This window comes from Mesoplodon bidens (assembly GCF_964165515.1).
Source record: "Mesoplodon bidens genome assembly, chromosome: 10".
Classification (NCBI taxonomy): Eukaryota; Metazoa; Chordata; class Mammalia; order Artiodactyla; family Ziphiidae; genus Mesoplodon; species Mesoplodon bidens.
In genome coordinates, this window is record NC_138172.1 from 36,371,635 (window position 1) to 36,854,337 (window position 482,703).

The following is a 482,703-nucleotide window of genomic DNA, read 5'->3' on the forward strand; positions in this document are numbered from 1 at the left end:
CACCATATGTGACATGGCCACTGGCCTTCCAAGGTGGATGCAAAGGCTGGATGGGGTGTTGAGCCCTGGGTCCAGGGTGGCTAGGCTGGCCCTTTGCATGGCTTTTTCCCTCCACCATGTGGCCTGAACAACCTGAGGCTTGAACATTTCATACCCAGCAGCCCATGTGTCTGTGCTGACATCCGATGACTGTCCACCACATAGAAGCCCAGGAAGTCATGGTGGATGGGCTGTTTCTTCCACACCTGATGCAAGACAACCACAAAAGTAACCCCATCTCCAAAGGAGACCACCATGTTGTTCTTCCTGTTGATCGTCACAGACAGCCTAGGAGAGAAGAGGAGGTCAGCAGTGAGGCCCAGTGGCCATGACACCAGGCATCTGAATCAAGGGTATCTCAGCAGGAGACATGACACCTGAGAGCACACAGACTCCAGAAACTATGTCAGGGGTGTTGGAGAGAAGATGCTCACGCACGTTGACTATGCACTCCACTGAGTGGGTCCCTGCTCCTCTGTAAGCAGGAGAAGGGGCTGTCCTGGGGGTCTGGAGGCCCGGGATCGAAACCCAGCTCGACCACTGGCTTCCTGTGCGACATTGGGCAGGTTCTGCCCCTCTCTGAGCCTCCGTGGAACTAACACCGCTGCCCTGCCCACCCAGCTTGGGGTGACCTGAAGATGCAGGAGAGGCTGAGGAGTTTGAGAACAAGCAAGTTCAGCCAGACACGATGCATGCAGGGATCTTTGTCGCTATCAGCTTGCTTGCCAGGTCCACCTAATGCTTTCGTCCACACAGCCCTTCCCTCAAGGTCAGTCCTATGAACTGTCTAGCTACCAATACTGCCACTGATGGGGGCCCCAGGGGTTGGTGGGGGGCCACCATTGTCACCCTCCCCTAGGCAGGGGCTGAACTCTGAGGCCACTGGTCTTTCCTGTGAGCCCTGTGCATCTTCTGTCCTGCGATTTGTTCAAATCCCTCCTTAGACCCTTGCGCTCTAGCGCCTCTCAGAGACCCAGTAGAGGGGCTTTACCCATCCTGTGTGACCATGACTGTGTCCAGCCAGCTGAACATGCTCTGTGCAGCCCCGTGCCACAGGGTGATCCTCTCTGGTGTCACCTCAATCTGGAAGTCCATCTGAGCATTGGCAATGCCCAGCTTGCCAAAGTAAGTCTTTCTGGTCTGGGAGTCCAGGCTGCTTCTCTTCTCACCAATGATCTGCCCGTTAACTGTGAGGCCTGCCAGAGGGGCGGGGTAGCAAGAGACCAGCAAGACCTTCTGAGTCCAGTCTTTAGGGACGCACCTTCCCCTTCAGCCAGACCTGCTGAGGGGTAGCCCAGTGGGGGCCCCATTGAGAGGCCAGGACTTCCGAGCCAGCCCTATCTGTTCCTAGACACATGGGGGTCACGCTAGTGGCTGAGGGCCCACACTGTGGATCTGCCCCTTGCCTGGGCCAGTGTTGTTCAGAGAAAAATGATTCCCTACACACAGGCTGGGTCCTGCCTGCATGCCCAGGCTGCACTTAATTCTAACTGTCTCCCCAACACCACTGGCCCCGGGGGCACTAGGTGAGCCTGTGGCTCTGGGTGGAATCTGTAATCCCTACAGGAGGTAGTCTGCATGTAAGATGGGTGACTTATAGGCAGAGTGAGAAGCTAGTCCATGTGCCTGTCCTTGGGACTCCAGGCCCTCCCAGGAAGAGACCCTGGCCCCAGCCTGCAGTCCCCACCTGTGACAGGGTCCTGAATGAGGCGCAGCACTGTGCCTGGGTCTTCGTCAATGTTGAAGCAGATGGCATCGTCCTTCTCTGGAACTTGGATGATGAAGTGGGGGTCCCCATCCACTGAGTGCACATAGAGAAAGGGCTGGCTCCCAGGGCCTCTCACTGTTCCGGGGCCCTCCCCTTGCCTCCTAGTCCCCATGGGATGGACTCCTAGACAGGTAGGAGGCGCTCGGCCCTGGGCCCTGGGCCTCGCCCCAGGAGGAGCTGGGGAACTCACCGTAGTAGGGTGTCTGGGGAGGCCGGAAGTTGGCTGTGGACGCAAAGGGAGAGAGGGCTGAGCTAAACAAGCAGGCGGGGAGGGTCCAGGACCCCCACCCAGAGTTCGGTTCATGCCTCTCCCCTTCCTACTCCATAATGCTCTTAAACCCACACCTTCCCTTGTCTCCTCAGGACCCCCCAACCATCTGCCTGTCCCAGAGAGCTGATTCAGGGAAGACTCCGGAGGGGGACGGCACAGGGCCACGCTCTGTGGCACCTGGCACATACTCACTCAGGTAAGCCATGGAGGGGATCACTGAAAAAAGAAGCCAAAGGGCAAACGTGAGCAAGGTCTAGGGGTTCCCTCCCCCCAACCCCATGCCTTCTGCCTGTCTTGGAGCTGCTGGTCCCCAGTGGGGCCCCAACGCTGACAGATAGAGGGTGGGAATATGACACCCTAAGTTTAGGCTTTAGAAATGGGACATGCCTAGGGAACTCCTTTCTAGGGCTGGTGGGTAATATGGGTGTAATGTTAATACTGGGGCTCAGCACTTCCACGTAGCTAAAATGCAAGCCATTAGGTCGTCAGCTTCTGTGTCAGGAGCAATGCCGTCCCCCACCCCTGAACTCCCACCCCCAGGGTGGGATGAGGCTCACAGGTGATTGTTGTCTTTGGTAGTAAAACACCCACACAGACGCATGCGCACGCGCACACACACACACACACACACACACACACACACACACACACACACACACACACACACACACACGCGCACAGTGACTACATTTCACAGGGCTGTTGAGAGGGCAAAGCCATGACCCATTCCAAATATACTGCTTGGTTAGGACAGCCTGTATGGATAGAGACAAGGCAGGCCAGTAGGGGCTGGGGAGGCCCTGCCTGGTGGTGGTGGGTTTGTGTGTGGGGGGGTGATGGTCAAATTTTACAATGAGAGAAACGCAAAATGCTGTGAATTCCAGCGCAGGCACTGGAACCAGGCTGCCTGGGCCAAAGTCCCGGCTTGCCCTCCTGTTGACTGAGTCATTGAGCAAATAGATTTAACCTCTCTGTGCCACAGTTTCCTCACTGTAAAATGGAACCATGAGAGGACTCCCTTAAAGGATTGCTGTGGGATTAGTCGAGTGCTAATTGAGTTGCTAATTTTTGTAGGTCACAGAATACTTTCATACTGATTGTCCCTCCTTGGGCAGAGGAAGCTACCGTGAGTCAACTAACGAGAACCCTTAGGCTCAGAGTGGAACAGAGCCCAGCCCCAGGCCCCTGGTGAGTTCACAGCAGAGCTGGGAGCTGAACCCAGGTGTCCTGAGGGCCCCTCCCCAGGCAGTACATCCCCAGCATGATTGGAAAGGCCTCCTTGGTCCTCTCTTGTCGTTCTCCTGGGACACCCACCCAGCAGTGGCTAAAGCTCACCTTCTGCATCCACAGGCCCTGGGAGGGAGGAAGAGGAGAAATGCATTAGAGGCCACAGACTCCTGGTGTCAGGGCCAATGTGACCGACTTACTGCCTGGCCAGCCAGCCCCAGGCCTCGTGTGCCACCTGCAGGAACCAAGAGCTCCTAGAGGCAGAGACCTGTCCTAGACCGGCTCTTTACCTCCCAACGCCAACCCCCATCACCTGTGCCAGTTGCAGGGACACTCAGGACCCCCCTCTTGGGGTCTGGTTGAGCAGGCCTGGTCCCAGCCTCCAGCTCTCAGGGCCTCTTCCTCTCACAGTCCCCAGGCGCCTGCTCCAGGCCTAACTTTTAGGTCAGAAGTGCTTCTTCTTGTCTAACTGAACCCTTCCATGCTGCAGCCTAAGTCCCTTTCCTGGAAATGACCCTGGGCACTGTGCCCTTTTAGAGACTTCGAGGCTCCTAGTCACACTAATGGCTTTGCTCCCTCTACAACACCCTCCCCATCCCTTGGCCAGTTTTCCTTCGATGCCCCCAGGACCTGCGCCTTTCAGCAGGTCTGGTCTCCTCAGCCTGGCCCTCTTCTCTTCAGGGCACCTAAGGCCAGGGGCCTGGAAGAAGGCCTCCGAGTTCTGGCCCCCGCCCTCCGTGCCCACCTTCTCCGGGCTTGTCGGCAATGGCTGTCTTGTTCTCGTTGTCCTCAGGCTTGGTCACCACCATGGAGGTCAGTGGCGTCACGAAGTGGTACTTGAGGGACAGGTCCAAGGCCTGGGCTGTGAGGTTCTCCTTCTCCTCGCCATGGGCATTCTTGCTGTGGGGAGGGGCGGGGTGGGAGGGTCAGCCCAGGACCCTCCTCCACCCCTCCCAATGGGGTCCCCCAGGATAGAGCCCACTAGCACTCAGGAAAAACTGGTTCACCAGCTCCCTGGGACAGACGGACATGCCCTGATTCCTCTCTGGACCTCAGTTTCCCCACCTGAAAAATACAAGGGGCTCAAGACGGCCACCGCAACAATCAGTCATAATAGTGTTCACATGCTGAGCGCCAGCGGCTTTCCTGGCCAAGCCCACTTAACAGAAGGCCGACACGGCCCTCTCGCATGGGCCCGAGTTCTGCTCCCCGTGGCTGAGGGCTGGGGTCCCAGCCTTTGGTTGTGTTCAGTGTCAAGACCTCTGTGGGCCCATGCTGGGTGCGGGGAACAGGATGCTGAGGCCCACCCCTGCCCTCGAGGTGCTCCCGGGCTGCTGCTTGAGCCCCAGATGATGGACCCGGCTCTACTCCAGGAAAAACAGGCCATGGGGCCTGGCCAAGAAGAGGGCAGGGCAGCTGGAGTGGGCGTGGAGGTGCACTTCCTGGGGTGTAAGTTTCCTCCTCGTGGGCTCCCCACGGAGCATAGCCAGCACAGGGGGCTTCACAGGTAGGTGCTGGGGCAGTGCTGGGGGCTGTGTGAGAGGTGGGCCAGGGTCACCGTTTCTCCAGCAGCTGCTCGATAGTGAGGTAGGCCCAGAGCCGCTCAATGTAGTTTCCAAAAATGTAGTCCCGCTCCTTCAGGGCCTTCTCCATCTCCTTCATGTCCAGCTCCTCAGTGAATGTCAGGTCGTTGATGGCCTGGGGCAGGGGTGGGAGGAGGTGAGAGGCTGGAGGCCTGGAGCCAGGAGCCAGGTGGGCCTTGTTCAGGAGTTGCTACTGCTGGGCCGTCAGCCAGGAGGCTAGAGCCCTATCCGTGTGGATCCCCCATCCCCAGCGCACAGCTGGGCCCCAGCCCAGCTTACCCCGTGACCCTTCACGTCCGCCTTAAAGCTGTTCATGTCCTCATCTGCCAGGCGCCCAGCCACCACAATCTCAGAGCCGTCGTAGAAGTGCTGGTAACTGTTCTGGGTGAGGTCCAGGATGGCATTCTCAGGGTACTCCACCTCCACATCTGTCAACAGCGGGTTGGCCACCTCCTCATAGAAGCCCTGGAGTCCAGATAGGGGACCTGCTCATCTCAGGCCACGAGGGTGGGCAGAGAGAGGACAGGGTGGGCAGGCTCCCACTGGTGCCTCCGTGGGTTGTTGAGTCTCCGGGCTGGGCCAGTCCTGGCTCCTGATCTCTACTTCCACGTAGCCCTGACTATGCCCTTCAGTTTGGGGGAGCCCTTCCTCACCGCGTTCCCCCCTCCCCTCCAGGTAGAGACTGGGAGGAATAGAAAAGGAAAGGACAGAGTTCTTGGCACATAGAAAGGACTCAAGAAATGTTTGTTGGAACGAAAGTAAGAAGGAAGGGTGGAGGCCGACTAAAGAAGGCGATGTGGAGTGAGAACATGGAGACCCAGAGACTGACAGGAGGAAGGCCGGGGGTTCCACTGCAGAGGTGGAGAAGCAGTCACCTGTGCCAGGGAGGAGGGGGAGGGTACCAGATTTAGCAAATGAAAATACAGGACATGAGTTAAACTTGAATATCAGGTAAATGACAAGTTACTTTTTAGTAAAAGTACAGCTGTCATGGGATGAATTGTGTACCCTCAAAATACATAGGTTAAAATCCTTACCCCCACTACCTCAGGGCATGACCTTATTTGGGGAAAGGGTCTTTACAGAGGTAATCAAGTTAAAATGAAGTGTTCAGAATGGACTCCAATCCAATCCGACTGGTGTCCCTATGAAAGGGGGAAATTTGGACCCAGAGACAGACATGCACACAGAGAAGATGATGTGAAGATACAGGGAGAAAATGGCCATCTGCAGGCCAAGGAGAGAGGCCTGGAACAGATCCTTCCCTCGCAGCTCTCAGAAGGAGCCAGCCCTGCTGACACCTTGATTTTGGACTTCTAGCCTCCAGAACTGTGAGACAAATTTCTGTTGTGGAAGCCACCCAGTTTATGGTAATTTGTTAAGGCAGCACTAGTAAACTAATACAGTGTCCTATGCAATATCTGGAGCATGCTTGCTAAAAAGTATTTGCTGTTTATGAGAAATTCATATTTAACTGGATGTCTTGTATTTGATCTGGCAATCCTACAGAGGAAGCAGGTCTGTTCTGTGTAGCCCACAGACAAAATCAGAACCAGTATTGATGGGTAAGAGATAACCAGAGGTAGATTTCAACCCAAGAGGAAGTTCTTTCTAATAACTGAAATTGTCACACAGTGGAACAGTTTCCTGAAGAAGTAGTGAGCTCCTCATTCCCAGAGGTGTGCAAGACAAGGCATACCTGCAACTGCAAGTTGGCGTCGGAATCCTCATAAATGCGGCGGGCAAGCCCATGGTTCTCCAGGGCCATACGCTCCAGGAAGTTATAATTCAGATTGTTGCCAAAGCCCAGGTTATATAAGGGGAACTTGCCACCAATGGCATTCCTCACATTCTCCTGGATTTTTTCAGGTCTGCTTTCACCTGCAGGAGAAGGAGGTGTTCACGCTCCAGCCACAGCCCCGGCGGCTGTCAGGAGAAGCTCTGTCTGGACAGATCTGACCTCTACACGTGCAGAGTTGGCGGAGTCATGGCCACCAGCCCCTGTAGAGGCAGACGTGGGAAGGCCTGGCAGGGAGGCAGGGCCCTGCCCTTGAGGGGCTCACAGACCATGGGGGACCCTGGAGAGAGCTGCCCAAGGTCTTGCAGCACGCCAGCTACAGAGCCAGGAGCGGCAGCCAGAGTTACACCCACTGCCTCACCCACATTGGCGTCCCCGTCGGTCAACATGATGACAATGGAGGTGCTCCTCTCCGGGACTCTGTACTCCTCCCGGGCCTTGTTCAGCATGCTGATGCCCCTCAGCAGCGCGTCGTTGATGTTGGTCACTGGCACACAGACAGACAGACGGCACCGTGGGAGCATGTCCTCAGGGTGCCAGGGTGGAGGAGGTCGAGACAGCAGCCCCTGCTCACGTGCCCAGGGACCCTGCCTGCCCATATGTGGTGGTACTCAGTGAGTATCGACTGAATGACTCAGTGAGTGATGAATGAATGTCTTAGTCTTTCAAATGAGTAAGCAGCTTCTCAGGGCTGCCGGAAGGATAGATGCACACGGTGATTGTAAGAGCAATTTGGAGAACAGTCAAATGGACTCCCAGCCCCTCTCACAGGGAGGAGTGGGGAACAGTATAGATGTCACTTGTCATCTTTCATACAAAACTGCCATGGATTAGGATATCTTGCTGGGGCTAGTGGGGCACCAGGATCACAGGTTAGAAACAGAAAGAATGGGTTTCCCTAGACCACAGAGAAGACACCCCAGTATCTAGCCTGAGGACACCCCACCCCCACCTCTACCCCCAGCCAGGGTCTGCCGGGCCTGGACCAGCAGCAAAGTCTCTGCCCCAAGGCAGGAGGGAAACAGGCTGCTCAGGCAGAGAGGAGTGGCAGGATGTGGCTCCCTCCCCTCTGTTCTTACTTCCTTGATCACGAATATTCATCACAAATTTCCTGGCCTCCTGGATGTTCTCAGGAGTGGCTTGAACTAAAGTGTCTTTCCAAGTGGTCACACCTCCACTGAACAGGATGAAATTCAGGTAGTCATCCTCTTTCACATCCTCCAGAATTTTGAGGAGGGCATCCTTTGTCTGGGAAGGAGAAAGACAAGCAGACAAAAAGATGTCTTCCCAGCCTGGGCTGGCGGTGAGGCCCATGCCATCTGCAAAAAAAGGGGCAGATGATTTGTGCCTTTTTAGAATCCTGTCCCCCTTTCCCCTCTTTCACTGGAAATATTGGCTTCGTCCACTTTTTAAAAATCTCTCTCCCCCTCCCATACATCCCACCCCCACCCCCTTGCACCAAGGAGAGTACCTGCTCCATTTTCCGACCGTGCATGGAGCCACTGACGTCAATCACGAAGACCACGTTCTTGGGCACCACCGGAAGGCCTTGAGGTGCAAAGAAGTGCACGAAGTAGCCATTGACGATCTGGAAAGGGGAGAGAGAGAGAGGAGGCCAGTATCCCTTCAGCAACCTCACGTTGGCTGCCCTTGCAAATAGAAGGCAGCCGTTAACCAGCCCAAAATAAAGATGTCCTTTCCACCCCTCCAGGGGTCCCACACGAAGGCTCTGGACTACCTACTGTCCCCACACCTTGCAGGAAACTCATCCTTGGGCTGAGGATCAAGTGTGTCTCACTAGATGAAGCTGCAGCCCCTCCCCGCATCAGCCCTCACCCCGTCATGGTGGGGAATCTACCAGCCTGGCAGAGCCAGTTGGCGGGTACCTACCTGCACGTTGGCTGGAGACTCTCTGTTCACGTCATAGGTGATGATAAAATCTCCTTTGAGGAGGGAGTCCGTACAGGTTGGGCATGAACGTTGTTGATCCAAACTGGGCTTGAAGGACACGTGGCCCTGAGGGAGGGTGATGGCCAGCCTTGCTCAGCTTGGCCAGGGCCTGCCTTCTGCAGACCTCAGCCCGGGGCTGCCCTGGAGAGCGAGGTGCAGTCCTCATGGCGAGGAGCCTGTAGGTAGGTGCCTGGGCAGTCCTGCCACCCTCTGGGGTGCTCAGCCTTTCTGAGCACCTCTCTCCCCTTCGGAGATCGGGAGCTCCTTGGAGGCCAGGGGCCTTATCTGAGCCAGCCTTTCACTCTTCCTGCTCACTGGGCCCACAAGTCCCTTAGCTCTGCCTGCACTAAGAAGCCACTTTGGGAGGGGAATTCTGCACCATGAAAAGGAATTTCATGTTGGGTGGTATTGTGTGTGTTGTTGCCAGGAGGAGGGGGAAGGGAGCAGAGTAGGGAATGGGGAGGGGCCCTGGGTGAGGGCACCGCCTGCAGAGGCCAGCAGCCCTCTGAGCGTATGCTCCTTGGGCCTCACCCTGGGAGTCCTGACTGAGGTTTGCTGTCCACATAAACATTTATTCATCCACTGCCCATAATCAGCAAGGCCCCTGGAACTGCTGGGGACCTTGGGGACCAGAGCCAACCACCAGTACCAAGAATAAAGTTCCCTTTTTTCTTTCACCCCTCATGTGGAATCAGATCTAAAAAACTCCCTCTGGCCTCGGTCTCCTTATCTGTAAAACAGGGACCAGTAACCTGCCCTGCCTGCTTCCCAAAATAGAATGGGACCAGGCTATATAAATGGCTTCCCTGTCCCCCAGTGCAGTTGAGACCCCAGTTCCTCCGGCAGGTCATCATCAGCAAGCAGCCCCCTGCCTCCAGCATCCTCACTGCTGACCCAGGGGGCCTAGGAGAAAGAGGATGTTGCAGACTTATCCCCCCACCCCCACCCCCACCCCCACCCCACACACATGCACACACACACTCTCTCTCTCTCTCTCTCTCTCTCTCTCTCTCTCTCTCTCTCTCCCTCCCTTGCATCAGCCAAATCCCCAGGTTCAGACTCGCCCTGCTAGGGTCAGTGTTCCTGCACCTGCTCCCCAGGCCCGAGGGGCATCTATACCACCTTTTTCCCTGAGAAGGACTTGGTGAGGGCGCTGCTCAAGAGGTCATTGGTGATGAATGAGGCTTCAGCATCCAGCATACTGATGCCCTGGGGCTCGAAGATGTCTGCTGTGATCTGAAATGGTGAAAGGTAAGGAGATGTCACTCAGTGACAGTGCAGAGCCCCGCCTCCAGGACAACAAGGGCAAGGAGATGGGTCAGTGATGTACAAGGAGCAGCCTCTAGGACAGCTCTGTGACAGCCAAGCCTGCTGTCTCCCACCAAGAAAATGACCACAAGGGCTTTTAAGTCGGTACTCTGACCCCAGAACTCTTCTACTACCTGCCATATGGTGCCCCAGATTCTACCACTAAAGCATTTCCTTTGGCTTTCTACTCTGATGTAGGTAAAATGCCCATGTAAGCAGTTGCAAGCATTACAGAGACACTTTGTGATGTTGCCCCCAAGGGCCCAGCACCCAACCTGGATATGCCAGGTGCCGCCCAGCCTCCTCCCCTTGGCCCAGGTGCTGTAGCCAGCACCACTGTAATTCCCTCATGCCTCCTCAACCAAGTGGTGGGGCCTGGGTTTCTGTGTTCTTGACCCTGCTGTGGGGTGTGCCCAGGGACCCTTCCCAGCACCCTGCCCCCAGCAGTTTCAGCAGGGGCTGCAGGAGAGCAGCTGATTACCTCAAAGTGCTTGACCAGTTGCTTGGGCTGGACCTTGAGGTACATCTCGTACTTGGCCTTGTGCCTCTTCAGCAGCTCCTCATAGGTTAGCTCAAAGGTGACCTTGCTGCCTGCAGCCACATTGACTGAGACGGTGAATTTCTCCAGCTTCCTCCCAGAGGCCCTGAATGTGGGTGCAAGACAATAACTGCCCCAAAGACAGCACCAGCCCATCCTTCCTGGGCCTTGGGTTCAAGTCCCTTACCCTTGGGGGAGACCCCTACCCACTCTGAGCCTCGGTTGCCTCAAATTCAAAATGAGATAACGTTGTAAGAATTACGACGCATTTTGCCATGTAATGATAATAATAGCTGCTGTTCTGTTGTTTGTGTCTCTGAGGGCCCTTACAGCCCTGACGTTCTCCCCAAGGCCTGGGGGTCCACACTTACTTGACCAAGCCAGCTGTCTTGCCCTGGGACACGGCCTTTTCATACTGCTTCTTGGCAACTTCCTTCTCTTTGACATTCCCAGGGTAGGTAACACCATCAATGGTCCTGCAGGGATAGAGAGCTGCTGGGGGACTCATGCTGAGCCAGACTCCCCTCCCAGCCCAGAGCCAGCAGTCGTGGTGACACCCACAAGGTGAAGTTGGTGATGAAGGCTGTCTTGGGCAGCTCCACATCGAAAGAAACCTCCTTGGCAGTGTCTGCGTGGTTGACAGCCCTGGTGGTGACGACATTGTGAGCGAAGCGGGAGGTCACCTTGCAGTGGACCTTGGTGCTGTAGACTTCGATGCCATCGACCACCTGCGGGAGAGGGACAGTGATCAGCAGATGGTGACCAGCCAGCCCGAGGCACCCGGAAACCAGGCCTTCCTCCTGCCGTCTCCCCTTCAAGCTCCCCTTTGGGGGCTCCAAAGCTCCTGCCTGGTAAGTGGCCCCTCCAGTCTCCCAGTCACCCATGTCAGAAGCCTGGGCAGCATCCTTGGTTGCCACCTTTAATTGGCCACCACTGTTCTGATGGTCACTCTGCATCCTTAGCTCTATCATCTGTTTACATGCAGCTGTAGCCAGTGAGATGGTATAAAAACCCAAATCTGACCCTGTCCTTCTGCCACGTGAAGCCCTCCCGTTCTCACCACCGCCCCCAGGACAGTCTTCCCCCTGGCTCTGGGGGCCTCCAGGCAGGTCCTGCCTCCTCTGCTCATCCCGTGCTCCAGCTATGCCAGGTCCTAGCTCTTCCTGCTCATCTTCCACACCTCAGCTTAGAAAGAGTGTGTCTACACACCCCCCAGCCCACCCCCTGTGTCCTTTGGTAATTGCCCGCTTCTGTCTCCCAAATAGGCCCTTGTTTCCTATCTGAGGGCAGTGCATGGGGAGGGCCTTCGTGCCCCCAAAAACCCTCTTTCCAACGGGGTGATGGACCAAAGGACGCTCCAGGGAGACGTCTGGGTTAAACATGGATATAAAGATGCTTCGTGAAGGCGTGACGGGGCCATTCACTGTGTGTCTCCTGCCCTGTGCATGGGGCCTGACAAGTGCTCGGTAAGTGTTTGTGGGAAGATGGACTCGTGGAAGGGCGGTCCTCTGCTCTATCAGTGGGTCCGAGGGCCATGGTTCCGTGGTGCTCTTTCCCAGGGCTCTGGAGTCACAGCGGGGGTCTGCGAGGGCAGGGGGCCATAGGTTGTTTGCCAGCTGGAGGGACCTGCCATTGTGGCCCACTCCTTCCTCTGTTGGGCAACTAGCTCCGTCCTGCCCTGCCCCATCCCTGGTGAAAGTTCTCACCCCTTCCGGGAGGCTCCGTTTCTGCAAAAACAAAGACAAACACAGGGGTCAGGCCAAGGCCAAGGCTACAGTGGCTTGGCAATAGGCTCTGGGCTGAGGCCAAGGTTCAGCAGTGACCCCCACACACACACCTTGAGGGGCCTCTGGACATGGACCCACCCAGAGCCACATGTCAGAGAAGGAAGGGCTCTGAATAGATGGGGAAACTGAGGTGCAGGGAGGGAAGATCTCCAGTTCACCGGGGGGATCAGGGCAAGGGGGACCAAAGCCAGAGCTCTTCCCCTGCCCCATATACCCTGACCCACTCTGCCCTTCCCTGGGCCCCAGGCCCCTGAGGCCTCATCCAGACCCCACCACCACTGTACGCCACATGGCTCAGCTCGGCCATTCCTAGAGGCCTCTACCCTTGTCTCAGACATGGACCTTCACAGCCCCTCACTGAGGTGAGCTGATCGTGCTGCATCACCCACCTGATGGGTAGGGAAACAGAGACCCAGGAGATTTAAGAGCCTTGCCCAGGATTAGGGAGCAGGTCTGGAGCCCAGTTCCCCGCATACCAGCTCTGTTCCCTGCAGCTCACCGCCCAGCCTCTGCCTCCTCCTCACCCTCCACACAGGACCGCCGGCCTGGCCCCTCTGCCTGCCAGATGGTGAAGAGGGGGCAGATTTACCCCGAGTAGCCCGCCTAATCTTCTAGGGAAGCCAGAGACCGCCACACCGGAGAGCAGAGCCAAGATGAGGCAGGGCCACCGAGCAGACGCCATCGCTGAGCACACTGGCGGCGCCTGGGCTCCTTATATGAGCAAGCCTAGTGTTTCCCAAGTGGGGTCATCGACCTGCAGTGTGGGCGGGAGGAGCGGGAGGCGGGACGATCCCCCGGGGAAGCTGGACATGGGTGGAGTGATGGGCCTGGATCTGCCTGTACCAAGGAGGCCCGGTGGGTATCGTCAGCAGTGTTAGGACTTCACTCCCGGCGGCTGTGGGACAAGGAGGCCCCCAGAGAAAGCAGAAGCTCTGTGTTGGCAAATGGGCCCCGAGACACCCTGGGAGGGGGCGATGGGATATGGAGTCACAAACAGCATCTCAGCATTGTCGCCGCACTGCAGACGTGGCCTCTGGTCTGGCCTCCTGGATCACAGTCAGCCCCCCCTTCTTGAGGCAGCCAGGGCACCAAACCAGACCCATCCCTCCAAGGCTCAGATCTCCATGGCTGACCCCTTGCTCATTACTCTCTCTGTCTCCCGCGACCCCTTGAAAAGGACAACTCCCAAGTCCTGTGGTCCAGCTCCAACTTGCTTTCTGAACTTAACTCTCTTCCCACTGGCGTACCTCCCCCTTCTCTGCACATCACATCTCTTATCTCCGCCAGCCTGTGTCCGTCCTTCAGAAGTCTTCCTCTTTTGTCCCCTAGCTGACCACAGACAGCCCTGCTGCAGGCTCCAAGCTCCCAAAGGGCCTACATTCTGTCCTTACCTTGGTTGAGGTTCACATGTTTGGATCTGATCACTCTCTCTAGACTATGAGCACCTGGAGGGCCAGGCCATGTGTCACATTCATCCCTGTGTTCCCAGTCTGGCGAGGAACTCAGCTGCCCTCGGCCTCTTTGAGAGTCGTTCTCCTGAAAGTCTCCAGTGAGCCTGGAGTTCTGCTATCCAGGACAATGGGAGCCTCAGAGGCAGGGTCTTATCCCCTCCTAGTGGGGGCTGGGTCCTTCTGGGCCATCCCAGGGCCCTGCCAGCCCCTAGACCTTCCAGAGTGGCTACCATGTGCCGGCCATACCCATGTTCTTCTGAGCAAGGTGACCCAGTGACCCCCCTACTCAGCCACTACTGAACAGTGTTGATGAGGATGCCTGAGCACAGGACAGCTAATTTATGGATCGTACCATGGTCTTGACTGAAAGCCAAGAGTGCACTTGACTGTGAGATGTACAGAGAGAGTTGACTGCTGAGGGCAGAGAAACAGAGTGAGAAGACAGAAAGCAGAAGCTCTGAGGCAGCAGAAGCCAAGGAAAGAGTGGACTAGTGACTGGAAGTGGCAGGAGCCACAGAAGTAATGACAGAGAGCTGCAAAGTCAGCAAAACAATAGCGGATCAACAAAGGGAGCTGCTGAGTCCAGGCTGGGGGTCCCTGCTCTCCTCAGGCCTCCTGAACCCTGACCCACACTGCCGGCGGGCACCGAGTTCAGGGCTGACACCTGGGAGCAGAGAGAAGGGCCCTGCAGTCTGGCTCCCAGGACATCTAGTTCATGAGGTCATCTTCAGCGTCTATGGTCGCTGACCACTGGGCTCTTGGGGCTGTGGCAGGGGTGGCAGAACTATTGTCCTGCCAGCATTGCCCAGTGGCTCCTCCTCACGGCTCTGCAGCCGCCTGAGGAGCTTTCCCCAGCCCCTCTCCTCCAGGCTACCGCCTCATCCCCCAATACTTGGAGTTTTGTGGGAGGGACAACTCAAAGTAGGAAATTCTGAGGCTGCTCAAGAGGCCCCTGAAGGACAGCTGGGGACTTGGAGGGACCCAGAGTCATCATACAGAATTTCGAATTAAAGGAATCTAGGAAATCTTCAGGTTCACCCCATTTCCACTCTAGAGGACGGGAAAAGGAGGCCCCAGTTGGGCAGACTTTGCTGAGGGTGACCAGCCAGCTGGCAGCCCGTGGCTCTCCCTTGAGAAGCCCAGGATACTCCAGATGGTGGGCTGGGCTCTGAAATTCCACTGGCTGCCCCTCAGGGCTCTGTGTCCCTGGGCCTGGGGCAACTCTGGACCTCAGCATTTGTGTTGTTGATCTGAGCCCCCATGGGCCTCATCTGGAATGGGAACTGGACAGAAGCCAGAAAAAACAGAAACTCTTTGGAAAGGAGTGGGTGGAGGCCCATCAACCTTCGCCAAAAGGGCCAGTGGCTCCCCAAAGTGCAAGTTCATCTCCACACACCCTGTAACGTCACATTGTAACTGGGCCCCTAGACAAGGCCCAGGGAAGGCGTTCTGAAGGGGTAATTCCAGACATTGGTGTGAGGAGTCAGTGGGCTGCTATTCCTGCCCCTGAAATCACAGCTTCTGGGCAGTAGCCGTCTCTGCTTTGGGGACATAGGCCTGCTCTCAGAGGTTCCAAACCCCCAGCTGGGAAATCCAGTGGAGGATGGAGGCCTGGGAACTGCCTCTTGAGGCCCTGACCCCAATAGGTGACCCTCAGCTCCTGGCAGGACTTCTTCAGGACTCCAAGTCCATGTATATTTCATGTATTTCTTTCACATGTTCGTGTTAAGTGATAGTTTGGGATATCCAGAACCAAATCCCAACAGGCTTTGGCCATCAGCCACCCAGCCTGATGGGAGTATTTACATGGGATGGTTAAGCACATAGATGCTGACTCCAGATAGCAGAGGTTCAAATCCCAGCTCCGCCACTTAAAAGATGAGTGATTTTGGGGGGCTTCCCTGGTGGCGCAGTGGTTGAGAGTCCGCCTGCTGATGCAGGGGGACACAGGTTCGTGCCCCCGTCCGGGAAGATCCCACATGCCACGGAGCGGCTGGGCCCGTGAGCCATGGCCGCTGAGCCTGCGCGTCCGGAGCCTGTGCTCCGCAACCGGAGAGGCCACAACAGTGAGAGGCCCGCGTACCGCAAAAAAAAAAAAAAGATGAGTGATTTTGGACAAATTACCTAAGTAGTCCTGATAAAAGTATCCCCCAGGGCTGTTGGGAGCATACATTTAATTAATTCAACAAAGGCACTTAGAACAGTTCCTGGCTACAGGAAGCACTGGGGCAGCTGCAGCTGTTGCGGGTTGTTCCTATACATGCTGCCAGAGTGTCCTTTGGTCTCTGGACCTGTAGGGGGAGCTGTGTGCACGGGACACCCAGGACACTCAGAGGGCACGGGGCCAGGCAGCTACAGAGAACAGGGTTGGGTGGGGGCAGAGTTGGTGCCGGCTCCCGCCCAGCCTCCTGGTCTACTGTGACTCCTGAGCCCTTCTGAGGAGCAACATCTTGGGTTGCCTCCCTGCCACACCCGCCTCCCCCAAAGCAGCCAGCCTGGGCTGGACATAGCCTCTCTTTAATGGAAGTCATGAGTGCTTCGACATAGGAGACCAGCTTGGACAGGGAGGTGTGGCCTGGGCAGCAGGTCAGGCTCCTCCTCTGCCATGGTCCCAGGGGAGGATTGGTGTGCTGGCTGGGGGCTCAGAAGATGTCGGGGACGATATAGTCAGTGTGAACACCGTCGATCAGCCCATCCCCGTTGTTGTGGATGAACCAGCAGGTCACCTCAGCCCCATGCCGGGGGTCTTTGCTGTAGTCTTTTTGCAAGCCCCTGAGGAGACACAAGCCAACTGGGATCACCTTTTGGATCTGGCAGGGCTGCACCGCCCCAGGAAGCCCACCTCAACCCTGTGACACCTGGAGGAAGGCCTGGAGCAACGATGGGGAAGGCCAAGGGCAGAGATGCTGGGAGAGCAGCCCACCCACCTGGTGACCGTCAGCCAGCGTTTCTTCACCACCATTGTGGCGTCTGTCTTTGTGGGGTCAGAGCCTGGGTGGAGGTCGAACACTTTATAATCAAAGGGGTGGAAGAATTGTCCTGGAAAGGCATATGGGAGACAGCAGTTACCATCGGGGACCTTGCTGCCTTGTACTCAGTAGGTGCTCACTGGAGGCTTAGAGAGTTGCTTAAACAATTGTTTTTCAAGGGCTTGACTGTTTCTATAAATCTTGGCATCAAAAGCCACCTTTAGTTCACTTGCTATAAAGAAGCAGATACATTGCCTGGTGGTTGTACCTCCTGTCTTTTTGGACCAATTCCAAAGGAATCTGGCTGGGGAGAGAGGGTTGAGGGGTAGAGAACAGGATCTGCAGGAAGGCCACAAGGAGAAGCAGTGTGGCCGATGACCCATCCCACTCAGGAGGTCTCTGGGAGTCCACTGGACCTTTCCATTTGCTAATCGGACCTCTCCTTACTCGTTCCCATGCTCACTTAACCTTTAGCTTCATTGTGTTTGCTTGCAGCCTTTTTGTGGGACAAGCCTTCCCCGGGACCCTCTTTGGAACTCTGAGCCTTGTAGGCCACGTTGGAGGTGGGCCTATCCTGGTGACCCTCTGCAAAGCTGACCCAGGGTAAGTCCTCTGGTTTCAACACCCCACCCCACAGCTCTGCCCGCCTAGCCAGCCGTACCCAGCAGCCCGTGTGTCCGTGCCGACATCCGGTGACTATCCAGCACGTAGAAGCCCAGGAAGTCCTGGCAGGTGGCACTCCCCTTCCATACCCGATGCAGGATGACCTCGAAGGTGCCCCCGTCCTCCACGGACACCACCAGGTTCCTCTTCCTGTTGATGGTCACCACCACCCTGTGGGGCCAGGTGCCATGAGGGCAGGTGCAGGTGCACTGCACCCCCTCCATTCAGCTGCTCTTGTCCTTGAGACCCAGCTCTTATGAACCCCTCTGCCCGCAGGGGGTTGACGGTTACCTGTTTCATGCTCCTTCCCACTTGTTGCTATTGTGTGTGGGGCCCTTACAATGTGCTAGGCCCTGTGCTAAGCTCTCCACGCAAACTGTATCATTCAATTCCCACTCTGATCCTGTGAGGACTGAGGCTCAGAGAGGTTAAAAAACTTGCTCAAGGTCACACAGCTGGTGAGTGGCAGAGCCAGGACTTGGGCTCCAGCCTGTCTATCACGAGTCTGTGTTCTTTGACTCCCACTTATCATCTGTGTCCTCCATACCGGACTCTGCCCACCTCTTCCTATAGCTCTGCTGCCCAGCATTGGACTCTGGTGCTCAGCAGAGTTTGTTGAATTAATGAATGAGTGAAGGAAGGAACAAACACTAAACAAGGCATACTAAGACAGGGGCTGAAAGAGAAACCTAGAGAACGCTGGAGTTCAGCAGAGGAAGGGACTAGGATGGCTTCAGGGAAGAGGTGGCCAATGCGCTGGGCCTGGGAGGAAGAGTCGGCTTGGTTTGGTGGAGACAGGGGTGGACTGCAAGGTGAGGGTGCCACGGGAGCACAGCATCCAGGCAGCTGGGCCTGGAGCACGTGTCCAGCAATCAAGGGAAATTGGGAGTCAGGGGTGGGGAATGGTCCACGGGGCCCGACATGTCTGCACAGCCTACGCGGAGGCCACATGGACATCACACACTGACACAGCTCGGGGAATGAGGGCCCAGCAGGCTCAGGCAGCAGAGCTGGCTCTGGGGCTTCGTGCCTTGGTCTTCACCACACCCACTCCCGCCTCCCCTCCCAGGCCCCGGCCCCAGCCCGGTTACTCATTCTGCCGCAGTGAGGCCTGGTCCCTCCAGGAGAATATGGGTCCACTGGAGCCAGGGTTCAGCGTGATGTTCTGAGGAGTCACTTCCAGCTGGAAGCCTGTTGCAGGGTTTGCGATCCCCAGCCGCCCGAAGTACGTGCCCTCGTGCTTCCCAGGGCTACTGGCCTCATTGCCGATGAGCTGGCCATTCACTGAGAAGCCTGCAGTGGGGTAAGGGGCCATCCGGGTCAGGGCAGCCCAGCTCTCCCTAGAACCCCACCAGCCGGTCTTTGCTCCTGCCGCCCCCATGCCCACCCTCTTTGGGCTCTGAGGGCCTCACCACCCAAGGGGAGGGGCCTTCAGGACAGGTGCAGGCCGCTCGCAGCACTGCCTCCCTCCCCTCCCGCCACGCTAACTCTCTGAGACTTAGCCCTCGGTTCTGGGCCCTGAAGGCGGTGTCACCTCCCTGAGGACAGGCCTTGGGCCTGCTCCTTCTCTGTGGACCCAGGCCCTGACACAGGGCAGGTCACAGTAGGTGCTGCAGGTGGGCCTCTCCACAGAAGCCTCCTCTGAACTGAGCAGCCAAGAGCCCCCTTCCCGTCTTCACTATCCCAACACAGCACATCTCATGCTCAGAAATTGTCAGCTAAGAATTTGTTCACCTGTTTATCTCGCTTCCCTAAACTCCACGAGAGCAAGGACTTTCTTTCGGTTCCCACTGTGTCCCCAGACCTTAGAATGTGCTCAACAAATATTAGCAGATGGCCTGACTGGACTGGGAGGGTGGGAGAAGTGGCCCACTTCTGGGCCACTTAGATGGAGTGGAGAGGGTGTTGTTCCCATCACCTGAGCCCTGCTGGGGAGGTGGGCTCCAAGACCCCTGCAGCCATGCCGGGGGACGGGGGATGGGGTGTGGCAGGGCCACTGCATCATTTATAGGATTCAGTACAAAATGAAAATGAGGGACCCCTCATTCAAAAATTGTTAAGAATTTCAAGAGGAACCAGCAGAGCATTCAATCAAGCATGGGGTCCTTCCAAGGGCAGGGTCCTGTGCACCTGCACAGGTCACATGCCCATGAAGCAGGCCCTGTATAGGGCCCAGGCAGGTGGATGGGGCATGAAGGAGGCAGGCTGAGCCCAGCCAGGTGGCGGGTACACAGGGTGAGGGGAGTGGAGGCCACAGCCACTGTCCTTCCTGTTCATGGCTGAACGTTGAGGACAGAGGAGCCCAGGCCCCACCCTCTCTGGCAGAGGGCGTAATGTCACCCGTACCTGTGTCAGGGTCCTGCACCAGGCTCAGGACCACACCAGGCTCCTCGTTGATATTGAAGCACAGAGTGTCCTCTTTCTGGGGCACGTGGATGAGGAAGTGGGGGTCAGTGTCCACTGGGGGCACAGCATGGAGTCTATTAGATTGAGTATCAGGCACATGGGGCCGGCTGGGGAGAAGAGTTCAGTCAGGGAGGGGTGTCCCTCAGACCCTCCCAAGGACTCACCGCCAGTCACTTGGTTTGGCAACTGCTGGACCTCGGAGCTAGGGCGCGTCGGAGAAGGCTGCGAGGCCAACAGAATGAAGGCTGACGAGCAAGAGTGAGTGGCGCTTAGAAGGGAGGCAGCTGGGCCTTCCCTGGAGCTGCTGCCTCCTTTTCTGAGGCCCCTCCCACCCAGGCTGGCTGGCCTGAGGCCACAGGGGCCGGAGTGGACACAGAGCCTTTGACGCCTCCTGGGATGTGGGAACGGAAGTTTGGCCCAGCACAGTGGCCTGGCCCCCTCTTGGTCTCCTTTCCTGGGAACTGGGAGGGGCTGGTGGCATAGGGGTGGGGAGGCCAGGCCAGGTCAGGGGGAGCGTTCTGACGGTTCCCAGTGAGAGGCAGTGAGGAACACTGGGGCAGAGGAAGAAAACCTTAGGCTCTCATTTCCTCATCAGGCAGACAGGTGATGACCCGGGCTTTGCTCAGGACTGAATACACAGCCTGAGAGGTGGCCATGTGTACAGTAGAGGGGTAGAGACCTGCGTCATCAGGATGGCTGCCACTTACTCTTTCTGGATCCCACCATCTCTGTAGAGGACAACGATAGAGGACAGCGTCACCCTCCCCACTCCACACGAAAGGCACGCGCCTCATTCCCCAAGGGCAGCTGGGCCCAGAGGCCAATCAAGCCTGGGCCCGCCCTCCTCCTGGGGGTCCCAGCCCTCTTCCTGGGGGTCCCAGCCCTCCTGGTAGATGGATGCTCACACGTAGGGCCCCTAAGGAGGCCGGGGAGTGGAGGGGTTCAGGCTGAGCGAGAGCTCCCCGAGCACACAGGAGGTAGCAACTCGTTTGCAGCAAAGTAGGGAAGGGCATCTTGGGGAAGGAAGAGACCAAGAAAGGGTGGAGCAGGGCAGGGGGAGTGGGTGCTGTGTGCCCGGCGGCTGGAGCACATGCCACTTGCCCAGCCACCCGGAGCCCCTTGCGGAAATCACCGTGATTTAAAAACTCACCCGAGGGCAGAGAATCTGGAAAGGAGAGAAAGGAAAGAGAATTAACGCCCAGGAGATCTTTGGCTCTCAGAAGCCTCCCCATGCCCACAGCCTCCCCTCTGCCAGCCCATACCCTCCAGGGCCTTGTCAATGAGGGGCTCCAGGCCGTCTTGGTCCGCCATGCCCCTGATGGTCATGGAGGTCAGCGGGGTCACAAACTGATAGGCCAGTGACATCTTCAGGGCCTTGGCTGACACGTTGGCCTTCTCTGCCCCCTCCAACTTCATCCTGCCAGACAGACACCGGCTCCAAGCCCGCAGCTTGGATGACAATGGACTTGTACTCCCTCATCCTTTCCTTCCTTTGTTCACTCTTTCAGCAAACGTTTACAAGGCCCTTGCAGTGCCCCCGCCCAGGGGCTGTCTTCAAGGACCTCATGATTTAAAGGCCTCCCTCAGAGAAAACCTGGAGGTCTGGCAGGGCTGGGGGATGTGCCTCAGAAATACACAGAGAATTCAATAGTTGTGAGATCCTGGCAAGTGGTCTAACCTCTCTGAACCTCGGTTTGCTCGGCACGTTGTGAGGATTAAATGAGTGTGTCTGGACACAGCAGCCCCACGGTAAAGGGAAGCCTCCCCCGCAGCGGCTCAGTGGGGGCAAAAGGGGCTGCCCTGTGCCCCCAGTGGGCCCTGACCACACTACTGACTGCCTGGTTGATATTAACTCAGCGAGCAAAGTCAGAGGCCAGTAAATCTGACCTGCTTGCAACCTCCAAGGCCTAGAACCGCCCCCTCTGTAGTCCAAAGGCCCAGGGCGGGGGATGGGGGTGGTGCTCTGGGGTGGTCATGCCCCTCCACCCCCCAGGCAGCCGCAGGGCTGGTACCGCTTGGCCAGCAGCTCCTGGATGGTGAGGTAGGCCCACAGGCGTTCGAGGTGGTTCTCCAGCATGTGGCCCCGCTCTCGGAGCAGTTTCTTCATCTCTTCCTCGTCCACCAGGCAGGTCGTCTTGAATTCTTGGCCCTCCTGAGGGAGGCGAGGGAGAGAGAGGTTGTGTGCCATGAGGGGTTCTGGGGGAGCCCGATGTTGTCTGGTCTCTGCAGCTCCATTCTGAGCATCCTACCCCCTGCCTTTCCTGTGCCTGCCCTCCTCGTCCTCTTCCATCTGTTCCTTCCACAAAAGTTGTGAAGCACCCTCTGTGAGCCAAGTTGGGCCAGGCCCTGGGGATGCCAGGGATGGAGGATCAGGCCCTGCCCTCATGGAGTTACTCTCTCTGGGGGATGCCAGCAGGCACCCAGCCGATCCACCATGTAGCTGTTTCCACCACGCCCCACTCCTCCGGATGCCCACCATGGCCCCGTGCACCATTCAGCTTGCCACAGCTCACAAATGCACCTTCTCTCCCCAGCTACAGTAATGGAGGCACCTCTTCCCAAGGGCATCCCATGTACCAGGCACTGCATAAGCCTATTATGTGGATTATTTCCTTTACTCCACACAACTCTCTAGTACATTGTTACCCCCACGGTACATAAAGGCCTAGAAAACTGGACCCATTTGATCAACGTCACCCAACTGCAGCCAGGGTCTAGCTCAGCTTTCCTCACTCAAAGCCCGAGTCCTGAACCCTCAACTACACTGCACGGCTAGAGTCCAGGTCTCCGTGACACCCCCCCACACACACACACCACAGTGTGCACACACACACATAGGCACTGCATCGTGGTGCAAAGCTGCATGTGCAGTAGGTGCTCAGGAAATAGTTGTCACTTGAGAAGAAAGAGGCTGGCCTCTCACACTCTCACGCTTTGGGAGGAATGATGTGAGGAATAACAGGTGGACCAGTTGGATACAAGGGACTACAGCTAATCAAGGCCATGTTGGCCCCACTCTAGCCTGCCCTCAGGATACCTTCATTGGAAGAATGCTCAGCCCTGGGGTGTGTGTGGCTTGCTGGGGTGAGGCACTGCTCTGGGGAAAGAGAGGCTGCTGGGGGCACAGGGGTGGGGAGCGGTGTAGGTTTGGAGTCTCTGGGTGCCTCTCCACCCTCCGCAGCCCTCTGTTTACCCCATAGGCTTGCACATCCGCCTTGAAGCTGCTCAGTTTGTGGTCAGCGATGCGCCCGGCCACTATGATCTCCGAGCCTTCGTAGTACTGTTTATGGTGGTGCTGGGTCAGGGCCGAGACGGCATCCCAGGGGTACTGCAACTCCACATCCCTCAGCAGAGGGTTGGCTACCTGCTCGTAGAAGCCCTGTGGAGATGGGGGGTGCAGCCTCAGAGCTGGTGGGTCGTCCTAGGCATCCAACAGGAAACCCACTCACAAAGTGGGGTGTCGGGATCCCTACGTTATAGAAGGAATTGGAGGCTCAGGGCTTAAGTAACTGGTTTGAGGTCACACAGCTAATTCGAACCCCACACCAGAGCTTTATCTGCTCTGGGCTGATGGGTCCGTGGCTGCCAAGGCCATGCTCCCCATGGCATGACTTTGGGAGCAGGGGGAGGAGGAGACCTGCAGCTGTTGGGTGGCATCGTGGTCCTCGTAGATTCTCTGGACACGTCCGTTGTTCTGCAGGGACATGACCTCCAGGAATTTCAAGTCCACGTCATGGCCAAAGCCCAAGTTGTAGAGTGGGAACTTGCCCCTGATGGCATCTCGGACGTTCTTGAGGATTTGGGTATGATCCGTCACCCCTGCAGCCACACAGCCAGGTAGGGACGGGATGCTGGCTCACAGGTGTGTGGGGCACGAGGGGACTTTGGGGCACCCTCCCTGGGGGCCAAGACTCCCATCCCAGACCATCTCCAGTCCCCACTGGCGTCTTGAGGCAATGCCTCTTGCTGGCTCACCTGGGTGACTGCAACAGCTACTCACAGAGCTCCTCGAAGACTTTGCCCCTCTGCATGGATCCATCATGAGCAGATCTGATTCTGCTCTAAGCTCATGGCTCCTCGCATGGCCTGTGAGTCCTGCTGACCTTTCCACCCTGTTTCACCTACTCTGCATATGCCTACACTTCCCAGGCAGGCCCTGCCAGTGCACAAACCTTGTTTTGCTCAAGCTGCCCCTTCTGCCAGGGATCCCTTCCTGCTTCTCCTCCCCTCCTTCCAGATTGAGCTCAGGGGTCACTTCCTCCAAGTGGCCTTCTGAGACCCTGCCTGGACCAGGTGCCCCTTGTCTGTGTTCCTTCGGCCTTCTGGCACCCTGTTCCTTCAGGGCCCTTGACAGAGCATCTGCTCCTGGGTCTGCCTCCCCCAGTGGACCCTGGGCTCCATAAGGGCAAAGACATGTCTTGTTCTCTTAGTGTCTCTCCTTGGTCCCTAGTCCTGTGCTTGGCGCTCAGTCAGTGCTGAATCCATAGTTCATTAAACTCAGCCTAGGGTCCTGCCCATCCTCCTGGGCCCTGTGCAACCCTGTGTCATGCAGAAACTTCCCCAGCTTCCCAACTCAGGACAGAACACCTTGGAGCTCCTGCAGACTTTGTGGTCTGAACTCTGCTTTTAAACCAGTGCTTGGCTTTGCCCTTAGCCTTTCTGCCCCCTGACAGCATCCCCATTGGTTGTATTTCCAAGTTCAGCTTGAATGCCTTTGGTAATGAAGAGATCACCACCTCCCAAGGTAGCCCTCGGGGCGTTTACCCTCTGTGGGCTCGCCATCTGTCAGCATGATGAGAATAGAGGCATGGTTGCTGAGTTCTGGGAGGCTTCCCTGAGCTTTGTTCAAAATCTCAATTCCCTGGAGCAAACCTCCATTCAGGTTTGTAGCTGGAAAAAAGAGAAGGCAGATCAGTGTATGCCCTGAATCTGAGGGGACAGAGGTGACATCAAGGTGGCCCCAGACCCCTGCCCTTACACCCGGCCAGAGAGAAGTGCTGCACAAAGTTCCGAGCTGCGTCCAGATTGGTGGAAGATGCCTGCACCAGCGAGCCCCTCCAGGACTGCACTGCAGACCCAAAGAGGACCAGGTCGAAGTAGTCCCCTGGCCGCAAGTCCCCCAGGATTTTAAGGAGCGCCTCCTTGGTCTGTAAGGACAGGACAGTCAGTGGAGGGGCACGGCCCCAGGATAGTGCCTTCTGTCATCTCCAGATACCCATTTCAGAGATCCCCAGGGTAGAGGTACATGGTGGACAAGCAGAAGGGGATGGACAGGACAGCCAGATGGTGCCAGGAGAGGAGCATCCTACTGAGCTCTGGGATGTCTTGAGGGGGATGGGGAAGGCCAAGGGACCCAGTATGGGGAGGGGAAATGACCAGGAGTTCAAGGGGGTCAGGATTAAGACAGAGGACCCCGGGGGCTGAGTTTGTAAAACTCTGATTGTCCAGCCATGCTTCCACTGCGCTATGGACAGGACACCCGGAGCACTGTGGGAGTGGGCTGTGCCCTGCTGCAAGCCATCTCCCGGGACCACTGTAATCATCCCTGTATGCCTAGGGTACAGGTCTCATCTTCCAAGCATCCCCCATTGGTAAACCCCACAACCGTATGGGCACTGCATTTTACTCCCATTTTTGCCATTGAGGAGACGTGAATGCACTTGCCCACGGTTGCCCAGTGAGAAAGTGGCTGATTCCAGAGCCCCTGACCACTGGAATATCCTGTTAAATTACCCTGCCTCTGACCAGGAGCAGAAGTCCCAAACCCAGACTCTGGAGGCAAAACCAGGGTGGGATGGGTGATGGGGCTAAAGAAGTTCCTGCTGGCCAACTGTTTAGAGCCACAGTTTACCTGCTTCACTTTCTGGCCTGCCATGGAGGAGCTGATGTCAATCACAAAAACCACATTCTTGTTCAGTTTTGTCAGGTTTGGGGGAGCAAAGAAGTGGGCAAAATGGTTATCGGCGACCTGAAACACGAAGGGACAAGTGAGGCCTCTCTCTCAAGCACCATGCCCACCCTCTGAGTCTTGGGCAAGAAGCTTCCAGCTCACCAGGAGGTCACAGGCCTTGTCCCGATTGACATCGTAGGTCACCTTGAAGTCCCCATTCAGCAAGGTCGTAGAGCATGTGGGGCAGGATTGCTGCTGGCCCACCGTGGGACGGAAAAGCACGTGACCCTGGAACCATTGAAGGTGTGAGGCATTACTGGTTTGCAACGACAACGTAAGGTGTGTGTGTGTGTGTGTGTGAGTGTGTGTGTGGTGCACAGGCATAGGAATGAGTCTAGTGGGCCCCTCGCCCTGCTGCTGAGACTACACACTTGTGGGTGGTAGGAGAGAAGACCTGTTTCTTTGCTCACATGCTTCTGAATCATTGGGATTTTCTATAAGTATCATCACTTTGGATACACAATAAAAACAAAATAATAGCAGCATGAGAAGCATCGGTCAGCTCTCACTGTCTAGTGAAAAAAGCAACACTGTGCTGGAAAATGAAACCTGCCTGGAGAGACAAAGAGAAGGAAGAGCCCAGAGTGGGAGCTGTGGTCTGTTTGGACTTGGTGCTGGTGTTCAGGGAAATTGGGGGTGGTTTGTACTCGATACATTTCTACACTTTTGTACTTTACACATTTTCTTTAAAGATGCTTTTCTTTTTACTTTTTCTTTGTTTGTTATAAAAGTAAAATATGCTCATTAAAAAATTTTTTGAAAATTATTAGGAAGACAAAGACCATCCCCTTGGTCCCCTACTGAAAGCAAGCATGTTTGCTAACACTCTGGGGTATCATATTTTGTTTCAAAGGAACCCCTTCAAAACTGTAGGAAACATTTCTTTTAAGTGAATTGTTATGGAGTCACTACCAAAGGTGGGTGGGGAATAAACAGTTTGCTCCTGGCTCCAGTTGAGGGCAAGTTAGGAAGCAGGGCACTAGCTGGGTATCAGCCACTCATATGCCACACTCCTCAGGACCTGGGGTAGGGGCAAGCAGGGAGCTTCTGGGATTCCCACAGATGGGTGGGAAGTGACAAGTGGCAAGTGGCTGGGTAGGCCAAAGGCCTTTCCAAATTTCATCATGTTTCCAAGAACACTGGGGCTTGGAATCCTGAGGTTTGCACATGTGCCCTATATTTCCGTGAATGCTTTCCTGTTGGGATGAGACAGACAAAGAGGAAACTGAGGCTTAAGCAAGCCAGCAACTCACCCCAGACCAGGCAGCTGTTGTACGTGCCCTCCCCAGCCTCAGCACACAGGCTTTTGCCAAGCGGCTCTGAGAATCAGGAGTGCAAAGTTCCCCTCTCTCTCTCCCTTAGGGTGGCCTGCAGCCCTTGTCTGCAGCCATGCTGAGAAGTCTCTGAGGGCTCAGCCATCCCACGCACCTCTTTCCCTGAGAAGGACTTCTTGATGAGTTGGGCGGCCAGTTCCTTGGGGAGGAAGGAGGCCTGGGCATCCAGCTTGCTGATCCCCCGGGGCTCAAAGATGTCCACGTCGATCTGTGGCATTGAAGCAGTTCCTGTACCAAGGCTCCCATTTGGGAGCCATCATCAAGTCTCAGCCAAGAGCCAACGTATATCCTGACCACCTACTGTGTGCAGCACCCACCCAGCTCTCAGCACAGGGCCTGGCACGTTGTAGGCACTCCAGAAATATTGGGCAAATGAAAGTGTGCATGCCTGAGCCCCTCAACTCGGCCACCACTGAGGTGCCAGTAACAATTACAGCCCCTCAGGCTGCCCAGGACTTCCTGGTTTACAAACTCCCTGGACATTCAATATCTCTCATGATCCTTTCAGCAGTTCTGGGACACGCAAAACCCCCATTTGACAGATGAGCAAGCCAAGGCTCAGAAGAAGGAGGAGGTTGGAGGGTTCAGGGAGCTCCCTGCCCACGAACAGCCATCAGAGCCCACCCTGAAAAGTCAGTCCCCTCCCTGTGTGCTCAGGCCCAGGGCTGCACACGGTGGGTGCCGAACCAATGCTCAGAGCCGCACAGAGGGAGAGGCAGGAGCCCAGCCCCTGAGACCTTGCCCCTGCCTGTGGTCACCAGCGATCTACCTCAAAATGCTGCACCAGCTGCTTGGGCTTGACCTTGATGACAATGTCATACTGCATAAGCTTTCGCCTCAGCACCTCCTCGTAGGTCAGCCGGAACGTGGCCTTGCTCCGGGGTCCGATGGTGACCTGGATGGCAAACTGCTCCATCGTTCTCCCTGAGGCCCTGGATGTACCAACAGTGGCAACAACAAACAGACAACTGGTAAGCGATGTGGAGGTCCTTGTCACCTAAAGCATGGCCCTCAGAGTCAGTTTCTCTTATTTTCGTGCTGCTCCCAGCTTTCCTTGACCCTCACTCTTGCCTTAGCTGGCTGGCCAGGGTCAGAGCCCCACTTCTCCAGAGGCCTCGTCCAGTGTATCTGTGCCAGCAGTGGATTTGGGCAGTTTGCTCCCTTCCCATCAGCCTGGGCTGCCCTCCACCCAAGGCATCCATCCTGGCAGGGGAGGGCAGCACCAGGGATTGGGCCAGCCGGGCCCAGAACTCACCTGACAAGGCCGGCGTTCTCCCCTGAGATGGCTGCTTTCCGGTACTGCTTCCATGCAGTCACTTTGTCCTTTATGTTCCCGAGGAATGCATTTTCACCTGCTGTGCTACAGGGAGGAAGACGCCCTCAGGGAGGTGCCCCTCCCCAACCACACAGGGCCTTCATATTGAGGGTGCTCCCAGCCCAGGCACTATGGCGGCCCTGTCCAGGTGAGCACTTGTGAGAGGGCATCTCCTGCTGGCCTCCCGCTGCCACCAGAGCTGCTCAGGGAGGTGGGCAGCCACGGCCACAGAGTCCAGCAAGAAACCGTGGGTGCCAGCCTGTGCTCCTTGGGCCCTAGGCTGAAAACACACTGTCAGGGGCTCTAGTTTTCTCTCTAAGATGGGAGCCCAGAGCAGACCTAAAGGGCTTTTCAGTCCTTCAGAGCTGGGGGACGAGGGGATGGGCTGCACTGTTGGGCCACTCAGAGCCATGGTTTCAGGCTGGGCCTGGTGAACCAGGCGGGCACGCACATGGCAAAGTCGCTGATGAAGGCCGTCCTGGGGATTTCCACATCGAAGGCCACTTCCTTGGCTTCGTTGGCGTTGTTGACCACTTGGCTGGTGACGACACAGTGGGCAAAGCGAGAGGTGACTTTGCAGTTGACTTTCAAACTCCGGATGACCACGCCATCAACAGCCTAAAGTGGGACGTGCGGGAGGTGGCTGGGATGGGGGCTCAGCCACGGGAGACCTCGGCACCCAGCTGTGACACAGGTGCTGTTCTCTATGCCTGAGTCCATGCCGTGGGGCATGAGGGGTGTGGGCGAGCCCCCATTTGGAGGAGACGGGAGTCCCTCTGCCCAGGGGTGCACCTCGAAGCCCAGGGGAAACAGACTGTAATAAAGGCCCACCACAGACCCCTGTGCTGAGATCCTCACTCACTGTGTCCAAAGCTGGTCGCTTCTGTAAAACAAAACCAGGACAAGTGTGAGTGTGAGCACTCAGGGGACCAGGGCCTATCTGTTAAGGGACGGGAGTGGGACACAGCCTGTGTCCTCGACGCCTTGGCCTCACTTCCCCCATGCTGCTGGGAGGTCCTCTCCATTCAGAGGAGGTCGAGGTGGGTGGGGAGAGCCCTGGTCTCTGGAGCCCCTTCCAGGCTCAGCTGCCTGTTTCTGGCCCAGGGGTTTACCCACATACCTTGCCGCCTTTGGGACTGCGTGTGGGTGAACCCTGAACGGGCATGGCCTGCAGGGTGAGCAGGGACACCAGGCAAACGCAGAGCAGCCCCCGAAGCCCCATCGTGCCGTGCACGGTCTCAAGGCTCCTGCTGCCTGTCACTTCACTCAGACCATTAATCAATAAAGTGCTGGGTAAACATGGATTAAACATTAGACAAGGTGAAAGCAAATATTACAATTTGGGGGATGAAAAAGACAGTGAAAGCTTTCTCCTTAGTGGGATTCCCAGCTGTGCAGACTCCTGACCAGACTCAGACTGTGCTCCTTGGTTAGAGCTACACTCAGCCAGCGTGAATTCTGAAGACCCAGACAGCTCATTTAATCCTGGCTCCGTGGCACAGGGCCAGCACCAGTGATACTGGGGCAGGCGTCAAGAAGCCACAGTTAAAAATGGATTTCTCAACTTCGTTAGGTGTTCCTTTCAAAATTCTTTAAGCATCAACAAACATTTCAGGCAGTCACGCTTTGGCCAGGGAGGCAGATGCGGTGGCTTACAAAGCATCTGCCCAGGTCCTTGTTTCTGGTGGCACCAACTCTAGCAGTTCTGCCAGAGGCGGTCTGGACAGTTCTGGGGATGCGTTATGGGTGACACACCCTTTAGGCCAGTCAGCTTTGTAAAGAAGAGCAGAAGTAAGCCTCATCATTCCAGGATATAGTGGAGACAAAAGATGAATGCCATGCTTTCATGATGAAGGACAGACTACAAGCCATGCGTCGCTCTCAGCCCTTTATGATCTAATTTTATCCTCAGGGTGTCCCTGGGACGTTGGTCCCACAGCAAATGAAAGAGCAGGTATTCAAACCCAAATCTTTCAGACTCCAAAGCCCAAGCCTATCATGTAATGACAGAAATGTCCTCTGCATTATTAGGAAGAAAGAAGCAGCAGTCAAAGATCCCAGAGACCCATCTTGTAGCTGCAGTTTCTCAAGTTTTATGCACAAACCCTGTCTGTCCCCCACAAGCCACACACACTGGGCAGACATGGCCCCTGGTCAACCTACTGCATGGCCCTGGTTGGGATGTACTGGCTGCTGTGACCCTGATATGGTGAGGGGGCCCAGAGGCTTCTTTGATCTCTGTTTGCTTGTCCTGGACTTTGTCTCACAGAGCAGCTTCTGGGAAAGGGCTTATTGTCCCCAGGCCAGAATACCCTTCTTGCCTGTCTTCTGGCCTTTGCGGGAGATGAGATGGATCAACAAGAAACTGTACATTAGGGGTTCTGTTGATTTTCTGCACCAGTATCGACCAAACCCTGTGTTGGGTTGGGTACAGTGCCAGGCACTAGGACACCACAGTGATGAAGCTCAAGTGCCTCCCTGTGTTCAGTGAGCCGATGCTTTGGGAAAAGGAGTCAGACAAGTCAAAGGAAGCCCAGTGAATCCCAAGAGTGGCCAGAAGCTAAAGAGGAGCCTGAGGAAGCTGTAGAAATCTGGAAGGGGCCGAGCTCATCCCCTGCAGGGCCTTGGAGAAGCCTCCCAGAGGAGGTGCCTAGCAAATAGAGCAGCACTTGGGAAGGATGGGTGGGAAGGGGAGAAAGAGAAAAGCAGATGGGTAAGTGTGCAGCATGATTGGGGAAGGTGCAGGTGTCTGTGACGGGAGCAGCACCTGATGAAGAGAGTGGGGAAGGAGGCTGGGAAATGGCTTGGGACCAGCTGGCACAGGAGTCCCGTCTTTTGAGTAGGAAACACTAACAATATTTTGAGCAGGTGCGTGGCAAGATCAAGACTGGGCTGTTGGGAGATGGCTAGTTCCAAGCCTGTGCCGTAGAGGTGATAGAAATGCACTTGTATTGCATGGCCAGGAGAAAGGGCATGGGCAGTGCTAACAGTGACTAGCACCTGGCTCACTTCTCAGCATCTTTTGTGCCTTAATTTGCTTACTGCTTACAGCTACCCCCAGGAAATGGTTACTGTTATTGTTCCCACGTGACACATGAAGAAGATTGGTTGACTCACCCTGTGGATGTGTGTGTGTGTGTGTGTGTGTGTGGAGGAGGAGGGGGATGGGTGGACAGGAAGCAGCTGAAGTTGCTAAAGATTGAGCCTGGGGGTTTGAGAGGGTGGCCGTGCTGCTGGTGCCTGTGGGACAGCACATAGGCCCAGACCTGCTCAGACCCCTCGGTCTGATATATCCAAACTGAACTCATGAACTTTCTTGCCCCCCACCACCAAGCCTGGTCTTCTTCCTCTTGTTGTCCATCCCAGTGAAGGCCACCACCATCCATCCATGCATCCAAGCCAGAAAGCTGGGTGGCATCCTGAATGGCTCCCTCCCCTAAACTCTCAACCTCCTCCCCACCCCATCTCCAACCCTCTAAATATCTTTTTGGTCCATTCACTTTCCTCCAAATCCCAGTCACCACCGAGTCTACCAGCCTCATCTCTCACCTAGATGGCTGCTCCCCCTACTTCTACTCTGCTCCCACAATCTACCCTCTGGCAGCAGCCAGAGTCATTATTTTAAAAGGCTGATCCACTCTAGGCCTTTCCCTGTCTAACATACTTCCAGGTCTTGAGTGGTCTGACCCCTGCTGACCTCCATCTCACCCAGCCCATGGCCCTTTCGGTCTCACAGCTTCAACTATAGATACTGTTTCCTGATCCATGCCACAACCAATCCACTTTTTGCTAGTATAACTTCCTTGTTCTGCTCCCTTCAGCCTATAAAAATCTTTCATTTTGTACAGCTCCTTGGACTCCTTTCTGTCAGCTAGATGGGATATGTTGCCCAATTGGTGAATCATTGAATGAAGCCAGTAAGATATTTAAAATTTACTCAGTTGAAATTTGTTTTTTAACAGATTTGGTGGCAGTGGTGGGATCCAGAGGAAACTTCTGAGGGCTTTGAGGACAAGAAACACAAGCACTGGTACCCTCAAATCCTTTGAGTTCTCTTTCTCGCCACTTCCAAAGGCCACGGGTAAGTTCCTCCTGGTTCTGAGCTCCATTCTCTTTAGGTCAAACTTCTGATTTAATTGGCTTTCCACTCCGGGGCAGGTCAGCTTGAGCTAGCAGATGGTTCCACCCAGAACCCAAGCCTCTAGCCCTTGGTTTCATCCACTGTTCTTTATTTGATTGGAATCCCAGTCCATAGTCCCCTTTGTTGGGGGTCTTCTGGTTCAGTCCTTTCCCTAGTCCCCAGTTCCACATTGGGAATTGCTGGTGGTGCACACAAGGCCTTCTCTTGGCCAGGTTACTGTTAGTTTCTGTTAATGTGCACATGAGGTCAAGGCTGTTGCTAATAGGAATCTTGGAAGCCAAAAGCCACAAAACTGGTGGGCACAGGTGGAGCACTTAAAAGCTGTCCGAGCACTCACCACCTAACTCTAAGACCCTAGTAATTATAATAAACTGGTCTCGGAAAGGGTTAGGTTGACACTAGGTCACCTGCCAACCGCAAGAAAATTTCTGTGCAACAAGATCCACTGTAAAACACCACACAAACTCCAACCTGGCAGCACATCCCTCTCAGGTATTAATTTGGCTCCAAGAGACCCAAGACAGCTAAAGAAATGGGACTGAGTTTCAAATAATTGAGTGCGTCGCCTTCTGGCACAACTGCTTATTTTATATCCAAGAACTGTGGTCCTGGAAGCTGTAAATATCTACAAAAATGGCAAGATCTTACAAAGACAATCTAGACTTACAATAGCTGTTATGAGAAAGGTTCCAGTTAGACAAGAGCATTTATTTAAGAAGTGCATTTGAAAGCAAGGGTTCCCAAATCAAACACACAGAATGGGACACCTATTTTAATTGGCATGCAGAAACCTCCAAAAGCCTTCAGAATTCCGTAATAGCTTCACTGAGCGATTCATTGCAAAAGGCTAATGAAAAATTAAAGACACACAGGCATCTAAAAGAAAAGACTATATGAGACTGATGCAACTCCTGTTGCTCCCCTCTATCCTCCTTTACTTGAGTGCTCATCCTAGTAATCCTCTGTCTGAATTGTCTTTCCACTCTGAAGAGACTACAAGACCATAAACAAAAGTCCACCAAGTTAGTGGCCTTACAGATGTCCCCATATCTACCCTCAAAGGAGGGCCGTGGTATGCGCCCCTCCCAGTGTTGACGGGTCTCCTGAGGGATTTTCTGGTAAACAGCTGTTTTATTTCCTTAAGCAGCCTAGGGAAATTAAAATTAAAATTAATGGATAACCTTGAGAAATTCTGGTAGATATTGGAGCCTGAATATGGGATCCTGGGAAAACTGATAAAGCCAGTGAAGAGTGAGAATTCTAACCAGCTTCAGCTCTCCTGAATCTCTGTCTGTAGTGCCCAGTCAAGAGGAGAACAAAACTTGATAGTGTACCTACCTTTACTGTTTGTCCTGGCTGAAAATTAACAAGATTTTTTTGAAAGGACTTTTTTCCCCCCCACCAAGGTAGCTCTTTGGCCAGAAATTGGCCAAATTGGAAGCTGATATTCAGAGCCTGGTAAGAATTTTTTTTAAGGCCTTCTCTAAGCTAAATGTACCCAGAGGGAAAGAAAAAAACAAACAAGCAAAAAAACCTTCTGAAGCCTTTGTGGAAGGAGTTACTAAAACATTTCAAAGACATATAGCTCTAAATCTAGAACATAGGACTCTTTTAGATTTCCATCTTAGTTGAAGATCTTCTTCCTGATACAAAGAAGCAAATTGAGAAAAATGTAGTTGGATGAGTGGATCAATCTATAATGTCAGTTAAGTTGCAACCTAATCCCCTGAGGAGTTAAAAGCAACTGTCCTTACCTTACAAATCTTTGCAAAACCAGAAATGCAGCTCCAGAAACAATTCAAAGTCCACCTGTCCTTTTTTTTTTTTTTTTTGCGGTACGCAGTCCTCTCACTGTTGTGGCGTCTCCCGTTGTGGAGCACAGGCTCCCAACGCTCAGGCCCAGCGGCTCACTGGCCCAGGCGCTCCGCGGCATGTGGGATCTTCTAGGACCGGGGCATGAACCCGCGTCCCCTGCATCGGCAGGCGGACTCCCAACCACTGCGCCACCAGGGAAGCCCCACCTGTCCTTTTTACCAACCCCCAAACCTCCCCTATTCATCTTAAAAGGCTTGTGAGTACTGTAAAAATTCTGGCCTTAGAAAACAAAAGTCCTTGGAGGAATTTGCATTTTTTCCCTGTGCCTTTGAGATGTAAATATTCTTACTTGGTCTTCTCCAGAATTCTTATCTAGGTCATCTCTTTGAAATGCAAACTTCAGAGAGACCATTCTTATCCGAAGGAAAACAAAAGGGGGAAAGGTTGTTTGGAACTTAGGCAAGTAAAAGTCTTAAGTGTCTTCTCCACAAATATTAGTAAAAGGTTTTAGCCATCTGAGCAGGTAATCTTAACTTATTCCATCTGCCAAAACCATTTCGATACAGCTTATTCTACAACTAGTGAATTTTGTAATTTTGTACCCAATTCATGGCTAAAATTTTAGAACAAAAGCTATGAGCTCTTGGGACTTCCCTGGTGGTGCAGTGGTTAAGAATCCGCCTGCCAATGCAGGGGACACGGGTTCGAGCCCTGCTCTGGGAAGATCCCACATGCCACGGAGCAACTACGCCTGTGTACCACAACTACTGAGCCTGTGCTCTAGAGCCTGCGAGCCACAACTACTGAGCTCACATGTCACAACTACTGAAGCCCGCGCGCCTAGAGCCCATGCTCCGCAACGAGAAAAGCCACCGCAGTGAGAAACCCACACACCACAACAAAGAGTAGCGCCCGCTCACTGAGAAAGCCCACACACAGCAACGAAGACCCAATGCAACCAAAGGAAAAAAAAAAATAGCTATGAGCTCTCTGTTTGCATCAGTCTGTATGTTTATATGTGTCTATGTACATATGTTGTAGATATGTGGTATTTTTCTACTTTAATAAGGTATTGCCAAAATTAGTTTGTAAAAACATTCTATTTAATTGGCTTAAAGAAAATTAAGCACATTGAAGAAAAATGCACAACCTGGACCTTCACTGCAGGCTTTCTCTAGTTGCGGCGAGCAGGGGCTACTCTTTGTTGTGGTGGGAGGGCTTCTCATTGCGGTGGCTTCTCTTGTTGAGGAGCACGGGCTCTAGGCACGCACGCTTCAGTAGTTGTGGCATGCAGGCTCAGTAGTGTGGCTTGCGGGCTTAAGTTGCTCTGTGGCATCTGGGATCTTCTCAGACTAGGGGTCGAACCCATGTCCCCATGTCCCGCATTGGCAGGCGGATTCTTAACCACTGCGCCAGCAGGGAAGTGCTTTGGTTTAAGATTTATTTGAGGAATCTTACTGAGGACCATAGCCTGGGAGACAGCCTCTCAGCTCTGAGGAACTGTTCTGAAGAGGTAAGGGAGGAGCCAGGATACATTGACATTTTCTGCTGGAAAAAAAGACATGTAGTCGAACTGATCTCTGGTGGCCTCGGCCAGCAGCAGCTTGAAGCAGGATCTTGGTTCCCCAGCCGGAGACTGAAGTCAGGCCACGGCAGTGAAAGAGCTGAATCCTAGCCACTAGACCATGAGGGCCAGTGGCCAGTGACAAGGCCCTGGCCCACTGACTTTGTAGAAATGAATTTCCACAAAGAGATGGAAAGTAGTGAAACAAGTAGTGTTTATTAGGAGGAAAAAGAGCACATGTGAATAGACACACATGGGCAGGCTCAGAGAGGGAGAGTCGTGCCCCCATGGTATGGGGCATTTCTTCCGGGTTTCCTCTGGTCAATCATCTTGCTTTGTCCTGCTCTGAGTCCATATTTGGTTTATCTCAGGATCCTCCCCTGTGTGCGTTCGCGTCTCTTAGCCAAGATGGAGTCTAGTGAAGAGGCCTATGGGTAGGTTGACATCGTAACAGGGAAGAGCAAATCCTGACTCCATGTTGCATCTGTTTCTTTTACTTTAACCTTTGCTTTTTGTTACTTTACTTCCTCACTTCTTCCCCTTCTCTGTTCTATAAAAGAACCTGGCATCCAGACCCGGATAAGACGGTTTTTTTTGGGTACACTTGTCTGCCATCTTCTCAGTCCTCCAGCTTTCCGAATAAAGTCACTATTCCTTGCCTCAACACCTCATCTCCCGATTTATTGGCCTGTTGTGCGGTGAGCAGAGCGAGCTTGGACTCAGTAACAACATCATCTACTATGGGGTGGTGCCCCCTCCCTTTTTTTTTTTTTTCCTTTGCAGTACGCAGGCCTCTCACTGTTGTGGCCTCTCCTGTTGTGGAGCACAGGCTCTGGATGCGCAGGCTCAGCGGCCATGGCCCACGGGCCCAGCTACTCCGCGGCACGTGGGATCCTCCCAGACCGGGGCACGAACCCGCATCCCCCGCATCGGCAGGCAGACTCTCAACCACTGCGCCACCAGGGAAGCCCAAGATATACAACTTTTATTACACCTGAGTACACTAGCTAAATAAGTTCATGTTGTTTCTGTTACCAAATTTGTTAGCAAGAAAAACAACTTGGTATGATGAAATTTTCATGTTAAGAACAAGTGAATTGGGACTTCCCTGGTGGTCCAGTGGTTAAGAATCTGTCTTGTAATGCAGGGGATGCTGGTTCGATCCCTGGTTGGAGAACTAAGATCCCACATGCCATGGGGCAACTAAGCCCGCATGCCGCAACTACAGAGCCTGTGTGCTCTGGAGCCTGCACGCCACAAGTAGAGAGAAGCCTGCACCCCACAATGAAAGATCCCGTTTGCCTCAACTAACATCCAACGCAGCCAAAAATAAATAAATAAATAAAAATTTTTTAAAAGAACAAGTGAATTAAATAGACATAAATGGAATAAGAGTCTTTAGGTAAACACTTCAGCAATTATTTTATTTTATGGCATGTCTACTTAAATAGTTTCCAGAATCTTTCTGGTTACTTGAAACCTTAAAGTTATACTGAGATAAGTTAAATAATAGACATTTATTAAATATTTAGATCATTTTCAAATAAAATAAAATACTGAAACATTAATCACTGAACATAAGTTAATCCACTTTTGGTTTCCTTTTACAAAAAAAAAAAAAAGACCCTAAATATATTTAGGTCTATTAGTAAAAATCTTTTCTGCTACATTGGAAAATTTACTATGAGGAAGAATGTACTCCTAGAAATTCTGGAATGTACTTATCTCTGCCAATCCACAGAATGCTAGTGTAAAAGACTGTCCACGATTATTCACTTCTTAGTTTTCACTAGAAATTAAGGATTCTAAGGGTTAAGAATTCTAATTAACATATGTAATTGAAACTACTTAGAAATAATAAGGGTGAAAGGAAACAACTGTGTATGAAAAGTAGGTAAAGAAAGTAGATGGACTTCCCTGGTGGTGCAGTGGTTAAGAATCCACCTGCCACTGCAGGGGACACAGATTCGATCCCTGGTCTGGGAAGATCCCACATGCCGCAGAGCAACTAAACCCATGCACCACAGCTACTGAGCCTGCGCTCTAGACGCCGTGAGCCACAGAGACTGAGCCCGTGCGCCACAACTACTGAAGCCCACGCGCCTAGAGCCTATGCTCCGCAACAAGAGAAGCTACCGCAATGAGAAGCCCCCGCTTGCCATAACTAGAGAAAGCCCGCGCAGCAACAAAGACCCAATGCAGCCAAAAATAAATAAATAAAAATAAATTTATATTAAAAAAACCCCAATAGTATGCTCTATATTATGCATTCTCAACAGGGGCAATATCAACTCCACCCCCCCCCCCCAAACTGGGCAAAAATTGGTTCTTGGATATAGGCCAAGAAACCTTACATTTCAATGGGATGGATTTCATGACCTTAAGAAAGACATTCTGGGGTTGTAGGAATACACCCTCCCCCCGCCCCATTGGATTTATAATTTTAAGCTTTTTAGGTATATGTCCTAGGAAAGGGAGGTGTTGGCTGGATCAAACGATGAATCTTTTGGCAGTTTTGAGCTTTCACAGGCAGGCCATTTAAGGTGGGCAGGTACTCTGGGGATACTGCCTTAAGCTGTTAAAAACCATGCCAAAATTTGGTCAAGTCACTTAGTGCAGGGGTTTGAATGGAGTACTTCTGAGAGTTTTTGCAGTTCTCAGTATGCAAGCTGAATTGTTTAGGGGTGAAGTGCACTGATATCTTCAATTTATCTTGCAATGCATGAAAAATAAGATGGATTGCTGCATGCATACATTAACCACCATATGATTAAGTAAATATAACAAATGTTACTTGTAGAATCTAGTCTGTCCCCAGTCCCCCATTAGAATGTGAGCTCCCGGAGGGCAGGGACTTTTTCGGCCAGGCACAGGGTAAGCAGTCAGTAAATATTTGTGGAGCGAATACGTGCAAAGCACTAAGAACAAGTAAGCGCTCAGTAAGCGGAAACGTTCGTGAGTCTATTGTTGCGGGAAACCCGCAAGTTCCGGCCTTGGAAGTGAGGCCGAGGGTGCGCGCGCAGGCCCGGCGTGGTCGCTCTGGCCGCCTGTCGCCTCGGCTCTGTGGCGGGTCCTCCGGGCCGCAGAGCATGCGCAGGGCAGCGCCTGCGGGGATCGCTATGGCAGCGGCGTCGCGGTGGGTAGGGCCTCTGCGCTGGCGCCCTGGCAGGGCCGCCTCAGCCGCCGCCGGCACCACTTCCTCTCTGGAATGAGCGGGGCCTCCCGCCGCCGCTCGCCGCGACCCCCGCCGCTGCCGCCGCATCCCGACTGTGGGCCCGCTCCGGGATCATGCCCCTGACCGCCTACTGCTACCTGCGTGTCGTGGGCAGGGGCAGCTACGGGGAGGTGACGCTCGTGAGGCACCGACGGGACGGCAGGCAGGTCGGCGGGGCTGGGGCCCGGTAGGGGATGGGGGCAGGCAGGGGTTCGCCGAGGGCGCCGTCCAAGGGCCGGGCCCAGATATTCTGAAGGGGACGCGCCTCAGATGCCACTTCTTCAGGGAAATCGTCCCAGACCATCAAGACTAGGCCAGGCCTTCCTGTCATATGCGCCCCGAACTCCCTGGCGTTCTCTTTGTAGTCGTAATCGGTGTGCTTAATCTGCACACTTTCCCCCAGCTCTCGACAGTTCCATGAGAGCGTACACTCCCAGGACCTAACGGCGGCGCCTGGCAAGTATTCCTCCTTCAGTGAAGGGCCCCATACCCCGTCTGATCTGGAGACCTCTGGACTCGCTCAAAACTCAGCTCATCACCTTCCCTCCAAACCTCCTCTCACGGTCCCCATTTCAGGTAGTAGCACCACCAACCAGCCAGTTGCCCAAGCTGGACACCTGGGAGTCGTTCTGGGCTCCCCCCTTGCCTTCGCCCACTCCCACCCCCTTATTCGTCTGTCCACTAAGCCAACTGGCCTCTTCTTCATCTCCACGGGTACCTCCCCCATCCAGGACATCATTGTCTCTAGCTAAGCTGTGGCCATGGCCTCCCCCTTGTCCTCCCTGCCACATGACTTGCCCTTCTCCAATTCATCACTTTCACTGCAGTCTCAGTGATCTTTCTAAAACATGCCTCTAATGTTGAACTTTATCCCATTAGCCTCAGGATAATGAACCAATTCGTAAATGTGGTTTATAAACAGGTGACCATATAATGTATTGTACAAACTGGGACAGTTTCGAAACTGAAAGGAGACACTATTTATAATTACACCAGGACAATGGGACTGCCCCAGACAAACTGAGAGGAGATGGCCCCATAAGTATAAGGTCCTCTCGCCTCTTCTGCCTTGTCTCAGGTGCTGGTCACTGCCTGGAACACAAGCTCAGGCATAAGAGATTTATTCAGTGGTCAATGGGGAGGGGGGATTTTTTTGAGCTGAGGATGGGGTACTAGCTGTAATAATAGTCCCTCACATTTCAGCAGTAGTTTGTTTACATTTTACAAAGCACATTTATGCTTTGTTACAAAACACACTTACGATTGTGTTTGTTGAATAATGAATTATTTGGTGTGTCATTGGTTGAGGGCGATGTATTAGGTGTTGGAGGACGTTGTTTTTTTTTTTTTTTTAAGTGAGAATAATTTTGGATGTTGAGGATAGGTGATGTTTAGCCTTACTGGGCCTTGGATCCCTTTGAGTATGTAATGGAATCCACAGACCCATTCTGTCTGCAGATGTCTATTCAAGTCATATTGTATGCACCTTTGTAGGGGGAACTTAGAGGTTAAAGAATCTCTACCACAGATTTTTTGGTTAATTCAGTGGTATGTTAACATTGACTCATTTTTAGCCATTAATGAAATTGTAAAATGCAGATGGAAAGTATAATTTTTTGTGACCCCCCTACCCTGCTATAAATCTAACTTGTAAAAAGTATCATTAGTGGTAACAAGTCTTTTTCCCAGTTTTGTGCTTTGTGAATAACAAAATGAATAGGTTATGTGGCAGTCTCCAAAAGGTTGGTTTTGAGGACACTCAGGATAATCCTTAAATACTTTTGAATCTATAATACTGTATGTTTGTTTGCATATTATAAAAACATGTGTTTTTTTTGTAGTATGTCATCAAAAAGTTGAACCTCCAAAATGCCTCCAGCCGAGAGCGGCGAGCTGCTGAACAGGAAGCTCAGCTCTTGTCTCAGTTGAAGCATCCCAATATTGTCACCTACAAGGAGTCGTGGGAGGGAGGGGATGGTCTGCTGTACATCGTCATGGGCTTCTGCGAAGGAGGTGATCTGTACCGAAAGCTCAAAGAGCAGAAGGGGAGGCTTCTGTCCGAGAGTCAGGTGGTGGAGTGGTTTGTTCAGATCGCTATGGCTCTGCAGGTACTGTCAGGACTCATAGCATCCCACTTGCTCCAAGGTGACAGATGCCTGGTGGATTTTAGGAAAATGCTTCCCCAAATGCTTAATGAAAAAAAAATTCTTTAAAAAATCCATTTATGAAGTGGACCTAGTTCCTCTTGCTGTAGCACTGAAGTGTTTCTGAATGAGTGATATCTGTATTGAAGCAGACATGGATTTTGTCTGATTGCTGGGAAAGGCAATTCTCTGTTCATTTAATATTTATAGCAAAATCCATTTTAAGGGCCCTGAATTGACAAAGAGCAGAGAATGACCATGTTTGTTATCAGTTGGTCAGCTGCATCATACTGAAAGGTGGTTGGGCTAATTAATCTGCCTAAACTGTGGGGCTTTGGGCTTTAACCCTGCTGTGGCAGAGTGAGTAGAAATGTGAAACATGTTTGTGTTTTAATATACACATAGTCAAAAGTGAGACTTTATGGAATATCACTCTGATATTAGAGAATGTATCTTAAGTGATATTGTTATAGTTCAAAATATTAAGCTGAAGATTTCATGAGTCTGAGAGGAATGTGCATCTGACCTTGTATAAGTTGTCTTTCTACCTTCAGTGAAAGTTTGTAAGCACATTTTTTAACTGGGTCCATATAATGCTAGATGGTATGATTCTCAAGTCACCAGGGAACAATTGTGAAGGAAGCTGGGCAAATTAATGCATGGAACTTAATTTCTTACTTTGGAAAGTTGTAAATTAGACTTTTTATTTAGAGATTATAAAACAATAGTGTTTTGATGTGTAGGTAAGGCTCATCTAAGAGTATAAGGCTCTATAACTTATACAGTTGTTGATGGTATATAAGAAGTCAGGTATAAATAAGTCAGGTATTAAATATTTATATTTAATGAAATTTTATTTTTCTTCAGTATTTACATGAAAAACACATCCTTCACCGAGATCTAAAAACTCAAAATGTCTTCCTAACAAGAGCAAACATCATCAAAGTGGGTGACCTAGGAATTGCCCGAGTGCTTGAGAACCACTGTGACATGGCTAGCACCCTCATTGGCACACCCTACTACATGAGCCCTGAATTGTTCTCAAACAAACCCTACAACTATAAGGTAGGATTCGGCTGTGTTTGCCAGCTCACCTTGTCCCTACAGCAGTATAATTTTAGAACCCATCAGAATAGTAAGTTAGAAGAATTCTCTGTGAATTGATTTAAGGAAAATGTCTTTTTTTTTTTTTAAGAGGAAAAATGTAACTAAGGCATCCTGACATTTAACCATTTACTATTTTTTTTTCCTAGTCTGATGTTTGGGCTCTGGGATGCTGTGTTTATGAAATGGCCACCCTGAAGCATGCTTTCAATGCAAAAGACATGAATTCTTTAGTTTATCGGATTATTGAAGGAAAGGTAAAGAATATTCTGGAATTAATTGTTTTTAATATTTGGAGCAATGTTAATTTAGTGCAGCTTTGAAAGTAGCTACTGAGAAAAGGGCGTAATCATGTTGGGTGGATAGTTAAGAATGGTGGGTCCTGTCTGTGGGGAGGGTTGAACTGGAGGATAAGGGATTGATCGTTTCTTAATATTAATTTATAAAGGTGGCTTAATGGCTCTGAAGAATTGGCTTCTTGAAAACCAATACCTTATAGACACAGGATGTGCAGGTGCCCTGAGGCTACTGGTAGCTTCTCCTAAGTGGTTAAATGAGTGGCTTAAAAGGAGTCTACTCTGTTTGGACTTCCCTGGTGGCGCAGTGCTTAAGAATCCGCCTGTCAATGTAAGGGACACGGGTTCGAGCCCTGGTCCGGGAAGATCCCACATGCCGCGGAGCAACTAAGCCCGTACGCCACAACTACTGAGCCTGTGCTCTAGAGCCCGCAAGCCACAACTACTGAGGCCCATGCACCTAGAGCCTGTGCTCTGCAACAAGAGAAGCCACCACAATGAGAAGCCCGCGCACCACAACGAAGAGTAGCCCCCGCTCACTGCAACTAGAGAAGGCCCGCATGCAGCAACGAAGACCCAACACAGCCAAAAATAAATAAATAAAATAAATAAAAGATTTATTTTTAAAAAAAGTCTAGGGCTTCCCTGGTGGCGCAGTGGTTGAGAGTCCGCCTGCCGATGCAGGGGACACGGGTTTGTGCCCCGGTCCGGGAAGATCCCACATGCCGCCGAGCGGCTAGGCCCATGAGCCATGGCCACTGAGCCTGCGCGTCCAGAGCCTGTGCTCCGCAACGGGAGAGGCCACAACAGTGAGAGGCCCACGCACCGCCAAAAAAAAAAAAAGTCTACTCTGTTTGAACTTGTTGCTCCTTTGATAATCATCACAATCACTAGTAACCAGTTAAAAATTGCAGAAAGCATTGTGTATGATAGATGCTAGAGTGACCAACTTTACGTGTCAATTTCATGAGGCTAGTTGCCCCTGCAGTGTCAGGCATCCTCACACCGTTAAGTTTTAAAGCTGTAAATCACCTACTGATTTTAACATTATACCAAGACTCATTTATTTTTTTAATTTGAAAAAATATCGAAAAACACAGAAAAAGTAAAATTTGCTCATAATTCCACTTCTTAAAGAATCAAACAAGAAAGGGGTGAAATTCCCGTTTCCATCCATTTCCATCCCTTGGAGATAACCATTGGTAATGGTTTGGTGCATAGCCTTCCTGGCTTTTCCCTGTCTTTATAACTCTGGGTGTGTATGTTAAAAAGTAACTGAAATGGAATCAGGCTATACACACTGGTACACAACCTGCTTTTTTGACTTAATAAATGAGGGACATCTTTCCAGGTCAGTACCTGTAAGTCTTGTATTTTTTTAAAGGCTGCCTGGTATTTTATTAGAAGGGTATACCATACTCTATTCCACAAGTACCCTATGAATGGCCATTTACATTGTTTCCAGTTGTTCACTATTACAAGAACAATACTGCAGTGAACATCCTGGTACATAAATCTTTAGGAACTCATGCTCTTTTTTATGAAGGAGAGGGTCCTCAAATGGGACTGCTGGTTTGAAGGATATATTTTATAATTTTACAACTTGCTATTATAACCAGGATGCCAGATATGCTTCCTGTAGACTAATATGCTGGTTATTTTCTGCTGTGGATAATGATTTAAAAAATATATCTTGGGAAACCTCTACCTACTTTTACTTTTCACAAGACTGTTAGTCATACTTATGGTATTATTTCTCTTTGTAGCTGCCACCAATGCCGAAAGATTACAGCCCAGAGCTGGCAGAAATAATAAGAACCATGCTGAGCAAAAGGCCTGAAGAAAGACCTTCTGTGAGGAGCATCCTAAGGCAGCCTTACGTAAAGCGCCAAATATCCTTGTTTTTGGAGGCCACGAAGGCGTAAGATATTTCCCTTGCAAATAGGTCAGCTAAACAGATGGAATAAAAGAGGGTGGCTTTTATAATTTTCATGTGTGAGAGTTTATGGTAAGTTTTTTAAAAGCATGAAGTAGAATTGCATGATTAGAACAAGTGTTAAGATTTGCTTAATTGCTAAAATCAGAAATCTAGAGAACCATTGGAGGTATCACTTTCACATTCCTCTGAGAGTTCCAAGACATATTGAGTACGGTTTTTTTAAAAGGATGTATGTTTTATTTTATTTTTATTTTTTAATTTTTTTGCGGTACACGGGCCTCTCACTGCTGTGGCCTCTCCCGTTGCGGAGCACAGGCTCCAGACGCGCAGGCTCAGCGGGCATGGCTCACAGGCCTAGCCGCTCCGCGGCATGTGGAATCTTCCCAGACCGGGACACGAACCCATATCCCCTGCATCGGTAGGCGGACTCTCAACCACTGCGCCACCAGGGAAGCCCAAGGATGTATGTTTTAGAAATCATATTAAAATGAGAGATCATCTAAAAAGCCTATTATTACATTATGTACTATATAAGATAATAGTCACATTTAAAAAATAATACTCAAATCTCAGAGGGCTTTTGTAAGGTTCCCTCTTTACTCATAACTTCTCAAGGGGATAGAATTCCTTCTTTGACTTTCAGGTCCTACCTTCACTAAATAGCTGTTCTAGGATCTGAGACTTAGAGCTAGACAAGACCTTCACAGTCCTTGTCTTTTGACGTGTTAAATTTGGGAGGCAATGCTAGAGAGGCCCTGGGGGATAAAGAAGGATCATATTTTTGTTGACATTGCCTATAATTTCCTACCAACAGACCTTTGGCCTTCTGCAGCTCTGGTCTTCATGCTCCCCTTGAATTCTCCAGAGGTTTAGCTCCATTGGAAAATGTCACACTTAAACAGTTGGGGATATTATTCCTGTATACATTTATTCTGCAAGTCAAGGCCGAGTATACCAATCATTTTTACTTTCAAACTTGGCAAAGTAGTTGTGGTATTATTACAAATGTGAAACTTGAAGATGAAAATTATCCTGGTACTTCTAATTGTGAGGCAAGTTTTCATAGGTTTTAAATTTTAGAATAATATTGTATTTACAGAAAAGTTGCAGAGATAGAACAGAGTTTCTGTATAACCTTCACCCAGTTTCTCCTATCAGCATCTTATGTTACCATGGTACATTTGTCAGAACTAAGACAACAACATCAGTATCTTTTTTTTTTTTTTTTTTTTTTTGCGGTACGCGGGCTTCTCACTGTTGTGGCCTCTCCCGTTGCGGATCACAGGCTACAGACGCGCAGGCTCAGCGGCCATGGCTCACAGGCCCAGCCGCTCCGCGGCATGTGGGATCTTCCCAGACCGGGGCATGAACCCGTGTCCCCTGCATTGGCAGGTGGACTCTCAACCACTGCGCCACCAGGGAAGCCCAACATCAGTATCTTATGTTGACTAAATCCAGACTTCACTTGGCTTACTCCAGTTTTTCTACTAGTGTCATTTTCTGCTTCAGGATCCAGTCCAGCATACCATATTACTCCTCGTTTCTCCTTAGTCAACTTGGGTCTCTTGACAGTTTCTCACTTTCTTTGTTTTTCATGACCTTGATTGTTTTTGGAGATTACTGGTCAAGTGTTTTGTAGAACACCCACTGGTTTTTAGAAGACTCCTCTCTATAAAAGGAGCAGTTCTGTGGGAATTCCCTGGCAGTCCAGTGGTTAGGACTCCACGCTTCCACTGCAGGGGACCCGGGTTCAATCCCTGGTCAGGGAACTAAGATCCCACAAGCCACATGGCATGGCCAAAAAGGAAAAAAAAAGAAAAGAAAGAAAGAAAGAAAACGAGCCGTTCTAAGCGGGAGTGTAACATGTATGCACATTTCCTCATATATATAGAAACCTTTAACCTTCACTGTATTGATAATAACTTTTTCTTCTTTTCTTCCTCATAAAGAAAAACCTCCAAAAATAATATTAAAAATGGTGACTCTAAATCCAAGACTGTTGCTACAGTGGTTTCTGGAAAGGCTGAATTAAGTCATGAAGCCGTTCCCCCTCAACCACACTCTTCAGAGGGCTCCAAGACATATGTAATGGTACGTCTCATTCTAAAGGATATGTGTTCTAGAAACTGTATTAAAATGATAGGTTACCTAAGCTAGTTATTCTATGTGAAATGACTAAGCTTCATTAGATTTCTGTTGTGTAAGTAATTTTGTATTGTAAAGAAGGAATACTGGTGAAGTATTCAAAGTGCCTATTAAAATGTTCATGAAGTCAGTGCTGTAATAACTTGAAGAAGTTTTTTTTAATTGAGGTGGAATTTATATAACATAAAGTTAACCATTTTAAAGTGAACAATTAATTGCATTTAGTATATTCACAGTATTGTGCGACCATCACCTCTATCTCGTTCCAAAACATTTTCATCACCCCAAAAGGAAACCTCATACCCATTAGGTTGTCACTCCTCCTCCATCCAGCCCCTGTAAAACACCAGTGTTCTCTGTTTGTATGGGTTTGCCTATTCTGAATATTTGATATAAATGGAATCATACAATATGTAACCTTTTGTGTCTGGCTTCTTTCACTTAGCATGTTTTTGAGGTTCATCCAGGTAGCATATGTCAATACTTCATTTATTTTTATGTCTAAATAATACTCCATTGTATGTATATACCACAGTTTGTTTATCCATTCATTCATTGGTAGATATTGGGTTGTTTTCACCTTTTGGCTTTTGCTATGAACATTTATGTACAATGTTTGAGTATCTGTTTTCAGTTCTCTTGGGTATAATATCAAGGAGGGTAATTGCTGAGTCATATGGTAATTCTGTGTTTAACTTTTTGAGGAATGACCACATTGTTTTTCCTTTGTGGTTGCACCATTTCATGTTTTTATCAGCAATCCCTGAGAATTCCAGTTTCTCTACAACTTCACCAACTCTTGTTATTTTCTGTTTTTCTGATTCTAGCCATCCTAGTGGATGTGGAGTGGTATGTTATTGTAGTTCTGACTTGCATTTGACTAATGACATAGAACTTGTTGGCCATTTGAATGCCTTCTTTGGAGAAATATCTATTAAGCCTGTTGCCCATTTTTTAATTGGGTTTTTTGTTTTTTATTATTGAGTTCTAAGAGCTCTTTCTATATTATAGATACTAGACCCTCATCAGATATATGATTTACAAATATTTCCTCCCGTTCTTTAGGTTGTCCTTTCACTTTCTTGATAACGTCCTTTTATGCACAAATATTTTTAATTTTGGTGAAGTCTAATTTATCTGTTTTTTACTTTTGCTGCCCATGCTCATATCTAAGAATCCCTTGCCAAATCCAAGGTCATGAAGATGTACGCCTATGTTTTCTCCTAGGATTTTTATAGTTTTAGCTCTTATATTTAGGTTATTGATCCATTAAAAAAATTTTTATTATGGTAAAATATAAGTAATATAAAATTTGCCATTTTGTACCATTTTAAAATTAATTAATTAATTATTTTCATTTTGTACCATTTTTAAGCATACAATTCAGTGGTCTTAATTACATTCACAATGTTGTGCAGCCATCACTATATCTTCCAAAGCCTTTTCATCATTCCGAACAGAAACTCTGTACCCATTAAGGTCTAACTCCCCATTGCCTCTACTCCCAGACCCTGGTAACCTCTGATCTACTTTCTCTGAATTTGCCTATTCTAGGTACCTCATATAAATGGAATCATACAACATTTGTTCTTTTGTATCTAGCTTATCTCACTTAGCAAGTTTTCAAACATTATCCATATTTTAGCATGTATCAGAATTTCACTCCTTTCTATGGCTTTATAATATTCTGCTGTATGTATATACCACATTTTGTTTATCCATTCATCTATTGATGGACATTTGGGTTGTTTCCATCTTCTGGCCATTGTGAATAATGCTGCTATAAACATTAGTGTACAAATATCTGAGTCCCTACTTTTAGTTCTTGGGACAAATACCTGGGAGTGGAATTGTTGGGTCTTATGATTATTCCATGTTTAACTTTCTGAGGAACCTATTCCATTTTGAGTTAATTTTTTTTTTTTTTTGTGGTACGCGGGCCTCTCACTGCTGTGGCCTCTCCCGTTGTGGAGCACAGGCTCCGGACACGCAGGCTCAGCAGCCATGGCTCACAGGCCTAGCTGTTTCGCAGCACGTGGGATCTTCCCCGACCGGGGCATGAACCTGTGTCCCCTGCATCGGCAGGCAGACTCCCAACCACTGCGCCACCAGGGAAGCCCCTTGAGTTAATTTTTTAATATGGTGTGAGGAGTGCTATAATAACTTGGAAGCATGTTTTCATTCAGGGTGAAGACAAATATTTGTCCCAGGAGAAACCCATAGTCATTGGCCCCTTGAAGACACCCCCACATCTGAAAGGCTACACCTACAAACCAGACATAAGCAATACCACAGAATCGCTAGCCACGATCAGTAGGGTGAATATTGACATCTTACCTGCAGAAAGGAGGAACTCAGTGAACAACAGCTTAGTTCAAGAGAATCAACAAAGACACTTAGATGCCTCTAATGAGTTAGAAGGTAAATGTATTATTTCTCAAGTGAAAGAGAGGCTGCAGGATAACACTAAATCCAGTGCTCAACCTGGATACCAAATTTCCACATGGTCCATTGACTATGTCACTGGAGAAAGGAATGACCCAGTGAAGCCTCTGCAGCCCCTAAACAAAGACCAATATTTATCAAAGGACCAGGTGAGTGACATGCACAAGGTATTGGTTTCAGAAAGAAGACTGGAAAGTGTGGTTACAAAGGTGTGGGTTGTGTTCTTTGGTTGTGCTTTTAGTTGTGGTTTTAGGAAAATCAGTTGTTCCCATATAACAGTTTAAACATGACAGAACCAAAGGATAGGACCCAAGGAATTCTTAGATCCCTTCTGTGCCCTGGTATAGGGTACTTGCCATTTGCCATTAGTGTGTTTTTTCCTATTTCTACATCATTCTTTTTTTTTTTTTTTTTTAATTTATTTATTTATTTATTTATGGCTGTGTTGTATCTTCGTTTCTGTGCGAGAGCTTTCTCTAGTTGTGGCAAGCGGGGACCACTCTTCATTGCGGTGCGCGGGCCTCTCACTGTTGTGGCCTCTCTTGTTGTGGAGCACAAGCTCCAGACGCGCAGGCTCAGTAGTTGTGGCACACAGGCCTAGTTGCTCCGCGGCATGTGGGATCTTCCCAGACCAGGGCTCGAACCCGTGTCCCCTGCGTTGGCAGGCAGACTCTCAACCACTGCGCCACCAGGGAAGCCCTACATCATTCTTTTGTAAGTCCTCCAAGTGGATGGACAGTTCCAACAATTAGGTAATATCACATTCCTTCTTGCTTTTAAAAGTTAGTGGATTGTCTGATTTTTTAAGTTAAGGAATTAAAAAAACATATTTTATGTGTTGGAACCAAAGGAGAAGGAGGAAGAGAAGAAAAGGAATGGAACAAAAGGATTTTGATACTGAGAGACTATTCTGAGTAAATTTAAAGGGTATCTTCTACTTGAACATGGAAAGAAGCTTAAATTAGATGAAGCATAGTAATAGCTAAGGATTGGAAAGAAAGCCAGAACATTTGATTAACTTTACATTTTTGTAAAATATTTAAAGAATATATTTATATATTGACTATATTTTTATTATATATATTACATACATTTTCATATTTAACACTTTTATATAAGTATATATAACTATTTTATATGTCTGTAGTCAAATGTTTTATTTATTTTATTTATGGCTGTTTGGGTCTTTGTTGCTGCATGTGGGCTTTCTCTAGTTGCAGTGAGCGGGGGCTACTCTTCGTTGCGGTGCACAGGCTTCTCATTGTGGTGGCTTCTCTTGTTCCGGAGCATGGGCTCTAGGCACGCAGGTTTCAGTAGTTGTGGTACATGGGCTCAGTAGTTGTGGCTCGTGGGCTCTAGTGCACAGGCTCAGTAGCTGTGGCGCACGGGCTTAGTTGCTCCACAGCATGTGGGATCTTCCCAGACCAGGGCTCGAACCTGTATCCCCTGCATTGGCAGGCGGATTCTTAACCACTGTGCCACCAGGGAAGTCCCTCAAGTGATTTTAATAAGGTTTTGTTTTTATAGAAAAGTACAAGTATGATGCTCTTTTCATTTAAACTCATTGAATTGAAACCAAAATTTAGTCTTAAGCTTTCTCTGGACACTGGAATCCTTAGTACTTTATAGATAAAATTATATATGTCCTGCTTGTTCTGCTTGACTGTCAAATTATATTCAAGTTTGCTTCTTTTATTTTTTTCCATAATTATTTTAAAAATTTTAAAGTGCCAATTCAGTGGGTTTTAGTATATTTATAAAGTTGTACATTCACTGCCATTATCTGTTTCCAGAACATTTCCATCACCTCAAAAAGAAACCCCATACTCAATACTAGTCACTCTCCATTCCTCCTTGTCTCTAGCCCTTGGCAACCATTGTCTGTATGAATTTGCCTATTCTCAATATTTCATATAAATGGAATCATACAGATACGGTCTTTTGTGTCTGGCTTCTTTTATTTAGCATAATGCTTTCAAGGTTATATCCATGTTGTAGCCTGTACCAGTATTTCATTTCTTTTTATTGCCAAATAAATTCTACTGTATGTATATTTCATATTTTTTTTATCTATTCATCAGTTGATGAACATTTGGGTTGTTTTCACTTTTCACTGTGGATAAAGTTGCTTTGAACATTCATGTACAAGTTTTTGTGTGGACATATGTTTTCAGTTCTCTTGGGTATATACCTAGGAGTGGAATTGCTGGATCATATGGTGACTCTATGTTTAACTTTTTGAGGAACTGCAGAACTGTTTTCCAAAGCAACTATATCATTTTACTTCCCATCAGCAATGTATGAGAGTTATAATTTCTCCACATCCTCACCAACACTTATTTTCTGTGTTTTTTGTTTTGTTTTGTTTTGTTTTGTTTTTGATTCTAGCCATCCTGGAAGTGGTATCTTATTGTGGTTTTGATTTGCACCTCCCTAATGACTAATGTTGTTGAGCATCTTTTCATGTGCTTATTGGCCATTTTTATACCTACTTTGGAGAAATATCTATTCAAATCCTTTGCCCATTTTTAAATTGGTTTATTTATCTTTTTATTGTTGAGTAGTAGGAGTTCTTTATCAATTACAAATGTCAGTCCCTTATCAGATATAAGATTCAAAAATATTGTCTCCCATTCTGTGGATTGTCTTCACTTTCTTTTTAAAGTATATTTTATTTTATTTTATTTTGACTGCGCCATGCAGCATGTGGGATCTTAGTTCCCTGACCAGGGATTGAACCTGTGCCCCCTGCAGTGGAAGTGTGGAGTCTTAACCACTGGACCACCAGGGAAGTCCCATCTTCACTTTCGTTTTATTATTATTTATTTATTTGTTCTTTATTACTTTTTTGGCTGCGTTGGGTCTAAGTTGCAGCATGCGGGGCCTTCGTTGAGGCATGCAGCATCTTTCATTGTGGCGCGCAGCCTTCTCTCTAGTTGTGGCACATGGGCTCCAGGGTGTGTGGGCTCCAGAATGCATGGGCTCTGTAGTTTGCAGCACGTGGGCTCTCTCGTTGAGGCGCGCAAGCTCAGTAGTTGTGGCGCGCAGGCGTAGTTGCCCCACGGCATGTGGGATCTTATTTCCCCAGCCAGGGATCGAACCTGCGTCCCCTGCATTGGAAGGCAGATTCTTTACCACTGGACCCCCAGGGGAGTCCCTCATCTTCACTTTCTTGGTGGTGTCCTTTGGAGCATAAAAGTTTCAAAATTTGATGAAATCTAGTTTTGTCTATTTTTTCTTTTGTTGCTTCTGCTTTTAGTGTCATGAAGATTTCTCCCATAATTTCTTCTAAGAGTTCATAATTTTAACTCTTACGTTTAGTTCTGAGATCTATTTTGAGTTAATTTTTGTGTGTGATGTGAAGAAAGGGTTCTACTTCATTCTTTTGTAGGCAGATATCCACTTGTCCCAGTACCATTTGTTAAAAGATTATTCTTTTCCCATTGAATTTTCTTGGGACCCTCATTGAAAATCAGTAGACCCTAAATATGATTATTTATTTTTATACTCTCAATTCTGTACCACTGATTTTTCTATCTGTATGTCAGTAACACAATTACTGTAGGTTTATAGTAAGTGGTTTTTTTTTTTTTTTGGCCATGCTGCGCGGCTTACAGGATCTCAGTTCCCTGACTAGGGATTGCATCCGGGCCACAGCAGTGAAAATCCGAAATCCTAACCACTAAGCCACCGGGGAATTCACTGTAGTAAGTTTTGAAATTGGGAAGATTAAGTCTTCCAACTTCATTCTTATTTTTCAATACTGTTTTGGCTATATGGGGTCCTTTGCATTTCCATATGAATTTTAAGATTAGCTTGTCAATTTCTGCAAAAAAGCCTGGGATTTTGACAGGGATTTTATTGAATCTGTAGATTATTTGCAGATTATTGCTATCTCAATATGTATCTTCCAACTCATGAACATAGGATATCTTGCTATTTTCTTTAGGTCTTCTTCAGTTTCTTACAATGATGTTTTGTTGTTTTAAGTGTATAAGTCTTGCACTTCTTTTGTTAAATTAATTTCTAAGTATTTTGTTCCATTGGCTTCCCTTGTGGTGCAGTGGTTAAGAATCCGCCTACCAGTGCAGGGGACACGGGTTTGAGCCCTGGGCGGGGAAGGTCCCACATGCTGTGGAGCAACTAGGCCCGTGTGCCACAGCTACGGAAGCCTGCGTGCCTAGAACCCATGCTCCACAACAAGAGAAGCCACTGCAATGAGAAGCCTGCACACTGCAACAAAGAGTAGCCCCCGCTTGCCACAACTAGAGAAAGTGCGCGCAGCAATGAAGACCCAATGCAGCCAAAAGTAAATAAATAAATAAATAAATTTAAGTATTTTGTTCCTTCTGATACTATTGTAAATGGAATGGTTTTCATAATTTCATTTTCGTAGTGTTCATTGCTTGTGTATAGAAATACAATTAATTTTTATATATTGACTTTATATCCTACAGCCTTACTTAACTCATTTATTGATTCTACTAACTTTTTAATAATGGACTCCTTAGAATTTTCTGAATACAGTATCACATCATCTGCAAATAGAGATTTTTCCTTTTCAATCTGGATTTCTTTTATTTATTTATTTTTTCTTGTCTAATTGCCCTGGCTAGAACCTCTAGTACAGTGTTGACTAGGAGTGATAAGAATGGACATCCCTGTCTTGTTCCTGATCAAATATGTTTCTTACATCAGGCTTTTAGAATAGGTTTTTTTGTTTTGTTTGATAGAATTTCATGTCCAGCATTTCTTTGTTGTTGTTATTTTGTTGTTGATAAAAGTGGAAGAACTTTTTTTAGGACCAATTGGATTTCATGGAGAAACTCCTTAAGTCATTTGTTCAGGTACTCTTATATGTATAAGCTTTATTTTGAATATTCTATACTTAATACCAGCAGAGAAACATTTATTTCACTCTTCAGAATTAAATCAGTTACTGTTTATTATCTGGGTATCCTTGCATAGCTAGCATATCACACTGTTCCTTTTTCTTTCTAAAATGTACCACATAGTGGGCTCTTGATAAAAATGTGTTGATTGGGCTTCCCTGGTGGCGCAGTGGTTGAGGGTCCGCCTGCCGACGCAGGGTACACGGGTTCGTGCCCCAGTCCGGGAGGGTCCCACAAGCCGTGGAGCGGCTGGGCCCGTGAGCCATGGCCGCTGAGCCTGCGCGTCCAGAGCCTGTGCTCCGCAACGGGAGAGGCCACAACAGTGAGAGACCCGCGTACCGCAAAAAAAAAAAAAAAAAAAAAAAAAAATGTGTTGATTGAATGACATTCTATTTCCAGTGTCCATCTACTTGAAAACTTAGATATTCTGATAGTTAAAAATTTCTTAAAAAATTAATGTAAGGGCTTCCCTGGTGGCGCAGTGGTTGAGAGTCCGCCTGCCGATGCAGGGAACACAGGTTCGTGCCCCGGTCTGGGAAGATCCCACATGCCGCGGAGCAGCTAGGCCTGTGAGCCATGGCCACTGAGCCTACGTGTCCAGAGCCTGTGCTCCGCAGCGGGAGAGACCACAACAGTGAGAGGCCTGTGTACCGCCAAAAAAAAAAAAAAAATTAATGTAAGAAGCTATTTTATTTTAATGTTTGGTGTGCATTAGTTTCTAAAACCAGCTATCCAAATAAAACACTAAGTCCTTGGTGATCTTCATAATTTAAAAGTTAACTTATTTTATCTTTACTACTGCTAGTAATAGCTCCTGGTTTCTGAGCGTCTAATATGTGCTAGGTGTGGTCTTAAGTACTATAGTGCACAATCTCCTCTAATCCTCCAGTAGTCACATGATGTGTGTGATGCATTATACCCATTTATAGATAAGGAAACAGAGGTTCAGGGAGATATGACTCCATCTGAATCCAAGCTCGTGATCTTTTCATGGTGCTTTTTAGAGGGCATCCAAATAACTAATGTTTACTTGGGAAGTATGTGTATATTAAATTGGATTTCATTTAAAACATTTGTTAGTTTTCTGAATTGCAAACCTATTAAAAGTTATAATAAGATTTTTAAAAAACTAAATGAACATTGGTAGTTTCAGGTTAATAACAATCTAAGTAATTTAATTAAAATAATTATTTTTATTTGGGAAAAGAGAGGAAAACCCAGAATATGTAGATAACTGATGCCAGCATTTTGTCTTTGCCTGTCAACACTGAAAATAAGCATTCATTTTGAGAAAGACAGCTCCTCCTTCTTTCATTTATAATTTTAAAAGTAGATATGGCAGGTTTGGCCATTTGGAAGTTCAAAAGACTGTTTCATTATTCTATTTTGTTTTTTTGTTTGTTTCATTTTATTATTTTTAAGGATCAAGTTGCTGGTGAATGTGTTATAGAAAAACAGGACAGAATCCACCCAGCTTTACAGCCACACAGCTCTGGGTCTGAACCTTTCCTGTCTCAACAACGGCGGCAGAAGAAAAGAGAACATACTGAGCATAGTGGGGAAAAGAGACAGGTCAGCAGAGATCTCTTTGGAATAAGTCATTGTGCTGCTGCTTGGGAAACAGACTTTAGGAAGCTTCATTTCTATTTAGAATGATGTGCTAAAAAGGCACATACATAATGCAAGGAACATATAAAGAAGGGTAGAAATGCTAAATATTAGTTATCAAATGTCAGTGAGTTGGAAGCAGAGTAAGGATTTTATCTTCTCCAGCAAGGATGGACAGCTCATTTTGAGAGTTAAAGGAACAGGCCAAAAAAGGTAAATCTCTGATTCCTCTTATGTCATATTAATGAACAGTTTCTCCCTCAACTTCTGCATAAGATCGTGGCAACCCCTCATTTCTGGAAGTAACTTTCACAGGCACCCTCTCTATAAGCTTAAATGGTCATTCACTTTTGGCAGAGTTTCTTCCCCTCCGCCCCCTGCCAAATGCAATGTTTTAAAGTTTTTGAGAGGGAATCACTGACAAATACATAGATTTACCGTTGGGGGACCTTTGGAGGTAGATATATATAACACTGATAATCTCTCTCTCTTTGTTAATTATGGAAGTTCCAAGAGACTCCTCCTCGTCTTTTGCCTTCTCTTTCTACTGTTGGAAAAGTGGATGTCACATCAACACAAAAAGTTGCTGAAAACCAAAGTAGAGTGGTCACTGGGTCTGTGAGCAGTTCGAGGAACAGTGAGATATCATCATCAAAGGTTTGTAGGAGTCTATGTTGGATTTTTTAAAGCTTTATTATAAAGCTTTTTGGTTGTAAATCCTGCATATATTGTGAAGTTTTGTATTAAAACATCTTAGCCCTGCTTTTTTCCAAACACTGGAAAGCGCAAATTTGTGATTCTCAACAGAAGCTTTGATTGAAATGGACAGATTCTATTGTTTCAGGGCTGGTCACTTCCAGTTAATTAAGGAGACCAAGTGGATTCTGAATGTAGGAAATGCAGCATTCCCTATTTGCCCTTCCAAAGATGAGCTCTTCCTAGAAATGAGGGCTGTGATCATCCTAGCTAGCAGTTGTAAGCCTGATGTGAACTGGTTTCAAATGGACACTCCCTTAAAGACCTGTGCAGGACCTTTCCTGTAGTGCTGGATGATATGTCATGCATTGTAGGTATTATAAGAACAGTGAATAGGAATGGAAGTAACTGACTTTCTTTAAAAGGACCGACCATTATCAGCAAGAGAGAGGAGGCGACTAAAGCAGTCACAGGAAGAGATCTTCCCCTCAGGTAAAGTTTTCTCTTTCCTTCATCTATTGGAGGTTATTGGTATGGCTCATGGACATAGCATTGGTACTGATTGTGAGGTGTTAAGAATTTCCAGCATCAGTAATCCATTTGGGAAACCAATTTAGAAGAATTTTTGAAATTTCCTAGTCAAGCCTTTTAAAAAATTGGCATAGTATTGGATCTGGAACTTGTGTTATTAGAGAAAGAGGACTCTAAAAAGAGAGCAAGAGAGCTTTGAGTGACAGTAACGCCTGGGAGATTTCAGACAGGAAAGCAGTCAGGCGACTGTTTAGTTTGTTTCCATGTTCAGAGTGTTGGTCAGAGAAGTGCTGTCCTCAGGAACAGAGAGAGGAAGCCAGGAGAATGGTACTGCCCTGGGCTGAGGGCCGTGATCATTCCTATTACTATTATCTAAAGACAACATAGTCTAGCAGTTTCCATTTATTGAATGCTGACAATGTCTCAAACATTATGCTAAGTATTTTAAGGGCATTATCTCATTTCATATTTTGCAGCGGAGGAGACTGAGGGTCAGAGGGGTTAAGTAACTTGCTCAAGGTACAGGGCTGGTAGACATAGACCTGAGATTTGAACTGAGGTGTCAGACACCAGAGTGATGATGAATATGCTGTCTGAGTTCCTTTTAGGCTGGCCCTTGCTGGGGTATCTTCCATAAACAGCGCAAAGCCCTCTTCTCTTGAGGCCAGCCCACCATAAACAACTGCTGGGGGTTGTCACTTTTTCAGGCCCTTCAGTGAGGAGAGTTTCTCTGAGTCCAGCGGGGCCAAGGAAACCACAAGAGGAAGGCCACCCTACCCCTGCTCAATGGTTGTCTTCTGACTATAGCGTTGCTCAGGTACATTACATAGTCCTAAGTTAAAAGGTAGACATGTCTACATCTGGCAAGCCTAATAACGGTAAACCTCATAAATGCCAGCTCTATTTATTCCTGGGACAGTGCTGACTTAAGTTACACTTTTCACACTTCCTCTGATAAGAAGAAGAACTGGTCAATAATAATTAAAAGGATTTTGTTTCCTTCATTAAGGGAATGGACTTTTCAGACACTCTTAACAACTGGCAGCCTAGTTAATATCTTTCTTAGGCAGTCTTTTAAACAAGACTTCCAAAGGGCTTCCACTAGGCAACACTTTGCTTATTCTGCTGTGTTAATAATATACCAAACGACCTGGCCAGATTTTAGTCTCACTTGCTGATCCTTCCTTTGTTTCCTGTTTGTGTCAAAGTACCTTACCTTTCGACCCAGGGATAATGTAGGGGCACCCTTTGGTGGCTAAATGGATAATTGCAAGGTTTTAATCACGTTCACTTTTTTTGTGTAATAATACCCTGGGGGCCTCCCTGGTGGCGCAGTGGTTGAGAGTCCGCCTGCCGATGCAGGGGATACGGGTTCGTGCCCCGGTCTGGGAGGATCCCATATGCCGCGGAGCGGCTGGGCCCGTGAGCCATGGCCTCTGGGCCTGCGCGTCTGGAGCCTGTGCTCCGCAACGGGAGAGGCCACAACAGTGAGAGGCCCGCATACCGCAAAAAGAAAAAAAAAAAAAAAAAAAAAAAAAAAATAATACCCTGGGAATAATTATTCAGTTTTCTGTATTCCAGTTTTTGACATCATTTCTAGGAGCATATAATTACTTTTTTAAAAAAAGAAACTTCCTGCCCTTGAAAGTAATGAAGATTTTTTTCCTTTAACAATAGTGTGTAATGATTTAGTTGTTTCACTAATTAAAATGATCCTCTTTATTTTCCAAAGTTGTAACATTTGTGTGTAATTATATCAGGTAATCCTTTAAAAATGAGTATCATGGGTGAGCAAACTGAGGTTACTTTTTATTTAGGTGGCATTCTGTCTAGTTTAAAATGCCAACATTCCTTATGGTACCAGCCCTCTGCTTAGAAGTTCAAACACCAGAACTGTTTGTCTGCTCTCCTCTGGAAAGGAAATTTCTTCATAGCTGAGACTTTCCAGGACCTTATAAAACTTCACCTTGATGTTCTCAGGCTTCACTTATGAACTTCATGGGTGAACTGGGACATTATTTGGTAAAGTAACTTCAATTTTTATAGCCATAGTTCTCCTGTTAAATTGGACCTAGGTGTACATTGTGTCTAGGCATTACATCTAAGACTGTTTCATGTATTACATTCTGGTTGTGTTGTCATGTGGAATTTTGTTTTTCCAAACATTAATAGGAAAGGAAACTCACCCATTGTCTCTCTGAGGTTGAGCTAAGTTCTTCTACAAGTTCAACTGATAAATCAAATGGGGATTCCAAGGGAGGGTAAGTTCTTATTTTTCTATCTCCTTTCATAAGCTATTTGTTTGTATTAATTTTATTCTAATTTAATTTAATTTTTTTACTTAAAGAAATTTTTATTGAAGTATAGTTGATTTACAATGTTGTATTAATTTCTGCTGTACAGCACAGTGACTCAGTTATACATATATTCTTTTTCATATTCTTTTCCATTATGGTTTATCACAGGATATTTTGTGTGTGTGTGTGTGCTTTCTCTGAACTTTATTTTTTTATCACAGGATATTGTGCTATACAGTAGGACCTTGCTGTTTATCCGTCCTATAAATAATAGTTTGCATCTGCTGATCCCACACTCCCAATACTTCCCTCCCCCACCCCCAACCCCCTTGGAAACCACAAGTCTGTTCCCATGTCTTTGAGTCTGTTTCTGTTTCACAGTTATGTTTGTTTGTGTCATACTTTAGATTTCACAAATAAGTGATATCATATGGTATTTCTCTTTCTCTTTCTGACTTACTTCGCTTAGTGTGATAACCTCTAGGTCCATCCATGTTGCTGTGAATGACAAGATTTCATTCTTTTTAGTGGCTGAGTAATAGTCCACTGTATGTATGTGTATATAAATGTATGTGTATCTATCTATCTGTCTATCTCACATCTTTATCCATTCATCTGTCAATGGACATTTAGGTTGTTTCCATGTCTTAGTTAGTGTAGATAGTGCTGCTATGAACATAGGGGTGCATGTATCTTTTTGAATTATAGTTTTGTCTGGGTATATGCCTAGGAGTGGAATTGCTGGATGTTGCATGGCAACTCTGTTTTTATTTTCTGAGGAACCTCCATACTGTTTTCCATAATGGCTGCACCAATTTACGTTCCCACCAACAGTGTAAGAGGGTTCCCTTTTCTCCACATCCTCTCCAGCATTTATTATTTGTAGACTTTTTAATGATGGCCATTCTGACCCGTGTGAGGTGGTACCTCATTGTAGTTTTGATTTGCATTTCTCTAATAATTAGTGATGTTGAACATCTTTTCATGTGCCTATTGGCCATCTTTATGTCTTCTTTGGAGAAATGTCTCTTTAGGTCTTCTGCCCATTTTTTGATTGGGTTGGTTTTTTTTGTTGTTGTTATTGAATTGTATGAGCTGTTTATATATTTTGGAAATTAATCCCTTGTCAGTTGCATTGTTTGCAAATATTTTCTCCCAGTCTGTAGGTTATCTTTTCTTTTTTTTTTTTTTTTTATGGTTTCCGTTGCTGTGCAAAAGCTTATAAGCTTGATTAGGTCCCATTTGTTTATGAATTAATTTTAAATGTACATTTATAGTAGCAATCAGACCTGTAGTACTGTCATTGATAATGTTGTAATTGGTTTTTGGTATATGCAAGAGCTAAAATTCTCTTTTAATGAACACATCTGATTTTCATTCAGAATTCTTATAAAATGTCTTCTTAGATCTGTGGGTTTATAGTTTTCATTAGTGGAAACAGTTTCGCCATTATTTCTTCAAGTATTTTTTTGGACCCCCTCCTGCCCTCCTAAGGATTCTGATTACATGTATATTAGATTGCTTAAAGTTATCCCACAGGTCACTAATCGTATTCTTTTTTTTTTTTTTAGTCATTTTTCCTCTGTTCCTTTTTTTTTTTCCTGGCCACACCGCGTGGCTTGTGGGATCTTAGTTCCCCAACCAGGGATTGAACCCATGCCCTCGGCAGTGAAAGCATGGAGTCCTAACCACAGGACTGCCAGGGAATTCCCATCTGTTCCATTTTTTGTAGATTCTATTGCTGTATCTTTGAGTTCACTAATTTTTTCTCCTGCAGTATCTAATTTGTTAATCCCATCCCACATATTCAACACACTGTACTTATCATTTGTAGTTCAATTTGGATCCTTTTTATATCTTCATTGCCTCTCCTTAACATGTTGGTGTTTCCTCTACCTTGGTCATATGGAATATATATATATATATATATATATATATATATTTTTTTTTTTTTTTTGCGGTACGTGGGCTTCTCACTGCTGTGGCCTCTCCCGTTGCGGAGCACAGGCTCCGGACGCACAGGCTCAGCGGCCATGGCTCATGGGCCCAGCCGCTCCACGGCACGTGGGATCTTTCCAGACTGGGGCACGAACGCGCGTCCCCTGCATCGGCAGGTGGACTCCTAACCACTGCGCCACCAGGGAAGCCCTGGAATATATTTTTAATAACCATTTTAATGTCCTTATTTACTAATTCTGTCACTTGTATCACTTCTGGATCTATTTCTATTAACTTATTTTTTTCTCTTCATAATTGTGTGCTATTTTCCTGCTTTGCATGTCTAGTATTTTTTTTTTTTTTTTTTTTTTTGTGATACGTGGGCCTCTCACTGTTGTGGCCTCTCCCGTTGCGGAGCACAGGCTCCAGACGCGCAGGCCCAGCGGCCATGGCTCACGGGCCCAGCCACTCCGCGGCATGTGGGATCCTCCCGGACCGGGGCACGAACCCGCGTCCCCTGCATTGGCAGGCGGACTCTCAACTACTGCGCCACCAGGGAAGCCCTCATGTCTGGTATTTTTGACGTGATGCCAGACATTGTCAATTTTATCCCATTAATTGATGATATTTTTATATTTCTTTAAATATTCTTGAACTTTGTACTTGGATATAGTGAAATTACTTAGAAATAGTTGGGCGGAATTTATATGCAAAATCTGGGACCTTGTCTTTCTCACTCTCTCCTTTCCAAGATTCTTCTCTCACTTTCTAGTGGCAGTGGTGGTCTCGAACTCTGTCCTTTGGTTTTGCAGGCAAGAAAGACTGTGGGTTTTCTGTTGTACTTTAGCTGCCTATGGCTTGCCTTTAGGCTAAAGGTGTTGACTCTCCTCCAGAATCTGCTTGCAAATTTTGTACATTCTTCATTGTCCTCACATAGTTGATTTTTGTATTTTGTCCAGAGTTTATACTTATTTGTGGAAGGGTTCTGTCTGTAGGAACTTACTTGCTCATTAGAAAGCAGAACTTCCTAAAGGTTGTTTTGTATCTAATTTCTAATGAAAAATTCTCATGAAGCCAATTAATAACAAGAGAATTTTTTCTTTTCCAGGAAAGGTCATACAAATGAAATGAGTGACTTGGTACAATTGATGACACAGACCCTGAAGTTGGACTCTAAAGAGAGCTATGAAGATCTCCCGGTACCAGAGCCAGTGTCAGAATTTAAACTTCATCGGAAGTATCGGGACACGCTGATACTTCATGGGAGAGTTGCAGAGGGGGCAGAGGAACTCCGTTTTAAAGAGCTACCTTCAGGTGGTCAGTTTATTGTTTTACACCAAGCTGGAGAGCATATGTTTACTGGAAAAATGTATCAAACTAAGGAGCTTAATGCTTGCAAAATTTTTTGGTTTTTTTCATTATTTCATTTGGATATCTTCATAAAAAATATATCTTATTTTATGTAACAGTTGTATTCCTGAAAAGTTGAATGAAAATTGGTTTTTAAAAATAAATATAAATAAATACATGTTTGGAATTTTTCATGTGGACTTTCTTCAAATTAGACAATTTGTAGTTTTTAGATTTAGGAGGTGGTGATGAGACATGAAGCGTAAGTTCATATATACATTTTAGTCATTAAAAATACATGAACTCTTGGGCTTCCCTGATGGCACAGTGGTTGAGAGTCCGCCTGCCAATGCAGGGGACACGGGTTCATGTCCCTGTCCAGGAAGGTCCCACATGCCGCGGAGTGGCTGGGCCTGTGAGCCATGGCTACTGAGCCTGCGCATCCAGAGCCTGTGCTCCGCAATGGGAGACGCCACAGCAGTGAGAGGCCCGCGTACTGCAAAAAAAACAAAAACAAAAAAACATGAACTCTTAAACTAAACTCTTGTCAAAGTGAAAAGAATCTTAACATGACAAGATTACCAGGAAAAAAAAAAAGAAAAAAAATTGTGTTCTTCTTGCTGCAGTGGTGAAAGTGTTTACTTTTTCCCTGTTGTTGTTATTGCTTTTTAGCTATCGTGCCAGGTTCTGAAAAAATCAGAAGAATAGTTGAAGTCTTGAGAGCTGATGTAATTCGGGGCCTGGGGATTCAGCTTTTAGAGCAGGTGTATGATATTTTGGAAGAGGAGGATGAATTGGAAAGAGAGGTGAGTGTCCTATTAGCTGTGTCAGCTGCTTATGCTACGGAATTTTTTTAATGGCCTTTTGAAATATAATTAACATACCATACATTTTACCCATTTAAAGTATACAATTCAGTGGTTTTTAATATGTTCACAGAGTTATACAACCATCACCACATCAATGTTAGAACATTTAATTATCCCCAAAAGAAACCCTGTACCCACTGTCACTCCCCATTGTCCTATAGGCCTTTCACCCCTAAGCAACCACTAATATTTCTGTCTCTATATCTGCCTATTCTGGACATTTCATTTAAATAGAGATGTACAAAATTATGTGGTCTTTTGTGACTGATATCTTTCATTTAGCGTATGTTTTCAAGATTCATCCATGTTGTAGGGCACGTCATGTACTTCATTCTTTTATATGGCTGAATAGTATTCCATTGTATGGTATACCACATTTTGTTTATCTATTCACCAGCTGATAGACAGGTTGTTTCCACTTTTTAAAAAATTTATTTATTTATTTATTTATTTATTTATTTATTTATTTTTGGCTGCGTTGGGTGTTCATTGCTGTGCATGGGCTTTCTCTAGTTGTGGAGAGCGGGGGCTACTATTCGTTGCGGTGCACAGGCTTCTCATTGCGGTGGCTTCTCTTATTGTGGAGCATGGGCTCTACGTGCGCGGGCTTCAGTAGGTGTGGTGTGTGGACTCAGTAGTTGTGGCTCGCGGGCTCTAGAGTGCAGGCTCAGTAGTTGGGGTGCACAGGCTTAGTTGCTCTGTGGCATGTGGGATCTTCCTGGATCAGGGCTCGAACCTGTGTCCCCTGCATTGACAGGCGGATTCTTAAGCACTGCACCAGCAGGGAATCCCTGCTAAGTGTTTTTTTATCATGAAAAGGTGTTGGGTTTGTCAAATGCTTTCTATTTAGATGATCATGTGGTTTTTGTTTTTTCTTCTGTTGATATGGTGTGTTGCATTAATTGGTTTTTGGATGTTAAATCGTCCTTGTATTCCTGAGATAAATCCCACTTGGTCATGGTGTATATTGCTTCTTATATGTTGCTAGAGTCATGTTTCTAGTATTTTCTTGAGCATTTTTGTGTCTCTGTTCACATGAGATATTGGCCTTCAGTTTTCTTTTCCTGTGATTTTTTATTGGTTTTGTTATCAGGGTAATACTGGCCTCAGAATGAGTTGGGGAGTTTCCCTCATCTTTCTTGGGAAGAATTAGTGAAGAACTGGTATTAATTCTTCTTGAAATGTTTGCTAGAATTCACCAATGAAGGCATCTGGGTGGGCCTGAGTTTTTCTTTGTGGGTAGTTTTTTGATAATAAATTCCATGTCTTTACTTACTATATTCAGATTATTCTTCTCTTTCTAAAATTTGTATCTTTCTAGGAATTTGTCCTTTTCAACTAAGTTATCTAATTGGCGTATAATTTTATTTTGAATTTTTGAATTTTATTTTATTTTTTTATACAGCAGGTTCTTATTAGTCATCAGTTTTATACACATCAGAGTATACATGTCAATCCCAATCGCCCAATTCATCACACCACCACCACCACCACTCTGCTGCTATCCCCCCTTGGTGTCCATACGTTTGTTCTCTACATCTGTGTCTCAATTTCTGCCCTGCAAACCGGTTCATCTGTACCATTTTTCTAGGTTCCACATATATGCGTTAATATACGATATTTGTTTTTCTCTTTCTGACTTACTTCACTCTGTATGACAGTCTCTAGATCCATCCATGACTCAACAAATGACCCAATTTCATTGTTTTTATGGCTGAGTAATATTCCATTGTATATATGTACCACATTTTCTTTATCCATTCGTCTGTCAATGGGCATTTACGTTGCTTCCATGACCTGGCTGTTGTAAATAATGCTGCAATGAACATTGGGGTGCATAATTTTGAATTATGGTTTTCTCTGGGTATATGCCCAGTAGTGGGATAGCTGGATCATATGGTAATTCTATTTTAAGTTTTTTAAGGAACCTCCATACCATTCTCCATAGTGGCTGTATCAATTTACATTCCCACCAACAGTGCAAGAGGGTTCCCTTTTCTCCACACCCTCTCCAGCATTTGTTGTTTGTAGATTTTCTGATGATGCCCATTCTAACTGGTGTGACGTGATACCTCATTGTAGTTTTGATTTGCATTTCTCTAATAATTAGTGGGGTTGAGCAGCTTTTCATGTGCCTCTTGGCAACCTGTATGTCTTCTTTGGAGACATGTCTATTTAGGTCTTCTGCCTTTTTTTTTTTCTTTTTTTTTTTTACGGTACACGGGCCTCTCACTGCTGTGGCCTCTCCCGTTGCGGATCACAGGCTCCGGACGCGCAGGCTCAGCGGCCATGGCTCACGGGCTCAGCCGCTCCACAGCATGTGGGATCTTCCCGGACCGAGGCACGAACCCGTGTCCCCTGCATCGGCAGGCGGACTCTCAACCACTGCGCCACCAGGGAAGCCCCTGCCCATTTTTGGATTGGGTTGTTTGTTTTTTTAATATTGAGCTACATGAGCTGTTTATATATATATATATATATATATTTATATATATATTTTTTCTTTGTGGTACACGGGCCTCTCTCTGTTGTGGAGCACAGGCTCTGGATGCGCAGGCTCAGCGGCCATGGCTCACAGGCCTAGCCACTCCGTGGCATGTGGGATCTTCCCGGACCGGGGTACGAACCCGTGTCCCCTGCATCGGCAAGCTGACTCTCAACCACTGCGCCACCAGGGAAGCCCTGTTTATATATTTTGGAGATTAATCCTTTGTCTGTTGATTCATTTACAAATATTTTCTCCCATTCTGAGGGTTGTCTTTTCGTCTTGTTTCTGGTTTCCTTTGCTGTGCAAAAGCTTTGAAGTATCATTAGGTCCCATTTGTTTATTTTTGTTTTTATTTCCATTACTCTAGGAGGTGGATCAAAAAAGATCTTGCTGTGATTTATGTCAAAGAGTGTTCTTCCTATGTTTTCGTCTGAGAGTTTTATAGTGTCCGGTATTACATTTAGGTCTCTAATCCATTTTGAGTTTATTTTTGTGTATGGTGTTAGGGACTGTTCTAATTTCATTCTTTTACATGTAGCTGTCCAGTTTTCCCAGCACCACTTATTGAAGAGGCTGTCTTTCCTCCATTATATATCCTTGCCTCCTTTGTCATATATTAGTTGACCATAGGTGTGTGGGTTTATCTCTGGGCTTTCTATCTTGTTCCATTGATCTGTATTTCTGTTTTTGTGCCAGTACCATATTGTCTTGATTACTGTAGCTTTGTAGTATAGTCTGAAGTCAGGGAGTCTGATTCCTCCAGCTCCGTTTTTTTCCCTCCAGACTGCTTTGGCTATTTGGAGTCTTTTGTGTCTCCATACAAATTTTAAGATTTTTTTGTTCTAGTTCCGTAAAAAATGTCATTGGTAATTTGATAGGGATTGCATTGAATCTGTAGATTGCTTTGGGTAGTATAGTCATTTTCACAGTGTGGATTCTTCCAATCCAAGAACATGGTATATCTCTCCATCTGTTGGTATCATCTTTAATTTCTTTCATCAGTGTCTTATAGTTTTCTGCATACAGGTCTTTTGTCTCCCTAGGTAGGTTTATTCCTAGGTATTTTATTCTTTTTGTTGCAGTGGTAAATGGGAGTGTTTCCTTAATTTCTCTTTCAGATTTTTCCTCATTAGTGTATAGGAATGCAAGAGATTTCTGTGCATTAATTTTGTATCCTGCAACTTTACCAAGTCCATTGATTAGCTCTAGTAGTTTTCTGGTGGCATCTTTAGGATTCTCTATGTATAGTATCATGTCATATGCAAAGAGTAACAGTTTTACTTCTTCTTTTCCAATTTGTATTCCTTTTATTTCTTTTTCTTCTCTGATTGCCGACACTAGGACTTCCAAAACTATGTTGAATAATAGTGGTGAGAGTGGACATCCTTGTCTTGTTCCTGATCTTAGAGGAAATGCTTTCAGTTTTTCACCATTGAGAATGATGTTTGCTGTGGGTTTGTCATATATGGCCTTTATTATGTTGAGGTAGGTTCCTTCTATGCCCATTTTCTGGAGAGTTTTTATTATAAATGGGTGTTGAATTTTGTCAGAAGCTTTTTCTGTATCTATTGAGATGATCATATGGTTTTTATTCTTCAATTTGTTAATATGGTGTATCACATTGATTGATTTACATATATTGAAGAATCCTTGCATCCCTGGGATAAATCCCACTTGATCATGGTGTATGATCCTTTTAATGTGTTGTTGGATTCTGTTTGCTGGTATTTTGTTCAGGATTTTTGCATCTATATTCATTAGTGATATTGGTCTGTAATTTTCTTTTTTTTGTAGTATCTTTGTCTGGTTTTGGTATCAGGGTATTGGTGGCCTCATCGAATGAATTTGGGAGTGTTCCTGCCTCCACAATTTTCTGGAAGAGTTTGAGAAGGATGGGTATTAGTTGTTCTCTAAATGTTTGATAGAATTCACCTGTGAAGCCATCTGGTCCTGGACTTTTGCTTGTTGGAAGATTTTTTGTGTGTGTGGTACCCAGGCCTCTCACTGTTGTGGCCTCTCCTGTTGCGGAGCACAGGCTCCAGACGCGCAGGCTCAGTGGCCATGGCTCACGGGCCTGGCTGCTCCGCAGCATGTGGGATCTTCCCGGACCGGGGCACAAACCCGTGTCCCCTGCATCGGCAGGTGGACTCTCAACCACTGCGCCACCAGGGAAGCCCTTGTTGGAAGATTTTTTTTTTTTTTTTTTTTTTTGCGGTATGTGGGCCTCTCACTGCTGTGGCCTCTCCCGCCGCGGAGCACAGGCTCCGGATGCACAGGCCCAGCAGCCACGGCCCACGGGCCCAGCCGCTCCGCGGCACGCGGGATCCTCCCAGACCGGGGCACAAACCCGCCCCCCCTGCATCAGCAGGCGGACTCCCAGCCACCGTGCCACCAGGGAAGCCCCATGTTGGAAGATTTTTAATCACAGTTTCAATTTCATCACTTGTGATTGATCTGTTCATATTTTCTATTTCTTCTTGGTTCAGTCTTGGAAGGTTATACCTTTCTAAGAATTTGTCCATTTCTTCCAGATTGTCCATTTTATTGGCTTAGAATTGCTTGTAGTAGTCTCTTAGGATGCTTTGTATTTCTGTGGTGTCTGTTGTAACTTCTCCTTTTGCATTTCTAATTTTATTGATTTGAGTCCTCTCCCTCTTTTTCTTGATGAGTCTGCCTAATCGTTTATCAATTTTGTTTATCTTGTCAAAGAACCAGCTTTTAGTTTTATTGATCTTTGCTATTGTTTTCTTTGTTTCTATTTCATTTATTTCTGCTCTTAACTTTATGATTTCTTTCTTTCTGCTAACTTTGGGTTTTGTTTGTTCTTCTTTCTCTAGTTTCTTTAGGTGTAAGGTTAGATTGTTTATTTGAGATTTTTCTTGTTTCTTGAGGTAGGCTTGTATAGCTATAAACTTCCCTCTTAGAACTGCTTTTGCTGCATCCCATAGGTTTTGGATCATTGTGTTTTCATTATCATTTGTCTCTAGGTATTTTTTGATTTCCTCTTTGATTTCTTCAGTGATCTCTTGGTTATTTAGTAACGTATTATTCAGCCTCCATGTTTGTGTTTTTTACGATTTTTTCCCTGTAATTCATTTCTAATCTCATAGCATTGTGGTCAGAAAAGATGCTTGATACGATTTCAGTTTTCTTAAATTTACTGAGGCTTTATGTGTGACCCAAGATGTGATCTATCCTGGAGAATGTTCTGTGCGCACTTGAGAAGAAAGCGTAATCTGCTGTTTTTGGATGGAATGTCCTATAAATATCAATTAAATCTATCTGGTCTATTGTGTCATTTAAAGCTTGTGTTTCCTTATTTATTTTCATTTTGGATGATCTGTCCATTGGTGTAAGTGAGGTGTTAAAGTCCCCCACTGTTATTGTGTTACTGTTGATTTCCTCTTTCATAGCTGTTAGTAGTTGCCTTATGTATTAAGGTGCTCCTATGTTGGGTGCATATATGTTTATAATTCTTATATCTTCTTCTTGGATTGATCCCTTGGTCATTATGTAGTGTCCTTCCTTGTCTCTTGTAACATTCTTTATTTTAAAGTCTATTTTATATGATATGAGGATTGCTACTCCAGCTTTCTTTTGATTTCCATTTGCATGGAATATCTTTTTCCATCCCCTCACTATCAGTCTGTATGTGTCCCTAGGTCTGAAGTGGGTCTCTTGTAGACAGCATATATATGGGTCTTGTTTTTGTATCCATTCAGCAAGCCTGTGTCTTTTTTTTTTTCTTTTTTTGCGGTACGCGGGCCTCTCACTGTTGTGGCCTCTCCCATTGCGGAGCACAGACTCTGGACGTGCAGGCTCAGCGGCCATGGCTCATGGGCCTAGCCGCTCCGCAGCATGTGGGATCCTCCCAGACCGGGGCATGAACCCATGTCCCCTGCATCGGCAGGTGGACTGTCAACCACCGGGCCACCTGGAAGCCCAAGCCTGTGTCTTTTGGTTGGAGCATTTAATCCATTCATGTTTAAGGTAATTATCTATATGTATGTTCCTATGACCATTTTCTTAATTGTTTTGGGTTTGTTTTTGTAGGTCGTTTTCTTCTCTTGTGTTTCCCACTTAGATAAGTTCCTTTAGCATTTGTTGTAGAGCTGGTTTGGTGGTGAAGAATTCTCTTAGCTTTTGCTTGTCTGTAAAACTTGTGATTTCTCCATTGAATCTGAATGAGATCCTTGTCGGGTAGAGTAATCTTGGTTGTAGGTTCTTCCCTTTCATCACTTTAAGTATATCATGCCACTCACTTCTGGCCTGTAGAGTTTCTGCCGAGAAATCAGCTGTTAACCTCATGGGAGTTCCCTTGTATGTTATTTGTCATTTTTCCCTGGTTGCTTTCAATAATTTTTCTTTGTCTTTAATTTTTGCCAGTTTGATTACTATGTGTCTCAGTGTTTCTCCTTGGGTTCATCCTGTTTGGGACTCTCTGTGCTTCCTGGACTTGGGTGACTATTTCCTTTCCCATGTTAGGGAAGTTTTTGACTGTAATCTCTTCAAATATTTTCTCAGGTCCTTTCTCTCTCTCTTCTCCTTCTGGGACCCCTATAATGCAAATGTTGTTGCATTTAATGTTGTCCCAGAGGTCTCTTCGGCTGTCTTCATTTCTTTTCATTCTTTTTTCTTTATTCAGTTCCGCAGCAGTGAATTCCACCATTCTGTCTTCCAGGTCACTTATGTGTTCTGCCTCAGTTATTCTGCTATTGATTCCTTCTAGTGTATTTTTCATTTCAGATATTGTGTTGTTCATCTCTGTTTGTTCTTTAATTCTTCTAGGTCTTTGTTAAACATTTCTTGCATCTTCTCAATCTTTGCCTCCATTCTGTTTCCGAGGTCCTGGATCATCTTCACTATCATTATTCTGAATTCTTTTTCTGGAAGGTTGCCTATCTCCACTTCATTTAGTTGTTTTCCTGGGGTTTTATCTTGTTTCTTCATGTGGTACATAGCCCTCTGCCTTTTCATCTTGTCTGTCTTTCTGTGAATGTGGTTTTTGTTCCACAGGCTGCAGGATTGTAGTTCTTCTTGCTTCTGCTGTCTGCCCTCTGGTGGATGAGGCTATCTAAGAGGCTTGTGCAAGTTTCCTGATGGGAGGGACTGGTGCTGGGTAGAGCTGGCTGTTGCTTTTGTGGGCAGAGGTCAGTAAAACTTAAATCCACTTGTCTGCTGATGGGTGGGGCTGGGTGCCCTCCCTGTTGGTTGTTTGGCCTGAGACAACCCAACACTGGAGCCTACCCGAGCTCTTTGGTGGGGCTAATGGCAGACTCTGGGAGGGCTCACACCAAGGAGTACTTCCCAGAACTTCTGCTGCCTGTGTCCTTGTCCTCACGGTGAGACACAGCCACCCCCTGCCTCTGCAGGAGACCCTCCAACACTAGCAGGTAGGTCTGGTTCAGTCTCCTATGGGGTCACTGCTCTTTCCCCTGTGTCCCGATGCACACACTACTTTGTGTGTGCCCTCCAAGAGTGGAGTCTCTGTTTCCCCCAGTCCTGTCGAAGTCCTGCAATCAATTCCCGCTAGCCTTCAAATTCTGATTCTCTAGGAATTCCTCCTCCTGTTGCCGGACCCCCAGGTTGGGAAACCTGACGTGGGGTTCAGAACCTTCACTCCAGTGGGTGGACTTCTGTGGTATAAGTGTTCTCCAGTCTGTGAGTCACCCACCCAGCAGTTATGGGATTTGATTTTACTGTGATTGTGCCCCTCCTACCATCTCACTGTGGCTTCTCCTTTGTCTTTTGGTGTGCGATATCTTTTTTGGTGAGTTCCAGTGTCTTCCTGTCGATGATTGTCCAGCAGCTAGTTGTGATTCTGGTGTTCTCACAAGAGGGAGTGAGAGCATGGCCTTCTACTCTGCCATCTTGGTTCAGGGCCCACACACCAGCATACAATTACTATTAGAAATTCTTTTTAATATTTTTTATTTCTGTAAGGTTGGTTGTTTAGGAGTGTATTGTTTAATTTCCACATATATTTGCACAAATATATTACATTTTTCTATTTTATAGGTTCAACAGTATATTATATACATGCTGTTTTTTTAAATTATAGTAAAATACACATAACTTCAAATTTAGCATTTTAACCATTTTTTTAAGTATTTGGTTCAGTGGCCTTAAGTATGCTTACATTATTGTGCAAACAGCACCACCATCCATCTCCAGAACTTTTTGCATTTTTCAAAACTGAAACTCTGTACCAATTAAATAAAAACTCCCCACTTAACCCTCCTACCAGCTCTTGGCAACCACCATTCTAATTTCTGTGTCTATGAATTTAACTACTCTAAGCCTTGATACAATGCCTGAACACAGCATCTAGAAGAAGTAAAACTCACCTGTAAAGAAAACTTAAGGCCCAGATGGCTTTGCTGGTGAATTCTTCCAATCATCTAAGGAAGAAATAACACAAATCCTACACAAATTCTTTAGAAAACAGAAAAAGAAGGGACATTTCTCATTTCTCCCCATAAGCCCAGAACAACCGTGATACCAAAACCCAACAAGGACACTACATGAAAAAAACATGAGACCAGAATCTCTCATGAACATCTTAATCATCTAGTATTTTGCTGAAGATTTTTGCATCAGTGGTCATAAGGGATATTAGTCTGTATTTTTCTTTTCCTACAGTGTCCCTGTTTGGCCCTAGCACCAGGGCAATGCTGGCCTCATAAATGAGCCAGGAAGTGCTCCTTCCTCATTAACTCTCTGAAGAGTTTGAGAAGGATTGGTATCAGTTCCTGTCCAAATGTTTGGCAGAATTCACCAGCAAAGGTCCAGGGCCTTTCCTTGTTAGGAGGTTTAGATTACTGATTCAGTTTCCTTGCTAGTTAAATAGAAGATTTTCTATTTCTTCATGATTCAGTTTTGGTAGGTTTTATGTTTCTTGGAATTTGTCCATTTTGTCGAGGTTATGCAACTTGTTGGTGTACAGTTGTTCATAGTACTTTCTTAGAATCCTTTTTATTTCTTTTTATTAGTGGTAGTAACATCCCAAATCCATTTCAGATTTTAGTAATTTGAGTCTTTTTTTTTCTTACTATAGCTAAAGGTTTGTCAATTTTGTTCACCTTTCTGAAGAACCAACTTTTGCTTTTATTGATTTTTTGCTATTTTTCTGTTCTCAATTATATTCATCTCAGCTCTAATCTTACTATTTCCTCCTTCTGCTAGTTTTAGGTTTAATTTGTTCTTTTTTCTATTTCTTTAGGCTGCAAAGTTAGGTTGTTGACTTGAAATCTTTTTTTTTTTTAATATTTATTTATTTATTTGGTTGTGTCAGGTCTTAGTTGCGGCACGGTGGGATATTCACTGCCACATGTGGGATCTTCCTTGTGGCATGCAGGATCTTTAGTTGCAGCATGTGAACTCTTAGTTGCAACATGTGAGATCTAGTTCCCTGACCAGGGATTGAACCCAGGCCCCCTGCATTGGGAACGCGGAGTCTTAGCCACTGGACTACCAGGGAAGTCCCAAAATCTTTTTTCTTTTTTAACATAAGCATTTACAGCTATAAATTACCCCCTTAGCACTGCTTTTGCTGCATCTCATAAGTTTTGGTATATTGTTCTCATTTTCATTTGTCTCTCAATATCTTAAATTTCCCTTGTGATTTCTTCTTTGGTGCATTGGAGTGTGTTATTTAATTTCCACATATGTGTGAATATTCTAGTTTCCTTCTGTCATTGATTTCTAACTTTATCCTGTTGTGGTCAGAGAAGATACTTTGTATGTTCTTTTTTAATCTATTGAGACTTAGTTTGTGGCCTAATATATATATCTCTTTTGGAAAATGTTTCATGTGCACTTGAGAAGGATGTGTATCCTATTATTGTTGGGTAGAGTATTCCCTATATGTCTGTTAGATCTACTTAGTTTTTGCATTGTTCAACTCCTCTGTTTTCGTATCTTCTGTCTGGTTGTCCTATCTGTTATTGAGAGTGTGAAGTTTCCAACTATTATTTGTAGAACTGTCTTTTTTCCTTTAATTCTGTCAAATTTGGCATCAAATATTTTGATGGTCTGTTATTAGGTGCATAAACATTTATAATTATTATATCTTCCTGCTGTATTGATCCTTTTGTTAATGTATAATGTCATTGTGTCTTGTAACCTTTTGTGTCTTCAAGTCTGTTTTGTCTGATATTAGTATAGTCACCCCTGCTCTCTTTTGGTTACTATTTGCATGGGATATCTTTTTCAGTCCTTTCATTTTCAATCTGTTTTGGATCTAAAGTCTCTTGTAGAAAGCATATAGTTCTTTAAAAAATTAATTAATTAATTAATTATATTTTTGGCTGCATTGGGTCTTCATTGCTATGCGCGGGCTTTCTCTAGTTGCGACAAGTGGGGGCTGCTCTTCGTTGCAGTGCGTGGGCTTCTCATTGCGGTGGCTTCTCTTGTTGTGGAGCACAGGCTTTAGGCACATGGGCTTCAGTAGTTGTGGCACACGGGCTCAGTAGTTGCAGCTCACAGGCTCTAGAGCCCCGGCTCAGTAGTTGTGGCACACGGGCTTTGTTGCTCCGCAGCATGTGGGATCTGCCCGGACCAGGGCTCGAATCATGTCCCCTGCATTGGCAGGCGGATTCTTAACCACTGCACCACCAGGGAAGCCCCAGAAAGCATATAGTTTTGTTAACAATTCTGCCAATTTCCGTCTTTGTGATTGGAGAGTTTAATTCATTTACACTTAAGCAATTACTGATAAGGAGGAACTTCCATTATTTTGCTGTTTGTTTTCTATATGCTTTATAGCTTTTTCTGTTCCTAATACCCTGTATTACTGCCTTCTTTTATGTTTAGTACTTCTTTTTTTTTGTAGTGAAACACTTTAATTCCCTTTTCATTTCCTTTAGTGTATATTCTATAACTAGTTTCTTTGAGGTTACCATGGAGATTACATTTAACATCCTAGTTTTAATACTCAAATCTGAATTTATACCAGCTTAACTTAAAAAATCTGCTGCTTTAAAGCTCTGTCTCCACCCCTTTTGGTTATTGATGTCACAGAATTACATCTTTATGTATTGCATTGTGTAACCAAAAACATAAACTAGTAATTGGTTTTTGTTTTGTTTTGTTTTGTTTTTGCGGTAAACGGGCCTCTCACTGTTGTGGCCTCTCCCATTGCGGAGCACAGGCTCCAGACGCGCAGGCTCAGCGGCCATGGCTCACGGGCCCAGCCGCTCCGCGGCATGTGGGATCCTCCCGGACCGGGGCACGAACCCGCGTCCCCTGCATCAGCAGGCGGACCCCCAACCACTGCACCACCAGGGAAGCCACTGTTTTTTTTTTTTTTTTAATGCAATAGTCTGTTAAATTTTGAAGAAAACAAAATGTGGAACAAACCAAAGTTATATTAGTACTAGACCAATAACTTTTTAGACTAATAATTTTTTTAGTGTATTAGTGTCTTAAATCATGTAGAAAATAAAAAATGGAATTACAAACCATTGTTATAATACTAGCTTTGATAATTGCCCATATATTTACCTTTACTGAGATCTTTATTTCTTCATACAGCTTTGAGTTACTGTCTAGTATGCTTTCATATCTACCTGCATAACTTCCTTTGGCATTTCTTGCAGGGCAGGTCTAGTGGTAATAAACTTCTTCATCATTTATCTGGGAATGTCTTAAGTTCTCCCCCACCCAGTTTTATTGAGAAATAATTGATATGTACCACTGTGTTAGTTTAAGGTATACAACATAATGATTTGATATATGTATATACTTTGAAATGATTACCACAATAAGTTTAGTGAGCATCTATCATCTGTCATAAATTTTTTTTTCTTGTGATGAGAACTTTTAAGATCTACTATTAGCAACTTCCAAATGTACAATAGAGTACAATGAACTATAGTTACCATGCTGTATATTATATCCCCAAAACTCACCAGAAGTTTCTACGTTTTGACCACCCTTACCCATTTCCTTCACCCCCACTCCCCGCCTCTGGCAACCACCAGTCTGTTGTCTCTTTCTATGAGTTTGGTTTTTTTCAGATTCTGCATGTAACTGAGCTCATATAGTATTTGGCTTTCTCTTTCTGACTTACTTCACTTAGCATAATACCTTCAAGGTCCATCCATGTTGTTGCAGATGGCAAGATTTCCTTCTTTTTTCTTTCACTTTTGCAGGACATTTTTGCCAGGTACAGGATTCTTGGTTGACAGGTTTTTTTCACTTTGAAAATATCATCCCACTGCCTTTTGGCTTCCAAAATTTCTGATAAGAAATCTGCTTATTATCTTACTGAGGAATCCCTTGCATGTGAAGAGTTGCTCCTTTCTTGTTGCTTTCAAGATTGTCTTTGGCATTTGACAGTTTGATTATAATGTGTCTGAATGTGAACTCTTTGTGTTCATCCTACTTGGAGTTTGTTGAGATTCTTTGATGTTTATATTCATGTCTTTCATCAAACTTGGGAAGTTTCTGGCTATTATTTCTTTAAATAATTTCACGTCCTCTTTCTGTCTTCTTCTGGGACTCCCACAATACCTATGTTAGTCCCTTTAAATCCCTTGGAAGCTGCTTCAGCTGAAGGCTATGGTGTTTATAACAATGTCAATGAGCATTGCAGCAATGGTTGCCTGCCTCTGTGTCTGCCCCTCTGTGATGAGAAGCAGCAATCAGCTGTCAGTACAGAGATCCCTAGTACTTGGAAGACAAGATTCTTACTGCCTACCCTGGCTCCTACAAGCTATCTACAGGCTGCTCCAGGAATGTTGGACAGCTACCTGCCTCTAGGTAGTGGGGTGCTAAGAGCTGAAATTGACTGGAATTAACCAAAATTTACCATCCAAGCCTTCCCCTGGATGTTTCAAGCCTTTAATAGACTCCAGAGTTCCAAAATAGTTACATCTGGCAGATTCTGCCAGTGCAATTTTTGTCCATGTGAGGAGATAGATTCCTGGTGCTTCCTCCTCCTCCACCATCTTCTATACATATTGTATTATACAATTGCTTTTAAAATCAGTTCAGAGAAGAAAAGGAGAAGCAATTTGTATTTATATTGTTTTTATTTACATAATTACCTTCATCAGTGCTTTTCCTGTTTTCATGTAAATTGGAATTATTGACTGGGGTCTCTTGCTTTCAGCCTGATGAGATTCCTTTGGTAGTTCTTGTAAGGCAAGTCTGCTAGTCACAAATTCTGTTTTTGTTTATCTGGGAATATCTTTATTTTGCCTTCATTTTTGAAAGATAGCCTTACTGGATATGCAGTTCTTAGTTGACAGTTTTTTCTTTGAGTACTTTGAATATGTTATCCCACTGCCTTCTGGCCTTCATTGTTTATGATAAGTCAGCTGTTAATGTTATTGGGGTTCTCCTGTAAGTACTGAGTCATTTTTCTCTTGCTGCTTTCAAGGTTTTCTCCTTGCCTTTGGCTTTCAGCACTTTTACTTTGTTGTTGTTGTTGGAATATTGCTTTTTATTATTTTTTTAGATTTATTTTTTCTCATTGAGATAACTGGTTTATAACATTATATAAGTTGCATGTGTACAACCTTACATTTTTTTTTTTTTTTTTTGTGGTACGCGGGCCTCTCACCGTTGTGGCCTCTCCCGTTGCGGAGCACAGGCTCCGGACGCGCAGGCTTAGCAGCCATGGCTCACGGGCCCAGCCGCTCTGCGGCATGTGGGATCTTCCCGGACCGGGGCACGAACCCGCGTCCCCTGCATCGGCAGGCGGACTCTCAACCACTGCGCCACCAAGGAAGCCCCCAACCTTACATTTTGACTTCTGTATACATTACAGCATCAGGACTTTTACTTTAATGAGTCCATGTGTGGATCTCTTTGAGATGATCCTGCTTAGAGTTCATTGAGATTCCTGGATGTGTAGATTGTTTTTTTTTTTAATTTGGGAAATTTTCAGCCAATATTCTTCAAATATTTTTTCTGCTCCTTTTCTCTCTCCTCTTCCTCTGGTACTCCCATTATACATGTGCTGTTGTGCTTAATGGTGTCTTACATTTCTCTGAAACTGTTCATTTTTCTTCATTTTCTTTTCTCTCTGTTCTTTGGATTGCATAATCTCTGTTGATCTATCTCCAAGCTCACTTATTCTCTCTGCCAGTTCAAATATACTGTTTAGCCTCCCAGGTGAATTTTTTCATTTGTTATTGCACTTTTCAACTCCAGAATTTCCAGTTGGTTTTTTTAATTCCTTCTTTCTCTTCTCATCTCAGTATTCTCTGTTTGATGTGACATTGTCATCATACCTTTCTTTACTTCTGTAATCATGGTTTCCTTTAGTTCTGTGAACATGCTCATAATACCTACTTTGATGTTTTTGTCTGTTAAATCCAACATCTGGCTGCTCTCACAGGCAATTTCTCTTGCCTGCTTTTATTCTAGTGTATGTGTCATACTATTCTATTTCTTTGCATGTCTCATAACTTTTTGTTGGAAACTAGACATTTTAGATAATAAATGGTTACAAGTCTGAGTATTGGCCTCCAGTGGTGGGGGGTTGTTATTGTTATTTGCTTGTTTATTTGTTTAGTGATTGGCTGGATTATATTAGTAAAGTCTATGAACCCCTTACCCTAGTCCCCACAATGTAAAGTCTCTGATGTTGCCCCTAGGGTACAGCCTTGGGTATGTTCACAGCTACCTTGGAATGACAGTGGGTTTGGCAGAGCTCTCTTTATTTATTTAGTTATTTATTTTGGCTGCACTGGGTCTTAGTTGCAGCATGCGGGATCTTTTAGTTGCGACATGTGGACTTCTTAGTTGCGGCATGTGAATTCTTAGTTGCGGCACGCATGCAGGATCTAGTTCCTGACCCTGGGGATTAAACCCAGACCCCCTGCCTTGGGAGCATGGAGTCTTACCCACCGGACCATCAAGGAAGTCCCTAGCAGAGCTCTCTTGATGCTCCCTTTCCCAGACTTCACCCAGATGGGTTTTTTTTTGTTTTTTGTTTTTTGTTTTTTTTTTGGCGGTACACGGGCCTCTCACTGTTGTGGCCTCTCCCATTGCGGAGCACAGGCTCCGGACGCGCAGGCTCAGCGGCCATGGCTCACGGGCCCAGCCGCTCTGCGGCATGTGGGATCTTCCCGGACCGGGGCACGAACCCGTGTCCCCTGTATCGGCAGGCGGACTCTCAAACACTGTGCCACCAGGGAAGCCCCACCCAGATGTTTTTTGGTTGCCAGCTGATCGCTTTTATTGTTGTCAGTAATGCCCTGGGGCTACATTGCTCCATAGGCTGATCCAATCAAAGCTGAGCTCCTTTGAAGAGGTGGTTCCCAAGCTTAGTGTTTGAGATTTGTTCTGAACCCAGGGCCCCTCCAGCTTCTTGGTTCTTTCAAAGTAGCTGGCGTACAGTTTAGCCTATATCCTACGTACCTAGTACTAATCTCCTCCCAGTTGCCTTTCACCACTACCTCCAGTTTTAGAGAACACCCTTAGGCTTGAATTCTCCACACTCTGTTCCAAATGAAGTCAGTTCATTAAAGACTTGGTGCTTATTTTATGTCTTGCTTCTACCCCCAGGCAAAATCTGGGAGCACAGCTCGGGAGCTGGGAGTGGGAACAGTAGCTTGCTTGTCTCTGAGTGATACCCCCACTTTGGAAGCTCAGAGGGGGTGAGAGGCAGTAGCATCTGGTCTTCTTGGCATGCTTCACCCGGCATGGAAACTTCACTTTATGGTCTGGGGCAAAGGTGATTGGGGTCCCCGTATTTCCGGTGGCCCTGTACCCAAGATAGAGCCTCTATCCTACATGTCTGAGCTGGGCATAAAAAAGAAGCTCCCACCTCTTGGCTGCACTCTCCCAAAGCTTACTGTCTCCATTAGGTATTGGGGGCAGGATGAAATATGCCGATGTCCTGCCCCTCCCAGGAAGATTGCCTTCCAACTAGGAGTTAGGGGGAAAGAAGTTTCTTGACTTCACCAGTGTAGTGAAGTTTTTGTCTCACTGAGCTGGAGTGGGGAGGGAGACATTTCATTTTAATTCAGTTCACTGACTCTCATTGTTCTTAGTAGCTTTACTGTTTTTAACTGAGTTTTAGTAGATTTTCTTGAAAAAAAAAAAAGGGTCCCTATTTGCTGTATGCCCTTATGACCATTTCCAGAGACTTTAAATAGTTGGTTTTTTAAATATTTTCAACAGTTTCACTGAAGAGGGGTCTGCAGAGCTTCTCACGCTGTCATGCTGGATGTGGAACCAATTAGGATTACATTTTATTTTTATTTTATTATTATTATTATTTTAAAATTTATTTATTTTATTTATTTATTTTTGGCTGCATGGGGTCTTCATTGCTGTGCACGGGCTTTCTCTAGTTGCAGTGAGTGGGGGCTATTCTTTGTTGTGGTGCGTGGGCTTCTCATTGTGGTGGCTTCTCTTGTTCCGGGGCACGGGCTCTAGGTGCACAGTCTTCAGTAGTTGTGGCTCGCAGGCTCTAGAGTGCAGGTTCAGTAGTTGTGGCGCATGGGCTTAGTTGCTCCACGGCATGTGGGATCTTCCCAGACCAGGGCTCGAACCTGTGTCCCCTGTATTGGCAAGCGGATTCTTAACCACTGTGCCACCAGGGAAGCCCCAGGATTACATCTTAGATTTAGTTGTTATGTCTCCTTTAATCTGGAACAGTTACTGAGTCTTTGTTTTTCATGACCTTGACGTTTTTGCCATGTGTTTTATAAAATGCCCCTCAGATTGGGTGTGTTTGATGTTTCCTCATGAATAGATCCAGATTATGCATTTTTGGTAGGAATACCACAGAGGTGATGTTGTGTCCTTCTCAGTTCATTGTATCAGGAAGTGCATTACATCTGTTTAACATATTATTAAATGTTATTTCAATTTCAGGCATTTCTTTCAACAGACATACTTTGAGTATCAAATAGTCCTTTTTTTTTTGATTACTAGTCAGTTTGAATTTTATGTTAATTGGTTGTATTATTATTATTATTATTTTTTTTTGCGGTACGTGGGTCTCTCACTGTTGTGGCCTCTCCCGTTGCGGAGCACAGGCTCCGGACGCGCAGGCTCAGCGGCCATGGCTCACGGGCCCAGCTGCTCCGCGGCATGTGGGATCTTCCTGGACCCGGGCACGAACCCGCGTTCCCTGCATCGGCAGGTGGACTCTCAACCACTTGTGCCACCAGGGAAGCCCTGGTTGTATTATTTTGTAAATGCCTGTACTGAGTTATATATGGGATTGATTTTGTTTTATCAATTCTAATATTCTATTTTTTTTCCCTTCAATTAATTTATTTTCTCCATTTCATGTGTGTGATATGAAATGGAATATCTAGGTTTCTGATAAGGATAACAGGTGTTTGGTGGCTGTTTTTTTTTTAATTACTTTTTGTTAGAGTATAGTTGCTTTACAATCTAATATTCTAATATTGCTGTGTTTTATTGATTTTAAGAGCTCTTTATACATTAATGGTATTAATTCTTTGGCATGTAGCAAATATTTTCCTTAGTTTATTGTTTGCTCTTTAATTTCTTATGACTATTTTTTGGTATCTTGACATTTAAAATTTTTATGTAAACAGAACTATTAGTATTATCCCATAAGGTTTCTGCTCTTGGTATCATGCTTAGAATAGCCCTTTTAAGGTTACAGAAATATTTTTTTCTACTATATACTGATTTTTTTTTTTTTTATGTTTCCCAAATAGGTACGTTTGCGGGAGCACATGGGTGAAAAGTATGTGACTTACAATGTGAAAGCTCGCCAGTTAAAATTTTTTGAAGATAATGTAAAATTTTGAGAATTTACCTAATCTGCTGCCAGAATGAAACTATTTTCAAACGTTTTTGGCTTAAACAAAAGCAAACAAACCTATAATAATGACTGGAGGCCATTCACCATCCTTATATTTTGTTGGGCCTTTTTTTTTGGTTGGGCCTTTTTTTACTAGAAAAAAATTGGACAGAGTGATATGAAGCAAGCTTATTACAAAAGAAAAAAACCTTTGGCTATCTTATTCTTTTATGAGGGAAAATCTGTTGTACGACGTTTATTTGGTTACTGTTTACTGAGCCTTAAACCAACTTGATATCTAGAACTATTTTTTTTAAGGTACTTATTATTAGCTTGAATACAGGGATATAACATACTGGATTGGAAGTTTTATATTATACTAGAGTGACGAAAGCAATAGGAGAAATAAATGACATATATCCAGTGATACTACTTTTTACTGTTAATAACCTTAAGTAGAAGTTGATAAATTATTTTTTTTATAATTCTGGGAGTAGATTTAAAGATATGGCATTATATATAGTACTTGAGCATTGAATTCCTTTTTTTGCATATTGATGGATGTTTAACATTTTATTTCCATTTAATATGGACCTCATTCAGGGTACACAAGAATTGAAACTAGGAGTTATTTTGGGCTAGTAAATCAATATGTTTTTACATACGGGATTTTTTTTTTCTTTTTAAGATTTATTTTTCCATCAGCGAAAACATTCCTTAAACGCTAATTCCTTTTCTAATTCAGCAGGTTTTAAGTAAAGTCCAGATCCTTTTAGTTATGTTGGACATATTTGTCTCCTGAAATTTGTCTTCTTATACATCAAAATATTGTCTTCCCATGTTTTAAATGTATAACTGTATATCACATATTTTATTAGTTGTTTAATAAGGGGCAATACCCATCTAGCAAATAGTTTTTATAAAAGTTTTGATTAGTAAATTTTAACATCTGCATTTTGAGGGACTCTAAACATGAATATGACTCCAGAAATATTTTCATTTTTTACAGTTAAAAATGTCTTACCTTTTATGAAAATTATACACACACACAAAATAATAAAATGTTCCCTTTCTAGTCCACATAAAAGACTTTTATTTAGTTTTTACTATGTGCCAGGTGCTAGGCCCGGGTTCATGACCTAATTTCTGAAATTTCTTTATTTTGAAGGGTTTTTAACAACTCAACTCTAAGACCATCTAGTCCTAGTGCTCAGCTGAGGACAAATTTTTGGCAAACCGTTGGTCTTCCTGAGCTATTTACCATTTCTTGCATGTTTTAGAAATCCACATCTTTCTGCAAAGTCATCAGTTCTACTAAAGTTTTCTAACTTATTGGTATAAAGTTATACATATTATTTTCTTAGAATAAAAAAGATCTCCTCCATACCTTTTTTATTACCATTCTGTGTTTTTTTTTTTTGGTACACGGGCCTCTCCCTGTTGTGGCCTCTCCCGTGGCGGAGCACAGGCTCCAGACGCACAGGCTCAGCGGCCACGGCTCACGGGCTCAGTCGCTCCGCGGCATGTGGGATCTTCCCAGACCGGGGCACGAACCCGTGTCCCCTGCGTCGGCAGGCGGACTCTCAACAACTGCGCCACCAGGGAAGCCCCATTCTGTATATTTTTGTTTAAACATTCATTCAGTTTTTATCCTACTGTTCTTTGGTTATTTTGTGGTGCTTTTTTCTTGGGTGCTTAATCATTTTTCATCTTTCTTATTTAATTACAAAACACATTTTTAAGACTATAAATTTCCCTCTCAACATATCTTTGGCCACATTTGAGACTTTTTTTTTTTTTTTTTTTTTTTTTTTTTTTTTGCGGTAGGCGGGCCTCTCACTGTTGTGGCCTCTCCCCTTGCAGAGCACAGGCTCCGGATGCGCAGGCTCAGCAGCCATGGCCCACAGGCCTAGCCGCTCTGCGGCATGTGGGATCTTCCCAGACCGGGGCACGAACCCGTGTCCCCTGCATCGGCAGGCGGACTCTCAACCACTGCGCCACCAGGGAAGCCCGAGACTTTTTTTTTTTGAGGTTAGTTTCTAAATAGTAATTCTGGTTTTGATTTTCTCTTTATTTTTTTTCATTTACTGAATATTCTTATTTTTTTTAACATATTTATTGGAGTATAATTGCTTTACAATGGTGTTAGTTTCTGCTTTATAACAGTGAATCAGCTATACATATACATACATCCCTGTATCTCCTCCCTCTTGAGTCTCCCTACCATCCTCCCTCTCCCACCCCTCTAGGTGGTCACAAAGCACTGAATCTCCCTGTGCTGTGGCTACTTCCCACTAGCTATCTGTTTTACATTCGGTAGTGTATATATGTCCATGCCACTCTCTCACTTCGTCCCAGCTTACCCTTCCCCCTCCCCGTGTCCTCAAGTCCATTCTCTACGTCTGCATCTTTATTCCTGTCCTGCCCCTCGGTTTTTCAGAACCCTTTTTTTTGATTCCATAATTTTTTCTTTTAAAAGTTTCTAAATTTCCATGTATTTAGAAGGCCAAGGAAATTCTGTCTCCTTGCTCCAGCTACACTGCAGTGTTGTTACTGAATATGACCTGTACAACCCCTATTTCTTGGAGTCGTTTTCCCCTGTAGTTCAGTACATGATCCATCATTGGGATGGCCCTTTGTGCATTCAGTAAAGGTTAATTCTCATGCATAGGCAGAATCACTTCTCTACTAAATATTGGAAATGTTCTACATCTGCACTGATGAGCCCTTGCAATGGAACTCAATTTTTAATTAAACTTAAGACACACATGACTAGTAGCACCATATTGGGCAGCACAGCTCTGTTATCATTCATTCAGTAAATACTGAGTGCCTATAATGTGTCATGTACTGTTGTAGGTACTAGGCAAATGGCACTGAGCAAAACGAGGTTCCTGTTCCCATGGAGCTTATATTCTAGGGAGGACAATTATCAAATATATACTGAGATATATTAAATGCCATGGAAGTAGACACAGAATGATGGGGCATACCCATACTTTGACAGGGTAGTAGGAAATGCTTCTTTACAGTGACATCTGAATGTCACCTAACCTGAAAGGAGAGGACAAGTCATGTATATCTGAGGGAAGATGTTCCAGGTATGTGGAACAAGTGCAAAAGTCTTCATATTAATTGCCTTGATCTATCAAAATCTGAAAGGTAGAGTGTTGGTCTCCTACCAGGAGTGTAGCTTTGCCAAATTCCGGTATATGTAAGAATCTTTGCTTTATACATTTAACATCTTATTCAATGCATGATTCATAAGTGACATCTTACAGCTATGAAATGTCCCTCTTTGCCCCATTTAATGCTTTCTGATATTAAATATTTCTTTTTCACTATTACCACTCATTTTTGGTTGCATCTGCCTAATATATCCTTGCTCCTGTTTTCAACCGTGGGGTGTCATTTGGAGAACATGAGGTGATGTGATTTTTAACCCTATTGAGAGCTCTTAACTTTATAATCACATTTATTATACTTATTGATACGCTTGTTCTTGTTTCTGCCATCTTTTATTTTTCTTCCCCTTTTTTAGAATCCTTTCCTGACTTTTGCTATATTAAGGTCTTTGCTCCCTTTTTTTTTCAACTCCTAGTTTGGAAGTCCTATATCCTGGTATTGAGAAACAGAATATTACCTGTAATAACCCTTCCACTCCCATCCCTCCCACAAGGCCTTTAGAACATTTTTCTCTTCGGCCCTCTGGAAAATTTTAAAGGAATTTACAGTTTTATGGGTTTCCACTTTGAGCCACCTTAGGTAAAGCCTGGATTAAATGTTTTCTTCTTGGCAGTAGCCTTATTTTAGTGGTACCAAGATACTATTGTGGTAAATTTCATAGCTGTAAGATATCACATATGAATCATGCATTGAATAAGATGTTAAATGTATAAAGCAAAAGTTTTTTTTTTATAGGTGCTTGCTGTTGTTAAAGAAAAAAAAAGTATGTTAGGAACTTGTAGCTTCAGAAAATAGAAATGGTTCTTAAACTTTCAGAACCACGAACTTATAACTTTGGCTTTTACTAGTAGTCATGCTTGCAGAACAGTAAACGAAAGACTCTTCAGACATTGAGTTGCACTGTGAGTTTTATTTGAAAACATTAAAACAGCCTGACGAGTCATAATGAATTATAAAACTTTGATAGTTAAATTGTACTATCATTTATGAGGCTTTTATTCTTCATTATTTTGTAGACCTGAAAGAAACTTTGCATACTTGTGTTTTCTGTTCTCCATTTCAGGAGAAGATTGTGAAGAGAAGGTCTAAAGTATTTATAAATCAAAACCCAACAGAGAAGTGAAATACAGAGAGAACAAAATCTGTACACAGCTGAGCACAGGTGTTTTAGCTCATGTTTTGGATACGAAAACAATTTAGCTCATGTCACACGAAACAAAAGCAGATGCAGTAGTAAAGCTCAATCATGAAAACCCCAATCAATTATTTTTAGCATGCCTCTTAACTTTTCTTTCCCCTGGTTTCTTGTCTTCTGTGCCTGAGTCTTGAACAGGTAACCATTTGAGGGGGTGCCGGCGATAAATGGGCCATGGAGGAAGTGTCAGCTGGGTCAGAACAGAGAAAATGCATCATTTATGGCCATTAAAAGTTTAAAAGAGCATTATGTATAATTTCCGTTTCCCAAATGACTCCTATGCTAAAGGTAAAAAAAAAGGAAACTGACATTCCTATGAAAACTGTGTGCCACCACCCAGACAAGATACTGTGAGAACAAGGCTCATTGTTTACACGTGGCTTTAAGAGCTAAAAGAAAGGTGAGGAGGGAGCACTATGAAGACCGTAAGGTCTTAAGTTCTAGTTTGACTTTAAGATTACTGCTTGGATCGCCTGCCAAAAGAAATGTAACTTAACCTCATCTGATGCTATTTGTCATTTACTTTTCCAATGATAGCAAGAGAAGGATGAGGGAAACGACGGTGCCGGTTCTCACTACTAGGGCCAACCAAAACAACCCAATTCTGAAAACCTAAGTTGCCACTAACATCCAAGCACCCATAAATTTCTTACCAAACACGAAAAAGCAAATCCCGCCATAACTATATAGACAGTCCACCCGAACTGTTCAGCCACGTACCCGTAGATAAATCCAACTATCTAGAGACAAAGAAAGTATATTAAATACAGTCAAGCTGGGGGTGGGGAGAGAAGACTATGCAAAACCAATACTTACTGCAGAAAAAAGAATAATTCCCTGAAACATCTGTTCAGCTAGCTTCTGGCCCTTGTAATCCTAGAGGTGAAGGAGAGCAAAGCAGGAATTGGTTCCACCACCGAAGAGGTACATTCCTGCCCTAGCCTCACAGCTTTGGCACAAGGCGATCCCAATATATGGGACTTCCCCAAGAACTTAAGCAAGGAATGACATTCTGGGTTTCCCGGGGGAATTAAAAAAAACTCACGGAACCCGGGCTGGGGTATCCTCGTGGGGGAAGACAGAAGGGGACCCAGGAGATTCATTTCGGGGAAGAAAGTAGCCATCCGGGGTAGGAACCGCGCTGCACCGGGTGGGTCTCGGACAAGGGTTGCGGAGCTGCCAGGCTCGCGAGCGGCGTGTAGGAATCTTGGGGCCGAGGCGGACAGCGCCCTCACCATTTGCGTGGGCAGGGAGCTCAGATACTCCAACATGACTGGCTCAGGAGGCGGGTGGCGGAGCGAAGGCGGCCGGGACTCAGGGACAGTAGGGGCCGCGGTCAGCTCCTGCGTACAGCTCTGCGGGCCTGTCGAGCCGAAGTGTCGCGATGGCCGCGGCCCCGGAAGCAGATGTCTCCCACAAATCCGGTCGGCCCGAGGCCCCTCCCTGTGCCCTCGCTAGGCGACCCGCGCTTTCGGAGCTGGCTGTAGGCCGGCGCCCTCTCCGCAAGGGCCGAGATGCTGACGGTGGCGGCCGAGCCGAGGCATCACGCGCCCATGAAGGGTCCGCCGTCAGTGCTGTTGAGTGCCGAGGGTCGCGGTCCAGGTCCCCCAAACTGTCCTTGGCTGTGCCTTCGCGGCTTAACGGCGGCCTGCGCGCGCCCCGTCTCCATGGCGACGGACATTTCTCCGCGAGGACCCCAGCGGTGGGGCTGCCCGGCGGCGCCTGCTCTGTGTGACTATCTTGCGGACCGAGCGGCTAACGGCGGGGGGCTGCGGAACTGCGCGGCGGCCGCGGAGCTACCGGGCAGGCGGGCTCGGTCCGGAGTGCAGGGGACGCGGACGGCCCGGCGACGGGCTGGGCCCCGGGGCCTGCGGCGGGGGCGCTGAGCTGGCGGGGCGGGCCGGGGCGTGGGCAGCGGCCCCTCCTCCTCGGGCTGCAGGTAAGGGAGGCCGTGGGGAGCGTCCGAGGGAAACGGCTGACCTCGAGGCCGCGGGGGTGGGGGGAACCCCCCGAGCATCACCTATTGAGAAACACCCCTAAACGTTATTGATCCCCAGAATTTAGAGGGGAGTTTCGCAGAACCCATCATCCAGAGAAAGGGAATGCCCTCGGAGAAGGACGGGTCCAGGCCCGCCCCTTCGCACGAGTTGGAGAGAGCTCCCACCCGGGGAGTCTCCAGTTTGTCCCTCCAGGCTGCTTGGCGGCTTCACTGGCGTATTCACAGACTCAGGCGTCCCGAAAGAGGCCAGCAAAGGATTCGCCCTGCCTCTCAAGGCCGGCGTCTATCTCAGAAGCTTAGGCCCTGCCCCGTTACCCTGAGCAAGGTGGAAGACCCACGTTCCGAAGAGAAACTGTTCTGGGAAACCTGGGCCTGTGGGTCCCAACTGGCTCTCTGGCCTCTGTGCTGTGTTGCGCCTCAGGGTCACAGGCGGTGGGATTCTAGGCACTCCAGGGCAGGCGGTGTGCGGCTGCCGCCCTCATGCAGTCAGCAAACATTTCTGGCAGCTTTTTTTGTGCCATGAATTGGGCCAAGGACATGGCCGTGACCAACACCAGGCCCTTGCCTTCCTAGAGCCCAGAGTGTGTCAAGGGAGACAGCCATGTAACCCCACAAATATAAGCCGGATGTCCTCTGGGGTAGCGAAGCCCGGGAGATGTGAGAGCTCAGGGGAGATGCAGCTGAATGTGAGGTTTGGGGGAGGCTCCCTTGACTCCTGAAAGCCAAGTAGGAGCTAGACAGAGAAGGGGTAGAGAAAGTGGATGTATATCCTTAGTGCCTTTTCCACCTTTCAGTCTGGCAGAGACTAAACAGACTTTCCCTTGTACGCAGAAATAGATGTATCCCTCTGTGTTATCCCTCTTTAAATGCACTTAACAGGGTGGCAGTTGCTGCAGAGCCTTTATGGTATTTGAGCTATAAAGATAATCATGGGAAAAGGAGATTGCGTGTCAGGTTCAATTTCAGAGAGATCTCCATTGGAATCCATGTCTTTTCTTGTGTTTGAGTTTGTTTTCATGATTATTATCAAAGATCGTGTTCCCTTTCAGAGCTGAGAACCAGCCTTGCTCCTGGATTAACAAGACCATTCAACAAATATCACATACCTATTACCATTTACCAGACATGGTTTTAGATGGCAAGGATACACGAGTAAACACTTTTCACTGGGGTCACTGTTCTCATAGAGCACAAGACACAAATAAGAAACAAATCAGATAAATGAGATAATTTCATAATTGAAGAGGGGGAGCGGTGAACTTTCTTGATGGCCTCTGAGGGGATGGGTAAGAGGACAGAAAGATGACCTTGGTCTTTTGTGGCCTCGACAAAGCCACTTTGAATGGAGAAGTAGGGCCAGAAGTCTGGTTGAAGTAGGATAGAGGACAAGAGGAGAGAAAGTGGAGCTGGGAACTTTAAATCCTTTCAAGCTTTTAGAGCGAGAGTGAACAGAGAAATGGGTCTGTGGGTCTGCTGGGATATGGGAAGTGGTCTCTTTTTTATTTTTATTTTTTAATTAACTGGAAGATACCAGAGTATGATAATTAATGCTGCTAAGTGTGTGATCCAGCAGAGGGAAAGAGTTTGCTGATGCTGCACCAAGGAAACAATTATAGGATAGGTTGCAGAGCATGAGTGGAATGGCCTTCCTTAGGAATATATAGCAGTAGAAAGAAAAGCAGAAAAGGCCACTGAGATGTGGGTACTATTGCAGGTAGCTAGCAAGTTAAAAACATAAAGTGTTCTCGCCCCGTAAGGTTTCTTCACCCATATTTCTGGGAATGCCTGCTTATGTGTGTGTATTGTGAATGATTTGGGAATGTGAAGGTCTTATAATTTCTAAACAAAATACTACTTTTCATAGTGAACAACTGAATATTACTGATGAAATTGTACACAGTTGTGTACTCTTGCAAAAATACAGCCAATATTGCACATCCGGGATGTACATACAGTTTTGTTTTGAGAATTCTTTCTAACCAGATCAGTGAATTCCATTACCAGGAATTGCACCAGGAAAGGAAATATGGATCAGACACACTCCATAATAATCGGCATTTTGCATGTAGATAACTGTGGAAGAGTTTTAGGAGTAGGTGGTTTCTGCCATGCGAATCTACTTAAGTACATCAAATACCTGCTGGGATTGTGTTTTTCTTCTGTCTGGCTAGCTGGAATAGCACAAATACTTGTGCTTCTCAATTAACATACCACCTGTAAGTGATTGTTAGTGGACATTGTTGAGCTAAACCATTGGCCCTTATACCATTAACTAAATGGGATTTATTAAAGTGAGATAGTTTTCTCCAGTCTTTCTCCAGTCTTCTCCATTGGCCCTTATACCATTAACTAAATGAGATTTATTAAAGTGAGATAGTTTTCTCCAGTCTTGGTGGAAGTTGGCTCCAAGCAGGCAGATGTTAGAACTCTGAGCAGCCCCCAGTCAGCCACCTTCTATAGGTAAGGCTCAGTCCTCAAGAGGAGATAGAGACACATGGCTCAGGGTATATAACGATGTGTAGTCTTTAGAGAGTAAGCTTGTTGGTATAATATGTTTTACATAGACTGTTCTAGAAAGAAATGAGAGTGAGCGAGAAAGAATGTGTGTGTATTTTAGATTGTTCTTTGGGAGTCTGAATTATGTTCTCCCAAATTTGTAATCTGGCCTGTGATCCCAGTTTTTTAAACAGCACTTCAATATATTTCTCTTCTTTTCAAAAGCCTTGAGAAATCAAGTGCCTGATAGGCATGCACTTCACTGAAGATGAAATTAATTCAAACTAACTTTGATTTTTAGAAATATGCTATATTTGAAAGTGCTTTGTAAAATTAATAGCCTTTATGTAAATGTTAGGTACTCCCATGGGGGAAGATGAAGTAGAAAAGGGTAAAGTTCTCAAATGTAGGATCACAATATCCAGGTTGTATAAAATGTTTTTAATGAAACATTACCCAGAGATTGTTGTAGAAACCTAATTGTTTAATTTAGCCCCACTTACAGTCTTGTTTCCATTGAATTATTTGTTTTGAAAAAGTGAAGGCTTCAGATGAGTTGGGGAGCACAAACCACCAGCAGAGTGACAGTATTAGACACCACTTTCATAAGAGATGGGTAGTTAACCAACAGATAGGAAGCCCCCAGAAGAAACTAATATTTTCTTTTAGCAGATTTTTAATTTTTGAGACTAGAGCTCTAAACTTTTTTTTTTTTTTTTTTTTTGCGGTACGCGGGCATCTCACTGTTGTGGCCTCTCCCATTGCGGAGCACAGGCTCCGGACGCGCAGGCTCAGCGGCCATGGCTCACGGGCCTAGCCACTCCAAGGCATGTGGGATCTTCCCAGACCGGGGCACGAACCCGTGTCCCCTGCATCGGCAGGCAGACTCAACCACTGCACCACCAGGGAAGCCCAAGAGCTCTAAACTTTTGATAGCAAGATTGGATTTTGTGAATTTTTGTAATTCTGTTTCTCTGCTATAGGTTTCTTTTTCTTTTTTATAAATTTATTTTTGGCTGCGTTGGGTCTTTGTTGCTGTGCGCGGGCTTTCTCTAATTGCGGCGAGCGGGGGTTACTCTTTGTTGCGGTGCGCAGGCTTTTCATTGCGGTGGCTTCTCTTGTCGCGGAGCACAGGGACTAGGCGTGAGGTCTTCAGTAGTTGTGGCTCACGGGCTCTAGAGTGCAGGCTCAGTAGTTGCGGCGCACGGGCTTAGTTGCTCAGCGGCATGTGGGATCTTCCTGGACCAGGGCTCGAACCCGTGTCCCCTGCATTGGCAGGCAGATTCTTAACAACTGCGCCACCAGGGAAATCCCTCTGCTATAGTTTTAAATGAATTTGGGAACTGTTCTTTTTTCTCTTTTCTTTAATTCCAGTTAAAGATGAATGGAATACAGCTTGGAACAGGGATGTTTGTACCAGCGAGGCTGACCTTGGTTTACTTGATCATAGACAACTGAAGTCCATGTCTAATTAGGAATTTTAAGTAGAAATTCATTCAGAAAACATTTCCATAGTGGTTAGACTCCAGGTATTCCTCCTGGTAGAATTTCTTTTGCTTTTCATCTAGTGGCATATGGTATACAAGGCTATAAGTTACTGGAAGTATTTTATTATTATGACTACCGTAAAAAATTCAGATCCCAAATTGGGTCCTTGGAAACTGTTAATTCAAAACGAGTTTCTTGCAGAAAATACCGTATGCATTTCTTGTTTCTACGTGAATAAAAGTATGTAGGCAGGACTTCTCTGGCGGCACAGTGGTTAAGAATCCGCCTGCTGATTCAGGGGACACGGGTTCGAGCCCTGGTCCAGGAAGATTCCCCATTCTGCAGAGCAACTAAGCCTGTGCGCCAAAACTACTGAGCCTGTGCTCTAAAGCCCACATGCCTAGAGCCCATGCTCCGCAACAAGACAAGCCACCGCAATGAGAAACCTGCGCACTGCAAGGAGGAGTAGCCCGGCTCGCCACAGCTAGAGAAAGCCCGCACGCAGCCAGAAAAAAAAAAAAAAAAAGCATGTAGGCATTTTGATGGCCATTGTAATGTACCTACTGACTTTGGGGGCTTGTTTTTGTTTTGTAGGGTTAATAACTAATATTTATATAAGACAGAAGAGAAAGATGTCATTCCGTAAAGGTATGTCCTTTCTACAGTTCTGTTGTTTTATACCAGGTCAAAAGGTGAAGAGATGTAACATGGGCATTCTCCTCTGTTTCAGTAAACATTATCATCCTGGTCCTGGCTGTTGCTCTCTTCTTACTGGTTTTGCACCATAACTTCCTCGGCCTGAGCAGTTTGCTGAGGAACGAGGTTTCAGGTATGGGAACCCTGACTAATGCGTTGGCATGTATTGAGGACCTGGAATTCCCTGTGTCCCACATTCTGAGTTACATCACTAGATTCAAGGAAAAGAAGGCTTTCTTCTTGGTCTTATAGAAGCTACTAAAGACTTTGAGAAAGGCAGGTGGCACTCATTGTGCTCTTGCAGCCTGTCCCCTTCTCATTGCTGGGCAGTTGTTTGCTGAGGGTTTGATCTTACAGAAGATTCCTTTTTACCAAATCAGAGGCCTTGGAGAAAGGAGCCACTGTGGGCTGTTATCTACAGACATTTCAGTAGGGCAGGGCTTCAGAACGTGGGGACAGGTGAGCATTGCTGGTGTTTGATGCCTCCTCTGTTCACTAGAGTGTCAGTCTGGTTACTTTCCTTTACCTGTTACTCTGCTTTAACACATGAAACCATATCAGCAGGTCTTTAGTAGCAAAACAAAACCACAAAGCCTTGTCAACTGATTTAAAAGACCACTATTGTATAATTCGCTGCCAGTTATTTTAGATTAGTTGTTCATACTGCTCTGCCTTGGTATTGAGGGGCGTTTGAGGCTTCAGAGTGTTTGTCAAATCATTTTTGGATTGTCACCCACCGTATTGAGCAGAGCAAGAACAGACTAAGAGCTTTCCCTTAACTTTCACTGAGCGCTCTGACAGCATGTGTTTGTAATAGTGTATATGTGTGTGTGTATTTTTATGTATACGTCTGTATTTACATAAAGTAATGCATGCTTCTGGTGGGAACATATATAAAACAGAAAATAGCATTCAAGCTCCATGAGGACAGCTGTGGCTGGTACATAGGAGGTGCTTACTAAATATTCATTAAATAAATGATTTCACTTACTAGAGATAATTATTAAAAGTTTGTGTTAGTACCTTCCAGGGTTTTTTTTCTCTGTATTTTTTTTCTATACAGTTGAGATTATACTATATATAAACTACACATGACATGGTTTTTCACATGGTTATATCCTAAGCACGTCACCATGACAAAACTCTTCATATGTAAATTTAATGTCACATAGTTTACTTTTTGCCATAGGAAAAAGTCTTTTGGTACAATGATTCAGAATTTTTTTTTTTTTTTTTTGCGGTAGGCGGGCCTCTCACTGTTGTGGCCTCTCCCCTTGCAGAGCACAGGCTCCGGACGCGCAGGCTCAGCGGCCATGGCTCACGGGCCCAGCCGCTCTGCGGCATGTGGGATCTTCCCAGACCGGGGCACGAACCCGTGTCCCCTGCATCGGCAGGCGGACTCTCAACCACTGCGCCACCAGGGAAGCCCTGATTCAGAATTTTTGATGGCAACTCCACAATAATGAATGTGTTACATACAGCAGACACATACATGTATTTTTTGTCTATCTGCCCTACACAATGGTAAAGATTTGACCATCTTCTTCATGGCTGTAACCCCGGTGGCCTAGATATTGCTTGGCACATAGTAGGCGCTCAGTGTTCAATGCATGATGAATGAGTAAATGAACGAACGTATTATTAAAAGCAAGAAGGTTTACAAAACAATACTTGCAGTTGCTGTATGTGATGCATTCTGATATTTTCTAAGTCACTGTTCTATTCCAATTCAGGAACTCTTTTCCTACTCATGTTCTGATTGCGATCCACTTATACTGATTTCATGCCTACTTGTGGGATACAATTCAGTTTGAAAATCAACTGTTTTTTAGTCTGTTTCTAGGTTTTTCACAATTGTAAATAAAATTGTGACTTTTGGTTACCTCTCAGATGTTGTCCTTAAGAGACACAAGGGGAATTATTGGGTCAAAGGCCATGTACCTGTAAGGCTCTTGATACAAACTGCCCAAATACAATCTAAAAAGATTCTGTTATATTCCTACCAGTAATGTATCAGAATTGTCTGCCTATTTTTTTAAAAATGCTTTTCCAAAGGCCTGGTTACATACAGGAAAACACAATTTCTGGGCTATATGCTTCACATTACAATGAGGCAAAATGAGGTGTATCATAATTCTCAGCTTACCTCTTTTCATGTCTTGGGCTCTGTATCAAAAGCTCTTGAGATTGTGTTTGTATCACAGTACCTTCTTTGTGTGTGTTCTTTGCAGATTCAGGAATTGTGGGGCTTCAGCCTGTAGACTTTGTCCCAAATGCTCCCCAACGTGCGGTAGACGGGAGACAAGAGGAGATTCCTGTGGTCATTGCTGCATCTGAAGATAGGCTTGGGGGGGCCATTGCAGCCATAAACAGCATTCAGCACAACACTCACTCCAATGTGATTTTCTACATTGTTACACTCAACGGTACAGCAGACCATCTCCGGTGAGCTCGGCTTGCCTGATGATTCTGCTTCTAGGGGATGCTCTAAGAGCAGGCCAGCTGCCAATCCAGTAATATTTTTTCAATGTTTACATTTTTCCTATATAATTATTATATCACATGTAAACTGCACATTGTTTTTCCATGTGATTGTATCATAAACATGTCTCCATGATCGCAAAAACATGTAGGAAAACTGTGCCAAGATGTAAATCAACTGCGTTACTATGCATAGTTAAGTGGGTATTTTTTTGGTAATAAGACTTTCTCAATGAAGGAAGCAAGGTGTTGATTTACATTCTCTTACAAGTTCCTTATTTCAAGAACATGCTCTTGAGTAGTTCTGGTCTAGAGTGGGAAGGGACATGGGAGCAATGGCAAGGTAGTATGGTGAAGTGAGCATAGACACTGATCCAAATTTTAGCCCATAGTGGGGAACATTACCTCTTTGGAACCCATTTACTCATCTGTAAGTACGGGGTATAAATATCCAGATTAGAGGATTGTTGTGTTAAGTAAATGAAAAAATATATGAAAACACCTACCACATAATAATTGCTCAGTAAATGGTCCTTACTATTATAATTGTTGTGATTAATAGAAATTCAATCTGATGGATAGTCTTAACTGTGTTTTGAAAGATGCTTTGAATTAAGATTTACAAAGTTTATTCCAAGAAACATTTTATCTAAAAGGTTAATAGTGGTCAAAGTTCTAAAACATATCAGTTCTTGTGCCTTTCTCCGTGGTTGTTCATCAAAGTTGTTAATGAATTATTTTTCCATATTTAAAAACTCAAGAAATCATCTAAAATAATGTAGAAATACTGCATTAAAATAGAATACAGAAATAACATTGTATCCACAAAACGCTGATGTGGAATGGGCCTAGTAAAAATGTGCAGAACCTCTTCAGGGAACACTGACTTTTCTTACAGGCAGTACCTTAGACTCAGGTAGAATTACTCAGCCAACAGTGAATTAATGAGTGTGTAGATTAACAGGCTGATTTACCAGCTTTGTTGATAACTTAGCTTTCACTACCATCATACTTTGACTCGTTTTCTTCACTGATGTATTTGGAGGGACAAATGTTGAATGATCCATGTGGTGAAAGGATCTTCTCAATTCCACAATGAATTTTTTTTACAGCAGTTTTAGTGTCAGAAGAGTGATCAAAAGTATGAGCCTTTGGGTGCACTATCACCATGGAATCTTGGTTCAGGAAGGGTCTTTAGTGGGTAAACTCACTGCAGATGAGGAAACCAAAGCTCAGAGGTGAAGGGGCTTGAAGACACCTATTTTGTCCTCAGGATTTCTCTTGCATTATGGTCTTATTGGAAAGCAGAGATATGGCTGTGGTTTGGGACATGATTACTTAAAACTGGTATTTAGTGGTTTATTTTCATCAGGTCCTGGCTCAGCAGCAGTACCCTGAAAAGCATCAGGTACAAAATTCTGAATTTTGACACTAAACTTTTGGAAGGAAAAGTAAAGGAGGATCCTGACCAGGGGGAATCCATGAAACCAGTGAGTTCCATGCATCCTTGTTTGTACTTGGTAGTATTATGAAATGATTGGAATACCTGGGTAACTGTGGGTACAGTACTAGTACTTCCCTGGGGACCAAACCTGGAAGTTCTGAGACCTTTGGCTGTCTTCTCCTGCATGGATACTGAGAGCATTCTGGGAGTTTCTAATAAACAAAAGCACAACCACTGACAAATTTTGTGCCAATGCCTCTTTCCTCTTCCAGTTAACCTTTGCAAGGTTCTACTTGCCAATTCTGGTTCCCAGCGCAAAGAAGGCCATATATATGGACGATGATGTAATTGTGCAAGGTACTAAAGAATGTCATCATCAGTGCTGCTCTGTCCAGTGTGGGCGATAGCGGTTGTCTTATTTATGATATCCTATAAAAGGCCATCCTAAGAAGTGGGAGGAATAGGGAATCTTGGGGCAACTTCCAGTGTAAACCTTAAACCTTATCTGTTTCAGGTGATATTCTTGCCCTGTACAATACACCACTGAAGCCAGGACATGCAGCTGCATTTTCAGAAGACTGTGATTCATCCTCTACTAAAGTTGTCATCCGTGGAGCAGGGAACCAGGTCAATTACTTATTAGACCTCGTGAATAGACACTCCATTCCCTATAATTCATGTCAATGGGGAGAGAAAGCAAAATCAGGGAATTCTAAATCTTTAGCTACATTTTATTCACCAATTATTTCATCCCAAAACTCAAGGCTGCTTTCCTAGATTGGTTCAAGGATTAGACAACCTAATTCTCCTTGAACATCTGGCTTAATGTTTAGGTTCCTGTTGTCTAACTTGCAATCCCAAGTGTCACTTTTATTTGCTTTATGTAGAGCCCTTTGTTAATAATCTGAGAAGTCATAAGTAAGCAGAACAGTTATCAAATTATTCTTTGAAGCACTAAACATACTGTATATCCCAATTGTGTTTTTAGTACAATTACATTGGCTATCTTGACTATAAAAAGGAAAGAATTCGTAAGCTTTCCATGAAAGCCAGCACCTGCTCATTTAATCCTGGAGTTTTTGTTGCAAACTTGACAGAATGGAAAAGACAGAATATAACTAACCAGCTGGAAAAATGGATGAAACTCAATGTAGAGTAAGTATGTAACTGGCCTAGCTGTGAAAACTCTTTGTTATTTCAACGCTGGTGGTTTTCACTAACAGGAATTAGGATTCTTTACTAACAGCTTTCATTTGTTATCTGTCCCACCAAGAGAAGGGCTGTACAGTAGAACACTGGCCGGCAGCATCACCACACCACCTCTGCTGATCGTATTTTATCAACAGCACTCCACCATCGACCCTATGTGGAATGTTCGCCACCTTGGTAAGTAGATAATTAACCAAGGGCCTAAGCTAATAAAGTGTCTAAAGGACCACCCTCAGGGATGGAATATATTGTTTCCCTTAAGTTTCCTGCAGTCTTATGTCTGACTAGTACAGTCATTTGGCTCTTTTTTCCTAAATGTAAGGTTCCAGTGCTGGAAAACGATATTCACCCCAGTTTGTTAAGGCTGCCAAGCTACTCCACTGGAATGGGCACTTTAAGCCATGGGGAAGAACTGCTTCATATACTGATGTCTGGGAAAAATGGTATATTCCGGACCCAACAGGCAAATTCAGCCTAATCCGAAGACATGTGGAGATCTCAAATATAAAGTAAATAAGTATGCTATAAGCATTTCTCAGGAAATCCTGGAAGACAGTATGTGTGGGAAGTAACACTTGCTAGGCTTCAATGCCTGTTTACAGCAACAAAGGGACAAGGGACATTTCAGCTGGGTAAAGAGGACAAACTGCCCCATCTGGCAGTCAGCTTCCCAGACAGACTATAAATATGCCTCCATCTGCCTTACCAAGAGTTTGCTTACTGACAGTGCTGAACGACCAGAGGTGAATGTACTTAGATACAGCTGGTACAGCTAGTTCAACACTGCTGCTTGGTTTTAATTTTGTGACCTGTGGCCGAATCTGTAAATAAAGTAAAAACTACATTTTTCAATGAGGTATGTTTTAACTTTACTTCTACCCACTCACTGTTGAAGAGATGAGTTATCTTTTTACAGAATTTAGACACTTTCTAAGTTGCCTGATTTTTTTTAATGAATATATCATTATATACACATTCACAAAATTTACACAGCTTATGTCATACTGTAACAAACTGGTACATCACACGCAGAGAACAGCTTAGCAGTCTGCTCACAATGTTAAAAACCAACAACAAAACACCATTATAGAAGGACAAAGTTCTATTATACATAATCTGTACTGAAATCATAAGCATCATCTTCCTCTTCAGTCATTTTATCCAAGATGAAAGATGGTGCAGACTGCTTATCTATATTGGAAAGAAAAAAGAAGTGTTTAAAAACAAAAATCAAAAATCAAAAGCTACTGTACTGCTTTGTTAGAAGATCCCTCCACCCAACTCACCTGCTTGAGAGTCCTCAGGCAGTGCCTCGCAGGCCTCTTCTGCAGGGGACATGTCTGAGCTCTTTTCCTGTGGGACAGAGAACAGTGTTAGTAAGCCCTTGTGTGCTCATTAATCCAAGTTAATTACATACCCAGAAAAAAGTCTCTGGAGGTACACATTAATGGGTGCACAAAATCAAGACTAATGATTGCAAGCCTTAAACTTCTAAATTGTACGAGGCTTTTTAAAGTCCTGAAATATTTAATTTCTATTTCTTCCTTCAGCCCCTTCCCCTCTGTTGTACATTGTAACGCCAGAAAACTTACTTCAGCTTAAACATCTCACGCACAACATAACTTACATCACCGTTTTCGTCAACACATTCCTGGTCAGTGTTGACATCTTCATAGTCCCCCGCCGCCTCCTGCTTCGGTTCTTTCTGTTTCGGCAATTCTTCAGGTATGTCCTTTTCCTCTATCACTCCATTTGTCAGACCCGATGACTGGAAAAGGATGCTACTGGCTAAACGAGGGCCCCTGATGGCTAGGAAAGGTAAACAGCCCGTGTAAACAGGTGAGACCTTTATTGGCCTGTAAGCTTATGAAGACAGTAGTTAAACACAAGCCGTGCTTACCTTGTATGCTGTGTGCATTGTTCTTTTCCAGTTCTTCCAGATTAAAGCCCCATTTCATGTCTGTCACAATGCTCTCATTAAAATGTGGAGGAGTCCAGGATGTAGGGGGATGGCAAAAGTAACTTAAGAAGGCACTGGTATTAAAAATAAAGTTTGTCAAAAATCAGTTCCTTTATTCTATGTGGTCATCAAAAAGCCAACAGAAAGAAGCCTTACCCTGTCCACTCAGACCACAGCAGTTTGGCAGCACCTTCTACATTTGGGCTTCCACCTTTTTGGTGCAGTCCTCTTCTCTGAGCAAATGAAGTAAAAAATTCCAGAGAATTCTTAAAGTCTGGGACAGTAAATTTCAGTACTACCTTATTAAAAAAAGAAAAACTGTCATCTATCTGATATAGTACAGATGTTAAAAAAATGCTTATAATGAAAGACAAGACGGAGCTCAAGGGAAGGGGATTCTTTTTACCTGTCGAGCATCAGCACGGGACAGGATGGTGCTAGCAGCCTCCATTGGTTTTACTACCTCAATACTTGCTGGACTTCTCAGAGCGAGTGCAATAGCAGAGTTAAGTGGAGACACGATGAAACTTGGACTATCTATGATTGTGATTTGTTTGTCCAAGGGGACAACCTGCATGTTCCTGAAACAAGAAAGATGGTAACTGACAGGCACTGGTTTTCCTAAAGGCCAAGAGACACAACGAAGCTCAGGGTTGGATTGAACAAACTCAGCACAGTCTGTCAGATCCACTTTATCATCATTTGCTTCATGTTTATCTAAAACTGTAACAGCATACCCTCCTTCCTCTTCTAAAGACAAAACACTACGTGTTATAGCTTACATACATATTGACCTAAACACATGCTGTTTCCTCTGTCGTATCTCCCCTCTTCTACCTGGCAGACTTCTGTTCATGTCAAGTTCAGGTTCAAACGTCACTTACTCTAAGGCAGCTTTTCCTTCTATGAATCTATTTGCTTGTCTTTCAAACTAGATTGTGGGCAGCCATTCTACTCTAATCAGTTCTTTCCAAGCCTAACACTTGCTTAACCCTGTTCCTTTCACTAAATAGAAAGTTGAGTAAATAGAAATAGAAAACTGTCTCCCTTAAAATAAACAAAATCATACTTACCTATAATGAAATATTGCAATTATGGAACTCAATTTACCTTGTAAGTCCCATGGATACACCAACATTGCATATCCGTTCTTGTTTTAAGCTATTGATGATGCTGCTTTTCCCCACATTTGGGAAACCTACAAATGGGAAATCCACAGATACAAAAGGCATTATGTGCTGGTAATTATAAAATCTCCACTCCCTTATTTTATGCCTGCCTGTTTACAGCAAGATCAGAGTTGGATCTGAGCATCTTCACTTCAACATTAAAACTACTCTTAGCATCTTCATTTCTTGTACAGGTAATGAAAGAGCAGGAAAAGATTATTAATTCAAATAAACCAGAGCTCTTAGAAGCTAACATTACCTACAGTACCGACTTATAAGACATAAAATACGTTGAACTGAAACTCACCAATTACCCCAACGTGAATGGCTTTGCCATAAGTCTCCTGAAAACCTCCAAGAAGCTTCCAAAGGCCTTCTTTTCCAACACAGACTTCACTTTTGAATGCAGCAGCTTTCTTCTTTACCTTCACAAGTTAAAATTCTAAATAATTAGTTTAACTACTTCTGACAACCCACCAGACAAAACCCAAGCAATCTGGCTCCAGAGCCCATCTATTAAAATCACCACATTCCATTACCTTTCAGATTATCCCTGGATGAAATCAGAGTTGGATCTTACAAGTTTTCATTTTTTAATCAAGATTTTGTACACTCATCATATTTCACCCATCTGAAAGACGAAAGAACCACATTTCCCACCACTAAATTAAGGGTACCTTGATTCTCTTCCCTCGGTCCTTCAGATTTGCTGAGGCTTTGAACACCACTGTTGGCAATTCCTTCGTCAAATAACTTAGCCAGTTCTCCAAATTCTCCTTTGGTACCAGATCTGATAGGGATTAGGAATAAAACACTGTTCCAATTTGGTCATTTTGTTGAGATAAATTTGCAAAGTCTAGTAAACTATGGATTTCATTCAGGTTTGCCTTTTCCCAGTTTTTTCAAAAGTATCTGAACTAGAAGGTGGGGAGAGGGTCAGCTGCCTACCATGCTTCTGGTTAACAGAGTTCATTCAGTATGTACACCTCTGTATTTCTTTAATTCCCCTCTGCACTGCTCATCCTTTCAGGATTAAGTCAACCTCTAGAATATTACCGTATAACCTTAGGGCTATGTTTCCAGAATTTACTATCAGGGAGCAGCCATGTTCACTGACCCCAACGGTAATTTTAGATCCCATCCTTACTTTCTGTTTCACAGGTTTCGGTTTCTGGGTGTTTGTCCCCCCTGCTCAAACCCAGATACATAATCATGTCTCATCTAAATAGTGCCACATGTCGACATTGTGCAGGTGTGAAGAATGTGGCACTCTGTCATCATTTCCTACGTGAAATATACTACACAGTAAGCTGAGTATAAAAGCTTACACTCTTAAATAAGACAAGGTGGTTAAGTACTGAATAGCAAAAGAACAGTACAAACCAGTTAATTCGCTTCTAGAAAACATCTCCAGGACCTCCTTGGTGGTGCAGTGGTTAAGAATCTGCCTGCCAATGCAGGGGACACGGGTTTGAGCCCTGGTATGGGAAGATCCCACGTGCTGCAGAGCAACTGAGCCCGTGCACCACAACTACTAAGCCCACGTGCCACAACTACTGAAGCCCACATGCCTAGAGCCCGTGCTCCGCAACCAGAGAAGCCACGCAATGAGAAGCCTGCACACTGCAATGAAGAGCAGCCCCCGCTCGCCACAACTAGAGAAAGCCCACACACAGCAACGAAGACCCAACATAACAATAAATGAATAAATAAGTAAATAAAGTATAATATAGTAATTAAGGGGGAAAAATTTTTTTCCACCCCACTGCCCAGCACTGTCTTTGGCAACAAGAGCTCATGCATATGCATTGGTTTTGTTGAGGTCAGAGTTGGATCTTATCAGTCTTCAGAGACAATCAGACTGTTCAGATGTTCTCCTCATACCTCACTAGTGCATATGGAACATAAGGAGCAATGTTTTCGCTTACCTGATTTATTTAATACAAGTACCAGCTTTTTCTGTCCACCCTTGACAATGGCTTCTTCTACCTGGGGACACCTGCAACCAAGAGGATCTCTGGCATCCAACACCTCCAGCACAACATCTGAGGCTTCAATCACCTGTCAAAGCAGAAGCTATCAGAACACCATCCCTTGCTCTGGCACCACCCTCCACATAAGTACACTGGTGTTGTCTACTTTGCAACAGGGTGAGCTCAGAGTTGACTCTCTTAAAAAAGAATTTTTTTTTAATTTATTCTTTTTTTGGGGGCTGCATTGGGTCTTCGTTGCTGCACGTGCGCTTTCTCTAGTTGCAGTGAGCAGGGGCTACTCTTCACTGTGGTGGCTTCTCTAGTTGCGGAGCATGGGCTGTAGGCACACGGGCTTCAGTAGTTGTGGCACACGGGCTCAGTATTTGTGGCTCACGGGCTTAGATGCTCCCTGGCACGTGGGATCTTCCAGGACCAGGGCTCAAACCCATGTCCTCTGCATTGGCAGGCAGATTCCTAACCACTGCACCACCAGGGAAGCCCCAGAGTTGAATCTCATATCTTCACTTTGGTGTGAATGATGTTCACATATTTATTTCTTACATGACAGTAAGACATAGGTTTGTTCAGTGGCCTCTGATCAAAGTGGATTTCAAGAGTGGAAACATTCCCAACTATCTAAATATATAATCTTCCCATTCTGAGTTATGTGGTTTGCAAGACCTTTGTGGCCCTGCCAAGAGCTGCTGAAAAACACAGTCAGGGTCTATTCACAGGAGGGAGTGAGCTTAGGAAAATAGGTGTTGGGGATGGCAGTGCTACACCAAGACATCCCCTTGACCTCCTTCACTTAGGTTTCAGCAAAGAACTTTAGAGACTCTTTTGTACTGCTCCTCTAAAGTATTTCCTTCTATTTAAAAAGCCACTGTGCAGGGGCCTCCCTGGTGGCGCAGTGGTTGAGAGTCCGCCTGCCGATGCAGGGGATACGGGTTCGTGCCCCGGTCTGGGAGGATCCCATATGCCGCGGAGTGGCTGGGCCCGTGAGCCATGGCCGCTGGGCCTGCGCATCCGGAGCCTGTGCTCCGCAACGGGAGAGGCCACAACAGTGAGAGGCCCGCATACCGCAAAAAGAAAAAAAAATAAAATAAAAAAAAAAAAATAAAAAGCCACTGTGTCATAATATTTTATCACAAAATGCCACTTCTATAAGTCATGCTTACGAGGAACTGTTCCCATGCAAAAAAATTAAAACCACAAGAATATTTCCTTCAGTTAAACATATGAGAGTAAGCCAACTTGATGAAGAATTCTTCCTGCTCAAGAGAACTCTACTTCCACCTCTACAAGGTTGGTGTCAGGAGAGAAAGAAAAAAAAAAATTCTATTTTTTTAAACCTCATTACCACTTTCAGACACTAACCTAGACTATGATACCTTTTTAAGTTCCTGACAATACAGCCTCTTCGGATTCTGTTTGCTTGACTTGGCTTTCTTAGCTTTGTATTGCCCAAATTCCTAGGTGATAAAGACAAGGGGAAAGGACACAAAATTAGTAGGTCAGTAGATGTAACCTATTTCTCCATTTTTCATGACTGTAATCATTACCTCTTTCACAGGTTCCATGTTAGATAGCTCAACAGCAGGGTCAGTTTCAAGTCTTCTTTTCTTGTCCTGTTCCTTCTGCCTGTCAAGTTTCTGCTGCTGTTTCAGTTCTTCAAGCTGTGTTCAAGCCACAAGAGAAATGGGAGAGCCAAAGTGACCTGATATTGTAACTTTACTTTGAAAAAAGTACACACACCCACACATCACTTGTTGCACATTTTAGCTAATGCATTTTACCCGCTGTTTCCTTAACTCAGCTTCCCGAAGAAGAGCCTCCTTAAAAGGAGCACTGTTTGGAACTCCCAGGTCTTTCCTAGGCTTCTTTCGACCCCGTTTTTTAGCCTCTTTCCTCAATTTTCGATGGTGCTCTCGAACCTATCATAATAAAATTTTATTAGTTAACAAAAATACTAAACAAAATTCATGTGAGTAACCAATCTGGCTACAGTTTACTTATATCTGTAAAATGACCTAGAAACATAAAACTTTAACTGTAACAATGCAGAGAACACACATACTTATGTATGAAACAGCAAGAAAAAGGTCACGAGATTCTTTTTGCAGCAATTGTTACCATACTGATCAAAATTTAGACTCTTATCACTGAATTACTTCTGATGCTTAAGAGCTTGTGTCATAGTCTATCCAATCTCCGTTTCTTGAGGTGAAATCATACTAATATTAATCCAGACCTCTTTGTGGAGGAGGGGTGGGACAGAAATCAGTTTAGCATTATACTTGGTATAACTCTTCCAAGAACAAGACTTACCCTTTTTTGGATTTTATACCGCTTATGGCAGGTCATGCGTTTACTTGCTTTCTTTAACTCTGCAAAGCAACATATCACAAAAGGGTTAATTTATTTACTGTTTTCTTTTTAATTAATTTTATTTATTTTTGGCTGTGTTGGGTCCTCATTGCTGCGCATGGGCTTTCTCTAGTTGCGGTGAGCGGGGGCTACTCTTCGTTGTGGTGCGCGGGCTTCTCATTCCGGAGGCTTCTGTTGAGCCACCAGGGAAGCCCTATTTACGGTTTTTTAAAATCCACTTTATCCACAAATGATCAGTTTTAGTTTCTGATGACTGCGCTCTAGGGTCACATCCATGTTTGCGTTAAGTAATTAACTGGCTCTGAAACCTAATTTAAAAAACTTGCGGGGAAGTTCCCTGATGGCACAGTGGTTAAGAATCCGCCTGCCACTGCAGGGGACACGGGTTCGAGCCCTGGTCCGGGAAGATCCCACATGCCGCAGAGCAACTAAGCCCGTGGGCCACAACTGCTGAGCACGCGCTCTAGAGCCCGCGAGCCACAACTACTGAAGCCCGCATGCCTAGAGCCCGTGCTCCGCAACAAGAGAAGTCGCCGCAATGAGAAGCCCGCGCACAGCAATGAAGAGTAGCCCCCACTCGCCACAACTAGAGAAAGCCCGCGCGCAGCAACGAAGACCCAACGCAGCCAAAAATAAAAATAAATAAATGAATTAAAAAAAAATCTTGTGGGGGGTGTGGTAAAAATAAACACAGACCACTCAAGTCCCAAAGACTCTGATTCAACAGATCCGTTGTAGAGCCCAACTTCCCCGCTCCCACTCTTCCCAGATTATACTGGGATAGCACACAGGAGCGTATAAGATCCAAAAATACAGCCACTTCTTGTCAAATAGCACAAATCACAAAGGAGGAGCTAACAGTGGGTTTGAGAGGCGGCTCTCAGATCTCACCAGGGCCGGATCAAACGTGGCCGCACAAGGGAAAACGCTGCGCCTGAAACCTGGCTCAGACATTGACTGGGTCCTCACGAGACTCTGGCCCGACCTTCACCCTTGGGGCCCAGCCTTCCTTCTGTACCACAGGCCCGCGATTCACGTGGAGCCTTCCAACCCTCAGTTCTAGGCGGGATCAGGGCTACGGCCTCCCCGCCGGCCCTCCATTCCCCAGAGACCAAGCCGCAGAGGAGCGCCCTGGTGGGTTCGTCGACCATCAGACACAGAGGCCCCTCCAAGCCCGCCCTCTGACCACACTCACTCGGCCGCTTCATACTGCAAGTCGGAAGGGCTGCGCCCGCAGTTGCACCAGCGTTCACAGCCACAAACTGCCTCCGCAGGCGCCACGTGCGAACTGAGACCACGGGCGAGCCTCACGCACTCACGCTGCCGCCGTAAAGCGCGCCGCCGCCTGCCCGCGTGCGCGCGCACGCAGTGTCGCGCGGAGCCAGGTTCGCTTGGCGGCCGCGGGGCTGGTTTTGCGGCGGCACCGGGAGGGGTGAGGGCGGTGAGGGCGGCGGGTGCTGGAGCGACGGCAGCGGCCGGAGGAGCAATAGCAGCAGCCGTGGCGGCTACGGGGCGGGGCGCGGCGGTCGGTGACCGCGGCCGGGGCTGCAGGCGGCGGAGCGGCTGGGTAAGGCCGGGACCGGGGCGGGCGGGGCCGCTTCCTCTCGGCCGGCTGCCGGGCCTTTGTGTGGGCCCGGGCGGGCGGGAGCAGCGGCGGAGGCCCCGCCCCGGCCGTCGGGATGCGCCGGTCGGGCCGGGCGCGCGGGGCGGGGCAAGGCGGCGGGCTTCGGGAAGCGCCTGGCAGCCTTGCCGCACCTGCCGGCCGGGACAAAGGCGCGCAGCGGCCCGGAAACTCCCCGCGCCCCGCTTTCCCGCCCCCCGCGGCTGGCCGAGCTCTCGTCGCGGGCAGGTTCAAAACTGTCAACGTTTTCCTTAGTTCCCAGTACCGGTGACAGGTTGGGAAAGTCTTTCATTTCCTTCGCAGCTCAGGGCCTCCTTTTTTTGTTGTCGTTTCTTGACGGTTCAGACACAAACTCTCCTAGTAAATTTTTTTTTTAATACTTTCTGGATGACTCTGTTCAGACTGAGTATTTTTATCAATGGGACTTGTATTTATTGTGGAGCCCAGGTATAGTTTCTTATATGCAACACCACAAAGAATCGAGGTTTTCAAATTGTGTGTTTCTGGTTTTTAATATTTTTTCGTCTCTTAAAATTTTTTTACTGAGAAAGAAGCATAGTTTTGTTATTGCAGGGTAGAAATTGGTGACTTAAAGAGGAAGAAAGATTGGCAAAAATGTAGAAGAATTCCTGAAAAGCAAATGACAGATACACGGTATAGTGGATATAGAAATTATTACTACAATTATAGAAACATATGTTGAAGTAAAGCATTTTTATTAACTTATTTTCCAACAAACTAAGACTCCTCAAAAATGATTTCAAGGTATTTTTTTCCAGTTAGTCGTGAGCTCTTTTCCCAAGTATAATTCAAAAGCAAATTGGACTCAATACAAAAGAGTAGTATAATTTCTGCCATATCACCTGTTAACAGATTGCCCATATTTTAGATCCAAAGGAAGATTGGAAGGTATCTTTTGAAGAAGTATGTCAAATCAGCAGTAAATATGTGTGGATAAATAGAAGGGCTTTGACCACTTTCTTTGGCTTTGGGAGTGTACAGAATATCTTAAATATTCATATTCTATGCAAATCGCCAAGATTAGTAAATTGCTATCTGTATGATAGACTACTCTCAAGGCATCCAGCATCATGTGAGAGAACACTGAATTGGGAGAATATTCCCTAAGTTAAAACACAGGCTGCAACATAATACATGTGGCTTGTTCATGCTTTTTTTTTTTTTTAAAAAGAAAGGCAACCAAGGCATAGAATAAATACTGAAAGCTGTGAACGCCAACGTTAAGGGTGCTTTTTCTCTGGGAAGTTGGATTATAAGAGATTTTTTCCCCTTTTGAATCTTCTGTTTTCCAAAATTTTTGTTTTAAACGTGTATTACAGTACTAAGAAATACTAGAAATACAGGAGAGTACTAAAAGTCTGTAAACTGTCAAAATATACTATTTGGGGCTTCCCTGGTGGCGCAGTGGTTGAGAGTCCGCCTGCCGATGCAGGGGACACGGGTTCGTGCCCTGGTCCGGGAAGATCCCACGTGCCGCGGAGCCTGTGCGTCCGGAGCCTGTGCTCCGCAAAGGGAGAGGCCACAGCAGTGAGAGGCCCGTGTACCGCAAAAAAAAAAAAAAAAAAAAAAAGTATATATATATATATATATATATATATATATATATACATATATATATATGTATGTACTATTTGGCTATACTGAGTAAATATTTTCCCAGTTGCACATTGTAAAGTTATTTTTTACTGTCTACTGTAATTTATCATTGGTTGTTAGAGTTTTGGACATCTGACTGTAATCAGTGCCATTTAAAAACTTGTAACTAAGTTTCAGAATCTTTTCTCTTTATAGAAAAAGAATCACAGAATGGATGCTCACAGGCCTTTGAAACTATGCAAACTTTTTTTTAATGTCTCACTTAAGTGCACTTTTAATATGTTTTATTAAATAGATAAGTTGATCACTGAAACTATGCTATAAGTCAGGCTACAAAAATGGATAAAGTGCTGTTCCTGTGCCCAAGACAGCGTGCAATCCTAGAGTGAAAACTTAACATTTTTGTTGTGTTTTGACATTTCAAAGTGATTTCACATACATTTTTCACTGTCATAACAATCCAGGGGGGATATGTACACTACTGTTCTCATTTTAGAAATGAAGAAACAGATCTGAGAGGTTGTGACTCAAGCAACATCAAACATAGAGATGGAAGACCTGGGTCTCTTATCCTGGTCTTCTAAACTCAGGTCCTATTGCTCCTCCCACCCACCTGGCCACATTGCCTTTCTAGCCAAACTTCCAAAATACATGTTAAAATGTGTTCCTTGGATGAGAAAATATTCGAAAATTATCCTTAAATTGAATCTTTTTTTTCTTATCAAAGTAAATTAATGAGTCAAAGAGTTTGGGATATTGTGTGGTCTAAACATCCCCCCCTCCAGTGATTTACATTTTTTGTCATTTGATTTTCAGCGGATTATTTATAAAAGTAATTTTGACCTCCTGCCAAATGGTCGAAGGCTTTTTTTTTGTAACCTTTCTAAAGTTGTATGTGATATCTTTTCAGTGCTGATAGGACTTTTGGAGAGAAATGTCTTTCTCTGAATTTTTTTGGTGGGGAGGAGTTTTCCATACTCTTTGCTCACATGAGCCATTCTTGGTTTGTTCCAGCTTGGTAACACTTGCTGTCACATGTGAGCCTTCCACATGTGTTCACTCTACATTCCAGCTCTGTGATTGAACTCTGCTCTTATTGACTAGGGGGCAGTTGGGCAGGCATGCTTCGTTCCTGGAATTGACAGTCATTCCGTGTGAGTAAAAGGGGAACCTCAGTGAGGCATCTTTATGCATGTGAAAAGCATTTGGTTTTAAAATGGAAGAAATGTCAGGTACTGTTAGTGCCTGAGCCTTTGCAGCTGTTTGATTGGCGCAAGAAAACTGATATGCCTATTTTCTCCAGATCTCTTATCTTTAGCAGTTCTGCTTGAATGTTTTCTGTCTATTCGTACTCATTTTTACTCCTTTGACCCTTCTTTTTATTTCCCCTGTCTCTGCCTTGTTCTTCTCTTTCAGTTTTGAATATATTAACACTGAATCAGCACTTCTAAAGCCCTGCCTTCTCCCACTGGCTTCACTTGGCCTTCAGACATAATGAGGAGACTGGCTTTTCGAGGAGCTGGTTGTGCTCTGGTAAAGCTGGTAAATTACTGATCATCTACACCCTTTCCCTTTTCTGTCCTTCCTTGCCTTTTCCCGTCCACCTTTCTTAAATTTTGTTATCCTTTTCGTAAAGATTCCTGCCTTATGTTCATCAGATTCACTTGTGTCCTTGTCATAGATTGTTTACAAAAGCTTGGTCCTTAGTTTCTTCATTTTAATGAATTGACACCAGTTTATCAGCCTTTTATAAAACAAACAAAAATCAACAAAAGTTGGCTGGCCTTGGCCTAAGCCCTTTGAAGCTTTAGCCATTTGTGGCCGATTGCAAACTAATAACACTGTATAACAAACCAAGTCCTAGAGGAAGGAACATCATCATATTAGGCTCTGTTTTTAAACACCATGTGGACTGTAATTCAGAGGAAGAGATAAGAGACTTAGTTTGTTTGTTAGTTGGTTACCAGAATTTTTTATTTATTGGTTTGTTTTGCTCCTGCCTTCTGTTTCCTGGAGATCCCCAATTTTTCTCTCCATACTACTGACAACCCATTCTTTCAGCTACTGGTGTCTTAGTTTCCTGAAATTGAATGTTGATGAGTGACACTGGGATCAGTTTTTTCTTTTTGCTTTAGAGAAAGGCCTGTGAAATCACAATATGCTATTTGATACTGTTTTTAAATTGTATAAGCATTGTAGGACTTTGTCAGGTATGCACCCTTACCCTCTAGCTGTAGCAGATCATTTCAGTGGTTGCATTTCTTGTGTTATAGTCAAATATATATATATATTTGTAAAGCTGTGTTAAGATTACTTAGCAGCCTGCCTAAAACTTAGAGCAAATATTTACACGTTTCTGGGAGGCCAAGGAGGGCCTAAAACCTCACTTCTGGGGTGCTCTTCAAGATCATCTACTGAAATGTAAAGCTGTGGATTCATGGGGTTAGAGTACCTCATAACTGAGAAGGAGGTTAGTCTGGATTGACAGAAAAGTTTCAAAATGCAATTTTGCTACTTTAGCATAGGTATGGCAAGTATGTTGAGTGTTTTCTGGAGTATGTCTTGTGGACCTTTCTTTAATGAATGGAGAAAATTCATTTTCAGTGTGTTAATTTTAGGGTACGTCTAAAACGCTAGAAGGTTAATCCTCTGTCCCCTTACCCTTTTGCACTAATTTGCCTCAGGGTCTGCTTCCTGTTTTTTTGGTTTTTGTTTTTTTTCCAACATCCTGGCCCACCTGGAAAGTGATCATAATCATAAGAAACACTGGGGAAAACAGATGAGGCTAATGACTCCAGAGGTGACCACCTTAGGGACTCTGTCCCTGAGGCCTGCCTGACTGCCTCAGGGGCTGAGGGATCAGTACCTCCAACACACCATTATATGTGGGTGTACCGTTATATGTGGGTTTCCAAATTCCAGTCCAGGGTGAATTTGGGGCCAGAAGTGGTTGAGTCATTCAAAATTGGTAAATACAGATGAGTATACTGTTGCTGAATTTGTCCCATCCAAGTTGAAAGTGTAGCATTCTGGTAAGTGAAGGGGCTAAAGCAAGGTCCAGGACTTGCATTGAAAAAAACATAGTTAAGCTTCTTTGAAACCGTGAAAATATGCTCCTAAGTGAACCAGAAGCTTTGTGGCAAGTGGCCAACTGAGGGCTTGGTGGCAGAGTATAAAATTCAGTGTAAGAACATGGCTAATTATTTCTTATAGAAGAAGTTGGATTCCATGGGTTCCAAGAGAAGAAGAGCTACCTCCCCTTCCAGTAGTGTCAGCGGAGACTTTGATGATGGGCACCATTCTGTGTCCACGCCAGGCCCAAGCAGGAAAAGGAGGAGACTTTCCAATCTTCCGACTGTAGACCCTGTAAGTAACTCAGATCACAGTTTCTGCCTTCTGCACAATTCCCTACCTTTCCTTTAATGATAAGCAGTTAAGATGCAAGGCCTCTCAGCTTCTTTTTCCTCTGGCTTGATATTCTTAACATGAAAAGTATACACTTAGCCAGAAGTCTTACAGGAATAGTGTAATTTAATATTATGAAATAATAAAGAATATCATTTTTGTTACGTTATATAGTCATTCAAGTAAATGTGTGCTTGTCATGTGCCAAGCACTGTTGTGGTGATTGGGATAAAGCTATGTGTAAGACAAGCTAGTTTTTCACATGGAGCTTAGATGCTTCTGTTGGGGAAGCAGAATGTAAACAGATGAACAAATAAATAATAAAGTATCCTCAGCTAGTGATGAGTGCTAAGAAGAAAAGTTTGGATGGTATGGGCTGTTTTGGCCCATACCTTCAGGAAAGATTTCTCTGTGATCAGAAGGCAGCAGCCCTGCAGAGCACTGGGAAAGGGTGTTCCAGGCAGAGGGGCTGGATCAGGAGTGGATTTGATGGGTTATGATTACAGAGAGATGGTCAAGAGGGAGAAGGAAACTGGCAAAGTCTGCCCAGCCAGAGTATACCCTACGTACTCTGTGTTAGGAGTTTAGATTTTATTCTCTGACTGGTAAGAAGCCCTCTATTGGATGATTTTTAAACAAGAGTGATATGAACTAATTTTGTTTAAAGGAAAAGAACAGTAACATATTCTGATGAAAGATTTAATCATTTAAATGATTTTAAATAAGGAGAGATACTGTCAGCATACTTTAGACTTGGGTTCCCATGTGGGAATTTGGGGATTCATCGTTCTCTACTGGCCTTTTATGTTTTGTTTTTTTTTTTTTTTAAGAACCCCTACACTGACTTTCTGTTCACTCTTCTGGTGATTTTTCTCCTTTTCCTATGTGTAGATTGCCGTGTGCCATGAACTCTACAACACCATCCGAGACTATAAGGATGAGCAGGGCAGGCTTCTCTGTGAACTCTTCATTAGGGCACCAAAGCGAAGGTGAGTGGGAGGGGTTTGGTCCCAGATCCAAGTTGAAAGTGTTTAATAATTGAGTTTTCCTTTGGAAGGAATGGCTTAGATGATACTGGGGTCTAGATTTTAGTTTCAGTTGTCTAGGTGTAGCGAAGCGCATTTAAAAAAAATTTGTCTTAAAGAAAAAAATTTTAGTTGTAAAAAACATACAACATGAAATTTACAGTCTTGATTGTTTTTAAAAAACTTTTAGAAGTAATAGGTGAATTCAGCAAAGTTGCAAGATACAAAACCAACGTACACAAAAATCAGTTGCATTTCTATACACTAACAGTGAACAATCCAAAAAGGAGATTAAAGAATAAACCTAACCAACGAGGTGACAGACTTTACACTGAAAACTACACACTTCTGTAAGAAATTAAAACACAAATAAATGGAAAGATATCCCACGTTCTTGGATTGGAAAACTTAATATTGTTAAGATACCAATACTACCCAAAGCAATCCACAGAGTCAATGCAAAACCTAACAAAATCCCAACAGAATTTTTTGCAGAAACAAAAAAACCCATCCTGAAAAAGAAGAATGAAATTGGAAGACCATATTAGTCAGGGTTCTCCAGAGAATCAGAACCACTAGGATCTATCTATCTCCCTACCTATCTAAAATAAATTTGTGCTGTTTTAAGCCATTAATTTTGTGGTAATTTGTTAGAGCAACAATTGGAAACTAATACAATGAGTTAATTAAAGATTTAGATCCATTCATGAATGTTGATGCCTCAATGGGAAGCCAACAAGCTCTAGGTTGATCTGGAGGCAAACCTCTCACTCCAAAGAGCAGAGCCACCAAGGATGTAGTGTCATCATCCTGAATGAGGAGAGCTCTGTAAATTAGTCATGCAAAAAAATAAGAGTTTTTTTTTTTTAATGAAATCCCTCTCCAGATTTCAGTTAGTTTATCAGTAACAATCTTTTGAAGGTTGTCATTTAATTAGCATATGTTAATAAAAGCCCATATTTATTGCTTACTACATGCTAGACACAGTACTAAGTGCTTTCCAGGCCTCATCTTGTTTAAACCTGAGCAGTGTTGTTATCACAGTTTATAGATGACAACTTGTACAAGTTCTCAGAACTATTGAGGATAACCAGAATTCAGACTCAGGTTTTTCTGATTCTAAAGCCTGTGCTCTTAACCAGTATGTTGTATAGAGAAGCAGCATCATATTGTAGTACACAAGCACCTCATGGAAAAGAACTGCCCCTCTGCTGCCTGCTTTCCACCAGCTGAGGGGCAGAAAATACAGGCCTTTGGTGCTGGAACACTGTCTTCTAGCCTCCATGATGCAGTACTTCAGGAGCACTGCTGCCTTCCCTCCAGCGCTGTGCCTGCCTGCATCTCTGCTCCTCCTCTGTGGAATGCATGTTTTCTCAAGAGCTTGTGGGAAGAAGTACTACTCAGAGCCATGCAATTGTGAATCTCTTTTTGAGATTTTGTTTTGATTAATATGTTAGGCTGCTTGTACTAGGACATCCAAATTAACAATGGCTGAAACAAGAACAATTGCTTTCTCTCATGTACAGGTCCTATTCTGTGAGGTCTTCAGGGCTGAGATACTGTCTGTCTTTTTATTCTGCTGTGCTTGGGGTATCGCCCTTGTCTGCATGGTCTGAGATGGCTCACCACCATAACTACCTTCTGGCCCATAGGAAAAAAGAAACATGTTAGGATGTGACCTGGACATGGTACATTTCAGCTCTTGCATTGGTCAGAACTTAGCTGCAACGTGGCTAAGAATTTGGCCTTTAGTACCCAGTCAGGAGCTTAGAATGCTGTCATCTTGGGAAGGAGGCAAAATAGGTTTAGGGGTAGCCAGCAGGCTCTGCACATCGGGCAGAGTGTTTCTCACTTTTCTGGTTAAAACTCTTAGTTATGCTTTGACTATTCTCTGGCCATATTATGGCAGGGTGCCCTCACCTACTGTTGAAAGAGAAAAGCTCTTAAGACATACACTTCACAATCCTATGTGTGTGTGTATGTGTGCACAGAGTCTGGAAGAAATATATATATATATATATATATATATATATATATATATTTTTTTTTTTTTTTTTTTTTTTTTTTTTCCTTTGCTGTATGCGGGCCTCTCACTGTTGTGGCCTCTCCCGTTGCGGAGCACAGGCTCCGGACGCGCAAGCTCAGTGGCCATGGCTCACGGGCCCAGCCACTCCGCGGCATGTGGGATCTTCCCGGACCGGGGCACGAACCCGTGTCCCCTGCATCGGCAGGCGGGCTCTCAACCACTGCGCCACCAGGGAAGCCCTGGAAGAATATTAATAGTGCTTTTAACTCTGGATGAATAGGGACAGTTTTTACTTTTCTATGCTTTTCTGTATGTTGATTTAAGTGGGAAAAATCAGTTAGAGCTATTTCATTTTCAAAGTGGGGGGACCTTGTTTTGACCACATTAGATAGAGTGGAATGTTAGGATCCTGACCTTTTTTTCTATATGGCAATTCTGAAAATGTTTGTGAGCAACCCCCTAGCAGAGCTTCTGGGAGATAATGTCCTTTCTAGGTATGTGTCCTCATTGCGTTGTCAATTTTCTACAGATAATCCCCCAAGCCTGAGAGGCTGCTGAGGCCCAGCTTTAGCAAGGAGCAGTGGACTATGGCCCATCAGGCCCAGGCGGAGAGAGCCATCTAGGATAGCAAGTTAACAAAGCCCTAATGCTCACTCTGAGAAAGTCCCTTGGTACCACTGACAACATTGATATTAGGCCTGGGTGGGCCTTTGTTGTTACTCACTGAGACCTTTATGTTCTTACACTTTCTTTGAATAGCAGATTGAATACTCCTTTTATCCCCTTGTACTTTTTATAGTTCACTAAAATCGTAAGTAGTTGATAAGGGTTTAAAAACTTAATTTATTCTTCTTCCTTTCCCTTCCTGGAGAATTCACAGTCATTAGGTGAAGCTGAGCAAGATACGAATCTGCAAGGGAGACAAGCGGTGGGGGTATGGGGTAGGGGTTGTGGACAGTAGCCGTGTCACAGGCTTTTACATAGCCTGGAGCTACCTTTCCATAAAGTACAAGAAGTAAAAGAGTAACTTGGTCAGTTGAGAACTTGGCAGACCATAATCAAGTGACCAAAATCAACCTCATGTAAGTAGTGGCATGAGTTGAAATCAAGCGCCACCTGATAGAATACAGTGAGATGAATATAGCATCATCAGAATTTATTCATCAGGAGAAGAGACAACCCCAGATTAAGGGACACTCTACAAAATAACTGGCGTATAATTTTCAAAAGTATTAAGATCTGGGGCTTCCCTGGTGCCACAGTGGTTGAGAGTCCGCCTGCCGATGCAGGGGATGCGGGTTCGTGCCCCAGTCCGGAAAGATCCCACATGCCGCAGAGCGGCTGGGCCCGTGAGCCATGGCTGCTGAGCCTGCGCGTCTGGAGCCTGTGCTGCGCAACGGGAGAGGCCACAACAGTGAGAGGCCCGCGTACCGCAAAAAAAAAAAAAGAAAAAAAAGTATTAAAATAATGAAAGTCAAGGAAAAACTACGGAACTGTTTCAGAGTGAAGGAAACTGGGGAAACATAACTGAATGCAGCATGATTCACATTGATCCTTTTGCTATAAAGGGCAATTTTGGAACAGTTGGCAAAATATAAATGGGTTCTGAGGATTAGATGGTGAGACTGTATCAAAGTGAATTTTCTGATTTTGATGATTGAACTGTGGTCCTTTTTTGTAGGAAAAACACACAACTCTTCAGCAGCTTACTCTCAGATGGTTCAGAAAAAACATTCTGTGTACTGTTCTTACAATTTTTATGTTAAAGCAAAAAGTTTAAAAAAATTAAATATATCATACATACATGGCTAAAACATGTCAGCCAGTGTCCCAGGAGAGATTAAAACCTTAATGACAACATTCTTCATATGTAGTAACTTACCTTTTTACACATCCAGGATGAGTTTTATCTACCCCTGAGGGAGAATTGTGAAAAATAGTTGCTTAGATAATTTTGCAGAAGGTTTACTTGTCTCATGGAACTCCATTTGAAAAAAATCCAGAAGGAATAATAATAAACATCCATGAACCAAAACCCAACTTAAGAAATTATTGTAACTACCTTTAAAGATCCCCTCCTCTCCAAGAGATAACCACTATCCTTAATTTTCTGTTTATCATTCCCATGCCTTTTTTGTTTTGTCATGTTTGTTCATGTCTTATGCCCTTTTATCTTTGGTAAGCTCCTTGTGCCAAGGGCCTCATCTTTCTCTTTTGTAACTTTAGTACTTGATGTTAGAGCAGCATATATACTAGGCACTTGATAGCACTTGGCAGACAAAGTTCTGTGGTCACTACCTGAAGAAAGATAATCCATTTTGTAATTTTATAAAGAGCTTTGGAACATACCTGTTTTCAGCCATTATTGAACCCCATGAAAGGTAAGTCATTTTCGTTTGCAGGAGATACCATTGACATCGTTATAGTGTTGGTGCCATAAATCTTAAATATTTAGCATACAAAAGACTATCACAGATGCTAATTTAGGTTTCTGTATCACCAATATGTATTTTGAAAAGGGCATGCATATTCGTCTTGCTTTTGTTATTCCCTCTCAGTTCCAGTAATGAGAGTACATCTAGTATGTTCTGTCACTTGGAGTACTGGACATTACCACAGAGTTTTGAGACATAACTTTTTATGGGCTTTTGATTAATAAATATCTTTTTAAAAAACATTAAATTATTGACAGAAATCAACCAGACTATTATGAAGTGGTTTCTCAGCCCATTGACTTGATGAAAATCCAACAGAAACTAAAAATGGAAGAGTATGATGATGTTAATCTGCTGACTGCTGACTTCCAGTTGCTGTTTAACAATGCAAAGGCCTATTATAAGGTAAGAAAGCATTAAATTTGGAAGACATCCAATTTGATAATTGTGTGGCTTTTTAATATTTATCAGGCTGGTAGATAAGTAGTGGTTTTTCATTTGGTAGTTTGAGTTTGCATTTCTCTTGTTAGTAAAGAAAACTGAAGATTAATATGATTATGACCCATTCTTGTTTCTTCTGTGTCTGCTCAAATCTTTTGCCTGTTTCTTTTTTGGGTTGTTTGTCATTTTCATATTTATTTTCAGAAATTTTTTTGTTCTAGATATTAATCCTTTTTTTGGTTATGGGTGTTGCAAATATCTTCTCCCACCGTTTGGCTATTTTTTCACTCTTTGTGGTGTCTTTTTTTTTTTTAATATTTATGTATTTATTTTGGCTGCACCAGGTCTTAGTTGCGGCATGTTTGGTTGCAGCATGCAGGATCTTTAGTTGTGGCATGTGGACTTCTTAGTTGCGGCATGCATGTGGGATCTAGTTCCCCAACCAGGGATCGAACCCCAGCCCCCTGCATTGGGAGCGTGGAGTCCCACCCACTGGACCACCAGGGAAGTCCCTGTGGTGTCTTTTGATGAACAGAAGGTTTTTTATTTTAATATAGTTAGATTTATTAGTCTTTAACTTTGTGGTTTATCCTTCTTGGTATCTTGTTTCAGAAATCTCTCCTGCCCAAAGATTATAAAGATATTCTCTTATTTTCTTCTAAAAGTTATTTATTTTCTTCTTGTTTTTTGTATATAAGCCTTTAGTGCAGCTGGGATTGATTGTTCTGTCTTCTCTGAGGTAGGGATCTATTTTTTTTTCCACAGGTATAAGCAGCACCCTGAAATGGTCATCTTCTTCACATTTGTCTGTGGTGTTAGTGCTGGCATTGATTCCATGTGCTCATGGGTCTCTTTGTGGCCTTTTATTCTGTTCCTTTTGTTCTGGCCAGCTTATGTAAAACTGGGCTATTCTATTTCTACCTTAATTTCTATGGCTTTATAATTCTTTATCTGGCAAAGAAACTGTTTTGATTATTTTTATATGTTTTAATATTAGTGTGTTAAGTCAACAAACACCAAAAAGATTGTTTGAATTTGTATTGGAATTGCATTGGCTCTGTAGATTGTATTTTGGAGAATTGACATAATTGTGATGTTGATTATTCCAGTCTGTGAATTTGGTATGTCTTCATTTATTTGTCTTTTTAGCAAAGCTTTAAATGTTTTTTTCATCAATATTCTGCAAAAATGTTAGATTTATTCTTAATGCTGTGTGTATATATTTTTTCTTTAATTAAGATATAATTCACACACTCTTTTTTAAAGTGTAGAGTTTGGGGCTTCCTTGGTGGCGCAGTGGTTAAGAATATGCCTACCAATGCAGGGGACACGGGTTCGAGCCCTGGCCTGGGAAGATCCCACATGCCACAGAGCAACTAAGCCCATGTGCCACAACTACTTAGCCTGTGCTCTAACCCGCAAGCCACAACTACTGAGCCCGCATGCCACAACTACTAAAGCCCGTGCGTCTAGTGCCCATGCTTCACAACAAGAGAAGCCACCGCAATGAGAAGCCTACACACCACAATGAAGAATAGCCCCCACTCGCTGCAACTAGAGAAAGCCTGCGTGCAGCAACGAGGACCCAATGCAGCCAAATAAATAAATAAATAAATAAATAAATATCGGTATCTTAAATGCCCTTCTAAATAATGCAAAACCTTAGAATAATGTAACTCTGATCTTTTTATTTATGCTATTGATGTTTTGTATTTTATTTCTATTGTGATAAATTTTTAATCCTATAAAATAATGTTACTGTTTTATATAATCAGTTTTTTTACTTACAAACATATTACTGTCTTTATTCTTCATTCTTGTATTGCTGTTGAGAAATCATCAGTCAGTATAACTGTATTTCCTTTGAAGGTTACCTGTCTTCTTTCTATCTTTAGTATCTTCTTTATGTCTTTTATATTCTACAGTTTCACTGTGATATGTCTAGATACGAATATCTTATTATTATAGAATTTGGGAGTTGTAGATCTTTCTAAATCTTTGGGTTGGTATTTTTCATCAGTTGTGGAAAGTTTTCAGCCATTATGTCTTTGTATATTGCCCTTTCCCCATTCTCTCTTCTTGTAGAACTCTGACTGGATGTTATATTAGAACTCTCTTAGGTTTCCATTTCTCTTAACTTTTTGTAGTCCCCTTTTTTGTGTCAGTATTGCTTTTTAGGTAATATATTTAGTTCTTATATTTTTCTTTTTTTTAATATATATTTTTAATTTATTTGTTTTATTTATTTATTTTTGGCTGCACTGGATCTTCGTTGCAGTACACGGGCTTCTCATTGCAGTGGCTTCTCTTGTTGCAGAGCACGGGCTGTAGGCACACGTGCTTCAGTAGTTGTGGTGCACGGGCTTCAGTAGTTGTGGCTCACGGGCTCTAGAGCACAGGCTCAGTAGTTGTGGCGCACGGGCTTAGTTGCTCAGCGGCATGTGGGATCTTCCCGGACCCAGGCTCGAACCCATGTCCCCTGCATTAGCAGGCGGATTCTTAACCACTGTGCCACCAGGGAAGCCCCTAGTTCTTACATTTTTCTTTGAAATTTGCTCTTAAACCAATCTATTGAGTTCTTACATTTTAATGTTTATATTTTTCTTATTTTCGAAGTAGTTTCTATTTTAGGGATTGCTTATGTCTTCGAAGTAGTTTTTATTTGGGGGATTGCTTATGTCTTCAATCCTATTATTTCTTTAAACGTTTTCAACATATTTTTTATTCTGTAGCAGATAATTCAATATCTGAATTATTTGCATGTGTCTTTGCTGTCATTTCTGCTAGCTTTCTCTTGTGACTCTTATTTTTTCCCTTTGATATTTGGCTGCACTGGGTCTTCGTTGCTGCGCATGGGCTTTCTCTGGTTGTGGCAAGCAGGGGCTACTCTTTGTTGCGGTGTGTGGGCTTCTCATTGCGGTGGCTTCTCTTATTGTGGAGCACGGGCTCTAAGCACGCAGGCTTCAGTAGCTGCAGCACGTGGGCTCTGTAGTCGTGGCGCACAGGCTCTAGAGCGCAGGCTCAGTAGTTGTGGTGGGTGGGCTTAGTTGCTCCTTGGCATGTGGGATCTTCCCAGACCAGGGATCGAACCCATGTCCCTTGCATTAGCAGACAGATTCTCAACCACTGCACCACCAGGGAAGTCCTCTTGTGATTCTTATTCTTGTGTGTTTCATGAATTTTGACTATGAGCTTACATTTCTTGGAACTTTATCTATAGGGAGACTTAGGCTTAGATTGAAGTTGGGTTCATCTAGAGAAGATTTGTTGCTTATCCCAGGCACCTGGCCTCTCTTCGTTAGGGCTAGCTTATGGTGAAGAGTTCTCAGAGGAGATTCCTCTCATGCCTCTCTTCTCTCCACAGTGCCATGGGTTTAGCTGGGTGGAGGTTGAGGTGGGTAGTCTTCCTTTTCCCTGGCAGCAGAGAAACTGAATTGTTTTGAATTCCCAGTTACACTGCATCCATGGCCTTTGGATTCCCAGCTTTGGGCAGGCCCTGGCCTTTATCTCTTGTCCTTGCAGCCTCAAGGAGGCTTGAAAACTAAAGGTTAGGTTATCTTGTCTTATAGGTGCCCTCAGGTGAGGGCAGTGTTCTTGCTCATCCGGGTTCCTGCTTTTACTCTATTCTTGCTTTTATGAACATTGCTTACTCCTTATTGGCAGCACATGGATACATTTTTAAAGCTTTACTGTTTGTTTAACATTGCATCCAGCATTATTCATTTTCTTTTAATATTTATTTGGCTGCACCGGGTCTTAGTTGTGGCGTGGGGGGTCTTTGTTGCAGCACGCGGGATCTTTAATTGTGGCATGTGGGATCTAGTTCCCTGACCAGGGATCAAACCCAGGTCCCCTGCATTGGGAGCACAGAGTCTTAGCCACTGGACCAACAGGGAAGTCCCCCAGCATTGTTCTTACTGGAAAGTTTTAGTTAGTTTATCCCCACCGTACTTCAGGAAAAGAAAATATTTCAAATAAGGTGTTAAATAGTTTAAAAATAGAAGTGATAATCAGGACAATCATTAGCTTCTGTCCTTTAGTCTTGTATCCCTTAAGTTGGGTCTTATCCTTTAAATTGCCTTTCTTAGTGTATTAGTAATAATTAGCCTTTATTTAGCAAATCATTTATTTTTTTCTTCAAGTCTTTCTGTAATGAGATAGGGCATAAATAAATAAAATAATTTGATTCCAGAATGCCTTTAAAACATACACTTAGTTCTTCAGAAGAGGAATTGAGGCCCATGTATCTTCTACTCGTAAGAATTTTTAAATTTGTAATAGAGTTTTCAAAGTTATGTCTTAGAATACCAATCTGCTGAACAGGATGCTTTAAAAGTAGTAATTGATTTACAATAAAATACTAAAGTGGTATTTTTTTTCTCTTCTCTTTGCTAATGTACAGCCAGATTCTCCTGAATATAAAGCTGCTTGCAAACTCTGGGATTTGTACCTTCGAACAAGAAATGAGTTTGTTCAGAAAGGAGAAGCAGATGATGAAGATGATGATGAAGATGGGCAAGACAATCAAGGCACAGTGACCGAAGGAGTAAGTGTGCCACTGGAATAGGTGATAGATAGACTACTGGGAGGTGGATGAGGCCCCTGCCTGTGATTTCTCTTGGCCCCAGTGGGCAGGTGGGCTTTCTGTGCAGTTGTGTTGGTAAGTGGGAGGGTAAAGGGACACGCAGCCAGCGAGCCCCACTCCAGTTACAAGGGATCCTAGGACATCCTGCACTACATGTAACATGCATGGTTGCTTTCATGAATTGCTCTTACATTAATGCATATTTCCTGCTCAGTTTTAAAGAGAATCTTCATATTATCAAGGACTGGTCCAGTATTGCTATATTGAGATATTCTGTAAGGGTAGGCAGTGTTGTGATTGAAAGTTGGAAAGTTGATGGAGTCACTTTAGTTAGGAATATTTTTGTGGGTTAGGCTGGTTCCTAGAACATGCCAGGTGTGTTCCTGCCTCTGGAATTTTGCAGTTGCTCTTACTTCCGCTTCCTTTGACTCTGCCTATGACTATGTCTTCTGCATTATTCTAACATCACTTAAAATAATGTAAACTGGGAGAAGACTTTCCTAACCACTCTGTCAAATTGTTTGCTCTGTGCTCCTCCTTTCCCATCATCACACCACTCTGTTCTGTGATCTATAGTTTTTATCACTATATGTGAAATAACATATTTAGAATTAGTTTATGTGTTTACTTTCTGTCTTCCTCAAGTAAAATGATAGCTCCACAAAAGATACTACCTTGTTCACCTATTCTGGCATCTAGACTCTGCGCGACATGTAGGTACTGAAAAATACTTGCTGAATGAACACACGTGTTTAAAAAGAGGAAAAAGAACAGTAAAAGGAATTGCATCTCTCTTCTGCAACTAAATAGTAGGACACCCAAAGAATAAGTTATGTGAATGCATTCATACTCCCTGCTCCCTTTGTCACCTGCAACATTTTTCCAAAGTAGCTGGTTGGGTTGGGAGAAGAGGAATCTTGGCTGCAGGACATAACTCACCTCTTTGAAGCTTACTCTGTGGTGTCATGTTTTAACTAGTAAGTAAATGACTTAAATACGAGTATTTTCGTCTGCTTTCATCAGTGTTATCTTGGTTCTTCTCTAAGCTTAGGTGGTTGGGGAGTCTCAGCTAATCACATATCTTATATGTTAAATATTTATTGCGTGTCTGTTTGCCAGGTGCTGTGCTGGTAGGCTCAAGAGATGTCAGTACCCTCTCTCTGGGCTTAATGTTGGACTTTAAAATTGAGACTTTACTAAATAAGACTTCTGTTGGATTAGGACAAAAATACTAGTGCTTTTATGATTTAAACCAGAATTAACCATTAATCTTTATATGCCCAAAACATGGTTTGGACTTAAAGTACTATTTAATATAAACCTTGACTGAGACATCCCATTTCTGACTGTAGAACAAGGGTCCATGGCCTGTTAGGAACCAGGCTGCACAGCAGGAGGTGAGCGGCAGGCGAGCGAGCGACGCTTCCATCTGCCGCTCCCCATTGCTCTCGTTACCACCTGAACCATCCTCTGCATTGCTCGCATTACCGCCTGACCACCCACCCCCCCCAATCTGTGGAAAAATTTTCTTCCACGAAACCAGTCCCTGGGGCCAAAAAGCTTGGGGACTGCTGCTGTAGAAACTGGCTTCAGACTTAGACCCTCCCTGGCCACCTACTCTTTGGGGCATATCTTTTCCCATATTGAAACAGTGACTAAGGTAGGAGTAAGCCAGCCAGTGTGGAGAGCAGAAGTGATTGCATCAGTTGGCTTAATCTCCATTCAAAATTTTTTTTCTTTTTTTGCGGTACGCGGGCCTCTCACTGTTGTGGCCTCTCCCGCTGCGGAGCACAGGCTCCAGACGCGCAGGCTCAGCGGCCATGGCTCACGGGCCCAGCCGCTCTGCGGCATGTGGGATCCTCTTGGACCGGGGCACGAACCCACGTCCCCTGCATCGGCAGGCGGACTCTCAACCACTGCGCCACCAGGGAAGCCCTCCATTCAATTTAGATATAACTTGAATTCGGTTGTTAGATCTGGCAGAGCACCCCATAGTTAAAAGTATGTAGTTCCAGAAGTATGTAGCTGTTCCACCAGAATACCAAGATTTCAGTAGACGTGAACAGCAGATACAGAAATGGGCAGGTATCATGGGGCACGTTTTCTCCATCTCAGTTACTCAGACCCTTGAAAGGTATGCATTTCCATCATTTCACACATATGACACTTTAACTTCACTGTGGAGTGTTTGCTGTGAATAGAGTTCAGTAAAAGGACCTGATTCAAAGGATTTAGTTACTGAAATAATATGAGTGGCCTCATTAGTTTCAAATATGCTGTCGTGGGAGTATAACCCCTCATGACCAGCATCAGAGAATTTCTGTGGTATTCTTGAAAATTGTACTTAAAATAAGTATTGTTTAGAAGTTGCTCTTTTGAATTAGCTGTAAAATTTTAGAAGCTATTTAATATCAGCATTTATTTTTGGATTTCTCTCACCAAGGTACTTATTTCTTCCCTCTCTCATTCCTTAACAATCGCCTCTTCCCAGTCTTCTCCAAGTTACTTGAAGGAGATCCTGGAGCAGCTTCTTGAAGCCATAGTTGTAGCCACAAATCCATCAGGACGTCTCATTAGCGAACTTTTTCAGAAACTGCCTTCTAAAGTGGTAAGTGATGCAGTTGAAGACAGGTGGATTAAAGTGTTTTTTGGGTTTATTTTTTTTAAGTACTTCAGAAATTCTGTTAGTTCTTAGTAAATAAAGTAAGGCTAATGCAAGGCATTGGAGATAGCCAAGAGATCCTCCTCATGGTCTCAGCAGTAAGCACATAGGATATGTTCTGTCATTTTACTTCAGCAAAAGATTGTGGATTTTTTTTAAGTTGTGTTTTTGTTTTTTTGATTGGTAATTCTTTTTGTTTTTTGTTTCTATGGTCGTAAAATATACAATAACATAAGATTTACCTTTTAACCATTTTAAGTGTACAGTTCAGTGGCATTAAGTACATTCATATTATTGTGCAACTATCACTACCATCCATCTCCAGAACTTTTTCATTTTCCTACCCATTAAACAATAACTCTCCACTTTTCTCTCCTGCCAGTCCCTGGAAACCACAGTCCTGCTTTTATGAATTTGACTACTCTAAATACCTCATTTAAGAGGTATCATACAGTATTTGTTCTTTTGTGTCTGGCTTATTTCACTCAGCGTAGTATATTCACGGTTTATCCAGGTTGTAGTATGTGTCAAGATTTCCTTCCTCTTTAAGGCTGAATCCATTGTATGTATATACCACATATTACTACTTTTTGTTTATCCATTCATTTGTTGATGGACATTTGGGTTGTTTCTAAGATTAGTAATTCTTAAATGATCAAATAGGGGAGGGGGGAGAAAAAGATAAAATAAGCAGCTAAACTAAGCCTTTTATTTATAAAAGAGAAGCCACATTCTCTACTCAGGAGACAGAATGAGAGGAAGATAAATGAGTTCTTCCTCTCTTAGTTCTCTTTGATCGTCTGGTGATAAAGAAGAGAGAGAGACCTAATAAGTACTGTTCTACCCCAAAGACGAAGAGGGTTTCTAGACCAATGAAACCCTTTAAAAGTGTTAGAACCCCTTGTGGCTTCACATCCAAGAAGCGATTAACATAGCTAAAGTTCCACTTTAGCCTTCGGAACTAGAAAAATTTCTGTGGCCTCTGCATTCTTATATTTCTAGATAAAGATATACTTTTAGAAGTACTCTGCTATAATGCTTAACTCCATTGTGACCATTTTCGTTTTTTTATCTAACTCTTAAGGACAAGGGCTGACATATTTTCTTTTGTGTCCCTGCCACGTATTTGGAACCCAGCATGTCAGAGGCTTGCAAGAAGTGCTTGTTGACTGATGGGTAGCATGCAGCTTTACCCATCAGTCATCAACAAGACTAGTTATTTACAATGTGACTAGTTGTAGGACAATTACAACATTAGAAATAAAGCATATCTGACCACTGCTGTCCTAAGCATGGATCTGATTAGAAAAATATAATGATTATATTGGTCATACATTTAAAATTTCAAGGAAAGAAAAAATAGTAAGACAGTCTTCAAAAATGAAACATAGAATTATCATATGAGCCAGCAGTTCTACTTTGGATATATACCAAAAGAGTGTAAGCAAGGTCTCAAAGAGGTATTTGTACAACCATGTTCATAGCAGTATTATTCACAATAGCTGAAACATGGAAACAACCCAGGTGTTCCTCTACATGTGAATGAATAAATAAAATGTAGTATATACAGACAATGGAGTATTATTCAACCTTTAAGAAGAGTGAAATTCTGACCCATGCTGCAGTAAGAATGAACCCTGAACACATTATGCTAAGTGAAATAAGCCTGTCACAAAAGAACAAATATTGTATGATTCCTGTTTTAGGAGGTAGTTAGAGTAGCCAAATTCATAGAAAAAGTAAAATTGTGATTTCCAGGGGATGACAGGAGGGGAAGGTGGATAGCTGTAGTTTAATGGGTATGGAGTTTCAGTTTGGGAAGGTGAAAAGTTCTGGAGATGGATGATGGTGATGGTTGCACAATAATGTGAATGTATTTAAAGCCACTGAACTGTATACTTAAAAAGGTTAAATGGTACATTTTATGTATTTTTTATCACAATAAAGAAATAAGAAAAGAGTACAGTCTTTACTCAGGATTTATTCTTACTCTGCATGATACAATCAGTAGTGATCAAGCCACCAAGGGTGAGTTGGATGACTAAAACATTACTACCCAGTTCCCCTATTCTGGGAGGGTTTTCAGGGACACCATGCAGCAGGAGTTGATATGGGAAAGCAGATTCCCATTGGTCCCTTGGGGTGTGACAGTTTGAAAGACAACAAGGACTGAGACCTGGAAGGTCTTTCCTTGCCTTTCCTTTATAAATCTTTCCTGAGTGAGACTGGCTAAGTGGGAGAGGTAGATTGGGAATACCTGGGCCAACAACTTGCTTTATGCTGTACCCTAGCCTGGGCGTCTCTGCCATAATTTGTCTTCTGAATTGTTTCTCAGAAGTAGAATTGTTGGAGAGAAGGGGCAGGCAAGGGGTTTGATCTAAGGAAGGAAAGGAGTAGAGTTAAGAAAATAGAGAGGGGTAAGCTGAGGGTTCAGACGAAATGAGATCATCCCTTTAGCCCAGTAATTGAGTGAACACTGTGGTCTCTCGTTGTTGTTGTTTTTGTTTTTTGGGCTCCAAGGATTTGAACAGGTAGGAAGAGCCTGGAGAGCACAGTCTGACTTTCCTCGACACTTGTCCCCCACTGAAGAGACCAACTTTTGATTTTTGGTTGACTTCAATTATTTTCTCGAAGGAATAAAACCTGTAGGAGAGACTCAGGGCAGTGAATGAACTCCAGGCTTTGTGAAACCCTTCGAGTATATTCTTCTAAATGTTTAACTCTTTTTCTTTTGTTGAGCTAATATTTGATACGAAATCAGAAATTGTTTATAATTTTGCTTTGATTCTTTAATGTATTTTCATTGAAAATGTGTTTTATTTTGAAAAGAAATATTTTGACTGAGATAAGTAGAAGCATTAAGTTAGACATGAAGCTAACAAATCTTGCAACCTGACTTCTTGTAGATCCTTAGTATTTTATATGAAATAGGATATAATTGTGCTACTTAGATTGCTAAATTAAAAGAGCTTATAATAAGCCCTTCAAAAACGTTCTTTTGCTTCATTTCCTGGCATAGATATCTTGGCATCTTAAATTTAAAATTGTGTGATCTGTGAATTTAGAAAATTTAAAAACATTAAATTGTGGTGTATTAGTTATATAGTGATAATTACCAAATACTAACTGTAAAGTCCTACAACATGCTGTTGGGTATCTCATAAAGCTTGTAAAAATCAAATGCTTTCTGCTTCAAATATAACAAACAATATGCTGAATAACTGTGTCTTTAGCCTTAATCTCACAAAGCTGCTCAATTGATTAACAGATAGTCAGTATACTTCCTTGTTTTCTCATTAGCTGGATACTTTTACTTATTAAGCATGCTTGGGTTTTGTCTTCCAGCAATATCCAGACTATTATGCAATAATTAAGGAGCCTATAGACCTCAAGACCATTGCCCAGAGGATACAGGTATGAAGGTGACCATATGTAAAAATAACATCATTTAGGGCAGATTGGCCTGTGGTCATTTTTTAGGGCCTTTTAGAAAAACAGAGAAGCAGGTATCTCTGTAAGGAGTTACTAGCAATATAATGTAAACAAATTAGAGATGTTACTGAGTATAGCGTTGGAGGAGTAAACACCGCGTCCCTTTTGCATTTTTTTCTGTGGAAGGAAAGGAAAATTTTCATTGGCATAGTAAATCTTGACCTTAGGACAAAAATTAAAGCGCATTGGTCATCGCCATTTCTGATTGTGAAAGGTACATTGGGAACAAAAGCTTTGTTGTTTATTTTTATTTGCTTCCAAATAGTTTTAGGATATCTCAGAGTAAAAGTTACCTACAACAGACATTAAGAGTGTAAGGTTAGTGAAAATAGAGACTTTGTTCTCTTTGAGTGCCCCCCTCCCTGTGTCTTCAGCAGTAATAGCAGCAAGTAACACTCACCTAGATAGAATTCCTATGTGTTAGCTAATTAATTCTTAAAACACCTCTATGAGGTAGATACTGTTGTTATTCCCATTTTACAGATAAGAAAACTGAAGCACAGAGATGGTAAGTCACTTGCCTGAGTCATCAACTAATGAGAAAAGTGAGGATTTGAATCCAGACAGTCTGGCTCCAAAGTCTATACTCTTTAATGAATTAGTATTCATGAAGCATTTAGAACAGTGGTTGGCACAGTAAACACTATATGTTTGCTAAATAAAATAACTTTTACTTTTTTTGATTTTTTAAAAAGTGTAAGTTGTTTTTATGAGAATAGTGTAGCTCTGGTTTTGTTACCTATCTCAAAAACTGTTTTGTAAATGGACCATAGTAATAATTTATAAAAGAGAAGATGACACACGTATACTTTCCAATGAAGTCTTAAAATATGGTGACAGTTTAAAATTACGTAGAGGTTTTTTTTTTAAAGGTCATGTTGCTTAAGAGGAACTGCTATATTTTGTTGTTTACTATAGAATGGAAGCTACAAGAGTGTTCATGCAATGGCCAAAGATATAGATCTCCTAGCAAAAAATGCCAAAACTTATAATGAGCCTGGTTCTCAAGTATTCAAGGTTAGTTTTATTGTTGTTGCTTTCATTGATAAGAGTAGAGACCAATATTTTTATATAACAACTTTATTGAGACAAAATTCACATACCATACATTTTACCCAAAGTGTATAATTTAATGGCTTTTAGTATATTCACCAAGTTGTGTAGCCATCACCACAATGAATTAGCAGTCACTCTCCATTTCCTCCCAACCTCCCTAACCCTAGGCAACCACCAGTCTACTTTCTGTCTCTGTGAATTTGCCTATTCTCAACATTTCATATAAATGGAATTATTCAATTTGTGGTCCTTTGTGACTGGCTTCTTTCACTTAGCATCATGTTTTCAAGGTATTCATTTTGTAGCATGTATTTCTTTTTATTCCCAAATAGTATTCAATTAAATGTATATATCATGTTTCATTTACCCGTTCATCAGTTGCTAGGCATTGGGTTGCTTCCACTTTGGGGCTATTATAAATAATGCTGCTACGAGCATTCATGTATACGTTTTTTTTTTTTTTAATAAATTTATTTATTTATTTTTGGCTGTGTTGGGTCTTTGTTGCTGCGCATGGGCTTTCTCTAATTGCGGCGAGCAGGGGCTACTCTTCGTTGTGGTGCACGGGCTTCTCACTGTGGTGGCTTCTCTTGTTGCGGAGCACGGGCTCTAGGCACGCGGGCTTCAGTAGTTGTGGCTCGTGGGCTCTAGAGCACAGGCTCGGTGGTTGTGCCACATGGGCTTAGTTGCTCCGCGGCATGTGGGATCTTCCCGGACCAGGGCTTGAACCCGTGTCCCCTGCGTTAGCAGGTGGATTCTCCACCACTGCACCACCAGGGAAGCCCCATGTATAAGTTTTTATGTAGACATATATTTTTATTTTTATTGAATACATACCTGGGAATGGAATTGCTGGGCCACATGGTAACTATATTTTTAATTTTTTTGAGGAACCACCAAATTGTTGTGTTTTTTTGTTGTTGTTGTTGTTTTGGGGTTTTTTGGCTGCTTTGGGTCTTCGTTGCTGCACTCAGGCTTTCTCCAGTTGTGGCAAGCAGGGGCTACTCTTCATTGCGGTGTGTGGGCTTCTCTTGTTGTGGAGCACGGGCTCTAGGCACGTGGGCTTCAGTAGTTGAGGCATGCAGGCTCAGTAGTTGCAGCACGTGGGCTCTAGGGTGCGTGGGCTCAGTAGTTGTGGCTCACGGGGTCTAGTGCGCAGGCTCAGTAGTTGTGGTGCACAGGCTTAGTTGCTCCGTGGCATGTGGGATCTTCCCAGACCAGGGCTCAAACCCATGTCCCCTGCATTGGCAGGCGGATCCTTAACCACTGCACCACCAGGGAAGTCCCCACCAAATTGTTTTTCAAGCCACTGCACCAGCATTCCCACTAGCAATGTGCGAGTGTAATCTCTCTACATCCTCACCAATGCTTGTTTCTATTTTTGGTTTTGTTTTTATTATAGCCATTCTAGTAGGTATGAAGTACTATCTCATTATGGGGTTTTTTTTCTTTTCTTTTCTTTTTTTTTTTTTGCGGTGCGTGGGCCTCTCACTGTTGTGGCCTCTCCCATTGTGGAGCACAGGCTCTGGATGTTCAGGCTCAGCGGTCATGGCTCCCGGGCCCAGCTGCTCCACAGCATGTGGGATTCTCCCGGACCGGGCCACGAACCTGTGTCCCCTGCATCAGCAGGCGGACTCTCAACCACTGCGCCACCAGGGAAGCCCCCTCATTATGGTTTTTTTTTTTTTTTAATTTATTTATCTTATTTTATTTTTGGCTGCATTGGGTCTTCATTGCTGCACGCGGGGCTTTCTCTAATTGCAGTGAGAGGGCACTACTCTTCCTTGCCATGCCCCAGGCAGCTTCTCTTGTTGCGGAGCACAGACTCTAGGTGCACAGTCTTCAGTAGTTGTGGCTTGCAGTCTCTAGAGCTCAAACTCAGTAGTTGTGGTACGCGGGCACAGTAGTTGTGGCTCACGGGCTCTAGAGCGCAGGCTCAGTAGTCGTGGCACATGGGCTTAGCTGCTCTGCAGCATGTGGGATCTTCCCGGACCAGGGCTCGAACCCGTGTACCCTGCATTGGCAGGCGGATTCTCAACCACTGCGCCACCAGGGAAGCCCTCATTATAGTTTTAATTAGCTTCTTTTTTTTTTTTGGCCATGCTGTGCAGCTTGTGTGACCTCAGTTCCTCCACCAGAGTTTGAACTCAGGCCATGGCAGTAAAAGCCCGGAATCCTAACCACTAGGCCACCAGGGAACTCCCTGATTAGCATTTTCTAATGATTAGTGATGTTGAACATCTTTTCATGTGCATATTGGCCATTCATATGTCTTCTTTAAAAAAATAAAAAAAGTCTGTTCAGATCTTCAGCCCATTTTTTAATTGGTTTATCCGTCTTTTAATAAAAAGTTGAGTTGTTAGAGTACTTTACATAGTCTGGACATTAGACCAGACATATGATTTACAAGTATTTTCTCCCATTCTATGGATTGTCTTTTCATTTTCATGGTAGTATCCTTTGCTGCACAAAAGTTTTTAATTTTGGGAATTCCCTGGCAGTCCAGTGGTTAGGACACTGCGCTTCCACTGCAGGGGGCACAGGTTTCATTCCTAGTCGGGAAACTAAGATCCCTCATGCTGAGTGGTGCATCAAAAAAAAAAAAAAAAAAAAAAGTCTTTAATTTTAATAAAGTATTTAATTTTGGTTCAGTCTAATTTGTCTGTTTTTTCTTAGGTTGCTTGTACTTTTAGTGTCTTATCTAAGAAACCATTACCTAATCCAAGGCTGTGAAGATTTACACCTACGTTTTCTTCTAAGAATTTTATAGTTCAGCTCTTACATTTAGATCTTTGAGCCATTTTGAATTAATTTTTATATACATGAGGTAGGCGTGAGGTAGGAGTCCACATTCTTTTGCCATGGGGTATTCATTTGTCCCAGCGCCTTATGTTGAAAAGACTATTCTTTCCCCATTGAATTGTCTTGGCAACCCTGTTGAAAATCAGTTGACTCTAGATGTATGGGTTTATTTCTGGATTCTTGGTTCTAATCCATTCATCTGTATGCCTTTCTCTGTGCCAGACAAGGTTTATTTTTGATCCACTTTGTAGTTAAATATTGATGTAGTCCCTGCATTTAAACCTCACTGATATAAAAATCAATCTATGTAGTATAGTACACAATGTAAAATGACTATTTCATTGCTTTGCAGTTCTCTCCTAGAAGTTTTGTAGTCCTTCTGCATAATGAACTGTAATGACAGTTGCTTGTAGCAATTTCTAGAATTAATAATATATCATTGGGAACTTAGCAAAAGATGGTCAGAAAATCTTTTGGGAGTAAAATCATTTAGATTTACAGAATGCTGATTCAGTTTCTTTTGGTAGTTAATTTTAACTTTTATCTTGCATCTTTTTAAGAAACTGAGTGGAAATCAGAAATGAAATCCTCGTATTCTTAATCCTCGATAGGACATTTTAATAGTGTAGTACTAATTGTTTGTTGATGCAGTTAAGAATTTTACTTCGTGGTCTGATTAATTTTCCTAAACTAAATTTTGGAGAGAAGGGAAACTTGGATTTGATATATGCTGTTAATTTAAACAAGTATGTTCATCCTAAATTTACATGCCTAATCTTTAATCTTAGAAGTGTACCTTTGTTTCAGTTTTAAGGTTAGTGTACACAGGTAGAGTTCATTGTATTTTCACCCCTGTTTTTCCCTGTTCAGCATTAGGTCTTTGTCTCTTACCTGAATAATTGTGAAAGAGCTAGGTGGCTTTTCAACTTGTATTTAATTATGGAGATGTTTTGGAGGCTTGTGGAAAGGTTAGAGGATGTAGCTTTCTGGATATCGAATGGAAGTCTACTCCAGATGGAAGGAGTGCCATAGAAAGTGTCCAGTACATGATTGCAGGCATTTTAAACTGTCCGTTTTCTCTATACTTTTTCTAAGCCAAGTAATTTTATCTTAACAGGATGCAAATTCTATTAAGAAAATATTTTATATGAAAAAGGCAGAAATTGAACATCATGAAATGACTAAGTCAAGCCTTCGGATGAGGTAGGTTAAAAAAATGTCTAAAATCCTTGTACCTTTATTATTTGCCAAATTTTCTCAGTATAGTAGAAAATAAGATGCATGTTGCATTTCAAGATTATATTTACAGTTGATAAAATAATTCTGAAGAGAGTAGTGTTAACTCTTACCCAGTCCCTTCATTGCAGCTGAAGGGCTTTATTTAAAAAGAAACAATTTTTAAGACTTAACACTGCTGTATACTTTTATTGCCTTATACAAATACATATATATTGTATATCATATTGTGTGTAATGTATATTAAAGATATAACGTGTACTATATAAATATATGTACAGGCATACCTTGGAGATACTGCAGGTTCATTTCCAGACTACTGCAATAAAGTGAATATCACACTAAAGTGAGTCACACAATTTTTTGGTTTCCCAGTGCATATAAAAGTTATATGCACAGTATACTGTACCTAAATGTGCAGTAGCATTAGGTCTAAAAAAACAGTGTATATGCCTTAATTTAAAAAGACTTTATTGCTTAAAAATGCTAACCATCATCTGAGCCTTCAGCAAGTTGTAGTCTTTGTGCTGGTGGAGGGTCTTGCCTCTCTTAATGCTGCTGACTGGTCAGGGTGGTGGTTGCTGAAGGCTGGGGTGGCCGTGGCAGTTTCCTAGAACAAGACAGTAACGTTTGCCCCATCAGTTCTCTCTTCTTTTCACTAATGATCTCTCTGTAGCATGCGATGCTGTTTGATAGCGTTTTACCCACAGAACTTCTTTGAAAATTGGAGTCAGTCCTCTCAAATCCTGACGCTGCTTTATCAACTAAGTTTATGTAATATTCTAAATCCTTTGTTGTTGTTTCAACAATCTTCATAGCATCTTCACCAGGAGTAGATTCCGTCTAAAGAAACTACTTTCTCTACTCATCCATACGAAGCAACGTCCTCAACTGTTGAAGTTTTATCATGAGATTGTAGCAGTTCAGTCACATCTTCAGGCTCTACTTCTAATTCTAGTTCTCTTGCTGTTTCCACCACATCTGTAGTTTAAAGTCTTAAACCCCTCAGAGTCACCCACGAGGGTTGGAACCCACTTCTTCTAAACTTTTGTTAATGTTCATGTTCTTTCCATGAATCACAAATATACTTAATGGCATCTGGAATAATGAATCCTTTGCAGAAAGTTTTCAGTTGAATTTGCCCACATCCATCAGAGGAATCACTGTCTGTGGCAGCTGTAGCCTTATGAAATATATTTCTTAAATAATAAGACTTGAAAGTTGAAATTACTCCTTGGTCCCCGAGCTTCAGAATGGATGTTGTATCAGCAGACATGAAAACAACACAAATCTCGTGTATCTCCATTAGGGCTCTTGGGTGACCGGGTACATTTTCAGTGAGCAGTACTGTTTTCCAGATCTTTCTTTCTGAGCAGTAGGTCTCAACAGCAGGCTTAAAATATTCAGTAAACCATGTTGTAAACAGATGTGCTGTCATCCAGGCTTTGTTGTTCCATTTGTTGAGCACAGGCAGAGTAGATTTAGCATAATTCTTAAGGGCCCTAGGATTTTTCAGAATAGTAAATGAGCACTGGCTTCAGCTTAAAGTCATCAGCTACATTAGCCCTAACAAGAGAGTCAGCCTGTCCTTTGAAACTTTGAAACCAGACATTGACTTCTCTCTAGTTGTGAAATCCTTGGATGGCATCTTCTTCCATGATAAGTATGTTTCGTCTTCACTGAAAATCTGTTGTTTAGTTACAGCTACTTTTATTAATAATCTTAGCTAAATCTTCTGGATAACTTGCTGCAGCTTCTATATCAGTACTTGCTGCTTCACCTTGCTTTTTTTTTTTTTTTTTTTTTTTTTTTTTGCGGTACGCGGGCCTCTCACTGCTGTGGCCTCTCCCGTTGTGGAGCACAGGCTCCGGACGCGCAGGCTCAGCAGCCATGGGTCACAGGCCTAGTTGCTCTGTGGCATGTGGAATCTTCCCGGACCGGGGCACAAACCCGCGTCCCCTGCATCGGCAGGCGGACTCTCAACCGCTGTGCCACCAGGGAAGCCCCACCTTGCACTTTTATAGAGATGACTTCTTTCCTTAAACCTCATGAACCAAACTCTGCTAGCTTCAGACTTTGATTCTGCAGCTTCCTCACCTCTCTCAGCCTTCATAAAATTGAAGAGAGTTAGGGCCTTGCTCTGGATTAGGCATTGGCTTAAGGGAATGTTGTAGATGGTTTGACCTTCTATCTAACAGTTTCTTCATATCAGCAATAAGGCTGTTTTACTGTGTTATCATTCCTGTGTTCACTGGAGTAGCACTTTTAATTTCCTTCAAGAACTTTTCCTTTGCTTTCGTAACTTGGCTAACTGGTGCAAGAGGCCTAGTTTCCAGCCTATCTCAACTTTCAACATGCCTTCCTCACTGAGCTTAATCATTTGTAGCTTTTGATTGAAACCGAGAAACATGCAACTCTTACTTTCCCTTAAATGCTTAGAGGCCAGTGTAGGGTTATTAATTGGCCTAATTTCAGCATTGTTGTGTCCCAGGAAATAGGGAGGCCTGAGGAGAGGGAGAAAGACGAGGGAATAGCTGGTCGGTGGAGCAGTCAGAACACACACAACATTTATTAAGTTTGCTGTCTCATATGGGTGTGGTTCATGGTACCCCCAAATAATTACAATAATAACAACAGAGATCACTGATCGCAGATCACCACAACAAATATAATAATAATGGAAAGGTTTGAGATATTGCAAGAATTACCAAAATGTGACACAGAGACGCGAAGTGAGCAAATGCTGTTGTAAAAATGGTGCCAAAAGACTTGCTTGATTCAGAGTTGCCACAAACCTTTAATTTGTAAAAAATGCAGTATCTGTGAAGTTTAATAAAGCAAAGCGAGATAAAACAATGTATGCCTGTAATATTACATTTGTATATGGTGTATAGTAGTATATATTTATATTTGCAGTAAGAATATTTAGCCAGGTATCAGGAGGTCTGAAGTCTCACCCTAGCTTACCTTGTGCTAGGACTGTGACTTTGAACAAGTCTTTTACTTCTGGGATTCCATTTCCTCCTACCTGAAATGGAAAGATTGAGTGGCTACTTTTGAAGCTTTCTTCTGACCCAGACATTTGCTGTGTTACTAAATCCTATGGTTACTGTGGTGAACATAAGCTGTCTGGGATCAGCCCTGGTTTATCCTTTTCCACAGAGTCCCAGATTTTGGAGCAAAGCCTCCTGCACGGTAGAGGCTCAGAAATATTTGTGTTGTTTTGTTTGTCTTTTCTGCCGCACCGTGTGGCATGTGAGATCTTAGTTCCCTGACCAGGGATGGAACCCGGGGTCCCTGTAGTGGAAGCGTGAAGTATTAACCACTGGACCACCAGGGAAGTCCCTGAGTTTTTCTTTTTAAGAAAAGAAAAAGAAAATGGTTGTTTTCTTTTTGTTATTCAGCATTCTGATTTCAGCTGTCAGTTTTCTGAGTTTTTTTTGACCTTGTCTCTGGATAGGACTCCATCAAATTTGGCTGCAGCCAGGCTGACAGGTCCTTCGCACAGTAAAGGCAGCCTTGGTGAAGAGAGAAATCCCACTAACAAGTACTACCGGTGAGAGAGAGTGTGTTTAGTCTGAGAGCTGACCCATGTTTATGAGGATAAGCATGCTGGCATTTTCTTGATGACTATCTTGAAGTAATAGTTGTGGGTGTAGTTGGGTTATTATGAGAATTTGTTGTCAAATATCTTACTTAAAAGGTATAGTAGGCCTTACCTCGCCTTTGAGAAAACACTTAAGCAGAAGTTGTTTGTCAGGTAGAGTTTAATATTACCAGTAAAACGTGAGGTAAAATGCTGAAAGATTTTGTGTTCATAGTAGAATTTGTTTTCATTATAAAATCTGAGCATATTTAGAATTAATCAGCAATTATGAATGAATCTCTATTTTTCATTAAAAAAGGAGTAGTGCTGCATTTAAGTAAAAAACAAATTGCAAGTAGCCTGCTTTAGGCTTTCTACCACCACTCCCTCTTTTCTAAGAGAAAAAAATTAGTCATCTTGGTTAAGATTGATTGTGGGGAATATAAAAAGTACAAAGTAGATTGAGGAGGCAGTTGAATAAACTCTTTCTTTGATGTGAATGCCTTGTTAACAGTTCCTACTTCCTATAAAGTAACCAAATTATTATAACATCTTTCCCTGCCTTCTAATTGCTTGTTTTTCTTTGTAGTAATAAAAGAGCAGTCCAAGGGGGTCGTTTATCAGCAATTACCATGGCACTTCAGTATGGCTCAGAAAGTGAAGAGGATGCTGCTTTAGCTGGTAGGCATTAAGTTGTGACTAGTTAAGTGGCGTCTCAGTGGATCCTTCTGGTTAAGGAAAATTATAGTTATTTTGGTCTGGCTGGGAGTTTGTCTGTTTTTGGAGTACATACCTGTTTTGTTACATTTTTAATTGCACTCTTGGTCGGCAAACTTATCAGGAGCTTATTACTACTTTATTTCGTGTTAAAAGCATGTATCAAAGTAAATAAATACTTGTGCAAAATCAATTAGTTTGATAGCCTTAGCAGATTCTGGTTTCAAACCTATGATGATAGTGAGTGCTAGTGACACCATCAGGAAATCCCAGGGAGACATTCATATCATCTTAGATTTCCAGGCTTATATTTTCAGTAGACTATAATTTTTTCTCACCTAGAGCTTATGATTTAAAGATAGCTGTAAATTATGATCAGAGCAGCATTCTCATTTAAACAAGTGAAAGAAAGGGCATTCGGCACTAGGAATCCGTGTAGAAGTACACAGTTCGTAAAATAGTAATAAAGAACAGCTGTAGAGGTATATTTGATTTCATTGTCTTTCTCCTAAGTGTGATATAATATTTTTTTATTTTACTGTACATACTTTTTATATGTAGATATACAATTCATTTTATGAAATTACTCTTGATTTTATAATCAGGTGTGACACGAGATTTTTCTAGCTATGTCTTATTTTCTACTAAGTCTATGGAATTTCCTTTTTAAAAAAAATTAATTTATTAATTTATTAATTTATTTTTGGCTGCATTGGGTCTCTGTTGCTGCGTGCGGGCTTTCTCTAGTTGTGGCGAGCGGGGGATACTCTTCATTGCAGTGCTCGGACTTCTCATTGTGGTGGCTTCTCTTGTGGAGCACGGGCTCTAGGCGCGCGGGGGCTCAGTAGTTGTGGCTTGCAGGCTGTAGAGCGCAGCCTCAGTAGTTGTGGCGCACGGGCTTAGTTGCTCCATGGCATGTGAGATCTTCCTGGACCAGGGCTCAAACTCGTGTCCCCTGCATTGGCAGGTGGATTCTTAACCACTGTGCCACCAGGGAAGTCCCAAGTCTATAGAATTTCATAATTACTCTAGACTGCTGGAGTATGAATTTAATTTTTTGACACTCATCTACAGAATTAATTTTTTTAACTTAAATCGGGCCTTATCAAAAATTGAAAGAAAATTTATCTCTTCATTATCTTTGTTTTGTGCTAACTGTAAAAGTGACACACATGTTATGTTTAGGTTTCCTTCTAACATTTGGTTACTTCATTAACCTTATAGTAGTATAACAAATTTAAGGAAGACCATACCACTCACAAAATTCTTAAAAAGCATTTATTGTTTTTTTTTCTAATAAATAGTACCTTTGTCACAAGAGGATTCTTAATTTAGTAATCTCAGGTATTAAGAAAACAAAGTAGATGCCAACCAACTTTGTATGTAATAGATCCTTCAGGCTGTTATTCAGAACCTGTTTATCCTTAATTTAGTTGAAGTTTTAATATATTTGGTTTTCTACTTCCTGCTCCTGGAAACAACTTAGGGGTAGGTACAGTGAAAATAGAAAAGAAAGGATAACTCATGATCTTGGAGCAACAAGAAAGAGCTGATGGAAAGAAGGCATAAGAATTCGAAGTGTGGCCTGGCCTCTTGAGGTGATTTGTTTTAGAGGCAAACCACACTGCATGTCCCTCAGGGGGTGGAGAAGGAGGTGGAGAAGAGCACCCGTCCCCAGTCACTATAAGAAGAGGAACGAAGTAAGCAATAGGAAAAGAAGAAAACAGGTAAAGCTTGCAGTCTTCTCCCACCAACACAAGATAAGGCAAGAAGGCAAAAGTAAACATAGAAGACGTGGGATAAATAGAAACAACTCCAAAAATTATATCAGATATCAGTGTTAGTGGCCTAAAATTTCCAATTAAGACAGTTCCAGATTGTATATTTAAAAAATCAGGTTATATGCTAGTTACAAGAGATACATCTTCAATATAAAACTGTGTACTTGAAAGTTGAATGTCAAAGGATGGAAAAAGATACACCTGGCAAATAATAACCAAAGTGTAGTTACGTTGACTTCTCTTAAAATGGACTTTCAAACAATGCATTCCCAAAGATAAAATGGGTTCACCTCATAATGATAAAAGGTTTATTGCATGAGGAAGATAAATTATAAAAGGGCTCAAAATACATGAAACAAACAGATGGAACTTCTTGGAGAAAGTGAAAACATTGCCCTTAGAGTGGGAGCCTGCTTCTGTCAATGCTAGATAAACAGCCAAAACAGTGAAGACAGAGAAGACATGAATACACTTCCTCACAAGTGTATTTGTTCCCTATTGCTGCTAAAACAAAACAAATTACCACAAACGTAACTGGCTTAAGACCACACAAATTTATTCTCTTCAGTTCTGGATGTCAGAAGTCTAAAATCAGGTTGTTGGCAGGCTAATGTTCCTTCTGGAGGCTTTAGGGGATAATACACTTCCTTGCCTTTTCCAGTTTCTAGAGCTACCTGTATTCCATGGCCCTTTCCTCTCCATTCAGAACGCAGCACTCCAGTCTGCATCTGTCACCCCGTCTCCTTCCTCCTTTGACCTTCTTGCCTGCCTTTCATAAATACCCTGTGATTATGTTTAGTGCCCAGAGATTAATCCAGGATAATCTCCCACACTCAAAATTCCTCTCAATCATATCTGCAAAGTTTCTTTTGCTATATAAGGTAATATTCACAGGTTCTGTGGATTAGGACATGGTTGTATGTGGGGATCTATCATTCAGCCTACCACAACAAGATGGTTATAACAGACAAGTATTCTACAATTAGAGAATACATGTTCTTCCCTGGTTCACATGGAATATTACAAAAATTGACCATGTACTTAGCCATGAAACAAATTTCAATAAATTTGAAAGATCGGGTATTATACAGGCCATGTTTCTGAGAACAATGCAGCTATGATAGCAACTAATAATGAAAAGATACTAATTTTTTAAAAATATTTATTTATTTATTTATTTTGGCTGCTCTGGGTCTTAGTTGCAGCACACGGATTTTCGCTACAGCATTCAGGCTCTTAGTTGTGGGATGCAGGCTCTTAGTTGTGGCATGCATGCATGCTAGTTCCCCGACCAGGGGTCGAACCCAGGCCCCTGCATTGGAAGCACAGAGTCTTACCGACTGGACCACCAGGGATGTCCCAAAGATACAATTTTTAAAAGGAGTAATTATAATAGAAGTTTAATTACTTGAAACTGAACAATAACAATAATGAAAATAATACATATCAAAACAGTGGAGGTGCAGTTACAGTGATACTTCAGAAGGAAATTTACAGGTCTGACTGCTTCTGTTTAGAAAGAAAAGCAGCTGAAAGTCAGTCAGTGAACTAATAAGCATCCAACATAAGTAAATAATAAGAAGAGCAGAGATGTTAGAAAAAAGAAGATAAAGAGCAGAGGTTAATTCATTAGAAAGGAAATCTATAATGGAAAAGATCAATAAAGTCCAAGTTTTTCTGTTACAGCGGTTAATAAAATAGATAAGTCTGTAGTGAGATTATCAAGAAAGAAACAGAAGGCACAAACAGAAAATATTAGGGGAAAGGGGGAGCATACAGAGAATAAAAAAGAATGTAAGAACAGCATAATGCAAATAAATTTGAAAATTTAGATGAAATGGATAAATTCCTAGAAAATGATAAAAGTCTAAAAACTGATTCAAGAATAAAAAGGCTGATTAGTTATATCACCATTAAAGAAATTAAATTACTATTTACAAATATTCCTGCATAGAAAACACCAGGCCAAACATTCAAGGGACAGAATTATACATAAACCCCAGCAGTGAATAAAAAAGAGCTCCCCAATTCATTCTTTGACTCTGATATAAAACCAAAACTAAACAAAATATAAACACATTGTATCTAGCAGTATATATGAAAGATAATACATGGTAACACAATTGGGTTTATTCCAGGAATACTAGGTTAGTTCAACATTAGAAAGAAGTATTATTCATTACATTGGTAGATTAAAGGAGGAAAACAATACTATTGGCTTAGCAAATGCATTTGATTAATGCTTCAGTTTCCATTCATGATAAAAGCTTAGCAAACTAAGAATAGAAGGGGATCTTTCCTAACTTGATACAGGGCATCTCCATTTTCATTGGAGAAGTATTTGTAGCATTCCCCCTACCATAAGAAACAAAGTTAAGAACGTTGTTACCTCTTGGTCAAAGTACTAGCCAGCATACACTGATGACAGTGAAGTTATAAGGATCAGAAAAGAAGGATTTATAAGGATTGCAGTTGATAGATTATTTTTTGAGTTTTCTAGTTAAAAAACTACAGACGGTGCTTCCCTGGTGGCGCAGTGGTTGAGAATCTGCCTGCCAATGCAGGGGACACGGGTTCGAGCCCTGGTCTGGGAAGATCCCACATGCTGCAGAGCAATTAGACCCGTGAGCCACAACTACTGAGCCTGCGTGTCTGGAGCCTGTGCTCCACAGCAAGAGAGGCCGCGACAGTGAGAGACCCGTGCACCGCGATGAAGAGCGGCCCCCGCTTGCCGCAACTAGAGAAAGCCCTCGCACAGAAACGAAGACCCAACACAGCCAAAAATAATAAATAAATAAATAAAAACTTTTAAAAAACCTACAGACAGATTATTAGAATTAATAAGAATAATAAAATGCTAATGTAAGATTATTATACAAAAATCTACTTCAGACTTCCCTGGTGGTCCAGTGGTTTAGAATCCGTCTCCCAATGTAGGCGACATGGGTTCAATCCCTGGTCCAGGAAGATCCCACATGCTGCAGGGCAACTAAGCCTGTGCGCCACAACTACTGAGCCCGCGTGCCATAACTACCTAGCCCGCGTGCTCTAGAGCCCACACGACACAACTACTAAGCCTGCGCGCCACAACTACTGAAGCCCACGTGCTCTGGGGCCTGCGTGCCGCAGCTACTGAACCGGCATGCTGCAACTGAAGCTCGCGCGCCTAGAGCCCTGCTCCACAAGAGAAGCCACCGCAATGAGAAGCCCACGCATCGCAATGAAGAGTAGCTCCAGCTCGCCGCTACTAGAGAAAAGCCCATGCGCAGCAACGAAGACCCAGCACAGCCCCAAAAAAAAGAGAGAAAAGAAAAACAATCTCCTTCATTTCCGGAATCAGCCATAAAAAGAAAATGTAATTTTTAAAAAAGATACAGTTTACAGTAGCAACAAAACATATACCTAGGTTTAAATTCAGTAAAAGACGTGCAAGAGCTTTATGAAAAGATTCGAGGTAGTGGAGTTAGAAAAGACTACATAGTTTCAAATTCTGTCTTTCTTTCTAGCTCCATGACTAAATCCAAATCCCTTCTCAACTGCTCTATAGGCTAGCTGACTTTGGCCAGTCATCAGCTCCTCATGCCCAGTTTTCTCATTTGGAAAAGAAATGACAATACCTGTTCTGTGTGGTGATGTTAGGATTACCTGAGGGTGGTGCTTATCAAGCTCTTAATGAATAACTAAGTACTTAATAAGTGATTATCATACTTACATGGGAGCACATAGTGATTTTGGTTATCCTCATCCCTTAAGAAAAAATTTAAATCAGGTCGTTATATACTGTTTAAGAGTTCAGAGAAATGAGCAATATATTTTGTATTTCTGTAGAAGTGATTACATGTTTTGTTTTGGTGTTCTTATGATTAGCTTCTACCTGAAAACTTTCTCAATAAAGGAAAACATCATTCCTAAGGGATGCTATAGATCAGTGGGGCAAAGTCAGAGACTTAAAGCTAAATCAAATCTGTTGGTATCAGCCCCGTCTACATTTATACTATCCTAAGCTACATGCTGTCACTTTAGTTCTGAGATCTGAGAATGGCTACTTGCTCCTTTTCTTGTCCAAGCACACATAAGCAAGGAGTCTCAGAAGATGGCAGAGAAACTATTTTGTAACCTTTTAAAGATGGTATAACTTTTACCATGTAACATTCTATTCTATTTCTGTGTAACATTTCTCTGAGTAAACATACAATTTTACTAAGCATTACTAACAGCATCTTTATGAAGCCTAGAGACTATTCTTTTAAAACAAGTATTCTCAAACATACAAAACACAGTATTCTCAAACATACATAGCATAATCTGGAAGGTTGTTAAACGAACTTAAAAAAATGTTTGTTTCTTCCCCTTATAAATATATATATTTTTAACATCTTTATTGGAGTATAATTGCTTTACAGTGTTGTGTTAGTTTCTGCTGTCCCCTATAAATATCTTTTATGTCTTTGTAGCTGCACGTTATGAAGAAGGAGAGTCGGAAGCAGAGAGCATTACTTCATTTATGGATGTTTCAAATCCTTTTTATCAGCTTTACGACACAGTTAGGAGCTGTCGGAATAACCAAGGGCAGCTAATAGCTGAACCTTTTTTCCATTTGCCTTCAAAGAAAAAATACCCTGATTATTATCAGCAAATTAAAATGCCCATATCACTACAACAGATCAGGTAAGATATCTTCTACATTACTCAGTATAAATCTATTTTCTTGTGATTGAGCCTGCACATGTATCTTCCTTTCTAAAATGGATAAAGGTAATAAAGGTAAAAATGTTTTTCACATGTCTAAAGTGTACTTAAATATCACTCCTATATAAAAGTGAGAAATAAATTTGATTAACTACAAATGATGTTCTTTGTACTGCAGTAGAGTCAAGAGGCAAATAAAAGATGTCCCAGCTAGGCATTTTTGTGTCAGATTATGAATTATAAAAAGTCATGCAGGGCTTCCCTGGTGGCGCAGTGGTTGAGAGTCCGCCTGCCGATGGCAGGGGACACGGGTTTGTGCCCCGGTCTGGGAAGATCCCACATGCTGCGGTGTGGCTGGGCCCGTGAGCCATGGCCGCTGAGCCTGCGCGTCTAGAGCCTGTGCTCCACGACGGGAGAGGCCACAACAGTGAGAGGCCTGTGTACCACAAAAAAAAAAAAAAAAAAAGTCATGCAGCTCAGAATTTAACTGTTCATTTTCTTATAATTGTGCAAGAATTTCTCTTCTTATACCTTTTATCAATATTTTAATTACAACAGTTTATCTGCATTTAAATTTTGTATCTGTAGTTAAATCTCCAGAATAAGCATTGTTAGCTCTTACAGAACTCATTAGCTGAAATAATACCTGAGAGATGGTTCATCATGGTTTCCCTTTTCTGTTTAGAAAATGTTAAAATGATCATTGGGAATTCAGCCAGGCAAAATACTTGAACCACCACAATATCATTAACAATAGTAGGAAATAAATAATGTTATAAAATATGCTGTTTTGTGACTCTTACAGCGTGGGTTAGGTTTTGTGGTATACCCAGATAGAGGCAAGACGCAAGTAAAATTACCTTAAATGGGCAAGGTCAGAGTCAGCTGATGTTTAAATGGTGTTTTCATGGCAGATAGCTAGCTTTCCATACAGTAGGAATTAAAATCCTTGTACTTGCTGGATTCTAGGAATAAGGTTGCCTAACGTTTTGTGGTTTTGCATTTGTAACGTCTGTTTTCCTTATTTGATCAGTAAAGTTTATGGTGTTTTTATTTAATCCAAACTTTGGAGGTTTGGGACACGAGTCGGTTATAGAAAATTAGGTTATTTGGCCTTCTTAAAAATAACATGGAGGGACTTCCCTGGCGGTCCAGTGATTAAGAGTTGGCACTTCCATTGCAGGGGCACGGGTTCGATCCCTGGTCGGGGAACTAAAGATCCCACATGCCGTGTGGCATGACCAAAAAATAAAATAAAAATGAACAATAACATGGAAATTAAGGCTGCGTTTCGTTAAGAAAATGGACTAGAAATTTGTTTTTTGTACTCTTTGCCTTGGAAAGGATGGTGACAGTCTCGTAGATGTTAAGAGGTTCCTTTTTAGTTGATTGATTTTTGTCCTTAGTTTCTTTTCTCCCTCAGTCTTTTAAAATTCAATCTAATTAAGTAGATTAGTTCAAAAGAAGGCAAATCCTCAGCCAGCCCAGTCACCTGCCTGCAACCTTCTTCCAAGTTAGACTTTTCTAACATAAGCCTTACTTTGTATAGGGACTTTATGAGAGTTGGTGTTAGCCTTAGTGTCTGAGACAGCTATTGGAATTCTTAAGACTTAGGGTAAGTAAAAACCTCAATATTAAGCCATCATAATTAATTACAAATGTTTGTATTGGAGGAGGAGTAGTGAAGGGACTCTGACATACCTGTCTCTCATTTATCATCTTAAGACTGCTCTTGGGCTTCCCTGGTGGCGCAGTGGTGGAGAGTCCGCCTGCCGATGCAGGGGACACGGGTTCGTGCCCCGGTCCGGGAAGATCCCACATGCCGCGGAGCGGCTGGGCCCCTGAGCCATGGCCGCTGAGCCTGCGTGTCCGGAACCTATGCTCCGCAACGGGAGAGGCCACAACAGTGAGAGGCCCACGTACCGCAAAAAAAAAAAAAAAAAGACTGCTCTTCAGGGAATTCCTCGGTGGTCCAGTGGTTAGGACTCAGCGCTTTCACTGCCGGGACCAGGTTCAATCCCTGGTTGGGGAACTAAGATCCCGCAAGCTGAGCAGCACAGCCAAAAAACAAAAAGGACTGCTCTTCATTGCCCATGTGCAATTCGCCTGGAGGTTAAATGTGTATTATTCTAAACGCTCCTTCATGGAGTTGCCAGTACTTTCTCTTTTCTTTAACGCTCATCAAGTGGAATGGCCTCTTATTTTCTAAAATGTGTAGATCACCATGATTCTTCATTAAGGTGGCTTAAAACTTCCCTGATTTTTATCTCTTCCTAAGGTTTGCATGTTAGCCACTAACAGGATTTTTCTCTTAGGATTTTTGCTAATATGTTTGCTTTGTAATTGACCACCTTACTAGGTTCTCTTATTACTTCTTGTAATGTTTTATTCTTTTGGATTTTCAGTTAAATTGTCATATTGTCTAAATGGTGCTTTTGCCTCTTCATTCTGTATATTGAAATTGTCACTTCTAGGCCTCTAATCAGTATCACTGGTAAAGATACCTTGTAGTGATTGTCAGGATTTTTGCACTGGACTTTCAGGAAGTGTGTTTCATAATTTTCATAATGGAAGATTCTAGCCATGTGTTTGTCTTTCACAGAACAAAGCTAAAGAATCAAGAATATGAAACTTTAGATCATTTGGAGTGTGATCTGAATTTAATGTTTGAAAATGCCAAACGCTATAATGTTCCCAACTCAGCCATCTACAAACGAGTTCTAAAACTGCAGCAAGTCATGCAGGTATGATTTCTTGGTTTTGCTAAGTTGTTGTATGTATAATTGAAATAATTTTACACATTTTGAGCGTGTTCTTTTAAGATACGTGATTTCCCTCCAGCAATATCACGTCATTCATTTCAGCCACAAGTACTGCTGAATATGTTTTTAAGAGTTTTCAGGACCATGTAGAGTAGAAATAATAGTTTAGACTGGTTTAGCTTTGTGAGTGGAAGAAGCAGGGATTTGTCCCTGGGGAGTAATGTTAGGGATGTCAGGAAGTTTCCCTCTAATCACAGATGATATTCTGTCATTTAGGTTTTATTTCTTTGGTTCTAGACTCTGTTTCTGTTAAGGTAGGGTTGGTCCTAGGAGAAGGGACATCTTAAGGCTAATTAATCATTGTACAGTGTCCATGAGTTTATTGAATCCTTTCTGAGAGCACACCTTGGAGCGCATCTGAGGCCATGGGTCTTTTAATATTTGTATATTCTAGAAGTGTTCGGCAGAGTGAGCTTGACTCCCAGGGTCTGCTCTGTTTTAGGCAAAGAAGAAGGAGCTTGCCAGGAGAGATGACATTGAGGATGGAGACAGCATGATTTCTTCAGCAACCTCTGATACTGGTAGTGCCAAAAGAAAAAGGTAGATACTCTTCTTATAGCTGGAGACATCTTCTCTGTTTCTTTTAATTTTGTTTTAGATTTAAGTGCAGAAAAATGTTTCTTTAAGCTGTCAAGTATGAATTATCTTATAAGCTTTAACTGCTTTATAACATTTAAAAATTCATTTGTAGATTGTATGATTAGTGCTTTTTTTGTACCGTATTGGCTTTAGATAACATAGATAAAAATAACTACTTATGTAGCTTAGCAAAACATGTTATTCTTTTTGCTGTCCAGGTTATTTTGTTTTAATGTGGCATTTAAGAATGCCCCTTAAATCTAATTTAGGTAATTTCTACATGGTGAATTACAAAAAAAAAAAATCAGTACTACCACTGTAGTGAAGTAAGTCATTATTCTTACCCGTTTGTTTTTCCTTGTTAATCTGATCTTTATTTGCCATTCTAAGGATGTCAGATTGTAAGATACAAAGTCATAACTTCTTGTAGTTCATAAAAGGTTAAGCTAGATATTTGGTTTTCTTTTCTTTCTAACCTTTCTGTCAACTTCCCTAACCCTTCCTTTTTCTCATGGGTTTTATGGAGGGGGGGCCTTACTGTGAGATTCTGAAGCTGGACTCCTGTAAAGAATCATGCAAGACCATCTCTTTTGTCTGTGCCTCCCACATGGAGTTTCTCTGGCCTGATCTTTGTGGAACACCATATTCTTCCTCAGCCTTAACTGTCTCACCATCTTTGTAACAGCGGGGAGGATACCTTAAACAAGGAATAAGCTCCATCACTAATAGCAGGGCTTGACAGATTCAAAATTGAGTGAAGAAATCATTAGTAACTATTGATACAGTTCTGTTCATGTATTAGTAGATCCACTGAGACCTGAGGATTTTAAAAAGTGGTTTAGAAAAGACAAGCTATCTTGTCTTTCCCTATAAATAGCATTTGGGAAATTTTTTTTAGCTTTGAAAATAACTTTGCTGTGCTATGCCAAGGTAACTAAATTGATTGGTGTGCCCTGAGATGTGAGTCTCCTCCATTACTGGCCTATGAATTTCATCCTTCCAAGTTCTTAATTCCTTGTTATACCAGGGACAACGGAGGAAAAATGTGAAACCAGATCAGAGGCATCAAATCAAGAACATCTTTGAGTGTAATTATATAACTACTACAGCATCACCTGTGTTTTCCAGATCAGTCACCAATCAAAGATAAAAACTTCTCAGGCAAAAGAAGGTAATGGAGGCAAAAGTGATGGTACAGTTAGTGCCAACACTGAATGAAAAGAGAGATCTTAAACTAGTTGAGTGTTAAGAAAACAGTTCCGAGGACGCATTAGCCCAGGCCAGAGCCTTAAAAAAATATCTGTAGCTTGTACTTTGTGGGACAACCCAAATAGATTAAATGAAAGTTATTATTCTAAAACCTCCCATAAAAAGAAAAGCATTATGTTCTTGAAATAATAAAATCCCACTTTAGACAAAAAGTCTTTTTGTGCACAGGTTTCTTAGGAAGTGTTTTGTTTAATGAAGTGAAAAATACAAGTAAGAGAAGAACAAATATAAATCATAGCTAAAGCAATAAAATAACATATCTGGGTTTGAAATACAGGCATGAGCACACATTAAGAGGTTGACAGAAGCAAGTCCTATACTTTGGACTGTGACAAAGGAAATAACATAACCAGCCTTTTAGAAGGTAGTTATGTTAAGAGGTTTTGGTAATAAGAAACAGACTTCTCCAGAATTCAGGCAAACATGACAGCCTAGTAGATTAAGTTAAGCTTATCCAGAGAAGTCAGGGCCAAGTTTTCAAGTACCACTTGACTTGACTCCTAAGTGTTGTGTATGATTCTGTCTTTGTGTTATTTTTTTCATATCAAAGATTGTGAGAAAAATTACTGCGGGTATGTTCTCTTCATTCTGGGAATGTATTCTTCTCCCCAAACCCTCTACCCAAAAATCCACCTGCTATCTTCCATGTTGAAATGTTCCAAGTATTCTTAAAACCTTTTATCCTTTGGATTGAATAATCCTCTTTTTTCTCAACCATATTTGGTTTGTACATGACCTCCAATGTTGCTTGTTTTGTTTCTCTTCACATGTAATGTTTGTTTCTGCTTTCCCAGGAACACTCTTGACAGTGAGATGTTGGGTCTCAGGAGGCTATCCAGGTGTGCAGTCCTTTTTTATGCATAAACATATTTTTTAAAGTGTAACTTTTATGGCATGGTCAGTACTGATTAGGTGAAAAGTGCAGCCTTAAGCATGTGAATAATGGTCTTTATTTGGATGCCAGTTTATTTTATGAGTAAAGAAAGCAGTACAGTTTGGAAGTATAGTTAGTAAAATGAGAATTAGCCTAGGTATATTCAGGAGCTGTAATTTGTTGCCAGCTTTGCCAGGGGCAGTAAGCCCCCACAGCAGTCATTGTGGCTGTGCTTCTGCAGCAGAGGTAGAGAGGCTGAGAATATGGTAGCATTGCCAGTGTCCAGGGGCTGGCGGGTGCTGATTGTCTTTTATAGATTGGGGGATGGTGGAGGGATCATAATCAGTGTTGACAATCCTAGTGATGTCAGTCTATGTTGGCACCTATGCATTGGGTTACTGCTTCTTGAGCATAAATACATTCTTCAGTCTCTGATCTTGTCCATGTTTTATTTCTTTAAAAGCATCCATTCTTTTGCATGTTACTTACGATTTTTAAAAACAGCCCATAAGTTGCCATGTTATGGTTCTAGTAATCATTGTGTGGTGCTTTTATTTTCACCTTTGCCATCTGGCATTCATGGAGTGTCAGTTGTTTGCAGAACACCAGACTCTGCTCACAGGTCATAAAGGAGAACGTTTAGTCATCACCTCTACCTCTTCCAGGAATTTATTGGCCAGGAAAAGAGGCAGGTTAAAAACAAATGAACTTATGTGTGAACGCTGTAGTAAAATAATTGTTTAAGGTACACAGTTGTATAATTGTATGGAAGTGTTGTGTGATTGCCCAAATAGCTTTAGGAAATGTGATTTCCCTATCATGCTTTTTCTTAAAAGTTAGATGTTCTAAAGTTATCTTTATGTTGCTACCATATGTAGTCTACTCTACAAAATTACTGTATTATTATCTTCTTCCTAATATTTTCCTTAAGAAAAGTTTTCTTAGATAGTAAATTTAAGGAAAAGACAATGGATTGTATTTCTTTTATATCATTCATAGTATATGGCACTGGTTCTGGGTAGTAGTAGAAGAAATAGAAATGTGGGGCATCGTGGAGTAGTGTTATAACCCCGAGCTCTAGAGCCTTACTGCCCAAGTTCAAATCCCAGTTGTTCTTATCAGCTGTGTTCTGAGCCTCATCTCAATTTCCTCATCTGAAAAAGGAGTTGATGACATTACCTGCATAGGATTGTTGTGAAGACCTGATTGCTTAGTATGTTTAAAGCCCATGGAACTGGGCCTGGATGCAGTGAGTACTCACTAAATGTACTCACTCTGATTATTTTCTAGCAGTATTTCCTGCTGGCATCAAGACATGGTAGATTTCATTTTGTTTTTAGTCAGATGTTACTAATCTGGGAAACTCCTTAAAAAGGTGAGTAAAAAAGTCCTTGAAGACTTGAAGATGAAATATAGAAAGCCTTGTAAAAGAAACAACCTTTGGGTTTACTTAGCTTCACAGCAGGCACCACTGAAGGTCTAGGGCCAGGGAGTTAAATTAAATGCTGGGAGACTTTGAAGCCTGTGAGCAGGGTTGACTTTGATTAGAGAGGCCCTTGGTAAGAGCTAACTTTTTATCATCCATTTGCATGATAAAAGCAGTCTGGTGATTATCAGCTGATTCAAGTCTCAGTTCTGATTAGTCACTTTATGGCCTTAGGTATTCACTTGAGTCTCTAAGCCTCTGTTTTTATATCTGCAAAGTTGGGATAATAATTGTACCTGGTTCTCAGAGTTTGAAGATTAAATGATAGTGCTTAGCACAGTCCCTGGCATGTGGTAGAAGTGTTAGCTGTAACTATAAATAGGAATCTTGTGTGTATATCCAAATACAAATACGTAATAAATAATAGCTTCACAGGAAGAATAATGATAAGGACATTTGAGAAAGTGGTCAGCCACAAACTATGAAGGTTAGGACTAACACCATGGCAGGAAAAATTAAAAGGAAAGATCAGATCTAGAAGCGCTATGGAGGTCCTCTAGGACTTGGTGATAAACAAAGAGAAGCAAAAAGTGACATTGATTTCAGTGTTTTAGGCTGGGTTTAGGGGTCAGATGGTGGTCCTGGAAAATCAGGGATTCAGAGTGAAGCCCCTACTAGCTCATAATCTTCGTGCAAATTAGAAAAGGCACCCATTTCTCTTGACTTTCATTTATTGGAAAATTGCTGTAATATACTGATTTTGTTAGCACAGAACCAATTATGGCCCATCTCCTGTAAACTTCTAAAACTGTATATTTATTATGTGTCTGTGACCTGAATTGACATCCCCTTAAGTATGGCACCCTTAAGTGCATAATGACAAACAACCTTGGTTTTGAACCCCCTTAAGATGTATTTTGTCGAAGTATCTTCACAGGTGCTGATTGAAAAAGAATGAGTATGCCAGTTACAAGGTCTGGGATTTAATTTTATGCACCTTTCCCAAAACAGGGAAGAGTGAACAAACTGTTTATAGTTCCTAGTCTGAGGGCGGAAGAGAGGATGAATAGAGGGGTTTAAAGAAGAATCTAAAAATCAAAGTGACATTGAAAACAGTAACCAGAAAGTATCACATAGGGAAATATGGTAGCTGTCTTTCAAAGTTACTTTCAAAAGTGTGGATATAATAAGGTTCAACATCATATTGGAAAAGGATAAAGTAAATATACCAGCCACCCAAGCTAATACAGTTATAAAAGAACATGAAGTTTAGCTCTGAGTTTTTTCTGGCAGTCAGATTAAAAGTAATGGGCCTGTGGGTCTCGGTCTCAAAGGCAATATAAGGATCTGGAAAAACAAAATAACAAAACTGGATTAGTTCAGAGAAGATTGTTTGTCCCTAATGACAAAAGTTCTGCTTGCCTTTGAGGATGGAAACCAGTTACATATCACTCTCTTGAAGTGAGTGATACAAATGGAGAAAGGATACTATAAGTGTTACAAGTCCTAAAGCAGTAAATTTCAGTTATTAGACCAGTTACCAAATTCTGTGATATCAAATTCAGGTTCTGAAATTTTTCTTTAGAGGCTTCTTGAAGGCTAAAGTCATCTGTGTTCTAATCTCTGCTCAGGTGTGGAGCTCTGTGATGTTGGAGCTTTGTCCTGCATTCCCCTTTTATTATTCACTTGCTAAAGTCCTGGACTGAGAGAGGTCTTCCTCTCTCATCATCCCCTCAGGATATGCAGGTGTTCAGGAGTGGTTGTCATAGGAGATGGGACACTTCTCTTTGTGTTTGTTTAAGGGAGAACTGTTAGTAGGGAATCAGCAGTTTTATTCCACTTTTGCTCTGTTCTTAAAAAATATATTTCAATTGATAATAGAATTTCATCTTCTTTGACATTAGACAAGATCTTTTTTCAAGCATTTCATTTCATAAATATTGTAAACACGTTTGTCTGGTGTTCTTGGGGGGTGCTCCTGCCAGAGTCACTATGTTTTAACTATTTTGAAAAATTTCCTAATATTTGCTTATAGCTTCCAGCATGTTTACCGTGTTTGTGCCATACATAATCAACACATTATAATCATTATGAAGCACCTGCCCACAAGATTAATTTGTTTTATTTCGTGTTCATCCTTATATCAAGAAAACTGAACCTGTTCTCATTTTCCCCCTTTTCTCCCTCCCCCTTCAACAGTAAAAAGAACATTAGAAAGCAGCGAATGAAAATCTTGTTCAATGTTGTTCTTGAAGCTCGTGAGCCAGGTTCAGGCAGAAGACTTTGTGATCTATTTATGGTTAAACCATCCAAAAAGGACTATCCTGATTATTATAAAATCATCTTGGAGCCAATGGACTTGAAAATAATTGAACATAACATCCGCAATGACAAATATGCAGGGGAAGAGGGAATGATAGAAGACATGAAGCTGATGTTCCGGAATGCCAGGCACTACAACGAGGAGGGCTCCCAGGTGAGGACGTGTGGGAATCCTGGAGTAGGTACATTTTCTTTTGATCTTGAGAGACCAGGTCTAGAGGCCTAACTTAGGTTGCTCTTCTCAGTGACTAGCTTAATATTTTGTCTTTTCTTAATTATTTAAAATGGGAGGCAGGACACTGTAAATGTTAAGAGTTTACACTCTGTACAGCTGTCCCTGTATCGGGGGTGGGGAGTTGGTTCCGGGACCCCTGTGGATACCAAAATCCACAGATGCTCAAGTCTCTTATATAAAATGGCATAGTACAGTCGACCCTGCAAATCCCATGGGTTCCATATCCATGGATCCAGAGCGTCAAGTGTAATCTGACGTCCTAGATTTGAGTCCTACTCTGCCAATCCCTGTGTAAGTAACTTATCTTTTCTGAGCCTCATCTGTAAAGTGGAGATAATAGCAGTACTTGCATCAGGGTTATTATAGGATTTAAATGAGATAATATTTACAGAGCATGTAGCACAGTGCCTGGTATCCAGACACTCAGATGAAAGCCAAGGACAATAAAATCTTTCATCATCATTTTATTGTTACTATCCTCGGTAGCCATACTTCTCTAAGGATAGTCCGGAAAATTGTATAATTATATAAATATCAGGATATTCCCAGTAATGCACCTTTGAATAATTGACTTTGTTATGAAGCATCTTGATTTTAGTTCTTTGTCAGTAAAGCTAAGATACATTCTTCCTTTCATATTTTTTTCTATTTTATGTCCTTTACTTAATTTTTTTAATTGAGGTATAAGCGACATGTTTCAAGTGTACAACATAGAGATTTGATATTTATATATGTTGCAAAATGATCACTGCAGTAAGTCTAGTTAACCTCCATCACCATATGTAGTTACAGATTTTTTTTCTTGTGATAAGAACTTTTGAGATCTATTCTCTTAGGAACTTTCAAATATGCAATACAGTATTATTAACTATAGTCACCATATATTACATCCCCATGACTTATTTATTTTATAACTGGAAGCTTGTACCTTTGATCTCCTTCATTCATTTTGCCCATCCCCTACCCCCACCTCAGGCAGCCACCAATCTGTTCTCCATATCTATGAGCTTGGGTTTTTTTGGTGGGGGGGCTGTTTTTAGATTCCATATAAGTGAGATCATACAGTATTTGTCTTTCTCCATCTTATTTCACTTAGCATAATGCCCTCAAGATTCATCCATGTTGTCTCAGATGGCAAGATTTCATTTTTTTATGGCTGAATAATATTCCTGTGTGTGTGTGACATTTTCTTTATCTATTCATCCATTGATGGATGCTTAGATTGTTTCCTTATCTTGGCTATTGTAAATAATGCTGCAGTGAGCATGTATTGGGGGTACCTAGATCTTTTCTGAGTTTTCTTTATCTACTTTAAATCTCCCAGAAATAAAAGTACATTTTCAAATTGTTTATTTCCTTTCTTATACTATTACATTTCAATATAAAATAAAGTAGGCACTGAGGGTGCTTGTGATCAAAGAAATGGTTCTTTCTGTCATAGGAGTTTACACTGTCCTCAGTGTCATTGGCCAATGTGCCACTTGTCTGCCACTGATAAAGAAAAAAGCCACCCTTAAGAGAGGTTGCCAAAGAAGAGAGGTCAGTTATTCCCTCAGCCCCTCTGCTCTGAGGGCAGTCAGGGAGGAGAGCCTTTGTTGGGGGAGTGGGAGGAGGCAGCTGTGGGGGCGAAACAATTGGGTGCGTAACCTTGTCCTTGGCTCTGTGTCACCACCTTTGGCCCAGTCTTCATAGAGATAGAGCCTCAGCAGGGATTGTTGCTTTTCACAGATCAGATTCCCGGCTGTGAACGCACACTGGTGTTAAATCCCTTCTAAGGTTTGAGATGTTTCTCTCCAACTATCAGATGTTTTTAATTTTTAATTTCCATTGAGCTAAGTCTGCTACCTTGAGGGTCCAGTGCAAGAGAGATTTATGAAGAAACAACACATGTAAATATATTTCAGAACTTCTGCAAAAACTTGCAACGATTCTAGTACAGTAGTTCTCAAACTTTAGCCTGCATGGGTGCACATTAGAGTCACCTGGAAAACTTTAAACAACAAACCAGTTGAGGCTGAGGCCCACCCCACGGAGGAGTGATTTTGTTGCTCTGTAGTGATCTCAGGCTTTATTTCTTTAGTTCTCAACTATCCTAACTTATGTTTTTAAAACTTCTTTATGGATGTATATTATACTTCAGTAGAAAGCTTCTTAGAAAAATAATTTTAATTATATTTGTAATTAAATATAGGTGTACAATGATGCGCACATCCTGGAGAAGTTACTCAAGGATAAAAGGAAAGAGTTGGGCCCACTGCCTGATGATGATGACATGGCTTCTCCCAAACTCAAACTGAGTAAGGCAGCCTCACACTTCATTGTTCAGTTCAGTCCATCAAGGATAGATTGCTGATTTACTGAAATAATATTTAATTAATTGGTGAATATAATTGAACTTGCACTACAGCATGGAGTTTCTTACTTCCTCTCAAGCACTGTCTTCCGTATTTTAAGTAAACATAAAAGCACGTGAGGAATAGAATACAGTGTCAAAGGTTTTGCTTTCTTGAATGCAGTGGACATTTTGTAAATGTTAAATAGTAAGATATTTTTTCTACATGTGATGCCTGGAAGAGTATAGTGGCAGATTTTATTTTATTTTATTTTTTGTATGTTTGCTGATTACTAGAATTAAAAATGAGTCCCAGTAGTTCCTCCTAGACAGAATTTGAGAGGTTAGAGATGTCTAGCCACTGTACTGTAAGTTAACTTGGCTGTCTTTTTTTTTTTTTTTTTTGGCCACGCTGTGCAGCATGTGGGATCTTAGCTCCCTGAGCAGGGGTCAAACCTGTTCCCCCTGCATTGAGAGTGCAGAGTCTTAACCACTGGACCACCAGGGAAGTCCCAACTTGGCTGTCTTTTGAGTGTAGTCTGTGGATGGTTGTTTGGTTGAAAACTGTGAGAGAGAAGAGAGACAGCAAAAACAATTAGTACCATTGGGCTAAAGAAGAGGTTTCTGCCTTATTTAAAATATATAAGTAAAATAAATACCAAGCAAATGACAGTGGTATTGTCAAATATTCTTTAGAGTCATATTTGCTGAAAAGGGAAAAAACTAACCCTGATTTTCTATATGAAATAACTGTAAACTGAATTTACAATAGCTTTGGGTATGATTTATTGCTAAGTGATCATTCCTTTTTGTCAAGCCATTCATTTATCTCTTCATGGAATTGTAAAAGCACACAGAAGGTTTGCAGAAACGAAAACCTTCTAATTTATAGGGATATAATGCCTTTTAAAACTAGAATTCATTATACAAATTGAGTTAGGAAACTAATGACAGATAGATACTTTAACAAATAACTATCTAAATATATATAAATACATTTTTTTTAAAGTTCAGGGAAAGGAAATTTTAACATCAATGTTAATTTTTTCATTTCTCAATTTTATGAAAAATTCAAAACATATATAAGTATAAAGAATAGTACAGTGAATCTCTGTATGTACCTGTTACTCAGCATTTATCAAGATTCTGCCATACTTATTTCCTATCTTCCCTTTTTTCCTTCTTTTTTCTTTGTTCTGAATTATTTTAAGCCAAATCCAATCATGTCATTTTATTTCTACGCAGTTCAATATGCATCTCTAAAATACGCAGATATTTTCTTAAATAGCCATGAAGTCATTGTCACACCTAACAAAATTAGGAGTTTCTTGGTTTCATCTAATACCTGACAAATTTTCAAATTTTACTGATTGTCTCACAAATGTATATTTATAGTTGGTTTCTTCAAATCAGGATCTAATTAAGTTCTATATATTACATTTGATTATTTTGTCCTTAAACTCATAGTTTAGAGCAGTCCCCCTCCTTTTTTTATCCTCATGCCATTAACTCTAGAAACCTGGTCACTTTCTTGTGCAGTCCAAAGTTCTGGATTAGTTAGTTCACTTCCTTGTGATGTCAGTTAACTTTTTCCTTTATTTCCCTTATTTCTCATAAATGGAAGTTAACTTTAAAGGCTTGATTAGATTCAGTTTCAACTTGGCAAATAAGGTCCACACATTGCATTTGATTGATAGTTCTTTTAATCTATAAATTCCCCTCCATCTCTCTTTTTTTCCCTTGCAGTTTGTTGAAGAAACTGGGTTTGTACTATAGCTTCCCACAGTCTAGGTTTTGCTAATTGTTTCCCTTTGCTGTAGTTTCACGTGTTCTTTTGTCCTTTTTAGTTCCTATAAATTGGTAGTCGATCAGATTTAGATTTAAATTTGATTCTCCCCTCCCTTTGACACAGAAACTGACTTCAGAGGTGATATAGTGTCTTCCATCAGGTGGCACGTAATATCTGGTTGTTTCTTTAAATTATGTTAATAGCTATTGATGCTTAATTCATTGAAGAGCTGTTAGATAGTGATAGTTTAATTTTACCATTGCTCGCTCATTTACTAACTGGAATACTTCTATATAAATAAACTTTGCCTCGTCCAGTGTTTGGTTACCCAGTGGTATGGTTTTTTTGTTTGTTTGTGTATATTGTTTGGTTTTTGAAAGGATAAAAGCTAGATTTTTTCCCCTTTTATTTACCAGTTTTCAAAATAATGAAATACAAAGAAAATAATGCATTGGTTTACTAAAGTCTTGCAACATCTACCCCATTGTTTGTTCGTTTGTTTTTATTTATCATTAAAAACTACTAGATTTAAGCATATTGCTGAGTTTTATAACCCATTACAATTATGGTTCTTGTTGATACTTACGTTGTCCCAGACTGGCTGCTATGGTCTTTTGACCTGACCATGGAAAGAAGTCATTGGTAGATTCTTTACTGTCTAGTGTTTCAAGCTATACCAGGCTCATCTTGTATAGACTAGGAATTAGCCATTTGCCAAAGAGTTACTAACATTAGTATTTGAAATCAGTATTCCAGCGCTATAGTCTTTATAGTCAAAATTATATAGGGGTATACTACAACTGGGTTGGTCACTGTTTCTAGAATTTTCAGTGGACAGAGCTAAAAAATTTTGTGTGTGTGTATTTTATATTTAAAGAGAAAATACATCTTAAGTTCATACTGTTACTCCCAGTTGAGATTCAAGGCTACAAGGTTTTTATTCAGTGTCCTCTGTTTTAACATCTTGATCTCTTTTTCTCCCTTGATGAAAATCTCAGTTCTCAAGGATACCATAGGAGATGGAGTTAGAGTGTCACATAGCTACTCATTTCCTTTATTCTACCTTATTCACAACTATCTCAACATAATAGTACTTACTCTCCCACCAAAAATATGAGTAGTGCAAACAGTTTTTCTAGTTCTTTCTTTGTTGATAAGGTATGTTTCACTAGAAACGTACTAATTACTGTGTTTTATAAATCACTTGGAATAGTCCCTTGTGGTTATGCTACCAACTTTTTACAAATTTAAGTTCATATATTTTATTTTATCCATTTAACATAAATCTTTCTTTAGGTAGGAAGAGCGGTATTTCTCCTAAAAAATCAAAATATATGACTCCAATGCAGCAGAAACTAAATGAAGTCTATGAAGCTGTAAAGAACTATACTGATAAGAGGGGTCGCCGCCTCAGTGCCATATTTCTGAGGCTTCCCTCCAGATCCGAGCTGCCTGACTACTATTTGACCATTAAAAAACCCATGGACATGGAAAAAATTCGAAGTCACATGATGGCCAACAAATACCAAGATATAGACTCCATGGTTGAGGACTTCGTCATGATGTTTAACAATGCCTGTACATACAATGAGCCCGAGTCTTTGATCTACAAAGATGCCCTTGTTCTACACAAAGTCCTGCTTGAAACTCGGAGAGACCTAGAAGGAGATGAGGACTCTCACGTCCCAAATGTAACCTTGCTGATTCAGGAGCTTATCCATAATCTTTTTGTGTCAGTCATGAGTCATCAGGATGATGAAGGAAGATGCTACAGTGATTCCCTAGCAGAAATTCCTGCTGTGGATCCCAGCTTTCCAAACAAACCTCCTCTTACTTTTGACATAATTAGGAAGAATGTTGAAAATAATCGCTACCGGCGGCTTGATTTATTTCAAGAACATATGTTTGAAGTATTGGAGAGGGCAAGGAGGATGAATCGGTATGTTTTCAAAACCATTTCTTTTTGAGAAGGTGTGACATTTAAAACAGAAGAAAGAATTTTGCTTTGATGTGCTATTTCAGCATAGGTACATGATTACAGTTGATGGGGTGCTATTTTGAATTTTAATTAGCCAAAACTTATAGAGAGCAAGTGTAGTCTGTGGAGGAGAGAAGGCACACTACTAAATTGTCTAGGGCCAATGAGGGGAAGGAATGAGACAAAATTGAAGATCTGTTGAAAAACATAAACTTTTAAAATATAGCCTTTCGTAGAACATGTATTTTTAATGGATAAAATGCTTTCAATTAGAAATAGTAATATGATTTTCTTTTAAAGTTTGAGTTCAATGCAAGCATGCTTTAAATAAATTAAAATAGCTCTAAGATACTGATCTGAGGTTAGACTGATTTGATTGTCATTTCAGATATCTAAAAGGACTTCTTTTTAATCTCAGGTTCATCACTTTTAAGTTCATTCTGTAGACATTAAATGTTCTAAAAGAAGAAGAAATCAAATTTAAATTTCCATCAAACTTAAATTCCCTTCTAATTTTGATCTGTGCTGTATATTTGCCACACAACAATAGTATATACTCAGCTGTGAAAACAGTTTCAGTTCAGCAATTACAGTGTGTCTTCTATATGCTCTTGAGGTCACTTGGGGGGAATATAAAAAGTTAAAAATACAAATCCTACCTTCCTGGAGCTTACAGTCTATCATGCTGAGAGCTAGACCTTTAGTCACTGGGCATGGGGTGATTCCAGCTGGGGAATCTGTGAAACCTGGGTTTGCTCTGGATCTTGAAAGAAAAATTAAAAGTAATGTTTGATGTTCCTATTGAGTGCCTGCCCTTTGTAAAGCACCACGCTAAGTACTTCATGTACATAATCTCTAACCCTTATAATAGCCTTCTAGGTAGGTGATAATCTTCCTAATTTGTATACGAAGATGTACACGACAGAGAGAAATACATTGCCAAAGTCACACAACTAGTAAGTGGCTTGGCTCATCTTGTTCCCCACTGTAGAGAGCCACTGCTGAGCCAGTCACCAAGAGGCCAGTCATGGAGCACAGCCAGGGATGATAAGACTTGAGCTGTGTGCTCTAAGGGCTTGAAGTCTGGCAATTGGGATAGCGCCTATGCTTAGGGAAAAATAATTCCAGGCATGAGATAACGTTTAACAACTTGATATTTAGTAAAAGATGGTGGAGTAAAGGAACTGCGTTAGAGTTCTAAAAAGGCATGAGACGTCAGAGAAGAATGGGAAAATGGGTGGGATTCAGATAAGGTAAGTGGTATGAGTAAAGGCATAGGGTTAGGAAATGAATATGGTGTGTTCAAGAGACACGTGGAGTTGGGGTCAGATTGGAGAGGCCCTTGAGTGACACATTTAGTAAATGATCCTTATTCTTCAACAGTGCAGATAGAAATAAAGAGAAATATGGGGGGACATATTGTAGTCAAAATCTGCATTCATTTATTCGTTAGTTTTCATTTATTCAACAAATGTTTATTGAGTGACTACCAGTTATGAGAATGTTCTGGATACTTGGTGTATACCAGTGGACAAAACAGACAAACCCTGCTCTCATGGAGCATAGAGTTCCATTCTTATTCACAGTTTATTTAAATAGTCCTTAAGTCTAAAGTCACTCCTCTCCTCCCTGCCCCCCTACCTTACCCCCAGTATATCTTGGGGTTAGTCTGTGAGTCCTCCAAAATAGACTTGTCTCTTAGATTATTAGCAACTTTGTTTCTTAGAGAGATGACTAGCAACTTTGTTTCTTGTATAGATGACATGATTATTTTAAGAATTAAGCAGATTTGTATCTCTAGGAAATGAGCTCTTTTGCTTCTCCCATTGTTGACATGGTTAGTTTTTGCTTTTGAGGCCTAGGAGGTAGAGCAGTATTACAGTATTCCCCTTTTTATCCATGGTTTCACTTTCTGCAGTTTGTTACTCAGGGTCAACCAAGGTCTGAAAATATTAAATGGAAAAACCCAGAACTAAACAATTTGTGAGTTTTATAAATTACACACTGTTCTGAGCACATGATGGAATTATGAATCTGCCCTTTCATTGTAATGTGGATTATCAAAAGTGTGTTTTCAGTTTTAATTTTATACTTAAAATTGTAAGCTCTTGTAAAATTAATTTCAAGCGAACAGTCTTCAGAAGTCTCTTTTCAGAAAATAGGCATCAAAATAGTGTCGTAGGAGTTTTTTTCCCTTGGCCAGTTTTATTTTTATTGCTTTCCTACAAGTGTTAGCATTTCTATAACCTGAAAAGATTTTAGAATCTTTCTTGAAACATCCATTTAGGTTGTTATTGGCATTGTTGTAGATTGCCAGTTCACCTTTGCTGGTGAGAAGCATTCTGGAGGCTTCGTTCAAGTTTGATGCTCTAGTGATCCGTATCAGCAAACAGCTGACTGGGCTTGCTACACCATCCACACTAGCCTGACCAGAATGTCTCCATGGCTGCTTCTGATAAGTCTTTGTCTCTGGTTACCTTTGTGGATAATTTTTTAGACCCTGATACTCTTAGTTAATAGAATTATCTTCCTTCCTCAGACCAACAGTGGATTAGAAATAGTAATAGAATTTCTTTGAGTCTAAATTCTGAAGTTCATTTTTCCCAATCCTCTCATTTTATAAATGGTGAAAGAATCTTTTAAAAGTTTTCAGTATGACAACAGATAATTTTTTTTCTGTCTTTCACTATGTTGCCTCTGGTGATTCCCCAGAATTATGTAGTTATTTCTGGGAAACTAACATGAACACTGACTCTGAGGCCTGTAACCATTTTACGATGCCCTTAGGACTTTGCAGTTGAGGTTCAAATATTCATGGAGTTGTACCAGCCTAGGCAACCATGATATAGATCCAAAAAGAAGAAAATGGGCTAAATCTTTTGTTAATACCTTATACAGTGTGTTGGTCCCTTAACTAAGAGAAAGTAAAAATTAATTCAAAGATTAGATACAAGTAAGTGTTGCACATGGTGTGGAGCCTTAGTATAGTCCCTGACTCTGGCAACCCCCTTCTGTTGCCAAAATCAGCTAATGAACATGCTATGTTTCTCCCCAGGAAGCTGTATGAGGCCTTTCCTTTTACATGAGCTGTACAAGGAGTGAGCCTTAAGGAAAAGGCAACTGGTGAGCATGAGGCTCACCAAGGTAAAATTACACTTCAGATTCTGTTCTGACAAATTTTAAGGAGATAGCCTTATTAGAACTGCACAGAAGTTACCATTATATCAATTAATGCATTAAAGAAGCATTTCATAGAATGCTTTAACATATAAGCAGGGTGTTTAAAAGAAGCAGCTTGTGTGTCACTGAATACTTTTAATGCTATTATAGGACAGATTCTGAAATATATGAGGATGCGGTAGAACTTCAGCAGTTTTTTATTAAAATTCGTGATGAACTCTGCAAAAATGGAGAGATCCTTCTTTCACCAGCACTCAGCTATACCACAAAACATTTACATAATGATGTGGAGAAAGAGAAAAAGGAAAAACTACCGAAAGAAATAGAGGAAGATAAACTAAAACGAGAAGAAGAAAAAAGAGGTTAGTTTCTTTCATTTTATTAAATATGAAGAAACATTATTATGCTCTGTCCTAGCTGGTCTTATAATTACCTGTGGAGCAGAGTCCTGTTTGTGTACATGAAGACTCAGGGTGTTGGCTCTTTCAAAACAGACATGGTGAGATGGGAAATGTTTTTGTCATCAGTTTGGTCATCAGACTGGAAAAGGTTGGAAGTTATATGTGACACAGCTGTTATTCTAGTATTTCAAGAACAGAGTCAATTAATTCACAAGTGTGGAAGCTAAATACCTCTTAATACTATTGGTAGATAAAAACCTAAGGGGCCCAGCTGGGGCTAGAGAGCATTCTCAGCAGTGCATAAAGTTTCTGCCCCATTGTTCAACAGCATGGCTGTCCTCATATGGACTCAGCCAGGTAAGTAGATTATATTTTGTTTTTGTTTTGAATTATTTATTTATTTATTTATTTATTTATTTATTTATTTATGGCTGCATCGGGTCTTAGTTGCAGCATGCAGGATCTTTTGTTGCGGTGCGCAGACTTTTCTCTAGTTGGGGTACACAGGCTCCAGAGCACGTGGGCTCTGTAGCTGCCGCATGCAAGCTTAGTTGCCCCACAGCATGTGCGATCTTAGTTACCCGACCAGAGATCGAACCTGTGTCCCCTGCATTGGAAGGCGGATTCTTAAACCACTGGACCACCAGGGAAGTCCCCAAGTAGATGATATTTTGGTTGAACCACATAACTAGGAGGACATTTTTATTTTAATTATATCAACCTAAAAATGTTACCTTGAGTCACTTGCCAGAATTTAGAAATATTTGAAAGTAGGAAGGAACTTTTATTAGAAATTTAATCATTTCTGAAAAAGTTAGAATTCACATAAATACCTAGAATATATAACTTTCCAAGAGTCAAATTAGTCTTTAGCATCAAATCTCCTCCTTAGAGTCTTTTTTCCTTAGGCAAGAGAACAAAATAAGTTGATTTGAAGCAAATTCTCATAAGCAATGGCATATGCAAAAAAGAAGAGAAAAGAACCTGGTTGGTGAGAATAGTGATTTTACCAGTACAGGGTTAGCTGCAGAAACCAGCAGCTTTTTGCCAGAAGGAATGTACTCATTTAGGAGGGTGAGTGTGTGTGTGTGTGTGAGTGACCGGGAAAGGGGGAGGGGGGTCCTGTGTCTTTTCCAACGAAAGCAGTTGATGCGGGAATGAACAGGGTAAACCTGTAGCTTCGCTTGCCCCAGGTAACAGTTGGGGTTGAGGAATATCCTGAAGATTACCATAGAAGGGCTAAGATAAGCTCTCCACACATTCTTGGCTGACTGGAAAACTACACATGTACAGGGGAGATGCGAGATACTGATGAAAAGCAAAATGAGGGATTCTTGAAAGTAGGTCACAACTTTGAATGCATCCCCCAAGCCACATGTAGATCGTTCAGCAGAGGGTGGATCCTTACAGGTTTGAGGTGCTTGAATACAGTCTTCACCTAAATCATTGGCTGAGCTTTAGCTATGTAGACTTACAGCCACCCCTCATGCCATGTGTCCTAGTATACTTATAATGGGAATCTCAGAGGAGAGAAAGAAAGGGGAAGAAAAATATTTGAAGAAATAATGGCTGAAAACTTCTCAAATTTGATGTAAAATATTAACCTACAGCTCCAAGAACATGTAAGAAAACACAAAGGGAATCACATCTAGGTATGTCATAATCAAACTGCTGAAAGAAAGTCTTAAAAGCAGAAAAATAACTCATCATGTCCAAAAAAACAATATGATAATGACTCATAAGAAATAATGGAGGCCAGAAAGCAGTAGAATGATATTCAAAATGCTAAAAGGGGAAGAAAACTGAACCGAGAATTGTGTATCCAGTGAACGAACCTGTCTTTCAAGAGTGAAGCTGAAATAAGTCATTCCCAGATTAACAAAAATTGAGAGAGTTCAGTGCTGGTAGATCTTCCCTATAAGAAATACTGAAGAACGAGCTTCAGGCCAAAAGAAAATACCACCAGGTAGTAACTCAGATCTGTAAGGAGGACTGAAGAGTATTGGAAATGGTAAATATGCGGGTAAATACAAAAGACTATGTCTGTATCTTTTTCACTTAATTTCTTTAAAAACATTAGATTGATTAAAGGAATAATAACACTATTGTTAACTTTATAACGTTTATGGAAGTATATATGTGACACAGCTAGCACAAAGGAATGGAGCCGTATTGGAGCAAAGTTGCAATATTGAATGAAACTAAATCACTGTTAACCTGAAATAGATGGTGACAAGTTAAAGATGCATATTGTAATAACAAAGAGAAAAAGTCAATACAGGAATTAAAATGATACGCCAGAAATACTTGCTTAACACAAAAGAGGGCAGTAAAGGAGGAAAAAAGGAACAAAAAAATTAAAAAAAATAGCAAAATGGCAGGCTTGAATTCAATCATATCAGTAATTACATACTGCAACTAGACTAAACACTCCATTTAAAATGCATTGGTGGGCTTCCCTGGTGGCGCAGTGGTTGAGAGTCTGCCTGCTGATGCAGGGGACACGGGTTCGTGTCCCATTCTGGGAAGATTCCACATGCCGCGGAGCTGCTGGGCCCGTGAGCCATGGCCGCTGAGCCTGCGCATCCGGAGCCTGTGCTCCGCAACGGGAGAGGCCACAACTGTGAGAGGCCCACTTACCGCAAAAAAAAAAAAAAATGCATTGATTATCAGACTGAATTTAAAAAGTAAGATCCAACTGTATGCTGTCTATAAGAGACTCATTTAGATTTGGACACAAATAGATTGAAAGGAAAATGAAGGGAAAAGATATACCATGCAAATAGTAACCATGGTGGGTCGGAGTGACTATATTAATCAGACAAATAGACTTTAAGAAATATTACTAGAGTTGAAGGGGGATATTTTATAATGATAAAAGGGTAAGAACGTATAATACTTTTAAATGTGTATGCACCTAACAGTGGAGCCCCAAAATACATGAAGCAAAAACTGACAGAATTGAAGAGAAATAGTTAACAGTTATAGTCTCAATACACCTTTCTCAGCAAATGACAGACTAACTAGACCAAAAATTGGCAAAAGTATGACTTAAATAAGATTGCTATAGACTGAATGTTGTGTCTCCCACCAAAATTCGTATGTTGTAGCCTCCAGTATGTTGGTATTTGGAGATGGGGCCTTTAGGATGTAATTAGGTTTGGATGCAGTCATGGGAGTGGAGCCACTACAGTGGAATTGGTGCCATTGTAAGGGGATGAAGAGTGAGAAGACAACTGTTTATGAACCAGGAAGTGGACCCTCACCAGACACCAAATCTGCCTCCAGAACTGTGAGAAATGGATGTTTGTTGTTTAAGCCACCCCATTTATGGTGGGTGTTCTTACAGCAACCTGAGCTCTAGGACAAGGACTGTCAACCAGCTTGACTTGACTGACGTGTAAAACACTATACCCACTGACTGCAGAATACACATTCTTTTAGAGTGTACATGGAACGTTGTCTAGAATGGACCATGTGCTGGGTCATAAAAGTTTAAAAAATTTTAAAGGATTGAAATCATACCAAGTTTGTTCTTTTTTTTTTTTATTTTTGGCTGTGTTGGGTCTTGTTGCGCTCGGCCTTTCTCTAGTTGTGGCAAGCGGGGGCTACTCTTTGTTGCTGTGCATGGGCTTCTCATTGCTGTGGCTTTTCTTGTTGCAGAGCATGAGCTCTAGGTGTGCAGCCTTCAGTAGTTGCGGCATGTGGGCTCAGTAGCTGTGGCTTGCAGGCTCTAGAGCGCAGGTTCAGTAGCTGTGGCACACGGGCTTAGTTGCTCCACGGCATGTGGGATCTTCCCAGACCAGGGCTCGAACCCGTGTCCCCTGCATTGGCAGGTGGATTCTTAACCACTGTGCCACCAGAAAAGTCCCAGGTTTTTAATTTTGAGACAGAAGATTCTTCTCTTGAGAAATGGACCAGGCAGTGGGGATCTAAAGATAACATCTGGTCCTCAGTGAAATCCATCCAGCTCTATGTATGCATGGAGAGCTTCCAGTCAGCTTTTTAAAGCGTTTTACTTGGCTTTTTTTCTTGGCTGCACCACACAGCATGTGGGATCTTAGTTCCCAGACCAGGGTCAGACCCACACCCCCTGCACTGGAAGCACAGCATCTTAACCACTAGACCACCAGGGAAGTCCCTAAAGTGTTTTACTTTTAAATAGAAGCAGATATTTATTTAAATTGGACCAAATATTTAAGGGAAAACTCTCTAAGATGTTAAGATAGAGAGCAAAACAAAAAGAAAAATGGAACTTGGAGGAAACAAAAAAATTGAAGGCAGCAGGAGAAAATTTTTTTAAAAAACCAACTAACTGGACCTTCAGAGAGATGACAAGCTACTGCATCCATAAAACAAGAACAGAAAGCCATAAAAAGTGAACATTTGCAGAACAGAAAATTTCTTGGAAATTAAAAATAGGGCAAACCCACAGAGTTAAAGAAAATACTCACAAATCATTATATCTGATAACGGTCTAGTATCCAGAGTATACAAAGGACTCCTACAATTCAACAACAACCAAACAACACAATTCAAAAGTGAGCAAAAGATTTGAATAGATATATCCTCAAAGAAATTATAGAAATGGCCATAAGCACATGAAAATTAATGTTCAATGTCATTAGTCATTAGGGGAATGAAAATGAAAATTACCGTGAGATACCACTTCACACCCTTTAGGATAACTGTTATGAAAAAAAAAAAGATACAAGTGTTGGTGAACATGTGGAGAAATTGGAACCCTCATAAATTGCTGGTGGGAATGTAAAGTGGTGCAGCCACTACGGAAAACAGTTTGGCAATTTGTTTAAAAGCTAAACATTTCATTACTATATGATCAATTAGGTCTGCTCCTAGGTATGTATCCAAAAGAACTGAAACCAGGGACTCAAGCAGATACTTGTATACCAATGTTCATAGTAGCATTATTCATAATAGCCAAAAGACAGAAACAACCCAAGTATCCATCACAGATGAATGGATAAACAAAATGCAGTATTTACGTACAGTGGAATATTATTCAGCCATAAAAAGTAAAGAAGTTCTGACACATACTACAAGGTGGATGAACCTTGAAAATATTATGCTATCTGAAATAAGCCAGACACAAAAGGACAGATGCTGTGTGATTTCACTTATATGACGTACGTAGAATACCAAATTCATGGAGAGACAAAATAGATTAAAGGTTACCAGGCTGTGGGGAAGAAAGATAAGGAGTTATTATTATTTAATGGTTACAGAGTTTCTGTTTGGACTAAAGAAAAAGTTTTGGAAATAGTGGTTATGGTTACACAACAGTGTGAGTATAATTAAAGCCACTGAATTATACACTTAAAGATCGTCCAGGGCTTCCCTGATGGTGCAGTGGTTAAGAATCCACCTGCCAGTGCAGGGGACACGGGTTTGAGCCCTGGTCAGTGAAGATCCCACATGCCACGGAGCAGCTAAGCCCGTGTGCCACAACTACTGAGCCTGTGCTCTAGAGCCCGTGAGCCACAACTACTGAAGCCCACGTGCCTAGAGCCCATGCTCCACAACAAGAGAAGCCACCACACTGAGAAGCCTGCATACCGCAACGAAGAGCAGCCCCTGATCACCGCAACTAGAGAAAGCCCATGTGCAGCAACAAAGACCCAACGCAGCCAAAAATAAATAAAAATAAAAATAAATTCATTTAAAAAAAATCGTCCAAAAATGGTGAATTTTATGTGATATACATCTTACCACAATTTTTAAAAATTAATGTAGTATACCAAAAACCATTGAACTGTGCACTTTTAAAAATAATTAATTAATTAATTTTTGGCTGTGTTGGGTCTTTGTTGCTGCACGCGGGCTTTCTCTGATTGCGGCGAGCGAAGGCTGCTCTTCGTTGTGGTGTGCGGGCTTCTCACTGTTGGGGATTCTGTTGTGGAGCACGGGCTCTAGGCACACGGGCTTCAGTAGTTGTAGCCCACGGGCTCAGTAGTTGTGGCGCACGGGCTTATTTATTTATTTATTTTTAATTTATTTTTTATTTATTTTTTTTTTTTTGCGGAACGCGGTCTTCTCACTGTTGTGGCCTCTCCCATTGCGGAGCACAGGCTCCTGACGCGCAGGCTCAGCGGCCATGGCTCACGGGCCCAGCCGCTCCGCGGCATGTGGGATCTTCCCGGACCTGGGCACGAACCCGTGTCCCCTGCATCGGCAGGCGGACCCTCAACCACTGCACCACCAAGGAAGCCCGAACTGTGCACTTTAAATAGGTGAATTGTATGGTGTATTAATTATATCTCAAGCTTAAAAAAAAATGATAGCAGAGTGGGGTTGGGGGATAAGATTGATGCTGTTTAACAGAACAAACTTGCAAAGAGTAGTAAATAAGCTATAGAGATCTAATGCAGAGTACAGTAGATACAGACAACAATATTGTCCTATAGTTATGTAGTGTAGTAAACTGCAATGGCAACAGTATATAAATAGATCAAAGTAACATGTTGTACACCTTAAATTTACACAATGTGGGACTTCCCTGGTGGTCCAGTGGGTAAGACTCCGTGCCCCCAATGCAGGGGGCCCGGGTTCGATCCCTGGTCAGGGAACTAGATCCTGCATGCATGCCACAACTAAGAAGTCCACATGCCGCAACGAAGATCCATGTGCCTCAACTAAGACCCAGCACAGCCTAAATAAATAAATAAATAAATAAATAAATTAAAAAAATTTACACAGTTATATATCAAATTTATTCACTTAAAAAATTGTTTTAAAAATAGCAGAAGGGAAACAGAAGGATTAGAAGATAAAGTTGAAGAAATCTCCAAGGAAATAGAACAACAAATAAACAAAGAAAAAGATATCTAAAAGATCAGCTCAGGTGGCCTAGAATCCACATAACTGCAGAACACAGTTCTGCTAGGCTTTCTTCCACTATATAACAAGGACCTCTTTCCTCCAGTTTCTAATAACATTTTCTTCATTTTCTTCTGAGCCTTCAATGCCAAGTCTTTAATGTCCATTTCTCTACTAACAGTCTATTCAAGGTAACCTAGGCTTCTTCTGTCTTGTTCCTCAAAATTCTTCCAGTCTCTGCTTACTATTCAATTCCAGAGTCACTTTCATATTTTTTTAGGTACTTGTTACTGTAACAACCCCTCTACCAGGCTACCAAAATCTAATCTAAATACCATCAACTCGAAAGTCCCAAATCTCATTATTTAAACAGTCTAAACTAGGTTTATGGGTGAGGCTCTGGGTATGATCCATCCTGAGACACAATTTCTCTTCATCTGTGAAAGTGAAAAACAAGTTCTCTGCTCCTACAGTATAGTGATGGAACATGCATAAGATAACAGGGACATTCCCATTCAAAAAGGGAGAAATGGAAAGAAAAAAAGAGTCATCAATTCCAAGCAGTTTCAAGATCTGGGCAAGCAGATTGCATTAGGCTTCAGGGCATGGAATTAGTTCTCTGTGGCTCCACACTTTGCCCTCTGAATCATCTTTTTTCATGCAAGGTAACACATGTTTGCAGCTGAGTTGTTTTATCAGCCTGTTTCCTGTCTCTAGAATTTGGGGGGTTTAGTAGCCTTCTTTCATTTTGTACTCTTTCTCCGTTTCAGGCCTGTTGACAGTGTTCCTGCTGGTATAAAATTCTCAAGAACCTTGTGAATATGCTTCCTATGTCACTGGGATTCATTTGATTAATCAACTGCTAGATAACATTTTCCACCAAAAATGGCAAAACTTAAAAAAAAAAATTATAATACCAGTATTGGAGAGGGAATGGAGAAACAGACACCCCGCCTTGTAGCCAAAGAGTGAAGGACTTAAGTTGGTATAGACTTTTGGGGGTCAGTTTGGAATATGCATTTTAAAAACGTTTAACATGCTTATTTCCACCTCTTCCATTTATGGAAAATTATCCTAAGGAAGTAATCAAAGAAGTGGGCAAAGCTTTTTCCTGAAAAAAACCTACGGTGTTTGCAAATAATGGCTTATATGGGAGCCATTAAAAAGTTTTGTTTAGAGACTTCCCTGGTCCAGGTCCAGTGGCTAAGACTCTGCACTCCGAATGCAGGGGGCCTGGGTTCCCTAGTCAGAGAACTAAATCCCACATGCCACAACTAAGAGTTCGCATGCCGCAACTAAAAGATCCCACATGCTGCAACTAAAAAGATGCCCCAACTAACGGTTCTGCATGCTGCAACTAAAGGGTCCCACATGCTGCAACTTTTGCTGCAACTAAAGATCCCACGTGCCGCAACTAAGACCCAACACAGCCAAATAAATAAATAAATAAACAATTTTTAAAAGTTTTGTTTGACAAAAATAAAAATCTTGTTGAAAAGCATTTAATCTCAGGGGAAATGTTCATGATATATTAAGTGTATGCATATATAGTTTACAGTATATTGTATGAAATACATATTCCATATCTCCTCAATTCTAAGATTCCATTCATTGTGACATAACCATGTAATAACTGTCAGAAGAAAAAAATTCAGATGTGTTAAGATGGAGAGAAACTACATAATGAGATTATCTCTAGGATTACATGATTTACAAGTGACCTGTTTTCTTCTTTATACGATTGTGTATCATCCAGAATGACTCTAGTGAGCATATATTATTAAGGTGATTATTTTTATTCTGTAGATGCTTTATTTATGTATTTATTTAAATTAATGGCAATTGGTTGTAATTCAAAAAGACAATTTTGAGTAGAGGCTATTGGGAATGTGGATGTCATACTATTTGTCCTAAATCCTGCCTTTGAGTATCTAGAAAAGAAGTAAATGTATTAGTATGTGTTGTTTGAATCCTGCATCTGTTCCAACATCCCTTTCATGAAAACTTTTTTCTCTTTTTTACCTAAGAAGCTGAAAAGAGTGAAGATTCCTCTGGAGCTGCAGGCCTCTCAGGCTTACATCGCACATACAGCCAGGACTGCAGCTTTAAGAACAGTATGTACCATGTTGGAGATTATGTCTATGTGGAGCCTGCAGAGGCCAATCTACAACCTCATATAGTCTGTATTGAGAGACTGTGGGAAGATTCTGCTGGTAAGTTCGTTTTAAATTGGAGGGCAGATTGGTGAGATGTGACTATTGTACTCCTCCTTGGTTCTCAAGGAAGGAAATTGTAACTCAGACATTTTATGTGTTCCAACAATAGTTCTACACTGTCAGTAAATGCAGTTAAGTACCCACTATATGAGAAACATAGGATCAAGCACTGTTGGGCAGTGGCACAGCTGAGTCGAAAGAAATACAACTTTCTGAAGTCTATTTGAGATTCATTCATTCAACTGACATTTATTAAAAACATACTGTGAGCCAAACTCTGTAGGATGGCAGAGATTCAGAAGAACAAAAGGCCTGTGTTTTGCCCCTGGCAAAACCACTCTGGTACAAATCACAAATAAAGAAGAAATTGTTATAGACAGACATGTGCCTTAGCTTAGAATTTGATTTCAAAAAGGCTTCCTAGAACAATTGCCTTTAACTTGAGACATAGAGAATGAATAGGAGTTAATGAAACCAAGAGCAAGCAGAAGTGTGATCCAGGCAATCCAATTCTTTCAGCTGTTCATCATGTAAAATACCTTTGTATTCCTTCACCCAAGAGCTAAATATGTCTTTTAGTATATGTTACATCCTTATAAAAGCACACAGCTTTAGGTGTGTCCTGACCCAGCAGAGTAGAGTAGGTCTTATCACCTTCCTTATTCTATTTATTATACATCTTTTAATAGGAGGGGGAAAGTAGCATTTTTTAGGCCTCATTACATTTCATTATTTTAAAGTATTGTTTCTTCTAAGATAATTGTATTAAGGAACCGTGGCCTAAAAGCACATTGCTAGGTTTAGGCCATGGCAGAATGGATGGAGTACTTGCTCATTTTACAAAGAATATGTTATTTTTGTTAATGGTAATTCTCTTTCTTTCTCTCTCTTTGTTTTTGAGGTGAAAAATGGTTGTATGGCTGTTGGTTTTATCGGCCAAATGAAACATTCCATTTGGCTACACGAAAATTTCTAGAAAAAGAAGTTTTTAAGAGTGACTATTACAATAAAGTTCCTGTTAATAAAATTCTAGGAAAATGTGTGGTCATGTTTGTTAAGGTAAGAAACTCATTAGTCCCCAAACAATAAATTATTCCATGGGAATAAAATTCACAAACACAAAAAATTGATCTTTACAAAATTGATAGCTCTGTTTTAAACTGTTGAATTTTTTTAAGCTGTGTCTCTAGCTTCTGTAAAGATTTGGGGAGAAATTAACCTGAACATGATGGTGAAAGACTATTTGCTGCCTACACTATATAGCTATATGCAGTTAGCTTAAATTTTTTTATATCAGCAGACAAATTTTTAAGAGTGACATTTTCTGAAGGATCATTATAAATTGTTAGTGTGGTTTTAGGTAATAAGGTGCACTTTTTGTTTGTCTGTGTAGTATAGGCACATGCCCACAGCTTTAAGGAATATAATAGCTGTATGAAATACTAATATACTGTCAGAGGAGCAGTTGGTAAGCTAAATAAGCTAAACAGTATGTGGTGAGTAAGGCCATTCAGTATAAGGAAATACTCCTAGATCTCTAGCCATTTACCATTTGTTGTTCACTGTCAAAAAGTCTTAATACTTTAGCTTTTATTTCTTTGCTTGTTTGGTGATTCTATTTGTTTTTTGGTTGATTGGTTTTCAGAAAATTCACCTAATTGATTTTATTCTTATATCCACCAGGAATACTTTAAATTATGCCCAGAAAATTTTCGAGATGAGGATGTTTTTGTCTGTGAATCACGGTATTCTGCCAAAACCAAATCTTTTAAGAAAATTAAACTATGGACCATGCCCATCAGCTCAGTTAGATTTGTCCCTCGAGATGTGCCCTTGCCTGTGGTCCGAGTGGCCTCTGTATTTGCAAATGCAGATAAAGGGGATGATGAGAAGAACACAGACATCTCAGAGGACAGTCGAACTGAAGACAGTTTTAACTTGGAAAAGGTATGTAGATAATAGCCACATAGAAAAGAATTTTACATTTCAGAATACCTAGTCTCAAAAATAAATGAATAAAGTACTCAAATTCAGAATTAGAAAAAGAGCAACAATATAAAACCTTAGCCTAGGGACTTCCCTGGTGGTACAGTGGTTAAGAATCTGCCTGCCATTGCAGGGGACATGGGTTCGATCCCTGGTCCAGGAAGGTCCCACATGCTGCGGAGCAGCTAAGCCTGTGCACCACAACTACTGAGCCTGTGTGCCACAGCTACTGAAGCCTGCGTGCCTAGAGCCTGTGCTCCGCAATGAAGAGTAGCCCCTGCTGACCGCAACTAAAGCCCACATGCAGCAACAAAGACCAAACGCAGCCAAAAACAAAAATTAAATTAAAAAAAAACCAGCCTAATAGAAAGAAGGAACTATAAAGGAAAGAAAGAAATTAATACTTAAAAAACAGAGCAGCAGGGCTTCCCTGGTGGCGCAGTGGTTAAGAATCTGCCTGCCAATGCAGGGGACACGGGTTTGAGCCCTGGTCCGGGAAGATCCCACATGCCGCAGAGCAACTAAGCCCATGCGCCACAACTACTGAGCCTGTGCTCTAGATCCTGCAAGCCACAACTACTGAGCCCGTGTGCCACAACTACTGAGGCCTGCACGCCTAGAACCCGTGCTCTGCAACAGGAGAAGCCATCGCAGTGAGGAGCATGTGCACTGCAACGAAGAGTAGCCCCCGCTCACTGCAACTAGAGAAAGCCCGCGTGCAGCAACGAAGACCCAACACAGCCATAAATAAATAAATAAATAAATAAATAAATAAATAAATGAATAAATAAATAGAGCAGCAGAATTAAAAAGGAGACTTCGACAAGTTCAATGAGATAAACTACCAACTATCCTAATAAAGGAAAAAGAAGGGAATTAAACTCAACATACAAAATGTAGAGGAAGTTTAAAGACTTGTACATTTCTGTTAATAAATTTGAAAACCTGAATCAGGGAATTCCCTGGCAGTCCAGTGGTTAGGACTCCACGCTTTCACTGCCAAGGGCCTGGGTTAGATCCCTGGTCAGGGAACTAAGATCCCACAAGCCGCATGGTGTGGCCAAAAAATAAATAAATAAAACAAAACAAAAAATAATAATTTTAAAAACCTGAATGAAGTGAATAATTTTCTAGGGTAATACCAATTAGTAAAGTGGAATCAAGAAGAGATAACACATGTAAGTGGACAACAATGTGAAGAAATTTTTTTAATGTCAAAGAGCTCACTTCAAAGAGTACTCAGGTCAGATAATTCCATAGGTAAATTCTTTTAACCCTTTAAATTATTGAAGGACTTCCCTGGAGGTCCAGTGGTTAAGACTGCGCTTCTACTGCAGGGGGCATGGGTTTGACCCCTCGTTGGGGAACTAAGATCCCGCATGCCGTGCGGGGCGGCCAAATGAAAAAAAATTATTGCAGAGCATGGAGAGCAAAGAAAACTTCCCAGTTTGTTTTACCAAGCCGGAATAATCTTGATTCCAAAGTCTGACAAAGTAAAAACAGAAACCTGCAGTTCAGTCTTATTTTATGAATATTGATACAAAAAATACTTGGGAAAAAAGTATTGTTACAAGTGAAATCAAGTTAGTTGTTTGAAAACAACATGACCAAGTAGGCGGGAGTTCATTCTAGGAATGCAAGGATTGTTCAAAATTAGGAAAATTCAGTAATACATGTCATTATAATTAGTAGATAAAAGGAGAAATTATCTGATAAGGTATAGTACCCATCTTGATTGAATTCTTCAGATGGATATTTCCTCAAAGTGATTTTTAAAAATTGTCTTCGTATCTCAAGCCTAGAGTAAAAGAAATTCCTTTTAAAGTTATACACGTGACAGAGGTGCTTTCTGTACCATTATCTATATTTTTCTGAGAGTAGCCAATGTAGTAAGACAAACAAAAGTAGTAAAAATATTGACAATAAGAGGCAAAATTATTTTTTTGCAGATAATGGGGAGGAATTAACTGAAAAGTTTTTGAAAACAATTCAACAAGTAGAAATTTCAAAATCTATATACAAGTCATTAGCTTTCTTATATAAACAGAACAGTAATTCATAAGACTTTTGAAAGTAAAATGAAAATGTTGAATACACTTTAACAACTGTTAGAAAAATCATATGGAAGAAAATATCCAATTCATATGAACAAAAAACATACATTAAGAAATTATCTTAAAAGGAGTATATGGAACCTATGGGAAGAAAAATAGTCTACTGCAGGACATTAAAGACTTGAATAGGTTGTTTTGGAACTTGACAAAATTATTCAAGCATCCTTTTTTTTTTTTTTTTTAATTCTAGCGTTCTTAGGAAAGAATAAATACATGACAGTCACCAGAAAAAGGAAAACTGAAAGAGTAGTCAAGAGTGCTTTACCCTGCCAAATAGTATTACATTTTACAAAAATACATTAAAAAAATATTAAGATATTAGCTCAAGGTTGGTCAGTGGAGGGAATAGGCTTTTCACAATTAAATCCAGAATATAAAGATACTCATTCATTCATTTTAGTTTATATATATATATATATTTTTTTTAAGTAATTTATTTTTTGGCTCTGTCAGGTCTTTGTTGCTGCATGCAGGCTTTCTCTCTAGTTGCGGCAAGCGGGGGCTACCCTTCGTTGTGAGCAGGCTTCTCATTGCGGTGGCTTCTCTTGTTAAAGAGCACAGGCTCTAGGCATGTGGGCTTCAGTAGTTGGCACACGGGCTCAGTAGTTGTGGCTTGTGGGCTCTAGAGCGCAGGCTCAGTAGTTGTGGCGCATGGGTTTAGTTGCTCTCGGGCATGTGGGATCTTCCTGGACCAGGGATTGAACCCGTGTCCCCTGCATTGGCAGGCAGGTTCTTAACCACTGCGCCACTAGGGAAGTCCCTAGTTTTATATATTTTATATATTTTAACTTTTATTTTGAAGTGATTTTAGACTTAACAAATGTGCCAAGTGCTTAACAAAGATAGTACAAAGACATTCCTTATACTCTTCATTCAGCTTCTGCTAATGTTAACACCTTGTAAAGCATGGTACAAGGATCTAAACCAGAAAATTAACTTTAATACTATTTACTAATCTAGAGACTTGATTCATACTTTCCCTTTTGTCCCACAGTCGCCTTTTTTCCTTCTAGTTTTATTGAGATATAATTGACATATAGCACTGTATAAGTTTAAGGTGTACAGCATAATGATTTGACTTACATATATCATGAAATGATTACCACAGTAAGTTTAGTGAACATCCATCATCTCAATATAGATACAACATTAAAGAAATAGAAAAAAAAATTTTTTTTTCCTTGTGATGAGTACTGTTAGAATTTACTCTCTTAACATCTTTCGTATATAACGTACAGCAGTGTTAATTATATTTATCATGTTGTACATTACATCCTTAATACTTATTTATCTTATAACTGGAAGTTTGTACTTTTTGACCACCTTCATCCAATCCCCCTCTCCCCCTATCCCCTGCCTCTGGTGACCACAAATCTGATCTCATTTTCTGAGTTTGTGTTTTTGAAGTATAATTGACCTACAATACTATGTTAGTTCCTGATTCAGTATTTCTATACATTTCAAAATGATCACCATGGTGAGTCTAGTCATCATTTGTCACCATACAAAGATATTACGTAATTATTCCTCACACTGTACATTTCATACCTGTGATTCATTTATTTTATAACTGAAAGTTTGTATAAAGGTAGTATTTCAAATCAGCAAGAGAGGATGGAATCAAATGATACTGGAAAAACTGGTAGCCATTTGAAAAAAAGAAGAAAAAAACCCCCACCTGAACTCTACCTCATTTCATATTCTAAAATAAGATATAAACATTAAAAAAGAAACATAAGTTGCTAACGTAAGTACATTTACTATTATTTACCTGTAATCTTTTATTCATTTATAAGCTTGGAATGGATCCTTTTATATACATGATATAAAACCCAGTAGCCATAAAAGGAAAAAAAAGATCATTTTCTTGATACAATTGACAATATCAGTTAGTTTAATGAAACAGTCTAAGGACTGCTGTTTCTAATGTACAAAGAGCTCTTTGAAGTCTAGGGAAAAAATAATACTGGAAAAATGGGCAAAGGACCAAACAGATCATTTATAGAAGGTCATTCAAAAATGTAAGAAAACGTATTAATCTAATAGCTTTTAAAATGCCCAGCAAATTGGCAAGAGATCTGAAGCCTGATAATACATGCAGCCTGGTGTCGGTGTGGGGTAACACACTCTCATCTCCCATCAGTGGCATTCCCTTTGGCCCTGCTGTTTGATGGCAGGGAATGTGTTCCAACATAGTACTCAGCTAGGTACGCCAAAGGGTGACATAAGTGTTGTTTGTAAAAGCAAAACCCTAGGCCAAACCCAAATGCCTGTGAATGGGAATTAAGTTGTTATACATCCATTCATATAATGCAAACTGTGCAGCCAGCAAAAGGAATTAACAGGTAGCACAATGGGATGTGGTTCCATCATTACTCAGAAAAGTCAAAATGTATGTTTACATATATGTATGTGTAAACAACATGGTAAACTATAAACTAAACTGGATGATTATCTCTAGGGTTAGATCACAAAAGACTTGTTTTTTAAATTTTACATACTCTAATGTTTGAATTATTTCCAACAAATATACTTTTTATATAAAGAAGAAAAATAAAATTTTTAAATTGTTAATGTAAAAACTGGAAAAAATGAATTTTTAGTGTCCTAGAAAAAATATCCATTTTAGTGTCCTTACAGTGAAAGAGAAAAGAAAGGAGCTTGGGAAAAAACATGATATTTTTTACATTTTACCAGTATGTCTGGGAATCATAGAGACATTAATTTTAAAAGAAGAAATGTCAGTGGAAGTCAATGTGGGAAGTAACTTAAATTTGTTATTATTATTGTCATTAGAATTCATAAGTCCCCAGTGTCCTCTCTATGTATGAGTTACTGTTTTTAGTCTCATATATTTATTTTAATATTGCATGGCCAAAACATGTCATGCTAAGAACTTTTTAGATGAATAACTAGAACAGAACCCATTCCTGAAATAAAAATGTATTCTTAACCTCAGGGCTTTCTTTTTCATAGCTTCCATTCCTTCAGGTGCCCCTCACCCAGCATATATGTGGGACCTCTCTCATTCTTAAGGATTTTCCAGGAAGTCCATTTCAGTACCACATTTGACATCATGAAGATCAAAACATTAAATTATTTTGGACAGTCTAAAGGAGATTTTTTTTCCCTTAACTTTGAAGTTTCAGACATTCTCAGGGAGATGCAGTAGAAAATTTGGGGGATGTTCTTCAGTTTCCTCAGCTTTTATGTGTTTTAGAGCTTTTATATTTAAAACACCTAGTGCTGTGCTAGTATCTGCTAGGTTCTCAGTAAATTATGTTTCTTATTTTCATTAGTCAGAATTACCTTTTATTTTTCTTCTGAGTCAGGCATTATTCTGTGTACGTAACGTGAATTGTGTCATTTAAGCTTCCTAACAGCCCCACCTGATGGGCACAATATCTTCACTTTACAGATGAACCTAAGGCATAAGAGGTCAAGTAATTTACCCATGTCACAGCAGCCAGTAGGTGACAGACCCTGTAATTTATTCAAAAACAGAGTATGTGTATTTATGTCACAGAGGCTATGCTGTTCCTTTCCATGTTGGAATAAATCAAAATGATAAATGATAAAATTTTAAAATCAGTCAATTGTTAATATGAAGAAATGTGGTGAAGAGGAAGCTTGTGTAGAATTTGCTCCTTATCTTTTTAACAGTTGCGTGAGGCTGTTTTCTGTATGCTGATAAGTCTTCTCCATTGCTTTTTTTTGCTGAAGTCTGTGAGAATGGGGGAAGAAAGGAGAGGGGAATAAAACAGTCTTGGAGTAACATTATTTTATGAAAATTAACTAGAAATTTAAAATAGATACAATATTTGGTAAGACTTAGTTTGATTTCAGTAACCTATTCCTTTGGTTTCCTGTCTTTATCAGAGCTTCTGTTTATGGTTATTTTTTCTTTTAAGTTAAAATGAAGGAAATCTGCTTTCCCTTCTTACCTTCTCTGCCAACTCCTTGATTGTCAGCGGCCTGTCTTCAACCAGTTTCCTTTACCACAGGAGAAAGAAGATGTCCCTGTGGAAATGTCTAACGGTGAACCAGGTTGCCACTACTTTGAGCAGCTCCGGTATAATGACATGTGGCTGAAGGTTGGCGACTGTGTCTTCATCAAGTCCCATGGCCTGGTGCGCCCTCGTGTGGGCAGGTGAGCATTTTTGAGGTAGAGAGGACGAGGTTTGGTTTGAGAGATTTGGAGCCAGTAGAAATTCATCACTGTTTAGGATGAAGGCTAAAGTCCCTCCCTTGGCAACTTTTCCAACTTCCTCTCACACCACACTCTCCCTGTTTACGCCTCTAGCCACACTTCCTTCTTTAAATTGCTTCCATGAATCCCTTTTTTTTTTTTTGCTTTTTCTTCTCCTACCGTTTACTGAACTCTCAACCCAGAAATCACCCTGCCAGCTTCATATGGTGAACTCCTTTAGCTTAAATTTGAAATGGCTCTTCCTTAAGGAAGCCTTTCCTGTCTCCTCCAGATTAGGTTAGGTCTCCCTATTACACATTCTCAGAGCACCGTTTATTTCCTTCTTCTCAGAGCACATATCATTTATATTATCAGGCTTCCATACCAGACTGCAAATGCCCTGAGAGTTAGAGACCCTCTTTTTTTGAGCAAAAAAGCGATATATATACCTTTATATCCCCTGCTCCAAGCATAGTGAATGAGGCTCAGATATTTGATGAACAAGTAAATGGATGGAAGTATGGTTGGGTGGCATAGAATAGCATTAAAGGAGTCAGGGTGCAGGGCTGGGCAGTAGAGGATAGTAGTTAAGGAAAGTAGTTGGTTCCAAGAGATCTTGGTTTAAGTCCCAGCCCTGCTAGTTTAATGTCCATAGGCAAATGACTTAACTCTCTGAGCTTGTTTCCTCATTGTATTTGTTCATCATTCAGTAATTGTTTATTACACACCTACTATTTGCCAGGCTCTGTAGATACATTAGTGAATAAAACAAACAAGTATCCTTAGTCCCACGGATCTTTTTTCTAGTGGGAAGACAAACTAGAAACATCATGAATAAGTAAAGTGTATAGTGCATTACATTATGATATGTGCTGTGGAAAAAAATAGAGCTGGGTATGGGGAATCAGGAGTGCCATGGTCAAAGTTAGGGTGTTCAAAACTTTAAATAGGATGGTATGTAAAGCCTCACTGAGAGCTGGCAGTTGAGCCAACACTTGAAGAAACCAAGGAAGTGAGTAATGTGAATATCCAGGGAGAAAGCTTTCCAGGGACAGAGAACAGCCTGTGTAAAGACTGGAAGAGAGGCATTCCTGGCCTGTTCAAATCATCAGAGTTTGTTACAGGCGGAGTGAGCTGTACATAAGTTAGATAGGAGATATGAGAGCCAAGGGATATAGTGCAAATCTTGTGGGACTCAGAAACCATTGTAGGGACTTGGGCCTTTACTGAATTAAATGAAATATCACAGATTATTTTCAGCACAAAAGTGACTTTTTTCGGGGCGACACTGCGAGGCATGCAGGATCTTAGTTCCCCAACCAGGGATCGAGCCTGCGTCCCCTGCAGTGGAAGCACAGAGTCTTAACCACTGGACCACCAGGGAAGTCCCCAGAACTGACATCTGACTTAGGTCTTAGCAGGATTGCTCTGTCTACTGATTGTTAAGAATAGACTGTAAAGAGTCAAAGGTAGAACAGTGAGATCTGCTAGGAGGCTATTGCAATAATCCAGGCAAGAATGAGGGTGGTTCAGGCCATTAGATCCAATTCTGTAAATTAGTCAGATCCTGTTTTGAAAGATTGAGTTACGAGAATGTAGTGTCCGAGAGAGGATCAAGGGTGACCCCTGCATTTTGGCCTGAGGAACTGGAAGGGTAGAGTTACCATTAACTGCAATGAGGATGCTGCTTCATGTCTGGAACCGTGAGGCTATTGGGACAATAATAATAATAGCAACTTTATGGTGTGGTTGTGAGGAATGGTACAGTATCTGCACTGAACAGTCAGATGTTAATTTTTATTTTTTTCTAGGGAGATGGTCTGTGACTTTCATCAGATTCTCATGGGGTAAAGGGGTATTAGATCTTGACCTTCAAAAAGGTCATGAACCATGGCCTTAAAGGAATATGTGCCACTAATGTGATCTGACCCCAAATGTTGATGATCTGTGTGTTTATTCAGCTCACAAATCCAATGATAGATGCTTAGCATCTCAGGAAGAAAACCTGAGAGGCAGCTTAAACTATTAAGTTGTATGCCTTAGTATTATGTTAAAAAAAAATTTTCCCCCTGAGATGAGTAGCCAAATGTTCACTTCTCTTTTTTCCAGGTATCTTCTCATATGCTTAAAGGGGAAAAAAATCAAGGAAATTGTCTTATTATCAAAACAGCCAATGAAACTCCTCTAAATAGTGCATATCATTAAGTTTTTGGTTAACAGAAGTTTTGTTAGACTAAGGCTTTAGGAATGAAACCTGTAAGAACTCTATTTTAATGGAATTTCTCCATTTTTTTCTCCCAAGAATTGAAAAGGTATGGGTCCGAGATGGAGCTGCATATTTTTACGGCCCCATCTTCATTCACCCAGAAGAGACGGAACACGAGCCCACAAAAATGTTCTACAAGAAAGAAGTGTTTCTGAGTAATCTGGAAGAAACCTGCCCCATGACATGTATTCTAGGTAGGTATTCATGCTTTTAATTGTAGGTATTCATGCTTTTAATTTAATCTTATTCATTCCACAGTTGGTTGAATAGTTCTTCTGTCCTGGGTACTCTTCTAGGTGCTAGGTATACAACAATAATAAAACCAAAATCTCAGCTGTCTCAGAGACTTACAGTGGGGCAGAGGCTGGGGAGTCAGTAAATAAATTAAAATTAAATATATAGAACATCAGGTAGTAATTAGGGCTATGAATGAGAATAAAGCAGAGGAAGAGGATAGAGAGTAATGTTGAGGGGAGGTCCTATTTCAGGTAATGTGGTCAACAAAAGCCCCTCTGATAGGTGACATGAGAGTAGAGCCCTGAAGGAAGTGAGGAAGAAAACCATTGAAAACTGAGATTTTACTCCTTTTAGGCACAGCAAACACCAAACTCAAAGACCCTGAGGCAGAGTATCTGGGCATGTTTGAGTCACAATAAGAAAGCCAGGTGGCTGGATCAGCCAGGGGGTGTGGTAGGGAATGAGCCCTCTAGGTGGCTGGGCACTCGGTCATGGTAGGTCTTACAGACAGTGCAGGGATTGATCTGGAACAGATGAGAGGTCCTCTGAGGAGTCTGAGCAGAGAGGCCATGTGAGCCGATGTATACGCATTAGAGGAATCACTGTGGCTGCAGTTTGGAGGATGTGTTGTAAGAATAAGGTAGGAAGCAGGGAGAGCAATTAAAAAACTTTTACAGTTGCTGTTGGATTAACCCTAGTAGTGTTATTGTTCCCATTCCAAAAATGTGAAGGACTCTTGTTTTGGTTTCTGTTGTGTCATCCTACTGAGTGTTCACAGGGGCATTCTGCTGCTTCTCAGATCTAGTTATATGCACCATATACTGTTATTGTTTTCAGCTGTTGTATTTATTCTGGCCCTGAATTAACTCATTAGCTTACTTACACCAACTACTGTTTACATCTTTTGGAGTGGTTTTCCAAAAGGTTACTAGTCACAAGCTTTATATTGATTACATATGGTTATAAAGTTGAAGGAGCCACCATGCTTACGACCAAAAGGAAATTTGCAGATTAAAAAGTATTTTACACTTAGACTTTGGTCACTTTACTGTTTACCTACATTGTTTTTGGTGCTTTGAATTTTTTCAGAATTGGATATGGTAAAAATGTCTGAATGGCCAATAATTCAGTACATTTTCCTCTTCCCCTCTAGGGAGAGGCAACAAAATCTAGTGAAGTTACTAAATCCTTCTTGAGTTTCTGCAGCAGAGAAAGTCTTCCTTTTAACTTGTGCCCTAGAGCTTTACTCCCTAGTGTAAACCTAGTCGAGAGACTCAAAGGGAACATAACAAAAGTGAGACTGAAGTCTTCTTTGGTTAGGACAACTGTATCATTGATTCTTTTTTAGTTATTTTCTTCGTGGTTACCCTGAGGATTACATCTTAAATTTATGACAATCTGGTTTCATATGCTATACAAAAAAACTCTGTTCCTCTATAGCTCCATCCCTCCCCCTTTGTATTATTGTAAGAAATTACCTCTTTATACTTTGTGTGCCCATTATCATAGATTGATAATTATTGCTTTGTGTATTTGTCTTTAAAATCATATAGGTGAAAAAGAGGATTTACAAACCAAAAATATAATATTGTCTTTTATATTTACCTATGTAGTTACCTTTACTAGTGGTTTTTATTTCTTTGTATGACTTCAAGTTATTGTCTAATGTCCTTTCATTTCAGCCTAAAGAACCTTTAGCATTTCTTGTAGGACAGGTCGGGTAGCAACAATCTCCCTCATCTTTTGTTTATCTGGAAATGTCTTGATTCCTCCATTTTTGAAGGCTGCTTTTGCTGGATATAGAATCCTCCATTGGCAGTTTTTTCTTTCATGTCTTTCATCAAATTTGGGAAGTTTTTGGCCACTGTTTCTTCACATATTTTTTCTGCCCCTTTCTCTTTCTCTTCTCCTTCCAGGACTCCTATTATGCCTATGTTGGTTATGCTTAATGGTGTGCCACAGGTCTCTAAGATATTGTTCATTTTTCTGTATTCTTTTTTCTTTCTTTTCCTCAGACTTTTCATTTTAATCGACCTGTCTTCAAGTTCATTGATTCTTCTGTGTGTTCAGATCATCTGTTGAACCCTTCTAATGAATTTTTCTTTTTTTTCCATATTTATTTATTTATTTGTCTGTGATGGGTCTTAGTTGCAGCATGTGGGATCTTCAGTTGAGGCCTGCAGGATCCTTAGTTGCAGCATGCAGGATCTTTAGTTGTGGCATGCAAACTCTTAGTTGTGGCATGTGAACTCCTAGTTGCAGCAGGTGGGATCCAGTTCCCTGACTAGAGATTGAGCCCGGGCCCTCTGCATTGGGAGCACAGAGTCGTAGCCACTGGACCACTGGGGAAGTTCCTCTAATGAATTTTTCAATTCAGTTATTATACTTTTCAGCTTCAGAATATCTATTTAGTGTTTACATTTTCTGTCTATTGATATTCTCTATTTGGTGAGACATCATTCTGGTTTCTTTTAGTTCTTTGTTCATGGTTTGCTTTAGCTCTTTGGGTATATTGAAGACAGTTGATTTAAATTCTTTGTCTAGTAAGTTCAGTGTCTGAGCTTCCTCAGGGACAGTTTCTGTTCATTTCTTTCTAATCCTGTGAATAAGCCACGCTTACTTGTCTCATGCATGCCTCATAATTTTTTTGTTGAAAACTGGATGTTGAAACTATATTTTGAATATTATGATGTGATAACTCTAGAAATCAGATTCTCCCCCCTCCTCAAGTTTTGTTGTTATTGCTTATTGTGGGTTGTCGTTGCTTGTTTAGTGACTTTTCTAAGCTAGTTTAAAGACTGTGTTCTTTATGCTATCACTGAAGTCTCTGTTCTGCTAGCTTTGTGGTCAGCTAGTGACTTAACAGGATTTTCTTAAATGCTTGGATCAAAAAAACCCAAAAGGGCCTCCCTGGTGGTGCAGTGGTTGAGAGTCCGCCTGCCGATGTAGGGGATGCGGGTTCGTGCCCCGGTCCGGGAAGATCCCACATGCCGCGGAGCGGCTGGGCCCGTGAGCCATGGCTGCTGGGCCTGTGCGTCCGGAGCCTGTGCTCCGCAACGGGAGAGGCCGCAACAGTGAGAGGCCCGCGTACCGCAAAAAAAAAAAAAAAAAAAAACCCAAAAAATTCACAGTCTTTGCAATTGCATACTGCATCTTTGTTGGAGCACAAAAGTTTGTCTTTGCAAGCATACTGCATCTTTGTTGGAGCACAAAACTCAGTGCAAAAGTGTACAACTCTGCCTTTGCCTTTACTACCTGCTCGTGCAGGGCTTGATAGTCAGCTAAAGGTGAGAGCTTAGGGCCTTCTCAGGTCTTGGCTGAGCATGCACCCTGCCCATGGCATGTGCATGGCTTTCTAGATTTTCAGGACTATGTGGAAGCTTTTCAAAACTCTTATTCCCCAAAGAATAAGAGTTGGGGGGTGGGGGGGATGGATGAGGTAGATTAAAATGCCACAATGCTCTCCTGCTGGCTTTCAGTCACTTTTTTCCTTAAGTAAGGATTCATTTGGTTGCTGTAAACTTTTAGCTGTTATCCAGGATTCCAATAATGTTGATTCTCACAGTTTTTGCTAGCTTTTCTTAGTGTTTCTGTGAAGGAACACGTGGATTCCCCAACTGCCATTTTCACTGACATCACTTGAAGTAATTCCTTTTTACAGTTGCCTGTTAGAATGTGTCGCATTCTGTAGTTTATAAACTAGTTTTTTTTTAAATCTAGGATTTCATTTATTTCAAACCATAACCCTGTGTAAAAGATGCTGATATTCTCAGAAAGGTCATGTTACTGTCCAAGAAATGGACCAGAACTGAAACTTAGGTCTTCTCGTTTATACTTCTGTACTGGTGTTTGGATTGTTGGTTGGTTTACAGCCAACTGGGACACTTTTGGGAGTGAAAGGGGGTGCCAATAATACTAGGCAGGACAACAGGACAACAGTGAGATGTTCATCTTGAGATAAACCCCTAAAGAAAATGCATCTAGTGGTCACAGACTGGCTTTTCATCCCAGCTTGTGGATTTCAGTATCCACCCCTCCCCATGGGAGAAAAGTGTTTCTTCGTTGTATTTTATATTGACTTAAATGCAAGGAGGCAGATCTTTTTTTAAATTAATTTGTTTTTGTAGACTAATAATTTAAAGTGTTTAAACTTAAGCCTAGAGGATTTATAATTTCATTGTGTTTAGTATACACACTGTAGAATCTCATTTTTGTCTCTCTGAAACAAAAGTTTTAAGGATAATTAGGTGTAATTTTTTCATCTACGATATACACCTAGTGGGCCTATTTCACTTAGGAAATAGTACTGTTTTCCTAACTATTATATATATGTTATTTGTTCAGTTTCTGTTAAGAGTTGTCCTCACTAACTTGAATGGTAATCAAATGGCCACCAAGAAGTTGCTTTTGGGAATGAACATGGCCTCACCTGGCAGAGAGTACCTTTACCCTTAGGCCACTTGAGTGATAAAATCTCCAGGAACCTCAGCTCCTCAAACATGCCAGTTCCTAATTTATTGCAAGTTCTGTTTTCTTCAGAGTAGATTTTTTTTAATGATTCCTTAATTGAAAAACTATTCGTAGTAAGGCAAGAAAAATAAAAAGTTTTTAAAGATTAGAAAGGAAAAATAAAATTATCAATTTTTGCAAAGGTACAAAGAAAATCCAAGAAATGTTCGGATAAATTGTTAGAATTAGTGAAAATATCAACATCATCTCTATTTCTATTTACCGTCACTGAGCAGTTAGAAAACTAAAATTTTTAAATATTCAATTTACATTAAATATCTAGGAATAAATCTTTTAAAAGATATATAAGACTCACACATACACATGCTAAAAAAAAAAACCGTCAGGAAATTATCAAGAGAAATTAAAGAAGACCTAAATAAATGAAGTGATCTGTCATGTTTATAGCTGAAGGACTCAGTATTATAAAGATGTCAGTTCTTCCCAAATTGATGTATAGATTCATTGCAGTTCCAGTCGAAATCCAGCAGGTTTTTACAGATTTTTTATCCATTAGTAAATGAAGCTTCCTAAACTCTTGTCTTTTCCCTATCTTTTGAGGGCCTGGTGGGAACCCCAAGTCAGGACAGGGACAATACATCCATTCCAAGGCCACCAGTCATTTTTACTCTTTAGCTGTGAGCAGAATTTTTACCTTTTCCAAATCTCTATTTTTACTCTCTGAAGTATGGAAAATACTAACTGTACCTTCTCCGAATTGAAAAGCCTTTGGATTATGTAAGTAAAGTGCTGTGTAAATCCAAGGCAGTGGTAATAATTATAACTATTTTAAGCTTGTAATATGGGGACTTCCCTGGTGCTTCAGCGGTTAAGACGCCACGCTTCTACTACAGGGGCACTGGTTTGATCCCTGGTCAGGGAACTAAGATCCTGTAAGCCACAGTGCGGCCAAAAAATAAAAAAGAGTTATGGGCTTCCCTGGTGGCGCAGTGGTTGAGAGTCCGCCTGCCGATGCAGGGGATGCGGGTTCGTGCCCTGGTCCGGGAAGATCCCACATGCCGCGGAGCGGCTGGGCCCGTGAGCCATGGCCGCTGAGCCTGCGCGTCCGGAGCAACAGTGAGAGGCCCGTGTACCGCAAAAAAAAAAAAAAAGTTATAAAGTGTTTCTGGCCTGTTTTTACATGTTTTGCTTGTAAATGTTTAGTAAGTTGTTAGCTGTGAACACTCCTGTTAAGGTCAAGAGCAAAATAGGAATGTTCTTGTCACTCATGTTTAACGTTGTTCTGAAGGTACTAGCCAGTGCAGATAGAAGTAAGAAACAGACATTTCAAATAAGGAAATTAAGGAGATGAAAATTCGAGACTCAACCAAGAAGCCATGGCACATAATAAGAGAAGTAAGATGGTTGAATATAAAATTAATAACAAACTAATTGCCTTAAAAGATTAAATAATAGGACTTCCCTAGTGGTGCAGTGGTTAGGAATCCGCCTGCCAATGCAGGGGACACGGGTTCGAGCTCTGGTCCAGGAAGATCCCACATGCCGCAGAGCAGCTAAGCCCGTATGACACAACTACTGAGCCTGTGCTCTAGAGCCCGTGAGCCACAGCTACTGAGCCCACGTGCCACAACTACTGAAACCCACGTGCCTAGAACCCGTGCTCTTTTTTTTTTTTTTTTTTTTTTTGCGGTACGCGGGCCTCTCACTGCCGCGGCCCCTCCCGTTGCGGAGCACAGGCTCCGGACGCGCAGGCTCAGCGGCCATGGCTCCACGCGCCCAGCCGCTCCGCGGCATGTGGGATCCCCCCGGACCGGAGCACGAACCCGTGTCCCCCTGAATCGGCAGGCGGACGCTCAACCACTGCGCCACCAGGGAAGCCCTAGAACCCGTGCTCTTTAACAAGAGAAGCCACCTCAATGAGAAGCCCGTGCACCGCAACAAAGAGTAGCCCCCACTTGCTGCAACTAGAGAAAGCCCGCGCGCAGCAACAAAGACCCAAGGCAGCCAAAATATTCATTAATTAAGTTTTAAAAATGCACTGTAAAAAAGAAGATTAAATAATAATAAAAAGATAGAATTACCTTAGGATAAATTTAACAAGGTATTGCCACAGTTGTATAAAGAAAGTTTTTTAGTGCTACTTTTAATGCATTTAAAAGGGAATGCTTGGGCTTCCCTGGTGGCACAGTGGTTAAGAATCCGCCTGCCAATGTAGGGGACACGGGTTCAAGCCCTGGTCCAGGGAGATCCCACATGCCGCAGAGCAACTAAAGCCATGCACCACAAATACTGAGCCTGCGTTCTAGAGCCCGTGAGCCACAACTACTGAAGCCTGTGCACCTAGATCCTGTGCTCCACAATAAGAGAAGCCACCGCAATGAGAAGCCTGCGCACTGCAACGAAGAGTAGCCCCTGCTCACCGCAACTAGAGGAAGCCCGCGCGCAGCATCAAAGACCCAACACACCCAATCAATCAATCAATCAGTCAATCGGTGGAATGCTTGAACAAATTTCAGAGCATAACATGTGCTTGAATAAGAATTTTCAACATCATAGAGATGTTCATTCTCCCTGAATTAATCTTTAATGTGATCCCAATAGACATACCAGTGGGAATTTTCTGTGAGAAAGTTGGGACTAAATAAACTGATTTTTTAACATCATGTCAAAAAAGAAACAAAAATCAGGAAAATTCTGAAAAGCATGGTGAAGGGGAGAGTGTCTATCCTTACAGATACTAAAACATCATAACACTATAATAATTTAAATTATTTATATGAATAAACAGATTATTTGAACAGAATAGAAACTTTAGCAGTAGACTCAAATATAATTTAATTTGTGATAAAAGTGACATCCCAGGTAAGTGGGAAAAGATGGATTTTTCTCTAAGTAATATTTGGAAATTAGGTAGCCATTTGGAAAAAGTAAAATTGTATCCATCTCTCATGTCAACTTCAGAATAAATTCCCAGATAAATCGCAGGCTTAAATGAACCTAAAATGAAGTAGCAAAGATACCAACAGAAGTGATGGGAAAGAAATTTTTATAACCTTTAACATAAAACCCAGAACTCATATAAGAAAGATGGATAAATCCAACTATATAAAAGTTTAAAATGTTTGGCAGAAGTAAAGACAGATGACAACTTTGGGAAGATGTTTGCAATGTGTATCATAGAAAAAGGTCAAATTTCCCTCATATATGAAGAGTTCCTATAAACAATTAGAAAAAAAGATCAGCATCCAATAGGAAAATGGGCAAAGATTAAGAGAGAGCAGAGAGAAGTTTATCAGTGGTTCTTAAAAGAAAATACGAACTTAAGCCAGTAGAGAAATGCAAATTTAAATTACCCAGATGCTGCTTTTTTTTTTAAATTACCTATCAAATTGTCAAGAATTCATATGTTTACTAGTTGATAAGAATACAGGGAAGTGGGGCTTCCCTGGTGGCGCAGTGGTTGAGAGTCCGCCTGCCGATGCAGGGGACACGGGTTCGTGCCCCGGTCTGGGAAGATCCCACGTGCTGCGGAGCGGCTGGGCCCGTGAACCATGGCCGCTGAGCCTGCGTGTCTGGAGCCTGTGCTCCACAACGGGAGAGGCCACAACAGTGAGAGGCCCACATACCGCAAAAACAAACAAACAAGAATATAGGGAAGTGGCATTTGCCCACTTTGTGGTGGGTTTATGAATTAGCATAACCTCTGTGGAAGGTAATTTGATAATACCTATAAAAATTAAAGTGTACATACCCTTTGACCCAGGTTTTGTACTTCTAGAAATTTATTCCTCAAATGTATTCATCCATGTGCAAATTGATATGTGTCTTTTTGGGGGGGGAGGCTGCGTTGGGTCTTCGTTGCTGCGTGTGGTCTTTCTCGAGTTGCATCGGGTGGGGGCTACCCTTCGTTGTGGTGCGCGGGCTTCTCATTGCAGTGGCTTCTCTTGTTGCGGAGTACAGGCTCTAGGCGCGTGGGCTTCAGTAGTTGTGGCACGCAGGATCAGTAGTTGTGGCTCGTGGGCTCTAGAGCACAGGCTCAGTAGTTGTGGCACACAGGCTTAATTCCTCTGCGGTACGTGGGATCTTCCTGGACCAGGGCTCTAACCCGTGTCCCCAGCATTGGCAGGCAGATTCCTAACCACTGCACCACCAGGGAAGTCCGATATATGTCTTAAATTATTTATGTCAACATTGTTTTGCTTCAGTAGGAGAGCAAAAATTTGGAAACAACCTAAATATCCATCAGTAGGGAGCTAGTTGAATAAATATATTAATACCAGCAGTGATCCTCAAGATATATTATTTTGGAGCAAAATTTAGGTGTAAAACAATATAAGTGATATGCTACCATTTGTAAGTTTGTATGTGTGGTAAAATATACATAACATAATGTGCAACATTTTAACCATTTTTAACTGGACAATTCAGTGACATTAAATCCATAGACAGTATTGTACAACCCTCACTAGAACACATCTAGAACTTTTCATCACCCCAAATAGAAACTGTGTACCCATTAAGCAATAACTACCCATTTCCGCCTCTCCCAGCCCCTGGTAAGCACTGTTTTACTTTATTTCTCTATGAATTTTGCCTATTCTGGGTACCTTGTATAAGTGGAATCATGCAAAATTTGTCCTTTTGTGTCTGACTTATATTACTTTAGCATAAGTAAAAAATTCTCAAGGTTCATCCATAGTGTAGCATGTATCAGAATTTTATTCCTTTTTAAGGCTGAATAGTATTTTATTATATGTATATATAACATTTTATTTATTCATTCATCTGTTGATGGACATTCGGGTGGTTTCTACCTTTTGGCCAATTGTGTATAATGCTGCTATGAACATTGGTGTATGAGTATCTGTTTGAGTCCCTGCTTTCAGTTCTTTTGGATATTTACCTAGAAGTAGAATTGCTGGATCAACTCTGTTTAACTTTTTGAGAAACTGCCAAACTGTTTTCCACAGCAGCTGTACCATTTTACATTACCACCAGTGATATACAAGGATTCCAGTTTCTCCACATCTTTACCAACACTTGTTACTTTCTGGAGGTTTTGTTAGTTTGTTTGGCTTTTTTCCCTTTATAATAGCCATCCCAATGAATGTGAAGTGGTATTTCATTTCAGTTTTGATTTGTATTTCCCTAGTGAGTAATGATGTGAGCATCTTTTCATGAGCTTATTGGCCATCTGTGTATCTTCTTTGGGGAAATGTCTGTTCAGATCCTTTGCCTATTTTTTGAGTTGTCTTATTATTGCAGAGTTGTAGGAGTTCTTTATATATTCTGGATATTAGATTCTTACCAGAGATATAATTTGCAAATATATTCTGCTGTTCTATGTGTTGTCCTTCCACTTTGTGTCCTTTGAAAAACAGAAGTTTTTAAATTTGGTGAAGTCCAGTTTATCTTTATTTTCTTTGGTTGTTTGTGATTTTGATGTCACATTTATGAAACCATCGCCTAATAGAGGGTCACGAAGATTTACACCTATGTTTTTCCTCTAAGAGTTTTATAGTTGTAGCTCTTACATTAAGGTCTTTGATCCATTTTGAATTAATTTGGGTATATGGTATATGGTAGGCTTCCAGCTCCATTCTTTTGCATGTGGAAATCCAGTTGTTCCAGCACTACTTGTTAAAGAGACTATTCTTTCCCCATTGAATTGTCTTGGCACCCTTGTCGAAAATCAGTTACCCGTAAAAACTCAGTTGTATGGGTTTATTTTTAGACTTTTAATTCTGTTCCATTGACCTACATATCTATTCTTACACCTGTGTATACCCTTTAAATCTTCTAACTTGAATCATGTGGATATATTAATTCAAAAATAATACAAATTTAAAATAACTGTCAGCTATGACCACAGTTTAGTCCTTTAATTTCTCTCCAATTTTCTCTTTCAGGAAAGTGTGCTGTATTGTCATTCAAGGACTTCCTCTCCTGCAGGCCAACTGAAATTCCAGAAAATGACATTCTGCTTTGTGAGAGCCGCTACAATGAAAGTGACAAGCAGATGAAGAAATTCAAGGGACTGAAGAGGTTTTCACTCTCTGCTAAAGTGGTAGATGATGAAATTTATTACTTCAGGTAAACTTGAAAAACTAAGGAAGAAAGATCACTTCAGCTCCTAATAGTAAAACTGATATCATAATAGCATAGTCCAGGGTGGGTTTTTTGGTTGTGTTTTTTATTAGGTCTAAAACCAGAGCAGTCGACATTTCAAATAGAAAATATTAATTCATTCAGTTAAAGGAAAATCCTCATAATCTGCTGAGATGTGATAACTGGTATAACAGTCCTCTTGGCGTAGACTTCAGTAATTATAATATGGAGGCAGAAATCTTTGGTTCTGGTTCATAGCCTGTCTATTAAGAGGTTGCACAGTTTTGTAGACTACGAAAATTCTTTTCACTATATATTGGCAACTAGATCTCAACTTTGCACCCAGTGCTTTTGTGGGTATTCAGCAGAATCCCTTAAAAACAAGCATCTGTAAGTAGGTGTGACTATAAATATATGTTTTAGTTCTTTCCCTTGCTGACTTAGAATAGACATTGCAGATTGCAGGACGTTGCTTCTAGATATTAAGGCAGAACATTGCTTTCTGATCAATCCTGGAGTAGTGTTAGGTGATTTCATTTTATTTATTTGTTTTTATGTCACTTCTTTTAGAAAACCGACTGTTCCTCAGAAGGAGCCCTCACCTTTATTGGAAAAGAAGATCCAGTTGCTAGAAGCTAAATTTGCTGAGTTAGAAGGTGGAGATGATGATATTGAAGAGATGGGAGAAGAGGATAGTGAGGTCATTGAGCCTCCTTCTCTACCTCAACTTCAGACTCCCCTGGCCAGTGAGCTGGATCTCATGCCCTACACACCCCCACAGGTGAAGGTGACAAGTTCCTGTTACTTGTCTTATTTCCAGCTCTGGTTTGCAGCAAATTCAAACCCAAAAGGGAGGAGACATCCAGCCCCTATATTTTGGGAGCTTCAACCTAGAATGCGACAGGAAGGAACAGGTTGTTTTTTTTTTCTCGATGCCACTAATAACTTAAAATTTAATATCTTTTTTTTTTAATTTCATAGACAGCTGGTTTTAGTGGCAGGTTTAGTTAGAAAGCTCTTCTTGCCTTGTATTGAAGGAAAGCAATGAGGAACTGCATCATTCTGTTACTCTATCTTTTATTGCTTATACCTTTTTAGTCTCTTTAGGACCTCATCTTTCGGTTAAGGTGATCCCTATTGGTATTTTTTTTTCATTTAGAATTTTCTGAAGACTTGATTGTGAGGTCACTATCATAGACTGCAGTCATGGAATTCAGTGAAACTTTGATTTTTCTTACATGGTAAGAGGCAAGGAAGAGCTGTGTTTTGAACACGAAAATGGCCAGCTATAAACTGAACATGTCTGTAAAACAGTAGCTGTTGAGTCGCATGTTCCTGGCTTCCAGAAACCTTTATCAATTGACCAGATGCAATGTTCTGATGCGCTATAAGAGCTTTCTGTCTTACAGTCTACCCCAAAGTCTGCCAAAGGCAGTGCAAAGAAGGAAGGCTCCAAACGGAAAATCAACATGAGTGGCTACATCCTGTTCAGCAGTGAGATGAGAGCTGTGATTAAGGCCCAGCACCCAGACTACTCTTTTGGGGAGCTCAGCCGACTGGTGGGGACAGAATGGAGAAACCTTGAGACAGCCAAGAAAGCAGAATATGAAGGTAAATAGAGCGTAGGCACAACTGTCTGAGCTTTCTAAGCAAGTGGGTGTTTTCAGCAATGCACGTGCATAGACAGGTTGAATCTCTTGTTCTTACCACTTGCACGTGAACTTTGTGTTGGGGACTGTCTCAAATGGCTCCCATCCAGCAGTTTAAGTGTCAGCCTTGTCCTGACTGAGGAAGTGCTGCCTCTGACTTGGCCTCTGATCCTGGTGTGGTTTTTTTTTTTCCCCCAAATTTATCAAACAAATATTTAGCTATTAAAAATTGCATGATTTTTTTTCTTTCATTAAGTCCTGTAAGCACACATGTGTTCAGCTGGGGAATGATTGTACAAGGATGTTAAATATAATTTTGGTTAAAATTCATCTGAAATGGGGCTTTCAAAATCAGTGATCTTCTATTACGGCTCTCGATAAGCCATGTGTATAAACTCCAGGCTGAGGCTTGGCTGAAGCGCTTGGTTTCCTAGGCCAGTCCTGGCCTGTGCTGCATTCATAGCTACTTTTAAGGTACTTGGGTTCTCTTTGATAAAGCTCAACTGCCTTCATTTTCCTTTTACTCTATAATTAAATCATTTGGGGCTATGAGCTATCATTCAAGGATTTGGTGGTTCTTAGCCATTAAGGACAAATACTTAAGAGAGATTTTTGGGTTTTGGTTTTTTAATATCAGGCATGACTTTAATAAAGAAATGAGTAATAAACATTAGATTAGGCAGGACTGTTGCCCTTAGAGCTGTATTTTTTTCCATTTGGAATTGTATATAATGCTTCACTTTGCCAGTTTAAAGCCCTCTCTTGATTGACCATAGTGATCACCATTACTCTTCTTGGCCAGGTCCAAATCCAGTAAGCATAAACAAATTAGTTATCAAGGCTGCCTCCTTTATTACAGTTTATGGAGTTTCCAAAGAAACTCCTTTTTTTAAAAAAATAGTTTATTCCTTTCATTTATTATAGTTGATTTATTATTATAAAATTATCTGACAGGCTTCCTCAAGGATCTTCTGCAGAACCCTAGTCCTACAAGATGTTCATTCAGAAAACATTTGTGGCAAAACCAGTTTAAGAAGCACTCCAAAAACTTTCTCTCTTAGAAACTTAACAGTGCATATTGCCATATGAAAGTCTTTAAACCTATAGTAAATAACCTACTTTTTTCACCTGGCGTTTTCTGAAACTTGATCAGGTATTCATGTAATACCTGCCAATATCCCAAAGAACTAATATTTCACAGAACATTCTTTGAGAAACCATAGTCAGTTCTATAAGAAGCTAGAACTTTGGAGAGCTTTGGTATTTCTAACCTTAGTGGAAGTTAAGACCAGATATATCACTCACTTGGAGAAGTGTTAGAAATGAAGCTCACATGGCTGTAAAGCCTGGTCCAGGACAAATGAAGCCAGTACTGCATGGCTGGTTATTCAGAGTGTGAACAAGAGCGAGAAATGTGTCTGGAGATGATGTAAAAGTAAAAATGCTGGAGCAGAACTGAAGAGAAGGAGAAATGATGGCTTCTGAGAAATTCTTCCAAATTCAAAGGGGAATCTGAAATTTCAGTGAGAACTTAGAGGAGCTATATGACTCAGCAGTGTCTCCCTGAGACGCAAAATCTGAACTTTTGGTGTTCAGACCCATTGAATTCAAAACCCAAAGTTTGGAGTTTGGCTGACTTCATTTAATAATTCTCTTTTCTAAGACAGCCCAAAAAGAACCAACAGGTAGCCAGTCCAATATTCCATCCACAGGCCTGAAATTTTCTTTTTTCAACTTCATTTTTTTGCTCTCCCATTTTACTGTGTCATTTGTGTAATGAAAATATGAGAACTTAATGTGGGGGTCTAGGTCATCAGTGGTTTTTTTTTTATTGCTAGTTCAAGGAAATAGGTTGTTAAAATGGCCTTTGTCCCTCACGCTCATTGTACAGAGGATCTGTAAACTGGGACAGTGTAGTGAGTGATGACAGGTCTCTGCAGGTAACAGTGTCGCAGCCGAGGAAGCTTTGACTTGGTTGACTTTCACATTCTCACACAAAGGAGGACTGGAGCCGTTGCTTCTCGATGCTCTTTAAAGCCATGTGACCTTGAGCTGTTTTCCCCTTCCTTAGATCAGCCAGCAGTAGCCTTTTGAATTCCTTGTTGGAGGGTTAATGTGTGGCAGTTGGAGTTTGATACCAGGAATCAGGGCCGCAGATTGCTGGTTCTATCTGTATCCTTGGACAAGTCACTACCTGTCTCCAGTCTCAGTTTGCCCATGTGAAGAGTGGAGAGGAGTTCCTATTTATGAACGGTGAAGCAAAATAAACCCTGTATTGTGGGAGCTTTGGGAATGCACATTTCTAGAGTTCTCTAGTAAGGGTCCAGCCTGCTAGCTCCCAAAAAGACTGGGAATGTGATTGTTGGGGCCACTGGCTATGGATGGAAAAGCAGAAAGAGTAGCTCAAAGGAGTGAGGGGTGTAGCAGGGATGTTCCACAGCCCAGAACTGGCACAAGCTAATGCTCCTCTTGCATTTTGGATGAAATAAGTATGAATTCTGGAACTTTTGCTGATTTAGTATGATTTATGGTCAGTATTGAACTCAGCTTCAGGAAACCTGGTTCTGTCAGTACATTGTCCAGTGCTTCATATGTGTATATATATTATTCCCTGCTTCTGATGACTGTAGCCTGGAGTATCATGCATTTTTTTCCCTTGGGGTTTATTAAACATGACCTCTTTGCTTCATTAGAATGTACAAATTAGTGTTTATTTTCCCTAAAACCTTGTGGAGGAGGCAGTAAGCTACTTTTCCCTTACAGAGTTAATTTTCTTCAGCTGCTAAACCTCATGAGACTAATGACAAGAGTCCTCAAATCTTAGTAAAATTGGGTGCCAGGAATCAGGAAAATATAGTAAGTAACAGTTGTGCCAAAAATTACAATGGGCCATGGAATTGCTTCATGTTGAAATTATAAATAATTTGTAATGCTATTAATTCTAGAATAATGGTAGCGCTTCTCATCTTCAGGGTGCCTTGTGAGATTAACCACGTTGGTTATGCTGGTGACGTTTTTAAATAAATCTGTGCTTTCTGAATGTGTGTTGCGGTCTTAACATTCTTGAAATCTTTGCAGACCAGTTCTCAAGATGGGATAGGAAAGCTGGACTCTAGGTTACCAAGTGAAATCGGCCCGACTCCTCCTGTGTTGAGACTAGTCATCTACTGTTCCTTCCATTGAGACAGAACTGTTGCCTGTGTTTTTACTAGTCCTGTTGAATGCAATGGATGGTATTTTGAATTCCTGGGTTAAAAACAGAATTGAAAATCTGAAATGCCTTTACAGAGCGGGCAGCTAAAGTTGCTGAGCAGCAGGAGAGAGAGCGAGCAGCACAGCAACAGCAGCCGAGTGCTTCTCCCCCAGCAGGCACCCCTGTGGGGGCTCTCATGGGGGTGGTGCCACCACCAACACCAATGGGGATGCTCAATCAGCAGTTGACACCTGTTGCAGGTAAAAACAGGAGCTAAGACCATTTTTTTCCACTTTAAGAAATTCCTTCATTTTTTTTTTTCCTCCAACAAGGAGTAAGCCACAGTCTCTAGGCTTTTCTCATGACAGATTCAAAGTTTGAAGTCATCCATGTTGTCCTTATATCGCCTTTCCCTTATGGGCAATGCCTCCCCTCTGCCCCAGAAATGGGCCCTGGACCCAATCCTGGGAATTGGTAGGGAGCAGCTCTTCCCTGGCTGTGGGCATGGTCTGGCGATATTCTCCACTGCAGACTGCTCTTGATAGAGTTCTACAGCAGAAAATATAAACAGACCCTGAATTCTGTTCTGGAGGGACTCCCGAGAGAAAACACAAAACTAGTCTTTAGGTGGTGATGATTCTCCCATCTCATTCCAGTATTCAGTTTGCCTTGTTCTGCTGCAGCCATCCTTAAAAGACTGACCATTTAAAAGGATTTTCGACAATGAATTGTAAATCCTTTCTTGGTCACCAATGTGCATGACTGCTAAGTAGAATACAAAGTCCTTAATCAATTCATTGTGCCCACTCTGTAATGCTTTTCTATTTAATTACATTAAACTGCATTTTCTGTTAGTATCCCAGTCACATATTTTTAAAAAAAGAAAAGAAAAGATGAATGTGGTTTGCTTGTGTGTGTTGTCTCTGGTTCTGGTAGCCATAGCAAATTTGGCTATTCTTGAATATTCTTGTCTGATGTGTCTCAAATGAGAAGCCTGCAGACCACTTCTCGGGTCCCTCCGTGATCTTTCTAAGCCTGGAGAGGTCCATTCAAGCTGTGTTTCTTCTTAAGCAAGCAGTCTGACCTCTTTTTTCAGGGAGTCCAAGATAGTGTTGCTCAAGACAGGCTCATTGGGATGCTGTTTTTGTTTTCGCTTTTTTTTTTTTTTTTTTTTTTTGCTTTTTAAGGCAGAGTAGCATAGGATAACTTTTCCATTGTTGCTCCTACCTTTTGTGATGGCAAGTTCTCAAATGCACTATCGCTGAACTCAGCAGTTGCACTCGCCAAAGCACATCTGAATCATGGCTTTCAGTACTTTCAGTGTAACTGATGTTGATCTAACAAATCTCATAATCGCCTGCTCTATTCCATGGCCCATTTTGGTTAATGGGGTGCCAGAGGTTTTTAGAAATCAGACCTTGAACATGGGGACTTTGAAAGTTAGAATTCCCTCATTGACATTCTCTTTTGTTCTATTTGATGTGTGATATTATAGCACTGTGCCCTTGACTGAAAAGCCCAGGGACACATTAACAAAACGAATTCAAACAGCTAAAAACATTGAAAAACAGCAGCTGCAGCATTTTAGCTCCCTGTTGGGGAATAACATCACAGAGCTCTGATGGGTGAGGAGGGTGGCCCCCTTCCAGAAAGCCCCTGCTCCATTATTAAACCTTTTGCTGCCCAGACTTCTGGGCTGTGGGAGTGCAGGGCAAGCATTCTCTACAGTAACCAGTCTTTGGTCCACAATGGGGACTTTGCAGCTTAAGAGGGTGATTTCTTATGGGTTTACAGGTTGCATAGGGCCTAAGTCTTAGCCTTGTTGCTGTCTGAGACCAGCTTTGCTTACAAGCATTGAAGCTCATTTGAACACATGTGACTGGGATAATAAATGCCAAAGTACAGTTTAATGAAGACAAGTGTCATGTCTTTCGATTCTTAATAATTTCTTCAACCACAGCCCATGCAGGCTGCGTTCAGATGGGCTTTTGTAATTGAAAGCAAAGCCTCCTAACATTCTTGAATTCCCACCTACTTATCTCTAAAAGCTCTCTCTGGTGGTATGGTTAAAAGACAGTTTGGTAGCATTGGATCTCCTCATGTTTAAGATGATGGTGTCTGTTCAAAAGTAGTTTTTATCTCTGAACTCTCATTTTAAGAAAATGAAACTGATAATCCTATTTTATGTACAGAGGTGATTATTATTTAAAATTTGTTTTATTGGTTTGTGTAATTGTAAGTTTCTTAGTCAGCTTAGATATGATCAATGAGGCAAGCTGAATCAATCTCAGAACTTTCAGTAATTTTATAGCTTCAAAAGACTAAACTTCTATAAATAAATACCTTTCAAACAATTCTTCAGGGAAAGTCAAAGAGTAAAATTCTTAGAACCGGGAGTCTTCCACTGTTTCCAGAACCCCTCTACAAAGAGTATTATATAAAAATGAGGTTTTGCACCAATTCCTCAACCCCTCCCTTTGTGCAAGAAGCTGTGACCAAAGGTGATTGCATTTCTTGGGGAGCCTTGTGTTTTGTTCATTGTGATCATTTCAAATCCCAGAAAAATCAAGTTGTTTTCCTTGCTTAAAAAAATGTCATATGGCTTTAAAGTTCTTTTGATAGATGAGTCTTTGACATTCTGAAATTATCTTCTTCCTTTCACTCTTTTTGCCAAAAATACTTGTTTTTTGAAATTCTTCCCTAGCCAGCAGGAAGTCTTTTCTGTTGTGAAGATGCACTTTGAAAATAAAGGAATAAAAACCTCTGTTCACAGAAATTCTCTACCTCATTTAAAATATTCCCTGTTAACTGAAGGTCTTTGTGAGGACATTTGTGTGCTTGGGGACAATGATGACAATTGGCCTTTTCTCATGTCAACAGAGCCTGATTCTCCAGCCATTCCTCCTAAGATCTGCGTGCAGGCTACTGAGTGACCTGGGCTTAGGTTGGCTGGCGGCCGGGGTGGGGTTGGGGAGTTAGGTTTTATCTTTATTTTATCATGTTTTGAGATCTAAAGATGAAACATCATTCATTGTGATGACTCTTAGCTGTTCCCCAGCTCAAGCTCAAGCATGATCCATTCTTACCAGCAGTGGTGGGGCTACAAGGGAGGAGGAATGGACATAGAAGTCTTGAAAAAGTCTTGCCACCTCCCCCATGCTGGAGAACCATGCTTTGTGATCAGGGCTGTGCGCCTCATTTTCCTCCATTCCAGTTTCCCCTCATGTGTACCCGTGATAGGCATATGAGTGTGGGCATAGTGGAATGATGGGGTTTATACTCTTCAGTAGAATCGCAATAGGCAGAACGGGTGTCTGAACACCTTGCAATAATCATGACCTTGGGAAGGCTGTTACTGGAACTCCTCTTTATTATTATTTAACTGAAAACATGCAGCGTATTTATCACAGGGAAAATAACTACAAATAATAATGTACTAAGTACTAATTCATCCAGAAATGTATTTCATATTTGTAACTTTATATTTTGTTCATTATTGCAACAAAATAATTGCACTAATTGCCGTTATATCATGCAATACTAAGGGTGCTTTATTCATTAGTAGTGCATGGGGGGGGTTGTTATTACTTAGTTCATGTTGCATGTTAATGATGCATGTCTGAAATTTGTTGTGTCCTTCAAGGCATGATGGGTGGCTATCCGCCAGGCCTTCCACCTTTGCAGGGCCCAGTTGATGGCCTTGTTAGCATGGGCAGCATGCAGCCACTTCACCCCGGGGGGCCTCCACCCCACCATCTTCCGCCAGGTGTGCCCGGCCTCCCGGGCATACCACCACCGGGTAAGAACTTCATCCTCATTCACTCATTAATCTCATCTTCATATTCTCTTTTTCCTTCTTCAGCCATTTGTTCCAGGAGGTACCTGCTGCCCATGTGGGCAGGCCTTCCCTCACTGAGAATCCCAGGGATGTCAGCAGCAGGACCTGTCCTGTGTGTTGAGCAGGTGGCTCAGCACCTGTGCCCTTGAGCACCTGGCTGCCTAGCAGCAGCACAGGACACATGACAGAAACTAGATCAAGGGGCAGGAGGCGTACTCTAAACTCACTCAAACAATGTGACACGTGCTCAGAAAGCCAAACACAGCCTAGGAGGTCATGCTCTGCTCTCTTTATCAGTGAATGAGGTTTCCCTAATTGCCAGTTGATATAAAAAGCATTTTTTGCTCCTGAGTACATTTCTTCTTCTGGTTCAATTCTTATCTCAAAGAGTCTTCTGTGTAGAGTCCCTGCTCCATCTTTTGCTTTTCAAACGGCCCCTCCCCTCTAAGGGAATTACAGAGTCGCTAATGTAGAACTCTTTAGAAATCCTTCAGTCAGTCCTTCTAGGAACAGAAAAGAGGGAGAGAACGAATTTGCCCTGAACAAGTTTTCTATATCTGAGTCCCTGAAGAAGCATGACATAACATTTAAAGAACAGCGTAGCCCACCCTGCTACCTGGAGACACTGGTTTGTCTGTCAACAGAAGCTCAGAAGTTATGTCATATAGAAACATATAAATGGAGCCCAGAAATAGGTACAGTTTTCCTCTACAATTAGCAAACTTTAAAGATTATTATGAAAGGAAAATCACAAGTTCCCATATTAATTGCCATCATATGCAAAAAAAACTGACCCTTAGGTATCTATTTGGAAGGAATGTGACCTTAAGATGACTTGGAATAGTATTTGATCCATTATCCAAAATATTAGCTAAAGGCCTGGCCCAGATGACAAAATGTAGAAACCCTTAGATTTGCTTACAACAGCATTGGATCTACCGATCCCGTGGCTATGAAGAGTTCCAAACAAAGCTTCAGAGGGTGTGCCCAGCAGTGTGTAGGTTGAGCTAACCTGGTGGCTTGGCCTAGAGCCTTCAGTAGCACTCTTTGTGATGTGAGTGTTGCTTAGAGAATGGCCATACCTCCACAGAAGTGTTTGATCCAGACATACCCAGAGGAGGAAATGTTCGTGGGCGTGGGTGCTTCATTATTGAAGTGGTGGACTATGTGTGAGTTGCTGTTGCAGCAAGTGTCAGTCATAAAATGGGTGTGTTCCTGTGGCAGGTGGAGTTGTCCTTAATTCTGTGCCCTCTCCCCTTGGCAAGAGTATCTGACTGAGAAGTGAGACTAAGCTGGAGTTAACTCCCAGGTGCGTGTGCTACTCAGCGGGAGTCACACCAAAGGCCAGTACCATCTAGGTAGCTGGTCTTTTGGTGGGTATTGAGGGGCAGATGTCTCCCTTTGCCCCTTTTTCAGATTCTAAATGCATTTGAAGGAAGCACAACACACCTGATGATAAGGAGACAGGGAAGAACCCCTCAGTGTCTACACACGCACGTCTGATCAGGCTTTGAGGAGAGGGAGATTCAGTGAGCTCCTCTGGTGACTCAGCCCGCATTCTCACCAGCTGCCCCCTGGCATGGCATTTGTAAACAGAGGGCACATAAGGGGTTGGTTGCTGATGTTTTTGTGCTGCCCTGCAGAGATTAATACAGGCAGCTCAGGGAGGCCCACTGTGTTGTGAAATCTAAGGTGGGTGAGTGTCCTAGGGGAACAGGGGTTAATAATATGTTGCCGGAGCAGCAACTTACCCACTGCAACCTCTTCACTCACTCACAAATAATCACTAAGATCCTATTCTTGTGATTCAGGTACCCTTCTGGGTTCTTGGAATATAAAAATCCCTGCTTTGTAAACAGAAAGCTTGTTTTCACTTAGTGTGTTCTCTCTTACAAACGGCTAATACTTCTTGGAAGTGGTATTTAGCAATTCTGAACCTTAGAATAGTGGGTTGGTTCTGCCTGGTTAAAATACCAACATTTTGAATGCAGAGAAACTATAGAATATGAAGTTAGCTCCTGTTGATCCTTCTGTGCAGCCAGCTGGACTTGTTTAAGGTTTAAGCAGTAGCTCACCAGGGTTTTGATTGTAGTTTGTTAGTTTTTAATGAACTGGGTCCCTTACCTATTGCTCTGTTTTATGAGACTAGGAAATGGATGGTCCTGAGATTAAAATAGCCCCAGACGCTAAATTTAAGACATCATGTTATTATCAACTAGGACTTACGAGACAGAACTTGCTTGTGTGACAGAAATTGCTTGTGAGGAGTCACCAAGGGAAGTTTATACAAAGTCCAAGTACAGCAGGACCATGGAATCTTTCTCTTTGCCTTTTAGTCATTTTGCATTTGACGTGATAGCACCAAGGCTGCTCTGTTTCCAGGTGATCCTTTCAAAGTGCTGGTCTATCAAATGGCAGTGGCCCCTCTCTGCCAACATGAGTGACTCCAGTTAGAACCAGAGGTGCTGGTGGCCTGTGAGAGGACAGCAAGAATGTGCCTCCAGCCTCCACAAAGGTCATTTAATGTGCACTTACTTGCACAAACCTCTTCCCTTAAGTCTCTGCTGTCCTAACACATTGCATACAGCTGAGCCTGGTTGCACTGCCATTACTGCCGAAATTAAACACAGGCTTCAGTTGCAGGAAACTGTGTTGTCAAAAGAAAAATACCTTGAAAATCTAGTTGTATTCTGACTGTAGCTTACCAAGGGAAATACTAGAATTTTATGCAGGGTTCACATTATTTCTAAGCCATGAATAATTAATGTACATCTGACAAATTGTCCTAGCTTTGTATTTAAAGTACCTAGAAAACAAAAGAACATGCATTTTCTATATGAATGCTACATCCTGTTTGGGGTGCTTAGGGTTCCTATCCACAAAGACTCAGGGCAGAGATCATAGGCTTGCATTATAAATGGCCTTTCTTATCAGACAGTAGTTTTTCAGTCTTCTCAACCCAGAGCCTCTAATTGTGCCTGTAATTCTGAATTATAGGTGTGATGAACCAAGGAGTGGCCCCTATGGTAGGGACTCCAGCACCAGGTGGAAGTCCATATGGACAGCAGGTGAGCCTCCAAGTTGGATCTTCTAGGACTCAACAGAATTCAAGTTACCCTCTTTCTCAGAGCATGCGCTGAGTATTTTTTTTTCCCTCACCATGTGTCTGTGCTCTTTCAGGTAGGTGTTTTGGGGCCTCCAGGGCAGCAGGCACCACCTCCATATCCTGGCCCACATCCACCCGGCCCCCCTGTCATACAGCAGCCAACAACACCCATGTTTGTGGCTCCCCCACCGAAGACTCAACGGCTTCTCCACTCAGAGGCCTACCTAAAATATATTGAAGGACTCAGTGCTGAGTCCAACAGCATTAGCAAGTGGGACCAGACCCTAGCAGGTAAGGAGAGTCCTTCTCAAGAAGCTTTTTTGAAATCCATGCTTTATCAAAGTCCTCTCGCTGCTATTGACCTATTATATCATAGGATAAATATCCATTATTCTTATACAGGCATACCTTGTTTTATTGCACTTCGCTTTGTTACTCTTCTCAGATACAGCATTTTTTATAAATTGAAGGTTTGTGGCAATGTGTCAACCAAGTCTTTCGGCACCGTTTTTACAATAGCATGTGCTCACTTCGTGTTTCTGTGTCACATTTTGGTAATTTTCACAGTATTTCCAACTTTTTCATTATTATTATATTTGTTTTGGTGATCTGTGATCAACAATCTTTGATATTACCATTATAAAAAGATTACGACTTGCTGAGGGTTCAGATGATGGTTAATATTTTTTTAGCAGTGTAGTCTTTTTTAATTAAGGTACTTACATTGTTCTTTTAGACATGATGCTATATTGCATACTTAATAGACTACAATATAGTGTAAACATAACCAGAAAATTCATGCAACTCACTTTATTGTGGTGATCTGGAACCAAACCTGAGGTATGCCTTTATAAGTAAAATAAATTGTATATTTAGAAGTGTTTGGAGCTTCTTTGTATATTGACATTACATACTGAAAATGTTTTTTTGCTGAGTTTCAAAGCTTAGTTTTGTCAGAAATATCTATGCCATCTTCTTAAGTATATTCTGATTTTTTTTCAGTTATTTTTCAGGCATTTGGGCATAGCATAGATGGATTTGGGTAAATTAAAAATTATTTCAGGGCTTCCCTGGTGGCTCAGTGGTTGAGAATCCACCTGCCGATGCAGGGGACACGGGTTCGTGCCCCAGTCCGGGAAGATCCCACATGCCGCGGAGCGGCTGGGCCGGTGAGCCATGGCCGCTGGGCCTGCGCGTCCGGAGCCTGTGCTCTGCAATGGGAGACGCCACAGCAGTGAGAGGCCCGTGTACCGCAAAAAAAAAAAAAAAAATTTCACCTCAATTTTTAAGAAAGAAAAATAATATTGGAAGACATGTTTCTATTAATCTATCAAGTTTATTCATTTAGTTCAGCAGGCTCAGCATATTTTCAGTACTTACTAAAATAACTTGCCTAGTTTCTGGAAAGAACTTTGCAAGTTTCTGTTCATTTTTCATTTCTAAGCCAAATTTGATCATTTGATTCCTTTAAGAGTAGTAGGTGGTTTTCCCTTTCTTCACATTTACCTTTTTAGGAATTTTTGTTAATATTGGAGTAACTATTAAATATTAATGATCAGATCTTTTAGGTGTTTGTACAACTTTTATATTCCCATTCTAGTAATTATGTTATCTTGTGCAGCTGTTTTGTGAAGTAATTGTTAGAAATTAGATAATTTCTAGGACTTCCCTGGTGGCACAGTGGTTAAGAATCCGCCTGCCAACGCAGGGAACATGGGTTCGAGCGCTGATCTGGGAAGATCCCACATGCCGCAGAGCAGCTAAGCCCACGCGCCACAACTACTGAGCCTGTGCTCCAGAGCCCGTGAGCCACAACTACTGAGCCCGCGAGCCACAACTACCGAAGCCTGTGTGCCTAGAGCCCATGCTCCACAACAAGAGAAGCCACCGCAATGAGAAGCACGCGCACCGCAACGAAGAGTAGCCCCCACTCACCGCAACTAGAGAAAGCCCGCACACAGCAACGAAGACCCAATGCAGCCAAAAATAAATACATTAATTAATTAATTTTTAAAAAGACATTACATAATTTCTAAACTTCATCGTGTAAAACGAGACATCCTTGGCTAGGTAGTCTCATACCTAAGTAAAATAGTTTTCTAAAAATCAAGATGCCTAATAAAACAATATAAGAAATTTGCTTGGAAGTATTCTGCAGAGTTAAAATTCATAATATTCAATAAATAATAAATGTTTCATGTTTTAATAAATCTGTCAGACCTTAGGACTGATATTTGTATTTCTCTGTCTGCACTTTAATTTTCAGCTCGAAGACGCGATGTCCATTTGTCAAAAGAACAGGAGAGCCGACTCCCCTCTCACTGGCTGAAAAGTAAAGGGGCCCACACCACCATGGCAGACGCCCTCTGGCGCCTTCGGGATCTGATGCTCCGAGACACCCTCAACATTCGCCAAGCATACAATCTAGAAAACCTTTAATCACATCAATTACGATTCTTTTATAGAAGCATAAAGAGTTTTGTGGAACAGTAGCCATTTTAGTTACTGGGGGTGGGGGGAGGAACAAAGGATGATAATTTTTATTGCATTTTATTGTACATCACAAGGCCATTTTTATATAAGGACACTTTTAATAAGCTATTTCAATTTGTTTTTGTTATATTAAGTTGACTTTATCAAATACACAAAGATTTTTTTTTGCATATGTTTCCTTCGTTTAAAACCAGTTTCATAATTGGTTGTATTTAGACTTGGAGTTTTATCTTTTTACTTGTTGCCATAGAGCTGAAACCATCAAAGGTTTTTTGTCTTGGCTTGGGGTTTTTGTTCCTTGTTTTTTTTGGTTGGTTTTTTGTTTTTGTTTTTTTTAAATAACAAAAAAACAAAAAAAAACCACAAAAGAGTTTACAGATTAGTTTAAGTTGTCAATGAAATGTGAAGTTGGCCCTAGTTTACATCTTAGAGAGGGGAGTGTACTTGTGTCTGTTTCACGTGCCTAAATATCTTAAGCCACTTTTGCAAGAACTGTTTCTTCCAGGTAGAGTGAAAGGTTGTTAGTTGGATTGTAGATGTTTGGCAGACATGGCACATTTGCTCTAGTAACTCAGAAATCTGAAGTCAGCACTGTGCACTCTTCTGCAGCTAATGCAGCTCCCGGACACCTGGAAGGAGAAAGCACTTTTTCTTGTGCTGAGTTAGACATCTATGGTGTCAGTTATTTTTGCAGAACATGTGCACAACCCTGAATTATATTTAGTCTTGGCAGGTAAGTTTAAGGGTACTTTTGATCTTTTTGTAATGAATTCACAATTTATGCCTATACATGTTAAGTGATTTAAAACTTTAAATCTCTTACATTGCAAATTATTGAAGTTCATCTTGAAGAAAGTATTGAGGTGTGCTGGAGGTGATTTATTTTTAAACATAACACCTAACCTAACTTAGGGAAGGGAGTGCATTAACCAGATATGGGCTGTGTCAGAAGCATAATTGTAAAAGGCTGGATTGCCTGCATATGCAAGTATGTTTTAGTATTCTTTATTTCCTCATCAGATCTGGCTTTTTTTTTTCTTTTTCTCCTAAGTTTCAGGGTTGTAATTCTCAACCAGAAATTTAAGACTTTATAAAATAATTTTGAAATTCAGCTTGTGCTTTTGAATTTCAGGAGAAGGAAATCATAATTTAAGAAAATGCTCACTAAAAAGACCATTACAGATCCCAAACACTTAGGTTTGATGACCCTGTCTCTCTTATATGACTCTGGAAAAAAACATTTGGAGGCAGTATATAATGCTCAGACAGGTGGAAAGCATCAAACATGGAACAGTATTTCACTCAGCGTTTTTGAAACCTGCTTTATTGTAACAAGGTGGTTGCCATTGTGGTGGAGCTTCCACTGCTGTTTGTAAATTGAGAGTGACTCTCAGAGGATACTTTTTTTCTTTTAATCTGGTATGAATCAATACCTGGATATTTAATTACCATTCTTACTAAATTATGGGGACAGAAGAGTTTAGAATGGAAAAAAGCCTCTTGTATCTAGATACTTTAATTACAGGAGGTCCTTATAACTTAATTGCCTATAAGTCAACCACTGGATCTCAATTTGCATCAAGTAGTTTAAACAGTTCTGAATTTTAAAAAATGTTTTGCAGTAGTATGTCAGTACCTTATTGTTAAACTGAACCAGATAAAGAAATCTTCAGTTCTTGGTTATTTGGGCCATTGAATCATCATGGACTATATAATACAATCAGATTATTTTATTTCTAGACATCCTTGAATTACACCAAAGAACCTGAAATTTAATTTTGGTTAAGTTATTTATTTATTTCATGCACCCGTCTTATTTCCCTTTTTAAGGTCTGGAAGAGACTTCTTTGGGAAGACTCTAAAAACTCTTCACTGTGGTCTATGTGTGGGGCATTAGAAGCCAGAGCACTCCTCCTCCAGGCTCCTTCTCAGTGTCTGGAGGTGCTGTAGGAACCATAGATCCAGCCAGGGGCTTCCCTAAGGCAGTGCAGAGCCGGGCCAGGGGGCCATTAGGCAGGCCCCAGTTAAGTTTAAAAAAAAAAAAAGCTCTATGTATTTATTTTAGAATCATGTCTTTCTGTATATTAACTTGGAGAATGTCAGTATTTTAGGATATAAGATTTGAGGTCAGCCATCTTCCAAAAAAGAAAAGAAAAAGAAAAAAAAAAAAAAGCCCTGACTTTAAAAGGTACATGTGAACTATACATCTTTTTTTTCATGAGCTTTAGGAACTGTAGTGATATGGCTTAGAAAGTATAATGGCCTAAATGTTTTCAAAATGTAAGTTCATGTGGAAAAGAGTTTCGTTTATGTGCGGAAAAAGACCTATAGGTTTAAAATAGTATGTCAGCCAACTGATTTAAAAGGCCTTGAATTACTTTGTTTTTGAACCCACCCTTTTCTTCCTATGAGGAAGAATTAAGAGGGGACTCTTCTTTGTGTAAAATCTCCAAATTGGTGTTGTTGATTTTTGAACTTAAACATTTTCAGACTTGATTAAAACTTGGTTTATTCTAATTTCTGTATCAAAAGAGGTTTAAGTGATAACTAGTCTTATAATATGTATGTATCATATGTTTGTTCATCTAAAGCTTTTTAATCCAAATAAAAATGGAGTTTGCAAAGTGATTTGGATTAACCAGGTTTGGTTGTTTTGTTAAAGCTTGTGTCAGATGTTAGTTTCAAGTAGGTTTAATTCCTGCAAGCCTTGATTTTATGTTGACAGCGATATGGCTGCCAATTTAAAGGAAGAGAGCTCCTTGGGTAGAGGCAAAAGTCAGTGTCCAGACACTGATCCAAGGCTTAGGCTGCATTAACACAGAAGCCGAATGTAGTCACACTGCAGCCTGACATGCCCATGCCAAGCCTCTCAGACTGGCAGTCAGGGATTCCTAACATGTCCTCAGCATGGGCAAAAATGCAGGTTGAAGTTAAAACTGCAGAGGGAGTTGTTACTGATGGTGGAAGGTAAGGCAAGCATGTCCTATATCATAAATCAGTGTAATCCATTTCAAATAGCTGTGTGTGGCCAGAAGAGAGAAGTGGCCCGGGTATGTTTTTATCATGCTTATAATCTCTTAAAACATGACTACACTTTTAATAGAAGGTGTTGGTAAAATCAACCAACTGTTTTCCTCTAATATCACTTTGCAAATCCCTGTGGTTCTGTTCTCCTAAGAGTTTAGGGCTGTACTGCCATCTCTGCTCATAAACATATTTTGAATGATCGTTGATGTATAGTTAAACATTCCAGCTGAACACTCTGAGCAATAGTGCTAAGTATTACTCTGTTCCTTTTGCATTTGGAAGTGTGTGAGGTCAGCTGAATGAAAGTTCATACCTGAACAAATTAATAGACTATTTCTATCCCCCAAATAGATGTGGAATGCACATCTTGTGGATTATACATATAAATGTGGCAAGAAATTCCAAATTTAATACACGTGTGTGAAAACTAAGAACTGATGCTGCTTTACTAGGAGAGAAGTTGTTTTGGAAAACACCGTGGTCCAAGTGTATATTTTTTTGTAAGAGAAGTAACTCAGTGTGAAAGAGCCAAACTTCTAAAAGAGATTAATTTGACTGAGTTATAACTTCAGAGATGTAGGCAAGATTTCCAAAAGAGGACTACTAGATGAACAAAGATAGCCCTCCCTTATTGAGTATTTACTCTGTGCTTAGGTATTGGGTTGGCCAAAAAGTTCCTTGAGTTTTTAAGTAAAAATAAAAGACATTTTTCATTTTCACCAAGAACTTTATTGAACAACTTTATATTCACATTCTGCCATTTTTCAGGCAACTTCATAATTCCATCTTCCCAAAACTTTTTATCTTTTTGAGCAAAGAACTGTTCCAGGTGCCTTTTACAGTCTTCCAGAGAATTAACATTATTTCCATGAAGAGAATTTTGTAAAGACCGAAATAAATGGAAATACGCAGGTGCAATATCTGGTGAATACAACGGATGAATTAGAATTTCCCAGCCAAGCTGTAATAGTTTTTTGCCTGGTCATTGAAACGTGCGGTCTTGCGTTATCCTAATGGAAGATTATGCGTTTTCTGTTGACTAATTCCGGATGCTTTTCGTCGAGTGCTACTTTCAGTTGGTCTAACTGGGGGCAGTACTTGTTGGAATTAATCGTTTTGTTTTCTGGAAGGAGCTCATAATAGAGGACTCCCTCCCAATCCCACCATATATACAACATCACCTTCTTTGGATGAAGACCGGCCTTTGGTTGGTTAGTGATGGTTCATTTATCTTGCCCCACGATCTCTTCCATTCCACATTATTGTACAGTATCCACTTTTCATCGCCTGTCACAATTTGTTTTAAAAATAGAACGTTCTCGTTACGTTTAAGTAGAGAATTGCATGCGGAAATACAGTCAAGAAGGCTTTTTTCACTTAAATTATGGAACCCAAACATCAAAGCAATTAACATAACGGCTCTCTCACGCATGGTATAACGTTGATTGTTCTCAGTGTCTCGATTTGATCACGATCAACTTCAGTAGGTCTACCTGGCCGTGGAGTATTGTCCAGCGGGAAATCTCCAGCACAAAACTTCACTAACCTCTTTTGACATGTTCGACCAGTCACAGCACCTTCTCCATACGCTGCACAAATCTTTTTATGTGTTTCAGTTGCGTTTTTACCTTTCTTGAAATAATAAAGCACAGGGACTTCCCTGGTGGCGCAGTGGTTGGGAATCCACCTGCCAATGCAGGGGACACGGGTTCTATCCCTGCTCCGGGAAGATCCCACATGCCTCGGGGCAACTAAGCCCATGCACCACAACTGCTGAGACTGCGCTCTACAGCCCATGAGCCACAACTAACTGAAGTCCGCGCGCCTAGAGCCTGTGCTCTGCAACAAGAGAAGCCACTGCAAGGAGAAGCCCTCACATCGCAACGAAGAGTAGCCCCCACTGTCCACAGCTAGAGAAAGCCCACGCGCAGCAACAAAGACCCAACGCAGCCAAAAATAAATAAAATTTATATAAAAAATAATAAAGCATAATACGTGGAAAATGTTGCTTCCATCTTCAATATTAAAATGGCTGCACAAAAATTCACCAATTTTGATTTTTTTTTAATGCACGCTGATATGAGACCTGCCACAATACAGTCTAACAAAATTGTTTCGAATGAAGTTACAGACAGTAAGCACTACTAGAGCCATCTTACGGGAAAAACCGAATGAACTTTTTGGTCAACCCGATACTTTCCCTATCCATTCAGATGATAAAATGAAGCTCCAAAGCCCACGTTCTTTGTCTAACACCCCAGTGGAGGTAGACTTCTAGCAATAAATGCTAATTAGATTTTTGTCATTCTGAAGTATTGTGGTTTTTGAAATGCAAGTTATTAAATTGTTTGCCTTGTAGTTCAGAGTAGGGGGCACTGCAGTTCTGTAAGCAGCATATGAGAGCGTTGCTCTTTAAATTATTGAAGTTCCCTTAAATAATCCTAGTGTCTGATAAGTGGGATAGAGTCATATTCCTTAGTAGAACTGCTAAAAAATTGAGGCAGGGCTTCCCTGGTGGCGCAGTGGTTGAGAGTCCGCCTGCCGATGCAGGGGACACGGGTTCGTGCCCCGGTCCGGGAAGATCCCACATGTCTCGGAGCGGCTGGGCCCGTGAGCCATGGCCACTGAGCCTGCGCGTCCGGAGCCTTTGCTCCGCAACGGGAGAGGCCACAACAGTGAGAGGCCCGCGTACCGCCAAAAAAAAAAAAAAAAATTGAGGCAAAGTTAAAAAGCTTGCACCTTGGTTAACAAAAATTAGTTCTGTAGCATCCAAATTAATATGCTTTGAAAGTATCTTCAATTTAATACAATTGCTTTGCTAGTCTACTTGCCTTGAAGTCAGACATTGTTGTCGTATTCAAAGCTTCGTTGTCTTAAATAAATTGGCACTCCAATACATATATTTTAGAAGGATGAAGAAAACTCTAGGGAAGTTTAGCACAAATATTAGACTAGAGATTCTCCCTGGGATGGAGACAGCGGGATAGGCCAGGGAAGGAAACCACAGCAGACACAGAAGTTAGCTGATGGTTTTATTAGCATTTACAATTATTCTTTGTAAAAGGTCTTTACATATGTACAAAATATTAAACTTCTAAAACTGGGGTTGGGGGAACAAGTGGGAATTAAGGCCACAATTTAAATTGATTATGCAGCAGTCTAGTCACTAAAAGTAACTATGAGGTTTAGGGTCATCGGGAAGGCTTGAGGTAACAAAAGCGCACATGAGAACTACCTTCCTCTCCCTGGTGCTGTTGGTCATCACTGGTCTTTATACTCAAGCCACCTCTGAGCAGTGACTCATTAGTGCTTTAATGAGATCTAAGTAGTCAGTGGCTCCTTATTTATACTGGATTGGTTCTAACGTAAATGGACTGATTTAAATTAGAAAAAAAAAATCCCTTAGAACAATTTATTTGTGGCAGATATCATTAACTTGAGGATAACCTGTGGCCTTAAGCATCTGCTTCTTTATTCATGAGCAATAGTTAGAAACTATTTTGAAACTTAGTCTTAACATGTATATATTTTCTTGTTTGAAAAGATGTTGGATATGGTTATCCAAACATGGAAAGATGCCTTTGCTTTTTCTACCAACTGATCCAAACTTATTCTGGGTCAGATTGGAAAATCTCTCCCTATAGACAGCCTCTGATTTAGCTCAAGTCTACGGTTGCTTTATGCTGTGAAGATTCACTTTCTTTGGGAAGGAGCAGTGTCTTTATCTTTAGCAGCTGGATGAAAGCAACATCTTCATCTCAGAGGGGAGTGAAACGTGTTGCTCCTCAGTCTTCATGGAGGTCCAGCCCTTGTATGTTAGTGGAGCCAAGCAAGGAAAGGGGGTTGTCTCTGTTCACAAGAGCACTTAACATGACTAACGTATGGTCACATTCTAACAAAATGTTTACAAATTGGTAGCTAGCAGAAATGCAGTCTGCATAATAATCCTCGTTTAAATGATCCTACAGTAGATAACTAACTTTTATTCATAGTAAGTCTGAATTCTGCAAAAAAACTAAATAAGGTTATCCCTTGTTGCCTAAAAAAAAAGGACTTCACAAACAATTCAGGCTACCCTGAAAAGCATCCTGATTGATCCTTGAATTGTTTAGAAATATTTCATGGACTAGATTCAATGGGTAGGTGTGTTTTAGTAGGAAATAATTTTCCCACAAGTGCTGTCCATCAGTGACTTGGGAAGTATTCAAGCAGAGACAGGAAAACTATAAAAATTCTTTGTAAAGGCAGTTCCATGTAAGAACAAGAGACCCGAAAAGTACATTTTTAAAGGAGTTGAAACCAGTAGTAAAGTTTCATATTCACTTTATTGACTGCTGAAGTTCAGTCTCTGATGCATCTTCCAGCCTTCTCTGATACTGCCTTTCTGAGGCTTTTCTACGGTAGACATCGTCTGTATCAAACAAAGATTTTATTTAGATTTTCAAGAGACTAAGGAATTAGAAATACATATCTGAGTAATTTAACCAATAGTCTAGTTCTGTCACCTGAATCTCAACATTAAGGCTTAACTCAATGCCAGCATAAACTTAAAACGAGATTTGATTTAAATGAGCACTATGTTAAAGGAGCTCTCAATATCAATAGCAGGGTCAGAGTCAGTGTCTTCAAAGATAGTGTCATGTCCCAGCACAGCCCTTAGCAATTTCACTTCTCTCTGAAATCATCCTTCTTAACTGGCCCCGCAGAGGCACTTCTGGCCCTATAGCTCTCTGCTGCTCCCTCTGCCACACCCAGGAACTGAGGGCTGGGAGATGAGGGCAGTCTCCTTGTTCTCAGCTGCTGCTTTTCCAGACTACTCCTGATTCTCCACCTTCTTCCTCTGGGGCCTATGCCATTTGCCACCATCTTCTCTGCACTGGCATCTGCTGTCCATCACTCCCCTTCAGCCTCTGAAAATGCTGGCAACTAGCTCAGGTTCCTTGACCCTGTCCTGTGCCATCTTCCCAGGCAACACCACCCCCAACAGAGATGAAGCACCAGCCCCCTTCATCTTCCTTCCTTCTCAACTTCTGCTATCTGCTTGCAGTGTTCCTCTGAAGCAATAAGTTCATTCTGCTCTGACCACAACCTCTACTACCTTTCTGTCCTTGGACCTCCACCAACTTCCTCAGGCCCTTGTTCTCTCTTCCTGCCCAGATCAGCTGAAATTCCCTCTCATCAATATCAACTTCTTGATATACCTTCAAAACCCAAACTACAGATTAATCCAACTTACTTCCTTCTCCATGCCTCACTCTGCTTGCTTTGCACTGTGGGCCCAAATGTTGCATCTAACTGGGTCCACTGTGATGCCTGGCAGTCCTGTTTCTTCAGCCACGGCCCTGACCCTACTTTACCTACCCCGAAATGGCCAAGAACTCTTTCTTCGCAGAGAAAAGTCATCAGTAAAGAACTCTTCCAGCTGACTTCCAAGGGCTACTCCTTGCCCTGCTCTGGTCCCATCCTCTCCCACCTTCTCAAGGGCCAAGGTATCTCCAGCCTCTCTCCACCCTCTCTTTCCTGATCAGTATTTGCATATTTCAAGTCTCTCCTGGTAGGGGAGAGGGGGCTTAGCTCCCATTCACTTAGTTGAACTTCCTGAACCTCCTGTCTTCTGTGATAACAAGCCCTTCTTGTTTCCCTTCTTGCCTCTCTGGTCACTCTCAGTCACCCTTAAAATGTTGGGGTTTAAACTCTTTCATCACAATCAGCTTGTGAATGACCCACAAACCTAGATCTGAGGCCCAGATCTGCCTTCTGAGCTTCAGTTCTGTATAACCATCTCCCCCCTCATCATGTCCAAAGTGGAGCCCAGGACTGTCCTGCCTGTGTTCCCCCAGCCCCAGCTGCCCTACCAGAAGCCTCCACTCCTCATTTCCTGAGTCCACTCAGTCACCAAGCCCTTGTCACTACTACCTCTGGGGTGTCTCTCAACTCCGCCCACTTCTTGGCATCTCACCCTAGTCCAGGCCACCATCTCAAACCTGAACAACCACACAGCCTAAGTGCTCCTGTCAATCCGCCCTCCACAAGAAAGCATTCATCAGCTGCTGCTTAAAACTCTTCAGCCCTTTGGGATACACTGTTGGTTCTCCAGTCCCTTTGTGGCCCTGCCCAGGCACCTTTCTAACCACGTCATCCCTCACTCTGCTCACCTGCTTCAGTCCCTCAAACACAGCAGCATACTTCCACACCAAGGCCCCAAGGTTTGCTCTTACCACTGGCAGAAGACACTTTCAAGTCCATAAACGTTTCCCTCATCTGGCTGACACCTACTCAATCTTCGGATTCTACCTGATATGGTAACTCCTCCAGGAAGTCTTCCCTGCACCACCTAGTCCAATTCAGGTGCCCCACCCAGGACTCCCATGCTCCCCCAACTTTTCCCCCCACAGCAGTGATCACACTTAATAGTAACTGTATGATCTGTCTCTCCCATTAGTGCTCTTCTGGTATGGGGGCCCTCCGCCTTATATCCTCTCATCAGTGCTCATTAAATATGAAGGAATGGGTGAACACAGAAGGATTAAATATCTTTAGAAAGCACTTTTTTTTTTTTTTAATGAGGGTTGGTGATTCACAAGTGATTGTGTTTCTGGAGAGGGAGAAAGCAGAAAGGGCCTAGGGGTTAGGGAAGTCTTCCTGGAAGAGGAACTAGCCTGTCCAGGCTAGTGCTCAGCAAAGCAATGCCAGATACACTTTTTGTAGCGCTGGGCATTGGTACCAATGACTCTGGCCAGTAAAGACAGTAGTATTTAGCTAAGCCGGGCCAACCAGTTCCCTCTAGGGTTTGGACTGGCCAGTTAGGAACTTCCATGAATCCTGAGGATCCCACCTGCTTCTAGGTGCTGTGAGAAGTCTTCCTCAGGCCCGAACAGTATCACCGGCATGGCCGAAGGGCAGGCTTGAAAGGAGGGCGTCCTGAGTGGAGTCACGTGCCCTCCTCTCAAAGTGCAGGGAAGGTCTCAAGATTGGATACCAATGTGCCTTGTCGCCCCGCTTACAGGAGAGCCCAGGCGGATCTCCACCGCCCAACGAAGGGAACCGCACTCGCCCTTCTGACCAGGGTAAAAGCAGCTCAGCGCTGAGCGGAATGAGAGGTCTACAAGCTGAGAATAGCCCCCAGGAAAACGGCTCCCTCGCCGCCTCCCGCCTGCCTGAAATGAAACAGAGGCTGCTGCACCCCCACTTACAGAAGGTCTCCTGGCCCACGCGCACTTTAATCATGATCCACTCCATCGTTCCTCCCAGGACAAAAAAGAAGGGCAGGAACCTGTAGACGCCGAGTCGCTGCTTCCCGGGCACCCGCTGCAGAACCCGCCTCACCTGGGCCCTGGAAAACATGCCGGACCGCTGTCGTGGAGAAGGGTACGGCGGAACGAAGAGCGACGGGAGCTGTCCCAGCCCCTGGACTGGAGCTCCCGGATGAAGCCGAAGCCGTCCTGCCCGTCCTTGCTGAGTCCGGCGGCCAGGTGGCCGTGCGATCCCGGCCCTGGGCCACCTCCAAGGAGGTGAGGAGCGGAACGGGTAAGGAGCAGCGCTGAGCTCGGGACCCAGAATGTGGGCTGCGTGGGTCCGCCAATCAGAATGCGGCGGAGTGCGCGTGCTCTGTGAGGCCTAGACTAGCTGGCGCAGACTCCTCCGCTCCAGAGGCAGGGCGGACCAAGGGGCGGGGCCTCCCACGTGGCGTTGGTCCGGCCCCGCCTCCCGGCCTCCCCTGTGCAAGCTGGTATTCGGAGTTGGCTGCCGCGCCCCCTACTCTGCCACCGCCATCTTTTTTCTTAAAGTCCTAGTAGAAGTGATGACCCTCTATGATGGACTACTAAACGGGTGGTGCACGATGCTCTAAAATGCAATTACACAACGCCTTTCATTTATTTCTAGATCGAGACTGATGCCTAGGCTTCTAAAAATAACAGGATTTGAGGTGCATTGTTGAAAGCTAACTATCATTATCACAAGAAAAGTCTAAGTAAGCATCTGAGACAAACAACCATAAAATTAAGAAAAGCTATCCTGTATGGGGCACTTTCCATTATTCCCGGACTATCAGACAACCTAAGAAAGTCAAATGAAAACTTAGAACCAATAAGAGAGTTTGGTAACGTGGACACAAAATGTACAAAAAGAGAGAAGAGAGATCAAGCAGTGCCTCTGAAAAGGGTAGTAGGGTCCGCCACTGGGCTGCCAGGCCCAAGCTGCTGCCTGGATAACCTGCCTTCTCCCGGAGCCAACCCCACCCAACCACGCACACACAACTGGCTTGGTGCTCACTCTGGTTTCTCTTGGTGGCTCTGCGGGCTGGACACCACGGAGCACCCATCTCCCGCCCAGACGAGGCTTACATATGGCCAAGCCCCCAGCGCACACTTAGCTCACTGGGGCCCTGGGAGTGGGGAGGGCAGCTGCCCACCCACGGGCCCACCTATGGCCTCCATCCTGCGCCAGCACTTGGCCCAGGGGCTGGCACACTGTAGGTCCTCAGCCAAGGTGCAGTGAATATTGGAATGTACACCCTTAGACCCGGCGAGGACACCGCGGGGAGCATCCCACGGAAACAGTGTCTAGCTAGCCAGCTCTCCACCGACAAGGCCCACGGGTGCAGGGTTGGCCTGCTCAAGGCCCAGGGCACATGCGCATGTGGACTCAGAAAACGGATCTGTGTGGAATACACGCGGGTGCAGAGTGGTTCCCAGCAGGAAAGAGGAATTTCGTTGGAAATCCTGGTGATATTGCTAGAAGAGCTAGAGAGTCCTGCGTGGGGAAGCGAGGAATGGAGCGGTTCGGTGCGGCCATTTGCTGAGGTAGGAACCAGGCAAGCACAGTGACCCCTGGCCCAACGCCTCGCTCCAAGTTAACAGAGGTCATCTGTGTAAGGCACAGAGAGGGAGCGACGTCTGCTTCAGCGGACGTCGGCTGCGCTACAGTCCCGAGGTCTCACCCAGCGTGGGGCTGGCAGCGGGGAGCGCGCGGGAAGGACTCTTTATCCGCCAGAGACGTGAGTGAAACGAACCGGTCTCTGATCCGCGGGCAGAACCGTCAGGGGCGAGGGGCGGGGAAGAGTACCCCCGCTGCAGGACTGGGGGAAGGGGCAGAGGATCTGAGGTCAGAAGGACAGGAGGTGGGGGAAGGGGCGGGAGGACCCGGGAGCAGAGGGGGAGACAGAGGACCGGGGGGCCGGGGTGGACCCGCCGCTCTCTGGCCCTCTCCCCTCCGAGCCCTGGCCGTCCGGCGCCTCGCGGGGACGGCCTTTCTTAGGCCCGCCAGCCTCCCTAGGGGAGGAAAGAAGGAGCCGCCATCGCCGCCGTAGATTCCGAAGGGGGGCGCAGAGTGCTCCTGGGCCGCTCCGGAGACAGGGGGAGGGGGTCGGGGATCCCGCCCCGCCCCGTCCGGGACCTCCCGCCCCCCGGGCATAGGGACGCTCCCATTGGCGGTCGGGCTCCGCGCGCCGCGCCCATTGGCCGGCCGCTGTGAGGAGCACGCGGCCACGGTGGCGGGCGCGCAGTAGGAGGACGGCGAACGGGCCGGAGGGCTGAGGGCAGCGCGGGCGGCGTGCAGCGGGCATGTCGGGTGTGGGGCTGCGGGCGGCCGCTCGGCGCTGCCTGCCGCGCCGAGACCACGGCGGGCCGCGAGCCGCCTCGTCCTCGCCCTCCTGCCCTGGTTGCGGCCCCCCGGGTCCCGGCGCCCACTGCCCCGGCGCCCCGCGCTCGGCGCCCGCCGGCGGCGCCGAGCCCAGCGCACACCTGTGGGCTCGATACCAGGACATGCGGAGACTGGTGCACGGTAGGTTAGCCCGAGCGGGAGGAGCGCCGGGCGTGTAGCCCTCTCGGCGGCACACGCGAGCCTGGGCGACGGACCGACGGACCGACGGACCGAGTTCCAGGGCACCACTCCCGAGTCGTCCCGGGCGCCGCTCCTCGCGGGGAGCACCGTGGTGGGGCTCGCCAGGGCCCCAGAGCCCTAAGGCCGGGCAGCCCTTCGGGAGGGACTCCGGCGGAGGGTCCTGGGGGCTTCTGGGGACGCCCGGAGGCGGGCGGGTGCGCGGTTTGTTCCTCCGCTCAGTGTTCAGGAGCTCGGGGTTCCTGTAGCGGCCGCCGGAAGGCGGGCCCCGCCGTCTTTCCTCAGGGTCCCGCCTGTTGGGAGGCCGAAGCGGAAACGCCCCCAACCCCTTGTTCTCTTCGGGGCCTTTAGTTGGGGCGGGAGTACTGGGGACAAAGCCAGCCAGCCGGCGGCGCTGGCCGGAGCGGGCTCCTAGAGACTCCCGACTCAAAAGATGCCGACTAGACTTTTCGGACGCTTCTAGATTCCGCCCTGGAGTCTCGCGCTCTCAGCCCAGGAGGGGAAGGCGTTGTTTGGAGAAACGACACCAAGTCGCCCAAGTCCCCTGGAATCCAGAAGGGTTGCTGCTTCCTTGGCCAGGGCACTTACTCCTCTATCCTCTCTCCCTCTGCAAAACGGGCAGATGAGGCCCCAGGGCACCCTGGTGAGGCCAGAGGGCTGGATATTTGTTCTGGTCTCTGGGGCCCTGCCTCTTTAGCAGACAGATGTGGTTGGGGCTTGGCCCTATCACTGACCAGCTGGGTGGCACTCAGCAAGCCTCTTCCTTTCGGACCCTCAGTGTCTTACATCGGAAAACAGTCCTGGGGCCTCTGTCACAGGGTTGTGGTGCTGACTCGGAAAGAGTCCAGGAATGGACGGGGCAACTTCAGGAGGAGCCCCTCCGCGAGTGGCATAGCTTTTGTCATCTGATAAGACAAAGTGGTCCTGTCTGGAAGATTCCATCTGCCTGAACGAGGGCTTCCACTCCAGCTGAGTAGAGACCTGGGAGTAGTGTGGGTGGACAGGACTCACATTTTGAGGAGCTGAAGGCAGAATAAGCCCTGAGGAATGGTGGTTTTGAAGCCCTTGGGCCTCTATCAGGACCATCCCTGCCTCCCCCCGCCACCCAGTGGACAGGGCATACATGGGGTGCCGTTTAAGGAGCTGTCTTTGCTCTGGGCCTCGAGCAGACCCTCTGTAGAGCAGCCTGAGAAGCCTGCATTGTAGGTGTGGGGGAGAGACATAGGGAAGTCTAGTGGGCTTTATCACTCAGGGCCCACTTGGATCTTCAGATCTTCACAGAGACCCCCTAAATTCCTCTTGATGTGATAAGGGCAAGGTCATTTCCAAGATGCCATAATGAGTGCCGGGATGGACCAGCCTTGCACCCCTGGGTCCTAACTATCCCCTTCTGGCTGGGTTTTCTTGGGGGAGATTCTGGACATTGAGACATGCTGATGCCTGTGGGCAAAATTTGCCGGGGAGCCAGGCCCCAGGCCAGCCCCTCCCCCCCAGCCTCAGTGTGGTGACACTGGAAGGCTAGGTGGAGGGGCAAAGTGATTGAGGCAGGTAGGGTGACCTGAATTCAAATCTCAGCTCCATGGCCTATTGCTAGATGGTTTGAAGCAAGTGACTTTACCTCGCTGCACTCCAGTTTCTTCCTCTGGATGATGGAGGAATAAGTGTGATCACCTCATGGGGTTGGAGTGAGCTCTAAGGCACCAGCAGCAGCTGGGAGGATGGCTCCCACAAGTGAGTCTCATGGCTGCCATTGAGAGGAGTTGGCCTGGAAGGTGGGGGCTGGACAGTGAGACCAGTGAATTTGGGAGGCTGTTGCAGGTGGGGGGCGTATCTCCTCACCTGACCCCATGCACCACCACAGCCCTATGGAAGAAACTGGGGCCTTCTGGTCCCCAGAGCTATGGTTTTCTCAGTCTAGAAGCTGGGTCAGGAGGCCAGACCTGTGGGCTGCTTCCCGATCCTGCTTTGTTCCTGGGAGGGTGGTCCATCCCTGGGAATATCCTCAAGGGCAGAGGCGAAAGCCTGGATTTGGCCAGAACTCAGTGCCAGGAAGGGGCTGCACAGCCAAGCAGACCCCTGCCCTCCTGGGGAACTACTGGGCTTTGTGCTGAGAGTCACAGATGGCACCCAGGAACTCAGGACCGTGGGAAGGGACATCTCAGAAGCAGCTTCATAGCTGATGTCAGCTGTGTTTCATGTGCACCCAGGTGAGGAGTGTTCCATCTGCACCCATGAATCTGAAGCAGCTGCTCTTCCAGGCCTAAGGGCCACCAGAGGAACCAGCTACACCTGTTCCCCCACCCACACTCTGTACTTGTCTCCAAAGGAAAGGGGATGGGTGTGGAGCCTGTGTTCCAAAGGGACCTCTGAGGCAAATGTCTGCTCCATGGCCAAGGGCTTCTGCTTCAAGACCACAACTTGTGTCTGAGACAAAAATTAATTCCCTGGAGGCTTGGGCTGTTTGGGCCTCAGCCACAGGCTAGAGGTCTCAAGAACGGGGCTACCTGGAGCCCCTGCAAGGCAGTGTGCTGTGTGTGCACCTGGTCCTGCCTGCTCCCCTCTGATTCCCTGCCATCCGTTTCCTTGAGGGAAACGGGGGACAGGGAAACATGGGCTCCAGAGGTGCATTGCCCATTTAATCCTACATTTGCCACGGGTCCAGGTGGGAATGCTGCCCAGAGCACGTTCTGTATGACCCTCTTTTTAATTTTGTAGGTTGGTACAATTTTTATTCCCCCTTTAGAGACAAGGAAACTGAGCCCCAAAAGGTAAGATGTGGTAATTTTCCTGAGGTCACAGCCATGCGAGGGAGGGCTTGGTCTGCTCTCTCTGACCTCAAAGCCCGTGCCCTTTCCCCATCCACCTCCCCCACTGCACAGATGGGGAAACCAAGGCAGATAAGCCTGGGAACCCTCAGCCCCCTAGGGAGCAGCCAGGGAATTGGGGGTGGCTATGACTGTATCCTCAGAGGAGAGCAGCCTGGGTAATGACCCAGAACCCACCACATGTCCCACCTGTCATAATTAGCAATGTTCCCTGCCTAGAGGTGATGCTGAAAACTCGGACTCTGTGCACCAGTGCTGAATCAAGTCTCGGAGACAGAGTTTTAGGTGAAGTAGAAGAGAATAGCTTTACTGCTTTGCCAGGCAAAGGGGGACGCAGCAGGCTCCTGCCCCAAAACACTATCTCCCAACCCAGGAGGAGTTGGTAAGTTTTTCTAGCAATGGTTCAAGGGTGGGGTTGCTGAGAAGATTAGGGTGTGAGCAGGGTCTGCACTCCTTTAATCTCATCTCAGGTGGTCTCCTAGTCTTGATGAGCTTCTCTGGTTCCTCAAACCTTGCCTCAGGTGGTTTCTTGGCTGCTCCTCCCTTGCCTCTGCATCCTTTCCCTTCTTGACTAACAACTGTTCAAATCTGCCCTTTGGAACCCAGGGAAGGTCATGGAGGCTGGAGTCTGTTCCCTACAAACAAGAAATGAGGGACAGAAAGGCTTCTGTGCCCAGGAGCCCCACAGGGTCCTGCTTGGTTTCACTCCCCCCTTTTCTTTGATACTCCTCAGTCTTGAGGAAAACAGATGTTGGACAAGATAAGGAATAATCGTTTTGGATAGAAATGTTAATCATAAACTTGGCAGAGGGACTCGGTTGTAATCCCACTTCAATTTTATCTTTTCCCAAATCTTTCAGGGAACAGGGTGATGGCCACTCAGGCTATTTCCTGCTGAAACGGGTCATAGATACCAAATTAGAAATATTAGAGGGTTTCCCTGATGGTGCAGTGGTTAAGAATCCGCCTGCCAATGCAGGGGACACAGGTTCAAGCCCTGGTCCGGGAAGATGCCACAGAGCAACTAAGCCCATGCACCACAACTACTGAGCCTGCATGCCACAACTACTGAAGCCCATACGCCTAGAGCCCATGCTCCGCAACAAGAGAAGCCAACACAATGAGAAGCCTGTGCATTGCAATGAAGAGTAGCCCCCGCTCGCTGCAAGGAGAGAACGCCCGCACACAGCAACGAAGACCCAACACAGCCAAAAATAAATAAATAAATTTATTAAAGAAAAAGAAAGAAAGAAATATTAGAAATACTTGAATTCCTAGTCCTGGATCCGAGGAGTCCTGTATGATTAAGATCTCAATCCCTTAGTCCGCCATTTTGGTGCAACAGACCCAAGTTAAAGGTAAAATGAGTGACAATTGGATCTTTAGTAGAGGGTGTAGATCTCACTTCCTTAGAAATTCAGGAGAATAAATCAGAAACCCAGTCTGGAACTGGGCTGTTGTAGCCAGTTGTTTCCAAACAATTCCCTGTAAGGGAGAAAACTCACCAAGTCAATCCTGAAGACCCGGAAATAGGAAGCTCACCACATATCCAGCAGTTAAGAATTATCAAGAGAATCAGCATATGAATCTATAGTTTTGTGGGGAAAAGTAAAAGGTATGAGAAAGAATAAGAAAACAAAACTTCATTCCACTTGTCAGAACAAACACCCAAAGGGTGAGATGTCCACTTCTTAGGGGTCTTGTTCGCTGGCTGAAGGCAGGCGTGGCTGGTCAGTCTCTGGTGATCATCTTACTCTAGTGTGATGTACCCATGGTTTTACTCCATCCAATTTCGGAGAAGTATGAGTGGTAAGAACATCACAGGCTCCCTTCCATTTCTCTGCAGGCTGCTGCTCAGGTTCTTGTTCTTTCCACACTTTCAGCAGCACCCTGTCTCCTGCTTTGAAGGTATGAAAGGGAGCTTCCAGGCGAGGGGGAGACCTGTGAGACACAAACTCATGCTTAGCGGTTAACAATTGACCAATCTGTTGTACATCCTGCTTAATTTATTTATTTGAAGTATAGTTGATTTACAATGTGCTAATTTCTGTTATACAGCAAAGTGACTCAGTTATACACATACATACTTTTTTTTTTTTTAAGCTGCTTTGGGTCTTCGCTGCTGTGCGCGGTCTTTCTCTAGTTGCAGCGAGCGGGGGCTACTCTTTGTTGTGCCATGCAGGCTTCTCATTGTGGTGACTTCTCTTGTTGCGGAGCACGGGCTCTAGGCGTGTGCGCTTCAGTAGTTGTGGCTCATGGGCTCTAGAGTGCAGGCTCAGTAGTTGTGGTGCACAGGCTTAGTTGCTCCGTGGCATGTGGGATCTTTCTGGACCAGGGCTCAAACCCGTGTCCCCTGCATTGGCAGGTGGATTCTTAACCACGGCGCCACCAGGGAAGCCCTACATTATTTTTTTATTGTCTTTTCCGTTATGGTTTATCCCAGGAGATTGGATATAGTTCCTTGTGCTATACAGTAGGACCTTGTTGTTTATCCATTCTTTATTTTTTAAGATTTTTTTTTTATAATGGACCATTTCTTTTTTTAAGTCTTTATTGAATTTGTTACAGTATTGCTTCTGTTTTATGTTTTGGTTTTTGGCCACGAGGCATGTGGGATCTTAGCTCCCTGACCAGGGATCAAACCCACACCCTCTGCATTGAAAGGCAAAGTCTTAACCACTGGACTGCCAGGGAAGTCCCTGTTCATCCATTCTAAACGTAACAGTTGAATCCAGTAACCCCAAACTCCTGGTCCATCCCTCTGCCTCCCCACCTCCCCACCTCCCCCCTGGCAACCAAAAGTCTGTTCTCTATGTCTGCGAATCTGTTTTGTAGATAGGTTCATTTGTGCCCTATTTTAGATTCCACATATAAGTGACATATATGGTATTTGTCTTTCGGACTTAGTTCACTTAGTATGATAATCTCTAGTTGCATCCATGTTTGCTGCAAATGGCATTATTTCATTCTTTTTTATGGCTGAGTAGTATTCCATTGTATATGTGTACCACATCTTTATCCATTCATCTGTTGAACATTTAGGTTGTTTCCATGTCTTGGCTATTGTGAATAGTCCTGCTGTGAACATAGGGGTGCATGTATCTTTTTTGTTGTTGTTGTTTTTTGGGTTTTGGTGTTTTTTTTTTTTTTTTTTTTTTTTTTTTTGGCGGTACACGGGCCTCTCACTGCTATGGCCTCTCCCGTTGTGGAGCACAGGCTCCGGACGTGCAGGCCCAGCAGCCATGGCCCACAGACCCAGCCGCTCCGCGGCATGTGGGATCTTCCCAGACTGGGGCACGAACCCGTGTCCCCTGCATTGGCAGGCGGTCTCTCATCCACTGCGCCACCAGGGAAGCCCCATGTATCTTTTTGAATTCTAGTTTTGTCTGGGTATATGCCCAGGATCGGGATTCCTGGATCATATAGTAGTTGTATTTTTAGTTTTCTGAGGAACCTCCACACTGTTTTCCATAGTGGCTGCACCAACTTGCATTCCCACCAAGAGTGGAATTCCCTTTTCTCCACACCCTCTCCAGCATTTGTTATTTGTAGACTTTTTAATGATGGGGATTCTGACCGGTGTGAAGTGGTACCTCATTGTAGTTTTGATTTGCATTTCTCTAATAATTAGTGATGTTGAGCATCTTTTCATGTGCCTACTGGCCATCTGTATGTCTTCTTTGGAGAAATGTCTATTTAGATCTTCTGCCTGTTTTTTGATTGGTGTTTTTTTTTTTCTTTTTTTTTGGTTTTTTGTTGTTGTTTGTTTTTTGGCCGCACTGTGCAGCTTGCAGGCTCTTAGTTCCTCAACCAGGGATGAAATCCGCACCCTCAGCAGTGGAAGTGCAGAGTCCTAACCACTAGACCTCCAGGGAATTCCCTGGGTTGTTTGTTTTTTCGTTGTTGAGTTGTGTGAGCTGTTTGTATATTTTGGAGAGTAAGCCCTCGTCTGTCGCATCATTTGCAAGTATGTTCTCCCATTCCGTAGGTTGTCTTTTTATTTTTTGAGTGGTTTCCTTTGCTGTGCAAAAACTTGTAAGTTTCATTAGGTCCCATTTGTTTATTTTTGTTTTGGGAGACTGACCTAAGAAAACATTGGTATGATTTATGTCAGAGAATGTTTTGCCTGTGCTCTCTTCTAGGAGTTTTATGGTGTCGTGTCTTCACGTTTCAGTCTTTAAGCCATTTTTAGTTTATTTTTGTGCATGGTATGAGGGTGTGTTCTGACTTCATTGATTTACATGCAGCTGTCCAACTTTCCCAGCACCATGAACTGTTTTTCTTTCTTTACTCTTAGGAGCCAAGAATGGTCTCCTGTACATAATTTCTTAAGGGCTCAATCCTCGCCTGCTTCTAGGGGCCACCCACATATGGAGGAGAGCAACTGGCAAGCCCTTGTTCTATTTTAGATGAGTTTCCTGGCATAGCTTAGCAAAAGTTCTTCAGGGTGTGATTCATCTTCTTAGCCTTTCTCATAGATTGGCGTCTCCATGCTGAGTGAAGTTTCAGCATGGAAACTTATATACCTAAAGCTTTGTTTACTGTTTGTGTTATTTCTGCTATGAAAGCAGATCCATGGTCACTCTGAATAGTAGAGGGAAGGCTGTACCTAGGAATAATGTCCTTAAGAAGAGCTTTTGTCACTTCTGATACTTTTTCTGTCCTGGCTGGGAAGGCCTCTACTCAACCTTGATCCACGTGCAATCCTTGTAAATCTTTAGCCAAAATCTCGTTGAAGAGGGCGGGGGAATTTTTAAATCCCTGTGGAATCCCAAGTCTGATGTAGCTCAGAAAATTCAAGTTCGCAGCAATACAGGAATATGTCCGAAATCACATATACAATGGTCAATTAGTTTTACCATAGTTACTCCATTTTGACTTTCAAATGCACTCCCCTCCTCATTGTCAAAGCAGATGTACAATGCGTGTCTGAAAGGCCACAAAACAGGCCTTTTTTTAAAGTTAAACCATGTATAAGCCAGTGACTTCCCCACACCTCAATACATGCAGATTTTTTTCATCATTTTCCCTCTGGTTGCAAATCTTTCAGTAGAAAGCATTGATAATCAAAATAGCTGTCCCCCAATGCCGGGGTGATACAGCTGTTTGACCTGGTTGTAGATCATGTCCCTCCATACTAGGCCTCCTTTATATTTGCCTAGTTAATCCACACTGGGGGAAAACTGATCAGGTATCCTGAACAAGCTCAGAGGTAATACATTAATGAGGAAACATTTTATAGGACATACATTTTATCATTTATACCCAATTGTCACACAAGCATTGTACATGTGCCTTAAGCAGTAGACCCAGCTCAGTGGTATGATATGAAATTTATGAGAGACTTATATTTGTCAGAAGGTCCTTCGCATAAATCTTGAAGATGAAGCACTTCTGCAAAAGCATCAGAGTACAATAACTGTCTATAAATGACAGAAGGACTTAAAGGATGCAGTTAAACATCTGATTACAATGTAATCGATAAAGAAACTTGGTTACAATAACCAGAATTACAACTGATTACATTTGATTTGTACCAAATCTTAATTAAATGTCTCTCTGAGATGCCTCAGGGGCCCTCTGAAGCATCTCAAAGTTAGCTGGAGGTCAAAAGAACTTTTAGAAACTGCCAAACAATGCTATTTACTTAACCAAAGTGAAAAGATTTTAAAGGTGAATACAGATCACTTAAAGGCAAAGGAACTCACAAGCTGTTATCAAAAGCAGTATTTCAAGAAAACTTTAGAGGAAGAAACCAAATCGTCTTGTCCCAGCCCACTCCCAACAAAATTCATTTACCCAACTAAATTTCCTTTTCCTTTTCCGCAGATCTTCTACAACTTTCTGTAAACATTTTGCCCCTTTTCCATTCAAAATCAACCAGCTCTAGGGCAAAAATCACTTTTTTTTTTCCTTAGGAAAATGCAGTGCCATTCCTCATACCATCTTTTGTTCAAAACACACAACCTACTTTCCTTAAGCAACAGTGAATTGTCTTCAGCACTCTGTAGATTTATAAACATAAATACCAATAATGTCTAAAGACACGTGCTTTCTTTTTTTTTAATATTTATTTATTTATTTATGGCTGTGTCGGGTCTTAGTTGTGGCATGCGTGCTCTTCTTTGCGGCGTGTGGGGCTTCTCTCATTGTGGCACGCGGGCTCCAGAGCGTGTGGGCTTATTTGGTTGCCCCACAGCATGTGGGATCTTAGTTCCCCAACCAGGGATCAAACCCGCATCTCCTGCATTGGAAGGTAGACTCTTAACCACTGGACCACCAGGGAAGTCCCAGACATGTGCTTTCTTCTACAGAATCACAGGGTGGCACCAAATACCTTTAGTTCCTAAATACCTTTAGTCTCTCTGCAAAGGAAGCCAGTATTCAGTAATTAATGTTTCAGTACCTTATTTTACTTGGAAATGGCCTACCTATTCAATAAACTTCCATCATTTAACTTAATTTAGCACAACTCTACAATTTTAAGTTACCAAGCATCAGGAGAGATTATTCTTAAGTAGACATTCCTAAAATACTTATTCATAAAGAGTTTACCCAAAAACTCTTTTTTTTTTTTACATCTTTATTGGAGTATAATTGCTTAACAATGGTGTGTTAGTTTCTGCTTTATAACAAAATGAATCAGTTATACATATACATATGTTCCCATATCCCCTCCCTCTTTCGTCTCCCTCCCACCCTCCCTATCCCACCCCTCCAGGCAGTCACAAAGCACTGAGCTGATCTCCCTGTGCTATGCGGCTGCTTCCCACTAGCTATCTACCTTACGTTTGGTAGTGTATATATGTCCATGCCTCTCTTTCGCTTTGTCACAGCTTACCCTTCCCCCTCCCCATGTCCTCAAGTCCATTCTCTACTAGGTCAGTGTCTTTATTCCTGTCTTACCCCTAGGTTCTTCATGACATTCTTTTTTCTTCTTAAATTCCATATATATGTGTTAGCATACGGTATTTGTCTTTCTCTTTCTGACTTACTTCACTCTGTATGACACACTCTAAGTCCATCCACCTCATTACAAATAGCTCAATTTCGTTTCTTTTTATGGCTGAGTAATATTCCATTGTATATATGTGCCACATCTCCTTTATCCATTCATCCGATGATGAACACTTAGGTTGTTTCCATCTCCTGGCTATTGTAAATAGAGCTGCAATGAACATTTTGGTACATGACTCTTTTTGAATTATGGTTTTCTCAGGGTATATGCCCAGTAGTGGGATTGCTAGGTCATATGGTAGTTCTATTTGTACTTTTTTAAGGAACCTCCATACTGTTCTCCATAGTGGCTGTACCAATTCACATTCCCACCAGCAGTGCAAGAGTGTTCCCTTTTTTCCACACCCTCTCCAGCATTTATTGTTTCTAGATTTTTTTTTTTTTTTTTTTTTTTTTTTGCGCTACGCGGGCCTCTCACTGTTGTGGCCTCTCCCGTTGCGGAGCACAGGCTCCGGACGCGCAGGCTCAGCGGCCATGGCTCACAGGCCCAGCCGCTCCGCGGCATGTGGGATCCTCCCGGACCAGGGCACGAACCCGTATCCCCTGCATCGGCAGGCGGACTCTCAACCACTGCGCCACCAGGGAAGCCCTGTTTCTAGATTTTTTGATGATGGCCATTCTGACTGGTGTGAGATAATATCTCATTGTAGTTTTGATTTGCATTTCTCTAATGATTAAAGATGTTGAGCATTCTTTCATGTGTTTGTTGGCAGTCTGTATATCTTCTGTGGAGAAATGTCTATTTAGGTCTTCTGCCCATTTTTGGATTGGGTTGTTTGTTTTTTTGTTATTGAACTGCATGAGCTGCTTATAAATTCTGGAGATTAATCCTTTGTCACTTGCTTCATTTGCAAATATTTTCTCCCATTCTGAGGGTTGTCTTTTTGTCTTGTTTATGGTTTCCTTTGCTGTGCAAAAGCTTTTAAGTTTCATTAGGTCCCATGTGTTTATTTTTGTCTTTATTTCCATTTCTCTAGGAGGTGGGTCAAAAAGGATCTTGCTGTGATTTATGTCATAGAGTGTTCTGCCTATGTTTTCCTCTAAGAGTTTGATAGTGTCTGGCCTTACATTTAGGTCTTTAATCCATTTTGAGCTTATTTTTGTGTATGGTGTTAGGGAGTGATCTAATCTCATACTTTTACATGTCCCTGTCCAGTTTTCCCAGCACCACTTATTGAAGAGGCTGTCCTTTCTCCACTGTACATTCCTGCCTCCTTTATCAAAGATAACGTGACCATATGTGCGTGGGTTTATCTCTGGGCTTTCTATCCTGTTCCATTGATCTATATTTCTGTTTTTGTGCCAGTACCATACTGTCTTGATTACTGTAGCTTTGTAGTATAGTCTGAAGTCAGGGAGCCTGATTCCTCCAGCTCCGTTTTCTTGTTCTCAAGATTGCTTTGGCTATTCGGGGTCTTTTGTGTTTCCATACAAATTGTGAAATTTTTTGTTCTAGTTCTGTGAAAAATGACAGTGGTAGTTTGATAGGGATTGCATTGAATCTGTAGATTGCTTTGGGTATTAGAGTCATTTTCACAGTGTTGATTCTTCCAATCCAAGAACATGGTATATCTCTCCATCTATTTGTATCATCTTTAATTTCTTTCAAAAGTGTCTTATGATTTTCTGCATACAGGCCTTTTGTCTCCTTAGGCAGGTTTATTCCTAGATATTTTATTCTTTTTGTTGCAGTGGTAAATGGGAGTGTTTTCTTGATTTCACTTTCAGATTTTTCATCATTAGTATATAGGAATGCCAGAGATTTCTGTGCATTAATTTTGTATCCTGCTACTTTACCAAATTCATTGATTAGCTCTAGTAGTTTTCTGGTAGCATCTTTAGCATTCTCTATGTATAGTATCATGTCATCTGCAAACAGTGACAGCTTTACTTCTTCTTTTCCGATTTGGATTCCTTTTATTTCCTTTTCTTCTGATTGCTGTGGCTAAAACTTCCAAAACTATGTTGAATAAGAGTGGTGAGAGTGGGCAACCTTGTCTTATTCCTGATCTTAGAGGAAATGGTTTCAGTTTTTCACCATTGAGGACGATGTTGGCTGTGGGTTTGTCATATATGGCCTTTATTATGTTGAGGAAAGTTCCCTCTATGCCTACTTTCTGCAGGGTTTTTATCATAAATGGGTGTTGAATTATGTCAAAAGCATTGTCTGCATCTATTGAGATGATCATATGGTTTTTCTCCTTCAATTTGTTAATATGGTGTATCACGTTGATTGATTTGCATATATTGCAGAATCCTTGCATTCCTGGAATAAACCCCACTTGATCATGCTGTATGATCCTTTTAATGTGCTGTTGGATTCTGTTTGCTAGTATTTTGTTGAGGATTTTTGCATCTATGTTCATCAGCGATATTGGCCTCTACTTTTCTCTCTTTGTGACATCTTTGTCTGGTTTTGGCATCAGAGTGATGGTGGCCTCGTAGAATGAGTTTGGGAGTGTTCCTCCCTTTGCTATATTTTGGAAGAGCTTGAGAAGGATAGGTGTTAGCTCTTCTCTAAATGTTTGATAGAATTCGCCTGTGAAGCCATCTGGTCCTGGGCTTTTGTTTGTTGGAAGATTTTTTATCACAGTTTCAATTTCAGTGCTTGTGATTGGTCTGTTCATATTTTCTATTTCTTCCTGATTCAGTCTTGGCAGGTTATGCATTTCTAAGAATTTGTCCATTTCTTCCAGGTTGTCCATTTTATTGGCATAGAGTTGCTTGTAGTAATCTCTCATGATCTTTTGTATTTCTGCAGTGTCAGTTGTTACTTCTCCTTTTTCATTTCTAATTCTATTGATTTGAGTCTTCTCCCTTTTTTTCTTGATGAGTCTGGCTAATGGTTTATCAATTTTATCTTCTCAAAGAACCAGCTTTTAGTTTTATTGATCTTTGCTATCGTTTCCTTCATTTCTTTTTCATTTATTTCTGATCTGATTTTTATGATTCCTTTCCTTCTGCTAACTTTGGGGTTTTTTTGTTCTTCTTTCTCTAATTGCTTTAGGTGTAGGGTCAGGTTGTTTATTCGAGATGTTTCCTGTTTCTTAAGGTGGGATTGTATTGCTATAAACTTCCCTCTTAGAACTGCTTTTGCTGCATCCCATAGGTTTTGGGTCGTCATGTCTCCATTGTCATTTGTTTCTAGGTATTTTTTGATTTCCTCTTTGATTTCTTCAGTGATCACTTTGTTATTAAGTAGTGTATTGTTTAGCCTCCATGTGTTTGTATTTTTTTCAGATCTTTTCCTGTAATTGATATCTAGTCTCATAGCATTGTGATTGGAAAAGATACTTGATACAATTTCAATTTTCTTAAATTTACCAAGGCTTGATTTGTGACCCAAGATATGATCTATCCTGGAGAATGTTCCATGAGCACTTGAGAAAAATGTGTATTCTGTTGTTTTGGGATGGAATGTCCTATAAATATCAATTAAATCCATCTTGTTTAATGTATCATTTAAAGCTTGTGTTTCCTTATTTATTTTCATTTTGGATGATCTGTCCATTGGTGAAAGTGGGGTGTTAAAGTCCCCTACTACGAATGTGTTACTGTCGATTTCCCCTTTTATGGCTGTTAGTATTTGCCTTATGTATTGAGGTGCTCCTATGTTGGGTGCATAAATATTTACAATTGTTATATCTTCTTCTTGGATCGATCCCTTGATCATTATATAGTGTCCTTCTTTGTCTCTTCTAGTACTCTTTAAAGTCTATTTTGTCTGATATGAGAATTGCTACTCCAGCTTTCTTTTGCTTTCCATTTGCATGGAATATCTTTTTCCATCCCCTTACTTTCAGTCTGTATGTGTCTCTAGGTCTGAAGTGGGTCTCTGGTAGACAGCATATATATGAGTCTTGTTTCTGTATCCATTCAGCCAATCTGTGTCTTTTGGTGGGAGCATTTAGTCCATTTACATTTAAGGTAATTATCGATATGTATGTTCCTATTCCCATTTTCTTAATTGTTTTGGGTTCATTATTGTAGGTCTTTTCCTTCTGTTGTGTTTCTTGCCTAGAGACGTTCCTTTAGCATTTGTTGTAAAGCTGGTTTGGTGGTGCTGAACTCTCTCAGCTTTTGCTTGTCTGTAAAGGTTTTAATTTCTCCATCAAATCTGAATGAGATCCTTGCTGGGTAGAGTAATCTTGGTTGCAGGTTTTTCTCCTTCATCACTTTAAATATGTCCTGCCAGTCCCTTCTGGCTTGCAGAGTTTCTGCTGAAAGATCAGCTGTTAACCTTATGGGGATCCCCTTGTGTGTTATTTGTTTTTCCCTTGCTGCTTTTAATATGTTTTCTTTGTATTTAATTTTTGACAGTTTGATTAATATGTGTCTTCGCGTATTTCTCCTTGGATTTATCCTGTATGGGACTCTCTGTGCCTCCTGGACTTGATTAACTATTTCCTTTCCCATATTAGGGAAGTTTTCAACTATAATCTCTTCAAATATTTTCTCAGTCCCTTTCTTTTTCTCTTCTTCTTCTGGAACCCCTATAATTCAAATGTTGGTGCGTTTAATGTTGTCCCAGAGGTCTCTGAGACTGTCCTCAGTTGTTTTCATTCTTTTTTCTTTCTTCTGCTCTGCAGTAGTTATTTCCACTGTTTTATCTTCCACGTCACTTATTCGTTGTTCTGCCTCAGTTATTTTGCTATTGATCCCATCTAGAGTATTTTTCATTTCATTTATTGTGTTTCTAATCGTTGCTTGATTCATCTTTAGTTCTTCTAGGTCCTTGTTAACTGTTTCTTGCATTTTGTCTATTCTATTTCCAAGATTTTGGATCATCTTTACTATCATTATTCTGAATTCTTTTTCAGGGAGACTGCCTATTTCCTCTTCATTTGTTAGGTCTGGTGGGTTTTTATCTTGCTCCTTCTCCTGCTGTGTGTTTTTCTGTCTTCTCATTTTGCTTATCTTACTGTGTTTGGGGTCTCCTTTTTGCAGGCTGCAGGTTCGTAGTTCCTGTTGTTTTTGGTGTCTGTCCCCAGTGGCTAAGGTTGGTTCAGTGGGTTGTGTAGGCTTCCTGGTGGAGGGGACTAGTGCCTGTGTTCTGGTGGATGAGGCTGGATCTTGTCTTTCTGGTGGGCAGGTCCACGTCTGGTGGTGTGTTTTGGGGTGTCTGTGGACTTTTTATGATTTTAGGCAGCCTCTCTGCTAATGGGTGGCATCGTGTTCCTGTCTTGCTAGTTGTTTGGCATAGGGTGTCCAGCACTGTAGCTTGCTGGTCGTTGAGTGAAGCTGGGTGCTGGTGTTGAGATGGAGATCTCTGGAAGATTTTCGCCGTTTGATATTATGTGGAGCTGGGAGGTCTCTTGTGGACCAGTGTCCTGAAGTTGGCTCTCCCACCTCAGAGGCACAGCACTGACTCCTGGCTGCAGCACCAAGAACCTTTCATCCACACGGCTCCTCAATTTGGGATGATTCGTTGTCTATTCATGTATTCCACAGATGCAGGGTACATCAAGTTGATTGTGGAGCTTTAATCCACTGCTTCTGAGGCTGCTGGGAGAGATTTCCCTTTCTCTTCTTTGTTCTCACAGCTCCCGCGTCTCAGCTTTGGATTTGGCCCCACCTCTGTGTGTAGGTCGCCAGAGGACGTCTTTTGGGAGGTCTGAGGTCTTCTGCCAGCATTCAGTAGGTGTTCTGTAGGAGTTGTTCCATGTGTAGCTGTATTTCTGGTGTATCTGTGGGGAGGAAGGTGATCTCCGCATCTTACTCTTCCGCCATCTTCCCCGGAAGTCTACCCAAAAACTCTTAACCTCGTTTGCTTTATTTAACACTGATGATTCTAAGAATAGACATGTCTATATTAATTAAACCAACAAGCTTAAGCTACCTTCATTAACAGATATCAATTCAGTATTGAATATTTCCCAGATCGTGTGGTCCAGAATTTATATTGGCCAACTTTTTAGACATTTAGATTTAACTTGTAAGCTCTTACTTTTAAGTCAATTAAACAGAGCTCATTTACAAGTTAACTTCTACATAAAGACAGAACCAGAGATCTCTCAGTTTTTCCACTTGAGTTTATTTTATTTTATTTTTTTAAATTTTTTTTTTTATTAGTTTCTGCTTTATAACAAAGTGAATCAGTCATACATATACATCTGTTCCCACATCCCTTCCCTCATGCATCTCCCTCCATCCCACCCATCCAGGCGGTCACAAAGCACCGAGCTGATCTCCCTGTGCTCTGCGGCTGCTTCCCACTGTCTATCTACCTTACGTTTGGTAGTGTATATATGTCCATGCCTCTCTTTCGCTTTGTCACAGCTTACCCTTCCCCCTCCCCATATCCACAAGTCCATTCTCAAGTAGGTCTGTGTCTTTATTCCCGTTTTACCCCTAGGTTCTTCATGACATTTTTTTTTTTAATTCCGTATATATGTGTTAGCATACGGTATTTGTCTTTCTCTTTCTGACTTACTTCACTCTGTATGACAGACTCTAGGTCTATCCACCTCATTACAAATAGCTCAGTTTCGTTTCTTTTTATGGCTGAGTAATATTCCATTGTATATATGTGCCACATCTTCTTTATCCATTCATCCGATGATGGACACTTAGGTTGTTTCCAGCTTCGGGCTATTGTGAATAGAGCTGCAATGAACATTTTGGTACATGTCTCTTTTGGAATTATGGTTTTCTCAGGGTATATGCCTAGTAGTGGGATTGCTGGGTCATATGGTAGTTCTATTTGTAGTTTTTTAAGGAACCTCCATACTGTTCTCCATAGTGGCTGTACCAATTCACATTCCCACGAGCAGTGCAAGAGTGTTCCCTTTTCTCCACACCCTCTCCAGCATTTATTGTTTCTAGATTTCTTGATGATGGCCATTCTGACTGGTGTGAGATGATATCTCATTGTAGTTTTGATTTGCATTTCTCTAATGATTAATGATGTTGAGCATTCTTTCATGTGTTTGTTGGCAGTCTGTATATCTTCTTTGGAGAAATGCCTATTTAAGTCTTCTGCCCATTTTTGGATTGGGTTGTTTGTTTTTTTGCTATTGAGCTGCATGAGCTGTTTATAAATTTTGGAGATTAATCCTTTGTCAGTTGCTTCATTTGCAAATATTTTCTCCCATTCTGAGGGTTGTCTTTTGGTCTTGTTTATGGTTTCCTTTGCTGTGCAAAAGCTTTGAAGTTTCATTAGGTCCCATTTGTTTATCTTTGTTTTTATTTCCATTTCTCTAGGAGGTGGGTCCAAAAGGATCTTGCTGTGATTTATGTCATAGAGTGTTCTACCTATGTTTTCCTCTAAGAGTTTGATAGTTTCTGGCCTTACATTTAAGTCTTTAATCCATTTTGGGCTTATTTTTGTGTATGGTGTTAGGGAATGATCTAATCTCAAACTTTTACATGTCCCTGTCCAGTTTTCCCAGCACCACTTATTGAAGAGGCTGTCCTTTCTCCACTGTACATTCCTGCCTCCTTTATCAAAGATAAGTTGACCATATGTGCGTGGGTTTATCTCTGGGCTTTCTATCCTGATCCACTGATCTATCTTTCTGTTTTTATGCCAGTACCACACTGTCTTGATTACTGTAGCTTTTGTAGTATAGTCTGAAGTCAGGGAGCCTGATTCCTCCAGCTCCGTTTTTCATTCTCAAGATTGCTTTGGCTATTCGGGGTCTTTTGTTTTTCCAAACAAATTTTGAAATTTTTTGTTCTAGTTCTGTGAAAAATGCCAGTGGTAGTTTGATAGGGATTGCATTGAATCTGTAGATTGCTTTGGGTAGTAGAGTCATTTTCACAATATTGATTCTTCCAATCCAGGAGCATGGTATATCTCTCCATCTATTTGTATCATCTTTAATTTCTTTCATCAGTGTCTTATAATTTTCTGCATACAGGTCTTTTGTCTCCTTAGGTAGGTTTATTCCTAGATATTTTATTCTTTTTGTTGCAGTGGTAAATGGGAGTGTTTTCTTGATTTCATTTTCAGATTTTTCATCATTAGTGTACAGGAATGCCAGAGATTTCTGTACATTAATTTTGTATCCTGCTACTTTACCAAATTCATTGATTAGCTCTAGTAGTTTTTCGGTAGCATCTTTAGGATTCTCTATGTATAGTATCATGTCATCTGCAAACAGTGACAGCTTTACTTCTTCTTTTCCAATTTGGATTCCTTTTATTTCCTTTTCTTCTCTGATTGCTGTGGCTAAAACTTCCAAAACTATGTTGAATAAGAGTGGTGAGAGTGGGCAGCCTTGTCTTGTTCCTGATCTTAGTGGAAATGGTTTCAGTTTTTCACCATTGAGGACAATGTTGGCTGTGGGTTTGTCATATATGGCCTTTATTATGTTGAGGAAAGTTCCCTCTATGCCTACTTTCTGCAGGGTTTTTATCATAAATGGGTGTTGAATTTTGTCGAAAGCTTTCTCTGCATCTATTGAGATGATCATATGGTTTTTCTTCTTCAACTTGTTAATATGGTGTATCACATTGATTGATTTGCGTATATTGAAGAATCCTTGCATTCCTGGAATAAACCCCACTTGATCATGCTGTATGATCCTTTTAATGTGCTGTTGGATTCTGTTTGCTAGTATTTTGTTGAGGATTTTTGCATCTATGTTCATCAGTGATATTGCCCTGTAGTTTTCTTTCTTTGTGACATCCTTGCCTGGTTTTGGTATCAAGGTGATGGTGGCCTCGTAGAATGAGTTTGGGAGTGTTCCTTCCTCTGATATTGTTTGGAAGAGTTTGAGAAGGATGGGTGTTAGCTCTTCTCTAAATGTTTGATAGAATTCGCCTGTGAAGCCATCTGGTCCTGGGCTTTTGTTTGATGGAAGATTTTTAATCACAGTTTCAATTTCAGTGCTTGTGATTGGTCTGTTCATATTTTCTATTTCTTTCTGATTCAGTCTTGGCAGGTTGTCCATTTCTAAGAATTTGTCCATTTCTTCCAGGTTGTCCATTTTATTGGCATAGAGTTGCTTATAGTAATCTCTCATGATCTTCTGTATTTCTGCAGTGTCAGTTGTTACTTCTCCTTTTTCATTTCTAATTCTATTTATTTGAGTCTTCTCCCTTCTTTTCTTGATGAGTCTGGCTAATGGTTTATCAATTTTGTTTATCTTCTCAAAGAACTAGCTTTTAGTTTTATTGATCTTTGCTATCGTTTCCTTCATTTCTTTTTCATTTATTTCTGATCTGATTTTTATGATTTCTTTCCTTCTGCTAACTTTGGGATGTTTTTGTTCTTCTTTCTCTAATTGCTTTAGGTGCAAGGTTAGGTTGTTTATTCGAGATGTTTCCTGTTTCTTAAGGTGGGATTGTATTGCTATAAACTTCCCTCTTAGAACTGCTTTTGCTGCATCCCATAGGTTTTGGGTCGTCGTGTCTCCATTGTCATTTGTTTCTAGGTATTTTTTGATTTCCTCTTTGATTTCTTCAGTGATCACTTCGTTATTAAGTAGTGTATTGTTTAGCCTCCATGTGTTTGTATTTTTTACAGCTCTTTTCCTGTAATTGATATCTAGTCTCATAGCATTGTGGTCAGAAAAGATACTTGATACAATTTCAATTTTCTTAAATTTACCAAGGCTTGATTTGTGACCCAAGATATGATCTATCCTGGAGAATGTTCCATGAGCACTTGAGAAAAATGTGTATTCTGTTGTTTTTGGATGGAATGTCCTATAAATATCAATTAAGTCCATCTTGTTTAATGTATCATTTAAAGCTTGTGTTTCCTTATTTATTTTCATTTTGGAAGATCTGTCCATTGATGAAAGTGGGGTGTTAAAGTCCCCTACTATGATTGTGTTACTGTCGATTTCTCCTTTTATGGCTGTTAGTATTTGCCTTATGTATTGAGGTGCTCCTATGTTGGGTGCATAAATATTTACAATTGTTATATCTTCTTCTTGGATCGATCCCTTGATCATTAGGTAGTGTCCTTCTTTGTCTCTTCTAGTAGTCTTTATTTTAAAGTCTATTTTGTCTGATATGAGAATTGCTACTCCAGCTTTCTTTTGGTTTCCATTTGCATGGAATATCTTTTTCCATCCCCTTACTTTCAGTCTGTATGTGTCTCTAGGTCTGAAGTGGGTCTCTTGTAGACAGCATATATATGAGTCTTGTTTCTGTATCCATTCAGCCAATCTGTGTCTTTTGGTGGGAGCATTTAGTCCATTTACATTTAAGGTAATTATCGATATGTATGTTCCTATTCCCATTTTCTTAATTGTTTTGGGTTCATTATTGTAGGTCTTTTCCTTCGTTGTGTTTCTTGCCTAGAGACGTTCCTTTAGCATTTGTTGTAAAGCTGGTTTGGTGGTGCTGAACTCTCTCAGCTTTTGCTTGTCTGTAGACGTTTTAATTTCTCCATCAAATCTGAATGAGATCCTTGCTGGGTAGAGTAATCTTGGTTGCAGGTTTTTCTCCTTCATCACTTTAATTATGTCCTGCCACTCCCTTCTGGCTTGTAGAGTTTCTGCTGAGAGATCAGCTGTTATCCTGATGGGGATTCCCTTGTGTGTTATTTGTTGTTTTTGCCTTGCTGCTTTTAATATGATTTCTTTGTGTTTAATTTTTGACAGTTTGATTAATATGTGTCTTGGTGTATTTCTCCTTGGATTTATTCTGTATGGGACTCTCTGTGCCTCCTGGACTTGATTAACTATTTCCTTTCCCATATTAGGGAAGTTTTCAACTATAATCTCTTCAAATATTTTCTCAGTCCCTTTCTTTTTCTCTTCTTCTTCTGGAACCCCTATAATTCGAATGTTGGTGCGTTTAATGTTGTCCCAGAGGTCTCTGAGACTGTCCTCTGTTCTTTTCATTCTTTTTTCTTTATTTTGCTCTGCAGCAGTTATTTCCACTATTTTATCTTCCACCTCACTTATCCGTTCTTCTGCCTCAGTTATTCTGCTATTGATCCCATCTAGAGTATTTTTCATTTCATTTATTGTGTTTCTAATCGTTGCTTGATTCATCTTTAGTTCTTCTAGGTCCTTGTTAACTGTTTCTTGCATTTTGTCTATTCTATTTCCAAGATTTTGGATCTGGGAAATAGAATCTTGGATCATCTTTACCATCATTATTCTGAATTCTTTTTCAGGTAGACTGCCTATTACCTCTTCATTTGTTAGGTCTGGTGGGTTTTTATCTTGCTCCTTCTCCTGCTGTGTGTTTTTCTGTCTTCTCATTTTGCTTATCTTACTGTGTTTGGGGTCTCCTTTTTGCAGGCTGCAGGTTCGTAGTTCCCGTTGTTTTTGGTGTCTGTCCCCAGTGGCTAAGGTTGGTTTAGTGGGTTGTGTAGGCTTCCTGGTGGAGGGGACTAGTGCCTTTGTTCTGGTGGATGAGGCTGGATCTTGTCTTTCTGGTGGGCAGGTCCACGACTGGTGGTGTGTTTTGGGGTGTCTGTGGACTTTTTATGATTTTAGGCCGCCTCTCTGCTAATGGGTGGCGTTGTGTTCCTGTCTTGCTAGTTGTTTGGCATAGGGTGTCCAGCACTGTAGCTTGCTGGTCGTTGAGTGAAGCTGGGTGCTGGTGTTGAGATGGAGATCTCTGGAAGATTTTCGCCGTTTGATATTATGTGGAGCTGGGAGGTCTCTTGTGGACCAGTGTCCTGAAGTTGGCTCTCCCACCTCAGAGGCACAGCACTGACTCCTGGCTCCTCAATTTGGAATGATTTGTTGTCTATTCATGTATTCCACAGCTGCAGGGTACATCAAGTTGATTATGGAGCTTTAATCCGCTGCTTCTGAGGCTGCTGGGAGAGGTTTCCCTTTCTCTTCTTTGTTCTCACAGCTCCTGGGTCTCAGCTTTGGATTTGGCCCCGCCTCTGCGTGTAGGTCGCCGGAGGGCGTCTGTTTTTCGCTCAGACAGGACAGGGTTAAAGGAGCAGCCTCTTCGGGGACTCTGGCTCACTCAGGCCGGGCGGGAGGGAGTGGCACGGAGTGCGGGGCGAGCCTGCAGCGGCAGAGGTCGGCGTGACGTTGTACCAGCCCGAGGCGCGCCGTGCTTTCTCCGAGGGAAGCCGCCCCTGGATCCCGGGACCCCGGCAGTGGCGGGCTGCACAGGCTCCCGGAAAGGCGGTGTGGACAGTGACCTGCGCTCGCACACAGGCTTCTTGGCGGCGGCAGCAGCAGCCCCAGCGTCCCACGCCCGTCACTGGGCTCCGCGCTTTCAGTCGTGACTCGCGCCCGTCTGTGGAGCCCCTTTAAGCAGCGCTCTTAATCCCCTCTCCTCGCGCACCAGGAAACCAAGAGGGAAGAAAAAGTCTCTTGCCTCTTCGGCAGCTCCAGAGTTTTCCTGGACTCCCTGCCGGCTAGCTGTGGCACATTAGCCCCCTTCAGGCTGAGTTCTCGCCGCCAGCCCCAGTCCTCTCCCTGCGCTCTGACCGAAGCCCGAGCCTCAGCTTCCAGCGCCGCCCGCCCTGGTGGGCGAGCAGACAAGCCTCTCAGGCTGGTGAGTGCTGCTCGGCACCGATCCTCTGTGCGGGAATCTCTCCGCTTTGCCCTACCCAGGTATGTGGGGAGTTTCTTGCCTTTTGGGAGGTCTGGGGTCTTCTGCCAGCATTCAGTAGGTGTTCTGTAGGAGTTGTTCCACGTGTAGCTGTATTTCTGGTGTATCCGTGGGGAGGAAGGTGATCTCCGCGTCTTACTCTTCCGCCATCTTACCCGGAAGTCCACTTGAGTTTAATAAGGCCTTCTTTCCCCTGCCCTTTTTCTTCAGTCTCAGGTACTAGAGATGGTCTAGATAACATGTGTTCCTGAGAACCTAGGCACAGGGGGAAAGAAATACCAATTCCTTTTCATGGGAGCATAGCTGAAGAGCTCCCAGTTTTGTAAAAATACCCTAGGGGGTGTACAGAGATTGAACAGAGCTCTGGTCACCTATAACAAGGCTAGTCCAAAAGGGAAAATCCCAACCAACATTCCTCCACAGGCAAAGCCCCACGCAATAGGGAAGGATACACTGATGTTGTCACACGTGAGCTCTGTTATTCACGAAAGATGTCTCAACCGGTCAGTGCAAGTACTGACACACACACATACAAACAACAAACATGGTCCCACAAACAAAAGATCAGACATGGTGTAGCCCAAAGATTCCATTTCCACTCCCAGACAGAATTCAAAGTGGCTCACAATGAGCAGGTAGAATTTTCCCACCCTGCGCAAGCCAGAGTGGCTCACCCCAAAACAATACACACAAAAGCACAAACGACAGATAAGCTATGGCCACACAGAAAATTAGAGGAGGTGTAGTTTAAAAATTCTGCTTGAACTCCCAGACAAAGGTTTCCAAACAGATTGGCTCAGTTCTTGAAAAAGAACCAACCCAGAGTTGGCTCTTGGAGAGCCCGGAGTGGCTAGCCCAGATGGAGTGGAGAGAATTCCCAGCCTTTCCGTTCCTGTGACACAACGATTCTAGCTGAAGAATAGAATAATAACTTAGGCTACCACACAAAGGCCACCTCTCATTACTTTTTTTTTTTTTTTTTTTTCTTTTTGTGGTACGCGGGCCTCTCACTGTTGTGGCCTCTCCCGTTGCGGAGCACAGGCTCCGGACGCGCAGGCCCAGCGGCCACGGCTCACGGGCCCAGCCGCTCCGCGGCATATGGGATCCTCCCAGACCGGGGCACGAACCCGTATCCCCTGCATCGGCAGGCGGACTCTCAACCACTGCGCCACCAGGGAGGCCCTCTCATTACTTTTTTTTTTTTTTTTTTTTTTTTTTTTTTTTTTTTTTTTTTTTTTTTTTTTTTTTGCTGTACGCGGGCCTCTCACTGCTGTGGCCTCTCCCGTTGCGGAGCACAGGCTCCGGACACACAGGCTCCGCGGCCATGGCTCGCGGGCCCAGCCGCTCCGCGGCACGTGGGATCTTCCGGGATCGGGGCGCGAACCCGTGTCCCCTGCATCGGCAGGCGGACTCTCAACCACTGCGCCACCAGGGAAGCCCTCATTACTTTTAAGAATGTTCATTGGCCAAACAGATTACACTAGAATCTCATTCTTTTTAGTCATAGGTTGATAGCTATAGGTTGACCAGTCTGCCAGAATTTTCCCCAGGGGACTATCAGATGGAATCGAAGAAGAAGCACTTCCCATGTTTGATTGAAAGAACACTCACGCTCAGACCAAGAACAAACCAAAATCCTAGCCAGCAACAGAAGCCTCAAACCAAAGAAACCAAAAACCCAAACAGAAACCAAAACCAAATGGGCTTCCTAGTCCCACTTAGCCCGTGACCTCTGCCCAAGCAGCACGCCTCTCAGATGGGATTTCCTGGAATGGAGAATCCCCCAAATGGGAACCAAGGTTCCCCCAAACAGACAGGGTCAAAGTGCCCACGGAGTACACCCTGGGGGACTTCCCCAAATGCTAGCCGAGGTGTCGTGACATCCCAAATGCTACTTTTATGCTTCCCCAAAATAATTCCTTGGAGTTGGAAGTCCAGGGTGGTCCAGGCAGGAGGAAGAGAGGAACGTCCTCAAGGCAAAGATGGCCTTGGCAGCCGCTAGGGTGGTCCCTAGCGGGACCACTCTTCCACTGTCTAGCCTTGCCTCGAGTTTCAGCTGCCAGGATGGCCGATGGGGTATGACTGGGGCTCAGCCTTCCCAGGCAAGGGTCCCAGGTGATCTGGCCTCTAAAGGAATTCTTCAGCCACTCTTGAATGAGGCTGTCATGGAGAAAATCTTGGAGCTTCCAGTCAAGCAAGGGAATCCCCCCCCACCAGGACTGTCTGCGAGTCAGCCCCATGTTGGGTGCCAAATTTGATGCTAAAAACTCAGCCTCCCTGCACCAGTGCCGAATCGAATCTCAGAGACGGAGTTTTGGGTGAAGTAGAAGAGAATAGCTTTATTGCTTTGGCGGGCAAAGGGCACAGCAGGCTCCTGTGCCAAAAAACTATCTCCCAACCGGGGAGGAATTGGTGAGGAGTTTTTATAGCAATCGTTCAAGGGTGGGGTTGCTGATAAGATAGGGTGTGTGCAGGGTCTGCACTCCTTTAATCTTGCCTCAGGTGGTCTCCTAATCTTTTTTTTTTTTCTTTTTTTAATTTATTTTATTTATTTTTGGCTGCACTGGGTCTTCATTGCTGCCCACGGGCTTTCTTTAGTTGCGGTGAGCAGGGGCTGCTCTTCGTTGTGGTGCGCAGGCTTCTCGTTGCAGTGGCTTCTCTTGTTGTGGAGCACAGGCTCTAGGCACATGGGCTTCAGTAGTTGCAGCATGCAGGCTCAGTAGTTGTGGCACACGGGCTTAGTTGCTCCATGGCATGTGGGATCTTCCTGGACCAGGGCTCAAACCCATATCCCCTGCATGGCAGGTGGATTCTTAACCACTGCACCACCAGGGAAGCCCTGGTCTCCTAATCTTGATGAGCTTCTCTGGTTCCTCAAACCTTGCCTCAGGTTGTTTCTTGGCTGCTCCTCACTTGTCTCCCCATCCTTTCCCTTCCCTACTAGCAGCTGTTCAAATCTGCCCTTTGGAACCCGGGGAAGGTCATGGAGGCTGTAGTCTGTTCCCTATAAACAAGAAACGGGGGACAGAAAGGCTTCTGTACCCAGGAGCCCCAGCGGGTCCTGCTCAGTCCCAGGGGCAGTGAATGTCATTACGTGGGCTGGTGGGCAGCTGAAATCCGATTAGAGGGGCCTCACTGTGAGACCTGTGGCAGGTGCACAGAGCTGGGGCCCTGAGCAGCAGTGGAGCTACCCAGTACCCCTCACCTTGATAATGTTCCTAAGTCCCAACCCCAGCTTCAGGCAAGGTGGAAAGTGTCAGAGCATAGCCAAGTGTCCCATGGGGCTTATGAGAATCTGGACGAGGCATGGCTCAGAGCAACTGGTAGGCGGCAGGCGGTGGTATAATCCAGGACCCATAGGGTCCTTACCCCACCCGTGTGACCCTGGGCGAGTGACTTTTCTCTGAGCCTCAGTTTGACCTAATGCTGCATTGAGCTAAGAGTACCATTTTAGGGTGTTTCCTGATTATTCTCATTATACTTACACCTCCTTCCTCTAGACCTCCTGCCTCCTGAGGTCTGCAGTCTCCTGAACCCAGCGGCCATCTATGCCAACAACGAGATCAGCCTGCGCGATGTCGAGGTCTACGGCTTCGACTATGACTACACACTGGCCCAGTATGCGGACACACTGCACCCAGAGATCTTCACTGCCGCCCGTGACATTCTGATTGAGCACTACAAGGTGAGGTCAAACAGGTAGGGGCCCCAGGCCGGATCATGGGGCGCCCCTGGATGGGTGGCTGAATTGATCCCCTGAGGCAGCTGCCCAGCCAGCAGGTCTGTCAGTACTGCTGGCTCAGGCCTGACCTGATTTCCCCTGACAGTACCCGGAGGGGATTCGAAAGTATGACTACAACCCCAGCTTTGCCATCCGTGGCCTCCACTATGATATTCAGAAGGTGAGTGGCTAGACCACTGACTCCCTGGCCCCTCCTGACTGGATGTATATCAGAACTACTTCCTTAGCCTCCCGTCTGCTGTGCGGGCGGGGGCAGTGCTCATCTTTCTACTCGTTGGCCTCAGAGCTGTAGCTTCCTCTTGGCGTGCACGATACCCTTGGTACCATCCATCTGGGGCTTCGGCATGGGGGCTAGCAAAGGCTGGCTCAGAGCTAATGGCAAACTCCTTCACTGCCCATCTTACTCCCTTGATGCCCTCAGAGTCTTCTGATGAAGATTGATGCCTTCCATTATGTGCAACTGGGGACAGCCTACAGGTCAGTGCTGACCTTGCCCTGACCCCACCCCAGCCTGCTGCTCCAGGTCCACACTGTCCTGCATCACCCCACCGTCCCCCATCCTACACCGTGGCCCGGGCTCAGGACCACTTCAAACTGGTGATCTCTGCATCCACCCAGGGGCCTTCAGCCTGTACCAGACGAAGAGGTGATCAACCTATATGGGGGCACCCAGCACATCCCACTGTACCAGATGAGTGGCTTCTATGGCAAGGTACTCACTCTGTCTGCCACTGCCCAGGGCAGCCAGCTCCATGACCTCATGGTGGGTGCTGGCTCCCTGGGAGGCAGTGCCCACACCCTGGTGGGCCAGCCCTGACCCACAGGCTGTGCCCCTCCACCAGTGTCCCAAGACAGATTTGGAGCTCTTGGGTCTCTGGAGCTGGGGCTTGCTGAGTCAGTGGTCCTTCCTCAGGGTCCTTCCATCAAGCAGTTCATGGACATCTTCTCGCTGCCAGAGATGGCACTGCTCTCCTGCGTGGTGGACCACTTCCTGGGCCATGGCCTGGAGTTTGACCAAGCACACCTCTATAAGGATGTGACGGTGAGGGCGCTAGGCCTGCCTCCCAGTGTGGCAGGGAAGGTGAAGTCCAGCCACAGCAGGGCAGGCCCTCCTGGGCTCCACTGTGGCCTCACTGTCCTCCACTGCCCCCAGGACGCCATTCGAGATGTGCACGTGAAGGGCCTTATGTACCAGTGGATCGAGCGGGACATGGGTAAGGGAGGATGGTTGCCCTGCTGCGGCCTGCCTGGGCAGGGTGCAGGGCTGGCCCTCACAAGCTCCCATCTCCCCCCATTAGAGAAGTACATCCTGCGAGGGGATGAGACATTCGCCGTCCTGAGCCGCCTGGTGGCGCACGGCAAACAGCTGTTCCTCATCACCAACAGTCCTTTCAGCTTCGTGTGAGCACCCCCGTGCCCCCCAACCCGTGGGAGGAGGGAGCAGGGCAGGGGCCTGAGTTGGGGTGGGCAGGCCTGGAGCCTCCCTCAGACACCTGCCACCTGTCCCACTCTGTCCCACCCTTGCCCAGGGACAAGGGGATGCGGCACATGGTGGGTGCCGACTGGCGCCAACTCTTCGACGTGGTCATCGTCCAGGCAGACAAGCCCAGCTTCTTCACCGACCGGCGCAAGTATGGGCCTGGCAGGGGCGATGGGCCCAGGGAGCGGGGACTGGCCTCTGCTTGCCGCCCTGTGTGCCTGGGGTGGGGGCACCCCCTTGCTGATGGGCAGGTGAGCAGGTGGGCCTTTGCAGAGTGGGAGGTGTCCAGCCTGTGGTCCTGCCACAGACTGGAAATCAGGCCCTTTAACCCCACTCTAGGCCTTTCAACCCACCCTAGGCCTTTCAGAAAACTTGATGAGAAGGGCTCACTGCATTGGGACCGTATCACCCGCCTGGAAAAGGGCAAGATCTATCGGCAGGTGAGGGGCATCTAGGTGGGAGTTGCACCTGGTAGGGACCCCAGGGCCCAGCCACGGCCCCAGGCTGTGGCGGGGCTGCCGCGTGGCCTCTTGGGCCCTGACCAGCCACCACACCTCTGTTGTGGCTCTGTCCCCTCACAGGAAGTGGCTCCCAGGGCCTGGCCCAATTGCTCGGCCTCTCTGTGCTGTGCTTTCCTCGTCTGTAAAAGAGGTATATAATACTCTACTTGAGTGGTGGTGTAAAGCTCTTAGGTGTCCGGGCGTTCGCCAAGTGCCCAGTAAATGGCCCTGGTTTCGCTTGGGGCTGAGCACTCTGCTGCAGCCAGATGAGCCTGGTTGGGGCCCCTGAGCTGGGCTGGGGGTGAGGAGACCCCTTTCCTGGCTGGCTAGGAAGATGAGGAGGGGCCTTGTGCTTGGTGGGGAAGTGTCAGGTGGCTGTGAGCAGGAGGTGATTAAGGCATTTGGCTCTGGATGGAATGCAGAAATCCTGGCTGAGCTGGGTTTCTTGGAGATGGAGGTTCCAGAAGCTGGGGGCAGGGAGGAAGCCAGCAGTCGGGCCAGTGACAGCCACAGGGAGCAGCCTCGGGCCGCCCGGTGCCAAGGTGCCAGCCCTTCACCCCTGCCGACTGGTCAGCCTTCCACCCTGCTGGCCCCCAACTGTCGGTGGCCCCCTTGGGCACCAGCTTTACCCCTCAGCTCTGAGGCTGATGCTCCCTGTTGTCATGGCATCCTGGCTGAGCCTGAGGAGGGTCATGCATCTTTGTGGGGAGCACTGATTTTTCTTCTCTGGCAGGCTTTAGACTTCTGTATGCCTGATGTTCTGAAATTTCATTGTGTGCGTGGTTCTCGTCGTCTTTGCTCTCCCCGTCTCCTGTTGCTGGACCTCAGGTTCCCTCCTGCCTGACTTGGCACATCCTCAGCACCCCACCCGCTCGTACTTCTCTCTTGCTCCAGGCCCCCTGCTCCTCACCTTCTCTGCTTGAGCTTATTTCAACCATTAAGCCCTTCACAGCCACCTGTTTCCCCCATGGCTGTCACCTCCCCTAGGCCTCTCACACCCACAGACTGCTTCTAGTAACTCCTTTTTGCTGGGTGTATAGTCTTCTCACTTCTGGGCTGTGGGCGCCTGCCCTGTGGAGGCTGCTGTACCTCCTGCTCTGTGCCCCCCCACCCCCGCAACCCCTGCCCCAGTTTCTGCTCCCCTGCCAGCTTCCTCTGCTGTGCTTGAGCCTGGCTCTTCTTTCCAGCTTTGGCGCAGGAGGGGCAGGCGGCCTCACAGTGAGGACTGCCATTGGTCTGCTGGGTCCCTCTGGGCTCAGGCCGAGGTGGCCTGCTTGCTTCAGGGCCATGGGGTCACTGCTGCAGTTTGTTTCCCACAAAGAGTGGACTCTAGCTTGGGTGGGTGTGAGGGCACGGGGAGGGGAGGCCCAGGGCACCAGGCCAGGCCTATAGGAGACCTTCCTGCCCCAGGCAGACCCCCTTCCGGAGCCTGGAGGGAACAGCGAGGCCACGGGAAAGGGCAGCCCAGCATCCGGCTAGAGGGGCCTTGCTGCCTCTGGGGATTTGGGAAGACTGGTGGAGAATAGCCCTGGGGGAGCCCCCTCAGCACACTGGGCTTAGCCCCGTCCCCCGCCCCCCAATCTCTTCCCAGGGAAACCTGTTTGACTTCCTGCGTCTGACGGAATGGCGAGGCCCCCGTGTGCTCTACTTCGGAGACCACCTCTACAGTGACCTGGCGGTGAGGGCGGGAGGCAGGGATGGGTCGCAGTGGGGAGGGGAGGGGGACCTCCTGGCCGGCGCTGAGCCCTGCCTGCCCTGCCCCCCCAGGATCTCATGCTACGTCACGGCTGGCGCACAGGTGCCATTATCCCTGAGCTGGAGCGAGAGATCCGCATCATCAACACGGAGCAGTACATGCACTCGCTGACATGGCAGCAGGCACTCACGGGGCTGCTGGAGCGTATGCAGGTGCGGGGGCAGCTGGACGTCTGCGGCGAGGTGGGGGGCTGCTGCCTGGCCGCACACACCCAGAGCACCCCTTGTCTGTCTCCCCCAGACCTACCAGGATGCCGAGTCTCGGCAGGTGCTGGCCGCCTGGATGAAGGAGCGGCAGGAGCTGAGGTGAGTGGTGGGGCCTGGGCAGGAGCCCCAGCCCAGCCCCCTCAGGAGCACCCCCGTGAGTGCCCACATCTCCCTCCCCAGGTGCATCACCAAGGCCCTGTTCAACGCGCAGTTCGGGAGCATCTTTCGCACCTTCCACAACCCCACCTACTTCTCGCGGCGCCTGGTGCGCTTCTCCGACCTCTACATGGCCTCCCTCAGCTGTCTGCTCAACTACCGCGTGGACTTCACCTTCTACCCCCGCCGCACGCCCCTGCAGCACGAGGCACCGCTCTGGATGGACCAGCTCTGCACCGGATGCATGAAGACACCCTTCCTTGGTGATATGGCCCACATCCGCTGAGGGTACCTTTATTGTCTGGACCAGGTCCAGCCCCTGCTGTCCCACCCACTCTGGGCAATAAAAGCTGCCTCCCTCCTGCTCATGCCTCTGCTTCGGCACCCGCTGCGTCACTTGACCTCGAGGATCCTCTGGGTGTCAGGGAAGTCGTCTTCCAGGAGTGAGTCCTGAGGGGAGGACTGTTTGTTAGTGGCTGGGCTGAGACCAGGCCCTGGGTCCCCTTTCCCAAGCCTCCAGCCCCCGCACTCACGTCAAAGGGCTCACAAAAGGCATCATGGCTACCAAAGACCGGGTTGGGGACAGAGACCAGGGTTGGGCTCGTCCCTTCCTGCCATGGGGAGAAGTCATCAGCAGCGTCATCTTCCGCCTGGGAAGGGAGGTGAGTAGTGAGAGGCCTCAAGCAAGCCCAGTGAGCCCAGACCCCAACAACCCCATCCGTCTCCAGCCCAGCCTACCTGGAAGGCAGAGAAGCCAAAGCCTGCGGACCTGCTTCGGGCACGAAGGTAGAGGGCTCCGGCCGCGAGGCCAAGGAGCGCTCCAGTAGCTACCACCGCCCCCGCGCCTGCTGCCACAGGTGGGGCCTCCGGGGCCACCACTGCCCGCTGCCAACGAGGAGAGCATCAGAGACCTGGCCAGAGAGCGGTCCCCTCACCCCTTGCCACTCTGCCCGCCCCTGGCCAACTCACGGGCTGCAGGGGTGCGAGGAGGGGGCTGGCCAGAGTGTGGATGATACCGTTGAAGGCCACGATGTCCCACACGATGACGTGGCTAACCACAACTGCCCCTGGGACCTGTAGGGAGACCAGGGTCAGGCCCAGTGGGTGAGTGAGGGCTGGGGCCAGCAGGGGAGGGGCAGCCTCCAGACTCACCACAGGGGCCCGGGAACTGTTGTCAGGGCCCATGTCACTGATGATGAGGCTGAGGCCCGAGTGGGCGGGAAGCAAGGTACCCTGGCTGGCGTTGGTGCTCAGGAAGGTGGTATTGGAGGCGTGTAGCTCCAGGTCTGGGCCGCTCAGTGTCTGTGGGCAAAGCAGGGCCTGTTGGCTTGGGCCAGCTAGAGGGAGCAGAGTTGGGCCCTGCTCTCCCCACATCCCCTGCTACTTACCAGGTTGTCCATAAAGCCTTCGTTGACAGGGACGAAGAGTGTCTTGTAGGTGAGCTCGTCGTCCAGGAAGTCCAGGAAGTCGAGACCCCTCGGGGTGGCATTGGCATAGCCCAGTAGCATCTGAGATGGTGGGGACAGGGTTGTGGGTAGGCTCTCTCCACAGGGATCCCAGGTGTACCACCCCCCTGGTCCTGAGCCTGGGCCCCTGCACACCCCATAGAAGGTGGAGAAGTTGGCAGTGGTGGCCAGTACATCAAGCAGCTTCCCATTGCACACGCTGGCCCCATCACCCACGAAGCCATCGCGGCATTGGCAGGCCACGTCTGCAGGAGAGGCAGTGAGTTAGTGGGTCAGTGGGGAAAAGCAGGGCAGAGAATGGGGTGTGGTGGGTGACTGTACCTTGCATGCGGTAGCAGTAGGCATCCCAGCGCTCCGACAGGTTCTCCCGCGCACCCAGACTGACCACGCCCACCTGACCATCGCCACAGTCTGCTGCCGGGAAAACGACGGGATGGGCAGCCGAGCCATTGGCCAGCCAGCCCACAAGGCAGAGGTGGAGGCCCAGCTGTAGGGGCACAAACAGATGCTGAGACCCAAGGCCCAACTCAGGGGGCCCCCACAGGCTTGGCTCCAGACTCCTGGGCCCCGCGCACCTGCTGAGCAGCAGAGAGCTGAGGGAGAGAAGCAAGCACAGCTCCTTGGGCCCCACAGGCTGCCTCGGCCTGTGAGAAATTCAGGCTGTAGGGGCCACTGGGGGCCTGCAGGTGGAAGACACCGGCTCGTTTTTCTGTGGAAGGCAGGGATGCATGGTCAGAGGGCCGGCACCGAGGTAAAGCCGGGGTGCTGGGAGAGGGCAGGGAAGCACACCCTGGAAGTGCAGGTCAGTGCACACAGCGTCCACATGACAGGGTGGTGGCTGGTCCAGGCAGCGGTCCACGGGCGGCTCAGGCTCCTCCAGACACTGCAGTCCATCGCCCACGTAGCCGGCGTGGCACGCACAGCGCCGTGTGTTCTGGACAGCAGAGCAGGTAGGCGCCCTTCAGGGACTGGGGCAGCCGCTCATTGGAGCACCCCCGCCCAGCTGCTTGCCTGCCCGCCTGCTCACCGGTCCAGTGTTCAGGCAGTCAGCGTGCTCGCTGCAGCCCCCGCGGTGGCCATCCTCACAGGGGTTGCGGGCCCGGCAGCTCCAGCCGTCACCCTCGTAGTCGGGCAGGCAGGTGCAGGTGACCACTGTGCCTACCTGGCTGCAGTTGGCATATTCACTGCAGCCGCCACGCCCATCCTGGCACAGGTCTACCACTGGAGGCAGCGAGAGGGTGGTTGGACCAGGTGATAGGAGGGGAGGGGAGTGGGGCCTCCCACCTCACATTCCTGCTCACCTGTGCACGTGCGGCCATCTCCTTCGTAGCCCAGGCTGCACTCACAGCTGTGGCCAGCGCGGCACACGGCCTGGGGTGCGCAGGGTGGAGCACACACAGGCTGCAGCTCTGTCCCCCGGGGCCCACCCCACACATCCAGGTTAGTGGCTGCCCTCCTAGACCCCCTTCCACCTCAGTGTGCAGTTGGGACATGCACTGGTGTGTGCAGGTGTATACAAGTGTGCAGGGTGGGCACAAGCACAGGGCCCACTCACCCAGCTGCACCTCACAGTGTGGCCCAGTCCAACCCTCATCACAGAAGCAGGAGCCAGAGCCCCCCAGGCCCTCATCGCAGTGGCCATGGGAGGTACAGTTGCAGGCTGGGGAGAGGGACAGGCAGGATGGTGTTGGCACATGGGCCATGGGGATTAGGGAGCAGGATAAAGCAGGGTCGGGCAGGACAGCCTACCTTGGCAAAGGGGCCCAAAGGCACCCGGGGCACAGAGTTCACATGCCGTCCCGGCAAACCTCGAACGGCACCTACAGTTCCCGCTGCCACTCATGCCGTCCATGCACGTGCCATGGCCATTACAGGGGCTGCTGGCACCCCCAGGGCAAGCTAGGGGTTAGGGTGGGAGAAGAGAGGTGGGGCCAGGGACGCTCATCAGGAACCGCACACACGCATCCCCAGCCTAGCCACACGGTCCATCCGCCACCCAGCGGCAGCAGAGGCTCTTGCAGAAGCAGCAATCCACCCAAGTCCCCACGCCCTGGAGAACACCCAGACCCCAGTACACCCCACCAGGTCCTGTACCATCTACACACCCACCCCAGCTCTTAGAGCATTCTCACCTGGTAAGATCCACTCCCCGCCCCCAGCCCCTGACCACCCTGACACCCTGAGGCACAACGGCCAGAACTATGTCCTTGGCCACCTTGGGAGCTGGAGGAGCCAGCCAGCAGCATCCACAGCCTTAGAACACTCACCTCGGCACTCACTGCCATAGTGACCAGGGCAGCAGCTGGGCTTCCAGGTGGTGGTGACACAGTTGCGGTAGCAGCCCCTGCCCAGGCCTTGGGGCTGACCCCAGTGGCTGGGCCGGGCCCAAACACTGCGCAGTGCCAAGGAGTGCAGCGGAGGAGACGTCCAGAACTTTGAGAAGTAGCGCCAGCAGGCCTCAGGGCTGCCCTGGGCCAAGAGGAATCGGGCTGCAAACCTGACCTTGGTAGGCCCTGGGCCCTGCCCCCACCCCCACCCCCACCCCCACCTGGCTCCCAACCCCTTACCTGCTCCTGTGAGCCCTCAGGACAGGGTGGTTCCAGCCCACAAATGCTGCAAACCTTCTGCAAGGAAGGGAGGCCAACAGCAAGCTCAAGTGAGTGGACAGGACAGGTGGGCTTAGGCCCCTGCCTATCCACCTCTGGCCTGTGGCCTCCCTCACCAGCCACAGAGGCCGAGTCTCAAAGCGGTCACACCGGGCACCAAGGCCAGGTGGCTCCAGCAGCTGGTCAATGCCGTAGGCCAGGCCCCCCTCAAAGGGCAGGTGTCGCTGCACAATCCGGGCATCCTCCTCTCCCACCGTGAGCTCACCCTGCAGGTGGAGGATGTATAGTATGTGGGGGGTCACAGGTGTACTGCAGCCCGCCCCAGTGCCAGGGCCCCTGCCTCCTGCTTCCCTCGTTCAAACTTTCTCCCCAGACTCACCGGCCGGGCACGGCTGCAGGTGAAGGAGATGGGGGTCCCATGCATGGTGCGCAGTGGGCCCAGGTTGGGCAGGTCAGATGCCAAGGCCTGAGCAGATGGAGCCACAGTTGGAGCTGGGAGGGCAGGCTCAGTGGCAGGCAGCGGGGACCAAGGTCTGGGAGTGCACCCACCTCGACGTTGCGGATCACGTGGCCCCGCACAATGGCTGCCAGCTTGTCACGGTGGTCTTTATGGTATAGCCAGACCTGGCGATCGGGAGGCAAGGCTTGCAGGGCGGAGTCTGTGGGCCACAGCATTGTGAAGGGCCTATGGAATGAGTCTCGAAGCAGGGGCAGCAGGCCAGCCATCTAGTAGGATAGAGGTGTGACAGGCCCGTCAGAGGATGGTGGGCAGGTGGAGGGGCTCCAGGGACCCAGGTGACCTCCCCACCAGCCACATTCCTCTATAGCCATCCCAGGCCAATAGACATGGACATACATGCAAGTTGTCAGGTATGTGGGCACAAATAAGCACACCCTTGTGCTCACTGGGACGCTCATGCCCACAAATATGGCCTGTGCACAGAAAGGTGAACACACACGTTGACAGTCACCTGCATATACACACTTAAACGTGCACATATGCACACACTGAAAGGCTCACACACAGGAGCAGTACCGTCACAAGGCCACTGAAGATCTTGTAACCGAAGCTCTCCGCGGCGGCGGTGAAGTTTCTCTGGGGACAGGCGCTCAGTGAACAGTGAGGTCAGGAGGGGAGGGAGGATCCCAGGCCCCTAGCCGCCTGCTTTCCAGCTCCCCGCCCACACCCAGGTCATACCCGCGGAACTGGGGCAGCGTCAGGCTCCCAGTGCAGCACTTCAGGTGGCAGCAGGACACGGTCAATGAAATGCAAGACGCCGTTCACAGCCTCGTGGTCGCTGCTCACCACGCGCGCAAAGTCATTGATGTATATGCTGCCCTGGGGGTGGGGCCGGGATTGAATAAAGCCAGTTAGTGGGGTGCTCAGGGAGCTGTGGGTGGGGCCTGAGGTGGGAGCAGAGCCTGGGTTGGGTGAGTCTTGGGGCAGGAAGTGGGCGGGGTCAAGGCAGAGGGTGGGTCTTGCCTCCAGCCCAGGGAAACAGCCACCCAGGGAAACAGCCACCGGACTTGGCTGGTGGGAGCGGTACAGACACAGGGCCAAGCTCAGAAGTCCTGAGCCCAGGACTGGCCCCTGGTAGTGGGTGGGGTCCGGGGACAGACTCATCTCCCTCTCATTAAAGCCTCCCTGGCCCTGGGAAGGTGAGAGGGTCAAAGGCATGGGGACAGGGCATAGGTGCAGGCCTTGAAAGCAGCTGAGTCCTTGGTCTGTGGACAGTCCACGTCGGGGACCAGGGCCTGGGCTCACCTCCCTCTCACTGAAGCGCAGCGGGTGCCCAGAGAGTGTGGTGGCATAGCCCTCCTCTAGCAGCTCCTGGCTTCGCAGCTGCCGGCAACCAGCCACGTGATAGCGGAACACAAGCTGGCGATTGGCACGAATCCGGGCCAGCTCATCCTGGAGTGGGAGTCATGAGGGCACAAGGGTGCCCTGACTTTCGCCTCTGCCCAGGCAGTGCCCACCCCCCAGAATCCCCAGCCTTGCTCCAGGGGCTGAGTTACCTGCGACAGGTTGGTCATTAGATCTGCATGTGGCACAAAGATTGTGAAAGGCCCACCCCCCTTGAGCTCCTTGTATTCCTGGGGGGAGAGGGAAACAGGTTGGGTGGAAGAAGGGTGACCTGGGACCAACTCGAGGTTTCCACTGATTTTCTGGGAGAGTCACAGACTCAGAAACCAAACCAGCCAGCCCTCTGACCAAATGAGAATATCATGGCCCAGACACAGGTGGGACTTGCAGGTCAGAGAGGCCCAGGCTGGACCAAGGATGTGCAGGCCAGCTGGTTACTCACCAGGAGATGGAGGCTGAAGAATGAAGCATGCTTGTCCCGAAGGAGCTCCTGGATCAGGGGAGACAAGGATCAGCTCAGATTGTGGTTGGCCTCCATTCAGGGCTGGTGCCTGTCCCAGCACCTAGAGCCCAAGGTCTGGCCAAGGTAGAGATGAGGAAAGGAAAGCCAGGGTGGTCTGTGCTGGGATCAGGATTGGTTTCATGGATCGTAACTGGGTCAGGCCTAGGTGGAGTCAGGGGTCAGGCTCCAGTCCTGGTCAGGGCCAGGATCAGGATCAAATCTGGGGTCTTAACCAGTATCACGGGTCAGGCCCATGGGGGGCATTGCCAAGGCTCGGTCAGGGGTCCTACTTGGGCATCATTACCAGGCCGACTCGGGCACGGCAGGTGAAGCCATCACCCACGGTGTGGACTGCATCGCAGGTACACGTCCTCTGGCCATCCCCTGTGCTTTTGCACACAGCATAGGGGCTGCAGCCTCCATTGTTCTGAGGCAGGGACAGGAAAGAGGCGTCGGTGACTCCCAGGACCGCTGCCCCAACCAGCTCTGGGGGAGGGGCCATGAAGTTCCCTGGCCAACACTCAAAGCCCTGTTTCCTACTAATCAGTCAGACTTGACCTTGTGGCACAGGTGGCTCACCCTTCAGAAGCACTCAGGACCCTGCTGGGGTTGTAAGGAAGTCTGGTTCCCACCCCAGTCCCTTCCCCCTGTGGAACTGGGTGCGACTTGGGGGCCTGACCTGGGAGCAGGGGTCCAGGAGCACACAAGTCCGGATGCCGTCCCCACTGTAACCCTCGCGGCAGCTGCAGGAGACCTGTCCCAAGTCCCAATCAGTGGGGCTGCTGGTACCCTAGAGTGGGCCAGCGCCCTGGACAGAAGGAGCACCCCTCCCTGGGCCTGGTCTGAGGAGGGCCACACCCTCTGAGGGAATGGCACAGCCCCAGTGTCCAGCTCTGTTGTGCTGACCTGCTGGGGGCCTGTGGGGATACATTCAGCGTGCATGTGGCAGCCCCCATGGTGGATGAGACAGCTGTTAACTTCTGGGGGAAAAGACATTGGGATGAGGGCTGGCCCTAGGCAGCCCCTCCATTCATCTGCCTGTTGAGGTGCTCATCCCCTACTCTCTCAGCACCCTCAGGCTCACACCCCTGTGTGCCCCTCAGCCCTTCCTAGTCTCACTCATGCCACTGAAGCCAGACCCCTGGTGGCGGACCCCAGCCTCACCCTGGCACAGCTCCCCATCACCCGTGTAGCCATCCAGGCAGGTGCATGTCCGCTGACCAGGTGCCACATTGGTGCAGTTGGCGTGGGGGGAGCAGCCCCCGTGGTCATGGGCACAAGGGTCCACCACTAGGGGTAGATGATCCCAGAGAGTTGTGAGCAGTGGGCATGGGACAGAGTGGGGACAGGGGAGGAGGGCATGAGAGAAAGGAAAAGGTCGGAGGGAGGGGTCAGACCCAAGAGGTGACAGGGATAGAGACTGGACCTAAAGGGCAAGGAAAGGGCTCTGTGGGGAAATCCACCCCCCAATTTCAGGGGCCTCAGGGCATTGGTGTGCCTGGACCTGCACAGTAGATGCCGTCGCCCGAGTACCCCGCGGCACAGACGCAGGCAGGGGCTGCAGCCGAGTCCTGGACGCAGCTGGGAGGGACAGCAACAGCTTAGTCTATGTCTGCCCAGCCCCTGCCCTGACCCTAGCCACCCCCCCACTTGCCCACCTGCCCCAGGCTGAGCTCACTCACTTGGCATTGGGGTCACACTTCTGTGGGCACTGAGGGCCAGTGATTTCTGGGGGGTAGGAGGATGGTTCTGATCATGCTGACCCAGGAACCGCCTCCCCAGGAGTCACCCGCCTCTCCCCCTTGGGGCCACTCCTCACTCTGGTCACAGCGGAGGCCCTGCCAACCCACGTTACAGACACAGCTTCCGTCCCCTCGGAGCCCCTCCTGGCACAGCCCGTGGGCACAGTCACACACTGGGAGCGGAACGAGGTAGGACAGAAGTTACCCAGTGCCTGTTCTGTCCCTGCTGCAGTGTCTCCATGACCGCTGTCCTTGGCCAGCTTTCCCACCATTCCTGCCCGCCCCCAGGGCCTCACCTCCAGTGCAGTTGGGCCCGTAGCGGCCCAGCTCACACATCTCACAGGCCGTTCCGTGGAAGCCCTCGTGGCAGCGGCACTCCCCACTGCCCAGGAGCCTGTCCTGACACTGCCCGTGGCCCGAGCACACACCACCCAGACCCCCCGGGCACGGCTCACACAGTGTGCCGAAGAAGCCAGGGCAGCAGTCAGGCACCTGCGGGATGGGGCACAAGGAGAGGCCCGGCACAGGCCAGGACAGAGGTCAGGGGGCAGGGAAACGGCGGGGGGCGGGGGAAGGGCATCTTGGGGCCACAGAGCCACAGAACAAAGCAAGTCAGACCCAGAGAAATGGAGACTGCCTTCTACAAGCCTCTCCATGGCAGGGGTGAGGAAACGGACTCAAGGAGGGAAAGGCCATACAGGACTCCATGGAGAGGGGCAGAGCTCGCGCTGCCCCCAGGGCTTGGTTGCTGGTGTCAGTTCCAGGCTGAGCCCCTTTCTCTCTCTCCCCATCCCCACTCCCTGGAGGCACGGCCACAGGGACAAACAATGGCCCCTCTGACCTCAGACCTCTCTCCCTTCCCTGGCTTCCTCAGAGTCCTAGCCCTGCCTCTACCTTTGAAGCCTAATCCCGGCTCCTGCCCTGGGCCCCCACTCCCACCTCCTCCTCTCTGGTCAAAGGCTTGGGGCTGGGGGTTGCTTCAGGGCAAACCTGGATCTTCTTGGCACACGTGTAAGAACAGCCCCAGGAGAAGGAGTAGCCAGACCGGTAGACACAGCTCTTCTTGGGGGTGTCCTGGAAATGGGGACAGGCAGGAGGACTCAGCCAGTGGCTTAGGTAGGGGCAAGGCAGTGAATGGGGAGACAGACAGACAGATTACAGGTGTCAGTGGGTGAGACAGGTAAGCAGGATAGCAAAAGGGTCAAGGAAGGACCACGACAGAAGACCTGAGGAGAAGGTAGGCAGGACTAGCAGCCCGAGGGTCACTGGCCTCAGGTCGCCAGTCTGAGTGAGGCCTCCTCTGGGCAGACCTGGACCCAGGCCTCCTGGCCTCTGGCAGGAGAGCCAAGCGGCCCACGCTGCTCCAGGTCCCCATGCCTGGGTGAGCAGAGCTGGGCCCGGGGAGCTCGGACACCTTGGGCACAGTAAGAGCAGGTGACGCAGGGACGGGACGTGCTGGGCCCTGACTCACCTCCAGCTGGTAGCCTTGAGTGCAGCGGAATTTCCGGGTGCAATTTACACATTTCTCCTGAAGGGAAGGAGGGCAGAGTGTCAGGCAGTCCCGAGGCAGGGGCTCCAAACCCACCTTCCCTCCTCTGGGGCGGGCTAACAGCTCTCCCACCCCTGACCAAGTGTCCCTCCCGCCGGCCAGGCCAGCCAGAGCCTCCGGCTCTTGACCGCCCCTCTGCGCTCCCCAGGCCCCAGCCTCTTACCCGCAGGGCCTCTGCGTGGCTGTGCAGGCAGCGGCTTGAGCCCACCGTCAGGACCCCGGACAGGCCAAACAGTGAGCGGCCAGGGGCCTCCAGCACAGGGCCTTCCAGCGGCACATGGTTCACCTCGGGCTGGGGGTTAGGGCAGGAGGCTGAACACCCCCCACCCCATCCCCACCCTCCCCTCAGGGGCTGCAGGCCAGGGAGGCGCTCCAGGGCTGGGGTATCTCTGTGGACTAGGGGTCTCCCAGGATGGGAAGTCTCTGGACCAGAGGCTGAGGTGCCCAGGTGGGGGAACTCCAAAGAAAAGGGGTGTTCAAGAGCAGGGTGCCAGGGGCAGGTCCTCCTGTGCTCCCCCACCCCACCACCAACCTGGCCGCTATGGTTGTAGAAGACAAGCCAGTGTGCGGGGCCCAGGAGGGAGTTGCGGTGTCCGCCCCTGCGCAGGGCCTCTGTGGAAAGCGCCTCCCCCAGGATCACATGGTGTCGCACTACGTCCAAGTCCTGGAGAGGGAAGGAGAGGCTCAGGGGCTCCAGGACTCCCGAGTGCCTGGGACGGCGCGTCCCGCCCGCTGTGTCCTTGTTGTGGGATGGAAGGCTCACCCACCCCCCTCAGTGGCCCGTCCCGGTGATCTCACCAGGCCGCTGCTGTTGGCCTGGGCCTCCAGAGACTGGTTGGTTGGCACGAAGATGGTGTAGGCAGTGGCAGCTTCAATCTGGGGTACCAGCCTGTGGCGCTAGGGGCGGGCGCAAGCTTCAGGGGTGGGCTTTCTTGCCCTCAGTCCTGACCCTGGGAGCCAGCAGCTCCGCCTGCACCTGGGGGAGGGCGCCCCCATCCAGGACTCCTCCCTCCTCCTGCCCTTACCTGCAGCAGCTCCCGGAAGAGGCGGAAGGCAGGCACTGAGTCCAGCTGCTGCAGCAACCCCTGCCCCCCCAGCACATCCCCTCTCGGAGGCAGTAAGACCTGGCACGGAGCATGGGGGCTGGTCAGTACATCCTTGCCTATTGGCCTGCCTAGAAGGTTCCCTGCACACACACCCCTCCAGCCATACCTGACTGAGGACATGTAGGACACCATTGGTGGCAAGGAGGTCAGCCACGTCCACGCTAGCATTCTGCACCCAGACCCTCTGGAAGGCAGCAGACAGAGCTCAGGGAGACACAGGTAGACACTTAAGAGTGCGTGTAGCACCAACAGAGAGGCTGCTGGGCACAAGGCACCCAACCTGGCCTGGACACCCTCAGACTCAGGACCTACCAGATGGGCACACAGACCCTCACTAGGGCCCATGCATGAGGGGGCCAGGTGTGCACATGCAGACAAAGATGGACGGACAAGCCCTGGCAGGACAGTCACTCTGGCCCAAAGACACCGCTCAGCAGCAAATGTGTTCTGAGCTCAGCCCTGGGCCGGGCAAGGGGACCCCATCACATCACCGGGGACCCTGGGCTGGGAAGCCTATAGCCACTAGAGCCCCCCTTCCCTGTATGGTCCCCTCTTCTGCCCAAAGTTCACCACGTACCCCACTGATGTTGTGAATCTCCCAGCGTGCAGTGGGGCTCAGGGTGGCTACACTCTGCCTGTCCAGCCGGGCCAGCTCCTCCTCAGACAGGGCGCCCTGGAGAAAATGGGCCCTGAGAGGACACAGTTTAGGGGGGCCATGGAACCGGGTTAGTGTAACCTACAGAGACCCCTGGAACTGGGCTCCACCCCAAAGGGTGGACACATGCCAGGTTGAGGACCTCTGGGGAGGGGCTGGGTCTCACACAAAAGCCCCCTCCCAGAGCCCCGCCGTGGCAGCCCACCTGACCAGTTGCGGTAGCATCCTCGGCTGCAGCCAGAAGGCCTGGTCCTCAGGGCTCAGCCTACGGATGGCAGACTCTGAGGGCACCAGGGCCGTGACTCGGCTGTCAGCAGGAAGAGTGACGCCGGCCCCCTGTGCACATGGTGTTGCGGGGGGACAGGAGGAGTGATGAAGGCAGCCACCACCTTGAGATCACTTCCCCCAGCCTCCAGGCCTGCCCCCCACCTCCAGCTCTTAGAGCTGTTATGTGGCCTCCTGGATCTGAGTCCCCAAGCCCAGCATTCTATCCGATCCTACCTTGATCCACTGGTAGAAGATGGAGAAGTGGGCATTTGCCTCCAGCTCCTGAGGGGAGGGAAAAAGCTGAAGTCACCAGTCTAGGGACAGACTTGAGCCCCCTCCCTCCATGACCCTGAGTGTGGCCCCACCCCCGGATTCCACAAGAGGACTCCTCCCCGAGCACAGGAAACCACTCACCTGGAAGATGTCTCCGTAGCAGCTGAAGCCATCACCCCCATAGCCAGGGGGGCATGTGCAGACCCGCTGACCTCCTCCCACTGCCCGGCAGGTGGCCTGGGGTTGCAGGGCAGAGAGACATGGCCTCCGTTCAGCACCCACAGGGCAAGCTGGACAGCACCCATCCTCCATCTCTCCGTTCACTCTGGCCCATCCTCCTGCTGTCCTCCTGTCCAGCTACCCATCCCTACCATCTGTCTCTCCCTCTATCCAGTCTGTATTCAAGCTGCTCCTTTGGTGTGCAGGTCTTGGGCCTGCTCTCCAAGACCAGTGAGCATGTGACGTGAGCTACCCCAACCCATCCTGGCAGATGGGTCAGGGAAGTCCAGGGCTGTGGGAGCATCTGGGAGGCCCCGGACCTCCAGCCGAGGCCTGAGCTGAGGGCAGGAGGAGCTAGCCAGGCCGAAGGTGTGGCGCTGGGAGCACGGAACAAGGGTGATGAGGGCAGGGGCTGGGATCTTTATAAGGAGGGTGAAAGCTCTGTCCTGTGGGCAAGCAGGTGACAGGGTTTGGATTTCAGGTTGAGAAAGATCCCAATCCTGACCAGAGACAGGGACACTGCTGCAGCCAAGGCCTACCCCTGAAGCCTCCCCTGGGCCTGGAGCCCTCTCACCCCCTCACCAGATCATGGCAGCCACCGTTGCCTGCCCGGCAGGGGTCAATGGGACTGCACACGTAGCCGTCCCCCGCGAATCCCAGCTTGCAGGTGCACTGGCTCTAGAGAGGTTGGGGAGCAGAGAGCCTCATCTCACCAGAAGCAGGAAACCCTTTCCTCCTCCACAGTTCAGATCCCGACGGGCACTCTCCCTTGGGGTGGTCTGCTCAGACCCCAGAGGAGCTTTTCCCAGCCCCACCCTTGGAGTTCCATGTTCTAGATGCAGAGGTTGAGGCCCTGAGGGGAGACTGGCTCTCAGGAAGAGTCTGAGGAAGTGATGGCATTGGCAGGGGGGCATCCAGGAGCCTCGGGGCCTCTTTGCTCTCAGGCCTGGGCCCAGCCAGGCTGTTGAGGTCTGCAGTGTGTGATGAGTGGGCAGGTTTTGCCAAGACCAGCCCCAGGGATGGCTGCTCGGATCCCCCCCTCCAACCCCGCCACTCTGCTTGGCTGCTCTGATCCTTCCCACTAAATGCCAGTGTCCTTGTTGGGCTTATCCACACCTCAGGTGAGTGACTAGTGAGACTCCCCGGATCTCAGTTGCCCTTCTTTGCACGATGGGGGCATCTGCAACTGCTTATTCCACCCTCAGTTCTGAACTTTAAAGCTCCTGATGGAGTTCGCAGCTCCAGCTCTCAGGCCCATCTGAGTGTCACTGCTGAGGTCCCACGTCTGGTGGTCCAGACAATCATGGGGCAGGAGGCAGGGAGCCCCATGGATCCCTGCATAAGCCTGGGCCGCACAGAGGCTGACCCTGAAGCAGCCAGACCTGGCTTCCCAACTTGCATATTAGATTCTTCAATGCCAGCCAGTCCTCAGGCTCACCAGGCCTGACGTGCTTCACGTGGAAGGTTCCAGATTCTGAGATCCTGTGACTGGAGTCTGAGACTCCAATATTCCAAGAGCTGGATTTCCATGAGTCTAAAAATTTGGGGATGTCACTCTCCATGGGCAGGTGTCTCTTCTTGCTTTGCTCAATACTGAATTCCTAAATCTAGAACAGCAACTAGCATGTAACAAGTGCCTGGTGACATGTGGGAAACCAGTGAGTGGGTGAATGAGCTAATTGTCAGAAGGCAATGGCCCCAGTGGCCCCTAAGAGCAGAGAACTCATTGATTCTCAGTTATGAGAGTCCTCATCCCTGAGACACAGGAGTCACAGTCTTCTGACTTGGAAAAAATGCTGCCTTAGACTGGCACTCCAACACACCTTCCTTTAAAACTACTGCAACCTTCGCATTGCTTCCAGCACCCATCTACTGCTTCCAGATTGTACGACTCAACATTTCAGAGCTGGATTCTCATTTGTGTCTGAGGTTTGAGACCCTGAGCTTGAGTTCTTAGACATTGCTAGAGTCAGATGGGCTAGGGGGAAGAGTTTCCCAGGATGGAGACCCCCACCCTGCTCTCTCGAGGCCGGCCGAGCCTCACCTGCCCGGGTCCCACATAGCTGCAGAGGGCGTCAGCGTGGCAGCCGCCTCGTACATCCAGCTCACACTCGTCGATGGCCACACAGACACGACCGTCCCCGCTCCAGCCCTTGTGGCACGTGCAGTGGTGGGTGCCTGGGGCCCCAGGGACACACTTAGCCTGTGAGAGCCACGGATAAATGACTCAGGGCTGCAGGGCGGCAGGCTGAGGGCAAGGGAGTCCCACCTCGAGCCTGTGGGTCAGGACTTCAAGGAAGGGGCCAGACTCACATTCTCTGAGCATCCGCCACGGTCTGGGCGAGAGCAGGGGTTGCTGGGTGTGCAGGAGAAGCCGTCACCCTCAAAGCCATCGAGACAGAGACACCTGGGGGTGGGGGGTGGTGAATGAGGAGCCTCCAGTAAGCCTCTGGAAGCTGTGAGCAAACTGACAAGTGCAGTCACAGACGCAGAAGAGAGGAAGTGCACGTCCTCACCTGGCAATATCCCCCTGGTTAATGCAGCGGGCATGCGGGTGGCACTGCTGGGACTGTTCTGTGGGCCCACAGTTCCCTGTGGACTCGTTGCAGAAGCGGCCACTGAAGCCTGGGGCACATGTGCCACGCTGGCACACACCCCCACTGCCCGGACGGTTGTCACACAGACCGTGGACACAGCCGCAGTCTGCAGGGAGGAGATGGAGCAGGGAAACTGAGGCTGAGGCAGGGCTGGCTGGGAGCCAGGATGCTTGGGCAATGCTGGGAATAGGGCAGCCAGAATAGATTGACTGCAGGGTCAAAATCAGGTCATCCCAGACTCGGGAGGGAGGAAGAAATGAGAGGGGGGCATTCATTGCTTTCAGTCACCCTATTCTAGCTGCCCTGCTCCCAACACCACCATCGGAAAGTTCTTCTGCATGTCTGACCTAAATCCTGCATGCTTTAGGTTAAACTGTGGCTCTCTTCCCGGCATGGATAAAAGAGACATCTACTCTTGTGTTTCCAAAACCTTCTCCATAACCTCTGGACTGAACCCTTCTTCCTGGGGTTCTATTTCCCTTCTTGGGAGTCCCCAGCCCCACTTCCAAGCGACCCTTTTTCTCCCTGGCAGGTGGCCTAGGCCGGGATCACCCACCTTCCTGGCACTGGTCTCCATGCTTGTTTGGGTTGGAGCAGATGTGGCAGGCGATGCCCTTGTAGTCTGGGAAGCAGAGGCAGGCCCCACTGCCCTGGACCCCATCACTGCACTGGGGGTGGGCAGGAGGCAAGAGCAGTCACGGGGAGGGGATTATCCACATTCTCTTCCCTAACATCCCCACAGGCTGTGAGCTCCTGCTCCCCCTAGAAGACCTCCTGCTGGAAGAGACCTTCCAACTCACTGATGCTGCCAAAGAACTAGCCCCTAAAAGGCACCTGGCCCTGGTAGCTTCATGGGTGACTTCTGCTTAATCTAGAAACACACGACTCCTGTGCTCCTCCATAGCCAGGTGCTAAAGCAACTGCGATATTACAAAATGGCAAAAATACAACACACACAAAAAAACTATTGACAAATAGCCCTTATGAAAATAGATGTAACAATCTAATTAATTGATTCTAATTAAAATAAACATAATTTGGTCCAACTTCCACTGCCTCGATGTGAAGAACCCAATACCAGAGAGAGGCAGGCTTTGCTCAGACATACAGCCAGTCACCGGCCAACTCAGAAAGGAGCCCCTATCTCCCCCATCCCACACTCCAGGGCAGGAGGGGACTCACGTTGCCTTTGCCATAGCAGGGGTTGGAGAAGCCCCCAGGACACTGCACACAGTCAGGCCCAAAAAACCCTTTGCAGCAGCCAGGTTTCTGTAAGAAAGAACACATCTGAGGGTCCGTCGGGAGCCATGTCGACCCCCCAGCCCAGGTTGCTTCTGCTCCCTGGTGCCATGTCTAAAACAAGGGGGTGGGCGAGGCCCCTCTGTGACACCTTTTCCACCATTAGGATGCAGCAGAGCTCTCTGAGGATGGCAGCCCACCCAGCCCCAGCCCGGGGGCTCCAGAGGAGAAGCAAGTGCCCCAGATCCCTAGGGAGCAAGTGCCCCATGCCCAGGCTCACCAGGATGGTCTGGTTGCAGTAGTGGGCGCAGCCCTTCTTCAGGACGTTCAGCCCAGTAGGGTCATGGATGTAGACACACTCCTCAGGGGAGATGTCCTGGGTGGGCCGTGCCAGGCTGGTCAGCAGGCAGGGGTCTTGGGCCAGCCCCCTTCACCAGGCAGCCCTGGTCAAGGGACCTTGGCCCCCTGGGCCTGGCACCTCCCCTGTCAGTGGGGCTGAGCCTCCAGGTCCAGCTGAGCCTCCAAGCCTCACTTCCCCACCCTGACCCAGGGCAGAAACCTTGCAGGGCAGTCAGAAGTCAGCCCTGAGAGCTGGGCCAAGGGATGCTCACCAGTTTCACGCTGTTGGGGGGGCACATGCTGGTGTTCAGGGCTTGGCAGTCCACACAGGAGCCCTGGGCAGGGTAGGGGGAGAAAGGGAGAAGGGTTAGTCATGGTTTATTTATTTAGCAAACCCTAAGAAAGAGGCACTCAGCCCAGGCCTGAGGTATGAGAAAGAGTCACCACAGGAGGGCCAGAGGATGGTGTTCCAGGCAGAGGGAAGAGCAAGGGCAAAGGCCCCGCGGTGGGAGAGCTCAGTGTGAGAGCATCACAGGTCTGGGCAGGGAGGCTGGGAACAGGGCTGTAGATGCATGAGTGACGGCAAAGGGACCATCAGGAGGACTGCTGAGGGCTGGGTGTGGGGCGTCCAGGTGAAACTGGGGCCTGCGCCCGAGCCCCAGAGCCACCCACTCATTTGAGGAGAACTAGAAAACGGCACCTCTCCCTGGGAAGATGACCCCGACACAAGCAGCGCTGGGGTCCCGTGCGCTTACCGCCACGACCTTGTGCTGCTCTTCGTTGCAGAGCTTGGGCAGGATGGGCAGGATGGTCAGGGGCAGCAGGATGCCCTCCAGCATGTGGATGACGCCATTGGCAGCCAGCACGTCCACTCTCCGTAGGGGGACCCCCTCAGGTCCCAGCAGGATGCGCCCCTGTGGCAGAGCCCAGCATGCATCCTTGGCCCAGTCCCCGCCCCTGCGCTCAGCACACTGTCAGAGGCCCAGCCTGCCAGCCACCTCTTCACCCACTCCCTGGCAACATCTCTTGCTCTGGCAGAACCGCTCCAGCCTCTGCACCCTGACCCACATGGTTTCTGTCATGTGGAGCCCCTCCCCCTGCCCACGTGCTCACCCTCCTCCTCTTTGGAGCCCTCCCAGCTTGTTGGGCCCCAGGAGAGGGATTTGATCTGTGCCTGCTCCCACATGACCCTCCACCAGGGCATGCCCACTGCAGGGCTCGGAGCACGAAGCCGGGTCCGAAAGAGGCTTGACACCTGGCTGGTCATCACCAGCCCCTCCACTGGTCCATCCCTGGTGCTCATGGAGCTCACCTCCTCCGAGATATTCACAGCCAGGACCTGGTTTGCCATGGTGAGGACCCGGCCCTTGGAGATGAGCTTCTCAACAGTCAGCTGGGGTAGAGAAGAGAGTGGCCTTAGGCCGGGCACTAGCCACACCTTGGGGCCACACCCAGTCCTGCCCAGGTGACTCGCAGCTACCACCTTGGTCCCCAGGCTCTCCTCTGTCCTGTAGAGTCCAGATGGGTGGGGAGAGGAGAAGGGGGCCCCTGGAAGACTGGAATCTGCAGACAAACCCTCTGACAGCCCATTGGCAGGTGTAAGCCAGCCAACCTCCCAGAGGACCTCTCACCTGGCCGTGGCTATAGACATGGTACCTCACCAGCTCCTGCAGTTTGGAGAGACCCTGGCAGGAGAGAGAGGGCTTGGCTGCTAGAGGCTCTGAGACTGTATCTCTGGCCCCTTCTCCCCGACAAGCTTACCGCTGTGAAGAGGTAGACCAGGCGGCCGTCCCGCAAGCCATCCACTGCCTCATTGCTGGGGGCAAAGACTGTGAAGGGCCCAGGGCCATCCAGGAAGGAGGGCAGCCCACAGTTCTGTGGTGGTGAGAAGGAGGCTCAGGGGGTTCCGTGGCCAACCCTTACCTCTAAGTCCTGCCTGGGCCCTGCTGCCCTTGGTGTGCAGGAAACGCCCACCAAAAGTAAGTGGGTGACATTGGCAATGGGTTCATGCTACCACAGAGCCTCGGGATTCTAATGGGCAGGTTCCAGGATGGGGGTGTGGGCAAAGGCCCATCCTACTCCAGAAGCCCAGATCACTGTGGGGCAGATTCTGGGTAGTGAGGGGTCCTGGGACAAAAGATCAAATGGGCTAGGACCTTTTGCCCAGACTCACCTCCAGGATGGTTTCAAACCGGGTGAAGGCCTCAGTGGAGGCAAGGATCTGGCCGATGGTCCTCTGTAGGAAGGGATGAGCATGAGGGCCCCAGAGGGGAAGGAGCTCTGCTCCAGCCCTGCCCAGAACTGCCCCGCCCCCCTCTCCGAACTCAGTGCGGGTCAGAGGCCACGCAGGGACACAGGGTGGGGGGAGGGGAAGGCACTAGCTTACCTTGGGGTCCTCAGGGAGCTCTGGTGGGAGCTGCCACCGCAGGGCAGTGACCACGTGGAAGATGCCATTGGCTGCTGGGTAGTTGGCCTTATGGATGGTGAATGTCTGCTGGGGCTGGTCTTTGTACTTGTAGGTGTATTTCTGCTGAGACATAAGACCTCTGGCTCAGACTCCAAACACCCACCCCTTGTCCTGAGGCTCTGTCCCACCTCCACACCTTTTTCTGGGCTGTTTCCCACCTATGACTCCTCTGGTCCCCAGGCTGAGGTCCCTGCTTACCCTGAAGCGGCTGAAAGTGACGGTGATCTCCTGTCCAGCCAGCGTCCACCACCTGTGTGTAGGCTGGGTCCCTGACTCCTCCAGCATGTGCTGCCCTGCGATGATGTGCTGTCTGCAGAGCTGCTGGGCAAGGGATGCCTGTGGGCACAAGGGGACGGGGGTGCCGAGTGGGCCCAGGGCAGGCAGTCCTCTTCAGGGACCGTTGCCCAAGCAACGGAGGGAACAGGAAGCCTCCCAGGCCTCAGTCCCCTAGAGTGTGCACTGAGGACACTCTCAGGGCCCTGAAGCCTAGGGGAGGGTCCAGGGAGGAGGCCCACTCCTCGATAGGCAGGGGCTCACGTTCATGGTCCTGGAGGATATGGACGGTGCCAGCACGGTGAATGGGCCCGACGTGCTGAGGATCTCCCGGCAGCCCTGGTCTGGGGACAGGAGAGGGTGTATCAGAATGGGTCTGGGAGGCCATCAGCCATCAGTCCTGGGTTTTGGAGAGTTGAGGTGGGGGGGGCGTTGGGTCAAGATCTAGGGTAAATGGGGACATCAGGATCTGGGGGAGTAGCTCCCACCTCCATCATGTACCCCACCACAGTCCATTCTCTGCTTCCACAGCTCTTGGGCAGAGAAATAAGGCATCTCTGGAGAGTCTGCCAAGGATGCTGGGTGCGAGGGGCGGGGTCTCAGGCGAGTGGCAGGGGTCACACACCCAGCATGGCAAAGGCGACTCTCAGCCGCAGTAACATGTTCGTCTGGCTGGCCTTCTGCACCTCGTGGAGCAGGTGTCCGTAGCAGGCACGCCCATCTCCCACCTCGCCGTCCTTGCACACACAGCTGGGGGTGTGGGTAGAACTGGTCAGGGCAGGGGCGTGGCCAGGTCCCCCTCCTGGCCCTCACCCCCCATCCCCACAGGGCCCTTGAGGTGCACATGGGCACAAACTTGTCCCTGCCAAGCCCACCCGCTCTGCTCTGCCCCTGGTACCCAGCCCAAGGCACCTGTGCTCACCTGGTCTTTCCATCAGGGGTCACCTGGCAGGTGGCTGACCGGTCACAGGAGTGGGGGAAGCAGTAGGCGAAGCAGCCCGCGGAGGCATTGTGGTTGGTGCTGACCAGGCCTGGCTTACATGAGCAGGAGGCCTGGCCCATCCGGGAGGGGAGGGAGGATGACACCATGTCCGTGAGAACCGTGGCGTCTGCCACACCCACAGAGCTCTGCTGGGTCCTCACAGCCACCCGCCCAGAAGCAGGCTGTCATTCTCTTCCCATTTAACAAATGGGGCAGCTTAGGCTCCTAGGAGGCCCGCGATTGTCCCACAGCCCATGTGAGCTGGGGGACCGCGGGGCAGGCCCAGCCCAGGGCCCCAGCTCACCTGGCCTGGCCTCTTGTACAGACATAAGGTGGAGTTGCTGGGGCAGCCGCCGTTGCTGATGGTGCATGGGTCCTGGGGCAGACACACCGTTCCGTCCCCATGGTAGTTCTCAGGGCAGCGACACTGTGCCTGCCCCCTGGGGCTCACGGAGCACTGGGCAACTGGGGAGCAGGGTGACGGCTGGCAGGGGTCAGGGGCTGCCGGGGCAGTGCAAAGAGCCCAAGTGAGACGAGCACGCAGGAGGCCCATCTCCTCCACAGCCTCTATCCAGGTTGGCCCAGGGATGGGGTGAACAGGCTGATCTAGACCTTGGGGACAGGCCCTATTTCCCTCCCTCAGGGACACTTTTCCCTCCCTGTAAAAGGCCAGATCGTACTTGCTGGTTTAAAAGGATGCTCACCCTGAGCTGGGGCTCCTGGCCTCTAGATCCCAGACTTACCTAGGCATTCGCTGCCCTGCTGGGTGTGGCCAGGCAGGCAGCGGCAGGTAGGGGCCTCTGCAGAGCACTGGGAGTTCTGAGGACAGTTCAGGGCCTGGCAGGCGGGGAGCTCTGAGTGGAGAAAGAAGAGTATCACGGCAGCTCCAAGTCCCAGGCTGGGAAGGAACACAGGAGCGAAGATGCTATGCCTAATTTGCTGTGTGACCCTGGCCAGGGTCCCATCCTCTCTGGGCCTCTGGGCAGTGAAGGTTTCAGATGACACCCCCTCCCCCAAGGGAGGCTGCAGGCAGAGGTCCTGCTGAGGCTCAGGCCCCATCCTTCACCCCGTCAGCCTTCCTGCTCTGGCCACTAAAGACTGGCTACCCCAGCAGCTGCTCACCTTGGTCACAGTGGGGTCCAGTGAATCCAGCAAAGCACAGGCAGCTTCCATCCCCGAGTGGCCCATGGCGGCACACGCCATGCACACAGCTGCAGACTGGGAGGGACATGCAGGGACAGGTGGGACCCCAGCCTCAGCCAGGGGCACACAGGGACGTCGAGTCCCTGCCCTCTGCATCTCCAGAACTCAGCTCCAGCAGGCACAACCTCAAGAATACAGAATTGTGGTGCAGGACCAGAGAGGTGGTGGGAGCCCAGGGCAGGCACCTGCGCTAGCCAGGAGGTTCAAGGAAGGCTTCCTGGAGGAGGCCTCCAAGAACAGCATGTGCAGGGGCTAGAGGTGTGATAAAGCAAAGCTCATGTCCCTAGAACGGATGTGTAAGGCTGAGCAGCTGGGAGGGAGTCTGGTAGGGACTGGCTGTAGGGACTAGGTCCCCACTGGCCCCCAAGTGGACATCGGCCCCGCCCTCCTGCCTGGCCAGCACTCACCTGACTGGCAGTCAGGGCCGAACCGGTTGGGGTCTCTACACTCCTGGCAGGCTGAGCCACTGAAGTTTTCCTGGCAGAGGGATGCCCCAAGTCAGTGCAGCCCCTCCACTGCCCCCCACCCCAGCCCCACCGGGCCCTTACCTGGCACACGCAGGTCCCGTTCCTGTCTATGCCATCCAGGCAGGTCCCGTGGCTGTTGCATGGGGTCTCAGCACCCCCAGGGCACTCTGTGGACCCCCCCGCCTAGAACTCAGCTCTGCCCCAAGAACTCTCAATTTACCTGACCCCAACAGCTCTGGGCAGCCCCAGACTTGGTCCCTCCCCTGGGGCAGCCAGAGCCAAGAGGCCCAGCTGCCCATTAAATGAGCCAGTTGAAGGGGAATGCAGGCGGGTTGAGGCATAAGGAGCAAGGCTGGGACCCTCCCCCATACCATAGCACTGGGACCCCCAGTAGCCAGGGCAGCAGGCCTTCTGCACCACGTCCTTCCAGCACTCCAGGCTGCAGCCGCTCACAGACAACAAAGAGTCCCCCAGCTGGACCTCGTATCTGGGGACCAAGGATGGGCAGGGTGATGGGAGGGGCTCCCCTAGCAGCCTCCAGCCCAGCCTCCCCACACTGGGTTCTGTTACTCTTGGTCCCCCGACCCCTTCCCGCCTGGCCCTGAGCTGAACACAGGGCCTGGTCCATAGTAGATGCTCAATAAACAGCACTTGCCCTGCATTCTTACTCCTTCCTCCCTGCCTATCTCTGTCCCACTGGAGGGGCCAACAGACTGCCAGGCCCTCCTGGTCCCCTGCCATCCCACGAGATACCCCTGGAAGCAAGCAAGGGTGGAGTGGGGGTCCGCACCGGCAGTCCTGTGAGATCTTCTCCGGGAACTCCCGAAGCCAGCCCGAGGGACACACTCGCTTCTTGATGGCAGGGCACGGGGTGCAGGGTATGTGAGTGACAAACTTGGTCTTCATGTCGCAGCGTCTGGACTGTACCTGGGCATGGACAGGGTTTGGAGTGAGGGACCTGAACCCTGCACACAGCCCTGACCTTTGATCACAGCGAGGCCTAGCACCCCTCTCCAGGCCCATCTGTTCATTGGGGAGGCAGTGAGAACAGGGAAGGCCCTGAGTCTGGGGAAACTGGCCTGTCACAGGCTGTCCCTGCCACAGTGTGTCTCTATATCCACAGCCACACACCTCTGCCTGGGGGCCTGGAGGCACGCCCAGAAGCCTCAGAGTCTCTGCCTTCTGACACAGAGCATCTAGCCCTCTCGTTCCACCCTGGGTGATTCAAAGGAGGCAACTGAACCCTAGGAGGGTGGCCCTCGCCTGTAGCCACCCAGGGACTTTGACCTAGACTCTCAAGCTAGTGCTCATTCACCCCTTTCATTTAAACATAAACACTAAGTGAAAGGCTGACACTGTTCGGGAGGAGAACACGGTGACGCCATCCTCCATCCCTTGGGCACAGGCAGGATGAGAGCTTCAGCCACGCACCATGGGGCTGGCCCTCTAGTTGTCACTCTGCTCTGAGCACGTCTCCACCTTGCTCCCAAATGACCCCCTCGGCCAGCCCAGGGCCCTCTCTGGTGCCCCGCGGTCAGAGACCCAGCAGCCAGCCCCATGCCCGAGGCCAGCCCGTGTGAGCAGGCGTGTGGGAGGGGGTCTGAGTTTGGGCCAAGCAGTCACATTCCCTGAGCCCTAGTCCAGGCCTGGCCCACAGCCCCACACGCCAGCCGGGACTCAGGGGTCCACTGCCACCACTGGATGGGCAGTGCTGGGAGTGAGAGAGCTGAGAAGACCCAGGCTGGAGGCCCAGGTGGCTTCCTGGGGAGGTGACAATTGAGTTGGGACCTGAAGGATGCATGAAAATTGGTCAGGGTCATTGCTCCTAGCAGAGGGGACAGGAGAGGCAAAAGTCACGAAGTAGGAAGAAGCAAACGGCCATGTGTGATGAGGCAGAGACATGCAGAGACAGGCAGAGAGGAGGCTGGAGAGGGGCTGGGGCCAGACCAGGCCAGTGAGGGGAGGTGGAGTCCGGAGCAGACCCAGGACTCGTTTATGTTTTAAATGGGCCCTCTGGCTGCTGCATGGAGAACAGAGGTGGGGGCAGGAGAAGAGATGGTCACCTGAGAGCCAAGAAAGCCCTAAGCCTGCAGTCCACTCGCTGGCCTGTCAAAGCTCCCCCAAGTCCACCATCAATGGGGCTACCATTATGGCAACAAAGTCCCAATAACCTACAGCACTGACCCTGGAGGAATGGAAGCTAAACTCTTGGTTGTCAGTGGGAGAAAAGACCACAGCAAGGTGCATTTTGATGAGGAGAGCTTTCAGGGGCTTGGGGCATGGCCTGGAGAAGCTGAGAAGTTCTCATCTTAAAAAGTGCTGAACACACTGTGCTCCAAAAGGGAGTAAACCCAGAACATCTCTTTCCTAGAACACATCACAGATGTGTGGCTCTCAAAGCCAGAGAAAAGGAGAAATAGTGCCTCAATACTTTCTGGTGTACATGAAGGTCCCAGGGCCTCTCCCAGCTGCTGTGATTTGGTTTTTTCCGCTCCTGCCTCTGTGGTCTGCGAAGAGGGAAGTTGCTGCGGGCGGCCTCAGCCTGAGCTGTGGGGCTGGATGTTGTGGTCTCATTCCCCACCCTGAGGCTCGGTCTTTGCTGAGCCAGGGAGCGACTAGGAAGTTGGGTAATTTCAGGGCCAGGCAGCTGCTGGCTCAGGGCAAACGCTCTGCAGGTGGTAGGCTCCCCTGAGGGCCACCTGGCCAGCCAGACACAGCTGCCAGCGTCAGCGCCAATGGCCCAGGGACCAGTTTTCAGAGCAGCCCTGGATAAGGGCTCAGGGGCAGTGAGAGAGCACTGTCCTCACTCTTGGGCAGAGGGGGCGGTCCTGTCAAGTCGGGGGTGAGTCACCAGCACAGGAGGAAGCTGGAGCCTCGTGGCTGGTGGTGGGGTGGACACTCATTCACGAGATGTTGCATCTGTAAATGTGTGATGGATGGATAAACCAGCGGACAAGTCACACTTCTCACTGGGACCTCACCGGAAGTGGGCGTTCAGGCCCCCTCTGCCTGGTGGCGTGGAAGGAGCATCAGCTCCAGCCGACAATCTCGCCACTGGTCCCGTTGGGAGGAGTGAGGCTGGATTCCAGCCGAGTGCTGAATCAGATTCCCTTCTTTCCTAGGGCACCTCGGGACCCGTCTGAGCCGGGCGGGTGCTGCTCCCCTCCCTGTCCTAATCCAGAATTGATTTTGCAATGTCTGCATCCCATAGAGACACTGCTGGGCAAGTTGAGGAGACACGAGGTGTTAGCCTGTTGTGAGAACGTGGAAGAAATTCCCCCAAGCTGGGGTCCAGGGCCCAGAACCCAAACTCCCTCAGATGGGAAGGGACCTCTCAAACCGCTTCCCCTTGCCCAAGATCAATGCTCCTCTCCCTTCAAACCCCAGCTTGAGACCACAGGCTTCACCTGCACCAGCATACACCTAGCAGAGGAGGCACTTGGTGAAAGACTTGAATAGACAGGTGCTAAGCCCCCTCCTCCAGGAAGACTTCTCTGCCTCTACTGCCTGAACCTTCCTGTGTTTGAGTTCTGCTCCTCACTAGCTGTGTGACCCAGAAGTCATCCCTTGCCCTCAGAGCCTCGGTTTCCTAAGGTTTACAGTGGATCTCATGCTATACAAGGTGCTGGTAGTCGGTAGTGCTGAGGGACTGAGGGCACGTGAGAGGCCAGCGTTGCTGCGTCCCTGACAAGAACCCCCAGGGCCCTCTTCCCTGGGCCAGGATGTCTGAGCCCCAGCCCCAGAAGGCAGACTTAGAGGTGGTCTGTGACAAGGAAAAACTCCCAGGCTGAGGCCCCTCATTGACCCCTGTCACAAGAACATGAGGTGGCCTTCGAAATTCCCCTGCATTGTACACATGGGGAAACTGAGGCAGGGAGGGAGCAGGAACCACCTGCAGGGCTCAGCACAGCCTGAAACCCTTGGCTCTTCCACCATCACTGTCACTTTTTCAACCTCAGATCTGCCCATCCCCAACCCTGACTTGGCCCTGAAGCTGGTGAGGCCTCTCACCAGACCACAAGGCCGATGAGAGCGAGCCCCAGGGCAGCACAGGGCCTGGGTCCCTGTCCTGGCTCTGCCTGGCAGTGGGATCCTGGGCAAGTCCTTTTCCTCTTGGGACCTCAGTCTGCCTGTTAGTGATTTGGGGACACTAGCAGCTGCCCCAAGAGAACTTGGCCTCACAGGAGAGGGTCCTTCACCTGGAGGCAGGCCCCAGCCAGGCTGACTCTGTCTCCATGCCTAGGGTGGGAGGCTCTTACAGAAACTCCAGTTGGGACAATGTCCCTACTATGGGGCTTGGGTGGATCTGCAGACAGGCATCCCAAAGGGGGCTTGTGCATGTGGACCTGACAGCCACACACTGGGACCGTCGGCTCCTCCCTCGTGGCCGGATGGGGAACCGCAGATGGCGGTCTGGAGCGTGGCTCTGGAGTTGGACCAACCTGTCTCTATCATCCTTGGGTTTTGGCTTCCTCAAGTGGAGAACAACAGGGCCCACTTCTCAGGGGCTGGGGTGGCTTGAAGGGATGATGCTGGGTGTGCCCAGGGCTGTGCACCTGAACAGCAGCTCTTAGGCTTGAGGGCGTTATTGTTGGCTGCTGTTTGCCCAGGAGGACTGGGGGTGAGGAGACCTCATTCTGCCTCTGGGCACACACACATGCACACACACCCAGCACGCTTACACATGGTCCACATGAGCCTCTCAGTTTGTCAGCCCTGTGAGGGTTGGGGGTGATCACATCTCCCATCCCCAAGCCAGGGCCACAGAGACAGCGGGCCTCAGTCCGGGCAGGGGGATGGGCCTGGCTCTGTATACCCCACCCTCAGGCTGGGGAGACCTGGGACGACTGCCCACACCCCCCGGCTGGCTAGCCGGACACAGAGGAGGGCAGGCTGACACATCCCTGCCACCCCAAGCAGCGAGACACAGACCTCAGCCTGGAGAGGTGGGCACAAGAGCCCAGTCCTCTGTCCAGCTCAGAGAAGGTCAGACAAGAACCAGCTGCCCTGTGTGTCCCCAGCCCCGTGCCTGATCCGTGAGCGTTCCCTCCCTGCTCCTACCACTGGCTGGGAGGGCCTGGATGCCATGTCCCCCGCGACCGGCTCACTCACCTTCTGCCCCCCGATGAAGCTGAAGCCTGCCAGGCAGAGGGCCAGGAGGCAGAGCAGGAGGTGGTCCCGGGGCCCTGCCATGGCTGGTGGGGGCTGGCGGGCACGCTGTCCAGGACAGAACTGGGGCAGCCAGCGTGGAGAACGAGCTCTAGGAGGCAGGCGCAGGGCGGGCAGGCAGGCAGGACAGGGCGGGTGGGCGGGCGCTTTAAAAGCAGCCGGGAGGCCCCGCCAGCTCACCCCCACAGGAACCCGCCAGGATTTCCTCCTGCGTATCAGCAGCCTGCAGGCGGAAGGGAAGGTGCTGGCCACTGACCCCTGCATGGACGCCTGGGCCCAGCTTGGGGCTTCCTGGCCCAGGACCCTCCTCCTGGCGTCAGCCTCCAAGTCCACCATTAGCCACAAGCCTGGGGTGTTTCAGAGGCTGTGAAGCACATGCAGGAGCAGCTGCAACAACTCCCCACCCCGCGTGCCTGCAAGCCCAGCATGTTGCATTCGGAAGCTCTGGGGGTTCTGGTGCTTGGGGGAGAGGGCAGCCTCTGAATCAGGTCTGTCTGCCTCTACCTTACCAGCTGCTGAGGGCACGTGCAGGCCTCCGACTCCCTGCTAAGTGGACAGTCATCAGGCTGCTCCCTCTCACCTGCCCTGCTCGGCCTCCACCGCCCAGGATCCCCATCCCCTATGTGTCCCTGCGCCGCCCTTCTCGCCCGGAGGGGCCTCCCTGCTGCCAGTAGCCCTCCCTTCCCAATCCATTCTCCACTCAGCCCTGAGGCTTGCCCCCTGTGACCCGGATCCCTCTCCACACCAGGCCGGCCTCTCTGACCTGGCTGCCTGCTCTCCACAGCCCCCACTCTGTTCCACCACAGGCTTTTCTACTCCATAACCACAGAGCGAGCTCCCTGGGTGCTGCCGTTACCCCAGATCCTCACAGACTCACCACAACGTTCAGCCTCAGGTCAAAGGTCTCCAGTCTTCACCTCCTCGTAGCACTGGCCACCAGCTGACACTAGTTTGTTTATTTTCTGTCCCCCGCTGGAATGTCAGCTATGGGAGAGCAGGGAAGGGGCCGGGCTGGTTCACGCATGGATGCTCACTTCAGATTTGTGGGCTGAATGAATGCAGGCACTTTTATTATCCTGTTACTGGTGGGGAAACGGATGCTCAAAGGGGCTAGGGAATTTGTTTAAGATCACTCAGCTAACCAGGGTGAAGATCCAACCCCAGGTCTGCTGCCTGCAGGGCACCCTTCCCCCCACTACATTGCACAGACTCCCCCCATTAGGTCCTGTCCTCACGGACCCAGGCTGGGGTCGGCTGCTAACTGTTGGGCTGTGGGACCTGGGAACAGCAGTCCAGGCGGTAAGGCCTATGCGTGGTGAAGCCTGCCTCTGGTCTATAAATCCCCATTTATGTATGACATAACAGATGGAGACAGGCAAGTGGCCATCTGTACGGTCCTTCGATAAAGGTCTGGTCGGGGGCAGCCCCTCCCCCGTCAGCTGAGGGGCCATGGGGCTGGTCTTTGAGATCCAGCCTGGGGGAGGTGAATGCGGAGACCCTCCCCTCCCCTTGGTGGCTCCTCCCATACACCACAGCCTTCCTGATGGTGATGGGTCCTCCGGGCGAGGATCCCCACTCTGCTGGCACGAAGGGAAAAATGAGGAGAAGCAACCCTGGGAACCCGGCTGCCCCCTCCCCCATCCCCAATACTGCTGGGCTGAAATGGCCTGCACCTTAGGGCCGAAGGCTCCTGACTGGCCAGGATGAGAGAAAGTAAGTGGGCCTCAGGGGCCCTGCTATGGGGTAGAAATGGGTTGAGGAGGGACTGGGCACAGGGGCTGGCTCCCAAAGAAATCCCACATCCTACCTCAGCAGAACTTCCTGAAGCAACCATCTCTCAGGACATGAACCCAGACACAGACGGCACAGAGCCCTCCTCCCCACTATCCACCGCTGGGGCCACCTCTTCTGCAGGCCATGCTGGTGAGACCCCTAGACCCCACAGAGTAAGCCGTCCCAGACTCCAGGCCTAACCCTCACAACAGGTCAGGTGTGACATTCCTGATCTGAGGGTGGCAGGGCAGCAGCCGGTATGCCAGGGGCACCTGAGGAGCTTCATTCCTCTCATTTGCCCTGAGGCTGCTGGTTGAGCCACAGCCCAGCACGGCACTGTCCAAAGATCCCCTCACACCTCCCCTGTCCCAGGCTCCACAGACACCTATCCAGCATCTGGCCCTGGGAGAGCAGCTCCCTTTGCCCTTCACAGGCTCCTCCCCTCTTCCTTTCCCCCAAGACCTTCTTGCATCTCTAGGCACCCTCTCCCCCTCAGGCCAATCACACCCTGGACCAATGCCCTGCTGGGACCCCAGTGGCCCTTGAAATAAAAGACCCAGACTGTGTCAAACTTGGCTTTACTGGAATAGAGAAAATAGGCGACAGGAATCACACTTGGTGCTGGCGGCTCTAGGTCCCCTGCTCCCAGCCCTCTCAGCCCCAAGGCCTGGGGGACTCCTGCCCCCATGGGGCTCTCCCACTTGCCTGGACCAGGAGAGGCCTCCCCTTTGGAAAACTGCATGGGGCGGGAGCTTTCAATGTGCATTTCTCTTCCAGCTTCATAATTAGCAGCAAGTGCCCACAATGACAGCAACAGCAACAAGACTGAACTTAACATCTCGGGAAAGGACGCGTAAAAGAGTAAACCAGACCCACGGCGCCACATGTTAACAACAGTCCCACGAAAGAAGACACGAAACTGGTGTGCCTGGCCACGCGGCACCAGGGGCAGGCAGCAGATCCGCGGGAGGCTGAGAACCAACTGAACACACATGTTCACATTCTCTGGGAGGACAATCAAACAAAGGTACCGAAAAGAGAAAACATTTTAAAAAAGCAAAGAAAGCCTGCTTAGCGGCCCTGAGGGGACACCAGGCCAGACACGGCGGGTGGCAAGGGCCAGCTACAACCCGGGCTAGCCAGTGAGCTCCACGGGCAGCTCCCGGCCACAGAGGGCCTCCCACTGGCGGGCCAACAGCGAGATAAGCTTCTCTCGGCTCTCAGCACTGGGGACAAACACCTGCCACTGGACCTCACGGCCCTGGCCGCCTCTAGCCAGGCCACCTGGCACCTCCCCAAAGTGGTCCAGGGTGACGCTGCCCATGAGGTCGTGGCCCTGCACATCGTCAAAGACCAGGGTGAGGGCCTGTGGGTATGTCTGGTAGCCCATGAGCACGCGGTCCAGGTCCCGGATGCGGCGGCCGTCGTCCAGCCGGTACCGGTCCCTCTGTGGCGGCTCTTTGGCGAACTCGGGCAGCGGGTAGTGGACGAAGTCCTCGTCCAGGAGGAAGATCTCGGCGCTGGTGAGCAGGAGCGTTTTGGGGCGCAACATGCCCCTGCAGCGCCCAGATAGTGGTGTGCCCACCTGGAAGGCCTGCACGTACAGCAGGATGCTGAGGGATGGCGCCTTCTCTGGGTCAGCCACCTTCTGGGCCACAGTGAATGTCAGGTCCCCGACCTCCTCCTCACTGGGGTAGGTGAACTTGACACGGCTTGAGTGGATCAACTCATAGTTCTCCATCTTCCCTGCAGAGAGAGACGCCACCAGGGCTGCAGCCTGGAACTGGCCTGTGGTGGTTCACCAGCAGCCCCAAGCCACCCAGAGACGGCAGCACGAGTCACGTGTCTGTCAGAAGTGGGAGAGAGCGCTCCAAGCCCCCACCCTCAGGCAGAGACCCTCAGGCCAGCAGCTCAGAGAAGAGCAGACACTGAGATGCTGAACGGTTGTGGATTTGCTGGGCCAGAAACTCTGCCATGGAAAACCCTAGCTGACTAAGCAGGAAAAGAGAGAAAGAGAAAGAGGGACAGAGAGAGAGACAAGAGAGAGAGACAGAGAGAGAGCGCACGCGAGTGAGCGAGAGCTAGAAGCAGAGGGGTTGCTCCGGGGCCTGCTGCATCCCTTGGGGTTGGCGAGGAGACCCGAGCTGGGTGGGGATACCTGTGGTCTTGTTTCCAAACTCGGAGTAGAAGTCTTTGTCGACAGGCTCAGGTGAGGGCGTGCGTTCCAGCAAGGAGAGCACGGCCATGAGGTGTTGGAGGAAGCAGTGTGTCAGGTAGCTGTCCCGTGTCAAGCATGTAACCACCTGCGCCGGAGAGGAGCCTGCGGGAGAAGGGGCCGGGCACGGTTGCAGGCCGCTACTCCCCCCAGCCCCAGCCCCACCCCTGGAGCCATCTCTAGTCTCTAGCAGGTTAGCCTGGACCTGAGGACCACAGAGCCAGGGCCAGGAGGACCCACTTGAGGAAGCATCACGGGGCCTGGGGGAGACGGCCATTTCTCAGGCCGGAAGGGCTGTAACATTTTTCTGGAAGGGGATACAGAGGCATTAGGGAAAGAGCTTAGCTTTCTCTCTTCAGGAAGTATGAGTCAGAAACATCCTGCCCGTGAGCCCAGGGCCCACTCTGCCCGCCCACCCAGCACTTTGCCGCCTCTGTCCCCAGCCTCTCGCTCCAAGTCCTGGGGGGTGAGTTCTGCCCTCTCAGCAGTTCCTGAAGCTGCTTCCTCCCGCTCCGGTGAACTGGCTTGTGAGCAGATAAACTCTGCCTGCGATAATGCACCCACATATGAAGGTGGAAGCCCACTGGTGACACTGGCCTTCACCCAAAATAGGACAAAAGCACAGTGGCCACTCACCCGTCAGCCGGAAATACTGGTCAAAGAGTCCAACGTTGACTACATGCAGGTCGCTGAGTTTTAAAACAAAGCACTGAGAGATGTGGAAGGGACTGTTGTTGTAGTCGGCGTTTTTCTGATGCCAGAAGTCTGTGGTAGACAGAAAGGGAGCGAACGTGGTGGTGACCGTGCTGGGTGAGCACAAGGTTCCCAGGTGTGCAGCTGCCTGGAGCAGAAACGGGCCCCCATGATGGCCTGGCCCACTGAGGCCTGGCGAGGAGCCCCCGCCACCTCTGAGCACACATGGCCTCGGGGAAACGTGTTCTACAGTCTGAGCCTTGCCTGGTGCGCTGAAGACACCAGGAGCCCTAGGACAGGGCACTGGCTAAGGCGCCCACCAAGGTCCCAAGGGGCAGAGGCTGCCCAACACCCCCCAGCACACCTGGGTCCTGGGCACTCACGGGGCCTTACTGGGCGCTTTCACGCCTGGCCTCGCATCCCACGTGACAGCTCCAGGAGGAAAGCGCTGTCATCACCCCCCTTCCTCAGAAAAGAGATTCTCGGCCCAGTGCAGCCAAATCATGTCTGCCTGACGTGGCTGGCACAGGGGCTCTAGAGACAGAACCCCGCCCATCCCCTCAGGCCCCAGTGCCCACCCTGTAGCGGCTCCGAGAAGTAGCGGCGGAGGCCATCATGCAGCACAAAGTACACAGCCTTGGTGGAGAGCAGCACGCAGGAGGTCACCTCTAGCCCCGGCGTCTGGTAGAACACCACCGACGACCACAGGAGGTGCCGCAGCTCCTCGTTTTCCACCTGGACACAGAGGGGCCAGGTTGGGGCCTGCAGGAGAGCAGGGCAGCCAGGGCACACAGCTCTTCCTCCAGGCCTCTGCGGAGGGTGGCCTCTGCCAGCCCCACTACCCAGTGACCTGCCGTCCCAGGGACGGGCCCACAGCCTTGGATGGGGAGGCATGGGACCTCTACTGTGTCTCGTCAACGTATTTACAAACTCCGAAGCAGAGGAGGTGAGGGATGGGAGATGGTGTGCCACGGGGTCTGCCCGGGGCCCGAGGCTAGGAATGGCCATAGGAGGAGGCGGTGATGGAGGGAACAACTGGCCAGGGGAGGGCACCCCAGGTTCTCCCTACTCAGGTCCTCAAAGCTGTGAAAAGCTGAAGCTGGGGGAAAAGCCAGCACACATAAGTCTGGGAACCTGAGGCTGACCCCAAGGCGAGCCTGCCGGGGCCCCAGGACAACAGTGCCACCTTCCTCCACAGGCGCGCTGGCCCTACCTCGGCAACGCTGCTGTGGAAGAATTCGACGATGGCGCTCCCTCGCAGGCTGGCGATGTGCCGGAGCGACGGGCAGGCGGGCAGGTGCGAGGGGATCTGATTCTCCTCTGACGTGGACCGGATCAAGTGCTCGCTTGGGTACTGGGCAGGGGCCTCCACTTGTGCTGGGGCCTCTGCTGCCAGGGCCGAGGCCCCCACTGAGGCCTCCGAAGGGGTCTCTGCTGAGGCTGGGGCCTCCGCTGGGACCAAAGCTGGCACTGAGGGCTCTGCTGGAGCTGGGGTCTTTGCCGGGGTTAGAGCTGGGACCTCCACTGGGGCTGGGGCTGGAGCCTCTGCTGGGACCTCCTGGAGATGCTGCTCATTGCTGCATCTCCCAATCCCCCAAGAAAAACCATATTAACACGTGAGTCCCAAATGCAGATTCACATCCCACGTGAAACCTCAGTGTGAGGGAAACGCATGTACCACACACCACCTCTGGGGTCATCTGGGGATTTCATCTTGGTTCCTTATGGGAAGACCAAAGAGGAGAGAGAAAGTGCCTGGGCCCTTTCTCTTCGGGGGGAGATGGGAAGATAGGGCAGGGCTGAGAAAGACAGATGTGGCTCGTGGGCTGAAAAATCATTTTGAGAAGGTGGTAAAGGTGTCAGAAATGCCACTACAGAGTCCAGAGCACGGACCAAGGTGCCCAGGGCTGGGACCTTGGGGAACATGGAGTTGAGAACCAAATACTCAAACTGCTCCTCAGTTTGCCTTTGAGGCCTCCTCAGGTGGCCCGGGATCTCACCCCACTCGGCCACCACTGCATGTGGCCACACTGGGTTTTCTCTAGTCTGTTCCAAGCATGAGATCAAACAATGCTCAGAAAGAACACTCACAGAGGTTTGGAGCTCCCTGCCACCAGCCTGCATGCCCAAGCTCATGTTGGTGGGGAGTCCTGGATGTCATCCTCTCAACTGGACAGTCCAGCTGTTGAAAGAGATCCCTGGGGCCCTGATCTTGCACTGGGGCCAAATGCCCCCAAGCCCTCCGGGCTGTCCTCCTGCTGTCTCGGGGCAGAGATGCATCTGCTGGGGTGAAGCAGAACGCCTGCTTTCTGCATGCAGTCCCTACTGTGGGCAGGGTCCAGCCAGGCTTGGGGGTGGCAGGGAAACTGAGACAAAGTGTCACCATCTGAAGCTTCATCATAGGGGCAGGGAGACGGAGAGATGGCCATGCAAGGCTGCCTCTGGCCTAAGGGGCTCTCCAGTACCTGGAGGCATCAAGGGTCTCTACGGAGAGCATAGGACTTGAGCTGGGCATAAGAGGGGTCCCTGATTCAGCCAGGAAGATGCTGGATGACCTTTGGGAGCATCAGTTGAGGGGCTGGGTTGGAGAGAGAAGGCATGCCCTGTGAGATGCTGGGGTGAGGGCAGGGTCTCCACTGTCCACCAGGATGGAAGAGAAAGTGAGCTACACCGTGTCTCATGGGAGAGGAAGGCCAACAAACAAAGGGCTTTCTTGCGCAGGTAGGGAAGCCCCAGCATACATGAAGTTGGGAGCAGTAACAGGAGAAAGGGGCACCCTGAAGGGCACAGGGCGCCTCTTGAGCCCCAGGCACAGGTGAACCTGTGGGTGTGACCATGGCCCCCCACAAGCCGTTATATGCCAACCCCAAGTGGCCCTGAGAGAAGCCAGGCTCGGGGGCAGGAGCAGGGGAAGGAGAGTAAGGAAGAAGAGGACAGGGCTGGGCTTCCCTGGTGGCGCAGTGGTTAAGAATCCGCCTGCCAATGCAGGGGACACGGGTTTGAGCCCTGGTCTGGAAAGATCCCACATGCTGCAGAGCAACTAAGCCTGTGAGCCACAACTACTGAGCCTGCGCTCTAGAGCCCACGAACCACAACTACTGAAGCCCGCGTGCCACAACTACTGAAGCCCGCGCGCCTAGAGCCCGTGCTCCGCAACAAGAGAAGCCACCACAATGAGAAGCCTGCGCACCGCAATGAAGAGTAGCCCCCGCTCACCGCAACTAGAAAAAGCCCACACGCAACAACGAAGACCCAATGCAGCCAAAAAGAAATTAAAAAAGAAAAAAAAGAAGAGGACAGGGCTGCCAACTCCTCCCCTCTCTGCACTTCACTCTCCCCCCAGAAGAAAAGGAGCTTTGCACAAAGTGACCACCCAGCTCACACACTCAGACCTTGCTGCTCTCAGCCAACAGCTTCCTTTGGAACAGACTCACAAAATTACACACAGAGAGGGCTCCTGAGCAACCCAGGTCTTCCTGAGAAGGCATGTGTGGCTCACCAAAGGGTACGGGCTTGGAGCTGGGGGTCAGAGGCAGGTGGTGCCTGAAGCAGCCCCCTAGCTCACAGAGCCAGCCACAGGACTGTGAGCCTGCAGGCGAGGAGGCGTGGGTGATGCCTAGAGGCCATGCTTGGACCCAGTGGAGAGGGCCAGGCAAGGTGGGAGCAGGAGCCTGGGGACCCAGCCACACAGGACTCTAAGTGGCAGAGAACTGGGCCAGCCTGGCTTTGTGGAAGGACAGCTTTCCTGGGCCTCTTCTGAAGCCTTGGGAGATAAGGAGCAGCCCAGCACCAAGCCCGAGGGAGCCAAAGGCAATGCTGAGGGGGTGCTGGAGATCTGGGTGAGGTGAGTGGTCTCAGCCGGCCTCCCGCCCCCGGCCCCAAAAAGCCCATGCTTGGTCTTACCGGGCCCCGTCCTCGGCAGGCTGGCCATCCACAGGAGGGCTCTGAGGCCTGTCCCCGGTTGCAGGGGTCTTGGCAATGACTACAGTCTTCAGGTCCTGCAGTGAGGCCCGCAGCTGGTTGTAGATGCGCAGGAAGTGGAACTTCTCATGGGGCAGCACGAAGATGGCGGTGACAAAGCGGTAGCCCACAAGCAGCTCAAGCACGTGGCCGTCTGCGAAGGCGCCCCTCGGCTGAGTGCAGCTGCGTGTGGGGTCCAGAAGCACAGTGGAGAGCGGCACACGGCTAAGCTTGAAGCTGTTGCGGTTGCGGCAGTTGTGGGTGCCGCGATTGGGCATGGGGTTGAAGTCGGCCTTGATGACATTGAGGTGCTGGGGTGTGAGCAGCAGCCAGTAGGGGATGGCAGCAGACTTGACAGCCTCGGAGGGTGCGCAGCAGGAGCGCCGCACAGCGGAGCACAGCGTGCAGCTGGCCCACTCGATGTTGCCCGAGTAGTCCCCGGCGGCTGTCTGCACCATGCGTTTGTCACTGTAGACCAGGTACACGGGGAAACAGCCCTGGCTGCGCTCCTGGCAGCCGCCCGCCACCTTGTAGAAGGTGAGCAGCTGGCGCAGGAACTCCTGCAGGCTGGTGTGGCTGCCGTAGAGCACGGGGCTGCACAGCATGGCCATGTGCTGCGGGGCGAAGCAAGAGCGCAGGTCAGCGTGGAACTCGTGCAGGTTGGCGGCGTCTGAGATGATGAAGAGCGTGTTCTCGCTGTGCCGCACCTTGAGCACCAGGCACAGCTCCGGCATGAGGAAGCCAAACTCGGTGAGGTCGCCGTGCGGGAAGCAGAACACAAAGCGCAGGGAGGAGAGGATGTGCTGGCTGCTGCCCCGCGACTCCTGGTGCGGGATCTCAAAGACGGCAATGCCGAAGTCTGTGAGCACGAGGCAGGCAGCGAACTGGCGGATGCTGCCCTGCACGTGGATCAAGAAGCACCAGAGCACCTTGAGGATGCGGATGTGCTCCAGCAGGAAGTCCTCATCTGCACCCAGGGCCCACTCCAGAGCCAGGCGCTCCTCCTCGCCCTCCTCCTCCTCCTCTTCTTCCTCCTCTTCTTCCTCTTCCTCTCCTGGCCCACCCTCTTCCTCTTCCTCCACATCCGGGGGCCCCATTTCAAAGTAGCGGTTCTCAGTAACATCCTCCTCCTCCTCCTCATCATCCTCGCCCTGCTCGCCCTGGCCCTCCTCTCGCTGGTTGGCAGCCTCGATCCAAGCAGGTAGCTGCCGCTCAATGGCCTGTCGGATGAGCGTGCTCAGGCGCTGGATGAAGTCCTGGTTGGTGGCGGTGTAGCCAATGCAGGTGAAGGGCAGGAAGATGATCTGGCCGGACCCGGGCACCACCTGGACCTCTGGCTCCGCGTGCTCTGGGCTGTGTGGGGAGAAGCCAGATCAGTGACATGCTGGGCTGGGATGCCCCCACCTCCCACGTCCAGTCCTGCTGCTGTCCCCTGGCCCTGAAGAAGCAACACATGGGTCTCCCAAGCCTCCTAAACAGCTGAGCCTGGTCCTAGGCAAGCACCCTGGTGGGGAGCCGAGGTGCTGGAAGGCTGGGGCCACCACACTCCCAGGGCCCAGACCACAGGCATCCAACACAATCCTGCGCACATCATGAAGACTTCTCAGTCCTTCAGACGCTGGCCACAAGCCCCAAGAGCAATGAGTGCTCATGGGCATGGACTAACTTGACAACAGTCCCCTGCAGGGGCACCCAGTCGCCTTCACAGGTGAGAGGCGTGGGGAGTGGGCTGAGGGTCTTAGAACCTTCACATTTAAATTCAAGCTCCTTTAGAGATAGGTAATCTACCTGAAAAAGAATTCAGAGTAATGATGACTCAAAATCTCAGAAAAAGAATGTAGGCACAGACCAAGAAGATACAAGAAATGTTTAACAAAGAGACGAAAGATTTAAAGAACAGAGATGAACAACACAGTAAGTGAAATGAAAAACACACCATAAGGAATCAGTAGCAGAATAACTGAGGCAGAAGAACGAATAAGTGAGCTGGAAGACAGAGTGGTGGAAATCACTGCCACAGAATAGAATAAAGAAAAAAGAATGAAAAGAAATGAGGACAGTCTCAGAGACTTCTGGGACATTAAATGCACCAACATTCACATTATAGGGGTCCCAGAAGAAAAAGAGAAAGGGAAAGGGCTTGAGAAAGTATTTGAAGAGATTATAGCTGAAAAGTTCCCTAACATGGGAAAGGAAATAGTCACCCAAGTCCAGAAAGCACAGAGTTCCATACAGGATAAACCCAAGGAGGAACACACCGAGACACATATTAATCAAACTGACAAAAATTAAATACAAAGAAAAAATATTAAAAGCAATAAGGGAAAAGCAACAAATAACATACAAGGGAATCCCTATAAGGTCATCAGCTGATTTTTCAGCAGAAACTCTTGAAGGCCAGAAGAGAGTGGCACAAGATATGTATGTATATATATATATATATATATATATATATATATATATATATACACACACACACACACACACACACACATATATATGTCTTTTAAACATCTTTATTGGAGTATAGGTGATGAAAGGGAAAAACCTACAACCAAGAATACTCTAACAAGCAAGGCTCTCATTCAGATTCAACGGAGAAATCAAAAGCTTTACAGACAAGCAAAAGCTAAGAGAATTCAGCATCACCAAATTAGCCTTACAACAAATGCTAAAGGAACTTCTCTAGGAAGGGGGGTAAAAAAAGAGGCCACAACTAGAAATAAGAAAATCACAAATGGGAAAGCTCACTGGTAAATGCAAACATAAAGTAATTAAGTAGGAAATCATCCATACACAAATATGATGTCAAAACCAGCAACCATGAGGAGACTACAAATGCAGAATATGGGAACTGCATTTGAAATCAAGAGACCAGCAACTTAAAACAACCTTGTATGTAGACTGCTACATCAAAACCTCATGGGAACTGCAAACCAAAAAACTAAAATAGATACACACACAAAAAAGAAAAAGCAACCCAAACACAACACTAAAGATAGTCATCAAACCATAAGAGAAGAGAACAAAAGAAAAAGGGAAGCAAGAAGAACAACAAAAACAAATCCAAAACAATTAAAAAATGGCAATAGGAACAAACATATCGATAATTACCTTAAATGTAAATGGATTAAATGCTCCAACCAAAAGATGCAGACTGGCTGAATGGATACAAAAACAAGACCAGTACATATGCTGTCTACAGGAGACCCACTTCAGACCTAGGGACATATATAGGCTGAAAGTGAGGGGATGGAAAAAGATTCCAAGCGATGGAAATCAAAAGAAAGCTGGAGTAGCAATACTTGTATCAGACAAAATAGACTGTTACAAGAGATAAGGACACTACATAATGATCAAGGGATCAATCCAAGAAGAAGATATAACAATTGTAAATATATATGCACCCAACATAGTAGCACCTCAATATATAAAGCAAATGCCAACAGCCATAAAAGGGGAAATCGATGGTAACACAGTAACAGTGGGGGACTTTAACACCCCACTTACACCAATGGACAGATCATCCAGACAGAAGATCAATAGGGAAACACAAGCTTTAAATAATACATCAGACCAGATGGATTTAATTGATATTTATAGGGCATTCCATCCGAAAACAGCAGAATATACTTTCTTTACAAGTGCACACTGAACATTCTCCAGGACAGATCACATCTTGGGACACAAATCAAGCCTTGGTAAATTTAAGAAAACTGAAATCATATCAAGCATCCTTTCCAACCACAATGCTATGAGATTAGAAATCAATTACAGGAAAAAAAGTTATAAAAAACACAAACACATGGAGGCTAAACAATATATTACTAAACAACCAATGCATCACTGAAGAAATCAAAGAGGAAATCAAAAAATACCTAGAGACAAATGACAAAAACATGACGATCCAAAACCTATGGGATGCAGCAAAGGCAGTTCTAAGAGGGAAGTTTATAGCAATACAATCTTACCTCAGGAAACAAGAAAAATCTCAAATAAACAACCTAACCTTAGACCTAAAGGAACTAGAGAAAGAAGAACAAACAAAACCCAAAATGAGTAGAAGAAATCATAAAGATCAGAGCAGAAATAAATGAAATAGAGACAAAGAAAACAATAAAAAAAGATCAATGAAACGAAAAGCTGGTTCTTTGAAAAGATGAACAAAACTGATAAACCTTTAGCTAGAGATTCATCAGGGAAAAAAGGGAGAGGACTCAAATCAATAAAATTAGACATGAAAAAAGGTAAGTAACAAATGACACCACAGAAGTATGAAGGATAATAAGAGACTATTACAAGCAACTATACACCAATAAAATGGACAACCTGGAAGAAATGGACAAATTCTTAGAAAGGTACAACCTTCCAAGGCTGAACTAGGAAGAAATAGAAAATAGGAACAGACCAATCACAAGTACTGAAATTGAAACTGTGATTAAAAAACTTTCAACAAACCAAAGTCCAGGACCAGATGACTTCACAGGTGAATTCTACCAAACATTTAGAGAAGAGTTAACACCTCTCCTTCTCAAACTCTCCCAAAAAGTTGCAGGGGAAGGAACACTCCCAAGCTCATTCTATGAATAGGGCCACTGTCACCTGGATACCAAAACCAGACAAAGATACCACACAAAAAGAAAATTATAGGCCAATATCACTGATGAACACAGACACAAAAATTCTCACCAAAATACTAGCAAACACAATCCAACAGCACATTAAAAGGATCATACACCATGATCAAGTGGGGTTTATCCCAGGAATGCAAGGATTCTTCAATATATGCAAATCAATGTGATTAACCATATTAACAAACTGAAGGAGAAAAACCATATGATCATCTCAATAGATGCAGAAAAAGCTTTCGATAAAATTCAACACCCATTTATGATAAAAACCCTCCAGAAAGTAGGCATAGAGGGAACTTACCTCAACATAATAAAGGCCATATATGAAAAACCCACAGCCAACATCGTTCTTAATGGTGAAAAACTGAAACCATTTCCTCTAAGATCAGGAACAAGACAAGGTTGTCCACTCTCACCACTATTATTCAACATAGTTATGGAAGTTTTAGCCACAGCAATCAGAGAAGAAAAAGAAATAAAAGGAATCCAAAGTGGAAAGAAGAAGTAAAGCTGTGACTGTTTGCAGATGACATGATACTATACATAGAGAATCCTAAAGATCCTAGCAGAAAACTACTAGAGCTAATCAATTAATTTGGTAAAGTAGCAGGATACAAAATTAATGCACAGAAATCTCTTGCATTCCTATACATTAATGATGAAAAATCTGAAAGAGAAATTAAGGAAACACTCCCATTTACCACTGCAACAAAAAGAATAAAATACCTAGGAATAAACCTACATAAGGAGACAAAAGACCTGTATGCAGAAAACTATAAGACACTGATGAAATAAATCAAAGGTGACACAAACAGATGGAGAGACATACCATGTTCTTGGATTGGAAGAATCAACACTGTGAAAATGACTATACTACCCAAAGCAATCTACAGATTCAATGCAATCCTTATCAAACTACCAATGGCATTTTTCACAGAAGTAGAACAAAAAATTTCACAATTTGTATGGAAACACAAAAGACCCCAAATAGCCAAAGCAATCTTGAGAAAGAAAAACGGAGCTGGAGGAATCAGGCTCCCCGACTTCAGACTACACTACAAAGCTACAGTAATCAAGATAGTATTGTACCAGCACAAAAACAGAAATATAGATCAATGGAACAGGATAGAATGCCGAGATAACCCCACTCACATATGGTCACCTTTTTTTTTTGATAAAGGGGGCAAGAATATACAATGGAGAAAAGACAGCCTCTTCAATAAGTGGTGCTGGGAAAACTGGACAGCTACATGTAAAAGAATGAAATTAGAATACTCCCTAACACCATACACAAAAGTAAATTCAAAATGGATTAAAGACCTAAATGTAAGACCAGACACTATAAAACTTATAGGAAAACACAGGCAGAACACTCCATGACATAAATCACAGCAAGATCTTTTTTGACCCACCTCCTAGACAAATGGAAATAAAAACAAAAATAAACAAATGGGACCTAATGAAACTCAAAAGCTTTTACACAGCAAAGGAAAACATAAACAAGATGAAAAGACGACCCTCAGAATGGGAGAAAGTATTTGTAAATGAAGCAACTGACAAAGGATTAATCTCCAAAATTTACAAGCAGCTCATGCAGCTCATTATCAAAAAAACAAACAATCCAAAAATGGGCAGGAGATCTAAACAGACATTTCTCCAAAGATGATATACAGATTGCCAACAAACATGTGAAAGGATGCTCAACATCATTAATCATTAGAGAAATGCAAATCAAAACTACAATGAGGTATCACCTCACACCAGTCAGAATGACAATCATCAAAAAATCTACACACAATAAATGCTGGAGAGGGTGTGGAGAAAAGGGAACCCTCTTGCACTGTTGGTGGAATGTAACTTGATACAGCCACTATAGAGAACAGTATGGAGGTTCCTTAAAAAACTAAAAATAGGGGCTTCCCTGGTGGCGCAGTGGTTGGGAGTCCGCCTGCCAATGCAGGGGACGTGGGTTCGTGCCCCGGTCCGGGAAGATCCCACATGCTGTGGAGCGGCTGGGCCCGTGAGCCGTGGCCGCTGAGCCTGCGCGTCCGGAGCCTGTGCTCCACAGCGGGAGAGGCCACAACGGTGAGAGGCCTGCGTACCACAAAAAAAAAAAAAAAAAAAAAAAACTAAACTAAAAATAGAACTACCATACAACCCAGCAATCCCACTACTGGGCATATACCCTGAGAAAACCGTAATTCAGAAAGAGTCATGTACCCCAATGTTCACTGCAGCTTATTTACAATAGCCAGGACATGGAAGCAACCTAAGTGTCCACCGACAGATGAATGGATAAAGAAGATGTGGCACATATATACAATGGAATATGATAAAGAAAATGTGGCAAATATATACAATGGAATATTACTCGGCCATAAAAAGAAACAAAATTGAGTTATCTGTAGTGAGGTGGATGGAACTAGAGTCTGTCATACAGAGTGAAGTAAGTCAGAAAGAGAAAAACAAATACTATACGCTAACATATATATGGAATCTAAAAAAAAAAAAAAGGTTCTGAAGAACCTAGGGGCAGGACAGGAATAAAGATGCAGATGTAGAGAATGGACTTGAGGACACAGGGAGGAGGAAGGGTAAGCTGGGACAAAGTGAGAGAGTGGCATGGACATATATACACTACCAAATGTAAAATAGATAGCTAGTGGGAAGCAGCTGCATAGCGCAGGGAGATCAGCTCGGTGCTTTGTGACCACCTAGAGGGGTGGGATAGGGAGAGTGGGAGGGAGACACAAGAGGGAGGAGATATGGGGATATATGTATAGGGGATTCATTTTGTTATAAAGCAGAAACTAACACACCATCGTAAAGCAATTATACTCTAATAAAGACGTTAAAAAAAATACTAGCAAACAGAATCTAACAACACCTTAAAAGGATCATACACCATGATCAAGTGGGATTTATCCCAGGGATGCAAGGATTCTTCAATATATGCAAATCAGTCAACGTGATACACCACATTAACAAACTGAAGAATAAAAAATATATGATCATCTCAATAGATGCAGAAAAAGCTTTTGACAAAATCCAACACCCATTTATGATAAAAACTCTCTAGAGAGCAGGCACAGAAGGAACCTACCTCAACATAATAAAGGCCATATACAACAAACCCACAGCCAACATCATTCTCAATGGTGAAAAACTGAAAGCATTTCCTCTAAGATCAGGAACAAGACAAGGATGTCCACTCTTGCCACTTTTATTCAACACAGTTTTGGAATTTCTAGCCACGGCAATCAGAGAAGAAATAAAAAGAATCCGAATTGGAAAAGAAGAAGTAAAACTGTCACTGTTTGCAGATGACATGATACTATACACAGAGAATCCTAAAGACACTATCAGAAAACTACTAGAGCTCATCAGTGAATTTGCAGGATACAAAATTAATACACAGAAATCTCTTGCATTCCTATATACTAACAACAAAAGATCAGAAAGAGAAATTAAGGAAACACTCCCATTTACCACTGCAACAAAAAGAATAAAATACCAGGTTTCCCTGGTGGCGCAGTGGTTGAGAGTCTGCCTGCCGATGCAGGGGACACGGGTTCATGCCCTGGTCCGGGAAGATCCCACATGCTGCGGAGCAGCTGGGCCCATAAGCCATGGCCGCTGAGCCTGCACATCCGGAGCCTGTGCTCCGCAACAGGAGAGGCCACAACAGTGAGAGGCCCGCGTACCGCAAAAAAAAAAAAAAAATAGAACTACCATATGACCCAGCAATTCCATTCCTGGGTATATACCCCAAGAAAACCAAAACACTAATTCAAATAGACAGATGTGCCCCAATGTTCATAGCAGCATTATCTACAATTGCCAAGATATAGAAGCAACCTAAGTGTCCATCAACAGATGACTGGATAAAGAAGATGTGGTACATATGTACAATGGAATACCACTCAGCCATAAAAATAATGAAATTTTGCCATTTGAAACAACATGGATGGACTTGGAGGGTATTATGATAAGTGAAATAAGTCAAACAGACAAATATTGTATGATATCACTTTTATGTGGAATCTAAAAAATAAAACAAACTGGTGACTATAACAAAAAAGATATAGAGAACTAGTGTTTATCAATGGGGAGAGGGAAGGAAGAATGGGCCAGATAGGGGTACAGGATTAAGAAGTATGAACTAAGGCTTCCCTGGTGGTGCAGTGGTTGAGAGTCCGCCTGCCGATGCAGGGGACACGGGTTCGTGCCCCAGTCCAGGAAGATCCCACATGCCGCAGAGCGGCTGGGCCGGTGAGCTATGGCCACTGAGCTTGCGCGTCCGGAGCCTGTGCTCCGCAACGGGAGAGGCCACAACAGTGAGAGGCCCACGTACCGCAAAAAAAAAAAAAAAAGTATGAACTATTATGTATAAAAAACGCTACAAGGATATATAGTACAACACAGGGAATACAGTCAATATTTTATAATAACTATAACTGGATTATAACCTTTAAAAATTGAATCACTATATTGTACACCTGTATAATATTGCACATCAACTATACTTCAATTAAAGGAAAAACAAGCAAACTAAAATATATGTATATATATACATATATTGTATATGTATATAAATATACATATTGTACATGTATACACTGTATACATATACACTGCATATGTATATAAATATATGTATACATATATACATATATTGCTGACATAACTCGCAGCAATATCTTTTTTGATCCACCTCCTAGAGTAATGAAAATAAAAACAAAAATAAACAAATGGGACCTAACTTAACTTAAAAGGTTTTGCACAGCAAAGGAGACCATAAACAAAATGAAAAGACAACCCACATGTGGAGAAAAGGGAACCCTCTTGCACTGTTGGTGGGAATGTAAATTGATACAGCCACTATGGAGAACAGTATGGAGGTTCCTTAAAAAACTAAAAATAGAATTACCGTATAACCCAGCAATCCCACTACTGGGCATATACCCAGAGAAAACCATAATTCAGAAAGACACATGCACCCCAATGTTCACTGCAGCACTATTTACAATAGCCACGTCATGGAAGCAACCTAAATGCCCATCGATAAACAAATGGATAAAGAAGATGTGTCATGTATATAAAATGGAATATTACTCAGCCATAAAAAAAGAACGAAATTGGGTCATTTGTAGAGATGGAGATGGATCTAGAGACTGTCCTACAGGGTGAAGTCAGAAAGAGAAAAACAAATACCATATATTAACACATATATGTGGGACCTAGAAAAATGGTACAGGTGAACCGGTCTTCAGGGCAGAAATAGAAACACAGATGTAGAGAACAAACGTATGGACACCAAGGAAGGGAAGCAACGCGGGGTGGTGGTGGTGGTGGGATGAATTGCGAGATTGGGATTGACGTATATACACTAATATGTATAAAACAGATAACTAATAAGAACCTACAGAAACTAACACACCAGTGTAAAGCAATTATACTCCAATAAAGATGTTAAAAAAAAAAATGAAGACAACCCACAGAATGGAAGGAAGTATTTGCAAACGAAGCGACCGACAAGGGATTAATCTCCAAAATATACAAACAGTTCATGCAGCTCAATATCAAAAAAACAAACATCCCAGTCAAAAAATGAGTGGAAGATCTAGATAGACATTTCTCCAAAGAAGACATGTAGATGGCCAAAAAGCACATGAAAAGATGCTCAACATCATTAATTATTAGAGAAAAGCAAATCAAAACTACAGTGAGGTTTCACCTCACACTGGTCAGAATGGCCATCATCAAAAAATCTACAAATAGTAAATGCTGGAGACGGTGTGGAGAAAAAGGAACCCTCTTGCACTGTTGGTGGGAATGTAAATCGGTACAACCATTATGGAGAACGGTATGGAGGTTCCTTAAAAAACTAAATATAGAACTACCATATGATCTAGCAATCCCACTCCTGGCCATATATCTGGAGAAAACCATAATTCGAAAAGCTACATACACCCCAATGTTCACTGCAGCACTGTTTACAATAGCCAAGACATGGAAGCAACCTAAATGTCCATCAACAGATGAATGAATAAAGAAGATCTGGTACATATATACAATGGAATACTACTCAGCCATAAAAAAGAATGAAATAATGTCATTTGCAGCAACATGGATGGACCTAGGAATTGTCATACTGAGTGAAGTTAGACAAAGACAAATATCATATGATATTGCTTATATGTAGAATCCAAAAAAAGTGGTACAAATAAACTTATTTACAAAACAGAAATAGAGTCACAGATGTAGAAAACAAGCTTATGGTTACTGGGGGGAAGTGGAGGAGGAATAAAATGGGAGACTGTGATTCGTATGTATACACTACTATATATAAAATAGATAACTAATAAGGACCTACTGTATAGCACAGGGAACTCTACTCAACACTCTGTAATGATCTATATGGGAAAAGACCTTAAAAAGAGTGGATATATGCATAACTGATTCACTTTGCTGTACACCTGAAACTAACACAACATTGTAAATCAACTATACTCCAATAAAAATTTAAAAAAATAAATTCAAGCGCCTCTTGGCCTCTACTGGCCCTGGTGAAAAAGGGTATGTAGAATGGGGTTGGGGAGCCTCTTCTGTAAAGACAGTAAACACTTGAGGCTTTGGGGGCTACCCCACCCACATCGTTTTTTTTTAAAAACAGCTCCTTAAGAATGGAACAATCATTTTTAGCTCACAGACTGTACAAAACAGGCAGTGTACTAAATTGCCTTTGACCTGCTGACCCCTAGCGTAGGATAACATGTGTCAATGCAAAGTTTAGGGATTAGAACTTGGAAACAGATCAGAGCCCATTTCAGCTGTGTTTATATATTTAAAGGAAAAAATAGTCCTATACGACTTGTGCAAACAGACTTTTAAGAAAATCTTGGTTACGACTGGCCCACAGAGCGTGTGCAGAAGGCCCAGAATGCCTTCCACGATAGCCTCTTTCTTACCTTGCACCGCCAACAGCTCCCGGCACGTCTCTTAAATCATCAGAAGGTGCCTGCCAGGAAAGGAAACGCAGTCAGCCCCCACCTGCCGCAGCCATGCCCTGGCATTCACCGGGCGCCAGGCCCCGAGCACTCCTTCGTGGCGCAGCAGGAGGCTCCTTGCTATCCCCACACTCCACCCTAGGGTGGATCCTGGGGCCCAGAGAGGCAGAGAGACTCACTCAGTCATCCTGCCAGTGCACAGCAGAGCTAAGATTCCCAACCGTGTCAGTCTGACCCCAGCCCACACTCCCAACCCCTGGGCCAAAGCCTCTTGCTTTCTGCAAGCTCAGATTGTGCCTCTGGGTCTGGCATCTGAATGTTCCCTGTGCCATCCCACAGGGTCCATGTGGACCATCTACCAACTTGGTACCGGGCCAGCAGAGAACATGGTGAGCAGAGGCTGTGCAGTGCCTGGCAAGACCCTCCCAATGGTCTCTGGGAAGCGGGGAAGACCTAGGGCTCAGGAGCCTCCTGCTGTGACCCTGGGGAGGGTGAAGGGAGAATGCAGTGGAGTGCCGGGACAGAGCGAGGACTCTGCCCACTGCCCCAGTGCCACATGGCCGTGACACTGTGTTGGTGAAAAGAGACAGGGCTGGGCAGGCCCAGTTACCAAGCACACTCCCCACGCACACAGCAAACGAGCCCCTCGCACCACACCTGCCGTCCTCTTTCTTTCCAAGACACAGGAAGCAGCTCAGGGACCCTCAGGAGCAGCCACGGAAGAAGTAACAGAGTCACAGCGTGTCCCAGATTACCAGGGTGGGTGATGTGCAGAAACAGGCAAAATGGCCCAGGGGTGCCAGACAGCAGGGGGAGAAACTTCCTGATGGGTGTGGAGCCCAAACAAGCCACCCCTGATCAGGGCCTTCTGAACTTTCCCCAGGGAGTCTGCTCACATGCTGTAAGGGTTATGTGGCTTTGCCCCCCAGGGTCCAGTAAGAGAAAACTGTCTATTCCCATCAGTCCAAAGAAAAAGACAGACAGACGACAGACGCTAACTGAACAGACCCTTAACCACAAAGCAGAGCACACCAAGCACTGGCAGCATCTGCTACAACTCCAGCCAGGCCACCTCCTACTTCCAGACAGCTTCAGGCAGAAGAGCTGGCCGCAGAGGTAACCAACCCCCAGAAGCAGGAGGAGGATGTTACCTGTCCTGCAGGGATGGACTCCAAGGAATCAGAGCATCCCCGCGCAATGGGCTGGTCCTCAGGAGTCAGACTGTCGGTGGATGACAGGCTGCTGGCCAGGGCCTCTTCTTGCACAAACATGATTCCTGGAGAGACCAGGGGCAGGCGGGTGGGGCAGGCGGGGCAGGGAGAGCAGCCATTCAACAAATGGGGCTGGACCCTCGGGCTACTGGCATGGCTGGGGGCTAATCAGACCCCAAACCTAGCCACATGGATTATAGAAGAAAATGCTGAAACTGAAATCTTAAAATAACTAGAAGAACAAATGACTGCTTATCTAATCTCACGGTAGGGAGAGACTTTCTGAGCCTAAATCCAAAGGAAGAAATTGAGGTGTGACTGCATAAAAGCTAAACTTCTGTAAGTAAAAAAAGAAACCTAAACGAAACGAGAAAAAAGTGCTCACAACATTTGTCAAAGGCTTGTATCTTTAATCTATAAAACGCTCTTACAGATAACAAAAAATGGGGGGAGAAAATTAGAAATCCCATTAGGAGACTGCAAAGAATGAACAGACATTCCACAAAACAATGGCCAACAGGCGTAACACAAGATACAAGCTCACCCTTGCGAGCCATCAAAGAAGGGCAAGTTTGGCCTCTCACTTTGGCAAAAGGTCAGGCTGGCCTAACTGGCAGAGGCAGGCACTGGGGTGCAAGCTGCCCCACCCATGTGGAGAGCAGTTTGGCAATATGTCCACCAAGAGCCTTAAACGTGTTTGCTCCTAGAGCGTCTTCATGGGGAAATGGTTCAAGTCCCCCTACCCGCCACTCCAGCATCCCTGCGGAGTTTTGCAGACACAGGGGCACAAGACCCCTCATCAGAAGGCCAGGCGTTCTTGCAGGCTCAGGTTTCCTCCAGGGCTGGCAAGGACAACCGATGCCCACCTTCCCACAGGACACATCCCACTGATCCTCCCCTGGGCCACCGCCCGTGGACAGCAGCACGCTCTGACTCACTTGGGCTGCTTCTGAAGCCTGCTGACGCTGTTGTATTATTATTACAGCTTGTCTGGGCCCGTTACTTCACTCCAGACATTTTCCACATTGGTTGAGGGTAAAATCTTTTTTAACTTTCTCCTAAATGCAGCTGATTGGATGAATGCTGGGCATCAACTCCAAGTTTTGCAGAAACCTGGAGGAGCCCAGGGCTTGCCTCCAAAGCCCGGGTTTACCACCAGTCACCACGGCCCAACAAAATGCCTCAGAGAAGTCAAGAGCCCCAGAGGTCACAGGCCCTCGTCCAGCTCAGCTGCTGGCTGGGGTCAGGACAACTCCCAATGGCCCAGGTCCTCTGGCCATGGGCTAGGCAGGCAGATGGCCCAAGCCCAGACACCCCCCAGGGCAAAGCAGCAGGGGCTGTGCACAGGCAGGAAGGGCAGCAGGCACACAGCCAGGCATGAAGCTGTTCTCTCCTAGAATCCACCCCCTCCTCCCTCACATGCTCAGATCCTACCATCCTTTGACATTCACCTCACATACAACTCCACTGCAAAGTCCTCTCTGCTCTAGACAGACTTCTGTCTTCCACAAATGACCCAAATCACTCTGCCCTGTTCTCCCTTGGGGGTACAGCTCATCTTCCCAAGAGGCTCCAAGTTCCTCAGGGGCACTGTCCTGGTCATCTTGAAACCCTCCAAAAAGGATGCAGGCAGGAAGCCCTTACTGACCCCTTCTGATGGACCAGAAGCAGTGCTGTTTCCCCAGCATTAGCTCACGCACGCCTCCCGTTATTTACCACAGCTCATCAAATCTAAGATGCGTAGATGTGGCGCCATCTTGGTCTCAGCAGGTGTCCACGGAAGGTTTTCACACAACTCCATCACGAATACCAGCTGGCTGACAGCAACTATGAGACGCCACTGACTGAAAGATGCATCTCAATTTCAGAGAAGTCACAAGGTAGAAATGTGTGCATCTTAGAATCGATGAAGTAGGGTAGAGAAAACAGAGCTTCAGGAGGCAACAAGTTGCTTGAGGGACCACAGCCAGAAAGCTGGGATGCAAACTCAGGTGACCCAGCCCAGGTGCCTGCTCCTAACCCCTTCTCTGCGGCCTCCTCTCAGCCCCTGGACCTGGCTGGAGAATCAACTCGGTCATTTTGCACATCAGTCCCTGTGGCCACAACCCTCCATGGCTCCAACAAGCTGGCTAACAGCTCCTGAGATGACCAGAGGCCTGGTGTTTACTGGACAGCGCCCCTCCAGGCAGGCCCCCGGGGGCCCAGTTGATTCACAAGTATGTTCACTTCTACAGAACTGGGCTGGAAACAAAGCCGCTCCCCCACCTAGGGAGAAATCCTCACCCATGCAGGCAAAGTCCAATAGCACGTGGCTGAACACAAACTTCTGCAGATTCTTCCACGTTAGCAAGAAAAAGAACATTTTCCTGTCACTACCCACCCAAGCCCTGTTTGGAACTGAGGAAATGTGGATAGGGACAGTCTTTCTGCTTCCTTCCTGGACTGTGGTCTGTACAAACAAGTGGTCAGAAAGGGCCACTCAGAGAATGGGACAGGGGACATTAGAATGCTTAGACGGGGCCCAACCTTTGTTGTTTCTCACCAAAAGGAAAGAGATGTGCACACAGAGACATCCACTGCAGTTTTATTTATAAGAGGTGCAGATCTGGAGACAACGTCTAAAGGTCCAGTAGTGGGAAGGGGGAAGACTACAGTGAGCCACTGCATGGCGTGTCCCCAGGAGCGGGGGCAGCGAAGAAAGGGGCTGAGGCCTGGGCCTGGCTGGTGCAGAGGCTTTGCCACCAAAGGGGGCGCTGCCCGCAGCTACGGCTGTAGGGGCAGACGCCTCCCTCGCCCGCCTGGGGCTCACTCATTCCCCGACTCAACCAACGCTGACTGAGAACAGGCTGGGCCCTGGCCCCTGGCCCCAGAGCCTAGCCAGGCAGTCCCCCCAGAGGCACCCAGGGCTGTGACAGGCAGCGCAGGGCGGGGGGCCTGAGGAGGGCTCTGGCCCCTTGGCAGGAGACACGGTCAGGGAAGCATCTTCACAGTGATACAAACCCCCTCCCCTTTTACGTAAAAAAATAAAACCGAAATTTCTCAGTCAAGAGTGTTACAAAAGCAAACAGACGACTGCTCCAGCACCAACGTCCCCATCCACTCTCTGGCTCACGTCCACGGCTGTGACCTCGGTGCGCTGCCCTGCGCAGGCTCTCTGACTCAACCCAGCACTTCTCCTTTCTTATCCAGCCTTCCCCTCTCGGCTGTGATGGCTGCAGGGTATTCTGGACCACAGCTTAATCTCCCTCTCACTCTCTGACGTCCATCACGGCCCATGTTTAGCTAGCATAAACAGTGCTTCGGTGAGCATCTCACCTCCCACTTCCCTGTTATCTTATCCCGCTAAGATAAAATCCCCACCAGCGGGGTTACCAGGTCAAGGGGTGGGAACGTTTTTCTGGCTCTTGAAACATAGGGTCAAACTGTTTTCCCAAGACCTCACACCAAGTTCTCCGTCTCCAGGAGCCCGGGTGGGCGGCGTTCTTTCCTGTGTGTCCCGAGCCTCGGCTCCACTCGGGACGGCACACCCTCCCCTCTTCCGTGGGGGCCGGGCCAGCAGACACTCATGGGACCTGCTTCACTCACTCATCTCCGAGGATGCCTGGGTTCAGAGGTGAAAGCCCTTTGAAAACGCTAAGACAGTGGGTGGATGAAAGGGATTGGTCTTCCATGGGTTCACAGACAGCCCATCTTGGCCCCACCAACACAGCGTTTGGGGCTGGGTCATACCACCAGGGCCATGGCAGTGAGGCACGCTCCCCACGCAGGTATTGGGGTGCCCGACTTAGGGAAGTAAGCAGGCCTGGGTTCCCATGAACAAGGAGCCACTCTGCCCCCACTGCCTGTGGGCCAGTGGGGTCCTTATGGGCCAGCAGCCAGTTCAAAGAGCACACCCCGTGGTACCCTAGAGGATCTGGATGTGTGTGTCAGAGCAATTGGGAGTCCTCACTAAGCAAACCTCAGCCAGACACCCCCCCAGCCATGCGCCACCCCGAGAGGGGCTGGTGTGGAGACAGCACCACGCCCTCCCTGCATCTGAACCGTGGTGGAGGGAACAGGGGCCGGCATCTCTCCCCCAACGCCAGCCCAGCTGGGGGCCCAGGCAGGGCACGTGCAGCTCTGCCAGGGAGAAAGAGACACACGCGATTACCTTGGTTGGAGAGGATGGGCTGGGGCAGGGAGGCAGAGGTGGGAGCCACGGTGGGAGGGGAGCTGCTGGGCCTGACGCACGGGGCAGCAGAGAGCCTAGAATCCTCACTGACCTGAGGAGAAGTGCTGAGTCAGTCGAGGAGAGGAGACAGATCCAGAAGAGAACAGAACCTGGCAGAGCCTGAGATGTGAGAAGCTCATGGCTCTGACAAACATCAGTGACAGGGAAAGAGATCTTAACTAACCCCAGCCCATGCGGCAAGTCCTATCGTGACCCCCGTCTCACAGACAAGAACAGAGTGGGCGTGAAAGCCCAGGGTCATGCAGCCTGGGGGGAGGGGGTGCAGCCAGGACTCCATGGCCCGGAATGCTCCCTGGCCCAGTTCCACTGCCAGCCAGCTCCTTCCCCGGCTGGCTCCTCACCACCCCTCCTCCCACCTCCCACACAAAGACCCACCTTCTTCTCAGGGTTGCTTAATTTGGACTTGACCTCCTTGGCTTTCTGAATCGCTTTTAGCACTTCTACCGTGTCTAACTCCTTCTCTGTGGTCACTGTGTTGTCCAGACAGACCTACAGTGTCCAGAAAATAGCTATCAGCATAGGTGCTGGCAAGCATGGAGGGAGCAGAATGGCAGGGTCCCACCGAGGGGTGAGCCAGGCCCCGTGAGGACACAGGAGGCTGCGGAGGCTCAGCCTGCTGGGAGGTGAGCTCCTCGCCACCCGTGGAAGCGACCTGGGAGCTCCTTGGAGTGGCCCAGGGAGGTCCCACACTGCCTAGCCCAGTTCTGGGAGTCCCTCTCCAGGAAGGGAAGGAAGGGCTGCAGGGGCCACTGCGAAGGCCTCCGGGGTGGCTGGGAGAGGGGGGAAGCTGGTGCCTTGAACTAAGCCTCCAATTATGGCGGAACTCAGATCTGCGAAGAGCAAGGGGAGGGCCTTCTGGGCTGGGGAACTGGGAGGGCAAAGGCATGGGAAGCAGGGAGAAGGGCAGGGACGCCACCTGCAAGTGCAGGAGGGAGCTGTGGGCCGGCAGGCAGTGGGGAGCAGCAGTGTGGTCAAATGAGGGAAGGTCGCAAGGGCCTGGGAGCCAGGGAGGGGAGGAGGTGACATCTTGTGAATGTTGTCTTGGTGACAGTGTGGAGAAAGGTGCACTTGGGGCTGAAAAGAGATGGGAGGGGTTGGGGGGAGGATGCAAACAGACTCCCAGGTTATCTTCCAGCCTGGGATTTGGGGAGAGTGGAGGGAGCCTGCTTGAGGCTGAGGAGACAAGTGAACCTGGAGGCGGACCTGTTGGGCTGGCGGGGCAGCAGGCGGCCACTGGGCAGACAGCAGATACTGGGCTGGGTGACACTGGTCAAGGTGGGCAAACCCTTCAGGTTTATGGTCAGACTTTATGGCCAGAGGTTGTCCAGGAAATATAATTATTTCAGATATCTTATTCCTGACTCTTGTCTACAATAAACATTACTTTTTAACAAATTGAAGACAGTCCCTCCACACTCAGGCTGTGCCTACTGATTCCTGGGGAGCACCCCAACCTGAAGCTCTGATAGAGGTGAGGGGAAGCCCACTGAAGAAGCACGGCAGCCGGTGGCCCCCAAGAAGAGATGCATGAGGGAACCTTTTCCTGGGGAGGCAGCAGACTTCCCAGATCTGAAAGGCCCCTCAGGGTCAGGACGTCCTTCTGAATCAGGCAAGTATACGTAAGCGGATGTCACCTCCAGCTGACCCCTCCCCGAGCAGCTTACCTCCGAGGCCCGCTCTCCGAACTGAGCCAGCACCTTGGTCCGGTAGTCAGGGATGATGCTCAGAGGGTTGTTGAGCAGAGCCACATGCTCCAGACACGGGAGGCTGCCGATGCTCCTGACCTCCTCCATCTGCAAGGCATTCCCGTGTCCCTTCTTTAACACTTCAGCAAGGTGACCACACACTTGACAGTCAAAGAAGGGAAGCCCACCATTCTCGCTAAAGTGATCAACGCCAAGGCACAGCCACTCCAGAACCCCAAGACCCTTCTGGGGCATGGCTCACCTGTTCGACTCTGTTGTCGCTGAGATCCAGGTTGACCAGGGAGTAGAGCTTGTGCAGGCCACTCAGACTCCCCAGGAGGTTGCCTGCCAGGTTCAGGGTCTTGATGTTCCCCAATTTGGTGTGAACCCCTTCCAGGAAGGAGAGCTTGTTGTAGGAAAGGTCCAGGTGCACGAGGTTGTACAGGTGCTGCGGCAGCATTGAGAACAGAGTAAAGTGGTTAAGGTCAAGGCTCCAAAGAAAGGGGACTGACATTAAAGGTGTGATGGGCCTTCCAACCTAAAATGACCAGTTCCTCTGACAATTATTCCGAAGGGAAATCCCTCTTCCCTGCACAGGTTACAGCCCAGCTGCATCCCCCGCAGGGGCAGCATGGCCCACAGGGTAGGCACGGGCTTTGAAAATGAGGCTGTCCATCTTCACAATGGAGGCACATCATCTTCATCATGCTCGATTTGTATTTACACATCTTTTCTAATTTGGGGGAACGAGAGCAACAAATGCTCAGTGTGCATCATTGGGACCCAAAGGGAAGGGCAGCAGCCCCTGCCTTTACAAACCTCTGGTGCATGCAGACACCTTTCGAGTGCCCATGAGAGAAACCCCAGAGTACGGCCAAACTCCCAAGGCTGCATCTCAGGAGAATGGGACCTTGTGAGAAGCCTGCAGGCAATGATGGTCTCCAAAGACACAAATTACCTGCAGATTGTCCACGACCAGCACTCCATTGTGACTCAGGTCCAGGAACTCGATCTTTGGAATCAGTTTCTTGTGAAAGAAAAGATAACACATGACGTTATCCTAGGTAGCTGGACCCCACATGGCCCCTGGACATGGTGGACAGACAACCTGGGAGGCTTCCTCCTGACCACAGACTCCTGGGCTAGCCATCTGTGCAGGGCCCCTGACGTGACACCTCCCAGTGCCCACCCAGAAGCACGTCCTCAGGAACACATAACACAGGGACTCCAGTGCTGAGCATGACCCACTGTTTTTACGGAACACTTGGCTTGTAAAAATGACAAATGGGGCTTCCCTGGCAGCGCAGTGGTTAAGAGTCTGCCTGCCGATGCAGGGGACACGGGTTCAGGCCCTGGTCCGGGAAGATCCCACATGCCGCGGAGCAGCTGGGCCCGTGAGCCATGGCTGCTGAGCCTGCGCGTCCGGAGCCTGTGCTCCGCAACGGGAGAGGCCACAACAGTGAGAGGCCCGTGTACCACACACACACACACACAAAAAAGACAAATGGCAGGGTTGCAGACAGAAGGAGGTGTGTCCTTCAACTCTACCCACACCCACTGAGAGGCACAAGTACAGGAATCACAGTCCTACTGCCCAAGTACCATCTGGATGTCACTCTTACATGGGCACATCTGGAACCTTTCTTTTTTTTGGCCGTGCCACGTGGCATGCGGGATCTTAGTTCCCCGACCAGGGATCAAACCCGTGCTCCCTGCAGTGGAAGTGCAGAGTCTTAACCACTGGACCACCAGGGAAGTCCCTGGAACCTATAGACTGATTTTTCTGCTACACTCCTTGGGAATAAATTTCACTACTTACTGTGTTTCTGTTCTATCAAATGTACATGCAGTTAATACACTTCATTTGGTTCTAAGCATTCCTCACCTCGTTTAAATAACCTCATTTTGAAATTAACTTAAACATTATAGGCAATGTACAGAGCACTGGGTGCAGGTTTTCGGTGGTCCTTCTAGAAAAACCCAGGTTAAATACCCAACCCCAGTGTCTGGTCAGGCCGTGGAGAGCATACCACAGACTCATCGATCTCAGAGATGCTGTTGTGACTCAAGTCCAGAGTGGTCAGCGCCTGCCATGTGGGGATGACGGCAGTCACAGTGCCCTCCAGGGCTGCGCCTGCTGGCTCCCACTCATCAAATTCTGAGGCTTCAGGAACGAGGACTTCCTGTGTAAGAACATCTGGTGAGCACCACACGTGGGCCCTCATGCAACACTGACTGGGAACACAGTCATTGCAAAATTTCAGGAAGGGCTGGAGCATATTTAGTATGTGGAAGTGAACTTGCATTAAAATGGGGCTTTTGGTTCATATGCCTTGAAATGATTGTGAAATAACTGAAGAGTTCAGAAACATAACAGCCACTTGGAATATGTTCTGGCCCTACCTGAGCAAATGCTTTTCCAGCTCCCAAGAGCCTCGTTATACGGTGATGCCTTTTCTGGCTTAAATCTCAGAGACTGAATGTCAGAATTTGCAGTGTTCCCAGGCAACTGTGCTTTACAAGCTGGCACTGTGGTCCCCATGGTGGACAGTAGGCCCTTTAACCATTACTTCACAAGGTAAAATCCAGCAGTCTGAGACAGGGGAGCAGCACAGAGCACAGGGGCACCATCCAAGGGGAGGGAGGCAGGCAGGCCTCCTCGTTTCGATTTCTGAGGCCCTTTGATAAGACCCCTCCTCTTTCAGTGGATCATCTTGGGCTCCTTGAGCCAGGCAGCAGGGAGTGCCTCCCAGAAGGGCAAGGCTGACTAACACAAGCCTCCTCCTTTCAGCCAGTAGCCTCAAAACAAAGACTTTTCACCAAACCCAAATCTTGATCAGACACTCTAAGTTCTAAAAGTGCCACAATGTTTCTTGCTAGAAAAATTCTAACATTACTAAGATGCAACCCATAAAGAGAGAGAAGAGGTCTCTTACACTCTCAGTTTGCGTATCTGTGTCACTCACATACAAACAACAGGGCCCAGCATACACAACTTAGACTGTCTACTCAAGTCCACTGAGAACAAGATACGAACGAGTGCCACACCAAGGCTTTTTATGTTTAGAGAAACATTTCTATCAGTCTACCTAATAAATGTTCTGACACTTGCCGCTGCTGAACAATTCGGTTATTTAAAAAAACAGTGGCTTTTTCCACGGGGAGGGGTTACGCAGTTCCTTAAAATCTCTCGCTTAACAGTGTTGATTTTGGACTGAAGTGTCCCAGGGACTGTCGAGCACTGGGAGGTCCCACATGAGTGTGCGGCTGCCCAGAGGAAGTCTGGCTTCTGGTTCCTGACAGATGGCAGCAAAGTCGACATGATCCTCCATGGGGAGACCGCAGCGCAGGACCCTCTGCCCCTCAGACAGCACCCTGGGCGGTAACAGGTTGCGCTTACCTTCATGGAAGTTGCTGAGAAGCGGACGCTCATCGTGGCCAAGGTGGGCTTGGACGCGACCAGCCCCCGGATGCGCTTGGCATCACAGTGACTTATCTGGAACAAGAACAGCTACGTCTCAGAAACGGCATCACTGCTCCACCAGAAGTCCCGGGAAGTGGGTGTTCATCACCCACACACAAAAGGAGCACAACCATCAGTGACCCCGAATCCTTCGAGACAGGCGGTGACTTAAACCCTAAGTCTCTCCTTTCCCCAATTTTTAGTGCTAACTAAACATTCTCTGAAGTAGCTTATGAGACAATGAACCATGAACTCCCATTTTCTCTGAAGGGCGCTTGGGGCTTGGCAACTGGACACAAAGTGAGGGCCAGGGACACCAGAGCTGGAGAGCCGATGACTTCACTGGCCTCACTTCACTGGCCTCAGTGGCCCTGCAGCAGAAGGGAGGGGTACAGGCCAAAGCACCCTCCCTCAAGCCACCTGCCCAAGTGCTACACACCCCGCCCGGCGGAGCCTCAGCCTGCCCAGCCAGGCACTCCTCTCACTTCCCAGCCCCACTCACCTGTGCTGATCGAGGCACAAATGTCCATCAAGGGAATGTCCCTCAAGGTCTCTGAGGCAATTCCAGCACATTGCGGAGTCAGACTCAGCTGAACTCAGATCCCAGCTTCCCCCTCGTTAACTGTGTGATCCTGGCCAAACTTCCTTACCTCCCTAAGCCTCAGTCTCCTCAACTGTAAAATGGGAAGACAAGTGCCCACTTCACATGGTTGAGAAGATTCCATCAAGGAGTGAACATCAGACATGGGGCAGAGGGCTGAACACAAAAGCATTGATTTCTCATTGCCGAGATGAGAAATTTTTTATTATTCATTACTGAGTCCCCTCTCATTTATTTAAAAAGTGGTAACAAAATTGGCATTGTGAACCCAGGAGTTTAGCAGTGAGTAATGCAAAGTATTCCTTGTTAGGTGTAGGCATGCCAGAGAGCAGAGGACCCTCCAAACCCTCTGCTGATCTGCCTTGGGAGACAAAGACTTGGAATTGGCTCTGCCTGACCCTCAGGATGGCTTCCCAGCACCTCAACTCGCACAATGAGGAAGCCCAGAGGAGCTGGGCACTGGTGCTCCATCCTGTCCAAATGCTGCAGGGGTGGGGACATGCAGACCAGCCAAGAGTAGCAGAAGCCCCTCTTTCTCTGCCTTCAGATGGGCCTAACTTAACTAAATGGAATCTGCCACATACTGACAAACACAAAAGCAACAGTGCCTTACAATTAAATCCAGACACCCAACATTGGGAACACTCCCTAGCCAAAGATAGGATGGTCAGAGTGCAAGACCATCCTGCACAGGGCTCAGCCCCCACTGCGTTCCAGGGGCCCTGGGCCTTACCTCCACCTGATGAAGAGACTTGAATATTGACAGATCAAAAGGCAGGAGCTGCTCCTGAATGTTGCTGGTCCCAAAAGGTCCTTCTGTGCCAGAAACCTACAGCCAAATAAATGGCTTGAATTAGAGATGCTGCTGTAACCACCACTTCCCATCCATGTTCACAGGGCGGTGCTACAGCAACTACCAAACCGCACTTGAAGCTTCGCCTGGCTGTGAGAGGCAGGCTAGGCATGTACTCCCACTCACCACTTCCACGGTCAACAAAGCAGGCTAAAGCCGAGGGTTAAAGCGAGGGGCCATTGGTTCACGACTGCCCCCTGGTGCTCACAGCTGAAAGCACAGTGCCAAGATCACCAAATGCAGCCTTCTTCCCTCAGGGCCCGCGGAGTCTCCACACACACATACTGCCAGGCTAGGAGGTGCGTGCCCACGACTGAGTAGCTCTCCCTGACCAAGCTGCCCCATCTTTACCTTAAGGTACTTAAGGCGACAGGTGAAGTCCAGGATGTGCCCCAGGTCAGTCTTGGCATCCCCGCTGGCGCACGTGGGCTTTCCCTGCTGCAGCTGCTCGGTGACTGCGTACAGCTGCAGGGGCCTGATGGCAAAGACCTCGCCGGCCCCCAGGAGCTGTTCTCCTGCAACAGCCATAGCCCGTGGGGTGAGCACTGAGTCCCAGTCCCATACCCATTGTGCGGCCAAGGCACTGGCACACCTGGCCAACAGTGGACAAGCACTTGGCCAGCACCCATTAGATGCACCGAGTCAGGAGGAAGCCATGGTCCTGAGAATGCAGAAGCGGCCCCCCTCCTGAGTTGACTGCACGCAGGGGAGACCCAGGACACGTGATTACAAAGGAGGGAAGAGCCACGGGAATTTGCAGCTGGGGAACCTCCCTGAGGTGAGGATGAGTTAAAAATCTGAGGCACTGGACCAGGAGAAGGCTGATGCAGGTAGCATTGTGGGCATCAGGTCCACGCTGCAACCTCCAAGATGCAGACGTCTTAAGGTTAGGTGAGGCCTAAGGTGCCAGCACAGTACAGGGCCTGAGAGCAGGAGGGGGTTCTGAGCCAAGCCAGACAGACTGGCATTTGGTCCTCGTCTTGCTCCTTCCAACCATGTACCTTCCAACCATGTTACCTGCCTTCAGGCAGGTAACTGGGCCTCTTATCCTCAATGTCCTTCTCTGGCCCTCCTGGGGGGAGGCAGTAAGATACAAACACAAGGCTAGACCACAAGCACTCTTTACATCTTAGCTACCGTTACTGTGCTCTCTGGCAGGGCCGCGACCTTAAGTCAGCTTCTGTTTGCCATCGGAATATTTTTAGGTAAGGACAGACCCGGTGCAAAGGGCAGCATGCCACCCACCTTCCAGAACTCCACCATAAGGCCCTGGAATAGATCCTGAGCCTGGGATTGGCCCCCGACACAGGGACCCGGGGGCCCTAAGGTGAAGAATACAGCTCCTCAGACCTGCAGAACAGGTAGGTGGGCAGGCCTGGCTGAGGACGAGGTCCAGGGATTTGGGCAACCCCAGGGAGGTGGGCCCTGGTTAGGACTCACTTGGCACAGAGCAACTGATGGAGTTCTGTGCCACCCAAGGCCCCTGGCTGCCTAACAGGGCTGGGCAAGTTGCACCCAGTATTTCAAGGACCCCTGGCCATATACCTTTTTCAAAGAGCTCCTCGGCCAGTGCTGCAGTGATGCCATTAATCTCCTGCAGAGAAAACAAATCCCAGTCAGGAAATCCACCTGCTCCCAGTCACTGGGACTTGCACATTCCCTGCTATTGACCCCCCTCTGCTGTTGCAATGACAGCTCTCCAGAAGGTAAAACAAAATGGAGAGAATAAACTAAAATGAATCAAGGAGCTCAGAAAGGTAAACAATATTTCCAGCTAAAGGGACATTTGAAATGTCTCCTCCAAAGGAGAACCAAATAGACTAACACTGCAACTCCAAGGCCACTCAGGCACTGGCTGAGAACACCAGGCCCGGGAGGCTGCAAAGCTTGGCCATGTCAAGAGCTGCCTGGGAAGCCAGCAGCTCCCCAGACTGGCCCTGGGAGATTCTTAGGAGACGCATGGTAGAGAGACAGTCCTGTTTCTTTTCGAAGAGAGGCTCCCATCACCCTGCTGGGAAAAAGGGCCTCCCAGAGCTAACCCTACCTGAGAGGGACCATTTCTACTGACATTCATGTCCCACAGGTATCTTAGGAAAGAGCAAGTGCCCGCTCTCTTCCTGTGCCCATCCCTTCAAGCCCTGCAACAGCACCACTCAGCCCAGGGTCATGAGAAAGAGGCATGAAAGGATTTCCTTTTAGAGTGATGGGATAAAGGAGGCACGACAAGGACAAGCCTTCAGTCATAGTAAACAGCTAACATGCTGGGGTCCTAATTCACACCGGACGATGGCCTGAGCACTCCCCACCCAGCGGTTTCCTCAGTCCTCCCAATGCCCTAGGCCAGGAGGCCCTTATTTTGAATCCTGTTTCAAAATAAGGTAAGCAAACTGAGATGGACAGGTGCTATAGTTCTCAATTTTACATGGCTAGAAACTAGCAAAGCCCCACTCCCAAGCACTTGGTCTTGAATCCTCTCTGTTCACAACCAATTGCCTCAGCATTTCAATGGTGTAGCCGTGGGGTTGGCAGGGCCCTGGGGCCCGCAGCCCCACATCCTGCAGGTAAGAACTGTAACTAATTGACAGATGGCAGCCAAACAGACTTTCATAAACAGGTCCAGATGGAGGCTGCACGATCGCCTTTGTAACTCACAGGAACACCTCTGCCACCAGGACAAGCAATTCACGTGTTTACCGGACTCAAAAGGTACCAGGTTGCAGGAGACACAGTGTCCTTTTCCTGTTTTTCTCTTGGTTGCTCGTCTCTTCCTTTCCTTTTATACATAGGGGATACTTTACATGTTGTTTATGTGCTGCAAATATCTTCTTCCTGTCTGTGTATGCCTTTTACCTATACTCACCCTGTTTCTCCTGACAGAGAGAGGTTTGTCAAGTTCATGTTTTTAAACCTGTGCTTCTTTTCCTTTGTCATTTCTGGAACCTCTCCCCCCACCTCAAGATTATAAAACATTCCCCTAATTTCTCCTTTTAGTATTTTAAGGTATTTGTTAAAAATAAAATGTGTTTATTTCATCTGCTTGAAATTTAATTTATATATAATATGAGAATAACTTCCCCTTATTCTCACACATAAACAAAAAGCCAAAGCGAGAAAAATGAGCAAACACAGCTCCAGCGTTAAGGGGCTCAGAGTCTGGCAAGACACAGGGTCAAATGTAAAATGGCCACCAGAGGGGCAGAGCAGGCTCTGAGCAGGAGAGGCTCCAGCCAGTGAGAGGAGAGGGCATCAGTTCACTCCGAAGTTCAACTTCACTCTCTCTCAACAACTCAGTTACCTTTTCCTTGGCTGCTGTGAAGAACCGAAGATCAGTAAGACCTACGAACAACCCAAAGGCTCATTTCTCTACTTCTACCTTTGAGAACCAAGCCCTGTCTTCAGATCAGCACCTCCCCATCCTGCCTGTACTCAGAACGCCTGGACAGCCTTAAAAGATACAGATTCCTGGGCCTCCCTGGTGGCGCAGTGGTTGAGAGTCCGCCTGCTGATGCAGGGGACATGGGTTCGTGCCCTGGTCCGGGAAGATCCCACATGCCGCGGAACGGCTGGGCCCGTGAGCCATGGCCACTGAGCCTGAGTGCCCGGAGCCTGTGCTCCGCAACGGGAAAGGCCACAACAGTGAGAGGTCTGTGTACCGCAAAAAAAAAAAAAAAAAAGATACAGATTCCTGAGCGGCTCCCAGAGGCCTGATCCGCACCCACCTCCAATCCCCAAGAGCAGCTGCCCAGCCTCTCCAGCCCCTTATTGACACTGGGCTCCTAGAAGGTCTCCCATGGGAAAAGGGTTCCCTGTCCACCCTTAGTGCCCAACAACCCTCACCCTCAAAGTTACACTTCTCCGGGCAGCTGTCGTCAACACCAGCCCTCCTAAGGAGATAGGGCTGGGATTTCCAGAAGACACAGAAAGCCGAGAGACAGTGAGAGCCAAGGGCTCATGCTAAGCAAAGAGTAAGACAGTGAGAGCCAAGGGCTCATGCTAAGCAAAGAGCATGTTTCCACTTCTGAACAATCTAAAAAGCAGACTATGTAACAATTTCTTTCCCTGCTCTTGGGCCACAGGAAGTGTGCCCTGTGGCAACACTATCTACTTAGTTTCCCAGGCCGACCTTCTTCACCTTGGGAGACCCTTAATCAAAGAGGAACAAAGAAATGCCTCAGCCCACAAATCTAGAGCACAGGTCTCTTCAGAGAAGCATGTTCTCTGCCTCCTCAGGGTGCTCTGGCTGAACTGTGGCCTTGTGTGCAAAGGCGAGCAGCCCCTTGCCAGGAGGAAATGCGGGGGGGGGACAGTGGGCCCCAGTCTAAGCTCCTGTAGATTCTGCTCAGAGGTCACCTGTGGGAACAGGTAACCCCACCCACACCCCACCCAATCCTGCTGAAGGGACTTGAAGTGTTTCAGGGTCCCACAAATGTCTGAACTGAAATGCATTTTTTAAAAAAAAAGGACATTCTTTATACTTCAAATTTTTTTTCAATTAAAAAAAATTAGCTATGTTTAAAAACTATAATACCCACCTCCAAACGTGTTACAGACCAATTAATCAGCCACCTGCCAGGTCACGTGCTGGTTTGCAGCCTTGGGTAACAGTGTGAGCTGCACACAAACGCACCATGGACTATTAGGCTGCTGCTCGGCGACTACCGCTCTGACTGAGCATGTCTGTGCATGCGGAACCCCGCGACCCACTGCCCCCCGAAGCGCAGACCCTACTCAATGAATAACCCCAGTCCAGCCCGACACTCCTACCTGACACAGGCTGGAGCACAGAGTGCGTGTCAGTGGGACATTAACAGGGGACTCAATTACACATCACTGCGTGGTTTACACACACACACTAAGGGCTGGGAGTCCTTTTATAATTTATTTCACACCTGTGAGGCACGCTAGCAAAAGTCAGGCATATTAGGTGCGTAAAAATTCCTGATGGATAGATTCAAGCCTAAGCTTTGGCTGAGGAGACTTCCAAGACTGTAACTAAGTTGCAAAGATATCTGTTATCACTTACAGCCTCTGTATTTTGTAACTAAAACAAATCACCAAAGGCTGCCTTTAAGATGGTAACAGTTCTACCCTATCTCCTGATTTCAAATTTCAAAAAGTGGCTTTGTTCTAGCCAACTGGTTTTTTTTTTCTTTTTGCGGTATGCGGGCCTCTCACTGTTGTGGCCTCTCCCGTTGCGGAGCACAGGCTCCGGATGCGCAGGCCCAGCGGCCATGGCTCACGGGCCCAGCCGCTCCGCGGCATATGGGATCCTCCCAGACCGGGGCACGAACCCGTATCCCCTGCATCGGCAGGCGGACTCTCAACCACTGCGCCACCAGGGAGGCCCTAGCCAACTGGTTTTAAAGTAAGAAAATGATATAAATACCACCGTTGACAAGAAGTGAGTGCCTTTCCTAACTAGGAGAGCTGGCACTGGCTGGGACCCGGTGAGCCCCTGCCACGGGCCCATCACTCTTCTCGGTCATTCACCTTCACCTCATGGTCTCCTGCAATCCTCAAGAGCCCGGGATCATCACTCTCCAGCTCACAAGAGGAACTGGGACACAGGGGTTAAAATGACTGCCTTGGAATAAACTGTCAGGAAGCAGCAGGGCTGGGAGACAAACTCAACTCTGCCTGCCTGTCAGACATCCTGCCCCAAAGCGGTGTGTGCTGAAATTCTCTGTGGGATTCCACTTTACTGAATCTGAAGCCCTCTGCTCTAGGGGCTCTGGGATGAGGTCCGTCCCTGAGCGTGCAGGAACACTAGGGCAGAGTTATCTGGAGGGAGAGAGCCCAGCAGTAGGCCAGGGCTGAGGTGTGCCCTCTCACTGCAACACAGGGCTACACTGGCCTCTGGACACCCCATCTCAGTTGGCTGGGGAGAGAAGTGGTGCTTTCCTTCCTTGACATTAAAATTCACAATACCAACCTCACACCACACCCCAACCTCACAGCATGTACAAAAATTCACTCAAAATGGTTAAAAGACCTAAATACAAGAGCTAAAACGATAAAACTCTTAGAAGAAAAACACAGTTGTAACTCTTTGTGACCTTGGATTAGGCAATGGTTTCTTTGGAATGATTCCAAAAACACAAGCGACCAGAGGGGAAAAATGGATAAACTTCATCAAAATCTAAGACTTTTGTGTTTCAAAGAATACTATCAGGAAAATGAAGACAAACCACACAATGAGAGGAAATATTTGCATATCATATTTCTGATAAGGGTCTAATATCCATCCAGAATATGTAAAGAATTCCTACAACTCGGGCTTCCCTGGTGGCGCAGTGGTTGAGAGTCCACCTGCCGATGCAGGGGACACGGGTTCGTACCCCGGTCCGGGAAGATCCCACATGCCGCAGAGCGGCTAGGCCCGTGAGCCATGGCCACTGAGCCTGCGCGTCCGGAGCCTGTGCTCCGCAACGGGAGAGGCCACACAGTGAGAGGCCTGCGTACCGCAAAAAAAAAAAAAAAAAAAAAAAAAAAAGAATTCCTACAACTCAACAACAAAAATAACCTGATTTTTTGAAGTGCAAAGAATTTAAATACATTTCTCCAAAGGAGATATGCAAATAACCAAAAAGCATATGAAAAGAAGCTCAATATTATTAGTTATTAGCCAAATGCAAATCAAAACCACCATGAGATACCACTTTACACCCATGAGGATGGCTACCAAAAAAGTGGACAGTAACAAGTGTTGGCAGGGGTGTGGGGACGTAAGAACCTACACATTGCTGGTGGAGATGTAAAATGGTGCAGCCCCTATGGAAGAAAATGTGGCAGTTCCTCAAACAGTTAAACAGTTACCATATAACCCAACAATTCTACTCCTAGTATATACCCAAGAAAAATAAAAATATAGGTCTATACAAAAGCATATATGAATGTTCATAGCAGCCTGATTCACAAAAGCTAAAAAGTGGAAACCAGCTAAATGTCCATTAACTGATAAATGGACAAAATGTGGTGTCTCCAAGCAACAGAATATTACTCAGCCATAAAAGGACTGATGTACTGATTTATGCTACAATATGAATGGACCTTGAGAACACTATGCTAAGTGAAAGAAGCCAGTCACAAAGTCACATATTGTATGATTCCATTTATATGAAACGTCCAGAATATGCAAATCCATACATTACAAAAGTACATTAGTGATTGCTGATGGGTACATGGTTTCTTTTTGGGGTGATCAATGTTCTGCAATTAGATAGTAGTGATAGATGCACAACTTTGTTAATATACTAAGAACCAGGGACTTGAACACTTTAAAAGAGTGAATTTTATGGTATGTGAATTATATCTCAAATTTTTAAATCCCCACCTCAGCCAAACAGGGTTCCCTGGGTCCACCCTGTCCACTGTCAGCCCCACAAGAGGTGGAGCACATTGGGAACAATTTCAGAGAGGACACTGATGGGGCAAAGATTATCAGAAACACTCCCTAAGGGCTTCCAGCCTGTAAAAAAGGCTGACAAATCTTTTGGACCCTGTTTGCTCAAAGTCATTTGAAGATCTAATCTAGTGATTCTCAATCAGGTGCAATTTGCCCCTCAGGCAGTATTTGGCAACCAGTGGAGACATTTTTGGTTGTTACAACTTGGTGGGTGGGGGGAGGGGACGCTACTGGCATCTAGTGGGCAGAGGCCAGAGATGCTGCTCAACAATGCACAGAGGAGCTGCCACAACAATCGTCCAGCCCAAAATGTCAACAGTGCCACAGCTGAGAAACCTTGATTCAGTTTAATGATGGGTCAATCACTTTTTAAAACCTTGGGTTTATATAACCAAGTGGCCCTTTTGATAACAGTTATTTCAAATATGTTCGAACTGCTCCAAGCAGTAGAGCATGCCTCAAACCAGAACCACAGATGTAGGGCAGGTCCCAGGCCTATCTCAGGCAAACCTATCTCAAAAGAGCAGTCCAGGCCTTTCCATGGTCAGAGGTATCCAGGAGACCTCCTCAAAGGCCCAGGTCTTAAGCAATGAATTATACTTTCAAAGGTGGCTTATTAAGTTTTAAACCTAAATAGCCAAACAAAGCTTTCTTAAATTACAGCATTTCTTAAAATACTAACCAGTTAAGTTAATGTGAAAGACTCGCATAAGGAATGGACATTTCTTTTCACATAAGGAAAGAAAATGCAAAAAAAAAAAAAAAAAGGCTACAACAGGAAACTACTGCTAACCACATACATTACTGGTATATGCCAAACAAAATCCAAAGATATATATACATATATATCTCCCATCTATAAATGCCACCCTTTTTTCCACATGGCCCCTCCAAGCTGAGAGGCCCATTGCTAGTGCTATCACCAAATTCCCAAGCTCTATCTAACACTTCAAGAAAGGTTCAGCTGTCTTACTCTGAAAATAGCTCAAGACAGTTATTGTTTAAATAAGTTTGGGCCTTTAAGACCACAACCCACAGGTCCCTTCCTAAAAGGCAAGCCTGAAAAGGAAAAGGGAGTTTTTTCCCCCTATCTTCATAACACAAAGAGAAAACAATTAAATGTAAATTATCCAAATATCTATCACCCAAAGACTCTTAGTATTTTGATATATAACCTTCTAGAACGTTCCTAGACAAATATATTCATACAAGGTTTTTTTTTTAATGAAAATGGGACCATACCCTAATACTGTTTTCTGGCCTCTTTTCATACAGTAATATATTTGTTTTCCTACAAATCCACAGCTACACCGTCATTTTTCTAGCAGCATAATATCCAATTACATGGTTGTACCCTTTAATTTTTTTTTTTTTTTTTTTTTTTTTTTTTTGCGGTAGGCGGGCCTCTCACTGTTGTGGCCTCTCCCCTTGCAGAGCACAGGCTCCGGATGCGCAGGCTCAGCAGCCATGGCTCACGGGCCTAGCCGCTCTGCGGCATGTGGGATCTTCCCAGACCGGGGCACGAACCCGTGTCCCCTGCATCGGCAGGCGGACTCTCAACCACTGCGCCACCAGGGAAGCCCTAATTTTTTTTTTTTTAAGTAGCCTTCTGTTGGGCTTTTGACTGTCTTCAATATCTCCTTATAATCCTGGAATGACTACCTTTGTACCCATATCCTTTTCTCAGTCGCCCAGTTTTTTCCCTTAGAATAAATTCTCAGAAATGAAATTGCTGGCTTTTTAACATTTTGTTTTCATACTGCACCAAACTTCCCTCCTTGAATTTTGACAACTCATCCTGTCACCAGCAGCCCATGACAGTTGTTCCTCCATCCAGAAGGGGGTACAGAGCTGCTCTGAGACATACAGTCCCACTGGAGGAAGCCATCTACTCTCACTCGGCACCCTGGACCCTGACGATGCCCTAAGATGGCAATATTCTGCCAACACAGACTGATCCCTTAATTAGTTTTGAGCTGGGAACCAACAACTCATCAGTCGATGCCGAGTGTCAGCTGTTTCTGATCTAACCCCATCCATTTGGATGGAACGTAGCTCAAAAACCCAAAGGCCATTTATGCTAAACAGAACACCCTGTGGTGGAGGAAAACCGCTCCACAGCCAATAGTCTAATTTAAGGCAAATCCGTTGATGAACATGCTTCTGTCCGTACCCCAACCCCACCAGGACGCTCCTCCGTCTTTTTTTTTTTTTTTTTTTTTTTTTTTTGCTGTACGCGGGCCTCTCCCTGCTGTGGCCTCTCCCGTTGCGGAGCACAGGCTCCGGACACACAGGCTCCGCGGCCATGGCTCGCGGGCCCAGCCGCTCCGCGGCATGTGGGATCTTCCGGGATAGGGGCACGAACCCGTGTCCCCTGCATCGGCAGGCGGACTCTCAACCACTGCGCCACCAGGGAAGCCCCGCTCCTCCGTCTTCTAACCTCAGGCTCCAGCTCCAGCCCACCTCTCCTCAAAGCTGAGGTTTACAAGGGTTTGCTGCCTGGAGTTTTGGTGGCTGTGGGTTTGTAGGCAAAGGAGAAAACCCAAGAGAAACTTACGTAGAAGTGAAAATGCAAGAAGTGGGCCAGCACTCTGGGGGCCACGTCAGGGAAGGTGGCCAGGAGTGTCTGCAGGTAGACCTCCAGATCCTTCTCCCTCTTTTCCACCAAGCTCCTGGAGTTTTTCCCAATTATCTTTTTGGGCGGAAGCAAACTTTTATCGATCTTCCTCTCTGTGACGAGCTGTAAGCAAACATAATGTCAACCACAGACCAAGAGGTTCTGTAAATGTGCAAGGCCAAGGCAACCAGCCTGAGGGCAGGTGCTTATTATGACTTCCACAGCCCCTCCTGGCAGTAGTACCAGAATTAATGATCAAACTGCTGCACCTGGGATTTGGCCTCAAGTTTAATTAGCACTAGAAATACCAATACAATTCCAGATGAGGAGTTCCATCTGGAGGCTTTGGAGACATTTAGGAAAATAATACCTCAAGGCCCCTAAAACCACCATCTTCTCCAAACCAGAACAAAATACATGTGCTGCAAATGACCCAGAGAAAGGCAGCTCTCTCCAAACGCAAAGGAAGAAATGGAATCACAGTCAGATATTAAAGCATAGGTTCTGGAATAGGTATAGTCAGATGGAACAAGTTCAAGCCTGTTCCCTCCGCGGGAAACTGTCCCAGCATCTCACATCCAAGCTACAACCGACAATCTTAAAACTAAAGTTCAGATATGCTCCTTGCACACTATCTTATGCAAGGGTTGAACTCCCAGAATCCACCAGTTTTTTTGCCAGTTACATTAATAAACCAGTTTATTAATGTAACTGGCACAGAGCCTGTTTTGCCCTAAAACAGGCACAATGGGAGCTTGGCCTAAAAGCCCCCAAGCCCTGAGACACAGGACCCCAGCTCTCAAGGGTTACCTTTTCATGTAGGTCATGGAAATCGCTGTAGCGGTGCTTGACTGTCCACTCATGGCTGCCATCAGTAACCTGGATGATGTAAACCTAAAAGGAAAAACCGATAGCCCTTGCCCAGCCAGCAGTAAGGAAAGTGCCATCCTACCCTTAATGATAGCTGTAGCACACCCAGACCCCCCCCAACCCCCAAGCCAAAGTTAAGCTGCTCTTGCCCACCAGCTTTTGCACCTGACCCTTACGAGCAGCAAGGCCCTCTCTCCTCCATGGCCCTAGCACTGGACCTGGCAGGCACATGGGATAAGTCTGAGCTCTATCCAACAGTGAGAAACAGAAAAGGTGGCTATCATATCAAGCCATCTCTTTAGTTTTTTAACTCCAGCCTCATGTAAGTCAAAGCCCAATCCAACCTGAGCTGCAGGAAAGGAAGGCCATTCCTTCTAAGAGAGGCAAAACAGGATCAGGTTTGGCAGGACCAGCTTTTCTGCTGTAATTCTTTCCCAGATGCCCTGACTGTATCCTAGAATCAAGTCCTTTTCCAATGCTTTCAGCTGCTTCAGGGCTGTGATTTCTGCTGCTGAGCCAGGAGTCAAGGCACTAAGAAGCTGATGGGGGGGCAGGGGGAAGCAGTGATGGACAAGTAAGCCCTATCAGAACGGAACAGGCCGTAGAGTCAAGGAAGACCTGTGTTCAAAATCTGGTACTGCCATTTCCTGGCTATGGGTTATTTATGTCACTTATATAAGTGACTGGGAGCCTTAAGTTGTCTGAGCCTCAGTTCCTCCAGCTTAAAATCTGCTAGGTTTAAGAATCAAAGGTAATGCACGCAAAATGCCTTGTAAAGGGCCTGACATGTAGCAAGCGTTCAACCAAAGGTAGGTGTGTTGATAATACTCAAATCAGCATACCCGGACAAAAGGACACGAAACAGTACGCCTGGATCACCACCTCCCCCGACACCCATTCAGAGGAGGGACTCAGCCCTGTGCAATGAGGAGGCTTTTTGGAGCTAACCCTCCAGCTGCATGCAGTGCACGCGTGACGGCCAACCACCCAACAGCTCAGAGACCTCAACCCTCACCTGGATGAGGCCCCCTGGTCCTAAGGTCCCGCCCCTCTCTGCAGGACGCAGGGAAGGGGGAGGAGAAAATAATCAACGCTGCTGAAGCCTCCCAGGAGGAGCAGCCATTTCTCCAGGGCCGGCCTGTTGCTCCAGGATCCGCCCCCAGCCCCTCTCCACAGCCGGGCAGCTTCCCTCCCCCTCTTCCCGCCCAGGAAAAGAGAAAGAGCCAGAAAAATGACCCTCAGGAGGAGGGTTAGGATGAGGGCCAAGGGGGTGGGGTGAAGGCAGGACCAAAGCCCCCACCCCCCCACCCTCCGAGAACAAAGGACAGGAGGCTGGGAGGTGCTCAGGATGCCCGCACCTTGGGGCCAGTCCCTGCTAGGCAGCCTCCGAGGCCCACAGGCCTGGTGCCCAACCCCATCCAGACCCCGGAGGGCCTCCAACTCCTTCACAGTCCGCAACTGCCCCCCTTTTCTGTCCATCTCCCCCACAGCCTTGAAGCGGGCGTGGGCGGTACGCTGCCCCAACTCTCCCGCACACTCTAAAGCCACGAAGAGCCCTAAGGTTCCTGGGTCTCTGCTTTTCAGGCCTGAGCCACCCCACCTCAGTTCCCGGTGTCTGCGCCCCACCCCTCCCCCATTCTTGTCTCTGCCTCAGCGCAAAGGCCCCAGATCCCTCCTTCACTTTTTGAGCAAATCTCAACTGCAACCCCTAGGCCCCCCCAAATCAAGGCCCCGCCCCCTCTCCTTCTTCACAGCCTGCAGCGCCCTGACCCTTTCCCCTGATTCCATCCATCAAAGCCCCCACTCCTTAATCCCCCTCCTCCAGGACACCCTGTCACGTCCTCCCAGGCCGGCGCCCCTCCAAGCCTAGAGGATCTAGAGGGTCCTCCGCCTCAACCTGACTCCCCTCTTCCGCAGACCCCCTTTATCCCCCGATTCTCCTCAACCCTAGCCTCCTTTTCTAAACGCGTACCCTTCCCAAGCCCCCTCCCTGGGCCCCACCCCAAGACCCTCTTTCCGGAGCTGCGCGGCCCAGGCCCCTTCCCCAGATTCCGCCATTCCAGGCCCCCTCCTCAAAATCGCAGCCCGCCTACCCCCAGCTCCCCAGTTGCGGGGCTCAGACGCCCTCCCCAACACCCCCGACTCAGACTCCGGGTTCCAGCCGCCACCCCAAGTTCGGGCGCCCGAGCCCCCAGCACACCGTATACGTGTCCACGAGCTCAGAGCCCACGACGCGCGCCTCCTTGGCCGGCTCGGCCTCCCGCTCGGGACCAAAGCTGCGCGCCGCCGCCGCCGCCGCCATGTTCCGGGTTCGGTCGCCGCCGCCGCCCGGCGCAGACTGGCAGCAGCAGGGGGCGGGGTCAGCGTCCCACCGCCCCCAGGCCCCCGCCGCCCCCCGCCCCCGCCGCGCGCCGTGCAGCCATCTTGGCCCCGCCGCCTTCTCGCGCCCCCACCCCACTCCCCCCTTCGCGCGTAATTGACAGCAGCTGCCAGCGGCGCGCGTGCGCAGGACGCCGGGGACTGCCCTCTTGCGTAACCGGTACCTTCGTGGCACCGCCTGCCGCGCTCTTTGCAGCGTGGGAGAAACTGAGGGCTTATGCGGGGACTGCTCTGGGCACTGCCGCTAGGTGCCCAGGAAGGGAGGTGCGATGGCCCCGCACCTTCCAGGCTACCCGAAGCAAGTCACTGCCACGCCTGGCCTCAGTTTCCCTCTCCAGATAAGAAACAGTAACTACATCTCACCTGGCTCTTGGGCTCATTCCCTGGAGACCACGAGAGGGTTGAGAGAGGAGGAAAATCGGATCTGTGCCTGGAGCCCGAGCAGGACAGAAGAACTCTGGGCTATTTCTTAACCTCTCCGAGACTCGGAGATCTCTGTCACATGGGTTTCTAGAGAATTGAGTGGGTTAATCCATGCAATGCCTGTCAGGCAGGGCAGGGAACTGGTGTAGGCTCTGTGTGAAGGAGGTGAAGGGTTAGGTGGAAGCAAGGGATATGTGCTGGCCATCTGGCACAAGACCCCCAGATGGTGTCCTACCAGAGCTCAAAATGAGGGGGCAACAGCCTGGTCCTGGACCCAGGAACTACAGTACTGGAAAGAGGAAGCACAGAGAAGCAGCCCTAACTCAGGGGAAGACCCAGGTCTAGAAAAGAGAGGTGGTAATGGAACTGGAGGGGGAGAGTCTTACACAGATGGAGCATCTGTTAGTGTATCAGTATTTGTTGAATGACTGATTGAGTGCAGTCAAGCCTAGAGCTAGTACTTTTCTCCCTGGGGAGATGAGAGGTCTTGGGCATGGCTCCTCTGGCACCCTTGGCAGAAGGGCTCCAGACCACACTCTTCTGAGGTAAGTCAGTGCCTTCCTTCTCCACCAGTTCCACAGCACCATACTCTGAGCTTGGCATTCGAGGCTTCTCTTGGAACGGTCCTACACTCCCAGCCTCTTCTTGCATACTGCTGCCCCTACTCCAGAGAGGTTTAACTTAAGGCAGGAGCTACCAAGTCAGACAGACCTTGAGCAAGTCGCCAACCCCCCAGGAGCCTCACCCACCTCCCTGGTTGGATAGGAGTTGAGCTAATGTGTATAGGGGCCTGACCTGAGGCCCACTACATTGCAGCTCCTGTCCTGTCCTGGGCTCACGTTTTCACTCATTAAAACCTTTCCAGAGAGTCCCCTGGGGGAATGGGGGACAGAGGAAAAGAGACCTGGTCCTTGTAGCCCTTCATCGGCTCCTTGCCCTGGGCAGAGGACACAGGACTCAGGCCAGTGTGAGATCACCAGAGCCGGGGGGAGGGAGTGGAGGATACTGCAGGCAGGGGTGGGCTGGGCGGGGAATGAGATGGGGCAGGGCTATTTAAGCCCAGGGCTGCTGGCAACCCCAGCAGCCTGCCCTGTGAGCCGCCAGTATGGATGACATCTACAAGGCTGCGGTGAGGGATGGGTCTGGGCAGGGCTGGGGTGGGTTGGCCTACTGGGGGCTCATTCAGCTCGGGATGGGGTGCAAGGTCACCCCCAGGAGGTGGTGGGGACCCAGGAGAGGACCCACATACTTTCAGCCCGGGCCTTCAAGGGGATGGTGGGTCTGGTGTTTCCGGGTGTGGAAGGGGTGAGTTTAGGGTCTGCGGGAGCTGTGCAGGGTGGTGCAACAGGATGTCGAAGCTTTCGCATCACGTCTAGACCTGTCTCCAAACATCTATAGTCTGTGTCATTGTCTCCGGGCCACATCTCTCTGCGTTGGTGTCTCTGGTCGCTTTCCCAGTCTCTTTCTGTCTCTGTTCCTCCCAGGCTCTTCCTCTGAGGCTCTGTCGCTGTTTCCCTGCCCCCCATCTCTGTCCCTCACATTCTGCTTCTCACACACTCCCCATCCCCCACCCCCTCCAGTCCCTTGACTGGCTGAAGATGCTGTGGAGGGTGGGACGGGTTGTGAGAAGGGGGCTACAGAGCCAGAGTCCTGAGCTGGAGAAGGGGCTTTGAAGTGTGAAGCAGGCAAGGAGTGAATGGGAAGAAGGAGCAGGGCACTGCGGCCCCAGCCCCCATCCGGCCTGGCAGGCTCAGGGCTCAGTGGCTTAGCCAGGGGTAAGGGCTAGCGGGTGGTCACCCCAAGTCCCTGCTGGGGCCGCTGAGGGGCTTCAGATGCTATCCTATCTCGGGAGGGGGCGTGTTGCTGACCTACCCCCAGCACAGAGACAAGGACATCTGACACAGACAGCTGTCCACAAGGGAACCCCTCCCTCAGCCCTGGGAAATGTGGCCCCATTCCTGGGCAGGGAAGGGCTATGGCTGGCTATGGGGGTGCCCCTGCCTATCCTGCAGGAGTCCATGGAGCTCGGGGGCGGGGGGACACCATCCCTCCACCCTGTGCCCATACAAGGCCTGGCAGGGCCAGGGACTAATTTTGGCTCCTGAGGCACCAGCAGGCCAGGGGGCCAGATAACACTGCCCCACCCCTGCATGCCAGAGTCCCCAGAACAATCACCAGGTTTAACTTTGTCCCCTGTTAAAAATAGCCCAGTGGCCGCTCCGGTCAGGTTACAGTGGGTGGCTTTGCCCACCCCTGCACTGGTTTTATTGTCCCAACCTGAGGGACAGCTGTCTCTCAGGCCACCCAGCTTGGGTTTCGGTGGGGGGTGGGGGCGAAAGGGCGTTGAGTGGTCACTGACTATTGTTACTCAGGGTCACCTTAGTCCTGGAGGGGGTGCCCACCTGTCACCCTGGCCCTGAGCCCAGTCTCAGTGAGGCCAGCTGGGTCACCTCAGGATTCTGGGGCCTAGGAGGGAGAACTGAGGCCTCTGCTCTGTGACCTGGGAATGGCCTGCCTCTTCCGGGCTTCAGTCTTCCCACCTGTGGAATGGGTTGGTTTCCTCGACAGCAGTTAACGCCTGAGCCTGGTCCTGAGACCTCTTTTCCTCTCTAGGTAGAGCAGCTGACAGAAGAGCAGAAAAATGGTGAGTACCCCAACACGCATGTGGGGGAACAGCAGAGCCGGGCTGGGGGAGCATGAGGATCCCAGGCTGGAGGCCAGAGGCTGGGGTCCCTCTCCCTGTGACCTCAGAGGTCTCAGAGGGAAGTGGGCAGGTTAGCAGGTAGCCCTAGGGGTCTGGCCTTCCAGGTTCTTGGCTACTGAGCCCTGGCTGCTCTGTTTCCCCTCCTCTCCTATTGGACGCAGAGTTCAAGGCAGCCTTTGACATCTTCGTGCTGGGTGCTGAGGATGGCTGCATCAGCACCAAGGAGCTGGGCAAAGTGATGAGGATGCTGGGGCAGAACCCCACACCTGAGGAGCTGCAGGACATGATTGATGAGGTGGATGAGGATGGTGAGACCCTTTGCCCCCCTGCCCCGGCCCCAGACCCATAGTGCCCCCAACTCTCTGGGGACCTGCATCCTGGCTCTGCCACTTATTACTCTGTGCCCTTAAAGGAGCTGTTTAGCCTCTCTGAGCCTTGGCCATATCATCTATAAAATGGGCACAATGACCACACTCGTCTCACAGTGTTGCTATGAGGATGCAGTGAGAACAGTGGGGTCTAGTGTCAAGGACAGTGTCAGCCATTCTGACCGTTGCTCTCCAACGGCTGTGCTGCCCCACCCCCCCCAGGCAGTGGCACAGTGGACTTTGATGAGTTCTTGGTCATGATGGTTCGGTGCATGAAGGATGACAGCAAAGGAAAGTCTGAGGAGGAGCTTTCTGACCTCTTCCGCATGTTTGACAAGTGAGTGTGTGACCCTTGACCTCTGACCCTGACCCTAGCGGAGCTGGGCAGACGGGGACAGTCTTGTGACCTCGAGGCCTCAGTCTCCCGTTCTGTGCAATGTGGGATGGGATGTCCCATCTCCCAGTGGCCCTTCCTTACTTCCCGAGGTCTTGAGCAGGGCTGCCTCTTGCCCTCCCCCTGCCCCTACCATGGGCTCTGAGGCCCCCCTCACCCAACTGGCAGAAACTCTGATGGCTACATCGACCTGGAGGAGCTGAAGATCATGCTTCAGGCTACGGGTGAGACCATCACAGAGGACGACATTGAGGAGCTCATGAAGGATGGTGACAAGAACAACGATGGCCGCATTGACTATGACGGTGAGCAGGGGTGCGCTGAATCCCCACTGCCCATGCCCTGCCCAGCCCCGACCTCTGACCTATGCCTGCCCCTCTCTCACAGAGTTCCTGGAATTCATGAAGGGGGTGGAGTAGACACCGACCTTCTCCCAGAACTGCCTGTGCCACCTTCCAACTCCAGCCGGGCCCCGGGGTTAGGGGCAGGGGGCTAGGGTCCCCAGGATGTGAACTTGGGTGTGTCCTTGACCACGGGCCCTCCGTGACTACCTCCCCCAGCCCTGTCCTAGGGAATTCAAATAAAGCCCTGCTCCCTGGAGGCCTAGTGTCTGGCTTTCATTCCCTAATCTTCACTAGGGTCGATTCCTGCCCTGACCGTTTCTGTCCCTGTCCCAGAACCTGTGCTCTAACCACCCTTGCACACCACCTTCTGCAGGAGGGGTTAGGTTAGATCAGAGACTACCACGCTCCATACCCACCTGGCTCCTCTCTATAACTGCTGGTACCCAGGCCCCTTCTCCAGCAATTCCACACCTGGAGTCTGTCGTGGCCAAGGAATCTGCATTTCACAGACTCCTGGGGGCCATGGCTTTAGTCAGCCAGTTGGCAGCCGAAGGGTCCTATACTTGGAGAGGGCAATCACTCAGCACCAGGCTAGGCCCTGGATGCCACTTGGCACGGCTGCCATGGCTCCCTCTCGCTTCTGGTTGGGGAGAAGCAGGGCACTCTGGGGGCTCAGCGGGCCTGTAGCTCCAGTCCATCTGCCCGCTCACCTGGATTTCCTGCTGGCAATGTTGACTCCCCGGGACCGAGGGGCATATCGTCTACTCCCCTTGCCCATTTGACAGGTAAGGACCCTGGGGCCCAGAGAGACTCAGGGGCCTGTCAAGTTCATCCAGTGAGTCTGGGAGAGAGCAGAGCCACCTGGCTCCCAGCCGAGGACTCTGTCTGATGGAACAGATTCTGATGGGTATGATTTCCAGTTCCCGTGAAACTCACAGCTCCAGCAACCCACTTTCCCTCCCTGGCAGGGAATGGAGGCATGGAGCCTTGTGGCTCTCAGCTTACTGGGGGCACCCAGGCCAAAGCTACAGCCAGAACAGTGAAACTGGCTTTGGGTAGATGGGGGGCTGCAAGGAAGTGGAGGTGTCAGCAGTGGTGCTTGCAACAGGGACAGCTGCCACAGCACCTAGGCTCCAGCCAGAAGGTCAGCAGCTGTCCATACTCCGCCCAGCCACTCCACAGCCTCCCCACCTGTGCCCCAGACTTGGCGTTCCCCAGAGAGGCCCAGCATTCCGGAGACAGTCTTGGAATTCTGAAGATGCCTCAGTGGAGGCCAGAGCTGCCTGTTTCCTGGAGAGATCTGGGGTCTGAGAGAGGAGAGGGGTCCCCTCAGTCCTGCCCTCGGGAGCTGGAAAACTCAAGGACCTACATGTACACCCAGGAATGACGTCTCAGGAGAGGAGGCAACGCTACATTGGGTGGCACCACGAGCCAGTGTACCATTCCAGGGTTTAATCACACCCCTACTATGTGTCCAGTGCTGGCTGAATGGTGGGACCCTTCAGAGTGAGGCCCAGTCCCTAATTTTGTGGAATTTATAGTCAACTCAGGAAGACAAAGAGGGAGATGAGTGCAGTGAGGAAACCAGCATAGTGCTAGAACGGGGACTGGAGAGGAGATGAGGCTGGTGGGGTAGGAGAGACCCCGAGTGAGCGAAGGGCCCAAGGACCCAGGAGGGAAGGAAGGAGGCATTGAAGACAGCTGATGGCCCTGGAGCTGGGGAAATTGGAGGCCCCGAGGCCTTGGCCACCTGGACACAGGGTTTCACTGGAATGGTGGGATGGGAGCTCAACTAAAAAGGGCCAAAGGAGTGAGGCAAGGTAAAGGGGAGGTGGCAAATGTGGACAATACTGGTGAAGTTTTGCAAGGGCTCAGGGAACAGAGAGTTGAGCTGGAGCTGAGGGGAGATGTGGAGTTCGAGGAAGTTCATTTAAGAAGGTGGGTCAGGGAGTGGCCTGTATGCTGATGGGAGCAACCTTGTGAAGCTGGAGAAGGGTTAAAGCAAAATGTGGGGTAGAGCTGCAGAGGGTGAGCAGCTAGGGTCTCCAGGAGTGTGTCAAGGGCCTGGTTATAGCTCTGGGACTGGACCCAAACTGGGCAAGGAGAAAGGGGGTCTTGATACAGGGAGGGAAGAATTGTGGCAGGGGGGATACTGAGCACAAGGTGGTATAAGAGGAGGAATGTTCTGAATGGAGATGATGAAGGTCACGTCCTCATTGGTGGTGACTTGGAGGATGGGTGGCTGAGGTGGGGGGAGGAGGACAAGGACTGCAGAGGCCAGGGGTTCCCAGTGGGTATGGGATGCTGACGGGATCAGGGAAGGAGAAAAGGAAAGCCCCCCCCAAGAGTCGAGCCCTCTGTGAACAAAACAGGAGGATGACTGGGCCAGCTACAAAGTATAAGGGAGGTGGCTGGCTGGTGCCTTAAAGAAGGAGTCCACAGGTGGGACGTCCTGTGAGATTTTCCCACTATCTCTGTTCCAGAATTAGGTCAGTGGAGGAGGGACTGAGGACATCCATTCCTTCCAGGCATTTCCACTCCAGAATTCTAGGTGGGAGAGGCTGGGCTGTGACCCTTTCTTTATATGCCCACCTGGGGGCACATGGTGCATGACAGTACAGATCACACATGTATACAGCCCAGGGCTGACAAGTTCCCACTAGCACATGCCATTGCACTCCCCCCACATGCATCACCCAGTTCTGACTGTTTTGCTCTGTTCAGTCCTTTCCATTTCTTCTGGGCTGTGTCATCCTTTGCCTAGATAGTGCTTCCTTCATGAAGCCCCCCTTGATTTCCTCCACCAGAAGCAAGCACTGGATGCATGTAAATCAATGAAGTTAGAACACTCCCTCACACCAAACACAACAATAAACTCAAAATGGCTTAAAGACATAAAAATAAGACATGACACCATAAAACTCCTAGAAGAGAACATAGGCAAAACATTCTCTGACATAAGTAGTAGCAATATTTTCTCAAATCAGTCTCCCAAGGCAAAAGAAATAAAAGCAAAAATAAACAAATGGGGGTACTTCCCTGGTGGTCCAATGGTTAAGAATCTACGCTCCCAATGCAGGGGGCCTGGGTTTGATCCCTGGTCAGGAAATCGCAGACTGCAACTAAGAGCCCACATGCCGCAACTAAGACATGGCGCAGCCAAATAAATAAATAAATAAACATTTTAAAAAATAAACAAATGGGACCTAATCAAATTTACAAGCTTTTGCACAGCAAAGGAAACCATAAATAAAACAAATAGACAACCTAGAGACTGGGAGAAAAAATTTGCAAACGACACGACCAACAAGGGCTTAATTTCCAAAGTATACAAATAGCTCTTATGACTCAATATTAAAAAAATAAAATTAAAAAACGGGCAGTTCCTAGAGTGTCTTCCAGCAAACGATGGCAAACATAATATAAACACCACTTGTGGAAGAGATGGTTTTTTATTAGTTCTTAGAAAGGCCTTCATTCCCTTCCAGGCTCATCACTCTAACTGGGAACCCGCTGATGGTTGGGAGTGAAGCAAATAGATCAGAACAGTAAACACCAGGTTTTCGAAATATGGTTATGTTTCTAATGGTAAAATAATTATAAGCTGGGGCCTTAAAGCATGCTTCCATTTACCCCCAGGAAGAATTGTTCTATTACAGCGTGATGCTAGATTAACACTGGAGTTTTAAAGGATTGAATTGTGTCTCTCTTGAAGTGGTGCCACTTTATCTCTAGAGATCAGGAGAAAATAAAATTTCATTTCATATTAAAAAAAAATGGGCAGAGGGGGCTTCCCTGGTGGCACGACGGTTAAGAATCTGCCTGCCAATGCAGGGGTCATGGGTTTCAGCCCTGGTCCGGGAAGATCCCACATGCCACAGAGCAACTAAGTCCATGGGCCACAACTACTGAGCCTGCACTCTAGAGTCTGTGAGCCACAACTACTGAGCCCATGTGCCACAACTACTAAAGCCCACATGCCTAGAGGCCATACTCCACAACAAGAGAAGCCACCGCAATTAGAAGCCTGCACACCACAGTGAAGAGTAGCCCCCACTCGCCACAGCTAGAGAAAGCCTGTGCACTATAAAGACCCAATGCAGCCTAAAATAGATAAATTAAATGAATAAATTTAAAAAAATAATAAAACTATTTTTTTTTTAAAGGGAAACTGTATATCTTTATTCTCAGTGGGTTATCACTCATCTTTTTTCTTTTCTTTTTTTGCGATACGCGGGCCTCTCACTGTTGTGGCCTCTCCCGTTGCGGAGCACAGGCTCCGGACGCGCAGGCTCAGCGGCCACAGCTCACAGGCCCAGCCGCTCTGCGGCATGTGGGATCTTCCCGGACCGGGGCACGAACCCGTGTCCCCTGCATCGGCAGGCGGACTCTCAACCACTGCGCCACCAGGGAAGCCCTAAAACTATTTTTTTTAAAAATGGGCAGGAGACCTAATAGAAGTTTCTCTGAGGAAGACATACAGATGGCCAACAGGCACATGAAAAGATGTGAAACATCACTATATTAGAGAAATGAAAACCAAAACTACAATGAGGTACCACCTCACACTGGTCAGAATGGCCATCATCAAAAAGTCTACAGGGCTTCCCTGGTGGCACAGTGGTTGAGAGTCCGCCTGCCGATGCATGGGACACAGGTTCGAGCCCCGGTCTGGGAAGATCTCACATGCAGCGGAGCGGCTAGGCCCGTGAGCCATGGCCACTGAGCCTGCATGTCCAGAGCCTGTGCTCTGCAACAGGAGAGGCCACGACAGTGAGAGGCCCGTGTACCGCAAAAAAAAAAAAAAAAAAAAAAAAGTCTACAAATAGTGGTACATGTATACAATGGAATATTACTCAGCCATAAAAAAGAACGAAATAGGGCTTCCCTGGTGGTGCAGTGGTTGAGAGTCCGCCTGCCGATGCAGGGGACACAGGTTCGTGCCCCGGTCTGGGAAGATCCCACATGCCGCGGAGCGGCTAGGCCCATGAGCTATGGCCGCTGAGCCTGCGCATCCAGAGCCTGTGCTCCGCAATGGGAGAGGCCACAACAGTGAGAGGCCCGCATACCGCAAAAAAAGAAGAAAAAAAAAAAGAACGAAATAATGCCATTTGCAGCAACATGGATGAACCCAGAGATTGTCATAGTTAAGGAAGTCAGACAGAGAAAGACAAATATCATATGATATCACTTATAGGGGGAATCTAAAAAAATGATACAAATGAACTTATTTACAAAACAGAAATAGAGTCACAGATGTAGAAAACAAACTTATGGTTACTGGGGGAAAAGTGGGATGGGGGGACGGATAAACTGGGAGATTGGGGTTGACATATACACACTACTATATATAAAATAGATAACTAATGAGGACCTACTGTATAGCAAAGAGAACTCTTCTTAATATTCTGTAATAACCTATATGGGAAAAGAATCTAAAAAAGATTGGATATATGTATAAGTGGTAGTTTCTGTACAGCAGAAACTAACACAACATTGTAAATCAGCTATACTCCCACAACAAAAAAAATTTTTTAAGTCTACAAATAATAAATGCTGGAGAGGGTGTGAAGAAAAGGGAACTCTTCTACACTGTTGGTGGAAATGTAAATTGGTGCAGCCACTATGGAACATAGTATGGAGGTTCCTTAAAAAACTAAAAATAGTTACCATATGATCCAGCAATCCTAATCCTGGGCACATATCTGGAAAAGATGGAAAACTCTAATTTGAAAACATACATGCAGATGGCCTCATCCACCAGAGGGCAGACAGCAGAAGCAAGAAGAGCTACAATCCAGCAGCCTGTGGAACAAAAACCACATTCACAGAAAGATAGACAAGATGAAAAGGCAGAGGGCTATGTACCAGATGAAGGAACAAGATAAAACCCCAGAAAAACAACTAAATGAAGTGGAGATAGGCAATCTTCCAGAAAAAGAATTCAGAATAATGATAGTGAAGGTGATCCAGGACCTCGGAAAAAGATTGGAGGCAAAGATCGAGAAGATGCAAGAAATGTTTAAGAAAGATCTAGAAGAACTGAAGAACAAACAGAGATGAACAATACAATAACTGAAGTGAAAACTACACTAGAAGGAATCAATAGCAGAATAACTGAGGCAGAAGAATGGATAAGTGATCTGGAAGACAGAACGGTGGAATTCACTGCTGTGGAACAGGATAAAGAAAAAAGAATGAAAAGAAATGAAGACAGCCTAAGAGACCTCTGGGACAACATTAAACGCAACAACATTCACATTATAGGGGTCCCAGAAGGAGAAGAGAGAGAGAAAGGACCCGAGAAAATATTTGAAGAGATTAGAGTCAAAAACTTCCTTAACGGGCCTCCCTGGTGGCGCAGTGGTTGAGAGTCCGCCTGCCGATGCAGGGGATACGGGTTCGTGCCCCGGTCTGGGAGGATCCCATATGCCGCGGAGCGGCTGGGCCCGTGAGCCATGGCCGCTGGGCCTGCGCATCCGGAGCCTGTGCTCCGCAACGGGAGAGGCCACAAGAGTGAGAGGACCGCATACCGCAAAAAGAAAAAAAAAAAAAAAAAAAAAACTTCCTTAACATGGGAAAGGAAACAGGCACCCAAGTCCAGGAAGTGCAGAGAGTCCCATACAGGATAAACCCAAGGAGAAACACGCCAAGACACATAGTAATCAAACTGGCGAAAATTAAAGACAAAGAAAAATTATTGAAAGCAGCAACAGAAAAATGACAAAAAACATACAAGGGAACTCCCATAAGGTTAACAGCTGATTTCTCAGCAGAAACTCTACAAGCCAGAAGGGAGTGGCATGATAAAGTGATGAAAGGGAAGAACCTACAACCAAGATTACTCTACCCGGCAACGATCTCATTCAGATTCGATGGAGAAATCAGAAGCTTTACAGACAAGCAAAAGCTAACAGAATTCAGCACCATGAAACCAGCTTTACAACAAATGCTAAAGGAACCTCTCTAAGTGGGAAACACAAGAGAAGGAAAGGACCTACAAAAACAAACCCAAAACAATTAAGAAAATGGTCATAGGAACATACATATCAATAATTACCTTAAACGTGAATGGATTAAATGCTCCAACCAAAAGACACAGGCTTGCTGAATGTATACAAAAACAAGACCCATATATATGCTGTCTACAAGAGACCCACTTCAGACCTAGGGACACATACAGACTGAAAGTGAGGGGATGGAAAAAGATATTCCATGCAAATGGAAATCAAAAGAAAGCTGGAGTAGCAATTCTCATATCAGATAAAATAGACTTTAAAATAAAGAATGTTACAAGAGACAAGGAAGGACACTACATAATGATCAAGGGATCAATCCAAGAAGAAGATAAAACAATTATAAACATATATGCACCCAACATAGGAGCACCTCAATACATAAGGCAACATAACAGCTACAAAAGAGGAAATCGACAGTAACACAATAATAGTGGGGGACTTTAACACCTCACTTGCACCAATGGACAGATCAACCAAACAGAAAATTAATAAGGAAACACAAGCTTTAAATGACACAATAGACCAGATAGGTTTAACTGATATTTATAGGACATTCCATCCAAAAACAGCAGATTACACTTTCTTCTCAAGTGCACAAAGAACATTCTCCAGGATAGATCACATCTTGGGTCACAAATCAAGCCTCAGTAAATTTAAGAAAATTTAAATCATATCAAGCATCTTTTCTGACCACAACGCTATGAGATTAGACATGAATTACAGGGAAAAAATGTAAAAAACACAAACACATGGAGGCTAAACAATACATTACTAAATAACCAAGAGATCACTGAAGAAATCAAAGAGGAAATCAAAAAATACCTAGAGACAAATGACAATGAAAACAAGACGATCCAAAACCTATGGGATGCAGCAAAAGCAGTTCTAAGAGGGAAGTTTATAGCTATACAAGCCTACCTCAAGAAACAAGAAAAATCTCAAATAAACAATCTAACCTTACACCTAAAGGAACTAGAGACAGAAGAACAAACAAAACCCAAAGTTAGCAGAAGGAAAGAAATCACAAAGATCAGAGCAGAAATAAATGAAATAGAAACAAAGAAAACAATAGCAAAGATCAATAAAACTAAAAGCTGGTTCTTTGAGAAGATAAACAAAATTGATAAGCCATTAGCCAGACTCATCAAGAAAAAGAGGGAGAGGACTCAAATCAATAAGATTAGAAATGCAAAAGGAGAAGTTACAACAGACACCACAGAAATACAAAGCATCCTAAGAGACTACTACAAGCAACTCTATGTCAATAAAATGGACAATCTGGAAGAAATGGACAAATTCTTAGAAAGGTATAACCTTCCAAGACTGAACCAGGAAGAAATAGAAAATATGAACAGACCAATCACAAGCACTGAAATTGAAACTGTGATTAAAAATCTTCCAACAAACAAAAGTCCAGGACCAGATGGCTTCACAGGTGAATTCTATCAAACATTTAGAGAAGAGATAACACCCATCCTTCTCAAACTCTTCCAAAAAATTGCAGAGGAAGGAACACTCTCAAACTCACTCTATGAGGCCACCATCACCCTGATACCAAAACCAGACAAAGATACTACAAAGAAAGAAAATTACAGACCAATATCACTGATGAATATAGATGCAAAAATCCTCAACAAAATACTAGCAAACAGAATCCAACAACACATTAAAAGGATCACACACCATGATCAAGTGGGATTTATCCCAGGAATGCAAGCATTCTTCAATATAAGCAAATCAATGGATGTGATACATCATATTAACAAACTGAAGAATAAAAACCATGTGATCATCTCAATAGATGCAGAAAAAGCTTTTGACAAAATTGAACACACATTTATGATAAAAACTCTCCAGAAAGTGGGCATAGAGGGAACCTACCTCAACATAATAAAGGCTATATACGACAAACCCACAGCAAACATTGTTCTCAATGGTGAAAAACTGAAAGCATTTCCTCTAAGATCAGGAACAAGACAAGGATATGCACTCTCACCGCTATTATTCAACATAGTTTTGGAAGTCCTAGCCACAGCAATCAGAGAAGAAAAAGAAATAAAAGAAATACAAATTGGAAAAGAAGAAGTAAAGCTGTCACTGTTTGCAGATGACATGATACTATACATAGAGAATCCTAAAGATGCCACCAGAAAACTACTAGAGCTCATCAATGAATTTGGTAAAGTTGCAGGATACAAAATTAATGCACAGAAATCTCTTGCATTCCTATACACTAATGATGAAAAATCTGAAAGAGAAATTAAGGAAACACTCTCATTTACATTGCAACAAAAAGAATAAAATACCTAGGAATAAACCTACCTAGGGAGAAAAAACACCTGTATGCAGAAAACTATAAGACACTGTTGAAAGAAATTAAAGATGATACCAACAGATGGAGAGAAATACCATGTTCTTGGATTGGAAGAATCAATATTGTGAAAATGACTATACTACCCAAAGCAATCTACAGATTCAATGCAATCCCTATCAAATTACCAATGGCATTTTTTACAGAACTAGAACAAAAAATCTTAAAATTTGTATGGAGACACAAAAGACCCCGAATAGCCGAAGTAGCCTTGAGGGAAAAAAACGGAGCTGGAGGAATCAGGCTCCCTGACTTCAGACTATACTACAAAGCTACAGTAATCAAGACAATATGGTACTGGCACAAAAACAGAAATATAGATCAATGGTAAGATAGAAAGATAGAAAGCCCAGAACTAAACCCATGCACCTATGGTCAACTAATCTATGACAAAGGAGGCAAGGATATACAATGGAGAAAAGACAGCCTCTTCAATAAGTGGTGCTGCGAAAACTGGACAGCTACATGTAAAAGAATGAAATTAGAACAGTCCCTAACACCATACACAAAAATAAACTCAAAATGGATTAGAGACCTAAATGTAAGACCGGACACCCTAGAACTCTAAGAGGAAAACATAGGAAGAACACTCTGACATAAATCACACATAAAAACAAAAATAAACAAATGGGACCCAATGAAACTTAAAAGCTTTTGCAAAGCAAAGGAAACTACAAACAAGATGAAAAGACAACCCTCAGAATGGGAGAAAATATTTGCAAATGAATCAAGGGACAAAGGATTAATCTCCAAAATATATAAACAGCTCAAGCAGCTCAATATTAAAAAAACAAACAACCCAATCAAAATATGGGCAGAAGACCTAAATAGACATTTCTCCAAAGAGGATATACAGATGGCCAATAAGCACATGAAAAGCTGCTCAACATCACTAATTATTAGAGAAATGCAAGTCAAAACTACAGTGAGGTATCACCTCACACCAGTTAGAATGGCCATCATCAGAAAATCTACAAACAACAAATGCTGGAGAGGATGTGGAGAAAAGGGAACACTCTTGCACTGTTGGTGGGAATGTAAATGGATACAGCCACTATGGAGAACAGTTCTTTAAAGAACTAAAAGTAGAATTAACATATGACCCAGCAATCCCACTACTGGGCATATACCCAGAGAAAACCATAATTCAAAAAGACACATGCACCCCAATGTTCATTGCAGCACTATTTACAATAGCCAGGTCATGGAAGCAACCTAAATGCCCATCGACAGGTGAATGGATAAAGAAGATGTGGTACATATAAACAATGGAATACTACTCAGCCATAAAAGGAAATGAAATTGGGTCATTTGTAGAGATGTGGATGCATCTAGAGACTGTCATACAAAGTGAAGTAAGTCAGAAAGAGAAAAACAAATATCGTATATTAACACAAATAGGTGGAACCTAGAAAATGGTACAGATGAACCATTTTGCAGAGCAGAAACTGAGACACAGAAGTAGAGAAAAAAACGTATGGACACCAAGGGGAGAAAGCGGCAGGGGGTGGTGGTGGTGGTGGGATGAACTGGGAGATTGTGATTGACATGTATACACTGATGTGTATAAAATGGATGACTAATAAGAAAAAATATATAAATAAAAAATAAACATTAAAAAAATGAAAAAAAAGAAAACATACATGCACCCCAATGTTCATAGCAGCACTGCTTACAATAATCAAGACATGGAAGCAACCTAAATGTCCATTGGCAGATGAATGGATAAAGAAAATGTGGGGGCTTCCCTGGTGGCGCAGTGGCTGAGAGTCCGCCTGCCGATGCAGGGGACACGGGTTCGTGCCCCGGTCCGGGAGGATCCCACATGCCGCGGAGCGGCTGGGCCTGTGGGTCGTGGCCGCTGAGCCTGCGTGTCCGGAGCCTGTGCTCCGCAACGGGAGAGGCCACACCAGTGGGAGGCCCGCATACCGCAAAAAAAAAAAAAAAAAAAAAAAAAGAAAATGTGGCATATATATACACACACACACACACACACATATATATATATATATGCACAATGGAGTATTACTCAGCCATAAAAAAGAGTGAAATATTGCCATTTGCAGCAACATGGATGGACCTAGAGATGATCATACTGAGGGAAGTAAGTCAGACAGAGCAGGACAAACAATAATGATATTACTTATATGTGGAATGTAAAAAATAATACAGAGGAACTTATTTACAAAAGAGATACAGACTCACAGACATAGAAAACAAAATTATGGTTACCGAAGGGGAAAGGGGGAGGGATAAATTAGGAGTATGGGATACACACTACTATATATAAAATAAACAAAAAGGATTTACTGTATAGCACAGGGAACTATATTCAATATCTTATAGTAACCTACAATGGAAAAGGATCTGAAAAAGTATATATATATATATATATATATATATATATATATGTATGTATGTATGTATGTATATCTCCAAATCACTTTGCTGTACATCTGAAACTAACACAATATTGTAAATCAACTATACTTAGGAAAAAATAATAAATAAATTTTACAAATTTTTTAAAAGAAGCAATCATTGGAGCATCTCCCACTGCCCCTGCCTCTTTCTATTAAGGTTGTCTGGTTACTGCCTGCTGTCCTAAGAGGGTGTAGTTTCTGCTGGGTGGCCCTGCTGCCCATCACATGGCCTGAGACAGCCGGCAGCTGTGGGACCTCCTGCAGTTCCTACTTTGTCCATTAGATGGCACAAGATGCTTTTGGCTGGGTCCATTGATCCAAGACACCAAGGGCACACTTGGGGTCTTTTTCCCACCTGCAACCAGCAAGCAGAGATCTTAATTTTTTTTTTTTTGGCTGTGCCACGCGGCTCGTGGAATCTTAGTTCCCCAACCAGGGGTGGAACCCAGACCCTTGGCAGTGAAAGCACGGAGTCCTGAAGAGTCCTAACCACTGGACTGCCAGGGAATTCCCTGCAAGCAGAGATCTTTATAGAAGATCCTTACCCTCTTCCCAGACTGGGAACCAGACCCAGAGAGGAAGAGCACCTGCTCGAGGCCACACAACAAGTTTAGCCCCTGCCACAGGCTGCTTTTCTGCAGTGTGGAACGGGCTGCCCCCGCATCCTGTTCCAGTAGACCCAGGCCTCTCCTGCAGTCACAGCTGGGGGCTGGCTGAGCTTAGATCCCCAGGGTGACCTGGCAGGTTGAGGAGTTGTTGGGCCTCCCACCCACAGCCGGTGGCCACGTGCTGGTTGAGGGGCTGTCTGGCTCAATCTCCAGCCAGACGTTGGCCCCCAGCCTGGGCTACTAGGCTGAAACATCTCCCCAGGGAGATGGACACAGAGGGGCTCCACCCCTCCAAGGGCCCAGGATATGATCACCATCATGGCAGCTGCTGCACAATCACCCCTCACCAGTTTATAGAACCTGTTACACCTAAGGTGGCTGATCCCTGGCTCTGGAAGGAGGAGACTGAGACCCAGAGAGGGAAAGGCCTTGGCCAAGTTTTTTCAGGGAATCCAGAGGCAAGGTGGCCTCCCTGAGTAGCACTTTGCCCAATCCCAGGTCAAGAGGCATGCATATTTTGAGGGGAGATGGGGACAGGGAGACAGGGTTTCAGGTCCCTGGGTCCTTCTCATGCTGACTCAGAGACTGAGCTGTTTCTCTTTCAGGAATGAGATAGGAAGGGAGGTGGGGTCCCAGTACCCTCAGGAGCCTGAGAAGCAAGAGAGGGTCCCAGGAGCAAGACCTGTTCTCAAGGCTGAGCAAGACCTGTTCTCAGGCTGCTGTGTGGCCTGGGCCATGTCCTTCATTCTCTGATGTCCCCAAGATGATGACCACCATCTGAGGGCCCGGGCTGGTAAGTTGAAGGAGTTTCTAGAATCCTGGGAGCACCAGGATTCTCGCTCAAGGTGGAAATCTTAGCACCCAAGGCCTCAGATTCTGAGTGTAGGGGTCTGGAATGGGGTGGGGTGGCAGCTATGGAGGGTGAAGACAGGGGCTGCTGTTGGGGGTGGAGGGGGAGGTCTCCTCACTTGCCCTATTCAACCCCTCAGCCCCATCTCCCCTCTTGTGCCTCTTCTGTGACTCTCCTGTCCCCTGGATCAGAGCTCAGAGCGGAGGGAGTGGGGGCATGAGCACCCTCCCTTCACCCTTGGGAAGAACCCACCACTTCCCTGGTGACGCTCTGGGCCCTGGGGCTCGGGGAGGACTAGAGACTGAGGGAGGCAGGGCAATAAGGGCTTCTCTGGCACAGGGTGAATCCTGTTCCCTGCCCCAGTGAGCTAGGATGGGGCCTGGAGGCCAGACACGAACAGGCCTGGGTGGAGAAGTCTGGGCATTCATCTATTGCCAATTTCAGATCTGTGAAGTGTGGCCAGACCTCAAGTCCCCCATCCAGCCCCTTGGGCTGGAATGACTCCCCCCAGGCAATCTGGCCCTGCCAGGGGAGCTGGGGAGCCTGACCAAGACTTCAGGGGGCTGGGCCCTTGGTGTCAGGGACCGGGGCCCAGAATCAGTCTGTGGGGGTCTCTGTCATGGGCACCAGAGGGACAAGGAGCAAAAGAGAGCCCAGCTGCCCCACCCACCCAGCCCATCAACCTCTGGTCTCTGATCTCCCTTCCAAGCTATTTCCCCCTTTGACATTTTGCTAGAGCTTAGGGACTTGGGTTTGTGGACATTTCTGTATAAACCACCCACAGCGCAGCTGGGAAGGAGTCTCCCAAAATGGGGAACTAGCTATTCTGACACAGAGGCATCAGCTGGGCCAGTCGAGGTGGAATGAGAGGCTGCAGGTGGATGGCAAGGCACTTGCTCCCTCCCTCTTCCTCCCTGCCTTCCTGGCCTGGGACGGGGTGGAGCTGTTGCCTTATAAGTGGCAGGCCTGGTGGCAGCGGAGCAAACTACAACCAGCGGCAGCGGCAGGACCCAGGGCAGCTCTACAAGCAGCTTGGTGCCCCGGTTCCCCAGCATGGCCCCCTCAGCCTGGGCCATCTGCTGCCTCCTGTGGGGCCTCCTGCTTCGCGGCGGCAGCCTCAGCCCTGGCCGCAGCGTGCCCCGCCTGCGGCTCTCCTACCGAGGTAGGGCAGTGCGCACCCTGTTTGTGTGTGTGTCCCTGGGAGCCCCGGACCCTGCCATACCCCAGCTATGGGACCCCAGCCAGCCCAGGGCAGTCTGTTCTGACAGCAGGAGGGATGCAGTCACTCCCAGCACAGGCTGTGGGAAGGACTTTACAGTCACTCCCTGGCATGTGCTCCTGGCTGGCCGCCAGAGTCAGGAGCCTGGGAGAAAGGCAGGGGGAGGGGGACAGGTCCTGGAAGACATGGCCAGGGTGGAGGTGGGAGAGACAGAGACACACTGGGGGAGAAACTGAGGGGACTGCTGAGGAAAGGAGAGAGACCTCAGCAGAGATGGGCAGAGAGAGATGGGGAGGAGGCAGAGAGGGCAGGTCTGGAGCATCTGTCTGCTCTCAGCTGGGCCCCTTGCCCAGGGCAGACAGTGGGGAAGAGGGCAGCATCCTGTCCCTCTCGTCCACCCTGAAGTGGGGCCCCTCACCCTATACCCCAGCCCTGTTCCCCCTCCTGCCTCTTGCAGCCCACTTTGCAATGCTGACCTTTCATCTTCCCCTCCATCCACGAGGCTCTTTGTACCCTCCCTTCTTTGCCCATCCTGGCCCAGGAGGTTCCTCTGCAGATCTAACCTGATATGTTGTGCTGCAGCTGGCACAGGCCTCTTCTGAATCAGATGAGACAAAGGCTCTCCACAGATTCTTCTTCCTGGGGAAACCAGAGGAGTGATCACCTTCCCCCAGGAACCCCAGTCCAAGGAAGGAGACCCAGGCCTTCTCTGGAGAGTTGGAGGCAGGAAACATGGCTCCACTCTGGAGAGTCTGAAGGGAGTCAGGGCAGGGGTCGGGGGGCTGGGGGTTGTGGAATGTGGTCCTGCCCTGGGAGCTGTGGCTTTGGGCTAAGTCCGGCTACAAGAAAAGGTTCAAATAGGGCAAATCTCCTCCAAAGTACTGTCAGGCATGGAGGGCTTCCTGGAAGAGGCTGTTAATGAGTTTGGGGATAGAGTGAGTGTTTGGGGATAGAGAGGATGACCTTTTGGGCTTGGATCCTCACCTTCCCAATGGTGGCCATCGCCCCTTCCCACCACATCCTGCTGCTCTGCCCTTGCCCACCCATCATTTCCAGCTACCTAGCTGGACCCCAAAGACCTACTTCAGGATCCCCACCTCCTGGGGTCACCATCCCCAGAGAGCCACCCCCATCCCTGGGGCCTGGGTGGGCAGCGTCTATGGACGAGAAAACCCTCTTTAGCCATATTGCTGGACCAGAGCCTAGAGATCCACCTGGCCATACCTGGCCTCTCCCACACCCAGGCCTTAGCCAGGCGCTCCCTCTGATGGAACCCTCTCCCCAGTCCATTTGCTTGTCCCACTGAGTCAGCCTTGCACGCTGCTCAGACCACCCACCCTTCCTCCAGGCTCTCCCAGAACTTCACCCAGCTTGCTGCCATAAGTTCTGCCAGTGGGGCCATCTTCCCTAGGGACTGGGTAGAGCACAGATGGGCCAGGGGGAAGGAGATGTTAACTGAATACCAGGAGGCCACGGAGTGAAGGTGTAGGGGGCAGGCCCCTGGGTAGGCTGGGCTGGGTGGGGGGCTCAGAGCCCCCTGTCCCACCCACCCCCAAGGAGTCATTTCCCTGAAGCCCTCCAGCACCCCTTGCATGAAAACATTTTCCAGATGTGAGTGGGGGCAGGGATGGTGGATGCACAGCTGGGACCCTCCACCTCCACAGATTGGCTAGAGAAGTGGGCTGAGCAGCAGGCCCTGACCCCCTCCCTCCCTCCCTCCTAGACCTCCTTTCTGCCAACCGCTCTGCTGTCTTTCTGGGTCCCCGGGGCTCCCTGGACCTTCGGGCCCTCTACCTGGACGAGTACCGGGACCGCCTGTTTCTGGGCGGCCGCGATGCCATCTACTCTTTGCGGCTGGACCAGGCATGGCTGGATCCCCGGGAGGTGAGCTGGACTGACTGGGAAGCGGCTCTGTCTGAGAGCTGGGCAACTCCAGATGGGAGGCCAGCTGGGTCAACTGAGGCTGTGAGGTCAGGGGTCATACAGGCTGTGTTTCAGGTGCTGTGGCCACCGCAACCCGGACAAAGGGAGGAGTGTGTTCGCAAGGGAAGAGATCCTTCGGTGAGTGATGTCGGGAGTGACTGCCCCCCACCATGACCAACACCCAGTCCCTGATCCCCAGGAGAGCCTGGGGCTGCTCCCCAGGTGCCTGTTCTGGGGCCACTTGAAGCAGATCTTGAAGGCTCCTGAGGGTGCTGAAGAATCTACCCCCAGCCCTAGATCATCCCCCCACGACCCTCCTCCCCCTAGGTGGAATGTGCCAACTTTGTGAGGGTGCTGCAGCCCCACAACCGGACCCACCTGCTGGCGTGTGGCACTGGTGCCTTCCAGCCAACCTGCGCCCTCATTGCCGTTGGGCATCGTGGAGAGGTGAGCCGGGGCAGCCCCGCAAGGGACTGGGAAGCAGTGACATTTCCTCCCTGTTGTCTGAACGCTCCCCATTGAGCCTGGGTCAGGGCAGAGGGGTCAGAGCCTGAAAGGCACCTTTGTGCCAGGGAGCTGACCCTTCCAGCAAGGTCCTGAACGAGGGCGCCTTCTGCCCACCCCCACTCTCCAGCCGCACGCGATGGCGGCTGCCTGGGTCGGGTTGGGGCTGGCTCCGCTTTCCTAGGTGACGCCTCTCCCTCCCTTCCTCCCTCCCTCTCCCCAGCATGTGCTTCGTCTGGAGTCCCGCAGTGTGGAAAGTGGGCGGGGGAGGTGCCCACACGAGCCCAGCCGCCCCTTCGCCAGCACCTTTGTAGGTGGGTGATGCCCAGGCCAGGGAGGGCATGACAAGGGTGGGAGCTGGCCGATGTCACTGGGAAGGGATGGGGTCTGGGTACAGGGCCTGGCCCTCCTCCCCTGACTCTGCCCCCTACCCTCACCCTAGGAGGGGAGCTGTACACGGGCCTCAATGCTGACTTCCTGGGGCGTGAAGCCATGATCTTCCGGAGTGGGGGTCCCCGACCGGCCTTGCGTTCTGACTCTGACCAGAACCTCCTGCACGGTGAGCCCAGGGGTCTGCTGAGGGCAAGGCTGGCTGGGGTCTGCCCCTGGCACTGGCAGGGAGGTGGGAGAGCTGATGCTGGAGTAGGGACCAGAGTGGCAACCCATCCCCACTCACTGCCTGGGACTCCGGCCTCCAGTGGGGTCCCTGCACCTCTTCCCCTCCTCACTGGCTCACCCCCAACCCTGTTCCTCCCCTGTGAGGCCCCCACCAGCTTCACCCTGTTACCTTACAGAGCCCAGGTTTGTGATGGCCACCCGGATCCCTGACAACTCCGACCAGGACGATGACAAGGTGTACTTCTTCTTCTCGGAGACAGTCCCTTCACCTGATGGAGGCCCGGGCCGTGTCACTGTCAGCCGCGTGGGCCGCGTCTGCGTGGTGAGAGCTGTGGCAGGGACAGTGAGGTTCACATCCTGGCCGTATGTGCCTTCCCAGACCTGTCCCAAACCGTAGCAGTAGGCAAACTGAGGTGAGGGTGTGGAGCCGACATCCATGACTCCCCCACAAGGGTGAGGGTGGAGGAACAGGAGGAGGGGCCTGTCCTTGGGACCCAAGGCTGACTGGCCCCCACTTCCCAGAATGACGCAGGCGGCCAGCGGGTGCTGGTGAGCAAATGGAGCACCTTCCTCAAGGCCAGGCTGCTCTGCTCCGTGCCAGGCCCTGGAGGTGCCGAGACCCACTTTGACCAACTGGGTAAGGGCACGGCCAGGGCAGGCTGGGTGAGGGCTGGGGAGGGCTCAGAGCCAGTGAGTGGCAGGCATTGGTCGTGGCCTTCTGTCTCCAGAGGACGTGTTCCTGCTGTGGCCCAATGCAGGGAAGAGCCTGGAGGTGTACGCTCTGTTCAGCACGGTCAGGTGGGCACACGGCCTCCCCTCCCCTCCACCCCTGGCCCCGTCTCTGCACTGCAGCCTCCCCTGTTGAGCCCCTGCCTTCACATCTGGCCTCGCCATGGGTCCCCATCTCTGTCCCTGACTCGGTGACTCCGTGGCTGTACTCTCTGCCTGGGGGTCCTCGTTTTCTGGTCTCTGCTGACTGCAGGCACCATCATCCTCTGTCCTACCTATGGAACCAGGCCGCCCCCTTCCCGCCTCTGACAGCCTCCCTGGCCTGACTGTCCCTGTCTGCCCTTGGCAGTGCTGTGTTCCAGGGCTATGCCGTCTGCGTGTACCACATGGCTGATATCTGGGAGGTCTTCAAGGGGCCCTTTGCCCACCAAGATGGTCCCCAGCACCAGTGGGGGGCCTATGCGGGCAAGGTACCCTTTCCCCGTCCTGGTGTGGTAAGTATCTGCCTGGGACCAGGGCAGGGAAGAGGGCTGAGTAGATGCCAGGAGGGGCTCTGCCTGAGGACAGGCCTGTGTTTGCGTGCAGCCCCAAGGCAGCGGCTGAGCTGGGGCTCCAGAGCAGCTGGGCTGGGTGGGGTGAGGATGGGAGCAGAGCCCAGACCACACTAAGGAGTCTCTCCTACAGCGTGAAGGGTCCACAAGCGGTCCCTCTGAGGTTGGCGTGCCCAGCCAGTGGAGCCTAGAAACAGACTGGGGTGGGGAATGTGACATCACAGGAAGCTTCAGGCACTCCCTTTGCCGCTGCCCACAGTGCCCCAGCAAGATGACCGCACAGCCAGGACGACCATTTGGCAGCACCAAGGACTACCCGGATGAGGTGCTGCAGTTTGCCCGAGCCCACCCACTCATGTTCCGGCCCGTGCGTCCTCGGCAGGGTCGCCCCGTCCTCATCAAAACTCACCTGGCCCAGCAGTTGCGTCAGATCGTGGTGGACCGCGTGGAGGCAGAGGACGGGTCCTATGACGTCATCTTCCTGGGGACTGGTGGGTGGGCTGAGTGGGGTGGCCGGGCAGGGGAGGTGTGTGAGGACCTATGCTGCCCCTTCCTCTCCCACTGACCCCTCCTCCCCTGCTCCAGACTCAGGCTCCGTGCTCAAGGTCATTGCCCTCCAGGTGGGGGGCCCTGATGAACCTGAGGAGGTGGTTCTGGAGGAGCTCCAGGTGTTTAAGGTGAGTGAGGGGAACTGATGGGAAGGGTCCCCTCAAGCCCCGTCCCTGCATCTAGGCCTGGCTACGAGAAAGCAGGAGCAAAGTACAGGAGGGAGATGGGCCTGCTGTACTGAACCTGCGGCCAGTGGGGAGTGAAAGTGATGACGCTCACTACTGCAGAGGCCTTGCCGATGCTTCTAAATGACTGCAGGGCCTGGAGATGCAGTCTGTGAGCTGAGAGTCGGGGGGCCCAGTGAGGGATGGCCAAGGCGATCACTCCTTGACAAAGCCCTGCCAGGCTCAAGTTGCACTGAGGGGCGGCTGACACCCCAAGTCTCCAAGGGGTTCTGTTGACCCCTCTATAGAGTCAGACAGGGGATCATCTGTGTTTGGGGAACTGTTGTGCTTCCCCACATGGGATGGGTGATTTGGGACAGCTGCCTCATTGCTGGGGAACAGGACTGTGGGAGGGGACACCAGAGCTTTGTGCTTGTAGCCAAGCCTGGCTGGAGGCCAGCCAGGGAGACAGGACCTTTCTGACGTTGGAGAGACTGTCTGGCCTTAGTTGCCAGGGAGTGCACTGACCTGGGAAAAAAAAGCCCAGACAGGGTCCAGAGTCTGGAAGAGGCTGGAAACAGGGATGCAGGGGAGGTCTTGCTTCTTTCCCAGGTGCCAACACCCATCACTGAGATGGAGATCTCCGTCAAAAGGGTAAGAGTAGCTGCCATCTCTTCCCACTCCTCCTTCCTCTCCACTTGTCTCCTGAAGTTTCCCTGAGCACTGCTGTTGTCTGATGGAAAGCTGAGTCACAGCAGGCCCTGGGGCTGCCTGATTAAGCCCTGCAATGAGGGTTGAGAGTTCAGCTGGGAGCTGAGATTCCCACGCATGAAACCAGTGGGAGCGGGAGGCCCAGAGTAAGTGAGCATGTGTTCAGATAAGGGGAGATCCACAAAGGTCAGTTCCTCAGGGGAGACAAAAACGTGCTTGAAAACAAGATCCAGATTTTAAATCAAATAGATTTTAGAGGCCTGCTGTGTGTCCTTTTGCAAGTGGCAAAATCTCCCCAAGTTCATCTGCCCCAGTTCATCTTTGGGTAAATCTCAACTTTTGTATTGGGATTGCTTAAAGCAGAGCTCACCTCCAAAGTCAGGGGCAAGACAGGATAAAGGCCATTGGGGTAGAGGGCAAAGGTCTGCTGCTGGGAGGGTCTGGAGAAGCCCCTTAGAGAAAAGACCCCAGGTGTGCCCCATTCCCTCCACGTCCTAGCATAGGATCTGATGTAGATCAGGTGGGTGATAAACATTTTTTCTTCTGGGAATGCACTCAAGAGGTTCTGGAAGACTCTTGCAAATGTGAGGGGTCTCAGGAAAGCCAAGGGAGCTGAGAGCCTAGCTGCTTCTAGGCAGAGCACAGGCTCACCTTGGGCTCTGCCTATGTTCCTCCCAGCAAATGCTGTACGTGGGCTCGAGGCTGGGCGTGGCCCGGTTGCAGCTGCACCAGTGTGAGACTTACGGCAGTGCCTGTGCAGAGTGCTGCCTGGCCCGGGACCCGTACTGTGCCTGGGATGGTGCCTCCTGTACCCGCTACCGGCCCGGCACCAGCAAGCACCGGTTCCGCCGGCAGGACATCCAGCATGGCAACCCTGCCCTGCAGTGCCTGGGCCAGAGCCAGGAGGGTGAGTGGCAGCTGGCATGGGGGCGCCAGCTGGGCTCTCACAGGGCCCCCACTCACCCCTGTGGCCTGGGCTTGACCCTTGTGAAGTATGGCCTCAGGCCGTTCTTGTAGTAACAGGCAGTCCTCAGTTTCCATATGTGGGCAGCTCCTGTCAGCATATGGGTTAGGGTCTTTGGGCAGAGTGAGCAGCTTAGGGATCACTAGACACCTAGGTCCCTGTCGCATTCATGGGGGCTCCTGGGCTGAGGGAGTCAGTGGGTGGTCCCAGGGGTCCTATAGTTCCTGAGCTGAGCCCACCTCCAAATCCTTCCAGAGGAGACTGCGGGACTCGTGGCGACCACCACAATCTATGGCACAGAGCACAACAGCACCTTCCTGGAGTGCCTGCCCAAGTCCCCCCAGGCCGCTGTGCGCTGGTTCTTACAGAGGCCAGGGGACGAGAGGCCTGACCAGGTGAGCGGCCTGACCAGGTGAGCGAGGACCCTGGCTCCAGCCTGCCTGTGTCCTGAGGTCACACCCCTCCGTGAACTCTGGGGGGAACTTGCCAAGATCAACTTAAGAAAAGTATGTATTAAAGCCCCTGGGGTGCTAGAAGGAGGTGCCCCTGTTCCTGCCATCTGGGAACACCCAGGCCAGATGTGGTAGAACTTCTCCAGTGACAGGGAGCCCACAAACTCCTGGGCACTGAGCTGGGCTCTGTCTGAGAGCGGGGTAACAGAGACAGAAGAGAGGGAAGGGGTCTAGGCCGGTCAGGAAGGCCCCCATGCTTACACATATGGCTCGTCTTTGAAGGGGTCTCTTCCCCAGGGGTTCTTGGTCCTCCTTTGCCTTAGGCCTGGGTTCCTGATCACTGGCCCTTGCACACACACCTCTACCACACACACACACTCACACACTGCCTGGCCCCACACGTCCTCCCTGGAGTCCAGCTGTCTGCCTAGACCCTCTCCTCCCCCATCCAGAAAAGTCTGTCAAGCCCAGAGATGGCTTCAGTCTGGGGCCTGAGGCTGGGTGTGGGTGGGGGCAGGGTGAAGAACCATTCGCAAGCCACTCCCACGGGTAGGGAAGAGGAGGGAGTGGGTTGATTACAGGAGGGGCTCTCCTTCCAGATTGAGAACTGGAGGAGGCCAGCCTTGGGACAGCTGTTGGGCTGGGCACTGAGAAGGCTCCCCCAGGGAGGAAGGGGCAGGGGAGCGATGAGATGGAGTTACACAACACTCACCACCCAAGCAGTGCTGCCTCAAAGTACACATGTGCGGACTAAAGCCCAGACAGGGTCCAGGCCAGAGACGGGGCTGGATCGGAACCATGTTCCACCTCCTACGCTGTGATGGGGCTGTGGGCCCTGCACTGTGGGGGGAGTGGGCAATGCAGACCAAGACAGGGAGGGCTGTGTGTGTGTGTGTGTGTATGTGTGTGTGTGTTTGTGTAGAATGGAGGGGAGTTCTTGTCCTGGGTCTGGGGGTATAGCCCCCCTGAGTAAAAGCCCATAAATACTCTTTAACCCTCTGTTCCCTGGGAATATGTGCCAGGGCCCCCCAAGGCCAAGACAGGGGATCCAGAGCTCTGAGTAGGGGAGAAACCAGTCAGTCAAATCTTTGAGAAGGCCCTGTCCTGGATTATGGTAAGGTGGGTCCCTGCCTGCAATTAGCTCACGGTCGAGGATGCTGAGCCGGCCAAGCTGCTGGGAAGGGGAGAATGAGCCCTGAGATGGCAAATTTGGAAAAGCAGGGGCAGAGAAGCTGATGGTGCAGGCCCTGCTCCAGGCGCCCTCACGCCCTCCCACACCCCCAGCAGGTGAAGACAGATGAGCGCGTCCTGAAAACGGAACAGGGGCTGCTGTTCCGCAGGCTCAACCGCCTGGATGCGGGCACCTACACCTGCATGACGCTGGAGCATGGCTTCTCCCAGGTGGTGGTCCGCCTGGCTCTGGAGGTGATCATGGCTGCACAGCTTGACACTCTGTTCCCCTGGGAGCCGAGGCCAGAGGAGCCTGCAGTCCAAGGAGGCCCGGCCTCCACCCCCTCCAAGGCCTGGTATAAGGACATCCTGCAGCTCATCGGCTTCGCCAACCTGCCCCGGGTGGATGAGTACTGTGAGCGTGTGTGGTGCCCCTCCCGCAGCCGAGGCCGCAGCAAACAGGCCAAGGGCAAGAGCTGGGTGGGGCTGGAACTAGGCAAGAAGGTAAAGAGCCGGTTGCAAGCTGAGCGTAATCGGACACCCCGGGAGGTGGAGGCCACATAGAAGAGTGAGGAGCAGGGCGTGGTCGGGATGGGCCAAGTGGCCAGCAGAAGCCCCCAGCCTCTCCCACCCACCCAGCTAGGGCAGAGGGGGCCAACATGCCTGATTGCCTCTTAGAGATGGGAATCTCTGCCCCCAGACCCCTACCAGGCAACCCACAGGATAGGCTAGGGCCTGATGGAGGGCCTTGTGTCCTGGGCCTGTTCCCTGCCGCTCTCTGTGCTCTCAGTCCCAGGCTGGAGCCAGCATCCTCGGGCTGCTGGCAACTCCAGTGGGCCTGCTATTTGTTCTTGAATGAGGCCCCCAGAGCACATTTCCACTTGTGCCGGAGGCAAGAGGGCTGGGTGATTTTTACCCAGCCTGCAGAACAATGGCCATTCTGAGTGACCCTTAGACTGGGTGTGTGGGTGCAGCTGAGGAGGTGTCTGGACTGGGGGCCCTCAGGCAGCTGAGGAGAGTGGAAGTTGCCCCTAAGCTAGTACCTGCTAAGAAGACCTACCCTGACTGAGGTGGGGAGGGAAAGTGGAGGCGCTGAGAAGGTGGAACAGCAAGACCCCCTCACACTTTATGCCCTGATACCTTGGTAATTCCCTGCCACTGCACAACCCCTCTTCTGCACCTCAGAATCACAGAAGCGTAGACTACTAGAGCTCCCTGGGACCTGGGGATGGTCTGGACCTCCCAGCCTGACATCCCTTCATTGGGTCTCGGAGCAGCCAGGCCAGGTTTCCTGGGATGCCCACACCTCCTGATGGGATTGCCCCTCCCCACCATCAGGGTCTCCATGTTGATGAGCAGGGAGGGGGTGAATTCTAGGAGAATGTTATCCCCAAACTCTGTGGACTAGAGATAGGGAGAGGGGAGCTGGGGAAGTGTGGGGTGTTTGGAGGAGTGGGCTATCTTTCCCAGGGCAATGCAAGCTGACCCACAGCCTGGGAGGGTGGGGACGTGGCAGTTCTGGGAGCAAGCTGCAGCTGGTGGTCAGGACAAGGGGCAGGGCTTTGCCTGGGAGGCCACAGAAGATTGAGGCTTTTGAGATGGGGAGAGGGTGGGAGACCCTAGGACCGCCTATGGGACCCAGGGGCGGGCATTCTCAAGGACTCCAGAAGGCATCAATTAGCCCAGGAGCCAGATGTTTCCCACCCTGGGATCTTTGGTTTCTGCTAAATAAGGGTTTGTCATGGATGGTTCATTTATGAAGTCTTTTTTTCTTTCAAGGGAAAAAAAATGTAGGGGGAAGCTTCTAAGTCCTGCTGGTTCTTGGGGGTGCTGCTGGCTCAGGTGGCCAGGACGCAATCTGTCTGGGCGTGTAGGGAGGTGTTTTTGCCATCAGCAGTAATGTGTTTCTTGGGCTGGGGAGCAGGGAGGGGGAGGAGGAGGAGGACTAAATGAAAAGTTGTTCCCAGCCTGCATGTGAACAAGTCAGTGACGCACAAAACCGACAGGAGGGAGACAAGAGCATCAGGTTTGAGATTCCCTCCGTTAAAAACCAAGATGAAGGAAGGAGGAGAAAACAGATAAAAAGCAAGACAGGGCTTCCTGCCCCACTGAACTCAAACCCAGACTCTGTCTGCCTTGGATTTTATCCGAGCCACCCCCGCACTCCTTCCCCCAACCCCCCAGCCCCTACCACCTCTAGAGAACTGGGGTCCGAAAAAGGCCCCTCTTCCCCTCTTTACACAGTGAGTGAACCAGAATCACTAAGGTTAACCTGACAGCACTTTGGGAAGCCTCTGGCCTGGGGTAGCTGTGGCTGGGATGTCAGCACGTAAAAGCAGAGGAGGAGGACCATGGGGGGAGGAGGAGAGAGAGGCCATGGAATTGGGTGGGGAGACAGCGCAGAGCCCCAGGAATGGGTGTCAGAGCTGCAGCCAGCTCTGCCCCTCTATCCCAGGCTCTGCACTGGCCGCTAGGCTGGGTCCCCTGGGGAAGTTACTTTGGAAAACAGAGGGAGAAGGAGTTAAAAATCCTGAACAAGGAACACCTGCGCTTGGAAAATTATGGACAGCTTCTACTGGTCCATACCTCCCCCAACCCCTCCTCCACAGTACCGTGTGTTATTCACTCCTGGAAATGCTTCTATGTGTGAATTCTATTTTTGTATTCATATGTTGAGATGAGCCTTGTGGTTTCTCTGTCTTCAAAGCACGCTTCTCATAATTACTATTGTTCTTTTTATCGTCACCGCCCCCTGAGAGCTGGTGAGGATAGCGCAGGGGTTTTCCACACAACCTGCAAGGAAAGGAATGAAGTTAATACTTATATAACATAATTATTACCATTATTGTATCTGTGTATTTCTGTACTAAATTAACTGATGCCATTTGTGTGAGCTGGAAATGAGGGGCTTTCCCTGTCCTTTCCAGGAGGGAGAAACCACCCTGGGTGGCATTTTCTAGACGGGAAGGAGATGGGTATCAGAGGAAGGAAGGAGTCAGAGGGCTTTGCCTATGAAGCTGAGATTGCTTATTAAATTAGGAAAATCCTGTCCCACGGGCTTCTGAGACTTCTTGGAACTTCAGGAAGACCTTGAGCCAGGGAAAAAAATGCTGGCAAAGGGCAGCTGGGCACGTAGGCAGCACTGCTCCTTTTTCACAGTAACACTTGACTTTGTGATAGCGACACTTGGCCTGGTGCCTGTCTTCATCAGCCACATAACAACGTATATTAAGACCACTATGTTCTTGCCTGGGGGGCCAGGCTGTGCTGTGGGAGCTGCAGCTTTGGCAGAGGAGGGGGAGCCCCAGAGTCTGGCCTACGGGGCAGGATGCAGGAGACGCCTCTCCCCCAGCCCCACTCCCCCAGTGACATCATGCTCCTGCCCAAAGAGCAGACTCCACTGGTGCTGGAGGGAGATGGGAAAAGGCAGGGGTTCTTTAAAGATGGGAGGGACATCACCCCACCTCACCACAGAGATTAGCCTCTTGCTTGGATGGCCTCCTCAATCTGTGCTATGGACTAGGGGGCTTAACAGTCATCAGTACCATCTTGCAGCCCAGGCCCTGGAGCAGGACCCCTGCTTTCTCCTCCTGGACCCTGCACAAGCACCCAGGCCTCGCAGAAAGTGAAACCCTGTTGCCCCGCCTCGGGCCATCACCACCCATCTGAGAAGCATCATCAGAGCACCATTTGGTGTGGAGTGCTGGGCTGGGAGGCTGTGTGAATGCAACCTCAGAGCCCCCTTCTCCCCTGGGGTGCATGGTGTCTCTGCTCCCACGTCACCACCCCCCACACCCTGAAGACCCCTTGGGCCTGGACTTCCCCCAGCCCCTCACCACCACCCTCATCTCCAGCCCTATTTCCTGCCTCAGGGATTTCACTCTGTCTTCCTCTCCCAGCTTTTTCCTCTAAGTCTCATACTTCCCCTGGTCTTTGGTCTTGTTTCATGATTTCCCAAACAGGTTTAGAACTGGAAAGGGGCTTCAAGAAAGGGGCTAGTCAAAAGTCGTCCTTTGGAACAACTGTCTCATGAGATCCTCGACAGTGGTCAAATAAACATGGGATTTCTCTCCCCTTAGCCCCTACAGAGCTGTGCACTGCCTGCTTGCTTGCCCTGTGAAATCCCTGAGGAGCTCGTGATGATTTCTCATTAATTGGCATGCCTACTATGTGCTACATGATCCTCCAGAACATGTGGCCCTCTATCCTTTTTTTTTTTCCCATGGAGCAGTTACCACCTCATGTTTCTAATGTTTTGAAGAGCATACTTTGGGAAAATGCTGGTTAGATTAATTCCCTCCCTTTACATTTGAGATTAATTTATTAATCTCTGCCTTCTAAGCCTGTAAACTCTGGAGCCCCTGACTTCGCAGATGGAATAGCCACATCTTGGTTTCCCATGGCTGGCACCAGAGCAGGACCTGCCACCCCAGGGCCAGGGCTGCCAAGCTGCCAGTCTGCTGTCCCTTGGGCCTGGACTCTGCCCTGCCTCTGGCTCCTGTTCTCCCACACCCAGCCTGCCTCCCCAGCCCATTTCCTGCTCCTCCTGTGTCTGGCATCGTCCACTGTGGAGGGCTGGGATTCATCCCAAGCTTGTGGCTGTCCTGCAGTCCGAAAGACTAGTTTCTAAGGAAAGGTGAGGGGCAGAATAAGGGCGGAAAACAGCCCTTTTCACTTTCTCAAATGGCTTCTGTGCTTCCCTTTCATTCAGCTAAGCCTGGGTCGGGTCCCAGACACCCCTAGAATCCTCCAGCTTCAGGAGTGGGCAGGCAGCAGCCATCAGGAGGCAGGTCTGTCTCCTGCCAGGTTATCTGCTCTGTGGGCTCGCAATGCCCCCAGATGCAGCTAGAGCCAGGTGGGTAGCAGAGAACTCTCTCGTGCCTCTGCAGTCCAGCAAACTGAGGTGTCTCCAGCCAGCCACATCTCCTTACAAGTAGCAGACAGTTGCTCAGAAACAGACCAGTTTCCACCCGAGTTAAGGATTAACCCCAGCCTCACCCAAGTACTAGTCTGCAGGGGCTCTGGCAAGGAGAAAGTTCAACACACACCAGGATCAAATCCCCAGGGATTTCTGAGATTTAAAAACTTGGCCCTGGTGTGCAGAAAGAAGGAATGAGTGGGCCTAGGTTTGGATATAATACCTGCTAAAGAGCTCAGGGATTGTTGGACCCCCACCCTGGCTCCTCTTCCGGACTCACCCACCCTCCTGGTGCACAGGAGATGAAGTAACAGCAGCTGTGGCCCTGTGCCCACTTCCCACTGCCCAGCCCCAGCCCGCCTTTGTGTGGGTACCACTGCTGGCCCCCTCTTCCTTAGAGGCTGTGTCCTAATGAAACCTTTCACTTTCCCCACTGGATTTTCATTAAGGAAACTCCTGGTTCGTCAATGATGCCTTTAAAAAAGTCATTCTCCACTGAGGATTGGAAATGCTGCACAGTCTCCAGGGAGGCCTTGAAAGGGATGCTCACCTTCATCCTCACACCAGGCCTCCAGCAGTCAAATAGTAGCTTGCACTCAGGGATTCTGCTATGAGGAGGACTCAGGTGACCAGTTTTGACCCCTTTCCCCCAGGGAGGAAGATGACTGGAGCACACCCTAATCCATCCCAATGGGGTGTGTTTCACCGCCAAGAACATCCCATTGGGCAGAGACGGAAGACCAGGGCAAGGGGACAGTTGTGGGCTGGAGAGGATTCCAAAGTGAATCAAGAGACCTAAAGCAGAGTCCAAGTGTCTGCCATCAAATGGAGGAGACAGTATTAGAGACACTTAAAGCCCAGATTTGCCTGTTAGAAGGACAAGGGGTTTCTGCTCTCACAGATAAAGGTATAGAAGAATGACATGGCAGACCAGCAGCTTGCTTTATGGGCATGACCTCATCTGTTCACTCTGCCCCCACCCCACCCCACCCCCCCAGCTGATAAGAATCTGGTGCTGTTTCCTGTAGTCCAAAGGGTCTCAGACAATGGTGTGAACGGCTGGCCCTACTGGAAAGGACATTGTTCAGGGAAGAAAAAACAACACACTAGCACAAAGCCAGGGCAGGACCTGCCTAAATGTAAGGGCCTGTTAACATATCTATGATTTCCAAGTGAGGGGACACAATGGGGAATTGTTTCTGGAGAGACTAGGTTCCCCTCCAGAATGCTCCTGGGGGCTGGGGATGGCTTTGATGGCCCAGACAGGTCTCAGATGCTCTGTGAGGGACAGACATTGATGGCGCAGATGTCTTCCTGTTTATTAGAGGTGCCCTTCAGGGCAGGCCCAAGGAACAAGTTTATACCAAAGACAAGGTGGAGAAGCTCCTGGGCTTCACTCCCTCTGTGGAGGCCTCATGCTGTCACACCGCTCAGAGACCCCAGGGCTAGAGGTGGTTTGCTAGGGAAAAGTGAGATTATTTTCTGAAAAACATCAACTCTTTGGCTTATGGCCTGCAATTGCCATGTTGCTTTTTGGAAAAAATGTTCAAGGCATGAGGCCCTTGCAAATAGCCCACGCCTCTGGAATGGGGCTCCCTGGCTTAGTCTGTTAGGGAGCCTTCTCATACCTAGGAGCCCTTGTGATGCTGCAATTCACCTCCAGTCAGCCTGGAAGCACTCAGGGAGCTGACGTTGTGTCCCTGGGGTCAGGGCCAATGGAGGTGCTGTTTCTCATAGCAATCTCCTGCCCTGCCAACAGGAAGTTTGAGCCTTTGAACCACCAACCAAAGGCCCTGATGTCAGAGAGAGAGAGAGAGAGAGAGAGAGAGAGAGAGAGAGAGAGAGAGAGTGTGTGTGTGTGTGTGTGCAGCAGGAGGGTAGGGCAGAAGAGGAACAGAATCATATTACCCATTCCCCTTGGGACTGGCAGTCCCCATTTTTATGGGTGAGAGGAAGGCAGCTGGGGTTAGGAGGATCACTTTGGGTCTGGAGAGACCATGAAGGCAGTCCTATCTGAGGACCTGACCTATGATAGAAGTGTCATTAGTAACATCTATACTAACCTCTAGATATAACAGGAGCACAACTCATGGATAAACTTGAATGGATGTGTTTAGAACAAGTGAATAGCAGTAAGTCCTGTGCAATCCCCAAATAGGAGCAAGTTTTCATAAACCCTTCTCAACCTTGCAAGCCTAAAGGGTTATAATCTTCTTCCTCAACATGCTCACAGTGCCCTCTGGTGTTTGACAGTAAAACATCAGGCTTATGAATGCAGGGTTTGAGCACATCCAACAATTCAGTAGACATCAAACTGCCTCTGCATGTGGGGTCCCGAGCCAGACACCATGAGGGGGAGAAAGGTTAATAAGACAGAAAGACAGAAAGGTTCCTTCCCATAAGGGGCTTCCAATCTAGAGGGAGAGACAATTATGGGACCAGATGGAGAATGACACAGGCTATAATAGGGGTATAAGCAGAGCTCAGGGAGAGTGCCTAGGGATGAAGAACTGGCCCTTAAGCTGGATCCATCAGGCTGAGGATAGAGGTTATGGCTCTCCAGACTGCAAAGCTCATGCTCAGGGCCCAGTATTTCAGGGTAGCCACGGCAGAGTGCCCATGGAAGGACTTAGATGTCCATCTCAGTGGGGGCCATCCTAAGTAAAGAGCTAGCAGATGTTTTATGGCAATTAACAGAAGGGATAAGGATGGATATGCCAAGCAAAGCAAGTGGATATAGGAAACCATGCAGAGAGAAGGCTTTTGCTGCAGTCCTGTGAGGCACAGGGGTCTGAGCTCAACACTGGCAGTGGGATGGAGAGGAAGGCAAACATTTGAAAAATAGTCAAATTGATAAGAAAAAGGGTGGTTGAACAGAAAAGGAAACATAAGGAGAGTCTGAGGCTTCTGGCCCTAGTTCATGGTTCCCACAAAGGTAAGAATTAGAGGAAGCGGAGCAGGTGCTTTGGGGAATTTTTATTTGATGTCTATTCCTACCCTCCCCAAGTGAACTATATGTTCTAGGTCCTAGGTTATAAAATGGTAATTAATTCTAATAGACACATCATTTGTGAAAACAGGTATTTAAAATATACAAGATGAGCCTGGGGCACCTTGTAGTGCCAAAAAGTAAAGAAGTGCTCAAAACCAAACTAAACCAAACCAAAATGAAACACACAATAATGGCAGTATGTGAAAAGGAATAGGAGTCCCAATGGCCAAAGCTAGAACAATCTGAGCAACAAAATAAAGTAGTATTTGATTATAACCCAAAGTATAATATACATATCCATGAGTCCATCCTGATATAAATGGTTGAATAAATAAATACATGGGAGAGGATAAGTAAATCTCCCATGCTGAAGAATTCCAAATAATACATGTAGATAATCTGTCCTTAAAGAGGGAGGGGGCATAAATCCCCACTCATTAATTGTGGGCTGCACAGAGTGGCTTCTTTCCAAAATTTACAGTATATAAAGGGGGAAAAGGAGTAACTTTTCTCTTTCTGGAAAAACTTGGCAAACACTAACTTGGCCAGGTGACCAAGATCAACATCAACAGTGATAAGTCATGTTGATCGTATGTAACTTCAATTTGATGCGATGAAAATGGCACTTTACCTGTGTGGTCTTCCTCCCTCAAACCCATAACTCCAGTCTAATCATAAGAAAAACATCAAGGACTTCCCTGGTGGCTCAGTGGTTAAGAATCTGCCTGCAAATGCAGGGGACACGGGTTCGAGCCCTGGTCCGGGAAGATCCCACATGCCACGGAGCAACTAAGCCTGTGTGCCACAACTACTGAGCCTGCGCTCTAGAGCCCGTGAGGCACAACCACTGAAGCCTGCGCGTCTAGAGCCCGTGCTCGGCAAGAGAAGCCACTGCAATGAGAAGCCTGCGCACCTCAACAAAGAGTAGCCCCTGCTCTCTGCAACTAGAGAAAGCCCGCACGCAGCAACAAAGACCCAATGCAGCCAAAAATAAATTAAAAAAAGAAAAAGAAAAACATCAGACAAATCCTAATTGAGGGGCACTCCACAAAACACCTGACCAGGGCTTCCCTGGTGGTGCAGTGGTTAAGAATCCGTCTGCCAATACAGGGGACACAGGTTCGAACCCTGGTCCGGGAAGATCCCACATGCCACGGAGCAACTAAGCCTGTGCACCACAACTACGGAACCTGTGCTCTACAGCCCGAGCCACAACTACTGAGCTCGCACGCCACAACTACTGAAGCTCGCGCGCCTAGAGCCCGTGCTCAATAAGAGAAAACACCGCAATGAGAAGCCCGCACACTGCAATAGTGCAGTGCAGAAGAGTAGCCCCCACTCACGGCAACTAGAGAAAGCCCACGTGCAGCAATGAAGACCCAATGCAGAAAATAAACTAATTAATTTAAAAAAAATGTACAGGTGAGGAAAAATAGTCATAGTATACCACTTGACTCAACACTGAAGGTTTTTTTTTTTTTTTTTTTTTTGGTGGTACGCGAGCCTCTCACTGTTGTGGCCTCTCCCGTGGCGGAGCACAGGCTCTGGACGCGCAGGCTCAGCGGCCATGGCTCACGGGCCCAGCCGCTCCGCGGCATGTGGGATCTTCCCGGACCGGGGCACGAACCCGTGTCTCCTGCATCGGCAGGCGGACTCTCAACCACTGCACCGCCAGGGAAGCCCAACACTGAAGGTTAATTTAGCAATAACTTTGATGCAATTATAAAAGATGGAGGGAATGAACATGGGAAGGTTTTAAAGGTGCTAGATCTTTATGTAATATAATAGTACGTCAAAAATGTCTAAGATTAATATATCAAGAAATGGCTAAAAAATGTGGAGAGTAGTTACCTTTAGGGAATAGGACTGGGGGTAGTGAAGGATGAATCAAGAGAGTATTTTTCATTATAATCCTTTTAGTATTTCTTGATTTTTTTAAAGTATTATTTTGACCCCCACCGCCTCCTTGTGATTCCAAATAAATCTGGTCAAATCCAAATCACTGTGCACATTCAGATGTAAGTCTCCAGGGGTCAGCAACATTTAAACCAAGTTCGCAGCGAGACCCTGTGAACTCGGTACCTGGCAATGGTCCTGAGTTGTCCTGAGTTTCCCCCACTAATCCAAATCCCACAAAATCATTAAAAACAAACAAATGCTCTATTCAATTTATCCCAAGACCTTCTGCCAGGTTTCTGTCCTAGCTGTCTTGCCTAATGTCCTGGCATGGCCCCCTTACCTGAGCTAGAAATGCCCGAGCCACCAGACAGGAGGGTTTGAGTGGAGGTGTGTTAGAGTTAGGAAGGTATGCTGAAGACCAGGCTGCCTGGAGTGAGTGGAGCCCCTTTTGTCTCACGTGAGCATTTCAGTCCCTGGCCTTTGAGTCCAGGGCGCCAAGCCTTGCAATAGTGGCCTATTTTCAGTCCAGTGTGTTCTCCTTTGCTGGCTCACCTTCCTGATGAGATCTTGTGTGTTTATTTGCACAACGATGAAATCTCTGTCCCCGCAAAGTCGATTTACCTGCAAAATACTTCCCTCCAAAGCAACATGTCTAAGTTGAAAGTTCTACATTTAATTCACTGAATTTTATAGAGTAGAAAGGTGCGTTTTCCTACTCCTTCACTCTACCCTCCAGATTCCTTAGTATGCTAGATAAATTCCAGAGTGAATGCATAAGGAGACACCAATGGAGAGAAAACTTTTATTTGTGTAATAACAAACGTGGGTGAAGTCAGAAGAGGTATATGAGAACAAGATCAAGGTGGAAGAATCTTGTTGGAAAAAGAAGAGTAGAAAAGCCCCTCTGGGAATCAGGCAGAAAGAGCAAAGGGGCTCTCAAAGCCACAAACGCGTCCTGTAGTTGGCATTAGGACTCTGGTCTGAACTCAAGTTCCCCTGGGACTTCTCTTTCTCTGGTTCAGAGTCTCACTGCTAGCCCCCTTTCCTTGACTCACAGTGTCAAAGTGCTCCCTCCCCCAAACCTGATGGAGGAACACAGCTTTGTACTCAAATGTGCTTGGCAGCGACTAATCAGAAACTGTTACTTGGACTTTTTGCAGCTCTTAGTGATTCTGACACCCTTGGATTGCCAGGAGTGGCCCCTCGTCCTGCAACCAGAGGATTCTGGTATTTCTAATGAGGAAGAGCCTGGGCAGTCAGTCCAAGAAGGGCCCGGATTCTCTTCCAGGTTGGTGTCTCTGCAGAAATGCCCCCTGGAGTGGAAGGTGCTGCTGCAAAAGGGTATGTCACCTGAGTTTTCAGATGTGTAGTCAGTCTGTGGTGAAAGAAAGGTGGGAGAGGCAAACTCGACCCTCTGTCTCTCTCCCAGGCGCAGGTCCTTATGCCCCTCCCTAGCTGCTTCCCTACCCAAACTAAAGTACCAACTAAAAGTCCCCATCTGATAGCACACCCTCCTCCTTTCCCAGGCACCATATGTCCCCCGGACCCCTGACCCCCACGCCGGTTCTGAGACCAGACCACCCCTCCAGTCCCACCTGTGGCTTCAGCAGCAGGCGCACACTCCTCGCACTCCCATTTCTTACAGCTGGATCTGAGAGAGGAGCAGTCCCTGTGGGTTCCGTGGGATCCACATGTAGCACACAGAATGAGGCTCCACCTCCTATAGGAAGAGCCAAGGGAGGGTTGTGGGACAAATTTAACACTCACTACCACTCTTGGAATGTTCGCTGCAGGCCAGGCCTTTGCTGAGGGCTCGCTAGGTATCTTTACTACACATTTTACCCGTGACAGAGATGTGGCTGAGTGCTGATCCCAAGACCTGCTGTCAGGCACAGGCACTCGCAAGGTAGATCGTGGAAGGAACTGGCCCTGAGTGTCTCTCCATGGGGCACAAGGAGAGCAGACCCTGCACAGAGACCTGTTCACTTGTACATGAGTGAGTCCTGAGCTGATCAAGGATGGGACTCAGAAGCTATGTTCACCCTGAGGTCTGTAGACAAAAGTAAATTTCTTGTGCTTGATCACTGTGCAAGGTCTAAGATGGTCCTGATGAGAGATCTTTCTGGCCAGGAGGCTTTTCCTACCCTTCATCCTCAAAGCTGTCTCTGCCTTGTTCATACACACAGATGGGGGCATCACAATGCTGATAGCGCTGATACAACTCCGAGAAAGCCCCTGGCTCGAGTTCCCAGGCAGCATCTCTGCAGTGGGAGAAGAAACAGTGAGTAAGGGACATATAATCGGGTGGTAAAACCTTTGTCCACCTGGGAGGAACTAGGAAGAACTCAAGCTAACACAGCAAAAGAGTTCAACAGACTGCCTGAATACTTTCAGCAAGGCGGGGCTCGTGGCCTGGCAGTGGGAGAGGGTTGAAGCAAATAAGCAGAACACAGGTGTTCCTTAGTTCCACACTGGAATTCAAGAACCCAAGGAATTCTGACCCCCAAAGCACCTTTTTCAGAAACATGCCCACCACCCCTGCTTCACCCTCCCCCCATTTCTTTTTATAATTGAAAAGCTCTCCCTCCACCCTTCCCTCTTCACTGTACATCAGTGCTTCTGCTGCTTCCTCATTCTCTGAACTATCTCACACTCACCTTCCCTCTAGAAACCTAGGCAACCCACTTCCTGGCTCAATTCCTGCTATAAAGTTTCTACTACCTGTCTGGAATATGAATTCCCATTCTTAGCATTTCTTGAGGAAATTCTTCTCGATTGTTGCAATGTGGACATTTGAAGAAATGCTTTGCTGATGTGTGGGCATATTTCTGTAAGATAAACATGGAAGATAGTGTTTGTAAAAACACTATCTTTGATCACATTCTTCCCACCCCGCACCCTCGTCTCACAAAGAGGATGTCGCTAGGAGAGCTTGACTAAAGGTTACAGGACAAGGAATATGGATGGGCTGGGGAGAGGGCTGCAAATCCAGGCATCAGACCAGGAACCAAAAACTTGAGAGTGCCCAGGAGTGCCTCAGCTGTCATCTCCAGTCATGGGGCCTGGCAATGCTCGACCCAGTAGGGGTCAGGTACCAAGAATACACATTTCCCTTTCCTTCAATCCCAGGAAGCATGGCTGATTTTGAGGCTACTTGACTCATTCTAGAATAAGCTCATTCGCTCCAGCCATCCTGAGGATTTTGTTCAGTCTAAATCTTATGATAAAGTCCTACAGGTCAAGGATACCCAGAGACCAGGCTAACTTTCCTCTGGAATCAGTCCTGTATACAGGCCTGCAGCACAGAGCACAAAAGCTGAGATTGCCTGAGCATTCCCAGGGTGCTCAGAACTGGGCCATTGTGGAGGGTCCCCAGTCCAGGGAAAGCCCCACCTGTATGCACTTGCGGTGGTAGATAGTTTCGTTACAGCACGGACTCTGGATGTTTTCAACACTTGCTTGGGATAAGTCTTCACAGCACAAGACACAGCTTTCCTGCCCCACATTCTCCCATCGGATGTCCTGTGTTGGGCGATGTTTCCCACAAAATGATCTGTGGTAGAGTAAATAGACTTGGTTTCTGGTTTGTCACTGATGCAGTTTTCCAGCTGCCCGGCCTAGGAGGGGCAATCAACCACCCAGGCCAGTGTCCACTGAACCTCCACGCTCATGGGGGAGGAGGAGGAGCAGGGCGAAGAACAGCCACATTCCTTCTCATAGCTGCTTTCCCACTGAGCAAAGCTCCCAGGACTGTCTCCACAGCCTCCTGCTCCTGAAAGCCCCACTTAGTTCTGAGCAGCTAAGAACCCCAGCTGTTTGTAATTTAAGGAGGGGCTGGGAAGCAAGAAGCAACCCCTGTGAAATCGCCAAGTCAAGATACTGTTTCTCATTATTGAATGGAGGGACAGATTCTCTGGTGAATCAAAACAGGCCCGTGAGAACTGGACTCTGATTTCATTAGATGCTAAATAACAAATTGCAAAAGGGCAGCCCAACTTTCCTCCTTCATCACTCACTTGTACTCTCCAAAAAACTGTGAAAGGCAACCCCTTTCCTGGCCACAAGGAAGATGGAAGTTTCTGACGCACTGATCCTTCTGGCAGTTGATGGCAGCTCCCTTTTTCTTGCACACAAAGCAGATCTGTAAATGAGATCCCAGGCAGTGCTCAGGGCCCCAAAACAGACAGACATTCTGTGGCACATCATTCTATGGAATGGAAATTTTTTGTTTTGTTTTGTTTTTTTTGCGGTATGCAGGCCTCTCACTGTTGTGGCCTCTCCCGTGGCGGAGCACAGGCTCCGGACGCGCAGGCCCAGCGGCCATGGCTCACGGGCCCAGCTGCTCCGCGGCACGTGAGGTCCTCCCGGACCGGGGCACGAACCCGCGTCCCCTGCATCGGCAGGCGGACGTTCAACCACTGCGCCATCAGGGAAGCCCCGGAATGGAAATTTTTTGAAGCAACAGCCATTCTTCTTTCTCAGTGGACCTAGAAGCTCTAGGGTATGCCGAAGCTGAGCTCCAAGCAGCACTGAATTCTTTTTGGCTTTCTCAGGATGTTGCTCCCTCTCCTCACTTAGGATACTATACCCTAGAGAAGCATGGAACTTAAGAGAAGGACCAGTGGGAAATTCAAGAGTCCTTTGACTTTTAAACTAGCAACTAGGGAAAAGAATAGAAACAGGGATGATGAGAGGAGTATGAGAAGAGGCCTACCCCAAGGCCCCCATTTCAGGGGATTCTAACCTTCCTAGAGGCCCGGGCTGCCTCCTTTTTGATGTCCTCAAGCAGGAATCCGTGGAAACCTCTATTGGACTGGCCCCTCTGAAGCAGCTTGCTAGATAGGATCTAGAAGGTCAGCAGAACCAGGCTGTCAACACTGATGATCAGTGAAACAGTGCAGTGGGTGATGACAGGGTAAGAGAGCTAAGAAACAGAGCTTGGTGGAATACATATGCATTTACAGGGTAATTTATTACTTAACAAGCCCTTACACAGCATAAGTGTTGGATGCTCTAAGTGCTTTTCAAATATTAACTCATTTAATCCTTGTAACAACCTTAAGAGGTAGGTACTATCATCATCCCCATTTTATAGGAGAAATAACGTGACAGGATCAAGAGCCCAGAACCTGGGCTCTTACCCACCTTTGTGCTACTCTGCCTTTCATTCACTGAGCACTGCTTTTGTGTGCTGAGCACTTTGGAGAAACATTCCCTGTGTAGTGACTCACTGTCTGCTCACCACAACCCTGTGATACAGATGCCATTGTGATCCTCATCTTAGAGGTCACTGAGGTGTAGCGCAGCAAGTGACCCGGCTGGGGTCACCCAGAAAGGAGGCAGCAGAGTCACCTTCACATGTGAGCCCACAGAACCCACACTCTCACTCTCCCGCTGTACTGCCCCTCAGTACAGAATAAATACTCTTCTCAGAGTGTATTCTCCACAGAAAGGGAAACAGGGCTTTCAAGTCTCCTGAATGTAGTCATTCTGCCTTATAGGGGAAGGGGAGGAATTGAACTTTTCTTTAAAAACATACTTTAAAGGACCTTTTGTTTCTAAAAAGCACCCAAAGCAGAGTCTAGAATGGGAAATCAAGGGAAAAGAAGCTAAACTGTTACGTACCCATGAACAATGAACGTGTACATACTTTGGAAGAATGTCATACCTGAGCCCCACCCCAAGAAGCTTCCAAAAGTATTAAGGAGGGTGCTGGACCTACTGCAGCGATTACACGTAATATGTAATGGGGGCTGAGGTTATCTTATTTTAACATTATAGAAAAAGTGAGTCTACGAGGTTATCTTATTTTAACATTATAGAAAAAGTGAGCCTACAAGGTTGGATGACTTGAGGATGCTTGAATTATATCCCAGTTAGGCTTAAAGCGTATCTATGTTAACAGTCTCTCAAGGCTTTAGGACTATATGAGTGATTTCCATTTATACTTTTAAGTGTTATTAATATTTTCTACAATGAACATGTATGATTTCTACAAACAGAAAAATCAGTAGTGAAAGATTAAAAATAATCTAAATGTCCTTTAACAGGAGTTTAATACTTTTTGGCACACCTGTACCATGGAATACCAGTTAGCTATTAAAAAAGTGTTCTATATGGAAACAGCTCCATAAATATATGAGGTAAAAAAAGTAAAATACAAAACACTGTGTATAGCATGTGTATTTTATGTTGAAAATGTATATGCTTATAAATGCATTGAAATTAAACAAGACCTGACACCAAAACAAGACAGAACTTACAGGAGTGAAAAAGCACAGACCAATTTTTCTCATGAGCATAGATACAAAAATGAAACAAAATATTGAATCCAGCACCATATAAAAAGGATTATAGGGCTTCCCTGGTGGCGCAGTGGTTGGGAGTCTGCCTGCCAATGCAGGGCACACAGGTTCGTGCCCTGGTCCGGGAAGATCCCACATGCCGCGGAGCGGCTAGGCCCGTGAGCCATGGCCGCTGAGCTTGCGCGTCCGGAGCCTGTGCTCCGCCACGGGAGAGGCCACAACAGTGAGAGGCCCATGTACCACAAGAAAAAAAAAAAAAAGAAGGATTATACATCATGACCAAGCAGAATTTGTACCAGAAATGCAAGATTAGTTTAACATTAAAGTATTCAATCAATGTAACAAACCACATTCACAAAATAAAGAAAAATCATGATCATCTCAACAGATGCAGAAAAAGCATCTGACAAATTCAGCACACATTCATAATACCCTCAGCAAACCAGAAATAAAAGGGAATTTCTCCAATCTGATGAAAAGCATCTAAGAAAAACCTACAGCTGACATCATATTTAATGGTGAAAAATTGGATGCTGTCCTCTAATGTTAGGAACAAGACACGATATTCACTCATACAACTTCTTTTCAACACTAGATTGAAGTTCCCAGCTATTACAATAAGGCAAGAAGAAGAATTAAAAGACATAAAGATTGGAAAGAAAGAACTGCCTTTATTCACATGTGACTGTATACACAGGAAATCCTAAGGCATTTACAAAAAAATTAAAAAATAAAAACTACTGAACTAATAAGTGAATTTAACAAGATTGCAGATACAAAATCAATGTACAAAAATAAACTGCATTTCTATACACCAGCAACAAACTTGAAATGAAATTTTAAAATACCATTTATAATAGCATAGAAATCACAAAATACTTAGGAATACATTTAACAAAATATGTGCAAGACTTCTTCACTAAAAAAAAAATTGCTGAGATAAATTTTAAAAGACACAAATTAATGGGGAAATATATCATGTCCATGGACTGGAAGATTCAATATTGTTTGTCAATTCTTCCCAAATTGATCCATAAATTCAATGCAATCCCTATCACTATCCCAACAGGCTTTTTTTTAAACGAAAAATTGACAAACTAAATATAAAATGTATATGGAAAAGGAAAGCACCCAATAGCCAAAGCAATCTTGGAAAAGACTGCAGAACAAGACTTAATTTCAAGATGCTGTAAAGCCACAATAATCAAAACAGTGTGGTATTGGTAAGGATCAACACACAGATCTATAACATAAAATAAATCATCCAGATCCACAGATACATGGTCAACTGATTTTGACAAAGGCGCTGAGGTAATTCAATGGGTAGGCAAAGATTTCTTGGGACACACAAACAAGCACTAACCATAAAAGGAAAAATAGATAAACTGGACTTCATCAAGATTAAAAACTTTTGTTCTTCGAAAGACATCATTAAGAAAATAAACAGGCAGGGAGAAGGGGCAGCAGGCACCATGTTGGGCCATGAAGGTGGCAAGAAGTCCTTGAAGCAGCCCAAGAAGCAAGCCAAGGAGATGGGCAAGGAAGATAAGGCACTCACGCAGAAAAAGGAGGAGCAGAAGAAACTCGAGGAGCTAAAAGGGAAGGCTGCGGGGGAAAGGCCCCCTGGCCACAGGTGGAATTAAGAAATCTGGCAAAAAGTAAGCTGTTCCTGGAATTCCTCGGTGGTCCAGTGGTTAAGACTTGGTGCTTTCACTGCCATGGGCCCGGGTTCGATCCCTGGTCAGGGAACTAAGATCCCCCAAGCTGCACAGTGCGGCCAAAAAATAAGTAAAATAAAAATTTTAAAAAGTAAGCTGTTCCTTGTGTCTGAGGCAATGATGATTCCATTCCTACTTAAACATCTGGATTCCCTGCCATAACGTCTGTCGCCACCTATAGCTATAGCTTGGAACCTTTTGTACATTTAAGAATAAATTTTTGTAAAAAAAAGAAAATCATACAGTGGCTCATCTTTAGTTTTTCTCAGCCATTTTCTACCTTAGCTATGAGATCCGCATAAACCCAGTGCAGAATCCTGCCAAAGTGTGTTCCTAAGTCCTTGTTCCATCCTGAATTCTGCATCGCCTGGAATGAAACCAACTCATTTGAAAAATAAAAAGAAAATTAAAAGGCAAATCACAGACTGGGAGAAAATAGTGACAACACACATCTCTGAAAAAGGATTTGTAGCCAGACTATACAAAGAGCTCTTATAACTCAATAAGACAAAACAACTCAACTTTTTTTTTTTTTTTTGGCCTCACCGTGCAGCATGTGCGATCTTAGTTCCCCTACCAGGGATCGAACCCATGCCCCGGCAATGGAAGTGCGGAGTCTTGACCACTGGACCACCAGGGAAATCCCAAAACAACTCAACTTCTAAAATGGACAAAATATTTGTACATACACTTCACAAAGGGAAATATGTGAATGGCCAATAAGCACACAAAAAGAAGCTCAACATTTTAGGTCATCAGAAAAATGCAAATTAAAACCGCAATGAGATACCAAAACACACTTAGTAGAATGGCTAAAATTAAAATTACTAACAACAACAAGTCGGGACAAGAATATTGTGCAGACAGAAATCTCATAAATTGCTAGTGGGATTGTAAACTGGTACAACCACTTTGGAAAGTGATCTGGCAACTTCACACCAAGTTAAACATATAGTTAGTAATTTCACTCCTAGACATCTGCCCAAGAGAAGTGAAAACATGTTTTCACACAAAAAATTGTAGGTGAATATGCATAGCAGCTTTATTCATAATAGCCCCCAAATGAAAACAATTCAAATGTCCATCAGCAGGTGGATAAATAAGCAAATTATAATATATTCATACAACAGAATACAACTACACAATAAAAAGGCACAAGCTACCGACGCATGCAACACGGATCAATCTTCAAAATGCTGTGTTGAGTGAAAGCCAGACACAAAAGAGTACAAATTGTATGGTTTCATTTATATGAAGTATAAGAATAGGCAAAAGTAACCTATGGATCAGAACAGTGATCACCTCTGAGGGAACTGACAGGAAGAGGGTAGGAGGGAATTTCTGGCATGATGGAAATAATTATTTTGATTGGGGTAGTGTTTACATGGGGACATACTTTATATCCCCATGATATATGAGTTTATCAAAACTCATCAAAATGTATTCTTAAATGGGTACATTCTATAGCATACAAACTATACTTAATTTTAAAAGAATATCAGGAAAAAATAGCTGGAAGAACTGTTGGTAGCATTTGCTGCTGGGGAGAGGGAGAAGGATTGGGAATACTACTAGAGGAAGAAACTTTCTATTGTACATACTTTATACTGTTAGGATTTTACATCAGGTACACACATTACTTTTTAAAAATTAGACTTTAAAAGAAAAAAGCCATTAAGAAAAGCAAGCAAACAGGGCAATGGATCTGAGGCTGGATGCAAAAACAGAGCACAGACTGTACAGCAAAGCCACAGGACATTCAAAGCAAAGGGGGCCTTATACTCACAAGACAGAAATAATGCACACCGAGATTGTCTTTCTGAAGAAATTCCCCTAATTTTTCGGGATCCCCAGGTTCTTGAAGGCATAGCCGGCAAACTGGAAGAAAGGATGTTAGGAATTCATTTTGGGAGCATAACGATCTAAGTACAAGGAGGAGTACAGTACTGGGAAGAGGGTCATTTTGACAAGGAGGAGGTTGGGATGAAGTGTTATTTGATATCAGTTAGGCTTTCATATAATTTTAGCCACATCTGATGGAGTTGGCTGCAACTGCTCACTTCATATACTTTGATCTCAAGTAGCTTTAATTAACTTGTTCCTTGAACTTTGGACATGACATTTAAAAATTACAGACTCTGAGTTCTTCAGGATCTTAGAGATTCTGGGAAGGAACTGACAGTGAGAAGAGCAAGTTTGCTGCCCTACACAGGTGGCCTTTGCTGAGGTCAGGAGGCAGCAGCCAAACAGAACCTCCAGTCTTTCTTACCAGGCTCTGAAGAAGGCTTCCTCTGGGTTACCCTCCTTCTCTTGGCAGATTTTCTATACAAGAGATAGAAAAAGTACAAGGTAGTCTTTGAGGATCCTGTTGGCATCTCCTGTAACATTTCCCTCAAAATGCTATCCATGGGTCTGATGAAGGACCAAAATAGCTAACGACTAAGACATCAGTTTTCTTCTTCCCTTTCATATTTTTTGAAAGCACAAAACATGCCCATGGAATTATGTGAATTAAGTGAGATCATAGCCATCTTTCTGTTCTCGTGCCTCTATTGCCTATGTTGACTGAATGAATGCAAGAACAAGCCCTCTTTTATTCTTTTACTGTTTCTCTTGTCACCTATCCTGAATCTCAGGTGGTACCATGTTCACAAGGCATAATAAAATGATACTAAAATTGATTAAGAATTTCCTATTGCTAGGCAATATTCTTGGCTCTTTATATGTATTAGCTCAGTGAATGTACAGAATGTTCTAAAAAGTGGGTGCTATTAATATGTATTTTCCAGATGAGGAAACTGAGGCCTAAAGAAATGAAATAACCTGTCCCAGGTCACCTAGTTAGCAAGTGTTAGAGCCAGGATATGACTCTAGGCAGTAGGGCTCCACAGCCAGGACTTTGCCAGTAGGGACATCCCTGGGAGGATAGGTTACTGGGCAGCTTCCTAGGGACCACTGGTGTATATGCTTCAACACTAACCAACCTTAGCCTCCAAGACCAAGCAAAGGGGACAAAAAATGAAGCATATACTACAGGCCATTGGACAATTTCTCCCAAACTCTCTTAAGTTGCCTACTCTACCTCAATCTTTGATGTTCCTTCTTCTTTCTTTTTATAGTCTTCATTTGCTGCTGCCTGTCTTGAATTATTCTATAGTATAATGAGGACAACACCGGCCCTTCCAGCTATAAATATAAACAAGTCAGCAATTAATTCTACATTTGGTTATCAAGTTCCACAGGGTCAAAGCAACAGTGCGCTTCACCTCCCCATCCATGTGACAGAATAAAAGGGACACGCCCAGTATCAATGCCAGTAATAGCCAATAATTATTAAATCATGCCCAGAACTGTTCTGGGCATTTTACATTTAACTCGAAAACCCCCCTGGCAATAGGTACCATTTTATCCCTATTTTCAAGATGAGACTGAGGCACAGAGAGGTCACACAGAGGCACTTGCTCAAGATCACAGTTACTGATACACCACAGCGGTATGAGAACTTGGAACTATTGCTTCAACTGGCTAACTGGTTCTTTGTTTTCTTTGTGCCTACTAAATGTATGAGGTAGCACTCAGGAAAAATGCCTCCTTTTGCCCCCAAGTTTAAGTTCCTTAATTCCACCCAGGAAAAGCTAGATTAGGTAGCTCTTTCCTAGGAAAAGGAGCCTGTGAGATTCTGGCTGCCTAAAGCGAGAACTCCCTCTAGTGAAAGCCAAGATATAACCCTGACAAATCACCCCTTAGCTCCTATTGCTTCTCTTCACCAGGCTCAGATGATCACTGAGGTCTGGACTGTTCTCAACCTTCCTCTAGATGTGAACCAAGGTTAAAAGGCCCAGAAGTGGAAAAGACACCCTGCCACTCCTCCCCCGACCAATGTCAGCTGGCTATAGATTCACAGTTTTCATTGGTTAAGGGGGAAATCCCTGAATGGGAAAGGGGACAAAAGAAATAAAAAGCACTCCTCTGAAGGAAGGACTGCGTCAAGTCAGGGGAGAGGAGAAGGATAGCATTTCTTAGGAGAATTGAGTGAATTAGGTCAGTCCAGGGACACACACTCCAGTACCCATGTCCTCAGACCACAGCTGGAGAGCATGAACATCTTTAGGGACTGTCAACTATTCTGCATGAACGTAACTACACAGGCAACTAGCTGTTCAGCAAACTAAGGCTCCATCTCCTCTTCTAACCCATGAGTTGCACTTGCATTGGTAATGACATTTGATGGCTTCTTACTCAACAAAAGCACTTGGACAGGCTGGAAGAGGAGAGAGAAGGGCATGCACTAGGGGATCCACTTTAGCTGGCTACTGAACAGTTCCGAGTCGTTGGGGAAATCCAAATCTAGCAATAGAAATAAAACCTTGAAACGTCAGTTCTTTGCATCGCTGGACCAAGACGTTCCTTGCGCGGGATTCTGCGCACAGTGGTAGTTACAGGAAGACGCAAGGATCTTCAAAGCATGCGAGGAGGACGTTACATATGCTGGCTTCCACAAGCTGCTCAGTCTGAGATTTCCTAACCGAGCGGATGCTCCCTTGAAACGGTTACCGAGTTGTTTCACTGGATAAGTGCGGGTAAAACTTGTTGAGAAAATTAAAAATAAATAAGCGTGTTCGGCCCCGCCACCGCAAGAATAAACAATGACTTATTTGGAAAATACGAGTCGGTGTGGCCACAACCACCCCCCGGAGATAACAGCCGAAGAAGGGGCTCAAGGAGCATCCCGCGGATGCCAGACCAGGCTCATGTCGCGCCTACCGGGCTGCTGGTGCGAGGCCGGGCCGGAGGTCGCCTCAGCCGCTCACTCCTCACAGTAGCGAACGGGCGGCCGCTCCCGGCCGGGGCCGCCCGCCCAGCTATCGCCCAAGGCGCCGCTGTCCCGGAGCTTTATTCGTTGCCGCAAGCCATGGTAGCGACCTCACGGGCCGCCGCCCCGCTCGGTGACTGCGCCGGCGAAGGGAGTGACAACGCAAACGGGGGCTGGGTCACGCGGACTGCGACCCACGGGGACTGCAGCCGCGAGGAGCACAGCGACGCTGACGGGTGCATAGAGCGGGACCGCTAACGGTAGCGCGCTAACGGCCGCGCGCCTGCCCCGCCCCTTCCCGCGCCACCCGCGCTCTAGCCCCGCCCCGTCCTCTCGCCCTGCACTCCCGCGCGAGCTCGCCGGCGTCTGGAGTCGAAACTGCAGAAGACGAGGCCAGAGGCGGGGCGGCGATCGTCGCACAGAGGTGACGTAGTGCCGCCGGCGCGGGCGGGTGACGCGACGGGGCTCGTTGTCTGTGTGTGGGACTAGGGGCCCCGGGGGCGGCGGGGGCTCCCGGCGGGGGGCGGCGGTGGGTCGGGAGGGCCTGGACATGGCGCTGAGGGGCCGCCCCGCGGGAAGATGAATAAGGGCTGGCTGGAGCTGGAGAGCGACCCTGGTGAGGAGGGGACCGGGCAGGCCCGGAGCTGGGGAGGCCGGGTGGGTCCGAGACGCGCCTTTCTGACCACTACCTGCTCCTCTTGTTGCCCCACCCAGGCCTCTTCACCCTCCTGGTGGAAGATTTCGGTAAGAGCCTCTCCTACGCGCCGGAACCAGGCTGTGGGGGCCCACTCCTGGGCCATCGCACCACAGCCAGAGGCTACCCTTCCCGACTTCTTTCCTTACCTGATCGCAGGTGTCAAAGGGGTGCAGGTGGAGGAGATCTATGACCTTCAGAGCAAATGCCAGGGGTGAGTGGCTTGGCACGCGGCGTGGCTTCGGCCGCCCCTTACACCCCGAGGGCTAGGGAGGGACCCGGGAGAGAGTGCTCCTCAAGGGAGGTAGTATCAGAGGCTCCAAATTGTAAAATCTCGTATAAGGAAGCATCCCTCCTCTTTGGGTGCCTTCCTGATGAAGCTGGTGCTGTGCTTTTGTTTCTCCCAGTTTTCCCTCAGCACTTCCCCTTATGTGGTAGCCTCTTCCCCTCAATACAAATTCTAACCATCTCTTGGATTAAATTCATCTGCTTTTTGTGGCCTTCCAGCCAGAAACCCCCTGCTCTTGACTCAGGTCACACTGTGCCTTTTGTGCAGCTGTAATTTATTAATGACTGCTTTACTGTGCCCATGTGCCAGTGGTTTTAATCCCCACACAGGGGCCTCATATTGATTGGTTGGTTTGTGGCATCTGACAAGGACTCTCCTGGGTGACCAAGGTCAGAGTCTTGTCTTGGTGGTCGTACAGAATAGAGGTGTGGAGGGACTGCTACAGTGACTAAACGGAGAAGTCTGCTTCTTTCCCTCCAGGAAAGAAGGGACTGATATGGGTGTTCATTAACTTCCCTGATTGCACTGGGGCCCAGGCCCTGGGCTTCACAAGTGAGAATTAGTGTTTAAATTCCTCATCACATTTATTGTTCTCGCCTTACCTTCTGTTCCTACCCGGTCCTGAGCCATCGTTCCAGCTTCTCTTATCCCAGAACCATAGACTTCATAAGGATACTGGGCAACTCCTGGAGCATCACAGCCAGAGGCTGATGCTTGACTCTGCCTGCAGTGGGCTTCTGGGGTGTGAGGCTGCAGGGCCGCTTTGGGCAACGTTGGGAAGAAGCCAAGGGAGAGGTGGGGTCACAGGAAGGGCACCTGAGTGGTAACACAGTGCAGAGGAATAGGGGAGAGGAAAGGGAATGCAGACTGCCTTCCCCCTTTTGACTGGTCTAGCTCTGTCCCTTACTTTCCCCAGCCCCGTGTATGGATTCATCTTCCTGTTCAAATGGATCGAAGAGCGCCGATCCCGTCGCAAGGTCTCTACCTTGGTGGATGATACATCTGTGATTGATGATGATATTGTGAATAACATGTTCTTTGCCCACCAGGTCTGCTGGGCTCTGTGTTCTTTCTGGAGGGTGGGATGCTGCCGTTTTCTTCGCTTGGAAAGTGGAAGTGGGGGAAGGCAGAAGGAACTGAACTTTTTTAGTGATAAAAAAGGGAGTCTCTTTAGAGCAGGGTGATGTCTGAGTCCATTCTCCATTTCCCCGGACTCCTGATGGGTACTTAGTTGAATGAACAAATGTTGGGTAAAGATGAGGGGAGCTGATGAGGATTGTCCAGACATGACTGTCCCTCTCTGAGTCCCCATTCCTGATGAGTATGGGCTTGGGGTGAGGGATGCTGTGGATGGGTGACTGTTCTTTGTTTCACAGCTGATCCCCAACTCTTGTGCCACTCATGCCCTGCTGAGCGTGCTCCTGAACTGCAGCAATGTGGACCTGGGGCCCACCCTGAGTCGCATGAAGGACTTCACCAAAGGCTTCAGCCCTGAGGTAGGCCACAGTGCCTTAATCCTGACTCCGCTGACTAGGCAGATGTGACCACCAGATCTGCCACTGATAATGCCACCACACGGCATTTGGCACTATGAGGCTTCTTCAAATGATATTTACATTATATTTGACCTGTAAATTAATTGTGTAAGTCAACTTTTTTTTTAAGAAAAGGGGCTCAAGAAAAGGAGATAGACCTGGGGAAGAGAGAAACATTCCTTAAATGACACCTTATTAGGACTTTATCAGGCAATGTTGTTCTCCAGTGTCCACGGATTACTGTGCAAGCCAGTACAGCCCATCTTTTGGGGGCTCCAGAGCTCTTTTCTGCCCCCACTAGGCCTTCAGGAGAGGCCACCTGTGCTTCTTCAAGTTCCTGGAATGCCCCCAGGCCTGCTTTCCTGAGCTCTGTTTCCCACCCGAGGCCCGCCTGAGCAGTTGCTCTGATGTGGCCTTATTTTCTTCCCTCTAGAGCAAAGGATATGCGATTGGTAATGCTCCAGAGTTGGCCAAGGCACATAATAGCCATGCCAGGTGTGTGGGAGCTATGGGAACTGATGGGGGTGGGGGCAAGGAAGGGGGTTGTACCATTCTGGGCACTGACTGTGTCCTTCCCCAGGCCTGAGCCACGTCATCTCCCCGAGAAGCAGAATGGCCTTAGTGCCGTGCGGACCATGGAGGCATTCCACTTTGTCAGCTATGTGCCTATCACAGGCCGGCTTTTTGAGCTGGATGGGCTGAAGGTTTACCCCATTGACCATGGTAGGCACTCTGAGCTGGGGGCGCATTGGATTTCTCTGCTTACCTCCTAAGGAGGTGGGGCTCAGGGTCCTCAAACGCTTGGGACCCAGTGGTGGGACGTGGGGGGGCGGGGGTGTCTTGAAGACATGTGGTTCTGGCAGGATGGCACCCTGTACTGCATTGTCCAACTAGCCCCTGATTCTCTGGGTCACCTGCTCTCCATCATCCTTCCAACTCCTGGCCTGCCTGAGCTCAGGGCTTCCTACCTACTGACTCCTTGTCTTGGTTTCCCCAGGGCCTTGGGGGGAGGATGAGGAGTGGACAGACAAGGCCCGGAGGGTCATCATGGAGCGTATCGGCCTCGCCACTGCAGGGTAAGGGCCCTGAGCCTGCCCTACCTTCTGGAGCTGTGCCCCCTTTGGGAGGGACACAGAAGAGGGAACCAAGGCAGAGAGAGGCCAGATGGCTTGTGCAAGGCCACGTGATGAATCTGGCAAGATCAGGATTAGATCTTGTGCTCCCAACTCCTTGCCCTATTTCCCACTCAGGCTGCGTGTGGCCTGCTTCAGGATAGCCTGGGGAGGGGCAGGCCCTGGTGGAGCCCCGGGTGGCCCACGTGTGCTGGCTCACGTCCTGACAGGCCCCTCACGCAGCTTGTTGGAAGGCACCAGCTCAGGTGCCTGGTGTGCATGGCCAGCTGCTGCCCGCCTGTTGGGGTGGGGCCTGTACCTGTGGCTGCAGGTGTGACTTCAGGGAGCCCTGCCAGGAGATCTGCCTCAACCTGATGGCGGGGCCAGGGTGAGAGCTGCTCTCACGGCCACGGCTGTGACTGCAGGGAGCCCTACCATGACATCCGCTTCAACCTGATGGCGGTGGTGCCCGACCGCAGGATCAAGTATGAGGCCAGGCTGCACGTTCTGAAGGTGAACCGTCAGACAGTACTGGAGGCCCTGCAGCAGGTGGGTACCCCTGCTGCCCAGGCCCTGCCCAGCCCAGCCACCCACTCCTTCCCTCCACTGGGGCATCTGTGTCTGATTCCCACATTACTCTGTATTGTGGATCTGGGCTTCAATTAACCACTCCTTTCCTTTGCTCCCTTTGTGGGAAAGGTGATGGGACTTGGCATGGGGAGGGGCAGAATAGCCTCTGAAAGGAGGTTTGGCTGTTTTATTTCCCTTTAAGTGAGTGAGTAGAGCCAAGGCCCTTAGCTGTCCAAGGTAGAAGCTAGGGTCTGCCTTCACTCCTCCGCACCTTGGATTTTGATTTCAGCTGATTAGGGTAACGCAGCCAGAGCTGATTCAGACCCACAAGTCTCAAGAGTCACAGTTGCCTGAAGAGACCAAACCAGTCAGCAGCAAGTCCCCTCTGGCCCTGGAAACAAGCAGGGCCCCAGCGGCCTCTGAGGGCACCCACACAGGTATTGGAGCCTCTCATGGGCCTCAGAGCCACCCCAAGCAGAGCAAGTCTTTTTCTATGGAGGCACTTGGGCAGTGGTTCAGAGGCTCCTGCAGGAGGTCTGAAGCCTGGTGCCTACAGCCCTCTCCCCTCAGAACATGGAGGAAGAGCAGTCCCTCCCTAAACAAGGGCACCTGGAAAGGGCTGCCATTACCACAGTCCCCCAAGCCTTCTCCTTAATGTATATTCCCTTTCTAGCCTCTCTAGAAGTTTTTTTCTTTCTGCCTCCTTTTTTTCATTTCATCCTTTTCCTGTCTCACTGTGGCCCCATGACTTAGAGCTTGCTGACTCTCCACCCATCAGCTGTCTCTGCTGTTCTTCTCTGAGAAGGGAAGGGGAGCAATGCTGTGCCCCAGGACTGGGGAGACAGTGGGCTGAGGACAGCTTTTCTTGAGGGTCTGGCTGAAAGTCCTGCCCATGCCCCTCGCCCTCTCAGATGGTGCGGAGGAGGTGGCTGGTTCGTGCCCACAAGCCCCGACCCACAGCCCTCCCAGCAAACCCAAGCTGGTGGTGAAGCCTCCAGGGAGCAGCATCAATGGTGTTCCCCCAAACCCCACTCCTATCGTCCAGCGGCTGCCAGCCTTTCTGGACAATCACAACTATGCCAAGTCCCCCATGCAGGTAAGCTGGGAGGATTCCCTCCAGGATTCTTTTGAGAGGTTGCAACAGGCACTTTCCTCAGGTGATTCATTGGTGTTTGCCTTCTGTCGGGGCCTAGGTAACCAGGTTCCTCTGTCTGATTCTCAGAAGCCCCTACGATGGCAGGGGTTTAGGGAGGCAGAGAGAGCTCCTCTGACTTTAAACTCAGTCTCATGGCTGTGGGGCTAAATGTTTAGGGCATGGGGTTGGATTCAGCTCTATGGGTTGGGTTCTACTGGCAAAATAAATGCAGGTGTTCCAGGGCACTCTGTTTCTCTTAGAAGCCCTATGTAGGCAGGTAGTGTGGGTGGGCTCTGGAGCACCTGGAGGGATTCAGTGGACTGAACCCGGAGAGCCATGTTGGCTTCCTGGCTGTGGCTGCTGTGTCCAGCCTGGCTCATGGCCGCCCTGGGTCTCTGCCCCAGGAGGAGGAAGACCTGGCAGCAGGTGTGGGCCGCAGCCGAGTTCCAGTCCGCCCACCCCAGCAGTACTCAGACGACGAGGACGACTACGAGGACGACGAGGAGGATGACGTGCAGAACACCAACTCCGCCATCAGGTCAGCCCCAGCTCTGTAAGGCTGGAGGTTGAGTGCTGCAGATCCTATCTTGAATCTTCCAGCCCAGAAAATGCCCTTCAGCAGATAATGCTGAATGCCTGCTGAGTGCAGGGCCCTGGGGAGGCTGACCTGAAGGGGCCGACTCCAGGTCCCAAGAAATTTTTGGAGGGCTTGGGCGAGGGCCGTGCACATGTAACCAGACATCAAGGCCTTTTGTCTAGGCCTTGAGAGTTGGGGTGGGGGATATCTTTGCTGGAAGAACCGGCATTGGCAAAAGGCCAGAAGTGAGACAGCTGGAATAGAGGAGGTGTCCTTTGAGGACACCTGGCTGCAGCTGTCGAAGCTCAGTGTGCCAGGCTTGGCATGGCCAGGTCAGGCTGCTGGAGCTTCACGGTCAGTCCCTGGAGGCCAAGATGTGTTCAGGTCATTCTGGGCGTTGCTGAACATGGTCACCTGGCCCATTCCCTTGGCTTACCTTTCCTTGGGCCCCACAGGTATAAGCGAAAGGGGCCGGGGAAACCAGGGCCATTGAGTGGCTCTGGGGATGGGCAGCTGTCAGTGCTGCAGCCCAACACCATCAACGTCTTGGCCGAGAAGCTCAAAGAGTCCCAGAAAGACCTCTCAATTCCTCTGTCCATCAAGACAAGCAGCGGGGCCGGGAGTCCGGCTGTGGTAGTGCCCACGCACTCACAGCCCTCGCCCACCCCCAGCAATGAGAGCACTGACACAGCTTCTGAGATCGGCAGCGCTTTCAATTCGCCACTACGCTCGCCTATCCGCTCGGCCAACCCCACACGGCCTTCTAGCCCCGTCACCTCCCACATCTCCAAGGTGCTTTTTGGAGAGGACGACAGCCTGCTGCGTGTTGACTGCATACGCTACAATCGTGCTGTACGTGACCTGGGTCCTGTCATCAGCACGGGCCTGCTGCACCTGGCTGAGGACGGTGTACTGAGTCCTCTGGCGCTGACAGGTGGGCCTTGGGCTGGCTCACTGGCCTCCCGGTGGCATACTGAGGAGGGAGGTGGCCAAGTGACCACCACGTGTCCTGCACTCTGATGGGTCTTCTCGTGCCTTCTCTTCCCAGAGAGTGGGAAGGGTTCCTCACCTTCCATCAGACCGAGCCAAGGCAGCCAGGGGTCTGGTAGCCCAGAGGAGAAAGAGGTGGTGGAGGCTGTGGATAGCAGAGAGAAGCCTGGGCTGGTCAGGCCTAGTGAGCCCTTGAGCGGGGAGAAGTACTCACCCAAGGTGAGCCCTTCTGCAGCTTTCTCTTCTAATACTGACAAAGGAAGGGCCTAGGGCACTGCTGCCCAGGTGCTGGGTTCCTAGTTGGAATTTTGGTGTGAAGGGTGGTGGCTGAAGCCAGGTGCCAGGAAGCCTGTCTGGGTCGGGTGGTGGCAGGGGCCTCAATAGGCTCCAGGGACTCTGGCTGCTCATCCTTGCCTCTAGCTGCCTGCTGGTAGTGGGGCTTCGGTGCTGGCCAGCCCCCCCACCACGGGTGCAATCGCTGGGTTTTGGCAGGAGCTGCTGGCACTGCTGAAGTGTGTGGAGGCTGAGATCGCAAACTATGAGGCCTGCCTCAAGGAAGAGGTGGAGAAGAGGAAGAAGTTCAAGGTGGGCCCTCTCTCCAGCTGCCTGGTCCTCTGCCCTCCTGTCTTCCCAGAGGTGCGACCTGCTGGGGTCAGCTGGTGGCTGCTCTGGGGAGATGGCCGCAGCGTCCTCATGTCCTCACTCTTCCCTCCCACAGATCGACGACCAGAGAAGGACACACAACTACGATGAGTTCATCTGCACCTTCATCTCCATGCTGGCTCAGGAAGGTGAGGGGTCTCGCTGCTGCACCTTACCTGGCATGCCCTGCTCAGAGCCCTGGCCCTCAGGCCCCCTCCTTCAGGCCTCTGCTGGAGCTTGAGCAGACTGTAGTCTCAGGGAGGGCCGAGAGAGCCTCAGCTTCTGACCGGAGGCTGTGGCCGGTTGAGCAAGTGGCTGCTGGGCATCCAGCCACCCGCTTAAGGGCCTGCGCCTCTCCACAGGCATGCTGGCCAACCTGGTGGAGCAGAACATCTCGGTGCGGCGGCGCCAGGGGGTCAGCATTGGCCGACTCCACAAGCAGCGGAAGCCTGACCGGCGGAAACGCTCACGCCCCTACAAGGCCAAGCGCCAGTGAGGACTGCTGGCCCTGACCCTGCTGCTCACTCTTGCCACACGGCCCTCACCAGGGCCCTCCCCTGCCCCACTCCCCCTCTTCCCAGTATTACCGAATAGTTCCAGTCAGAGAGCCCAGGCCCTGGGAATAGGAGCCAGGCCCTGGGAATAGGAGCCAGGCCAGGATTCTCTGCATGGTACCCCAGTGCCTGCCAGGGCAGGGCTGCCCCGTCATGCTCTGGAAGCAGGAGCTGGGGCACAGGGAGGTGCTGCAGCTTCCTCCACAGCCGGCTGTGGAGGGGCAGGACCTGGCCTTTCTGCCTGGGCAGCAGAATATATATTTTACCTACAGAGACGTCTATTTTTCTGGGCTCTAACCCATCTTGCCACCACCGTGTTGACATAGTCAGCTTCCTGACTCTGAGTTCTCTCCTAACATCTGTCATCCTGGAGGGCCAGGGTCACTCCTGCAGGGTCACAGCTGGGGGCCCTGCTGCTCTGGCCCCAGTTGTCCCTGTTGCGAGGAAGCCAGGTCTGCTCTTCATTCCTCCTGGGAGAGCTCCAAACTCAGGGACCTGGCTGCTGGGCTAGACTGGGAGTGGGGTGTTCCAGTGGGGGTGGGGTGAGCAGCCTGCTTGGGTCCCATGGCCTGAGCAGAGAGAAGTGTTTGAGCTGTTTGGTGGCCTGGCTTTGGCCAGGCTTAGTAAGACTGCTCTCTGTGGCAAGGCCCTGGGCTCTTTGTCTTCAGTGTTGTGGCCCTGGCAAGGGGCCTGCCTTGGGCTCCTGGGCTCCTGGGCTCAGAGGAGCCTCTGCCCGCCCCTCAGTATTACCATGTCTCCCTCTTCTTAGAGACAGCAGAGACAGGGCTGCTTGCAGGAAGCTGGCACCACTCAGCTCTCCCTGCCATGCCAGCTTTCTCAGCTTCTGCAAGGCACTCAGGGTGGGGGACAATAGGACCAAGACAACCAGTTGGAGCCCCATGTTCCCAGAGGGCCTGATGCCAACGGCTGATGGGCCCAGCACTGCCTCTGGAGCTCAGGCCCCAAACATAGCCCCATGGCCTCTTCCAGGTGGCTTTGAAGGTGATCCAGGCGGGCCCCTTATGTGTACATAGTGACCAGGGTGGGGGGCAGCTGGCAGGCATGGCAGCTGCCTCTGCGCTAAGCATAGCCCAACCCCTCTGGCCCCTGTAAATATTGGACTAATGAATGAATAAAACTCTCCTAAAAAATGAGCCCTCCTGTGCTTGCTGGCCTGAGGTTTGTAGGCCAGGGCTGTGGTGGGAGTGGGACCTAACCAGACCTGGGCCCAGGGCCCTGTGTGTGACCAAAGAGGTAAGGGGAGTGCATTCTCGGGCATTCAGCCTTCTGGGGCAGAGGTTCTTGGGACCCTAGGCCTGGGACTTAGGGTCTGAACTGAGGAGGGGCTTCGGGTGGGCTGTGGAACCTGAGGAGTTGTGTGCAAGGTGTAGTGTGGGAGGAGAGGGCCATGGCTTTCACCAGCTCTGACAGCTTTGCAACCTGGAGAGGTGTTGGGACTCAGTGGAGGTGGCACCTCTGTCTCTAGTCCTGTCTGGTGTGTAGTCCCTGGAGGGGCTCTGGGACCTTGCAAGGCTCACCTCTCTTCCCTTGTTGCAGGTCAAAGCTGCCAATTGTGCCACTCTTCCCCCTGCTAACCACATTTTCTCTTGAGGCCACTGTATCCTCTCACCCCCACCATTTCCCTGGCAGTGGGTTCTACAGAGGTGGCCTGGTGTAAGCAGCTAAGGCTCAGCTGGACTGTTTAGGAAATGCAACTTTAATGGCCCCAGCCCTTCTGTCTGGATCTAGTAGTCCAGGGCACAGATGAGGGCCACACCACGCTTTACCCAGTGTCGCTGGGGCTGGTCGGTGGGGATCTCCACAGCAAGGACGTAGTTTGTGGAGTGGCCTGTGGTTGATAGTGTTCCTAGAGCAGGCAAGAAGGGGGAAGGTTAAGTTGTCTGCTTCAACTAGGGCAGGAACAGGGTATAAAGAAAGGCAGTGGACTTTGCAGACTGAGCTTGGGACAAGGAAGGGGACCTGACCCAAGAGGAAGCCTGTCTGGGGAGTGTGGCCAAGGCTCAGGCCTGCCCTAAGTTACTGCACTGACGACTGAGGATGGGAATGGGAGAGTTGACACCCCTGCTCATTCCCTGTGGACCCAGCCCAGGCCCACCCCACCTCTCCAGGCCTCAGTTACCCCCTCTGGACCTCCATTGGCAGGCTGGGGCTCCCAGACCCAAGGTGGGTCTGCTAAGGGAGGCAAGAGGATGGTGAGCTCAGGGGCCACTCCCCACAGACTGGGCCCAGCCCCTGGGCATCACCTTGCCTACTACTGGCCCAGCTCTGTCCTGGCCTAGTCAGTCTCAGGAGTGAGTGGTGACTGACCTCTGTCAGCCATCCTGTTTAGCTAACCTGGGTCAGCCTAACTGGCCCAACCCTGGACCCCCACCTGTGGTGTAGGCTCCCCGCCCTGGGCCCCATACCAGCACGGGTCAGTGTCTTGTAGATGGGGCACAGGTAGAAGTCCTGGTTCTGGACCTTGCGGTTGGGCGTTGGCAGGAGCCAGATAACGGCCATCTCTGTGTATAGCTCCTTGGGCCGAGACTCAGCCAGCTGGAAGGCCAGAGGGTCCCATCGGGCACCTTCCAGGAACAGTCCATGGATGAAGCACCCATCTTTGGGTCTTGTCTTGAGCTCTGATACTGACTGGCGCATCACCTGTAGTGGGCACACAGATGCCCCCTCACATATAAACACCCAGAATCTGGGTTAGGATTTGGGTCAGGAGGCACAAGCTCCCTCCTGAGGGCTCTGCCTGCCTCCCCCCTTCACCTGCTGTTTCAGCTGGTAGCCTACAGTCTGTGCTCCGCCCCTAGGGATATCCCTGGGGCTTATGGTCTCTTCTGGCTCTCCCTGTCCCCCAACCCCCTCTCAGGGGTCCCCTGATTCTGCCAGCGTGCTGTGGCCTCCGTGCTCCTCCTGCCTGGGCCACACCCCAGCCTGTCACCTGACCTGGCCCTGGCTGAGACCAGACCTTGAAATCAAAGGAGATGGTGTCGATGGAGATGACAGACTTGCGGGCATAGTTTTGCAGGGTGCCTGTCAGGAAAGCCTGGGGGAAGAAGAAGCCGCTGATCCAGAAAACAGCTGGGATGCCCTTGGAGATCCAGGTCTGCAGGAAGTCCAGGCGCTGCAGCAGGTCCATGACCCATAAGGACAGCGGCTTGAGTGATGGGTAGGCCTTGGCATTCCAGAGCTCGGGCACAGTGTTGTTGTATAGGCTGGCAGCCATCAGCTCCAGCTGCAAGGACATCACCACCAGCCCCTTGAGTGCTGTGAGCAAGTCTCTCAGCGTCTGTGTGATCACTTGCAGCAGCCGGTTGTACCTATGGAGCCAGTGGCAAGGAGGAAGGCAGTGATCTGGGGCCGTGTGGCCATATCCACACTCCCCAGTTGTAGGCCGTAGACAAAAAAACAATGGCAGAACATAGGGGCTAAGAGCATAGAGTGGGGTCGAGTGGCCTGAGTACCAATTCCAGCTCTGGCTGTTAGTAAATGTATGACCTTAGACAAGTCATGTAACCTTTTTGGGCCTTGGTTTACTCATCTGTAAAATGGAATAAAAATGTAGCTGAGTTAGAGAATGGGTTTATAGCACTTGGTGTAGCTTTTGCTGTCATTACTCTATAGCCCAGTGGCCTGCTGACTCAGGGCTGGGGGTGGCAGGGGATTACCGAGTGACCTCCTGTACTAGCACCGTGTTCATTGACTCCTCATACAGCACAGGGTACTTGGTCATCACCCGCTGCAAGCTGATGGGCTCAGGCACCTTGAGCAGAATGTTCTGGGCCACATCCTCCACTATCTGTGGGCGCAAAGAATTCTACATGCACAGAGTTCCTTCCCACAGGGGAACAGGCATGGTGGTGGATAGGAGACTGGTCCTGCCCAACCACTGGGCCCTTTCCCCTGCTGCCACTAACCTCCTCCCGGCGCTGGCCGCCTGCAGAGGATGATTTGGGTTGCAGCTGGACGATGGTGCCAAGCAGGGTGTAGGTCTCGTTCTGGGCACAGGTGATATTGGCATTGTCATGCAGGCCAAAGATCTCAGGCATGTCATTGAGTGGAAGGCTCTTGATGTAGGAGAGGTAGCCCTGGAGGGTAGGAGCGCTGTGACTGAAGCCCCTGCCCTGCTGTACCTCCAGCCTCCGGGACAGCCCTCCAATTGAGCACATCCCCTACTCGTCACCCCTGGTTGCAAGCTTTACGCATCTCCCTCTTACCCTCGGGACTCCATGGCCTCTGCTCCCTCCTAGCCCACTTCTCCCTGCTGCCTAGCTCCCTGCTTCTTCATTCAGCTGCTCAAACCTGTCACAGCCCCTCCTGCCACAGGCCCTTTACACTGCTGAACCACACTCTGGGTGCTCCACCCAGCGCCTGCCTGCTCCTCACACATCTTAGCTGAAGCATCATTTCCTCAGGGAGCCCTCCCTGACTGTGGTCTGGGCTGCTTCCCGCCTCACTGCCTCACCTGGCAGCCTCAGAGGAGCCGCCCAGCCCCTCCCAGCCTCACAGAGTCCTCTCGGGCAGGGGCTAAGAGGTGGGGGTTGGCCTCTGCCCACAGGACCTGAGCTCCAGGGCTATCTTTGTGGGATGGATCAATCAATGAAAAGGAGCTACTGGCCGGTAGGGGCCAAGTCTCCCAGCACCCAGGTGTTCACGGCACCCCAGGACCCCAGCTTGGCAGGCCGCCTAAAGCATGGCCCCAGTGTGTGCTCACGTTGAGGTCGTAGGTGGGTTGGATCTGGTGGTAGACACCCGAGGCACTGTAGCTGTGCTCGGGGAAGAGCACGGCGGGGCTGTAGAAGTCCTCCAGGATGTTCATGACACAGCGGCGGTCCCAGTCATCAGTGACGCGGCCCCCGTAGTTGATCTCCCCTGCCGTGTACTTGAGGACCTATGGGGTGGGTAGGTCAGGCCCCCACAGGCGCCCAGCTCCCCGCCCTCAGCCCATCCCCAGCCCACCTTGTAGGGGATGTGGTCATACTCGTCCAGGAACATCTTGAGCTGGCTGACACAGATGCGCAGGTCCCCGTCCGTGAACTCATAGGGGATGTTAAAGCCCAGGGGCCCAAACTTACGACGCTCCAGGGCATTCCCATGGAACAAACACAGAGACAGCAGCAAGGACTTGAACTCCATCACCTGCCGGAGGTGGGGGCGGGGCGGAGGGGCGTGAAGGGTGGGGATGGAGATGGGGCAGGTTGGGGTGCACGTGCCAAGTGTGTCTCACCTTGTGACAGGAGTTGAGGAAGTCATCGCTGAGGCTGCTGTAAGACTTGAGCAGGTTGGCCTTGACCCCGCGTGGTGGCTCAATGGTCATCTTGGAGCTGTTCTGTAGGATGGACACTGGGAACTTGTTGCTGGGCAGGCTGGTGAGCCACAGGCGGAAGTCCCGGTGCACCTGGTGGCCATGCTCCACGTGAGCATTGAGATCCGTACCTGGTGGCTGCCCCAACACCAGGCTCCCTCCTACCCAAGGACCCTGAGCCACCCTCAGCCTGACTCCACCCCTGGGTTGGGCTGGGCCAGACCAGGCTGCACGGACCACTGGTAAAGAACATGGGCTTCGGCAAGTTCCAGGGTCACCCGTCTGTGCTGGGTGGCCCTGGGCGAGTCACTGGTAGCAGTAACTTGAGGGGGCCGCTGGGAAGATTAATCTAGGTGATATGTGTTACATATGTCACTTCCTGAGCGCCCACTGTGTGCCGGTGGCTGGGCTGAGTGCTCTGTGGGACGATCTCATTTAGCCTTATCAGTCCTGGATGGATGTACTGTATTCCCTTGGCATACCTTGTCGGGATTGATGTGCTCAATGAGGCGCTCCAGGACTGGCATCCAGCTCGGTGCCAGGTGGCAGTTCTGAAAGAAGACCCACTTGCCCCTCTCCATGGAGCTGCGCATCATGGCTTCTGCCCGAGGGCCCTGTGGGGACAGGAGTGCTGAGTGGTGGGGGACCAGCTGACCCAGCCCACCAACTCCCTTCTCCCCCACCCCCTTGCCCTTACCTGGCCCTGGCCCAGGGAGATGGCAGAGAGCTTCTTGGAGAACTTCATTTCTTCGGCAAACTTGTAGAGGTCGGCTGCCGGGTCAGTGCCAGGTGATAGCACGAAGATGAGGGGCGTGGTGGAGTTGGAGTCTTTGAACACCAGTGACAGGTTGGCTGTCTGCAGGGCAGGGAGAGATGCTGGGGCCGCCTAGAGCTTCTCCTCAGGGGCAGGTGACCAGGGAGAGGTAGGGGGGTCCTGGGGCCCCCAGAGTAGTCCCAGAGGGGCTTCCTGGTGGGACCTGGAACCTCTCAGAGCTTTTTGGGGTGGCTAGGGGTCCTAGCCTGACCAAGGCTGCAAAGTGGTCTGTCCAGGTGCAGCCAGGATCCTGGGACCCAGGGTGGGGATTAGCCTAGCTGCTGGCTGACAGCACTTGCCTGGGGCTCAATGAAGCGTGGCTCCAGGTTGGTGGCCACGAAGTCCTGCATGGCATTGGTAACCTTGTCCCCACGTAGGCAGCGGAGGACCAGCAGCTTCTGGAACTGGTCCAGGTACTGGTCCCAGATGCCAGGCAAGGGCTCCCTGCAACAGTGCCCACGTCCCCCTGAGAGCCAACCTGTGGGAGGGCACTGGCCACAGGGCCTCTGCTTGCTGGACAGCAGGGGAGAATGGGGTGTCCAGGGGTACATGGCCAGGGGCATGGAAGAGATGTAGTCACAGCTGCAGGGCAACCCTGTGTGGCCCCTCAGAGAAGGCTCCAGGGCAAGCCTGTTCCTGGGTCTTAGCCCCTGGATGTGCCCACCCTGCTGTGCCCTGGGTCCCAGCTCACCGGTGGGGCTCAGGGCTATCAAAGATAGCCTGGAATTCCGATAGATGCTTCACAAAGTCAAGGGCGAAGGAGGAGAAGGCCGGCAGGTTGGAGAGTGCCAGGATGTCTCGCCAGGCCCGGTCTGACAGCCAGTCCGGGGCAGGGTTCTCACTCATGACAGGGACAGAGCCCCCGGACAGGAGGTAGCGCCACTCGTTCTGGCAAGGGACAGGGGAGGCTAGTGCCCAGGCCCTGAGGCCTGCCTCCAGCGCCCCACCCAGCAGTGCCTCCCCTACCATCCTCAGCCAGAGAAATGGAGTTCCCCTTAGGGGTGGCAGTTGCACAGGTCTGGGTTAGTGTCACCTCTTTCCCTTTCCCTGGCTGTGTGACCTTAGGCAAAGGATTTGACCTCTGAGCCTCTGTTTCCTCACTTGGAAAGTAGGGAGAATCAGAACTCTGCTTCCCACGGGTTTTGTGGGGGTAGGTCAGAGGGTAGCTGTGATCCCAGCACCCGGCTCAAGCAGTGGTAGCTGTGCTCTCAGTGCTTTCCAACGCACCACAAAATACCTGGGGCTCATGAGACCGTGAGCCAGGAGGCTCAGGACTGTCTCTGTGCTCACCAGCACTCTCAAGGCTCTGAGAAGACATGTGCACAGGAGCTGCTGGGCCATAGTTAACCCAGGGCCTCCTGGCTGTTTTCAAGCAAGGAACTGGCCGCCCCTCCATCACGCACCTGGTCGATCTTGCCCTGGTTCATCATGATGCGGGCACACAGTAGGAAGGCGAACATCAGCTTGTGCTTCTCGAAGAGGCTGCGGCAGACATTGCTGTAGAGGCTGTAGGTCAGGTAGCGGTTGATGTTGGCGATGCGCTTCTTTAGGTTGTCTGCAGGGCAGAGGGGTGATGGCAGTGCAGGGAGAAGGGAGGGAAGCAAGATCCCTGGGGCCCAGTCCAGCCCAGCCCAGCCCATCTCCCCAGTAGCCAAAGGGGCAGTCTGGGCACCCCCTTGGGGCATTTGCTCCGAGGAGGGTAGGAGGGGCGTGTGTTCTTACGTAGTGTAAGTCTGATGAGGGTGTGTATGAGTGGACATGGGTGTGAGTCTACGTGTGTGTGCCCGCTGTGGAAATGCATCCAGGTGTGTCACACCTGTGCCAGGGTAGAGCCTGGTGTTTGTGTCAACATGTGCATCTGTGCCAGGGCTACCTGCCCTCTCTGAGTTGGCGATGCCTGAGAGGAAGATGTTGAGAAACCACTCGAGGGAGTACTGGTACATGGGGTCCACGTTGGCCAAGTCAGACACGCAGAAGAAGAGGATCTGGGTGCGGACGGCCACGGGAATGTACTCCATGCGCGTGAGGTCAATGTCCTTCTCTGTCTGCTCTGCAATCCTGACCTTGGCCTGCGGGTGCAGTACAGGGGGTGCTGGTCAGGCCCTGGTAGGTTGTCAAAGGGCACCAGGAAGAGGTGGGTGGGGACAGGGGGCAGGCCTGGGGCAGGTGGGGAGAGGCAGGCAGGGGCGGGCAGGCAGTTGCTGACCTGGATCTCAGCAGCCTTCATCTTGGAAGCCTCCAGCACCTTGATGAGCTCCATGTCATCCACAGGGTTGCCCTCAGAGGAGCTGAGCCGGTACAGGATCTGGTCTTCAATGTCCTTCAGCTCCTGGCGCATCTTGGCATTATTGACAATCAGCTGGTTCTTGGCTTCCTCAAGGTCAGGCCGCTCCTCAGCCACTACCTGGCCCAGCAGCTGGTCCTCTAGGCCACTGCCAGGGGCAGGGGACATTATGTCTGTGACACCTGGTGGGCCCTGGAGGGCCAGCCTTGAGCCTGCTCACCTATGTACCTGTGTTCCTGGGGATCCAAAGAGCCTAGCATCCCTGTTGGTGTCAGCCTGGGAGGCCTGGCCTCTGTCTCAGGCTGCAGGGCTAAGGCAGAGCCTGGCTTCAAAGTGACCAATTCTCAGTGAGACCTCAGGTGGCAGCTTGGAATCCCAGCAGGAGCCAGGCAGTTGAACGTGTGAGTTGCTGGGGTCTCTGAAAAACTCCCTCTCAGCAGGAGGGGGCTGGGGGTGATGGGGAGGGACAGGACTTAAGGATGTTTTCACCCCCTTGTCTGTGGAGAGGTTCATAGTGGCCACTGGCATGGAGGCCTTAGCACTCTCTGTGGGTGGTCAGCAAAAGCTATAGTGCCTCGGCTTAGGGCAGCAAGGGCAGGAAACGGCTTGGGTGCAGGGAGCCAGAGTATGCCCCCCACAGGGCTCCAGGACAGCTCTGGGGTGAGTCCACAAGGGCTCAGCAAGGGCTGTGGGGAAAGGGTATCCAGATGAGGTGGGGCTAGTGCTGGCCAGGGAGGCTGGGGGAGGGGTTCCTGACCAGGGATCAGGATGATCTGAGGGTGGGGTTTCTCAGGTGGAAACGGTGGCAAGTAAAGGGAGCTGGTGGAGGGGCTAGAAAGACCTGAAATGCAGAGTGCCTGGGAGGAAGCTGGCGGGGCCTCAGGGGGAAACCCACTGAGTCTCTGCCTCGGGGTGGGAGGAGGCAGCCAGGCAGGCTGAGGCAGAGCTGATGCTGGGGGGCCCAGGGACCAAGGGCTTACCTGGGAGACAGGGTGAAGTTGATGAGGGTGAGCTTGGTGGAGATCTCGGGCGTGTAGTGTGGGTTGGGCAGCTTGGTGGTGATGTACATCCTGAAGTCCTCATGGTAGGGGATCACCGTGTCTCCTAGCTTCAGCACCGTGTTCCCCTGCTGCTTGTATGTCTGTGGCAGGTGGGATGGGCAAGCGCTGTGGCCTGGGCTTCACCAGTGAGGCAGGGGAAGGGGGCCACCCCCACGCCCAGTGCTGCAGGCCCACCTGCTTGAGCAGCACGGGCTCCAGGGCGGGATCCAGCTCCTCGCCCACGTTCTCTAGAAGGCAGGGCTTGCCAAAGCGGATGGCATTCTCCATGCTGCGCAGGAAGTCGCGGTCGCTCAGCTTGAACACATCCAGCCCGCTGTCCTTCTCCTGTGGGCACAGGGGGCGAGTGAGGGCCGCGGGGGCTGAGAACCAGCTGAGGCTCAGCTACTCCCCCTGCACCCGCTAAGCCCCGCTGGGTGGGGTTGTGGCACCCGGTGGGTGGGCTCACCATGTTCTTGATCCATTTGTTGGCCTGACTCTGAGGGTCAATGAAGTGGGTCCAGCGCTGGGAGAACTGGTTGATGACCCCATTCTCCACTGACAGTGTGTCGTTGGGGAGGCCAGCAACCTGTGGGGGACCGGGCTGGGTCGGGGGTCTCACACAGCAGGCTCAGCTGGGACATCAGCTACTCCCAACCTTGTGCTTTGGCTGTGTTTCCCTGCTCCTTACTGCACCCTCTTGAGGGTGAAGGGCAGTCCTGAGGTCTCAGCCCCCAGGACTGGTCTCCCTCCTATTGGCTGGCTCCTGACACCCTCCTTCGCCGGGCCCATTGTTCCTTTTGCCTACTGAGTCCTTGCTCAGTCAGACCATCTTCACGGAGCCAGTAAAGCCCATCAGCCCTCCTGGACTGTGTTCACGCTCAGCCTCTGCCTAAGCCTCTTGGTTCTCTCCTTGCGTCAGCTCTACCTGTCCTTCAGGGTCTAGCTCGGACATGACCTCATAACCCTCACTCTGGACACTGCTCTCCCACCCCACCCCCACTCTCATAAGCACCCCTTGACCTCTCTGCCCTCAGTTAGCCAGCATCTGTACCATTCGCTCGGCTTTCTCCTCGCCTACCCACCAGCCTCTGACTGGCCCCGGGCGGGCTCAGGAGACGCATCTCTAAGCAGACCCAGGAAAGAGGGTGGGAGGGAGGCGGGAGGCTCCTGGCCCAGCCCGACCACACTGCAGGCCCAGCCCAGTTGCTCCAGCCCCCCAGGGTGGGCACCTGCCACGAGCGGATCTTCACGGGGTTCCCCAGAGTCCTGATTAGCGTGGGCTCAGAGGTGTGTGGGACATGGTGAGTCGTGAGCTGCTTGACCCAGCTGTCATAGAGCACCGTGCGGTACTGGCCCTGGGGAGATGCCAGACTCAGGGCCACCCCACCGAGACAGCCGCGATGCCCTCCCACTTCCCCCTGCACCCCAGCACTCAGCAGTTGTGCAGAGGTCAGAGCTCAGACATGGAGATGGAGGCCTGAGCTCCAGCCCCACTTTGGGGAACATCCTCGGCCTCCACAATCCTCAGCCCCTTATCTGTGAAACCAGCATAAGAACAACAATGCCCACTCGTCAGGGCAGCTGTGAGGATTGAATGAGAGGCACACAGAAAGCACGGCAGTGTGAGCTCACACTTCCCTCTAGAAGGCCAGCCCCACCAGAGTAGGTTTTCTGGCTGTTTTGTGAGCCGCCATATCCCCAGTGCCTGGAACAGCACCTGGCTCAGACGGGGCGCCTGAGAAGTGCTTGTTGAATGAGTGAGAGAAGAGCCACCCTCAGGCCACTCCTCGTGGAGGTGAGGCCTCAAGGCGGGGCCGGGGGCTCCTTACCGTGAAGGGGCCCAGGTAGGCCACAAAGCCAGCAGCCACCAGCACGTCCCCGAAGATGTTGTCGAGCGTGTGTTCCAGGTTCTCCACCGTATCCTGCCAGCGCACCCTCTCGTCTGACAGCCCGTTGATGAGCTGCAAGGACAGCCCACGGGGTGGGTTCTGGGAGGCTGGGCCGGGGGCCTGGGTGTCCCTGCCTGGCGCAGTCCCCGAGGTGGCTGGTGTGGGGTGTGTGGGCAGCCACCCTGGGACACCCCCTATCACCGGGGCCCTTCCAGCCTGTCGGGGGCAGGCCACGCCACAGGCCCTCGCACCTTGTCAGCACGGCCCAGCCGCTGCTCGCACTGCTCACACTTCAGCTCCAGTTCCTCCTTCTTGGCAATGCAGTCTCGGTACTTGGCCTGCATCGTGGCAATGCCATCCTCCACCTTGTGCAGGCGCTGCTTCGCCTCCTCCAGGATCCCCTGTGTCACCTCCAGGTCATCCTGGGCCTCCCGCAGGGCTTGCTGCGGGCAGGGGGCGCAGGACCAGCTTTACTGGTGCCCAGAGGAGCCCACGCCCTCTCCCCTGCCCCCTAGGTCTACCCAGCCCTCACCCGCTTGGGCTCCACGGCCTTTGCCACGAAGTGGTACTTGTGCATGGCGCGCACCCACTGGCAGATGGAGGTGCAGGCCTTGGACACCTTGGCGATGGCGGCCGGCTGGAACTCTTCATTGTCGATGTATGGCTGGATGGCTTTGATCACCGCCTCCCCAATGTTGTCCTGCAGATGGGAACAATGGGCTCAGGGGGCTGCTTCCCAGGGAGGACAGAGAAAGCTCTGCAGGGCTGAGGGGCATCCTGCTCCTACCGCTATGCCCCGTGTAGGCCTCAGTACAGGTGTCCTCCCTAGGGAATAAACACAACCCACAAAAGCTGGCCAGAAGAGGATCTTCTGTATTCTAGGATTTCAGATAATATGATCAGAGATTTTTTTCTCAAGAAATGACGCAACCTCAAGATCTGATAATACAGGGACTTCCCTGGTGGTCCAGAGGGTAAGACTCCGCGCTCCCAATGCAGGGGGCCCGGGTTTAATCCCTGGTCAGGGAATTAGATCCCGCATGCATGCCGCAACTAGGAAGTCCACACGCCACAACTAAAAAGATCCCGCATGCCGCAACGAAGGTCCCGCGTGCCACAACTAAGACCCGGCGCAGCCTAAATAAATAAATAAATAAATAAATAAATATTTAAAATAAAAAAAAGAAGACCTGATAATATGCAGGCTCCATTTAAAACCCATTTAGAGATAAGGGCTCCTTCCTGGCCAATGTGGAGACGAGTGAGTGGTTCTGATGCCCAACCCGGCTCACGTTCAAATGTAATAATCCCCACCCCGAGAGCTCACCATACTCTTGGAGCATTTGTCCTACCCTGGGAGAATCCAGCTCTGTAATTCAGGATGAGCCCAGGAATCTGTATTGTTCATGAGCTCCCAGAGGTCAGAGCCTGGGACCAGGGGAACCTGAGTGCTGGCCGTGAGCCTCCTGATTTGGGCTCAGTTAGAGGGATGGGGAAGCCCATACAGAGTCCAGCTGTCACTGAGATGGGCCATTGTCTCTGCCCTCCCAGTGCAGTCTGGGACGTGCCCAGGGCTCCAACACTGACACATGGTGGGGGAGGGGGGGAGCGGCCCACATGGGACTAATTTCTGGGCTGGAAAGGGGCCCTCCAAGAGGGCTGCGGGCTCCAGGCTGACCTAACCCTAAGCAGCCCCATGAGAGCGCATGCCTATGGATACTGAGAACCCCAGATAGTCAGGAAGGCAGAGAAATCCAGAGACAGACAGGCACTAAACCTCAGGTGTTGAGGCTGAGGGAGAGGCGATGATTGAGCAGCCAGGGAAGGTCTTGGCCAGCGCCATGGGGGTTTCAGGGAGAAAAGGACAGGAGAGAGAGTCTCCAGGCTGCAGAGCCCTGGGGTGCCTGTGGGTGATGTCCTATGGGCATAGGAGCCTTCCCAGGTCCTGATTTCCTCAACACCCATCTGTTGGTTGGTCTGTCTGTTTCCCCCACCAGCTGGAGAGCTCCTCTGTGCCAGGATCTGGTCCCATCAGCTCTGTAGCCACAGGGCTGTGTGTGTTGCAGGCAGAGTGAGATAGGATGGAGGCCCCAGCGCTGGTGGGGGAGGGGGCCGGTTCCTCTCCCCACTTCTCTGCCCAGCTGGGTCCTGCCCTTACTCACTCCCAGCTGGCCGGGTATCTGGCATGCTCACCTTGTCAAACTTGAAGAGGCTCTCCAGGAAGCGGCCTGGGTCCTGCAGCAGCCCCTTGCCTGGCTCCCAGTAGTCATCCACCTTGGAGCCAGGCCTCTCTCCAGGGACCTTCCTGGGCTTGATACCCTTCATGATGCACACAGCTTCTATGACCAGCTTCACGCCTGGGGGTGGCCGCTGCATGGCACGCACCTGTGAGCCAGGCCAAGAGTGGGGAAGGGGGAGGTCCATCACGGAGTGGGTACCTACAGGCAGGGACAGCCACCAGACAGGGCGGGCCCCACCAACCAAGTCCCTACCACTACAGACCAAGGGCACACCCGGGGATCCCCCAAGGTCTGCCTTAGCCTATGGCAACTACTGCTCCCCCATATACTCAGGCCTGGCCATGAGGTCCTGTACGCTCATTTCTCAAGGCCCAAAGCCCTCCTCATGCACCTGCCCGGGCCCTGGGGGCTGATACAAGGAGGTAAGGGCAGGCAGCTGGATTCAAGCCCTAGTTCTGCCCTCATCTCTTGACATATGACCCTCAAGGGATGTGTAGAGGGAGGGCCTAGGGGCCAGGACACAAGAGGGCTCCAGGGAGGGATGCCAAGAAAAGCCTGGGAGGTGCCTAGCCACCCACCTCGGTCACATCATTCTTGTTGAGGTTGCGCAAACTGGCCAGGGCTGCATCCAGGGCGGGCAGAGCCTCATCCAGATCCTTCTGGGCATCGTCAGCAATACCTTGTGCCTTCCTGGCCTTCTCATTGGCCTTGATCTCCTCTGCTTGCACTGAATTCCGGGACTCCTCAGCAATGGTTGTGTCCACCTAGGGACCAGAAATAGGGAAGGCCCAGTGATGGCCTGTGTCAGGGACAGGTGTGCCCTCCTCCCCTTTCTCCTCTCTGTGTCTCAGTCTCCCCAGGTGGAAGGAAATGAGGGTTGGGATGCCCCATTCTCTAAGGACCCTCTCGGCTGTGACAGCCCACGGAGACCTGGGAGTGCTAGGAACCTCTTCCAATCCTGAGTGCTCATCGTGGGCCTGGCATGGGGCTCAGAACTTTACATGCTTGAGCACAACTGCCCCATGGGCAGGACCCCCTAAACCCACAGGGCACCTCCATGCAGAACAGAGAAAGGCACTCCCCTCCCACAAGTCACTTTCTTTCCATCTGCTGGAAAAATTTTCAATACCACTGCCTTCGTAGAGCAGGGCGTGATTGCTTCTGCCAGAAAGCAGCCATCATGAATATGCAAACCTGCGGAGGCTGCTGTGAGGACCTGCCCTCAAATGTGGGCCCTCTTGTAGACTCAGAGGATCTTAGAGGGAGACTCAGGCAGACTCTGCACCGCTACCTGTGGCTGCCCTGCTGCTCAGTCCGTGTTGTGATTATTGGGTTTGGATTTGTCTGTCTTGCTCATCACCATATCCTCTGCCCAGTGCAGCGCTTGGCATAGAATAGGTTCTGAGCAAGCATTTGTTGAATGAACACATGACTGAATGAGGGAACTGGGCACCAAGAGGCTAAGCAACCTGTGAGGCCAGGCAGCTAGGGATCTTGTGGTTGCATGGGGATGCCGAGCATCCTCAGATGTGGTCAGCCGTCAGGGAGGGGACCAGGAGCACCCCCAACCTTGATCTGCTCCATGGTGAGCGTGGTCTCCTTGGCAGCCTCCTCCAACAGGGGGCGCATAATCTCCAGCTCTTCCTGCATCTTGGCCACGTCCTCCGAAGTGCGCAGCAGCTGGGGGGTGGGAGGTGGGGGGCACAGAGAGGAAATCCGGTGTGACGGTGTGATGGGGACCAGAGAGTGAGTTAGGCCTGGAGGGGGCAGGGGAGAGGTCCCTGCAGGGCCGCCCTCATTCACGAGTGAGAGGCGGTGGCCAGCAGCTTCAGTGGCCCCCAGGTTGCCCAGTGGACCCCAGAGGAAGGGAGCAGTCCCCTAAAAATATTTGGGGTGACCTGCTTTGGCCTTGCCCTTGGCCAGCAGCTTTTGCTCTTTTGGTGAGGGAGGAAGCCACCCATTTAACACTGTGGGCTGCCAATTGAAAGGCCAGGCTGGGCCTCCGGGGTCAGGACTGAGACTGCATGGGCAGAACCACGGGCAGCTAGACGTTGCCCACAAGGCCCCACCCCGGCCCACCTTGTCGAGACCACTCTTCATGCGGTTCTTAGCGGTTTTCAGCTCCTGTTTCTTCTGCCCGATGAGGATGGAGAAAATATTGAGCAGCTCCAGGTAGCTCTTGGGGGTCACATAGTTGTGGCGGGCAAGCTCGGCCAGATACTCGACACACTTCTTGGCCACTGACTGGTGGATATACACGCAAACCTGAATCTGTGAGGGAGCAGACCACTGATGCCAGTCTTGTAGAGCCCCCAGCAAAGATGGGGCACCAGGGTGCCCTTGAAGCCACTGAAGCCTGGTTCTGGGGAGGGAGCCACATGCAGGAACCTCAACGGCCCTCACACTCACTCTCTCCTATGATCCTCACGACCTCCAGCTAAAGGTCACCTATTCTGCAGACGAAAAATCCCACGACCCAGGGAAATTAAGGGGCTTTTTCAAGTTCACACAGTTGTCAAGGGCAGAGTTCACTTTGAACTTGGACCCAGGTGTGTCCCAGCTCTTGGCCCAGTGCTCTTATCACAGCCCCTATGACCTGCCTCTCTCAGAAAGCCCTAAGGTGGCGCCCCTCTCGGAGGCTGTAGATGTGGGGAGGTAGGGCCCAAGGCCTCAGCACAGCTGGGCAGAAATGGGCTCACCCTAGCTCTTGGCCCCCAGGTGACCATCACTCTCTCAGGCTGGACCAGACAAATCTACCCCCCACCCCATCTGTAGTCTCTGGGTTGTATCAGGGGGCTCTTTGTTTGTTTGTTAATGTGGACCATTTTTTAAAAACTCTTTACTGAATTTGTTACAATATTGCTTCTGTTTTACGTTTTGGTTTTTTGTCACCAAGGCATGTGGGATCTTAGCTCCCCGACCAGGGATTGAACCCTCACCCCCTGCAGCGGAAGGTGAAATCTTAACCACTGGACCGCCAGGGAAGTCCCTATATCAGGCGGCTCTTTAAAGAAAGTGTCCATGGAGCCCTCAGGGAATAAGATAAACAGTGACTGTGTAACTGTGTGCCCAGCCTCCTGTGTCACCGTGACAACCTTGTGGCATTCCCATTATACAGATGAGGAAACTGAGGCTTAGGTAAAGCTGTCTGCCCAAAGGCTTCCTATCAGTAGCGGGCCTGGGACTCTTACCCAGGCCTTGGTGACCCCAAGCCCGAACCTACACAGTTCCCCTCAAGGGCTTGCTCCTCACCAAGATACCTACCAGTCCTTCAATTACTTTGGGGGTGGCGTCCAGCTCTGGGATCTCGTTCAGGAACATGGTGGCCACAGACTCCAGGGCCTCTGCCGGCCACTCATTAAACCAGTCGATGGTACAGCAGTTGACCAGGGAGGGGAACTGCCTTAGGTGAGCTCGGAAGACCTCTCCAATGGGGCTGGGGAGGTGGGGGTCCAAATGAGGCCCTGAGACACTGACTTACACACCCCAGGAACCCAGGGTCATTTCACAGCCCTGTGGCATGGAAGCCAGGACACAACAGCACAGCAGCCTGGACCCAACGGCCTGGTGGCCAGGCCCAGGCCACTTCCCCTTGTGGCAGTCCCGGGTGCTCCCCCACCTAAAACCACTGTCCCTGCGAGGTTGCAGTGGCCGCCTGTACCTCATGCACAGCACCAGGTGGATGCTGCTGCGCACACGTCCAGTGTAGGCAGCCATGAGGTTGGCCTTGGTGGGCTGCAGGCCCTGCTCCTGGACGTAGGGCCGCATGGTGTTGACAATCTGGTCCTGCTCGTCCGTGTTGTAGAGGTTGGGAATGTCGCCTGAGTTCAGGACATTGTTAATGTCCTCTAGGAAGGACTCGTTCTTGATCTGGGGGGAAGATGGGGATGGAGGAGCTGAGCCTTGATGATGGCCCCTGGGTGTTGGGCTCCATGACCATGGTCTCACTGGACCTTCACAGGAGCCCCATTCCACAGACCATGCCACTAAGGCTCAGAGAAGCCCAGGGTCACACAAGTGACTTCACAAGTCATGGTCCAGGACTCACATCCAGGCCTGCCCTACAGCAGAGACTCTGAACATCACTGCTGGGCTGTGGAAGGGCCCTGGGTCCTGGGTGGGAGATGTGGTGTCTTCCTCCTCTCTTGCCAGGCCTCTCTACATCTCAGTTTACTCACAGGAGAAAACCAGGCCACAGGCAGAAATGGGTCCTTGCCCATCTCATATGGCCAGGGCCTAGTCAGTGCCAGAGGGCACCCTCACTTGCTTATGTAAGGGGGGCCCGGGGGATAGGAGTAGGGCTGGGAGCCTTCCAGGGCTTCAGCTTCAGCCCAGTCCCAACCACCAGTCAGGTTTAAGCACTGCCCTGTTTGTCTTGAGGCCCTGGACCCACAACCTCTCCTCCTTGCAGACCTGGGGAGAGGCCTCATCTAGGGAGCTCCAGATGGAGCAGCCCCAAGAAGGGGGCCATAGGCACAGCACCTCAGGCAGAAGCCCTGTGGTCCTTGAGGTAGGAAGCCGTTGACCAGTGAGTGTGGTCCTGCTTGTGGTCAGCCATGGTGCCAGGGGCCTTCTTTACCCTCGGGGCATAGTAATGATCTATGCCCCCCACCAGCCCTGACAGGCTAGGTTTGGCCCCCTCCCCCTGGTCCCAGCCATTCCTCCCAAGATCCACCCCAACTGACAGTGACGTGGGCATGAAGGACTGACCACCTTCCAGGATGCCACACTGGGGTGGGTTGTATCCAGCCCACCCTGGATCCCGCCCACTGCCTGTGTGGTGGCACCTGGGTATCTGAGAACAGGAAGGTGATGGGCAGGCTGTGCAGGCCAGCCTTGAGCAAGACCTTCTTGACATCATCACGCCACTCGGTCATGCCATAGTTCTTGGACAGCTCAATCTGGAAGCACTCATACTCGGCCCTGGAGACAGGTGGTTGGGTGGAGGCATGCCAGAGCTTGAGGCCAAGCGCCCCAACCCCAGCCATCTGCTCCCACCCTGGGCAGACCTGCTGACTCCCCCAACCCTGAACCTGCTCTCTTGCCTCCAGACATTTGCTGAGGCTGCTCCCTCGGCCTGGAATGCCCTCCCCTTCCATCCTCCCAGCCTTGATTAGAAGAGAAGGCCCATGGCCACCTCTTCTAGGAATCTCTCCTGGATGCCTGCAGCTACCCCTCCCCCATCCCTGCAGCATCACAGGGCACTGTTGCTGTCTCTCCTTGGACCCCAGGTTACTCTCCCAGGTCTAGAAGCCTGTGGGCCAGGTGCGTCTGCCTCAGCATAGAACATGTGGAAGAACACGAATGGAACTGAGTCTGCCACCGGCCGCCCACTGCCCACCACGCCTGGGGGCCCTCACATGTGCGAGGCCAGTCTCGTGAGGGACCTGCGGCCGCTGCCGCCCACACCCAGCAGGAGCGCGTTGCCCAGCGCCTGGCGCAGGGTGCGGCTGATGCGGCAGACGTGGCTCACGGCGTCCATGAAGAGGACCAGCCTCAGCTTGGCTGTGCTGATCTGGTTGTAGTCCTCCATGTACTCCTCAATCACCTGCATCATCTGGTGGCGGGGGGCAGGAACGGGGAGAGCTGGGTCCTCCCTCTGTGCCCGTAAACTGTGCCCCCTCCAAGGGAGCACAACACCCCATCACCCCGGCCAGCCCTGCTCCTCTGTGCACAGAGGGATGTTGGCCTTAAGATGCCGGGTCTGCCTGGATGAGACCTGACCCGCTGGACACAGCAAGGCCTGAGGGTCGGGTCAGAGACCTGCCTGCTGCCTCAAGGGCTCAACAGGATGTACCGACCTGGGGCCCCGTGGGAGCTCCTGGGAGCTAGGAGGGGGTCTGTGTGAAGAAACCAACAGGAGGCCCCCGCACTCCAGCTTCATCCTGCCACCCTGGGGTCTTGACTCAAGACTCGCGGTGCCCGGGGCCCTGCCGCGGCTCTGTGGGTGGGATAATAGTCCCTCAAATGGGCATAGCGTGTCCCTGTTTACAGAGCCTGTCTCAGTTGAACCTTAGGCTTGTCCTCAGGAAAAGGACATTCGTGCCCATTTGACAGGCGAGGAGATGGGACTCAGAGAGGCAACTTCTGGCCTGAAGTCCCTGAGCTGGCCTTCCAGACCAGTATCTGACCCTCTGGTCAGAGCGTGGTGGTCTCTTAGCAGTGGCTGCAGAGGGCTGGGGTCCCGGGGGTCGGGGGTCAGGGGTAGGGCCCCAGCAGGCCCCTTCACCTTCTTCTTGCTGGTGATGAGCTCATAGGACTTGACGTCGGAGCCTGGCGACATGAAGTCCCCATAGAGGATGGGCTGGAAGGGGCAGACCTCTTCGAAGGTCACCTCCCACTGCTCCATGCGGCTCTCCAGGAGCTTGTCAAACCAACTGCGGTCCTCCTCGTTCACCAGGCGGTCGCGGAACACACGGCAGCTCTCGTGGTACCACAGGCGCAGCAGCTGCACCTTGTCCTGCGGCCACCCCAGCGTCAGTGCCAGGTCTCAGCCCCACACCCTCAGCCACCTCTCGAAGCACCTGGGCCTGGCTCTCCCACCAAGACCCGGCCAGGGCCCTGGGTGTCTGCTGTCTCCACAGAGGGTGGAGTCCACACGCTGACGCCTGGGCCTCTCCACCCCCACCTCCAGGCCCAGCTGTGCCTGCGGGGCTCCCAGCTCAATTAGCTTCTCCCCTCTTAGGGTCCCCACAGCTCCCTAAAGCCCAAGCCCGAGAGGAATGCCCGATTCTCCTTATACCTTCCCGACACCCCACATCTAACCACTCACTTGACTCCAAAGCTCCCTCTGACTCTACCCCCATCCTGCTGCCACCTCCATGCTGACTTCCCTGCCTCTCCCTGTGTGATGGGACCGCCCTCAGGAAGCCCCAAAGCTCTTCTCTCGACTCCTTTGGCTATAGCTAGGCAGGGCCAGGGCTGGCATCTGTCCTGTTCACACTATGCCCTTGCCGCCAGGCCCACACACTGACCCATCCATTCCCCATCCTAAAGTGCAAATGTGCCCCCTACCCACCCCCCAGCTCCCATCACCTTCAGGACTCTCTGCCCCTGCAGCCCCCAGAGCCTGCCCAGCACAGCTGACACTGCTCCGTGCTGCACTCCTGCTCCTTCCACCTGGTACCACTCACTCTTCCCCTCAATCTTCTCACACACAGGGCTTCCACCAGGAACCCTCCCTCCCTTGCCATGCCCTGGCTCCTGCTTTTGTGTGATCCCATCACAGCCAGCATTCTAGGCATGGATTTCACCTGCAAGATGGGACTCAGCTGCATGAAGGCAGGGCTCCTGGGGGCTTGGTACCTGTTGCTGTGTCCCCAGCTCCACCCCCTGCCCGAGGGCCTGGCCAGATCAAGGCTGAGGAGTGTTTGGGTAGGAAGGCCTAAAACCAGGGAGGACTGTGAGGGCAGTGTGTGTGCACTCCACTGCTGGACACTGGGGAGGGGGCCCACCGGTCCTCACCTCGACCTTGGCCGGGTTGGCCATAAGCATGCCCTGGAAGACCTTGGAGAGATCCCTCAGGTTGAAAGTGTAGTGGGATTTGGCTGGGGTAGGCAGCAGCTGGGAGGTGATGGTGGAGTACACCATGATGGTGGCTTCCACGAGGGGATCCGTGAAGTGGGAAATGCTGGGGGCCCCGGCTGTGGGAACAGGAGAGTGGCCCTGGGTCACAGCCCTTGCAGGTCTGGTGCTGTGTTCTCTGCACACGCCTTTCCCCAGCCGGCATGCTTGGATTCTGCCCACTCTGCAGCCCTCTCGGATGCTACTTCCCCAGCAAGGTTTTCCTGGTGTCCCCCACCATGGGGTGAGGAATCTCGCACCCGGAGCTCCCTCCTTTTACATCCTTATCACTGATATAGCCTGTCCATATGTTGGGGCACTGGGACACATTCATGGAATTGAGAACACTAATGGGGCCAGACCTGAAACGTGCCACTCTGAGCTGTGCATGGGGAGGGTTACATGGCCCACATGGGGTTCAGGAGTGCACCACAGTGGACGTGGAGGCCTGGGGCTCAGCCATGACCTTGGGGGCTTATCACCCCCTTGCATTTTCACCACTAACATAACCTATTTGCTTGTGCTTTGAAAACGATCCAATTCTTTGCTGGGAACCAAAATTCTGTCAGTGGGAATTTGGGGCAGAGGGAGCCCCCAGAAGAGGGAAAAAAGCAAAGAAGGGGCAGGACGGCTCACTGGCCCCAAAGCGGGCTCATCCATTAACACAGGGACTGTTCTAGGTGCTGGGCACAGAGGGTGGCCCCAGCAGACACACTCCTCACCCCCAACAAGTTGACTTTCTTTGGGGGGAGACAGACTCTGAACAGACTGACAGTAAACAGGGAATGGAAAATGTGTGGAGAGAGGTTTGGGGAGAGCCAGGGTTGGGGGATTTGACATAAATGCTGGGGAGGCCTTGCGGAGGAGGGCACTTGAACAGAGACCCGAAGCCTTGAGGTGCCAAGCAGGTTCAGAACTGGAGAAGGTGTTCCAGAGAGGGCGTGGCCAGGGCGAAGGCCCTGAGGCAGGCTTGCCTGGGGGGATTGAGGACTTAGCAAGGGGGTGGTGAGAGCAGACAGTGACGAGGGGTGCCCACCACTGCCGGGACCTGGGCTCTAGTCTGCATGAGATGGTTGAGCAGAGGAGGAATGTGATCTGATTCAGCGTTTGAATGGGTCCCTCTGGCTGCAAGTGGAGGATGGATAGACCTCCAGACAGACAGACAGATGCAGGGGGTGAAGACAGAATCAGGGAGACCGGGGTGTGTGGGGCTGCTGCAGTGGCCTATGAGTGAGGGCTGGGGTTCTGAGCAGCGCAATTCAGGGGGGTTCTGGAGGGAGAGGCAGCAGGACCTCCTGAGAGAGAGAGAAAGAGAGCGAGCGAGTCCGGATGGTGCCAAGGCCCTCGTCCTGAGCGAGTGGAAGGACAGAGTGGCCATCAGCTGAGACGAGTGGAGCGCCAGGTGCTGGTGGGTCAGGGGCTCGGGTTTGGACATGTTCAGCCTGAGACGCCCGGTGGTCATTCAAGAGGAGACGTGGGTCTGAGGTTCAGGCAAGAGGTCTGGACTGAACACACAGACTCAGCGGCATCCGCACTAAGGGGTTTGTCGCCAGGGCGGGATGATGATATCCCAGAAGTGTGTGTTTAGAGGGAGGAGAGGCTGAGAGTAAGCCCCCCCGTCCACCTAGGAAGGCGACTGGGAGGAGGAGGGGTGACCCCCACAAACAACTGACAGCCCAGGAAAGGTGAAGACCCAGCTGACCTTTGGTCTGGACGCCGTGAGGCTGCTGGTGACAAGAGCCCTCTCCGGGGACTGGTGGGACTCAAGAGAAAGTGGGAGGGAGGGCTAGTGCCCGCAGGAGGAGAAAACGCTCTTGGGGCGTTTTGCTCTCAAGGTGACAGAGAAATGGAGCCAAGGCTGGGGGAGGGGGTAGGGAGGGGACAAGAGAGGGGCTTGTTTTGTGTTTTGTTCTTAAGATGGGAGAAATCGGGGCGTGTCTTCACACTGATGGAATGGCCCAGTGGAGAAGAGAACACTGATGTCGGTGGCTGTCAAGCAGACAATAGGGGATGGGACTCAGGCCTAAGAGGAGGGCTTGGCCTCATACAGGAGCAGGGAAATCTGTTCCCAGGAACAGGAGAGAAGACAGGGCCCAGGGAGGCCTGGGTGCAGGTCAGCAGTGGATACGGAGGCCTGAGGAGGCCTGGAACGGCCAGTCACCCTGCTGCAATGAGCAGCAGATCTGCTGCCACACGGGGGACGCCCGACATGAACTCAGGTTGCTCCTGGCTCCAGGCTCATGCCCTCTCCTCAGAGCCTCTGCTTTTTCACACAGGGTGGAACTTTGTTGGATTCCTTACTCATTCATTCAACTTGCATTCACCTTGCTTCTACTATGGGCCGGACACTCACCCAGGCACTGAAAGACAGACTGGCCATGTAACAGTGAATGAGCCTATGCAGGCCGTTGGTGCTGGGCAACCTTTGCTCTAGCAGTGGCCCGAGGTCCCCTCAGGAGTCTGAGGATGGTTCACTGTGGCCCCTGGGGCCCGGCCTCAACGACAGCCAACTGGAGTCCAGGGCTCCCCCTGGAACCAGTGCCCCTGCCCCATCCAGGCCTTCCCAGGCCCTGCCCAGGCCTGCACTTATGCACGGGCTCCCGGTAACTCTTTTCTCCGAGGAGTTGAGGGAGAGACACGGAGCTCAGAGTTAGGTGGGTCCCTTGCTGCCCACCTTGACCGGCTGTGCTCAGCTGGGCAGCCCCAGAGCAGCCACTGACCATCACCCCCCTCCTCAGAGCCACATGGCCCCCACCTCCAAGCTGGGCATGGGGGCAAGTTCTGGTCTATAGCCCCTGGGGGCAGCGCAGTCCAGGCCAGAGGAGGGAAGGCCTGACTCCCATCACCCACCACCTGGCACAGTGCCAAGTGGAGTTCAAAGGTCAGAGTGTGTGTTATGTAAGAAGTGGACTGGTTGGGGGAAACTGCATCCTGGGACAGACTTTTCTTCAAGCTCCATGGAAGATCAGGACCATTTTGTCCATTCTATCTTGGTGGCACTTCTTGATTTACAAAAGTAACATCCTTTCACTAGCCTTTCTACCATATATGCGTGTACTTATACTGATGAAAATACATGTATACATATGTATAAATCATATATTCCACAGTTACCACATGCCGGGCTTCTTGCTAGATGCTCTACATGCAGTGTCTTATTTAACCTTCACAACTCGGGGTGCTGGGCACTGATATTATCACCCATTTCAGATGAAGAAACTGAGGCTCAGAGAGGTTCATGAATTGGCCAAAGGTAACATAGCTGAGTAAGGGGTGAAGCCAGGGCTGATGTCAGTGGTTCAGCCACTTGGCCCTTCCCAGTGCTGCTCAGCTATCCTTGGTGTGGCTTACCTGGCCGGGGCTTCTGCCTTAGCCCGTGGCCTCCTACCCCACTCCTGCCCGATACTCACCCATCCAACTGCCCAGGATGGTGGAGAAGATGCGCTTCTTGCTGACCTCATCCATCTCAGCAAAGGACAGGTAGTTGAAGTGGCGGGTCAGCCGCGGAGTGACAGCATTCCTGCCTCCACCGGGGGGGCCCATGGCACAGACAAAGTTGATGTCCACCAGGCTCCTGAAGGCTCCTGGAGTGGGGGCAGGAAGTCAGAAGGCCCTGCCCAGGGCTACATTAAGACTTTTGCAGGCCCTGGGCACTTTTGCTTTCTTGGGCCTCCTCCTCCATTAAAAAATATATATATTAAAAATTATAATTTACCACAGTATTGGTACATAGACAAATATATTAATATTATGCATTTTAAATGTTCTTTGACCTAGAAGTTCATTTTCCCCTTGATTTTAAAAGACATTAAAACACTTCCATGGACTCTCTGTGAGTCCTGTGGGCCCAGGCCCTGTGCCTATTGCGCCTAACGGGTGAGGCCCTGGCCCTGCCCAGCACACCCAGCCCCGCCCCGCTGGCCCAGGCTGCCAGCACGCACCGATGATCTTGCGGTCATACCAGCCGCCATGGTCCATCCACTGACGCAAAAGCTCGATGGGTGGCTGGGCGCCATATGTCTCCAAGGCCGGCATGTTCAAGTCATCAATGAAGAAGATGAAGTTGCGCCCTAGGGGCGGCCCGAACACGCCCTTCCGCCTGTGGGAAGGGGCTGTGTGAGCCCAGCACCCATGGGTACCAGGTCCTCAGGGAATCCAGGATGGCAGGATGGCAGCTCCACCTCTGGGAAGCCCTCACTAACTTCAGGCTCCCCCGAATTGCTGAGCCTCTTGAGCAACTCCTTGTCCCATTCTGAGCGTCCTGGGACATCACACCTGGCTGCTCTGAGTCTTGCCTCTAGGCAGATGGATAACAAGCCCCGCCCGAGTGCCCAGCCCAGGGACAGCGCCCACAGAAGGGCTCGACGGGAATTCCTGATGGAAGAAGGCTCCAGAGCAGTTTGCAAGGGAGCCCAAGGGCCACCCAGGAGGGGAGGGAGGACAGCAGCTGGCCGAGCCAGGCTGGGGGACATCGGATCCAGGAAGGAACCAGGGTGCCTGCCTCTTATCCAGCTTGCTGTCGATGAGGTCCTGGGTTTGGTTGGCTGAGGTGCGGGCAGAGAAGGTGAGGAAGTGGCTGATGTATTCCAGCGGCAGGTTCTTGAGAAGCTTGTTGGAGATGGTGAGGGTCTTCCCTGTGCCTGTCGGCCCGATGCACAGCACCTAGGAGAGCAGGGGGCACAGGGTCAGAGCGCTCTCACAGGGCCCAGCATGCAGCACGAGCTGCCACCCTGTCAGTGTGGGAGCCAGCCACTCCTGACCTAGGCCTTGGGGTGGGGTGAAGCAGGTCATGGCAGGGGCGCTCACGGGCTTGTGGTTGGTGAGTAGCATGTCTAGCAGGTAGGACATCTGGATGGTGTCCATGGTTGGCACGATGATGTTGCAGTAGTTGGTATCTGGCATAATGGTGAACGAAGCTGAGGAGTCCATCCACTTCACCCAGGCAACCTGGAACCACAGGTGGCACAAGGTGGGCCTGGAACCTCTCCCCGTCTCACCCTTGGCCAAGAGCACCAGGAGGGCAAGGAGCAGCACTGCTGGGACTCAGCAAGAGGGTCCAGGTGAAGGGCTGCTTCTGACAGAAACAGGAAGCCTTGTGCCCACTCTCTGCACAGGGTGGGGGACTCCCAGAACAAACCTCCAGGAATGGGGGGCTCTCTGCACACAGCTGCCCAAGTGAAGGCTTCCCTGCATCCAGCTACCTCAGTGGGGCCAGTCTCTGGGCCTCTGCATGAGGGAAGTACTCTGGGAACTGGACAACCCAGAATGCAAAGGTCTCTGCTGTTTAGTTTAGGCTACCCAAGCATGTGAGGGCCAGAACCATGGGGCTGGCATCACCTAGACGCTGAGAGGTCACCTGACCCACTCTCCCCCACCATCCCCACCTGCATGCATCCCTTCACTCACAGCCCTGACTCAACTTGCAGACCTCCCTTGATGGGAGTGTTCACTGTGGTCAAACCCACATGTCCCATTGGGAACGGTACTGATGGTTAGACTCAAACGTGCCCTGTGAGACCCCCAGCAGGACCCTGTGTAGTAACCATCTCTATAGACGCCTCTCTGGCCCCTCTTCCTTCTGGGCTGGAGTCCTGATCCCATGAGGGTAGGCTAATGGGACCCTCACTGGCTAAGAGGAGAAATGGGGACATCAAGACAGGCCATGGGGGCTTACTCCCCCACCCTTGAGGAGCCCAGCCCCTGGGCAAATGGGGCTTTTAAGTAGAACCAAGTTGATTAATCCCTGGGCTCAGCATCAACACAGAGGAGGCAGTGTGTATGGTTGGGAAGGGAGGCACCCTGACATCTCCCAGTCCCAGGTTCAAGTCCAGCTCTGCCACCGACTAGCTGGGCGTGACAGTTCTGAGCCTCAATTTCCTTGTTCGGGAAATGGGCACAATAATAACCACCCTGTGGGTCTGTGAGGATTCAGGAGATGATGCAAATAACCCCAGCCTGAGACCTGTGACCGTCAATGCAGCCTCTTCTCTGCAGTCACTATTCATCAAGGAGGACAGTCGCCACCCAGTGGGGCCCTCCCTGGGCAGGTCTGCAGTCACCTGCTTGCCCTCATCATTGTCCTCATCGTCAGTGGTGCTGCTGATGCCGCCGTCCTCCAGCCTGTAATCAAACACCAGCCCCTCCTCCGGAAAGAGCAAGGTCAGCTGTGAAGGACCAGGGGGAAAAACAGGCGGTGAGACCCGGTGGCTTGTGTGGCTACTTGTTTCTGGGGGCCTGGGCCTGGGGGACGGCCCCCAAACACCCAGCATTCAGCGTACGCAGCCCAGACCTTGGACCCCAGCCCGGGAGCTGCCCCCTCTCACGTTTTCTGTCTTCATCTTGATCCTGAGCCAGTGGCTGAAGCTGATGCGACTGGCGCTGTCCCCTGTGGCACCCACACTCCAGATCAGGGAGAAGATGAACCAGGGCTCGATCAGCTCTGGGATGCGACTCAGCTTTTCGGGAGGTATTTTCTTGAGGCCCTGGGGACAGAGGCAGGGAGAGAACTAAGTGGCCTGAGGAAGCCAGGGGGTGGGGGCATCCCATGGCCTCTGCCGTAGTTTTGCATCTGCAGCAGACTGGATGGGGTGTCCCATGACCCATGTGAGCCAATCTGATTCTCTCTTCCAGGAAGCTGGACTTGGGATTCAGGGCCCTCAGGTGAGGAGAGAAGGCCCCCAGCCCACTGCTCAGAGCCATACCTCTTTAGGCAGGAAGGGCTTGAAGAAGCAGTCCAGCAGCTTGAGGAGACTCATGGTCAGGTTGCTGTTGGTTGAGGTGATCACCTCCTTCACTGAGGATCGGATGAAAGTGATGGACCCCTACAGGGGACGGACACCCAGCTCTTGTGGCTGGTGGCCATAGCACCCGGCTGCCCCACCTGGGCCGGCACACCGTAGTCTCACTCACCTCCAGGAAGCTGACAAAGAGGGCCTTGAACTGCTCCTCAAAGGGCTTGAGTAAAACAGGGAGATGCCTCAGCCAGCACTCAACAAAGGGCATGAGCCCCAGGATGCTGGGCTCCAGGTACACCATACCGCAGCGGGATACTGTGGCTGGGGAGGCCACTGCCAGGTCCTGCACCTCAAACATCATGGTCATCATCTGGTGCCAAGATGAACTGCGTGAGTGGGCCAGCTGCCAGCCTCCACGGCAGGGGAAAGGGCTGCAGGGCCATGGGGAGGGGTTGCCCATCCTGCAACTGTGGGCAGGCCATGGGGCAGGCGCTGGGCCAGGAACAGGGCTGGTGTGGGGGCAAATGCAGGAACCCTTTGGCCCTCAGCTGATAATACAGCCCTCTCCAGAGGCCAAGAAGGAGTCTAAGTCAGGAGATTCCTGGGAGCCCTCTGGCCAGCCTCGGGTCAGGGCATTTTGGGGTCCCTAGAGCCCTGGGGATATCCGATGGGAGCTGTGTGCTCTGCTCCAGAGCCCTGCACCTGTGTACATGGACACAGGGTCACACTGACCTCCAGGTGTTCTCAGAAAGACTCAAGAGACTGGCTGCTCTTAGGCTCAGGCAATACCCTTCCTTCTCTAAGAACTGCCCCACACTTCCCACCAGGCAGCTGTTCCCATGTTCTCCAGACTCCCGGCATGTTGCCAGTATGCCTAACCCAGACTGGGCCGATATGACTGCAAATGGGCCTGGGAGGCACAAGACAGCATAAACCAGGAGCAGGGGTAGTTGTCCTGGCCCTGGGCTTGGAAGCATCACAGAAAGTGGGTCTGCCGAAAGGGCAGCACTGAGCAGCTGTGTAGGACGTGCCTGCAGTACAGGAGCCTGGGGATGGGGAGGGCGCTGTGGCCCCAAGAGGGAAGGGTGGAGGGGGATGAGGCTTGGCTAGCGTGGTGTGCCCCCGGGTCCACCTGGCTGCGGAGGAGAGCAGAGTGAGCAGACAGGCGGACACACCTCTGTGAGCTTGATGATCTCCCCGGAGCTGAGGCACAGCTTCTTGTTGTCGTCCAGCACCGTGTTCATGTTCTCAATCCAGACGGCGTCCACCGGCCCATCGAACACGTACCACTTCTTGTTGGTGTCGGAGGCGATGGCCCCCACCCGGATGAGGGAGGAGAAAATCCCATCTGTCCTGCAGCCACCAGGGAGGAGAGGACTGTAGGTGCAGGGGAGGCAGGGCGGCAAGCACAGCTGGCTCCCAGGGAAACCTGGATCCAGGCTGGCCCTGCTCTGCTTTTGTTTTTTCCTTAAGTATCTTCATTCATTTAAAAATTACAGTAGGGAAAATAAGACTTTATGGTGTAATAAATGTAATGAAAATGTGTGCTTATATTCTCTCCCTGCTGAGTCCTCACTAAAGTTCTATTAAAGGAGAATGAAAAGTAATATCCCCAAAAGAAAAGAAGATGAGGGGACTTTCCTGGTGGCGCAGTGCTTGAGAATCCGCCTGCCAATGCAGGGGACACGGGTTTGAGCCCTGGTCTGGGAAAATCCCACATGCCTCGGAGCAACTAAGCCCGTGCGCCACAGCTACTGAGGCTGCACACTAGAGCCCACGAGCCACAACTACTGAGCCTGCGTGCCACAACTACTGAAGCCCACATGCCTAGAGCCCACGCTCCGCAACAAGAGAAGCCACCACAATGAGAAGCCCACACACCACAACGAAGACCCAACACAGCCAAAAATAAATAAATTTACAAAAAACAAACAAACAACAACAAAAAAACCTATAGTGTCCTGGAATTAAAAAAAAAAAGAAAGAAAAGGAAGATGGGGGAGGAGGCAACACAGAAACAGAGGTCCACACAGTCCTGGAAGATGGACAGAGGTGGAGAAGGGGTAAATGACCTCGCAGAGAAAGCAGGATCATGAGATGTATCTAGTCCCTGCCAGAGAACCCAAGAAGCCTCAGACTTCAGAGGCACCAAATGCCAGGGAAGGGGGTGGGTAGGAGGCCATTTTTCTGGTCTGATCCCCAGGCCCCCACCTACCCACACAAGAGCCTGGAGTAGGCGTGGGTGAGACCCTTTACCAGAAATGGGGGAAGCTGGACAGGCCCACATTCAGAAAGATGGGTGACTGCCCCTCTCCAGTGCCCATCCCCCACTGGGTTCCAGGACACTGGGACCAAGAAGACACCCCAGCAGGAGACTGGAGACTTCTCTGGAGAGACAGAATAGCCCTGGAGAAAATCCTCAGGTGCTGACATCTCCCAGTTTGGTGCACTTCCCCTAAAATGCACGTCTCAGCCCAGGAGCAGAGGCCCCAAGAGAGACCACCAGCCTCTCGTGGGTACTAACAAAAGTCAACATGTACTGAGAGCTCAGCATGTGCTACACTGTCCCAGCCATCTTCCATAATAATGGTGTCATTTTTATCCCCACTTTGCAGATGAGGGACAAAGGCCCAGGGGGTGAGGTGGGTCACTCAGTGAGGAAGTGCAGTGGTGGGTAGAGTCCCAGGCATTTGGGCTCCAAAGCCGGAGCTCCTGACCTTCCACTTGGCTCAGGGAGGGAGGCGGCCCATGGCCCATACCCTGCAAAGGTCTGGGAGCAGGGCAGTCACTGGAGGGGTCCCGGGCCACTCACCACTCATGGGTGAGCAGGTCAAACTCCCCGTACAGCTGGCCCATTGTGATGGACTTGGGGTTGAGCACATAGTAGTTGACGGCCTCATACACACCGCCGCTGATGGACGGCTGCCCTTTCAGCGACGTCATGGCAGCTGCCAGGACTCTGTAACACTGTGGAGAAGGGCCAGCCGAGAGTGAGCCTCCAAGCTCCCTGGAGAGCAGGGCTGGAGTGGGCTGTGGGCCATGGCGGGCAGGAGGGTATTCTAAAGGCCAAGGAGGCAAAAGTGGGGGCCAAGACGCCTGTTGAGGCTGCTCTGCCCTCAAGCCCACTGTCTGGGCACTAGGCTGCCCAGCTAGGCTCCACTTATATTAGTCTTTTTTTTTAAATTTTTATTTTATACTGGAGCATAGAGAACAAACTTATGGTTGCCAGGGGGAAAGGGTGGTGGAAGGGATAGATTGGGAGTTTGGAACTGACATGTACACACTGCTGTATTTAAAATAGATAACCAACAAGGACCTACTGTATAGCACAGGGAACACTTACGTTACTCTTGCCAGAGCCTGTGGGCCCAACGAGCATGAGGCCGTGCCTCACCACCATGGTCTCATACAGCTGGATACACTTGGTCAGGAATCCTGGAAGGACATGGCAGGGAGCCCAGGGATCAGAGTGGGGGCTTAGATCCTGGTTCTGACACTAGCTTGCTGTGTGAACTGTGATGGGTTACCTCACTCCCTGCACCTCAGTTTCCTCATCTGTAAAATGGGGATGGCAGTAGTACCTACCTCATAGGTAGAGGCAGGTGAAGCCCTGAGCACAGAGCCTGGCACAGAGCAGGAATTCTCTGCTAATGGCCAGCCATTATTTCCATTGTGACTATTATTCCCTAACATCCACTGGTCGGGTGTCCAGCTGGCACAGGCTTGCTCAGTGAGGAACTGTCACAGGCCTCGAAATCAACTTCAGCTCCAAAACTACCACCCAGCCTACTGAGAGCACAGGCCCAGGGAAGTGCTGGCCAACATGAGGCAAAATCCCAGGGACAAGATCCAGGGTCAAGGGCTTCCCTAGTGGCACAGTGATTAAGAATCCGCCTGCCGGTCTTCCCTGGTGGCGCAGTGGTTGAGAATCTGCCTGCCAATGCAGGAGACACGGGTTCAAGCCCTGGTCTGGGAGGATCCCACATGCTGCAGAGCAACTAGGCCTGTGAGCCACAACTACTGAGCATGCATGTCTGGAGCTTGTGCTCGGCAACAAGAGAGGCCGCGACAGTGAGAGGCCCCCGCACCGCGATGAAGAGTGGCCCCTGCTCGCCGTAACTACAGAAATCCCTTGCACAGAAACAAAGACCCAACACAGCCAAAAATAAATAAATAAATAAATAAATAATTTTAAAAAAAATCCTGAATGCTAAAAATAACTTAAAAAAAAAAAAAGAATCCACCTGCCAAGACAGGGGACACGGGTTCAAGCCCTGGCACCACAACTACTGAGCCTGTGCTCTAGAGCCCATGAGCCACAACTACTGAGCCTGCGTGCCACAACTACTGAAGCTCGCGTGCCTAGAGCCCGTGCTCCGCAATAAGAGAAGCCACAGCTGGGCTTCCCTGGTGGTGCAGTGGTTGAGAGTCTGCCTGCCGATGCAGGGGACACAGGTTCGTGCCCTGGTCCGGGAGGATCCCACATGCCGCGGAGCGGCTGGGCCCGTGAGCCATGGCCACTGAGCCTGCGAGTCTGGAGCCTGTGCGCCGCAACGGGAGAGGCCACAACAGTGAGAGGCCCGCGTACCGCCAAAAAAAAAAAAAAAAAAAAAAAGAGAAGCCACAGCAATGAGAAGCCCGCGCACCCCAAAGAAGAGTAGCCCCCGCTCACCACAACTAGAGAAAGCCCACGCACAGCAACAAAGACCTAATGCAGCCAAAAATAAATAATAAATAAATAAATAAAAGATCCGGTGTCGGTCAGGGTCTCTGACTGACCAAGACCAGAGCTGTAGGGGCAGCTGCCTGCTGCAGTGGCAGGCCAGACCCACACAGGTAGGGAATGAGCACATCACTTTAGCCCAAGAAGAGGGGTCCAGGAGAGCTATGCAGGTCTGGGGGCCCCTGCCAAAGGGACAAGGTTGAGTTATTTGGTGCTGGCAAAGCTGCCCCAAGGCCGTGAGGGAGAGAAGAGTTTGAGGCTTCATTCAACTCGCCTGCTGGGGCCTCAGCAGGCCAGGGGCGTGCTTAGGGCCGCATATGTAATGTAGAACGGTGTAGGGCAGGGGTGTGGATAGGCTCACCATCTTCCCCCAACCCAGACATCAAACCCCATTCCCACCCCAAGCAGGTGAGGATGGGGCAGAGGAGAGCCTCTGTCAAGGAGTAACAAGGCCAAGGGTGTGGTCCAAGCTGTGACTGCTCCTCCACGGGGAGGAAGGGCAGCACCTGCTTCCCCACTGTGAAATAATAGGCAATCTCTGTATCGTCTCTGTTCCTGGTTCCTGATACATAGCTCCTCAAACCCTTGTAAATAGGGGTGCTTGGAGAACCTTCAAGTTCCAATATTTAGTCTCTGGTTCCTGACACAGAGCTCCTAACTGTAATTTCCCAAGTGTTAGGAACATCTTATGTTCTAATGAGGCAACTCTTGGTGGTGAACTCCTGGGAGGGGACTGGTCACCAGAAGAAGCTTGGAACTTTCAGGCCCACCCTCATTCTCCAGAGATGGGAGAGGGTCTGAAAGTGGAGTTAATAAGTGACCATGCCTGCATGATGAATCCTCAGAAAAAGATCCCAAAAGTGAGGGTTTGGAGAGCTTCTGGATTGGTGAGCACATCCACAGGCTGGGAAGGTGACTCACCCCAACTCCACAGGGACAGACCTCACCCTATGTATCTCTTCATCCCGCTGTTCATCTGTATCCTTTTTATCACATCCTTTATTATATAATAAATCAGCAAGCGTTCGTGTTTCCCTGAGTTCTTTGAGCTATTCTAGCAAATGATCAAGCCGGAGCGGGGGGTCATGGGAGCCTCTGATTTGTAGCCAAATAGGACAGAGGCTGTGGGTAACCTGGGGACCCAGTACTTGAGACTAGTATCTGAAGTGGGGGCAGTCTTGTGGGACTTGAGCCTGTAACCTGTGGGGTCTCTGCTAACTCTGATTAATGTCAGGATTGAATTGAATTGTAGTACACAGCTGTTCGAGAATTGATGAGCGTGGGGTAAAACCCCATACATCTGGTGTCAGAAGTGTTGAATGTGAGAGTGAAGGAGAGTTTTTCCCTAGACTCCCACCACCTGAAGTGTCCCAGCGGAGATAGGGCCAGAGAGCCCCAGCCTGCCACATGCCTGGCCAGGCGGGAGGGACCCTGAGGCTGGACTGCAACCTGGGGTGGCTGGACCCAGCCCTCCTCTGGCACCATAGGACGGTAGGGCCAGGGGCTCACCATCCACGTCCTTGAGGTTGTTCTTCTCACAGGCCTTGCGTATGGCCTCATTCAGGATGCCGTAGTCAGTCACCTCCTCCTTGATGGTGGGGAACAGGTCAGACACGATCCCAGAGAAGAGCTTGAGGTCCTCCTGCAGGAACTTGGGCACATTCACGTCTCGGATGGCCCGGAGGCAAATCAGCTCCTGCAGCAGAGGCCCAGGTCAGACACCCCTCTAGCTGCTCCAGAGCCTCCCTAGAGCCCCACTCCCCAGACACCTCTTTGGATGCAGCTCACCTCATCCATGCTGGGGTTTTCTCGCTTAAGGTTCCCGGCAGCTGAGATCACAGTCTTCACAGCTCTCATCCCGAAGTCATAGTGATCCTGTCACCACCATACAGGAGGAGGGGTGGGTGAGCATTTTCCCTCTCGGGTCTTCTGTCTGGAACACTGTCTCCCACCTGACACCTGGCCGTGCCTCATCGCCTAGCTCATAGCTGAAGTGTCACTTCCCCTGCAGGCCGTCTGCACCCACCTGCATGCCCCAGCCTGGGCCAGATGCCCCACTTTGGGTTCCTGTGGTGCCCTCTACTTCTACCCCAGTGGCCCGCTCCCCTTACCAGGTTACCTATCCTGCACCCCTGCTTGCCTCTTGGCCCCTAAGGGTGAGGAGTCTGCCTTGGTCATTGTTCAATCCCTGTGGTCCCAGCACAGCGCCAAGGGCAGGGAGGCACTCAAGTTTTGTTCAAAAAGGGGATGAAGGAGTTTCCCATTTGTGCCACAAGCAGACTTGCCTCGATGACCTTTGAGCTTCCTTCTAACATTCATCATATCTCTCCAGACCCACCCTTTCGGCCGTACTACCTTGGCTTTCCCCGCTTTTGCCTCTGGTTCTGTTTCTCTCCATTATATAGCAGGTGTGTTGGAAATAGTTAAACTTATCATTTTGCCTCATGGTGCCAGACCAGGAAGGTACATCTGGACCTGACCCACAGACCAGCACATTTCCCAGAAATCTTGGACTTGGAGCTGGATGAAGGGACTGGGCTTGGCTTTGGGTCATCAGCACTTGGGAAGGGTTGATTGCATTTCCAGAACAATGTGGGGATAGCTGCTCCATTGAGGGGGTACATTTTTGAAAGTGCATGGTTAGAAAGAAGGGTGTGTGGAGGCGCTGGCACCTATGGTGCACTCTGTGGACAGCTGCTGTTTTTCCCAGTAACAGAATGCTCCTCTAGCCCATGGGTTTCGGTGGGCCCCACCTGGTCAAAGGCAGTATGGTCTCCTAAGCCACAGTGATGGGTGTTCATGCATGAGCAGGTCACCTAAAGAGGGCCCATTAGGGTGACACCAGGGACTTTTTTGGAACCATTAAGAAACTAAGCTGGTAGCATGTAAGCCCAGAGCTAGGGTTCATCTCTGCCACTGCAAAGGGGGAGCCTGCCTGAGACTGGAGCCAAACAGGAAAGCTCATCCGCCAGTGCTGGTGCCTATACCAACAGCATGTGCCCCTAGAACCTGGGCTCAGCTCACTGAGGGGAAGGCCCTGGTGTTGGGAGGTTCAGGTGGAGGGGGTGCTGGTTGTCCCGCTCTGGTTGCACGAGACCTAGGTGCACTTGCTCTCCAGCCTTGGATTGTGTGGCTCTTGGTCTCTTACTGGCTGACCCTCGCTTGCACCTGAACTAGCCCAGGTGGGCATCTGTTCCCGGCTCCTGCTCCAGCTCCCCTGTGCACCACATGAGCCTGGCCAGGCTCCTGCCTACTTAGGACCTCAGTGTCCTCAGCTGAGAAATGGGGATGTAATTCCTATCTCCTAGGGTTGCTAGGGGAAGGCAGCAGCTCTCAGATCCTGGAACCTGGTTAGGGCAGGACCTCACCTGGGAACTGAGCTGCTCGGAGGACAGCTTGAAGGTGGTCGTGATCTTCTTGGCCAGCACATTGGCCTCGTTGAAGCCAAAGGAGTAGAGGGAGATCTCAGCGATCATGGCGTAATCCGGAACCATCATGGCCACAGGCCGGAATAGTGCCTGGGGCACATGGTATACGTGTGAATGGAGAGGCCAACCTCCCCTCCCAGAGCACCACCTGCTCTCTGGACTGTCTGGTCCTCTGAAGGAAGCTCCACTGCCCTCCTCCCCCACCGATGCTTGGATCCTCCCTCCACTGCACCTGCCATAGCTGAGGCTTATACGCCCCTATGAGTGGATCCCTCTGCCCGTTAGAAACCAGTCCTTTGTGTTGACTTGAACCTGCCTCTTACCTTCTCCCAAGCCCTGAGGACAAGCCTGGGCCCTCCTCTCCATGGCTGGGGGTGGGCTTCAGGGCCCCTGGGCAGGAGGGCTGCCATGGGGAAGCACAGTCCCTGATGTCCAGCAGCTGTGTGTACTTGCATAAGTGCTTTAGCATCTCTGAGCCCAGGCCACAGCTCTGGTGCTTCCCAATGCCCTGAGCAGCCTCCTGGACAAACTTAGGCCCGAACTCACCTTCAGGTTATCGGGCAGCTCCGTGCGACCAGCGTATCCCGGGTTCATGGTGATAAACACAGCGCAGGACTGCACAAGTGGGATCTCAACGCCTTCAAACATGAAGCGGTCCACCTACAGGGGTAGGGAGGGGTTGGCTCACCTGCCCCATCCTCTGAATGTCTCCCCTCATACCCTGTTGATGCCCCTGTCCTGGCTATAACGGGTCAGCCTGGACTGGACCCCTGACCATGGGTTGGCTCCTCTCTCAGGATCTGGCTCAAGACCTCTGGTCCCAGTGGCTACCTGTGGCCTCCCAGGTTCCGGCTCCCTGAGGTCTTCACATATCTTCTTCCACCCCCATTTCCCAACACTGATTCTCCTTAGACCTGGGCAAGCTCAGCCCTTACTAGGACCCAGGGCCTTACTGGGGTTGGGACACCTGTCAGCCTCCCAGCTCTTATCCCCAGGAGAAGACCTCTGACCACCCTGAACAAAACTAGGACAAATGGCTGGGACTTTCCATAATGGTCAGGATGTGGGGAGGGACCGCTTCATCTACTGCAGCTTGGCCTAGGAGCTGTACCCAGAGTGGGGTAAGGATATGGGGCTCCCGGACTGGCTTCAGAAGTCCCCCCGAGACAGCTCTGCTGGGGTGGGGGGGACTGCCCAGTCCCCTGTGAGATGAGAGAGGCTGGGCTTAGGGCAGGCCTGAGCACCTGGCTTCTCACCCCACCAGTGTGGGGGGCTGCAAGGCGGCATGGGCAGGACGGGCATAGCTGAAGGGAAAACGTGGTCAGTTGCGGGAGGCGTGGACGTGGGTAGCCCCCGGGAGGCTCACCCGCTGTTGCTGTGCCTTCTGGATAGTGGTGATCTGCTGCGCCACCACAGACAGCACCTCGATATCGATGCGATTGAACTCATCGAAACAGGCCCAGGCCCCAGCACTGAGGGGAGAATGTTGAGGGGGGATATGAGTTCAGAGCCCCCTGGCACCTCCAAGGGCCCCCGCTGACTCTGCTGGGGAGGAAGCCCTCAGTGGCGCTCTCCGTCACCTCAGCCACAATCCCACCGCCCACCATCCCGTCCCAGTGGCCGCCATGGGCTGAGCCTTTGACTCCTGTTATCCCATCCTCTCCCCTCCACCAAACCATGAGGCTCCTCTCGGCAGTGTCCCAGGAGAGCTCAGCCTTCTTGCCCTGTCTGTGCCACCTGCACACCCAGCCTTACCTGGCCAGGCCCTTGAAGAACTTGCCCATGGCCATGACGTCGAGCTGGTCGGAGCAGTTGAACACAATGGTCTGGATGGCCAAGGCCTTGCCCAGGTCTTTTGTGGTCTCAGTTTTCCCTGTGCCAGCTGGGCCAGCTGGGGCACCCCCAAACTTGAGGTGCAGGGCCCCAGTCAGGGTCAGGTAGCACCTGCGGGAGTGAGAGGAGATGGGTGTGGGCCGTGCACCTTTCTCAGTAGTCCCACAGGCACGAGGAGAGAGAGCCCCCATCCCCCACCGTCTTGGGCCCTGTGGAGGGGCAGCTCCTGCTCCTCCCCGTTCTCAGGGCCCCAGGCAGGCCCAGCCCTGGCTGCCAGGGTCAGGACTGGAGCCCTCGGCCACCGGACCGGTGCTCCCCCACCCCATGGCCCTGCAGCACTTGGCTCAGGGACCTGCCAGGATGGCTGACCTGTGGCCACTCTTCCCTTCCTTTCCTCAAAACCCAGTTTGAAAATCCAGCTGCTACTAAATACAGGCAGCCAGAGGAAACGACTGATTGCTTTAGAAGAGAAGTGTTCACTTCACTTTGTAAAGGGACTCGCCCGTTGTTTCTCTCAAGATCAATTCCTCTCTCGTGTTAAAAGGAGGATCTGACTGATAAAATCAGTAAAGCCCACACCCGTTAGATGCTTACTGAGCACCACACAGGTGCTAAGAGCTTTACACATCAGCTCACGAAACTCTCATAACCACCCTGAGGAAGCTGCAGAGGAAACTGAGGCATAAGGGGCATTGAGCCACCTGCCCAAGGTCACCCAGCCCATGACAGGCAGAGCTGGTTTTAAACCCGAAAACTGAGCTACTAACCTTTGATGGACTGACTGCGCCTTGTGGGCCCTGGACTCCTGGGCCAGTCAGAACTGGAGGGAGGGGCCCAGTGTGGGAGGGTACATGGGGAGGGGGGCACTCACCTGTCTGTGAGGGGCGTGATCACCAGCCTCCCACTGTTGCCTAGGTACTCGTAGCCATAGATGAACTTGGCATTCACGGCCTGGATGTACAGGTTGTTATTCATCCAGTAGTACCTGGTTTTGCAGGGAGATAGGTTCCCAGGCCATGTGGACCGCGGGCCACTGGGCAGGGTATGTGGTAGGGTAGAGGCCGTTCTTTTGGGGAGTAAAGTCATCTAGGTGCCCAACTTGCCCCAGGGCCCCGAGGGCTGGGACCACCCTATTGTAGTTGACTCCCCACGTCCCTTGACCCCTCCTGCTGCTGCTCTGGCCCTGGACGTGGCCACACCACCTGCCTCCTCACCTCAGCTGTGAGATCCACTCGAAGTCATTCACACTGACCACGTTCTCCTGGATCAGCTTGTTCACCACATCCTTGGCGTGGACCTCGATGATGATTAGTGCTGACATCACGGCTCGCTGCATGGGGGACAGCTTCCCCCGCACCAGTGCCACCAGGTCACTGAGCTGCAGGAGCCGGGGGACACCATCAGGAATGGGCAGAGCCATGCTGCGGGCAGGCTTCCCCTCCCTTGTTCAGAGGGTGGGCTTCCGCCAGGAACAACCCCTCTATTCTGGGGGCTTCTGATGGTCTGGGATGGGTGGGGTGCAGTGACCAGGCAGGGGGAGGGCAGGCAGGGCACTGGTCACATGGGAAGTCTGGCAGGGAAGTGATAAAAGCGGAGGCACATGCATGGCATCTGCCTCCCTGCAGCGTATGGTGTCAAGGGCCAGGTGAGGTGGTGGGGCCTGGTGAGAAGCTCGAGGAAGGAATGTGGTGAGGAGCCGGTACACAGAGTGAGCACAGGCTGTGGGGTAGCCCAGGAGGGCTCCAGGAGGAGGCTCCCACCGTGACCTTCGGGAGAGGGGCATCTGCCTGTCCTCAGAGCTCCCCTCAGAGCCCCCATCCCTCCCACTTGTGGCTGGTCATGAGACACTCGTTTCAAGGGTGTCTGACTTTCTACTCTTTGGCTCCAACCACAGGCCTCTTCCAGGATCAGTACACAACAAAGCTCCTGGAGGGCCTGGGCTCTCCCAGGGTGTGGGGTGTTTGTGGGGAGCAGATGGTGACCCCCTTGAGTCCCACCTGCCGGGCAAGCTGGGGGAACAGCTGGGTACTGAGGTTGCTGGCCTCCAGAGCCTCTTCCACCTCCATGGTCCAGTAGGTCTGGCACCCGGCAATGGTCACCTGGCCAGGCCAGTTCAGAACCCACTGAGTCCTGAGCATCTGGGAGGATAACACAGACGGGGCTGACCCAGGAAGCTGCCACCCCGACCCTGCACACTGTTTTTCCCTTAAATGTCATCTGTGCTTTTGGTCTCAGGTTGTTAATTCCACCTCGAAAGCAGAGAAGCCATTAAGCTCTGGGCCTCTCAGGGCTGGGCAGAGTCATTACTTCCTCTGCAGAGGAGACCTGGAAGCAGAGGGGTGGGAGCCCAGGATTGGGGAACACACAGTCCTGGGTTCAAATCCTGACTGCCACCTATGAATCACATGCCCTTTGGGCAGGAAACATCTCTCAGCTACTTTGTAGGATAAGGCTTAACCCCCAGGCTAGCCACTGATTGTGGGGCTGAGAGAGGTAATGGGGGTGAAGTACCATCCCAGGGCCTGGCACACAGTGAGTGCATGAAACATAACCACAGCAACTGATTATCACTAGGAGCCAGTCTCACTTTTCAGAGGGTGTTTTCAGATTCCTCCCTGAGTGGGCCCCAAGGACCCTTTGCCCCCAGAGACACTCTGGCTGACTGAGAGCAGCAGCAGACAAGGCTGTAGTCTGAGGATGAAGTAGACAGGTAGCCCAGCCCCCGTGATAGAGCACAGAGGCACTGAGAAAGGAGCAAACAGAAGAACGAGTAGGTTGGGAGGCTGTGCTGGGAGCGGAGGCGTGGCTCACTGTGGGGTAGGCCTTGATGGCTCTCTCGATGATGTCCCGCACACTGGCCTTCATGCTGTGTTCCACCTCCCGCAGCCAGTCCTCCACGTTGCTGGACGGGTAGATGGAGAAGGACAACTGCACCTCCTCACCCTCTGCCGAGTACATATGTGTGATCTCCAGGTCCTCCTGGAAGAGCAGCTGTGGGCAGGGGGCAGTTAAGAGTGGGGTTACCCTCAATGTGCCCAGAAGCCCTGCCCACCAGAGCCCCAGCGCTGACCCCGCCTGTGCCCTCCACCTTCAGAAGGTGGCTCTCACGTTTGGAAGAGAGCTCCACCTTGGCTGGGCCTTCCCTGACTGCTTGTGGGCAAGATGGGACTGCCTTGTCCCCAGCTGTGGCACAGCCCACTTGGGGAAGGAGACTAAGCCTGCCCTCTGTGTCCCCCTCCTGCGCAGGCCTGTGTGGCCTCCCTCGTAGATGAAGATGAGGGCAAGGAGAGTCAGGAGCCTCTGGCCTCATGGATTTCTCAGCCTAGCCAGAACCTCAGTGTATGGCAGGGGCCAGGGATCCCCTGGGTGAGCTGGGAGCAAGGGTCCCCCAACCCTGAGCCAAGGGCTCTGCAGCTGACCTTCCTCCCACAGGCCCCAGGTACGTCTCTAAGAGCCATGAATCTCACTTGCCACCTCATTTCCTGCTAAAGAGACTTGAGGTGAGAGAAGAGGTGTGCTCCCTGGGAAGGTGCCCCAGTGCTCCTGGCCCTGAGCCATTGGCCCAGTTACCCACCTGGGAGATGTTCTCAAAGCACTTGCGCAGATGGGGCTGCACAGCTGTGGGGTCCTTCGTCTGGGACAAGATCTCGAGTAGCTCATCGTCAGATAGGAAGTAGAATCTGCCAGGGGAACAGGGGTGAGGGAGTGGGTCAGGCAGCCCCTGGGTCCCAGCTGCCCCAGTACCACTGACATCCCTGCACCCCAGCCTGGAGGGGCACTGGGGCCCCAGACTCATGGGCAGGCACTGACAGAGTGGGCATGGGCCGGTGGTGCCCACCTGGGGAAAGCGCTCCTCTTGGTCTCCAAGTAGTTGCTGAGGCCCTTCTGCACCATGTCCAGCAGCTTGTTGCAGTCCTGCAGGCTGTCCAGCAGCCTCTGGTCAGAGCACACATTGATCACCTGGATGGCCCGGGTCAGAGAGAAACTGGAAGTAAGAGCGGTCTGACTGGGAAGCAGCAAGGTGGGCTCAGAGAGGACCCATGCCTGCCACGTAGAGACCCTCAGTGGGGCCCAGGAAGAGATGGGGGCAGGAAAATTGCCCCGAGCCAGGGGCTGCCTCCATCACCCCTGTCAGCCCCACAGAAAAGAAGTCTGTGATCAAAAAAAATAGGGTTAACCAAAGGCAAGTAATTTGATGTGCTGTAGGACTTGTCAGGGTCTTTAAAAATACTAATGTAGGGCTTTCCTGGTGGCGCAGTGGTTGAGAGTCCGCCTGCCGATGCAGGGGACACGGGTTCGTGCCCCAGTCCGGGAAGTTCCCACATGCCGCGGAGTGGCTGGGCCCGTGAGCCATGGCCGCTGGCCACTGAGCCTGTGCATCCGGAGCCTGTGCTCCACAACGGGAGAGGGCACAACAGTGAGAGGCCCGCGTACCAAAAAAAAAAAAAAAAAAAAAAAAAAAATACTAATGTGGACTGCAAATCTCCAAGAGGAAAACCATCAACTGTTGTGTTTCTGAGGAGTGTCTCTCAAGACTGGGGAGCCCACCCAGGGGGACACGGGCCAAGACCAAAGCCTTGGACTTGTCCTCCAGTCTTTCTTGTTCAGTAAGGGACAAGACCAGGAGGCTCCCTGGTGGTCCCAGCTGCCCCCTCCCATCCCCGTGTGAGCTCGCCTCCCGGTTCTCGTAGGCATTCTTCATGATCTTCCTCCAGATCCGCTCCATGGTCTGGTAGCGCTTGCTCTCTACCGGCAACTGCCGGTTGATGTCCTCAGAGCTGAAGATGGGCTCCAGGTAGAGCCAAGCCCGCTGACAGTTCAGCCACTCCTCTAGCACCTCCTGGACAGGGCATGGACTGTCAGGGCCTGGGGTCCAAGTTGGGTCCTGTCCCCCATGATCTAGACATTCTATCCCACTAGAGTTCTAGGCAGAGCACTGGGCACCAGAGCCAGTGTCCACGGGGAAATTTCTAGATGGCGCTGTCAGCCACGGTACTCCAGGGAACAAAGAGGCTGCATGGATGTCTGCCCTCCCCAGAGAAACTGCAAATCCCCCACAGGATGCCCAATCCTCCAACAGAGCCAGGAGAGCCACTCTTCCTATGAGAGAACCACGCCCCAACCAGCAAACCCTAAGGTAACAAGGAAAGAGCCCAGTGCATGGAAGACCAAACCAGTCGCCTCTCCTGGGAGGATTTTGGGTCTATGACCCCTCGATTCTTTGAGGTGTACTGGGACTTGAGCTTGAGATCCCTTAAAATACTCTGTGAAACGTAAGTCCAAGAGTGAGACCTCTTCAAGCCACTTTCCCCTCCGCCTCCAGATTCCTCTTTCCAAATTTATCTCTTGCCATTTCCTATCAGTGCAAACCCATTCATTCATTCGTTCATTCTCTTCTTCATGAGACGTGTACTGTGGCCAGCCTGTGTCAGGCCCAGGTCAGGTCCATGTGGGCTCCAGAGGAAAGAGAGGAGGGTGTGGTCCCTGCCCTTGAGGAGCCCACCATCCTCTAAATGGCCGGTTCTGCCTCTGAATCACCAAGGGCCCAGTGTGTGTGATGGGTTCTGTACTGTAAGAGGCACCGACCAAGGGCCTCGATGGGAATACCTTGCAGGCAGGTGTGGGGGAATCAGTGAGGGCCACTCAATGCTGAGCCCTGGAGGAGATAGAACTCCAGGTAGAGAGGACAGTGTGAGCAAAGGATGGAGACCCAGGGACAATGCTGATGAGCTCAGGCCTCTCTGGGTGACCCGAGGAACATACAGGCAGGCCCTCCTCGCTCAGCTTCTGGCCTTCACTGGAAGTTTCTGAACAGTTCCCAGAAAGGGGCTGTCAGAATCATACCAGTAGGCCTGGCCCTGGCACTGACCTCAGGGCTCTGCAGATAGTGCCGGCCACTGGCCTTGAGAGCCCCAAAGAGCAGCGGTCCCTAGTGCCCTGGCTCTCTTACCCCGAGCCAGAACCAAGGGAGAAGTGGCGAGTGAGAAGCTCAGGGCCTAGTAGGAGGGGACTTTGAGGAGCCTCAGGGCCTTGTGGTGTCCAGCCCAGAAAGTCCCGAGACTGGAGGTCCTATAGCTGTTCCAAGCCTAGGCGGCACCTCGGGGATCTGCTGGCAGCTCTCACGCCCCTCCTCAGCTACAGCTTTGGACCAAACACCGGCCCCACCCGCATGTTCTGAATTGCCTCCTCCAGCAGCCGAACCTGAGATGGAGAGCCCCATTCTAGTCCCCCTCCTCTTTATGAGGGGCCTGGCAGAGAGCCAGGAGCTGTGCAAACGTCAGCAAGGCACTCCACCGCTTCCAGCCCCACCCAGACACCATAAAGAGCAGCCTTGGGACAGGGTGCTGCGAGGGTTGGGGGATGAGGGGAGGACAGGAAGGGCCCACCTGGGTCAGCTTCAGCTTGTTCTCCCAGGAGTTGATACGTTGCTCAAAGGGCTTCTTGTAGGGCGAGAAGGTCATGCTCTGGGTCATGATGATGTGGTCATCAAGCAGTTGAGAGGCCTCATCTGGGCTCTTGAGGATGTGGGTCTCTGTCTCCTTGTAGGGCATCACGTTGAACAGGATGGTGGACCACTCCTTCTCCATCTTGTCCAGTGCCTGGAGTAGGGACGAGTCAAGGCTGGGTCCCGGGAAAGGTCTGGCCCACACTGAGCAGCACTGGGCAGGGAAGGGCAGGTTCTACCTGGCCATGATCTTCACTCAGGCCCCCTCAGCAAACTCTCAGCTTGTCTGGTCAACAACTCCCCCATGGACCCTCATCGGAATCCAAAGCTGACTCACTCTCACATGTGGTGTATGTATACAACATGCATGTACAAGCATGTTGGGAGGTAGCTAAGGCACTGGTTAGGAGCTCTGGTCCCACTTCCAGCCCTTATTGGCTATGCCACCTTGGCCAATTGCTGAACCTCTCTGAGCCTTAATTTGCTCATCTGTTAAATGAGGTAATGCTATCAGCACCTTCCTGAGAGAGGAATAACTTGAGAGGAATAATTGAATAATAATAGGGATGGTAGATACCATGCCAAGCATTTCATATGCATTATTAACGCACTTAATAGGATTCACCTCAACCTCTGGGCCTGGTGAATGACCCCAGGGATGGGACCTAGTAATGTCACCTTCCCACGCCATTGGGCAGCATGTGGGTGGGGCAGGGCAGGCCTGCTGGTGGCGGCCCACCTGCTCGATGGCGTACTCCTTGCCAGCCACCTCGGCCACCTTGCTGATGCTCTCAGTGTGGTCCTGCAGGTTCATCTCAAGGCAGCGGGCGAAGGTCAGGTTGGCCTTGGGCCTGACATTAATGTTGATCTCATTGGACAGCATGTCCCAGTGCTGGGTCCTCATGCCAGGGTTGCGTAGCCCCTGGATCAGTGGGATGTACGGCTTGAACTCCTCAATGCGGGCCTGGATGTCTAAGGCCACATCCTGGCAGGCTGCGGGGCAGGGCAGGCAGGGGTGAGAGGCAGCTGGCACAGGCAGGGAAGGAGGGGACGGGCTGGCTGGGCTGCCTACCTGGGATGTCCTTGAACTGCTTCACACACTTGTGCATGGTCTTGAACGACTCGATGACGTTCTTCTCCAGCTGCTCTGCATCGATGGCTGACAGGGGGTCGTTCATCCAGCTCTCCGACCAGCGCAGCCAGTCGGAGGCTGTGGTCCAGAGGTCCAGGTAGGGCTGGAATTCCTTCACCATCCTGGAGAGCTTGTCATACTGCAGGGGCAGAAAAGCTGGGGCTGTGTCGGGGTGCTCCCCAGTCTGCCTCCACGCTGCTCCTTCTGGGGCCCCTCCTTGCTCCTGGCTGCTGTCCCTGATCCTGTCCCCATGGACTCAGGCCTGGCCTCCCTTCTTCTTTCCCCCATGGGCTCTGGGCTCTGAGTGGCTGAGCAAGGCCTGCACTGAGCCTCCAGCCTCCTGCTTGGGTCCAGGTAGCCTCCTCGTCCTGGGGGCCAGGAGACGGGGGTAAGCTCTTCTCTGCAGCCTGCTCAGTCCTGCCCCCCCCACAAATGCCAGGGCCCTGCTACTTGGCAGCTGGCTCCAGACGTGTCTGCAAATGCCACGGGCTCCTCCTCGAGCCCTTCTCAGGGTTGGGGGGCAGTGCACCCAGAGGAGGCCTACGTTGGTGATGGGCAAGCCAAAGATGTGCTCGCGGTTGTTGTAGAGCATCGCCAGCTGCTGGCACTCCTTCAGCTGTTTCTTGACTCGCCGCACCTCGTTGGCAATCTCATGCACTCGCACAATCTCCACGTGGGTGGAGAAGCCAGCTACCACCAGCTGCAGGCCAAGGAGCAAGGGATCAGAGGCCTCTGTGGGCCCACCTATGCCCACGCATCCCCGCGCACACCCAGGGAAACTGAGGTCCCCAGAGCATCAACATCTCCCAGTTCTGAGGGGACTTTCTCCTGGAGTGAGTGGTTCCTGGTCCATCACAGGCAGCTGACCACCCCAAGGTAACACAGCAAGGTCAGATGGAGACCCAGTGCCCATGAGGACACAACAGAGGGGTTGGGGCTCTTTGCTACTCTGAAATTCCCTGGAACTTGCTGCCCAGGCACCTCTCTGGCCTTTCAGTTCATTCTTTTAGCCACTTGTTCACTCGCCCAGCAAACATTGACACAGCACCTCCTGACTGCAAGCGGCAAGGCCTGGCCCTGGAGTGCTGTGTGTGGTGTGTGGTGTGTGTGTGGTGTGTGTGTGGTGTGGTGTGTGGTGTGTGTGTGTGTGTGGTGTGTGTGTGTGTGTGTGTGTGTGTGTGTGTGTTCTCAACCCAGACCCACCTGCAGCCCTTCCAGCTTCTCCTGGAAGTTGTTCTGATCCATGATCTGGATTTTGCGGAACTTCTCCTCATCTTCCATGTGTTGCTGCTGTACCACCTCTATCTGCCTGAGAATCTTAGCAGGCCAGTTGCTGGCAGCCCATCTGGATGGGGCAGGGGTGGGTTATGGGGGGGAATGTCACACTGAAATCATGGGGTGTGCAGGCCAGGGTGAAGGGGAGAATGGGGGATCCAGGCGGCAGCTGGAGCAGCTGGGGCTGGGCAACTGGGAGGTAGAAGTGAGCCTGGAGGCAGCCACTGCCACCACTGCAGTGTGGGGCTGTCTGGCAGGGAAAGCAGTCCCTGCCCTGGGATTGTGGGCAGCTTCCAGGGAGATGCACACCCAATGTGCCCAGTGCAGTGACAGGACAAGAAGGGAATCGTGTCCTAAATGAAAGAAGCGATCCTGAGTTCCCCAGGCCTGTAAGGGGCCTCAGCTCAGACGAGGCAAAGTGACAGCCTCTAGCCTGCATTTCCTTGGTGACCAGACGGGGCCACCAGACCAGCTTCCTTCATATCAACTCCCTCTGCCTGGCTGACCTGGTGGCCCCGTGGGCTTCAGAGATTCTGCCTGCAGTTGGCCTTGGGCTGCAGATCCTGGGGGAGGCCACCCTGAGCACCAGGATGTCCCATAAAGCAGGTGAGTTAGGGCTCCTGGGCAGGGTTCCCAGGAGACAGTGTCAGTCTCTCCCAGACCCTGGCAACCTGGAACCAGCCCCAGGCTATAAGATAGGCTGGGCAAGGGGTCTCTTAGCCTCAGTAAGGCAGTCCCAACCTGAGGCTATTTCCTATGAGGCTCTCAAGCTGGGTGGGGACAAGTGCTCCTCCCCAGGGACTGCCCACCAGGCTGGGCTTTGCCTTCTCGCCATGCTCCCAAGGACCCCCAAGGGCCTCAACCACAAACAAGGGGATCCCAGGCCCGGTGAACATGTGTGTGTCAGGCCAAAGATGGGATAGAGGATGGAGACAGTGTGGGGGGCAGTAGTGTCCCTAGACCAAGAGGGCCAAATGATTTCCTTCTGCCCCACTGGGCACGTGGCCCTGGCCCGTGTGGAGCCGTGTGACCGCACAGCCTGCAGCCGCCATGGCTCAGCACCTCCTCCCCCACCTCCCGCTATCCACCACCTGCCTGGAATGGGGACCGACCTCACACTCACTTGTCATTGAAGTCATCTGTGCTGAGGTTGTAAAAGAACTCGTCCATGACTTGGTAGTCATCCATGACCTTCACAATCCGATCCTGCATGTATAGGCATTGATGAGAACTATGTGTACCTGGGAGGTGGGAGGGTAACTGGGACCAGGCTCCCCAAAGTGGTTGGGTGTTAGGGAGAGGCTGCCCTCTTCCAGAGAGGGGAGGCCTGGGGTGGTGGAAGAGGTGCTGGCATTGGGCTCAGGGCTCCAAGGGCCTGGGCCACCACACCTCCAAACTCCAGCCCCCCATTCATGCCCTCCTGACCTCCCAAACAGCATAGCTCTGAATCTGCATCGTGCACCCAGCCTCATAACCCTCCGAGCCCACCTGTCCTCTGTGTCTACCTCACTCCCAGCCTCCCGGCTCCTGCTCTCCCAGCCCCTGCCTGTCCCCAGCCCCCAGCCCCCCGTGTACCCGCCTCACCTCCAGCCCCACCAGCTTCTCGGGGATGCCCTTCATCCACTCACGAAGCTCAGCCAGCTCCTCAATGCTGTTGGGCTTCTCGTAGATCTTGCGGCTGATGCTGCGGAACTCTTCACAGATCTGGCAGGAGGAGGAGGGTGCTGGGGAGGCCGTGTGCCCCTCCCTTGCCTTCCCAGGGGCCTGCTCCTCCTTCTTGGTCCCAGTATCTCCCAACAGGGAACTGCCCCCACCCCACCACATCCTACGGTGCATTCCGAAAAGAGATGCTCCCTTCCAGCGCACTGGGGAGCTGAGGGTCACCCAGCGCATTTCCCCCTCCCCAGCCGCCTGCACCTGCACACCCTCAGCTCTGCGAAATGATCCATCTCAGGGTGTTCTTTGTGAGGGGTTCCCAGCTCTTTACAAGTCCAGGGGAGAAGATAGAAGCCCCCACTTCCTGGGACCTCCCATATGACCCCAGGCAGGGTCGAGGGAGGGTGACTTCCAGCCTCACTCATGGGAGTTCACTACGTATGCACGGTGTGTGTGCTGGTGCGGTCTCTGGGGCCGGCCAGGTGGGCACCTACATCATCCACCTCCTTGTGCAGGTTCTTAGCCAGGATGTCCAGCATGGAAGTGGCCAGGGCCTTGCACTTCTTGGACAGGCTCTGTTTGACGTTGTCGACGTTGACGTAGAAGGGACCGATGATGATGATGCTGGGCAACGAGCTGTCCAGGATCTCTTTCTCCTGCAGGTGAGTGAGCACCACCTCTCGCACCTCCTCGGCCGACGGGCACTGCGTCTGGAAGGCCCTGTGGACAGCGGGCACCCACGAGGGGCAGAGGGTGGTGAGAGGGTGAGTGGGGGTCACACAGACAGGCAGACACACTCTGACACACCCACGCACTTGAGGAAGGTGCCAATGTCATTGTTGTTCAGTTCCAGGTACTTTCTGTACTCCTTGGCGTAGGCCTGCAGTGGGATCATGGCCTTGCACACAGCATTGGCGATGACGGCCCGCAGCTCCTCCACCAGCAGCTCATGAAGCCCCACCGACTCCAGCAGGGGGTCACCGCTGATGAAGATGTCCTCCATCACCAGCTGTGGGGCAAGGCGGGGAGGCACACAGAGCTGGATGAGCCACAGGGCAGGCGGGCAGAAGGGTTGGAGTGTGGTCCAAAGACTGAGTGAGCAGCAGTGTGGCCGAGCATAGACAGCATGGTGGGGGCAGGGCAGAGGGTCTGCTGCCACGTCTCTTAGATGAGGCTGTGGACTAATACAAGGCGGGAAGGCCCAGGAGGCCCACCAAGGGGCAGCATCTTCCTCGGCCTTGCCTGGCTCAGCTCAAGGCCAACGGGATAACCAGGTCACTGATGTCTCTGACTGACCAGCAAGGGACACAAGAGGGGACTGGAGTTACAGAATCTGTGGGGCCTGGGGTAGCAGGCTGTGCTGTGGTGACGAATGAGGACCTTTGAGAAGGGGTCCCAAGAGTGGAGGTCAGTCTCTGTCTACATCTTGAGTGGAAGAGAGAGGTCAGGAGCTGGATGGGATCTGGGTCAGACATGGCTGTGGCAGGAGTGGGTGAGTGAGCCTAGTTCCAATCGCAGGTCTGACCCTTAGCAGCTATGTGACTTTGGGCAAAACTTCTCCAAGCCTCATCTACAAAATGGGGATGTTAATGGTACCCAGTTCAGCTTGTGGTGAGGACTAAATGAGCTATTCAAGAATTAAAGGGCTGAGCACACTGCCAGCCATGAGGAAGTTGAACTCCTCTGACGCTGTGGCAGCACCCTGGCATGAGTGCCGCTGTACCTTCTCCAGCTGGGGCACCGCGTGGGTGGCCAGGATGCCCTTGTCAAAGAGGTTGAGCAGAGAGGTCTCGAACTGCTCCAACGGCGTGCTGTAGTGCACCCCTGAGCTGTCCAGCACCAGGTCCACGATGAACAGGGGATTCTTGCGGGGCCTGTGGGAACAGTGGTCGGGCGGATTGTGGGCAGGGGCCTGAAGAGGGCTGCACACAGGAAGCCCAGTCCCTGCCCTTGCTGCCGGCATTATGGCTCTGGAGCTTCTTCATGCACGAGACTTGCCTCTGCCCTCTTCCCAGAAACCTCCAAGTTACCAGAGAGAAAGACCCACACCAACCAGACAGGCTCCTCCATTCCTGCCACTTGCCCAGAGGCCTATGGGCACCAGGGAGAGGGAGGACGACCTCCACGCGGTCCTGAGGTCATCAGGGCAGGTTGGAGAGGCCCTGGGTACTTGTGGCGTCCACGCTCTCCCTGGGAGCCCACCATCCTTGGCTCCAGACACCCACTACATGCAACGACCTTCAAGCCTAGATCCCAGGCGAGCCTCCCCTGCACTCTGGATTGTGAACCACCCTGACCTCAAATGAGCATTTCAGACATTCCATGTTTCCTGACTCCCACCAGGGCTCAGTGGATCCCAGGAGTCAGCCTGGTCTCCTCCCCTGCCCTCTTCCCCCTACACAACCTCTCCCCAGCACTATGGCCTATTCACTGCCCCAAATCTGCCCTACCCAGCCCCATCACCCCTTGTCTAGACAATGGTAAGAGCCTTGGTCTCACTTCTCTTCTGTCTCACTCAACCTCACAAACCCAGAGCATGGTTTTGGAATATAATTTGGATTGTTACTCCCCTCCGATGGCTGCTGACCACAATCAGAATAAATCCGGCCCCAACCATGACCACAGGAGGCTCTACATGGTCTGGCCTGGTCCTCGCAACCTCTCTCGTGTCGTCCTGACCAGCCCTCCCTGCCTTTCCCTCTCCAGCCGTAGCCACTGGCCTTTCCTTCCATGACGGCCCCAACTTCTCTCTTCCCTCCGTGCCTCCGGGCCTTCCACCTGGTGCCCCCTCCCCACCATCCCCTCATGGCTGGTTTCCTCTGTCTCAGTTCTTGGCTCAGGTGCCACCTCCTCCCTGAGCCCCTTGGCAACGCCCCCTCTCCTGGATATGTCAGAGCCCCTGCCAATACCAGCAATGACTATATCCGTTTGTTTCTTTGATTGCTGTCTGTGCCCATGTGAGAGCAGGGGCCGCACCCCTCTTGTTTCCCTAGAACCCCACCTGGTTCATGGCGAGTGCTCAAAAAACATTTCTCAGCTGAGGAACTCAGTGACTGACAGAGATGGAGGTCACCAGAAGACATGCCAGGCAGAGCTGCTGGGACATTCCCCAGCAACCAGGGCGGGAGTCAGGCCCAACCTGGTGTCCAGGACCCAGCAGTGCTGGGCACCCTGCCCCTGGCTGCCCTGGCCCCCCGACCCTGTACCGCCCTAGCCACTGGCGCCTGACAGGAACAGCTCTGGTGTCGACAGGTGCCTCTGCCCAGCCGAGCCCCACCTATAGGGGCTGTTTATGAAGTCTTCGCCCCAGACCATGTCGTCGGCGCACTCGAGCACACTGCAGCAGGCATCGCTGATGAACTGCACGAAGCTGGCGAGAGAGTCCTGCACCAGGAAGCGCAGCGTGTCCTGCAGCATGTACTTGAGCAGCTCCATCAGCCTGCGCAGCTTCGACATGAGGTACACCTCCCAGTTGGTCTCGTAGAGGTTGTACCAGCCCTTGCTCATGTCACGCAGGCTGCTGTGCATGACCACCTTGAGCGTGGTGATCCAGCTGTCCTTGAGGAACATCTGCACCTGCGATGGCCACAGATGGCATCACGTGGCTGCCTGCGGGGCGCACTGCCCACAGCCACCATGCTCGGGCACTCTCCAGACTCAGATGACCCTGAAGGGATCTCCCCACAACCCCAACTTACTGCCAAGCCCTGCCAACCAACACCCCCTATGACCCCCAGGGACCAGGGCTTCTGGGGGTGGGGAGATGAGGGAGGGAGGGGCAGCAAAAGCATGGCTTTCCCTCCAGCCAAGGGAGAGACACAGAGACACAGAAAATGAGGCAGAGAGAGAGAAATCGAGGCACAGAGTGGAACAGAAAGAAGGAGCTTTCCTCCTGGGCCCACTGGTGCCTATCTCCCATGAGGCTGCACCTCTTCCCCTCACACTCCCATGCTCAGGTAGATATGGGGGTGCATGGGGTTCCTGCTCCCCTTTCCAAGACCGGGAGTCTGCTTCAGAGGCCACCAGTGTTGGGACGGAAAATGACTAGAAAGGGAGCCCAGCCTGGTTTTCCTTTTCTCTCTAAGATGAAACACCCGGTTGGCACCCGCCCCAGCTTCCCACAAGGTCTACGAAGAGGCAAGGCCTGGTTTTAAGGAAAGCAGGGGCTCTCGGCTGATCAACTCCAGGCTTCCCAGGGCCCCTGTCTGTACCCATCAGCTCCGAGGCCCTGGCCCGCTATCACCATCTGTGCCCTGGATGCCCACGCACCTGGGAGTAGGTCTGTGACTGGATTTGTTCGAACTCCTCTAGGCGGCTGTACTTGGAGAGGCTTGAGTGGAAGAGGGACATAGCAGTCACCTTGCTGCACTCAGCCCGCACCTTGCTGAGGGCCGTGATGACCTCCGACCGTGTGAGCAAGGACATGAAGGTGAAGTCTGCCTTCTGTTCCCGGAATGGGTACTGGGGGACACTCACCAGTCCTGCAGGGATGGGGGCCAAGGGCCAGTGTCAGATGGGCCTTGGATATACCAGGGGTCAGGGCGGATCTATCAGGTATTGATGGAGGGAATAACTCCTGCCTCCTCCCTGGAAGAGACGCCCATGTCCCTGGAACCTCTCTTTCCCCATGGCCTACCTGGGTGACCCCAAGGCTCTGCAGTGAAATGCCCACTCTGGGGTGGGTAAACCAATTCCCTCCAGGTCACTCTGGATCACAGGCCCCTTCAAGGTGGGTGAGAACCATGGGCTCCCTCCTCACCCCCTCCCAGCCAACCTGCACACAACCCCTGGGGCCCATCTGGGGCCTGCCCTGGAGCACCAAGAAAGGAAGACGTGGGCATCAGGCCCCTGGGAGTGCCCATGGTCTGCACCCCACCCCAGTTTCCTGGGCACCTCACACACATGGAAGCTGGGGCAGGGATCAGAGAGCTCCAAGCAAGGAGCTCTGAGACTCGGTCTGCCACATGTCAAATGGAGCTGCAGCAATGCCAACCTACTCTTGCTACTGGAGGAAGAAAAGGACTGCATGTCCCTAGGTCAGAAAATCAGAGCACTTTTCATCCACTTCTGGACAATTGCTTTCCTAGTCCATGTTTACCTTGACACTTCTGCACTGCTCAGACTACTATTTTTAAAAGAGCCTTCAGGATTTCCCTGGTGGTCCAGTGGGTAAGATTCTGCACTCCCACTGCAGGGGGCCCAAGTTCGATACCTGGTCGGGGAACTAGATCCCGCATGCATGCCACAACTAAGAAGTCCACATGCTGCGACTAAAAAGATCCCGCATGCTACAACTAAGACCCGGCACAGCCAAAATAAATAAATAAATAATAAATATTTAAAAATTAAAATTAAAAAAATAATAAATTAAAGAGCCTTCTTCTACCCCACCCCCACGACCCCAACCCCCAGCTCTCCAGACAGGTAGGAAAAGAAGGTGATGAATGCTGGGGACAGGGGAGGTCCCAGAGGGAGGAGCAGGAGGGGCTCTGGCCGGGGATGGCTGTGGGCCTGCCTCTGTCTAGCCAGCATCACCTTGCTTGGGCACTTTCTCCTCCTCTTTCTCAGGCAGGGTCACATAGGAGAACGTCTTGGGCTTGGAGGAGACGATTTTGTCAAAGTTGATCTTGTTCATGCTGCGCTCGTAGTCCAGGTTCACTTCTCTGGAGAGATTGCTGAAGTGCTCCAGAACCCTGCCCATGTGGAGCAGAGAAGGCGGAATCAGGGGGGCTCCACCCCACCACCACCACACTGTGGGCCAGCTGGGCCCCAGGCTCTGGGGACATGAGTTTGGGGCATCCCTTCTGTATTCCTGGGCACACCTCCTACCTGGCCCCCAGCCACCAGCACCCGTCGTGCCTCTTCTATGCCACCCCCGCCCCCAGGATCACATCAGTCCCTGAGTCTGCCCATTTTGCTTCCCACTCTTCACTGACCTCTCTGCCTCCCCCTCTTGCCCCCTTAAAACCCATTCTCCACTTGGCAGGAAAAAAAAAGATATTTTAAACATGTAAATGGCCAAGCCAGTCCTCGGCTCAAAGCCCTTTCCTGATTCCTCTCACACTGCAGGCCCGTGAATGCGTTCCTTCTTACCGCCTGTGCCTGCCTCATGGCGTCCGGCCTCCGTCTCCAGTGTCTCCCAGGCTACAGCGCCCTCTCTGGTCCACTCCAGCTGCATTAACCCCCTACTGCTCCTCATATCCCCCAGATGTGTCTCCACCTCTCAGCTTCGACACCGTTGTTCCCTCAACCAGAATCCTCTTCTCCCCTTGCACTGTAGGCCTCAGCTCAAATGTTCACCCCAGCGAGGCCTTTCCTCACCACCTGATGTAAAGCAGCCCCTCCAAGACATCTGTATTCCCTTACCTTTCTCTGTCATCACAGTACCCATCAGAACCCAGACACCCAGCTTTCTCACTGCCTGTCTTCCTGGCTAGACTGAGAGCCCTTTGTTGGGGGTGCTCACCACTGTGCCCCAGTCCTGGCACAAGATAGGTACCTACCACACACGTGGCTGGCCGCCTGACAGATATCCATTGCCTCCTAACTGCACCTCACTTTTGCTCCAGATTTGTTCCTTTCTCACATGATTCAGGGGAAGAGGAACCATCCCCAGCTCCAGGGGTATATCTCAACTAGTCTACGTCGATCCTGGTGGGGCTTGTCCCAACTGTAATTGTTTAGGAGTGGCTACAGGACCCAGTTGTGACTGACCAGTGACTGATGCAGAGATATAGAATCAAGGCCCCTTGTCCTGTCTCCCTCAGGACAAACTCTGTGGTGTCATTCATGCTCCAGAATTCCCCGTGGGATCAGAGGCTAGCTTCTCCTAAAACCCCACCTCTGCCTAGATGCTTCCTCCATCTTATCCTGCCTCCTTCACTTGCTTGTAGATTCTCCTGAGAGGACTGCATCAAAAAATCACTTGTACATGAATCCCTGAAACAGGCTCTACTTCTAGGGAATCTAATCCACAGCAGGAGTCAATGGACTCTGGACCTTGTGCTTCTGAAACTGCTGCTGACATCTTCCCTGAGAACAAAGCCAGCAGACACCAGACAGAGCTCTGAGGTCCAAGCCTGGGATGTCCTGCATCAGATTTCTTGTTACATGTAAAGAAATGAATTTCCCTGTTTTCTAAGCCAATCTGAGCCAAGCATCTTTGTAATTTATAGTCAAAGATACTCTAAATGATATAAAACTCAAGAAATGGAATTCTGGACAACCATGATAATGATGGCCACATCAATTCAACTCTCCCAGCACACTTTTTAAAAAAAGAGAAGAGGAAAAGAAAAGCAAGGAAAACAAATAGCACTACCCAAAACGTACACCTTTAGCATAACTAGAATAAAGAGAATGTCCAAACTCACATTATCTTCAAGTAGAAAAATAAACATCAACTCCCAGTGCACTCTCACACTCCAACTGCAAGCCTTCATGGAGAACAAGGGCAGTCTGGGAAAAACTGTGCAGAAGAGTGGTGTATGGTAGCCCCCATATGGACCTAAAATCCTTCCAGAAAGAGAAAGTCTCTCCTAACTGCAAAAACAAGAGTCCTGGTAAATCACAGGTGCACTTACTAAAAGGAAGGGATTTAGCTGCATGTGTTCAAGGTAGGATTCTCTGAAAGGCGTGACTTATGAGGGGGGAAGGTAAAAGGAAAGAAGAGGAATCCTTTGGAGATTGGAGGGTGAGGGAGAAAGAAACAACAGTGAAAATTAGAGTCCTGCAAGAGAGAACAAAAAATTTGGAAGACACATGACCCTTCCCCCCAACACCTGCCCCCATACATGGCCATTTATTTAAAAAAAAAAAAAACAGTTTGCTATACTAACAGAGGAGGGCGCCCTGGGACTAGAAATCTTGTAAATCTTTACAAATCAATTAAATGAGTAGGTGAAAGACTACATTTATATAAAGCTACTATAAGAAAAAGAAAGAAAACACCTTAATTGATGAAAATTCTCACACACCCCGCAAAAAAAAGACAAAGCAGAAGAAAACTAACACAACACTTCAAACTAAAGTAAATCTCTTCAAACAAGTATTTGGGCATATGAAAAATAAAGCATAGAAATAGGCAAATAACAGGAAGAAAATAAACGATATTTAATTGGACTCAGGGGAAAAATGGAAGAAACTAAATTATCTTATGAAGGAAAGCTAAATTACAAGTTGGCCATGGAATAATACAGTCAAATTAAAAAGGTAATAAAATACATTTAAGAAAGTCACGAATAAAACCAAGAGAATGAAAATGAGAAAAAGAAAGAACAGAAAAGGATCAGAAAGTAGTTGAATTAGAAACAGACAAAGAAGAAGCAACACAACAGATAGATAAATGGATAGATAGATAGTATGGAGTCTCTGATGAAGAGAAACAAAACAATGGAACAGAACTAATATTTAAAACTACAATTCAAGAATATTTTCCAGAAATAAAAGAATATCTGAATTTATACATTTAAAAGGCCCATTGTGTACTTGTGAAAAAAATATCAGAATGATCAACTCTAGGACATACCCTAGTAAAATGATTAGGCTTTAAAGATGAAAAGAAAAAAATCTCCAAGGTCTCCAAGAAAAAAAAAAAACCAAACAACTTACAAGAGAAGGGGACTTTGACATCAGATGTCTCAAAAGCAACATACAAAGCAAGACAACAAGAGTTGTCTATGCAAATATATTTTTAAAACTAGGTAACATGGATAATTTTCTAGAGAAACAAAGTATACCAAAATTGACTCCATTAGAAAAAAGAAAGCTTAAATAGATCAAATATCTGTAGAAAAATAAAGTTATAGAAAAGCTAGAAAAGCCCCATGTCCAAATGGTTTTACAAAAGAATGACCACACAGCCCCAATGCAACATAAATTGTTCCAGAGTACTGAAAAAGATGGAAAATGTCACAATTCTTTATATGAAGCAAGTATAACTTTGCTTCAAATCTGTATAAAGAAGTACAAAAAAAAATTGCAAGCCAATATCACATATCAATGATAAAGTTCTAAATAGCATATTAATGGACAAAATCTAATACCACATTAAAAATGATACACAAGAGGGATGGGATAGGGAGGGTGGGAGGGAGGGAGATGCAAGATATGGGAACATATGTATATGTATAACTGATTCTTTTTTTTTTTTTTTTTTTGCGGTACGCGGGCCTCTCACTGTTGTGGCCTCTCCCGTTGCGGAGGATAGGCTCCGGACGCGCAGGCTCAGCGGCCATGGCTCACGGGCCCAGCTGCTCCGCGGCATGTGGGATCCTCCCGGACCAGGGCACAAACCCGTGTCCCCTGCCATCGGCAGGCGGACTCTCAACCACTGCGCCACCAGGGAAGCCCCTGATTCACTTTGTTATAAAACAGAAACTAACACACCAATGCAAAGCAATTATACTCCAATAAAAATGTTTAAAAAAAATTATACACCATGGCTAAGTGGGATTTATTAAAGGATTGCAAGGTTGTCTCAGTATTAGGAAATCAATTAATATAATTCACCATGTGAATAGATCTAAGGAGACAAACATATGATTATCTCCATGGGTACTTAAATAGCCTGTGACAAAAAAAAATTTAAGAAAATAGAAATCAACAGCTACATTATTAAATAAACAAAACCCTAAAGCTAGCATTTTTCTTAAGGGAGAAACACTAGAGGTATTTCCACTCATATTAGGAACAAGATAATGATGCCTACTGTCTCCACTACTATTCAATATTGTACTGGAGGTATTAGAAAATGCAATTAGACAAGAGAAAGTAATTAGAGGAATAAGAACTGGAAAATAATGAGTAAAACTATCTCTATTTACAGATAGTGTGCACTTAGAAAGTCCCAGAGAATCAATGATAAACTCAAACACTAAATGATTTCAGGAAGGTAACAGGATGTAAATTGGCATAAAGAAATCAATCAATAGACGTAAGAGTAGAGAAAGCCCATTTATAATAGCAACAAAGAAGATAAAATACTTAGAAATATACAAAACCTATATGAAAAAATCTTTAAAGCACTACTGAAAGACACAGAAGTAGGCCTGAACAAATGGACAAACATTCCTTGTTCTTGGATAGTACAATTCAGGATCCCAAAGATGTCAGCTATACCTAAGGTAATTTTAAAATATAATGCTATCACAATAAAAATACCAAGCGTTTTAAAAATACAGCTAGACAAGTTGATACTAAAGCTCACATGAGGAAATAAGTGTGCAAAGTCCCTATCAAAATCCCAACAAATTTTTTTGCAGAAAGAGAAAAGTTCATCCTAAAATTCATATGGAATCTCAAGGGACCCCCAAATAGCCAAAACAAACTTGAAAAAGAACAAAGTGGGAAGACTCACACTTTTCAATTTCAAAACTAATTACAAACCTACAGTAATCCAAATATGTGGTACTAGAATAAAGACAGACTGAGAGACCAATGGAATAGAAAAGACAGCCCAGAAATAAACCCTCATATATATATAGTCAAATGATTTTCAACAAGGGTGCCAACATCATTCAATGGGGAAAAAGACAGCCTTTTCAACACATTGTCCTGGGAAAACTGCATATTCACATGCAAAAGAATGAACTTGGACCCTTACCTAAGACCATATGCAAAATTTAACTCAAAATGGATCAAAGATCTGAACATAAAATCTAACACTGTAAAATTCTTAAACGAACACATGGAAGAAAGCTTCACGACATTGGATTTGGTAATGATTTCTTATACATGACACAAAGTCACAAGCAATAAGGAAAAATAGACAAATTGGACTTCACCAAAATGAAAACCTTTGTGTCCTAGTTACACAAAGGACACTATCAACAGAATAAAAAGGCACCCCATGGAATGGGAGAAAAAATCTTCAAATCACATATCTGATAAGGGATTAATATCCAGAGTATATAAAGAACTAAAACGCGACAACAAGAAAACAACTGGGGACTTCCCTGGTGGTCCAGTGCTTAAGAATCCACCTTCCAAAGCAGGGGACACAGGTTAGATCCCTGGTCAGGGAACTAAGATCCCACATGCCACAGGGCAACTAAGCCCATGCACCACAACTAGAGAGGCTGTGTGCCACAACTAAAGAGAAGCCCATGTACTGCAACGAAAGATCCCACGTGCCAAAACTAAGACCCGACACAGCCATAACTAACTAATTAACTAACTAACTAACTAACCTAAATAAATAAAACTAGATTTGAATATAGGCAAAAGAATTTGAATACACATTTCTCCAAAGAAGAATATACAAATAGCCAATAAGCACATGAAAAGAAGTGCTTAACATCACTAATCATTAGGAAAATGCAAATAAAAATCACAAGGAGATACCACTTCACATCCTTTAGGATGGTTACTCTAAGGAAAAAAAAAACCAGAAAATAGAAAGTGTCAGTGAGGATATGGAGAAATTTGAACCCTTGTGCCCTGCTGCTAGGAATGTAAAATGGTACAGTTGCTATGGAAAACATGTTGGTGGTTTCTCAAAAAATCAAAAATAGGGCTTTGCCGACACCACTGATGCCACCCAAAGCCACCCTGCGCTACCCCACGATGGTCAACCCCACAGTGTTCTTTGACATTCGCTGTTGATGTGGCCTTGGGCCATGTCTCATTTGAGCTGCTTGCTGACAAAGTTCCAGAGACAGCAGAAAACTTGAGTGTTCTGAGCACTGAGGAGAAAGGATTTGGTTATAAAGGTCCCTACTTTCACAGAACTATTCCAGGGTTTATGTACCAGGGTGATGACTTCACGTGCCATAATGGCACTGGCAGCAAGTTATCTACAAGGAGAAATTTGATAATAAGCATCACTCTGAAGCATATGGGTCTTCACATCTTGTACATAGCAAATTCTGGACCCACATAAATGGTTCCCAGTTTTTCATCTACAATACCAAGAATGGGTGGTTGGGTGGCAAGCACGTGGTCTTTGGCAAGGTGAAAGAGGGCATGAATATTGTGAAAACCATGGAGTGCTTTGGGTCCAGGTTCGGCAAGACCAGCAAGAAGCTCACCATTTCTGACTGTGGATAACTAATAAATTTGACTTGCACTGTATCTTAACTACCAGACCATTCCTTCTCTCATTTGTTCATAATAGCCTATAATCTTTGTGCTCTCACTGCAGTTTTTTGGGTTCCAAGTTTTCCTTATCCCCTTCCAAGTCTAGCTGGATTACAGAGTTAAGTTTATGATTATGAAACAAAAACTAAACAACAACAAATAGAATTACCATATGATCTAGTAATTCTACTTCTGGGTTTATCCCCAAAAGAACAGAAAGCAGGGACATGAAGTTATCTTTGTATACCCATGTTCACAGCAGCATTATTCATAATAGCCAAAAGATGGGAGCAATCAAGTGTCTATCAACGGATGAATGGATAAACAAAATGTGGTATATATATACAATGGAATATTATTCAGCCTTAAAAAGGAAGGGAATTCTGACACATGCTACAGCATGGATGATACTGAAAGACATTATGCTAAGTGAAGGAAGGATTCGCAAAAGGATAAGTATATATGATTCTACTCATATGAGGTACTTAGGGTAGTCAAATTCAGAAAGTACAATAGAATGGTGGTTGCCAGGAGCTGGGGGAGAGGGGAATGGGGTCTTATAGTTTAATCGGTACAAAGTTTCACTTTGGGATGATGAACATTCTGTGGATAGATGGTAGTGATGATTGGACAACAACATGGATGTACTTAATGCCACTGAGCTGTACACTTAGAAATAGTTAAAATGGTGAATTTTATATTATGTATATTTTACCATATACATAATGGCCCTACAAGACATTAAAACATACTGTAAAATATCTATAATTAAAACTGTAGTGGGACTTCCCTGGTGGTGCAGTGGTTAAGAATCCGCCTGCCAATGCAGGGGACACGAGTTCGAGCCCTGGTCCAGGAAGATCCCACATACCGCGGAGCAACTAAGCCCATGCACCACAACTACTGAGCCTGTGCTGTAGAGCCCACGCACCACAACTACTGAGCCCACATACTACAGTACTGAAGCCTGCGTGCCTAGAGCCTGTGCTCCACAACAAGAGAAGCCACCGCAATGAGAAGCCCTCACACTGTAATGAAGAGTAGCCCCCGCTCACCGCAACTAGAGAAAGCCCATGTGCAGCCAAAAATAAATAAACAAACAAACAAACAAATAAATAAAAACTGTAGTACAAGGACTTCCCTGGCGGCGCAGTGGTTAAGAATCCGTCTGCCAATGCAGGCAACACGGGTTCAATCCCTGGTCTGGGAAGATCTCACATGCTACAGAGCAACTAAGCCAGTGCACCACAACTACTGAAGCCCGTGTGCCTAGAGCCCGTGCTCCACAAGAGAAGCCACTGCAATGAGAAGCACGCGCACCGCAACAGAGTAGCCCCCACTCACTGCAACTAGAGAAAGCCCACGTGCGGCAATGAAGACCCAACGCAGCCAAAAATAAATGAATAAAAATAAATAAATCTATTAAAAAATTATAGAAAAAAAACTGTAGTATGAGTGCATAAATGGACAAACAGAACAATGGAACAGAACAGAAACTCTGGAAATAGACCCAAGTACACATAGAAATTAGTGTATGATAAAGGTGGCCTCTCAAATCACTGTGTCATAGGCGGAGGTTTCAATAAATGCTGATGGGTAATAATAAACCATTTAATAAATGTTAGTTAGCCATTTGGAAAAAGATAAAATTGGATCCATACCACACACCATACATAAGGATGAATCAAGGATATAAAAGGCAAAAACATGAAACCATACAAGTTCTAGAAGAAAACCTCAATATAGGGAAGGACTTTCTAACTATGACTCAAAATCCAGATGCAATAGAAGAAATGATTAATAAAACTGTTTACATATTTTTAAAGTTATATTGCAAAGATTACTATAAGCAAAGTCAATATACAACCGACAAACCAGTAGAAAATATTTACAACATACATCACAGATAATGAACCAATATCCTTGGGACTTCCCTGGTGGTGCAGTGGTTAAGAATCTACCTGCCAATGCAAGGAACATGGTTCAATCTCTGGTCTGGGAAGATCCCACATGCCGCAGAGCAACTAAGCCTGTGCGCCACAACTACTGAGCCTGTGCTCTAGGGCCCAGGAGCCACAACTACTGATCCCACGTGCCACAACTACTGAAGCTCATGCACCTAGAGCCCGTGCCCCACAACAAGAGAAGCCACCACAGTGAGAAGCCCGCATACTGCAACGAAGAGTAGACCCCGCTCGCCACAACTAGAGAAAGCCCACGGGCAGTAACGAAGACCCAACGCAGCCAAAAATTAATTAATTAATTAATTAATTATTTTTTTAAAGAACCAATATCCTTAATATATAAAGAACTCATAACATTAGAGGGAAAATACCTCAAAAACCTAAGAGAAAAACATGGGCAAAAAATATGGACAGGTCACAAAAAGATATAAAAATTGTCCTTAATTGTATGAAAAGATTGAAAAGACATTCAGCCTCACTTATAATACTTACAGACTTACCTCCCAGACTGGCAAAAAATTAAATTGTATAACAACGCACTCTTGGCAAGGGGGTGGGGAAACGGGCACTCTCACACATTGCTGGTGGGCATGCAAAATCCTTATGGAGGAAAATGTGGTGATACCTAACAAAAGTACAGTGAGTACTTATCTTTTGACCTTGCAATTCCACTTCTCAGAACGTACACTATATAAAGCTATACCTCCATCAGTATGAATATTACAAGTGCACAGGGTTATTCATTGTAGCATTGTCTGTAATTGTAAAATACTGGAAATTTCCTAAATGCCTATGTATTAGAGAATGGTTGAATAAACCATGATACATGGTACATCCACACAACAGATTACTATGCAGCTATAAAAAAGAATGAAGGAAGACTCAATGAACTGATAAGGATTGATTCCCAGGATGTACTGTAAATGAAAAAGGCAAAATAAAAAGAATATCTATAGTGTACTACTCTGCATGTACGAAGGGGGATAAGAAAATATACATGAAAATATCATTTATGCAAAAAGAAATACAGAAAAAATAAACCAGAAACTAGTTATATTGGTTACCTGTGAGTGGGAACAGAGTGGAAAAGATGGGAGATGTGGATAGGATAGAATGAATGAGAGTGAAGAGGGACAAATCTCTGAGTATAACTTTTTGAGTAACATATGTGAGTGAGTACGTTTTATATATGTGTGTATATATTATATATATAAAGAAATATTTACATATGTATATATATTCTCTCTAAATTTTATACATACATATTATATATAATGTAATATATAACAATATATATGTATATATTACAATATAATACACATATTATATGTATATTTTACATATATTTTCTATATATATATATACACATATATTTATTTATATTTATAAAACAAATGTACCAAGTTATAGTTCATCAAATGAATATATCCCACTGAGCGGGGTGAGAAGAACTAAACCAAGTTACTTTTGAACACAGTATTTGGACTATATACACCCTCTCTTTTTTTTTTTTTTTTTTGCGGTAAGCGGGCCTCTCACTGTTGTGGTCTCTCCCATTGCAGAGCACAGGCTCCGGACACTCAGGCTCAGTGGCCATGGCTCATGGGCCTAGCCGCTCCGCGGCATGTGGGATCTTCTCGGACCGGGACACGAACCCATGTCCCCTGCATCGGCAGGCAGACTCTCAACCACTGCACCACCAGGGAAGCCCCCCGACTCTCTTTTTATTTTTATTTATTTATTTTTCCCACTCTCTTTTTAAAGAGAAAAAGAAAACTAAACAAATATCAAAGATTACTTAGTAGAGTTTTTCCTCCAAAGGTATGGATTAGCAATTGAAACTACTTTCTGTGTATTCCAGGACTGAGCACATAAGCAAATATACTATGAGGAATAAAAGCCAATTTTCTTTTAGAAAAAGAAGTAACAAATATGTACAAGTGAGAATGAGCCCTATGGCTTGAAGTCAATATGAAGGTATCAGTATGAACTCATGTTTTTTAACAGATAGATATATAATAGATAGATAAAGACATGTGCATGGAGGTTATATGTAACATAATGTAATATAAGAATATATGGTATGAGGGGCTTCCCTGGTGGTGCAGTGGTTAAGAATCCGCCTGCCAATGCCGGGGACAGGCGTTCAAGCCCTGGTCCAGGAAAATCCCACATACAGCAGAGCAACTAAGCCTGTGCGCCACAACTACTGAGCCTGCTCTCTATGGCCTACAAGCCACGACGACTAAGTCCATGTGCCGCAACTACTGAAGCCTGTGTGCCTAGAGCCTGTGCTCCGCAATGAAGAGTAGCCCCCGCTAGCCACAACTAGAGAAAGCCTGCGCACAGCAGCAAAGACCCAACGCAGTCAAAAATAAATTTTAAAAGAAGTTTAAAGACTATATGATATGATATAAAATAAATAAATAATATATATATATCTTAGATCTGTCTGCTCTAAGGACCTCAAAGTATTGATTTCCCAGTAGCAATAAGCACATCTTAATGTCAAAATCTTAGCTTCTAGGGGGCTTCCCTGGTGGCGCAGTGGTTGAGAGTCCACCTGTCAATGCAGAGGACGCGGGTTCGTGCCCCGGTCCGGGAAGATCCCACATGCCACGGAGCGGCTGGGCCCGTGAGCCATGGCCGCTGAGCCTGCGCGTCCGGAGCCTGTGCCCGCAATGGGAGAGGCCACAACAGTGAGAGGCCCGCTTACCGCAAAAAAAAAAAAAAAAAAAAAAATCTCAGCTTCTAAATACCATTCCCTACCAAGAGGAACCGGGGATCCTTGGGGAAACAGCTAATTTCAGGGCTGGGTCTGGGAAAGTAAGATGAGGCTGGAACTTCTTGCTGTGCCAGAAAGTAAAAGCATACTCAATGAACAATAAGAACATATCAAACGGACACAGGAATCAGCCTGAAGAGGCTCCCACTGGCCAAAGCTGGGACAATTTGAGCATCAAAATTAAAAATGGTAGTAACAGTTTATAACCCTTGGAATAAAATTAAGAATCCATGAGTCCATACTGATAATGAGAGATCTGGAAATGAACAAGAAATTGTTTGGGGCCCAAGAAATCCATAATGCAGTGAGCAAGACAGCCCCAAACAGATGAGCATGGAGAGAGCATCCCCCCTCCCCCACTGGGCAGCACTACTTCCCCACTGGACAGCTCCCTGGAGGAGGTGCTGCTCTGGTGTGGGAAAGGGTCCGGGGGGGTACTCACGAGGGACCTTTGTGCATCCGAGGCGTGCTCATGACCCACTGCTTGATCTTGCTCAGGCTCTGCTCATTGATGAGCCGTTGGCCCTCAGAAGGCATACAGTCCACATACAGGTTGTATAGCAGCAGCGCCTCCGTGTTCTTGCGCAGGGCGTTGGCCTGGACCACACGTTGTGTGAACACACGTGGGTCCTCAGCACAGAAGAGAAGCTGGATCCTTGGCACCCAATACTGGCAGATCAGGAGGGGTGGCCTTCCTGGGGTCGGGTGGAGGGAGAAAGGAACATGCAGTGGGGCCCTCTGGGCAGGAGCACTGGATTCCAGCCTGGCTCTGCCACTGATGCATGGTGTCTCTGAGCAAGTGACCCCATCACATCTGTGAAATGGGTATGACAACACTCCCTGAACTGCCCACGTCACAGGTTGTCATGGATGGATGTGAAAGTGCTTTGTAAACTGTAAAAAGCTGTGTACAGACAAGGAGTTATACAGGGGTGGCTATTCAAGTGCCCATTCCTGATGCCACACCCAGGGCAGACATCACTAGTTGCTGGGCCTCAGGCTCCTTCTCAAGATGACATTGAAAGAAGCACTGCCAGCTGCTGAGAGCTGGCATATCAAATAATGGCCAATTGCCCTTCCTGGGGTCTCTGAGTGATGCGTCCTCTGGTTCTCACTGGTTGGGGGACAGACAGCCCCAGGACAACAGAGCAAGGGGGCATTCAGACCCGAGCTGGCTATACCCTGGGCAAGGGTTGGCCTCAGTCACAGGCCAGGCCGGGCCTGAGCTGGGGGTCTGCCTGAGGCAGGGGCAGAGACCTCGTACCTTCAGCCGTTACCCCTCCATTCAGGATGGGCTTCCCCATCTCATCTCGCACCAAACCATCCTCATTCGTCTTGTGCACTAGGTACAGCTTCTTCTCCTTGTCATAGTCCAGGACGCCAACATCGCACCATTTGTACGTCAGCTTCTGACTCTTGGGGTCCTCTGAAACAGGAGGGGAGCCCACTAGTGCTCCCTGCCATGGGGTGGGAAAAGGCCCCTGCATGTGGGCAGTGGGTGCTAGGAAAGGTCTCAGTGGTCACTAGTCTGGCCTCTCTCCCACCATGCTGACCCCCACCCTCTGGCAGCAGAGTGGGGAGCCTACTTCCTTCCAGCTGAGTTTGCCTCTGGGGAACCAGGCAGGTCTCTCTGCCCTGATGCTCTGCATGACTCCATCGGGGTAGAGAGAGACACAGGCCAGCAGGGCTGGGACAGGAGGCAGGAAAGCCCCAAGCAATCAGGGGCTTGTTTCCTTAGTCCTTGTTTGCCTAGCCCTGTTGAGGATCTAGGTGTAGAGCTTATCACGTCTGAACTGGACCCCTTCAAGGCCGAGGGAAGCCCTTAGGCTGCATGTGGCAGCTGAGCCCCCAGGGCTCCTCCCATCAGGGCAGGGCAGGGTAGAAGACTGCTTCCCTGCAATGGCCTCAAAGTGGGCCTCAGGGGCTGTTTGGCCAGGATGGGCCTCCCACCCTCTCCCTGGGCTGAAAGCCTTTGACTACTCCAGCTCACCTCTTGTCACTGCCTCCCTCACTCATTCCTCTCCAGCCACACTGGATGTCTGGCTATTCCTATAACTTTGGAGCTTGCTCCTGCTTCAGGGCCTTAGCATTGGCTGTGCCCTCTGCCTGGAACAGTCTTCATCCAGGTCACCTCGATGCTGGCTTGTTCCCTGCTCAAGTGGCTTCTCCTTGTAGAAGCATCTCTGCCTAAAATAGCACCTTTGCCCCAGGCACTTTCTGATTTGTTACCTTGTTTGTGTGTCTCACAGAGCCTAAAGTCATACTGTGCATGCATCTTCTCCGGGCTGGAATTCCAAAGAAATGCTCCCACTGACTGATGCCAGGTAGATAAGTAAAGGAGGCTGCTGTGGGATATACCTCACCAGCTTTGGCTCTGTTTTGCTTTTCCCTCCTCTTCCTAATCAGTTTCCTTTTTGAAAATGCTGACCTTGTCTTGACTCAGCTTAAAGGAAAAGATGTCACAAGAAGCCCCCAGCAGAAAGCAGAGGTCTGGCAGAAACGCTCCACCATTAGTGCTGCCACCCAGGGCCAGGGCCCATATGAAGCAGTGCAAGCAGAAGCACTTCAGGGAAGCCACTACCTGGTACATTTAAGGTTAATACAGTCCCAAACCTTCTGGTTTTATCACCAGGAATTGGAGATCTGGGAACAATTGAGTTAAATTATTTTTGTAATTAAGTCCAAAGTAAAGGGAACATTCTGGGTTTCTCATCTAGTACAAAGAAATTGATTCTAGCATTTACATGTTTTTAAACTGAAACATAAACTTACAGCTTGCACAACGGACTCGCTGTGGGCCCCCTGGAGGCTGAGCAGTCTGAAAACCAGCATGGCTCTCACAATCCTATCTCCCGCCTGGGCGCTGGCCCACTGGGCCCACTCCCCACTCCACAGCTGCATATCCACACACTGGGCAGGGAGCAGAGAGGCCTTCGCCCTGCACATGGGGACAGCCACCTCCAATCTCATAACCCAGACCTTCCTAGGATGCCTACATAGAGAGTAGTGATGCCAGCCATGGTGGCAGGCCAGGGTGGTGACCGTGGAAGGTCAGCCTGGCAGACAGCAGCAAACTGGAGAGAGCTTCCACGGCCCCCAGGGCAGACAAGGGCAAGATTTGGCAAATCTGTGCAACATCAGTGTGGGGATGTGTGTGTGGGTGTGATAGCGGTTGTGAATGGGTGACAGTAGGCATATGTGTTTGTGTGCTGAAAATTTGTATATGAGTGCAACTGTGTGTGTGTGTGAGGGATGGTGGGTGAGTGTGACAGTGGGCTTATGAATATGTGTGTTTGAAAGCAAGTGTGTGAGTGTGAGTGTGACAGTGTGTGTGTTGTCCATGCAGAGGTGAAAGCCAAGAGGCCACAGTTATAGGTGGAGCAATGCGGTTTCTGGGGCATGGGATGGAAAGGCTTGAATTGTGCCCCTTATACACATTTGAACATGTCTAATAATCTTGCATATTTTTCATTGCCAATAAATCAAAGACTTCTTTTTTTTAACATTAGACACCATCCAGCTGTCCCTTCCCCAGCCCACCCATCCATGTCATCCCTGGTCCCTGCATTTCCTTCTATGCGGCCAGCCCGCTGGCCTGTATCCCAGTTGGGAGGCCTCAAAATGTGGGGCCCCCACCTCCCATGGTTGAGGCCCCAGGGCAGTCTAGGAGTCTATGGCTGGGCTGCCAGGACAGGATGGTGCAGACAAGATCCTGTCCCCCTGCCCTTGCTGGCCCTGCTCACCGTGCCCCAGGAAGTCATCGGTGGGCAGGAGGGCTTTTCCGGGGACAGGTTTCCTGCTCTGAGACCCTGGCTCCAAGCCCATGTTGATCCACTCACTGGGAGTCCGGCAGTCAAACTCCTCATTGTCAAATACCTGGAAGAAAACAGCAGATGCTGGGAGCAGGCGGTTCGTCCTTGGTGGACCCAAGTGGGCTGGGCATGCCAGAGGGTAGGGGTGCCTGAGTAGGTTCCTCCCCAGATGCAGAAGCTGAAGACTGGGGCCCAGGGGCCTGAGTGCCTCCTCTGCTGCTCACAGGGGTCTGTGGAGTCTGACTCTATGAAACCCTGGCCAATCAAGCCACACTGAGGTTCAGGCAGAGGGGTATCTGGGGATTCAGAACAGGATATGGGCTCTCCCCCACCACTGGCCAGGATCACTCAGCTCAGGTCCAAGGGAAGCGGTGGCCCTTGGATTTTCCTGAGCACCCACCCAGACTCAGAAACAATGGAAGATCAGGTTGTCAGAAGGCCATCTTTAGTAGGGTGATATGCAACTCTGTCTCCCCATAGGGACCACCAGGCAAGAGATACTCAGGACCATGGAGAGGAAGGGCAGGGAAGTGGGTGAAAACCAGAGCAGGCTATGCTCCCTCTTCCTCCTCTGGACTCAGTTTCCCCATTGGTACCCAAAGGGGCTACAATGGTGCCTTCCTCCACCACAGGTCTCCCCATCCCAGTGACACCAGACGCAGTAGTCAGGGAGGCCTGAACACTACTCCACAGTCCAATTGGGCTGCTTCTTGGTGCCCGTGGGTGGGATGGGGACAGAGCTCATGTACACAGGGTTCCCAGGCTCCCAGGGAAGAAGCAGGGAGTCAGCGTCCCAGGGGTCCTGGGGTCCCTCCTGCCCCAGCCTAGGATGCCTGAAACCCCACGAGTGGGGGTAGCACTCTGACTATGCAGTTGTCCTGTTTGACAAGTGAGTGCTTGTGATTGCCATGGGATCCCCTTCTGAGTCTGATCCCTCCGCTGGAGTCCTGCACCCCCATCTCCTGACCATCGGCCCTCTGTGGAAGCTGGACTCACCTTCAGTGGGAGATAGATGGGGAAGAGCGGGTCATGACCCTGCTCAATAGTCTGGGGGTGGTGAGGGTCTGGGTGCCTGGGCATGAGCTTGTCGGAGTCAATGCCCTCGCTGGCCAGCAGCTGCTCAATGTCCAGGCTCAGGTACAGCCGCTTCCTCCTGGCCGAGGGAGACAAGGAAATCTCATGACAGCTCGGCGCATGTGAGGTGTCTCCATGGGGGTCAGCAAGGGCCCAGGTAGTCGAGGCAGTAGGGGTGTGGCCCAGTGACCCCTCCAGGGCCCTCTGCCCTTCTGGGACTCATCAGGAAGTGGAATGGTGGCTGGGGCTGGTGTCCTGGGCCCCAACTGCCCTTGCATCCTGCCTGTCAGTTCCACCACGTTGACTTAAATGCCACCCTCCCTGATTCCACAGCAAGGAAAGCAACTCATTCCTATTAAGAAACCAAAGGGCTAGAAGATTTGAACACTTGCACACAGACCCATCTTAGTAACCTCTGCCATGAGGATGATCACCTAGTTGACTACTGTCCCTCACCCCTTGAGGTGGGTGGATGCCACCTCCCAGAGGGCAGGCCCTCCCACTGCTCACGCAACCATACCTACCTCTCAATCTCAATCTTGCGGGGGCACTGGCCCGGCAGCACCAGGTAGGGCACCTGCACCTTGGGCTCGTAGGCCTGCAGCGGGAAGTCAGTCTGGATGAGCAGCTTGGTGGTACACCCGATGTGCTGATGCTCCAGGCGCTCCTCGAAGTCCTCAGGAACCTCAAATGTTCTGACTATGGGCAGGGGCAGGAGCTGCAGGGGCTCAGGCTGGGGCCCAACACCCCCAAAACACAGTGCTAGGCAGGTACCAGGCATGCAGCTTTGGGGCATGGGAAGCTCAGAGCTGGCCTGTGGCAGTGAGAAGCCAGATGCGCACCAGGCTCCCAAGGGATCACGAGCCTGGAGGACAAGGGCCTCCAGAAGGTCTGTTTTGGTCCTGCTCGCTCTGCCCAGAGCCAGCATGCTCAGCCATTCCCCTCCTTTCTGCCCACAGCCCTGGTGCCAGCGGCTTTTGCTCAAGCCAGATGCTGAATCAAACCACCAGTGAGGATTACAGCTGGATAGGAAGGCGAAGTGGTAGCTCCCTGCATGTCTGGGATGGGTTCCTGCCATCCCTACCCCAGAGGCCCTCCCAAGCATCTTGGGGTCTGAATGCCATTCACTCACTGGGACTGTTTCCAGACTCAAGACATGGTGGATATTGTAGGAGTGGGTGGCACCGCCACCTCACCCCCAGGTGACCCTCAAGTCACAAAATGGCCACCCCTCCTTAGACAGGCTTCCATTCCAGGTCTGAGGGCAAGGGAGCTGGTGAAGAGAGACCCATTGATAGGGTGACATTCCAGTTTCCTGGGACTCAGGATGTTAAATGGGAAGGAAAGTCTCAGACAAGCCAAGACCATAGCGGTGGGGACGGGGGTGCAGGAAAATGCTTCGGGGATGAGCCACCTTTCCCAGGGCCTGGGTGGGCTCTGGACAGCTCAGTGATGGCTCTGAACAACTCCCCTGGGAGGCCCTAGTCACCCCCTCCTTGGGCCTCACGTCTCTGGGGTCAAGATGTAGTCACACCACAGGAGGGTCTACCTTGGGGGTACCCACTGGGGCTCTACAGAAGCTTCCAGAGGCTGAGCAGAGGCCATCCACCTGCAGCTAAGTCGGCTCTCTTACCAGAGCTGTCAGGTGCTCGGGGAACCCCACGCTACCAAAACGGCCTGGCCCAGGGGTAGTTTTCAGATCCCTAATCACCTGCTCTTGAGCCTATGGGTCCATAACACATTCCACACCCAGGATCATGAATTCCTGGGCCTGGCCCTGCATCTCAGGAGCCAAGAAGGAGCCAGGGTGAGGACAGCAAAGCCCGGCCCCCGCCCCTGCTGGTCCAGGAGCCCTAGGCAGGCTTCCCAGGCCTTCACGTAGCCTTCTGACAAGAGCCCTGACTGCCGCCACCATGTGACCCTGCCGGGCTGCTCTTCCTCACTTGGGTGGGGCCTCAGAGCTGCTGACCAGCCCTGCCCCAACCCCTGCCATGGATGGCAGGAGCCCCAATCCCAGCTCCCCCGCAGCCCTTGATCTGTGGTTTGTAACCATTTTCTGGGCCACAGATACTTGTGAAACTGCTGACCACAATAGGCTGGGTCCTCAGGTCACTGCACAGAGGCGTGTACATGTGATGTTTCCTGTGCCACTTTTGGGGATTCACAGGCCCCCAGGAGGACTGTGGGTCTCAAGAAGACAAATCTGGACAGTGCCAGCACAGAGCCAGGCCTCTCCTGGGGGTAGAGTGGAAAGACAGACTGCTGGGACCATGCTGATCGAAAGGGTGTCCTGTCCACTGGCCAGCCAGAAGGGCACCCCCCCACCAAATCCTCACTGCCTCTCAGGGCCCCACCCAGCTCGTTGCCTCTCTTGGAGCCACCCTCTCCTCCCCTCTGCCACTGGGGACTGGTCCGCGCCATGCAGACCTGACCCACACCTTACAAGACTCATCACGGAGCCTGAGAGGAGCGTCCTCCTTCCCCTCTTTGGCAGTGAAATACTGGGCACCTTCCTGCTCCAAGCCCTGTTCTAGGTGCTGCAGCCCGAGCCAGGTAACAACTCAGACACAGTCCTGACCTCCTCCAAGCCCACGTTCCACGTTCCAGAAAACACACATGTCAATGTCCTACTGTCCCCAGCCAGGCAGAGGGAACTGGGGACCTGGCCCTCAGCAGCCCCATCACACCACGGTGCCCTTGTCACACACAGCTCTGCCAAGAGTCACAATTAAGCAGCTGTGCTTCACCGAGCACTCACCATGAGCTGGGCCCCTGCAAAGCACCTTGTTTCTTATTATCCCCATTTCACAGTTGAGAGGATTGAAACCCTCAGCCAAGAGGAGACAATCTCCCTAAGGCCAGAGGCCCTGCTTCTAAAGGCACCCAACCACCCACCCAGCCCCCTGGGCACTGACCTCTTGGGGTGAACTTGTCAAGGTTGGCCTGCCGCAGGAGGTCCTGGTTCGTGCAGGGGCCGCGACACACTTCCTGAAATCAAACCCCATAGCCCTGAGGGAGCATGAACATCCCAAGGACAGGCAGGATCTGGTAGGGCCCCCAAGGCCAGGTGTCTCCCCCAAGCCCACCAGGGAGCATCCCAGGGGCACAGGGACAGGGATGAGGAAGAATCAGTGAAGAGGAATTTGCACAATTCCTCATTCAGAGGCCACAGTAGGTGACAAGCTGTGTCCACCTGGGACACCCCTGGCCCAACCCCATTCTGGTCCTGCACAGTCCCCCTCCTCACTCTGAGAACACTCCTGGTGTGTGTCCAGGGGCTGAGCCACAAGACAGAGGTACTGTAAGGCCTGCAGGTGTCTCTGTGTATTCCTCCACTGCCAAGGACACTCTGGGACCTCTGGCACAGTGGGTATCAATGGGTCCTCGCCCTATCTCTATTGGTCCCTCCCCTGCCTAAAACCACCATCCAGGACACACAGGGCTCTTTGAACTCTCCCCTAGTTATATCCCTTCTCCGTCTTCCCCTGCCCTCCATCTCTCTCCTCTTATTTCTACTCTCCTCCTCCATGTGGGCCATGGCCTCTGTCATGGATCTCAAGGCTCTGTATCTTCTGTTGCCCCTGCCTGGAACACTCCCCCCAGCCCCTATCTTACCCAGAAAATTCATACCTATCTTGTAAATCTCAGCAGTACACCACCTTGTCCCAGGACCCCCTCCCCCACCAGAGCTGGGGCCGGGGGGAGGGAGTATTTCCCCACCAAAGCCATTGCCCCATGACAATAGGCATATGGATGACAATCCTGGTGTATTGTCACTGGGGCTTAGTCCAGGGCCTGTCACATAGCAGGTGTTCAGTAATGAATTGTTGAATGAATGGACAGAGATGGATGGTCAGAAGGATGGGCAGATGGGTGAGTGGGTGGAAAATTACTAGACAGATCGGTGGATGGATGGATAGATAAAAGGAAGAAAGGGCAAAAGGAACCCTCAAGGAAGGCTCAGGCTTGGTAGGGTATGGCTACCACACTCACCCCAAGTTTATCCAAGCTTCCAGGGCTGAGGATGTCAGAGTAGAACCCACGCTGCTTCATCAGCGGGTACTTCTTATCAGTGCCCGTCAGGGGCAACTTCAGGGGCTGCCCCAAGTCTGAGGGCATGGGTGGGGCTGCAGTCAGGGGCAAAGGTGGGGTCTTGGGGTCAGGGTTTGGAGGAAGCTTCTCCGACCCAGAATCTGGTCCCTGAAGAATGCTCCCCAGGTTATGTTCCAGGTCTCTCAGACTACACTCTTGGCCCACAGGAATACTGCTGCACTCTGGGCCCTGAGGGGTCCTTCCTGGACTGTGGCCTTCTCTGTTAGGCTGCTGCTCCATGCTGCTTCTCAGGGTGATGTCCCAGCCAGAGCTCCTAGGAGAAGATACTGGTGTCACTGGGCCCTTGCCAACCTCTGCTCATCCCCCAGGGCCACCAGGATACAGGGATGCCTAGTCTGCCACCCCACAACAAGCCCCAGCCCCTAGACATGGATAACGGAGGGAGGGAGTACCCTTCTAATCTGAACAGACACAGAGTGCCAGGAAGGTCCTGCCAGGAGACAGCAGGGCCTTCCCTAGAAGCTGTGTGACAAATGAGACCCCAGAGTCAGAGGCTGAACACTCTATAGATGCCCCCAACCCCACACATCCTTCTGTACTTTCCCACCCTTCTCCCCTGTGTTACAGAGCAAGGCCTGGCTTCTCACAAGGGGAGATAAAGAGGGAGGCCCAGAGTTCACTCACTCAATGAAGAGCCCTGTTTTGTTTTCTCCAAAATAACTTTCATCCAGTTGCAGCCTCAGTGACCCTTACCCCCATTCCCCCAACCCCAGCCCCACCCCACCCCACCCAGTCCTGCCGGACTGCCCTGACTCTTCCCAGTGTGGGGCACTGGGCCATGCCCTGCATCCCCCATGCCCATCTCCCTACCCATGCCCATCTCCCTCACGTTACCCCAGGAGCCAGAGGACTAAATCACCTCCTGAGAGGTACCCTGACCCTCTGTTGGCCCACAGATACTTCTGCCAGCAACAGAAAGCTATTCATCCATACCCTGGCTCTCAGGATCAACCCAGCTAATGAAACTGACACCCTCTTTTCTTCCCACAGGGAACAACAGATGCACCACTGGATTGCATGCATATCCCGAGGATGAGGGTTTGCAGAGTTTTTATTGTGCGGCAAGCAAGCCCTTGCCAAGCCACTGCTGCTTTGGGTCACCTCAAAATGCACCACCAGGGGCAACCCTTGGTCAGGGGAGCACTATAAGAAACTAGATAAGGGTATGAGGAAGAAGAGGTTTGTGTGTAATGCTGGTGCAAAAATAAAAAAGGCAGTCAGGGAGATCAGATCAAGACGCCAGAGCAGTAGAATGCAGAGCTCACCTCCCACAAATGCATCAAAAATACATCTACATGTGGAATATTCCTCACAGAGTATCTACTGAATGCTGGCAGAAGACCTCAGACTTCCAAAAGAGCAAGAAAATCTCCACGTAACTGGGAAGGACAAAAGAAAAAAGAAAAAATGAGAGAAAGGAAACAGGACAGGACCTGCACCCCTGGGAAGGAGCTGTGAAAAAGGAAAGGTTTCCACACACTGGGAAGTCCCCTCACTGGTGAGGAGATCAGCCTGGACAGAGCGGGAGCTTTGAGGGAGAATGCAGCAAGCAACGGGTTTTTGGAGGACAAAGCAGAGAGAGATCTGCATAGATGGTCAGGGCCATCACCTGGCACTCCCCAGCCTGAGATGCTCATCCACTGAGGCGGGTGGGGGCCAGGGCTGGGTGCTGAGGCTTGGGCTTTGGAGGTCAGACCAGGGAGAGGACTGGGATTGGCTGTGTCAGGAAAGTCTGAGGGGGCCAGGGTGTGGTCGCCATAACCGAGGGACCGACAGAGAGGCAAGGCTGGGGGCCGCCCCCGTGAGGAGACGGGGTGGGCCCGCCATAGGAGCTTCTTTCTCCCAGGCTATGTGGCTGGCGGCAGGGCACCGCCTACACAAGCTCCAGGGGTAGGTGGAGGGTCCTCCTTCCAGGGCGCACATGGCCTGCCGCGGCCACCACCAATGAGGGTCCCGCCACTGGGAGCCAATGTCTGTCCCCACCCTCTTAGGAGTGTGCACGGGGGCTGTGCATCTGCATACCCCCTATCAAGGGGATAACGACCAGCACACCCTGAGGAAAGAGACGGTAAGCATCCAAACCAAAAACAGCCCTCATGCCAAAAAATATTAAACCCACACAAGCTATCAGGGACGCTCCCACATATAAATAGCCCTCCAAGACTATAGTAGATAATTGTTTCTCCTAAACACACAGAGTAAGAGAAATACAAGCAAAATGAAGAAGCAGAGGAACCACCACCAGTTAAAAGACCAAGAGAATTCCCCTGAAGGAATAAACAATGAAACAGACCTCTTCAGTCTTACAGACACTGAGTTTAAAAAGGAGGTAATGAAAATACTGAAGGAATTAAGAAAGGCTATCAACAGAAATGCAGATTACTGTAAAAAAGGGACTAGAAAGCTAGAAACTATAAGGAGGAGCCAAGAAAAATTAGAGAATTCATTTGCCAAGACAAAAGCTGAGCTAAAGGCAATGAATAGCAGAATAAATAATGTAGAAGAAAGAATAAGTGATCTGGAAGATAGAATAATGGAAATGAATGGGATGAATTGGGAGATTGGGATTGACATATATATACCAATATGTATAAAATAGATAACTAAGGGCCTCCCTGGTGGCGCAGTGGTTGGGAGTCCGCCTGCCGATGCAGGGGACACGGGTTCGTGCCCTGGTCTGGGAGGATCCCATATGCCGCGGAGCGGCTGGGCCCGTGAGCCGTGGCCGCTGAGCCTGCGCATCCGGAGCCTGTGCTCCACAACGGGAGAGGCCACAACAGTGAGAGGCCCGCATACCGCAAAAAAAAAAAAAAAAAAAACCAAATAGATAACTAAAAAAAAACATATGTCTCAAAAAAAACAGTAGACACAAAGCCAAATTAAAAACATATATAAGATAATATAAAGTGTGCCAAGTTACGCATAATAGGGATTCCAGAAGGAGAAGAAAGAAAGGGGATTGAAAATGTATTTGAAGGGACTTCCCTGGTGTTGCAACAGTTAAGAATCCACCTTCCAGTGCAGGGGACGTGGGTTCGATCCCTGGTCTGGGAAGATCCCAAATGCCACGGAGCAACTAAGCCCATGAGCCACAACTACTGAGCCTGCGCTCTAGAGCCTGCAAGACACAACTACTGAGCCCATGTGACACAACTACTGAAGCCTGCGCACCACAACTACTGAGTCCACGTGCCACAACTACTGAAGTCCACGTACTCTAAGGCCTGTATGCCACAACTACTGAGCCTGCACGCTGCAACTACTGAAGCCCATGCAGCTAGAGCCCATGCTCTGCAACGAGAAGCCACTGCAATGAGAAGCCCATGCACCGCAACAAAGAGTAGCCCCTGCTCACTGCAACTAGAGAAAGCCCGTGCACAGCAACGAAGACCCAACGCAGCAAAAAATATAAAAAATAAATAAATAATTTTTTTTAAAAAAAGACAACAGAGATCCTAAATGATACAATAGAACAGCTAGACTTGATATTTTCAGGACATTACATAAAAAAAAAAACAGACTACACATTCTTTTCAAGTGCACATGGAACAGTTTCTAGGACTGACCACATACTAGGGCACAAAACTAATCTCAACAAATTTAAGAGTATAGAAAGTATTTCAAGCATCTTCTTTGACCACAAGGGCATAAAACTAGAAATCAACCACAGGAAAAGAAATGAGAAAAAATGATTACATGAAGACTAAACAACATGCTACTAAAAAAGACAATGAGTCAATGAGGAAATCAAAAAGGAAATTAAAAAATACCTTGAGACAAACGACAATGAAAACACAACCATACAAAATCTATGGGATGCAGCAAAAGCAGTTCTTAGAGGGAAGTTCATAGAGATACAGGCCTTCCTCAAAAAACAAGAAAAATCTCAAATAAACAGCCTAATCTACCACCTAAAAGAACTAGTAAAAGACGAACAAACAAAACCTCAAGTCAGCAGAAGGAAAGAAATATTAAAGATAGGGAGAAAATAAATAAAACAGAGATTTTAAAAATATAGGAAGAAATCAATAAAACCAAGAGCTGGTTCTTTGAAAGGGTAAACAAAAGGGACAAACCTCTGGCCAGGCTTACCAAGAAGAAAAAAGAGAGAAACCAAATAAACAAAATAAGAAATGAAAAAGGAGAAATATCAACTGATACCGCAGAAATACAAAAAACCATGAGAAAACTATGAATAACTATATGCCAACAAATTTGACAACGTAGAAGAAATGGACAATTTTCTAGAAACATACAGACCACCAAAATTGAATTGAAAAGAAATAGATAATTTGAACAGACTGATCACTAGAAGTGAAATAGAATCTGTAACTAAAAACAAAAAACAAAAACACTTCCTACAAACAAAAGTCCAGGACCAGATGGCTTCACAGGCGAATTCCACCAAACATACAAAGAACTTATACTGATTCTTCTCAAACTCTTCCAGAAGAGGAGGGAACACTCCCAAAAGACATTCTATGAAGCCACCATCACCCTGATACCAAAACCAGACAAAGACACCGCCAAAAAAAGAAAATTACAGGCAATTTCTGATGAAGATAGATGCAAAAATTCTCAACAAAATATTAGCAAACTGAATCCAAGAATACATAAAGAAGATCATACACCGTGACCCAGTTAGATCACCTGGTAGCCATTTTGGTTTGCACCAGAGGAAGCTTCAGATTGGATTCACTGACATTCAACCCCATGTGACCTGACCCACCAGGCACTGGGCTGGATGGACACCCTTGTATTTGATCCTCACTACAGGTACTACTAGAATCACCAATCCACAAACAAGGAAACAGGTCCAGAGACGTCAAGAAACTTGGAAAAGATACACAGCCAAGAAGTGGCAGAACCAGAATAGAAACTGAGGTGTCCACCTCTGGCTGACCCAAAGATCGCTGTCCTTAGCACCACAACAGTGGTTCTCAAAGTGTGTGCCAAGAAGCCCTGAGTTTCTGCAAGGTGAGTGCCTAAGCAGGAGGGCTTCTGAGCCACCCACCCCTGATTCAACAAGGATCCTGCACCCTTATCTGTTTCACATATTCTGTTCGTGCTCAAATGCAGCAATTTTCAAGTAACACTGATCTCTGGAACCTCGACACCTAGCACGGGACTGGCATGGGCTTGGCACATGGTAGGTGCCTAGGAAGTAGTGAATGATTGTGAGAATGAACGAATGGGGTAAGTAAAGGAAGGAAGTTGATCTCTGTAAGCCCTGTGAGACAGATGCAGCAGTACTCTGCCAATTTACAGATGGGGACCCTGAGGACTAAGAAGATTGGACGTGGTCGGGCTCAGGAGAGGCACTGAGGCTGATGAGGACCAGAATTCTGGCTTTTTCCCTGCATGGGAAAGGACAGGGAGAGGGCTACATTCTCAGCATGGGGTGTGGTCAGTATGGGACTTATCTGCAAGGTTGTTTAAAAGTGCACCCCACTCCTTTCCCACTGGCCAAGGCAGAGAAACGGCATGGGGGCTCGTGGACAGGGATGTGGACCCTGGGCCGGGAGGGCGTCCTCCTTTCTGTGCATTTGCCCTCTGAGACTTATCGAGGTCCCCCTGCAGGCGCTTGCCCCGCCATCCCTTGGGCCCACCGACCTACCGGCTCCACCGCACACGTTGTGGGGTCCTGCTGCCCGTTTCTACGGAGGGACGCTGGGCCCGTTGCTAAGGGGCGGGACCATCCGGCAAGGCTGGCGGGAGCTTCCGCCAGTGAACCTCCGCAGGTCTGCACTAGCCTCCCTACACACTCCTGGCTTGGTTCCTCCCGCTCCGACTCACGCGGCTTCCCCCACCCAGGGCTGGGCCACCTCCGAGCGGCGGGTTGGGGGCCAGCGGGAAAGTGTCAGCCGTCTAGGCTTTCAAAATCCAGGCTCCATTATCCATCTCCCCTCCCAGACTTTTCTAGAGAAAGAGACAAAGCAGCCAAATGCTGTTTTCAAAGTGCGACAACTCTGATTGAATCCTGTTTTAAAAAAAAAAACAAAGCTATGTAAACAACGTGGGAAGAAAAATTGGGGAAATTTACCGGAAAGGGTCGTTTCTGTTCCCCCGGAGGCTCAGCTTAAACACACACACATACATACACAGCCGGGCTGCAACTCCACCTCAGCCCTCCGCCGGGTGGGCAGTGGATGAACCCTCCCCCCCGCCCCCGCCTCCACCAGGTGCCCATTTGCTCCAAGACCTGGCATGGGTTCAGGCTTAGATCCTCCTTCCTGCCCTGGATATTATTGTTAATTTTCTCAGATGTGATCATGTTACTGTGGTTATACAGAAGACTGTCCTTGTTTTAGCTGATGTGCACTAAGGAATTTAAGGACAAATGTCAGGATGTCTGCTGCCGGGACTTCCTTTCACATGGTTCAGCAAAATTTATACATAGATAACTATATATAGACAGGAGATAAAGCAAAAGTGGTCCAATACTGATAATTAGGGGATCTGAAGGTATACAGATGCCCACTCTACCCACCAGTCTATTTTTCTATAAGGAAAAGAGATGGGTTACAAACCAAAGAAAATGTAAAAATCACTCCACCTTAATCTGAGAATCCCTGCCCAGAGCCTTCTCAAAATTGGCCTCATTTCATAGATGGGGAAACTGAGGCTTGGTAAGACAGGTTAGTGTTAGGGGAGGTGGTAGGACCTGATGCTCATTATGCAAATGCCCGATTTTATTTGACATTTTAGTAATGCTGACTTGGTGCCAGGCCTGTGCTGGGGACTAAGTGTCCAGATTTGAACTGGACACTGTCCCTACCATAAAATATCTACTAAGTGGGAGAGAGCCAGAGAGACCAGGCCACAAATAACCCAGAGGCAGGGTATAAGCTGTGACTAGAGGTAACGATTCAGCCTTTGCACTGACTTCTGCTTCCTCTGTCCAGAACATCTCTCTCCACCAACTCCTACTCCTGGCCAACTCCTATTCATTCTTCAAGACCCAATGCTAATAAAACCTTTCCTGAGCCTGAACCATAGTTTACTTTGCTTTTCTTGTTGGCACTCACACAATAGGTACTTGGTGACCATAGCAGAAGAAAGGAAAGAGTGTGAGGGGGATTGAAGGCAAGAATGGCCACAGCTCTTCGAGGGGACAGAGACCCCCCAAAGCCCTGTTTTGGGCAGCTTGGCTCCTCTGTAGGTCTGGAGATAGGTTGTGTACCCCAATCAGCCTGTGGAGAGGCACCTGCTACCCCCTTTTGCCTGCCACTTCCCACACTGGGTACAGCTGTCCAAAAAGCTGCAGTACCCATCCAGTTGCCAAGGCAACATCAGCCCATGGTGGGACGTCAAGGATGACAGGGGCAGAGCACTAATCCTGGAAAGTTGCCAAGCAATACAGCGGGTTGGTGACATCACAGGGGCCATGGCTTCTGGACAGATGGACAGGCCACTGTGGAAAGGGTCCACTATCAGGAGATCTAGCTTACAGAGTCACTCACCCTCTACTATGCAATGGTTACTGCTGTATCCCTCAACTGGAGGTGGGCTTGAGTGGCAGGGACCAGCGGGTGCTGCTTTCCCCAGCAGCCCTGCCAGCTCCACCTTGACCCTCTACAGGTGTGGACAGTGGATGTGACTGCCTCCTTCCTCAGCAGGGGACTGTGGGTCAGTCCCCACTCTATTGAGTCTCAAGTGCCTACCTTCAAATGCCATCTTCTGCAATGGCAGGGCATGGGTTCAGGCTTTGATCTTCCTGCCCTGCCCTAGAAGTCACCATGTCTACCTGTTCCCTGGGAGAGGAACAAGGGGCTGAGCCATGACCCCACCCTGGGCTCCTGTGGTGGGAGGTCAGTCTTCTGCCCTATATGAGCTGGAAGGGAGGCCAGCCTTGCTCTTGTTGAAATGGGGAGAGACTGGCTTCCTGAAAGAGTTGACGGTGGGGCGGGGTGGGGGGGACGACGACTTGGGCAGACAGGCTGCTTAGGGCACCCTGGCCCAGGCCCATGCCTTTGGACCAGGGGTCTGAGGGGCATGGCAGGCCTGGGCTCCCCCCTCCCCTGTGCCTTCCTGCTGGCAGCACTGAGGCCCGGAGGAATGCTTTACTAGCTGCAGAGATGAAAGCCTTGTGTGAACAGGCAGCAGAATGGGCCCTTCACGTGCGACAAGCCAGAACGGAGGGCGACAGGCATTCAGACAGGGTGGCTGGAGCTACCCGCTCTCCACCTGCCCCCAGTTGGCCTCTTGCACCCCAGGATCTCTCTCTGGTTTGCTAGGCCAGGACCTCTGAGCTGCTGCCAAGAGAAACCAAGTCACAGGCATGGAGGGTATCAGAGAGAGAGCCGGGCAAGGTCTGAGGCACGCCTTCTCCCCAGGCCTCCCCTTATCCTCCCCTTCTCTGCCATTGGCCAGCTGGCCTCAGCAGCTCTGACAGCATTTTCTCTGATGAATAAAAATGGAGACAAATTAATTCTCCTTTCATCCACACGGTCAGCTTGACAGACAATACCTTGAAAGCCCAGAACTCAGGGAGGAGGAGTGGAAAGGAGTTCCTGGGGGGTTGGAGGATTGAGGACCAGTCACCCATGAACGCTCAGCCCCCAGTCCAATCCCACTCCCACCTATATCCATGTGGAGCTTCGCAGACAGAATCTCCTCCCTCTTTTGGGTTATCTACCACTTGCCATCTCATCTCAAGCTACACCTCCTCAGGAAGCCCTCCCTGATTGCCTCAATCCACAGAATATGCTCACATTCTCCTCAGGGGACCATAGTCAGTACCACTCAGCAGGCAATCATGCAATGGTCACTGCTGCATCCCCCAAATGAAAGATGAGCTTGTGTGGTAGGGACCAGGGGTGCTGCTTTTCCCAGCAGTCCTGCCAACTCCATCACTCCTGCAAGGACCCATAGGAAATGCTGAGGAGACAGAGCAATCACACCAGGTCATCACCCTGAAGATGGCGGCCACCAGCATCTGCCCAGCTGCACATGACCACACTTTACACCCTCTTCCCCAACCTCCTTCCTCTGACCTGCAATTCCAGACCACGCCAGTGAACAAGGTCCAGGATGCTGAGGTTCTGCTCACCGGGAGCAGCAGCCAAGAGGGGTTCCTACCAGCCCCTAAATGCCTGGGCCAAAGCTCCAGATGACAAGCCCCGAGACAGTGATATCTTGCGCAAGGCATTTCTGTGGGACCTGAGGAGCTGCAGAAGCTGCTTATTGTAATTAGGCTCTGAGCGCCTCTGATTTCCCCTTGGCCCCAAGCAGCTCATTGAGCATCGGTGGAATGATCGCTTTGCAGGGTGGGTGGCCTCATCATCTCAGCCCTGTGACCCACTAGGTACCCCCATCCCACCTCTCCTGGGAGCCTGAATTTGCTGAGTCTGGGGACCAGACTGCCATTCTGACTTTTTCCCCACCTCTGAAAAGGTCTATGAACAGGGCAGGAGGCCTGGGTTCTGCAGCCAACTCACTGGGCAAGTCTCTTTTCTTGCCAGGCCTTAGTTTTTCCATCTGCATATTGGAGAACACAAATCATGCCCAGCCCTGAACCTGGGCCTCCTGTACAGAATGGTCTGAGGTACACCAGGACTGTTACCCTACCCCAAATACCTCCAGTCTTGGCAAAAGCTTTGCCTTTGCCAGACCTCTGGGAGGAAGTGTGTAAGAAATTCCAACAGTCATAGCAGCACTATTCACAATAGCCAAAACATGGAAACAACCTAAATGCCCATCAACAGATGAATGGATAAATAAGATGTGGTACATATACACAATGGACTACTACTCAGCCATAAAAAAATGAAATAATGCCATTTGCAGCAACATGGATGGAACTAGAGATTATCATACTAAGTGAAGTAAGTCAGAAAGAGAAAGACAAATACCATATGATATCACTTATATGTGAACTCTGAAATAGGGCACAGGGACTTCCCTGGTGGTCCAGTGGTTGAGAATCCGTTTCGCAATGCAGGGGACGCCAGTTCGATCCCTAGTCAGGAAACTAAGATGCCACATGCTGCGGGGCAACTAAGCCCATGTGCCACAACTAGAGAGCCCATGCACTGCAACAAAGAGCCCACGCGCTGCAACTAAGACCTGACATAGCCTATAAATAAGTAAATAAATAAATTAGTGTTATAATAAAATAAAATAAGGCACAAATGAACCTATCTACAAAACAGAAACAGACTCACATAGAGAACAGACTTGTGGTTGCCAAGGGGGAGATGGGGAGGGAAGGACTAGGGAGTTTGGGATAAGCAGATGTAAACTGTTATACACAGGATGGATAAACAACAAGGTCCTACTGTATGACACAGGAAACTATATTCAATATTCTGTGATAAAACACTGGAAAAGAATATTTAAAGAAAGAATGTCTATATGTATATAACTGAGTCACTTTGCTGTACAGCAGAGATTGGCACAATACTGTAAATCAACTACACTTCAGTTTAAAAAAAAAAAACTCTGACCGGTCAGCAAAAATAAGTTTGTTCAAGAGAGGGAGTTCCTCATTATCAGAGAGGTGGGGCCATGGTTAGCGGCGATGGCCTGGAGGTGTTCAAACAGCCAGGGCGGCAGCTGGAGCTGGCAGTCTCCTCGGCAACCTGCTCCCACACTCCAGGTTGGCAAACTGAGGTGGCAAGAGGGGAGAGGGCCTCACCCAAGGTCACAGCAGAGTAGGATGGGAACCTGGGGCTGGCCTGCGGGGTGTAGGGAGACACTAGAAGGGGGAGACAACACAAAGACCAGTGACCACAGGCATCTCCTTCCCTCTCCAGGAGGGGGAGGGGCATTCTCCGGAGCTTCCCACTCCTCCTGTCCCCTTGTCCCTCCTCCATTCCACCATCCGGTTGTGGGGGAGGTGGTATCAGAGAGCCAGATACAGATCATTCCTAGGACCTCAGTGTCCCCACCTGAACTGGCTGTTGGATCACCAGGGACCCCCAGGCCATCCTTTCCTCATGGGGGGGTCCCTGCCCCAGTGTCCTCTCTCCCTGATCCTCCTAACAAGCCACTCAAGAACCTGGCACTGGGCCCAAAGGATCCAAGATGGAGAAAATATTGGAATCAAGCATATTCCTGCAACCCAGTGTGGCATCTGGGTTCGAACCAGCAATGGAGGTCATTTTGCTTCACCAAATTATCCTGACTCATATCCACCAAACAAGGAATGCATCTACATTTTGGAAGCTGCTCCACGTCAAAGAATAGAGTTGACTTTGATGAACATTATTATATAGAACCATCATTTGAATGTCGGTTTGATCACTTGGGAGTTTAAGATAGGCCGTTTGGTTTCTCTCCACTTATAGATTGTTACTGTGGTGTGAAAAGCCCTCCATTAATTAGATCAACAGGGAGATTCATGTGGATTAAGTTTAGTTCTGATGAAGAACTTGAAGGACTGGGATTTTGAGCAAAATATTCGTTTATTCCAGATCCAGACTTTACTTACCTAGGAGGTATTTTAAATCCCATCCTAGATTGCCAGTTTGAGCTATCAGGAGCTGACAGAATAGTGTGTTCTAGTCAGGTAGAACAAGAGGAAAAAACAAAACCCAGCCAAGCAGTTGACTGCATATGGACGATTAAAGCTACTCCAAAAGCTAAGTTGACATGGAAAGTTGATCAAGGGACTTCCCTGGTGGCACAGTGGTTAAGAATCCGCCCGCAAATGCAGGGGACACGGGTTCGAACCCTGGTCTGGGAAGATCCCACATGCCGTAGAGCAACTAAACCCGTGTGCCACAACTACTGAAGCCCACGCGCCTAGAGCCTGTGCTCCGCAACAAGAGAAGCCACCACAATGAGAAGCCCGTGCACCACAAGGAAGAGTAGCTGCCACTTGCCACAACTAGAGAAAGCCCATGCACAGCAACAAAGACGCAATGCAGCCAAAAATAAGTAAATAAATAAATATATTTAAAAAAAAAAAAAAAAGAAACTGGCACTGATAGGTCCCCTGCCCAGTTCCCCTGTACCCATGATGGGCCTCTGGGAAATGTCATCTCCACCTCTACACAGTGACTCTTTTTTTTTTTTTTGTGGTACGCGGGCTTCTCACTGTTGTGGCCTCTCCTGTTGCGGAGCACAGGCTCCGAACGTGCAGGCTCCGGACGCACAGGCTCAGCGGCCATGGCTCACGGGCCCAGCTGCTCTGCGGCACGTGGGATCTTCCCAGACCGGGGCACGAACCCATGTCCCCTGCATCGGCAAGCGGACTCTCAACCACTGCGCCACCAGGGAAGCCCTACACAGTGACTCTTAAGTGTGTAGGAGGCTTTCAGGTCTCCACATGGTCTAACAGAGGTGGCCCTGAGAGTGTGACCCAAGACAGCCCCCTTCCCTCTTCTCTCTCCAACTGTCCACCCTGACCCAGCTCTGGGGACATCCTGGCCTCAGATCTCCTTCCAAGCAGAAGGAAACTTACTCTTGGAGACCCTGAGGGCAGGAATGGTTGCTCCCATTTTATAGGTGAGCAGACTGAGGTCCTGGAGTGGAGGTCTTGTCATGGACACACATACTACTGGTAAGGCAGAGCTGGCTTGTCAGCTGGACCCTCTGCCTTTGACCAGGGCCGTCCGTCCCTGCTACCTCTCCTGGTTGCACAGGCCCTCTTGAGCGGCCCTCAGAGCAGGCAGCTGGGCCTGGGGATGGGCAGGGAGTGCCTTGGGGAGGACGCCTGGGCTGGGAAGCAGGTGTGGTGGGGGGGCAGCAGGTGCAGGATAATGGGGCCACCAGGGGAGGCCCAGGGAGCAGGTGCCACCGTGGGGGGTGAGGTTGTCATTGTTCACCCGGCTCTTGTGGGCCCCGAGAAGGAGGGGCATCTCTGTGAGCCCCTGAGCCACCTTGGCTCATGCTCAGAGGTTGTCCAGATGCCTGGGCTCAGGCACACAGCCAAGCCCCTCCCCTGGGTCCCAGCAACCCACCAGGTTGCCATGACAACCAGCACTTTCATCCTTGTCCCTTTGTCTGGTCACGGTCCAGCTTTTGTGACCAAGCCATAATTCGGGGGTGAAGAGAAAGGGGCCTTGCCTCCAGACACACTCAGCTGGGGTAGAGTTGTGAACCCAAGGCAGAGGGGACTGGAGGGCACGTTAAAGGAAACTGGAAAAGCTGGGTTTGCTGGCCATCAACCCCTGCAGCCTCCTCCCTTGGCTGCTGACCACACTCTCAGAGCTGAGTCTGTGGGCCTGGGAGTGACCAGGGCCCCAGGCTCTCCTGTCCCCTCCCTGTGCCTCATTTTCCCATCTGTAAATGGACCACCCCTCTCCACTGCTGCACCATGGCTGAACAATTTGATGACTTCCCTGTATAACTGAGGAAACCAAGGTACGGAGCCAAGCTGGGCCTTGGCCTGGATCACGCCACACAGAGCAAGAGGAAGAGCCAGGCCTACTGGGGATCCAGGACCTCAAGCCATTAGGCCCCCACACCAAACGACAAATCAAGCCCCACAGTTGTCCCTTCTCCTGACACCCCCATGGGGAGGAGCCTAGCCACCAGGATTGGACAGGGCTGGGAGCAGGCTGTGGCTGCCCTGGCCCCACCAGCTGTGTGACCGTGAGCAAGCCCCTTCTCCTCCTGGAGCCCCAATCTGTAAAATCAAGGGGTGTTGAGAGTAATGGAGAGCCCTCCCATCCAAAGCTGGGGTGAGAATGAAGCAAGGCGCACTCTGCACAAAGCAGGCTCCATGCCGACCCCACAAACATCACACATCCTCCACTCCCAGCACCACCTCGGCCTGCCCAGAGGACTTGGCATCCCCATGTGTCCACCCTGCCACCCTGCTCCGGGCCTTTGCACCTGTGGTCCCTCCCCTGTGGCGCTCTCCCCACCTCACACAGGAATCTGGAAGTCCCAGGTCACCAAGAGTTGGAGAGCATGACCACTGCTTAAATCTACAGGAATCCCCTAGAGACAAGGTCTGATGTTCAACAGGGAACCCCCGAGCAGAAGCAGAGCGTGCTCCTGGGATGTGGACCTGGCTCCGGGGATGGGATGGCACAGAAGAAGGGGAGCAGGATGGCTTTAGAGACTAGGCTGTAGCAACTTTTGTCCTTTCTTCCTGGGCTGGCTCCTCTGATCTTTGAGAGGAGCCAGGAGTTCCTGCATGCCCCTGCCCCAGGCTTACCACCCCAGTCTCGTGGGAGGAGTCTGGGCACCCCAACAATGATCAGCACAACCTTGAGGGTTTGGTGTGAGCTTCTGTAGGGTCTGCCACCTTCCATGGGACTCAGGGCTCTCTCTGCAGGCCCCTTAGGCTCAGGACAGACACCCACCACCAGGGCAGCCCCACAGACATGACAGGGTCTGGGGATGTGCCCCAGAGACACCTCCAGGCAGACACCTCAGTCAGGGTGGGTCTGCATCCCCCCTTCTCAGCCACCACTGGTCCCCCTGAATGAGACTTGAGGAGCAGAGGGCCACAGGGGAGGGTCTTGGGCTCTCCTGCAGTGCAGTGAACACTGAGCAGAGAACCGATTCCAAACAACAGGGCCCCGGCCCCACGTCTCAGCACGGCCTGGCCATCTCAAGAAAATGTCACTTCCTCTTCCCGTGAACATCTTCCTCTGGGATTAGCTCTGCATCTGTGCTGGATGTGCTGGGGCGGTAGCAGGGTCTGCTACCTGAGGCCATCAGGTGGGTGTTGGGGCCTGGGCTGAGGCGGCACCACTGGTGGCCCACGCCAGCAGGAGGACAATGTCCGCCTCTGTAGTTATTCATTATTGCTATGGGTTAGGAAGCTGTTACTGAGGAACTAGAATGTGTCATGAGGTTTGCACATCACGTCATTTAATCCTCACACCAGCCCTGGAAGATGGTGGTTATTATTGTTTCCCTTTACAGATGAGGAAACCGAAGCTCAGAAATGTTAAGCTTGGGAAAGGTGATCAGCAGACCCACCTGAGGGGTGGGGGAGGGTAGGAGGGCATAGCTGAGGCCACTGTTAGGCAGAACACAGTGCAAGGCAGATCTGGGCTCAGGGTAAAACATTCTGTGCAATGGCCTGAACCAAGGGACTGGGCTATCCAGGTGGCAGGGAGCACCTGTCATGAGAGGCATGCAAGGAGAAGCTGGATGGGGTATCTGTTATTCAGGCATCAGGATGGAAACAGAGTCCCTGTCCAAAGCATGTGAGACCCTAAGGTGTCCATCCCAGCCTCACCCCAGTCCTGGAGGGTGCAGAGAAGGCAGCACCTCCCAGGTAGGGGTTGAAGGATGGAGGGGGACACAATGCCCAGACCATCCCCCCGTTGTCTCATCTCCAGGAGTGGCTTCCACTTTCCAAAGTATGTTTTAGTGAGAAGTTTCAGAGGAACAGGGACAAGGCACAGGTGGAAACACAAGACTGGGAGTGAGTACCCCAAATTTTGCATCCCAGGCACTTGACTTGCCTCATCCTAGTGCCAGCCCTGCGGGGACATTCAGAGCTCAGTCCCATTCCCACGTCCCCTCCCTAGGGAACTGACAGTTCTTCCTTCCCCACCCCTCACACCAAGCCCCATCAGTTCTACTCCTAAACATCCCTCAAATCCCCTCTTCTCCAGATCCACAGCCATGGCCCTGGGCACCGCCTCCCTGGCCTCCCAGCCAGCAGTTACCAGTTCCTCCTACCCAGCAGCCCTTCTTAGACCCCTCCATGGCCCCTCCCTCTCCCTACTTGGCACCTTGTGCTGCCCTTTGGCCAGAGAGAGGTCCTTTTAGTTCCTGGTAAAAATCAGGTGCCTGCCCACTTCTCACCTGGATCATATTCATTGCAGCTCAGGCATCTTTCCTCTCAGGTCTGGGTTAAGCACCCCTGTGCTCCTACAGCCATGACAACACTGTGCAGCCATGGCCTCGGGAATTCCCTGGCAGTCCAGTGGTTAGGACTCTGCATTTTCACTGCCAAGGGCCCGGGATCAATCCCACAAGCCATGCAGTGCAACCAAAAGAAAAAAGAAAAAAAAGAAAAAACATATATACATATATATGTGTGTGTCTGCCTCCTCAGAGAGACCAAAGGCGCCATGGGGCAGGGTCCAACCTGTCTCGCCCAGCCTTGCATCCCCAGCCCTGCTGCCTGGCGCAGAGGAGATGCTCAGTGACCGAGAGACAAATGGATGAATGAATGAGAGTGTGGCCAAGGCTGGGAGGGCTGTCCTATACAGGCAGGTCCCCGGGGTCAGCTGGGTGTAGAAGCCAGAGCAGGAAGTGGGCTCAGGGAGATGTCCAGGGCAGGAAACTGACTGAGCCAGCAGGTCCTCTGCAGAGGCCCCAGATTTGTGTGGCCCCCCCTCCTACCCTGAACTGCAAAGAGGGGGCATCTCTAACAGATACACATCTGCCAGAAAGGGACAGGAATTGGTGCCTTATGCCGAAGGGAGAGGGTGATTTAGGTGGATTCTTAGAGGTCTCACCCACTGCCTCTGAGCCACACCTTTGCTTTCAGCAAAGCCATTTTACAGTCTTCTTGGGGACCACCACGGGTGTGAGGGAATCCAAAGGTCCAACCGCGGTGCACCCACCCTGCTCAGCTGGAGGGGGGATGCCTATTGGTGGCTTTGTACAGACCCCAACCCCAACCCCTGTGCAGAGAACCAGCAAGTTTGAGAGGGCAGAAGGGTTCCCTGGGCTTGGCTGACCTTGAAACTCCAGCTACTGCTCTCTGCGGGTGGTCTCAGGCCAGCCTTCTGCTGCTTCATACTCCTCTCAGCTCAGTGGCAGCCTCCTGGGCTTCCTGGAGGGCTTCCAGACCTCAGAGGAAGCCACCGCCTTTGCCACCACCACTACCGCTGCCACCACTGCGGCTGTGAAAATGCAATTACAGCAAACAGCCGCTGCTTCACTTGAGCCTCACCACCCACACCTGGAACTAATTAACTTAATTAGGCCTTAATGAGCTACACTGGTCAGAAGGCCTATTTTTACTTAATTATCCTCTAATGTGCTTGGCATGGAGGAGGCCGGGACCAGGGGGATGGCTTTGGTGGTGGCAGCTACCTCTTCTCCCTGCAGAAGGGACACCCAGGAGTCACGCCTGCAGGCCAGGAGTGAACCTCAAAGCTGAAAGTCGGAGAGTGGGGGTGAGCCAGGGGACACAGGCCAGACCCGTGGGAACAGCGCCCCTCTCCCAGCCCCATCATTCTGGCCACGCTGCCTCAGCTGGGGCTGAAGCCACACCTGGGCCCCCCCTAGCCCTAGCACATCGCCCTGTTAGGATCTTCTGCATCGCACGTGCACCACACTATTCTCATTTTCCTGACTCCCACTAGAGTATAGGTTCCACGAGGGCAAGGATTTCATCTTGGTCGCTACTGAATCTCCAGCCTAGAACAACATGTACCTGGCACATAGTAAGGACTTTTTGTTGAATGGATGTTGAGGGAATGCCTTAACCCTCCCACAAACAGCCAGAGTCCCCAGCCCCTTCCTCGAGCTCCCCAGAGCCCACCCAAACACCTCACACCTGAAGATGACATCCCCACATCCTACTCTGGCCTCCCAGCCTCTGCTCACACTGGTCCTACCATCTGAAGTACATCCTCTGTGAACTGAAATTCTTGCCTGTCCCAGGCCCTGCAGGTGCCATGTCTCCGGACCAGTGAGGGAGAGGGTTGGGACCTCTGCTTGTTTGAACTTGGCTCTTCCTGGCACTTATCTCTGCCTACCCTTTGGAGGACACTCCTTGGGGCTGGGTCTGTCTGAACCCTGAGACCATGAGCCCCTGGAGGTAGTGACCCTCATCTTTGCCTGCCCATCGCTCCCCATTTAACCCCAGTAACCAGGCCCAAGGTGGCTGGCCCATAGTCAGCGATTAGCAAACAAGTTGGCCTCACCTTGATCATATGTCTCCAGACCCAGAGAGGGGCTTGGATGAAAGCCAAGTCCAGCCAGTTGCGGGTATTGCCTATAAGAGGGGGCACCACTGAGTGGGAAGGTCTGGGATGGCCCCCAGAGCCCATGCCTCCCAGACAGGATTCCTCAGTTCAGAAGGGCAGGGGGCCCAGCCTGGGGCAGTTGGAATTGCCACTCAGAGCTGTCTCCCCAGGGGGCCTGACCCCGCATGCAGGGCACAGGTGGGAAAGAAAGAGGAGGGACAACTATGATGACATAATTTGGAGGGAGGGAAGAAAGATGTCACATTCCTTGGGTCCCACCTCCCTGGGGACTCTGGACAGTGTCAGGATGTCTGAAATCATAGACTCTCCCTTCACGCAGGGATACTGAAGCCTGAGAGAGAGAATTCGCCCAGGTGACCCAGCCAGGCAGAAAGTAGAGTTGCTGGGACCTGATTTTGGCTCTAACAGCACCTCTTGGAGGCCCTGGAGCCTCGGCTTACCCATCTTTACAATGGTGGCACTGATTCCCATCTTTCCTCACTTCCTTCCCCCCACCCCCACCCAGGAAAGCTGTGAGACTCACTGAGGGGAAGGCTGTGGATGGTCTCAGGCAGGTCAGGGCCCCGCCTCCTGGCCTTGTGGAAGGAGGCAGGGGGTGGGGAGTGCAGAGGAGGCTGAGGGAGCAGGACTCTGGGGGCCCCCCAGTGATTCCCTGCCCCCTCCTAGGGGAAAGAGCCATGGGGCAGGAGACCTCCCTGAAGCTGAGGGGGAGCTGCCTGGGCTCGAGGAGTGTCTGGCCACGTTGGGCTGCCTCTTCGGTCAGCAGCACTGCCACCATCAGATCTAACACCTTCCTTGCCCCAAGCCTCAGTTTACCATAAGTCCAATGAGGATAGCAGTAATCAATCCAGTTGTTTCAGTCTGTGGCCCCGAAGAGCCACCCTGAGGGGCCAATAGGCTAGTGCCTGGTGTGAGCAGCAAAACCCTGAAGAGAGAAGAGATAGCCTGCTAATGGTAGCATTTCAGGCAGAGAACCTGGGGGCAGAGGGGCCTAGACTGCCCGGGCCCCCGATCTCAGCCAGACCAGCCTAGCCAGGGCCCTGGCTGTGGGGACGGCAGTGCCCATCTCTGATGGGAGAGGCTTGATCAGGGATGCCATCAGCCCTGGAAACTGCCTTTCTGCTCCTGCCGACTCTTCTGTCCTCGCCTGTCAGCTGCTGACAGTCACCCCGCCCCACGCACACACCGGGCCACTGCCTCCAAAGCAGAGGCAGCTGCTGCGGCCTCCATGCTGGAACCAAAACTGAATGAGCATTTTCACAATGTTGCCTCCCGCTGACGGCTCATAATTGTATGTTGAAGCCATGTGATGGAGCCCAACTTACACTAATTATGTCATTACCCTAATTAAGTAAATACTGTATGTGCTAATTGGCTGAAATCTCTTCGGGGGGGATGGGCAGGGGGAGAGGAAGCCCGTGTCCCCTAGGCTTTCACATGGATGGGCTGGGGCTAATAAATTCAGGGTGGAGTGGGGGCATTCCTCCCTCAGTTTCGCAGGTCCTGCCATCACCCAGGTGGGATTCAGGGAGGACCCTCGGCCGCTGCCCTGGACAGGCCTGCCCATGCTCCAGGGGAGAAAGCAGAAGGTGCTGGACAGGTGGTCAGAGATCCAGGCTGGAGGCCTGCCTTTGCCCTGACAGGCCAGTGGTCTTAAACAACCTTCTACCTCTCTCCAGTGGGTCCTCTTGCCCACCCCCCACCTCAGCCAGCCCAGAGCCTGTGGAATCTCAGACGTACGGGGCACAGTGGCATCAGAGGGACTCAATGTCCAGGAAGGACTAACCAAGCCACTGTCATCCACCTATATAGGACAATAGTTACATGCCTGGCCTGGGACAGCAGGAGGGAGAAAGGCTGATGACCGAGCAAAGCCCTAGGCCCTGGGGACAGCACCAGTGTGAGCCAGCAAAGGAATAAACAGAGCTGGCATGTGAGGTGGAAGACAGCCTGAGGAAGTCAGGAAGGCTTCCTGGAGGAGGAGGACCTCAACTGTGAGAGAGGAAATCAGGGCCTCAGAGATCAGATCATCTTTCAAGGTGTGATTTTTTTTTTTTTAATGCCAAACTTTTTTCTTTTTCTTTTTTTTTTTGTTTTTTTTTGCGGTACGTGGGCCTCTCACTGTTGTGGCCTCTCCCGTTGTGGAGCACAAGCTCCGGATGCGCAGGCTCAGTGGCCATGGCTCACTGGCCCAGCCGCTCCGTGGCACACGGGATCCTCCCGGACCGGGGCACGAACCTGTGTCCCCTGCATTGACAGGCGGACCCTCAACCACTGCGCCACCAGGGAAGCCCCAATGCCAAACTTTTTAACCATAACCTTCAGGTTGGGGTTAGGAGAGAGAAGAGAGCAGCCATCTGGGGGACAGCCCCAGATGGGACTACAACCCATTTGGGGGTACTGAGGGACACAGAAGGAATGCCAGCCCTGTGTCAGGGACAGTTGTGTCCAGAATGACCAGAGCCCTCATCCTGCCCTCTCTAAGCCTATCACCATGGACCAGCTGTCAAGCGAGGGCCCCCATCTCTGCCCTGACTCTCATGAAGCTGTGTGGAGGGTCCCAAAGGCAAGAGTTTGAGGCCTCAGCACTGCAGCTGGGGCCTCCAAGACCTGAGTCTTCTCAAACCCAACAGAGCCAGGCAGTGCCCAGTCTGGCAAGTGTGCCCAGGTGCCTCAGTGTGGGCATCCCTGTCCTCCCAGCTCCACCCCACCCGACTGCTGCCACCTCCATAGACAAATGCTGCAGCTCCACACCCGGCAAACACCACATGCTCACTTTGGTGGGCAATGGCTCCCTGCCTCCCAGGCTGGAGGAAAGAAAAAACAAGAGGAACGTGGGGCCTAGCCCTGGACAGGCCCAACTCCCAAGGCAGCCTTGGCCAAGCCCCTCCAGCTCCCAGGCCTCATGCTCCCAATAGATGATATGCACTCATTCATTGCCTGTCCCGGGCCTCCATTCATTCCACACAACATGGTCTGGGCTTCCCTACACTGGCTCCAGGAGACAGAAACAGATAAGAAACCATCCTTTTATCCATGACATCTACAACTTACTCTCAAATGGCTCAGGAAAAAAATTACATAAACTATGCACACATACAGAGCAAATACATATATAGAGAGAGAAAGCAAGTGAGGAAAAATATTAACAGTAGTCGACATGGCTAGAGGTTATATGGGTGTCTTACACTATTCTTATTGACAATTCTTCCGTAAATTTGCATTTATTTAGAAGTAAATGGAAGGAAGGAAGGGAGGAAGGGAGAAAGGAAGGAAGGCAGGGAGGGAGGGAGCAAGGAAGGGAGGAAGGGAGGGAGGGAGGGAGGTCCTTTCCTTTTATGGGATTCCAGGCTACGAGAAGAGGTAGCTGGAACAGTGGCAGCCGGGTTGATGTGACCCTCCTTGGTGGGGCTGGGACAGCTTCCCTGAGGAGGTGGAGGGAGTTGGGCTAGGCAGAGTCTAAGGGCATCTAGCTCTTACCCTTCCAAGCAAGGTGGGATGGAGGCTGACTCCTCCTCTCCCTGTCACAGCTTTAGGCAAGCCCACAGCTCCCTCCCCTCTTCCTGCTCTCCAAAGCATGTTGGTGTGCTGGACTTTCTATAAGGAGTCTCCAGTGGGATGAGAAGGGGAACTTCCCTTGGTCATAAGCTTAGGACAGCCTCCCGTGCCTCTGAGCATGGGAGGAGACTGGACCAGCCCGGGGTGCTGTGCCTGGGACTAGAGAGGGATAGGATGGCTCTGATCAAGGCCACCCTACCTCCCCTGCCCCTCACAACACTAACACAGACTTGTGCCCCAGCGGCCCAAGCCCAAGCGGAATTCCCTGGTGCCCTTGCCTGTCACAGCAGCACTTAGCAGCAGGAGGGAGCAGCAGGAAGTGGTTCATTATTCCATCCTTCATTAGGTCTGCATTAGGCAGCCCAAGAATCGTGGGATGTGCAGGAGGCCTCTGCTTTAGATGGGCCTGTTAAGGGGCTGCAGCTCTGGACCCGCCCCCTGCAGCCTCCTTCCCAACTCACCCCCTCCCTATCCCCTGCTTCCCCACTCCCTTCATTCTTCCCCATTGTGCCTACCATCCTCCCCACCTCCCTTGGGGTCCCAAATGCTCTTCCCTAAAAGGGGACTTCCCCGACCCAGTTCTCAGTCCAGGCTTTGGACCCCATCCACCATCCCCTCCCCCAAAGACACAGTGACAGTGGCATCCCGATGTGTGGTCAGTCTCAGCAGAATGAAGGGGACCCCTGCCCGCTTTCACAGCCCATCCCCTCTCCCCTTGACCTCAGGCTGACACTTCAGAGCCTGGACCGCCCCAGAGTGGACCTGCCCTCCATTCAAGAGACTCTGTCCAGGACGCTCCAGACTGCGGCACCCAGAGGTCAGCAGGGGCCCATTCCTCCATTCGGACACCTTTGTTCTTCTCCCGCCTTTGTCCCTGGCCCGTCCTCCTAGCCAGCCCACAGCCCAGAGCCTTACCCCTCGCCTGGCGGCTTGCCTCTCCCTCCCATTCCCCTTCGTGGCCTTTTGCCCACTCAAGTAGCAGAGCCTGGCATGGGATGGGGTGGGGCCTCTCTGCCCACCCTGCCCAGCCCCCAGCCCGCCCGCCCCCTGCAGCCCTCCTCTCCACCGCTCCCTCTCCTGCCCACGCCCCCCTCACTTGCCCCATGTCCCGCCCCTCTAACAACCTCCCCTCTCTAGGTCTGGCCCCCTCACCTCCTCCGCCCCCTCCCCATTTCCTCTTCCCTTTTTCCTTGGCCCTTCGGTCCCTGGAAGTCAGGCCTCCTCCCCTCCCCTCTTCTCTCTCATCCTCTCCCTTCTCTCTTCCCCCTCCAGTCTCCACTCCTTCGCCTGCTCACTCACCCTCTCCCTCTCCTGCTGCCCCCCTCTCTCTCCCCCACCTCTTTGTTTCAGCTGAGAACCGGCTCCTCGGGACAGTTCCCACACCGCAGTGCCTCTGGTGAGGAGACAGCGCCGCCGAGGTGAGCTGAGCGATCGGGCACCGGCAGGCGCAGGCAGCCGGAGCTCTGGGGGCAGGTGGGTGGGGAGACAGGGCAGTCCAGCTCGCCGCTTCTCTGCCCGGACCAGTGGGAGCAGCAGTCGGAGTGCCAGCTTCAGATTCCCCGGTGGTTAGCCGGAGCCAAGGACAGAGGGGCAGCCAGTTGGCCACGGGGGGGCAAAGCTAGTCAGGAGCTGGCAGGCTCTGTCCCAGCCCTGGTGCCTGGCTTCTGTGGGTGGCCCTGGGTGGAGGGAGACCCTCAGGGGGTACCCGACTGGGGGGGCGGGGGGCTGGGCTGCCCAGAACAGCCATCCCTGACGGTCTGAATGTATGCCCAGTCTTAGAGTCCAGAGCTCAGGACCCTGCCTCTGGCTGGGCTGCGGCTGTGAGGTTGCCGGGTGGCAGCAGCGGAGCTGTCCGTGGGGCTGTGACCCCTACAAGTGTCCATTCCTGGGGGGCTGTGGTTGCTGGTCAGGTATGTGCTGGACCACTCCCATTGCCCAGGTTGGGGGTGTGGGCGAAGGAGAGCTCTACCCCATGCTACAGGCTGGCTGCTTTCACCCCAAGCTACTGACCACCAGACCCAGAGAGCCACATGGAGGAGGGACACTTCTCCCTGCCCTATTGGTCTCTGACCAGCTCCCCCAAGATGGGGTCCCCAGGACAGCTTTACCCAGAGTTGCAATCAGTAGGGATTCAGGTCCAAGCTCACGTGTTCCTGCGGTCAGCTTCCTGGGGTGAACTGAGCAGGACAGGGAGGAATGCCTTGATGGGGGTGGTGGGCAGCTGGGAGAGAACAGGTGGAAATGGAGCCCTGGTTCTTGAGTAAGGCTTAAGTGTGAGTACTGGACATGACCCAGGGCTACACAGTGATCCAGAGACCCTGACGCTGGGTAGGTGGGTGGGAGTGGATGGAAGGGGCAGGAGCCAGTGCCGTGGGCCCCACCCCCTTCTCAGCTGGAGCTGGGGATAGAGAGACAGTGCTGGATGGGGACAGAGGGTGCCTCTCATACTTCCCCAAAGAGGCGAGCAGGGAGGTTCTGCAGGATGCCAGAGGAGGGGCAGGAAAGGCCAGGAGTATGAGGGAAAGGGTGGGGGGATTCCCACTGGGGTGCATCTTGGGGGCCAGACCCTGGCTATCTGGCTAGGGCAGGGCCAGATCCTACAGCTCCTTGAACCCCCAGGAGCCAGCAGTGGACAAGATCGTGGTGGGTAGTGATCCCATGAGGCAGAGCTGTGAGGGGCATTTTTCCCGCTAGGACTGGGTAGATGGGGCACTGGTTTCTGGGGGCCAACTCTCCCTGGACAGAGCCTCCTTATCTGAGCTGGCAACAGCCCCTCCCAGACAGAGCAACCTGTAGAGAGAGGGGGCATCAGAGCTGGGGGCCCCGAGCCCACCCCACACAGCCTCTCCAGAACAGGGCAGCCTGAGCCAGGGAAGCAGGACAGCAAAGCTTCACGACCGGCCTTCTGGTTGCCTAGGGAGGGGTTGACCATCAGACATCCCTGTCTCAGGGAGAAAGGCCAACCCTCCCAGCCTGGGCAGAGCTCACCCCAGCTCTGTGGCCCTATCTCTCAAGGGACAGCCCACCTAGGCCACTGGCTTCCCCACCACTCAGGACATGTCAGTGTTCCCCCCGCCCCTACTCAACCGCCATCCTCCCCTAGCACACCAGATTCCTCTCACCCAGCTAGGGACTCCTGGCCTGGGGTCAAGCCAGTTCTCCCCCACGCAGCCTGGGCCTCATCAGGTCCCTCACACGTGATCCAGACTCAGAGGGATCAGGCTGCCCCACCTGTTTTTCTAAACTCTGAGGGGCTCTCTCTCGCAGGCTGAGTCAGCTTACTCTAGCTCCAGCTGATCCCCCCCACTGGCTCTGTGATCTCGCATGGCACTGTGCACCCCAGCAGCCATTAAAGACTCAAATACCACACCCTGCCAGTGCCAGTCCAGTGCCAGAGGGCAGCAGTCACTCGCTCGGCCTCAGTCAGTGAGCACCAAGACCTCGCCGGCTCAACCCCGACCCTGCCTGGAAGAAGGGGCCTCCCTGAGCCAAGAACTCCCTGAGCTTCTCCTTGGAAGAGGCCAATACCTCTCCCTTCTCTCCCTCTGTCCCTGACCCCCTTCCACAGAGCTTTCCTACCTACATCCATCTGCTGCCGACACCTCCCCAGAGAGGTAAGCAGGATAAGGATGTTGTCCCCATTAAAGAGAGGGGAAAACCAAGGCCTGGAGAAAGGAGGCTGGCATGGCCAAGATAAGGACCTAGGACCCAACTCCCACTCCAGTGCTCCTTCCAGGTCTTTTAACTGCCACCTTGGTGAGACCCTACATGCAATGGGGTGCCTATGCTCACCAAAGGCCACTCGCTGCCCAGGCTCTCTGCCCCACAAATCCTCATGCCCTGATGGCATTCCCAGCAACAGAGGGGCTAGGTTACTCCCAGGGGTGTTTGAGCCAGGGCTTCCAACCTTGGTTCCAAAGTGGGCATCCAAAGGGTTGCCTAGCCTGGCTGAAGGCTGCCAGAATGAGGCTGCAGAGGAGCGGGCAGGGAGGAGGTGGGAGGGGGTTGCCGGGCCTGGTGATGCACCTCTCTCCTACATGCCGCACCTCTTCCACCCACCACCCACCCCCATGGTAAGGATAGCCTCAGCATCAAAGTCCTAAGACAGCCTCCTGGCATCACTCCTTGCCAAAACTCCTTGTGGGGCCTGCCACCACTGTCAGTGTGAAGTGCAACCCCTTTAGCCAGGCACACGAGGCCTTTTGCCAATTGGCCTCTGCCAGCCTTTATGGCCTCCTTGCTAAACTTGCATCACCGTCTCCCCAACATTCTAACCACACCAAACTGTGTGTGTCCTCCACCCCACTCAGAGCATGGCTCTGAGGCCCACTCAGTGACTGTGGGTTGAACTGGACACACACGCCTACACGTCTCCAAGAACACACACAGATGTGCATACAGATGCAGGCACACACCTTTGTGTGGAAACCCACCGCATGTGGCTTTTTGCCAAATCACACACACAATGGAGCTGTGAAATCTAAGCCAAGAGGGACTGACAAATCTGTTCTAAGAACCCCTAAAGAGACCAGCTATGGTCACGACACCATCCCCAAGCCCTTGGCAGGGCAGCAGGGAAGCAGGAGTGGATCTCTGGCTCTGGCTGAGCCCTTGACAGGCCCCAGGGTCTCTAAGCCCCAGAGGGTAGGCAGAGGATAGTCAAGCAGGTCCCAACCAGGCTCTCATTCTGGTTCTGTGGCAGACTTGCTGTGCAGCCCCAGACAAGCCACCTTCCCTCTCTGTTTCACCAGCTATAAAACAAATGGATTTGGATTGGCAGACACCTAAAGCCTGGCCAGGCCCATTGCCCAGCTGCTCTCAGTTCATGCCAAGTGCAGAGAATGGAATGGTCTGTGAAGACAGCAGCCAGGGAAAGCTGCTGCGGATGGAGATGAGGTGGGAACGAGGGCAGCAGGAACCCAAGTGGGGACAGACCCAAGAGCCACAGGATGGGAGCAGTTATTATGACACATAATTGACATTTATGGAGCAAATAATAAGTCCTACAGAACACTCACCATGTAGGCTTTATCTCATATTTTCATCTAGATTTCAGCCAAATATATCCTTTCTCATCTTGGGGTTACCAAATGGGCAAATCTAATGGGTTAGGCCCAATCCAGCCTCTGGCCTCCAGCCCCCACAAACACAGGCCCAGGTCAGGGGCCAAGGTGGCAGGGGGAAACTCCAGCAAGACCCCACTCTCTCACCCCTCAGCAGGTGTGTAAGCAGCTATGCACACAGGAAGCAGCACAGCACAGCCCACGCTGAGGATCTCCGTGTACACACACAGATGTGTTCCCCCTCCTGTGATGCC

At 48.4% G+C, this 482,703-nt stretch overlaps 16 protein-coding genes, 2 long non-coding RNA genes and 2 pseudogenes across 65 annotated transcripts in view; 11 read left to right on the forward strand and 9 right to left on the reverse strand.

Moving 5' to 3' along the window:
* Nucleotides 1-12,971, reverse strand: part of ITIH3 (inter-alpha-trypsin inhibitor heavy chain 3) — a 17,074-nt gene extending 4,103 nt beyond the window's left edge. Inside the window, exons 1-20 of one of the 5 annotated variants that reach the window (XM_081246340.1) lie at nucleotides 12,859-12,971; nucleotides 12,189-12,209; nucleotides 11,044-11,210; nucleotides 10,854-10,958; nucleotides 10,426-10,588; nucleotides 9,759-9,872; nucleotides 8,577-8,702; nucleotides 8,158-8,274; nucleotides 7,766-7,934; nucleotides 7,048-7,173; nucleotides 6,588-6,769; nucleotides 5,168-5,353; nucleotides 4,864-5,003; nucleotides 4,051-4,205; nucleotides 3,414-3,431; nucleotides 2,271-2,294; nucleotides 1,998-2,030; nucleotides 1,727-1,840; nucleotides 1,031-1,235; nucleotides 155-327 (exon numbers count right to left, since the gene is read on the reverse strand). In XM_081246340.1, coding sequence (XP_081102466.1) covers nucleotides 155-327; nucleotides 1,031-1,235; nucleotides 1,727-1,840; nucleotides 1,998-2,030; nucleotides 2,271-2,294; nucleotides 3,414-3,431; nucleotides 4,051-4,205; nucleotides 4,864-5,003; nucleotides 5,168-5,353; nucleotides 6,588-6,769; nucleotides 7,048-7,173; nucleotides 7,766-7,934; nucleotides 8,158-8,274; nucleotides 8,577-8,702; nucleotides 9,759-9,872; nucleotides 10,426-10,588; nucleotides 10,854-10,958; nucleotides 11,044-11,210; nucleotides 12,189-12,209; nucleotides 12,859-12,951 — 2,431 coding nt within the window. In that variant the 5' untranslated portion in view covers nucleotides 12,952-12,971. Of the gene's footprint in view, nucleotides 1-154; nucleotides 328-1,030; nucleotides 1,236-1,726; nucleotides 1,841-1,997; nucleotides 2,031-2,270; nucleotides 2,295-3,413; nucleotides 3,432-4,050; nucleotides 4,206-4,863; nucleotides 5,004-5,167; nucleotides 5,354-6,587; nucleotides 6,770-7,047; nucleotides 7,174-7,765; nucleotides 7,935-8,157; nucleotides 8,275-8,576; nucleotides 8,703-9,758; nucleotides 9,873-10,425; nucleotides 10,589-10,853; nucleotides 10,975-11,043; nucleotides 11,211-12,188; nucleotides 12,210-12,793 lie in introns of all 5 variants that reach the window. The other 4 variants (XM_081246342.1, XM_081246341.1, XM_081246343.1 and 1 more) reach the window with 4 other exon arrangements.
* LOC308623706 lies at nucleotides 336-4,058 on the forward strand. Of its 2 annotated transcripts, none has more exons than XR_014016870.1 (4): nucleotides 336-808; nucleotides 2,171-2,274; nucleotides 3,153-3,266; nucleotides 3,987-4,058. It is a non-coding gene; the product is annotated as an uncharacterized lncRNA (long non-coding RNA). The 2 variants fall into 2 exon arrangements; XR_014016871.1 differs by having other exon boundaries at nucleotides 3,429-4,010.
* On the forward strand, nucleotides 11,220-16,639 carry LOC308623707. Its single transcript, XR_014016872.1, has 3 exons — nucleotides 11,220-11,333; nucleotides 11,748-11,948; nucleotides 16,538-16,639. It is a non-coding gene; the product is annotated as an uncharacterized lncRNA (long non-coding RNA).
* Nucleotides 15,410-34,667, reverse strand: ITIH1 (inter-alpha-trypsin inhibitor heavy chain 1). Of its 2 annotated transcripts, XM_081246339.1 has the most exons (23): nucleotides 34,253-34,667; nucleotides 29,478-29,646; nucleotides 29,220-29,240; nucleotides 28,809-28,975; nucleotides 28,298-28,402; nucleotides 27,812-27,974; nucleotides 27,137-27,250; nucleotides 25,811-25,936; nucleotides 25,610-25,726; nucleotides 24,737-24,905; nucleotides 24,523-24,648; nucleotides 23,396-23,577; nucleotides 22,952-23,137; nucleotides 21,771-21,910; nucleotides 21,021-21,175; nucleotides 20,909-20,923; nucleotides 20,466-20,486; nucleotides 19,923-20,003; nucleotides 19,699-19,812; nucleotides 18,444-18,645; nucleotides 17,351-17,523; nucleotides 16,648-16,759; nucleotides 15,410-16,492 (listed from the first exon to the last, which is right to left on the reverse strand). In XM_081246339.1, exons 2-23 carry the CDS (start codon nucleotides 29,577-29,579, stop codon nucleotides 16,363-16,365), a joined length of 2,721 nt encoding a protein of 906 aa, XP_081102465.1. In that variant the 5' UTR covers nucleotides 29,580-29,646; nucleotides 34,253-34,667; the 3' UTR covers nucleotides 15,410-16,362. The 2 variants fall into 2 exon arrangements, with proteins under 2 accessions (XP_081102465.1, XP_081102464.1); XM_081246338.1 differs by lacking the exon at nucleotides 34,253-34,667 and having other exon boundaries at nucleotides 29,478-29,850.
* Nucleotides 34,668-38,867: 4,200 nt separating this feature from the next.
* NEK4 (NIMA related kinase 4) lies at nucleotides 38,868-82,240 on the forward strand. 3 transcript variants are annotated; one of them, XM_081246352.1, is made up of 15 exons: nucleotides 38,868-39,258; nucleotides 40,933-41,199; nucleotides 42,103-42,300; nucleotides 42,489-42,596; nucleotides 44,402-44,556; nucleotides 46,524-46,665; nucleotides 48,906-49,313; nucleotides 55,479-55,628; nucleotides 56,172-56,321; nucleotides 56,786-56,852; nucleotides 57,599-57,708; nucleotides 59,064-59,152; nucleotides 62,235-62,443; nucleotides 63,149-63,282; nucleotides 81,493-82,240. In XM_081246352.1, the coding sequence occupies exons 1-15, from the start codon at nucleotides 39,166-39,168 to the stop codon at nucleotides 81,583-81,585; spliced, it is 2,373 nt and encodes a 790-aa protein (XP_081102478.1). In that variant the 5' UTR covers nucleotides 38,868-39,165; the 3' UTR covers nucleotides 81,586-82,240. The 3 variants fall into 3 exon arrangements, with proteins under 3 accessions (XP_081102478.1, XP_081102479.1, XP_081102480.1); XM_081246353.1 differs by having other exon boundaries at nucleotides 38,870-39,258; nucleotides 62,235-62,440; XM_081246354.1 differs by lacking the exon at nucleotides 48,906-49,313 and having other exon boundaries at nucleotides 38,896-39,258.
* A 3,414-nt stretch (nucleotides 82,241-85,654) lies between these two features.
* Nucleotides 85,655-87,378, reverse strand: SPCS1 (signal peptidase complex subunit 1). The gene is made up of 4 exons (XM_081246366.1): nucleotides 87,195-87,378; nucleotides 86,776-86,835; nucleotides 86,613-86,699; nucleotides 85,655-86,149 (listed from the first exon to the last, which is right to left on the reverse strand). The coding sequence occupies exons 1-4, from the start codon at nucleotides 87,228-87,230 to the stop codon at nucleotides 86,024-86,026; spliced, it is 309 nt and encodes a 102-aa protein (XP_081102492.1). The 5' UTR covers nucleotides 87,231-87,378; the 3' UTR covers nucleotides 85,655-86,023.
* A 396-nt stretch (nucleotides 87,379-87,774) lies between these two features.
* Nucleotides 87,775-98,625, forward strand: GLT8D1 (glycosyltransferase 8 domain containing 1). Its single transcript, XM_081246361.1, has 10 exons — nucleotides 87,775-87,898; nucleotides 92,537-92,590; nucleotides 92,673-92,771; nucleotides 94,870-95,083; nucleotides 96,492-96,609; nucleotides 96,836-96,920; nucleotides 97,078-97,190; nucleotides 97,552-97,718; nucleotides 97,837-97,949; nucleotides 98,095-98,625. Exons 2-10 carry the CDS (start codon nucleotides 92,575-92,577, stop codon nucleotides 98,283-98,285), a joined length of 1,116 nt encoding a protein of 371 aa, XP_081102487.1. The 5' UTR covers nucleotides 87,775-87,898; nucleotides 92,537-92,574; the 3' UTR covers nucleotides 98,286-98,625.
* Nucleotides 98,617-106,565, reverse strand: GNL3 (G protein nucleolar 3). Of its 2 annotated transcripts, none has more exons than XM_081246359.1 (15): nucleotides 106,458-106,565; nucleotides 105,203-105,261; nucleotides 104,671-104,808; nucleotides 104,437-104,550; nucleotides 104,266-104,346; nucleotides 102,830-102,962; nucleotides 101,579-101,691; nucleotides 101,209-101,326; nucleotides 100,843-100,930; nucleotides 100,139-100,313; nucleotides 99,889-100,031; nucleotides 99,673-99,806; nucleotides 99,405-99,581; nucleotides 99,059-99,125; nucleotides 98,617-98,963 (listed from the first exon to the last, which is right to left on the reverse strand). In XM_081246359.1, the coding sequence occupies exons 1-14, from the start codon at nucleotides 106,468-106,470 to the stop codon at nucleotides 99,073-99,075; spliced, it is 1,539 nt and encodes a 512-aa protein (XP_081102485.1). In that variant the 5' UTR covers nucleotides 106,471-106,565; the 3' UTR covers nucleotides 98,617-98,963; nucleotides 99,059-99,072. The 2 variants fall into 2 exon arrangements, with proteins under 2 accessions (XP_081102485.1, XP_081102486.1); XM_081246360.1 differs by having other exon boundaries at nucleotides 99,059-99,119; nucleotides 99,400-99,581.
* Nucleotides 106,565-208,293, forward strand: PBRM1 (polybromo 1; the record flags this gene model as incomplete). Of its 16 annotated transcripts, none has more annotated exons than XM_081246336.1 (32): nucleotides 106,565-106,829; nucleotides 111,714-111,866; nucleotides 112,797-112,894; nucleotides 117,649-117,796; nucleotides 122,235-122,378; nucleotides 124,909-125,025; nucleotides 128,425-128,493; nucleotides 129,490-129,588; nucleotides 133,547-133,632; nucleotides 137,126-137,221; nucleotides 137,841-137,932; nucleotides 144,204-144,417; nucleotides 147,041-147,182; nucleotides 147,703-147,800; nucleotides 149,903-149,947; nucleotides 153,608-153,884; nucleotides 156,157-156,262; nucleotides 159,383-160,025; nucleotides 163,395-163,606; nucleotides 172,510-172,695; nucleotides 173,600-173,757; nucleotides 174,382-174,645; nucleotides 180,803-180,948; nucleotides 183,290-183,447; nucleotides 193,870-194,053; nucleotides 194,639-194,849; nucleotides 195,478-195,679; nucleotides 199,006-199,170; nucleotides 202,554-202,709; nucleotides 205,746-205,816; nucleotides 205,929-206,145; nucleotides 208,121-208,293. In XM_081246336.1, the coding sequence occupies exons 2-32, from the start codon at nucleotides 111,729-111,731 to the stop codon at nucleotides 208,291-208,293; spliced, it is 5,115 nt and encodes a 1,704-aa protein (XP_081102462.1). In that variant the 5' UTR covers nucleotides 106,565-106,829; nucleotides 111,714-111,728. The 16 variants fall into 16 exon arrangements, with proteins under 16 accessions (XP_081102462.1, XP_081102455.1, XP_081102456.1 ...); XM_081246329.1 differs by lacking the exon at nucleotides 202,554-202,709 and adding an exon at nucleotides 109,917-110,033 and having other exon boundaries at nucleotides 106,743-106,829; XM_081246330.1 differs by lacking the exon at nucleotides 199,006-199,170 and adding an exon at nucleotides 109,917-110,033 and having other exon boundaries at nucleotides 106,743-106,829.
* A 38-nt stretch (nucleotides 208,294-208,331) lies between these two features.
* On the reverse strand, nucleotides 208,332-218,970 carry UQCC5 (ubiquinol-cytochrome c reductase complex assembly factor 5). The gene is made up of 3 exons (XM_081246368.1): nucleotides 218,568-218,970; nucleotides 215,698-215,785; nucleotides 208,332-212,661 (listed from the first exon to the last, which is right to left on the reverse strand). The coding sequence occupies exons 1-3, from the start codon at nucleotides 218,716-218,718 to the stop codon at nucleotides 212,655-212,657; spliced, it is 246 nt and encodes an 81-aa protein (XP_081102494.1). The 5' UTR covers nucleotides 218,719-218,970; the 3' UTR covers nucleotides 208,332-212,654.
* A 1,900-nt stretch (nucleotides 218,971-220,870) lies between these two features.
* On the forward strand, nucleotides 220,871-251,749 carry NT5DC2 (5'-nucleotidase domain containing 2). 2 transcript variants are annotated; one of them, XM_081247596.1, is made up of 14 exons: nucleotides 220,871-221,157; nucleotides 247,046-247,230; nucleotides 247,373-247,447; nucleotides 247,709-247,764; nucleotides 247,906-247,999; nucleotides 248,201-248,329; nucleotides 248,441-248,501; nucleotides 248,586-248,688; nucleotides 248,817-248,918; nucleotides 249,126-249,207; nucleotides 250,859-250,945; nucleotides 251,035-251,175; nucleotides 251,264-251,328; nucleotides 251,410-251,749. In XM_081247596.1, the coding sequence occupies exons 1-14, from the start codon at nucleotides 220,938-220,940 to the stop codon at nucleotides 251,669-251,671; spliced, it is 1,662 nt and encodes a 553-aa protein (XP_081103722.1). In that variant the 5' UTR covers nucleotides 220,871-220,937; the 3' UTR covers nucleotides 251,672-251,749. The 2 variants fall into 2 exon arrangements, with proteins under 2 accessions (XP_081103722.1, XP_081103723.1); XM_081247597.1 differs by lacking the exon at nucleotides 220,871-221,157 and adding an exon at nucleotides 221,781-221,857.
* STAB1 (stabilin 1) lies at nucleotides 251,646-278,436 on the reverse strand. 4 transcript variants are annotated; one of them, XM_081247595.1, is made up of 69 exons: nucleotides 278,314-278,436; nucleotides 273,992-274,128; nucleotides 273,573-273,688; nucleotides 273,283-273,368; nucleotides 273,142-273,211; nucleotides 272,654-272,749; nucleotides 272,275-272,385; nucleotides 271,836-272,032; nucleotides 271,472-271,602; nucleotides 271,175-271,299; nucleotides 270,814-270,893; nucleotides 270,475-270,612; nucleotides 270,196-270,336; nucleotides 269,983-270,045; nucleotides 269,571-269,684; nucleotides 269,441-269,494; nucleotides 269,122-269,202; nucleotides 268,565-268,723; nucleotides 268,082-268,144; nucleotides 267,751-267,846; nucleotides 267,414-267,500; nucleotides 266,788-266,899; nucleotides 266,151-266,337; nucleotides 265,948-266,041; nucleotides 265,679-265,837; nucleotides 264,217-264,312; nucleotides 263,557-263,652; nucleotides 263,377-263,424; nucleotides 263,081-263,211; nucleotides 262,798-262,909; nucleotides 262,327-262,404; nucleotides 262,140-262,238; nucleotides 261,913-262,011; nucleotides 261,647-261,778; nucleotides 261,278-261,406; nucleotides 261,037-261,093; nucleotides 260,556-260,639; nucleotides 259,862-260,057; nucleotides 259,643-259,738; nucleotides 259,506-259,551; nucleotides 259,328-259,404; nucleotides 258,988-259,113; nucleotides 258,730-258,803; nucleotides 258,503-258,577; nucleotides 258,128-258,250; nucleotides 257,764-257,811; nucleotides 257,474-257,551; nucleotides 257,223-257,369; nucleotides 256,656-256,796; nucleotides 256,494-256,553; nucleotides 256,007-256,183; nucleotides 255,837-255,923; nucleotides 255,574-255,723; nucleotides 255,419-255,475; nucleotides 255,119-255,320; nucleotides 254,601-254,750; nucleotides 254,407-254,511; nucleotides 254,153-254,260; nucleotides 253,879-254,072; nucleotides 253,641-253,785; nucleotides 253,427-253,560; nucleotides 253,173-253,338; nucleotides 252,987-253,096; nucleotides 252,774-252,893; nucleotides 252,538-252,687; nucleotides 252,355-252,459; nucleotides 252,124-252,270; nucleotides 251,919-252,035; nucleotides 251,646-251,835 (listed from the first exon to the last, which is right to left on the reverse strand). In XM_081247595.1, the coding sequence occupies exons 1-69, from the start codon at nucleotides 278,392-278,394 to the stop codon at nucleotides 251,779-251,781; spliced, it is 7,707 nt and encodes a 2,568-aa protein (XP_081103721.1). In that variant the 5' UTR covers nucleotides 278,395-278,436; the 3' UTR covers nucleotides 251,646-251,778. The 4 variants fall into 4 exon arrangements, 3 of the variants coding, with proteins under 3 accessions (XP_081103721.1, XP_081103720.1, XP_081103719.1); XM_081247594.1 differs by having other exon boundaries at nucleotides 251,646-251,847; XM_081247593.1 differs by having other exon boundaries at nucleotides 252,774-253,096.
* A 2,268-nt stretch (nucleotides 278,437-280,704) lies between these two features.
* On the reverse strand, nucleotides 280,705-323,980 carry NISCH (nischarin). 6 transcript variants are annotated; one of them, XM_081246055.1, is made up of 22 exons: nucleotides 323,789-323,980; nucleotides 321,529-321,612; nucleotides 320,659-320,841; nucleotides 312,242-312,290; nucleotides 311,048-311,211; nucleotides 310,577-310,672; nucleotides 309,180-309,275; nucleotides 307,810-307,962; nucleotides 306,738-306,806; nucleotides 306,042-306,227; nucleotides 305,759-305,887; nucleotides 304,470-304,583; nucleotides 304,014-304,125; nucleotides 299,804-299,928; nucleotides 298,614-298,663; nucleotides 287,719-288,364; nucleotides 286,955-287,625; nucleotides 284,265-284,634; nucleotides 283,630-283,786; nucleotides 282,995-283,123; nucleotides 282,302-282,463; nucleotides 280,705-281,889 (listed from the first exon to the last, which is right to left on the reverse strand). In XM_081246055.1, the coding sequence occupies exons 1-22, from the start codon at nucleotides 323,888-323,890 to the stop codon at nucleotides 281,279-281,281; spliced, it is 4,458 nt and encodes a 1,485-aa protein (XP_081102181.1). In that variant the 5' UTR covers nucleotides 323,891-323,980; the 3' UTR covers nucleotides 280,705-281,278. The 6 variants fall into 6 exon arrangements, with proteins under 6 accessions (XP_081102181.1, XP_081102180.1, XP_081102179.1 ...); XM_081246054.1 differs by having other exon boundaries at nucleotides 284,265-284,628; nucleotides 286,955-288,364; XM_081246053.1 differs by having other exon boundaries at nucleotides 286,955-288,364.
* A 1,457-nt stretch (nucleotides 323,981-325,437) lies between these two features.
* TNNC1 (troponin C1, slow skeletal and cardiac type) lies at nucleotides 325,438-328,449 on the forward strand. Its single transcript, XM_081245530.1, has 6 exons — nucleotides 325,438-325,519; nucleotides 327,004-327,034; nucleotides 327,256-327,402; nucleotides 327,685-327,799; nucleotides 328,025-328,161; nucleotides 328,244-328,449. The coding sequence occupies exons 1-6, from the start codon at nucleotides 325,496-325,498 to the stop codon at nucleotides 328,273-328,275; spliced, it is 486 nt and encodes a 161-aa protein (XP_081101656.1). The 5' UTR covers nucleotides 325,438-325,495; the 3' UTR covers nucleotides 328,276-328,449.
* Nucleotides 328,450-342,469: 14,020 nt separating this feature from the next.
* SEMA3G (semaphorin 3G) lies at nucleotides 342,470-355,048 on the forward strand. Of its 4 annotated transcripts, none has more exons than XM_081246062.1 (16): nucleotides 342,470-342,633; nucleotides 344,414-344,574; nucleotides 344,689-344,751; nucleotides 344,941-345,060; nucleotides 345,341-345,431; nucleotides 345,560-345,676; nucleotides 345,912-346,057; nucleotides 346,258-346,372; nucleotides 346,464-346,533; nucleotides 346,814-346,958; nucleotides 347,275-347,506; nucleotides 347,601-347,692; nucleotides 348,341-348,382; nucleotides 349,118-349,346; nucleotides 349,659-349,798; nucleotides 354,581-355,048. In XM_081246062.1, the coding sequence occupies exons 1-16, from the start codon at nucleotides 342,525-342,527 to the stop codon at nucleotides 354,692-354,694; spliced, it is 1,986 nt and encodes a 661-aa protein (XP_081102188.1). In that variant the 5' UTR covers nucleotides 342,470-342,524; the 3' UTR covers nucleotides 354,695-355,048. The 4 variants fall into 4 exon arrangements, with proteins under 4 accessions (XP_081102188.1, XP_081102186.1, XP_081102187.1 ...); XM_081246060.1 differs by lacking the exon at nucleotides 354,581-355,048 and adding an exon at nucleotides 351,140-353,864; XM_081246061.1 differs by lacking the exon at nucleotides 354,581-355,048 and adding an exon at nucleotides 351,143-353,864.
* Nucleotides 355,049-361,629: 6,581 nt separating this feature from the next.
* PHF7 (PHD finger protein 7) lies at nucleotides 361,630-373,925 on the reverse strand. 8 transcript variants are annotated; one of them, XM_081247462.1, is made up of 12 exons: nucleotides 373,622-373,925; nucleotides 373,097-373,204; nucleotides 371,940-372,043; nucleotides 371,127-371,179; nucleotides 370,644-370,735; nucleotides 365,579-365,680; nucleotides 364,851-364,975; nucleotides 364,228-364,387; nucleotides 363,556-363,662; nucleotides 362,979-363,095; nucleotides 362,430-362,554; nucleotides 362,085-362,209 (listed from the first exon to the last, which is right to left on the reverse strand). In XM_081247462.1, the coding sequence occupies exons 3-12, from the start codon at nucleotides 371,981-371,983 to the stop codon at nucleotides 362,205-362,207; spliced, it is 930 nt and encodes a 309-aa protein (XP_081103588.1). In that variant the 5' UTR covers nucleotides 371,984-372,043; nucleotides 373,097-373,204; nucleotides 373,622-373,925; the 3' UTR covers nucleotides 362,085-362,204. The 8 variants fall into 8 exon arrangements, with proteins under 8 accessions (XP_081103591.1, XP_081103588.1, XP_081103587.1 ...); XM_081247461.1 differs by lacking the exon at nucleotides 373,097-373,204 and adding an exon at nucleotides 373,224-373,423; XM_081247460.1 differs by lacking the exon at nucleotides 373,097-373,204 and adding an exon at nucleotides 373,224-373,443.
* Nucleotides 367,348-369,511, forward strand: LOC308624355 (translation machinery-associated protein 7-like; annotated as a pseudogene). Its single transcript has one exon. The product of its transcript is annotated as a translation machinery-associated protein 7-like (transcript).
* Nucleotides 373,926-374,146: 221 nt separating the features above from the next.
* BAP1 (BRCA1 associated deubiquitinase 1) lies at nucleotides 374,147-382,922 on the forward strand. Of its 3 annotated transcripts, none has more exons than XM_081247600.1 (17): nucleotides 374,147-374,286; nucleotides 374,385-374,414; nucleotides 374,524-374,578; nucleotides 375,570-375,630; nucleotides 376,030-376,149; nucleotides 376,622-376,683; nucleotides 376,769-376,911; nucleotides 377,186-377,264; nucleotides 377,726-377,849; nucleotides 378,160-378,307; nucleotides 378,782-378,966; nucleotides 379,410-379,543; nucleotides 380,038-380,516; nucleotides 380,631-380,791; nucleotides 381,065-381,208; nucleotides 381,291-381,363; nucleotides 381,577-382,922. In XM_081247600.1, exons 1-17 carry the CDS (start codon nucleotides 374,250-374,252, stop codon nucleotides 381,708-381,710), a joined length of 2,169 nt encoding a protein of 722 aa, XP_081103726.1. In that variant the 5' UTR covers nucleotides 374,147-374,249; the 3' UTR covers nucleotides 381,711-382,922. The 3 variants fall into 3 exon arrangements, with proteins under 3 accessions (XP_081103726.1, XP_081103724.1, XP_081103725.1); XM_081247598.1 differs by having other exon boundaries at nucleotides 374,148-374,286; nucleotides 375,570-375,702; XM_081247599.1 differs by having other exon boundaries at nucleotides 374,149-374,286; nucleotides 375,570-375,702; nucleotides 381,065-381,157.
* Nucleotides 382,923-383,390: 468 nt separating this feature from the next.
* On the reverse strand, nucleotides 383,391-456,183 carry DNAH1 (dynein axonemal heavy chain 1; the record flags this gene model as incomplete). Its single annotated transcript, XM_081247346.1, has 77 exons — nucleotides 383,391-383,635; nucleotides 384,195-384,429; nucleotides 384,746-385,097; nucleotides 385,446-385,576; nucleotides 385,695-385,865; nucleotides 386,492-386,668; nucleotides 386,737-386,916; nucleotides 387,005-387,175; nucleotides 387,565-387,696; nucleotides 387,780-387,934; nucleotides 388,192-388,340; nucleotides 388,588-388,784; nucleotides 389,300-389,451; nucleotides 389,770-389,965; nucleotides 390,103-390,328; nucleotides 391,161-391,321; nucleotides 391,416-391,565; nucleotides 391,687-391,806; nucleotides 392,450-392,575; nucleotides 393,050-393,181; nucleotides 393,361-393,552; nucleotides 393,642-393,809; nucleotides 395,303-395,494; nucleotides 395,928-396,113; nucleotides 396,919-397,029; nucleotides 397,429-397,620; nucleotides 398,614-398,785; nucleotides 399,011-399,219; nucleotides 400,137-400,272; nucleotides 400,710-400,906; nucleotides 401,579-401,809; nucleotides 402,814-403,014; nucleotides 406,306-406,496; nucleotides 406,854-407,011; nucleotides 407,414-407,574; nucleotides 407,719-407,859; nucleotides 408,972-409,076; nucleotides 409,236-409,394; nucleotides 409,614-409,733; nucleotides 409,822-410,016; nucleotides 410,822-410,999; nucleotides 412,459-412,613; nucleotides 412,990-413,081; nucleotides 415,879-416,065; nucleotides 416,158-416,244; nucleotides 417,738-417,887; nucleotides 418,344-418,457; nucleotides 419,164-419,269; nucleotides 419,553-419,741; nucleotides 420,502-420,615; nucleotides 420,845-421,008; nucleotides 421,628-421,768; nucleotides 422,442-422,621; nucleotides 423,205-423,310; nucleotides 423,469-423,590; nucleotides 424,306-424,470; nucleotides 426,017-426,229; nucleotides 426,815-427,068; nucleotides 427,148-427,346; nucleotides 427,752-427,907; nucleotides 428,411-428,552; nucleotides 429,606-429,688; nucleotides 430,067-430,186; nucleotides 430,633-430,858; nucleotides 430,954-431,147; nucleotides 431,862-432,012; nucleotides 433,416-433,714; nucleotides 434,408-434,619; nucleotides 435,674-435,831; nucleotides 447,408-447,660; nucleotides 448,230-448,422; nucleotides 448,525-448,652; nucleotides 450,709-450,841; nucleotides 451,774-451,930; nucleotides 452,376-452,550; nucleotides 454,767-454,839; nucleotides 455,845-456,183. The coding sequence occupies 77 exons, from the start codon at nucleotides 456,181-456,183 to the stop codon at nucleotides 383,514-383,516; spliced, it is 12,960 nt and encodes a 4,319-aa protein (XP_081103472.1). The 3' UTR covers nucleotides 383,391-383,513.
* Nucleotides 441,704-442,186, forward strand: LOC308623533 (peptidyl-prolyl cis-trans isomerase A-like; annotated as a pseudogene). Its single transcript has one exon. The product of its transcript is annotated as a peptidyl-prolyl cis-trans isomerase A-like (transcript).
* Nucleotides 456,184-482,703: the final 26,520 nt, after the last annotated feature.

What these genes read in the sequence shown, in the direction of transcription:
- ITIH1 (XM_081246338.1), bottom strand. Translation starts at nt 29,669, where the DNA reads ATGTTTAATCCATGTTTACCCAGCACTTTATTGATTAATGGTCTGAGT. An exon ending in AGATGGCGAGCCCACAGAGG is followed by an intron (nt 23,578 to 24,522) that starts GTAAACGCCCCG and finishes GTGTGGCTGCAG; the next exon opens with GGGTGACGGATCATACCCAA. An exon ending in CGCTGGCTGACGGTCACCAG is followed by an intron (nt 16,493 to 16,647) that starts GTGGGTGGGCTG and finishes GTGTCTCCTCAG; the next exon opens with GGGCTTGCAAAAAGACTACA.
- NEK4 (XM_081246352.1), top strand. Translation starts at nt 39,166, where the DNA reads ATGCCCCTGACCGCCTACTGCTACCTGCGTGTCGTGGGCAGGGGCAGC. An exon ending in TTTTTGGAGGCCACGAAGGC is followed by an intron (nt 44,557 to 46,523) that starts GTAAGATATTTC and finishes TTCCTCATAAAG; the next exon opens with AAAAACCTCCAAAAATAATA. An exon ending in CTGACTATAGCGTTGCTCAG is followed by an intron (nt 57,709 to 59,063) that starts GTACATTACATA and finishes AAACATTAATAG; the next exon opens with GAAAGGAAACTCACCCATTG.
- SPCS1 (XM_081246366.1), bottom strand. Translation starts at nt 87,230, where the DNA reads ATGTTGGAGTATCTGAGCTCCCTGCCCACGCAAATG. An exon ending in GAATTATTCTTTTTTCTGCA is followed by an intron (nt 86,700 to 86,775) that starts GTAAGTATTGGT and finishes CTTTGTCTCTAG; the next exon opens with ATAGTTGGATTTATCTACGG. An exon ending in GATTTGCTTTTTCGTGTTTG is followed by an intron (nt 86,150 to 86,612) that starts GTAAGAAATTTA and finishes GTTCTGACCCAG; the next exon opens with CTGACACTTCCTCCATGGCC.
- GLT8D1 (XM_081246361.1), top strand. An exon ending in GGTACAGCAGACCATCTCCG is followed by an intron (nt 95,084 to 96,491) that starts GTGAGCTCGGCT and finishes TATTTTCATCAG; the next exon opens with GTCCTGGCTCAGCAGCAGTA. An exon ending in AGGGGGAATCCATGAAACCA is followed by an intron (nt 96,610 to 96,835) that starts GTGAGTTCCATG and finishes TTCCTCTTCCAG; the next exon opens with TTAACCTTTGCAAGGTTCTA.
- GNL3 (XM_081246360.1), bottom strand. An exon ending in CCCGTGCTGATGCTCGACAG is followed by an intron (nt 100,032 to 100,138) that starts GTAAAAAGAATC and finishes TTTTTTAATAAG; the next exon opens with GTAGTACTGAAATTTACTGT. An exon ending in GTGTTGACGAAAACGGTGAT is followed by an intron (nt 99,120 to 99,399) that starts GTAAGTTATGTT and finishes CCACAGGAAAAG; the next exon opens with AGCTCAGACATGTCCCCTGC.
- UQCC5 (XM_081246368.1), bottom strand. Translation starts at nt 218,718, where the DNA reads ATGTTTTCCAGGGCCCAGGTGAGGCGGGTTCTGCAGCGGGTGCCCGGG. An exon ending in CGTGGGCCAGGAGACCTTCT is followed by an intron (nt 215,786 to 218,567) that starts GTAAGTGGGGGT and finishes TGTTTGATACAG; the next exon opens with ACGATGTCTACCGTAGAAAA.
- NT5DC2 (XM_081247596.1), top strand. Translation starts at nt 220,938, where the DNA reads ATGTCGGGTGTGGGGCTGCGGGCGGCCGCTCGGCGCTGCCTGCCGCGC. An exon ending in AGGGCAAGATCTATCGGCAG is followed by an intron (nt 249,208 to 250,858) that starts GTGAGGGGCATC and finishes ATCTCTTCCCAG; the next exon opens with GGAAACCTGTTTGACTTCCT. An exon ending in ACCTCTACAGTGACCTGGCG is followed by an intron (nt 250,946 to 251,034) that starts GTGAGGGCGGGA and finishes CTGCCCCCCCAG; the next exon opens with GATCTCATGCTACGTCACGG.
- STAB1 (XM_081247593.1), bottom strand. Translation starts at nt 278,394, where the DNA reads ATGGCAGGGCCCCGGGACCACCTCCTGCTCTGCCTCCTGGCCCTCTGC. An exon ending in ACGCTGCCCCAGTTCCGCGG is followed by an intron (nt 256,554 to 256,655) that starts GTATGACCTGGG and finishes GCCTGTCCCCAG; the next exon opens with AGAAACTTCACCGCCGCCGC. An exon ending in CACTGACCTGCACTTCCAGG is followed by an intron (nt 253,561 to 253,640) that starts GTGTGCTTCCCT and finishes TGCCTTCCACAG; the next exon opens with AAAAACGAGCCGGTGTCTTC.
- NISCH (XM_081246053.1), bottom strand. Translation starts at nt 323,890, where the DNA reads ATGGCGGCGGCGGCGGCGGCGCGCAGCTTTGGTCCCGAGCGGGAGGCC. An exon ending in TCCATGACCTACATGAAAAG is followed by an intron (nt 320,842 to 321,528) that starts GTAACCCTTGAG and finishes GTTTGCTTACAG; the next exon opens with CTCGTCACAGAGAGGAAGAT. An exon ending in TCCACAGCAGCGTTGCCGAG is followed by an intron (nt 283,787 to 284,264) that starts GTAGGGCCAGCG and finishes CTCTGTGTCCAG; the next exon opens with GTGGAAAACGAGGAGCTGCG.
- TNNC1 (XM_081245530.1), top strand. Translation starts at nt 325,496, where the DNA reads ATGGATGACATCTACAAGGCTGCG. An exon ending in ATGACATCTACAAGGCTGCG is followed by an intron (nt 325,520 to 327,003) that starts GTGAGGGATGGG and finishes TTTCCTCTCTAG; the next exon opens with GTAGAGCAGCTGACAGAAGA. An exon ending in GACAGAAGAGCAGAAAAATG is followed by an intron (nt 327,035 to 327,255) that starts GTGAGTACCCCA and finishes TATTGGACGCAG; the next exon opens with AGTTCAAGGCAGCCTTTGAC.
- SEMA3G (XM_081246060.1), top strand. Translation starts at nt 342,525, where the DNA reads ATGGCCCCCTCAGCCTGGGCCATCTGCTGCCTCCTGTGGGGCCTCCTG. An exon ending in TGACCAGAACCTCCTGCACG is followed by an intron (nt 345,677 to 345,911) that starts GTGAGCCCAGGG and finishes GTTACCTTACAG; the next exon opens with AGCCCAGGTTTGTGATGGCC. An exon ending in TGGAGATCTCCGTCAAAAGG is followed by an intron (nt 348,383 to 349,117) that starts GTAAGAGTAGCT and finishes TGTTCCTCCCAG; the next exon opens with CAAATGCTGTACGTGGGCTC.
- PHF7 (XM_081247465.1), bottom strand. Translation starts at nt 371,265, where the DNA reads ATGGATAGCATTTTGAGGGAAATGTTACAGGAGATGCCAACAGGATCC. An exon ending in GGAATTCATATTCCAGACAG is followed by an intron (nt 363,096 to 363,555) that starts GTAGTAGAAACT and finishes CTCCCACTGCAG; the next exon opens with AGATGCTGCCTGGGAACTCG. An exon ending in GACAGCTTTGAGGATGAAGG is followed by an intron (nt 362,555 to 362,978) that starts GTAGGAAAAGCC and finishes CTCTTCCTATAG; the next exon opens with GAGGTGGAGCCTCATTCTGT.
- BAP1 (XM_081247598.1), top strand. Translation starts at nt 374,250, where the DNA reads ATGAATAAGGGCTGGCTGGAGCTGGAGAGCGACCCTG. An exon ending in GGAGCTGGAGAGCGACCCTG is followed by an intron (nt 374,287 to 374,384) that starts GTGAGGAGGGGA and finishes TGCCCCACCCAG; the next exon opens with GCCTCTTCACCCTCCTGGTG. An exon ending in TACTGGAGGCCCTGCAGCAG is followed by an intron (nt 377,850 to 378,159) that starts GTGGGTACCCCT and finishes TTTTGATTTCAG; the next exon opens with CTGATTAGGGTAACGCAGCC.